A 483,650-nucleotide genomic window follows, 5' to 3' on the forward strand; every position below is an offset into this window, starting at 1 on the left:
GAAGCGCTGGGTCTGCGGCAAAGGAGCAACAATGAGGCAAGAGTCCCCCGTTTGGAGACTGGGCCTCACCTCCAGTGGGCCCAGGGACGCCCAAAAGGTGCTGCGACAGCCCCTGGACAACACGAGCCGTCCACAGTGGAGGGTGGAGTCCTCTGCAAGCTCTGTCCTGCTTCTTCCCCCAGATATCCATCCTGCAAAGGGTACTTCCTGAACACCTCTGTGTTAAAAGATTCTTTGCAACTTCTCTTCTTCCCATGCTAGTGACTGCAAAAGAAGTTTTCACTTCCCTCCGGAAAAAAAGAGAGAAAAGAAGCTTTAAGGGGAAGGAGGGAATGATTTCATTGCTGTCCTGAGTCTTCAGTGTGGAGATAGTAAGACTTCTGGTGCTGCCTGGGCTATGCACTGGGGCTCGAACTCTCCCAGACCAGATCAAAGATGTTTGAATATCCTGTCAGACTTTGGTCTCAGGTAATTAGACTTCTGAGTGTGGAGACCAAGGGATGATCCATGTGGGCAACACTGAGGGAGTCAAGCCCTCGGATGAGGGTCCCGGAGCTCTCCACCCCCCAGGGGTGCTGAGAACCATCCAGAAAATGCCACTCCAGGCCCGCACACTTGACGATGCTGTTGACAGCTGTACAATAGACATTAAAAATTATATTATACAAAAATCACCTTGTTAAATGCCTGTCTTAAATGTAGGTGCTAAATGTCTTTAGCACAGGAACCCAGATTCTTGCTGATACTTGCTAACAAAACCAAGTGAATCCTGACACTGAACGGAGGCACTGCTCACGATCAGGGAGCTGTCTCAACAGCGCGGGTGTCACCTCGTCTCTGATCTGCGAGAACAGGGGCCATCAGGTTATCCAAATAATCTCAACATTTCCTAGGATTTGGACCAGGACGGAATTTAGTATTTTAGTATGTGGAATCTCAATTTAGGGATTTAAGCAAAAATTCCAAATCTTCCCCCCACCCCCCACCCCCACCCCATGCTCTGGTCAGAATTTGAGCGCTGTTGAGAGGATGAGGGGTGAACAGACCCTACAATAAATATTAGTTGATTCCGAGCAGACTGTGTAGGGAGCCCGGAGCTGGTGTACTGAATTAGGGACATGCAGATAACAATCTGCTGGAGGAGGAGGCCAAAGACACAGTGCAGGAAGCTCCCTCAGCATCCTACGTCCCACGCCGGGGAAGTGAAACCACTGGAGGCAGTGCGCTCATACAAAGGGGGTAAATTCTCAAAGTCTCTCACTTACAGGTCCCAGAACAGAAAGGGATGGGGTGGGGTGGGGGCTGTGGACTGAGCCAGGGGGAGGGCAGTCTTTCACCCCAGGTCAGGCGAGCAGAAGGCAGAGGACAGGGCAGTGAGCACCCATTACGTAAGAAGCGGTTGGGCTAGGCTCCATCTTGAGTGTTTATTTTAAAAGGAGCCTCGGGAAAAGCAAAGAAGGAATACTGGGGGAGGGAAACCTAAGCTCAGGTCTTTGTCTGAATGTCCTGAGCTGGGCTGTCACACAGCAAAATGCATAGGCAGCAACGCCCGATAGCTGCTTTCTCAGCATACAGACTGCATCTCTGACTGAGGTGGTATGCCATCCTCACAGTCTTCTCAGGTAGCTGCCAGAGGAAACTGCCCATCTTGTTTGGTCCTCTACAAGCGCCCAGCAAGACCGGGACCAGCTTTTTCCTGTGTCCAACCTCAGTCTTTCTTTGGGCCAGTGTAAGTTCATTTCTCCCAAGGGACTCTGCTTTTCAAATCTTGTCTGCCCAACCCTGGGGGAAGGTGAGAGATAAAGACAGTATCTTAGAATTTCTGTTTTTAAAACAACTATTCCACAGTGAAGGAGCAGTAACAGCTATTCCGAACATTTAATAGGTGTCTTAGTATCTGTGGCCTCAGCTCAAGACCACACAGCCTCCTGCAGCATTGTCAAGCCCAGGACTGAGCCCCAAGTCAATAAACCCTGAGTAACCTCAATTCAGGTTAATAAGATTAGGTGCTTGCTCCGCACACTCCCCCGCCTCTTCTCTCCTTCTGCAGGCACCTGTAACGCTAGGCCAGCAGGTCTGCAGCTTAGTCAGGGGCAGGCATGGGGTGGTGTAGGACAATCAGGGCCTCTGACCTGCTACCAGATCCAAAGGCAGTGCAGCCAGCCAGCAGCACTGTGTGTGAAGGGCTAGGTCTGTGTGGGAATAACATGGAAGTTCTGGGGGAGGATGCCCTCCTGGTCTTATGAGGACGAGATTGGCTGGAAGAGAGGAAATATCAGAGCTTGATTCCTGAGGGCGTTGTATCTTGTCCTCTAAATCAGAGGATGCATGTTAAGTGGCAAAGTGAAGAAGCTCACGTGAGCCTGGTATAAAGAAAAGTCGCCCAATGTCTTTTACCTGATGACCGCGTAAACATCTGCGCAATAGAGCTCGACTCAGCAACGGAAAACCCGGACGGCCCTCAAATGCATCAGTCTTCTTAGAGAGAAGCCAGACTCAAAACGCTACGTGTGATATATTTATCTAACACTCTGGAAGACGCAAGACAAAGGGAGAGAAAAAAATTACTGGTTGTTTGGGGTCACGATTGGGGAAGGTGCCCAAAAAGGGGCACAAGAGAACTTAGGGTGATGCAATGGAACCAAACTGAGTGTGGTTTGTTAGAAAACACCTGTATGCATTTGTCAAAATGTATAAAATCATCCACTAGAAAGGGTGAATTTCACTATTTGGAAAATAAACTTCCACAAACCTGACTTAAGAAAAAACAGAAGTAGGGACAAAGTAAGAAGGGAGCATGTCAGAGGGACTTAATAAGTCCTGGAACTTTGATGTTAGGATCAGGGAAGGGAGTAAACTAGGAGCATTAATGACCAGGAGACAGAGGAAGCACAGTGGAAACTGTTTTATTTGATGCTTTCCTTTTAAGAGGATTTTCAAGAGCACTCGTAGGCAACGACTCCCTTGCAAATGCAGCACGCAGCTTCCTTGGTGTATGTGTCTGGGGACTGTAAGAAGGACCTGGCAATCACTAGGTAAGAAGAGGCAAGAGGAGTTTAAACCTGGAAACAGCTTCCAGCTGGGAGAGGCGTTGAGGGCCCTGTTCCCCCAGTGATTTGAGGTCCAAGATAGTTCAGAAAGGTCACAAGCTGTCATAGTCAATCAATATGAGACTTAATCAGCTGAAATGATGAGCAAGCTTTCTTCAGAAGGTCAAAATAGTTTGGCTAACAGCCATAATTATTGACACTAATAATATAAGCATCTTAAATTTCAAGCTAATACAGATGTCCCACTTTATTTGTAGCAAGGTGACATGGGGGACAATTCCACTGCATTTCACTGTATGAAACAAAATAAAGGAAATGTAGGCAGACCCAAAGTAATGTCAACACCTAAAGCATTTATTTGGATATCTTTAAACTTTTTACATATGATACATTCCCAATTTTACAAGTTGTCCACAGATAATAAAGTTATAGCCAATTTATTAAACAGATATGATTTTTCCCTGATATGGAAAGCATGTTTATATAAACATTTCTACAATAAACATAATACATGCGGAACAAATCATAAGACTAAGATGATTCCTTAGTTGGGGAAGACAATTGGCTTAATGATACACACACCAGAAGATGAAAGGGTGTGTTGCTACTTGATGTAAATTCACTTTCTCTCAGACTCCCTGACCTTCTCAGAAAACAGAATCCAGGAACACCCTCTGCTAACAGCAGGCTTATATGAAGTCAGTTTTAAAAGTTGAAGTATTGTTATGATTTAGTGAAGAAGTTTATAATCCTACTACAGAGGGAGAAACCTGGTTTTATTCAGAGTTTAAGCTTGGTTAACAACTGGAGAAAAGCCAAAAGAAGCTGGACTTAAAAGCTAAAGGAGTGGGGATGTGACCAAGCCCAAAATAAACATTAAAATCATGATGCCATCCACAGACCACACCACCAGAAAGGGAGAAAGGCCAGAAGAGGGGGGTCAGCGCTGGGTTCTAACGTGGATTTTCCTCCTGTCGGGCAAGAAGCGCCTCCTCTCAGATGGGTGAGTCTGTCCCAGGCAAGAAGGGTCAAGTTCATCCTTTCAGAGGAAGGGGTTCTTCACACACCACCCCGGTGAAGTAGCGAGTGTGGCTTCTGCACCCCCACTGCCTTTAGCTGAAAGTCTGGATTTCTGGCCTTCCTCCTGGGTGTACTGTGGAGGGTGTGAAGCTGAGCAGGATACAACTTTCAGATGCAGTTCAAAGAAAACTGAGTGAAACGGCTATCTGCATTGGCTAAAAAAGTCCAAGAGCCTCTTATTTATTATTCATTCATCCCTTAGTCCCTCCTCAGAGAGACTCCGAACTGACTCCTCCCCCAAATCTGCCACCACCCTCCGCGTACCCAAGCTTTCAGCACACATGATCACGCGAGAGTGGTGGGTGGCATGGCGTGGTTATGAACTATTTTACTAAGCGGCTATCATTCTAGGAAGGCACCTCTTAGTAAGAACAATAAGGTTAAAAAATAATAATAAGCCTGGGCACACAGGCTGTCCCAGGAATGTACTAAGTGAACTAGCAGGTAAACAGCAATTCATCTATTCCAGAAAATGCTGGAAGGGTGGGTGGGGGTGAGGGAATTTCAAAACACTGAATTCTCATTTTTTCTGCAAGTGCTTGATTCTAGATGAATACACTCTTTCAACTTAGTCTTAGAAATAACAGAATATATTATCTGAAAAATTAGGATACTCTTAAGTTTTCAAAAAGCCCTTTAAAACGAGTATTTTTTCCTCAAAGCCAAAAGCCTTGCAAAAAGAAAAAGAAAAAAAAAGAGGTGGGAATCCAACCTTGTACAGTCCAGAAAATCAGCTGGCACATAAAGACACCACCATCTCCCCTTTGGATTCCCACAGGCTCCTCCAGCAAGAGTGTCCCCCAACCCCCTCACAGCCAGTGGAAACAGGGAATGCCACTTTCGAAATACACTTCTTTGCTTAGAGGTAGGGTCCCATCAGCTGTGGGTACACTGATCCAGCCCCAAGGTTGAGAGTCACTGAGTGGGACCAGGAAGTGCGACCCCCAAAAGACCAGAGACTTTGCTTCCTGCCGCTGCTGAATCAGCTTCCGGCCTGGAGTTCCCTGTGCTCAGTAATGTGACATGGCTCAGATGACTGGGGAACAGTCAAACGCAGTCAGATGCCCGCAAATGGGCTGAGTCCAGCCCAGGAAGAGAAGCTCCTTCCTGGATTCGAAAATTCAAGAAGTTATGTTTGAAGGACACAGCAAACGATCCAAGAAAATCTGCTGGCAGAAAATGATTTTCATCAGTTCCTGGAGCCAGAAGCTATAAAAATAAAAACTGGGGGGGGCGGCCGGGGGGGGGAAAGCTTAAATAATTCATTTCCAAATTCAGAAGAAGCTATTTCCTATTTTCTTTCTTGAAAAGCCAGCTGGTTTACAAAAATCCAAGTTCATGTATTTGGTAGTGACGTAGCTATAGGTGTTGCCAGTCAATGCCAACCAGTGTCTGGTTTGCTTCCTGTGCGTGTCCAATTTCCTCTGTGATGCTGTGCTGGTGCCAGAGCTTCTGAATCTTCTTGAATCGCTCTCTGCACAAATGTAAAGGATTTCCCCGTCTAGAAAGAAGACACATGTCACTCAGGAGGCATTTGGTGGTGTATTCATCTATTCTACTCCAACCTTTCCTGGTTTAGGAAAAGTTAACGAGTTTATTGGGTTTAGATCCTCTGCAAAATTTCTCTTTGGCAGGCATCTGTGGCTATTAGTATGTTAGCTCTGACCGTTTGCTAGGAGCAGCTGAAGGGGAGTAAGTGCAGAAAAGAACAGAAAAACAAAACAAACTTGCACTGACTCAGGCTGGGGTGAGGAACAGGAGGGTGGCGTTGAGCAGGAGGTTAACGTTGAGAGGCTAAAACTATGCCTTCATTGTCCATTTTGTTGGTAAAATGTAAAACAGGGAGTGGCGGGGGGAGGATGAAAACATTACACAGGTAAAAATGTTCTTCCAAGTATGTCTTTCAGATCCAATGTTTAAGCAAAGCAGCCAAACATGAATAACTCTGGTGTCCAACGTAACCAGACAACAGGAGTTGGTGAGCCTGAGGCCTTGGCTCCCGACTCAGAGCACCAGTCCTCTCAACTCTCCATCCAGGGCTCCTCCTCCTAAGAGCCCACGTTTCTTTTTTCTTTTTTTTTCTGTTTGGCTCATTTCTTTTTTCATTCAGTCTCCCATTTATTCATCCAACAGTATTTATTTAGAACCTGTTATATGCTAGTTCACTGTCCCGGCCACATAAATTTAGCCCAGGAGACAGACAGGCAGTAGGAAGGTAACACAGTGACTCCGGGTCAGAACGTGGGCTAAGAAGAAAATGGAGCCGGCCAGTGCGACAGACCTACTCAGAGGCCACGCTAGCCAGGGAGGCCAGGAGGACTTCTCTGAGGAGGTGGCACTAGACTGAGGCCAGCAGGAGTCAGCCACGTGCTTAGGTGGCACGGGACAAAGGGGGATGGTAGGGGTGGCACAGAGTCATTAGAACTACACCAGGAACTCATCTGGAATAAGCAAGGAATACCCACAAGTCAGAAGAGACAAAAAGAAAACTCTCAGTTACCAGTGGTTATACAACAAATCACCCCAAAGTTAAGGGCTCTGAGGCATTTCTCAGAGCACCAGGTTGAACCATCAACTGGTGGCACAAGTGTATGCTTGCGGTCAGTCAAGTGTCTCGGGAGCCCAACTACTTATCTTGCCTTGGTTTCCAGGCCTTCAACTTCTGCTCCCCAAGCCTGGGAACCTACATGTAGGTTAAGATTTTTACCCCATTTTGGCAAAAATAAACAGTCTGAAAATTCTTTAATAGTGCTTAAAGGAACTGCTGTTTGTCTATTGCTTTTGATGCAATAGGTGCTACCAGAGTAGAATACTGCCTCAAATACTGTTTATTGCTCCGTATGTTCTAAGTCTTTGTCCCCCAGATTCTTATGTAGTAAGGTAAGTGCTTCTCTTCTCAGTTAAGATTTGCTTTTTGTCACCTGAAGAATACCGGGTCTCACATACAAGACTGCACAAGCCACAGTGCGCTCTCCCTGCAGCGCTTGATGCCGCAGGACCATTCAACAGTTCTCTGGAGTGAGACATGGGAAAAATGTCTGCCCCATTTTCTCCCCCTTATGTATCGTGATGGTCCTCATGACTTTCTGAGGGCTAGCAATGGGAATGGCAAGCCAGACAGCAAGGGGAGCTTCCTTGAAAGAGTCCACAGACAACAGCCACTTGTGCTAATGCCCTGGGCAGGTAGCAGGCAGGCCTCTGGACCACAGGGTTCATCGGGATCACCTCAGGCTGAAGGTCCTGGAGGCCCAGAGCCAGCCAATGTAGTTCCCCAGGATGGGCCTTACCTGAGTCCCTGGTCAGTCTCCCCATAGTCATCAAGGTAAGGAGGAGAATAAAAACAGCCTTTGGTTTTGCCAGCTAAAAACAGTACTTGACATTCTCGTACTCTGTAGAGAGACCAATTTATGTATTAGGAACCAAGATTTGGATTCAGTTACAAATGGACTGAAGTCCTAGAGAAATCAACAAAACCACCAGAAGTATGGGGTTAACAGATACAAACCATTATACATAAAATAGATGAACAATCAGGATTTACTGTACAGCACAGGGAATTATACCCAGTAACTTGTAATAACCTATAATGAAATATAATCTGCAAAAAAACAAAACAAAAAACCCCTACATCACTGTGATGTACACCTGAAACTACTGCAATATCCTAAGTCAACTATACATTAATAAATAAATATAAACAAACAAAACTAGTGTTGGAAGGCAAGAAGTGGAATTTATAGCAGAGACACTTGATAGTTTCAGGTGGACAGTGAAGGGACTTAGCCATATATATATATATGCATCCATTCTCTCCCCAACTCCCCTCTCAACACATGCCTAAGTATTAAAATAACTAAAAGGACTATACTGTTATCAATATCAGGAGGAAGAGGGACATTTAGGATTAGATTTCAACAACTCATATAAAACTGGCATTGAAAAAATTCAATATGAGAAAGTTAACTTCTAAAAGTAGTTACTGATGTATCAATCACTATTATGAGAAAATTATTCATTAAAAAAATGATATACAGACATTATAAATTATGTTGACCTAAACATAAAGCAACCCCAACTTGACCAAAAGCATTCTGAAATATACTGAACAAAGTAAAATGCTACTTTCGTATTTAAAAAAAAGTTTCCTGGTTCTGTTGAGAGGTTTGCTTAACTTCTTCTGGTGTTCGTAATTCAGCTTAATTCAACATTTACTGAGAACCTGTAGTATATTGGGGGTACTAAGATGTGCCTAAAATCTATGTCCCAGAGGAGCTCAAACTCACGTCACTTCTTTCCTTCAGACCCTGCGATGGCTTCCAGCTCACTCAGAGATGTCAAGGGGACACACCAAGCCCATGACTCTCCCTACTGTCCTCGCTAGTCCAGTGGCAGTAGCCTCCATGCTGTTTAATTTCTTTTGGCCATCCTGCATAGCTGGTGGGATCTTAGTTCCTGGACCGGGGATTGAACCCATGCCCTCGGCAGCGAAAGCTTGGAGTCCTACTCACTGGACTGCCAGGGAATTCCCTCTTTTCTTAAATAAATTTTACTGAGGTACAATTTTTTTAATAAAATGTATCCACTTTTAAAACAGTTTGAAGAATTTTGTCCTTTCCATTTCTTGAACATGGCAGGCACAGTTCAGTTCAGTTCAGTTGCTCAGTCGTGTCCGACTCTTTGCGACCCCATGAATCGCAGCACGCTAGGCCTCCCTGTCCATCACCAACTCCTGGAGTTCACTCAGACTCATGTCCATCGAGTCCGTGATGCCATCCAGCCGTCTCATCCTCTGTCGTCCCCTTCTCCTCCGGTCCCCAATCCCTCCCAGCAGCAGAGTCTTTTGGCAGGCATACCCCCCAGCAATTCTGCACTTGCTGCACATTGCACCCTAGAATGTTCTCCCCTCTTCTTTAGGTTTTTATTCAAGACACCTTCCCAGGGACTTTTCTGGTTTCCTATCTATAATAAAATCCACCTCAGCTGCCATTTCATATTCCCCTCCCTGCCTTATTTTTTCTCTTCTGCATGGGTCACTTTCTAAATTCTTATTTTCTATCTCCCTCACAAGAAAATGAGCTCCATGAAAACAGAGATTTTTGTCTGTTGTGTTTACCACTGCATTCTCAATGCCTCGTACACAGTCACTAATAAGTATCTGCTGTACACTGTTGAATACACACAACTACCTGCATCAGCCTGTGCTTTGTGTGAATCCTGCCATTGTAACAAAAGAAGTAATTAATTCTGACTGTGTCTGGGTAGAAAATCAAAGACAGCTAGCAGTTTCACATTAGAACGAGGCGCAAAGAAAGAAGAATAGCACTGTCATGGGGATGGAAATGACAATGGAAGAATCAGCACAGAGTTAGCATGAGTCAAATATGAGGTGTGGAGACAAGGCTCCCCGTTTTCCTCAAATGAATCAAAAGGGTGGCCTCTAATCCTCTTCAATGTAGCAGTTTCTTGTGTCCATTCCTCAACAGGCATCTACTGTGGCAGATCTAAGCTAGAAAGCTCTTTCCAGGGCCTTACCTCAGGAAGATGCCCACCCCAGAACCACAGGAGTAGGTGTGAGCAGTGCACGCCCCCACGTCCTCCCCTTCCAACTCCGTCTGGCAGCAATAGCTCTGGGAGCACAGCAGGGTTCCACATACAAGGCACAGAGTTGGGGCTCTGCTCTTGTCACCACCGGATTTAGGGCACCTTCAGGGAATGAAAGAAGTACAAGTGAAGACTAAAGAGCTGATGGTAGTAAAACCATCCTGGGAAACAATTCTGCAATATCAAGTGTAGAGCCATACAGACTACAGCCCAGGCAAATCCACTCTGGAATAGACAGCATCTCACACAGACACCCCAACATCAGGTACTGCAAACAATCAACTGGAGAGAGGAGAAATAACATTATGAACAGGAGGGAAAACAGGTAAATGCTGCTACTCTCAGATAATGAAACGCTAGGCAACAGTGAAAAGTGATGAATAAAAAATTATGTATGTCAGATGTGTAAATAAATCTTACAATCAATGCCAGTGAAAAAAGCCATAGGAAGAGGTACAATGTTATTTTAAAGCTTAAAATAATGATATATGCAATATAATATATACTGCTTAGGAATATAACTATCTAGTTAATGTGTTACTTAAAGTGCAAATGGTTTAGATAAACTGTAATGAATCAAACTTGTTCCTCAGCATCCTGTTTCTCATATTTTATTCTGTAAGATAGTGGGATCATTCTTTCATGAGTTAAATAGTGTAAAGTCCTCCTGATGTTACAATTTCTCTACCCAAACTGAAGAGAACAGCGAAATCTCTCACATTCTGTGGAGGGAACAAGTGTTTACAGTGGCAGGAAACGCTCAATAAACTAATATCAAAACTTACGAGAAATTAGATGCTTGATTAATGAGGCTGCTGTAATCCTCTGGAAGGTCTATTAATTTGTTAGATTCTCTTGGATAACTAGAAACAAAACAAAAGCCACACAAAAACTCAGTTAATAGGAGGACATATTGTTTAAGTAACTCTTAGTCAAATAAAGGGAAAATGGGTGCTACCACAGCAGTAAGAAGCTATAGCAAGAAATTTGCAGTGCACTCTTAAATAACACAGGGTCTGAGGACTCACATTTCACTTGAAGAACTCAGCATAAAAACTGTCAGGACAACAGACAGTACTCTACACTTGTATCTTGCTTCCTCCCCACCTCCTGCCCACAACCAAGAGGTCTGACAATCTTTAACCTACCTTATAGCGTCTCTTTCACCTTCCAGGTATCTTTTAACTTCAATGTTATGACACCAACTTTAATGTAAATGGAGGAAAAAATAAAACAAAACATTTTACTTTTGAAGGGCTAGAACTAAATGTACGAGGAAATAAATATCTCCACTACTGTTCTCTGTCCAGGCAAATCTACTTATGCTATTCATTGGGCCTGGCAAAAATCTTATCACAAAGGTAAACCCTTAACTAAGAAGGCCTAATGAATCAGAAGAATTGAATTTTGCCAGGCTCACTATCTGAGAATTTTGTAAAATATGTGTTTCCAAATATATATATATATTTATTGCAACATAAAGAAGAAAATTGTATCATTACCTTTCAATCAGTAATTTTATTATCTCCTTATTTTCTTGAAAAAGACAAAGGAGGTTGTTTGGCAGGGAAAGATAGTTACATAGATGTTCAAAATGGCTTGTTCCAGAAGCTGTAAATAGAGAAGGAAAGAGATACAGATGTAACAATTAAGAGCAGATTCTATATTAGAGTAAGCAACAGCAGAGTTTAAAACAAAAAAAAGCACAAGACGGAAGAGTTCAATTTTGCTAGGTACATAACCTATAGGAAGTAAATAAAATGGCACAGGAAGGAATCCACAGAGTCAGGCGACTCCTTTATTAAACTGGCCACAATTTCTTGATGTTTCAATATTATCATATGCAAAATGGGACACCTGTCCTGTGTGATATGCTTTATGGGGTTATTTGTGAACATTAAATGACGAAAATAACATATGAGGAGCTCCAGAAAAGTATAAAAGCAGTACAGAAATATAAGACCACTTTATCACTGAGAGATGGATTTAAACATTCACTTAATCATCACTGCAAATGACTAGGAAGTCTAAACTGTTCCCTCAATGGTGCCTGGACAACTAGATAGATAGAGATGCTATTCAACAAACTTGTAGAGAGTGACATTACATGTAGGTGCCCCACACCCTGGGCCAGGCACTACGAGATACAGTAAACAGTCTACCTGTATACTACTTTTAAGAAATGAACTGAAGCAGAACATAGAGAATAACTGGGAAATAGCAAATTAACTCCTATATAAAAATCAGATTTATGTGCAATTATGAATATTCTGAACCTCAATGCCACATGTTTCGTGTTAAAAACCACCTGAATTTCAGTTTTCTCTTTTTAAAATCTGAAGAACCCATTTTATAAATAATATATACTGGAACATTTTAACATCTGACAGCCAAACTATATTTTTATACATGTACAAAATCAGTACATTCCTTAGATCCAAATAAAATCAGATATTTACATAAATATGCATTTAATTCTGTAATTTTGTACATCAGCACTCAACTAGCTACGATCTAAAGTTTTAGTAAGTTTTAATTTTTGCAATGCACTTTAATTCTGAAATTGCTGGAGTGAAAGACAATACACATTTCCTACATTTTGAAATAAATTAGAAATTACCTTGAATTTCAGGTGGGGAAGGAACTCCATTTAAGTAATGGAAAAACAAAGCAGAACACCTCAGAAAAGGCATGATTCCAGCTTTGACATTCCTCCACAGATGCCAACCAGATGGCATTTCTTTCAAGGCACTAAAGAAGAGAAAAATGATAAGTGGGAAACTTAATTTAAAAGTGATTCATTCTGGTTATAGCACAGTGTGAAAACAGATAACTGCTATTTGGAAGTGACAGCAGATTGGTGTCAAAGGTGTGGGTAGCCCTGACTATTACAGGTATAACTGGTGATATACCTTCCACACTGTTATTAAAATTTATAAAAGTAATATAGCTACATAAAGAGAAAATCTGGAAAATAAAAAACTATCTGTTATTCTGTAACTTTGATATTAGCGAGTATTCTTCTGGCAAACTATTTTCATACTAATCAGTCTAACACAGTTATAAGTGTAACATGAAATTTAAAATTAACATAAAAAAACCCCACATTTTTCAAAATACCACAAACCATAATTTTTATCAGAGTTTTAATATTCTGGATAATACCTATCATAACCTATACTAAATTACTCCCCTGTAGGCAAACTCTTAGACTGCTTTAAACTCTTTGCTAATATAAATAATATCAGTGTACACTGTTTTGTCTACAGGTTTTTCTATAGGTGGATTATTTTGTTAGTATGGATTCTCAGAAATGGGATAATTTAGTTAAAAGAACACACAGTACGGTTCCTGAGATCTACTATTAGAAAGCCAAGTGAAATTGTTGTAACCGAATCACAGCAGCCTCAATAACATGAGGTTCTGAGAGCTTCTACCAGCCCTGGATATAATCTTAAAAATGTGTGGGAAGCACAGTACATGACCTTTCTTGCAGAGATTTCCAATCATGTTAGTATATTAAAAGTTCGGGAGTCCTGCAGATCCCCCCCTTCTTTTTTAAGTATGTCAACAGACAGCAATTTCCTTTATTTAGCAAACAAACTCCATTTCCCCCCCTCTTTTTCTGACATGAGCACATTGCGGTATTTATCTATTTGCGGCTGTGCTGGGCCTTCGCTGCTGCACGTGGGCTTTCTCTGGCTGTGGTGAGTGGGGGCGACTCTCCAGTTGTGGTGCGTGGGCTTCTCATTGCAGTGGCTTCTCTTGCTGTGGAGCCCAGGCTCTAGGTGTGCGGGCTTCAGTAGCTGTGGCGCAGGGGCTTAGTTGCTCTGCAGCTTGTGGAATCCTCCCAGACCAGGGATTGAACCCATGTCCCCTGCATTAGCAGGCGGATTCCTATCCACTGCGCCACCACGGAAGCCCCAAATGAATTCCTTTTTCATGTTATCACCTCCCAATATCTGGGGAACTGCCTATCATATAAAGAGTATGTATGATCTCACCTTCCTGTATACTGCTGAATCATTTTATACAAAGCAAGAACTGCTAATTCTTCTTCTTTGCCAGCAGCATTTTCTTGATCCATGCCACTCTTTTCTGAAAGACAAGGCAATATTAGCACCCTGCATTTGCCTACTAAATGGATTGCTGACCACATCATTTAAGCACTCAAATATATTCACACAGTCACATGTAATATGAAAATACTCCCACGAAACACACAGAACTTTAATCCCTCAGGTCTGAGCACAGTTTACTATCATAACAAGGAACCTCTTAGGCAGAGGACGTGAATGTGCCCCAGGGTGCCGGGCAGCAAGCGGTGAGTAAAATCTGCTAAATATACAGTCTGTGGTACTCAAATATTACTAAACATGTGAAATAAAAAAAAAATAAGTATAAATATTCACATCACTAAGGGATTTTTAACAGAAGGGAAATTGTTTCAAAAATTTTCACATGAGGATAAACAGATTTTTGTTGTTTATTTTACTGTTTACCATTACAAGTAGCCTTATTATAAATTTATGTATTATTCTCATCCAAGCGCCTTTTCCTTCAGCACTTTTTTTTTTTTAAGCTGAGAAAACTCAATTATTTCCTTTAAGAATCGGATGAAAAGGAGTTACCTGTACATGAGGTAAGTAAGATCTGAACGACGTGCGCCATGGTGACCAGATGGAAAATGTGAAGGTCCCCAGTGCCAAGGCTGATCCCTGAAAAGTCCTGACACTGCAGCGAAGGGAAGGCAAGCACCAAGCCCACCTGGACAGCAAACACAGGGTCAGACACACCGCCTTCCCTGTCACTGCGGAACACATCTGCACTTCCTTAATGTGATCCTTTTGTGAACTCAGTTCCCCAAGAAATCTGTTGTTCTTAAAGGGTACATGCGTTAGAAATTCCACTAGGCCTGACTAAAGACAATTACTTAGAACATTATTATCTCATTTATCCAGTGATTCCCCTATATACATTTATTGTTAATAATAACAAAAATAAAGCTTGAAATCTTTCTAGGTAGTAAGCAGCGGAAAAAGCATGAATTTTGGACCCACAAAGATCTAGGTATGAATCCCAGATTCTATTGTGAGCCTTTTAGATAATTCTTCTGAGTCTTAGTTTCCCTGTTGGTAAACTGGAGATAATATGTGTTTTTAATACCTTAGTGGTAAGGATGTAAAGACTAAATGAGGAAGAATGTGAAAGCAGTCAGGTGCCCACTCAATGCTAGCTCCATTGTGAGTCTCCTGCCGCCTGTATGATGGTGTCGGTGGTGGTAGTTCTCAGGAGAGATGGGAACAATAACAATGGCTAATATTTACTAGGGACACATTGCTCTAAGAGCACTGCATTGATTATCCCACTGAGTTTTGACACAATCATATCAGGTAGGTATTAACTAACTTAAAGGCATAGAATCTGATGCCCAAAAGTGATTAAGGGGCAGCACTTGGGGCTGCTGTGTGTGGTGGTATACTCAGTGTCCTGTGAAAGGGAACCTGATTAAGGGGGCAGCCATGCACTGCTTGGTCAGTGCTGATCTAGCACCAGAATGTACTTGCTCAGAAGACATGACTTGCCCTAAATCACACAAAGGGACTGTGTGTTACTAAGTAGTGGAACCAAAAGGCTGTATCTGCTCCAAACCACTGTATGGGTTGGCAGCAGCCCTTACATTATGAGTGTTATTTTTACTTCTTTATTGTAAAAAGCATAGCGAGGTTACAGTACTGACCTCAGTCACAAGGCAAAAATGAGAGAGACTGGATTAGACACCCAGGTCAAGTCTCTCAACCAGATTCTTTAACATTTTTTTTTTTTAAAGTATCTTCAGAAAAGAATTATACTCAGAAGTAGTTAAAGAACAATAGATGATAATTCCTCTTGTCTGCCTCTACATTACTCCAGTCTAAGATAAAGCTACAGAGTGTGACAGAATTTCAAGCACAAATTATAAAATACCCACCAATAAATGAAACATGTCGATATCTAATATGCATGGAAGGTCTCTGTGGTTGTCACCAGGCACCAATGCTGATATTTAAAGAAAAACACGAGATCATATTTTATATATCAATGTAAGTATTAAATTATTTTTAACATGCATATAACCTAGCTTGAATTTATTTTTTGCAAGCTATAAATGAATTCATAGCTAGAACTTGCATATAAGACAAACAGTATTACCAAAATATTTTTTCATAGTGGAGGGAAGTTTCATTACTAAAAACCAAATTACAGAAGACGAGAAATTACCCTAACACCTATGGTACATGTATTAATACTTACATGCAAAAAGTTTACAAAAGTGTCCTTGCACCACTGACAGTGACACCACTGTCCAATGAGCTCCAGCAAATCTTGTTAGTGACCTGAGACAGTCATCCTGAAACAGAGACTGACACAGTTAACAAAGACGCCAGCATATGAGGCAGCTCTCTTCTAGGAATGCTCGTTCAAAGCATAGCTAGTTGAAGGAAAGTTGGAAGCACAATGAAATCTCTAGATGGTATGGTACTGAATCTTATGACGTCTTTACTGATATGTCTCTAACGTGAAATGAATGGAATAGAAAATATCTAATTGTATGCTGAATAAAACAAAGTTATCTCCTATCACCATGCTGCTAGTTCTGTATGGAAAAGTTAAGAAGGATACACGCCTTAAGACAGACAGTATACAACAGAGACTCTCAGGAATGTGAAGCAGTCTTTGTATTTAGTCTAAAGAAATACACTAAAATGTGGGAAATACTCCCAATACTGGGGAAACTTCATGGAAGATGGCTGTATAAAACCAGGGTGTCAGTAAACATCAAAAACTGTTATGGGGACTATGTAGCAACAATGAGAAAACTTTAAAGTTAAGAATATAGTAGGAACAAAACTACATGTAAATATCTATTATAATAAAAGTATAAACATGCTAATGAAAAAAGACAAATGGGGGATTGACTTAAGTTTTCTTCCTACTTCTCTATTTTCTAAATTTTCTATAATGTTGTTTGGTTCAGTAGATATTGAGGACCTACCATACACTAGTCTTGGTTTTGAAGATCTTAAAATGAAAACTCAACAGCCTTAAGGGTGGGAAGGGAAAGAAAAGGGAGGTGGGGACAACTACAGGAGGCAGGATCCCAGATGAGCGATATCCCATTCAGGGCTGAGAAATTGCCCAGGGAAGACAAAGCTTGAAGAGCTTCTTAAAGAGGAGCTGTCTGCTTTGGGCACTTGAGCAGAGGCAAAAGCCTGGAACTAGCATCTGGGGACCAGTAATGATTCTGCAATCCTGGACAATGGATGTGGAGACTGGCAGGAAGTGAGTGATAATGGAGAAATAACATTTAAGACGTATGACTGGGGATACTTTTTGGAGAACCCCTCTGATAGTATGTTAGGAGAAAGTGAGATTCAGGGTAGAGAATCTTATTATTATATAATTATAATAATATTAACCAATAATTAAACTAATATATTATAATTATAAACATAAAATAATTATAATAATTACAATGATAAAAGATATAATTATAAATATATTAATATTGATATTATAATATTATCATTATGATTATAATAATCTTATCATTATGGTTATTATCATCATAATAATCTAGGCATGAAAAGATACAGGGCTGAACCAAATAAACTGAATAGAAGAAACAGGACAAATTTCAGGAGAGGGAAATTCAAATTTGCAGGAGAAGAATTCAACAATCTCTGCCCTGATCAACCGGACATGAACATCCAGACCAAATGATGCATCCAAAAGTACCTCCAGGATTCTGAGCTGGTCACCTGGATGGACAGTTGGTGGCATTAACTAAGACACTGAATACAGGAAGAAAAAATTTTAAGCTGGATTGTTCAATCTGAGGTGCCTTTAGGAGATCCAGGTGAGAAAAATAAAGCAGACAGTATGGTAACAGGTCAGGCTTGGAGATCTACAGGTGGGAATCATTTGGAAGTAACTCAAATCAGAGTCATAGACAGGGCTGACCAGGGAAGAATATCATGACTGAGTCATGGGCCAAACTCTGGGGGTTTAAAATAATACTTATAGGACAAAGGAGGGAAAACAGATGAAGAAGCAGCTACCAGCAAGATAGGGAGAAAACCAGGAATGTCACAGAAATCAACAGGTGGAGAGAAAGATAAACCACCTGACGAAGGTCCCTTATCATCTGATATAGGAGACAAAGGTCAATCAAGATAAAAAGTGGAAGTCAAAAAAATAGAAGTTTATCCCTAATGGCTATATACTATATACTTCAAAAAATTAAATTTCTCTTAGAAATTTCTCATAGAAAAATAAACTTAGATAAAATATAAACAAATCAAATATAATGTTATATAAAAAGGCTACTCTATATCAGTGGTTGCCAGCCTTTTTGGCACGAGGGATTGGTTTTGTGGACAATTTTTCCACAGACAGGGGTGGCAGGGTGAGGGTGGGGATGGATGGTTCCAGCGGTAATGCAAGTGATGGCAAGTGGCAGATGAAGCTTCGCTCGCTTGCCTGTATTCACCTCCTGCTCTGCTGCCCAGTTCCTAACAGGACCAGTACAGTTTGCAGCCAGAGGTTGGGGACCCCTGCCCTACATGACCAAGTTGGGATTATTTCAGGGATGCAAGGCTGACTGGTATAACAATGAATATAAACCGATTACACACAATCATATTAGCAGAGAAATAGACAGGGTGCCAAAGAGGTGTGAAGTATATAGAATCTAGAAAATGGAAGAACTGCCTTAAAAACCAGATAAAATAGACTCTATTCTATACATTTGTGACTGCCTTATCAGCATATTTATCAACTCTTTATTTACTACAGCAATGTCACAGTCAACACTGATAGTCATATCCTATCCATCACATATCATAGCTAAGACTATAGTAAACTGCTATTCTATTGATTTACTATAAAAATACAATTCAGGGCAGTTTTAATACCAGGACGTACTCCTAAATATTCCAACTCAAAGCGACCCAGGTGTCTGTATTTTTTAAAAACTCCAAAGATCGGTCTTATATCAGTGGTTCTCAATTCTGGCCTCGGGCAAAGCTTTTAAAAAATATTAATGCCTGGGGCCCATCTTCAGACATTCTGATTTAACTGACCTGAAGTAGGGCCTAGGCATTTTTAAAAGCTCCTCAGGTGATGTTACGTGAATAAAATTACATGCACTTTCACAACTGTAAGTTTGAACAGTAAGCAGTAGATGAAGCTGATAGTAGCTACACGGTAAAAATGAGCAAGCTTTAGCTGTATATTCCTTCACTCTTCTAGGCATTAAATTACTCTGTTCTGACATTAATTTGTATTTATTTACACACTGCTTACAACAGGTAGTCAAATATGGTAGAGGATATGTTCTGTTCAGTGTTTCCGACTATAGCACTGAAAATTCAAGAACAAGCACTTTGTTCTTAGTTTCCTCCCCCATCTTTTTACATGTTTAACCAAAAGAGATGAAGTCTATTTAAATGAAAAATCATGAAAAATTAAATTGCAAACATTACTGCTTCAATATTGTTATAGAAAATGGGTTTTACTACAAAAGGAATGAATCTATGCTTAAACAACCATCATAGGTTTTTTGGATTAAAAAGAGAAGAACAACCTAATTTCTACTTTCCCATTCCATGGATCGAGTAAACTGATAACTTACCAGTCTACAAGGCAAAGGACCAAACAATGGTTTATCTTCATCACTTAAAATTCTTTCTGTGGTTAAAAATAGTAAAGATGATAAATTTTATGCTTTGTATATTTCAAGTTTTAAAAAAAGTAAAAAACCATTCTTTCTGCAGAAAGCATAATATTGTCAGGTTTTGAAATCTTTTAAGTCCTTTCACAAGAATTAACTGTGCATGAGAAATAAAAGCGAAAATACTTTAACTGACTAGAAGCTATAACCACCACTAAAATGAGTGCTCTTGTGGCTGTGGTTAATTTATAAACTGTCAATCTAATATTTTGTCAGTATACTACATTTCCTGCTTCAAAGTTTTTATATTATTGCTTAAGAATGTTGCCCACTTTAAATATCTCATTTAAATACAGAAATCTGCACACAACTCATGTCAATGTATGCTTTAGATTTAAAGACACAATTCTTGAGGTACTATTTCACGCCAGTCAGAATGGCTGCTATCCAAAAGTCTACAAACAGTAAATGCTGGAGAGGGCGTGGAGAAAAGGGAACCCTCTTACACTGTTGGTGGGAAGGCAAACTAGTACAGCCACTATGGAGAACAGTGTGGAGATTCCTTCAAAAACTGGAAATAGAACCGCCCTACGACCCAGCAATCCCACTGCTGGGCATACACACCAAGGAAACCAGAATTCAAAGAGACATGTGTACCCCAATGTTCATCGCAGCACTGTTTATAATAGCCAGGACATGGAAGCAACCTAGACGTCCATCAGCAGATCAATGGATAAGAAAGCTGTGGTACATATATACAATGGAGTATTACTCAGCCATTAGAAAGAATACATTTGAATCAGTTCTAATGAGGTGGATGAAACTGGAGCCTGTTATACAGAGTGAAGTAAGCCAGAAAGAAAAACACGAATATAGTATACTAACGCATATATATGGAATTTAGAAAGATGGTAACGATAACCCTGTATGCGAGACAGCAAAAGAAACACAGAGGTATAGAACAGTCTTTTGGACTCTGTGGGAGAGGGAGAGGGTGGGATGATTCGGGAGAATGGCATTGAAACATGTAAATTATCATATGTGAAACGAATCGCCAGTCCAGGTTTGATGCATGATACAGGATGCTTGGGGCTAGTGCACTGGGATGACCCAGAGGGATGGTACGGGGAGGGAGGTGGGAAGGGGGTTCAGGATGGGGAAAACGTGTACACCCATGGCAGATTCATGTTGATGTATGGCAAAACCAATACAATATTGTAAAGTAATTAGCCTCCAATTAAAATAAATAAATTTATATTAAAAAAGACAATTCTAAATCTCTTACCTATGCTTTGGATGGTATATGCACAACTACCCCAACACATTATGGGCACACGGGGATCCTCTTCATTGGGATGAACTTTTAATCCCACCTTATAAGTAGCAGTTCCAAACGTTGCTAGCATTTCTTTTATGCTTTCAGAATAAGGGTTCCTGAAGTGAACATGCATAGCATTAGCTCACAACAATGTGCTCACATCAATCAAATGGCTCAGTTTCTTAACAGCTATCTTCTATGTTGGAATTGAACCCCTTAAACTATCTAAAGACAGTTGTATGAAAAGGGGGAATTAAAGACATGCAGACAGTCCCTGCCTGAGAATAGTTATGTTCAACTTGGGTTGGTGGTGATGAGGCACAAGCCCGAAAACAAGATATTAGGCTGAAGGTCTACATATTAAACTACAGGACCCTTGACCTCTTCCTCCATCTCAAGAACATCAGCAATGTACACCCACTGCCATTGATTTTAGTTTCTCCAGCGATGAATCCTCATGGAAAAGCCAGCTTTTACACAATGACATTTTCGGAGTCCCAAGTAAAAAAGACTGGTAGGGGCCTGATCTCCTCACTGCGAGGCTCATCTGTCAGGACACTCCAACCTGCCCACGAGGTATCCACTGAGCTTCCTAGTGACTTATTCTTGAACAGTCACCCAAGGGCCAATAAACATTTAAGGAAAGAATCAAACACCGAAGAGAGAAACACCGAAACAGAGAAGCAGAAAAAGGAACTCAGGGAAGGAGAGACAGTGCAGAAAACAGCAAATTAATTAAGAAAAAATTAGGGATCAGTCCAAGAGGGTCAACAATGAGCTAACAGTAGGTTTAGCTCGAAGAACAGAAAATCCAAGAAGAGAAAATTATCTAAGGAAAAACCAGAAAAAATTCTCAGAATTGTAGGATGTGACTCTTCAAAGAGCCTGTTGAAAATACACATAGCGAAATGAATGAAGAAAGATTCACCACCAAGGAATATCACATAGAAATTCCAGAACACTGGGAATTAATGAGATGACCACAACAGTTTCCAGAAGTAATACAATTACAAAGGAATAGGAATCAGGTGTTAATTTCTCAATAGGTGCTGCTGCTGCTGCTAAGTCCCTTCAGTCATGTCCGACTCTTAGCAACCCCATGGACTGCAGCCTACCAGGCTCCTCTGCCCATGGGATTTTCCAGGCAAGAACACTGGAGTGGGTTGCCATGTCCTTCTCCAATGCATGAAAGTGAAAAGTGAAAGTGAAGTGCTACAAGTTAGTAAAATAATGTGTTCAACATTTAGATGTGAAGTTAATTCTAACCTATAATTCTATACCAAACCATCTATCAAGCATATGGATACAAGAACTGTATTTTCAGACATGGAAAATTTAACATCCAGGCGCCTTTTCTCAGGAATCTGCTGAGGGATGCAACGTGAGGGAGTAAATGAAGAAAAAGAAGGATACAAGATCCAGCAAACAAGAGGAGCATGGCCAGGGCGAGTGTTAGGGTAAGAGTTGTGCCCTGTCCTGATTGGTGCGAGAAGACAGAGGCTGTGGGAGGAAGGCTTCAGGGAAGAAGATCATCAAATGGATCCAAGCACTAATAGCTACTGCTAGGCATCTGACAGACCTACAACAGATTTAGGAAAAAAAGTCTTATATACACAGAAAACCAAGTACATTTAAAAAAAAAAGAAGAAAAGGTAATTATTAACCACAGGAAAACAAAACTGTAGAAGAAAGATTTATCACACAACTTATCAGTATTAACAATTGTAACGTAAAAACTGACAAATGATTTAACCAAAAATTGTAGAATAACTCTACAGGAAGATTGGTGAGGACTAAGTGAATAGGGAAGAGGTAAAAGCTCTTCCTATATCAGAGCTCTTACTATAGTCTCTGTAAAGATACTTAAAAAAATATGATGAATCAAGACACAGTTGATTAAGCATCTTAATTAGAAATAAGGAAGGAAATAGTAGAAAGAACAAAACGACAGGGCTGGGGATGGGAAGGGGGAATGTGGGAGCACATGACTGATGTTTATTCTATTTAAACCTTTTAGTACTATTTTTGCCAGCTTCCCAGGTGGCACAGTGGTAAAGAATCCGCCTGGATCCCTGAGTCAGGAAGATCCCCTGGAGCAGGAAACGGCAACCCACATCAGCAGCAGTATTCTTCCCTGGGAAATCCCATGGACAGAGGAGTCAGGTGGGCCACGGTCCATAGGGTTATAAAGAGTTGGATGCGACTGAGCACGCATACATGCACTAGATAGTGATAGTGAAGTCGCTCAGTCGTGTCCAACTCTTAGCGACCCCATGGACTGCAGCCTACCAGGCTCCTCCGTCCATGAGATTTTCCAGGCAAGAATACTGGAGTGGGTTGCCATTTCCTTCTCCAGGGGATATTCCCGACCCCGGGATCGAACCCGGGTCTCCCGCACTGCAGGCAGATGCTTTACCGTCTGAGCCACCAGGGAAGTCCGCATACATGCACTACTTTTGCTGAGATATTTCATATGTGCCAGGCACAGCTGCCAGGTAACTTTAAGTGTTGGGAGCCAGCGTGAGGAACTCCGCCCATGGCAAAGGTCATGAGGGAGGAAGCTTGGCATACGCAAAGGCGTGATCAAACCTCAGGAAAACCCCTGTTCCTGAGCATCTACCCCCAAATCAGAGTACTTTACGGGGAGCTCTCCCCCATAACCATCTCTCTCGGAGAAGGACTTAACTTGCAGCTCCAAGTTAATAAAAATTCCTGGGCGTGACAAGAGTGTTTCAGCTTACGAACTCTAAAGGTTCTCTGGCCTGCCTGATCAGGCTCGTCCGGCCGCATGTGACTGTTTACAGCCTCCCAACTGTGAGAGACACGGGATGTTTTAAAACTTTCTAAATACAGACTCTTTTGAGAAGTTAGAAGATCATTAGTATAGTATTAGTGGGTCGATTAGGAACTATATTGGTGAAGGGTTTTTTCTTCATTTGTTGTGCCAATAATTACTGCTAATTCCCTGCCCTGGGTGTGACAGGGATGTCTCATGTCAAACCTCTCTGCTGACAGACTAGCTTGTGTGACAACCTCTCAACCATAAACAGCACAGAGAGTTTGGAATATTAGCATAGGGCTTTTTTCATTGATGAGTCAATGATTGCCATCAGGCCTCCATATCCTTAGGCACCTGGGAATATATTAATCAATGTATTTGGAATATAGAAAAGGAAATATAGTAGTTTTTTGATGTTAGCAATACTAGACTTTTGAGTTAATGAATCTTCTCTTTTGTTATAGATCACTGTACTTTGTTATAAATCACTGTGTCCTTGCTATGCAAAAATGTAACTTTATCACTATCTTAAGACTAAATAGATCTTAAGGGAAACATTGGTGAAGGGTTTTCATTTGTTGGGCGGATGTTTGCTGCTAAATCTCCATATTCCCTGCCCTTATAATGAATATAACTAGCATATAGGAGAGATAAGTATTAACCTTTAAGATTAATCATGTTAAACCTTAGGTTAAGTAAATTCCTTTCTTGATTCTAACTCACTACACCCTCACCCTACAGGAATGCAACTTTATTTGGAGGGTGGCGCCTGATTTAAGAAAAAATCACCCCTGGAAAAATAAGTTTTCTGGTTAACTGACCGGTATCAGAAAGGGCCATAAAATGTCAGCAGACCTCATGGCCAGAAGATGATGAAACTCGTAAAACCTTTGTATAATTTTATATGAAGCACCTAATTGTGACAAGGGTCAAGTCTGCTGACCCCCGCGTGACTCTGTATTCATCCCTATGTATAACGAAAAGGTACATAAACAAACCTGAAAAATAAAGAAATCGGATCAGTTTCTGGAAAGACTGATTCCCCCGTGTTGTTTCTTTCTTGCTCTCCGCTTTCCTGGCTGAATTCCCATCTGAGATGTGGGTACTCACCAAGCCTGCTAATTCTGCCTGGGCTTCTGAGGTTGGACTGGGGAGGCCTCAGTGCCTCCTCTCCTTCGGGAGAATGGAAAGACGCCTGTGGCCTAAGTAGGTGGTGATTGGTATTCCATGTAAACCAGTTATTCAGCCTCTTTTCTCCACTAATTCTCCTACTACACTATCTGTTTCTGATCTCCCTCTATATCTGTAATTAAATAAGTTTTTTCCAGGACGCCGATTCCGTCCCCACCTTCAAATTACCCTGGATCCACCGGGGCTGGACCCTGGCACATTATGTCACTTTATAACACATACGAGGTAGATATTATTTTCTTCCCTTTACAGATGAGGAAATTGAGTGAGGTTAAGTGATCTGCACAAAGTTGCACAGCTAATAAACAGTGGTGCTGGAACTGAACAAATGCAGTCTCGTTCTAGAATCTGGGCTATACTTTGTAACTTACTGGCTATGGGGTAAAATGTGGCGAACTATGGTATTGGAGAAGACTCTTGAGAGTCCCTTGGACTGCAAGGGATCCAACCAGTCCATCCTAAAGGAAATCAGTCCTAAATATTCATTGGAAGGACTGATGTTGAAGCTGAAACTCCAATCCTTTGGCCACCTGCTGCAAAGAACTGACTCATTGGAAAAGACCCTGATGCTGGGAAAGATTGAAGGCAAATGGAGAAGAGGATGACAGACGATGAGATGGTAGGATGGCATCACCAACTCGATGGACATAAGTTTGAGCAAGCTCCGGGAGTTGGTGATAGACAGGGAAGCCTGGCGTGCCAGAGTCCATGGGGTTGCAAAGAGCTGGACACGAATGAGACACTGAACTAAAATAAAGCTGAAAACACTCTGGTTTTGATGCAAAGTTACTAAGAGGTTGGTCAGACCGTAAATAGAAATACAGAAGCCAGCAGGAACCATGGACTTTGCTGAGGAGGTTGAGCAGCTTGGATTTAGATGTACTGATGAGGTGCTATCAAGGAGAGCCAGATAAAGGGGTACAGTAGGGAGTCAGCAACACCTAGGAGAAGTTTGTGAGAATTAAACATGCCATGTAGGTCTTAGGTGTTTATCAGTATTCCTGCATTAAGTCTCAGGATTTATTAAGATCAATGTCCTGTAACATTTTGCTCCTCTACTTAACAAGTTTATTCTTACTAATGGCTAATTTTTCATTTCAAGCAGACCAAATGTAAAAGGGATAATATACTCACTTAGGATGAAAATCAGGCCTAAATCCTTCAGGAAGGTGCAATTCATCCATATTTTCTAAATTCTTCGATGAGGCAGTAACTACAGAAACAAGCATTTTATACTATTATTGTTCAGTCCACAATATTTCTATAAATTTCAGCCATAAATTTCTTTCTAAATTAAAACAGGAAAAATTCCCATAATGAAAACTGGTATAATATACATTCAAAGCATGAAAAGTACTATTGCTCTGGATGAGCTAGGCACCTTCCTCAATCATTGTGCTTCTCCTGATAGTGCAACCACTGGAGGAGTACGCTGCTTTGTTTCCTTAAAACCAATGGTATAAATTCTGCTCAGCTCACTTTCCCTCAAGGTCGGAAGTGCAGTGCATACCTATCAAACTTGGGAAGGTTTTGGTAATGCCAACAATAAAGTGAGTCAGCCCATGGAGAATAAAGCCAGCTCTTCGATACTCAGTTACATCTCCCCCACCCCCAGAAGCTCTTCAATAAAATGGGGGAAATAAGTGAGACGTATCTATCATAAACTACACATGAGTTTGTGTGTTCAAGGAATAAGGAGTAATGTAGCAGTTCCAAATTTAGTTCATTAAGATAAAGAAAATTTGAGTAAGTCAAATTTTAAAATGTGAGGTTTCACTTTTAAAATTAATTTAAAACAATTTATTCTGGAACTGTATTTTCCAGTGGTCTCAGATGTTAGGGAAAAATGAAAGCAGGTTATCAGAACTTACTAGGAGTACTTTCTTCTTTCCTAAGAACCTGTAATGCTTTTATTTGCTGAGATATTGTTCTAATCCACTGAGTCAGATTTGGTTGGTCTGAAAAATTTAACCTGCTAGAAAAGATTATAGAGAGTGTTTAGTATTCTGTTGTTGCTTAGTTTAAGATACAAAAAGACTCCTTAAATCATCACGGGTATATTTTAAACATACTTCAAACATTAAAATACTAAAACAACCAAAAAAACTTGGGGAAAATTTGTTACTTTAAAAAGTTAGAATAGGTATTTATTTGTCAATGGAAATGAAAGTGTATTATTTGTCAATATGATGCTACTAATTATTAGCATAAAATTGAGTTATTTGTCAAAAATTTCACTTTTCCAATATCAGAATTTGCCAGCATTTCTTAAATATCACAACCAACACATCATGGATACTATTTATTGAGTGCTTATTATGCTGTAAGCACCTAGTTATGTTGCAAGCATTTCACAGTATTAGATTTAATCCTCAAAATTTTCTTAATAGGTTATATTATTGTCCCCATTTTACAGATGAGGAAACTGAGGTTTTGAGCTATGTAACTTGACTAAGGCTGTATATCGGACAGATGTGGCATTCAAACCTAGCTACATCAGACACGATAGCTTGTCTTCTTAACAAATGTGCCATAACTGACTCTCCTGGGAAAAAAGCAAAACCTGCACCACAGAAGTGAGTTTTTTCTCTTTACAAGCAGAGAATTCTATTCTTAATCTTACAGTGACTAATTTCTTTATCAGTTCAAATGCAGATATAAGTCAGCACCATGATATTTCTTTTCTGATTAAAAAAGCATGAGCTTACATCATATCTAATGGTATTTTAAGAGCATTTTGCGGTAGCATAGACTAAGACACCATAGTTTGAACTCTTAAAATTGAAGAGAAAAAAACTGACTCTGCTTTAATTTAAACCCAAACAGTAGCATAGAAATAAACAGATGATTCATATTCATAAAACTTAATGTATACAAAGGTCAGGTTTGAATAGGAGATACCATCAAATTCATATCTGAAAGGAAAATGATCATGAATAACTAAAAAGCACACTAAACATCATGAAATAACAAAATTTTTACATTTAAAATACACTAACAGATATTCACTTTTTGGCCCAATTCTTCAATTGGCCAGTAAATTGCAAAAAATAATATTTAATTGTTAGTATGCTCAATAAGGTCAGTTTGAGCTGCCCCTCCCCCCACTGATTTATTGAGCATCTCAAGAAAGTATGAAGGAGATATTTAAAGCGGGGTCTTAGAAATAAAGGAGACGGTTTTCATGAACCCATGGGAATTTTATATCCTTTACAGTGTTTATGGGTGATCAAGAAACCTAAATTTTGGTCTGTTCCTTTCTAAAAACTAAAGTTGTATCTCATAGGTCAGCTAGAAGAAATGACTAAATAAAAAGTTTGCAAAGTACCTGGAAAACATGCATTTACCTAGAGGGATATCCCCACCCAGCTGTGGTTTATCATTTCATTACCTTCTAAAGGAAACTACTTCTTTGATACAAAGGTTTTATGAGCCAAAACTTACCCATGAAAAACATTTCTTGGAGGAAGCAGCAGAGGAATAACAGTATTACTCAAGCATTCACAAAGGGGACAAAGGAATTCTCCATTTTCTACATCATAGCTTGTATGTAAGCGTAATCTCTGTTGCCTTCGCTGTTCTTTAGCTTGAACGGAATCAAAATACCTTCACAATTAGAAAACATGAGGTATCAAAAACAATGGCAATTCTTTTTTTCTAAATGAGAGCCACAAGCTTCAACATTTTGTTTCCACAAAACATCTAAAAATTAAAATTTTAAAATGACCTCAATTATTTTTAAAAGTGATACTTTACATTGTAGTAATTAGCAAAAAGGGCTAAGAGTTCTAAAACAAGAGAATTAAAAAAAGATTGCCTTGCAAACAGTCAGTCACCAAGTAGCATATTTCTTGGCCCTAGTGAGCTGTGGTTACTCCCCCAGGGCTAGTGCTACTTACTTGGGGTGGTTCAGGACAACTCAGTGAGCAGAGTACTAGAATAACGGCACTTCTGCTACTGCAGAAGCTTAGAAAACACTGAAATACAGTAAGTTTGAAGTTATTCCATATTAGCTCAGGGAGCCATGACAATCTTGAGAGGCAACTAGGCAAGTGCTAGCATATTCAGAGTCATGAGTTGTTCACCTTGGACCCGAAGAAAGACATTCTTCTTGGGTTTATACCATTGTAGAAATCCTTTTCTTCATCCAGTCTATTAGATTTCCCATATTAAAAAATACAGACCCCTAAATTAAAAATTATATTTGATATACTATGAAGTTTCTAAGTCACTCCTTTAAATGTACTGACAAAGCAAATTAATTTTAATTGTTATTTGTTAGGCAGTAATAATGGAGTCTTTTCTCCTTCAAATGTGTTTAGTTTTCTCCCCTTTTTCCAGAATGGAATTTCCTTTATTAAAAAAATTAGATTTTGAGTCTTTGGGTAAGCGTCTCTTGACTAATATCAAGAATATAAATTACCTTTGCCAACAGTGTGCATGCATAATATGCCCACAGCTACCAGTATGTATTCCACAAGACAGATCAGGGTGCATGAATAATGGATCATAATTTTCTGCATTATGAAACAAACAAAAAACATAAGAGAAAACTCAAGCATTTAATATTCCTATAATAAATGTACAATGCTAAACTGTGAAATCCTTACTAAGAGTTTGTAAACTTCAAATGAAATGCTAGTTTATTCCTTTGAGATACCAATAATTTATGCAAGACCCTAGATTATTTAGAACACAGGACTCTCTAATTTTCATTACCCTGAGCAAATTAATGAAACTTCCTTGAACTGTGAACTGAAACTGGAATCCTGTTGTTGTTAAGTCGCTCAGTTTTGTCTGACTCTCAGCTATGTCTGACTCTTTGCGACCCTATGGACTGTAGCCCCCTGTAGGCTTCTCTGTCCATGGCATTTTCCAGGCAAGAATACTGGAGGGGGTTGTCATTTCCTTCTCCAGGGAATTCTGTATTTAAGTACATCTAATTTTTTGAACACATCACATTTTCAGGGCACTGAGAGACTCTTATTTCCCACAAATGATGGCGCTGTCTTTAATGCCTTCAGGGCAGCTGGCTCACAATGATCTAATTTTTTGAACACATCACATTTTCAGGGCACTGAGAGACTCTTATTTCCCACAAATGATGGCGCTGTCTTTAATGCCTTCAGGGCAGCTGGCTCACAATGATCTCGAACAAAAAAAGATGTCCTGGCAGTAGTGGGGCGCCCCCTAGAGGAGATTCTGCGTAAGGACACTCAGGCAGAGAAGAGCCACAATTACTGTATGAGTCACAGGTGCAGCAAAATACCAGGACAGCAGCCCAGACCAGAGTAGGGAAAAAAGGGCAATTCACACAGGCTTCTGTTCTGGCACTAATTTTTATATTCAAAGGAGATGAAAAATGAAGACAAACATAAAGTGTCTAGCTGGCTTCTTTGGGAATTCTTGGAATTCTCTACATAAATTAGTATAATTTTAGAAATTCTCTAACAGTAAAATTACTCGTTTCAATTTGCTTTATATAATAGAGCAAATTCACAGCATAAAGAAAATCTTTAATGACCTAAACTGTGAAAGTCTTAAAAAAAATCCACTTATAGCCAGTCAGTTTTTCCAAGCAGGTAACAAACTAAATACAGGTGATAACTTTATCTTAAGCCTAGAATGAAATCTGTAAACCATCTGGTACAAATGATCATTTCTTCAGATGAAGCAGACCAATTTTTCTTAACAAGGGGGCTTGAGAGCCACACTCTGAAGGCTTTCCATGTAGAGAAAAGGCAATTTTACCAGTGGGCTCTCAAACTTCCTTCTAGTCTTACAATGTGAAAAGCGCTGGTTAAACAAGCGCCTTGGAATTTAAGACACAATTCCTGTTCTCACCAAGTTTACTGGTATCACTGAGGCACATGCACATATAAACAAATAGAAGAGTAGCAACATAAAAGTATCTATGGTGTTCACAGGGTGTAGCCCAGATGCCCCTGCAGGAATGAATGACTTACTCCATCAGCTGTTAAAAGAGGGCACTCAACTGTTATCCCTCTTTAAGAGACTTTGCTCAGGGTCACACTGCTTTGCTCAAGGTCACACCTCTTTCCAGAGGCAGCCCACAATCAGTTTATTATCAGTGTCAGGGCATAAAAAACCCACTCCCTTACCCCAACTCAGGACAGCTTTGAGCTCTATCTAGCTCCAGAGCACCTATGGGGTTGGCTAGGGTCTTCTGGGAACTGTACCACAGCTCAACTTCTCCGTCTGGCCAAACCTGCTTCCTTCCCCTCCATTCCACAGATACTGACTCCAAGACTCCTGAAGAATCCTGTGCTACACGGTAGTTTCTGTCTCAATAATCTAAATGAGAATCTGGCTCAAGGACTGCTTCTCACAAGGCTTACTCATCAGGATTTCACCCTGGAACCATCCATGAGAAAAAATTATTATTGTCATTTCAGTGTGTCAACTAATTATTGGAACTTTACAAGTGCGAAGAATGGGAAAGACTGTTAAGTACCAAAGCATGTTAATGTTCTATCACAAAGGACAGCTCTCCTCTGAATCCCTGCTATTTGTCAGCTGTGTACTTCAGGCATGATATTTAACCGCTGGAACGTTTCTGCATTTGCTAAGTGAGGAATTCCCACCCAAGTTACCTGCCCAGGATACCAGCAAGCCTACAGGGTTATCATCAGATTAATAAAATCTCTGTATGTCACTTACCATACTAAGTGGCAGTCACTATTAATAGGGCAGTTGAGGACATAGCTATGACTTACCTGGATCCTGAATGAATTTACTTCTATCTTTTGATAACACAGTTGATCTCTGCACAAATGCTGCCAGGACCATTGCCTTGCTTTCTGCATTCACCTCTTGCTCTTCCTGACACAATATACAGGTGACACACTGTCTCTGTTCAGGGACCCGAGTTTGTGTTGGGCCCAATGCTGTAAGAGTCATATCTGAAACCACAGGGCTGCAATAAAAAAGGTTATGAGAATAATTAATGAGCCTAAGAAGTTTCTATAGAATCACAGAACAGTGACTTTAGGTATGCACATACTTAAAACACAGTTTTGATGACTTGATTTGAGAGACAAAGTCTTTCATATCTATTAAATTATCTCCTTCAGTTCTCACAGCAATCCAATATATAACACAGAAGCCAGATGCTAAGTTAACTGAGCCTCGTGTACTCATTCATTTATGAATGTTAAGGGTTTTTTGAATAACTTACATTTTAAGCATACACAGGAATTATTCTATCTATAGTCAGAGACCTGCTCATAATTATATGCTAACTAGCTCAGATTTCTAAGATTAAATCCTCTAACTACATGGCCACACAATTTTTCTATCAACTCTTCTAAATTACTCTAGGATTAAGTGTACTTATAAAGAAAAAAGGGGATTCCCCAGTGGCTCAGCAGTAAAGAATCTCCCTGCCTTGCAAGAGACACAGGAGATGTGGGTTTGATCCCTAGGTTGGGAAGATTCCCTGGAGAAGGAAATGGCAACCCACTCCAATATTCTTGCCTGGACAATCTCACGGAGAGAGGAGCCTGGTGGGCTACAGTCCATGGGGTCACAGAGTCAGATACGACTGAAGCGACTTAGCACACACACATGCATGCAAAAAAGAAAAAAAAAAAACAAACCAAACCAAACATCCTCCTCAACTGAGAACCACTGGTCGAGCGTTTCAAAAACTGTGATTAATTTTTACCCATTATCAAGTATAGCAGAGATAGAGGAATCCAGTTCTAGAGTCTGCTGAAAGAGTTCTTTGTTCTCATCAATAAAGTGCCGCTGCATCTCAGACATCTGAGCCATGATCTTTTCTCTGCGTAATCTGGCAATCTCAGCTTTTCTCTTCCTCTCAGCTTTGTCTTTGTCTCTCGAACTCTGAAATTACACTTCATTTAATTAGACCACTAGAGGCTAAATGCATATTTTTCCCCCAAAGGAGATATATTTTTATTGTAAATACTAATTAGATTTTTAATCAACTTAACATGCTAAAGAAAAAAAAAAAGTAGTCCAAAAGATTGCTACAAAAATAAACAAACAGTGCCACAATTTCTTTGGATTTACATGTTTGTGAATAATATCAACTACCAATTTACTGCAGATAAATCTAATTGCTTAAAGCGACCCTGCCGCAATGTTTCAGTATTGCCACACTTTACATCTTCTACCTCTTCCATTACGGTTCCTTCTGCCTCTGCCACAGGACTGGTGGATGAACTCTCCCTCAACTTCTTAACAGCATTGAAAGTCTATGAGAAAAAGTATCAGTTACTCTGAAGCTATGAAACATTATAAAATTTAAAGATAAACATTTAATATTTTTCACAAAAAGCAGAGCGATGTAGGAAACTTTACCTTTAATATCCACTTAATCATATCTTTGTGGACTTCTAGGTAGGGAGCATTCTGCAGTGTTTCCAGCATAGCTAGTATACTAGGTGAGTTGTTTGGAGCCTCACCAGGTTCTAAGGTGGAAGGAAAAATGGGCATGTGAACAATAGTTAAGACTTCATAGTGCTTACTACCAGGCAAAAGAAGATAAAATGAAATTGCTTATAATATCGGCCCTTCATTTGATTACAGGTTTTTTAGAAATTTTCAATACTTCTCAAAATGTGACGTATTTGTATTTCACAAACAAGCTGTTAACAACTAGAACACTTTCATCATTCAAAAACTGACATCTTACACCATATGATTATTTTAAGACAGCCTCTAGCAAAATTCAATAAAAACCCAGCTGAAAGGTCTACCTGAGATTTTACAAGTCTGGGAAAATGAATTAGATCTGGTAAGTACACAGCCTCTGATAAAATACACAGGTAAATACAGATAACGTCATAAAATTGGATTCAATATAATCTACTTAAAACCTATATGATCAAATAAAAGAGGTTATACTACACTTAAAAAAATCACTGATATGTTGAGTTAGTTTAGTAAAAGTTGTATACATACTCGATATCTTCTGCGTGAAGGTAAATGTTATGACATGCTCCTCCATGACATTCTCTAAATGCTGTTTTTCTTCTTGTAGTGCCATTCCAATTAAATGTAATACCTAAAATACAAGTACATAATGTTGTAAGAAAAAACAAAAAAGAATCCACTACTGGAAAAAGAGAAATCAAACTATTAAAGATTAAGTATAGTAAAAAATAATTCAAAGTACTAATTTTTGTTAAATCCAAACTCTAAAGTTCATTTTCTAATAAAGAATTCCCAGCAAGGAAACAAAAATTTCTATTTCAGCTAGGAAGAAAATTCAATTGCAAATTCTTAAGGTAAATTAAAATTACTAACAGCTGTGACTACCAATTCATATAATTTTCAGTTTTATTCCATCCCTATACTAGTCTTAAAAAACCACTGATTCTAAGGATCAGTGGTCAAATAATTAGACCTGAAAGCATCGATCACATAATTATCTAATCTATAATACTAGTTTAGTTTTTCTAAGGACTAAAAATCATCTCAGAAAGAGACATACTTTTATCTCTAATGCCACATCATTTATAAAGATGTTCAGCATACCTGATGAAAAATTCATTGTTAGACTTCTAAGAATATAACTATACTGAATCCGTCTGATCTTTATTGTTCTTTACCCTGCTCTCCAATTTTTGAAGGAGATACGTGTGTGGTGTCTCTGAATCTTTCCCTATACATAGGGCTGCTGTGATTGTCAAGACATTTGGAAGAACATTAGTGTGAACGACGTAAAGCCAATGTATACATAAGATAAATGATGTTCATTCCTCTTTTCTCCATTGTTTCCCACAAATCTTTTGCTCATATAATATTGATAGTCTCCAGTACACCACAACTCCATGCTTTTACATTTTATTATTTTTAATTTTTGTAATCTCATTTTATTTTTTAAACTTTTTATTGTTGGCGTATAGCCAATTAATAATACTGTGATAGTTTCAGGTGAACAGTGAAGGGACTCAGGCATACACACACGTATCCATTCTCTCCCAAAATGAGTTCCCATCCAGCCATGCTTTCACATTTTTAAGTGTATGTTTATAAACAGGAGGGGAGTATACATATACAAATATCTTAGCCAGTGGTATACTTGAGGCTACTAAGACAATGGGAAACAGTAGCTTTGAAGCAAGGCTCACCTTCATCTGAATTCTAGCTTCACTGCTTTGAAGCTACATGCCTTTAGGGAATTCCTCTGAGCCTAACTTCATCATTTTTAAAATGGGAAAAAACATTAGCTTCCCTCTAGAGTTTTGAGGCTTACCAGCACGGCACATAAAAGTGCCTGGCAAGAATAGGCTAATTCTATTAATTGAGTATTATTATCTTACTTTCTAGTTGAGTAACATGGACCAGTTAATTGACTCTCACTGAAACTTGCCTTCCTCATCTATACAGAAGAAAAACTATCTACTATCTATATAGAGGTATTATGTGAATTTACTGACATAATACTTTACGAATGACTTACATTAAAGCTATAAAGTAAAATACCAACAAAGGTTCTGAACTTGCCACTAATTAGCTATAGGACAGTAAGTACCTGACTTTCAATTTCTTCAATTGCAAAATTTAAGTATTAAATGAACTCACAAGTTTTTAAAGAGAATTAAGTAAAAAACAAATGCAAAGATAACACATTATACAAATATCAGAGTACTCTATAAACAAAGATCAGGACCAGTCAGTGAGAGGCAGATCTGCCAACAAGAACAGGGTAATCACAACCACGTGGTGTACAAACATCTGCCAAGCTCTCATTTTTATCCTTAGACACAAAAATAGAAACAAAATACTTTATTTCAAAGTAAGATAACACTACATTTTAACCAAAGTGCCCCATGTACAGATATTGAAAGAGTATTTTGTATTTTGGTTTTTACTATAAAACCACTGAAATATAAACAATAATTGTCTTCAAACTTACCCTTTGCAGCATAGACTCAGACCAGATGTGTCCACTATGTTCTACAGTCCATTGCAATACTGTCCTCATGATTAACAACATGACATCTGACTGCAAAATGTTAACGAGACTTGCAAACAGAGGGCAGAATGGTGGCAAAACTGGAGGTGGAAGTGCTGAAAACAAAGATAGTATTGGCTTCTTTCGTAGAACACGCTTTAAACCAAACCAAACCAAAAAAAACTATGACCTTATTACATACTTTTGATAGCTTTCAAATAATATTTGCATCTTAAAGCTATATTTTACCTTCTCAGGTCAGTTAAATGCGTAAAAGTAGCTCCATAAATAGCAGTAGTACAAAAGAAGGTCTTTCTTTTCCCTAGAAATGTCTGAAGATCTGAGATAAAACCATTAACTCAGAGGTGACTCAGCATAAGACTATGTCTATATTAACCTATATTAGCCCTTTAAATGTTCATTCATTCAGAAAGCTCACATTTAAATCTTTCACTTCACTAAGGATCATTATCATAGTCTATACGAAACAACCTTTAACAATTAAGAGACTGACATGAGATTTGGGGAAAGATTAAAAATACCTGTATCTTCTTTATTTTGTCTTTTCAATTTCCGTTGAGCTTCCTCTGCCTAATAAAAATGAATTAATTTGGACACAGAATAAGTAATATGAAACAATATCCAAAACTACTGATATAAGTTAATCTTTCTCATACTAACTTCTGATTTTAGGAAATTTCTATCCTTAATTTTGTCATCATCCTGAAATTGATATCAAGGTTAATTTCCCCTTCCACTAAGAGAATCTCCCAAGTGGATTCTTTTTTGGTTTAAAATTCAGGGGAAACATGTATCAACCAAAGTCAAAAAATTATTTAGGTTTGAGCTCTATTTCATGCATCAAAAATGAATAAACACTGCTATATATAAAACAGATAACCATCAAGGACTTACTACATAGCACAGGGAACTATATTCAATATTTTATAATAAACTATAAGGGTAAAGTATCTGAAAAACTATATATATATATATAAACACTGAATCACTGTATTGTATACCTGAAACTAACATAACATTGTAAATCGACTATACTTCATAAAGCTTCATGTTTAAGTTTTGTTTAATGCCATTTATTCAAATCTTATTTTTAAGAGTAAACTGCTAAAAGGCAAAATTTAACTAGTTAAATTCCATAAGTCACCATGAGAAAGCATAATGTTAAGCACTAGCAATTCTGAAATGGGTGTAAAACAGGTTAACTGATTACCATACAGGTTGATGATTTGTCTTCAAAAGCCAATAAAATACATACAATTAGATATGGGAAGGTACGTGTATAATTATATAGATCTCTTTTATGTATGCACAAAATACTAAGGGGAAAACCCCATATGTTAAGTGGTGGTATTATAGGTAATCTGTACTTTCTTTGTACCTTTTAATATTTTCCAAATTTCCTACAATAAAAATGTGTCCTTTTTCAATCTCTGTGAAAAGCAGTAGGAAAAAACAAAAACAAAAAAATTCCAAGCAACCCCTTCCCAATATACTTTTAACTTTCCCAATTACCTTGGATTGCTCTGCCCTTGAAAAGTGATAGAAATACAAATTGAACTCTTTGGCACACTCTGGTTTCAGTTCATACATGCCTCGTCCTGTTAATCCAGGTTTCCTTCGGGGAAGAAAAAATTCTTAAATCTCATATACTGGACTTCCCTTGTGGTCCAGTGGTTAAGAAGCCGCCTGCCAACGCACACGACATGGGTTTGATCCCTGATCTGGGAAGATTCCACATGCCACCAGGCAACTAAGTTTGTGTGCTGTTACTACTGAAGCCACGCTCTACAGCCTGTGCTTCACAAGAAAAGCTACCACAGTGAGAAGCCTGTACAACTAGAGAGAGCCAATGCATAGCAAGGAAGACCCAGGGCAGCCAAAAATTAAAAATAATAGTAATTTAAAAATCTCATACACTGCTGGTGAGTATAAGCTGGAACTACTTTCTGTGGATTCATTTGGTAATCTATACCCAAAGCTTTATATGCATCCATTTTTATCTAGCATGTCCACTGTGGATTTATTCTAACTGGACACGGGAATGGTCATTGTGGTGACAACAACTTGAAGTCTAACAATAAGGAACAGGTAACACACATTACGCTATCTCCAAACAATCGAAAACCATTAAAAGTGATGTTAACTTCTATATTTTGACATGTAAAGATGTCTATGAAAAGTTCTACCAAGTGAAAAAAGCAGGTGTAATTTGGGTTGAGAGAAATTTTTTAAAATAATTTACTTTATTTATATTTATTTTGGCTGTGCTGGGTCTTTGTTGCTACATGGGCTTTCCCTAGTTGCAGAGAGCAGGGGCTACTCTCAGTTGTGGGGTCCAGGCTGCTTCTTGCAATGGTCTCTCTTATTGCAGAACTGCAGCTCTAGGTGCATGGCTTCAGCAGCTGCTGCACTTGGGCTCTAGATCACAGCAGTCGTGATCTAGTGTGGGCTCAGTAGTTGTGGCACACAGGCTTGGCTGTTCCATGGCATGCGGGATCTTCTTTGATCAGGGATTAAACCCAGGTCTCCTGCATTGGTAGGTGGATTCTTTACCACTGAACAACCTGGGAAGTCCCTGAGAGTCTCTTTCCTAGTTGTTGTTTTTTTTCTTTTTAATACTTCCTCTAAAAAACATGTATTGTTTTTAAAATCAATAGAAATAAAGACACTGTCATTGAAGTAAGGAGCAAAGAAAAAGCAGGATTAAGAAAATGCCTCAACAACCTTAAGGGGAAACTAGTTTACTGACTGGGTGACACACTGGACACCAAAGAAGCATCATTCGGAGGCTGACCCATCACTCAGGCGGCACATTCAAATGGAAACAAAGGAAACACAATGCATTTACCTATGATCAGGTTAATTTCAGCTATTTGAACCTACCAGCTATGAACACCTATTCTGAATACAATGAAAATTCTCATCTATCTACTTTAAGTTGCTAAGCATAGGGCTAGATCATAAGAGAAATGTCAGTGAGAAATCTAATTCAGAATTACATGTCTGAAAATGGTTGTCACTCTCTGAAAACAACAATTTTATTCTTACTTCCATCAAAGGAAACACTCTAAGAAAAATTAATGTAGAAAATAAAATCAAATGTGAAAAAATAGAAAATAAACTCACTTGAAATGAGCAACTGCTTCAATCACACTCTCCATGCCAGTCTCCTTGTTCTCCTAAAGGTACAGGAAATAAATGTGTTTCATGTTAATAACAGTATCTGCTAGCAGTCTGAGCATCGTGCTTTTATCTCATTAAGCTTCATAAAGCAATTGTATAAAGTGAATACACTACTATCTCCGTTTCTACAGATGAGGAATCCATAGGAAACATGATTAATATGCAGTTGGGGACATTTACTTGGTTAGCTAACATTCATTCAGATTGATACAATTAAAAACAAGTCACCATATGAAATCAAGGTGACAGCTTTCAAAAGGAATGAAATAAAAACACAAAGTATATATAATATTTAAACAAAATTTATATCTTTATAATATTTTCTGAAATAGCTATACGAATTTCTTATCTATCTTCATTAAAACAGCATTTTCCAAATCATATCTTATTTGTGACAAGATGTTAACAGGAATTGTGTGAATAAAAGAATTCTCTGGTCAAAAATGTTTGGTAGATATAGATGCCATCACTTTGTACAAGGTATTTGTATTTTTAAAATGCTGTTTAAATTTTATTTCTTCCTATTCTAATATCTAAGTGAAACTATAATTGTTCCCTCATTTCCTGCATTAAAAAGTACCTGCATACACAACTAGAAATGGAAATGGCAAAAGTAGCCCATTAACAGAGACCTAAAAAAAAGTACACGTAATTTTTATTCTGAATAGATATTTAGTGATATTAAAAATTATTATTTTTTTTAGGTGTGATAACTGGCAAATGCACAGGTTTTTTTCTAAAAGCTTGTAACTTTTGGATCAACCTTGGCACTCCTGACATTTGGACTAGATAGGTCTTTATTGTGAGAGTCTGTCCTATACCGTAGGATGTTAAGAGTATCCTGGCCTCTGCTGAATGGATGCTAGGAACACACACACTCAGGCCTGAGTAGTGACACTGTCAAATGGTCCCCTCCCGGGGCAGGGGGTGCCAAAACTGTCCCTGATTGAGAACCACTATTTTAGATATATACAATTCTATTTATAGATGAAATGGTAAATCTGGTATTCTCCACAAAATAACCCAGTGAGGGTGTAGGGATTAGTGGTCAGAGTAGAAGTAAGAATAAGGTCATCTGGTGAAACTGGTGATGGGTTCATTATACTATGTTCTCTATTCCTACAGATGTTTAAAGTTTTTAAAGTTTGAAATAAGACAAAGTTTAAGAGAAGTATTACAACACCACAAGTAAAGGTTTAAATCCTAGAAGAATGAAAATTAAGGTTCAGAGTTCTAATCTATGTTTCAAATATGGGAAAACATTGTGAAAAACCTTTCCCAACTGTAATTGGGGTTTCTGAAAAGCCCCAGGGCTGAAAAACAGGTAGCATAGGACCTTAAGATTCTAGGAAGAAAAATAGCTACAACTGATCTACGAATGCCTATATGAATGTTAATTTACATTCACTAAAATGAGAGGAATGGCTTAGCAGGAAAAATAGAATGTTAATTTACATTCACTAAAATGAGAGGAATGGCTTAGCAGGAAAAATAGCTATAACTGATCTATGAATGCCTATATGAATGCTAATTTACATTCACTAAAATGAGAGGAATGGCCTTAGCAGAGTCTTTGGATGCTTTAGAAGGAAAAAACTCTAGCAAACTTTAGTTTATTCAACATAGTTGAGTAGGCATTTCTAGGTTATAAACTGTTATCTCTATCCATCACAACTTTGTACTAAACACCCTATCAATAATCCTTCTTTAATGGATATGTAAATTCAGTTCTAAGGAACACGTTTTCTTTTATTCAGTAGCCTTATCTCTTTCAAGGCTTCACTATAAAGGATTCTATTTCTTTGCTGCTTTCCACTCCTAGTACCTGGTATTTTCTTTTTCTATTTATTTCTAATAAGAGTGACTAGAGTTATACATGTGCTAGCACTGCAGTTTTTACAACTGTGGAAAAGGTATACAGAAGTCAATCTATACGCACACTAGATGGACAGTTAAAGGTTTAAATATTTCCATATATTTACGGAAGGGTTTAAGGAAGGATTTCCATATATTTTTTAAAATGTAGGTACTTACATCTTCAGGTAAAGACTTTACCAATTCACTATGAGCCATAGGTTTGATGCTCAACTGATGGATAATCTCTCGTTTAATCTCATCTGTAGCATTAACCTGTCCAACTCCAGGAATAAATCTCTCTCCTGTCAACAATGAATAAGTACATATACACACACTTAACAATCATAATATTTATAAGCAATACATATTTATAATTCATGCAACACAATATATTTTTCTTTCTGTACAATGGAAAAGCAATGACTGGTCAGGCAATAAGGCAGGGTGAAAGCAGCTCCCAATCATCTTTCTGAGCCTCTGACACAACAGGTGAGTGTAGTCTTCAGCCATGGAGAGAGAACTCTGGTTGCTGTTTTCAAAGAATGAGATCAGAAGGTGGGAAGGGACTAGAAACAGCAGCTGTACCAGCAGCCTAGGAAACTGCTTTCAAGTCATGTGCCATGTGGTAGGAGGAAGGGAGCCCTCCTTTGCTCTTTGATCTAGTGGCAAATAAGGTATCACCTTCTGAGATCTCCTTCTTTGGTATTACATCCTGACAGCAGCCAGGATTCTCTGCTCCAGGACTGTTGAGAGTCTGAAACAGTATGAGAGGAGGGAGAAAGTAAAGCACACAACAGGAAAGATGGAGGTGACGGGACTCAAAATATAGTGAGAACACTTGCGCATCACAAAGCTATGGAGAGAAATGCAGCTAAGATATAAAGTAACAATAAATAGCTCCTAAATATCCTATTCTTGTTTGCTAAATTCTCCTGTCCCCTGTTTTATTCCTAACTCACAATTTTCCAGTTTATCCTGCGTTAGCAGTTGTCCTCGCCCCTTCTTCCAAAGCACTGTAGTGCTGTTACCCTCATCATTACAGTAACCAGAGGGGAAAATAAAAATATACACTCGAATCTCCTTCCTCTAAAGCTGAGGAACTGCTCAAACAGAAGAAACAGTTCAGATTCTAAACTAATCAGATTCTAAATACAGGACTTTCCTGGTGATCCAGTGGTTAAGAATCTGCCTGCCAACGCAGGGGACATGGGTTCAATTCCTAGCCCGGGCAGATTCCATGTGCCGTGGGGCAACTAAGCCCGTGTGCTACAACTACTGTGCTCTGCAACAAGAGAAGCCACTGCAATGGGAAGCCCGCGCACCTCAACTAGAGAAAGCCCACACACAGCAACAAAGACCCAGCACAGTCAAAATAAATAAATAAAAATTTAAAAAACTTTTAAAAAAGTCAATATAATACATAAATGTTTCAAAATATCCAAACTTACCAACAAGCATTATAATGAGGTAAAGCATTTCTTCTATTAGAGTGTTGTTCTGCTGAACTAAATCCTGAAACCATCGGGGGCAATGGAAGAGAGCAAGTTCAGAGATAAGAATAAGAATCATCTGTATTACCTCAGATGATTAAAATAACCAAAAAGAATGAAAGGCGCTTCTCTAACAATTGTATTGTGGTCTCATAAGGCATGCTCTTACCTTATGGGGAGTCTCAGAACTCATTTTCTTCCCATAATCTGGGGTACTGAAAATCTGATAAAGTTCAAAGCGGCTAAGCATTATCATCAGGAAATGATTTGGATCCATCATGGAGACACCTGTCTTTTTTTAAAATGTATGAAAGAAAGGAAAAGAGGAAGGTCAAAAGGGCTACTAAACAACTAGTGAGACATATTTTGGTTTGCACAAGAGAAAGCAGCTTACTCGTTCATCAATTCTAATAAAAGATGAGGACTCATTTAGCCCCAGTCCTTACTTGTGATAGCTACCAGTGTGGACAGGAATCTATGCTGGTAAAACAAGACACGCCCTGAACCCACATATCATAATAACATGGACTATACGTTCTCTTCCCTTTTAATGCTCTGAATTAGTTGTATCCCTATAAATTCAGTTCAAGGTTTTATGTCAGTGTTGTCACTGTCAGGGGTATGACTCCGAGAGAAATGTGGTATAGTAATAAAACTTTCAGTATTTTTTTTAAATGCATATCCTATTAAACTCTTTTCAAGAACTCAAACTAATTTTTAGTAATCAATGCTATACTAAGAGAAATGCTGGCTTTTAAATATTAGTTTTAATTCTCTTAAAATTCCATTTGCATAGATTCTCAATCAACTTGAATTTTGATTTTTTTGAACCAATAATTTTTTGAAATTTACATTTTGTAACTTATTCTATAATTTCTAAATCCACTCAGCAATAATATGGAAACACTACTTTGTGACAAGCACTGTGCTACATAAATGGACGTAAAAAGGACCAAGAGAGTTGTCACAGTTTAGTGTGGAGGAAGGAGAGGAAATAGGCAACCACAATCCAGAGTTATGAATGCTCTGGTGGGGATAAGCATCATGCTATGGGCCCTCCCCAAAAGGATACACAGCCATGTTTTAGTATGTCAGCTTTCTGGAGAAAGTGATGCTAAACTAAATATGAAGATATGCAGGAAAACAAGACAGGTAGCAAACAGAAAGGAAGAGGGTGGGGTGTACAACCTAGGTAAGGAAAGAAAGAAACGTACAAATTTTAAGACTTAATGCAGTATATGACAAATTCAGGGAGTTTTTAACATAGTTAAGTACTGAAGGCCTTGAAAATCAGTTAGAGGATTTGGGGCTTTATAATCAGAGGACAGTGAAGAAAGGATAGCTTTCAGATTTCTGACTCTAATAACTGTACAGATTGTTGAACAATTCACCAAGGTAGAGAAACTCTGAAGATAGGAAGAAGGTATGGAGGACACAGTCTTTATTTTGAATATGTGAAATACAAGATGTGTTCAGGAAACCAGATGGAAATGTTCAATCAGTTATTTTAGCCATATGAATTTGGAGCTTAGTAGATAAGGGCTAGGCGGCTTCCTTGGTAGCTCAGTGGTAAAATATCCGCCTGTAATGCAGGAGATGCAGGTTCGATCCCTGGGTTGGGAAGATCTCTGGAGAAGGAAACGATAGCCCAGTCCAGTGTTCTTGCCTGAGAAATACCACAGACAGAGGAGCCTGGCGGGGTTACAAAAGAGTCGGACACAACTTAGCGACTAAACAACAACAGATAAGGGGTAGATCGAAGTTACAGATTTGAGAGTGATCCTAAGTGTCTGGGTCCAGTGAAAATAACAAAAAGTAAAACTCCCCCAAACCTTTAAATTTCATGCTTTTAATTCATTACCTGAAGCATTACTATATCCTTATCAAACATTTCACGTCTACATTTCACATTGTGGTAGTAATAAATCTAAAAAAAAAAAACCAAGTAATTATATTGGGTAAACAGGTTTTTATTTGTGCAGTTCTCTCCTCTCCCCACTCACCAAAAGAGCACTGGCTTTTGTGCATGTGAGTATATGAACATGCAAACACACACACACAACGTGATTTCCCCAGCAGTGAATGCTATCTTAATAGAGATTAACTAATTAGAAATTTCCAGATTATAGTATGGAATCTCTATGGAACTTTATGGTTCACATTTTGCAGCCAACTTTCTGGGTCTCCTAATAAAGTTCTTTCAATGAGATTTATGGCTATCAAAAGTAGAGAAAAATCCTATACCAAGTCTTGGTGAGGTTTAAAAATTAAAACCTCAATTTCAGAGCTACACTAACAGAATTTTATCTTTTTTAACCCAATTTTATAACTAAAGTAGGTGAAATCTTGATTTTTCATCATGTTTTTAAAAATATCAAACTTTGTTCTAAAAATGACTTCAAGTGAAAATTAAGTTCATTTCTACTTTTGATATTGTTTCTTAATAAAATATGAATAAAAGCTCTAAGAAATTTTTGGTTTAACATTACATCTATCCTGTCAAACAGTTTTTAATAAAACATTTTTAAGGTTCATTCCCAGCGGCCATTCAATAGTTTTAATATAGATGACTTTCGAAGACTATTACAACCTCCACAGAAACTGAAGAATGGACTGAAAACTCTTCACAAAATTAAAAACCACTTACCTGGTTTACGAGAGAGAAACCGTTTCTTCTCCACATTCCTGCATGTACTTGGGCACATAAAACAAGACATCTAAGAGGGTGTTCTATCAACATGGGTGGGCTAAGTTCACTCTGTGTATACAAAAAAACCACAAAATCTCAACTCTATAAAGAAGACTGGTTTAGAGATGGAAACTATATAAAATACAAGTCAAAATTATTTTAAGGTATGTCTGCATGCTACTTAATTTTATGTGTTGACTTGGCTGGACCATGGTACCCAAGTTTTGATTGCCACCAGTCTAGATGTCACTGTGAAGGCATTTTTTAGATGAACTAGTATTTAAATCAGTACATCTTATGAGTAAAGCACATTACTCTCCATGATATTGGTGGGCCTTTTCCAATAAGCTAGAAGGCCTTAAAAGAAAAGACTGAGGTTTCTCCAAGGATGAAGAAATTCTGCTTCCAGCCTGCCTTTGGATTTCAGACTATAAGATCAACTCTTAATCTGCCAGGTTGCCAGGTTTATTTCAGACTTGCCAAATTCCTTGACTATGTGAGCCAAATCCCTACAATAAATTAATCTGTCTTTTCCTGTATACACACACATATACAAACACACACTCAGGTATACTATGTAATGATTTGATATTTGTAGTTCGATTCCTGGGTCGGGAAGATCCGGTAGAGAAGAGATAGGCTACCCACTTCAGCATTCTTGTGCTTCCCCCGTGGCTCAGCTGGTAAAGAATCCGCCTGCAATGCGGGAGACCTGGGATCGATCCCTCGGTGGGATGAGCCCCTGGAGAAGGGAAAGGCTATACCCACTCCAGTATTCTGGCCTGGAGAATTCCATGGACTGTATAGTCCGTGGGGTGGCAAAGAGTCAGATATGACTAAGCGACTTTCACTTTCACTTTCTTTCACTTTTTCGTAATTATGAAATGATCAACATGGTAAATCTAGCAACCATCTGTCCCCATACAAAGTTATTACAGTATTACTCAGCATATTCCTTATGCTGGATATTGTATTCTCATAACTTATTTATTATCTAACTGGAGGTCTGTAATAAATAGTTACTTTTAAATGTTCACACTACTTACTAGAGGTAGGAGCTCTGGAAATTTATATGCCACTTCACTTTTGCTTAACAACACATGCAAACCTGCATGGAAACAAAGACAGAAGTATCTCTATAGGTAAAAGTCATTTAGATTTAAAAAACAAAAACAAAAACCACTAAATATTTGCTCAACTTTATATCTAACTCCCTTTCTGTGTCTCTTTGGAGACCTATCATATTACACTGTTATTTTCATGAACCTCTGTATTAAAGGCATGCTTAGAAGCAGAGTCTTAATTACATGTATCAACATACACTGATTACATTTTACAGAAGTAAATGTTAGAAGTGCAAACATAGCAAAAGCAGCTAAATAACTATCAAAGCAATTTATATGTTAAACCAATTTTAAGGGTCATAATCGATTGGATCATGAAGTTTGTTCCATTTAAAGTACAGCAGCAAGAGATCCTCCCGGCAACTGAACAGAGAAACTGGCCATGGAATTCAGGTCTGCACCGATTCTGACCTCAGAATTCAGTTCCCCAGAGCTTCCAGTTTAGGATCAAAGCCTCTTTCGCCCCTAATTGCAAAGGGCTTTTCATAGCTCATCCTTAGTTAATTCTGCTAGCTAAGAATTGTCCTATTTATGTTGTTGTCTAAACAGAGAATGCTTTTTACAGTCTCATCAATAGATGCAGGCCGCTTGGTCAAGCCTGGTTTGAAGCTTTCCTCATCCAAGAACACCTGTACTGAGAATCCCATTCTGACAATGTGCACTCAGCCTCCATTAGCACAGCCTCCAAGTTGTTCTTGAACTGCTCTGGGTATGTTTACTTGGCTCTCCAGTTAGATTATAAGCATTCAGGCCAAGGTTTGCCAAACACAGAAAGATAAAATGCTCAAAATATTAGAGGACTGAGGTGGGTAAATACCTCGGCAAAATTAGTACATTTTTAGAGTACTGACTGTTTTCCCTCTGGATCATTATCAGCATTAGCTTCCGCTCAGATTTTCAAAGGGCAGAAAAAATCAGTGGCTGAGTTGGAGACCCACTTTCCTGCATTCTAGTTGAACACTATGCCACACCACCATGCCATCACTTGCCTGTACTGAAGATCAATAGTTCAGCATGCAAGTATCAATACTTATGAAAACAAAACTGGGCATGAACAAGTTACAGGAAAAAGATTTTTGCCTACAATCACAATTTCATTCCTGGTACTTTTTATTGTTCTACTTGTACTATTTAAATTCACATGTCTAAGTTCAATCAAATCACCACAATTTCAATAAGAATCTAAATAAATTGTTGGAATGCTAACATCTATTGGCAAGATAATGTGGTAATGCACAGAACAATGAAAAAAAAAAAAGGCTTCAGAAATGACAGAGGGATTGTTACTACTTATCTCATAGACATTAAAAGGATAATAAAGGAATTTTATGAACAACTCCGTCTCCACATATTTGATAACTCAGACGAAATGGACCAATTTCTTGAAAAACACAAACCACCAAAACTCACACAAGGAGATACAGATAATAGGAACTGTTGTATATCTGCTGAAGAAACTGAATCAATGATTAATTACCTATCAAAAAAGGGAAAGTATCAGTTCCATACTATTTTACTGGTGAATTCTACCAAACATTTAAGAAAAGATACCAATTCTCCAGTCTTTTACACTTGCACACACACACACACACAAACTACTTTCACGTTATTAAATTACTGAGCCACACATTTAAGCTACATTGCAAATTCTGCAATGAGTGAAAATATTTACTTTACTTTTCTACTCTCTGAGTTGAAAACGGAACTAAAGGGAACAGTATGTGAACAGGCTGAGAATTCCTGCACTCAAGAAATGTGGAAGAAAGTTACTATGTCTATAGAGACAGACGAGTGCATATGCAGAGTTTCTGGCTGCCGTGAGGTAGCAGCTTCAAATAGTCGAGCATGTGTAAATAGTGTGTAAATCAGCTACTTACGATTAAAAAGGCCTAATTTGGAACTCACTTCAACCTGATGATTAAAAAATTTATCAATAAGAAACTGCTTAGAGAGAGAGGAAGTCTAGGGTGTTTTCAATTTATTAACAATCACTTAAGTGATAGACTGATCTGAACAAGAACACTTTCAAAATAAAGCTTTGTAAGTATTCAGTAAATACTAACCACAAACGACAATTTAAAAGACAATTTCAGGGTTCCTTTTGTAGGGAAAAATGTTTTACCTGCAAGTAAGCGAGAAACTGGGAGGTGAATGCTAACTTTTTCTTTGGAAACACAGTATCTGATAGTTTCCACTGAATGTCCACAAATGCTTAACGTGACTGGCTGTTCACCATCAGTAAAACCACCATGACACTGCATCAATACAGCAAGGCATTTCTTGTAAGCCTCAATTAACACTTTCTCCTGTAAAAGAGGATTTTATGTTAAGTTTCTACAATATTAAAATAAGAATCTCAAATTCAGTGATGAATATTTACCTCAAATATCAATACGGGCAAACTAAATCTTCCCTTGCAACTTGCTCCCTCTATCCAAGGTCCTGTCTCAGGGAATATCTCTACAGAGGTGCAGAAATCTAGAAGTCATTCTAATATATTCCTTTTCCTCATTCCCCATTTTTTTCTTTAAATTGAGGCATAGTTGATGTACATTTTTATAGATTATATTCCATTTAATTATAAAATATTGACTATATTCTTTGTGTTGTACAATATATTTTTATAGCTTATTTTATACACAGTGGTTTGTACCTCTTAATCTCTCCTATTTTGCCCCTCCTGGTCTTCTTTCTCTCCATTGGTAATCACTAGTTTGTTCTCTGTACCTGTGAGTCTGCTTCTGTTTTATTTTTTAGACTCCACACATAAGTGATTATAGGATTTGTCTTTCTGACTTATTTCACTAAGCATAATACCCTCCAGGGTCCATCAATGTTGTTGCTAATGCAAAATTCCATTCTTTTCCTGGCTGAGTAATATTCTACCACACCTACCCCCTCATTCTTGGGCACTCATCTGCTGGACACTGTATCCTCGCAATTGTGCTGCTGTGAACACTGGAGTCTTGGTCACTCAGTCAAGTCCAGCTCTTTGTGAGTGGACTGTAGCCTCCCAGGCTCATTGGCCAGCATGTATTTCTTCAAATTAGTGTTTCTTTATCTTCAGATAAATACCTAGGAGTGGGATTGCTGCATTTTACGGTGGCTCTATTTTTAGTTTTTGAAGAACTTCCATATTGCTTTCCATTGTGGCTACAACAATTTACATTCACACTAACAGTTGTACAGGTTTCCTTTTCTCCACATCCTCGCCAACATGTGTTATTTGTGTTCTCTGTGATGACAACTATTCTGACACGTGTGAAGTGGTAGCTCATCGTGGTTTGATTTGCATTTCTCTTATGATTAGCAGTGTTAAGCGTCTTTTCATGTGCCTATTGGTCATCTGTATGTCTACCTTGGAAAAATGTCCATTCAGGTCTTCTGCCCATTTTTAAATTGGGCTGTTTTTTTGATACTTTGTTTGTTTTTTTTTTTTTGATATTGAGCTGTATGGGCTGTTTATATATTTTGGATAATAATCCCTTATTGGTCATCTCATTGGCAAATATTTTCTCTTCCTCAGTAGGTTGTGTCTCTGTTTTGTTGATGGTTTTCTTTGCTGTGTGGAAGCTTTTAAGTTTAATTAGGTTCCATTTGTTTATTCTTTTGCTTTTGTTTCCTTTGCCTTAGGAAATACATCCAAAAAATTTACTAAGATTTATGTCAAAGAGTGTTCTATGCTTTCTTCTAGGAGCTTTACGGTTTCCAGTCTTACATTTACGTCTTAATCCAATTTGAGTTTATTCTTTTATACGGTGTGAGGAAATGTTCTAATTTCATTCTTTTACATGCAGCTGTCCAGTTTTCCCAGCATTACTTACTGAAAAAGATCACCTTCTTTCCATGGCATATTGTCTCCTTTGTTGTGGATTAACTGACCATAATTCTGTGGGTTTATTTCTGGCCTCTATTTTCCTCATTCCCCATTGTGCAATCTATTACCAAGCTAGCAACCGCATCCAAAATGCTCTCAAACCTGGCCACTGATGTCTCCAGTCACTGAAAGGAAAGCCAATGTGTCTCCACTGAACTTCCTGCTTCTACTCTTGCCCTCCTCCTTCCGTTATCCACACAGAGTAACTTTCAAAAACATGTAAACTGGATCATGTCACTTTTCTGCTTGGGAGTTTCAAATAGCATCCACTTCAGTCAGAATAAAATTCAGATTTCTGAACATGGCCCTGCAAAGTCATGTCTTCAACCTCTGCTCCAACTACAGCCTCTCACAGCTTCTGGAACAACCATACTCCTCTTCATCAGAGAGCATGATACAGCTTTTCCTCAGTCAGGAATATTCTTTACTCTGATCAGTTAACTCTGACACATAGTTTAGATCTCATGGAAGCCTTCTCTGATCTCCTAACTTACACCTCTCATCTAGATTTTATAGCCAAAGGCGGCCAACACCATTTAAAGACACAGGATAAATGTACTAATAGTAAAATTTCATTTTGGGGTAATTCATAAACTTTTTATATGCTCAAAATCTTGATAGGATTATGGGGAAAAAAAAGAAGACAGCAACATAAGAGAAACGAGCGTGGATTATATCTCCCTCTATTTTCTAATTTCCCTAAGGCTTTAGAATTGTAATTTTTATTGAACGTATAGGTGAAAGAAGAAAATGTGCTATTTTATGAGCATATCATTACTATCCTCTCCAAACTGCCTCATATTTTACTTAGGAAATTGTTTATCTCTGCCCCTCCTCCATTTATCTCCTATCCCTGACCCCAGAAGAGACTCACGTCTAAAGCACACCAGTCTTGTATCATTGAAATGACATGTGTTAATTTCATTTGTAGTGTGAAGGCTGCTTCCCACTCTGGTTCCATTTCAATATGCTGTCCTACTTGACGTGTAATTGGATCCATTCCCTTAAAAGAAGTGAAAAGATTTTAAATAAATTAAAATTACATTTGTTCTTCTACATAGAAACTTAAGAAATAATGTAGAAGAAATATATACTGATTACAAAAAAGTTTTAACAGGAAGTTTCAAGCAGTATGAGAAGTCCAACTTCTTAAATTACATGTTTATATAATATTCCCTAAAATTTTATAAAGAAAAAAATCCCAGTAAAATATAGAATGAATTACTTTAGAGGCAATCTTCTACATGTTTTAGACAATAAAATTTGTACTTCACTGCAACAATCCTTCAAAATTTCCTTTTTAGTTCTATCATCTATAGAAAAAACTGTCAGAAGAAATTTGACAGGCTTTTAAAATGCTATTGAATTTATAAATATGTTCTATAAAATGATAAAATAAAATTTTTATATTTATTTTTAACTTGCAACTGCAAGTTTTCAGAGTCTGAAGGAAAGCAAAACTAGAAAAAGATAAACAGCTTTTAATACAAAAAAATACACCTCTTTAGAAACTAGCCTAACTACCCTGGTGTAACAGAACTAATTAAATGATGGAAAATATATGACATTTTGAGTATTCTAATTAACCAAGGTAGCTACTGTTTCTACAGGCACAAAGCAAAAAACAGAAGTACTATAATAAATTTAACATCCATTAAACTACCACATAACATGAGAACTAGAATATATCCTAAAAAGGACAGGTACTAAGGAAAGCATGATATTGCTCATGTTTTCTGAAATGTTCTCTATCTTTTTGCAGCCAGGGGAATCCCCTGGCTGTCTAGTGGCTAGGACTAGTGCTCTCACTGCTGAGGTTTGATCCCTGGTTGGGGACTGAAATCCCACATGCCTCAAGTTATAGCTAAAAACAAACAAAACAACAACAACAAAAACTGGTTAACTATACCAATTAATTTGTTTCTAGATTTTATTTTGTATACAGAGGTGTATCCAAAAAGAAAGTTAAATGGGGCAGCTGGTGAGGAGAGTTCTATACTATATCATATAAATATGGCATCCATGAAACAAAAAAGAAATACGGAAACATTAAAAAAACACATAAACATAGCTTCTTAACTAAGCTGACAATGCTTCCATTCAAGCATATTCAAAACAAAACAACTAACTTGAAGCCCCCAAAGAAAGAACATTAATAGTAACCAAATACAAAAGAACAGCAGATGTCAGAATCTCTGCTGGGATCTCATGTATTCTACACCTTTCTAAGAGTTTCCAATTAAGAGGAGCTTCTTGGTCCAAATTGTAGCTATCCAAACTATTCTTTTAAAAATATGCCCAGAATGAAAAAAATGCAAACAGAAAGATATTTAGATCAGTGAGCCAAAAAGGAAAAAGTAAACGTTTCCCTTTTGAAATGTATCCATTTATACATACCTGCATACATTTGAGTAATTCCAAAAAGGCATCAAATCCTTCCAGGAACTTCTGCCTCAGACCATCTGACCATTCAGCTGGTTTGCTAATTAACACATACCTGAACAAGATAAAAACAGCAATGAGTATACGAATAAACAATGACCTTTTACAAGTTGCAACTGGTTTAACAACTAAACAAAAACTTACTTGAGATCTAAAATAAGACTCTGAACCCTCCTAAACTTAAAGGCTTGTAAAGCAGTATATCGTTCAAACTGAAATCTGCCTTGGACATCTCGATGCCTCAAATGATCCATGAAAGTCTTAATGATAGTGGTCATCAGGTTTTCTTCTGTGATAAGCATCCGAGCCTAAGACAAAGTATATCAGAATACACGGTAATAAAAACCTATTTACCACAAAGCTTAAAAAAAAAAGTCACCAACAGTGGCTAGCTCTTTCAGTTTAGACCTTTTTCAATACAACTATATAATATCATAATATCATAAATGCATTATTGTGTATTTCTAAATAACAATTACTTACTCCAATTGCCACGTGTATGAAGCAACAATTATATCACGGAGAAAGATGCCAGAATGTAAGGAGACAGATCCAAGGCTCATTATTCAAAGACAATTCAGGGTGGGGGATCTGAACCAGGCTGCAAATTTTCCTTAACTGAGACATTTAGACACCTATAATGGTATGGTATAATTATTCTAGGATCCACAGGCTTATATCACAGATTCTGTAGAACTCAGTATGAAATATGAAACCATATTTCTTTTAATCTTAGTTGAGATTTATTTTTTGTTTCTATGTATAGATATACATATCTATGTATTTTTGAATAAGCAAATACACTTAAATGATGCAAAAAAAGTAAAAAAGGTAGTCTCTTAGCTCCCAAGTTCCCCTTTCAAAGGCAATGTTTGTTAGCAGTTTTCTTACATATACTTCCAGAGGTCGTGTGTGTATAACATATACATGTATGCATACATACACACATATATATATATACATTTATAGTATACATGTTATTAAGTAGATATAAGTATGAGTATGTAAAATGATCTCTGCCCTCTGCCTCCTGCCCAAAGGATAGCATATTATAAACACTGTTCTGCACTTGGCGTTTCACCTGATGTATTTTGGAGATTATTCCATACCAGTTAACATAAATTCTCTCATTCTTTTTAACTGTCACAACTATTCTCTTCTATCATACTTTATTAGCCAGGTCCTTTACTGGTGAGCATTTGGGTTTTTCCCAATCTTATGCTATTTATCACAAAAGATACTGCAACAATTATTTACTGTGTACAGCTGCAAGGAGATTCAGAAAATAATTTCCTAGAAGTGAATTACTGGGTTAAGGTAATATACATTATAATTTTTAACTGCTATCACTAAACTCCAAATTGTCAACTGAAAGAAGACAAAGATGTCAAAGAAGAAAAGATGCCTAATGTAGAGGTTTTAAGTGGTAAAGTCATCAGATAAGGAGAAAACCTATTAATGTACAGTTAAATATCCCTTTGAAAAACTCTTAAATCATCATCTCATTGCCAGGACTTAGGCTCCAAGAAGCTCAAAGTCAATAGGATTAATTTATGTTAATTTTCCTAGACAGTGAAGACTATAGTTCATGTTTGAAGGAGGAGAGGAATTGACAAGTAAAATGATTTTCCTTCTTGTTTGCTGTATTAGTCAATTTTGAGACAATTAAATGAGTATATGCAATTTCACTGACTTAAGAAAAACTTCTAGTCTCAGGGGACAAGCTTTTACTATCTTGCCATCAAGCACACTGTTTGCTTTCAATTTTTACTTTTTGTTTTGCTCTTAGGTACTTTATCAGATTAAAGAAATTCTTTTATTCCTATTTCATTTTATTAATTTGTTTTAAATCATGAATTCTGGATAAGCATCTGATATGACCAATTTTCCTCCTTTTTGTCTGTTAATAAGCTCTTTTATGCAAGCTGATTTTGTTTTCAAATGGTATACTACTCTTGTCTTAAAGAAATAAAACAAACTTGGTTATGATACATTATCCTTTTCCCATATTGCTTGATTCTGTCTGCAATTCAATTTCAGTTTTGGTAATAAGATTACAGAGGATGTCATTAAATTGTCAAGTATATTCTTTCTCTGTTTTCTAGGAAAAGTTATATAAGACAGGTATTATTTTTTTCTTAAATATTTGGAAGAATTTCCCAGTATAGCCTTTGGGCCTGGGGACTTCCATGTGAGCAGATTTTTATATTAATTAAAATTTCTATTTCTTGTTTCTCTTGTAATAACCGGTGTTTTTTTCTTAGGGATCTGTTTATCTCATCTAGATTTCCAATTATATTAACTGGATCCTAATATTGCCTATTTTCTATTTGAAATCTATAAGATTTGTAGCTTTTGCAATCCTTTTTAAATTAAAATTTTTTCTATTTTTCTTATTAGACTTTCTAGAGATCTATCTCCCACCAGTTTTGCTTTTCTTATCCTCAAAGAAAAACTTTTTGTACATTTTGTTCTGTTAATTTGTGTTCTTTACTATTTCCCTTTTTCTACTTCCTTTAGATAAAAGACAGAAGGAGCTGTATTACAATGGCCTTCAAGGTCTGGCACTGTCTACTCCCATCACACCCCATCCCCAAACTCAGTGACCTCACGGATCATTCTCCTCCTCAGTCACTCTAGCAACATTGGCCTGATTTGGGTTTTTTCTTCTAAAATGTCAAGTGCACATTCACCTCAGAACTTTGCATTTGCTATTTTTCTCTGCTGAGGAGACTCTTCCACCAGCTAGGCACATCACTTACTCCCTCATGTCTCTGTTCAAACACCATCTCTCCAAGAGGCTTTTTTTGGAAAACCTTGTATAAAATATGACCCTTTCACTGTCACTCTCTAACCTTTTAATCTGCTTTCCTACTTTATAGCACTTCTCAACGACCTTTATTTGTAAGTAGTATAACATACATGTATCTCTTCTTAGTTAAGATTGTAAATTCCATGGGAACAAGGTCTTTTGTCTTTTTTGTTTATTGCTCTACTTATCTCCAGAGCCTCAAACAATGCCTAGTTAATAAAAATTCTAAATAAATATGCTCTGAATTACAAATACATGTTATTTTTCTAGCGTTTCTAGCTAAAGGAGTCAGGTAAGAAGCAAACATAAAAAATTGAAATATTAGAAAAAAACAAAAATTATTATATGCAGATTACTAGAAATTCTAAGGAATTAACAAAATATTAGAGAAAATGTTAATAAGAAAACCGGATAGAAGATGGATATATAAAAATCAGTAGTTCTTAATATATTATCCATAATGAGATTAAAACTGTGAGTAATTTGTAATAGTGTCAAAAATATAAAACATAAAACACTTTTAGGACAAATTATGTTCCTAGATGGGGATATTCAATATTGCAAAAATATCAGTTCTTCCCAAATTATCTATAATTAAAACATTTTTTCAGTCAAAAACTCTAACATGTTTTTGAAACTGACATTTATTTCTGTTTGTTGTTGTTTAGTCATCAAGTCATGTCTGACTCTTTTAAGACCCCATGGGCTATAGCCCACCAGGTTCTTCTGTCCACAGGATTTTCCAGGCAAGAATACTGCAGTGGGTTACCATTTCCTTCTCCAGTGGATCTTCCCGACCCAGGGACTGAACTTGCATCTCCTGTGCTGCCAAGAGGATTCTTTAACACTGAGCCAGTAGGTTTTTAGTCAAAAACCCTAATATGTGTCTTTGTTTTTTGAAATTGACAAAATGATTTTAGTCCTTAAAAAAAAAGGCCTAAAATAATTAAGAAAATTTTTTTTCTTTTTTTTAGCTCAGTTCTTATATTTACTTGCATCAGGGTTTAGTTGCAGCATATGGGCTCTTTATTTGCTGCGTGTGGGGTCTAGTTCCCCAAGCAGAGACTGAACCCGGGCCCCTCGTATTGGTGGTAGTTGGGGGGGCAGCACACAAAGTCTTTGCCACTGAACCACGCGGAAGTCCCAAGAAATTTCTTGGAAAGAATAATAAAAGGAGATCTAGAGCTCAATAAAATATTAAAATGGAATATTAAGTTAAAATTGTTCAAACTGAGCACTGGCATGGAAATGGACAAAAGGATCAATGAGGGAGAAATGCAGGTTTGATTACACATGGGACTGTCTCAGAAGCTTCTCAAACTTACTGCTGACTAAACTGAAAGCAATACTTGCCCTCTTTACAAGTTCTACTCATTCTCCAAAACTTCCTATGCAAGTGGCAGAGAAATCTACTTGGTTACAACCAAAAACCCAAGAATCACCTTCACGTTTTCCCCTCAAACCCAATAATCAACGACTCACCAAACCCAATATCCCTGAAACCCAAAGTGTGGTTGTTTAGTAGATTTCACTGCTTACATCTCTCTCACAACTTCTATACCCTTTGCCACAATCCCTAACAGGCTGCCCACAAGCACTACTGCCGCAGCAAATTTGTTCTCCAAATTACAAAAAGCTTCATCTTTTAAAAATCACAAATGTGATGATGTAAGTGCCACTTTAAACTCTTCAATGCCTTCCAATGCTCTTAAGATAAAAATAAAAATCCTTAATTTGGACCAAAATATCTCATTAGTGGGTAAATAGACTTCAGATAGCTTCAGCTGTGTTAGAATACACCTTTGAATATAAAAGTATCTGAAGAAAAAACAGTCATTAAAAAAAGAAGCTGGAACAGACACCTTATTAATAAAATAAGTGTAGCATACTCTTACAGAGAAGGCAATGGCACCCCACTCCAGTATTCTTGCCTGGAGAATCCCAGGGATGGCGGAGCCTGGTAGGCTGCCGTCTATGGGGTCGCACAGAGTCAGACACGACTGAAGCGACTTAGCAGCAGCAGCAGCAGCAGCCTCTTAACTCCATACAGTTAGGTCCTTGCCTATGTTTCTGGTCTCATTTTATTCCATGTTCAAGGATGTTCGACTGCACTTCTTTCCTTCTATTCCCTTTATAGGAATGTACCTACTTCAGGGTTTTCTCAAGTGCTGGTTCCTCTGAATAGATTTTCCTTCATGAGCCTGCATAAAGCTACATAGAATCCTCTTCCAAACTGGAAAAAGGTCAGATCTTTTTACTATTCTCTCAAAACAACCAAATTCTTCAGAGTTTTTATTATAGCTTTAATTAACCGTTTATGTGTCTTTCCCTCTATAGTAAGTTTCATGAGGGCAAAGACTATGTCTGTTTTTGTTCATCATTTCATTCCCAAAGCACAGAACTAAATAAATAATAGGTGCTCAAAGTTTTGTTAAATGAGTTAAATATTAATTATTCAATATTATGAAAACATAAGGATGCCTGCTGGAACAACTAGTGAAACTTAGTACAAGATAACCGAATCATCATGATTCAATTGCCTTAGTAATCCCTTCCCTTAGGGTGGAAAAGGAGGCTTTTCAAAATGTGAGATTATGTACAATGGGCTGTTTCTTCCTTCCTTTCTCTTTTGGCCACACTGCGTCGTTTGTGAGATTCTAGTTCCCCAACCAGGGACTGAACCCAGGAGCCAGCAAAAGCACTGAGTTCTAACCACTGGACAGTCAAGGAATTTGCACAATATGCTGTTTCTAATGGATAAACTTGTTAAACTAATGAGTTTAATTAACTTGTCAGTTCAAAACCTCAAGGAAGTACTACGAGAAAGTACAGATTGAGTTCAAATAACTTTCCCCCTCCAGATTACACATTCAAAGTTATATCTTCTGGTATACAAGGCATCTGAAGTCTTATCACCTATTAATAAAATATTTTTCTATTCAGAAACATACAGATCTCAGTTCTCTATTATTTTAAGGCTTTACTCCTTCTAGTGGAAAACAAGAAAGTTCTTCTTCATCTTTTAGTACTTACAAGTGAAGGGACTGTGAAAATCTGAACCGAGAAGTCTGCGATTGAAAACTCTCTGTCGTGGTCATCTGTCACATAATCACTCTGCAAACGCTCATAGTTCTATTAAGAAGGCAAAAAAAGGCAAGGAGTGCCAGCTATCAGTGACAAAGAAGAGGCAAGCACTACTCACCAGAGTAGGTGCGGTGAAGAACTGGACAGACAGAGCAGTCACGGACACTGCTCGCTCGTGATCATCCTCCATAAAATCTCTCTGCAACTGCTGGTAATTCTAAACAACAAGGGGGAGATTCACCTCTAATCCACAATGACCAAATGTTTAAGGATTATAATGAAAAATCAGTGCTGGAGGAGTCAATAAGATGTGCTATGAGAAAAACTGGAATGATTTCTACCAACTACCAATATACTAATCTGTAAAAACACTGATGCACTATTCAACCTTCTTGAGCACAATGGCAGTTTATGAGCTCAAATAAGAGTAACAGCTATTAAAATCCTGGGCTGTCATTGAACTCAGGTGGAGCTAAATCACAGTAGCTTTACACTGTCTCTGATGAAATCAGACTTTCATTACTTCTGGATGCCTATCACAGTCACCTGATGGCTCTTTCAAAGTACACATGATTAGACCCTATTCTTGGTTAATTCTCTCTCAGGTTTGAGAGTGGAAAACACAAACATGTATATTTTGAAAGAGCTCCTCAAATGATTCTTATATGTTTCTTTGTTAATAATCCCTAATTCAGGTGAATAAAAATAGCAAAGCAGTTAGCTTAAGGGAGAAGAACATAATTCAATAATATCAACAACCTAGAGTTCATGATTTTTAAATCACATCCATATACACATGTCATTTCAACTAAGATTATCTTTTCCTACACAAAATTTAATAGGAATAATATCATAATTCAGAATGGTATAGGTTTAAAGTATCCATTTATCACTTCATGTCATAGACACTGCATAGGTGGATATTCATATTATCATGGCAGGTTATATACATGAAAAACCTCACTGCTAGACTTTTATTCTATTGATAAAAGCTAAAAAGATAATTTATGAAGTTTCTTAGAATTTAAAATTAACATAATGACACATTGCTATTAACTATTAATTTTACAAATGCTGGATATAATTATGGACTACAGCTATTCTGTATATAATCTATTTTATTACTCTTCAAAAGTGAGAAACTACTTACCTTTGCAAATCGAACAGCAAACAGTTTCTTGTATTTCAAATCCATAAGTAGACTGCTCATGAACAACTGATGATACACACTCCTAGCACCTTTTACAAAAAGAGCAGATGTAACATGACGATATACCAAACAAGCCAAAAATTACATTTTCAAAGTTTTCATATGATCAATTGTATTTTTAACTCTCAAGCGCAAAACTCTACATGTATTCCTTAAGACATGTGAAACCTGTTCTTTAAAAATCAGTTTTTCTAAATGTATTCTTCCAATAAAACAAAGGTTATTTGAGTCATGGATCCTCAAATCTGTTTTCTCCCCAAAGAATAAGACTGCATGAGCTAATTCTAAAAACCATATACATATTTATTAAATATTTCCTCAAATGAAAAAGAAACTTAAATATCCCAATTACCTATGAAAGTTCCCCTATACCTTACAGTAGTTAAGATACTTACCTTTCCACAATTTGGAATCACTAAGCATCAATCTATCCACTAGAGAAGAGTTTTCACCATCTGGCCCTTCTTGTAAACCAACCTGACATAAAATTCGGCGAAGGCCATCTTAAAACAGAAAGAAAAATAGTCAAGAAATAGTTAACTTCAAATATTAAAATAACATATTAGTAAAAATGTTCAAACGGACTTACTATAGAGTTTTTACTTGCCTTTAAAAGGTCAAGTTTATTCAGAAAAAGTAACTTTATTAACTATTTTGTTAACATTTTCACAAAATGGAGAAAAATTCCAAATCTTGCATTATATACCAATTTTTATTCCAGAATACCAAAACATTTGTCTATCAGAATGGCAATGATCTTTTATGCTTAAACAATTTAAACAAAGAATCCAAAAGCCACTGAAGTAAACATAGTTTTCTAAGCACCTATGCTAATTAAACCAGGTATTAGTAAAATTATATATTAGTTTAAAAAATTATATATTAGTAAAATTATATATCCTATGATAACAGAAGATAGGTATAATATGAAATTATGCTACCATTTAAAAGAATACATGCTCTGTACTTTATATATACCAGTCCATTTTACTGTTATTATGCAAAATGTTCTTCACTAAACAAAAATACAAAAATATATACTTATGTATACCCACTATATGAGAGGCTTTGGAAGGCAAATTCCTACATATTCTAAATGCTAAACTAAAAAAAAAAAAACTTCAAATATTAATGTAAGCATTAACAAAACTAGAACTTTAATACCTTCCAGTTTCATATTTTATATTTAAAATCACTGTTTTTAGTCATCTACAATCATGCAAAATAATCTGAAACTTCTTTTAAAATTTAATTATAAGAGCTACCAAACAAATTTTTTAGAAGGCTACAGAGAAAATTTTATATACATATTAAATAATAGATGATAAGGTCTTTAAATTGTTGATGATAAATTTTCTCAAAGAAAATTTTTAGCAGAAAACTGTTTCCATGACACTATTTATTAATTCTGTAGCACAATACTTGGCATTCAGATAGATACCCAATGGAAAACAGCAAAGTTAAAAAAGGTTAAGAAAACTAATTGGAAAGACATTTAAAAGGCAAGCAAACATGTTCTACTAAATTTCCACACCTCCCGATTTTCACCTGTCAGTTCACAGTTGGCAATACTCTTTCTAATAGCTTCTTAATACAAATGTTTTAGAAATTTTTTTTATAGCAAACATTGTAATATCTATTCAAACCACATCCCTTGCCTGCAGAAATGTAGGACAGACAGCTTAGATGTATTCCTAGTTTATTCTTCAGTGTTACACAACAAACTTGTATTTTTGGCATTGGACATGAAGGCTCTTAATTATTACCAGTACTTTTAAAAGATTATCTAATCTGTAGATTGTGGAAAAACAAAAACTCAAATACACAGTAACTTCAAATTTGCATATTTTCAGGGTTGCAAATTATCAGTAAACACATATTATAGAAATCAAAACAAAGATATCCTTTAAACAATTAACCATTTAGGTTCTATTTATAGTAGCTTTTTCTAGCTTGCTTTGTGGGAAAGAATTCCACAGGAGGCTCCATTAAAAATAGGTTCTTTTATAAAGTTGGTAAGATTTAGATTCATTAGCATATTAAAATCATTTACAATTGTTTAACCCACTGTTTCCTTTATTTATTTGAAGATAAATATCTTTTATTTATGTATGAAAATACATAAATGTATGTATATAAAAAAGATCCCATAGATCAAAATTTGGGAAATATTTTTTTGTGTATATAAAGATATTTTGAGATGGTATTTTAAAACTAAAGCAAAGAAAAAAAAGAAAACCAGAACACCTGATTCCATTTGTTACTTTTCCAAAATAGTTTTGCTAGAGCATATGAACTCATTTTTAAGTCAATTTGTAAAAGGTTTTATGGACCTACCTGAATATCCAATAGTACTTCCCAGCCAAGACAAAAGTTTCAAACCAAAATTCTGATGTGCAACAATAGACGAATGCATAACTTGAACTTTGAGTGGCTTTGTCTGTCTACTGGTATTTCTCTTAAAAAGAAATGACAGGATGAAAACAAACAAACTTAAAAAGGCTATTTTATAGAAAATAAGCCAAATTTTTGTTTAATATAACTACACTCTCATCATTATAGGTGAGTTATTCATGAACGTGTGTAAGAAAAACACGACGGGTTGCTTTATTCAGATTCTAATTTTCTAGAAGGAATCCAAGGATTCTTACAAAAAAGTAAGAAGTTATAGTTTTAATCTGAATTCTTGGTCTTATGTCTGAAAATGTGCCCCATCAATTACAAATTATTTAAGTGTTAAACTGGCTGTATGTTTTTAAACTAATTTCTTACTGTAATTACACTAATTTGAATAATTTACTTCACTGCACAAATGTGATGTTATCAATACTTTAAAAAAAATTATAGTAAACACCCAACATTTCCAGCTTAACCATTTTTAAGTATGCAGTTCTGTGGTGCAAAGGACACACTAGTGTGCAACTGATTTCCAGAACTCTTCATCTTGCAAAACTGAAACTCTGTACCCACTCTGGTACCTCATACAAACAGAACCATACATTACCTTCTTGTGACTCCTCATTTCACTTAGCATAATGTCCTCAAGGTTCACCTACACTGTAGTGTGTACCAGGATTTTCTTCCTTTTAAAGGCTGGATAAAATTCTACTGTATTTATATTAATTCTGTTTAACCATTCATACAGTTAAATTGCTCCTTAAGCGTCTATCAGTGGATGAATTGATAAGACACTTTTTGTCAGCTGAATAATGCTGTTATGAACATGAGACTCTGCTTTCAATTCTTCTGTGTACATAATCAGAAGCAAAACTGTTGGATCATATGGTAATTCTATTTTTAATTTTTAGAGGAAGCACCATACTGTTTTCCATAGTGGTTGCACCATTTTACATTTCCACCAGTAGCACACGAGGGTTCCAATTTCTCTATATCTTTGCCAATACCTGTGATTTTCTGTTGTTGTTTATAATAGCCATCCTAATGCATATGAGGTGCTATCTTATTGTGGTTTTTACTTGCATTCCCGTAATAATTAGTAATATTGACCATGTTTCCATGTTCTTTGCCAATCTGCATATCTTCTTTGGAGAAATGTATTTAAATCTATCAAAACTTTTCATTTAACATGTTTTCCCCCCTTTTCCTTTTGAATCATCTCTTTACCCATCTCATCCCATCTCCATAAACCACTTTAGCACAGTATACCTTTGCATATTTTATCCACCTATATGTATCATAAATGTACACTGTTATAAAGACTTTTATTTGATTTCCAAAAAAATGGAATATTACCATACTCTTTTGCATCTTTGTGTTAATAGATTTTTTTGGGGGGGGTGCTTAATGACTCATCATATACTGTGGTGTGGATTTATTTAAACATTCTCTAGAGAAGGGTATTCATATTCTCTCTGTTTCAATCTTCTATGACTACAACAAAGGTAGTACTGAACATCTTTGTACACTCACTAACTGGTGCTTGTATTTTTATGGGATAGATTTCTAGGAGAGGCAACATTTTACTATATGCTACTAGATTGTTTTCCAAATACATGGTAGTAATTGATGCATCTCTGCCTGCAAGGTACTTTATCACTCTAATTTCTCCATCTGTTGGGCATGAAATCTCCCTGTCATTTTGCTAATTACTAGTGAGTTTGAGTCTCTTTTTGCATATATTTATACCATTGAGATTATCTCTGCTGTGGTTGTCTTTCCAAACCCCATGTCCATTTTTCTATTCTGTTGTTTGCTCCCTACCTGATAATCTACGAGTGCTCTGTTCATCATAAACATTAAATGTCTATCCTGTGTGTCAGAAATAATTTTCCTAAATTTACTGACATTTTTAATAATATTCTGCTACGCAAATTTTTTATGTAGTCAAAAAAATGTATTCTTTTTAACTCCTGGGGTTCTAGTCTTGGTTAAGAAGCTCTCCTCCTCCCTTAGAATATATCTTTGTCCTAGATTTTCCTCACCCTAGTATCTATTTCTGGACTTTCTATTCTGTATTATGAAAATAGTATTGCCATATCTAGATATGCAGACATTACCAGAGACTACAAATACTTATTTTTTAGGGAAAAACTGAAATAATACTATTATAGACAACAAATTAAAGGGAAAAAATGTCATCTCCTTTACCTGGATTCTGTAAAATTACTTGTAAAATTCTATCCTGATTGCTTTATCACTTACATATTATCTTTCTTTTCCCACACACAAACAAAAGAGAACCACAGAAGGTAACTCATATGCATCATGTCCTCTTATTCCTAAAACTTCAGTATATAGTTTCTAAGAATGGGAATGTTCTACCACAGTATTGTTTCTAATGCATTATTAAATTGAGCATGTCCAGATAACAAGAATTCTTAAAGTAAGACACAAATTCATTAACAGAAAAATATAGTTTACTACATTAAAATTAAAGTTTTTGCTCAAGGAGAGGCATCACAAATAAGATATAAAGTTGTATGTCAGGAAAAGATACTGCAACAAAAGATCAGGAGTCAGATTATGTAAGGAACCCCTACGGATGAGTAAGAAAAAGACAAATAACTTAATAAAAAAATGGGTAAAGGGTATGAACAAGAAATTTACAGAAAACTTAAATGACCAATACATTAAATATGAAATAAGATACTCAGTAATCGAGGCAGTGCGAATTTAACAGATGAGATGCCATACATACACAGCAGGTTGGCAAAATTTTTTAATTTGACAATATACAGTTCTGACAAAGTGGTAGAGACATGGGAACTCTACTTCACTGCTGGCTGGAATGTATATTGGGTACCACTATTTTGGAGATTAACTTGGCAAAATCTAGTATGGCTGAAAATGCTTATAACTTAACAACTTGACAATTCCATTTCTTGGTATATATACTAGAGAAACTTTTGCTTCTATGCCACAAGAGAACCAAAAAAAGTCCATAGCAGGACTGACAGTATTGGAAAAAATTGGAAATATCCAAACTCTCCATCAACAGGAGAATGTAAAATTATAGTATAGTCATCAACGGAATACTTTACAGATACATATATCAAAACAGATAAATCTAGAAACACCACCGACAGGAAAAGACAAGTCATCATTGATGGTATAGTCATCAATGGAATACTTTATACCATACATGTATCAACACAGATAAATCTAGAAAAAACACTGAAATGAAAAGCCAAGTTACAATATAATACATTCAGTATGAATCTTGTTACATAATGTTTAAAGACCTCCAAATCAATGCATATAATATTGATAGGTATTTAGCAGATAAAAGTATAAAGGCGTGTGTGGAAATGAAAAATTAATTAACAAAAGTAGTTATCTCTAGTGAAAGAGGAAGGGGAATGGGATTTAGAAGAGAATACAAGGGCCTCTGTACTATTTTATTTATTTAAAATAAGCACGAAGAAAATAAGATATAATGTAGTACACAGGCATTTACTGTGTTATCTCCATATTTTATCTATATATTTAAAATATTTTACAGTATATAAAATTATACTTTAAAAGGACATTTACATAAAATGCAGTTACATGGAATAGTTAAAAACAATAAATTCTAACTTTTAAAAATAAATCTAAATGTGGGAAACAGTTTTGTTTCAGATGTATTATACACTAAATGCTATTAGGATATACAGCATACCTTGTTATAAGGTACCAACAACTTCCCCTGAATTCTAATCTTGGTGCTAAAGGCCAATTTAATTCCTAAAAAGGTAACATGAAACCCTATCAAAAGCAAAACAAAAAGCAAAAAACTTTCTAAGACATCTGTGATGAAGAAATAGAAGAGAGAAAAAATATATATGTATTGCATCTAAACATTCATTTTTTTATATCCATCTTAAAGCTTAAAAAAACTAGGTAAAGCAACAAGCAATGTTAAACTAATGTATCCTTAAACATGATTTTTAGCTGACGTCAGCTTTCATGAAGGCAGAAAAATGTGTTCATAAACACCAAAATGTGGGACTAGTTTTACTAATAAAAAATACAAGTGTAGACATGTTTTTATATTACTTACCACAATTATTGATTTTGCTTGTTCACAATACTGGAATTCTCCATATCGAACAGACCTACGTCCCTGTACATAAAAACATTTGACATTAACTTGCAAAAATATTTATATTCAGTATTAATAACTTTTGAACCAGTAAACAGTGTTATATGAGCATATAACAATTCTGGTCAATTTTTAATATTTACAATGTTTATTTTATTCATCAATTAGGAAGTATTTTCCTTCAAAGCAATCCTAACATTTTCAAGCCATCAGTAAGTATATACCTTTGAACAACACTACATTTGTTCTTCTGTGTAGAATGAAGGCAATTTATGTTTTCACCTAAACTTTCTGACAATAGCCTACAGTTATAGCCAATATATATTCGGGACCATATTCATATGAAATTAAAAAAAATAACCTAGACAAACACAGGATACCGTACCTGTATTAAAAGTGTAATTACATCAATGTAACGAAATTACTTACATCTCGATCTACTGTAGTTGCAAAGCCAATGGCTTCTTTTTGTGTACAGTTAACAGCTTTTTGAAGAGTATAAATAACTTGTTCATAGGTATGAACCTCATCATTAAACAGCATGCAATAGTAGGTGTCACTCTTCTCACTGTGGGATAAAACATTAATCATACATCATCTATTTGCCTATCACCCTGCTCCAGGATGATTTATTAAGAGAACACTTTGTCCTGGGATTCTCTAGTATCTCAGACGGTAAAGAATCTGCTTACAATGCAGATTGAAACGCAGGGTTCAATCCCTGGGTTGGGAAGATTCCCTGGAATGGAATCCACTCCATTACTCTTGCCTGGAGAATTCCATGGACAGAGGAGGCTAGAGGGCTACAATCCGTGGAGTCACAAAGAGTTGGACATGACTGAGCACCTAACATTTTCACTTCAGACACTTTGTCCTAGGGAATGTGCGAGGTACTAGGCACATATCTGTAATGAAGTCATCTGTGGTCCCTACATTCTACAATGTTATCAAGCTGGTGTGAAAGATACATACATATAACCTGTGTGAACTGGCTTTTATCAAGAACAGGATGCCAGAGTGGGATAAAACCGGTCTGGGAGTTCAGGGAACTGCTACAGAAGTAACTTGAGAGCTGAAGTCAGAACTGGCTATCAGCGGTACTCACTGGGAGGAATTCTTCTCAGCCCTCTATAGATGACCAGTTGGCAATGTCTGGAGACATTTTTGGTCATCATGACTGGGATAGGAGTGCTACTAATGTCCAGTGGGTAGAAGCCAATGATGCTGCTAAAAATTCTACAATGCACAAGTCATACCCATAATATCTGGCCCCCAAAGTCAACAGTGCCAAGGCTGAGAAACTATGGGCTAGAAAAAAGTGAACGCAAAGACCCTGAGGTGGTTAAGGTAAACTGGGCGGTGGAGCACTGGGAGGAAGGAGGAAGTTAGTCTGGAGAGAGGCAGAAATCTTAAAGACCTTGAAACATTTGGACTTTTCCATCCTAAGAGCAATCCAGGATTTGAAATGGTGAAATAAGAGCTATAGTTAGATTTGCCTTAAAATTCACTGTGGCTACAGTGTGGAGAATGAACTGAGGGAGACAAGAGTGGTTATGGCAGTCTGGTTAAGGGTATCATGCTGTCCAAGGATGAAATTAATGTAATTTGGACTACCAGAGTAGTAATGCAGATGAACAAAAGTAGAACAACTTGATACAGGGGGAACCTGCTGGACCCAAAATCTAAGTGGATATATGCGTGATTCAAGTTTCTGGGTAGATGAAACATCATTTACTAAGATGAGAAAACATTACAAGAGAAGTAAGTTAGATTGTTTTCCCTTCTATGCTGGTGGTCCCAAACTTACAATGGAACAGAAAAATAAAAACACAACTTTTCTATTCTCTAGGGTCTCAATTTGGATTTTAGATTTAGATCTTGGTTGGTTCCCAACTCAAAATACATGAAGATAAAGTTATGAGGTTAACTAAGTCATTTTCAACATTTCCAAAAAGAAATGTTAACATTTCATTAAGAAACAGAAACCATAACCTGATTATTTGGAACACTGTTGAGAAAGCAAAAAAGATACAGCACCAATGTCCTTTAAACTCTCACTTGTATTCAACCTTGAGTATGAGTATGATTCCAACAAGCTTGGTTAGAGTTAAAAGTAAAAGAGAAGGCTGCTCAAGGCAAACACATTCATGCAAAAAAGTTAAGTCCTTAGCTGCAATACAGCTATAGCAGAATCCAGCTCTCTGGTTGCAAATTTACAATCTCCTCAATAATTTAAGAACAAATGGTTATAAAAAAAAATGTTAGATGTATACCCAAAGAAGCACAAAGTATAGAATACACTTTAAAAAAATTCAGAATCAAAATGGTTAAAACTGAATTTGTGCATTTAGTCAAACCAAAAAACTCACTTCACTTAGGTCACAGTGCTCATTCCCTAATCAAATCTGACAGATGAAACAAAAAGAATTATCGAGTTAACAGCTTTAACACAAAAAGAAGAGAAAAATGCCCATGCTTGCAACCAGTGGTACAGCTTTGATGCGGCTAAAATATGGCTATGAATCAGCCAAAGCAACCAACAGGGAAAAACCTCTACTAATTAAACAGCTCACATATATTTTAAAACTATAAAATCAAGGTTATTATTTTGTTGAAAACTAATAATTAAAAAAGATTATGTTCAATCCTAGCTGTATTAATTTGAGGAATGAGAATCAAAATGGTTAAAACTGAGTATAAGCAAATACCAAGAATAAATGGGTTGTACTTACATCATCTCTAAATCTGGTGGCAATTCACTTTCTTTTTCCCAGGTTAGTATCTCTACTGCATATCGAAACATAATAGCAAAAATGTTATAAGTTCTTGCTATCACATCTTCTGATAAATGGACAAGAGGATCCTGAAAGAAGAAGAAAAAAGCAACTATGTTAACCACACATTAATGCTCATTTTTTCCATTCTGACTTCCTCCTCAAAATACTAAAAGGCTGACTGATCCTCCAGTGTCAATTTCTCTTCAATTTGATCCTATATGTTATATCTCAGCAAATCAAACTTCTAAAACATTTTGTCCACAATAATCCCTATTACTGAATCTTCTGAATCAAAATATTCCAACGCTCTCCAATGCCTAATTGGAGAAGGAAATGGCAACCCACTTCAGTGTTCTTGCCTGGAGAATCCCAGGGATGGAGGAGCCTGGTGGGCTGCCGTCTCTGGGGTCGCACAGAGTCGGACACAACTGAAGCGACTTAGCAGCAGCCGCCAATGCCTAATAAATCGAAAAATTTTGGAATGGCATTATGGGATCTTAAAATTTAAGCATGTTTACAGCTTCATATCTCTCTAATCTCTAATTTCCAGGACAAAGAAAAGTTATCTTAGGACAGACAAGCAATATTTAGTTTTACAGGTATAAAGGAAAGCCTGATTTTGAGGATTCTAAAGGGGAAAAGTCAACAAGATCAGAAAACTGCTCCTTGATGCAGTTAAGAATCACTCACTTTCAGTGAGACAAGTTGTGTATGCATGTAACACGGAACTTCACACATTAGACTTAACAGTGAATAAGTCACTAAATTTCAAGGCTAATGTAAAAAAGTATCACTATAAACATACACTAAATTTATCATGGTATCTTTCAGTCAGGCTGGCAAAATGTTTTACACAATCTTTAATCTTAATACTTTATCTTATGCTTAGATTTAAGATAAACATGTTATTCAGCTTAATGGCTAAAAGCGTTATATTCATCTCTCAATAAGAAAATCAATATATTCCAACATGATGGAATGGGAACCAGCACATTCTTGCAAATATACCTAAGGATACAGAAACATTTTTGTACATCCTCACCAGGGACCAGCTTAATGGAACTGATATAAATCAATGAAGGAGAATAATAACAAGAATGAAGAAAAAAGGACAGATTCCTAAAGAAGATGGGTGCAGGGCTTAAAGAATGTAAGAAAAAGTAAAGTAAGAAGAAGGCTTTCCAAAGTCTTACAGAACTTTCTACCTATGCTTTATATGTTCCATCAAAAAAAATTTTTTTTATACTGCTACCAGGTTTGCTACCATTTCTTATGGAGACTTTGGAAGTTAACATGGTAAAATCACCTATTATAAAGAAGGTACCGGAACTGGAACCTTTTGGAGATTCACAGAAGAGTGGCTAGTAATCATAAAATGAACCTCACACAGAACTAAAATAAAAAGTAGAACCAAAACTCAGTTTTCTAGGTTATAGTATCTCACTATATAGTCATTCCATTTCTTACAATTATGTCCTATAATACAAGGCATTTTAGAGGACTGAAGAATTATGATAAACAGGATTTATAAGAATTAAATGGTGTTGAGATAGAGACAACTGCCACCTCTTGAGAATCCAAGCCAGTAGTGTTCAAACTCTGTTCTACAACATCCCAGGGCCTGGCAGAGATGTTTCTTATTTGAAATACACATCTGTTTAAAATACATGATTATCTATATTTTTAAACAGTCTCCAGATAAAGATTCTTCTGACATCTTTGTATGCACATGTTAACTTGTTGAAAATGGTTATGGATTAAGAAACATTTCTGCAGTGAAGAGATGCTAGGCTGTGCAAGTCTATCCATGTGTACAGTGGGAAATCAAATGCTATTTGAAGAGACCTCTGTTCAAAGTGCTCTTATCACAGCATAAGTCAGTCAGAATGAGAAAATAAATGACCATCTTATTCTATGTTGTATTACCTATCATGATTAATAATGGTTTTGATGTTATTTATATTAGAGGATGCAAGCCTTTGTCAGTGAGTTAAAAAGGCTAAAAAGGCTACCATTTTCTTAGAAGACCATGGGAATTATGGAGAACTTTAATCTTTTATGTGATACATTTCTATACCTCTATAATGTTTGAATTTTTAGAATGTCAAAAGAAAAAAAAGAGAATTCCCTGGTGGTCCAATAGTTAGGACTCTGAGCTTTTACTGCTGAGGGCATGTGTTCAGTCCCTGGTTGGGAAACTAAGATCCTGCAAGCCAAGTGACACAGCCAAATAGAAAAAAAAAGAAGGGGAAAAAAAGTAACCATAAAATATAAAAGAGTTTAACTGCTGTCTTATGCAAATAAGGTATGAATGAGAGCTTTCTCCACACTGCCCAACTAAAACTAGAAATTAACTAGAAACAAAATAATCATGAATGCCGTTCTAACAAGTAAATAATATACATTCCAACTTATAAAAATAAATTCATTAATAATACCAATTTTATGTTTTACTATTGGGATTTAATTAAAACTTTATTTTAAAAAATTCCACTGCCAAAAAATGTTTCAAAAAATCAGTGTAATGTACTATCAGAGTTGTCTGAAATACCTGGGTTTAAAGCCCAGCACCAGCACTTACTGTGTGGGGTATTGCAGACAACTTTCTTAAAATAAGATTCAAGTTTCCACAGCTACAAAATATGGGTAACAGTAGTATTTATCTTACACAGCTGTTCTAAACACTATCCCAACAGAAGTATATAATCCAATTTTTCCAACTTTTTCTTAAGATGTAGGCTGAATGTATAACAAAAATAAAATTATGTTCAATAAAAACAATTATATGACAGACTAAAAAGCCATGTTCCAAGTATTACATAGCTTTCTTCCATTTCAAGCACAAAATATAGAAAACTGAGATAATGTATGAATTTAGTGAGGGGGGACCAGGTATGCTAAACAGAATGCTATCTTTTTAATACCTCCTAGTCTTTCCTCAAAGACTTCATTCTCTTAACTGAATTCTTAAGTAGGAATTAAATGGCAGAGTCTGGAGGTTTGATTCTCTATCAAATTGCTGGAATATATATTTTCCAGGCAGGATCATATAATTTCACTCAAGCAGGTATCTTGCTGGCATTTTCTTTTTTTTCCAACAGTATTAAATTTTAAACATTTATTTATGTTTACTGCACTGGGTCTTCACTGCTGTGCACAGGCTTTGTCTAGCTGTGGTGAGCATGGGCTTCTCATTGCAGTGGCTTTTCTTGTTGCAGAGCACAGCTCTAGGTGCTCCGGCTTCAGCAGTTGCAGCATGCAACTACTCGGGCTCAGTGGCTGCAGTCAACGGGCTTAGCTGCTCCACAGCATGTGAAACTTCCCAGACCAGGGACTGAACCTGTGTCTCCCGCACTGGCATGTAGATTCTTAACCACTAGACCACCTGAAGTCTCGGCATCTTCTGAAAATTTAGGAAATTAATCTGTCTTCACTACTTGATAGCTACCCCACTAACGTATGAGGATGAAGCCAACAGAGTAACCACAAGCAGATTCATAATTTTTGTTAGAAAACTTAAAGTAAATAATCTGCTGGTATCTAGTACCTCATATTGAGCCATGATCAGCTGTATCTAGTTCTAAAACATTTCTATCACTTCAGAGTAAAAGCCCTTACCCATTAAGCAGTTTTTCTCCATTCTTCTCTTCCCAATCCCCTGGCAACCACCAGTCTGTTCGAAACAGATTCCTCTTCTGGATATTTCATGTAAATGGAATCATGCAATATATGACCCTCTGTGTCTGGCTTCTTTCATGATGTTTTGAAAGTTCATTATTTCATTTCTTTTTATAACTGAGTAATATTACACTGGATGTTTATCCATTCACACACTGAGAGACATTTTGGCTATTTCCACCTTTTGGCTATTACGAATAATGCTGCTACTAACATGTTTGTGCATGTACATATCAGAATATTTGTTTTTAATTCTTTTGCATATATATCTAGAAATGAAATTACAGGCTTATATGGCAATGTTTACCGTTTGAGGAATAGCCAAACTGTTTTCCACAGTGCTGAATCATTTTGTATTCCCACTAGCACTGTAGAGTTCCAATTTCTCTATATTCTTTCCAATCTATTTACCACTTTTTTGATTATGTCCATCCTAATGGGTGCGAGGTGGTATCTCACTGTGGTTTGATTTACAATTCCCTAATGACTAATAATCTTGAGCATGTTTTCATGTGTTTCTTGGTCATTTGTATTATATCTTCTTTGGAGAAATGTCTACTCAGGTCCTTTGCCCATTTTTAATTGTGTTGTCTTTTTGTTGCTGAGTTATAAGATATATATTCTAGATACCAGACACTTATCAGATATCATTTGTAAATATTTTCCCCAGAATCCTAAAGTTTTATATTAGTTCTCAACTTTTTTTCAAAAGTGAAAACCCCCTTTTCCAAATTTATCTTTGTTTGCCTTGCTTGTATTTTTATACAGAATCCCAATCCAATATGTAACAGATAAAAATGGACCTGTTCCAACTGCCAGTGGAGGAATCGGAAACCCTGACCACTTGGCATCTCTCTTTAGCAGATAATCCCAGAACACATGCACAAAGCAAATGAAACACAAACAAATATATGTTTCCTATAGCACTGAATCATTCTGCACAAACTTCATCCATCCAAAACACAGTGGAACACAGTTTAAAAGACACTGTCCTACACCGTAAGTTCTTTGGTCATTCTGTTAACATACTCGAGACCAGGAAGATATATGCACGAGGAAGGACTAATAATGTCCACTTGCCCCAAATCTATATGAGATCTACTTACTAACAGTGCATAAGTACTTTAAATATACCCACCTCTCTGCCATTTAAAATTAAAATCTAAAATAAGATCCTAAATCAAATATCAACTGCCACAACAGCAGAGTTTGAAGTTATTTATTTAGTGAGAATCCACTGAATCATTCTAAATATCATTTAAAGGAAAACAATGAAGGATCAATGACAATTTTAGAAAGCACATTATTTACCGGAGTAAGTATATTTGTACTGAGCTATCATCCCAATGTTTGTCCCATCACATATCCAACAACACTGATTTACTGGGAGACGACAAGTAGGACTGGCTGCCATGGATGACTATAGAAAAGAAAGGTATCCAGTCTACAAAGTCTTGGTCACAACACAAATAAAAATCAACTAAGCTAATTGGTCTGCTGCTAAGTTGCTTCAGTCGGGTCCAACTCTGTGCGACCCCATAGACGGCAGCCAACCAGGCTCCCCCGTCCCAGGGATTCTCCAGGCAAGAATACTGGAGTGGGTTGCCATTTCCTTCTCCAGTGCATGAAAGAGAAAAGTGAAAGTGAAGGCACTCAGTTGTGTCCAACTCTTAGCGACCCCATGGACTGCAGCCTACCAGGCTCCTCCGTCCATGGATTTTCCAGGCAAGAGTACTGGAGTGGGGTGCCATCGCCTTCTCCAAAGCTAACCCGTCTACATGTATACAAAAATAATCCTTTTAATAAAAAATGAAGACTTAAAAAACTCATATATGCTTGAAATAAAACAAATGCAAAAGTCCAAATTAAATTAAATTTCTAGAATTTCAAGTGTGTTCTATTAGTAACTGTATGGCATCTATAAAATGCAAAAAAGCTTTTCAAGTATATTTGGACAGTTTATTGTGAGAGGACTATTTTACTTATACAATTCTGTATTACAACCTAATTCTAGGTCTGAAAATATTTCAAAAACATAGTTAAAATAGTATTTCCTTAGTAACAATTTTGTGAAAATGTTTTTACCTCTTCTTCCTCAGTTTCATAGGTGTTAAGTTCATGTTTCTGACAGTAAGGACCCTCTTTCCAAGCTTCAGTATCACCACAGTCACAGAAACCTCCACCTCCTGATGTTGTCATCTTGAAAAGAAATTGTAAAGTATCTTGTCAATAAGTATTTACTGAGGACTATCAGCTTATAAATAGGAATATCAAGTGCTAAGGAAATAACATTGTTAAAATGTTTAATTTCTTTGGAGGATAAAATCAAAATGTCAAATCTTTCAATGTTTTAAAACTTATTTTAAATAAGCCTATAGGCTAGTTTAAGTGATATCAAAATAAGATAAGATACTTTATACTGTTTAGTAAGCAACATCTGTTTTTTATTTATTTTTAATTGAAGAATAATCGCTTTACAGTATTGCACTGGTTTCTACCAAACAAGGCTACATCTATTTTAAAGAGGTAAAATATGTCCACTTACATGAGTTTCTAATCAGTAAAAATCACAAAGGTTTTCTTGCTAGGTTTTGGCTAAACTGATATACTGCTGGTATTTGTGCTACCAGCCTATAACATACTATAACAGATTCAAGAGTTACAAAAATTCCTATAACTGCTATCTTCTACAAAAGTCTCTAAGAGCACTGCATGTGTATCAGAGAAGTGACCAATGAAAACTATAGAAATCATTTATTTTTTCTTTTCTAAAACTCTCTAAATAGCATTCTTTGAAAAGGAAGAAAACTTTGGAAATACCACCTGGCCACAAAACCTTTTACCACTTGTAGGAGTCAAGAATTATTCCTGCTTCCTTAAAATACAGCAATGATTCAAGGAATCTGGCAAGATAAAACTTTTTATTTAATAATTAGGAGATTGGAAATTCTGCTTCTGAAAACATGCTGTGAGTTTATGCATGTGTACAGGTGCAAATTTTAGAAAGAGCCTTTCATATTTTACTCAAGGAAAGTATGTATGTGTTACATATCACAAAGTAATTAATGTAAACTCACAAATGACGGTTATTCTTAAGGGCTGCAAAGATACCAAGAAACATGAGCAGGCAGGCATATAGAAAATGATAACTTCACCCTATAGCTCTTATGCATGTTCTGGTTACCAAAGATAGGTAGAACAACCTAAAGGAAACTAGGATTCTCTTGCTGATTTATGAAAATAAAAAGAAAATACAAAAACATGAATTTAATTTTGCAGCTGTTTCAGTTGATTATTATCAATACTTGGTAGAGTAAATAAAAACAAACAGGAGACAAAGTCCTGAATTAATAAAATGAATTGAATTAATAAAATAACTGCAATATTTCTTCTCTATCATTTTACTTGAGATTAGTGAGAAATTCCAGCTACTAACAGCTCCCTAAATTTTTGAATGTTCATAGCTCTGGCTTCAATTTCCAGTAGAAGAACCAGGACAGGCTTAGCAATTAATCTGCCTATGTATTCTCTGGCCCTGATTTAAAAGCAAACACACTTGATTTTTGGAAAAGTATTGTTTGTATTATAGCACTAAAACAAACAAAACCTGGTTAGCCTTATGTTCTGGAGTTGGCTCTCTTCTACACTGTATAACAGCAGGTGCCTCTTTAACATTAAGAAACAATATTCTGTAGAAGTTCACCAACAAAATATTTCTTAAAGGTATAATCCTGTCACTTTTCCTCATTTTGCTCAGTCATTCTCCCTTCAGAGTCTCCCTTTCACATTTTAACTCTCACCTTTATTCTCTAATTTTTGATAACCTGCTTTATAAACCTAGAATTGGAAAGATAATTAACATTAAAAATAAACAGCAAAGCAAACTAGCTGAAAACCAATACTGGAACATCGGTCTTGCCTTTCTTAACCCATGTGTTCCATGAAATCTGGATTCATAATTTGTCTCTACACTGCCATCACATGTTTGACGGTACTTAAATAACACATTTCTTAACCACTCTCCCCAGTTTCAGTGTTAAATCTTGGAATTTTAAAAAGGAAGAAAATGTATTGAGTATAAATTTCAATACTAGGTGTGGTTATCATTTGGATATTACTAACCCTATATCGGTGGTCTCTGTGAATACTTCCCAAAAAGCACTCCATGCATAAAACACAAGTTGGATCAACTGCACAGTCTCTGTAAAGTTAAAGAAAAAAAAATCAGAATGTATAAAATAACTGTATATTTTACAATGTAGTATTTCGAACTAGAATCTATCTTAGAAGAGCCAGAATAGTGAAAAGCCTGCTGTAAGAAGAAAAAAGTTACTGCTCCTGAAGAGCTGTCAGATCTCTGATCAATAAAGTCTGCTTAAGAAACTGTTTCTCATACTGGATGTACATTAGGGGGTCTTAGAGGGCACACATTACCAGAATGGCAATCTTCCCTAAAGATTTGGGGAAATCATATTTTATATTAAAACACACAGATGTATATGGAATCAATTTTACATATTATACATTCTTAAGATATATCCTGAGATTCCAAGTAACTTTATCCAAACAGATAATTCAGACCAAGGGTCATCGAAGTGGATTCTATGTACACTCCCCAAAGGCAAGATGCGAGAAGACAATATTAAACATAGATCTATTTAAATTTTCACTAATTTAAAAGGCAATCACATACTAAGCATTCAATATAGGGGCTGACATGGGTCTCTACACTTGTATATCTGATGGTCGCACAACATTTATGGCTCATAAGACATCCTGATGGGAGAGCAAGATTCCACAAGGTGCATGGGTTGACAGTGGTAGCCTCAGTCACTTCATTTGCTTTTATCACACTGTCAGTTAGATATACTTACATATCATACTTTAAATAAGAGAATCTCTATGATTCTATGAAATGAGTTGGGAGTCATGAAAATCTTTACATTTCCCCTTATCCTGTTTCTGTATCCTCATAGGCAACCACCCTGCTGCTGCTGCTAAGTCACTTCAGTCGTGTCTGACTCTGTGCGACCCCATAGACGGCAGTCCACCAGGCTCCCCCGTCCCTGGGATTCTCCAGGCAAGAACACTGGAGTGAGTTGCCATTTCCTTCTCCAAGGCATGAAAGTGAAAAGTGAAAGTGAAGTCGCTCAATCGTGTCCGACTCTTCGCGACTCCATGGACTGCAGCCTACCAGGCTCCCCTGTCCATGTGATTTTCCAGGCAAGAGTACTGGAGTAGGGTGCCATTGCCTTCTCCGAGGCAACCACCCTACTATCCTTATTATTGTCTCCTTTATTTGTATATGTTAGTAGCTCAGTTGTGTCCAACTCTTTGCGACCCATGGACTGGTAGCTCGCCAGGCTCCTCTGTCCATGGAATTCTCCAGGCTAGCCATTCCCTTCTCCAGGGGATCTTCCTGACTCTGAGACTGAACCCGGGTCTCCTACATTGCAGGCAGATTCTTTACCTACTGACCCACCAGAGAAGCCCTTTATTTGTATATGTTCTTGCAAAATGTTTTTGAGTACATGTATTTTTTTAATTCTTTTTAAAATAGTTGTTTTACAGTATTTTATTAGTTTCAGGTATACAGCAAAGTGATTCAGATACACATATACATTCCAGACTCTTTTCCACTATAGGTTATTAAAAGACACTGAATATAGTTTCCTGTGCTATACAGTAAATACTTGTTTACTAAGTGCATGTATTTTTGATGTGTGCAAATCTTACTGTTATGTATCATTCTGTCTCATTCTGTTCTTTACTTTTTCAGTTCTGCAACACAATCCATTCATTCTGTATGTGTACATTTGATGTGCTGCTTCTAATTGCTATATAATATGTCATGGAGTGTTCTAAAGCATTTTTTCTCTCTACTGTCCCTGTGCCGGATACCTGGATTACCTCCAATGCCTTTCTACCACAAATAATGCTGCAATGAACATCCCTGTAAATGTTCTCTAAAGACCTGGTTGAGATTTTCTTTGGTAAATCAACTCTAGAGCAGAACTGCTGGGTCATATACATATATAAAGTTTTTATTCTGAGTGCCATGCTACTGTAGAGTGGTTGCATGTTTCCCAGCAGTGTGTAAGGGGTTTTATTGCCCTGCATCTTCACTAGCATTAGTTTTTCTCTGGTTTGCTTATATGTACAAGCCTAACAGGGGCTTCCCTGATGGCTCAGTGGTAAAGGATCCACCAGCCAATGCAGGAAACACAGGTTCAATCCCTGGGTTGGGATGATCCCCTGGAGAAGGAAATGGTAACCTACTCCAGTATTCTTGCCTGGGAAATCCCATGGACAGAAGAACTTGGTGGGTTACAGTTCATGGGGGTCACAAAAGAGTGGGACACAACTTAGCAACTATACAACAACCAGTGTAACATATATGAAATGGTAAGTAAGTGTTAGTCACTCAGTCACGCCCGACTCTTTGCGACCCCATGGACTACAGCCCACAAGGCTCCTCTGTCCGTGAGATTTTTCAGGCAAGAATACTGGAGTGGGTTGCCATGCCCTCCTCCAGGGGATCTTCCCAACCCAGGGATCGAACCCAGGTCTCCGGCACTGCAGGCAGATTCTTTACTGACTGAGCTACAAGGGAAGTCCTATGAAATGATACTTTACTATTTTAATTTGTATTTTTCTAATACATTTGAGCAACTCTTCATATACTTACTGCTTTGAGGATTTCCTTTTCTATAAACTGCCTGGTTACACCCTATGCCCATTTTCCTGCTGGGGTTGCTTCATCTCCTTTATTTGCAGGAGTTCCCTGTATAATTTAGTCTAGTGAACATTAATCAGTTGGCCATTTACACATTGTAAATATTGTCTCCCATGTGTCACGTATGTATTAGTTTTGCCCATGGGGTCCTTTGTTAAACAGAACTCCCCATTTTGATGCAATTAAATTTACACACAAATTGGTTTGTGCTTTGAGATTTTTAAAGTTCTTTTCCCAATCCTAGGTCACAAAAATATAGGCTTTTAAAGAAAATAATTTTCTTCCATGAAATTTTTTGGTATTTTCCACATTTAGGTGCTTCATCCATCTGGAATCTACTTTTGCATATAATAGAGAACAGAGATAACTTTTATTTCTTCATAGATAATGAGCTGCTTTCTTTGTCTGAAACCATCTAGTAAACAATCTAATTTTTACCTATTGATTGTGGTGTCACCTTTAAACATATTAAGTTCCAATACTTAGGTCTATATGGAACTTATTAGACAACTTAGGTTCTCTAATATGTTTGAGTGACCTATTTGTTCTTATACTAAACCACACTGTATTACTATGGCTTTTTGTAGAATATCTTAATAACTGATAGGATAAACTCTCTTTTATTCTCCTTTTTAAAAGGCTGAATCACGTAAGTTTATAGAGTTTCTCAAAAATACTCAGCTAAAATTTTGACATGGATTACCTGGAATTTATTGATAAAATTCAGGAGTAATAGCATCCTTTTAAGAGTAAATTATCTAGGTACTTTCTAGGTTTTGTTGTTTTAATGACACACATTTAAATTTTTTTTTCATTTTCTAGTTAGTTAAGGATAATGAAAAGAAACATTATCGATTTTTAATACCCTTGATAAAGTTAAGCAATTTTAATAGTTTGCTGATTCTTTTTTCCCCCTAAGTAAATGAGTATATAGTCTGTACACAATGACAATTTAATTTTTTTCCTTACAATATTTATATCTTTTACTTTTCTTCCCTTATACTGTTGACAAGGACTTTGAGTAAAATGTTAAACAGCAGCAGTAATAGTAGGCATCTTTGTCTTGGCTTTAGATATTAAACACATCTAAAGGTTCTTTATTACATTCACTGTCAGTTTACTTGGAAAGTGATAAACTTAGTGATACCACTCATTAAGTATTATGTTCACTGTAGGTTTTGTAAGAAAGTGCTTTTCTAAAAAGAGCCAAGCAATTATCTTGCCTTTCCTATATAAACTGTGCCTCAGGGTAATCAAAGGATTTATGAGGGGTTGTATTTCTTCTTTATAGAAGACTAGCTGATAAACAAAAAACAGATGATAAATTCGAATTGCACCATTTTGCGACCACCTAACACAATAAAGATTCAGGCAGCAAGCCACCACTGACTGCTAAAACATTAGGCAAAAAAGCTGGTAGAGGGAATTCCCTGGCAGTCTGGTCGGTAAGATTTCACACTTTCAATGCAGAGAGCATGAGTTCAATCCCTGGTTGGGGAAGATCCCACAAGCCGCATAATATGGCAGAATAAAGAAATAAATGAAAGGCTGATGGAGACCTTTACAATGGTTGCATCTGCCAGGTACCTAAACCTACTGGTCAATCTTAAAAGCAGTGCCTCCTGATATGAGGAAATAAGAAGTTATGCCTCTGACTTTTCCTGGGGTGGCACAGTGGATAAGAATCTACCAGCCAAGGCAGGGGACACAGGTTTGATCCCTGGTTGGGGTTAATTCCACACGCCACAGAGCAACTAAGCCCATATGTCACAACTACCGAACCCGCGCCCTGGAGCCCACGCGCTGCAACTAGTCAGCTTGTGTGCTGCAACTACAGAAGCCCTTTCGCTCTAGAGCCCATGCCCTCCAACAAGAGAAGCCACCGCAATGAGAAGGCTGCGCAACACAATGAGGAGTAGCCTCTCCTCACCGCAACTAGAGAAAATCCACTCACAGTAACAAAGATCCAGCACAGCCAAAAATAAATAATAAATGAGTAAGCAGGTGTCTGAAGGGCAGGTCAGTTAAGATATAAGAAGTTTATTAAAAGAAGTTATGCATCAATGATTATAAAGTTATTATCCACCCCCTTCCCTAATAATAGAAGTTAACCAAGCCTAACTACCTGTTTGGAAGAAAGACCAGGAAAAAAGAAAAATGTTAAGCAATATCATGCGGCCACTATCAGCCAAACCTAGAATGTGGAAAATTCCACAGGACAAATGACCTGGTTTCTTAGTAACATAAACAGAAAAATGAAAAAAAGTAAAGGAGCTATCATAGTTTAAAAGAAAAAATGATTAACAGCCAAATGCAATGTGTGAACTCTGAAGCCACATTTATGAATCAATTAAGGTAAGTTCAACCCTGCTACACAGTAGATAATATTAAGGAATTAGTGTTAATTATTTTAAGACATTAACGGTTATAGAGAAAAAAGGTACATAGTGAGTGTTGATTTTTTTAAAAAGTATGCTATCTGGACTGTTCTTCAAAATAATCTGGCAGGGCAGGAAAAAGTGTATAAGCCTGTATGTATGCACAGATGAAAGAGTTGCCATATACTGGTAATTACTGAAGCTCACCAATGAGTACTCTCAGGTATATTAGACCACTCACTCTACCTTTCTGCTTGAAAGTGTCCGTAACAAAAAACTCAAGAGAAATCTAATATACAAATACTCAATGTAAGTTCCCTTATATATTCTTTGTTTGCTAAGAATTAAATCACAAACAATAAATGAAATTTATAAAACACTTTTCTGATTCAAATCAGTAAACATTTTTCTTTTCTCAACTATTAAAGTGGTGAATTACATTAATAATTATTTTAAAGATGAACTATCTTTGGATTCCTGAACTAAATTCTGTTTGATCATGATACATCACTCTTTTAGTATATTCTTGGATTCAGATATTTAATATTTTATTTAGGATTCTTTCATCTATATGAATGAAGGAAATGGCTTTATAACATCTCCTTGAATTTATCAGGGCTTGAAATCAAGCTGATAAGTAGCCTCACAAAGAGGTAGTTTTTACTACTTTCCCATTTTCTGTAGTAACTTGCTTAAGAAAGGAATTAACTGTTCCTTCAAAATTTGATAGAATTCACCCGTATAGTCATCCAGGTATGGGATTTTAGGGAGGGAAGATCTTTGATTACCCTTCCATGTTTTATACTATTTCACATAATATATTCAAGTTGCCTATCACTATTCTACAAATTTATCCATTTCATCTACATTTTCAGTTTCTGTGGGGTTTTTTTTGCATTTACTTGTTCATAATTCTTGCATTTCAGAGGCTGTCACACTTTCTTGGTTCATGGCATCTTTAGTGTCTCAATAGTTTCCTTCAGGGCACCATTATACCAAATGAAACACCTAACAATTCTGTTTATCAAACACTTAGACTCAAAGAATTTAGCACCTGTTGGACACTGCACAATTTCTCAAATTTTAGAATCAAACTGGATACTGCCACCCTCATTTCTTATTTCACAGGTATCTGCTTTTTAAAAATCAGCAACAGAGAAGACTCAGCTTTGCAAGAAATGACACCACCAAAAGGAATGCAGTGAGTGTATCAATCTTCATTCTGAATTTTATATATGCTCATCTTCTTTTTTCCTTACTTGGTCTTCTCACAAAACTGCCTTAATAATTCCAAAGAGAAAGTATCCCAACTTTTTACTTGTGTTTCGTTTTCTGATCTTTTTATTTCCTTTCTTTCTCTTCTTTTAAGTGTGCTCAATTGTTCTAACTTCTTGAACTCCGTGTTGACCTTCTTTTCCTATCTTTGAAATAATTTTATTTATAGAACAGTTGCAAAAATAGTAGAGTTCCTTTACACCCTTACTTTTCCTTAAAAGCTTTCCTTAATGTTAACCAAAGTACAAGGAAATTAATATTGGTATATTATTATTAATTACACACTTAATTTAAAGATCATCAGTGTTCCTACTAAGGTCCTTTACTTCTCTTCTAGGTTCCATACAGGACCTGTCAACCTTTTGGAGATTGAGGTGATTAAGGAAAAAATGACATCTAATGTAATGTGGGAGTCTGTGTTGGATCCTTAATAGAAAAAGAACAACTGAGCACACCTAAAGGAAGAAGAAGAAAGGAAATAAAAAGAAAGGGATAAGAAATGAGGGTGGCAGTATCCAGTATGATTCTAATTAGAAGAGCAGGGATACAAGGAAAACTGCTACTTTAGCTTTCTTCTGCATCACACTTTATGCCTGGTATATTTTTCTCCACTGTTTATATTTCGATTTTTAGTGACTTTCTGTTTTACTTTGCCTCTGATAGGTAACATTTTGGAGTTTTAAAAACCTGAGAACCACTGTCTTTATATTTTGTTGTTGTTCAGTCCCTAAGTTGTATCTGACTCTTTGCAACCTCATGGACTGTAGCACTCCAGGATCCTTTGTCTTCCACTATCTTCTGGAGTTTGCTCAGATTCATGTTCACTGAATCTGTGATGCCATCCAACCATGTCATCCTCTGTCATTCCCTTCTCCTGCCCTCAATCTTTCCCCAAATCAGAGTCTTTCCCAATGAGTTGACTTGTAGCATCTGCTGGCCAAAGTACTGGAGCTTCAGCTTCAGCATCAGTTCTTCCAATGAATATTCAGGGTTGCTTTCCTTTAGGATCGACTGGTTTGATCTCCATGTAGTCCAAAGGATTCGCGAGTCTTCTCCAGCACCACAATTCAAAAACATCAGTTCTTCAGTGCTCAGCCTTCTTTATGGTCCAACTCTCACATCCATATGTGACAACTACTGGAAAAACTATAGCTCTGACTATACGGCCTTTGTCAACAAAGAGATGTCTCTGCTTTTTAACACTCTGTCTAGGTTTGTCATAGCTTTCCTTAATCAGAGCCTAACCTGCTGGGGTTTTATCAAACTGACTGGAAAAAGGGAAATACCCAACTCTAGCCTGCTCTAGCCATCCTGTCCCAACTAAATTAGGGATACGGGGGACATCGAGAAACACATGTGAGGTTCACAGCCCAGAGATACAGGCTCACTAAAAGACTGAGACCTAATCACAAGACTACAGAATGCTTCTCCCTCCCTGACCCATCACCATGTTATTTTGTTGTTTTTGTTATACATTTTCTAGCAGATGTTTTTGCTTTTAAAAATGTTATTGAAATATGGTTAATTTACAGTATTGTGTTAATTTCTGTTGTACAGCAAAGTAACTCAGTTATAGACTCTTTTTTATATTCTTTTCCATTATGGCTTATCACAGGATACTGAATATAGTTCCCTGTGCTATAATGCAGGACCTTGCTGTTTATCTGTCATGTATGTAACAGTTTGTACCTGCTAATCCCAAACTCCCAGCAGTTCCCTCCCCCACACCCTTCTCCCTTGGCAACCGCAAGTCTGTTCTCTATGTCTATACCGTCACATTATGAAAGGCCTAATTGCAAGAGTCCCCTTCACCCAGTATACTGTATGCCTAGTGACCAAGAACAAATTTAAGACATACTAAAAGGTCAAAAAACTACAGTTTGAAGAGACAGAGCCAGGATCAAAATCAGACTCAGATATTGGAATTACGAGGCACAGAATTAAAACAATTATGATTAACATGCTAAGAGCTCTAATGTATAGTAGACAGCGTTTAGGAACAGATGGACAATATAAACAGAGATGGAAATCCTAAGAAAGAACCAAAAAGAAATGCCAGAGATCAAAGACACCGAAACGGAAATGAAGAATGATGGATTTATTAGCAGACTGGAGATGGCTGATGTAAGAATATCTGAGCTTGAGGGTATCTCAATAGAAAGCACTAAGACTGAAAAGCAAAGAGAAAAACGACTGGAAGGAAAGCAGAACAGAATATCTATGAGCTGCGTGACAACTACAAAAGGTCTAACACATATGTAATGGAAATACAAGAAAGAGAGGAAAGAGAGAAAGGATCAGAACATTGCAAACAATATGCAGGACTTCCCTGGTGGTACAGTAAATAAGAATCCGCCTGCCAATGCAGGGGACATGGGTTCAGTCCCAGGTCTGGGAAGATTCCACACGCCCCAGAGCAACTAAGCCTGTACACCACAACTACTGAGCCTGCATGCTCCAGGGCTATGAGCCACAACTACTGAGCCCGTGGGCTGCAAGTACTGAAGCCTGTATGCCTGGAGCCTGTGCTCCGCAACAAGAGAAGCCACCACAATGAGAAGCCTGTGCACTGCAGCAAAGAGTAGTCCCTGCTCCTCACAACTAAAGAAGAGCCCACAGACAGGAACAAAGATCCAGTGCAACCAAAAAAAAAAAAAAAAAAAGAAGAAGAATATAAATAAATAAGCAAAGAGAAAACATTTACTGAGAAAATTTCCTTAAATGACTGTCAGACACCAAACCACAGACCCAAGAAGTTCAAAGAACATCAAGTGGGATAAATACCAAAAAACTTTGTACCCAGGCATATCATTTTCAAAATACAGGAAGTCAAAGAAACAAGAGAAAAAAAATCTTACCTGTAGCAGAACAAAGGTAAGAATCATATCTGACTTCTTAGAAACCATGAAAACAACAGAAAAGTAGAGTGAAATATCTGAAGTGTTGAGAGAAAAGATGCCTACCAACCTAGAATTCTGTCCCTGCAAAGTTATCCTCCAAAACTGAAAGTGAAAGAAAAACTTTATCAGGCAAAGAGGACTCTTACAAGAGTTAACAAATGATAAAGGGGTCACTATATCAGGAAGTAACAGCAATTATAAATATCTATGTATGTGGTTAATAAAAGAGCTTTTAGACAAATGAAATATAAACTGATAGAACTAAAGTAAATAAATGATAATCATATACGGAGATTTTCATACCCCTTTCTCAGTAACTGAAAGAACTAGTCATAAAAATCAGTAAGTATAGAAGAACTGAATGGCACAATCAACCACTTTGTTCTAATCGACAGTCATAGATTATTATATCCAGTAACTGCAAAATACATCTTTTCAGGTGCATACGGAATGTACAAGACTGTGTTGCTAAGTCATAAAACAAACCTCAATAAATTCAAAGACTGCAACCTTACAGAACTTTAACTGTGTTACAAACCAGTCACAACATGATACCCTGGAAAGCCTCAAATATATGAAAATTAAATAGCACACTTCTAAAGAATAAAATATGAGCACATTAGGTCAAAAATAAGTAGAAAGAAGAGTAGAAACCAAATACACAAAACTGATAAAAAAGAAAACTAATAAAGCCCCAAACTGATTCTTTAAACAGTTTAATGAATCTTTTCAAAGAGAAAATACAAATTATTAATTTTACAAAGGAAGAGACCTCACAATAGATGCCATAGATATCTATGACATAGATACTCAATGACATAAGAACTAAATGCCAATAAATTTGGCATGATACAATGAAACATATTTCTCAAAAAGCACAATGTACCAAACACGACACAAGATGAAATAAAGTTCTAAATAACTAATGAAGTATCAAAGAAATTTAACTTGTTATCAAAACCTTCCTCTGAAGAAAACACTAGGCTTTGATGATTTGTTTTTCTGGAAAATTCTATCAAACACTGAAGGAAGGGTGAGATGGGGAGGAAAATGGGAGGGAAGTTCAAAAGGGAGGGGATATATGGCTGATTCAGGTTGAGGTTTGACATAAAAACAACAAAATTTTATAAAGCAATTATCCTTCAATAAAAAAATTAAACTTTTCAAAACTGAAAAAAAAAACACTGAAGAACTCATACCAATTTTATACAAACTCCTCAAAGATACAGAAAAAAAGGAATATTTCTCAACTAATTTCACAAGGCTAGCATAACTCTGTTACCAAAACCAGATAAAGACATTACAAGAAAGTGACAGATGTTATATTTCATGGATTACAGACACAAAAACCCTTAATAAAACACTAGCAAATTGAATCCAGCAATATATAGAGGTTATAATACGTGATGATCAAGTAGAGTTTATCTCAGTAATAAAAACCATTTGGGAAAAAAAATCAGTGCAACTATTTATAGAATAAAAAAGGAAAATTATAATAATCTTAAAAGATAGAAAAAAAGCACTGGATAACATTCAGTCGTTTATTATAATAATACTAAAACTCAGCAAACTAGGAACAGAAGGGAATGTCCTTAATGAGATAAAGGGTGTATATGAGAAAACTATAACAACATACTTTATGGTAAAAGACTGAATGCCTTCCATCCAAGGCAAGTATGTCCTCTTTCACCAGTGTAGTAAGGCACAAAAAAATACAAGGCAGAAAGTTTGAGAGGGAACAAACACAACTGTCCCCATTCAGCGAGGACACAATTATGCAAAAATCCTAAAGAACCAAAACCAGAAGAAAACAAAAACTACTAGAACTACAAATGAGTTTAACAAGCTCACAGATACAAGTGTGATATCAGAAACCAACTCTATTTCTTTATAGTCACAAAAGAAAACTGAAATTATAACAAAGAAAAAAATACCATCATAAAATACTTAGGAATAAATATGTAACAAAAGGTATGTACAACTTTTACATAAAAACTATAAGACAGTTAAAAGAGATTAAAGAAGACCTTAATAAATGGAGAGATAGAAGATGTTCATGGACTGGAAAACTCAGTATTGTTACAATGTCAATTCTCCCCAAACTGGTCTATAGAGCCAATGCAGTCCTAATCTTAATTTCAGCAGTCTTTCTTAAAAATAAACACTGACAAGCTAATTCTAAAATTTATAAAATGCAAAGGATCTGAAATAGAGAAAAGAAACTTTAAAGAAGCAAAAATGGAATCGATCTGAAGTTTACTACAAAGTTACAGTAATCAAGTTAATGTGGTTACCGGCATTAGAATAGCTGTATCAGTGAATGGAATTGATGAGTATTCTGAAATAGACCCACACTCATATGGTCAAGAGGTCTTCGGTAAGGCACCAAAGCAATTTACTGTGAAAAGTAAAAAAATGGTGCTAGAACAACTGGATCCCCACAAGTAATAAGAAACCCTTATACCTCAAACTTTATTAAAAAAAAAAGTTTTGAGACAGATCAAAGACCCAGATATAAAACCTAAAACTTCAAAGTTTATAGGAGAAAACTGAGAGGATATTTTTGTCACCTTGGAAAAGGCAAGAAATTTCTTTAACACAAGAAATAATCCTCATAAAATTTAAAAGCTGGAAAGTTAAACCATTACATTTAAAACTTCTGCCATCATAAGATACCATACAGGCAAGTCACAGACTTGGAGGAGACACTCATAAAATCTGTCTCACAAAGGGCTTGTATCCAGAATACATAAACAACTCCAAAACTCAATAATAAAAAGATAATGAAGCCAATAAAAAAAAAGACTTGAAAAACTTCATTAGTTCAATGGGCAATGAACACATGTAAAATTGCACCAACATCATTAGTCATCAAAGAAAATTAAAACCATATTGAGATATCACTATATAGAAGAGCTAAAGTTTAAAAGACTGACAAATCAAATGTTGGTGAGAATATGGAGCAAGTGGAACACTATTGGCAGGAAAAAAAATTTTTTTTAGGAAAAGTTTTGGCAGTTTCTTATTAAGTTCAAACTTACCTGTCCTTCGATGCAGCAATTCTACTCCTGGGGTAGAATCCACTAACAATTAAATGTGTGTGTTTGTGTGTGTGCACGCGTGCGTGCGTGTGCATGTGCATGCAATTGCTCAGTCATGTCAGACTCTTTGTGACCCCATGGACTGTAGCCCACCAGGCTCCTCTGTCCATGGGATTTCCCAGGCAAGAATACTGGAGTGGGCTGCCATTTCCTCCTTCAGGGGATCTTCCCAGCCCAGAGATCCATGTCTCCTGCATCTCTTGCACTGCAGGCAGACTCTTACCACTGAGCCACCAGGGAAGCCCGTAATTAAACATATGTCCACACAAAGACTTGCTTGCAAATAGTCATGGCCAGCAACTAACTAATGGATCAGCTACGAGTGTTCACTCTATCAGAATAATAACTGTATAGAAAAGCTTATCTCACTGGTGTCTTCCCTGGTGGCTCAGTGGTAAAGAATCTGCCTGCAGTGTAGGAGATGCGGGTTCGATCCCTGGGTCGGAAAGATCCCCTGGAGAAGGAAATGGCAACCCACTCCAGTATTCTTGCCTGGGAAATCCCATGGACAGAGGATCCTGGGCAACTTGGGAATAAACAACCAACAATCAATTGTGTCTTAATATTCCTAAAGTGTGTCATAAAAAGCTGAAGATTTTTAATAGTATAAGATTTATTATTTGGTCTTTTATTTTTAAAAATTGCTTAGCTATGCCATGCAACATGCTGGATCTTCCCCAAACAGGACTGAACCTATGCCCCTTGCAGTGGAAGCTGAATTCCAACCAATGGACCACCAGGGAATTTCTTTATTGGTATTTTAAACACATAGATTTAAAATAATAATGTTTAATACTTGAATATGTTGCATTTAAAATAATGTTGGCATAAGCTGATATGATTTATGAAACAAACTACCATTTCCTTTCCTTTAAATATTTTACATTTCTACCAAAAAATAGAATGAACTGATTTAAAAAAGCCATAGAAGACTTACGATAACCTCAAACTGAAACAACTCAAATGTTCATCAGTAGAACAATGGATTATGGGCAATTACGGTACATTCATACAATGGATGAATACAGCAATACAGCATACAATGGATGAATACAGCAATACAGGTAGAAACAATTTCTCATAATTACAGGATTCTAGATGAATCAGATATACATTATGCTGAGTAAAAGAAGCCAGGCACAAAGGAGTATGATTTCATTTTAATGAAGTTCTAGAATGGACAAAACTAATCTAAGGTGAAAATATCAGAATAGTGGTTACCTAGGGCTTGGAGTCCTTAACAAGGAAATTTCCAGTCAGACAGAAATGTTCTCTGCTTGACAGGATGTGAGTTATATGAGGTTAACTATTGTCAAAAACGTACAATTAAGATTTGTGCCTTTTGAAATACGTAAATTTTCCTCTAAGAAATAAAGAACTCAAATAGAGTATCATTAGGAAAATTTGAGTGATATAAATCCAAGTTTCCTTATCTAAAAGGATTATCCCACAGTAACCTATTCATACATCTACTATTCCTTAACAACTGGATAAAAGGCATCCATGTAAAGTTGGTATTATGCCCCATGTATGGCTATGTTCAATCTTACACCAAACTGGTGCATAAAAAAAAGTTAATAAAAATGACCATACATATCTAAACCAAGAATACAAGATTCATTTTAGACAACCACAGAAATTCAACCTATCTAGGAGCTATCAACTACCCACTTCCTGTTACTTTCCCAGGTTGGAGAGAGCAAAGTAGACAAGGGAAATTCCAATACACTGAAGACCAGTGATAGTACACAGCAGTGAAATTCTGTTTCTACTAATAGGTATCTATCTTGAAAAACACTAAAATGCATATAAAAAGAGATGTGTACAAATAGGTACAGAATGTTCCCTCCCGCATGGTTTGCTACAGGATAAAAAAAAAAAAATCCTAGAAATTTTCCATTTCTCATTTCATTAATAGGGCAAACAAATAAATCATGGCCTGGCCTTACTCTGGAAATACAGCAGTTAAAAGAATGAAGTAGATTTATATAAACTGACTAAGAAAGATCTCTAAGACAAATTGTTTCATGAAAAAAAGCCACATTTACAAATACACACAGCATAATTTCACTCATGTATCACATCCATAATTAGGGGTAACCAATATTTTTTAAACTAACACAGCATTGATTTCGATCTCTGGACCACTCATGTTTTTAAAAACCGTCTTAAAATAGAACTCTCCTAAAAAAACATCAAGTGTTCAAATTTTTTAAAAAGCAAAAAATTGAACAAATTCTTCTTACTGAAAATAAGTGTTTCTTCCATATTAGAGTTCTGTATTTCCAGAGAGAAAAGGAATGAAACCACCTCTTTCCCTCTGCCTAAGATATTTGTTACTCATGGCTCAATGATGAATTTTAAGACTGAGTATTCAGCTTAAAAAATCTTACATATAAAAATTCCTTATAGTTCCCTAAGTGTTTTTCTATACTATACCTCTTTTTATCCTAACAACCTTGTGAGGAAGGAAAAATAACACTCAGACTCCAAAGATCACTGAAAACACTTCTAATGTTCATCCATTTTCAAATCTGCATCTGTACCAGACACAGGAAAAATACACTTCCTTGCCCTGTTTTGCAGTCAGACAGAGGCCTTCTAACTAGATCTAGGTAAAGGGATGTCGGCATGGTCGTCACTTTTGAGCCAGAGCAATTTATTTGCTGTTTAAGACCCTCCTCTTTCCTTGCTCTGGTGACCCTTAAAAACATATTCAGTTGACCGAGATGCCACACGGTATAAAGCAACAACTTAGAGCAGGGCCCCCACTCATCACCCCCACCAATCTGGTCACACAGTCTGAGTAATAAATGTATTTTGGGTATTTAAAGTCTCTGAGATGGTAAGTTTGTTGGTTATTTTTAGCATAACCTCATCTATCATTACTGACAGACTCAATGTTCAAAATATTAAACAAGCAAAATTGTTCATAACAAAGAATTATAAAGTATTATCTGGAAACATGTGCTAAGAATATTCCTAACTGATGGCAGCATAACTCCCAACTCCAAATTCTGGTTATCTGTAATATTCAAGCAATAAGCTTTTAAATGTTAAATAAGAATGTTTTTAATTTAACTTTGCAACAAAAAACAATGGAACTAACTTAATGTTAAACTCATAAACCAAAGTATGATTTCATATTTTACTAGTATTTTATTTTTCTTAATGGTTATGAGATGTCAAAATATAAGTACTTATGATCAACATCACACTAACATGATTGTCCCTAATAACAATCATCTCTATTTAGAAAGAAATAACAAATGCCACGTTTGATTCCATTTTTCCTAACAGAGAACTAAGTATGAAAAAGTGAAAGTCAAAGTAGCTCAGTTGTTGCAACCCCATGGACAGTAGCCCGCCAGGCTCATCTGTCCATGGGGATTCTCCAGGCAAGAATACTGAAGTGGGTAGCCTTCCCCTTCTCCAGGGGATCTTCCCAACCCAGAATCAAACCCAGGTCTCCTGCCTTGCAGGCGGATTCTTTACTGTTTGAGCCACCAGGGAAGCCCAGCTAAGTATAGACAAATATAAAAACTACCCTACTGTCTGAAAACATAGCTTTCCTGACAACACAGTGGCTTCCACGAGATCATCTGAGATCTACACGATTTTAGAAATGATGAACAAGTAACAGAAAAATTAACCTAATTTCCTTCACAGATTCATTTTAAAGACTCCTGAGTATCATTTTTTCTGGCTAAAGAAAATCTCCAACCTACAGACATAAGTCACCTTTCTCCTAAAGGGTCTAGTTTAGAAACTCTCCCAGAATTCCAATAACCATATTTCATCTTTCCAAATAACAGACTCCATGTCATCTTGTCAAGGTACTGGGTTTCATGTACTACTTTAAGCATAACACATTCATCCTCAGACCCCAGCACGGCCATTTACCAAGAGTTTATTATGTACCAAATATTGCGGAAAGCACTACACAAAGGACCTCATTTACTTTCTTAACAACTGTGTGATAAAGAGTTTGGCTGACCTTTGCCTGGGGTTCCTAGGAAGTAACTCTAAATCCTTGAAATTTCCCATATATAGGAGTGTCTTTGTTATTCACGCTTCCACTCCACCCATATATCTGGAAGTTTATACTAATGAGGTAATTTTTAAAAATTTTTATTTTTAATTGGCAGACAATTCCTTTACTCTCTTCAAGAAAATCTGAGATACCAAGGGAACATTTCATGCAAAGATGGGCACAATAAAGGACAGAAATGGTACGGACCTAACAGAAGCAGAAGATATTAAGAAGAGGTAGCAAGAACACACAGAAGAACTATACAAAAAAGATCTTCATGACCCAGATAACCAGGATGGTGTGATCACTCACCTAGAGCCAGACATCCCGGAATGTGAAGTCAAGTGGGCCTTAGGAAGCATTACTACGAACAAAGCTAGTGGAGGTGATGGAACTCCAGTTGAGCTATTTCAAATCCTAAGAGATGATGCTGTTAAAGTGCTGCACTCATTATGCCAGCAAATTTGGAAAACTCAGCCGTGGCCACAAGACTGGAAAAGTTCAGTTTTCATTCCAATCCCAAAGAAAGGCAATGCCAGAGAATTTTCAAACTATGGCACAATTGTGCTCATCTCACACACTAGCAAAGTAATGCTCAAAATTCTCCAAGCCAGGTTTCAACAGTACATGAACTGTGAACTTCTAGATGTTCAAGCTGGATTTAGAAAAGGCAGAGGAACCAGAAATCAAATTGCCGACATCTGTTGCATCATTCAAAAAGCAAGAGAGTTCCAGAAAAACAGCTACTTCTGGTTTATTGACTATACCAAAGCCTTTGACTGTGTGGATCACAACAAACTGTGGAAAATTTTTCAAGAGATGGGAATATCAGACCACCTGATCTGCCTCCTGAGAAATCAGTATGCAGGTCAAGAAACAACAGTTAGAACTGGACATGGAACAGACTGGTTCCAAATCAGAAAAGGAATATATTGTCACCCTGTTTATTTAACTTATGTGCAGAGTGCATTATGTGAAATGCCATCTGGATGAGGCACAAGCTGGAATCAAGACTGCTGGGAGAAATATCAATAACCTCAGATATGCAGATAATAACACCCTCATGGCAGAAAGCAAAGAGGAACTAAAGAACCTCTTGATGAAAGTGAAAGAAGTGGCTTAAAACTCAACATTCAGAAAAGTAAGATCATGGCATCTGGTCCCATCACTCCATGGCAAACAGATGGGGAAACAATGGAAACAGTGAGACTTTATTTTGGGGGGCTCCAAAATCACTGCAGATGGTGACTGCAGCCATGAAATTAAAAGACGCTTGCTCCTTGGAAGAAAAGCTATGACCAATCTAGACAGCATATTAAAAAGCAGAGACATTACTTTGCCAACAAAGGTCCGTCTAGTCAAAGCTATGGTTTTTCCAGTAGTCATGTACAGATGTGAGAGTTGGACCATAAAGAAAGCTGAGCACCAAAGAATTGATGCTTTTGAACTGTGGTGTTGGAGAAGACTCTTGAGAGTCCCTTGGACTGCAAGGAGAACAAACTGGTCAATGTTAAAGGAAATCAGTCCTGAATATTCATTGGAAGGATTGATGCTGAAGCCGAAAGTCCAATACTTTGGCCACCTGATGTGAAGAACGGACTCACTGGAGAAGACCCTGATACTGGGCAAGATTGAACGCAGGAGGAGAAGGGGACAACAGAAGATGAGATGGTGGTATGGCACAACTGACTCAACGGGCATGAGTTTGAGCAAGCTCTGGGACTTGGTGATGGACAGGGAAGCCTGGAGTCCATGGGGTTGCAAAGAGTTGAACACGACTGAGTGACTGAACTGAATTGAATTACTGTACAATAATGTGATGGTTTCTGCCATACATCAACATGAATCAACCAAGGGCATACATGTCCCCTCCCTCTTGAACCTCCCTACCATCTCCCTCCCCATGTCACCCCTCTAGGCTGTCACAGAGCGCAGGCAGAATTAAGTAACTCAGAGTGGAGGTTGGCCATACCAGAAAACCAACCACGTGATTAGAGCAAGTGATTAGGGCTAATGTGATTAGAGGGCTAATATCATGTGACGACAGAGGATGAGATGGCTGGATGGCATCACCAACTCAATGGACATGAGTTTGAGTGAACTCCAGGAGTTGGTGATGGACAGGGAGACCTGGCGTGCTGTGATTCATGGGGTCTCAAAGAGTCAGACACGGCTGAGTGACTGAACTGAACTGAATCATGTGATTAGAGAGCTGGGGCTTTCAGGCACGTCTCTGCCACTGGGAAGGGCAGGGGAATTAGAAACTGAGTCATGTGGGCAATGATTCAATTAATCACTATTCAATATAAGAAACCCCAATAAAAACTCTGGACACCTAAGCTTGGGTGAGCTTCCCTGGTTGGCAATACTTTGTTGCCATGCAGTAAATGTGCTGGGAAGATAATAACATGTCCCTGGGAACAAGAAAACACTGCATTTGGGAATCTTGCCTTTTGGCTAGTTCAGATTTGTGTGTTTTTGCTATGGAAAAACTTTAATCATAATTACAGCATTTCCCTGAGTTCCGTGAGTTGTTCCAGTGAATTATCCAACTTAAGATACTATATGGAGATGCCTGAAATTTGTAACCAGCAGATCAGAATTGATGTGGCTCAGGAGGTCCCCAACTTTCAGTTGTATTTTAGACAATCTTGTAGAAGTCTGGGCTCTTAGCCTGGAGTTGGCCAACTTTAAGTAACAACAAAGTTTAGAAATATCCTCTAAGAGTCTGGTTCAAACTTGAGTCCTAGGGGGACCATCATATTATATCCCTCTCCCCCATTTCAGGCTACTCGTCCGTCCAAGTGTAAGTTACTGCATACTGCTTTCTTTCTTCAATCATTCTGGGAATAAATGTCCCTGATAGCTCAGGTGGTTAAGAATTCACCTGCAATGCAGGAGACCCAGTTCGATTCCTGGGTCGGGAAGATCTGCTAGAGAAGGGATAGGCTACCTACTCCAGTATTCTGGGGCTTCCCTTGTGGTTAAGCTGGTAAAGAATCCGCCTGCAATGCAGGAGACCTGGGTTTGATCCCTGGGTTGGGAAGATCCCCAGGAGAAGGGAAAGGCTAACCACTCCAGTATTATGGCCTAGAGAATTCCATGGACTGTATAGTCCATGGGGTCACAAAAAGTCGGACACAACTGAGACTTTCACTTTCACTTTTGTGACCCTTTAGATGATGTCATGAACATGAAATTCTTACCCAAGGAATCTTCCTTTTCATTGATTCTATACATTCTTTATTTTTTTTTCTATACATTCTTTAAATATACAGTTAGAATACCCAGGACAGGTATGAATGGATTAACCTATACCTCTACACTCTAATGATTTTATATCTCAAAGACTCCAGCCTCCACCATGCACATATAGGAAAACTCTTTTGAGATCATCCCTGACTTGGTTTCACCAACAAATCCTACAGGCACACTTAATCTTCAAATATAGGCAAACAGCTTTTCACTGTACCACTTTCACTGAGGGAATAAATACATTCCTCCTCCTGACATCCCACGTCCACTTCTCCAAATCCCCAAAAAAGCCAATTCCATGATCACTGCTGAAAACAAGATTCTTTCTACTTCTTTTTCTTCTAGTCATGGAAGCTCTCAGAACTGTCAATTTAATGAAGCCCTCCTTACAAAGCATTCAAACCAGCCCCCAACTTGCTCTCCCCTGGGATGGCCCCATACACAGACACACATGGCATCATTAGAGAAGAGATAAAATATGCAAAGGAAGAAAACAAGAAAGAATCCTGTGGTGCTGGACTAGAACTAGAGAGACCTACATACAGATACACAGATCCACTGACAGGGTTTGGGATTAGTGACATACCAACAGCAACAAGTAGATTTAGTATCTTATTTCTGAACACTGATCTCTACTAAAAAGGAACAGGCTCCTTGGACAAATGGTTGATTTCAGAACTGAGGCAGGGAAAAGTCCAAGATGTGTTCAAAACATCTTGTGTCAGAAAAAGGAAGTGCTCAAAGAATGATAGGGACATAAAAAAGAACTAAGACAGCTTGAAGGGCCTGAGTGTGTGTGCTTAGTCACTCTGTTGTGTCTGACTGTTTGCAACCCCATGGACTGCAGCCCGCCAGACTCCTGTGTCCATGGGGATTCTCTAGGCAAGAATAGTGGAGTGGGTAGCCTTTCCCTTCTCCAGGGGATCTTCCCAACCAGGGATGGAATCCAGGTCTCCCATATTGCAGGCAGATTCTTTACCGTCTGAGCCACCAGGAAAACTGCTTGAAGGACCTCCCACTGGTCAAATCTAGGACAATTTTGACCACCAGAATAATGGGACTCCATGAATACATACTGATACAAATAAAAAATGAATATTTGGTAAGAAACAGGATATTTAATAGTCTCAAAGTATCTCACCACCAAATATTTAGTGATTAGAGAGGGAAAAAGAGTAACTCCACAGTAGAGAAACCTTGCAGAAATCCCCTAATCAAGTGATCAAAGTTAAAGAGCTTTTGAACCAAACCAAAATCATATGCTACTGGAACACTAAGAACATGTGATTTTTGTAATATTTCTGTGAAAGAGACAACCTGACTGTAACCATGAAGCGTACAGACAAACCCAAACTGACAGGCATTTACAAAATAAAAGGCCTGTGCTTGTCAAAAGTGTCCAGATCATGAAAGTCAAAGAAAAACCAATGCAACATTCCAAACTGAAGACTGAAAGACGTGACATACAAATGCATGTTTTGGAACTGGATATTTTTGATACAAAGGATGTTATTGCAACAACTGGATCTCAGTTTCCTCATCTGTAAATCATGAGATTAAACTAGATCTACTGCTCCAAATACCCATAAGGGACTTAGGTTTCTGTACAGACAAACAAAAAACTAGATCTAACAGTCTTTCAATATACAAAAAGCTCTTGACTGGTATTCTAACCATAAAGAAAGATTGCCACAGACACCCAGAAGTTATAACCAAAATTAAGTTGTATGGGAAAAAGTCTTAAAGAAAAAAATATTATACAATCAATACTGTATCCACACATGGAATATTATCTAGCTATATGAGCTGACATGGACAGATATCAATGGCAAGATTTTGTAGAGAAAGGAAAACTTAGCCCAGTATATCTAACATAGTCCCTTTTCTACATATGTCTGCATATATATGTTTAAGATAGCCACATATATGGGCATGTATACGCACAGAAAATTTCTGGAAGGCTACATAAGAGTTTGTCAATAATGATTAGTTCTGAGAAATAGGAGATCGTCCTAAAGGGAAACAGAACACTTTCCTCTCCATCTTCTACCCTTGTACACTCAATTCTCAACAAGAAATTTAAAGTCAGCCTAGTAGCAGTAAGTACATATAGCACCCAGACCACAGTTTCTAACATTCCCAACTAAAAGGAAACTCCCTGCATAAGTGGCTGATTGCACATATGGGTCAGGGTAAGTACACAGTGAGGTGTGGACATCTTGTGCCAGAAAGCAAAGAAGCACCCAAAGACTATGAAAGGCACGGGAAAAGGGACCAAGAAGCTAGTGTGATGGGGCACTCAAAGGCCAAACATGGGGTAATTCGAACATCAGAAAGAATCACCCCATCAAGAAAAGCAGGAAAGTGATCATTACAGGAGTCAAGGTAGGGGTTAACTGTGGGGGAGGAAGAAAGCACACTATGGGTTTCTGAAATCCTGGTGATGCTCTACTTCTTGACCTGGAAAATAACATTTGTTTATAATAAGTTATTAAACCAAATATATTTGTTGTGTAGACTTACACACACATACATATATAAAATATTTCATAATTTAAAAATTAAAACGTAAGGTTTCAAGAAAAAAATAAGTCAAGTAAAAACAAGAAGGAAAGAAAGAAAATGGCAATATCTTACCTGCAAGAGTATGTAGGTTCTCCCACTTTAAAAACACGACCACAAAGATGAGAAGGTTTATTTGTTTGTTCAAGTTTGGAAAATCCCAACTCAGGATCTTCACCACAAAGGTACCATTCCATTGGTCCCAACAAAACTTGGTGTGCCAACATGTCTTCTTTCTGTGGAAAAGGGTTGGGACCCCTGCAGTAGATTTTGGGTACATAGTGGGCCAAATGCTGGTATACTTCTCTAGTGAGGTCAGTTGCTTGCAGCCATTTCTTTAAAAAAAGAAAAAATAATTTTAAACAAAGTCAATAAACTGCAAATTTAAATAAATCTACTCTATTTTCTTCTAGACACAAAAAATAATGACAAAACAATCTTATAAATTGTTTTATTGACAACATTCATCACTGTATGCCTTTTCAAAAGGGTAAAACATTTAGAATTTAACTACAATAGCCAGTATCTTAGAATTCTACTTAAAGTGAAAGCAAAATCAACAGTGAAATGAGCCCATCTCCTCAAAATGACTCCTGAAGCAACCTTCTATAGGCAGTCCAGGAAAATAACCACAACCATAACCTCAAAGACACTAGCCATTGAGCCCATCCGACTTCCTTTCTAATTTCAGCTTTTGTTCAAATGATACTCTGCTTGTGATCTGGATTCTCTTTTCAGTTTGCTGATAGGAAGAACATACAGTAAACATGAACAGCCAATATACTAATTCTATTTCTCAATGATTAATAAATGACACGGCACAAGAGACTTTGTTTCAATGATTATGTTCTTTCCCCCCGATCGACCTCTGCTTAAACCCTTAAAACATTTTAAAAAGCCACTTTTTCCTGTACCCAAACTTTCATGTCCTACTACCTGTGGTAATTTTACTTAGATATCTAACAGATATTGTGATATTATAATTTACAATAAGAAATATATTTTTGGTTTTCTCATTCCTGGCACAGAGCTCCTAAAACTCTGGAAATGTCCTAAGTATAAGTGAGATAAAGGAGAAAGGACTGTCTTTTGTTATTCAAAGCAAACCTCTTTCAATCAGACCTGAACTGCAGTTACTGAGGTGACTTTTGGAAAGCCCCTAATGATGGGGAGCTGGTTGCCACAGGAACATGATTAGTAGGTGGGAACTTAGAGCCTCCACCCCAACCAACTTCAGGGAAGGGAGAGGTGCTGGAGGTGAAGTTAATCACTCATGACCAATGATTTGATCATCACGCCTATGGAGGCATGAAGCCTCCATAAAAATCCCAAAGTGTCGAGGTTCAGCCACTTTCTTCCTTGGTGAATAGGCAGAGGTGCTAAAGTGCCCAGAGAGGGCATGGAAGCTCCACATACCTTCCTCTATTTCATTTGGTTATTCCTGAGTTGTATCATTCTATAATAAACAAGTAACCTAGTAAATAAACTGCTTCCTTGAGTTCTGGCAGCCACTGCAGCAAATTATTGAACCCAAAGAGGGGGTCACAGGAACTCCCCTCATTTGCAACATAAATTGTGGGTAACCTGACGACCTCCTGCTTATGAGTGGCATCTGAAGTAGTAATGGGGGCAGCTTTGTGGGACTGAGCCCTTAATTTTGGGGATCTGATGCTATCTCCAGGTGTACAGTGTCAGAATTGACCAACTTGTAGGGCACCCAATTGGTGTCTGCTGAGGAGAGAATTGCTTGATGTGGGAAAACCATTCCCCTACATTTGGTGGCTGGGAGTGTTGGTGTGAATGTAAAGAGAAACAGAAGAAATAGTTTTTCCTTTCAGGCACCAACTCAATATGTCCCAAATTGAACTCATGATCTCCCACAACACAAAACCCCCCGCTATTTTCTCCATTTCCCTATTTTAAACACCAGCATTTACCAGGTATTCAAACCAGAAAAACAACATTCAGTTAATCATCATGTCTTGTCTATTAGGGTTCCTCAACATCTGTTGAATCCACCCATTTCTTTCTCTCCATCTCTACTGGCACTGCCCCCATTACCCTAGTCCAAACTGCCCAGAGCCATCAAATTAGTGCAACCATATTCTAACTGGTAATCCCCACTAGTTTGGCCCCTCTACAGTCCATTTTTCCAAACTCACTACCAGAGCGTTTCTTGCAAAATGCCAATCTGATCGTGTCACTGTTTCCCCTTCTATTTAGGATCAAGTCCAGTCCACTGACATGGTTTACAAAGCCTGCTGTCTTGTATTATACTTAGTAGTCTCCTCCTCCTGGCATTGCTCCTCTCTGCTTCCCAGGGCTATTTTCTACTCATTCTTCAGATCTCAGTTTATGTTTCTCTTTTTCTAAGATGCCTTCTCAGCCCATTCCTTACCCTAATCTCCTGTTCCTCTACCCCTCCCCCCACCCCCAGGTCTAAAACAGAACCAAGCCCCAGCAGGCATTTAGCAAAATCCTTTAACCTAATGACTATAAATATATCCGTACTACTGACTGTCACTTAACGTTGATATTACAGAAAGATGCTCCATGTGGCTTTTATGGATGCAGAAATAAAGCCAATCCAGGTGCAGGCTCTAAAAACCAAACCAAATAAACCCTATAATAAGGCATTCTCCATTCTTTTCCCTTTCTATTTCCTTAAACCTTAAGATTTTCCCTCATATTCTGTCATTTATTTATTCCTGCCTCCCATACCAATTCCATCTATGTTTATTTGTCCTCCATATTTCCCTGAGTTAATTACAATCAACTTTTTCTGGCTCTAAACCAAGTTAAAATTCGAAATCGGAAAACATGGAACAACTCACTTCTATAAAAATGCAGTTAACTGTTAACTCATAGGTCTCATGTTTACCTATAGATTACAACATTTAAGTCTCAAATTACATCCTTGTTAAGAAAGAGTGCATTCAAGTGATGTCTTACACCATAAGACAAGAGTATAAGGTCTTCTAATGGCTATACTCCAATATAAAGTAAAACATTAAAAAAAAAAAGAGTACAAGGTCTTCTTTTTAACTATTACTTGCATAATCTTCAGTCCACTTCTCTTTTTTGAAAAATAACTCTACAGAGAGATTTTAAATATTCATGAGGTAGTATATACTAACTTTCTAGTTAATTTCACACTTTAGAGAACTCTGGTTCTCTAAAGAACTCTAGAGAACTCTTGTTCATAAGTTAAAGGCTGGATGGAAGTTTATAATTGAAAAAAGTGAAAAGTCTTTACCCCTGAAGTGAAACAATCCTTTCCAAATGTAACTAATTTTGCTGTTTCCTTTTATCAAGTAGGAAAGAGACTAAATTACTCTTAAAACAGTACTTCTAGGGAGACAATCATTAAGATTCAAGAATTCACCCCCAGGATCCTAGAAAACTATGCTTCAATTTTAATTTACAACATAATTAAAGGTTTTGTTTAACACCAATTTTTTGTTTTATATTTTATGTTGCCATTTCTCTTAAAAGTTTATTTTTGCAGAATTTCGATCTAGGGAGGATAAAGGATGGTGCTTTGTAAAAGAAAATGTTGTCTTGTTGCTCCAACAACACTGATGAGCTAAATATGTTCATAGATTTCTTAAACAAAAAATTCAGAAACTAATATCAGCTTCTGGCTGAGGAAAAAAAAAAAATCAGTCACCTTATTTAAAACTTAATAACCAAAGCTAAGTACCTTTACATGGGAATTATATACCAGAGATATAGAATTAGTGACCAGCAACAGTATAGATTAGAAAAAAAAAGCTGTGAAGAGAAAATGAGCAGGTGGAAAAAATTTCTGCTTGCATTTCAGAATAATGGTTCACATATTTCTCAAAAGAAAAAAATCTACAGCTTTTCATATTAGTTCTCAGTAACATAAGCTACTTGTAACTATTTCTTCAACAGGAAAAATTATCAGATTCCAAATCTGGTTGCACGTTAATCTGTCCTTATTTCAGACACTTGTGGCTGTCATGTAATGTGCACATCACAGTAATAAGCACTACCTTATTAGAAGTCCTCCATAAGGGAAGTGGAGAAAACTGTCAACTCATTCCACTATAGTAAACATGTTATGACAATGTTTCTAGGCTCTCTCCTATTTTGAAAGCTAATTTTCAGCCTTGGGATGGAGAGCAAGTATAATAAACACAAAAATGAAAGAATCCCTTGGGGTTAGTTCTTTTATCACAGTGAAAAGAGAAAGTGAAAAGTCGCTCAGTCATGTCTGACTCTTTGGGACACCATGGACTGTATATAGTCCATGGAATTCTCCCGGCCAGAGTACTGGGGTGGGTAGCCTTTCCCTTTTCCAGGGGATCTTCCCAATCCAGGGATTGAACCCAGGTTTCCCACATTGCAGGCAGATTCTTTACCAGCTGAGCCAAAAGGGAAGCTTTATCACAGTATCTAACTATAATTCTTGCCAAATTAAGACTGCATTCTTTAACCACATTTGGTTTTGCTTTTGAACAAGGATAATCAACATGTAAGTTAACTATAAAACAACAATCTAAAGCAACAATCATTAATGCTGAAACGGAGCTTTAGGGACTATATTAAGAAAAAATTAGAACCAAGAAAAATGTAACTTAAAATAGGCAAAAGTTCCGAATTGACACTTAAAAAAAAAACAACAAATACCCAAAAAGCTTATGAAAAGATGTTCAACATCATGAGTCACAAGGGAAATACAAATCAAAACTATAAAGAGATCCAACTTTACACCCAACAGAATGGCTATAACTAAAAAAACAATTAACAAGTGTTGACAAGGATGTGAAACCCACTGAAAACCACATCTGCTTATAGGAAGATAAAACGATGCCGTCATTTCCACCTAGCAATTCCTGACCCAGCAATTCCTCTCCTGGGTGTATGCCCAATAGAAAAGAAAACATATGTTCCCACAAAAAAAACTGCACACAAAAGTTCATAGTAGCACAATTCATAATCTCCCAAAAGCTGAACAACCCAAACAGCCATCAATGGATGAATGGATAAATAAAATATAGTATATCCACATAATGGACTATCATTTGGCAGTAAAAAGGAGTGAAGTACTGAGGATACATGCTACGATAAGGACAAACCTTGAATACTTATGCTAAGCGAAAGAAACCAGTCACAAAAGACAACATATTACATAACTCCATTTATATTAAATTTCCAGAAGAGACAAGTCTATGGAAACAAAAAACAGGTTAGCAGTGGCCTAGAGTCTGGGAGGTTAGGAGGAGTGTACAGCTAATGGATATAGGATTTCTTTTGGGAAGGTGATGAAAATGTTCTCAAACTGATTGTGGTGATGGGTGTACAACTCTGCATATACTAAAAACCACTGAACTGAACTGTAAGATATGTGAATTATATTGCAATATATAAAACTGCTGAAAATTTTAAGGTAAAAAGTAATCAATATAGATATAATACTCTACATAAAACTTCTTTTTTGGGGGGGGGGCTCCTAAAAAAAAAAAAAAACTTCTGTAAGGAATATATAGTTCTTTCAGACTTGGGGAGAAACAATACATCCATTTCTTAAATCATCCACTGAAACAAATAATCAAACGTGTGCAGCATAAGATGTAGACAGACTCAAGAAGTGTTAGGGGAATCATATATACTTGCACAACCGGGAGCTGGTGATGGACAGGGAAGCCTGGTATGCTGCAGTCCATGGGGTCGCAAAGAGTCGGACACAACTGAGAGACTGAACTGAACATACTTGCAGAATCAACTCTACCAAAGGAAAGAGAAAACTAGAACATAGGGCCAGTCATTTTTCTATCCTAAACTTAAAAGTACTGGAGTGCTTAAATACTTCTAAGAGGCATTCTAGTAAAGAATAGATGGGGTCACAAAAAGTCCTTCCTCCTCATACAAATAAGAAAAGCCAGTGTGTAAATACAGTGTGGGAAAATGACACCAGTGCTTATTAGTAATTTTAGACGGATGTGATCCCAACCAATTACCGGCTACAGAGGTCTAAAGGCTGCAATAATTGTTTATTATTTGCTTATTCTGTCTAAAGTTTATTTTAACCTGAGAAAACTTTATTCATTTTAATTTGTGACAAAGGCTGGGCTGGAGCTAAAGCTGGAAGAATACTAAAGCATTATGCTGTCTTAACCAAATACAGACAATAAACGCGTCACAAAGTAAGGGCAAATTATACTGCTTGAAGAATCCTCTATTTTAATACTAGCCTAAGTCTTCTTTAAGAAATTCTGTTGGCCTTCAGACTAAATTTTTTCCCATCTTATTATTCAGAAACCCATCTAAAAGGAAACAAAGCAAAACTAAAGTGTAGCTCAGACTCTGATCTTTACAAACTCCAAGTCATTTTGATTGCATTTCCCTTAATTCCCCCCACTACATCTGACTGAGAATTTCACTACACAAGGACTGGGAGCACTGGTCTCTAGCATTGCTTTTATAACTGCTCACTCAGGAAATCTCAACAAATTTGAGAAGCTCTCACTGAATAACTTGCACTTTTATTTAAAATTTTATTTCATATTGGAGTATAGTTGATTGCCGATATTGTGTTAGTTTTAGGTGTACAGCAGCTTGCACTTTTAGAAATGGGAAAACAGAGTACATAGCCTGTACCACTGGGTCACAGGCAAAATTCGGCGGGAGGAAAAAAAAAAATGTCAGGTAAATAACAGGACAGATATCAACATGGATACTGAAAGGACGACGTGGATAGGGAACAGCTGTTATCATTTTACTATTCACTTTAAACACAGCTTTCGTTTTTTTTCAAATCTCTCGATAAATGAAAAGGCAGAGGGGGAAAATCCTTGGGTTGTTGCAATATTAAGCAGAAAGTAAATGAAAACGGAACTAAGCAAGCTGGTTTAAAAACAAAAATGCATCATTCAACAACGTGTTTCTTGAAACTTTTCAACTCTACTCCTGACATTTACTTCCCCCGTGACTCTAGTGTCCTCATCAATTCGCCCAAAATAACTCACTAACCAACAGCCCCATAGTGCCCTACTACAATTTTGTTCCTAACATTCAGATTGTTGACTTGTGCTCAAAGGTCACTTCCTCCCTATTAATAGTTTTTTAAAATCGGAAGCACGAAAGGTCGGGCCTAAGCTGTTTTGGTCCATTCATAATCATTCTGGGCAATCTGTTCTAATGGGTGTTCCCTGTCCTTCTGGAGGAAAGATACCATCGAGTTTTATTAATTGTTTTATAACTCTGCTACTTATATGAGCATATTCATATTACAGGTTCAGTACAAGACTGGCTTTGAATGCTTTAAGTTTGGGCATTAACTGCTCTCACCATGCTGTGGCCACATTATTAGCTTCCATTTACTGACAGCCGCTCTCTCAAAGTTATATAACGTTTGTTCCCCGTCCAACTACCCCCAACTCCTAGACGAATTATTGTTTTAATCTCCCAGTCTCAATGACCACTTTCTCACACTCCATAAATGTGTCAAGACACTAACTCTTCGCACATTCAGTAACGTCGACTGACCAAACCAGGGCAAAAACACACTGAAAAGGAGGGGTAAAGACGGAGAACAGTGTCGCCGGCATCTTTGGATGCCAAGAACGGTCCCAGAAACAAAGTAAAGGCGGCAGGTTTCAAATGAGGAGGCAAGGCTCCGCTTATTTCCGGAAAACGATTCAGGAAGACAAAGTATCCAAAAAACCAGGAAGCAGAGTTGGCACAGAGGGCAAAGGCCCTGTGCTGGGGGACTTACTGGGACTGTGGGGTAAAGGAGGAATAATGGAAGAGCGGAAGGGAACGCGAGGGTGGCTGGTGCACCCAGCAGCGCTGCCGGCTACTTGTAGATAAAGAGGGAAGGAGAGGGGCAGGATCTGGGGCCTCCTCGGGCCAGGGGAAGTCCTACCCTACACGGCGAGGCCCCGCGAGCCGGGTCGTCACCCCAAGTCAGGGCCCGCCACTCGGGGATTCCCAGGAGTCGGTTCCTCCCGCGGGGCGCGGCCTGCCACGGCCGGACATCCGAGCCCCGGTCCAGGCACTCACCCCCGCGGTCTCCTCAGCTGAACATTCCAGCAAACTCCTGTCGAGGGCCTGCACCTCAGGCTCCAGCTCCGACGCCATCTTCCCTCCTTCGCCTCCCCAGCGCTGACGCCGCTACTGCCGCCCCGAGGGCAGCGGCCTCGCCACGGCCCGGGGGAGAGGTGGGGCGCAAAGCCACCACCCTGCCTGGGGCGGTCGATCTTGAGCAGGAGTTCAGGTGGCTGCGGGTGGAGAAGACGAAGAGTAGCGCGAGGTGAGCCGGGCAGAAGGGACAGCGTTTCCTGCGCTCCCTCCCGGGCTCTGCGCCCAAGAGTCAAGTCACCGCCTCGTCCCTGCCTCGGGGAAGGACACAGAAAACATCGGACCTGGCACTCCTGCCCGTTTCTACAGCGTCCGGCACCGTGAAAGGGGCAATAACACCCCAAAGAGGAAGCAGAGCACTCTGGGAGTTGTAGTCGTCCTCCGCAAGGCCAGGGAAAAAGTGGAACCCTTACAAGGAGCCCCCCCCCATGGCATTGTGGGAGTTGTAGTCCCTTCGTCTCCTTAGAGCTTGGAGAAATGGCAGATGAGCGGGCGGGGCTTTTCCGTACCGCTAGAATCGTGGGAAGAGACCACCTGGGAAGAGGCAGAAGCGCGAGATACTGTGTGGTACTGTAGTTTTATCCCTCAACACCGTTTGTTCATTTTTATATCCCAGAGCTTAGAACGGTGCCTGGCACGTGGTAGAACTCCAGTGCTTTTCAAAGCCTGGAGTGGGTACGAACTCAAATACTTGTCAAATGAATAAACATTCTTATAGTTACATTTCTATAGTGTTTATGGCCCTGTCATCCATCAACACTGGTAACGAAGGTGTACATCCCCCAGGATTTTGAAGGTTTTTAAAACATGTTAAACTGGTGTGAAAGGAAACGTTTCAAGTGATTTAGTTATGACCGCTTATTAAAATTTATTACACATCTTGTTGCAAAGGAGAAGGAGTCTACTGAGCCAATTCAAAGAGTTACTCTTGATCGAGACGTTTTATAGAAATAGATAATCATTGTTAGGCTGGACACAAAAGGAAATTATGTTTCGGTAGAGGTAATTAGACTCTTGACTGACAGGTGCGTGGGTTTCTTAGAACAAGTCTTCAGTTCCTTTAGAGTTTATCAGAAAATTGCTTACACGTTGTATTAGGTATGAGCTTTATTCCCACAAAGAAGTTGTGAATTACATTAGGCAAAAAAAGTTCTGATGGAATCCAGGTTTAGGATTTTTTTTTTTTTTTTTGCTGGGTGTTATTGTTGTTAACAAAACTATAATATTACCCAAGTTTTTTCTTTTAAGGAAATAAAAATTACCCATAATCCCACAGTCCAAATAAGCCTTGTTATCACTTTAAAAAATGAAACTAATATATATATAAGTTAGAACTTCAAACTCAATGGAAATATTTTTAAAGGGAAAAATGATAACTATGCCTCTTACCCAAAGTCCTTCTCCACAAAGAAAAACATTTTTAATACTTTCTTATGATTCTATCCAGAAAAAAAAAATAGTACGCATATATGCATAAATACCTAGAATGAGAGATCTTGAAAGGGTCTTTTATATATATACAATGTTACCTTCTTCTTTGCCCAACCTCCTTGCCCTAATGGGCTCCCGAACCAGAGACAACCTGGAGGAAGCCTGGGATTGTTATAACCCAGAAGCAAAGATAATGCCTCTTTAAGAGTCCTAATGTAGAATTAAAGCCGTTAAAATGCATTTTAAAGAAACTTTAATATCATATATGAAACGAATCGCCAGTCCAGGTTCGATGCATGATACTGGATGTTTGGGGCTGGTGCACTGGGACGACCCAGAGGGATGGTACCGGGAGGGAGAAGGGAGGGGAGCTCAGGATGGGGAACAGGTGTATACCTGTGGCGGATTCATGTTGATGTATGGCAAAACCAATACAATATTGTAAAGTAACTAGCCTCCAATTAAAATAAATAAATTTATATTAAAAAATAAAAAAATAAAGAAAGTTTATTATTGTTAATTTTTGGATTAATTTTAATATTCTTTTCCCCTAAATTCTTGAGTTGGATATTTCTATTAACCGTTCTTTTTCAAAATGTACATCTAAAGCTGTGGTTTTCAAACCTGAGTGTGCATCAGAATTACCTAGAGGTCTTTTTTTTTTTTTTTTTTTTTTACCTAGAGGTCTTGATAAAATACAGACTTCTGAATCCCACTTTCAGAATTTCTGATTCAATAGGTTTTGGATGGAGACTGAAAATTGTATTTCCATGGTTCCTGGGTCAACCTGTGGGCTTAGGGACTAACTTCAAGAATCACAGATTTATTAATGCAATGCATTTCCATTATATACTGCTTTAATTATGTTACACAAATTTTGATATATTTTATCATTTATTAGTATGATTTAAAATTTTCTAGTGTGTATGACCTTGTGATCTTTTTTCTTTTTAATATCCATAACTCATTTATTTTGTAACTGGAAGTTTGTACATCTTAATCTCACTCACTTTTTTCTTTCTTCCCTCCACCTGCTGCCCTCTGGCAACCACCTGTTTGTTTTCTGTACATATAGCACTGTTTCTGTTTTGTTATATTTGTTCATTTGTTTTGAATTTTAGATTCCACATATAAGTGAAATTGTACAGTATTTGTGTTATTGTCTAATATATTTTTCTTAGCATAATACCTTCTGCTAAGTCACTTCAGTCGTGTCTGACTTTGTGCGACCCCATAGATGGCAGCCCATCTGGCTCTGCCGTCCCTGGGATTCTCCAGGCAAGAACACTGGAGTGGGTTGCCATTTCCTTCTCCAATGCATGAAAGTGAAACGTGAAGGTCAAGTCGCTCAGTTGTGTCCGACTCTTAGCGACCCCATGGACTGCAGCCTACCAGGCTCCTCAGTCCATGGGATTTTCCAGGCAAGAGTACTGGAGGTCCACCCATATTGTCAGAAATGGCAAGATTCCATTCTTTTTTGTGGCTGAGTAATATTCCATTGTATGCATGTACCAAACCTTCTTTATCCATTCATCTATTGATGGGTGCCTAGGCTGCTTCCGAATCTTGGCTATTGTAAACAATACTGCAACAAACATAGGAGTGCATACATATTTTCTAATTAGTGTTTTTATTTTCTGCAGATAAATATGGAGAAGTGGAATTTCTGGATCATATAGTAGTTCTATTTTTAATATTTTAGGGAATCTCTATATTGTTTTCCACATTGACTGCACCAATTTACATTCCTACCAAGAGTGCATGAGGGTTCCCTTTCTCCACATCCTGCTATTTACTGTCTTTTTGATAATTGCCATTCTGACAGGTGAAAGAGGATACTTGTGCTTTTGATTTGCATTTCCCTGATGCAGGTGTTCCCAACCTCTGGGATCTAATGCCTAATGATCTGAGGTGGAACTGAGGTAATAAAAAAAAAAAGTGTACAAGAAACATAATGCTCTTGAATCATCCTGATACCATTCCCCACCCCTCCCTGCAGGTCTGTGGGAAAATTGTCTTCTATGAAATTGGTCCCTGGTTCCAAAAAGGTAGGGGACTACTGTCCCAATGAATAGTGATGCTAAGCATCTTCTCATGTCCCTGTTAGCCATCTGTATGTCTTCTTTGGAAAAAATCTGTGGAGATCCTCTGCTCGTTTTTAAAATCAGGTTGTTTGCTTTTTTTACTTTATTTTTTCTATTTTTAAATTTTTTAAAATTATTTTTTTTTCTTTAGGTTTGCACTATGCAACATGTGGGGTTCTAGTTCCCCAACCAGGGAATCGAACCTGTACCCTCTGCAGTGAAAGCATGGAGACTTAACCACTGGACTGTGAGGAAAGTCCAGGTTGTTTGTTTTTTAAATATTGAGTTGTATAAGTTCTTTATCATATTTTAGATATTAAACCCTTATCAGACATATCATTTGCAAATACTTTCTCCCATTTAGTAAGTGGTCTTTTCATTTTGTTGATAGTGACCTTTGCTGATCAAATGCTTTTTAGTTTGATGTAGCATGGCAACCCACTCCAGAATTCTTGCCTGGAGAATCCCCGTGATCACAGGAGTCTGGCGGGGTACAGTTCATGGGGTCACAAAGAGTCGGACACGACTGAGCAACTAAGCACAGTGCACAGTCCAACTTGTTTATTTTTGCTTTTGTTTGTCTTGCCTAAGGGGACATAACCAAAAAATATTGCTGAGATCAGTGTCAAAGAGCTTACCGCCTATGTTTTCTTCCAGAAGTTTTTATGGTTTCAACTGTTACATTTACATCTTTAATCCATTTGAGTTTATTTTTGTACATGGTGTGAGAGGGTAGTCCAGTCTGATTCTTTTGTACGTAGCCGTCCGGTTTTCCCAACACCATTTATTTAAGAGGCTGTCTTTTCCTTATTGTATATAGTTGCCTCCTTTGTCACAGATTGGCTGGAGTTCATTTCTGGGCTATCTGTTCTGTTCCATTGATCTATGTGTCAGTTTTTGTGCCAGTACTGTACTGGTTTGATAATTAAGTTTGAAATCGGGAAGCATGATAACTCGAGCTTTGTTCTTCTCTCTCAAGGTTGTTTTGTCTATGTGTCTATGGAGAAAACTTCTGTTTCCGTACAAATTTAGAATTATGTGTTCTAGTTTTGTGAAAAGCGTCACTGGTATTTAATAGGGATTTCATCGAATCTGTCGGTTGGCTTGGGTATGGTCATTTAACAAAATTAATTCTTTCAATCCATGAACACAGTATATCTTTCCATCTGTGTCATCTTAATTTCTTTCATGTGTTTTATAGTTTTCTAAGTACAGGTCTTTTACCTCCTTAGTTAGATTCATTCCTGGATAGCTTATTCTTTTTGGCAGGATTATAACTGGGATTGTTTCTTAATTTCTCTTCTGATAATTCACTGCTAGTGTATAGAAATGCAGCAGATTTCTGTATATTAACTTTGTGTCATGCAGCTTTTCTGAATTCATTTATTAGTTTTATTAGTTTTTTGGTGGCATCTTTAAGATTTTACATGTATCATGCCATCTGCAAACAGTGACAGTTTTACTTCTTCCTTTTAGTTTGTCTTCCTCTTATTTCTTTTTCTTGTCTGATTGCTGTGGCTAGGACTTCTAATACTATGTTGAATAAAAATGGTGAAAATAGACATTCTTGTCTTGTTCCTGATCTTAGGGGAAATTCCTTCAGCTTTTCACCATTGAGTATGATGTTAGCTAAGGGCTTGAACTATCTGGCCTTTGTTATGTTGAGGTATATCCTCTCCATACCCACTTTCTGGATAGTTTTTACCATAAATGGATGTTGAACTTTGACAAAGTTCTTCGGCAACTATTGAGAAGATCATATGGTTTTTATTCTTCAATTGGTTAATGTGGTGTATCACATTGATTTGCAGGTGTTGAACCATCCTTGTATCACTGGATAAATCCCACTTGATCATGGTCCTTTTAATGTTTTGTTTAATTTGGTTCGTTAATATTCTGTTGAGTATTTTTGCATCTGTGTTCAGTGATGTTGGCCTGTAATTTTACTTTTTGTGTGATAGCTTTGTCTGCTTTTGGTATCAGGGTGATGCTGGCCTCATAAAATGAGTTCAGAAGCCCTCATTCCTCCGCAATTTTTTTGAGAAGGATAGGTGCTAACTCTTCTATAAATTTTTATGTAATTCACCTGTAAAGCCATCTAGTCCTAGACCTTTGTTTATTGGGAGTTTTTAAAAATTTTTTTATTTTATATTGGAGTGTAGTTGATTAACAATGTTTTGTTAGTTTCAGGTGTACAGTAGAGTATTTCACTTAAACATATACGTATGTCTATTCTTTTTCAGATTCTTTTCATTGGGAGTTTGTTTTATTAGATTCAACTTCATTACTGTTCATATTTTCTGTTTCTTCCTGTTTCAGTTTTGGGATGTTGTACATTTCTAGTAATTTGTCCATTTCTTCTAGGTTGTCCATTTTATTGGCATGTAGTTTTTCATATAGTTTCTTATGATTCTTTTTATTTCTATGGTGTTTTGGGTTAGGTTTTTTTTCATTTCTGATTTTATTCATTTGGTCCCTCTCCCTTTTTCTTTTGATGAGTCTAGCTAATTTTGGTTATCTTTTCAAAGAACCAACCTTTAGCTTCATTGGTATTTTCTGTTGGGCTTTTAAAGTCTCTATTTCATTTATTTTTGCTGTGGTCTTAATGATTTCCTTCCTTCTATTAACTCTGGGTTTGGTTTATTCTTCTTTCTATAGTTCCTTTAGGTGTGTGGTTAGGTTGTTTATTCAATATTTTTCTTGTTGAGATAAGCTTGTATCACTATAAACTTTCCTTTTAAAATTGCTTTTACTGCATCACATAATTTTTTGTAAGTTTTAAAAAATATTTATGTATTTGGCTGCATTGGGTCTTAGTTGCAGCATGTGAGATCTTTAGTTGTGGTATGTGGGACGTAGTTCCCTGACCAGGGATTGAATGTGGGTCCCCTGCACTGGGAACATGGAGTGTTAGCCACTAGACCACCAGGGAAGTCCCATCACATAGGTTTTTGATTGCCATGTTTTCATTTTCATTTGTCTTTCATTTCAGTTCAGTCACTCAGTCGTGTCTGACTCTTTGCGACCCCATGAACCGCAGCACACCAGGCCTCCCTGTCTATCACCAACTCCCGGAGTTTACTCAAACTCATGTCCATCGAGTCGGTGATGCCATCCAGCCATCTCATCCTCTGTCATCCCCTTCTCCTGTGCCCCCAATCCCTCCCAGCATCAGGGTCTTTTCCAGTGAGTCAACTCTTCACATGAGGTGGCCAAAGTATTGGAGTTTCAGCTTTAGCATCAGTCCTTCTAATGAACACCCAGGACTGATCTCCTTTAGAAGGGACTGGTTGGATCTCCTTGCAGTCCAAGGGACTCTCAAGAGTCTTCTCCAACACCACAGTTCAAAAGCATCAATTCTTCAGTGCTCAGCTTTCTTCACAGTCCAACTCTCACATCCATACATGACCACTGGAAAAACCATAGCTTTTGAACTGTGGTGTTGGAGAAGACTCTTGAGAGTCCCTTGGACTGCAAGGAGATCCAACCAGTCCATTCTAAAGGAGATCAGTCCTGGGTGTTCTTTGGAAGGAACGATGTTAGCTATAACTCCAGTACTTTGGCCACCTCGTGCGAAGAGTTGACTCATCGGAAGACTCTGATGCTGGGAGGGATTGGGGGCAGGAGGAAAAGGGGACGACAGAGGATGAGATGGCTGGATGGCATCACCGACTCAATGGACGTGAGTTTGAGCGAACTCCAGGAGTTGGTGATGGACAGGGAGGCCTGGCGTGCTGCAATTCATGGGGTCGCAAAAGTCGGACACAACTGTGAGACTGAACTGAACTGAACTGAAGTGAACTAGACGGACCTTTGTTGGCAAAGTAATGTCTCTGCTTTTTAATACGCTGTCTAACTTTCCTTCCAAGGAGTAAGTGTCTTTTAATTTCATGGCTGCAATCACCATCTGCAGTGATTTTGGAGCCCCCCAAAATAAAGTCTGACACTGTTTCCACTGTTTCCCCATCTATTTCTCATGAAGTGATGGGACCAGATGCCATGATCTTCGCTTTCTGAATGTTGAGCTTTAAGCCAACTTTTTCGCTCTCCTCTTTCACTTTCATCAAGAGGCTTTTTAGTTCCTCTTCACTTTCTGCCATAAGGTTGGTGTCATCTGCATATCTGACGTTATTGATATTTCTCCTGGCAATCTTGATTCCAGCTTGTGCTTCTTCCAGTCCAGCATTTCTCATGATGTACTCTGCACAGAAGTTAAATAAGCAGGGTGACAATATACAGCCTTGACGTACTCCTTGTCCTATTTGGAACCAGTCTGTTGTTCCATGTCCAGTTCTAACTGTTGCTTCCTGACCTGCATATAGGTTTCTCAAGAGGCAGATCAGGTGGTCTGGTATTCCCATCTCTCTCAGAATTTTCCACAGTTTATTGTGATTCACACTGTCAAAGGCTTTGGCATAGTCAATAAAGCAGAAATAGATGTTTTTCTGGAACTCTCTTCCTTTATCAATGATCCAACATTTGTCTTTAGGTGCTTTTTAATTTCCTCTTTGATTTCTTCAGTGATCCACTGATTGTTAGCATATTGTTAGCCTTCAGATTTTTGTGTTTTTTGCAGGTTTTTTTTCCTTATAGTTGATTTCTAGTCTTGTAGTGTTGTGGTGAGAAAAGATGCTTGATAGGATTTCAGTTTTCTTAAATTTATTGAGGCTCATCTTGTGGTCTACCATGTGATTTATCCTGGAGACTATTTCATGTGCACTTGAAAAGAATGTGTATTCTGCAGCTTTTGGATGATGTGTTCTCTATTTTCAGTGAAGCCTATTTGGTGTAATGTGTCATTTAAGGCTGCTGCTGCTGGCTGGTGTTACCTTATGGATTTTCTGTCCATTCATGTAAGTGGGGTGTTCAAGTCCCCTACTATTAAGTTCTTATTGTCAGTTTCTCCCTTTATATCTATCAATATTTACTTCATGTATTTATGTGTTCCTTTGTTGGGTACATATATATTTATAATTCTTGTATCTTTTTCTTGGATTGATCCCTTGATCACTATTTAATGTCCTTCTTTGTCTCTTATAACAATCTTTATTTTAAGGTCTATTTTGTCTGGTGCAAGTATTGCTACCCTAGCTTTTCTTTGATTTCCATTTGCATGGAATAACTTTTTCCGTTGTTTCACTTTCAGTCTGTGTGAAAGATCTGAAGTGTGTCTCTTGTCGGCAGCATATAGATGGGTCTTATTTACATATCCATTCAGCCATTCTGTGTCTTCTGGTTGGAACATAGTCCATTTACATTTAAAGTAATCATTGATAGGTATGTACTTATTGTGGGGTTGTTCTGTAGTTTTGCCTTTTTTTTTTTTTGGTTGTTCTTTTCTTCATCTTTTGGTCTCTCCCCTTGTGATTTGATGACTATCTTTAGTGCTATGTTTGGATTTCTTTCTCTTTTTCATCTGTGTATGTATTATAAATTTTTGGTTGGTGTTTACCATGAGGTTTACATATAGAAATCTATATGTGATTATTTTAAGCTGCTGATCTATAAAGTTCCAATGCATTTTTAAGAATTCTGCTAATTGGGACTTCCCTGGCAGTCTGGTGGTTAAAACTCTGCTTCCAGTGCAAGGGGCACAGGTTCAATCCCTAGTCAGGGAACTAAGATCCCACATGCCATGTAGCCAATAAATAGATACTAAAAAAAAAAAAAAAGAATCCTGCTAATTACTCTTCCCCACTATGTTTACTGTTTTGACATCATATTTTATATCTTTTGTTTTCTGCGTGCTTTTACTACTTAGTATGGATATAGATGATTTTACTACTTTTATCTTTTAACCTTGCTACTAGCTTTATACATGGTTGATTTTCTATCTTTACTGTATGTTTGCCTTTACTAATGAAATTTCTCCTTTTGTAATTTTCGTATTTCTAGTTGTAGCCTTTCCTTTTTCACTTTGAGAAGTCCCTTTAATATTTCTTATAAGGCTGGTTTGGTGGTAGCTCTTAGCTTTTGTTGGTTTGTCTGTAAAATTTTTGATTTCTCCATCCAATCCAAATGAATCTTGCTGCATAGAGTGTTACTGGTTGTAGGTTTTCCCTCTTTAATCACTTAAAATATATCATGTCACTCTCTTTTGGCCTTCAGAGTCTCTGCTGAAAAGTCAGCTGATAGCCTTTGGGACTCTCTGTGATTCCTGGACCTGGATGTCTTTTTTCATTCCCAGGTTAGATAAGTTTTCAGGTATTACGTCTTCAAATATGCTCTCTGTCCTTTTTTCTGTTTTCATTTTGGAACCCTTATAACATGAAGGTTAGTATCCTAGATGCTGTCCAGAGGTCTCTTAAACTGTCCTCATTTCTTTGTATTCTTTTTGTATTGAGGTTCTCTTATATTAGGTGCATATATACTATAATTGTTATAGGTTTTCCTTGGATTGATCCTTTGATCATTATACAGTGTCCATCATTGTCTCTTGTAATGGTATTTATTTTAAAGTCTATTTTATCTGATATGAATACTACTACTCCTGCTTTCTTTTGATTTCCATTTGCATAGAATATCTTTTTCTAGCCCCTCACTTTCAGCCTGTACGTGCCACTGGGTCTGAGGTGAGTCTCTTGTAGACGGCATATATAGGGGTCTTGTTTTCATATCCATTCAGCCAATCTGTGTCTTTTGGCTTGAGTATTCAGTCCATTTACATTTAAGGTAATTATTGATATATATGATCCTGTTACCATTTACTTTATTGATTTGGGTTTGTTTTTGTAGGCCTTTTCTTTCTCTAGTGTTTCCTGTCTAGAGAAGTTCCTTTAGCATTTGTTGTAAAGCTAGTTTGGTGATGCTGAATTGTCTTCACTTTTGTTTGTCTGTAATGCTTTTGATTTCTCCTTTGAATCTGAATGAGATATTTGATGGATAAAGTAATCTTGGTTGTAGGTCTTTTTGTCCTTTCATCGCTTTAAGTGTATTCTGCCACTCCCTTCTGACCTGCAGAGTTTCTGTTGGAAGATAAGATTCCCTTGTATGTTATTTGTTGTTTTTCCTTTGCTGCTTTTCATATTTGTTCTTTGTGTTAGTTTGATTATTATGTGTCTTGGCATGTTTCTCCTTGGGTATATCCTGTATGGCACTCTCTGAGCTTCCTGAACTTGGGTGGCTACTTCCTTTTCCACGTTAGGGAGGTTTTCAACTATACATCTTCTCAAATATTTTCTCGTACCCTTTCTTTTTCTCCTCTTCTTCTGGGACGCTTATAATTTGAATGTTAGGATGCCTGATACTGTCTGAGAGGTCTCTTAAACTGTCTTCATTTCTTTGCGTTCCTTTCATTGTTGTGATGATTTCTACTACTCTGTCATCCAGCTCACTAATCTGTTCTTGTGTATCATCTAATCTACTAAAAATAGCCTTCTAGTGTATTTTTCATTTCAGTTATGGTATTCTTTATATCTAGTTCTTCTTTATATTTTTCTGATTCTTTGTTAATAACATCTAACTTCTCACTCTGTGCATCTGATTTTCCGCCTGAGTTATTTGAACATCTTTATGACCATTACCTTATACTCTTTATTGAGTAGATTGCTTATCTCCACTTAGTTCTTCTGGGGTTTTATCTTGTTCTTAGTTTGGAACATATTCCTCTATTATCTCATTTTGCCTAATTTGCTGTTTTTATTTCTATGTATTTGGTAAGTATTTATATTTCCTGACTTTGGAGAAATGGCCTTTTGTAGGACGCATCCTATGTATCCCAGCAGTATGCTTTCCCCCTGGCCAGTAGAGCTTTATGCCTTAGGAGTACCCCCTATGTGGACTGCAAGGGTCCTTCTGTTGTGTGAGACTGATCACTGTGGGTGGTCTCATAGGTGTGGCTGTCCCCTTGCCCAGTTGGTTGCCAAACTGCATTGTGTGGAGGCTGCCAGCCACTAGAGGGTGGGGCTGGGTCATGAGGCAGCTGGCTGTGGAAGCCCGTGGCTTTCCAGGCCTAGTACTGGCACACCGGTGAGTGGTTATGGGGCAGAGGGTCCTGGATCTTGTATTAGCCTACTGATTGGTGGGGCTGGGGCCCAGGGGCATCCCAGAGCTGGAATCAGCCTGCTGGTGGGTAGACTTGTGTTCCCCATTCCCCAGCTAGCTGCTCAGCTTGAGATGTCCCAGCACTAATACCAACAGGGGCCATGTTCCAGTTGTAATAAGTTAAAGGGAAGATTCTAAAATGGCCCTCACCAGCACCAGGGTCCTCACAGAATGAGCACCCCAAAAGGGCTGCCACCAGTGTCTGTGTCCCCAGGGTGAGCTCCAGTTGCTTCCTGCCTCTCTAGGACATTCTCCAAGATCAACAGATGGATCTGACCCAGGCTTCTTTCAAATTACTGCTTCTGCTCTGGGGCCTAGAGCATGTGAAATTTTGTGTACACCCTTTAGGAGTGGAGTTTCTATTTCCCACAGACCTCTAGTTCTCCTGAAAGTAAGCCCTGCTTGCCTTCAAAGCAAGGTTTTCTAGGAGCTCATCTTCCTGGTACAGGACCACTGGGGGAGCAATGTAGGGCTTGGGACTCTTGCTTTTTGGGGAAAACCTCTATGGTGTTATCCTCCCATTTGTGGTGGGTCACCCACTCGGGATGGGTGTGGACTATATAACACCCCTTCTACCTGTCTTCTTGTGGTTCTTTCTTTATATCTTTAGTTAAAGAAGATTTTTTCCATCAGTCTTCTGGCCTTTTTCATCAATGGTTGCTTTTTTTTTTTTTTTTTTCAAATTTTGGTGTGCCCATGGGAGGAGGTGAACTTAGCTTTTTCCTCCTCTGCCATCTCGGCCACTTCTGGCATTGTTTCGCTTTGTTACTGATTTCTCGTTGTACTGTATTGTGGGCAGAGAACATGGTTTATATGATACAGATCTTTGGTGTTTGATGACATTTGCCTTGTGGACTAGGGTATATGGTCAAGGAATCACTCCCAAACCATTATTTCTTCAAATATTACCTTTCTTACATTCTCTCTATTTCTTCTTTGTGGAACTTCTGTTTGACTTCCTTTTATATTTTCCAGGACTTTCGATCTCTTTTTCATTTTCCCATATTTTTAACTTTGTTTCATTCTGGTTATATATCTTCTAGCATACAAATTCTCTCTTCATCTGTGTCTAATCTGATATTAACTATCTATTTAGCTTTTATTTTCAATGACTTCATTTCTCATTTCTAGAAATTACATTTAATTCACTTTTAAAAAGTCCTATTCTTTTATAATGCCTTATTTACTTATGACACTAAATCTTTCTTTGATATCTTTAGTACTTATGAAAATGCTTATTCAGTAGTGTTCTGTAGTTGTACTTATAAAGGACTTGGGAGCTGAATCTTAGTTTGTGTGTCTGTGCAGATCCTCATTTAAATGATTGCTCCTTTGTGCTTTGTGATTATCAAATTTGAGATCATTTCTGCATAGCATTGACTAGGGGAATCTCAACAGGCCTGCATGACCTTCAAAACAGTTTTCCATTTACTTCTACAAGGCCAAATTTTCTAGGAACATCATATACTCAGAACCAGGTGCACTAGGAGGATCAGATACCCAGGATCAGTTTTTATGTCAGTCTCTTGCCTTGGGGATTCCCTAAGAGTATTAATTCAATTGTGTGACATTTTCCCTGTTTATAAATTCTTATGGGAGAGTTCTTTTCCCTACTCAGAGTCTAGTTTAAAAGCTTCTTTGTTATTTCCCTCTGCCAATCAATGAGTTTTTTCCTAATCTATCCTTTCACTGATATTCCATTCCTTTGAAAGCTCTGGCTTTATGTGGGAATCTCAGTTTCAATTTATGTTGCTTGGCCCAGAGTCTTATCTTTTGTTCCCAGTTGGTCATTGAACACTAAGCTCCAATTTTCAGTTACACATGGCATATTGAATACCTCACGACAGTAAAGGGGGGGGGGCGGGGAGAAAGATAGGCTAGGTATGGAGATGATAGCACCAAACTTTTGGAAGGTGGATGAGCAAATGGATGAGAAGTAACTGACTTTGCAGTCAGTGAATGCTAAAACCTGGGCTTCCCTGGTAGCTCAGCTGGTAAAGAATCCGCCTGCAATACAGTAGACCCCAGTTTGATTCCGGGGTCGGGAAGATCTGCTGGAGAAGGGATTGGCTACCCACTCCAGTATTCTTGGGCTTTCCTGGTGGCTCAGCTGGTAAAGAATCCGCCTGCAATGCGGGAGACTTGGATTTGATCCCTGGGTTGGGAAGATCCCCTGGAGAAGGGAATAGGCTACCCACTCCATTAGTCTGGCCTGGAGAACTCCATGGACTGTATAGCCCATGGGGTCACAAAGAGTTGAACACTTCTGAGCGACTTTCACTTTCAAGCCAGCAAGAAAGCAGTACAGATTTGTGCTAATTCATATCCAGAATGCTGAAAGATTTAGAAAAATAAAGCACCGTGTTACTGTGAAGGTGAGTGAAGATGACGCTAAAGACAAGAATATTGTTTGAAAGTCTGTTTAACAAGAAGTTAGATCACCTCATCTCCCACCCTGGAAGAAGACTAGAGATTTATCCTCTAGAGAGGCTGCACTTAAGGGTCTTTGGACTGAGAGACTTAAGGCAGAACTAAGAACAGGGACACTGTACTGAATACTAGGGCCCTAATTCAAAGTTGATACACTGAATATGTTCACCCCAAATGCATTTCACCCCCTTGGCTCTAAGCATACCAGTGGCTGGCTTATATGTCTCAGGCAGAAGTTTGAGAGAGTCTTCTCCAGAGAGACAAAACAGCCTAAAAGAAAATCTGTCAGAGGCGTGAAACTCTGTAGTAGACTGCTTGGGCTGCCATACTAGAGTACTGCAGACTGGGTGACTTAAAGCTACTGCTGCTAAGTCGCTTCAGTCGTGTCCGACTCTGTGCAGCCCCACAGACGGCAGCCCACCAGGCTCCCCTGTCCCTGGGATTCTCCAGGCAAGAACACTGGAGTGGGTTGCCATTTCCTTCTCCAATGCATGAAAGTGAAAAGTGAAAGTGAAGTCACTCAGTCATGTCCAACTAGTAGCAACCCCATGGACTGCAGCCCACCAGGCTCCTCCGTCCATGGGATTTTCCAGCCAAGAGTACTGGAGTGGGGTTATCAAAGTTCGGAGTCCAGAAGTCTAAGATCAAAGAACTAGCTGTGTTGGTTTCAGGTGAGGGCTCTCTCCTTGGCTTGCAGATGGCTACGATCTCATTGCATTCTCCCACAGCCTTTCCTCTGTGTGTTTGGAGAAAAAGAGGTCTCTGGTGTCCCTTCCCAGTGGGAGGGTAGCTGTTATATAGGTTGGTTAGCGAAACATATCTGGGAAGGGAGAACTGTGCTGAGCCCTGAGTGAAAAGAAGGAGGTAGTCACAAAAGCATTGTAAACAAAGGAAACAGCAAGTGCAAAGGCCCTGAGGCTAAAACAGACTTGGAATGAATCACGAACATTAAGAGAGCTGTGGGTTTATGGTAAAATGTTTTCAGATAAACTAATAAATACTAGGCTTCCCAAGTGGTGCTAGTGGTAACGAATCTGCTCCAGTGCAGGTAGACATAAGAGACACAGGTCCAATCCCTGGGTCAGGAAGTTCCTCTGAAGAAGGAAATAGCAACCCACTCCAGTATTCTTGCCTGGAGAATTCCATGAACAGAGGAGCCTGGCATGCTGCAGTCCATAGGGTCGCACAGAGTCAGACACAACTGAAACGACTTAACACACACACATGCTCACTCGTAATAGAACTGTTCTATTTTTCCTATTCTTTACTAAAACCTTTTCAAGATAGATGTTATTATTTTTAGTTAAGATATGATGAAACTGAGCTTCATAAAGATAAGGTAACTTGCCCAAAGTCACTGCGGTAGATTGAATCAGTTTTATGGCCCTTATTTTATGTATAAGTAAATGTTTATTTGGGTGTGCCAGGTGTTAGTGGTGGCATGTGGGATCTTCCATCTTTAGTTGCAGCATGCAAAGTCTTAGTTGCATCCTGTGAGATCTAGTTCCTTGACCAGGGATTTAACCCAGGCCCCCTGCACTGGGAACTTGGAGTCTTAGATACTGAACTATCAGAGAAGTCCTTCCCTTACCATTTATAACAAGTCTCAGGAATACTTTTATTTTCTTTGACAGGTGCAATATATTCTTTAAGGCATGTAAATTATTGTACTTGGTCATTATGGGAGGCCAAATGAAAGAAGGCAAAATAGTGTCTTTCTGGCTCTACACAGGCATTAGAAAACCAGTGACACCAAGCCCAAAAAGGACAAGGGCGTAAGGCTGCCCCAAGGCATGGGTTCTGTTATATCAGCCTCTCAGAAACCACCATTTACAAGTTCAATTATTGCAGCAAACTCTGTGGGTTGGCTTCCCCAGACAGTGTCATCTCCAGATATGCTTTCATGCCCTCTAAAGTGTGGTCAGCTAAACACCACACTGTCTACACTCCTTTGCAACTAGAGTCCTGGAGACAAATTAGATTCCATCAATTGTACGTGCTCTGGTGAGAGTTAGAAGTTGTAAGTGCATTGGAGACTACCTTGTTCCTGGCCGTTACTGACATCAAGCTTGGTCCTGGAGATGTGTATCTATTGGCTTTGTTTCTCTGAAGAGCCCTGACTGATATGATTACTATTAGCAAATATCCATTTGCCTTGCTGTTGGGTTCATTTAATTAATTCTGTTTTTCCATCTTGTATTAAAGTTTTTTAATTAAAATTTTATTTTGTAATAGATAATATTGCCACTTGAACCTAGCCATTAAGTTCCCTCTCTTGGAGACAACTACTGTCTCCATTTCTCATGTGTCCTGCTAGAGAGTTTCTGTATATTGCCGGTATATTTTTGCTTTTATGCCAGTGGTAGCATGTATGCATATTTTCTGCATTTCACTTTTTCATGTAGGAGATTCCTCCATAGGCTATGTAGTATTCCAGTGACTATATGTTTCATTTATTTAACAATCCCTTATTAACAATGTCTAAATCATTTCGTCTTTTGTTCTTACAGACCATATGGCAATAAATGACCTTGTAAAAATGTTATTATGCACAGGTAAGTGTGTCTGTGGGACAGATAAAGTCTTTAGAGTTAGAATCCCTAGACTACAGGGGATGGGTGTTTTAAATTTTTGTCAAAATTATACATGTGCAAATGTCAAGAATTTTACAGTTCTACAGAGTTTGTTTAAAAACAATGAAAAAAAGCAGAGCAGTCCTAGTCCCTTTCCCCCCATTTCTGTCTTCTCAGAAGAGGCAATCACTTTGAATTACTTTAGCTGCTGCCATATTTCAAAATAGCTTCCTTGTATTACTTCTTGGTTTTTTTCCATTTTAGGCATCATCTATGCACTTCCTGTTAGGAAAGAAGATTTTACGCTCTTTCATCCCCTGCCCCCACCTTCATATTCCTGTACCCTCCTAATGTAGTTATATTTGTCATTTAGAGAGACAAACTTTCAGTGTTTACACTATTATGCTGATAGAAGTTTTTTATAGCTGAGCCAACCAGTAAATTATGACGACTTTTCTTTTCCTGAACAACTTTTTATTTTCCATGGACTTAACAATTGTCTTATTTTTCATTTTCATCATTTTCTGTGAGCACACCAAGATGTTCAAGCTCCAGTTCTCTACCAATTGTCTAAGTCTCTCATTATACTGAGACACATCCAGTTACCTTTAAATTATATCTTGTAGAAATCTCTACTGGAGTTTTCTGACCTCCAAAGTGATAATGGCAGGGGACTTTTCTGGTGGTCCAGTGGTTAAGACTTTGCCTTCCGATGCGGAGGCGTGGGGTGCAGGGCAGGTTTGACACCTGGTCAGAGAGCTAAGATCCCATATGCCTTGTGGCCAAAAAAACAAAACACAAAAAACCCTGAATGGACTGGCTGTCCTGTTAGCCTAGAGCCAGTAGTAGATTTTCCATGACACTATGAAGCTTAAGCTTCAAGAGCCTTCATTTACCTTAGCGATGTATCCACACGATACACGAATTTTGTATAATTTGCAAAGCAAGACATTTTAACTGTTTGGTTAAATACATTGTCTCTTTCCTATTCCTGTTTCCCTCTGTCACATTTTCTCTCACATTACAGTTCTGAGATGCAAGCAAGGGGGATTAGGTTGGAGATCCATTCAGCTTGTATTTAGTTGGATTATTTATGTGGTTTGTAGTCACATCTGAATAAAGTTCAGTTATTGTCATTCATCCTAGTAGGAATTGCTATAGGAATATTTGTGTGTGTGTGTGTGTGTGTGTGTGTGTGTGTGTGTGTGTGTGTGTGGTATGTGCTCAGTCACTCCGTTGTGTCTTTACAACCCATAGACCGTAGCCCACCAGGCTCCTCTGTTAATAGGATTCTCCAGGCAAGAATACTGGAGTGGGTTTCCATTTCCTCTTCTGGGGATCTTCCCCACCCAGGGATGGAACCCGCATCTCTTATGTTTACCTGCATGGACAGGCGGATTCTTCACCACTGCGCCAACTCAGGAATATTCCTACCTTCTATTAATACTATGCTAACTCACCCTGGGTTGTAACACAAAGGTGCAGAGGCAGTGGTTATAATAAGATGTGAACATGTCCTATGGTGCCTGATGGCAGAAGTAGGTAACTAGGGGCAGAAAAAAAAGAAGGTCTGAATGTATGGAGCTGGAAGATAGTCTGTGGAAAAGTTTTTTCCATGTTATCAGCTGTAGGAAATTATAAGTGATGGATTCAGTTTTTAACAATTTAGTTTTCTCCTGTCAAGAATATGCTGATTAATGTAACACATAGAATTATAAATGCACTGTACAACTTTCCTTTTTTGGTGTGAAACATCTAAATAGAATTTATCAGAATTCTATTTAAGCCTGTAGCAGTATTATAAATAGCACTATGTATATGTAAAAGCTGTTTGTTTGATATACATCTCTACTATTGATAACAAAAACACATTCTGATTAATCATGCTGGAGAAAAGACTGAATTATCTCCATATTCTCTCTAGCGAAAAATATCACAAAACCTTTGTCATATGTAGAGATGACCAAAAAGTATACAGCATACACTTAAGAGTTTTACATTTCATTGTCTGTAAGTTTTACCTCAAATGAAAAAAAGGCAAGAATTGTTAAAAAAAAAAATTGATCTCCTATTAAGGGCATGCATGCTGAGGCAGATGGCAGGAAGTGTACTGACACCTGCAAATTGTTCCGTGTGATACGCGTCAAAAAATAAGATGAATTGATGGACAGTTGGAGAACTGGCTAGATTGACAGATCTTTGATAAATCAAGTATAGTAAAATGGTAACTGTAGAATTTGGGTGATAGGTATTGGTAGTTATTGTAAAGGTTTTATAACTTTTTCTATACATTTTAAATTTTTCATAATAAATCATTGGGAGAAAAATTAGGCAGCTGAAAAATATAGAGTAAAGGTATTAGACACTTGAAGCGAGTAGTTAACTCATAAAATAATGTTCTATTTTTCTGGGTTTTTGTGATGTTTGTGGTATTTGTCAGCTCTTTCAAATTTATAGTTTGTTATGCTTTCTCATTCTATCAATACATAAATTTTCATTTTCATACCAACATTTCTACTTGTAATTTTGTATTTTACTTTCTTAAAGAGGATCCCTGAATTGTATAAGCTTCAGTGTCCATAAAGCCTGGATCCACCCCTGCCTGGTACATAGCCAACATTCTGAACTCTCTTTCCACATTCTCTTTGGAATCTCCAATCTCCATTGTCCTTAAGATTCCCTTCACCTCCTGGTGTCGCAGTTCCTGTGTCCTGGATCCTGTGTCTTCTTATCTTCTTCATTCTTTGATTCACCTTTATTTTGATGAACCAGATATTCCAGTAGTTTCCAAAGAAATGTTGCATGAGAAATACATTTTGGGGACCTTGCGATTATCAAATTATCTTTATTCTGCTCTGCCACTTGACTGATAGTTTGCCTGAGTATAGAGTTAGAGGTTGGAAATAATTTTCCTCCAGAATTTTGAAGGCAGCTCCTACTTGTCTTCTAACTTTTAATATATCTATTGAGAAATCTAGTCATTCTGATTTCTAATTCTTTATTTATGATCAGTTTTTCTATCTCTGTAAGTCTAAAGGATCTTCTTTTTATCCTTAGAAATTTCGCAATGATATGACTCAATGTGGGTCAATTTCTATTCACTGATGCTGAGCACTCAGATGGCCCTTTCAGTGTGAAAACTCATGTCCTTACAGTCTGCGAAGTTTTAAAGAATTAGTTTTTAAAGATAATGTTCTCTTCTAGTTTTTTTCCTACTATAATTCCTGGGCTAGTCTTCTATTTCGCGTATCTTTTCTCTTATTTCCATCTCTTTGCCTTTCTGCTTTTCTTTTTTTTATGGCCGCACCACACAGCTTTTAGGATCAAAGTTCGCCAACCACGGATTGAACCTGGGTCCCAACAGTGAAAGTGCCAACTCCTAACCACTGAACCGCCGGGGAATTCCCTCTCTCTGATTTTCTTTCTGGGAGATCTCCATTTAATCAATTTTTCTATTTTTTTACTTTATTTTTTAATTGGAAGAAGATTACAATGTTGTATTGGTTATACAGTCACGGTTATACATATATCACCTCCCTCTTGAGCCTCCCTCTCCTCCTTTGATCAGTTTTTATTTCTTCTTTCCATTTTTGATTTCTCGGATTTCAATTTCATTCATTGACTCCTTTAAATAATATCTTATTCTTTTCTGGTTTCAATAGTGTTTCTCTGAAGATATAAATCATAGGTGTGGTTGTGGGTTTGTTTTGTTGTTGTTGGAGTTTTCTTCCCTCCTATATAGCTTCCATTTTATCCAGGTTTCTTCTTTTCTGTTAGTTTTGTTGTGTCTTATGTTAGAGGCTCTAGTCTGTGGTTGTTGGCTCATTTTTATGAGTGGGGGACTGCAAATCTGACAAGATGCTCTGAATGCATGGGTAGGGTATATCAATTGTGGATTTTGCTATAGGATGATCTGCCTGGGACATTTCACTGGAAAATCTCTGATGTCAGTATGTCTAGGCCTTTCCCCTTAGTCTAGTCAGATTTCTCATAGAACACACTTACTCTCTGGCCTGAAATGTAAATGGTCCTATCTTTCCCCACTGTCAAGGGACTAGTGCAATATGGCACCCAGAGTCAGACCTGTAGGGATAGAATTCCCAGCCTCCCAGGTTGAGTCAGTTAAACAAACTCATTGTAGACTAGAAGGGATGGATGTATTCACTTTGTATTTCTAAAAGGGCACTGTTGCTGCTGCTAAGTCGCTTCAGTCGTGTCCGACTCTGCGACCCCATAGACAGCAGCCCACTAGGCTCCTCTGTCTCTGGGATTCTCCAGGCAAGAACACTGGAGTGGGTTGCCATTTCCTTCTCCAGTGCCTGAAAGTGAAAAGCAAAAGTGAAGTCGCTCAGTCGTGCCCGACTCTTAGCGACCCCATGGACTACAGCCTACCAGGTTCCTCCGTCCATGGGATTTTCCAGACGAGTACTGGAGTGGGGTGCCATTGGGCACTAGTATACGTTTAAAAAGTCATACCCAATGATCTAGGGCCTGTAGACACCAATTACTATTGGTATTTTTTTGATCCATTACTTATTGTTACCAATGGAATGTTGAATCCTTCCGTAGTTGAGCTTACACTCACATAATCTATCTGCAAAAACTGTATGAAAGTGAAAGTGAAGTCACTCAGTCATGTCTGACTCTTTGTGACCCTATGGACTGTAGCCCACCAGGCTTCTCTGTCCATGGGATTTACCAGGCAAGAATACTGGAGTGAGTTGCCATTTCCTTCTCCAGGGGCTCTTTCTGACTCAGGGATCAAACTCCGGTCTCCCCCATTGCAGACAGACTCTTCACTGTCTGAGCCACCAAAGAATCCAATGTTATTAATTAGAATACCTGGCTATTCTCTATTATACACCTCACCCTGGCTTAGGAGATTCTTATGTGTTCAGTTAGTCCACAACTAATGTGTGAGGAGTCATGCTGTAGGTTATACTGCTTTGCAATGGAGGGAATAATGCCACATACATCAAGGATTGGTCTTTGACCAGCAGGAGCCATGATTAAAAGAAATAAGATCAGATGAGCTATATTAGCAGAGGAAATTCAATCAGACTCCTCACATGATTTGGATACTAAATTTGTGATTATGATCATATTCAGCATTTCCTGGGCCTCCCTCCTTCTCACTATCCTGCTTGATTCCCACTAGTAAGTTTATAATTTACCTACCATTTGGTTAAAAGGCGTTTTCATTTTTACGTTAATATTTCTGGTGAATTGTGAAATAAGTTCCTGTCCCAGATTACTCAGTGAATTATCATCAGGCTGGTTGCCCACACTGTGTAAAACCCAAAAGACAGAGGGAAATTTCATTTTAGACTCATATGTTTAGTTGTTATGTTTCCCAGTTCATAATTCTTTGCCCACTCTTTTGCAATCCTTAAAGCACTTGTGCTTTATCAAAGCTAAGTTTAAAACTTATTTTGGGATGCCCACGCAGTGTAACTATGACAAGGCAGCCAAATTAATGAAGTAATCAAAAAAACTAAAAAACTCCTTATTTGTATTTACCAGGTTCATTTACAGGTGTCATCACCAGATATAAGGAATCAGGAATATCATATTTCTGCACAACTTCCTTAGTAAGCTCCCTAAGAGTTGATTCCATAATGGCAGCTTTTACTAATTAAGCATTCATTGTTCTGAGAACATACTTTTGGCCTTGATGGGCTGGGCAGCAGGGAAACTTATGTACCTTTCAGCAGTGGGCAGGGTGTTACCTCCAGGCACAGAAGTAGGTAGGGGAAGGCCAACCTCATGGGGCTGTTGAATGTAGCATGTTGGTTGTTAAATACATTGTCAGACCCTTGCCAAGGCAGCATTCATTTTCCCTTGTGGTCACTCTTTTCTTGTGTCAGCTTGCCTGCCTCCCTCATCTTGTCAAAGTATCTCCGGCTTTGTTCCAACAGAATTCCTTACCAGGGATTTAGTGGCATCCACAAGAGGAACCAGGAGCTTAATTTTGTGAGAACTGCCAGTCAGTTGAATCAAGCAGCCAAGCCAATGGTGTAAACGTTTAATCATAGCCCAAGAACTTGAATAACTGAGAGAATGTCCCATTTTTATCTCTAGAGCCCAGGTTCATGTCAATGTCATGGGGACTGCTTTTAATCTTGCACAGAGATAAGACCCCTCATGCTTCTCTCGAAATAGCCCGCACCCCAGGCTAAGTGTAGGATGTTTGCTGCTGAAGGCGGTTTTTTTAAAGGAAGGTGGAAGCCTCAGCTCGAATACAGCGCTTCCTCTGCAGTGATGCCGGGTGTCTGCAGGGGGCGCTCTTGCCCAGGGCTGGCTTCTGCAGCGACGGGAGGAGAGACGAACATTGGTGGGGCTGGGCTTTCCTATCACTGGGGTTCCTCTTCTTTAACAAGGGAGCTTGCGTTTGTCTGAACGTGACCAATTTCCGCTGCACAGCTTGGGACGCAGAAATACTTGAAGTCCAGTTGTTTTGAATTCAATAAGCAGCTGATATAACTGACATTCAAAAGGAGCCTGGGCTTCAGCATCCTCAGGAGGAGAATCCTGAGGCCAATTCTTCCCTCTCGCTCAAGAATCCCCAAAGGCTCCAGCTTCCATCAGCCTCGGAGACCCACCTCCTACACTGATCGCTGAGAGGGACCCAGAGGAAGGGCGGCAAGTACAGCTGTTTATAAGCTTCTTAGGCAGTCTGTGGTTCCGAGCCTATACAAATTCTGATACAGTACCCAAATGTGGGACGTCTGTCCCCAGGGTCCAACATGCCCATTAAAATCTACGCCTGCTGTTTGGTGACAGGGCGCTCTAAGAACAAAAGCCTCTCCCTGGACCAGGGTGAATGTCTCTACAGTCTAGAGCTAGAACCAAACTGCATCTTTAAGGGCCCCTGAATTTTCTCCTGGTGGATGATGCATCACATTTCATCAAAAATCAAGGGAAGACAGAGCTTCAGGCATAGTTGTTTCTGAATCATCCCTGATTAATGTCATAAGTTAATCAAGTAACTTCAATATCTGAATTAGGCTACCTGTTGAAATCCTGCTTTATCAAAAGTGGCACCCTGATGGAGAACCAATATTTCATGACGTCAGTACCAAGGGAATTTCTGGCTTTGCCAAAGAAAAGGTCACCATAAGTAGGTTGTCAGATATAGCAAATAAAAAATATATAGAACACCCAGTCACATTTGACTTTCAGAAAAACAACAGATGATTTTTTTTTGCATAAGTATGTCCTAAAGGCTGTACAGGATGTACTTACACTAAAATAATTTTTTCTCAGATTCAAATATTTAATAGGTGTCCTGTATTTTATCTGGACACCCTAACTGTAAAAAGAAAATTCAAACAATCTAAAAGAACATAGATTCTCAATCTCACTGGGCAGAGATAAATATTAAGGGTTTGGTTATGTCTTTCCATAAACTATTTGTGAATATACTATCTTTGTGTCCAAACCCTGGCTCCTCCAGTTGCTAGCTGGGTGACCTTGAAAGGGTTATCTAATTTCCCTGGATTTTAGTTTCCTTGTCTGTAAAATGGGGATAATAATAGTATTAGTTTCATAGAGTGTCAATGGAGGTTAAATGAGCCTGGCACATAGAAAGCACTGAATGATAGTTAGTAATCACTAATATCATATATCATTCTTAAAACTGCAAATGGAGATATGTTATATGAATTGTTCCATACCTTGCTTTTGTTCACTTTTTATATCTCATTCTTTTTCACAGAGGCATAAAATTCCTTTCTAAAAATTCATTAGTTGCCCGTGGATGGCCCTAGAGATTGTCATACTGAGTGACATAGGTCAGGTAGAGAAAGAGAAGTATCGTGTGACATCCCTTATATGTGGAATCTAAAAAGAAATTATAAAAATGACATTTACAACATAGAAAGAGATTCACAGACTGAGAGAGCAAACTTATGGTTCCCTGGGGGGACAGATGGGGGAAGAGAAAGCTAGGGAGTTTGGGATGGACATGTACACATTGCTGTATTTAAAGTTGATAACCAAAGACCTACTGTGTAGCACATGGAACTTTGCTCAATGTTATGTGGCAGCCTGGTTGGGAGGGGAGTTTGGGGAAGAATGAACATGTGTCTATGTATGGCTGAGTCCCTTAGCTGTTCACCTGAGACTGTCATAACATTGTTTTGTTAATCGGCTGTATCCCAATACAAAATAAAATTGTATTAGTTAATGCAGTACGACTATGAAAGTTAATTAGTTGCTACTGGGGACTTCCCTCGTGGTCCAGTGGTTAAGAATCCGTGCTTCCGCTGCAGAGGGCCTGGGTTTGATCCCTGGTTGGAGAAATAAGATCCGGCATGCCATGTAGTGTGACCAGACAAACCAATTAACTGATTGCTGTTGATGGTCCTTTAGGTTGTTGCCAACCCTTTTCTACCTGACTGTCTCAGTGAACATCTTTGTGCTGCAGGGATTGTCCAAAAGTGCTTCCTCCAGGTAGTCTGGACGGTGAGCCAACCAGAACTTGGTGTTTCCCTCCACCCTTGTCCCAGTGGGCGGGGCTACAACTGAACTTGTTGCCAGGAACCTGGATCCCCCATCCAGGTACTGGCAGTTGGCTTTCCAAGAGAACCCAGTAAACAACAGCAAAAGAGCTGAGACTAACATGCTTGGATACAAAATTAAGAAGGTACTCAATCCCAGTAATCAAGAAAAATAATATTTAATGCAATATTTTTAAATTAATATTAATTGCCACAAAAATCCATGAAGAGCAGAATATCAGAATTTTAAATGAAGATAGGATCAGTAACAGTGCTGTGCCGAGTACTTTTTGCATTCTACATTAATTTTTATTTTCAAATGTTTTATTAAAATATGATTTATTTTGATTACTGAATTTTCTGGTGCTCTCTTAAATTTTACACCAGAGATCAGTGCTTTACTTGCCTCGCTCTAATGTTTAGACTCTGGCTGGCACCATATCCAGGTGGCACAATGTCTAAGCTTGTGCTTCATTGATAAGATGGTTCTCTTGTGTGCCCTAAAAGAAGGGAGCCCCTTAGGGCGTGGGGGCCGCTCCTATGGAACACAGACCCACGCTGTGTATACAGTAGACTGCCTGGTCCTATGTCTCCAGGGGCACATGGGTTATTGAGGATCACAGGCCTTCTCTTGCTGGCCCTGACTTTTCCTCATTAAAATCTGTTATCTTGAGTCCTGTTAACACAACAGAAGTCACTGCTGAAGGGATCTAACACAACAAATCTTCTTCACATGATTTCATAAACATATAAGAATATATCTACAGTATAAAGAGTTGCTGGTTCAAATGGTATGTATACCACATGTATTGATAAATGCAGCCAGTTTCCTCTCTTCTGATAATGTATTAATTTACATGCCCGCTAAAAGCTTGTGAGAATAACTGTTTCCCCATATTCTTGACAACATTGAGGATTGTGGCACTTCTTTATCTTTGTTAATCTTTTAAAAATGTATTTACTTCTTTGGCTGCATCGGGTCTTCCTTGCGGCTTGCGGGATCTTTGTTTTGGCATGCGGGAATCTTTTCCTTCTGTGCGTGGGCTTCTCTCTAGCTGTGGTGTGTAGGTTCTCTTGCCTCGCTGCATGTGGGTTTCCTGACCAGGGACTGAATCCGTGCCCTCCTCAGTGGGAAGCAGATTCTTAACAACTGGGCCACAAGGGAAGTCCCTCCTCATCTTTTATATGAGTCTTTTGTTTTCCTTTCTAGAAATTTGGAGGATTTTTTTTTCTTTGTCCCCTTTGCTCTGAGATTTCACAATGATAAACCTTGCTGCTGCTGCTAAGTCGCTTTAGTCGTATCCAACTCTGTGCGAGCCCATAGACGGCAGCCCACCAGGCTCTCCCGTCCCTGGGATTCTTCAGGCAAGAACATTGAAGTGGGTTGCCATTTCCTTCTCCAATGCATGAAAGTGAAAAGTGAAAGGGAAGTCGCTTAGTCGTGTCCCACTCTTAGTGACCCCATGGACTGCAGCCTACCAGGCTCCTCTGTCCATGGGATTTTCCAGGCACGAGTACTCGAGTGGGGTGCCATTGCCATCTCCGTGATATGCCTTAGTACAGGTCTATTTTAATTCTTTGTGTGGAACCCTTTTAATTTGGAAACTCATGCTCTTCAGTTCTGGGAAATCTTCTTGAATTACTCTATAATGGTCTCCTCCCTTTTATGTTCACTGTTTATTCTTTCTGGGACTCATATTGTTCTGGTCTTGGACCTCCTGGATCAGGCTTCCAATTTTATTATCTTTTCTTTCCTATTTTCCATCTCTTTGTTTTTATGCTCTGTACTCTGGGAGATTTTCTCAATATCATCTTCCAGACCTTCTGTAGATTGAAAACAAATCTCTGATATCATGTCTTTAAATTTCAAGAGCTCTTTCTCACTCTTTTTCTCTGAATATTTTTTTTTATTGCAGTCTATTCTTATTTTGGGCTTCCCTGGTGGTTCAGAGGTTAAGCGTCTGCCTGCAATGTGGGAGACCCGGGTTCGATCCCTGGGTCGGGAAGATCCCTTAGAGAAGGAAATGGCAACCCACTCTAGTACTCTTACCTGGAGAATCCCATGGAGGGAGGAGCTTGGTAGGCTACAGTCCATGGGGTCGCGAAGAGTTGGACACGACTGAGCAACAAACTACAATTCTTATTTTATGGATGCAGTATCACAATAGCTTTTCATTTTTCTAAGGATTTTTAAAAATATTTTTTTGATGTGGACCATTTTTAAAGTCTTTATTGAATTTGTTACAATATTGCTTCTGTTTTATGCTTTGGTTTTTGGCCATGAATCACGTGGGATCTTAGCTCTCTGACCAGGGATGGAACCCAAACCCCCTGCATTGGAAGGTAAAGTCATAACCACTTCCAGGGATGGGTGTTAGATGGGACTGCCGGGCAAGTCCCATCTAAGGATGTTAATGATAGTTTTTGCTTTTTTTTTTTTCCCTTCTCCTTACCTGATGGCCATAATCCATTTCCTCCAAGTTCCTTTTTCTGTTTGCACATTTTGGTTTCTACGCTTCATGTTGTAAGTTTTCCTAGATGCCTGCGTGATCTTTGGTCATTTGCTCCTGTTTAACCTGCCTGGGATCTCTGATGGTGTAGGGAAGGATTTGTTGAGTGTTCTGGCTGGTTGGTTTCATTAAGGGAACCCTTGATATATCTTCATGTCTTTCCTTGTGAGCTGGTCAGATTCCCCAGATCAGTCTTCTTCCGTCTCTTTGTGGAACTGCAAGGCAGGCTGACATCTTCTAGGAGCAGAAGCAGAGGAGGCCAGAGTTTTTAGCATACAATGTGCGTGTGTATGCATGCTCAGATCCCATGGACTGTAGCCTGCCAGGCTCATGGAGTTTCCCAGGCAAGAATACTGGAGTGGGTTGCCATTCCCTTCTCCAGGGGATCTTCCTGACCCAGGGATCGAACCCACATTTAACATCCAGTACCTGACATCTAATCCTGTTTTCTGTCGGCTAGTGTGTCCCTGCCCTAAAGTGTGCCTAATTCCTCCAGACCAGAAGAGACCCACTCCCCTCTCCCAGGTTTTCCCTTTACAGAGACTAAATATTTTCATAAAAAGCAGTTGGGTTTTATTTGTGCCAAGATGTTTTAGGATACCGGGGCTTCTGTAATTGCATTGCCTTATACCTTCTGAACAACATGAAATGGTAGTAGTGATGTGGGGGTCTTTGTCTTTTTCTAGATTTACTGGGTGTCTTTTTAGAATTTCACCATTAAGCCTGACACTGGTTTCCGTTTGACTGCATACATTTATTAAGTTAAGAAAATACTCCTTGTTTCTTTTAAGAGATTTAGTGTTGAATCTTTCAGGTGTAAAACATCTGTATTCATGAGTGATATTTGTCTGTAATTTTCTTTTGGCTGCTGTGTTTTCCAGGGTTTCGTATCAATGTAATATTGGCTTTGTAAAACAGTCCAAAAACTTCCTTTAACAGCATTGGAACTATTTAACAGCACTGGAACTATTTAACAGCATTGGAATGAACTGATGAGCAAATTTTTAAAATAATAGTGTCCAGTACTTAGACAGATTGGCTCTCCACCATCCTTCAAATTGAATTACAGTTTGTAGGGTGACGCCTTCCTCTAAGTAGATCCATATTATACACTTCAGTATCATCAGGCATGACAGAAGTAATATTGAATGAAAAATGTAAAATTTACTTTCTGGAAGCTTCAGGGAGCCGGAAAAGGAGGAGAAGGAAAAGGAAAAGGAGGAGGAGGAAGTTAATTGTATTGTTTGGACTAGAATTTAGTTCAACAGACCCTGTTTCTCTTCAGCAGGCCTGATAACATAGGACAAAGTAAAAGGAATTTCTACTTCTCCTTTCCCCACAATTGTGGAGACTTGGCTGCACAGTTCTGTGGCCTCCCCAGTCACCTTTGTAGAAGCTTCCCCAGGGGAAATGTGTACTGGAACAGGTCTGGAGTTGCCGTGTGCTAACAAATAGAAAGGGTGGATGATCCCTTTCTCCACTGAAAGATGGTGTTTGATGCATTTTACCAGCTTGACTTGGCTGTCTAATCCAAGGCCAGCAGACTGGGAACTCAGGCTCCCTACACTGGGAGCATGGAGTCTTAGCCACTGGACCACCAGGGAGGTCCCTAGACCAGACTGTTTATTCTGCTTATGGCTAGAGACTGGATTCCAGATGGGCACATCTGGTTGCTACTTCTGGTTGGTCATCAAAAGGGCAAAGGTCACCTCCAGGAGTCACTGCTTTCTGCACCAGCTGAGCCTTCTCTGGTCACCCCATGCCCCTCGCACTTTCTGGATATCACTGTGCAGCTCAGCTGCCTTTCCCTTTTACTCCAGCCACCTGCTGGGTCCGCTTTCTGACTGGCCAGCCAGGTTCCCAGGAATAGACTGGCCACTGATGAAGTTCATTTTCTTCTTCCCCTACTCTGTCCACCCCTGCAGTGTCCTCTCCCCTCTTTTGCTCCTGCTTCCCCAGGGGTCCCCCAGTCTCCTCCTCCCTCAGTTACCCTGTGTTTACACTTTTCTTCCCATTAAAATCAGATTTTATATCTTCTATTCGTCAAATTTAATAAGTGAATCAAATTACTGGGAGTGTGTTAGACTCTCTTGCTGGTAATAAACAGGATCTTCCTTGGTTTTCCTCAAATAATTCCCTTCCCCCAGCGGGAGGGTGGGGCACACAGTTATTGCAGAGTCACATGGTAATTGATCAGGACTCTGCAGGCACCTACAGTAGATTCCTCTCTGGGCTTCTTTGGGTGTAGAACACAGCTCGGAGACCAGAAGGGGGTTCAGGACCCAGAGCCCTAAGGACACTGATGTGTCGCCACCGGGGCGGGAGACTGCCAGCCCCTCAGCATGACAGCAACACAGCCCCCTCTGCCTCTGCTTCTCACACTTCTGTCTCTGCCAGCCTACCTTGCACTCTTCTTTTGTCTGCCTCATGGTTTGTGTTCTCTCCAAACTGCTGCTTATCGAGCGTTCTGGGCCTCTATGGCATCTACTACCCTGTGGCACTGCCTCCCATCTAATGAGCACGAGTTTTCATAGTATAGCTCCTTGTAAGCTGCTAGCCCGGCCACTCACTGGCTGCCCTTGATCCACTGCCTCTGATCCATCCATCTGTGGCCATGAAAGACATGTGTTTCCTTCTGGGGTTTTTGCTCTTCTGCACAGGGATGTGGCAGGGCTGTGCTCAGCACTCTGAACTGGGCTTTATCCAGGAAACATGGTTATCCTTCCCACAAGCACAAAAGAGCTAAATTGGAATCCCGATGATTCCCAAACCAAGTGAATAAATAGCAGCCATCTCATGGGCAAATTTTTACATATGCAAATTTCGAGGAGCCACTCATCTGTAAAATGGAGACAGTAATAACACTTATCTCATTAGATTGATGTGATTATTCTTTTTTTTTTCATATTTTGGTGTGTGCTATGTTTGCTAAGAAAAACAGTTGGAATCTAATGCCCCCTAAATAGGAACTTGTTAAATCAGTGGTTTTCAAAGTCTAGGAGGAGAAAAAGGGATAGTATATCAGAATTGCTTGGAGAACCTCATCCCTGATCTGTGTCACCAGAATGGAGGCAGGGGTTGAACTTTCCTGATTGTATACAAGTTGCAACTCCCACCCTCAAAAGCACTGGTCTAAATGACCTACAGTAATATATCCTTTTTATTTTTTAAAGTTTTTTTTTTTAATGTGGACCATTTGTAGAGTCTTCTTTGAGTTTGTTACAATACTGCTTCTGTTTTGTGATTTTGGGGGGGGGCTGTGAGGCATGTGAGATCTTAGCTTCCTGATCAGGGATTGAACCCACACCCCCTGCAATGGAAGGGCAAGTGTAAACCACTGGACTGCCAGGGAAGTCAAACATGTCCTTACAATGAGATCTCATGTAGCCAAACAAAATGACTTCTGCAGGTATGTATGTTTTTTAACATGCAATGGGAATCATGATGGATCATTGAATAAAGCAGGTTATAAAACAAGACTATAGTAGGAATTTTTATTTTTTAAATTATGTTTTATGGGAGTACAGTTGCTGTGGTAGGAATTTTTGGAGAAAAAATACATATAGGTACCTATGAATAATGAAGGATATGGAGTATTAAAGGTATGTTTGGGCCTTCCTTGTGGTCCAGTGGTTAAGAATCCACCTTGCAATGCAGGGGACACCAGTTTGATCCTTGGTCCAGGAAGATCCCACACACCACGGAGCAGCTAAACCCATACACTACGATTACTGACCCCAAGCACCTAGAGCCTGTGTTCCGCAGCAAGAGAAGCCCGCACACCACGACTGGAGAGTCGCTGCGGCTTGCAGCACCTAGAGGAAGGCCACGCACCGCAACGGAGACCCACCACAGCCAAAAATAAATAAATCTTAAAAAATAAGCATGCTTGGCAGACCTGCTGCATCAGCATTACCTGGGAGCTTCACAGAAAGGTAGAATCTGGGGCCTCTCTCCCGACCCGCTCAATCAGAATATGGTTTTTTTTTGACATGATCACTGCCTTGTTGATGCCGAGTAAAATCTGAGACTCACTACTCTAGAACACTGGTTCTCGGCTGCTCATCAGAATTCATCTGGGAGCAGTAAAAAATAAATCCTAATCGTAGCATCTAGACCAACTAAATCACCTCTTTGGGGTCAGGCTGGGCATCGTATATCTTGGAACTGTCAACTGATGCCCAGGAGCAGCCAGGATTGGGAATACCGGCTGAGCACCTTCCCTCAGGCTGTTAGAGTGCTTATTCTGTGGCTGGTGCAAACCTGGAGCTTCTAATTTTGTTCTTTCTGCTTTTGTATATTTTCTGATTTTTGTTTAGGGAATGTGTATTATTTTGTTGGGCTTCCCAGGTGGCTCTAGTGGTAAAGAATCCTCCTGCCAATATAGGAGACATAAGATATGTGGGTTTGATTCCTGGGTTGGGAAGATCCCCTTGGAGGAGGGCATGGCAACCCACAGAATAGCCTGGTGGGCTACGGTCCATAGGGTTGCAAAGAGTCGGACACGACTGAAGCGACTTAGCATGCACACATTGTTCTGTTAAAGATTTTAAAACGTTATTTAAAATTAAAAAGCTCTAAATGGATGCAAGGCTCATCTGAGGTTTAGCCTTGAAGTGAGGAAGATGTTTCAGAGCAGGATTCACCATAGAAAGGGGTGTGTCAAGTACATGTTCCCAGGTTGGGGGAGGGAGAGTGAAACAAAGCAATATGTTGTGCTGTTTCTTTTATTTTGAGTCATGATGTTAAATTTTTAAAGTTGTATTTAAAAAAATAATTTTATTTATTTAATTATGTTTGACTGCGCCGAATCTTTGTCGCTGGGCAGGCATTTCTCTAGGTGTGGTGAGCGGGGGCTGCTCTTTAGTTGCGTTGCGGGGGCTCCTCACTGTGGTGGCGCCTTTTGTTGTGGACTGCTGGCTCTAGGGGTTCGGGGCTTCAGTAGCTGTGGTTCATAGGTTCTAGAGTGCGGGCTTAATAGTTGTGGCATGTGGACTTAGGAGGTCCTCAGCACGTAGGAGCTTCCCTTATCTGGGATCAAATCTGTGTCTTCTGCATTGTCAGGCAGATACTTTACCACTGAGCCACCAGGGAAACCTGAAAATTGTATTCTGAGATTTAAAACTATCACAGAAAGAAAGCATGAGCTTTTAATGTTTAGCAAAAGGGGAGCACGAGTTAAAGAAAAAAGAGGAGTCATTTCCATCTCCCACCTGACCTGGTGCATCTCTTTCCCTTAAGACAAAAGAAACTAAACATTGCCGAGAGCTCGCTAACTGCCAGCATTGTTATAGGCCTTTCATTACCCTTGTAATAATGCCAAGGAGCAGCATTACTATGTCCGCATTTTAAAGGAGACTGAGCCCTACAGAGGTTACTTAATTTGCGTTGAACCCCTAGCCCCATGCTGTCCAATATGGCAGCCACTGGGCACATATGGCTGTGGAGCACTTAAAATATGGCTGGTCTGAATTGCTATGTGCTGTGAGCATAACATAAGCACCAGAGTCCAAAGACTCAGCATGAAAACAAAAAAAAACAAATAAAATGTAGAATAGCTCATTAATAATGTTTCATATTAATTACATATTGAAAGGATACTGTTTTAGATGTATTTGGAATAAATAAGATATTTATTCTTAAACTTTATTTCAGCTACTTCTTTTTCGCTTTTTAAATGTGGCCACTAGAAATTTAAAAATTACTTATGTGGCTTGCCTTTTTGGTTCATGCTTCATTTCTAGCCAGGCAGAGGCAACTAGAAGTTAGGCCCAGGGGGATTATTTAGGTTTGCTGTTTATTCTCTTTGGAACCCTTGTAAGGACAGAGGAAAAGGTGAGAGTGGAGGCAGCTTCTCTCTGTGATTGAGAACTGGTTGGAAACTGCCAACTTTCTTTAGCCTGGTGGTTCTCAACTTTAGCTGAACCTTTGAATTTCCTGGAGAACTTCTTAAAATCCTGATGTTCAGCCACAATACCATCTGATCAAATAAAAATCTCTGGAGAATTTCTATTTTTCGAGGTACCGAGGAAGTTCAGCCAAGATTGAAAACCACTTCTTCAGCCAAATTTTTTAATCCTTCCTCCCTGGGAACAAACGTGAGCTGTCTGGGAAGGTAGGCTAGCAACTTTTAGAAAGCAGACATCTTAGATGATCTTGGAGGGTGTTATTTGGGTCATTATATATTTTCTTTAAAATTAAAAAAAAAAAATTGAGGTTGCTTTCTTTCTGTTGCATGACTCAGTCCTGAAAGAACAAGGTTATTTAGTTATCTTGAAAACTAATTCTTTGGCCACTAGGGGGATTGAATGAAAACACTTGCAGAAGGATGAAAGCCTTTGTCCTTTTGAGAAACTCCTCAGAGCCGAGGTAAATTGACACTGTCATCCTGGTGGGCTGAGGAGCAGCTTGTACTGGTACTTTTTAACTTTCATTTCAGTCCTGTAACTCAAAGGGCTTGACCTTTGTGTCAATGAAAAGTACTATATTCTTTTTGGAGATCCCTTTTGCAATATAATAGCAGAAAATATTTATGGAGTGCTCACTCAACAGACACTGTTCTGAGTGCTTCACCCACACATTAAGTTTGCATAATGGGGGCTTCCCTCGCTGTCCAGTGATTAAAACTCCACCTTCCAATGCAAGGGGTGCAGGTATGATCACTGATCAGGATCTAAGGAATCACATGCCACAGGGTGCAGCCAAATTTTAAAAATAATAATAAATTAAAAAAAAATCCTCACAACAATCCGATGCAGCAGGTACAATAACTATCTTAATTTCAGATTAAAAACAAAACAAGGGCTGGTGGGATTAGAGAACAGACCCCATGGCACAAGAGTTGGAAAACAGGATTTGAACTCAAGTAGTCTGTCCCAGAATCTGTCTCTTGACCTCTAAATGATATATAAAATGAACTTTGCCCCACGGTTTTAGTCCTAGGATTTTATTCAAGGAAATGATCAGACAATTGCATAATTCAGAATACAACTAGCCCTAGAAAAATCTCAGTGTCCCTATTCTCATGGGAGACTAGTTTAAACAGATTAGAGTATCACCATAAAATGAAAAAATATGTAACAGCTAAGAGTCCCCATATAGAAGTGATGTACCGAAATGGAAAAAATCTTCATGAAGTATTATTAAGTTAAAAAAGCAATTTAGAAAACATATTCAGTACCATATCCAGGAAGAAAGAGCCAGCGGGTACGTGTGGAGGCGGGAGCACTAAAACATTAACAGTGGCTATTTTTAGAAGGAATATCAGGAGTTTTAACTTTCCTCTTTACATTTTTCCCTTATATTCTGATTTTTTTCATAATGTCTTTTGGTAGCGATTTTTCTAGAGCAATGCAAACGAAGATATTTCAGGATATGAAAGAACAATGCCTGCTTAAAGGAAGTGGAAGGAGTAAGTGGGAACTAGTCTTTGAGGTCATTTTGGGCACTAAATTTAGCATTAGAACTCTGGCAGCCAAAGCAAAAAAAGAAACATGTTGGCTGTATAAATTTCATAGTATTTCATGTAGTGTTTTATGAGAGAGCCTCTTAGGTGGTTTTCTGCATTTCTAATTGTTTACTCTTGTGAACTTCAGGGTGTGCAACCCTAAATAGATGCTGCACACATATCCTGATTCTGTGGTACCAACTTGTGTTCAATCAAAGTATTAGGCTGGCCGAAAAGTTCATTCGAGTTTTTCCATACCATCTTATGGGAAAACTCAGAAGACCTTTTTGGCCAACATGATACTTGAGTCCCTCCCATGTACCAGTCTGGGGACTGAATGCTCAGTCATCTCTTCCTTGCAACAGAACACTGATTTGTACCTCCTGTTTATCCCCCACCTGGAATCCCATCCCATACAAACGTTCTGGTTCTTAAGTCTAGTTCCAGCACCTTCACTAGAGCCTCCAGTCCAAGCCAGTCTTCTGCTTTGGAGACGGCTGTTGCACCATAGTCCTCAGGAGATTATTATATACATACCCATTCCTTCATCTTTTCATAAACATTCACTATGTCTCCACTGTTAGACCAGAAGCAACCTGGGAACATAGGCCTATTTTCTCTTATGTATAGAACCCTGGATAGCATTTTAGAGTTTGAAGGAGATGCTCAACAGCTGGGATGACCAGTGCCTCCTGATTTGCCTGGGACTTTCCTGGTTTTAGCACTGAAGGTCCCACCTCCAGAAACCCACTTAGTCCTGACAGGTCAGCTGGGCACTTCTTGAGTCCTTATTTGATTGGTCCTTACTTGATTGGATAATTATAACTTGATTGGTTGGATTGTTTTATATGGCAAAATCCCTACTAAGCACATTCCCATTTTTAGCAATACATTGGCAAAATAATAACCCCTATATTAGCATGCTCTCTCTACTGCTGTGTTTGTATAATCATCAGGCAAATTCTGACAGCAGGAAAAGGCAGGGGTTATTAGTTCACTTGAGAAAAAGTGAGGCTGAGAAGAGTTTTGTAAATTTTTCCAGCTAGTAAGTGAGTAGCCAAAATTATGAATTAGGTCTTTTGATTCCTAATCAGGGCTCCCTGGAATTTGAAAATACCCACCATGGAGCTTCCATCACTTTGAATAACTGTGCATGACTTTTGTGAAGAAAAACCCAAATTGTAGTTTGAGATCCAAAAGGCTTGCATGAATGAAACATGGAATACCATCATATTTCTAAGTGGAACAGTTCAATATAATAATTTCCCCAAATTTCATTAAATTGAATGAAGTTTTAACAAAAATTCCAACAAGATTTTTCTTAGAATGTAACAAAATTTTTCTTAAGTTCATCTGCTAGAATATCCGTTGAAGAAAAGTTCAAGAAAAATTTGAAAAAGAACAGTTGTGAAGGAGGATAACTGTCCTTCTAGGTTTTCAAAGTTATTAAACTATAGTGTTTTAAACAGTGAGGTTGGCACAGAATTGATTGATCAGTGGAATGAAATAAAAAGCCCAGAAAGAGAACCCAAAGCATATTAGAAATTTGGTATATGCTAAAGCTGCAGATGGTGATTGCAGCCATGAAATTAAAAGACACTTACTCCTTGGAAGGAAGGTTATGACCAACCTAGATAGCATATTCAAAAGCAGAGACATTACTTTGCCAACAAAGGTCCATCTAGTCAAGGCTATGGTTTTTCCAGTAGTCATGTATGGATGTGAGAGTCTGACTGTGAAGAAAGCTGAGCACCGAAGAATTGATGCTTTTGAACTGTGGTGCTGGAGAAGACTCTTGAGAGTCCCTTGGACTGCAAGGAGATCCAACCAGTCCATTCTAAAGGAGATTAGTCCTGGGTGTTCTTTGGAAGGAATGATGCTAAAGCTGAAACTCCAATACTTTGGCCATCTCATGCGAAGAGTTGACTCATCGGAAAAGACTCTGATGCTGGGAGAGATTGGGGGCAGGAGAAGGGGATGGCAGAGGATGAGATGGCTGGATGGAATCACCTACTTGCTGGACGTGAGTCTGAGTGAACTCCAGGAGTTGATGATGGACAGGGAGGCCTGCTGCTGCTGCTGCTAAGTTACTTCAGTTGTGTCTGACTGTGTGTGACCCCATAGACAGCAGCCCACCAGGCTCCCCCGTCCCTGGGATTCTCCAGGCAAGAACGCTGGAGTGGGTTGCCATTTCCTTCTCCAATGCATGAAATTGAAAAGTGAAAGGGAAGTCGCTCAGTTGTGTCCGACTCTTCGCGACCCCATGGACCGCAGCCTACCAGGCTCCTCTGTCCATGGGATTTTCCAGGCAAGAGTACTGGAGTGGGGTGCCATCACCTTCTCCAACAGGGAGGCCTGTTATGCTGCAATTCATTGGGTCGCAAAGAGTCGGACACGACTGAGTGATTGAAGTGAACTGAAAGCTGATTCAGGTCAATGGGAATGATTGTTTATTTAGTAAATGATATTGGGCAAATTCCCTGGTGGCTCAGACGGTAAAGCGTCTGTTTACAATGCGGGAGACCCAGGTTTGATCCCTGGGTTGGGAAGATCCCCTGGAGAAGGAAATGGCAATCCACTCCAGGACTATTGCCTGGAAAATCCCATGGACAGAGGAGCCTGGTAGGCTACAGTCCATGGGGTCGCAAAGATTTGGACATGACTGAGCGACTTCACTTCCTTCACTTCACTTCATTGGGCAAATAGACTGATCATTTAGATGTAAATAAAAGTAGGGCTCTGTCTCTCCCCAAACTCCAAAATAAATTTTTAATGTAAACACATAAAGCTACAAAAGAATTAGAAGAAGAACCAGTAAATGTTTATGGATCTTTAGGAGAAGAAAACCTTTTTAATTTTAATACAGAAGGCAGACATCATAAAGGTGAAAACAGATTAAATTTGACTACATGAAAAATAAATTTTTAAAAGGTTTAATATAAATGACAATGTAGGACAAATCTTTGTTACGTATGTGATGATTTGAAAGAATTCTTGCAAATAGGAAAAAAGTAAACGTACTAATAGAAAAACGGCAAAGTACCCAATTTGTCACAGAAGTATAAATTATTTAAATTTCTATCTCCTTAATAAGCAAATGAAAGTAAATGCAAACCAAAAAATCTCTCTCTCTCCATTTTTTATCTTACCTAATGATATTGGAAAAAAATTTTAAACCATAATATCCTTTGCTGATGGGAGAATAAATCAGTAGTCTTTTTGTAAGGCCAGTTGTAACAGGAATTAAAACCTTATTAACCTGCATTAATTTTAATCCAGCAATTCCATGTCTGTCTATATTTTAAAGTAATAATTAGAAATATGTGCAAATATCTCTTTATAATCATGGGTATAGAAATTTTATTTATTGAAGTTAAGAGGAAGAAACAATTAATATCTAGTTCTAAGGAATTGGTTGCATAAATGACACACTACTGTTCTAGCGGGATGAGAGGCAATTAAACAAATATACTCTGCAGTTAATATTGTAGATGAATATTTAATTACATGAAAAATATCCATGACAATGTATATTGCTAAGTGAAAAACCATGTTACTAGGCTGTATTCATAGCCTGATCCTGTGTTTGTTTATACACATATATACACATACACACAGGGCACGACATGGATTACTCATGATTTGTTCTTCTTCTTTTTCACTTTTCTACATTTCTACAGTATACATTTTTTGATTTTTTAATAAGACTAATAATTACTATTAATTATCGTTAAAGAGAACTTAGAACCTGGGTCAATGTTTTTCAAGCGTATGGATACAGGGATGTTTGTGTGCTATGATATATACTTTTGTAACGCTTGAATTTTTTTTATTGAATTTTATTATTTTTATAGTCAAAAGGAAACAGTATTAAAAAATAAAGAGAGGGCTGGGGAACAAAGAAATTCATACTCTTTATTCCAACTTTTAGAAATGTTCTTAATGCTCAATATGAACAAATATTTATTTATATATAGATTCATCATAACAGTGTTTACAATAGGAAAAAACCTGATAACAGACATAGAAACACCATTTAAATAATATGAAGCTAGATAAATTATGACACAGGCCCCTTAGATGAACCTACAGTAACATAGTGAAGTCAGCATGAATCCAGCCTGCCTGGATTCAAATCTCAGCGCTGCCACTTACTTGCTGTGTGACTTTGCACAAGTTACTTAGCCTCTCTGTTTCAATTTCCTTCCATAAAATGAGGATAGCAGTAGTACTACATCATAGGATGGTTATGAGGAATTTTAAATCACAGCCCATGCGGGAAACAGATGACACATTCAAATTAGATAATTTGAAGAGAGTTTAATAAAGGGACTCTGTGCAGAGCTGCGGACAGGATGTCATGAAACCCCCAAGGATAGTGTAGTACTCTCAGCTAGTAATGGTAGGAAGTCATAGGGAGCAGCTAGGCACGTATCGGAACCTGGAGCAAGAGAGTTCCTCGGAGGAGCTGTGGTCTTTGTTAAAAGCTCAGTGACCTTTCATACCTTAACCTCACCCTTCAGGCTTCTTCTGAGACATCTGTAATTAGTCTGCCACTGCTGCAATAATGGTGCATATAAATAATCCCAAATCTCACTGGCTACAAACTGCAGACATTTGTTTTTCTCACTCCCAGGTTGACTGAGACAGTGCTCCTTCAGGCTTTGGGTTGTTTGGGTTCAGGTCAGCTTCCTAGCCCCCTTGTTTTAGGACCAGCTGCCAAGAAGCCAAACCAAACAGGCAAGTCTCTTTCAGTCCTCTGCTCACCCCAAGTGTACAAACATTCCATTGGCTAAAGCGTGTCCCATGACTGAGGCTAAAGTAAATAGAGCAGAGATATTTATATTCCATACACTCTGCTGCTGCTGAGTTGCTTCAGTTGTGACCGACTCTGTGCGACCCCATAGAGGGCAGCCCACCAGGCTCCCCCGCCTCTGGGATTCTCCAGGCAAGAACACTGGAGTGGGTTGCCATTTCCTTCTCCAATGCATGAAAGTGAAAAGTGAAAGGGAAGTCGCTCAGTCGTGTCCGACTCTTACCGACCCCATGGACTGCAGCCCACCAGGCTCCTCTGTCCATGGGATTTTCCAGGCAAGAGTACTGGAGTAGGGTGCCATTGCCTTCTCCGCCATACACTCTAGTAGAAGGTGAACTCCCGTGGCAAATCCTAACACAGGCAGAGAGGGAGAGAATGGAGTTGGGAATGATAATCCACTGATACCTTGTCGTTGGCCACATCCAAGGGGCACAGAAGCTGGGTGATGCTCTCTGTACAGGGCCTTTCCAGGACACAGAGCAGGGCGGAAGAGGGTAGAGACGTCTAGAGAGGCAAACAAAGATATCTGTGTAGGATTACATGAGTTGATATTTTTAATGAGTTTAGGATAGTGACTGGCATCGGAAAAATAATATATGTGTTTGTTAAGTGAAATAATAAAATATGGTGCTATAGAGAATGATGTTTTCAAGAATATTTAAATATTTAAACTGTTTATCATTAATTGTTAAGTGAAAGAGACTATCGAGCAGGTACACATGATAATATAATTTTAAAATCCAATTTACCTAGAAGAAAGACTGGAAGGAAACTTAGCAAAATAATAATGTTGTTTCTGGGAGGTAGAATCATTGGAAATTTTTTCCCGTTGTGTGTTCAGAAATAGGCTGCCATATATAATCTCATAAATTGTGCACTCCACAACTCCAGAGGCCCCGTTTGTCTCTCTGTGCACCTTCGGCTTATGCAACTTCCTTTATTGCCCATAGATTCTAAAACACACATGTATTACTCTTGTGTAATCAAATAAAAGCAGTAAAAATTGCAGCCTTGCTTTGTCTCCGTAAAACTTTTCAATGACAACAGAAATTAACCTAGTTTGGCATTTTCACTAGAGTGACAAAGAAATTATCACAGTATAGTTGTCCTTTGGGATTCTGGGGCAATGGTACCAGGACCCTTGTGGATATTAAATTTCACAGATGCTCAAGTTTCTTGTCTAAAATAGTGTAGTAGTTGCATATAACCTACTCAATCCTCCTGTACACTTTAAATCATCTCTAGACCACTCATAATACCTAATCCTTATGTAAATGCTATGTAAATAGTATGCAGCAAGTTCAAATTTTGCTTTGTGGAACTTTCTGAAAATGTTTTCCTCTGATTGTTCTTGATCTGTTCATTGGTTGACTCTGCAGATGTGAAATCTATGGGTACAGAGGGCTGACTGTGCTCTGGGACGATTGTTATAAGGAGCACTCACCAGTGCTTGGGGGCAATTCAGGTTATACAGTCACCATTGCAGAACTGAAAGGTATTGCTTCATGCGTGTAGCATAAATACAGGAAACTTGTTTGGCCTGAGTGAGTTACTAAAATTTTTAAAAATCCTCTAATATGTTTTATTTAGTGGAGAAATTCAGAACTGCTGAATCAGAAATGATGAATATAAGAATGGACTATTCCTATTAAATCCACAGTGGAGAAGATTTGAAGCAAAATGAAAGCTTCTCTCCCCAGGTCCAGGATAAAATGAAGCATTCAGGTACTTCCTGCCACTGCATTTCTTGTTATATGAGATATTAATGGCAACAACATTATTTATTAATATAAACTTCATTGATATTAATATTATAATATTAAGGTATTGTAATATCTTATCATATTGATATCTTATTAATATTATTGGGCTTTCCAGGTGGCGCTACTGATAAAGAACCCACCTGCCAATGCAGGAGGTGCAAGAGATGCAGATCTGAGCCTTGGGCCATGAGGCTGCAGAGTCGGACCCCACTGAAGCAACCTAGCACGCACACTAATATTATTACCGCTTAGGCTACTGCATTCTCTTACTTAACGGCCAAAAATTATGTGCATTCTCTTTGAAGTCCTCCCCTCCCAAGACAGAGTTAAACATCCCTTCCTCTGTGTGCCCACAACCCCTGTGTCTGTACTTCCATTCTAGAATTTAACATAGAGTTTCATAGTCATTGACATGTGCGATCAATGAGATCAATGAGATCAATGACATTGTGAGATCCTCCAAAGAATTGGTGGATTTTCTTTCATTTTTGTAACCTCAGTATCTCTCTTGGTACGTAACACAGAAACATTTCTTGAGTAGGTGTCAGGACTTCCTATTTCACTATTCTGGGAGGCGTGGAGGGCGCTGTCTCTTGAGAGTGTGGGAAAGTGGTAAACAGCCCATATATATACCCAGGGGAGCCTGTCAGGAAAGGCTGAGTTAGAAATACCCTAGAGAACTCCCAGCCCTGAGCCCCCGACAGTGCACTCCTAAAAACTGGAAGACAGAACCAAAAGCCATCCTAGGCAGGGTGGGACAGTTCAGAAGAGTATGTCTCATATATACACTGGTGGTTCAGATGGTAAGGAATCTGCCTACAGTGCAGGAGACCTGAGTTCGATCTTTAGATTGGGAAGATCCCCTGGAGAAGGAAATGGGAACCCACTCCAGTATTCTTGCCTAGAGAATTCCATGGCCAGAGGAGCCTGGTGGGCTACAGTCCATGGGGTCACAAACAGAAACAACTGAGTGACTAACACTTTGGTGTAAAAAATAGATAACTAATGAGATCTTACTGTGTAGTCCAGGGAACTCTACTCAGTGCTCTGTGGTGACCTAAATGGGAAGGAAATCCAAAAAAGAGGGGATATATGTATACATATGGCCGATTCACTTTGCTGTTCAGCAGAAACTGACACAGCAGTGTAAAGCAACCATATTCCAATTTAAAAAAAAGAGTATATCTCTTCTCCCATTTGGATTCTTAGGATCCTTTTTAGATATTATTTTTTATAAAAATATTAATATTTTTGAGATAAAAATTTGGTTTCATTATAAAGTTAGATTGGAGGATGTAGCTTGGTTGTCAAGTGAGTCTGCTAATACCCTCCTGTTTCAAAATTACTGTCCAAAATGCCATCCTCTACCCATGTTGGGAAGAAACTGTCCTGTTTGGCCTAACACATGACTGGGGGAACAGACCAGAATATACCTGTACTCCACATGTCAGGTTCCCAAGCAAAAGTGAATTCAGAAAGCTAAGCCTGCTGAGGCAATATGTACAAAGTCACGAGCTTCTAGAACTGGCACTGTGCATTCTCTAAAATCTTGTTCACTTTCCTCTCTTGGTTTGGATTATTGAGGGGACACAGTATTACGTATTTCTCCAAACCTTGGTTTAGCTTTCGCTTTTTTATAATATGAAGAATATAGCCTCTGAACCAGGGCTTCCCAGGGGCTCAGTGGTAAAGAATCCTCCTGCCAATGCAGGAGAAACTGGAGATGAGGGTTCGATCCCTGGGTTGAGAGGGTCCTCTGGAGGAGGAAATGGCAACCCACTCCAGTATTCTTGCCTGAAAAATCCCACAGATAGAGGAGCCTGGTGGGCTACAGTCCCTGGGGTCACAAAGAATTGGACATGGCTGAACACAGCAGCAGCCTCTGAACCAGCTGAGGAATGTGGATGGCAGAACATGGACTGTTTCCATGTTTGATATCATGGTATTGGATACTTTCTCCACAAAATCTTAATGTGACGGCTGGACAGATCATTGGCAGAAATACTCAGGATCCTGAATTTGAGAGTTTGGGCCCCAGGTTGCATAAAAGTAACTAGTCCAGAGCGCTATTTTCATAGTTCAGATATCCCAGTGGGCAAATCTGATAAGTCAGTTTGAAAGGCATTAATGGAGAAAAATAGGTTCCTATTTTAGACCACCACCCAAACCTCATTTGCCTTTTAGCAGCCACTTTTAATGTCTTGTCTGAAAAAAGAGTGTCCTGTAAGCCTGGTAAGCCATGAGCCAGGTCTCATCAGGGAGTGACACCCCTGAATGAGTGTGTATAGGAAGCTTCTACTTTACTCTCCATCTCACAAGGCTATCGTAAGATGCTAAGAATGTGGTGGAAAAGGGGGAATCTTTCGGGTTGAATTCAGAAGGAGCAAACCACAGGTGGCCCCAGAGAAGGGACCCTTCCAGCCTTACCCCATCATGATACACTTCACCAGCTTGGGCAGAAGCAGGAAGGAGGCGAGGGCAACACAGAGCCCTGTGAAAGTGACCAGAGCACCATTTCTAGGTTCTGGAGAGTCAGTTGACCTGATCAGGCTCTCTCCAAGCTGTTTGGGAAGTCAGCTTCCTCAGCCTAAGGGCTCCAAATGTCCACAGTCCACCAGCCATAGGCTGCAGTCCATAGCCACAGTCCCTGCGTTGCTAATCCTGGCCAATTGTCAAGTTAATGAATCTCCTGGGTTCTCAGGGGACTGGGCAAGAGTGTGGATGACTCACTGTGGCCCATCCCCATTATTAGAGAAACAGCTCAAAGCAAATAGTCTGTGATGGTGACTGAGTAATGTCAGTTTCATTAGAGAATATTTTGTGGAAGGTGCAGCAATAAATAGCATTTGCAAACCTTTTAAGACTAATTTTTGTGTCATGGCAGAAAGGGGAAGTTAAGAGTAAATAGCCTGAGAATCAGATGATTTATTTCTCAGTTGAGACTTGTGTGTTTCATTCACTTCTGGGACGTTTCTTCTCGTCTATCTGCCTTTGGGGATCAGTACTGAAAGAGGAGTGACTCATCGTTTGGCCTCGTCTTCTTTTCTGTGTTTAATCCCTTAATGTAAAAGAGAATTAGGCAAAAGGATTAAGAGAGATTAAACAAGATTCATTATTGAATTATTAAAAATTAAGCTCTGGCTTAAAACAGCCTAAGAGGAGATGCATACAATAATGTAAGGGACATAAAAATTCCTTCTTCAAACACAAGAGATGTTCTCCATCTGTTCTTGATAAAAATCAATGATTAACAATAATACACTCATAAGGTATCATAATGTCTCTTCATTTATGAAGAGACCCTACTAACCCACCTCTCAGAGGGTAAAGACAGAAAAATAACTGTGGTCCTGAGATGGGTTAACCTGTTATTTCTCTTTATCTACCAGAGGACCAGATCTTCTTACCCAGAGAGCATCAGAGTTTAAAACTGATAACCACCGGACACTTGTAGGGTTCGTAAGCTCCTGGGTAGTACTCTAGGGCAGGGCTTGAGTGAGATGCCAAAAATGAACAAATTTCCCCTTCCTCCTTTTTAATCCCAGACATAGCCTTAAAGGTCCCTCTATCAGTCTCCTCAGGTCAAGTCTTTCTGTGGGAGAACCAAGAGAAAAGATCCAGAGATAATTCTGGAAAATAAAATAAAAATTAGGTTTTCCTCAGAGAACTCAAAGAAATGAAAATGTTAGATTATAAAAGATGTATATATAAAACATTAAAGATAAGATGGTCATGGGTTATATATTCAGCCTTATTCCTCCCAAGATATTTCTTTAAACCATAAAATAAGGGAAATTTCTGTAGGGTCTGCTCAGTCTCAGAAGATTACACTTCCAGACTTCAGAGGCAGACCAAGACTCTCAAAAGACAAGAGGTGTGTTCGCCTTCAGAGCTGCTGCAACTTTCATGAGGAGTCACTGCCTTCTCTTTGTGGGCGTGTGGCTGTGTGTTTAGTCTAGAGCCACGGTTTATAACTCTCTATGAGGACCGTGCATGGACAACTAGGGGTATGCGAGCCCCATGAACTTGTAGCAGTTTTCATTGTACATATATTGACTGGGGCAATGTGGAGGAGCCAAAGCTCTCAGATTCTCGGAAAAGTCCACGGCCTCATATGGAAGAGGGTTCCAAGGCTTTTCCAAGGCTGGATTATCTGTATGTTTTCTGATTCAGCAGCAGCCCCACACCTGAAATATAGGTACTGTTCTTAAACTCACCTTACAGATGAGGAAATGGGCTGACAGAGTTTAAAAAACTTGTTGAAGTCACATAGCTGGTAAATGGTGAAGCCAGATTATAAATCCAGATCTGACTTCAGAAACAGTCTCTCATTAGTGGGCAATGCTTTGTCTACATTTAATAGGTTCAAAAGAATAAAATCTGGAATTTGTTAGGTCTCTTCCAGCTTTCCGAAATCTTTACAGTAGCATCCCTGACAGGTGACTCAGCTCTGCCTGACCTCTTCTGGGGATGAGAGCTTCATCCCTCCCCAGGGGTCAGCTCCACTGTTGAAATTAATGAGTACTTTTCAAGTATTAAACCTCAATTTACTTTATGACTGTATGCTGGCAAAGTGGTTTCAAATGTGAAATACAGAATGTTTTTAGGTGTGCTATCCAGAACTGGAGTCTGAAATTCTGCAGCATGAAGACTTCTGCTTCTCTCTCTTTTCGAAGTGGGGCACACAGCAGAAGGTAGCGTACGTTGGCAAATCCAAGCATGAACATCAAGAAAGAATCTAACGTGGAATGATGGACAAGGCAACCATCCAAAAACATCAGAAGAATGTATGCTTTGAAAATGGGAATGACCTGAGTTTCCATATACAGCAAAATTTTTATTAGCTGACATTGGAGGCCCTTTTCTCCCTCTAGCTTCTTTTGTAAAAATGATCCTTTGTGAATCTCCCTTATGCTTTAGTGAACAAGAAATCTGGAAGGTGGGGGAGGATGCTTTCTTAGAGTCTTGGTGGTTTCTTTTGAGCTCACATTCTTTCCTGCCTCTCAAAACATCCTCAATGATAGATGACTTAAATGCGGAGAGCGTTTAACAGTAATGCTAGTAAAGTAGAAACTTTGTTATTGATGCCTGAATTAACTATTCTTTTTGAGGTAGCTAATCTCCATAGATGGTCACAAAGGGTTCATGCCTCCTGGAACTCATGCCTTGGAATCTAGACTGGCCCAAATTTAATGTGATGAGAGTGATGCTGTGCCAGTTCTAGGCCTCAATCTTAGAAAAATTCTTGAAGTTTCCACTTGTGTACTTTTGGGAACTTTGTACTGCTGTATATGAATCCAACTACTCTCATGCTAGAGAGACCATGGAGAGAGAGAGAGAGATGTTCTAGGATGATGTGGAAAGAGAGAGTCCCAACTGTTCAAGTATTTCATTAGTCCAGCCTTTCAGCCATCCCTGTGAAGGCACCAGATATGTATCTGAGCTATCTTGGATGTTCTGTGTAGGTGAACTTCTAGGTGACTGCAGCCCTAGCTGATATCACACAGAGGAGAAGAACCAACTAGCTGAGCCTAACCAACCTATAGAATCATGAGAAGTAATAAAATTCTTATTATTAAAATCTCCTGAGTGTGGAATGGTTTGTTACATAGTAATAGATAACAAAACATATTTCACATTCATATAGCAAAATTGATTATGGGTAAACAAGTGTTAAAAAGCAGAGACATTACTTTGCCAACAAAGGTCCGTCTAGTCAAGGCTATGGTTTTTCCAGTGGTCATGTATGGATGTGAGAGTTGGACTATAAAGAAAGCTGAGCGCCGAAGAATTGATGTTTTTGAACTGTGGTGTTGGACAAGACTCTGAGAGTCCCTTGGACAGCAAGGAGATCCAACCAGTCCATCCTAAAGGAGATCAGTCGTGGGTGTTCATTAGAAGGACTGATGCTAAAGCTGAAACTCCAATGCTTTGGCCACCTGATGTGAAGAGCTGACTCATTGGAAAAGACCCTGATGCTGGGAAGGATTGGGGGCAGGAGAATGGGACGACAGAGGATGAGATGGCTGGATGGCATCACTGACTCGATGGACATGAGTTTGGGTAAACTCCAGGAGTTGGTGATGTGGAGGGAGGACAGGGAGGCCTGGTGTGCTACAATTCATGGGACTGCAAAGAGTCAGACATGACTGAGTGACTGAAATGAACTGAAACAAGTGTTGATTCCAATCTCAAAGAAAACTATGTCAAAGAATGTTCAAACTACTGTAAAATTGTACTTGTCTCACATGCTAGCAAAGTAATGCTCAAAATTCTCCAAGCCAGGCTTCAACAGTACATGAACCATGAAATTCCAGATGTTCAAGCTGAATTTAGAAAAGGCAGAGGAACCAGAGATCAAATTGCCAAAATCCATTGCATCATCAAAAAGCAAGAGAGTTCCAGAAAAGCATCTGCTTTATTGACTATGCCAAAGCCTTTGACTGTGTGGATCACAACAAACTGTGGAAAATTCTTAAAGAGATGGGAATACCAGACCACCTGACCTTCCTCCTGAGAAATCTGTATGTAGGTCAAGAAGCAACAGTTAGAAATGGACATGTAACAACAGACTGGCTCCAAATCAGGAAAGGAATACATCAAGGCTGTATGTTGTCACCCTGCTTATTTAACTTATATGCAGAGTACATCATGAGAAATACTGGACTGGATGAAGCACAGCTGGAATCAAGATTGCCAGGAGAAATATCAATAACTTCAGCTATGCAGATGACATCATCCTTATGGCAGAAAGTTAAGAGGAACCACTTCGCAGCTTGTGTGTGTGTGTGTGTGTGTGTATGTGTGTGTGTGTGTGTATGTGTGTGTGTGTGTGAGTGACTATGTGTGCCTTCAGTGGGGTTGGAGGATGTAATTGACCATATCTAAGCCCTAACACAGAGAAGGCAATGGCACCCCACTCCAGTGTTCTTGCCTGGAGAATCCCAGGGATGGGGGAGCCTGGCGGGCTGCTGTCTATGGGGTCGCACAGAATTGGACACGACTGGAGCAACTTAGCAGCAGCAGCAGCAAAGAGCCTCTTGATGAAAGTGAAAGAGGAGAGTGAAAAAGTTGGCTTAAAACTCAACATTCAGAAAACTAAGGTCATGGCATCCGGTCCCATCACTTCATGGCAAATAGATGGGGAAACAGTGGAAAACAGTGACAGACTTTATTTTCTTGGGCTCCAAAATCACTGCAGATGGTGACTGCAGCCATGAAATTAAAAGACACTTGCTCCTTGGAAGAAGAGCTATGACCAACCTAGACAGCATATTAAAAAGCAGAGACATTATTTTGCCAGCAAAGGTCTGTCTAGTCAAAGCTATGGTTTTTTAAGTAGTCATGTACAGATGTGAGAGGTGGACCATAAAGAAAGCTGAGCGCTGAAGAATTGATGCTTTTGAACTGTGGTGTTGGAGAAGACTGTTGAGAGTCTCTTGGACTGCAAGGAAATCCAAGCAGTCCATCCTAAAGGAAATCAGTCCTGGATATTCATTGGAAGGATTGATGCTGAACCTGAAACTCCAATACTTTGGCTACCTGATGTAAAGAACTGAATCACTGGAAAAGACCCTGATGCTGGGAAGGATTGAAGGCTGGAGCAGAAGGGGATGACAGAGGGTGAGATGGTTGGATGGCATCACCAACTTGATGGACATGAATTTGAGCAGGCTCCAGGAGTTGGTGATGGACAGGGAAGCCTGACATGCTGCAGTTTATGGGGTCGCAAAGAGTCGGACACAATTGAACGACGGAACTGAACTGAACTGAAGTGTTGATAAAAATGTATACTATAGTAAAGTGATGAAAAACATTCACTTAAAACAGCCAATAAAAAAAATAAGCCCCATTAGAGACTTGCCTGGGAGTCCAGTGGTTAAGATTTCACTTTCCAATAATGCAGGGGGTGCAAGTTCAATCCCTGGTTGGGGAGCTAAAATCCCATATGCCTTGTGGCCAAAAAACCAAAACACGAAACGAAAGCAATATTGTAACAAACTCAATAAAGGCTTTAAAAGTGGTCCACATTAGAAAAAAAAATCATAAAAAAACAAGCCTCATTAAAGCAATATTCTAACCACAGTGAGATAGCACTTTATAACCACTAGGAAGACTACAATCGGAAAGACAGATAATAACAAGTGCTGGCAGGGATGTGGAGAAACCGGAGCCCTCATACACTGCTGATGGGAATATAAAATGGTGCAGTTGCTTTGGAAAGCATCCTGGCAGTTCCTCAAAATGTTAATCACAGAGCTGGCACTCGACCCAGAAACTCCACTACTAAGGATATATCCAAGAGAAATGAAAACATATGTTCCTATAAAAACTTGTACAGGAATTTTCATAGCAACACCATTCATGATTGCTGAAAAGTGGAAACAACTCAGATGTCCATCAGCTAATGAATGAATAAATAATATGTGGTATAATCTAGACAAGGGAACTGTATAGATACAAAGGGATAAAAAGGATACATACGTGAAGTATGGATACATGCTACAGCATGAATGAACCGTGAAAATGAATGAAGTGAAAGAAACCAGTCACAACAACCACATACTGTAGGATCCTGTTTATATGAGTGGTTGCCTAGGACTGGGTAGCAATGGAGAGTGACTGTTAATGGGTATAGATCTTCTTTTTGGTATTATGAAATATTCTAAAATTGAACAGATTGATGATTTCAACCTTTGTGATTATACTGAAAACATTTAATTGCCCATTTTAAATGGGTGAATTGTATGATATGTAAATTGCAGCTCAATAAAGGTGTTACCAAAAAACAAGAAAGGCCATCTCCTATAAGACTGATATCTATTTTATTTTGCCTGCTTTGGGCACTAGATTCTTGCCTGTCATCAGATAAGGCTAAATCAACTCAGAGAGCTAACAGCACTTGAATGGGCTTTTTGATGGGGTAGTTTATCAAAACAACATGAGATGAGAGCTGTATGTCAGTTTATTATACAGTTAATATGATGTAATATTACAGGTAATATTCTTAGCTTCTCTTATCAATAAGGTGAAGATCAATACAAAGATTTGGTCTGAATCTTTAAATTCCCTGATTGGGGTTTGTTAAGTTGCCTCTAGGGACCTGCTGTGTTCTAATTTTTGACGTGATAGTAGCTTGTCAGCATGAAGAAAGGGAAGAGGGCAGTATGGCCCCCTCCTCAGTTTCCCAGAAAACAAAGCAATGTGCATAACTCTACTCACAAGAACTGTCAAAAGTATCTGAATTCATTACTGACATAGTCAGAAAGCATAAGTTCCAGTTAGATTATCCTGCAACAGCATAAGAGCACGTTTTTCTAATGGCTACTGAAAGGTTGATTTTTATAGATGTCTTAGATGGTTTTGAAAAAAAAGTTGTACGCTCTATTTGTTGTGAGGTACAGTTTTAAATATATCCACTAATTTAAGCTTATTAATTGTGCATTTATGTCCTCTATAGCCTTACAATATTTTAGGTATTTCATTTAAAATTATAAATATAATAGTAACTTATATTAAGTTAATAATAACATATATATATGTTAAGAATATTAACTTATAAGTTATATATAATATTAACTTATTGATAAACTAAAATATGCCAGGCCCCATGCCAGGCCCCAATGCTCTGAGGATTCATTCCTGATCAGACACAGTTTCTGTCCTCACGGAGCTCATAGTAGAAGACAAATGTCTCAATGAATGAATATATAAGACCTGCAATGTCAATCTGTATTTACTTTGAATATATATTTTAATTTATGTGTATATTTAATGTATTATTTTAATATTTGTATTTAATATTATTAATGTATCATTATTTTTATCTATTATTTTTGACAGAGCAATGTTAAAATCTGCGGTCATGAAGTTATCAAATTCTCCTTTAAAACTGTTCATTTTTGCTTATACTCTGAGGACGCTTTGTTAGGTGCCCCAGTTCAGGATTTTTATAATTTCCTGATGTTGTTGTTTTGTCACTGAGTCGTGTCCAACTCTTTTGTGACCCTGTGTACTGTAACCCGCCAGTCTTCTCTGTCCCTGAGGTTCTCCAGGCAAGAATACTGGAGTGGGTTGCCATTTCCTTCTCCAGGGATCTTCCTGACCCAGGGATCGAACGTGTGTCTCCTGCATTGTTGGCAGGTGAATTGTTTACTGCTGAGCCACCTGGGAAGCCCAACTTCCTGATGAATTGTTTCTTTTATCTCCTGCAGTGTCTAATCTTCACACCCTTCAGTAAAACTTGCATTTTCATCTCCAGAGGTTCAGTTTGGGTCTTCTCTCCATCGTCTATGTCTCCACTTAACATACTCAATCTTTACCTTCTTGAGTTTATAAAATATAGTTACAATAACTTTTAATGCTCTTATCTTTTAATTCTGTCATCTGTGCTGTTTCTGGATGTGTGTCTATTGATAGATTATTTTCCTTCTCATTGTGGGTCAGTGTTTCCTGCTTCTTCGCATGCCTGGTAAGTTTTGATTGGTTGCCAGACATTGTGTATTTTATCTTGTTAAATGCTGGATGCTTTGTATGCCTGTAAATATTCCGGAGCTTTGTTCTGAGACACAGTCAAATTATTTGGAATGAGTTTGATCCTCTTAAGCCTTTTTTATTTTTAAGCTTTGTTAGGCAGGGCCCAAGTAGACTTCAGTCTGAGGCTATTTCCCCACAACTGAGGCAGTACCTTTCTGGTTACTCAAGGCCGTATGAATGACAAGGTTTTCCACTCTGTCTGATGGGAGTCCAGTTCTTCTCAGCCCTATGTCATCTCCCTGGCTTGCTATCTCTGCTCCTTTTGGGTCATTCATTCTCTGGCCATGGGTGGGTGTATCACACTCACAGGCTGATGAACTCTCAGCTGAAGACTCAATGGGGATCCTGGGCACATCTCTGGAATGGGCTTTCTCTGTGAGCAGTTTCTCCCGCTCTGTGCCCGAAAATTCCGACAGCTTTGGCTTTCTCAGACTCCCAGATTTATCTCGTCTAGTTGGAGACCATGTAGGTCTGCTCAGATTCTCCCTGCCTAGCTCTGGCCTAGAAACTCTCCAGCACTTAACTGGAGCAAGCATAGGGTCAGCTAATGCGTTTCACCTCTCAGGGATCAGGGTGCTGTGTGACGTCCAAAGCCTGAAAAACGTTTGTTTCTAGTATTCTGTCCAGTTTTTTTAGTTGTTTAGGGCAGAAGTGGGTAGATCTACTTCCTGTTACTCCATCTTGGCCAGAAGCTGAGGGCTGCTTAACTTTTAGTCGTGCTTTTGCCTTAATATCTATTTTTGTCTTCGATTGCCACACTAGCTTTCCTTCCACAAATATTTGCCTGGTGTGTATACTTCCAGCTCTTTACTTTGAGCCTTCTTATATCATTATGTCTCAGGTTTGTCTCTTTAAAAAGAATGTCACAATTGGGCTTTATCTCCTAGTCTGAGAATGTTTGTCCTTTAACAACTGGGTTTAATTGTTTCAATTTATAGACATTAGTAACCTATTCGGATTTATGCCTATTTACATTTTTAAACAAATACTTATTAAATTGTTTGCTTTTATTTTTTATTTTTGGCTCTGCTTGGTCTTCACTGCTGCATGAAGTCTTTCTCTAGCTGCGGTGCTCGGGCTTCTCACTGCAGTGGCTTCTCTTGGAAGTGTGGGCCCTAGCGTGCTCAGGCCTCAGTAGCTGCAGCACACGGGTCAATAGTTGTGGTTCTCGGGCTCTAGAGTGTGGGCTCAGTATGTGGCACACGCACTAAGTTGTCCCACAATATGTGGCATCTTCCCGGACCAGGGATTGAACCGGTGTCGCCTGAATTGCTGCAAGGCAGATTCTTAACCATTGGACCCTCAAGCAAGCCCCTCTAGTTCCTTTTTTTGTGCTTTTCTTTTATGATGGGTTTTCTTTTTCCTTTCATTACTTTTTATTATATTAAAAGAGTTTTTTATGCTCCCCTTTTTTATTTCTACAAATTTGAAAGTTATGTATTCTGTTTTTTTTTAAGAGTTATACTCAGAATTTTAATATGCATTCTTGACATAATAAAGTACAACTCTAATTGGTACTGTTATCCTCCTGAAGAAAAATACAAGGTCTTGTAATGATTTAATTCCTTTCTCTGTTTCCCACGTTCCATATTACTGTGGGCTAAAATATATTCCATCTTGTTTTTAAACATCCCCACACAAACGAGTAATTTTGAATAGTTGATGTTTATTAGGCTTAGATTACCCATTTGCTCCCCACTGCTTCCTGCATCACACTCCTTCAACAGCCATCTTACTGAAGAATGTTCTTCAGGAACTCTCTCCCTGAGGGGTTAGTGAGATGTGAACTCTCTGAGTCTTTGGTTTGTCTAAAAATGTCTGTATTTTATTCTATGCTCAGTGCAGAAACATGATTTTGCTGAATATAGAATTCCAGATTTAAAATTACTTTCCCTTAATATATTGAAGATATTGTTTCATTTTCTTCTGGCATTTGTTATTTGATGAGAAGTCTGTTCTCAGTAATTGTTGTTCTTTTGTAGACCATCTGTCTTTCCAATTTGGCCAGATTTATTTCTTTGTCTGTATTGTTCTGCAGGTGTGATGATGTGTTTAGGTGTAGATTGGCATTATTTATTCTGTTCGAGACAATTTACTACTTCAGTTAGAAAGACGCATTATGTTCAGCACTGTCCTGTACCCTCCTCAGGACCGAAGGATCAAATCCCCTAGATGCTAGGAGCTGGGGGTACTTATAGAAGACAATGCTTATATATCAGCCTTATCCAGGAGGTACTCACAGCTGAATAGTGTTGCCTTGCTCACAGGGTTACACCCCTTCCTAAGGGTGGGTTTAGTTGCTAAGTTGGGTCCAACTCTCGCAATCCCATGTAGCCCGCCAATCTCCTCTGTCCATGGGATTTCCCAGGCAAGAATACTGGAGAGGGTTGCCTTTTCCTTCTCCAGGGGATCTTCCTGAACCAGGGATCAAATTCAGGTCTCCTGCATTGCAGGCGGATTCTTTACCAACCGAGCCATCAAGGAAGGGAAGCTTGCATCCAACAATTGGGATTGGTAGATGCAGGAATACAAAGAGCCAGCCCTCTTGTCTCAATGCGGGACAATTCTAAAAGTCCTTCTTAGCATCAGCACTCCCTTTAGTAGGATAATCAACTCATCCTGGCATATTTACAGGTTCTAGGGATTAGGAATTGTTGGGGAAGATGGCCTTATTTGTTTAGCAACAAAAATATGCATTATTTTAATTCAAATTAAATTGGAAACGACCCATCAACAGAGAATTAAGAACATTTTACAGCATTACACTCTTGATACAAAGAACAAGGGAGTTGCATATATGATGGCATGGAAATATGAAATATATTAAATAAAAAGCTTGATGTTCTCAAGTACGTGTGTTAAGACCATTGTTTCGGCAGATTCTGATCGATCATGTTGACACTCAAGTCAGCATATTGATTCTTTATAGAAAGCTGTCTATATGTACTGAGGAAGAAAAAAATTCCAAAACAAGTTAATCTGAAATATAGCAACCAATGTATTGTAGTTTATATTTATTAAAGATCATATGAGACTTGAAAAAAACTGAGCTCCTGATCTTCATCCCCAAACCCCAAAGTTCTCTCTTATCTCAGTTAATGATAACTGTTGTTATAAATATTCAGGGAAAAAAGTCCTTGGAGTCATCTTTATGTCCTCTTTTTGTCTGATACTCCAATTTCTATGCAGTTTACCTAAAATTGAACCCAGACTTGGACCACTTCTTATAATCCTCACTGCTGTCCCTGGTCCAAGTCACCATCACTTCTTGCCTGGATTATTGCAGCAGCCTCATGACTGGTAGGGTTTCAGCCAGTTCTCAACGTGGCAGAGTGACCCCATTAAAATGTTAGTCAAATCCTCGTCTCCTTTTGCTCAGAACCCACCAGAGTAACTGTTCACTTATCATTCACAGTAAAAGCAAAGTCCTCACTGTGATTTGCAAGGATTCCTGCATGATCCAGCTCCCTGTTACCTCCGAGACTCATCTCCAATTGCGTGCTCTCTCTTTCTCACTCCACTCCCCCACACACCCTGTTCCTTGCTGCAATTTAAAAATACTAGGCATGGTTCCCAGTCAGGACCTTTGCTCTGGCTCTTTCCTCTGCCTGGAAAGCTCTTCCCCACACATCCCTGTGATTTGCTCTCTTACTTCTTCAGATCTCGAATAAACATCACTTGCTCAGTGAAGTTTTCACAGGTAATTTATCTAAAGATTTAACCCCTCCCTCTTGACATTCCATACCCCTTTCCCTACTTTATTTTTTCCCTTAACCCTTTTTACTTATCTCTTATCTCATATGCTATATATTTGTCCATGGAATTCTCCAGGCAAGAATATTGGAGTGGGCAGCCTTTCCCCTCTCCAGGAGATCTTCCTGACCCAGTGATTGAACCCAGGTCTCCCACAATGCAAGCACAAATTCTTCACTGTCTGAGCCACCAGGGAAGCCCCATTATATTTATTATCTCTCTTCATTATTAAAGTGTAAAGTTTATTAGACTAGGCTTTTTAAAAAATCTATTTTGTTAACTGCCATGATCCCAGAGCCTTGAACCATGTCTGGCATGTACTATGAGCTCAATAAATGTTTGGTGAATGAATGAAAGCGTGACTATTTTTTGTTTCTAGAAATTTGACTTGAAAAATCTGTGTGTTCTTATTGAATAGTGTCCTTTTGCTTCTGATTATAGTGATGCATAGCATGTGCTCTAGAACTAGACTGCTTGGGTTGAAATCCCACCTCTGCTACTCTAATAGCTGTGTGACCATGGGCAATTTCCTAACATCTCATCTGTAAAATGCAAAAAGTAATAGTGGCTGCTTCACAGGGATTTACTGTATAGCTGTAAAAGAATTAGGAACCTTTTATGTACTGATATGGAAAGAGTTTCAAGATCTATTTTAAGCAACAAAAGGAAGGTGCAGAATAGTAATATATAATTTTCTGTCTTTTATGCAAGAATTTGTACCTGCATAGAAAAATATTGGAAGTATTTAAAAGAAATTTATAGAAGTGCTTGACTACAGAGAGAAGGGAGTAGGAGTAGCATATCAAGAAAGAGAGTGACTGGATTTACTGTTGAAAGAGGAGGGTAAAGATGTTGATTAACTTGAGGTTTTGCTAATCAAGTTGGGATAAACTTGGGGCTTCCCTGGTGGTACAGTGGCTAAGATTCCTTGCTCCCAGAGCAGGAGGCCCCGGGTTAGATCCCTGGACAGGGAGCTAGATTTCACATGCCTCAGCTAAACATTCTGCATTCCACAATGATCAAAGATCCTACGTGTCACAGTTAAGACCCAGTGCAGCCAAATAAATAAATGTTAAAAAAAATCAGGATAGGCTTGGTTATGTGGTAGTTACAATGACACCAACGTCTCAGTGGTCTTTTTCTTTCTCCTGCTAAATGTCTGTAATAACAGAATGGGAGTTCTATTACATAGTTCTGGGATGGGTATATAACCTAGGTCTGGCCAATGACAGGTGATAAAATATCCTGGAGTGCTTCAGGGAAATGTTCCCATGCTTGAAACAAACAGGAATAGATATCCCTCACACATGCCAGATTTACAAAGGATGCTTGGTAATATGGGAGCCATCTTGTTGACTTGGGAGAGGCAAGCTTGGGAGATTTACAAATCTGACCTCCAGGGGATGGTAGAGTTAGAAAATAGAGAGAACCCGGATACTTAATGAGGTCAGCAAACCACTGAATTAACCAACTCTGGAGACTTCCTACCTCAGGATTTCTTATTATGTGAGATAATAAAATTTATTTATTGCATAAGCTATTTCAAATTAGATTTTCTCTTATTAGTAGATGAAAACATCCTCATTTATAGGTTTCTCATTCATTTTTCTTATTTTATTTTACTGACTAGCTCTCCCAGTGTAATGTTGTATAGAGCTTGAAAGCAGCCATCTTTGTCTTATTCCAGATTTAATAGGATTACCTCTAAAATTACCCCTAAATATTATAATGACTGTAGGTTTTGGTAAGTCCTTTTATTAAGATAAGAAATTTCTCTTCTAGAGCTAGCTGCTTAGAAGTTTGTGGGGTTTTTTAAAATCAATAATAGATTTAAATTTTGCCAATTATTTTTTAGCATTTGTTGATATAATCAGATGCCTTAATCTGTAAATGTAGTGAATTACATAAACTTTCTAAGTTAAAATTAGATCCTTGGACTTCTGTAATTAACCTCTTTGTCATAATATATTTCCTTGATACACTGTTGTATTTGCCTTGCTGAAATTTAAATAGAATTTTTGCATCTCTGTTCCAAGTGAGGTTAATCTTGCTAAGTTTTGGCTTCAGTGCTTTGCTGAATGCACAAAATGAATTAGATACTTTTCCAACAGTAAAATAATGTATTGCTGGGTGCTTAGTCGCTCAGCTGTGTCCGACTCTTTGCGACCCTGTGGACTGTAGCCCGCCAGGCTCCTCTGTCCATGGGGTTTCTCCAGGCAAGAGTACTGGAGTAGCTCTCCTTGCCATGCTCTTCCTCATGGGGATCTTCCCAACCTAGGGATCAAACCCAGGTCTCCCGCATTGCAGGTGGATTCTTTACCACCTGAGCCACCAGGAAAGCCCAGAATAATGTATATAACATAGAAATTTATCTCTTTTTGGAAAATTTCCTAGTGCTTATCTATTAAACTTCTTAACCTTAGTGTCTTTTTTTCTTTCCTGGCGGTGACGACTGGCTTGAGGGATCTTAGTTCCCCAACCAGGGATTAAACCCAGGCAGTGCAAGTGTGGAGTCCTAACCCCTGGACCTCCACAGAATTCCCTTACAAAGTTAATAAAACTTAAAAAGAAGATAGTAAAGGGGATGGTAGGAGGGAGCCTCACGAGGGAGGGGTATCTGTATATATATGGCTGATTCACAATATTCTACAGCGGAAAATAACACAACATTGTAAAGCAATTGTATGCCAGTGGGGGGGAAAAAAAAGACACTATGGGAATTCAGCAGTCCAGTGATTAGGACGCTATGCTTCCATTGCAGGGGAGCACTGGTTGGATTCCTGGTGGGGAAACTAAGATCCCTGCTAGCTGTGTGGCAATGGGCAAGGAAAAAACAGCGAAACTTAAAAAATGCAGAAAGTAATATAATAAACATCTATTTACTAATTCATTGCCCCAGATGATCAATACACAGCAATTATCATCTTGAAACAAGTCCCTGACATTACAGTTTATAAATATTTCAGCACATATCTCTGAAATATAAAAACTTTTAAAAACCTACCACAATATATCATAAAATATCCCATTGGTGCTCAAATTTCCTTTTGTGTCTCCTCAGTATTTTAACAATGTTTGTATCAAGATCCAATTAAGGGCCATCCATGCAATTGGTTGATGTGTCTTTTAGGTCTCTTCTAATCTATAGATCTCCCCCATCCACTATACCACACACATTTTTCTTTTTCTTTGGAATTTATTTGTTGAAGGAACTGGATCACTTGTTCTGTTAGAATTTCCTACAGTCTGGATTTATATTTCTCTGGTGTTGTTTACTGTGTTCCTTATAGAAAATAGCCAATACTGATTAAAAAAATTATTCCATATTATAAACTTGAAGTGTTTTAATCCAGTACATTTATTATTTTTTATTAATGCAAAACTGTCACATCTTTTACCAACAGGAGCCTCTTCAAGTTGACTTCTAAGTGGGTTTTTAAAAAACTTATTTATTTTGAGTATAGTGGATTTACAATGTTGTGTTAATTTCTGCTATGTAGCAAAATGATTCAGTTATACATATATATACATTCTTTTTCATATTCTTTTCCATTGTGATTTATCATAAGATATTGACTATAGTTTCCTGTGCTATACAGTAAGATATGGTTGTTTACCCATTTAAAATGGGCCGCCGTCTATGAGGTCACACAGAGTCGGACACGACTGAAGCGACTTAACAGCAGCATGTATGTTTTACTTATTTATTTGGCTGTGCTGGGTCTTAGCTGTGGCATGTGCAACCTAGTTCCCCGACCAGGGATTGAACCTGGGCCCCCTGCATTTGGAGCACAGAATCCCAGCCACTGACCACCAGAGAAGTCTCTATCCATTCTAAATATAGTACTTTCCATCCACTACTACCAAACTCCCAGTGCATCCCTCCTCCACCCTCCTTCCCCTTGGCAACCTCAAGTCTGTTATCTATGTCTGTGAGTCTGTTTTGTAGATAAGTTCATCTGTGTCATATTTTAGATTCCACATAAAAGGAATATCCTATGGTATTTGACCTACTTCACTTATAATCTCTAGGTCCCTCCATGTTGCTACAAATGGCCTTATTTCATTCTTTCCTATGGCTGAGTAGGATTCCATTGTACATATGTACCATGTCTTCTTTATCCATTCATCTGTTGATGACATTTACGGTTGTTTCTATGTCTTGGCTATTGTGAATAGAGCTGCTACGAAAATAGAGATGCATGTATCTTTTTGAATTGTAGCTTTGTTTGGATATATGCCCAGGAGTGGGATTGCTGGATCTTATGGCAACTCTATTTTTAGTTTTTTTGGTGAACCTAGTAATTAATGATGTTGAGCATCTTTTCATGTGGATGTTGATCATATGTGTATCTTCTTCTGAGAAACGTCTATTTATGTCTTTTGCTTATTTTTCGGCTGGCTTGTTTTTATTGTGGTTATTAAATTGTATGAGAGCTCCTAAGTGGTTTTGATAGTCTCCGTGGCCTTTGGCTTTCTTGTCTCTGATATGACAATTTGTTCCATACTCATCTTATACCTTTTTTGCCCCAGACATGAAATCAGCCTTTTTTCAAGTGATTTCGAATTCCTTTTAGTGGGAAATGATGTTTAGAGACCACTCTTTAGATATTGGGATGCTCACTGCTACTAGGTGGACCCATTCTCCAGAGCTTCCTTCAGTTTTATTTACTTTAAATATAGTCACACATAGTTTCTCTTTATTCATTTTTTATTTGAATATCTTTTTTCACTACTTTATTTTCAACTTTCTTAGGTGATCTTTATGATTTTTTTCCCATGTGGTTTGTGGGATCGTAGTTCCCTAGTTCAGTTCACTTCAGTTCAGTCGCTCAGTTGTGTCCGACTCTGAGACCCTATGAACCACAGCACGCCAGGCCTCCCTTTCTATTACCAACTCCCGGAGTTCACCCAAACCCAAGTCCATTGAGTTGGTGATGCCATCCAACCATCTCATCCTCTGTCGTCCCTTTCTCCTTCTGCCCTCAATCTTTCCCAGCATCAGAGTCTTTTCCAATGAATCAGTTCTTTGCATCAGGTGGCCAAAGTATTGGAGTTTCAGCTTCAACATCAGTCCTCCCAATGAACACCCAGGACTGATCTCCTTTAGGATGGGCTGGTTGGATCTCCTTGTAGTCCAAGGGACTCTCAAGAGTCTTCTCCAACACCACAGTTCAAAAGCATCAATTCTTTGGCGCTCAGCTTTCTTTGTAGTCCAGCTCTCACATCCACACATGACTACTGGAGAAACCATAGCCTTGACTAGATAGACCTTTGTTGACAAAGTAATGTCTCTGCTTTTTAATATACTGTCTAGGTTGGTCATAACTTTCCTTCCAAGGAGTAATCATCTTTTAATTTCATGGCTGCAATCGTCATCTGCAGTGATTTTGGAGCCAAAAAAAATTAAGTCAGCCACTGTTCCCCCATCTACTTGCCATGAAGTGATGGGGCCAGATGCCATGATCTTATTTTTCTGAATGTTGAGATCAAACTAGGGCTGGGGTTTCAGCAGTGAAAGCATGGAGTCCTGATCACTGGACTACCAGGGAATCCCCTAGATGACCTTTATTTATTTCTTTTTGATATCATAAATTTTATGTATTTATATTTTCATTTTAATTTTTTTAAACACCAAAAACATTTTGTATTGGGATACAGCTGATTAACAATGTTGTGATAGTTTCAGGTGAACAGCAAAAAGACTCAGTCATTCATACACATGTATCCATTCTCCCCCAAACCCCCCTCTCATCCAGGCTGGCACATAACGTTGAGCAGAGTTCCATGTCCTATACCGTAGGTCTTTGTTGGTTACCCTTTTTAAATTTAGCAGTATATATATGACCTTCCCAAAGTCCCTAACTCGTGTGTCCTATAATAGCTAGATTTTTAAAAATCCAGTACAAGATTCTCTTTTTGTCCATTAACTAAATCTATTCACATTCCAAGTAATACTGATACATCTGAACTCCCAACATATTTTGCCCTTTCTGCTCACCTAGATTTTTGTTATTTCCTTTTGTCATTTGTAAGATTGATTGAATTTTCCTTGTCCTTTTTTATCCTTCTTAAAATTGCAACTTGTGTCTGCTGTTTCTTTCAGTGGTTACCCTAACATTTGGACTTTACAAGTTTCGCTGATTTCTTTAATAAGATACTTCTAGGATTACTATTTTTCCTTTTTTCTATGTACATTCTCTATTAATTCTTTGTGGCTGACAAGAGTTCTGCATCCTTGAATATCTATAAATATATTTATTTTACATTCACACTTGAATAATATCTGAGAATATAGAATTCTAAATTTGTAATCATTTTTATCTCAAAAATTTGGAGATACATTTCTTCTGTTTTCTTGTGTCCAATATGTTTTCATTGAGAATTCTGATGTCAGTCTTCATAGAAATGTTTTGTAAAATCTTTGGATGATTTTAAGAAATTCTCTTTTATTGTCTATTCTTCTAAAATTTCACTCATATGCACTAGACATAGTCCTTTCTTTTTTAAAAAAATTATTTACTTATCTAGGTATCTCTCTATTGATGTGTAGTCATCTCCCATTCATCTGACTCTATTCCCAACCTGAAGATTCGTGAATTTTTCCTCTTCTTTATCATTTATGTCTTTTATTTTCTTCTGGAACATGTATAAATAGGTTGGGAGACTCTGGCTCTATTCTCCATGTTTCTAAACATTTCTTCATACATTCTGTTTTGTACCGCATTCTGGGAGAATCTCTCAGTTATTTCCAGCTCATTCTGCTATTTCCCCTTCTTCTGAATATTTTTATTTTCCAAGAGCTCTACTTGGTTCTTTTTCATAACTTCCTTTTTGTCTTGTGGATTCAATTATCTCTCTTACCTCGGTGAAGATTTCAGTTATATTTTCCTTAAAATCACCTTCTGTGAGTTCTAGTAACTGTTTCTTAGATATTTGTCCTGTGTTGCGCTTTATGCTTCTCTTTTATGAAGTGCTAGTAATTCTTGGCTCTGTACACATCTTTGCCTTTGAGAGTCTCTATTATTCTGACTATGGGAGGAACTGTTTATTGAAACTTGCTTCCAGCCACTGATGGGGAGGGAGATGAGGAGGGGCCCATTATCTGGCCTTTTGAGTATGGGGAGTCTCCCAGGGTGCTGCCTTGCCTCTTGGCCCCAGGATCTCCCTTCACTGATTAGGAACACATGCCTCTGCTAACTACTGCACAGCACAGAGTAGGAAGTAGGAGGGGCAGACGATCAGCGTCCTCCTACCCAAGTGTACTTGGTTGAGAAGTGTCTCCCCAAATTCATGTTCACCTAGAACCTATCAGTATGACCATATTCGGAAATAGGGTCCTTTCAGATGTAGTCAAGAAGCGATGAAGGATTAAGGTGGGGCCTACATCCAATTTGACAGTAAGTTGGCCCCCTTACCAAGAAAAAGAAATTTATCACACAGTCTTTCTGTTTGGTGTCCCTGAAGTTGAAACTCACTGTTCCCTCCTAGCTACATATCAAGTCATAATGAATCAGCTCTTCAAGTCTCAGTTTGCTCATCTAGAGAAGAGAATTTTAATACCTCCTACTGTACAGAGTCATTACGAAGATCAAAATGATAAGGTTGATACAACAGGTTGTATGAATTGAGACATTATATTTTCCTTATGCTAAGTTCCACATAGATAAGATTAGCAATAATGACACATATCAAAAGCAATGTATGTTATTCTAACGTTTGGACCGGTAACCCTAATTCTCTTACTATATCTCAAAAGAACAACAACCTACAGAGCTATCTTTATGCTTGAAAACTGTTTGTTATAGTAATCCTTATAAAAGCTACACAGAGGGAGGTGTGGGGGACAGGTGAAACAGAGGAAGGGGATTGAGAGGTACAAATTTCCAGCTATAAAATAAATAAGTACAGCATAGGGGATACAGTCACTAATATTGTAATAACTCTGTATGGTGACAGATGTTACTAGACTTACTGCAGTGATTTTTTATAGTATATATTGAATAACTATGTTGTCTCCTGAGATTAATATAATATTGTATGTCAATTATATTTCAGTTTTTTTGAAAAAAGACCTGGGCAGTAACCCAAATAGCTAACAATGGGGGAATCATTATATAAATCTACCTTTCCCTGCATATATATAATATATGTAAATATATAGTTTTTTTTTTTTACTTTGCAAGTCTCTCTTGTCAACACATATATAGTCTCATGAAATTCATAGTATTTTAAAAATCATTTCATTTTTATTTAACAAACGTATATGATGCCTAATAAGTATCAGGCATTATTTTAAAAACTTAAAAATATTATGTTTTAAATCATTGATACATATATTAAATCTTTGTAAAATATTTTACTGTAAAAAAAATAGTATTAAAGCTGTTTGATAAAGATTGATTCACTGCAAACTTCATTAATATCCATGTTACTAAGACAAAATTTAACATCCTATTAATACATGACAAATACTTTAAAATGCATAAGAAAATAATCTGTGATATGCTTTTTAAATAGAATAATTTATTGTGCTTAGTTTAGGGACAAAATCTATTTTTAACATAGATCAAAAGAAACTACATTCTCTGCCATTAAAATGGGCAAAAATTGTTTTCATTGCCTAATGCTTAGAATTCTTATATTTTAACTTAAAATATCAATGTTTTATTTTTATAATTTTCAAATTGTATTTCCAAGTGAAGAGATGAGAGAGATTTCAGACTGTAATTAACAGACACTTCTCTATAAATATATTTGGGAATGGGATTTTGGTGTGGCTGATTAGTATTCTGGTAAGTGGATTGCTTCTGTCCACTTTTACTTTTTATTTATTTGATGTGCATAAATCTGCTTTATTTTTTGTGTGCTTATTGACATGGCCTAAGGAACCTGGTGGGCTGCCATCTATGGGGTCGCACAGAGTCGGACACGATTGAAGCGACTTAGCAGCAGCAGCAGCAGCAAGGAATCATAATGATAGTGGGAAATTCTTTTTTTTACTCTTTCTTTTTAAAAACATTTGAATTATGAAAGTATGACCACATTTGCAAGAGACTTGGAAAATACAGAACAAAATTACATATAGTTCCACTACATATTGCAGTTATTTTTTAAGTAGATAAATTAAGATTTTTAGTTGAAGTTTCAATACCAAACTCTCAAAAATTACTAGAATGAATATACAAAAAAGTAGAAGGATGTAGTAGACCTGAAAGGCACCATGAACCAGTTCTACATAGTTAAGATTTATACAATTTTCACACAACAGTAGGATACAAATTCTGTTCAAGTTCCCATAGCCTACAAACTCATAGACACTGGAACATACTCAGGGACATAAAACAAGGTACAAAAATTTCGTGGTTTAAAGGTATTGAAGTCATACAGAGACTGTTCTCTTATCACTGAAGAATTATGTTAGAAGACAATATCAAAAGATAATTGAAAGTAATCCGTGTATTTTCAAGTGCAGTGTGACATTTACCAAGAGAGATCTTTGACTTAGCTACTGAAAGCCTCAGTAAAGCTAGAAGATTGAAAAACACACAGAGGGTGATTGCAAAATCGAAAGCATTTCAATGAGAAGTTAGTATCAGAATGAGAAATTAATATCAAATGTGAATTTGATAATTAATGTCCACTTTTAAGTGATAGGTGTATCTAAGAAGCCATACAAGGAAAATTAGAAATATCTGTGACAGAATAAAAATGAAATGAGAATTTACTAGAATCTGTTACAGGTAGTTGAAGCTGCTCAATGCAACTAAATACAATATAGAATCTTGAATAAGGTATAAAGACAAATAATGGACACTAGCATAAAATTTTGTGAAATTTGAACAAAATCTGTACTTTAGTTACTAATACTGTATCATGTTAATTTCCTGTTGTTGTTTTTAGTATTTCTTTATATTCTCAGAATTGGATTAGAAGTTTCAAGCCTTATTCAAGTTAAAAAAAATCACTAAAATAATAAACTTTCTTCACTTTTAGTAGTAATACTAAATACAAAATATGTGAAACTATATCAAAGTTTTGAGTGAATATAAATTAGAAATCTGCTGCTGCTGCTGCTACTGCTAAGTCGCTTCAGTCGTGTCCAACTACTGTGCGACCCCATAGACGGCAGCCCACCAGGCTCCCCCGTCCCTGGGATTCTCCAGGCAACAACACTGGAGTGGGTTGCCATTTCCTTCTCCAATGCATGAAAGTGAAAAGTGAAAGTGAAGTCGCTCAGTCGTGTCTGACTCTTCGCGACCCCATGGACTGCAGCCTACCAGGCTCCTCCGCCCGTGGGATTTCCCAGGCAAGAGTACTGAAGTGGGGTGCCATTGCCTTCTCTGAAATTAGAAATCTAGTATGTGTCAATTGCTAGATTTCTTTCCCCCACTTTTAAAACAGATTTTAAAGTATAATACATATTTTGAAGTTTGAATTCATGTTATTATAATTATAAAATAAAACCAACTTACATATCTGATAAAGACTATCTCAAGCAAAATTTTCAGAATTATAATCTTTTATTATGGTAAAATACACAGAACATAAAATTTACCATTAATGTCATATAGCACATTCAAATTCACAGTGTTGTGTAACCATCACTACTATCTAATTCCAGGACATTTTTATCACCCCAAAAGGAAACCCCATAACTATTAAGCAGTCATTCCCCATTGCTCCACCTCCCAGTCCCTGGCAACCAATAATCTCTCTGTCTCTATGGAATTGCCTATTCTGGACATTTCAGATATATGAAAGCATATAATATATGGCCTTTTGTGCCTGGTCTTTTACATCTAATGTGATGATTTTAAGGTTTGTCCATGTTATGTATGTATCAGTACAGAATTATCATTTTAATGCTCTCATTCACTTACCTAGATTTTAATAACAGAATTCCTTTGAGTGTAGACTAAAGAAGGCAATAAGGAATAAAGACTATAATTGTGTAATAGGTTTCTTAAGTGTTAATGCCCACGGTGTTGTATCGACCTGGGTAAGAATTGAGGGACCAGTTCATGACTTCCTCAAATTCTGTCTGTGTGGCTCACTCAAAACATGACGAGAGTTCTTTCTTGCTGGTCTTTAAAGGAGAAATGTTTTAGTATTATTATTATTCTAATACTTTATTTATCTATTTGATTGCACCAGGTCTCAGTTGGGGCACCATGGGATCTTTAGTTGTGACATGTGGGACCTAGTTCCCCAGGCAGGGATTGAACCCAGGCCCCCTGCATTGGGAACATGGAGTCTTAGCCACTGGGCCACCATGGAATTCCAGGAGAAAAGTTTTAAATAACTAATTGAGCTACTTTTTGAAATTCAAATAAATGCAGTTGCCAACTTTGAATGTGGAATAACATTCCATTCTACATTCTGAGGAATTCCCTGGAATAATGTTCATGGATCTTGCAAAGGATAACAGATACTTTATGAGATTCTTATGAGGGAGAATGTATTGCAGCCATTAAACATGCTTATGAGGATAATGTGTTACAAGAAAAATATTTATGATCTAATGCCAGAGGGGAAAGCAGGACTCAAAATTATAAGTATGCTACGGAAATGAGAGGAAGACCACTTAAAACTATGTAAAAACACTTTTAGGAAAAAGAGAGAATGGAATTATGCAAAATAATAACAATAACACGAGGAATGGTAGAATCATGGGTATATATTTTTCTTCCCTGAATTTTCCAAAGCTCTGTAATCTGGTTATATTACTTTTATTATTAAACAATTATACGTGAATAAAGGTAATAGCTCGCGATCACTGACCTTTAGCAGCTTTCCTCTAAGTCAGCCTTGATTCAGACCATCATAAAAGGACATGCAAACCCACATGTGCTCTATAGATAGAAATCTTGACGTTAAATGATTGGAAAATTACACAGGAACTGCTTTCTAATGTTCATTTTGGAAAGATAACTGCCATTGTCTTGCCTTGTAGAGGACAGATCCTTTTAATGAGGTCCTTTTTGTACTTCATTAGTTGAATGACATTTTTAAAAAAAGATTTATTGATGTGGACCATTTTTAAAGTCTTTTTTGAATTTGTTACAATATTGCTTCTATTTTATGGGGTTTTTTTTTTGTTTTTTTTTTTTGTTTGTTTTTTTTTGGCTCCAAGGTATGTGGGATATTAGTTTCCCAACTGGAGATAGAACCTGCATCCCGTCCCACCCCACAACTTGGGAGGGAAAGTTAACCACTGGACCACTAGGGAAGTCCCTGAATGACCTTTTATTAGACCAAATTCTGCTTGCAATCTACATCTTAAAAGCACATGGGATGTACCAGGCCACCTATTATAATGTGCTGGGAAGCACTTTGGCTTGGTTGTTAGGAGGCCTGAATTTGAGCCTTAGTTGTGCGGCCTCTGGCAAGTCAACTTCATCTCTGAACTTTATCTCTGCACCATGGGTCCGGGGGTCCTGACTGCTATGGACCTCTAGATGAGAAGGAAATTCTCAGCTATTTAAATGATCTCTTACTTCTCATAAGTAGGGACTCAGAAATGTGTCTGACTCCTACTAAAGTAGAAACAGCTGCAGAGCAGGAAAGAGAAGAGCGATTAAAAAGGATACAATTGAAAATAAGCAAGAGAGAGAGCACTGGAGGGTGACTCTCAGGAGATATGAACTCTAGTCCCAGCTATGCCACTGGCTGAGGGTGTGATCTTGAGTTAGTCATTTTATTAGCCAGGGCCTGGCTTCTTCCTCTGTGAAATAAGGTGACAGGCCTCATGCCCCTCCCAGTTACAAATTCTATTAATATATGATTCTAGATTATAGAATGAGGGGTGCCTGTTGTAGCCTCACTTGATTCTTACAGGACGTCCTTGTTATTCAGGGGCCTCAGCACAATGTTGACTTTTTAATCTTTTAATTCATTCTCATGTCATCCATGAAGTAAATCAGAAGAGAAAATCCAGATGAACATTCCCATTTAAGCCAGTTTCTTGAGGCTGATATTTTAACAAACAATAAACTGATGAATCATGAGATGGCTTTGGAAAATATTAGACACTTAAATCTTCGCAACATTTTTCAGGAAATAGGCTGTAAATGGGGGAAGAAAAATGTAAATGTGTTCAAGATGGGGAACTGCCTTAAATAAAAATAACTACATTTTACTTTTAAATTAAAAAAAAAAAAAAAAACCTCCTCCTGAAAGAGTACTTGGGATGGGTACAAACATAGTATCAGGGATTTTTCTTTAGATCCCACAGCCAGCTCTTTATTTGCTAAACAGAGCATTTTGGAAAATTTGCATCACGAATGCAGACCCAGGCAAGTAGGCCAGTTGAGATGGGTGATTCCTCAGCCACTATCTCAGTTATTTGGTTTTCCTAATGGTCAGCTTTGCCCAAAACCAAACTCACCATCATCAGAGGGAGCTGTGGGGTAAAAGTGTAAGGGTGGCAAAATTTGTTTTCTGGTTCAGCATCTGGTTCTCCCCACTCAGTGTCAACTCTCCAAGGCTGCCTTCAGTTCAGTTCAGTTCAGTTGCTCAGTCCTTTGCAACCCCATGAATCACAGCACGCCAGGCCTCTCTGTCCATCACCAACTCCCGGAGTTCACTCAGACTCACGTCCATCGAGTCCATGATGCCATCCAGCCATCTCATCCTCTGTCGTCCCCTTCTCCTCCTGCCCCCAATCCCTCCCAGCATCAGAGTCTTTTCCAATGAGTCAACTGTTCACATGAGGTGGCCAAAGTACTGGAGTTTCAGCTTTAGCATCATTCCTTCCAAAGAAATCCCAGGGTTGATCTCTTTCAGAATGGACTGGTTGGATCTCCTTGCAGTCCAAGGGACCCTCTAGAGTCTTCTCCAACACCACAGTTCAAAAGCATCAATTCTTCAGCTCTCAGCCTTCTTCACAGTCCAACTCTCACATCCATACATGACCACAGGAAAAACCATAGCCTTGACTAGACGGACCTTAGTCGGCAAAGTAATGTCTCTGCTTTTGAATATGCTATCTAGGTCGATACTTGTATTTTAAAAATTTTATTTATTTATTTGGCTGCACCAGGTCTTAGTTGCAACATGTGGGGTATTGTTCCCTGACTGGAGATCAAACCTGGGCCCTTGCTTTGGATGTGCAGAGTCTTAACCATTGGACCACCAGGGGAATCTCTGTATACTTGTATTCTTTCCTTTTCCTTTCCTCCTTTCTTTCTCTCTCTTTCTTTCTTTTCCTCTACACATTCAAAATCTTTCACCAGGAGAAATTTTCTATATTTATTATTCTGACCTATAATTGGTTGAGAATATCCTACAATGGGTTATATATTCCCATGTTTGGTAAGCTTATAGGATTCAAAGACTCAAATAAATGGAATACATTTTCCACCCACAGCCTTGAGGGAATATGGGGTAGTGAGAGAAAGGGGGCATTTATAGGGTCTTTCAATCAGGGTCCATTTGCAAGGGCAGAAACCACTTTGGCTGATTTCAACAACCCTTTAAATAAGGGAACTATGTGCTTACAAAACTGTTTGAAGGATTGTCGGAAGAGCCCTAGGTTGAGCTTCCAAGAATGATGCCTAGAACAGGATGGTGGCCCACAAAGGGAGCTCTAACTTCTGTTAATACTAGTAAGCTGGAGGATCAGGAAGTAGTAGGACCACGTCGCTCCTGACACCCACAGAGCTGAGAAACAGACCCTGGGACTCTTGCCACTGATGTCTCAGGAGAACCCAACCCACCTCTATTTGCATGTGTGCCAGCAGAAATTACAGAAAACAGCAGAAGCCTGGCCTGCACCTTATTTCTGCCTTCCAAATCCCCAGATGTGTTTCCTTGATGGACTCGGAACTCTCGCTGTCAAGGAGTCTAGGAAATACGTAGTCTTTTTTTTTTTTTTTTTAAGTTGAAGAATATTGAAAAAAAACCAAACATTTATTTCACTGCATTGGGTCTTAGTTGTAGAACTTGAGACATTCTTTTTGTCATGTGGGATCTTTCATTGGGGCATGCGGGCTTAGTTGCCCTGTGACATGCGGGATCTCAGTTCCCTGACAAGGGATCAAACCCTTATCCCTTGCAGCCTCTTGCATTGCAAGGTAGATTCTTGACCACTGGACCACCAGGGAAGCCCCTAGTCTGTCTTTTTCAGTCTGAAGTATTTAGAGAAGCATAGTTCAAGGGACTTGGAATGGAGCTGAGTGAGCCTAACTGTGATATGCAACATGGGAGAAGGGTGGGGAACAACTTCATTTTCCCCAAGGTGCCTGGAGGTTCACTCCCATACACCAAGGCCAGCTATGAACATCATCATGTGTATAGAAAGAACCCATATGGAACATAAGACCCTCTGGTAGGGGAGGACTCAGAGTATAGAGTATAAGTTACTGCTGGCTTCCTAGAGCTTACACAGTCTCACCTGAGAAATGGAAACACAGACTCACAATCTGGCAGGCCAATTATCTGTATAGATATATAGACAAATATATATATATATATATATATATATGTCTTTAGAAACAACTGCATTTAAGAGTTTAATTTGCATTTAAAAAAGTCAACCTCAGATGCCACCCATCTGTACAGACTGGAGATGTTTCTAACTCACAACATCTACTTGTCATGAGCCTACTAAGTGCCAAGGAATACTTTCACACGTGCTTTCTCATTTAATTTTCATAGCACATGGATTCAGAATTCCTGGGGTATGAGCTATACAGAATATATATATAAGGCAGTTATTAGTCTTCTTTGAGGGGGCCAGGAGGGACTACCCTTAATATGTGTGAAGGCAACTCATGTATCGTTACTAGAGAAAGTGAAAGTTGAAAGATCAGTTCAGTTCAGTCGCTCAGTCATGTCCGACTCTATGCAACCCCATGGACTGCAGCACGCCAGGCTTCCCTGTCCATCACCAACTCCTGGAATTTGCTCAAACTCATGTCCATCAGGTCAGTGATGCCATCCAACCATCTCATCCTCTGTCATCCCCTTCTCCTCCTGCCTTCAGTCTTTCCTAGAATCAGGGTCTTTTTGAATGAGTTAGTTCTTTGCATCATGTGGCCAAAGTATTGGAGTTTCAGCTTCAGCATCAGTCCTTCCTTGGGACTGATTTCCTTGAGGATTGACTGGTTTGATCTCCTTGTAGTCCAAGGGACTCTCAAGAGTCTTCTCCAACACCACAGTTGAAAAGCATCAATTCTTCGGCTCTCAGCTTTCTTTATAGTCCAACTTTCACATCCATACATGATTATTGGAAAAATCAAGTTGAAAAATAGGTGCAACTATTTCCAAAATCAGAATATGTGGAAATTAAAATGTATATCTAACCCATGTGACATTGGACCACTGAATTTTATTTTTTTATATGGAACACTTGATGAATTTGTGTGTCATCTTTGCGCAAGGGCCATGCTAATCTTCTCTGTATCGTTCCAATTTTAGTATATGTGCTGCTAAAGCGAGCGTGGACCGCTGAATTTTAATGGTGTTGCAAAGGAAGTGTTAGGACCTTAGTTGTATTGTGTTCTCATGTGCGAACATAGCATGGTTTATTTAACCTGTTCCTTATTGATGGGCATGTGGTTGCTTCCAATCTTTTTCTATGTGGACAGTGATGCAATGATGAATTATCCTCTATATCATGTTGTCATTGTGGAGGGAAACATAGACTCTTCAGAAGTGGAAGTGTCAGGTCAAAGGGTAAATGTACTTTAAATTTCGGAAATATTGTCAATTGATTTTTGTTATGCTTATGTCACTTTAACAAAAAAAAAATTATTTCTGGCTGTGCTGGGTTTTTGTTGCTGTGTGCGGGCTTTTTCCGGTTGTGGTGTGCAAGCTTCTCACTGTGATGGCTTCTTGTGTTGAGGAGCATGGGCTCCAGAGAGTTTGGGCTTCAGAGGCTGCAGCTCACAGATTCCGGAGCGTGGGGTCAGTCGATGTGGCCTATGGGCTTAGTTGCCCCGCGACATGTGGAATCTTTCTGGACCAGGGATTGAACCTGTGTCATGTACAGAGGCAGGCGGATTCTAACCACTGAACCACCAGAGAAGCCCCATGACTGTGTCACTTTTCACTCCTACTGACAATGGTTAGGATTACCTGATTCCCCACAGCCTTGCTGACAGAAACTACTGATCAGTTTTGGGGGGTTTTCCTAATTTAATAGTTACCTCAGTTTCGTTTCAATTTGCTTTTTTCTTATGAGTTGAAGAAAGTTTCTTTTTACATGTGTAAGGGCCATTTGTCTTTTTCTATGAACTTTTCAGTTTGTGTACTTTGCTCATTTTTCTTTACAAAGACTGATCATTTTTGGTCTTTTTGTATTGATGTATTATAGTTCTCCATGTATTTGGATAATTAGCACTTTGTCTAAAGATGCAAGTTAAAAAGGTATTTTCCCAATTTATCATTTGTCTTTCAACATTTCTTATGGCATATTTTTCTATGTACTTTTTTTCTGTAATAAAAATGACTATTTTTGTGTATGCATTTTGAATCATAGTAAGCTCATAAAGAAGCTACATGTTTTCTTCTGATAATTTCATAGTTTAATTTTTTAATATCAAGATTTCAAAGATGGTTGTGTTTTTCCTGGTACATGATGAGAGATAGATCCAACTTTATTTTTCCCAGGTGATTATTCGGTTGTCTCAGTAATATTTATTTGAAATTGTTTTCTTGCCACACTAATTTGAGTTGCCACTTTTTCATATACTAAGTTTTTGTATGTATTTGGCTCTGTTTCTGCACTTAAATTCTACTCCTTTTGCCTGTCTAGTCAAGCAAAATTATACTGTTTTAATTACTGGGACCTACTAGCACATTTTAACATCTGTTTGGGATAGCTTCACCACATTGTTCTTCAGTTTTCAAGCTTTCTAGTTACTCTTGCTTATTTATTTTCTGGAATGAATTTAGAAACAACTTTTCTATTTCTTAGAAAAAAATCTATTGGTAATTTTTTAAAAGATCAGGTGAAATTTATAAACTGACTCAGAGAGAACAGACTTTTTATCATGTTGTATTTTTTTTTACCAAAGAATAAGGCAAACATTTTTACTTTCATTCCCATAGTAGTGTTTTGAAAATTTCCTCATAAAGTTATATATTTCTTTTTTTTTAATCAATCTTTAAAGTACTTGCTTATTAATTTTTAGCTGCACTGCATCTCTGTTGCTGCACGTTGGGCTCTCTCTAGTTGCGGGCAGCGGGGGCTACTCTTCGTTACAGCGCTTGGGATTCTCGTTGCAATGGCTTCTCTTTTTGTAGAGCACAGGATCTAGGGCAAGTGGGCTCAGCAGTGGTGGCACGTGGGCTCAATTACTCTGTGGCATGTGGGATCTTTCTGGACCAGGGATTGAACCCGAGTCCCTTCATTGCAGCAGATTTTTAGCCACTGGACCACCATGGAAGTCCCAAGATGTCTATTTCTTAAGTTGGTTCTTAAGTGTTTTATCTTTTTGTTGTTGTTCTTGCTATTGCAGATGTGGTTTTCTTGTGCTTTTAAAATGGGTATTGTTTTATGTAAGAAAACTATTCATTGTTGTATATTAAGTTTATACTTTGCAATTTATTGCATTCTTTTAATATTTGTAGTAGTTTTTCGGCTGATTCTCTTAAATATAAGATAGTATCTTTTGAAAACAGTGATAATTTTGCCATCTCTTACAATGCTTATACTTTCTTTTGTCTGATTGTAGTTCTTAATATTCTCAGTTCGGTTCAGTTCAGTCACTTAGTTGTGTCGGACTCTGTGACCCCATGAATCGCAGCACACCAGGCCTCCCTGTCCATCGCCAACTCCTGGAGTTCACCCAAACTCATGTCCATCGAGTCGGTGATGCCATCCAGCCATCTCATCCTCTGTCGTCCCCTTCTCCTCCTGCCCCCAATCCCTCCCAGTATCAGAGTCTTTTCCAGTGAGTCAACTCTTCGCATGAGGTGGCCAAAGTACTGGAGTTTCAGCTTTAGCATCATTCCTTCCAAAGAAATCCCAGGGCTGATCTCCTTCAGAATGGACTAGTTGGATCTCCTTGCTGTCCAAGGGGACTCTCAAGAGTCTTCTCCAACACCACAGTTCAAAAGCATCAATTCTTTGGCGCTCAGCTTTCTTCACAGTCCAACTCTCGCATCCATACATGACCACTGGAAAAACCATAGCCTTGACTAGATGGACCTTAGTTGGCAAAGTAATGTCCCTGCTTTTGAATATGCTATCTAGGTTGGTCATAACTTTCCTTCCAAGGAGTAAGTGTCTTTTACTTTCATGGCTGCAATCACCATCTGCAGTGATTTTGGAGCCCCAAAAAATAAAGTCTGACACTGTTTCCACTGTTTCCCCATCTATTTCCTGTGAAGTGATGGGACCAGATGCCATGATCTTCATTTTCTGAATGTTGAGCTTTAAACCAACTTTTTCGCTCTCCTCTTTCACTTTCATCAGGAGGCTTTTTAGTTTCTGTTCACTTTCTGCCATAAGGGTGGTGTCATCTTCATATCTGAGGTTATTGATATTTCTCCTGGCAATCTTGATTCCAGCTGTGCTTCTTCCAGCCCAGCGTTTCTCATGATGTACTCTGCATAGAAGTTAAATAAGCAGGGTGACAATATACAGCCTTGACGTACTCCTTTTCCTATTTGGAACCAGTCTGTTGTTCCATGTCCAGTTCTAACTGTTGCTTCCTGACCTGCATATAGGTTTCTCAAGAGGCAGATCAGGACAATATTAAATAGCTGTATTCACAGGGGGCATCTTCAGCTTATTTCTTACCTTAGCATGTATTCTTCCATTGTTCTCCATTAAGATTGTTTCTGGTGTCTGGATTAATAAATTATGTTAATCATGTTAAATTAATCATCCATCAATATTTCACAGGATATTTTTTATTTTTATTTTTTTAACTTTATTTTTTACTGGAGTATAACTGATTAATAACGTTGTGACAGGTGAACAACGAAGACACTCAGCCGTACAGATACGTGTATCCATTCTCCCCTAAACTCCCATGGTGTGTTTTTAAAAATCAAGAATGGGTTTTTACTTTTTCCCAAATCCTTATTATCACTGAGATAATTTTCCTCCTTGTTTATATTAGTATAGAACTATCACTGATATTAAGCCATCTTTTCATTCATGGAATAAACAATTCTTGATTATTATTTTAAATGTATCCCTTGATTCTGCTTGCTAATATTTTATTTGCAAGCTATAAGTTAAATTGCCAGGAGAAATATCAACAACCTCAATATGCAGATAATACCACTCTAATGGCAGAAAGTGAAGAGGAACTAAAGAGCCTTTTGATGAGGGTTAAAGAGAGTGAAAAAGCTGGCTTAAATTCAACAGTAAAAAACTAAGATCATGGCATCCAGTCCCATTACTTCATGGCAAATAGATGGGGGGAAAGTGGAAACAGTGACAGATTTTATTTTCTTGGGCTCCAAAATCTCTGCAGATGGTGACTGCTGCCATGAAATTAAAAGACGCTTACTCCTTGGAAGAGAAGCTATGACCAACCTAGATAGCATATTAAAAAGCAGAGACATCACTTTGCCAACAAAAATCCCTATAGTCAAAGCTATGGTTTTCCAAATAGTCATGTACGGTTGTGAGAGTTCAACCACAAAGAAGATTGAGTGCTGAAGAATTGTTGCTTCCAAACTGTGGTGCTGGAGAAAGCTCTTGAGATTCCTTGAGACTGCAAGGAGATCAAACCAGTCAATCCTAAAGGAAATCAACCCTGAATATCCATTGGGAGGACTGATGCTGAAGCTGAAGCTCCAATACTTTGGCCACCTGATGCAAAGAGCTGACTCACTGGAAAAGACCTTGATGCCAGGAAGGATTGAGGGCAGGAGGAGAAGGGGGAGACAGATGAGATGGTCTGGTGGCATCACTGACTCATGGACATGAGTTTGAGCAAACTCTGGGAGATAGTGAAAGACAGGGAAGCCTGGCATGCTGCAGTCCTTGGGGTCACAGAGTCAGATATGACTTAGCGTCTGAACCACAACAACAGTGTTTTATTTAATGTTTTTATGTTGATATTTATAAGTAAGACTGGTCTATAATTTTCTTTCTTTGTGCAGTCCTTGTCAGGTTTTGATATCAATGTTGTGTTTGCTCTGGAAGCATTTACAAATCAATGATCAGATAGAGATTTCTCAGAAAACATGGGCCATGTGAATTTAAGTCATGCACCTATGTGAAGCCTAGCTGTGATTCCATATTTTCTGAGGCTATTTGTATTTTCCCTCCCACCCATCATTAAGACTGAAGCAGATAAGTTTTCTTACTGTGCTTTTCTGTATGCTGGATTTTCCTAGCTCCTCTTTGGGTATTTTAGCTTTGTGCATGTGTCTCCTATCCATTTCCCTAGCTTTGGAAGGACTTTTGTTCTCTAGATCTTGAGAGGATGTCAAGATAGAAACCTGAGGTCATAAAAGATGACTTTAAGGCACCGGGCATTCCACTTAGATTGCTCCTTTCACTCATATGACCTATGTAAATTTTTGTGACTCTCTTGCTGTTGTTATTGTTGCTCAGCCCCTAATGTGTCTCTTTGTGACCCCATGGACTGCAGCTTGCCAGGCTCCTCTGTCCTTTACTATCTCTGGGAGTTTGCTCAAATTCATGTGCATTGAGTTGGTGATGCTACCTAACTGTCTCATCTAACTCTCTCGCTAACTTATTCTTAAAACTGAAAGCAAATCTATTTTGTCCAAAATTTTTACTTGTCTTGCAGAAAGAAGTTGTTAAGACTATCTGGTCTACTATACTGCTAGAAACAGAAATTAGGACCTGCCATATCAAATATATTTTATAATACTAAAGCAATTAAAATCGTGTAGTTTGGGCTTAGAAATACGTAACTAGATTAATGAGGCAGAATGGAGACTGTAGAAATAGATCTGTCTCTATATAAGAACTTAGTATATATCCTTATGACACAGCATTTTCAAGATTAAGTTCCAGATGGATTGAAGGGCTAAACTTAAAAAAAAGCTATGAAAGTGTTAGATAAAAATACAGACAAATGTATATATTTAACTACGGAGAAGGAATGATCCTCTAAATCAAACACACATACACTCACACAAGAAAATACAGGCAAATATTTATAACCCAAGGGGTGGAGAAAATTCTCTAAAGCAAGACATACTTGTGCTTGCACAAAAAGCCTTATAGAAAATTGTGATAAATTTGAGTATTTCAACATCAAAACCAAAATGAAAGAAAAAGCGAGAGGCTAGAAGAAAAGATTTTCATCATATATAGAGTAACAAAAAACTACCATCACAAATATGTTAGCCAGTCAACAAGAAAAAATGAAATTAAACAGAAAAATTGCAAAACACTATAAAGAAGCAAAATAAAAACCCCATAAAGATATTAAGAGATATATCCCTTATATAGTTTATCAGGGACATCCAAGTCTTAACAATGAGAAACTATTTTGTTAACTATGATATAGTCAAGAATTTCACTCCGGTTATATTAAGCACAGGCAAATAGGGAAAAACTTGATACCCTAATTTCAGTTGTTGGGAATTTGAATTGATACAATCTTTTTAGAGGATAATTTAGCAATATCAGAATTCTAAAAATGCACACCTTTTTATGTAAGCACACTACTTACATAGCATACACTATGAGACTATATGCACATGTGACAAAGAGATTCTATAATAGTAAAAATTTAAGGTGAACTGAATGATCTATGGATTGTACATGTGCACAAGAAGACATGTACAATAATGTTAGTTGCATCACTATTTGTAGTAGAAAATGGTAAAAACAACTTAAATGACAATAATGGAGGAATGGATAGATAAAGCATGGTCTTACCATATGATAGATTACTATATAGCAGTTAATAGGAATAAAAACACATATTTATCAATGTGGATGGATATCAAATGAAATTTGCATGATAAAAGCAAGTTGTAGAGTCATACAGAAAGAAACTATTTTTGTAACAATTTTTAAGCTCACAAAATAATGCTGTATGTTATCAAAGAAAAATGTGGCAGGTGAATTAAAAGGATACACATTAAATATCTGAGAGTAGATGTCTATAGTGAAAGGGGAAGAATGGGGGTAAGGGAATGAAAGTCAAAATTAGCCATAACTAAGGTGTATGAATAATCAAATTATGTCAATACATTTTTTTAGCTGAGTTCTAACACAATTTTAGAAAAACAAAACAAACAAATGAACAAAACTGATATAACCATACCAGTACTTAGGTGAGAGTTAAAGGAAGTTAAAAAGGCAAGTCAAAGAACCATGTGTACTGTGTTATAAGACATAAAACAAACCTACAAAATAAAACCCTCTTTACACATACATTCACATATACCCCCCCAACACACAGATGCACAGAGAAAGTTTTGAAAAAGATAGCTATTGGAAATATGTAAATAATAATGTGGGAAATTTTCATACATTATTCATAAAAATTTATAAGTAGTATAGAATAAAAATAAAAAGCAGAGACATTACTTTGCCAACAAACGTCCATCTAGTCAAGGCTATGGTTTTTCCAGTAGTTGTGTATGGATGTGAGAGCTGGATTATAAAGAAAGCTGAGCGCCGAAGAATTGATGCTTTTGAACTGTGGTGTTGGAGAAGACTCTTGAGAATCCCTTGGACAGCAAGGAGATCCAACTAGTCCATCCTAAAGATCAGTCTTGGGTGTTCATTGGAAGGACTGATGTTGAAACTAAAACTTCAGTACTTTGGCCACCTGATGGGAAGAGCTGACTCATTTGAAAAGACCCTGATGCTGGGAAAGATTGAGGGCAGGAGGAGAAGGGGATGGCAGAGGATGAGATGGCTGGATGGCATCACTGACTCAATGGACATGAGTTTGGGTAAACTCCGGGAGTTGGTGATGTGGAGGGAGGACAGGGAGGCCTGGCGTGCTGCGGTTCATGGGGTCGCAAAGAGTCGGACATGACTGAGCAACTGAACTGAACTGAACTGAAAAATAAATGCAGCTAAAAACTCCAGAAAAATACAAAAAGCAGTAAGAAAGGAAATCTAATGATTACAGCTTCTGCAATGAACAGTATTTTCACAATAACAATAATGTAAAGAGGGAATTTTTTTTTTTTGCTCTCTCTCACTCTACACAGGTGTGTATGAATGATGTATATATGTTACATATGTGAGTATTTAATTTTTGCAAGGATTTTATGCCCTTCATGCCATAGTAATATGTTTTCACTTGGGTATAAAATATAACTCCCAAGGAGATAATAGCCTTTATAGCCTTGCTCATCTCTGTCAGTCCATCTGTCTCTCTTTGTCTCTGTCTCTCCCCAATATATCTATGTATTTTTCAGGTACATAGCAAGTCAAGTTCTTAGAGCCTTCTTATGTAAGGAGTTAAAATGAGAAGAGATAAGACAATGCTATATTGAACAGTATTTGATTCTGTAATCATGATGCATTTATTGCCAACAGGAGAGTTTTAATTGATTTTTAGTTGTTTATAATCAACCTTTGGGTAATGCTTAGGAGACCTAGGAATAACCTTGATAATGAAATTTTTGAATTGAAGTGTGGAATTGTTGAATGGATTGGTTGCGGAGTTAATATCTTAATTCTATTTAAAAAACATAAAAAGGTGGTGGATGAAACAAAAACTCAAGGTGATAGGGTATTATCTATAGTTATTGAACCTGTGCCCCCCTGCAATGGAAACATGGAACCCTAACCACTGGACCTCCAGGGAATTGCCTCCAGTAGGTGTTATTAATGTTATTATCTTGGTCTCAATGCTGCTGGGAGAAATTAGGAAAGATTTGGTGCCCAGGCTTGGAGCAATGAATTAGAAGGAGAAGTGGAATCCCTAACTTCTCAGTGAAGATGGTTAGCAGTATCAGTCAGCCGAAGAAAGCTGGGTCCAGGAGAAAGGTGAAGCATGATGCGGATTATAGAGGAGCTTCTCAAACATGTGGAGGGATGTGTGTGGTTATTTATAGCAAGGAGTTTGCTAGAGGCTTGAATCATAATTATAGGTATAATTATTTGGGTATAAAGAGGATGAATGACCAAGTTTTAAATATGGGTTTCAAATAGATTGGCTTTCAACCCAATTTTTAACCAATCCTTCTCCCTTTTGGGGAATATTTTCCTAGAAAAATTATTCCCTTATTTTACAGAAAGTCACTATCCTCTGTAAATGAATTTCCTGGACAGAATTCATTACCTGGCCAGTGGGAGGAAGGCTTCTTATGTAAGACAGTCTCCTTGCCCACTTAGGTATTGATTTGATTGAAAAAAAAAAATCCCTCCACCACTTGTGTGCAGTTGTGCCTGTTCATGTTCAATGAAAAATTACAGCAAGACGGAGACAGAAATTCTCTTTCCATAGTGCCTGCTGTTTCACTACATGTAATTGGGCTTCTAATAAAAAGATTCATGTACTGGTGATATTCTTCTAAGGGACCTTTCTAGGGCAATTATGGAGCTGGAGGTGTAGATACTCTGGTCAAATATGAAAGAGAACTTTTAAATTCTGGACAAGACTATCTGAGATATCAATGTATTTCTTGATTCCTAGGCAGTTTATGAATGGAATGGACTGAAACATGTTTTTTATGGTTTAGTTATCCATCTATGTGAAGGAAGAGTACAAACTCAGATACTCTTTCAAGATCCTTTTCTAGTTCTGGGTTTTTACATATTTAAAATTCAAGAGCACAAATAAATTTTAAGCTTTCCATTTTATTTTGCCCCCCAAGCACATAAATAGAGCATGGGAATGGTAAATGGAGAGAAAAATTATAAGCTTGAGTTTTAACTCCCTTTTCCTTAAAATAACAAAGCTATGATTTGCCATATAGTCTATATAGCTTTGGAGGAGAATTTGTCCTCCATTTATTCCTAAGAATTATTATATTCAGGAGAAAGGCATGGGGAAGGGTGTTTATAAATAAAAAATTTTATTCAAGATTGGCAGCCCTTGTAAATAGACAACAAATGAGGGCCGACTATATAGCACAGGGAAATTTACTCAGTGCTCTATAGTGATGTAAACGGGAAGGAAATCTAAAAGAGGGGTGTATGCATATGTGTGGCTGATTAGCTTTTTGATGTACAGCACAAATTAACACAACATTGTAAAGCAGCTATGCTCCAATTTAAAAAAAGAGGGTTGGCAGCCATCGATGTTCTAGGAAATAATAATAGGGCAATAACTCCTTATTGCCAAATTCAGATTTAAATTGAAGAAAGTAGGGAAAACCACTAGACCATTCAGGTATGACCTAAATCATTCCCTAACAATTATATATCTGCCAAACAGATTCAAGGGACTAGATCTGACAGACAGCGTGCCTGAAGAACTATGGACAGAGGTTCGTGACATTGTACAGGAGGCAGGGATCAAGACCATCCCCATGGAAAAGAAATGTAAAAAGGCAAAATGGTTGTCTGAGGAGGCCTTACAAATAGCTGTGAAAGGAAGAGAAGCAGAAGGCGTGCTGTTCTCCATAGCGGTTGTGTCAGTTTGCATTCCCACTAACAGTATAGGTGGGCTCCCTTTTCTCCACGCCCTCTCCAGCATTTATTCTTTGTAGACTTTTGGTGATGGCCATTCTGACCAGTGTGGAATGATACCTCATTGTGGTTTTGTTTTGTATTTCTCTAATAATGAGCGATATTGAGCATCGTGTAATACCTGGAATGACTTTTATTTCTTGACCAAGTTCTGACTGACATATTGGATAACATGGTTCAAAACTTTTAGAGTACTTCTTCCTGCTAAGTGACTGGGGTCCATATCATAGATCACAGATGACCTCATTATCAGAAGGTCGAATGAATGAAAGAAGATGGGGCTTCAGAGAATTGTACAGGCATATAAATGCCTTGTTTCTCCTTTGTCTGAAATGGAGCAAAATGAACCAGATGAAATTAAACCCATGAAAACATCTTTTATGTGGGTTCCTCTGGGTCATAGGGTGAACTTGTCTCCTTCTCTCTGTTATCTAATAATGCCTTCTCCCTCCCCGCCCCCACTATCTCTTCTATTTCTTAAATGATTTCATCTATAAGGATAAAAAACTATGCAGTGGAAACAATATCAGCTTTTGAAATTGGAGCATAAGATTAATGGGCATGATTTGAAAAACAGAAATTGTAATATTAATGATGATGAAAAACTGTTAAAATGAGTCAGGAAGAAAATAGCATCTGAGGAGGCCTTACAAATAGCTGTGAAAAGAAGAGTAGTGAAAAACAAAGGAGAAAAGGAAAGATATACCCATTTGAATGCAGAGTTCCAAAGAATAGTAAGGAGAGATAAGAAAGCCTTCCTCAGTGATCAGTGCAAAAAAAACAGAGGAAAATAATAGAATGAGAAAGACTAGAGATCTCTTTTAGAAAATTAGAGATACCAAGGGAACATTTCATGCAAAGATGGGCTCGATAAAGGACAGAAATGGTATGGACCTAACAGAAGCAGAAGATATTAAGAAGAGGTGGCAAGAATACATAGAAGAACTATACAAAAAAGATCTTCATGACCCAGATAATCACAAAGGTGTGATCACTCACCTACAGCCAGACATCCTGGAATGTGAAGTCCAGTGAGCCTTAGGAAGCATTGCTACAAACAAAGTTAGTGGAGGTGATGGAATTCCAGTTGACCTATTTCAAATCCTAAAAGATGATGCTGTGAAAGTGCTGCACTCAATATGCCAGCAAATTTGGAAAACTCAGCAGTGGCCATGGAAAAGGTCAGTTTTCATTCCAATCCCAAAGAAAGGCAATGCCAAAGAATGTTCAAACTACCTCACAATTGCACTCATCTCACACACTAGCAAAGTAATGCTCAAAATTCTCCAAGCCAAGCTTCATCAATACATGAACCATGAACTTCCAGATGTTTTTCCAGATGCTGGTTTTAGAAAAGGCAGAGGAAACAGAGATCAAATTGCCAACATCCACTGGATCATCGAAAAAGTAAGAGTTCCAGAAAAACATCTATTTCTGCTTTATTGACTATGTCAAAGCCTTTAACTGTGTGGATCACAATAAACTGGAAAATTCTGAAAGAGATGGGAATACCAGACCACCTGATCTGCCTCTTGAGAAACCTGTATGCAGGTCAGGAAGCAACAGTTCGAACTGGACATGGAACAACAGACTGGTTCTGAGTAGGAAAAGGAGTACGTCAAGGCTGTATATTGTCACCCTGCTTATTTAACTTCTGTGCAGAGTACATCATGAGAAACGCTGGGCTGGAAGAAGCACAAGCTGGAATCAAGATTGCCGGGAGAAATATCAATAACCTCGGATATGCAGATGACACCACCCTTATGGCAGAAAGTAAAGAGGAGCTAAAAAGCCTATTGATGAAAGTGAAAGAGGAGAGCGAAAAAGTTGACTTAAAGCTCAACATTCAGAAAACGAAGATCATGGCATCTGGTCCCATCACTTCCTGGGAAATAGATGGGGAAACAGTGTCAGACTTTATTTTTGGGGGCTCCAAAATCACTGCAGATGGTGATTGCAGCCATGAAATTAAAAGACGCTTACTCCTTGGAAGGAAAGTTATGACCAACCTAGATAGTATATTCAAAAGCAGAGACATTACTTTGCCGACTAAGGTCTGTCTAGTCAAGGCTATGGTTTTTCCAATGGTCATGTATGGATGCAAGAGTTGGACTGTAAAGAAAGCTGAGTGCCGAAGAATTGATGCTGTTGAACTATGGTGTTAGAGAAGACTCTTGAGAGTCCCTTGGACTGCAAGGAGGTCTAACCAGTCCATCCTAAAGGAGACCAGTCCTGAGTGTTCATTGGAAAGACTGATGTTGAAGCTGAAACTCCAATACTTTGGCCACCTGATGTGAAGAATTGACTCATTTGAAAAGACCCTGATGCTGGGAAAGATTGAGGGCAGGAGGAGAAGGGGACGACAGAGGATGAGATGGTTGGATGGCATCACTGACTCAACGGACTTGAGTTTGGGTAGACTCCGGGAGTTGGTGATGGACAAGGAGGCCTGGCGTGCTGCAGTCCATGGGATCACAAAGAGTCGGACAGGACGGAGCGACTGAACTAAACTGAACTGTTCAGAATTTATCAGGTACTGTGTCAGGCACTGCTGGTGATGCAATAATTAAAAAGCTGATCTGCTCGTAAGAAGCTGGATGAGAGAAGAAGTAAATTTGACTGTAGTGAACAACAATGACTGAAACATAAAAAGATTGATCCTTTTCCAGAAAAGAAGTCTAGGGGAGATAGGCCAGGCTTGGACTAGTGGTTTTACAGTCTTTGGACTCTGGCCTCCTTCTATCTTTCCATTTCATCATCCTTAACTGGTGGTGTCCATAATGAAGGTCACTGTATGATCCAAGATCGCTTTCTCTTTTTTTAACTTTTTATTGGAGTATAGTCAATTAACAATGTTGTGATAGTTTCAGGTGGACAGCAAAGGGATTCAGCCATACATATACATGTATCCATTCTTCCCCAAACTCCTTTCCCATTCAGATTGCCAAATAACATTTAACAGAGTTCTCTGTGTTATACAGTAGGTTCTTGTTGGTTGTCCATTTTAAATATAACAGTGTGTACATGTCCATCCCAAACTCCCTAACTATCCCTTCTCCCAGCAACCGTAAGTTCCTTCTCTGGTCTGGGAGTCTGCTTTTGTTTTGTAAATAAGTTCATTTGTATCATTTCTTTTTACATTCCACATATAAGAGATGTCATACAATATTTCTCCTTCTGTCTGACTTCACTCAGTATGACAATCTCTAGGTCATTCCATATCGCTGCAAATTACATTATTCAAGATGGCTTTCTCAGCTCTAGCCATCCCCTCTTCACCCAGGCAGCAGGAAGGTGGAAGGAGGAAAGGACAAAATATTCAGCCTCCCTACTGAATTTGTTGTCCTTTATCTGTCTTCCTGTAAGTTCCAGAAAACTTTTCTCTTTATATCTCATTCATCAGAATTTAGTCACATGACCATACTTTACCATGTAAAGGGAGGCTGGAGAGGGTAATTTCTTAAAAAAAAAATTATTTATTTTTATTTTTTGGAAGTGCTAGGTCTTCACTGCTGCGTGAGGGCTTTCTCTAGTTGTGGAGAGAAGGGGCTATTCTCTGTGGTGCATGGGCTTCTCATCGTGGCGGCTTCTCTTGCTGAGGAGCACAGGCTCTAGAGTGCGTGGGCTTCAGTAGTTGTGGCTCCCAGGCTGAGCTGCCCTGTGGTATGTCTTCCCGGATCAGGAGTGGAACCTGTGTCTCCTGCATTGCCAGGCGGACTCTTAACCACTGCACTGCCAGGAAAGCCCCGGAGCGACCAATCTCTATCAGAAAGTTCTACTCTAATAGAGGGTGGCAATGTACCTCTATTACTGAGAAGTGGGGTATATTGGGTGGCAATTGACAATTTCTGCTGTAGGAAGTTAAAATCTACTTGGGGAAATAAGAACCTGTAGGCTTGAAAAGACAATGAATAGTCTATTGGGAAGGACCAAGGCATGGGTTGCCAAAATTTGGAGGAGGAAGAATAGGTGTCAAGTCTTCTTGGAAGAACTGAGATTTGAACTCCCCTTTGAAGATAAGAAGGATTCAATAGACACAAAAGCTTGGGAGGGCACCCCAGCAGGAGGCATTGACCTGAGCAGAAGCCTAGAAGCTGGACAATGCAGATCAGCCTCGGGGCAGGAGCAACAGAGACCAAATGTTAAGCTTCGATGTAATGGAGTCTTTGGCTGAAAAAGGAAGGAATAGGACTGATTTTTGTTTCATTCCTTAAGGCAAAAGTTCCAAGACCACTTAGCCAGGACAAAACCTGACTACTGAATTTGCTTCCCTGTTACTGGAATTGACAATCCTGTATGCCATAAACAACTCATGCCAGCAGAAATGATTGCATTATTTACTCCAATGAGTTCCACTAGTTTTTGGATTATCCAAAATAACACATGGAGTGTAACCAGTGAATGAATATATCACAGCAGCAATCAAAATAAACACATGGGATGCCTGATACCATAGCCAAACGCTAATATTCATTAAATAAGGGAACGAAAAAACCCGACAAATAGAAGGTTCTGGGTCTCTTTCCTAAATATTAATTGTTTATTTCACAATTCTCCTCTACTCCAAACAGACCTTAAACCGCCTCTTCTTAATATGCTCCCATAAAGGATTATAAACTAGAAAGAAGGTTGGTTTAAACAAAAGTAATCAGAAAGTAAGCAATCTTCTTCTTTCTCTCTGGCTCGAAGCTTGTTTTGTCTGTTAAAGAACTTCAGCGCACAGACCTCAAGGTCAAACAGAGGTCACTCTTCTGCTTTTTGAGGTATGGGCGCTTTCATGTTATTTGCTCATTTTTATTGCTGAGAATAACCATCCATTTGCCCACATAACCAAGGCCTCCCCAACACAAAGACTTGAGAGTAGGCTCTGGCGGGGGGTTAATCCCATTCAACACAAAGCAAACAACTTCAAATCTCATTAAATGTTGGACTTTAGAGCAAGAATACAAATATTTCCAATTTAGAAAAGGAAGACAGAAATGTGACACAGAAGTATTCTAATCATTTAGTAGAGTAAATCGTACCAACATGATCCTAAAACTGTCAACTTGGTGGAGAAGAGAATAAAACTCCATTAATAATACAACAGTAATGCTTACTTTTTCACATCAGGAAAATTCCATTATAACAAACAGCCCGAGGCTTTTAAATTGCTTTTGTTCTAGATCAGTGGAATATTGTTATGAAGAATATATTGCTAGCGATGATAGTTTAGATCTGAGGATGAAACCTAGCTGATTTTTATAGTGTGAACCAGCAGAGGTGGTGGTGGTTGCACACAGGACTGTGTGTGAATAATCTCCTTTGTGTGAATTTTTAAAAGGTAAACCCTTGAGACCTCCCTGGTGGCCCAGTGGTTAAGACTCAGCCCTTCCAATGTAGCGGGCATGGGATAGACCTCTGGTCGACGAACTAAGATCCCGCATGCCCTGAGTCATGGTCACAAATAAATAAATACAAGGTAGACCCTTCACATGGGCACACAGCTTAGTGAAGAGACTGCTGGCTGGAATTCAACTCCATTTGCCCCTTCAGCTAGGGCACAGCTAAACAACCCCCTGCAGAGGTCCTAGTGGCACTAGATTGTTCTTTTAAGACCTATTTATAAGGTGATCTTCTGAAATTATTTTCCTTAAGTCTACTCTGGGATAGACCTCATATATACTTCCTTTTTAGTTATAAGATCCTCTCTGATAGAAGTTCCCATTTAAAGATTTGGACCAATGTTTGTTATTTTTTTCCCCCACTGGTTTTGGAAGTGTTATAGGTTCATCATCCTACAAGGGTCTTGTAGTTCTCCCAGTTATCAACCGTGGTATCTTGGGGTAAGTTAGGATATTTTTTTTCACTCTCTTAGCCTAACTTTCCTTATCAAGGAACTATTAGTTCACTGGTTCTCAATAAACATTTCGGAAGGTCCTTTTTCAATACCAAAATGAAATTCATAGGTAATATCATTCTACACTGAGAAGTTTTAAATAATTACAATGCCCACATATAAAGGAGAAAGAAAAGAAGAGCTGTTTATCATAAAGCTATATAAAATGCGTAGGCTTAACTATAACACAAAATATAATAAAGTTGTCAGATGCTGAATAAAATGAAGTTATAATCTTCTCTCAGTTTAAACTGTAGTCTACATTCCTGGAAAAATCAGTGTAAACCCACAACAGTACACTTTGTGATTATGTGGAACACAGAGTCAGGTGCTAGGTTTGATCATTGGAACAGGCTTTCCACCCATATAAATGGGCTTTTTTGAAAATGGTTTGGAGTGTCCATGGGAATTGTTTGTTGGGTGGAACTGTGTCATATGTGGAAGGAGGTATAGCACCTCTGGTCCTAATCTACAAATGCCAGTAATACCAGTCCCCTAATCATTGTGATAATAAAAAAATCCAAAAAAAAAAAAAGATAAATAAATTTAAAAAAAAATAAAAAATAAAAAAATCCCCCCAGATTTCCACAACACACCTGACTAGGGATTTTCTTCTTTCATTGACAATCACTGGGTTAACTAGTCTTGAGTCCAAGAAGGCTGAAAAAACTCAGGACCAGAAAAGTCCCTCCTCGATGAAGAGGATAACTGCAACTCCACTTTCCCTCAGCCTCTCCTAGGGACTCCAGCTCTAGGGGGAAGGAAATACAGCTGATGTGACAATTAGCCAGAACCAGCCCTGGAAAGGACCTTAAGGGTAGCAAATGATACCTCTACCTTCTCACTCCATCTTCTCCTGTCTGGCAGGGATTTTCCACTTTCTCTTCCCTTTCAAGCTAGTCTACTCTTTCAGAAGTATAGATGAGGACTTCCCTTGTGGTTAAGAATCTGTCTGCCAAGGTAGGGGACGTGGGTTTAATCCCTAGTCTGGGAAGATCCTACATGCCACCGGGCAACTGAGCCCAAGTGCCACAATTACTGAGCTCATGTGCTGCAACTACTGAAGACCGTGGGCCCTAGAGCTCGTCGTCTGCAATAGGAGAACTCACTGCAAAGAGAAGCCCGCGCACTGCAACAAAGAATAGCCCCTGCTTGCCACAACTAGAGAAAGCCTGCAAGAAGCAACTATGACCCAGTGCAGCCAAAAATTGATTTTTTAAAAAAGTACAGATGATGTTAGGGATTTATATCTTTCATGTAAATATGTGTTAATTGTACAGCTCTCAAATCCAAATGGCTTATGAGAATATGAAAAGGCGCTGAACCTCACTAGAAATTAAGGTAGTGAGAAATTTATAATAAAAATGAAATATTATTTCATACTCATCAGATTGGCAAAAATCTAAAACTTTCAACAATATCAAATGTTGGAAAAGAGTATTGAAATTGGTACAACCACTTTGGGGAGCAATTTGATTTTATCTATTAAGATCGGAAATGCTCTGATTCCTACATCCCACAAAATCGACTCTCTGGTCTGTACCTTAGAGAAACACAATTTGATTGCACCAGAAGATATATATGTTTGTGGCAGCATTACTTTTGAGAGTGAAAAACTAAATCAACTGGAGACATTTAAATGTCATTAATAGAAGATCAGATTCATATATCATCAGGTATTCATAGAAGGGAATATTATACAGCAATTACAATGATGAATCACAGCTTTGGGTCTGCATAGTGATAAATCTTAAAAACAATTCAGAAAAGCTAATTGCAGGGTATGTAGAGTGTGACACCATTTAAATAGTTTAAAAACCTGCAAAATAGTGCCATATATTGTTTACAGATACATGAATATGCAGTTAAAGCATAAAACATGTACAAGAATGATTAATGATTCATGATCTTGGTTATTTCTGAAGGAGAAAGAAGAATGAGATTGGAAAGAGGACATGCAAAAAGCTCTCAGTTGAATCTGCAATGCTTTTGCTTCCCAAAAAAATATCTGAAGGAAATGTGGCCAACTGTTAAGATTTAATTTGCTATAGATGGTGCTGGTGCTGGATATACCGGGTACTCATTATATCTTTTACATATTTTGATGAGAAATATACTATAATAAAAATAATGTTAACAAGTGATGCATCTCTAGGGTTGCTTGTATTCTTGATTTAGCAGATTCTTTCTGACCTTATGGGACAGAGAACTCAATAATGAACAAGATACATTCCCCCCCATCTTAGATTGTGGTTCTCTAATTTTATTGTGTGTCAGAATCACCTGGAAGGCTTGTTAAAACACACACTGCTGGGCCCACCCCCAGGGTTTCTGCTTCAGTAGGTCTAGGATGGGCCTTGAGAATTTGCATTTCTAGCAAGTTCCCAGATGATGTTGCGGGTTTGGGGACCTCATGTCTCCTGACACTGACTACCATCGCAGGAGGACTTTATTCCTGCTATAAGAATTCCAAGAAGTGACGGGAGAAGTATTTTCTGGACCACATGCTTGGCCAAGTCTCTAAAGACACAGTTATGCTACCTGCCCTGAGTCACAAGTGACACATCATCTTCCTGGCTTCTCGAGAAATGTCACGGCATCCCTGTAACCCCATCTTACTTGTGGCTGTGTATATTTCAACGTATTCCATTAAAATTTTAGCTCCTCTATACATCTTATTTGGTGTACACCTTATACAAAATACCAGTAGTAGTTACTCTCCAATATTGGAATTATGGTTAATTTTTAAATCTTTTTTGCTTGTCTGCATCATCTAATATTTCCATAATGAACATTTCCATCATGGACAAGTATTAATTACATAATAAGGATATTAAAATAAAATAAGTATATATCAAATTGTGTTAGGCTCTGTGATGTGGGCGGAGCTTCTAAGAAGTAATACAGATATAGACTTGCCTTCAAGAGATTTATGATCTTGTTCATACATACATTGGAAAAACATTTCATAAGACAAAGTATTCAGGAAACAGTGTTCACTGAGAACTAAAAGTACAGTTGGCAAGTACTTTGGAAGGAAAAAATTACTAGGTTGAGTGAACCTAGAAGTGTTTGGGCCCAGCCTTGGATGATAAATGTGCCAGAGCCTAAGCGGAGGGCAAGGAAGGATTCAAGGGTCTTTGCAAATCCCCAGGCTATATACAGGTACTCAGTGAACACTGAAGAATTGAACACTTACTGAATTCATACAGCAACTGCACTCTGGCACACGTACACATGCAGCCACATAATAGTGGCTCATACCCAAGACACATAAACTGAAACCAAAATTAATTTCACTGTGGGTTCATAACAAGTCAGGTATGGGAGAAAATGTCTTTTTCTTCTTTTACATGATTTCTGCCTTGATGACTACATCCCTAAAGTGCATCTGTGAATTCATAAAGAAAGACCCATATGGACTGGATACACCTCTTCCTGGATGTGTTCTCCTCCCCTTTTGCTCTGAATTAAGATTGAGGAGTTCGTCGTGGATTATTGCTCTTCTAGTTTCTCTGTTCAAAACCATACTTACCCTAAAGGAGTGTCTCTTCTTTATATTTGGGTTGTTTATATTTTCCTCTGTGTTAAAAAAGCCTGCACCACATCTACTTTATCCATTCATCTGTTGTTGGACATTTAGCTTGTTTCCATGTCCTGGCTATTGTAAACAGCGCTGCAGTGCCAACTGGGGTGCAAACCGATAGCTACTGGGAATCTGCTGCATAGTACAGGGAACACAACTGGGTGCTCTGTGATGACCCAGAGCATGGGAGTGGGGAGAAGTTCCAAAAGAGAAGGGCTATATGGATAGCATATATATATCATGATGCATATATCACTCTGCCGTACATCACAAACTAACTCAACATTGTGAAACAATTTTACTCCAATAAAAATAAAGTCTTCCCAGGTGGTACAGTGGGAAAGAATTCACCTGACAATATAGGAGGCACAGGAGATGCAGGTTTGATCCCTGGGTGGGAAAGATCTCCTGGGAGTAGGAAACTGCAACCCACTCCAGCATTCTTGCCTGGAAAATCCCATGGACATTGGAGCCTAGTGAGCTAGCGTCCAAGGGGTTGCAAAGAGTTAGACACAACTGAGCACACACACACAAACATAAAAATAAAATAAAACAGACCAAACAAAAAAGCCTGAAGGCATCTACTTTTGGGCAAGATAAAACAACAGGATCCAAATCTATCCTTCTGCCCTCAACAACTACAAAAGCAGATTAAAATATACGAAAAAATAAGTGCTGGGGTAGAAGGAGGGCCTGGACGGAGGAGGTACATGAGGAAACTTTTGAGGGTGATGAATATATTCACTATCTTGATTATACTGATGCTTTTATAAAACTTAGATTGTATACTTCAAATACAAGTTTGTCAATTTTATCTAAATAAAACTGTTTAAAAAGTACTGGAAAAAAAAAAACAAAACACCCAGCCTGGAAGCACAGGTCCATAAAACAAACAAACAAACAAAACAATAAAATCTCCTATGCTATTCCTTGGGTAGTTTCCATTTCTTTTAGCAAATTTTAAAAATTACTGTTAAGCAGAGGTGAAAAATACTCCTATGCTATTTAATTGAATAATCTCCCCTCTTTTTATAAGATCTGTTAAGCACTGGGATGCTAATAAAGTTAAAGCTCCTGGACGTTCACTTGTAGAGTTCTTTCCAAAGTTCTATAGCTAATTTTCTGTTTGTAATTGTGTTTTCTTTTTTTAAGAGGCCCCAAATTGTATTGTATAACATAAGATTCAGGCTCCATGAAACCTGGAGGCAACTCTATTTTTCCCCACACCATGCAGCTTGTGAGATCTTAGTTCCTCCACCACGGACTGAATCTGCCCCCGGGCAGTGAAAGTAGAGTCCTAACGACTGGGCAGACAGGGAATTCCCCAACCCTACTTTTTAAAAAAAGAAAAAAGATTTTATTATAGAGCAACATCCAGAGTCCAGATCCAGCTGCCGAAGAGACCATGTTATGACCGTGTTATGCTGCAGGTACTTGTGGGCACAGCAGGCATCCATGGCTTCCCTCCCTTCTCTTTGGAGTGGGGATGGTAATGGTGGGCAGGGGTTCTTAAGGATCCCTCTTACCACTTGGGTCTCAAGGCAGCATGATCTTCACTTTGATGCCCAGCACACCCTGTCTGAGCAGCATATGGCGCCAGCTGGTGTCTGCGTAGGAGTTAACAGGGTCTCCACTGTGGATCATCAGACCATCCATAACTTCATGGATTTAACCCTCTGTCCTCAGTTTCCCAGGCACTACAACCTAGCAGCCTTGGCCCCACTCTCCATGATGACCCATAGCACACTCCAGCAAGCCCTCCTAGAAGTGTGTGCTGCAGACTCTGCTGGGGCAATGGCTCACGGAGCTCTCCTGTCTGCCTTTCCCCCATAAAGTTCTACATGGCCCTCAGGGAAGCAAAACCTCTTCTGAAGCACAGCAGTTAATTCCTAAATCCGCTGGCCTTTCTCACCAATAACATTCTGTGTCCAGGGGACCAAGATAATGATTTCTGTCCTGGTTGGTTGAAGTCGGACTTCACCAGAGGTGTCATCTTTGGCCAGTAGTGAGAGGCTTGTTCAGTTCAGCCTTGAGGATGCCATCAGAGACCTCTTGGACACTGGCACCGCCATCTTGCCACCTGGTGCCATCTTAAGGAACAGCCCAGTGCTGCTGTTAAATGACCTAAGGAGTATGATGTGAGGAAATTGGTCCCATTGCCATTGCAAATGGAACACAAACACGCAAAGAACTTTTAGGACTGGGGTGGTCTAGAGCATCATTCTCTCCTGGGATAAGCCTCTGTGAACTTGGTAACAGCCGCTGAGGAGCTGTGAATAATATTTCAGACTTCTTCACTTGTTTTCTCATCAACGGGTTGATCTAGACGGACCCAAGTGTGACGGAGAAAAAATGACCCAATAAATGTAATTCGGCTTCAGCAGCTTCAGAATTCCAGTTTCCTGCCACCCTCAATGGCACTCAAGAATTGAGCAAGCAAAGTAGGCTTTGCCTTGGGTGCTCTTTGTGACTCTGCATTGGAGAATTTTGGTTCCAACCCCTTCAGAGCGGGTGTCCTGAAATGATCATGGAAATAGGATCTTTTACTACATTTTGGGCCACATTTCACACTGTTCCTTAGTAAAATATCCCTGCTCTTCTTCTGTGAAAGAGAACTTTGGAACTTTTTTCTGTGAACTGCATTCCACTTTTCCCTGAGTGCAAGCTTGGTGCCTTCTTCCTGGAATTGCCTTTGGATATCTATGTAGTGCTGAGTGAAATCGTCTTCCCTCAGCCTGAGCACGTAAGATATGACTGTTCTCGAAGCTTTTAGGAGTTTAGACCCTGACTCCTCTAACCATGTGATCTTGGGTAAGTGATAATTTTTCAGAGCAGAGAGTCCCCAAATAATAATTCATTTTCCACACTCATATGTGTTAATTTTATAATTAAAATATTTTATGATGTCTATAACAATTCCTACTGATGGCCTGGAGTTGGCATGAAACTTAACTAAGATAATATATGTAAATATCTTTCATAAGCTAAAAATGCTGTACAAACATAAGGTACCGGCACAGACAATGTTTCAAATATTTAATGACCGGTAGGTGCTGGCCTTGACCAATCAGAATAGTCTTCAATCACAGCACTGGAGCTCAGTCTGGTAGGCTTCCTAATGGGCCAAATATTAACTCTTTAGTCACTAAATTAAAGGAAGGTTTGCTGTTTCCTGAAGGAGACGCTGAGGTAATAGCAGTCTGATGGAAGGCGACTCAGGGAGGTAGCAACTATATTCTTTGTCAGATTCTTTTCCCTTATAGGTTTACAGGATACTGAATATAGTTCCCTGTGCTATCGAGTAGGTCCTTGTCGGTTACCTATTTTATGTATAGTAGTGTATGTATGTTAATGCCAACCTCCTAATTCATCCCTCCTCCCTTTCCTTTTGGTAGCCATAAATTTGTTTTCTATGTCTGTGAGTCTCTTTCTGTTTTATAAATATGTTCATGTCTATCTTTTTTTGTTAAGATGCCACATATAAGCAATACCATGTGATATTTGTCCTTCTCTGCCTTACTTAGTTCACTTATTATGATAATCTCTAGGTTCATCCTTGTTGCTGCAAATGACCTTATTTCATTCTTTCTTATGGCTGAGTATTCCACATCTTCTTTATTCATTAATTTGTCAATGGTTATCTAGGTGTTTCTGTGCCTTGGCTTTCGTAAATAATGCTGCAATGAGCATTGGGATGCACGCATCTTATAAAATATTTTTGAACAAAAATGAAGCACAACACATAAAATTTTGTGGGATGAAGTTAAATCAGTTCTTAAGGGGAAATTTATAGCCTTATAAATTAGCTTATATTAGAAAAGAAGAAAGGTCTTAAATCAACAGACCAAGCATCCATCTTAAGAAACCAAGAAAAGCAAAGTAAGCCAAATGAAGGTGGAAGGAAGGAAATAATAAGGAGAGGAAAAAAAGCCACTTAAAACTGAAAAATGATAAAGAAAATCAGTAAAATCAAAAGCTGGTTCTTTGAAAAGATCAATGAAATAAAAGTACCCATTTCCTTCTTCAGAAAAAAGTACTATTAATAACAATTAAAAATAGAAAAGACACAAATTACCGATGTCATTAAAGACCTCAGAGATGTTAAAAAAAAAAGTACTCTAAACAACCCTATGCACATAAATTCAATAACTTAGATGAAATGGACCAATTCCTTAAAAGCCACAAAATTCCAAAACTCACTCAAAGAAGAAATAGGTAACATATGTATTAAAGAAATAGAATCCACAGGTGAAAACCTTAAAAACAAACAAACTTCCAGGCCCAATGGCTTCACTGGTAAATTCTATCAAACTTTAAAAAAACAAATAGCACTATTTCTATACAATCTCTTCCAGAAAACAGAAGGGAAGGGAAAGGAACACTTCCCAACCTATTTTATGAGGCTAGCATTGCCCTGATACCAAAAAAAAACTAGACAAAGACAGTACAAGGAGAGAAAATTATAGACCACTATCCCTCATGAACAGTACACAAAAATCTTGAAACAGCAACAACAACAACAAAAAAAAACAAGTAGAAGATCAAATCTAGCAATATATAAAAAGACTACTACTCCATGACCAAGTGGGATTTATCCTAGACATGCATGACTGGCTCCAAATATAGAAATCAATCAGTGTAATTCACCATATTAAAAAACTAAAGAGGAAACATGACTCTAGTATATCCAACAATGCAGAAAAAGCATTTGAAGTCATCCAGCATCCATTCATGATAAAAACTCTCAGCGATATAGAAATAGAAGGAAATTTCCTTAATTTGATAAAGGCCTTCTACAAAATACCTACAGTTAATGTAACGTTTAATGGTGAAATACTGAATGCTGTCCCCTAATATCAGGAACAAAGCAAAGATGTCCTCTCATCACTCCTATTCAATGTAATACAGGAAGTCCTAGTCAGCGCAGTAAGTCAGAGAAAGAAAGTAGCAATAAAAGGCATACAAAAGCATATGAAAGAAAATATGGCCTTTCCGGCAGTGACGACCTCCCCATGAGAACGTGACTTTCGCAAAGGATCACCTTCATCCTCTCCAGAAGTGGAGAAGAAAAAACACAAAAAGAAGCGCCTGGTACAGAGCCCCGATTTTGTATTTCTTGGATGTAAAATGCCCAGGATGCTATAAAATCACCGCTATCTTTAGCCATACACAAATCATAGTTTGGTTGCTCTATTGTCCTCTGCCAGCCTATAGGATGAAAAGCAAGGTTTACAGAAGGATGCTTCTTCAGATGGAAGCAGCACTTAAAATACCCTGTATCAGGATGAATGGGAAACCATCCCAATAAACACATTTTGGATACAGAAAAAATAAAGAATATTGTGTATTTGTAGATGACATGATTTTCTACACAGACAATCCCAAGTAATTTACTAAAAACTCTTAGATTAACAAATGAAGGGACTCCCCTGGTGGTGCAGTGGCTAAGACTCTGAGCTCTCAATGCTGAGGCCCTTGGTTTGATCCCTGGTGTGGGAACTAGATCCCACATGCCACAAAAGACCCTGTGCAGACAAATAAATAAATAAAAATAAATATTAAAAAAAAATGGTTAGCACAACTATAAGAGATAAGGCTAATTCATAAAATGATTATATTTCTATACGCTTAAACAATTCAGAAATCAAAATTCAAGATATATTTCATTTAAAAATTTTAAAGGAGAAATACTTAAATATAAATTTAACGAAACTTGTTCAGGATCTGAATGCTGACAACTATAAACACTAAAGAAAGATATCAAAGGACATAAATAATAGGAGAAACATACTGGATTCATGGATTGGAAAAAACATTGAACATGCAAATTTTCTCCAAAAAAATCAATAGATTTAATACAATTCCAATCAAAAGTCTAATCAAAAGTAAGATTTCTGCAGATATAGACAAGCTGGTTCTTACATTTATTTGGAAAGGGGAAGGGAGCAGAATAGCCAACACAATTTTGAAAAAGAAGGATCAAGTGGGAGAAATCAGTCTACTCAGTTTTAAAACTTACTATAAAGGAAGAATAATCAAGACGCTGTGGTGCTGGTGGAGGGATAGAGGCAGAGACCAATGGATCAGTCTATATCAAACAACTGAGTCAGAAAATGTCAATTATTGACAAAGGTAAAAATGCAATTAAATGGTTAAAAGGTAGCCTATTCAACATATGATGTTGGAATAACTGAACATCCAAATGCAAAAGCATGCCACAAAAATCTAAAGACAAAAGAAGCTTGACCTCACTCTCACACTTCATTGAAAAAGAGATCATAGATGTAAAGTGTAAAACTATAAAACTTTCACAAGAAAACAGAGTAGAAACTGTCCATGACTTGGGTTCAGGGAGCTTTCTTAGACTTGATATCAAAAGCACAACCCAGAAAAGAAAAAAATGGACAAATTGGACTTTATTAAAATGAAAACCTTTTGCTTTGTGAAAGACATCAAGAGAATGGAAAGCTATAGATGTGGGGGAAAATATTTTCAAATCATATACCCAACAAAGGACTTGTATCTAGAAAAATTCTCAAAACTCAATAGTAGGAAAGCAAACAACCCAATTAAAAATGAGGAGAATATCTTGTTACAGTTTAATTCTTATAATCCTTAAAACAAAAGTTGTTGTTTAGCTGCTAAGTCATGTCTGAGTCTCTGTTACTGCGTGGACTGTGGCCTGCCAGGCTCCTCCATACCTATCATTTATTTATGCATCTATTTTTGGCTGTTCTGGATCTTCACTGCTGTGTGCCGGCTTTGTCTAGTTGTGGTGAGCTGGGGCTACTCTCCAGTCGCGGTGCTTCGGCTGCCTGTTGTGGTGACTTCTCTTGTGGAGCATGGGCTTTAGGAGCATGGGCTTCAACAGCTGTGGCTTGAGGGCTCTAGAGCACAGATGAAGTAGTTATGCCACATGGGCTGAGCTGCTCGACAGCATATGGGATCTTCCTGGAACAGGGATCAAACCAGTGTCCCCTGCATTGCAAGGCAGATTCTTAACCACTGCACCACCAGGAAAGCCCCCAAAGGTACCTATCTTGATAGGAAATGATGACCGATGCCTTCTGTTTGGTTTCAATGCCATTTTAAAATATAGTGCTTTCTGGATAATTTATATTACTGTAGGTGGGAACAAAACTAATTGAGGTTTAAAATTAATTCTGTTTAATATTACTATTACAGGAAAAGTGTAAGTAAGCACTTTATTCACTTCAGTTTGATTTAAGTGATCAGCTCTTTTAGAAAACTTTCCTTGCCCCTTAAATATGAATTCCATATTCCTTCCACTGTGCTTTGCCCAGTTCCTGTGCATATCTTTATCACAGTACCTTTCTTATTTTACAGTATTAACCTGTCTCCTGAGGGTAGCTTTCACTTTATTTCCAAGCCCTAGCATAGTAACTGGCAGGTAGTAACCACTCAGTGTGTTTGTTGAATAATTAAAGACTTGTAAAGAAAAAGTAAAATTATTGATGAAATAATTAAATGGCCACAACCAAAAATTCTGATAATATTACTATGCTTTTAGAATGGTCCCTGATCTATAGTAAGTCCTCAATACATGTTCATTTATTAAAAAAATATTAGTTAGAAAACTACAATGCATGAAGTACTGTTACAGTTGATGGGTAAATCACATGCATTTTAGATCATAAATTAAAGGAAAAACAGCACAGACCAAAATCCCTACCCTAATGGGATTTACATTTCAATAGGAGAGACAAACAAGTAAAATAAATTGATGAAATATGTAGTTTGTTAGATGGCAAAAAAAAGGCAAAAGACAAATATCTTTGTACTTTACCTTAGAGGAAATAAGCACGTGAAAAGATGTCAATATGATCAGCCATTAGGAAAATGCAAATTAAAGCCATATTGAGATACTATTGGGTTTCCCTTGTGGCTCAGCTAGTAAAGAACCTGCCCGCGATACAGGAGACCTGGGTTTGATCCCTAGGCTGGGAAGATCCCCCTGGAGAAGGGAAAGGCTGCCTACTCCAGTATTCTGGCCTGGAGAACTCCATGGACTGTATAGTCCATGGGGTTGCCAAAAGTCAGACATGAGTGAGTACCTTTCACTTTCACTTTTCACTGAGATCTTATTATATAGCTCTTAGGATGAAAAAAACATCAGTAGCGACAAAAGCCTGGCAGTATCTACTGATGGCAAGGCTGTGGAGCAACTGGAACTCTCATTTATTGCTGGGAATATAAAATGATTCTCAGGAATACAATTTGCCTGTGAAACACATACTCATCATGTGATATGGTATGATACCACTCTTAAGTATGTACCTTACAGAAATGAATTCTATGTCCACCCCAAAACCTGCACGTGAATGTTTATATCTGCTTTATTCTAATCATCCCCAAACCGTGAAGGCAACCCCCAAAATCCTCCAATGGGGGAATAAAGTGAGTATATTCATATTCTTTAGCATTAAGATACTATTTAGCAATAAATATTGCTAGTAGAGTATGAATACAACTGAGCAATGAAAAGGAATGAACTATTATTATTATATGTAGTAATATGAATGAGTCTTAAAGACATTGCTGCTGCTGCTAAGTCGCTTCAGTCGTGTCCAACTCTGTGCGACCCCATAGACGGCAGCCCACCAGGCTCCCCTGTCCCTGGGATTCTCCAGGCAAGAACACTGGAGTGGCTTGCCATTTCCTTCTCCAATGCATAAAAGTGAAAAGTGAAAGTGAAGTCGCTCAGTTGTGTCCGACTCTTAGCGACCTCATGGACTGTAGCCTACCGGGCTCCTCCATCCATAGGATTTCCCAGGCAAGAGTACTGGAGTTGGGTGCCATTGCCTTCTCCACTTAAAGACATTATGTGGAGTCAAAGAAGCCAGTCTCAAAAGACTCTATGTGTTTTGATTCCATTTCTATGACATTTAGGAAAAAGGCCAAGTGAAGGAGTCATGGAGAACAGACAACTACTTTCCAGGGGTTATAATGAGGGGACAGTGGAACTCTAAAGGGATTTTTTAGTGCGAAGGGGATAGAACCATCTTTATCTTGATTGTGATGATGTTTACACATAGAATACACACACATACACTCATCAATTATACTTACTAGATGTTGATTTTAAAAAAGAAAGAAAAGCCTGTTCCTAGGTAGGACCTCTGACTTCATCTGAAAGAGACAGTTTGCCAAAATTCTGTGCTTCTCAACTCAATTCCAAAGGAGAAAATAAATATTAAGTCAATAAATAGATTAAAAAAACAACAGCAGCAAGAAAAAAAAAAAAACCCAAACCACACCTTCTATATGCAGGTTCAGCAACTCAAAGTCAGAGTTAATTTACTAGGTAATTATCCTACTTATTGTTGGCTTAAAACTCGACATTCAAAAACCTAAAATCATGGCATCCAGTCCCATCACTTCATGGCAAACAGATGGGGAAACAGTGACAGACTTTATTTTCTTGGTCTCCAAAATCACTGCAGATGGTGACTGCAGCCATGAAATTAAGATTCTTGCTCCTTGGAAGAAAAGCTATGACCAACCTAGACAGCATATTAAAAAGCAGAGACATTACTTTGCCAACAAAGGTCCGTCTAGTCAAAGCTATGGTTTTTCCAGTAGTCACGTATGGATGTGAGTTGGACTGTAAAGAAAGCTGAGCGCTGAAGAACTGATACTTTTGAATTGTTGTGTTGGAGAAGACTCTTAAGAGTACCTTGGACTGCAAGGATATCCAACCAGTCCATCCTAAAGGAAATCAGTCCTGAATATTCACTGGAAGGACTGATGTTGAAGCTGAAGCTCCAATATTTTGGCCACTTGATGCGAAGAGCTGACTCATTGGAAAAGACCCTGATGCTGGGAAAGATTGAAGGCAGGAGGAGAAGGGGATGACAGAAGATGAGGTGGTTGGATGGCATCACTGACTTGATGGACATGGGTTTGAGCAAGCTCCGGGAGTTGGTGATGGACAGGGAAGCCTAGTGTGTTGCAGTCCATGGGGTCACAAAGAGTCGGACACGACTGAGCAACTGAACTGAATTGAATTATCCTACACAACCATACAATCATGCTTCAGGTTATTAGAGCAACGGGTTGAACTGAAAAAACTAGATAGGGGTGCTTTCTGATATGATATTGTTACCATTCAGAGGTTTACTGTGTTGTTTTTCTTCTTTGACTTAATTTCATTTTCTATTTCAGGCTGGATTTATTGATAAGCACTCTGAGGCTATTTTTGTAAAAAAAAAAAAAAAGTGTGTATTAAGAGTTCACCGCTGCTGCTGCTGCTATTAAGTCACTTCAATCGTGTCTGACTCTGTGCGACCCCACGGACTGCAGCCTACCTGGCTCCTCCACCCATGGGATTTTCCAGGCAAGAGTACTGGAGTGGGTTGCCATTGCCTTCTCCGTAAGAGTTCACAGTGGGTTACAAATGATGTTTTCTTCTTGCCTCCTATTGTTTTTTTTTAAATTCTATAATGAACATGTATTACTTTATAAACCAATAACCTAAATAAATTATAAGAACCGAAGTCAACTGCTAACTGGAGTATCTCCCACATAGAAACATTTCTGGACCATGTTTTAATTTATAGGCAAGAATGGGCTTAGTTACTCTAGGTATGATATCTAGTGGGTGTAAAATGCGTGCTTCTAAAAGGGTTTCAGAGTTCCCTTAAAAGGTTGTGTAGACAATTTGGCAGTTCCTCAAAAAGTTAAACAGAATTACCATATGACCCAGCAATTCCACTGCTATGTGTATACCCAAAAGAACTGAAAATAGGTGTTCAAATAAGTAGGGCTTCCCTGGTAGTTCAGCTGGTAAAGAATCCGCCTGCAGTGTAAGAGACCCCGGTTCAATTCCTGGGTTGGGAAGATCCCCTGGAGAAGGGCTAGGCTACCCACTTCAATATTCTTGGACGTCCCTTGTGGCTCAGCTGGTAAAGAATCCACCTGCAATGGGGGAGGCCTGGATTCAAATGAATACATATACACTCACGTTCACCACAGCGTTGTTTACAATTCCCAAAAGCTGGAAACAACTCACATGTCATCAACTGATGAACTGATTAAAAAATATTAATACCCACATAAGGGGATATCACCCAGCCATAGAAAGAATGAAGTATTGACACATGCTACATCATGAATTCACCTTGAAAACTTTGCTATATGAAAGCAGCTGAACAGAAAAGGTCACATTTTGTATGATTCCATTTATATGAAATATCCAAAATAGGTAAACGTAAAGACAGAAGGCAGATAAGTGGTTGCAAGGCCCTACAGCAAAGGAAGGATGGGGAGTGACTGCTTAACGTGTATTGTTTCCCTCTGGGGTGATAAAAATGTTTGGAACTAGATAGATGTCATGATAATACAACTCTGTGAATGCATTACGTGTCACTGAATTATGTTCTTTAAAATGCTTAATTCTGTGTTCTGTGACTCTTACCTCAATTTTTAAAAAAGAGATGAAGTGTGTCCCTGCAGTCTTATTTACATTTGCAGCAAAAATCTTTGTTTTTCAAGGAAATTATAAAGGATAAATTTAGTTTAGCCCATATCTGAATAGTTAAGAACTCTGAGTGGCATGAGAATTAATCAGTGATATGCACTTTTTTGAAAGTGATCTGAAGTCTAAAAATGTTCAGAGGAATTGAGTAGTGGGAATGGTTACAAATCAGCATAATGAACTCCCTTTGTACAAGCTATTCATGTGTGAAAATAATCTCTTGAACCCTAGTGGTCCTTGCAATTCTTGGGATCCAGTGCCTGTCCAAGGTGCCTTTTTGTTGTGATATTGGTTTAAGCGTGAGAGAAGTAAAGGTGAGGTGTTACCTACCAAATTCGACTTTGGGGCCTGGAATGTTTCTAAAACTTTTGAAATCTTAGGCTTCTCTCTTCACTTAACGATGGTTCTTTCAAACATCTGATTTTTTAAAAAATTCTTGGACTACCTCGTTTTTCCTGTGAAAGTACATAAGACCCTCTTCCCGATGCCTAGCAAATGACTATCCTTTTAAAAAAATCAACACAAAGTCATTAACTGAAACTCACTGTTCGAATTTTCCATTTCCGTGTTATTTACTCTTAACCATGATCCTGAAAATTTCAGAGAGAAGTCCTGAGCTGGCTATTTTCTGCCCTCTCCAAACTCTTACTTTCTCCCAGCATATCCTATGCCCCGGCAGGCTGACCTATACGGATTTCAATAGGCTCCAGAGCCTCTGACTTCCTGTAGGGTTCAGCCAATGGGAGGCACGTGCTGGAGGTCAGAGGGCAGGGGCAGAGAGCGTTCTTTGCAGGCTGCCGGTTGATTGTGGGTGTGTTCTGTGCTGTGTTCTTACAGAAGACAGTCACTAGTGTTGTGTAACCCTCTCACACATGACTTCAGCAACAGCCTTCCCTGTATTCAAGATATTTCTCTCTCTTGCCCTTTCTGACTTACGGGTTTGTTTAAGGTTCCACACTGCTTTTAGTCCTCTGGTGCCATGCCGTCTGTTGCTGGTTTCCCTCAGCCCTGCACAAGCAAAGTCGTTCAGTCGTGTCCGACTCTGTGCTACCCCAGGGACTGTAGCCTACGAGGTTCCTCCATCCATGGAATTTTCCAGGAAAGAATACTGGAGTGGGTTGCCATTTCCTTCTCCAGGGGATTTTCCTGACCCAGGGATTGAACCCGGGTCTCCAGCATTGCAAGCAGAGGATTTTACCATCTGAGCCACCGGGTCCAGAGCAAAATGAAAATGCAGAACTTTTCGTTCAAAAACCACAGTGAATTTCAAGATGGCGACCACCATCGCTATCTTGATTGAACAGTGCCGGGACCTTCTAAGTGCGAGGTCTTGTGTGACTACACAAGCTGCATATACACGAAGCCCACCCTGACTCACACTATTTTAAACAGTTCTTACCCGAAATGCTCCTCTGTTACCTGTTGAAGTGTGCTGGCCAGGTTAATTTTCTAATATCAGGTCTTAAGTGTTCTCTTTCCCATTAAAAAAAAAAAATTGTGACTCCTTTAGGGGTTCTGGAAAAGTAGTTGTGATCTATACTTAGATTTAAAAACTGTGCAGTTTAAAATTTTTTTAGTAGATTTGCATCTCCAGTAGGAAATTCACTTACTTTTTCTTCCTCAACGTTATACCAAAAAAAGCCACTCATTTGCGAACCAGCGGGGCCACCACCATAACCCTTGAGTCTGACTCACCGTGGCCTAGTACCCTAGCTGAAATGTGTGACTCCCAAGCATGCCTTCCAGGCAGGTGCAGGAATTTTTAGCAGTAGTTTCAACCAATGTGTTGCTTTTGTGTGTGTGTGTGTGTGTGTGTTTCTTTTGGTACCAGATACAGAATCTACCAAATATGCTAGCTTTTTCTCCTCTCTCTTGGAAACAAGACTTAAACTGAGAACCTTCTCATAGTCTGGAACCTATTTTCTCTCTCTGGCTAGAGACTTGACTGAGATAGCAATCTCTTAGTATTACTAAATAAACACCAGTTAGGCCTCCTGTCTTGAGTAAGGCCTGCTCTCTCAACACCTTCTTTAACAGACTTGGGGGTTAAGGTGACAGTCAACATATCATGCTATCTTATTAGTTTCAAAATGGGGGTCCCATAAGCCCTCTTGTGCCAGGACTTTTTGCTTTTGTTGCTTTGGTGGCAAACAAACATGAGTTTCAGAAATACTCTACAACTCTTGTGTTTCACTGCTTAAACTTGCCACAGGCTTTTTTGCCCTTGACCACTGAGCCTTCTTCAACAACTGTGGGAGTTACATCCATCACTCGTTTTTCTTTTTTTTTTTTTTTTAGCTTTTTATTTTGTATTGGGGTATAGCCGATTAAGAACGTTGTGATAGTTTCAGGTGAAGAGTGAAGGGACTCAGCCATATATATACATGTATCCATTCTCCTTCAAACTCCCTCCTGTCCAAGCTGCTAGGTAACACTGAGCAGAGTTCCCTGTGTTATACAGTAGGTCTTTGTTAGGTATCCATTTTAAATATAGCAGTATCACTCATTTCTAAAGTACACTGATGGGTTCTACACACACAGTCCGTTGATTTGGTCATGTTGCATCTCAGAGCCTTGGATAGAGCAGGAAGCAGACGTGGGATTTCCGTGTTTTTCTCCCCATTTCTCCACGCCTCCAGTTTTCCCAGTTTTTATTCTTTTAAAAAAAATTTTGGCCATGCATTCTGCATGTGGGATCTTAGCTCCCAATAAGGGATCAAACCCAAGCCACATGCATTGGAGCATAGAGCCCTAACCATTGAACCGCCAGGGAAGTCTCAGTTTTTAAGAAACTCTCCTGAACAGTCACCTTTAATATAAAGTGTTATACAGAAAAGTTCACTTCTTTGAAGATTTACCAAATATATTGTCTCATCTTTTCTCTGAAATGCAAATTTTCTCTCAAGAACAAACTTTCATTTCAAAAGGGGGTCATATAAAAAAAAATCCAACTGTTTAAATCCAGAGCACAGAAAAATTACTCCTAGAACAATACACAGAATGTTCATTGGGCCTAAAACATTTCATTTATTTGTGAATCGGCTACATTTCCATTCATTTGGGGTCTGTTCTTGAGCTAGGCAAATAACCAGTGTGGCCACAGAAATGAGCCTTCTCTTGTGAAAGCCTTGTAAACAACAGAATTGCTTAGACTTTTAGTCTGGATGGCTGGAAGGGCCTGAGAGGTCTTATACCCAAACTACAAATGAGGAAACTCAGAACAACACTTCTGGACTGGGTGACAGAACTGATGCACAGAGTTGAGAATTTTGCCCAAGGTATCAGATTCCTAATCCGGGAAGTTTTGAAGTGGCTCTATGGAGACACACAGTTTGGGGGAAAATTGGCCCCCCATTTTAACGCGCCTGCTCCTCCATCACCCATTCCTGCCACTTTCCTTCCTGTACATTGTTCTCTGTGTGGTTAAGTGGGGGAGGGTGCTTAACAATTACCTGTCTACTTTGCTCTCTGTGATGTTCATTTTTGCCCCTTCCCTGGTTTACCTGCCAGACACAGGAGTTGCTCCAAATGTCTTATAGTAACAAAATTGCCATCTTTACCTATCTCCTATAAGCCAGTACTGTATTATCTCAACAATTAAAAAGAAGTTCATAGTTACTGATAACCTTTCATAGTAATTAAATAAGCTTGATTATTTTAAATTTCAGTGCTTTAAAATAGTTATTTTATTTTTAAATTTATTTCAGACTTATTTGAAACATTCAGCAGAAGTAGGATAAACAGTATTATAGACAGTTCCACTAACTATCCAAACTTTGCTAATCTAATTGTATTTATTTTTTGGGTTTGGGAGAGAGGACTGGAGTATTTGAAAATAAATCCAAAACAACTTTCATCCTAAATTCTTCATTATGCATGAAAAGATAAGAACTCAAGAAAAAACATAACCACAGTACCATCATCAAGTCTAACAAAATTAATAATTTCTTGACATCTATATCAAGTCGACATTTTCTTTCCCTGATTGTCTCAACAATGTCTTTTAAACAATTGGTTTATTCTAATCAGAGCCACACAAGATCTAAACATTGCATTTGGTTTACTATGCCTTTTAAAAGTCATTATTCACAGGCATTTGACTTTTACTTCATTTGACCAAGGAAGAATTGTATGGTCCCAGTTCATAGGTGGGTGAACTGGGGCTCAGAAAGGTTAAGAAATCTTTCCAGGTTCTCATTGCTTGGGGCATGATCCAAAATTTGAATTAAGACCTGCCTAAGGCTTCCCTGGTGGCTCAGGTGGTAAAGAATCCGCCTGCAACGCAGGAGACCTGGGTTCAATCTCTGGGTGGGAAAGATCCCCTGGAGAAGGAAATGGCAACCCACTCCAGTATCCTTGCCCAGAGAATTCCATGGACAGAGGAGCCTGGTAGAGTATCGTCTGTGGGGTCGCAAAGAGTCAGACACGACTGTGCGACTAATCACAATTTAAGTCCCCAAACTCTTTTTCACTCTTTCCCCTTCAGGCTACCAGGGTTTTTCCTGCATTGCAGAGAAGCAAAAGGCCTAGTGGTTAAGGGAGTGTTTGGGCTCAGGTTGGCCTGGATGCAAACTGGAGCAAGTTACATAATCTCTCTGATCCTCCACTTCCATGTGCATCTGTAAAATAAGGTTAATGATGATGGTTTGGGGCTGATAAAATAGGAGAAAGCACATATAGAGTTTAGCATAGTGCTAGGCACGTAGAAAGTACTCAGTAAACCTTAGCTATTATTTCTAGTGTAGAGGAGGAGAAAGAATCACAAGCAAAAGTTTTCTGCTTTTGTCAGTAGCCCGGGAGTGGTGGTTCATCACTGTTACCACAACCTGTTTAGGACTGAGTCTGAAGGGGTAGGGAGGTTGGGAGTAGGGAGTTGATTCTGCCTGAATTGGAGAAGAAAGCCCTGGACATAAAAATTTAAATAGGCATCCAGAGTTCTCCAGAGACCTCAGCTGGAAAACAGTTGAACATGTCTTCTGACCGTCCACAGAGGGAAAACTGGTAGGGAGTAGAGATGACGTCTCAATGTTTATTCGAATTTGGAACCATTATAAATGCATCAAATTCCAAGAAAATGAATTTCATTGAAAAAAACAACCCTCTCTTATCATGGGGTAAATGCTGAGAATGGGAAAACTAAGATCTAGTGACAATAATAGTAGTAATAATAATAATAATAATGAAAGTGAAAGTGTTAGTGGCTCAGTGGTGACCAACTCTTTGCAACCCCATGGATGGGGCCCACCAGGCTCTTCCTATGGGATTCTCCACGCAAGAATACTGGAGTGGGTTGCCATTTCTGTCTCCAGGGGATCTTCCCAACCAAGGGATCAAACCCCCATCTCCTGTGTCTGCTGCATTGGCAGGAGGATTCTTTACTGTTTGAGCTACCAGTGAAGCCCCGAAACACAACCAATGCCTGGAGGTGGCAGGGATCAAACCCGGGGCCTCATACATGCAAAGCATGTGCTCTGTGAGCTACACCCCCTTCCTGTCCCCTTACATTTTTTGCAGCCCTGGGAGGGCTTCTGTCATCTCAGGCAGGTTTTGCACCAGGATGGGACTATTTCAGCCTGACACTGATTTCAAAGATCCCAGGTAATATTTTAACCTTAGTCACCTTCCCTCTGACACTCATTCTAAGAGTCCAGAACCAGTGCTCCCAGATTTGGGGTTGTTGAGAGCTGAATCTGTTGGCTAACTAAATCCTTTGTAATGTGTATTGTCAGTGCATTTATAGGTGCTATCAGAGTTTACTAGGCCCTAGGCAGTTTTTGATGGTAAGACTCTGAGGCCCTGATTTTCTAGAGTCCTTGGGAAAGGAGGGTAAAAAACCCCACTCACAAGTAACCAAGAACTTGCCTAGACTCTGTTCTAAGGCCTTTACATGTACGAACTCATTAAAATTTCACAAAACACTATACTGCGGGTACCATTATTCTGATTTTACAGGCAAAAAACTGAACCAAGTGGGGTTAAGTAACTTGCCTAATAAGGTCAGAGCCTGCCCGGCTAACTACCCCTCTGTTGGCAGTGGGCTAAGCATGTAGGGGTCCTTGGAAGGTGACACAGGCATCCTAGGCTGTGCAGCAGCAATACTTTAGGTCCCCAATCCTTCCTTTTAGTTTAGGAGCAAGAAAGACCAGGGTGTCAATTTCCTCATTGACCGCAGGCAGGTTACTTACTCCCTTCAAGTCTCAGGTTCCTTATCTGCCCCAGGGAGGAGTTTTAGATTAAAAGACCTCTCCCTGCATTACAAGTGTGGGTGTGTGCTGGGGGGTGGGAGGTGGTGGGGCTGAGGTTTCTGGGCGGTACTGCGCTGCCTTTCCTAGATCTCTTGAGGAAACAGGGTGTTTTGAGGTTTTGTCCCCGTCAACTCCCACCCAAGAGGTCCGGTCCCCAGTCAGTGATGGCGCTCAAGCTTGGCTATTCCTCCTCCAGTTGGAAAAGGGCTGCTACTGCGGCCAGCTTCGGCCACAGCTCAGCTGCTGCGAGGTCGAGGGTGGGGTCTTTTCTCTCTGAGGGAGTTAGAGCTGAGAATGTATCCTTTGGAAGGCTTCTTGGAGGTAGTGACATTGAGTCGAGTCTGAAGGTCTAGCAGGAGTTAGTCAGAAGAGGTGGAGGGGGAAGGGTTACCCCCGCCCCCAGCCACAGAACAAAGAAGCACTACCCGGCTTACAGTAGAGGAGGAGGAGCCGTGAAAGTGGAGGTCTGTAGGGGCGAGATCGCGCGGGGGCTTCGGAGCTTTATTCTAAGAGCAACTGGGAGGGGGTTGAAGGAGTGTAGTCCGGAGTTGTAGGAAGACTCTTCTAGACACTTAGGAAGAATGGGTCGGAGGGGGGTCAGGAAGCCATCGCAGAAAGCAATCGGGTTGCAAGATGACCTACGACTGAGGAATCAGAATCTTTCTCAAACCCCACGACACTGTGCGCTGTCCCTCGACTTTCTTTGCTTCTGTGGAAGGGCTCCCTAAAAGGGTAGGGCACCGGCCAAAGGCTGATAGAGCGAAAAGAGCGCAGAGCCCCCTCTTCTTTCGGGGGCTCTCTGGTCCAGGTGCCCCAGAATTGATAGGGTTATGCGGGAGAACTCAACACTGCTGAAGATGGAGAACCGTTACCCCTCAAAATACACAAAACCTCGGCCGCTTTTGGCAGCAGCCTTCTCTGCCCATGACCTCATGCTTTAAGCTCCCATATAGCCTTCCCCCGCCCTGTCCACACCCGGCGCCCGAGTGGGGGTGGGGGTGGGGGACAGTGGCGAAGGGCCGGGGAGCGGGAGCACCTTATTTGTGCTGCCCGAAGATTTGGGGGAACGGGCGCAACGATTTTCCCATAGTGAAAAACGCATGGCTTAACTTTCTCCGGAGCAAAAAGCACTCGCAGTCTTGTGGGATCTCAACGAGAGCGATGCCCCCTACCCAGCTCGAGGTGGTCTGTACCACCCAACCATCTTTGGTTCACGTTCTCTTGAACCCGTGAAGCCTCCTGGAAAGGCTGGCGTCCCAGGATGGACCTAAAGGCCGGCTGCGCCTTTGAGGGACCAGGGGGCTGTCCGGCTCTCGCCCCCCTGGCGCCGCCGAGGTTTGAACCCTTGGCTCGCCTTTCAGCCCGCGCCCTGCCCCCTGCTCGCAGCTGCTCTCGGCTCGGGTGCAGCGGTTTCCCCCGCAGAGGAGGAGGAGACTGAGCGAGGAGCGGCTCCCGGCTCGGGTTTCCGCACCAATGCCGAGCAGCCCCGGGCGGCCCCCGGCGGCCGGCCCTCCTCCCCGGCACCACGTTCCACAGTCATGGCGCACGAGGAGGGGCGAGCGCGCGCCGCGGCGGCACCCGCGCCCCCTCCCCTCCTCTCCGCCGCCCGGTTCCGGCCCCTCTCCTAGGCAACCTCCCTCCCCGGCCTGCTGCGCAGCGGAGATGGAGACCCTTCCCCAGAGGGCTGCCGTTCCAGCGCCGACTGCAGCACCCCCTTCCCGCCCCCATAGGGGCGGAGGGATGGGAGCCGCGCGCTTCGCGAACCTCCAGCCCCTTCCCGGGAGCCTCAGCCCCTCTCCCAGCCCCATCGAGGCCGGGTGCAGTGGTGGGTAGGTGCAGACCGTCTCCTCGCAGCCCACCCAGACCTTGGCATCTCTGCAACGCCTTAAAAAATAAACAGAAAACCCAAACCCCAGTCGTTAGATTGCAAAGCGCGTTACAGTAACCGGGACGGCTACGCAGGAAACAATCCTGCACTGGTCCGGGTCTCGAGCGGCAGCTCCCCGGCCACGCCGCCTTCTCCCGGGCCTCGATTTTCCGGCCTCGTCGGAGACTCTGCCACACCCCGGGGCTGACAGGTCCCGCGCGGGGCAGCAACTTGGTCCGCGCCCCCTGCCCGATCCTCGTCCAGTCTCGCCAGCCTACAAAAGGTGCAACCTCACGCACAAGCAGAGCACACATAATAAGGTCGACAGCGCATCGCCGGGGAGGCTGCGAACAATGCGCCGGGCGGCCCGCGCCCGCCAGAGCGCGGCGCCCCGGGGGACAGGGGGCGCGGGCGGGGGCCGCGGCGGAGGACCCGCCGGCCGAGGCGCTGGACACCTTACTTCCTGCTTCCCCGCCCGCGGCCAGACCCAGCTCTGCGGAGGGATATCTCTCCCCTCCTCTGTCCCTCTCTCTCCCTTCCCCCGCCCCCCCCTCCTTTTTGCTTCTGCTTCCCCCCCCTCCACCACCCCACCCCGCCTTTCTCCTTTTGCAAGAAAATAATTTGACAGTCGATTTGCTGACAGGGGAGGAATTTGCATCCTGGATTAAAAAAAAAAAAAAAAAGGCCGAGAGGAGCTTGGGAACGGTTGCTAGGGGTGGGTAATGGGTGAAAAAAGGGGGGCGCCGGGGAGCGGATAAGGAGGGTTAAGGGAGGGGGCGAGGGTGGGGAGCAATGCAAAAGGTAAGGCCAGGTTACCGCGGCTCGGCCCCGAGTGGGCTGCGGCCGGGGGAGGGGCGAGAGATACATATGTATTTCTGTCTCCCTAGCACACCCCCTTCCCTCTAAGCGATGGCTGAGAGGCGGTGCATGCAGATGGGGAGTAAGTTTCCTGAAGGGGAGGGTGGATGCACGCGCGCGGCCCCGCGCTGCAAATTTCCACCGGGGAGGGAGAGTGGCTGGATGCGGAGAGTTTGGAGTTGCTTGCAGCGGAGGGCAGGAAGGGGAGCAGGGCCGGGAAAGGGGGCTGGCGGGCGCTATATCTGGGAGTAAGTTTCCAGGAACGGGAGAGCCTGCACGCTTGCTCGCTAGTAAGTTTCTGGCTGGGGAGGGCGCGTGGGGAGGAGAGGGAGGGGTGCATGTATACAGAAGGGGGGAGGGGGGGAGCAGATTTCCTGCGGGGAGGCTGAATGCATATGGAGAGTAGATTTCCTGAAGGGAGGGTGGAGGCGTAGACGGACCGAGTAAGTTTCTTGCTGGGGTGGTGGCGGAGCTGCTGGGTTGGTGCTTTGGAAACCCAGCGCTTCCTACCCGGGGTGGGGAAGCACGCTGTTGGGTGGCGGGGGGTGGGGTGGGGGGGCGAAGGGCCAGGTTCCCTGTTGGGGAGAGGGGCTTGCATCTGGGAGTATGTTTCCTGGCGGAGCGATATTTGTTTACAGGCTGAGGGCAGTACTGTAAGTGAGTAGCGCTTCGAGAAGGCGGCTCTGACATAAATTAATATTGAAATTACTCCATCAGCTCTGCTCGCCCCTCATCTCACCCCCCAGGCGAAGACTGGTCTTCTTGTCGGATTGCCCATGCACTTGTTGCAGAAACAGCCAAGGTAGGGAAGAAGCTTGTTAAGTTATATTTTAAAAAAAATTAGTTGGGGGATGCTCCGTGAGAAGACAGGGGAGGGGAAGGAAAAAGTGGGGGGATGGATTAGGAGACGTCTCCCCCCACTTTTTTACTTTCAGTATGTTCGCAGGGCCTCCTCTCTGCTTCCCTTCTTCCCTCTCCCCTCTCTGCACTGCACAGCATCCCAGCAAAGGGGGAGGGGTGAGGTGGGCACTGTAATTGGCAGCCCCAGCTTAAAGGGTGATGGTGGTGGTGAAGCTTGCAATTGAAGGTTGTGCTATTATAAGGCCTTCATTCTTCCAGCCAAGAAACCGCAGGACTCTAGGGATGTGCTTTTTGGGGTTTTTGACATGATGCGTATGTGTATGTATATGCTCCTGTGGGCTCTTCGGGGGCTGGGTACTCCCCAGAAGTTAAAGTGGCCACCCAGATGGGAGAAATGTATAAGGGAGTAAACCTACCCCTTCACTCCCCAACTTCACTTCGGGGAGGCTGAGAAGTTACTGCTGGTGGTCTAAAGAAATAGATATTTAAAAAACAGCACAAAACCACCCATTCACTGGCAGAGGCCAAGAGCACCTGGCGGGCAGCCTCTGGCCAGTACTGGGCTGGAGCATGTGCGCCTGCCATCCTTAGGTTAAAAGAAAATGACTTCTGGTTCCTCCGTGTGCCTTCGACTGGCCCGTTAGAGCCAGCTTTGTGGAAACTCTTCCCCACGCTAGACGAGGCTTTGGCAAGTGAACGTGTTGAAGCGGGTTGCTAACAGCATGGCCCCAGCTGTCTCCTGAAGTGCATGGAAGTGATGCTTAGGAATGACGGATCCAGGGATGGCTGAAGAGTTCTTTAAAAAATGCCGGCTGTTTGCACTTTTTAGCAGGCCATGGAGCAGAGTTTTACATTGAAAGAAAGGAGTTTTACATTGTCCCAACTGGTACCAACCTCCTGCATCACTTACTGTCTCAGGAAAGCAGTCTGGTGATGGAAAATGTGGTTTTGGTGCTCAGTGGAAGGATAACGAGGGGGAGTCGTCAGCGCTTAACTAGTTAACCTGCCCTCTTTGCTTCTCTGTGCCTCTTTTCTTGGTCCTCAGCCTACTGGTTTCTGCAGATGAGTTGTAGGTCTTTGGCTGCCAGCTACCTTTATTATGCTGGGAGCTTTATTTATTTCCTTATTATCCTTTAACTGGAGTATAATTGACTTGCAGCATTGTATTAGTTTTAGTTGAATAACATAGCAATTCAGTATTTTTATACATTATGAAATGATCACCACCATAAATATGCTAGGAATTTTAACTTGGTCAGGATAATTTTAGCATCAGGGATTCAAACCAAGACATGTTTAGAAGAGTCAGGGAGTAAACAGTAGGCAATGTGGTTAAATAAAGTTGGTTAAGCTTTCTGCAGTTCTGTAGACAAGCTCAATACTAGCAGGGAAAAAAAAAATCTGTTTTAAAAAAATGAGCTCTGTACATGTTACTGATGGAGAGTTTTTTTTTTTTCTTTCCTCCCTGTCATCAGATTTCCAGATTGAGAATTTGATATTTGGCAGCTTGAGAGTTGAGTTAGTTGGGAATTAAATATTATTGCCACTTATCAAGTGTTCCTAACTAGGCATTCGTTAAACAAATTAGCTATTATTTTTCCCCTGCTGAAAATCTGAGTCTGGTTGATGTATATGCTGGGAAGGTAAACAAAATCTTTATGTGTGTTTATCCCAGGGAAGGGGAATTATTTACATGTCTACCCTTGAAGCCAAGAGCAGTCATTCAGTGTTTTTTTTTTTAATTTATGAGATTTATTTTATTGTCTTGCTTTGGCCATTAATCAAGTCACAGGAGCTTTTTTTCCCTCTTCTGAGAATGTTCTTGTGGTAATAAAGGTTTGAAGGCCCATGAATCATAATTCATTCTTTTAAAAATATTGTCAGGATTTGATTTATAGGAATTGATACAGGCAGTGACACACCTCTTTGGGCTCCGCCCTTTTAGGCATGTCCATTTTCGCCAAAGAATTGTTTAAGAAGCCTGCTTGACATCTCAAAAAAAAGCGTTTCCCTTCTGCTTTAAGAGCACTGAGAAGATTAATTTTGCGGGTTCCATAGTAAGCATGGGTCTTTTCACAGCTTGGTAAGCAGGCTTCCACATAGCAGGCATGTGTTAATATCACATAGCGTTTATGTGAGCTTGCTGTGAAAACAGTTGTTCTATGAACTGTGTGGAAAGTACTCAGTTTTGCCTCTTTTAACCCACTTGGGCCTGTGGTTTTTGTTGAGGTAGGAGCTTTCATTGTAAAAGAGGCAATAGTCTGTAGTGTTCTTTGCTGCTTATATAATAAAATATGTGGTCACAGAAACAAGACTTAGTTAAAATTCTTTTTCTCCTGCTCTGATGGGTGGCTTGGTCCTAAGAATCAAAAGCATTGGTGTTTTTGAGGGAAGTATGAGAATTCTCTATAAAGCTGATTAATCAGGAAATGGTAAAATTGTCTTGTGTTCAGCCATTGGCTCAGTTTACAGTATCTGTAAAATGACAAGAACTTTTAAGGTGGTTTGATTCTTAGGCCAGGAGGACAGGGTCACTGGAAAGAAAAGTGGGGAGGTTATCAGCATCTAACCATTTCTGGGCTTCAGAATTTTTATCTTAAAAATGCGTGGTTTGATCCGTGAGTTGCATCCGTCTCTGAAATTCTGTGACTCGGTCTTGTGGAGAGAAGTCTCAAGAGATCTCCACAGTCCGTCTCTTCCTGGGCCAACGGCCAGATTGCCTCATGGACTTGGGCGTTGATTAACTTCTCTTTTTGTCTTCTCCTGGAGAGAGTGGATTTATACCTTGGCATTCCAAAAAGGACTCTTGAATGGCCCGGTAATCTTGACTGTCAAATGCAAGGAAATACTTTGTCTTAGGGGGAAAAAAGTGCTGGGGGCGGCGGTGGGGGTGGGGGAAGTGCATTTCCCAATTATATGTGCTAATAAAGAGTGGGGCATTAATCCCAGACACCGAAAATAATTTCGGTTCATCTTGGAAGTTTTCCCCTCCAGCCAACTGGTTCAGCTGCCTAATTATGCCTGGTCAGATCTAAGGTTAATTGAGCTGTTATTCCCAGGCAGCAGGGGGAGGTAGTCCTGGGAGGAGTGGGAGACCAGAACACCCAGTGTGGCTTTACCCACTTTCTGTGGAGAATTCACAAGTGGGTAATTGGGATTTGGTCATCTATTTGTGATAAGGTTCATATTAATGATATTGTATTACAGTCCCTTCTGTAATAACATATATTTTACCACAGGCACTCTTGAGGGGGAAAAGCTCTTGATGTTTTTATTGACTTTGAGCATTGACATGAGAAGTAAGGATCCAGACAAGTGGTTCAGACCTCAGGCAGTAGAGATGGGTGTTGACTGTCCTGCTCTAAAAACAGTTGAATTCAGCTCATTTTATTTATGACCTCATGAAACTGTGATTTAGGGAGGAGAATCAGCTGGAATCTCATGGATTAATAATATTTCTGAATTTGCATGTCAGAGGGGAACCAATGAAATAAAGGGGGGACTAAAACTTAGTTGATTTCTTTTGTGGGGAGGGGGAGACTAGAGCAACTGGAGATATTGGTGTGTTTTTCAGCTAGGGTGCTGTGGCATATTAAAGAATAATATAGTCCTGGTTATGTAAGTTTGATTCCATGGCTCTCTTAATAAACTTTTCCTCTGGGTTAAAGAAAATACGCAACAAAAAACTTCCAGGATTTTGTCTAAAAACGTTTAAGTTCTCAAGGCAGCTGCTTGTAGAGACTTCTGGTAAATTTGAGTTTACTGAAGAAACATGATTTTTGGTTTTTCCTCATGGAAGACAAGCTGGGGATGAGTGGTATATACTGAGCTATTGGTTTAGTAACACTTAAAAAAAATTTTTTTTTTTGGTTAGAGAAGAAGGGGAAAAAGAACCTGTGCGCTTAAATGGCTGGAGGTTAACAGTTATTTTCATGCTGTAACCGGATCTGGTTTATTCATGCGTACATTTGGGAGCTCCTTATTGAGCACCTACTGTTTCCTAAGCACCGTGTTACTGCTCTGGGTATATACTGATAATTAAAAGAGACATTATCATCTTCCTCTACGCATCCCCTACCCTACCACTTACTCTACAGTCCAGAGAGGAGGCAGACATGTAAAGAAATTTATCTTGCAAAATGCCATAAGTGCTCAGATGAAACCACAGAGGGCAGTGACCTGGACTTACTTAAGGTAGCCTCAAAAAGCTTCTCTGGGGATTGGGAATGGAGGAAGACAGGGAGCATCAGGCAGGGTGAGGAAGTCTATGTGGAAGAACTTGGTACGGGGGTGGGGGTGGGACTAAGAAGAGGCAAGGTGGATAAGGGGGAGGGGGAGAGGGCATTTGAGATGATCCTGCAGAATTCCAGGCCTTGGAAAGGTCTGGGTTTCATTGAAGGGCAGTGGGAAGTCACTGAAAGTTTGTAATGGGAAGTGACACCCCCTAACTTATGTTTAAAGGGGATGGTATTGGTCGAGAGGGCAGGTGTGGAATTAGGGAGCACAGTAAAAGGCACTTGGAGCAGGCCAGGTTGGGGAGGTGACAGGAGTTGAATGCAGGGGAGCAGGTGGGTGTGAGACACATATTAAAGGTAGAATGGGCAGGGTTTGCTGATGGATCTGGTGGAGGGTGAGGAGGAGGTTTCTGATGGGGGCAGTTGCATACACACAGGTGGTGCTCTTTGCTTAGATGCGGGCAAGGGAGAGTCCCAGGGAGGAGACTCAAGCGATTTCACTTTGGGCACTGCCAAGTGTGAGATGCCTGTTAGATTCAAGATGGAGATGTTAAGCTTGCAGTCTGTTATAGCATCCAGCCCCAGAGGAATGGCCAGGCAGGAGATCAAAATGTGTGAACCATCAGCCAAAGGGTGGTATTTAAATCCAGGAGACTGGATGAGGTGCTATAAGGAGTCTATTGAGAGAGAAGAAAAGGCTGTGTGTATGTGTGTGTGTGTTTGGGCCAGGAGTGTGTTAAATGTTTCATGAATTTAAGGCCAGAAACGTCACCACTAGATTTGGCAAAATGGAAGCCACTGGCGACTTTGCAAAGAACAGTTTGAGTGGAGTGATGGGTTAGGTGGGAGCAAAATTGGAGGAGGTTGGGAGGGGACTAGGAGGTGAAGAACCCCAGAATAGCATGTGTAGACAACTCTTGGGCAAAGTTTGACTGTGAAAGAGGGGCAGAGAAATGGAGGGGGAGCTGGGAGGAAGGGTTTGCAGGTGCTGCTTGCCTATGTGTGTGATGATGGGAAAGATCAGGGAGAGGGAGGGATTGATCTTGAGCAATGGGTGGGGTCAGCCTGAGCAAAAGTCCTTGAGAAAGTTGGTGGGGAAGATCTGGCCTTGGTGGGAGGAGGGAGGGACACTTCCTTCATGATGACCGGGAGGGAAGATCCAGAAAAGAGGGAAGGTGGCAGTGAGGGAAAGCTGAGGAGCTGCTGGGGCAGCTGCGTGCTCTGTCTTCTCCAGGCTGAGGTCCCACTCCCCTTGGGCAGGGGTTTTGAGGTCGGGCTTTGACACCAGCCAGAGACGACAAGGGTTAAGACTGCATCAGAAAATTGTACTGCGTTTTTTTCTGAACATTTGACTGCATTACGGAGCAGTACAGAGGAAAGAAAGGATTCTTTCGCTTGGGGAAAAGAGTCTTCAGTTAAAGTAATTTGAGCTTCGCGTTAGACTGATTTGAAAATTATAATTGGGAAAAGACATCTGAGCTTTGCAGCCCTATTCAAAAGTTGGTGGGCACTGGTGTCATACGTTTGGAGCAAGAAAAAATAAAAGGCGAAAGGGCTGTTTCTTCTTCAGGGGCCCATAAACAAAAATTTGCCATAGACTGCGCCGGTGGCCCCATTGATGGGGTCTGTCTGGCAGGTGAGTGCGCGAGCAGAGAGTCAGCAGATCTGGGTTGGGGGTCCAGCCCTGTCGTGTGGCTCTGGACAAGTCAGCCTCCGAATCTGTCTCCGCATCTGTAAGAAGAAGGTGATACCATCTGCCGCCTCTTCTGTGAGAGTTGTGAGGATGGAATCAGATAATGTACGCAAAGTGCAATGTAAACTGTAAGCCGTGTGGCACATGGGCGGCAGTGAGGTGCGGTGATCTTCAGCCGGATCTCTTTTTAGATGTGAAACCTGACAACCAATGAGCAACTTCCCTCGGTTCCCCGGAGCTTCTGCTGAAACCCCCCCTCCCGGTGCACTGTGTCCACTCTCACTCTTGCTCCCTGCTGGGAGCCGCTTTCTGTTTGGGGTTTTCAAGTCCTCTGTGATTTCTTTCAGTGAAACTGCTCTTAGTGCTGGAAAGCTGGCATCAGCAGGGCTGGCTGTGAAATGCCAGTCTTTATAGGTTCACGGTCTGATTCCATATATAAAATTTGAGACCTGCCCACTCAGAGGGCCAAATGCACTTGTTTTGTGAAGTTGGTGCAAGGGAACCTTGAACCCACGGAAGAACGCCAACAGTGGTCCAGTGGTCTTAGCAGTGATTCATTCACCTTCTGAATTTGTTTTGCAAATGAGGACTGTTCCATAAAGCTGAGTCTACCTGAAAACAGCCCTTAGCACTCAGTCTTACTGTGTATGCTGGAAAGTCGTTTCTAGTTTTAAAAAGTAACTGGTGCTTCTTACTAATCAGACCCCTGGCCTCTGCCTCAGAGGTTGAGGCTTTATTTATATATTTTAGAATTAATTTTTACTATGAAAACACTTTAACGCACACAAAAGCAGACAGCCTAGTATAATGAACTCCACTGTACCCATCTCCTAGATTCAGAAGTTAGTGAGATTTTGCACACCTGTGGATAAAGGGACTTCTTCCTGTATTTGTAAAATAAACACGAGTTGTCAGTTATGAGAGATCAGTAGAACCGATATCAGTTTGGTTTCATAGAGAGGGAAAATAATCAACGAGAAATCAGAGAGAGAGAGGAAATGGATGACGTCATTGTAATAACTAGTGTTTACCTAGCATGTTATAGGTCCAGAGCCTCTTTTTTTTAACTGTCTTGCAGCAACCATAGGGGGTAGCTTTTATTTAATTTTACAGCTGAGGAAAGTGAGGCTAAAGAAGTAGAATTGAAAAAAATATAAATAAGTGATTAACCGGGAGTCACATGTCCAAAGCCACAGCATCCAAAGCCCTAGTTTAATGCCAGAATTTGAATGGTCTCCAAATTTTGTGTACCCTCAAACAGATAATGCTATATAGTATTCAATAAGAGGTGTGGTACAGAATAAACGCTAAGGATCCTGGAAACCAAGAAGATCCTCTGGGAATTTGGGGGTTAGAACTCCAAGGGCCTTAGCTGGAAATATTCAGATGACTTAAGCATGTTTTGGGCATTACATTTTTCAAAAAATTCAATCGTCTGGCTCGTGCTGTAGCACACAGCTTTAAGCCTGCTTCGTGATGAAAGCCAAAAAACTTGACTTTAACAGATCTAGTGGCTATTCTTCATCGACTTCCTACTTTTAGCCCTGGCCCCGCTATGGGGCCCCTCCGTGGTCATTTCTATAATAGAGATCTTGACCTTCAGTCTGAAGGCTCTGCCTTTGAACAACTGGGCCTAGAGCAGGTTGCTACCTGGGGAGGCTTCCTGAGGGCCCCCAGGGTTTCTTTGTCTTAACAGAGGCTGTAACAGAGGCTGTCCTGAGAGCCAGTCCTCGTCTTTGGGAGGATCTCCAGTCCCACTTCTTTAAAAGCTTTTTAAAAAAGGAAAAGAAAAAAATAATGGAGTCAATACCCAAGGAGTTTTAGTAGGAGGGTTGTTTGAGTCCCCTCTGTTGTCATCACAATGGGAGATACCCAACTCCCTTAAAATTCAACTGAAGGCTCCCCATAATGAGCTGATTTTCAAGTGCTGGGACGTGTCCACTTCTGTGTTTTAATTGGGGGAACACACGTGAGCTGAGGGGTTTTCAAGGGGAGCCAGGGTAGGTAAGGACATTTGGTGGCCTCTTTCCTTTTGAAGGGTCTGAGCTTCTTTAGAGACCAGCATGGAATTCAGACAGTTTCACAGTGCAGCTCCTCGTTCGTGAAGTCTTTCTTGAGGGCTCCATGTGCCTGGTCCTGGGCCAAACTGTGGGGTGGGCTGCGGGGGTCGGGGAGGGGGTATACCCTCGGGCCCCTGCAGCCCTTGGCTTGCAGGACTGTTGTCGTCTTGACCACTTGGCATATCTTTCACTCCTTCTAGACTGCCCTGGGGAGGCCAGAACTGGGTCACCACTCAATTCTGCACCCCCAGCACCTAGCACAGAGCCTGGCGCTGGTTAATACAGTACAGTGTAAATGCTTCCAGCTGCTTTGTTGCTTCGGTTTTGCCTCTCTGGTTCTCTCCCCATCGGTTCTTGGTGGAGGGAGAAATCCCGGCTTCTACACCACCAGGGTCAGCTCTTGCAGCCACTGAAGGAGACCAGACCAGAGAAATGTTTGCTTCCCCCTTGCCTTTCTGGCCTGGCAGGCTTTAGTGGGATGGTTTAACTGAGCTCTCAAATGCAAATGTGGCCCCATCCCCCCACCTCTTTTAATAAGTGACATTTTGTTAAATCAGTTATTCAAGGCCTTATCTATATTTCTGTCTGTGCTGGCTTAGTCAAAATAGGAAAGAGTGAATATTAGATTTCTTTACCACCTCGCCCCCCCTCCCTTTGGAGCAACTCTAGGTAAGATTTCTGATAGGGGAGGGGTGCTGTGTCCTTGAAGAAGTAAATGCTGCCTGCAGAAAAAATGTGGAGGGCTTTGACTTGTAGCGAATGCTGTTTTTCAGCAGCTGTGATTTTTCCATTTTTCTTTTTCTTTCTGTTTTGATTAGTGGAACTCATTGTGCTCCGGGGTTGGGATTGCGGTGGGGGAGGGCACAGAGGGAGCGACATTTACTGGGAGAGCTGGAGTTGGGGAGGAGGAAGGAGAGAGAAGGGATTTATTGAAAATATATGTCTACTTCTGCTATGATAAAGCAGGAGGCATGTAAAAATGCAACGGGGAAATCATTATTGTGGTAATGTAGGCAGAGCTCCGCTTTCTCATTAATGGAGCTTAGCCCACGTGGAAGAGGGGGCTGCCGGGCTGCTTTGAGAGTTGGGGTATTCAATAATAGCAGAAACTCAGGGGATTGTCCCCATCCCCCCCCACCCCCTCCAGCTGGTTTCTCCTTTTCTTTCTCCAATCAGTTTGTAACCTTTTCCAAGCGGCTTGTTGGATTTCACGGTCTCCGTCCTCACCCCTGCCACCCCAAAATGCTGTGAGGACTGTTTAATTTTTAAAGTTAGAGGGAATTAAAATAAATTTTCTCCTGGGAACTTGAGGAGATTTTTGGCAACTGTGTTGTGAGTCAGAGATTGGATTATATCCCTTGCATCTGGGGGAGCATCGTGAAGAGCCAATTGAGAGGCTCAGGAACTGCACATGCCATAGGGAACCCAAGTGAGGGTTCCACATCACTTTAGGAGTGGTAGCTATTGCTTATAGAGAGCTTACAGTGTGTCTCGTTTATAGTGTACCCTGTGCTTATAGAGAGCTGACCGTGTAGAGTGTCAGGCATTTCATCCACACAGTTGTAAGAAGCAGACATGATGCCTATTTTACACTCAAAGAAACTGAGGCTCAGTAATTCATTTAAGGACATTCAGGGGCTATGTTGCCCAGTTGGTCTCCAGACCTATGACTGACTCCAAAGACTGGCTCCTGATCGCTAGGCCATGCTGCCTTTAAAATGTGGCTCATCACTGTCCTTGTACAGGCCTCTAGATTTTAGGAATTTGGGGAAAATAGAGCCACCACGAGGCATGCTGATGGTCAGTAAGGGTAAAGTGCTCAGGGTGATAATGAGAGCTGGTGCCCTCTTGGACAGACCTGGCATTCTAAGAAAGGTCAAGTTAGGGGCTCACGTCTTTGTTAGAAGAGGTGAATGCCCCACTCCTCCTCCGCCAATACCTGCCAGGCTATGGTCCCTTTGTTGATAACTCACTTGTTCATCAGGCATTTATTGATTATCTCCCATGTGCTGGGATTGTTCCAGTGCCTGGATATACTAGAACAAGTCAGAGAAGGTGCTCAAAGTCTCGTGGAGGACTGTTAGGAGAGCATCTATAGAACATAGAAGTATGATGATACGCAGTGATGCCTCCCTAGAAAAAGACGAAACTTCAGAAATAGTAAGTAGGAGGGAAGTCTTCAGAGAGAGGTGGTATGTGGGTGGGTTGTGTGGGTTCAAGGGGTGCTTACAGCTCGACCAGAGGGAGGGGACTGCTGACAGCCTGATTAGTATAGGAAGCCACATACAGTCTGGCCTTACTGCAGTACCACTTCTATTTCGAGGCTTACCCATCTAACTTCATTTTACATCACCCTTCGTTGAATGCTCTGCAACTGTGCCGTCCAGCATGGTCGCCATTAGCTATTTGTGTCCAGTTAAATTTAAATTAATTTTAAAATAAATAAAATTTAAAATTCAGTCCACCAGTTGCACTAGCCATATGTCAAGCGCTCAGTGGCCACCCACGGCTAGTGCCTGCCATATTGGAAAGCATCGATGTAGGACATTTCTGCTAGTGGAGAAGTTCTGTCAGGAGAGTGCTGTCAAACTTTGTTATGAGGCTTTTTCTAGCAGGGAATGTTCTTTCCATTGCCCCTCACCTGGCTCACTCCCACTTCCTCCAGAGGCATTTCCTAAACACCCTGAACAGGCAGGACTTCTGTCTCCCTGTCTGTCTGGATTGCAGCACTCCCCTCATGTATCTGTCTCCCCAGCATGACTTTCAGCTTCTTCAAGGCATGAACTGGGTCTTGTTCGTCTGTGTCTTGTCTTGAATATCACTGTATACCTAGCCCCCAGCTGGGGCCTGGCACATAGGAAGTTAATGACATTGCAGGTGAAGGGGCTGGAGGAATAAGCAAAGGATTGGGCAGGGGGGGACTCGGTGCCATGGTCTGGAGCTTGATCTTGACCCTCGGCAGTGGAGAGGTGACTGAAGGATTTGGGGCATGAGTGGAATGGGGCCACATCAGATTTATGTATTAGAAAAATTACCCTGAGAGGTGTGGAGGATAGGCTGGCTCTGTTGAGCCTACAGGCCGAGAGAGAGCAGTTAGGAAAATGTTGGAAGCACAGACGTAAGAGGGCTAAGGGTCTGGACTTGTGGGCTCTGGCAGTGGTACTGAAATTAGCATTGCCATCTTGCCAAGTCAGGGCCTTCTACCATTTCTTTCTTCATTTTATTTATTTTTAAAGTTTTTTTTTTATTTAAATTTTTGAATGTGGACGATTTTTAAAGTCTTTGTTGAATTTGTTACAGAGTTGTTTCTGTTTTATCTTTTGGTTTTCTGGGCATGGAGGCTGGTGGGATCTTAGCTCTCTGACCAGGGATTGAACCCACACCCCCTGCATTGAAAGGCAAAGTCTTAACCCCTGGACCATTAGAGAAGTGGTCGCTCTCCATTTGAGATGCTCTTTTCCATTTCTAAGGGAAACTGCAAGAAGAATTCTTCTTCTGGTTCATTGCAGCCCTTTTGCTTTTGAGGCCCCCTGCCATGTACTGGGACCTGCCCCCACTCCCGTCCACCCTCTGCTTGGTTGGTGGCTGTCCTCTTTCCCCCTCCTCTGCCGCCCTACGCCCGCCTATTCGTGTCCCTCCAGGGAACGTCTCACTCTGGGTCATCCCAAGCTGCAGTTTGTGATCAAATCTGAGTAGAAGTGCAGGGCACCGAGGCTGGGATTTCAGCCTTCTGTTTTTGCAGACTTGTGCCAGGTTCTTCTCTGAGGACACTTTTGGGGACTTAAATTGAAGAAACCTGTGTAGAGAGTTTTGAAAAGGAGCCTGGGATGTAACTGAGGTCAGTCCAGTCTCTGAGATAGTTAGGAGGGAACCAGGATGGTAGGTTTTAGAGAAGCATAAGAGGATTCTTTTCTTTCAGTAGATGAGGCTATATACTCTGGCTGTGGTGACCTCACATTGTGCACGTTTGGGGGCAGGATGCATTTCAGAGTGTAACAGCTCCCTAATAAGTGCAAATACACGCCACCAGTTTACATGTATTACCTTATTTAAGGCTCAAAGCAACTCTCTGAGAAAGGCGTTATTATCTCTTTCATACAAGTGAGGGAATGGAGGTACCAAGGGATGTAGTGACTGGGCTTGAACATGCTCTCAGCTCTGCCCCAATTGTTCTACATGATTTTGAGGGATGGTTGGTGGACAGACCTTTGACCAGAGCTGGAGTGGTGTTCATGACCTTGGGAAAGTCACTTCACCTTCCTTAACCTCCATTTCCTGAGATAGTCACATCTACTTGGTAGGGCCATTGGGAAGATTAACAGCAGAATATATGTAAAAATCAGCACCTCAGCAGCCAGAGGGTAACCTGTATTTGTGGAATAGATGTCCACAGTCTAGGCTCGTCCCTCTTCTGTGATCAGAATGTCATGGCTCAGATTGGAGAAGACATGATTCAGGAATTTCTCTGGTGGTCCAGTGGTGAAGACTCCAAGCTTCCGTTGCAGGGGGCATGTGTTCGATCCTTAGTTGGGGCACTAAGATCCTGCACCCTGCAAGGGCCAAAAAAAAAAAAGATGATTCAAAGCTTTGTTAGAGCTAAGACATTTTCACTGAAATTGTGTAAATGGTAAATGAAAAGAGTTCATAAGACTTTGTTTTGGAGAAGGAGGGTGTAAATGGTACATAGTGATCATAGGCAATTCAGAAAATATCGGCAGGTCTAAGGAAGAAAATAAAAATTGTCGTTAAGTTCTCTTTAATTCGTTCTTATTAACATTTTAGTAATTTCCATCCAGTATTTTCTTTTTAGTGTAGTCTATTGACTAAGAGTATATTAAGAGTATAAGTTCTTAATATAAGTTCAAACTCGGACTGCCTGGGTTTGAATCCAGGATCCCTCAGTTACTGGAAATAATAACAACTTGTTAGGACTGGTTGAGATGAGATGAGATGAGATGGTATGTGTAAAACATTTGGGGTTGTGCCTGGCAAAGAGTAAATTCTCAAGAAGCATTAGCTATGATATTGTGCTTTAAAAGTAGTATTGTATATTAAAATCTAGCTCATTAAATATTTTAATGAGCATGGAATTGGGAAATATTTTTATTCTGAAATACTTGTTTAGTATCCTCTTATTTGGATTCTGTGTTCAGTATATATTTATGTAGCACATACTGTATACCAGGCATTGGGTCCCCTGGCTTATAGTCATTTTTATTAGAGATTTACCTTACTTCTCATTTGTTATTAGGTATTACCAATATTGTTTATTGTATTATTAATTTATCATTTATTATACAATAAATAGTGCTTTGATGAACATAGATCATGGAACATAGATATACATAGATCTTTGATCACATCTTGGATTGTTTTCTTTGGCTAAATTCCTGGAAAGGAGAATTACTGTGTTAAGGAGAGTGGGTGCTTTTTAATGTTCTTGATAATATTTCCTAATTGTTCTTCACACAATTATAAAATTAATTTTCATTCCTACTACCAGCATACGAGAGTATGCTACATCCCCTCCACCCTAATATTACTGTTTTTCAAAAAATGGTCATTCTTGTGCAACATGAATTATTCTGTAAACAATATGTATTCCTTCTCTGGGGCTCAGTTTTTTCCTTGCTGCAAAGTGGAGTACAATTGCCTCTTGCTTGATGACTGTTACTTGTTAATTTAGCAGGCTCTTTGGATTTCTGTTATGGAAGATCAAACAGATGACCTGAATTATTCTCAGAAGTGAAGTGAGAATTTCCTCATGCTTATTGAGAAGGACTTAGGTGTGCTCTCTTTCACCAAACCTAGCATGAGTGAGGAGTCATTCCGTGCCCAGGACACAGGATATGTCAGCTAGTTGGTCAGTGGACGAGCAGCATTCTTAGAATAAATGTTGCTAATAATTGACTGCAGAAATACAGGAACTTGGTCCAATTTTCTAGGAATTTGTTCTTTTTAAATCTTTATAAGAAAACGAAGGCCACTTTTACCCCTTGTAAGTATAAGAAAATACTGTCTAGTGTTGTATGAAACTAGATATTGAGGGAAAAAGTTGTTCTACTGAAAATGCCACAAAGTATGAAGAAAATGAAAACCAGTCCTCATTCCATCATCTAGGTAGAACCTCATTCCATCATCTAGGTAGAACCTCATTCCATCATCTAGGTAGAACCTCTGTTTTAAAAAGTGGTGTTTTTTTCCTAGTTTTTTTTTTTTTTTTCCAATAGATATACCTTTGCACAGTTGAATGCTTTGTCTGTGACTTTGTATTTTTTTTTTTTTAAGAATCTACCCTGAAGTGATCATTTCACCATTTTCTGGGCATTGCAAGCTCTTTAGAACACTTTGACTCTTAGACCTTCTTCATATTCCTTTTGAAGTCTTGTTGTGATTTTAATTCTCCCAAGACTTTTATCCTATAAATTATTGTAGTATAATATAAAACATAATTAAAATAGAAAATAAATATATTTATATTTTAAAATAAAATAAATACATTTATCAAAAATAAAATAAATATATTTATATTCAAATATAAATTTAGGTCAAATAGATATATTTTAATATATATTTAAATTAAATATATAACTATTTTATTTATAAAATAATATAAAATTATCATAAGAATTTAATCCCGTAAGACATTGTTTTTAAAAGTCAACAGTGTTTTAGATTAATTCACATATTTCCTCTTTTTGGTGTTCTTCATTTCTCCCTGTGAAGACGTATACATGCTTTCCTTGCAGATTCATTTTCTTCTATTTGGAGAACTCCCCCTTGTTGTGTGTATATGTATGTGTATGCAGGTGTCAGGGTTCTCTCAGCCTTTGGTTGTCTGAAAGTGTCATTTTTGCCTTTATATTTGGAGGATATTTTCACCAGGTATAGAATTAGTCCTTTTAAGATATCATTCCATTGCCTTCTGCCTTTCTTCATTTCTGTTAAGATGTCATCTGTCAGTTTTATTGTGATTCCTTTGAAATTAACATATTTCCCCCCACCTTTGGCACTGTGTTTTTAGCAGTTTTACTATGATGTGCATAAAAGTATGGTACTCTTTGTATGTGAGCCCTGTGGAGTTTGGAGAGCTTCTAGAATTCTGGGCTGGTGTTTTTTTGGTCAGTTTTAGAAAAGTCTTGGGCAGTTCTTCAAATATTACTTTGCCCCACTATTTCTCTCATTTTCTCAGACCTCTGTGCTTGTGTTGGACCATTTCCTGGTATCCTGCATGTCCCGTGAGCTTGTTTTTGTTTTCTCTGTGCTATAATATGAATATTTTTTCCTACTGTTTTATCTTCTAATTCACCCACTATCTCTTCTATTGTTTCTTTTTTGCCATAAAACTCATCTATTTACTTCTTAAGTTTGTTTTTATTGTTGGAAATATTTGATTTATGATAAAATACCTCTTTATTTTTAATGATTGTGTTTTTCTTTTGGTTTGGGCCTTTTCCTGACATGCTTGGTCACTTTTGTCTGAATGTTGGGCATTTTACATGGAAAATATAGAGGCTCAGGCTGTATCACCTTGATTCATTTAAGCTTGGTATTTCTGATTTGCCCTTACTTGTAAGGTGGGTATTTATTAGGGTCCCTTTTTCTTCATAGGCCCTGATCTCCAGATTTTGTCTTCCTGCCCCTCCCTGTGAAACTACTAAAATCTCTACCTACCTTTTAAGTCTTTTAATAGCTTCTTCTTTTTAAAAAATTAATTAGGCTACGTCAGGTCTTATTGCGTCACGCGGGCTCTTTCTTTACGGTGCGTGGACTCTCTAGCTGTGCATGTGGGCTTTCTAGTTATGATACATAGCTGAAACCAACCCCCCACCCACCCCTGGGGCTCAGTAATTGTGGCTCAGAGCTTAGTTGCTCCGTGGCATGTGGGATCTTAGTTCCCAGACCAGGGATTGAACCTGTGCCCTCTGAATTGCAAGGTGGATTCTTAACCACTGGACCCCATTAATAGCTTGTTGTTGCTAGGTTCCCAGAGTCTAGCCTTGTACACACATTGGGTTAGGTGTCAGCCAACGCCTTGAGGGGAAACTGCTGCTGAATATTGGGCTCACTTATGTGTGTTCTTTTTGTCTGGGATCTCAAATCCTGGCTGTTGTCGTGGCCCTGAACTCCCAATTTCTGTCTTCTCAGTCCAAGGAGGAAGCTGCTGCAAGCTTCAATTTGCTGCCTTCTCTTTCACCTTACTGTTCCTTCTACCAAATCGGCAAATGTCCTACGGGGAAGCATTAATACTAATATGCATCTCAGAAGCTTCCCTTTCCTCTAAGAGCTTGGCTTCTTACATCCTAGCTGCCTCGTTGTACTCCTGTGTCACACCAGCCAACAGTTGTTATTATTGTTATTGTTTTGTATTTTATTTTCCTTTCATGGTTGTTCTATACAGGACAGTTTACTGGAAGTTATGTCATAATGGAGGCTTCTCAGGTGGCTCAGTGGTAAAGAATCCACCTGCATATGCAAGAGAAAAGGAGATGCAGGTTCCATCGCTGTGTCAGGAAGATCCCCTGGAAGAGGACATGGCAACCCACTCCAGTATTCTTGTCTGGGAAATCCCATGGACAGAGGAGCTGGCGGGCTACAGTCCATGGGGTCGCAGTGTCAAACACGACTGAGTGACTGAGCGTGCACACAGACACATGTCATAATAGCTGAAAGCGAAGGTTAATTTTTGTATCCTTTATTATTTGACATTATGAGTATTTTCCATGTCTTTAAAAAAATCTTCATTAGGAAATTTTTAATATCTGCACAGAACCCCTTCTTTTATAATCTGCTTGACCATTCTATTGTCAGATACTTAGGTCATTTCCCATTAAGCTCTTATATAAGTAATGGTGCAATCTTTGTGCCGTAATACTGTATTACTATTTTAAAAGTATGGAATGGGAATGATCAGAGTTGAAAGTATTATCAGTATTGATTGTTTTCATGCATATGCCAGGTACGGAAATAAAACTGTAGTCTTCTTCTCTCTCAGATGTTTTAGAGAGAAGCTATCCTTTTTTAAAACACGTGTTTTGCCTTCCTTCTTTTTTTTTGACTGTGCTGCACTGCTTGTGGGATCTTAGTTCCCCTACCCGGGATTGAACCCAGGCCCTTGGCAGTGAAAGTGTGGAGTCCTAACCACTGGGTAGCCAGGGAGGTCCCTTCTTTAAAAATATTCCTGTAGTGCTTACCATGTGCCAACATTCTTTTACATGCTTTAATATAATATTAACTTTAGTTTTCCTAATAGCCATAGGACCATAATGGAACTAATAATAATGGGGAATCTGGGACAAGAGAGGATAGGTAGCTCGCCCAAGTTCACAAGATGACTCGTCCAAGGCCGCGCACTCTTCAGTGGCAGAGCTGGACCGTGCATTCTGGCTCCAGAGCTGGTGCTTTTAGCCACCACACTGTACCACCTTGAGCTAATTGTTGTAATTTATTATTTCCTTTCTACCAACGTTGGCCTTTTTCCAGGGCTTCCCCAGCCTTTTCTTAATTAGCCATTTATTTTTTTCTCCCGTGTGGTAGCTGGGGGATGAGTGTGAATGTGGGGACAGTTTGGGGACAGAAGTGACTCCTGGAACTCGGGCTTTGTGATGGCCGCTCACTTTGTAGATGGGCTGGTTGAGGTTACCCAGTGGCCTGTAGTGAATCTTTTGGGGATCTGGTGTGGATTCAGTGACAAGGGAGTCTCCTTTTTTAATTAATTAATTTATTGTTTTATTGTTGGCTGTGCTGGGTCTTCGTGGCTGTGTGTGAGCTTTCTCTAGTTGTCGCAAGCATGGGCTACTCTCCAGTTGTGATGCGCGGACTTCTCACTGCTGTGGCTTTTCCTATTGCAGAGCACGGGCTCCCGAGTTGTGGCGCACAGGCTTTGTTGCTCCATGGCACGTGGGCTCTTCCCAGATCAGGGATTGAATGCAGTTCAAATGCAACGTCCCCTGCCATGGCAGGTGGATTCTTGACCACTGAGCGTCCAGGAAAGTCCCTACAAGGGAGTTTCTGCTTCCACCTGTTGGGCTAGTGTTTGCTGGGTCTTTGCAGGTTAGAGAGTAAGAGTAAAGGACTGTCTCTTCCTTGCCTGAATATCAGAATATAGAGTAAAAACGTATAAAGAGAGGGCTCCCAACTGGTGGGAATGTCAGGGCGGCCGCAGGGCAGCAGGGATTGGAAAACTTAAGCACTGGTGCTGTGGACGTAATAAACTGGATGGAGTAGATGAAGGATAAGGGACCTTAGGAGCAGCTGGACTCCTGTTCCTTTGTCTTTGAGCCTCTCTTTGGAACTTCGTGTCCATTCCCTCGTGTATCTTCTTTCTCCTTGTCTCTCTCTGTTTGTCATTGGGTTTTCCTGGTCCCATTCCCCTCCCTTCCCTTCCCACTCTCCTTCCCTTTGGGTCTAATACTGATTTGAGGGAGAGGTAGGGGTCGGGTTTGCTGGGCTTTTTAGAGTGGTTTGAGTTTATAACTTGCAGTGATTAATCGGAGAGGGCTTTGCAGGAGAGATGTGTTTATTAAATATATTCAAGCAGGTCAGCAGGAAGGAATGACAGGGTAACAGAGAATTGAAGGGGCTCTGTCCCTCCCCTGCTCGTAGCCTCCAGTGGCCCCACCTCAGTCAGTGAGAGCCAGAGTCCTCACGATGGTCTGGTGCCACCCTGCCCCCCCTCGCTTTTGTGACGGGATTGTCTCCTGTTCTCTACCTGCCCACTCGCTCCGGCCACAGTGACTCTCTGACCATTGCTTGGATGCACCTTCCATGTTCCCGCCTCAGGGCCTTTGCCCAGGCTGCCTCGCTGCTTGGATGGCTCTTCCAGAACCGGGGTACCCATCTGCGTTGCTCAGTGTTTCCTCCTCCAGTCTTCACTCAGATGTCTCTCTTTACTGAGGCTTCCCTCACCGCTAGTCTCCATCCTCTTCATCTCCTTGACTTCTTCTTTTATCCGCAGGCTCTTTAACCTTCTAGCATTCCATGTAGTTTGCTGTTGTGTAGTCGCTCCATGGACTGTAGGGCCCCCTCCCCTCCTCCATCCCCTTTCCTTCCCCCACTCCCTCCCCTCCCCCAACCCCTCTCCTCCCCCACCCTTTCCCCTCCCCCACTCCTTCCCCTCCCCCACCCCTTCCCCTCCCCCACCCCCTTCCCCCTACTCCCCCCCACCTCCCTGGCTCCTCTGTTGATGGAATTCCCCAGATGAGAATAGTGGAGTGGGTTGCCATTTCCTTCTCCTGGGGACCTTCCTGACCCAGGAGTCAAACCTCCGTCTCCTACGTGGCAGGCAGATTCTTTACCACTGAGCCACCGGGAAGCCCTCTGTATTGTTTACCTGCTACCTATCTTTATTGCCCCTCTCCTCCCTCCTAGAATATGAGCCCCCAGGAAGCTAAGGATCTTTGTGTGTGTGTTCTCTGCAGTATCCTAAGCACCCTGCATCATGCCAGGCACATAGTAGGTCCTCATAGGTGTATGTTGAATGCTGGGTCGTTGGGGGGTCCTCTGTAGAGCCCCCAACTCAAGACATTTTCATCACATCTTAGGATCTGGAAAGTCTCTTTGCCTGTAGGAATTTTTTTTAATTAAGATTTTTATCATTGTCAACCCCTTCCCCCTTCCAGTTCATTTAAGACTGTTATGAAACAAAACTCATTATGCTTCAAAATCTGACGGAGCTCAGGCCCCGAGGAAAGTGAGAGGCGGCGGCAACAGCTCCCCGCCTGCCCCCCTCTCCTTGGTTTTTTCTGGGTGGTTGGTTCACTTAGGACGTCCCAAAGCCCACAGAGGAGAGGGGAGCAGGGGTCCCAGACCCCTCGGTGCATCCGAGGGAGAGTGTGTGGTCAGCCAGAGAGGGGACGCCTGCCTTCCTGCAGTGAAGGCTTTTCGCCAGTCGCCAGTGCCCAGGGCGGAAGGAAGAGGAGGCAGGCTGGAGAGGAGAAGAGCGAGAAGGGACCATGAGGTGTGTTTTTTTGTTCGATTTGGTTGGAGTGGCGTTCTAAGGAGAAATGAGGAGTGTGGTCCTCCTTGAGTACGTTTTCACTTCAGGTGATGGGCGGATGGTGTTCATTTGCTCATCCATAGTCATGGAGAGGCCGTTAGGATACAGATGGGCTAGAAGGAAGAAGGGTCTGTGGGCCTGGGCTGGAGTCAGCTCTCCCATCACCACTCAGAGGCCGCGGGGTGGCTGGTCCCTGGGGACCCTAGGTGAACCCAGTGGCTCAGAGCCAGTGTGTTGAACTGCTCCTGGATCTGTGGGTCTTTGGGAAGTGGGAAGGCCCGCTGGCAATAATTCCTGTGTGTGGATGGGAGGGAGGAGGACGTCGTGGTTGGTGAGGAAGTGGCTGCGGCTCCTCCCAGCATTCTTTTCTAAACGTTTTCCTAAATGAATCCATCTTCAGGCTTTTCAGAGTCAGGGCAGGCCTGTCCTCTGACTCTAGGAGGCCAAGGGTTTGCTGTAGGCCTTAGAGCGTCATTCAGCTCTGAATCGCCTTGTGGCTTCTGGTTTTTCTATATGAAAAAAGGAAGAGAGTTTAGGGAGTAAGTTCTCCGATAGGGATAGGCCAGTTATACGGAGTTATTGATAGACTCTCAGCACGCAGGGATGTGAGATGTGGAGATATGGTGTCGCATGCCTGCGGGGAGCCTCTGCCCTCCAGACCAGGGGTTTCACCCTCTGCCAGCCTCTCTGCCCCAATCTTAGCATCTCATCAGCTAATAAAGTAGCAGCACCAACTGATTTGAGTTTCACCGCCTTTCATTTCCTCTCTCCTGTCTTCTGGTTCGGGGGCCATAATAAGCTTCAAAAAGCCAAATGATCAGCCGTGAATAATCAGCCCTACAGAACTGAAAATACAGGGTTGCATTATAATGCAGATGTACTGATACATTTAGGGGGAAATAGTTGAGACTACAGTTGTTTGCTGATGTGTTGTCCCAACCAGAAGTTACAAAGGAAATAAACGATTTCACCCTAGTAGGTCCTGGGCATGTAGCTGACTTATTTAGAGTGAAGGCTCGGCCTGTAGCTGACTTATTTAGAATGAAGGCTCCGGAGGCCAGAATCCTGCTTTGAGCCCATGTGGGGATTATGACAGCATCTTGACTGGTTGTCCAGACTTGACTCCTATTTCTGACCTTAGATGGCCTGCCAAGCCCTTGCCAGCTGTCTCTCACTGTAGCTCTATGGGTGACTTGGTGCGATCCGTCTTCAAAGCATTTCTCCTACTGAGGATGTCAGGGGTCCCTCCCTTCCTTTTTTGTAATGTAAAAGGAGATATTTCCAAAATAAAAAGAACATATCTCGCATTTGCTAGGCATTGGTGGCCATTTCCCCCTGTGGCTCAGTGCTAAAGAATCTGCCTGCAATGCAGGAGCCACAAGAGGGGTTTGATTCTTGGGTCTGGAAGATACCTTGGAGGGGACAAGGCAACCCACTCCAGTATACTTGCCTGGAGAATCCCATGGTCAGAGGAGCCTGGCGGGCTGCAGTCCATGGGGTCTCACAGAGTCTGAACTGACAGGACTGAAGTGACTTAGCATTCAGGCATTGGCTATCATGTGCCCTGGGTCAATAAGATCTTCATTCTTATGTATTAGCTCGACTTAGTCTTATTGGAAATGATGAATTCAATAAAAATGATTGAATCCTCACTATATGCAGAATACTAGGCTAAGCATTAGATCAAGAATTGGCAGTTTTTCTATAAAAAGCCAGAGAGTTAATATTTCGGCTCGGTGGGCCATGTACTGTCCCGAGTACTCTACTCCGCACTGTAGCATAAAAGCAGCCACAGATGACACATAGATGGGGAGTGACTCTGCTCCCTGCAAACTGTACTTGCAGAACCAGGTGGAGGGACTCAGCAGCAGACCGCAGTTGCTGACCCCTGGTCTGACCCTTTTGACTCCTTTGTTGGAGACTCAGCTATAACAAACCAGACATCATCATGACCCTCATGGCACGTTCATTCCCTTGGGAATAATTCTTTGCTATTGTTAATAGCATTGCTTTGGAAACACACCTGTTATAAATAGTTGAAAAGCAGCTTTGGGGGGAGCTTTGGAAGCCTAAGTAACTTTACTGAAGAAAGTTTCCAGTGAACACTCAGTTCTATTTATATTATCTCTGGGTGTGTGTGGGGGTCTGGGTGGGGGTGGGGGGTACTGTGTGTCCTTAATTTGGTAGACACTATTTTTGAGTTGCTCTTTTCCCCGCTTAACATAATTTTGCATGCATATTTCTATGTATTGGTCTAGATTGTATAATTTTAGTGGCTACATAGTATTTCTTGCTGAATTAAGGGGTGTCATGTGCTGGGGTGTAGTAGGCACTTGTAAGATGTTTGTTTCCAGGTTCAGTAAAACCCAGAGTTGAAAAGGCGCTGTTTTCTGCAGAAGTTCTGCTGGTGGGAACTGTGGCTCTGGGAGGCTCTGGGAAAGCCTGGCATGGGTGATGTCCTTGTGCCTGCCTGCCAGGTGACACCCAGCCTCTGTAGCTGGCGACCTGCTAGGTAAGTGTGTTGTCAGTGCAGACATTTAAGTGACAGCGGGGTGATCTGTTACTAGAGTACTGTTCCCCAAGTGCAGGGAAAGCATTTGTGGGCCGTGAAGCAAAACTTGGGAGTCAGAGAGTCTTTGCGGGGGCAGATGGGGAGGAAAAGCAGCCCACAAGGAGGAGGTGGAAAGCCCGGAGGGAGGGATTGGCAGCAGCTGTGTGGAAAGGGCCCGGGTTCCAGAGCCAGACTGACCTTGAATCGACTCTGGCTCTTGGGGTTGTCCCTCATGTGCTGCGACTGGGTACATTCTTAGTCTCTGTGTACATCAATTTTCTGTGCTGTAAGATGGGGCTTGTCATATCCCTTCCATGAAGATGCTGGGAGGATCAGGATAATCTCGTAAGCACATAATACAGTGCCTGGAGTCTAATAAGCATGCTGTGTACACGATAGTTTTTGCTATTTATTTCGTGTGAAGTGTGTGGTCCCTGTTAGGCCTGCAGCTCACAACAGTAGAGGTAGTTTTATTGTTACGTGCATGCATATGTGCTCAGTGGTTCAGTTGTGTCTGACTCTTTGTGACCCCATGGACTGTTGCCCACCAGGCTCCTCTGTCCATGGGATTCTCCAGGCAAGAATACTTGAGTTGGTTGCCATTTCATTCTCCAGGGGATCTTCCTGACCCAGGGATCAATCCAGCGTCTCCTATATTGGCAGGTGGATTCTTTACCATCTGAGCTGCCTGGGAAGTCCCTGCTCAGCTCATTCATTTATTCGCCACACACACAGAAGCCCAACTTTGTGCCTTGGTCCAGTATACAGTGGCAAAGAAAACAGGCATGGTGATGGACTTTAATCAAATCACCCCACAAATGTGCACTTACAGACCATGATAAGAGCTGTGAAAGAAAAGTACACGGCCTTTAGGTTGGGGGAGGAGCTCTCTCTCTTTTTATGAGACACTTAATTTCATTAGTAATCAGTGACTACAAATCACAGTGAGATTCCATATCCCCATCCGATTGTCAGACATTGAGAAGCTGTGCAGTAGCAAGCATTGGAAAGAACATAGATCACTGTGGCGTTTTATGTGCTGCTGGTCGGTATGCAAACAGATGCAACCCCTTTGGAAAACAATCTGGTATTATCTCCTGTGCACCTGTGGCATAACCTGGCATTTCTACTTCTGAGTGTAAAGTTGCCATGAGAAGCTCATTCACGTTGGCACAGGCGAGGTATACTAAGAATGTTCCTTGTGGCGCTGTTGATACTAGCTAAAAACTGGAAACAAAGGTGCTCATCAGCCGGAGGATGGGTCAAAACATTCTGGTCACACGATGGGCTGTTATCTGGCAGGAACACGAAGGCACAACCATTTCCCTGCAATGATCTGTGTGAATCTTAGTCATCTAAGGTTGAATTTAAATAAGCAAGACCCTGGGGACTTCCCTGGCAGTCCAGTAGTGAAGACTCTGCCTTCCACCGCAGGGCGCATGGGTTCAACCCCTGGTCTGGGGACTAAGATCCTGCATACAGTAGGGTGTGGCCAAAACATTAAAAAAAAAAAAGAAAAATTAACTTAGAAGAAAAAGCAATACCCTGAGTATTCCATACCATATGATACTTTTGGAATATATTTTAAACTCAACAAATATTTAAAATACATTATTTAGGGGTACAGATATATATAAGTGATAGTCAATCATGTCTGACTCTTTGTGACCCCGTGAACTGTAGCCCGCCAGGCTCCTCTGTCCATGGGATTCTCCAGGCAAGAATACTGGAGTGGGTTGCCATGTTCTCCTCCAGGGGATCTTCCTAACCCAGGGATCCAATCTGGGTCTTCTGCATTGCAAGCAGATTCTTGACTGTCTGAGCCATTAGGGAAGCCCAAACTTAAATTATAAACCCATAAATATGAGTTGGTGGGTTCATGGGTTCCCTTCTGTGGGAAAGACATGTGGATGTTTTTGTGATGAGATGCCCACATGCAGGATAGATACGGGAGCCAGGAGAAGCCAGCTCTCAGTTTGAAGGCACAGTAGGCTTTTTTTAGGTTTTGCTTTGGAAACTTTTTAAAGACCAAATTATGAAATGTTACCCACCAAAGTAGTGACATTAGGTGCAAGTGTGTGCATTTCTTTTTTTTTTTAGTCATTAGAAGTGTATGTTTTTGATGACTACAAATGCAGATAGGATATGGGAAACTGGCTGTATCTGATATGTATCATTTCCTGCATATGCAAGGTGGTGCTGGGAGATGTCAGCGCTGAAGGGCTGTGTTTGCAGCCAGGTGTGAGATTCCTTGTCACAAGGCTGCTGTCACCATGAAGGGACAGATGTGACTGGGTGATGAGGCCTTCTCGGTTTGGTGCCAGAGTTTGCAGGCAGAACTAGTTCAGAGATGAGTAAGAAGGGGGCACTTTCTGTTTGTAGATTCAAGCTCAAATGTGCACATTGAAACTCTTCCTCACTTTCCCTCTTCTAGTCCATGGGCCTTGAGGCATCCTTATCTCATTTGTGGAAAGACAGAAGAGGAGGTGGAGGGAACACCTTTGTATGAACGAACCAGCTTACAGAGAGGAGTTGGGGATGGGCTGAAGGAGAGCTGAGTTCCTCTGGGATGAATGGTGCATCTGTTGGGAAGGTTCAAAAAGATGCTCTTATCAGGCTGCTTGACTTGAGGCAACATCCGAAGCCACCAGAAGAGCAGAATGGCTGCCAAACGAGCAGGGCATCCTGGGCAGTGGTAACTGAAGGAGGAAAACTTGCAGAGGGAGGAAGGAGTCCAGAGGAGGAGGAGATGGGTATGAAGAGGGATTGGGAAGCCAGATCACACACAGTGGCTGCTCGAGAGAATGGGAACTGTTTCACGTGCTTGGACATTTAACAGGCATGTGAAGAGCAGAGTTGTTCCATGTGGTTCCAGAAGGTAAAGCTAGAATGGAAAGGTGGAAACTACAGGAGGAGGTATTTGGTCTTAGTATATATATATCAGTGTTTCTCAAGCTGCAGTTGGCATTCCATTAGTGGGTTGTGCAATCAATCTAGTGACTAAACCAGCAGTTTTAAACAAATGAAACAGAATAGAAAGGTTGAAATAGAATTGGAAAAAAAGACTTGAGTGGATCAGATGTGTATGGGTCAGTTTTATTTATGAAATATTTGTTCAGTTTTATATATTTATATGTATATGTTGATATTTTATGTACTGAGTCATGGTATAATATCTTATTAGGGGTAAGGTGGAAAAGTTTGAAGGCCATTGATATGAGCTACCTGTTATGAGCATTTAATAACAATGCTTACCATTTATTGAGCTGGTGGCTCAGATGGTAAAGAATCTGCCTGCAGTGCAGGAGACCTGGGTTTGATCCCTGGGTTGGGAAGATCCCCTGGAGAAGGGAATGGCAGTCCACTCCAGTATTCTTGCCTGGAAGATTCCCTAGACAGAGGAGCCTGGGAGGCTACAGTCCATGGGGTCGCAGAGTCATCGGACATGACTGAGCAACCAGCACTTTCACTTTCACTTTCCACTGTGCAGGCACTTTGCTAAGCACTTTATATACATTTTCTCATTTCAATTTTACAACAACCCTTGTAAGCAGGTATTATTGTTCCCATCTGAGAGATGAGCAAGTTCAAGTTCACAGAGGCCAAATGACTTTCCCAGTGTCAAGGAGCATGTAAGAGGCTGAGCTTAGAACTGAACTCAAGTCCAGGTCTCTTAAAAGCCTGTGCGTATGTCAGAAAGAGAAAGACACATACCATGCAGTATTTACTTGTAGGTGGAATCTAAAATATGATACAAATGAGCTTATCTATGAAACAGAAACAGACTTATCTGTGAAACAGGGAAAACGGAGAACTGACTTGTGGTTGCCAGGGTGGGGTGGGTGAAGGATGGATTGGGTGGCGTAAATGCAAACTGACGTATATGGAATGGATGAACAATGGGTCCTACTGTTAGCACAGGGAGCTGTATTCAATATCCTATAGTAAACAATAATGGCAAAGGATATGAAAGGGAACATGTATACATATGACTGACTTGCTTTGCCATACACCAGAAACTAACACTATGTTGTAAATCAACTACACTTCAATCAAATAAATAAAAAGTCTGTGGAATAAAACCCTACCTAATTAAAAAAAAAAACAAACAAACCAACTCCTGTGCATATAATTATGACCACTCTCCAATGCAAGAAGAACCATTGGAGTGTCCATCACATGGCACGGGTTGCCTGGAAAAGTGAGAATTGTTGGAGCAGAGGCTGGGTGGCCACCTGTCAGGGGCCGTGGAGACGGGGCCTGTGCTGTCATAATGATCACCCTCCGACACTCTGAGGCATAGCCTAGGAGGCCACTTGTCCCTTGTCCCTCTTTAACATCAATCCCAACTCTGGAGTTTCTTTGATTTTCAATTGGAATGTGATTTGATTAACATATAGATTTAGATTTGTTTAGGTGGGATTTTTTAAACAAGTTTTCTCATTTTTCTGTAATGAATGTGCATTTATTTTGTGATTGCAAAAAGTCATTAAAAATGAAATGTTTTCTGGAGTGAACACAAATCAATTTTATAATTTACAAAAGTCATTGAAAAGAATAATGCTGCATTGCAACAAAAGACTTTAATTAAGAATTCTTGCTGGCAAGTTTCTGAAGACAGCTGGCAATTGCTGCTCCCCCTTTTGTGTGGGCTGGGGAAGCTGTGTGTGAACCACAGGAGGCCATGGACTGCAGCTTTTCATCAGTTGCCTGGACCAGACAACCCTCCCTGCACAGAGCAGGATGAGGCAGGGGTTGTGGCTTGGGGGAGCCCCTTTTCTCTCTCAACTGTGAAGTGAAGCTTCCATGGATCCTCCCTTTTTGTTTTTGTGGTTTTGGCCTTACTGCACAGCATATGGGATCTTTAGTTCCCAACCAGGGATCGAACCTGTGCCCCTTGCAATGGAAGCTTGGAGTCTTAACCACTGGACCCACAGGGAAGTCCCCCATTAACCCTCTTCAAAGCTGGGAAGGATCCTAGAAGCCATCCCCACTAACCTCTTTGTTTTAGATAAGAGAAAACTGAAGTCCTAAAGAAGGGATGTGACTTAGCTTTGCTCTTGACCCACTGCAAGAGAAGCAGAACTGGGATCACCTCTCAGATGGGTTAGATTATGCTGCTTCCCCCCAAAAAAAGAGGGTCCAGAAAGTTGGTTGAGTTTGTGGGAGGAATAAAGAGCAAAGAAGTGGCAAACCTTCTAATTTTAATTTCATAGGAGAGTTCCAAAATGGAGGTGAGGGGAATGTGGTCTAGTTGGAAGAATCTCAGCTTAGGAGTTGACCTGAGTTCTGTTCCCAGCTTTAAAACTCCCTGTGTAAACTTGGTTGAATCACTTACTCGCTGTTGGAGGACAGATTAATTCTTGTTCCTCATGTATTGCTTAGTCAACACACTGCAGGCGTACTCATCCCCAGCAGAGGATGTCCTCAGGCTTATTTCCTTCCAGAGCCAGTGGCCTAATCTTCACAGTGGAGTTGCCATTAGTGGTATTCTCTGGAACTTCAGGCCACAGTAGAGATTCTCCAGATTGGTAGTTGCCAGCCATTAGGGAACCTATAGAGTATGGTTGCTACATGAGTGTGAGGTGTGAGCTCAACTCTTTGATCAACTTCTCAAATTCAGAGATTGTGTTTTCTGAATCCTCACTGTGCATGGTAGAGTGCTGAGGTTCTGCATACTATACACGCCTGATTCACTGAATTGGTGGTGTGTGTGTGCGTATTGTGTGAGTAGTTTGTGGGTCACATGGAAGTGGGATGGTCTACATTCAAGCAGTCTGATTTTTGCTCTGTTGATGGGCTGTCTGCATGAAGCTTAAACATAAGCTGTCTGACTTCAGAATCAAGTCATGTCGAGGAGCTCTGTGGTTTGTGATGGGGTTGATTTGAAGTGGGTCACTCTGCCTAAGTAGGCAACCCAAGGGAAGGGGGTCAGGAGAAGGGGAGTGGGGAGAGGCAGAAGCTTCTTCTAGGCTTCGAAGTTACCCAAGGAGCTGAGCACAGTAAGGAGGTCACTAGGATTGTGGCATTGTGATTGGCCTCCAGACTCATCTCAGATGGATTATAAAAGAGCTGATAAATTTCTCTTCGGTGGCCTATCTTGGATATGAGATTCTCACTGGTTAAGGTCATCATTCCTTTGACCCAGGATGCAACACAAATGTTACCTTGCCTGATGGCCTCAGCTGAGAGGGTAGGCAGATGTGATTGTTGTTGGGGTTTGTTTTACGCTCTGTTATCAAAGCTATTAATATGACACTTTAAGGCTTTATGACTTGATTAGTGGCATCAGCATTTGAAAGAGCTGGCTTAGGGCTGCTGTTAAATGTTATGGGAAGAGTAATTAAGTGGTAGTTGTGAAATGCAGGGGTGGTTTCTGTTTACCAATGGCTTTGCAGGGAGCCCTGCCAGTTACTGAACCCCCATGGTGAATTTTTCAAGAAAATGAGTTGGTTAGTTTGGGTGCTCTGCTATTGACTCCAGACAGCCCTCAGTTTTTTCTCTGCCTGTGGTTAATGCCCTTAATCTACTGCCTGGGAGCACCCTCCGTATCATTTAGTCCTCTGCTACTCAGAGCGTCGCCCCTGGACCAGTGGCATCTGGCATTACCCAGAACCGAAGGTTGCAGAATCAGGACCTGTGTTAAGATCCTCGAGTGATCTGGGTGCCCTTTAGGTTTGAGAAGTGCTTGGGCTAGCACCTGTGCCCCCTGAGGTTAGAGATTTGTGGCGATGTGGTTTCTATTGTATAGTGTAATGAACTATTTAAACCCTAATGCAGAGGTATAATTCCCAGTCTTCAGTTAGAGCCTGGCCTCTGTGTGTGTGTGTGGGTGTGTGTGTGTGTGTCCATTGTCACTTGTGGCATCAGCATAGGCTTGTGGTTTACAGTCCTCCCCACAGCTCGCCGAGTTCTTGGCACAAATAGTCATTTCTTTGAATGCAAGTCTGGCATCCTAGAATGTGGGGAGTGTGACCAAAACACCACTTTCTTCCTGTTACTCCCCTGCACAGGAGCCCACGGTGGCTCCCACTGTCTGCGGTGTCACGTCCAAACCTCTCGCTGGGGCTCCCAGGCTTATCTGCCCCACTTTCTATACCACTGGCACATATTGGGCTGAGCTTCCCTGCAGCCTGGCTTTGGGTCCCTTGCTTACAGTGTTTTTCCCACCGTCTTCCTGGTGGTCAGTGGTTTCTCTGTTCTCTGCCCTTCTGATTTGCTCTGCTGTACTCTGGTGTCCCTGGTTGTTCTGGGATGCTTATTGAGAGGCCTTGTGGTTACTTGCGGGCAGGTCTTAACCCCTCAGTCAGATAACACACTTTTATTTATTTTCTTCCAGTTGTATTGAGATATAATTCACATATAGTACTGTGTAAGTTCAAGGTGTACAGCTCAATGATTTTTTTTAAACATTATATAGACTCTCAATGAGCTTTATTTGTTAAATGTGATTTGGCTTGCATGCATCATGAAGCAATCACTGCAGTAAGTTTTAGTGAACCTCCATCATCTCATATAGATAATAAAAGAAAAAAAAATTTTTTTTTCTCTTGTGATGGGATCTCTTGGGATCCATGCTTTTAGAAGGTAGGAATACCCTTGTATGTCAGGGACCCCAAGCATCTGGCAGGTGTCTAATGATTGAACACCTGTGGATTTCTTGGTAGGCCAAGGATTTGGTGTGAGTAGGGCGAGGTGGCAACTGGTTTCACAGATGGGTTGGGGCTGGTGAGAGCGAGAGCTTTGAAAAGAAGCCCGGGGGAGACTGGAGGGGACTCCACTGAGGAGAGGTGGGGGGAACTGGGCTGTTCACTTCCAGTCCTTCCCTGATGGTATCAGAAGTGGAGGAGGAGCACCAGCGTGTTTCTGATTAATTGCAAACCTGTCCGTTTTCACTTTATGTGAATCTGGAGGTGAGAGAAGAGGGGCGAGGAAGGATGAGGAAGAGTGTAGGGGCTTCCCAGATGGCTCAACAGGTAAAGAATAAAGAATCCACTTGGTGGTGAGAGCAGGGGGAGAAAAAGGGATGAGGAAGAAGGGGTGCAGAAATGAGGAGCCAGGCCGTTTGGATGTTGTCCTGGTAAAGTTTGGGGTAGAGGCTATATTTACTTCTTACAGTGATGCTGGTAGAATCTTATTCTATGTTTAGAAATAGTTTATGTAATATGAGAGTATGTATTCTTTAAAAAAAAAAAACCAAAACTTGAAAGTAGAATAGAATAGAACTTAAACAGACCAGTTACCATAGAAGAAATTGAGAAACTTACCGAAGAGCTTTCCCTTAAAATAGCGTAGGACCAGATGGTTTCACAGGTAAATTTTTTCAAATATTGAGGGTGCAGGGGATTCTATTGCTATTTAAATCATTCTAGAGCAAAGAAATAAGGAATGCTTAAATTCTTTTTATGAAGCTAGTGTAACAAAACATAACAAAAGAGCACTATGGCCATACACAAAACTACAGAGTAATCTTGGCTTTGAATATTGATGCAAAATCCTAATAACATAACTAGCAAATAGAATCCAGCTACCCACAGGAAGAACTCCAAGGGCAGGTGGATTTCAGAACGGGAATGCAAGGATAGGTTAATGTTAGGATTTCTAAGCTCCCCATATTAAAGGATTCAAGGAGAAAATACGATGCTAAAGGTTTATGAGAAATTAAGGATTTATTTATAATAAAAACTCATAATAGAGGAATAATTAGATACCTCCTCATCGTGAGAAAATATATCTTTATCAGGGTGATAGCCAGATTTTGCTTAGTATTGAAGTGGTGGATACTAGATATATTCCAATTTAAAAAGTTCAGGTTTGCTAAACTTACTGCAGTAATTGCTTCATGATATATGTAAACCAAATCATTATGCTAAAATTATTAAGTACCATAATTATATAACCTTGTTTTGGAGGGATACGCTGGTATAATTAGATAAGAGAAAGAATTAAGAGGTATAAAAACTACTAAAAACAATAAGATAATTCAGTAAGGTCATTGAGTGTATAATTAATGCACAGAAATCAGTAATTCTCCCACAAAATGATATTCAACTAGAAAACATGATGGAAGAAAAAAAATTTCACTTATGTAAGCAGCAAAAGAGAGAAAAAAAAACAGTTATGAGCTCAATAAAAAATATATTTATGTGCAACTTCAGTGCTACTAAGGGGCATAAAAGGCTTAAACAAGAAGATAATATAACCCTGGCTAGAAGGTCAGTGTTACAAAAATCTATCATTTAAGATGTGATCACAATAAAATTACCAATAGGATTATTTTGGTAGTAGAAGACTGATTCTAAGTTCATATGGGAAAATTAGCTTACATGAAAATACATAAAAGAAGAAAAGGGGATAGTTCTAACAGATACTAAATATTTTAAAAGCTATCGTGATTAGGATAACTTGGTACTGAATAGATTGAACAGATGAGACAGAATAGAGAGCCCTGAAATGAATAGTGGGGATGCATATTTGTGTGTGTAATTTGTGATAAAGGCAGTTTTTCAAATTTGTGGGGAAAGATAGTAACTTCATACCATATTACCACCTTGGGGGAATACATTTAGCAGGCGCTGTACTTTCTGTCTCAGGTCCAAATAAGTCTATCAAAGATGTAAATGAAGAACGAAAGTATTAGAGTACTAGAATTTTTCTGCGGTCTTGGAATAGAGAGGCATTTCCAAGTTTGACACAAATCCTGGAAGACATAAAATGAAAGATTGATATCTTTGACAACATAGAAATGAGAACTTCTGTAATGAGAAAGACAGCATCAACAAAGTCAAAAGATATACGATACCCTGAGGAAAAAATATTTGCTGCAAATGTGATGAAAAGAGCTAATTCTCTCAATATGCAAAGAGCTCTTAGAATTCAAGAAGGAGCATTAACTTAATTGAAGAATGGGCAAGGGACAGGAACAGAAACTCATAAGGAAAGAAGAGTCTCTGAAAGACAAGATGCGCAAGCTCTCTTATAATAAAACATGCAAATCAGAACTACAGTAAAATGGCGCTTGTAATCCATCAGATTAGGAAAGATCAAAACCTAAGTTGGTGAGGGTGTAAAGAAAGCATGCTTTTGTACATTGCTGGTGAGAATAAGTGGATACACTGGTTTGGAAAGCAGTTTGTGATTTTTATTTAAATTGTTAGGTGCTCATATCTTAGGGTCCAGCAGTTCTCTTTCCTAGGTAGGTATCTGCTCTAGAGATACATTCACATACGTGCACAGTCTTCACTGAACATTGTTGTAATAGTGGAAAATTAGGCACAGTAATGTAAATATCCGTTGGATGGAGAAGTAAATATTTATTTATTTAGTAAGGGCAAAAGAAAACAGGTGGTTCAGACCATTAGTGAGTCAATAAATCAACTTAGTGGGTTGTGACACAGTATGAAACAAAGAATAGAAAATAACAGAGAGTGTGGCACGGAGTGCGTAAATATTTGGTGAGATTTTTGTTTCAGTTTTGCGCATTCACAAGTGTGAACTGGGTCACATATCTCTTACTGTGGGACTCAGGCAGCAAAGTTGGAAAAACACTGCCAGAAGAGTAGAAAGGAATATATTAGGTTGATAGCTTAGGGTAAGAATAGGTCTGAGAAATGTAATGTGGAGTTAAAAAAAAGAAAAAAAGCAAATTGCATGATGGTCTGTACAATGGTATGCCATTTTTGAAAATGTATATTTTTGGTGGAATCATGTATTCATACAAAACAGGCCTGAAATATGTGCACCAGGCTCATATCAGAGAGGCCTTCTGGCGTGGTATTGAGAGAGGCCTTGGCTTTAAATTACATGCTTTAATTTGTCAAAAGGAAAGTATGAGTGTTTTACTTGTGTGCTTAAATGAGCAAAAAATGTTTACACGTTATAGAAGGACTTTGCAACAAATCCATTAAGTCCCCATGTTTTTCCCTCTGTTGATTTGCGTTTTTCTAACTAATTTTCTTTCACTTATCAGTTTAAGTGTCTTTCCTTTAGCTTTAAATTGAGTATCTTATAAATTCGCATCAGCTTGTTAGCTTTGTTTTTCAGCTATTAGTTTAAGATTGTACATAAAATTCTTCAAACAGTGTAATCAGTGGCTCATTTATTGGATCTTTATATGTCTTTTCTAAGTTTTCCAGCTTATTCTTTGGGAATTAATTGGGCCCCTGGTTTAGTTATCTCAGATATTTTTTCTAAGAGCCAACTTCGACTTTCATCCTCTTCTCTGACATTTGTTTGTATTATTGTTTATTACTTTGGTGTTCATATTTCCTTTTTCTCCTTCCTTTTTGCCTTCCACAAATTTCCTTCAACAGCAGTGCTTCTCAAATTTTAGGGTGCCCGTGAATCACATGGGGCCTGGAGCCTCAGTTAAATGTGGATCCAGCAGGCTGGTGGTGAGACCCCAGACTCTGCATTTCGAACGCACTCCAATTGGGGCTGTCCTCCAAGGAGCCAGATAGTAGAGGCAGTGGCCCCCTGCTTCTCCTCTGACCTTAGGGCACCAAGTATTCAAGTGTCTAATAGCCAGCGAACCCTCCAGCTGTATAAATATGATGCCCCAAGTATGTCCAAAAAATTCATACTCATCTCCTTTAATGTAGTGAAAATGGGATGTCCTGCCTCACCCTCTGGCTCCAGGCGGGACTGACCACCACACACTTTCCAGGTGATCCGAAAGGACAGAAGGGTTCATGGCTGCAGAATTTCTTAAGGCATATTCGGTTGGTTGAGGTGACCACCTTTGCTCAGCACAGCTGTCTGGGCTCTGCTGCTTTAGCTGACTTTTTAAGCACATTTTGGGTCGGTTGTTCTGAGCCTCTTTGGAAGTCCATGGACCTATTAGTGGGAATATGATGCAAGCTGTGGACTTCCTCTCCAGAAATACGCCACCTCCACTTGTGCATACTGAAACTCCAGTTTTTCTTTTACTTGTTTGGGCTTTAGGCACCCAAAAGCCAATCTATACACCATTCAACTGACACCTTATTTAATGGGAAGGATCCCAAGAGGAGGAACATGATCGACCGTGCTCAGGCTCCCTGTGGCCACCGGGGACCTGCCTGGCCGGACACTGGTTCCCCTAGATGTGATCTCTTGAGCCGAGTGGGCAGACCCACACAGTCTCGGCCTGCATCGTCTCGGGGGAGAGCAGCCCCACATGTTACTTCCTGCAGCTCAGCCTTGCCCTCAGCTCCGAGAGTGTCCCCTGGCCTGAGGAAGCGGAGACTCAGATCCCTCCTGGCCAGGATCCTGGGCTCAGACGCTCTTCTGGCTCTGACATGGCAGAACCTCCTGCCTTGTTCCTGCATCCTGTTCCCTTCTCAGTCTCAGTTCTTCTCAGAGGCTTCTGTGTTGGTTCCTGTTCTGCTGACGTGCCTGGTATCCAGGTCCTGGGCTGGGGCCAAGACCCTGTTGTGGGCTTTGCTTGAGACAACAGGGTGCGGTTGGGATCCCAGACCATTCACTCACTGGCCGTGTGACTCTGGTATATTATGTAGCCTGACTGGCCTCGGTCTCCCTATATGGGTGGTGGGAACTGTAGAATATACCTCTACAGAGGGAAAGATAACTGTGAGTGAGTGTGTGTTGCTAACCAGTAACTGGCACGACTGGTCCTGCTCCTAGGGGTTGGACCTGCTGGATCCAGCCAGCTGGGGCCTTGGTAACCTTCACAGATGTCTCGATATCTGTGTTGCTGAGGCTCACCTGTGCCCCTCCCCCACTCCCATCACAGGGCTTTGCCCCCTTGTTGGGACAGTTCAAAGTTTCGTCTTATGCCGCTCCCTTCCTCAAAGTCACTATAAGCTCAAACTCTAGCTGGACTTCTCTAGTATCTCCTTGGACAGGAGGCCTGCCCAATGAACCACAGTTAATCCGTGTGTGCATGGGATTGGACTGGCTTATCCACTCCTTGCTGATCCCAAGAAGGAAATTACAGATCATTTTCACTTAAAAATACAGCTGCAAAAATCATCAGTGGAATAAACTAACGGCCTCAGTACTTTGGGAAATCTTTGCCGTGTAACTCTCCTCCACTAGACACGGTCCTTAGCACTGGTGATTCTTCTGTCCTCGGGGCCATGCTGGAGTCCTGAGGCCCCTGGGGGTTGGGGGGAGGGGTGGAACAGACATGTGGACATTCGATTACATTACAGTCCCTGTGACAAATGTGATAGTGGAGGAAGAGAGGACTGTGGGAGCCCAGAGGGTTGGGCTGGCAACTCTTGTTTCCAAAAAGTGAGGGTTGGAAGGCTTCATGGAGTAGGTGACATTTGAATAGGTCCCTGGAGGTCGATATCTGTATATCTTTGTCTCCTAATTTTTTTCAGATAAATTTTATAGTCGTATACCAGGGTCTTAAAAGATGAGTTTTGAAAAATTACCAAGCATGGCTCATGCCGGTAATATGTGCCTGGTTCAATCAAAGAGACTAATATTAATAGGAATAAACCATAAAAATTAGAACCCCCAATATTTAGCGTAGTGCCTAGAATATAATCAGTGCTCAACAAATATCTGATGAATGAATGAATGTAGTCTCGGTAGATGCAGAAAATATACTGGAAATAATTATATGTGCTTTGGAAAGTATCATAAAACTAAAACTAAGTGTCTTAGAGGATTTACTCCTAAATATGATAAAGAACCTGCCTGTGTATAATCATGTACCAAGCCTTGCATGGGGGCTGCAGGTTCCAAGTGGAGAAATTCTAGAAGTGTGCTCTGAAAAACAGGAACTAAACCAAAATGTCCCTTATCGCTACTCTTATTTAACATAGTTTAACAGATGCTTGTCATACCAATATAGGAACAAAAAGAAACTTAGAGGGATTGGTATAGGGAAGGAAGAGATAAAAACATCGCTGTTTGCAAATGACACAATTTCTATTCAAAGAAAATTACAAAATCCTATGTGACTGCTTCTGATCAGAAGTCACAGTATTGAAGGGTCAGTATCCCAGGTTTTTGCCTAGATTTCATGCTTAGGCAGTTAAAATTCCAGTGAAATACTTCAGAAGGCATGCGTAATGATCATCCTAATAATCAGGAAAAATTGGTGGACAAGCGTACTGAAGGATGTCTTGAAAATCTTTTAGCAGTGGGCTCCTCTCAGCAAATGAAGCAGGTAAGCAGTAGTTATTAAAACTATACAGTATTAGGATCAGACAGAAAAAGGAGAGATGGATACAATAAAATAATCTAAATAAATAGAAGGCATTGCTATTGGTGAATTTGGAAAGGCAGACAATAGTGAGAGACATTATTTTAAGGTAAATGGCTCCTGGAAATTCCCTGGCCATCCAGTGTTAGATTAGGGCTGTGCATTCTCATTGCTGAAGACCTGAGTTCAGTACCTGGTTGGGGAACTGAAATCCCACAAGCCTCGCAGTATGGCAAAAAAAAATAATAATAATAATAATAAAAAAATACAGTAAATGACTCTTGGGAAGAACTAAATAATAGTATAGAGAAAATGAACTCAGATATGTCTTATAGTTATAAATTCTAGATGTGTTTAAAACTCAGTTTTAAAACCTCTTTAAAACTCAGGAAAAGTAGATGGAGTATTTATCCTCGCTGTGGAGAGCAAATGTATTTGAAAATTCCATAAAAATGATCATTGAGGAAATAGGATATGCTGTAAAGGAATAAAATCTGTAAAGTAAAAATATAACTATATACCCAGTCGTCTCTTGGTGGAGTGTGTTGGCCTGGGGCTGGGGTGGGGCTCTCACAGTGACATGTTTACAGCTGGGGTGACTCAGTAAAGTGGATTTTTTTCCCCCCAACCCTCCCCCTAGTAATTAAATTGTGCTAAAGGGGAAGGTATAGAAGAGGGAAACAGTTGTGAGAAACTGATAGCTATAAGAGCATGTTGTCAAAAGCATGCACAGAACTGAGCAGGCTCTTTAGGGTGAATATTCAGATTGTGTTGCTAAAATAACCAAAACATGGGAACAGATCATTACATATAAGGCCCAGTTAAAAAAGTGAGACGTGGAAAACAGTTCAACTTCCTAAACACACAAGATACTTAAGTTAAAACAGATCTGAGTTAGTTGGCCTATCTTATTAGTGACAAATAGATCAAATTTATAAAACTCACTATTGAGGACTATGGGAAAGAAAACAGGGTGCCATTGGCGTTATCGGAAAGGGGAGCTGTCTTCCTAGGGAGCATGGTGACTTTGGTGACACTGCTTATATCTTTTTTTTTTTGACTCTGCCGCACAGTGTGTGGGATCTTAGTTCCCTGACCAAGGATTGAATCTGTGCCTCCTGCCAGTGGAAGCTCGGATTCTTAAGCCCTGGATTGCCAAGGAAGTCCCAACACTGCGCATACCTTTTGACTATTATTTTTATTTCTGAAAATAAGTCCCACAGAAGTAATCCTAAAGGGGCAGAAAACCAACTCGTCCAAAGATGGGAAAAAATTGGAAATCATCCATATGTAGCTAACCCAGGAAAGGTTGCATAGACTCGGTGACAGCAGTGCAGAGGAATACATGCCCACGTAGAGAGTGAGGGCTGGTTACACGCACCCAGAATGGCACGGAGTGGCTCACCTGGGCTCAGGGCAAGCCGGTGAACATCCACACACGCACACTGAAAAGAATCTGGAAAAGGGCAGAGTTTATTTGATGTGTTTTTGATCAAGTTTCCACCCCGCCCCCCCCAGTAAAATTGTTAATATGTAAGGCAGGTTTTTCAAAGAAGAAAGGAGGGGAGGAAATTCTGATAGTAAAAAGGGGAAACGTGGGCAGGGTATGGTGGAGAGACAGCCTGGGCAGGGCGTCCACGTGGGCTGGATTTGAGTCACTGCGTTGCCATGCGGTTTGGGGCAAGTCACACATCTTCTCCAGCTTCCCTTGTCTCCACCCCAAAACGAGGTAATGGGGACAACCACCAATGCGATCCCAGGAGTTCTTGCCTTCTGAGCAAACACTCTTTCATGAACCCGCATTGCAGAGTTCTGGGGGGGCCCTGGCTGGTGTCCTTCGTGCTGTGCCCATCTCTACAGAATGTTTGTAGTTCTGGGCAGCTCCACTTCTAGGGTGACAGCAGAGATGAGGGGCAGACAAAGAACATATCCCAGAACTAGACAGGCAGCAGAGCCATTGCAAATAGCCCTGAGAAGGTACTGCAACCCACTGGAAGCATTGAACACAGCAATAGGGACCCCTTCTGTTTCACAACCAGCGATGTGGCCCAAGCAAAAAAGACAGAGCCTTGGAAGAGAACATTCTGGTGAGCAAATGCAGATTGATCAGGATGTTGAATTTTTTTTAGAAGATGTACTTGTGGACAAGGCAAGAAGGGAAGGAGCCCAGCCGCTTAACTGGTGTGTTTGGGACACTTTGGGGCCTAACTAATACATTCTAGTGTTGGACTCTTCTAATTGGAAGCTGGATGACCTTGAACTTCATAACCCGAGCCCCGGTTTCCTCATTGTGAAAAATGAGGATAACCTCTCGAGTCTGTTGTGAAAAGGACTTGGTATGTTGTGCCTGAGCGTTCTCTGTGCTTTCAGCTACTCTTTGTCAAGGTTTTCCTGGATGCCTGCCAAAAAAAAATGGCATGACGCTGAGTCCCGTAGGGAGTACAGAGCAGTCTGAGTGATCATTTGGGCCTTCGGGGAGCGTGTATAGCCAGGAGCGGGGTGTTTGCATGAACCCCTGCAAAAGTTTGTCATGAGAAGGTAGCAAGGTCGGGGTGGTGTTTTTAGGATGAAGGAAATTGGGCCCTTAGGGCAAGGAGTGAGGAGCTAGTTAGGAGGCAGAGTGTGGGGCTGCCTGAGAGAGAGAGGTGGTATTTGGTGGGGGAAGGTTCCAGAAGGCTTGAGGTGGATTTAAGAGCCCTGCAGGATGTATTGGACACATCTGTGGCTGTTACCTTGTGTGGGCCTTACGCAACCAACCTGCGAGGTGAGGGCTCTGAGGTTCTCAGGGAATGGGGGACCCGAGCTCCCTCCCGGGCTGACTGGGCCCAGCAGAGTCCTCTCGCCTGCTGTGCTGCTCCTGTGAACCACACACCCTCTCAGAAAGAGCGGGCCTGGGCACTTCTCGCTCTGAGGAGAGGGGCTGTGGAGAAGGAGATGAAGGGCAGGAAGTTTCTGAGGTGGAGAAGAAGGTGAAGGTCGTGAGGGGCTCTGACTGATTTTTCAAGAGGCAGTGATAGATCGTGGGACCTGGAGTCAGTCACTGAGGTGAGTCCCAGCTTTAGAGGTGCTGCGACTGTGACCAAGTAAGTCAACCTTTCTGAGCCTCAGTTCCTACCTCTGTAAAATGGGTCCATTCAGCTTACCTCCTGGAGACTGGGAGGACTAACTCATTTAGAGTCATGTATGGAAAGTATTTGGCACTCCCAAAGTAGACAGCATATTAAAAAGCAGAGACATTACTTTGCTAACAAAGGTCCGTCTAGTCAAGGCTATGGCTTTTCCAGTGGTCATATATCGATGTGAGAGTTGGATTATAAAGAAAGCTGAGCGCCTAAGAATTGATGCTTTCGAACTGTGGTGTTGGAGAAGACTCTTGAGAGTCCCTTGGACTGCAAGGAGATCCAACCAGTCCATCCGAAAGGAGATCAGTCCTGCATGTTCATTGAAAGGACTTATGCTGAAGCTGAAACTCCAATACTTTGGCCACCAGATGCGAAGAGCTGACTCATTGGAAAAGACCCTGATGCTGGGAAAGACTGAGGGCAGGAGGAGAAGGGGATGACAGAGGATGAGATGGTTGGATGGCATCACTGACTCAATGGACATGGGTTTGGGTGGACTCCGGGAATTGGTGATGGACAGGGAGGCCTGGCGTGCTGTAGTTCATGGGATCGCAAAGAGTTGGACACGACTGAGTGACTGAACTGAACTGAAGGCTTCCATACATGACAGCTGCCATGATGATGATAATGACGATTGTTATTATTTTACTTTGTTTTTTGTAATCATGAAAGATTGGCGCCTCTTAGAAATGAATAGTTCGGCTTTGCTGCCTGGTGCGTCAGTAACACGTTTTGCTTCACGTGGGCAAGTAAATGCTTTTCTCTCTCTGCCCTAATTTATTTTTGATTTAAAGCAACTAACCTTTATTAAGGACCTTCTGTGTTTCAGGCATTTTGTTCTGTAATTTTACATATATTGTCTCATTTAAATCCTCCCATTAATTCTTTGGGAAGAAAGGTTTAAGTATTCTTGTTCTTTAAAACAATTTTTTTGATATGGACTATTTTAAAGTGTTTATTGAATTTGTTACAATATTGACTCTGTTTTATATCTTATAGTTGTCTTGGCCCTGAGGCACGTGGGATTTTAGCTTCCTGACCAGGGATCAAACCCACACCCCCGGCATTGGAAGGCCAAGGCTCAACCACTAGACCACCAGGGAGGACCCAGTATTCTTGTTCGTAAGATAGGGAAATGGAGTCTTAGAGAGTTGACAAGAGGGGATCCAAACTCTGAATCTCTGAGCAAACTTCTGGTGGGCACTGGGTGCAGGGCCTGGGTGAGTCCAGGCCTTGCCCCTTCCTAGTCAGTGAACTGGGACCAAGCTGGCAGGGGTTGGGAGGGGGGAGTCTTATTTCCTTTTCCCCTCATAATTGCAGTTTTGAGTCAAAGTATTTAACCCCAGGGCTTACTCTTCTGTGGTTACATGGCAATGATAACAGCAATTAATTGGAAGGTTATTGTAGAGATTAAACAAGATAATACCCAAAGCTCTGGATCACAGCTGCAAGTGGTGGCTGCCATCGCCCCTGTCTCCAGCCTCAGATTCTCTCTCGCCCCTGGGAAAGGGGCCTGTTTGTCAGCGTTAGCCTGGAGAATGGGTATTATGTGTGAGTGCATGTGCTGAGTCATGTCTGACTCTTTGCAACCCCGTGGACTGTAGCCCACCAGGTTCCTCTGTCCATGGGATTTTCCAGGCAAGAATACTAGAGTGAGCTGCCATCTCCTCCTCCAGGGGATTTTCCCGACCCAAGGATTGAACCTGCATCTGCTGCGTCTCCTGCACTGTAGGCAGATTCTTGACCGCTGGAGCCGTTCAGAAAGCCCAATGGGTATCATAGCTTTGACTAAATATGTAGATGTTTTAGGGGACCTTAAGAGGAGTTTGCCGAGCATTGCATTGTGAACTTATTTCCACTTTGGATGAATCCAAAGCAGACTCAGTGTGGGTGTTCTCTAGTACGAGAAGGCTAAGGTCTTGACTTCTTGGGGCCATCGATTCTGCAGTTGCTTAGCTGGGGCAGGAAGGAGGAGCTGGCAGGAAGAGCAGTTAGAGGGCAGGATTGAGAGGAGAGAGGAGAGTGAATTGCTAGACTGGGAGGGTTGGGAAATGAGTTTGGGTGGGGCCCCTGGCCCAGTAGAGGCCTGTGGATCAGCCAGAGGCCTCCAGGCTGGGTGCAGAGGGGCCAGAGGTCAGGTGTTCTGATAACTGGGCTTCTTGGAGCTGGCCTGAGTCGTGGTGTCCAGGCCAGCTCGATTGGGGTAGAGGGTGGAGAGGAAAGGGGAGTCCCCCGAGACGGATGGAAACCCATGATGTAGCCACAGAGACACCCAGGAGGGAGAGGAGGTGGGCGTATCCTCCAGGTCATGGGGTGGACTGCCAGTTGGTGATTCTCTGAAGGTGGAGGAGAAAAGAGGAGTCTAAGGGGAGCCCCAGTTTTAGGGCAATGACCGAGAGAAACCCATCAGAAGCAGGGCGGAAGGGAAAGCTGCAGAACTGACATGGGTGTGTAGGGGTTGAGAACCTGTGAGAGTGGCAGGTGGGGACATCTGGTCAACAACAACATCCTAGCTGAAGGCCAGTGCTATCTGCAAACAGATCCTGGTCCTGGAAGCCCCCAGCTGTGGGTGAGTCCGGCAGCAGAGGGCGGGCTTGTTGGTTGGGCTGGAGGCTGCCAATGGGAAAAACATGAGCTCCAGATTGGTTTTCTTTTTTTTTGCTTTTTGGGGGGGCTGTGCCAGCTCTTAGTTGCTGCACGTGGGATCTTCATTGCTGCATGAGGGATCTAGTTCCCCCACCAGGGATCAGACTTAGGCCCCCTGCATTGGGGAGTGCAGAGTCTTAACCACTGGACTACCAGGGAAGTCCTCTCCAGATTGATTTTTAGAACCACCACCCACCCCTCACCCCGCACCTACCTGTACTCTGCTGCTTGAAGCCTGCCCACAGCCTGCAGTGGGGAGGCCAAACTCCTCCACCTGCTGTGTCGGGCCTGTCCAGAGCAGGCCTTGTATTAGCCTCCCGGGACTGCCGGGGTGACATAGCAGCAAGCTGGGGGGTTTGAAACGACAGAAATGCATTCTCTGGCATTCTGGAGGCCAGAAGTTCACTGTCAAGGAGTGGGCAGAGTTGGTCTTCTCCAGAGGCCCGGAGGCAAGTCTGCTCCATGCCTCTGTCCCAGCTTACGGTGACTCCGGGCAGCCCTTGGCATTCCCCAACTTGTAGCTACATCGCTGCCTCCGTCATCACACGGCCCTGTGTGTGTCTGTGTCTCTTTTCTCTCCTGGTAAGGGCACCAGTTGTTGGATTCGGGTGGGTTTGAGATGACTATGACTTCATCTTAACAGTTACATCTGCTGAGACCCTATTTCCTAATCAGAGCCTATTCTGAGAGGTTCTCAGTGGTTCTGAATTTTGCAGGGGGCACCATTCAAAACAGTATGGGCCTCACCTCTTCCTGTCTTTCTGGCCTCATTCCTGCCTCCCCCAACCATGACATCCTTCAGGGAAGATGTCTAGAGCTGACGCTAGCTCAGGCTCACTGTCTCAGTTTTGTGAGCTTCCCCATGTGTGAGCACCCCAACATCTCCTCAATGGCACGTGTCCTCTGCCAGTCTTGGGCTCCTTGGGATGGGACTGGACCTCACCCGTCCCTCCTCACTGCAAAGTAGGTTGGTGTTTGAGAGCCCAGCCTCAGAATGCCAGAGAAATGAATTTGAACCTTGTCTCTCCACTTAATTGACCATGTGACTCCGCTCTAACTCTCCAGCCTCAGTTTCCCCATCTGTCAGATGGAGCTATTACATGAGAATTTAACAAATTCAATAAGAAAGTATGTAAAAGAGCCTAGTGGGGGGCTTAGGGTCTCCTTGAGGGTGGTTGCCATGTTTTTTTGTTTTGTTTTGCTGGTTTTTGTTTTTGCCATGCCACATGGCATGTGGGGTCTTAGTTCTAGGGATCAGATCCATGCCCCTTGCACTGGAAGTGTGGAGTCTAAACCACTGGACCACCAGGGAGGTCCCACCATGTCTTTTTTATTCACGTTGTGTTTCTAGCACTTGGTCCAGTGTCTGGTATGTTACATGCTGTATAAAATATTTGTTGAATAAGTGATCACATGGGGAGACTTGGCTTGATGAGAAGGAACACTGCTGTGTTTATGGATGGGACCCCCTTAAGAGCCCTGCTTCCTCCTGCCCTCGGTCCCCAAGAGCTGGGTAATTGCATTTTGAGTTTCAGCTAAATGCTGACAAGTGGCGGTGAACGGGGGTCGCAGTTTGAGTCAGGCTCAGCTCCATACCTGCTGTTTCTCTTTCATGTGGATGGAACAAACTCTGGCTTTTTACATTCGCGGTACCTATGGTGGCTGCAATAGATGAGTCACCATTTACTGTAAAGCTTTCAGATGCCCGGCAGACGTATACCAGTCAGGAGTAAGAGGGCCTTCTGCAATCAGGCACCCCAGCCACGAGCATATAACAAGGGGGAGAAACTTGTGGGAGCAAGTGGTAGGAAGGTCTTAGGTGAGGGTCCATAGCCGTCTTAGCTTCCTCCTTTCCTATATTGGAGTTTTATTTTGATCTGTAGCCATATTTCGAAGTCACTTAAATAAGTCTGTGCAGATTTGTGTCTGCTTGCTTCTAAGTTAGAGGTTTATGCTTCTGTCTGGTTTTGATTTTACGTGGAATATTAACTTTTTTAAAGGGACCTACTTCCATTTCTCGAGTATTGGCCACTGAGAGCAGTGCTTCAAAGTCTGAGACTTTTTTTATCCTTTTAAGTGGAACTGTCTTTGGGTCTTCTTTGCCTGCATGTGATGGTTTTCTTTTCCTTTCAAGAGATGAACCTGTGAAATTCCATTTGGTCTCGAATGGTAGACAGGGCTTGGGGCATTTCAGTTTTTGCGGATGAACTTGGTTGTAAAGAACCAAAAAGACTGACAGGCACCGCGTGTCCTCTCTTGCAGGTGGGACTGGGTGGGGCAGGGTGTGGGGAATGGTGAGTGGCTGGAGAGGCACTCACAGAATGCCCAGCATGTGCCTGACTCTGTGCCAGGGCCCAGCTTCCCTGCAAGCGGGCTGTGTGGCAGGGTCTGGGGCTCTCATGGAATTTCAAATCTGATTGAACTCATACAACCCTTATTGTGCATGTCTGTGTGCAGATCTGTGCCATGGGGCCTTGGGTAAGTTATGGGACCTTCCAGCCTCAGTTTCCTCCTCTGTAAAATGGGCATACTGACACTTTCCTCAGTCGGGTGGCTTTAAGGATTTGATGAGATATTTTAAGGCACCAAGTACAGGCTTCTAGGTGGTCACCTCTGGTTCTTGGTGGTAATTAATTCAGTATCTTAAGTTGTGCTCTGTGTTCATTTGCCTAGTTTCTGCCTCTCCACCTTGGGTTTGGTGCTGGCCCATGTGGAATAATGGGTGCTGGCCCTTCCCGTCCTCTTGAACTTCTTCCATGATCGGCCAGTCCATGCTTTCCTGGTGTTTATACAGGATGGCCACAAGCCCTTGCCGTATAGTTCACACCCTCCCCTTTGCTCAAGAGGAGGTGGTCCCAAGGCCCCAGTCAGACCCCGGGATTTCCCAGACATTTTTATGCTTCCCCTGGGAACAAGAGACTGTCAGACATCTGTTTGGGATTCTGAAATTCAGGGCTCTCTGGGAATGGCCCAGGGTTTGGGGACAGTGGTGACAGAATATTTGAAGTTGGAACTTGGGGACACACAGGATGATGCCCAGGTAGCTGGGCAGTGTCTACAGTAAAAGATGAAGGGGCTAGCCTTGGTTTTTGTCTCCTTCCTCATGGTCAGTGTCTCCTGAGTCCGTCCTCTTTTCATCCCCAGCTTCTGGAGGTGAAGAGCAGAGCACGCTTGCTGCTTGAATTTGCCAGCCTCAGCGTGGTCTGGTTGTCTCTACTGCCCTCTCCGAGGGTGCAGTCCTTGCAGTGGAGGCGGGGAGCTTTGTGTCTTGTTTGCAGTTGCCTCCCCAAGACATGCCCTCAGTAAGCCAGTGCTGAGAGAGGGAGTGAATGAATGAAGGGCCAGATGACAGCTCCTCACAATGGGAAAAAATTTAGACAGGGTGAGAGTGCGGTCCCCACCCCTACAGGAAGAGGGTGGTTACAGTTTGTTGTTCTTTCTTCTGTGTGTGCGTTTGTGTGCTGAGTTGTGTAGCTGTCGTTGGAGGTGAAGCACATTGGTCTACAGACCCCTTTGCTGGGTTGTCCCTGGTGTGTAATGATGCTACATCTCTGGGGTGGTTGGCTGGGATCAAGGGGACAGCCCTTGGCTAGGAGGACCAGGGGCATTTTTCTCTGCTCACAAGATGCTGATCTGATGACCTTTCTCTTTCCTTTCTCCCACTGGATTTGTCATAACTGGATCCAACGGGAGAAAGGAAGCCTATTCATGTAGAGTGGGCCAGAGAGGTTTAGTGATGTCTTGTATGTAATAATCAGGATTTGAATGCCATTCTGAGTCCAAAGACAGTGTTCCTTCTGCAGCATCACCCTGCCCTCTGAAATACTAGAAGGTTCTAACCCTGGAATTTCCATCCATCCTGGGTCCTGTGGGACCTGCTTGGAAAATTGAGAGAGTGTGATAAATGATGGTCACCAACAGTGGCTTTCTCCACTCATTGCCACACTGTCAAGAATCTGACCAGGAGGAATGGGAGTCAGAAATCAGAACACTGAAGCTGGCCGCTGTTCCCAGAGCCCTCTGTTCCACTCAACGTGTTTGGAACTCCGTGGTCCTGGTCTCAGCATCCCTGGAGCTCTCCCCCGACCATCTCCCACTCCGACCCCATTGTCAGTTTCTGGGTACTTCCAATCAGCATTAGGCCTGGTACTGTCTACGGCCATGTAGACTGCTTTTCTAAAGCTGTCTGGAAGAACTCTCTTGTCCCAGGGTTTTTAGAATAATTACATCAGGTTTGCATTTTCTGGGCACCCAGCACTTGCAGCCACTTGGAAGGTGTGGGTCCTTTTCTAAGCATTGACATTTGGGGATCAGCTTCCACTCAGCAGAGCTGCTTTTCTTCTTTTCATGCAGGCAGGTACTGAGGTACCCAGGGCCCTCAAGTTGGTAGTTGGGGAGGATCAGACCTCTTGTCACGGGAGCTCTGGGGGTGGAATCTAGTTGCAGTGGGGCCTGTACTTTCTCTTTGATCATTTTAGGTTTAATACGCTCTCCTCTGTAATGGAAACCATAACACAAGCTGATTACTAAAATTTGACTATTGGTTTAATGAGAAACCTGTGAGAGGGACCCACTTCCTCTTGATTTTTGTTTTATTTTTAAAAATTCTGTACATGCTGTTTCATTTCTCTTCCTCTGGACTTTTCTTTTAGAAAAGTCACAAACAACATACTATACAAACCAAAACCGTTTAGAAAATAAAATCAGACCCCGGGGAATACAGAACACTTTCCCCTCCACGGCACCTTCTTCCCACCATCCGGCTGAGTCTCTTCATGGGTCTGATGGGGTAGCAGGTCGGTGTTGACATGGAGAAGCTGAGGCCCATGGAGGGGATGGGAGTGGCTTGAAGACTACACCGGAGTAGGGCTGTACTCTTCAGGTTCCAGGCCAGTGCTTCTGCTTCTGCCCAGAGCTCTGGTGGTAGATGCAGGATAATCTCCTTGTTGGTGTGTAGCCTCAGACCTTCGTCCTTGTGGTTTCACTGGCTTACTGAATATGAGCCCTCACCAAAGAATTGTTAGGATTGTGCATTTATGTGGTGTCTGGACAACCTTGAATGGATTCCTTACCCATCCAGCCAGCCAACCACAGTATTTCTTGACCTGCTCTGCATGAGGCAATGTGCCAGGAGGTTGGAGGGATGAGAGCGTCAAAACTCCACTTCTGAAGAGTCTTTTCTTTGGGGTTGGGGCACAGAACTATAACACAACTATAATACCAGACAGAACAAAGTAAGTACTATGATAAGCATCAAGCCAAATGAAGTCGTGAAAGAGGGGTTACTTTTTTCTCAGAGCTACAGAGACGGCATTGGAGCTGAATTTTGAAGGATGACTAGATGATGGGCAGACTTGGGGAAAGAAGGACCAAAGGCATGATGCTATGGCCGCTCTTGCTTCCTCATGTCACAAACGCAGAGGTGATCCTGGCGTGTGTTTAAGTGGTGTGTGCATTGTGCATGCTCAGTTGCTCAGTCACGTCTGACTCTTTGAGATCCCATGGACTGTAGCCTGCCAGGCTCCTCTGTCCAAGGGATTTCCCAGGCAAGAATACTGGAGTGGGTTGCCATTTCCTCCTCCAGGAGATCTTCCTGACCCAGGGATCCAACCCTCGTCCCCTGTGTCTCCTGCATTGGCAGGCAGACTGTTTACCACTGAACCACCTGGAAAGCCCGGGTTTAATGGTACTTGGCTATTAATGGTTTTGCAAAATTGCTTGGACCACCTTCACTTTGAAGTTAGGGTTAGAGGTAGAAGGTTGGCCTTCGGAGAGGGCTAGTATTTACTCAGTGTTTTACTTACATTTATCCAGTTGACTTACATCATCTAATATGGGACACATAGCTAGCAAGCCGTTGAGCTGAGATTTGAACTCAGAGCTCTCTGCTCCCAGGGCCCCTGCTCTTCCCACATGCCTGCCTTATCACCTTCTCCTGGGAAGTTGCTGATGCTAAACAGTCATTCCCATGTCTCAGAATTCAGGTGGCACAGTAGGGTGGCCTGGTGAGAATGCTTGTGAAAATATTTTGTCGCCTTAGCTCACATTATTCAGACTTCCTGTGGTTAGTGGAGGGGGTATTTCTGCCTCGGTTATGCTTTCTGGATGACCCTTGGTGGTGCCATTCTTTTGTGATGCTGCTCTTTGGCTGGCTTTTCTGACAGTTGCTATGTATATTACTTTCTGAAGAGCGGGTGTCTCTTGATCTCTGACCTGCCCAAGCTGACAAGTCACATTCTGTGCATAAATGGGTTGTTGATGCCTTCCTAAGGATACCAGCATTTGAGCTGGCGGAATTGGCCCCATATCCTTCTGTTTGGTGGGGCAATGTTTTTATTGGACAGACAGTGCTGTCCCATGAAAAAAATCTAAGAGAGAAACAAGGAGAGTGGGTGGGTTGAGGAGCAGCAACTTAGTACAGGGTGGACTTCCTGGGACAGAGGCAGTAGGCTGGATGTTGGATTCATTTGGACCCAGTTTCCAAGGGCTGTCTCGAGACATGGCTGGGGGTATAAGGTAGATGGTGGTCATCAAGGGGTAGGGTGGGTGCTTGAATCTTAGTAAATATTCGGCAATTGTGAAAAAATATTGTAGTCCTAGAGTATATCTCAATGGTCCTCTATCTTGATCCCTCTAGCTAGGAGTGTGTGCAGGGAGTGCTGTCTGCGGAAGGTGCCCAAGGCTGCCAGTTTTGTCATAGGAGGGAGGTGCCGTCCCTCTGCGATACCAGTCCTGTTCCGTAGATAATCTCTTGTCACTGCTCTCCTCTGATGACTCCCTCTGCTTTCTTCCTCTCCCAGCTCCTTCTCCATTACAGTGCAATTTTAGATTCTTGCAGGGCTGCCGAGCAGTTAATCTTAGAATCCACTTCTCCAAGAGCATCTTGCTTTTTCTCTCTCTGTTCTCTGTATTGGGGGGGGGGCGGGGGTCTGGGATTCTGCTGCTAAAAAAGTTTGAAAACCAGATGCCTAAAGCATTTCTGCAGTGTTCATGGTCTTCAAGGGTGACCCAAGGGGTTTGTAAGTGAGGGCTCCGCCTCCTGCTGTGAGTGCTACGGGGGGTGGCAGTGGGAGGTGGGGGTAGATGTGTCTGTCCTGTTGCTCTTGCTCTGCTTCTAGTTCTTCAGGGACTCATAATTCTCCTCCTTTCATCCCAGTCTGCTGAGGAAAACAAGTTGTGGGTCAGTGAGTAAGTCCCAAATTATATATCCTCTCTCCTGTAATACTCATTTCCCAGACTAGGAAGCTCAGAGGGGTTGATTAATTTGCTTGAGGTCATATAGTTTATAAGTGAATTGGTCTAAGTTTGAATCCAGATCTGATTTGAAATTCATCATTTTTAGTACTGTATATGCATCAACCACACTTTTCCCTACAATCAGAACTGTTTCTTACCTCTATCATTTATCCCTCTTGGAGAGGTGGGATGGGTAAATTTAGCACTGTGTACAGAGGTTGTTGTTCACTCACTCAGTTGTGTCAGACTCTTTGCGACCCCATAGACTGCAGCACACCAGGCTTCCTGGTCCTTCAGCGTCTCCTGGAGTTTGCTCAGATTCATGTCCACTGAGTCAGTGATGCCATCCAGCCATCCTATCCTCTGTCACCCACTTCTCCTCCTGCCTTCAGTCTTTTCCAGCATCAGGGTCTTTTCCAATGAGTTGGCTCTTTGCATCAGGTGGCCAGAGTATTGGAGCATCAGCCCTAGTCCTTCCAGTGAATATTCAGGGTTGATTTCCTTTAGGATTGACTAGTTTGATCTCCTTGCAGTCCAAGGGACTCTCAAGAGTCTTCTCCAGCACCGTAGTTCAAAAGCTATGCTTATCTCAGTTTTATTTACCTTGGAAGTCCTATTTTGGATGTCTGACTGAGATGGGAAATTTGAGGGCCCATGCTTAGGATCTTCGGTTCTGTCAAAGTCAGAGTCAGGGGAGAGATCTGGAAGGCTGACCTCCCAGTTCCTGAAACTGAGAGCCCTGAGGCCACTGGTTGCCTCCCTCATTCTCTAAATCTTTCTCTGATGCTTTTCTGTCTTCCCCTGGATTTCCCATGGAGTCTTCAGAACTTGGCTCAACAGATGAGGAACTGGGAACAACCTGCTTGGAAGTGTGTGAATGGGGGCACAGCTTGAGGAGGACTGGAATTGAGCGTGTGAGAGACCTTTGATCAGTTCCAGGTTGCTGTTCCAACGACAGCAGAAATTAGAGCCCCCCGGTTGATGAGACAGTGCAGCCAGTCATGGGTGCCCTTGGGCACAGAGTTGTTTAATGGTGTCTCCATTGTGGAGCTATCAGCTATTGTTACAGCCATGCTTCTCTTCAAATTGTAATTATTAACTTTGCTCCCCTTTCCAGGGTGCCCCATACCTCCACTTGAGGGAGGGGATATAGTCCTACCATACGGCTTAGATACACTCCTGAAACACAAGAGGGAAACTTGGGAAAGAAATCCAAGGACTTGGTTGCTGGAATCCAGCTAGCTCATAGGCTCCCAGAGTCTCAGATTCATCCAGAAAAGCAAAGAGCATTTTTCATTAGCTAGTGAACAACCCCTCCTTTCTCCAGTACAATCATTAAAAAGTCAAATGTGGGGAGAAGCGGGATCAGCGACTCCGGGTTTGTTGAGTCCCAGTGGGCAGAGTCCCTGCCTGTGCTGCCTGTACAGGACAGAGGCTGACCAGCCCCAGAGCCTTCCTGGAGGCTCAGGCCTCTCTCTCCCTGCTGTTGCTACATATTTACTGAGAACTGAATACTCTAAAGCTTGAGCTTAAGAACTACAGCAGCTCCAGGCAGGGCCAGCTCATGTCACCCTGATCAGCCACACCGTGGGCTGCTATTTTATTCAGTCTGTGGGGTGGGGTGTCTGGGCCTTTATGCAGCGATGATAGGAGCTGTGCCTTGAGATGGACCTTCGCGATCCCTTTTGTCATTCCACCCCTGACTTTATAGAGGGGTGGCTGAGACCCAGAGAGGGGAAGCTGCTGCTGCAAGGCCCTACAGCTCCACTCAGAGAGCCAGGGAGCTTTGCAAAAACACAGTCTTGCGAGGGCCCAGCCTCAGACTCCCCTGAGATGCTGGCCCTGTGTGCCCTGCCCTGTTTTCCTTGGAATGAGGGCCGGTGTTTCAGATGAGGACTTTATGACTTCATTTCAGATAATGCAGTTAGTTGGGTACAGTTTGCCTGGTGGTTGCCTAAATTTAAACGAAGTGGGCTGGGGTGGGTGGTAGTGAAGAAGATTGGCTTGGTGCTTTCATTAAAGCACAGTGTGTTGGGGGAAGGTTCGATTTTTATTTTTACTTCACTGAATGAGGGATGAGCACAGAGCTGTGGGTTTTTTCTCCCCCTTGCCTTTTCTTTCTTTTTGAAATTATTAAATCTCTATATTCTCAAATCGGGACTGGTGGTGCGTTTTGCTTTCAGGCTGAACAAGATTAAAGTAGGTTGAACGAAAATATTATTATTTTGCATTTTGTGAGGCTAGGGTACAGTTGTTGGGCAGGCCTGTTAACCATCTATAGATGAACTCTGACTGGACTTGGGTTTCACTCCTAATTCTGGGCACTCACGGGCTGCGTGACCCTGGATTATAATTTCCAAACTTGACTTTCCTCTTGGTAATGTTGGTAGCAACACCTAGGTTTTAGAATTGCCTTGCGTCTGAATCCATGTGTTGGAAGCTCCTGGCGTGCCGTGTGCCACACGGAGGGTACTTGGGAATTTTTCTTGGTGGTTCATCCTCCATCGTGCTTTCCCTGCCTTGCCTCCCAGCAAGGTGGGACTGGATCTGGGGATGAGTTTGAGAGGATGGCCTCCTGGAGGAGGGAAGGAGGGTGGTGGGGAGGCACATCCACAGAGAGAGAGAGAGAGAGAGAGAGTGTGTGTGTGTATGCGTGTAGGGGAACTGGAGTTAAAGGGAAACTTGACTTGTCTCCTTGCGGGAATATTAGAGATCTGAGCATCTAAAACTGTCTTCCTGGGCTTTAACCTCACAGATTCGTCGCTCTTAAGTCTTCTCAGCGTTTGAAAATCCAAATTAAAAAATACTGTGTTTCTGGTTATAAAAGCAACATGTTAGAGCAAAGTGGGAGCAGACAGAAAATCATAGAGAAGGAAATAAAAACTATCCATAATTTCACTCTTCAGGAGAAACCAGCATGAGGATTCTGAAGTCCGTGCCTCTGGTTTCTTTCTGTGCCTGTACACATAGGGTGTGTTTCCTTCTGGTTCATTTCCACAAAACTGGAATCATCTTGCACATATTGTTATGTAACATGCTCTTAAAACAATATTCTGTGAGCGTTTCCTAGTTGTAAACTGTTCTTTTAAAACACGGCTTTGGGGTGGGGGCACAGCATTCCGCTATGCGGATATTCTAGAACTTATTCAACCAGCCCCCCTATTGTTCCATCATTTAAATTGCTTTCGGTTCCTTTTGCTCCTTCCCCTCATGCTGCAGTGGATTGATGGATGCAGGTTTTCATAACTGGATCACTGTTTCAGGAAAGCAGTTCTCGGGCGAAGCATGCTGAACAGAGCGGGTCCATTAGTTTCGAGTTGATTTTCATGCCTTACATGTTCCTTAGATCTTTGGGCTTTATAGTGAGTTCCCCATCTGGGTGAGCTCTGTGCGTCTTCTGCATTTCCACCGTGTGCTCCTTACACGGCTCAGCCGTCAACTACTCCTCCTCTGGCCATCAGGGGAACAGGAAACGACGAGAGATCAGAGTTACCCCAGGAGATCCTAATTCAAGCTCTGACTGTGTCGTTCACTTGCAGAGCACCCCTGAAAAATGTGTGTACTTTAAAAAGATATTTATTTATTTTAAACTGTTGTTAAGATCCTTTATTTTATTTATTTCTTTTTGGCTGTGCCTCGCGGCATGTGGGATCTTAGTTCTCCCACCAGGATCGAACCTGCGCCCCCTGCCTTGGAAGTGTGGGGTCTCAACTGCTAGACCACTGAGGAAATTTCCAGAAATGTGGATACTTTTTAATCCTCTGTTTCTTCATCTACACAATGAGAGTGATAATTGTTTCTGACCAGAGGATGAGGGTGAAATACAGTCCTAGCCTCAGATGTGCCGTGTAACCTAAAGTACCATAAAGATGCTGGTTGTTAGTGGTGATGACTTGACCCTTGTCCTTGAGGAATGATCACAGGACCTGGTCCAGGGGTGCTGCAGTTAGCTTGCACCAGCTCTGGAGAGTTGATTCTGCCCATCTCTTCCTGACTCCAGGACTGCTGGCCCTCGAGTTGGTAGCTTGAGGTATGCCATACTGAGAGTATTTATACCCTGAAAATTGACAAAAACTGCAGTCAAGCCTTTTTTTTTTTCCCTGAGGGCTGATTGTTAAACATTTACCAGCACTTCACAGCCCCAGTGTCTCCTGTGCTGATTTGACATACATTGTTTTGAGTCTGTAGTTCATGTATTATTGTCTCATCTTCCCCAGCTGGACTATAAACTCTTTGGAGCAAGAATTAGCTATTTTAAGGCTTTAATGATTGGAACCTGTAAAGCAGCATTTGCACAAATGATCTCATAACTGTAAACTACGTGAAAAGATTTTACGCTAAGACTTACACTCTGTGGGATTCTTAGTAACTACACGAGCCCATGGCCCAGTCCTCTCTTAATGACCTCTCATAGGTGGATCTTACACAGAATTTTAGTTATTTAGCCTTAAAACTGCCCAGGGTATAATAAAGTGGCTTTATCTCCTTGTGTTTCCATCAGTGACTGTGATAATAATGGCTTGCAAGTCATAGCTAACATTTACTGATTGTTTGCTGTGTGCTAGGTACATCTTTAATGCTTTTATAATCATTTTCTTGTTCCTCATTCCAGTCATCTAAAAAGTACATTAATATGGTCCTTGTTGTATAAACGAGGAACATGTGTAACTTAGAGACGTTAAGTAACTTGGGCACGATTGAGGGAGATCCTCCATTCATTCAGCAGACATCTAACCCCTGCCACGTGCTGGATGCCTCCTGGCTCCTAGGATGAAGTGCCAGCTCCTGCCTTCACGGAACAGTCCTGTAGTGAGCCAGACAGACAATAAATTCACATGCAAACTACTGCGATGTCAGTCGTAGGCTATGAAGAAAACCAATCAGGGGGAGGAGACGCAGGCTGATGAGGCAGGGCTGGGGGTTGTGTGTCTCACTGCCCGTGAAACACAGCCCACCCTGAAGCCAGCGGGCACCCTGTGCGCTGCAGCCCCTCCTCACCTTGCGGTTGGTTGGGTGCCTGGGAGCAAAGCCTTCCTCTGTGGTGATGATACAGGAAGGCAGGTGGGGAGCTCCTGGTGAGCTCGAGTCAGGCGCACAGGGCCTGCACCCTCCAGTGTACCCCGCTGAGGACTCCCAGGATGTGCTGGGCACTCCCTGGGTGGCCGGAGGGCTGAGCCGTGAGTGCAGGAGGAGGAGAGCAAGCTCCGTGGGGCTCAGGGCCTGGGAGAGGATACGCAGGCTTAGAGTCAGAGACCCGTGGGGTTGGCAGCTTCTTGGAGGCCCATGTTCTCATGGTCCGTGTGGACTCAGAAAGGGGAGGAGGGCAGGATAGCTCCCCCGAGGCCACCCTTGTGTTCACCGACGGGTGAAGCCCAGTGTTGCATTCCCAGTCCTGAGCCTGTGCAACACCACTGTCTCCCAGCTTTAATTTTTTTTTTTTTTTTTAAATTTCTGGCTGGGGAATAATGGCACCTGGCTGCAGTAAGCTAGTTTAGGCACAGTTAAGGCTGCAATAAGCTAGTTTAAGTTTAAGGGCACCCCTAACCCCAGGCACCCAGGAGCTGGAGTAAGTTACGAGGATGGGCTACTCTTAGCCACGAGACATGCTGCTAGAAGATGGGCCCTCCTGGTGTGCAAGAGGCAAAAGGTATTTTAGGCTGCCCTTCCCACCTGCACCTCATTGCATTATGGACCAGCCAGTGTCCAGGATGGCCGAGCTGACATTTTTCAGCATCGGCTCCACGTTCATTTGATAAGATACTGAAAATCCCCACCCTGGGAGATGGAGAGCTGGGATCCAGTGTCCACTCTGGTTAGGAAGTCAGCTGTGTGAGGCAGGTCTTGGTCTGGTTTCCTTCCCTGTAACCGGAGGGGCCTGGCCAAACGGTTTAACGTCTCTTTTTCCGCTCTAACCTTTATTCTAAGCGGGAGATTAAACAGGGACCCGCTTCCAAAGCATTTCAGTCTCTCAGTTCCTGTCCCAGGTGGCGACAGCTCCCTGGAGCGCAGGTTTGGGGGGCTGGGCGCCTCCGGGGCATTTCTTGGTCTGTGGGTGCCCAGTATTTTCCCCCCGTGGTCCCCAGTTTTAAGCCACCTGGTATTGGCTGGTGGTTAGGTGGCTCTTGCCCACACAGAACGTTCCCCACAAAGTAAAACTCGCCCACAAACGCTTTCCTAGCAGTGGGTGCACTGCTGGCCGCCGGGCGGGTGAGAGGTTGGGTGTACTTTCCTCACGGTCAGGCGGTTGGGATTTTGTGTCTCAGAACCGTACTGTCCTCATCCTGGTCCCGCCGGCGGCCTCCCACCGAAACTTGACGGTGATACCAGGGCAAACACACAGGCTTCAGAACTGAAATGTGACGAGGTGAGGCAGCAACAGGAAGTGGGGAAGGGAGCAGAACAAAGCTTGCGATGTGTGCTCAGAATGGCGACCTTTTTTTTTTTTCCCCTCCCCTTTTAAAAATCATCGAGTTCTCTTAAATGGTTGAGATAGAAAGTTCTTGTTTATTTTAAAAGTTCAGCCTCTGGAGAGGCCCGAGGAGAGAGCACGTGGTGCAGTGAAACAACGTTTAGGGAAGATGCAAACTGCACCCCACCCCAACCCCCGCCCCCCAACACACACACCCCGTGCGTGGCAAAAGGTATGCAAATTTCACGTCGGGTTGGCGTTCTCAGGCCCTTTCATCCTTTCACTCCGCTTTTCTGAACTGAGGGCTGGGGAAAGTTATTTAAATCTGCTCTTGTTTTAGACCTTCCCTCGTAGGACTCTTTGTGACCCTGACTGAAGACAGTGGGGAAAGTGGCATGCTGCCCCCAGGGCTTTTCTCTTTGTGCCTCTGTCTCTCTCAGTTTCTTATTTTCTGCCAATGACTGAAAAAAGGAGAGAAAGCAAATTCAGTCATCTGTTTCCGGTATCCGGAGCCGCCCGTTCCTTGACTGGAACAAGACCCTGTGAAGTGGTCAATCCCTGAGGTGCCTCCCACTGGAGAGGACACACTTCACACATGGGTGGCAACTCAGGGACGCATCGCTGGCTGCCTGCACCGAGAGACGGAGTGTTTGTTATAAACTGCTTTTCATTTGAAGAGCAGGTACAATCCTGAGGATGGAAGCTACCAGTGGGTGCTCCCTCTGGATATCGGAGCCCAGTTAACTCCGGTTCAGTTAGCTACGTCAGGGCCGTGAGTGGGGTGCACCAGCAATAACGGTGCTGTGTGATGAGAGCCGTGTGTTTGTCGAAGCTTCACCTGCTTTTTCACAAATTAATCTCCTCCCAAGCTTGGGAAGTTGGGAGGGAAGTTATTATTGGTGCTCAGTGATGGCTGGATAATAATACTAATACTGAAATAATGAGATGGCAATGGTAAGCCAGCACTTACTAGGCACATTTGGGAATACTAGGTCCGAGGCATCATCTGTTTATTGCTGAAGGAGCTCTGTTGTACAGATAGCCAGTGGAGGCCGCCGCTCCCTGCCAGGGAGCAGTGAGCTCAGTCACCTGATGAAGCGGGTGTCCTGTCCTGAAGTTCACTGGAGTCACAGCTTGTGTCCCCCATATTGCCCTCTGTGGTCACTGACATTGGTTTCTGAGATGGCTGGGCTTAGGGCGTGGCCTGGCCCTAGAATGTCTCTTTGGGGGAACTTTGCGGGTCCAGGGGATGCCCTCACCCTGACTCCACTAGCTTTCCTGATGGTTAGGCAGGCTTGCCGTGGATACAGGTGCAACTTGATACCCCTTGCAGCCTTGTGGATTCATATGTCAGCTGCATTCCATTGGAAATGCACCAGAGTGAGGATTATTCCAAAGAAAAATTAAATTTTTTTAAGGTACCTCTGTCCCCATTTCTGGGCATCCCTAGTGGTTCAGTGGTAAAGAATCCACCTGCCAATGCAGGAGATGCAAGTTCAGTCCCTGGGTTGGAAAGATCCCCTGGGGAAGGAAATGACAACCCACTCCAGTATTCATGCCTGGGAAATTCCATGGACAGAGGAACCTGGTGGGCTACCGTCCATGGGGTTGCAAGAGTCGGTCACGACTCAGGAACTGAACAACAGCAGCTCTATTCCGTGTCTATGGCATTTTATCTTTGCCATGATCAGATTGTAGTAAGGCCTGCTCTGAGTGCCTAAGTTCAAGGCTTGGTGGAAGGGCTGTGTGGTGTGGGCTCTTTTCACATGGTTTTGGGCGCCTTCCTACTTTCTTGTGGCTTCATTTCAGTTTTGTTTGCATTTCAGTCTTGGAGTAGTGGTGTGGAAGGCATAGGGAGTTGAATGATCAGCTAATTCAGAGAACTTGTATACAGTGAGTGGGACGAATAGGACGTGGGGCTGAAACAGTTTTTTAAAACCCTGAGTAGTTTTCGTCTCCAGCAGAAACTTGGCATTCACAGGCTCATCTGGGGAGTCCTAGACATCTTGCTGGTGGAGTTTACCTTCTGACCAATCCAAGCCTCTGGTGTTTCTTACTCTGATGATGCTACCAAGCTATACAGAGGCATGCTAGGCACGTGGCAATAGCTGGTCGTTTTTTGAGTGGATGAGACTTGAAGAGGCAAGGTAGGGCTCTCGCGGCAGTCTGGTTTTCAGTTTTCCATGAATCAAATAGGCAGAGAGGTTGGCACACAATTGGGAGCTGTACCGCTTGCCTGTGGTCAGTGGAAGACCATGTAGGTGGGCCCAGCTCATATCTCTCTGGTTCTGCTGCTGCTGGGGGTTGGTACCATCTAACTGATAGAACAGTATAAACAGATGAAAAGTCATTCTCAGCTTCCTGTCCAGCTTCATTTCAATGTTTCCCATCCTCTTCCAACACTACCTTCATAAAGTTAACTTAAAAAAAAACTCTCCGCGATGAAATCAAAGAAGACTCTTACCACAGATTTATTGGAGTAGAGCCCATGTTCTGTTATCTCCCAGTTGGTTTTAATACCCTAAGAGCCAGATAGCTCCCCAGTGGAATCTTGCAAATTAAATGTAGCATCTTGGTCTGTTGATTGTAAAATTCTTGTGGGAAATGTGGCCCGGAATGTGAACATGGGAACTGAACTTTTTTTTTTTTTTTTTTAATTAAAAAGTGGTTCTCTATCTTTGATTATTTGTTTAAGCTCTGTAAGGAGTTCAGTGTTCAGCAGTGGGGAGGGAATGCCTCCCCCGCTTGCCATGAACAGAGAGAACAAATTTGAACAGTTTAGAATTAATAGTGTTTGTGGTTTAGAAACCCACCTTTTCTGTCATTAACCACTGGTGAATGCCAGCCTGAAACCTCTTCTTGTGCCAGAGTAAACCGCAAGATTGTGGAAAAACGTAAAGGAAATGGAGGGTAGGTTCGTAGTAAAACGTGAAGGCTGGTTGTGGGTGGGGGCTGCAGAGCAGAGGGAGCAGAGGGAACGCAGCCTGGTGAGGTCTTTGGCCTTCGGCAGGCTTGGACTTTGCTAGAGAGAAGGTTCACAGTGTGTGAGCTAAGCATTGATGGTCTCCTTTCTGCATTTCCTTAGATTTGTATTTTATTTTTCTATATTTTTGCTGGTTGCAAGATTCGTAATATTTATTTATTTGCCTGCTGTGGGTCTTAGTCGTGGCACTCAGGACCTTCGTTGCCATACAGGACTTTCTAGTTGTGACGTGTGGGCTTAGTTGCCCCAAGGCATGTGGAATCTTAGTCCCCTGATCAGGGATAAAACCCATGTCCCTTGGACTGCAAGGTGGATTCTTAACCCCTGGGCCACCTAGATTTGTATGTTTAAACTTCACAGAGCAAGCAGCGTGGAGGACACGGTTTATGGTTGTTGGAGTGAAGCGGTTTTATCTCTACCAACCCACCTCTGTCAAGTTAGACTTAATTCATCTACAAGACTGGTTCTCAGCTGGGGATGATGTTGTCTCTGGGAGACATTTGAAAATGTCTGGAAGTTCCCTATTGGTCTAGTGGTTAGGATTCAGTGCTCTCGCTGCTTATGGTCTAAGGGGATTCAATCCCTGGTCTGGGAACTAAAAGCCTGCAGGCCCTGTGGCATGGCTGAAAAAAAAAAGACAAAGAAAACGGAGACGTCTTTGGTTCTCACAACTGTTTGGGCCAGAGGAGTGTTACTAGCAGTTATTGGTTGTCACAGCTGTTTGGGCCAGGGGACTGTTACTAGCAGTTAATGGGTAGAGGCCTAGGATACTGCTAAATATTCCACTCTGCCTAGGAGAGCCCTCACGATTAAAAAAATGATTCGATGCGTCCCATGGGCCATTTTCTCCCCCCTCTCCAGTAGAGAATTAAAAATATCAACTATTTTAGAATCTAGAGACTTAGCACCAGTCAACTGTAAAACACATGCCTCTTTCAGGCCACTTTTTGATCCACCCCAAGTGACAACAAGGGCGAGATTGAGAAACCTCCATCTCAGGGCTAGATTGCTATCCGTTCATCCTTCAACTGAGCAGTGATTTGGCACTGGACTGTGTTAAGTTACACACTTCTACTGGAGTGGAACTGCCAGGTCCGGAAGGCTTGCTGCTCCAAAGATCTGAAAGGGCCCCAGGAATTGGCATCTTGGTCCAGTTGCAATAATTTTGCAGCTTCGAGTCATTTTTTTTTCACGCTTTTCTTCTAACAGTTCTCCATCTTATCTTGGTGCCCCAAGAACCTGTTCCCCCAACATGAGTTCTCTAACTTAGTGTGTTTTGCCCTTACCCCATACAAAATGCTCTAATTTGAATTTTTCATGCTTTTTTATCTCTACCACTCATCTTAAAGCTGTATTGGATAAGCCCTTGGTCCTCTTTGGGGAATCTGATTTTTTCTATCCTAAAACAGGTTAATGAGTCTCCAAATTGCTTTTCTGCATAAGATGGGTCCCATGTGCCATTTTCTCTCCCTTCTCCAATAGAGAATCAAAAATATGAACTATTTAAAAAACTATGGACTTAGCACCAGTCAACTGTAAAACAAATGCCTCTTTCAGGCCACTTTTTGACAAGTCTCAGGTAAGAATGATAGCATATTAAATTATTAGGCAGTTTTATGACTGTGCAGGGAAGATTTATCCTTCGATGAATAAATATTGCTGTAGCCCAATTTAGAACTTGACAAATGCTGATTTACGGCTTAAAATACATAAGGGTGGTTGTATGATGAAGTGGTGGTGGTGATGGGGTAGGGTTAAAGTGACGGCTGTGGCACCTTTGAGTAATATGCCATTGAAACATTGCTGCAGGGAGAGCTGCTAGGAGGATCCTCAGTGGATTCTGGGGGTTCCTGCCTCTCCCAGTAGGTATCAGGGTCCAAATCACTTTGTGATACACAGTCCCAGCTGATGGTACTTAGAAGCCCTATTAAAAAGTGTGGGTGCCCCCAGGTCCCTAGAAGTTGATGCCAAAGTGCATCTTCTGAAGGAGTTCACTTGCCTGCATATGGAATTTCAAGGTAATGTGGGTCAATGACGGTCCATTTTTCAGATGAAGAAGGTAGCTTTGAGGATGAATGCTCACCAAACCCAACTGAGGAAGAAAGCCAGTTTCATATTCTGGACGTGGTGATCAGCCTACTTTTTTTTTTTTTTTTCCTCAAATCATTTCTTAAAAAAAATTATTTATTTAAATGTTAGTAATATATTTTATTTAATTCATTATATCGAAAGCATCACTATTTCAACACGTAATCAATATAAAAATTATTAATGAGATATCTTCACTTTCTTGGGTACTACATCTCCAACTTCTACTGTGCATCTTATACTTGGAACCATCTCAGTTTGAGCTGGCCCATTTCAAATGCTCAAGAGTTATCTGTGGCCAGCACATCGGACAGCATTGAGCTCTAGAACTAGCCAAGTAAGAGAAAAATGAAGTTCAATTTTCTGGGTGGCTCAGGAGGCAGATTGTCAATGCTTCTCAGAAATTAGTTGTCTTTTAGTTTTTGAGACACAAAAGCTGGGAAATCTGGGTTCAGACCATCTGAAATGGGGTGTCCAACATTCCAGCCAGCCAGAGTCAATCAGTGGATGCACCTGGTTAAACACCGTTGAAACTTGACAGGATTGTTTTGTTTAAAAATTTTTTTTTTTTTTTTAAATTGAAGCACAGTTGATTTACGTTATGCTAGTTTTAGGTATACAGCAAAGTGATTCAGTTATACATATATATGTATATATATATTCTTTTTCATATTCTTTTCCCATACAGGTTATTACAAAATACTGAGGGTAGTTCCCTGTGTCATACAGTAGGTCCTTTTGGTTTTCTTTGGTATATAGCAGTGTTATTCTAGAAGCCTAATTATCCCCCTGCCCAACCTTTCCCCTTTGGTCACCATAAGTTTGTTTTTTGTGTCTGTGAGTCTGCTTCTGATCATCCTACTTTTGAATAATAATAACAACAACAACAAAAAACAACCCCTGAGACATTTGGAGTGATGCACATGAATACTTAGAAGAGAATTTATCATTGAAACTGACCTGTAATATCTGTTGCGTGTATATCCGTATCATGATGGTAGAGCCAGATCAGTTACGATCTCTTCCTGTTTATTTGTTTGTTTACTGAATAGTATGTGCACAGGGTATACCAATTAGAGGTTACAAAGAGTCTGAAGTGGTGTATAGTAATTCTCCTTCCTGCCCCAGTCCTCCAGTTTCCCTGTCCAGAACTTTTGGTTTATCTTCTTCAAAGGTAATCTATGCATCTAAATACATATATAAACCCGTAGTATTTTTGAACAACTACTGGCATACTGTTGTGTGGTTTATTGTCTTACCTAACAGTATACATGGAAGATTATCCCATATCATGACATACAGAATGCCCTCATTGTTTCTGTTAGCATCTGCAAAGCACTCCATTTTACGGATTAGCCATAATTTAATAAAGCCTTCCCTTGACAGTGGATTTTGAGGCTGTTTCCAGTCTTTTGTCATTACAGATCACACTGCAGTGAGTATCCTCATGTACATACCATTTTGCATATGTAGGAGTATGTCTGCCGGATGAATTCTTAGAAGTGGAATTGCTGGTAAAAGCACATACACGTCAGTGGTATTGGTAGACGTTGCGAGTATCCTTTCAAGGAGGTTATAGCAATTTACACCCTTAATGAATGAGACATCCTCACCAGCACAGTGAGTTATCAGACTTTTTGATCTCTGCCAGTCTGATAGATGAAAATTGGTATCTCAGTTCGTTTCAATTTGCATTTCTTTTATGAGTGCGGTTGAGCATTTTTTCACAAGGTGAAGATCCATCTGTATTTCCTTTTCTTGCAATTCATAGTCTTTGCCCATTTTTCTACCAGGTTGTCGGGTTGTTCACAAGTCTTTTAGTTGTGTTATCTCTTTGGCTCATTTCTGTACTTGGCATAGTTCTTTCCTGAGGGGCTGAGGCAGAACATGCATTCAAATGAGGCTCTGGAGAGTGAAATGGATGATGAAATGGGTCCATTTTCTTGGGTGTGGCCATTGTAGCCTCTGAGGCAGCTGGAGCCCTTGAGTGGTTTCTGGTCTCACCCCATCTGTGCTGCTGCAGAGGTGACAGCGGTCTGACTCGGGCAGACAGTGAGTGCCTATTGGTGTGTTAAACACGTGAGTATGGATTGGTTTGGGGGGTGGACATGAATGAGACTGAGGAAGCCACAGGGCATGGGGATCTGGGCACTGTGTATTTGCATTTAGCAGATTCTCAGGAAAGAAGACGGCAGCCACACTGAAAAAGTTCAAAAACGTGGTGTCTGGGAAGTCAGGCAAATAGGGCACACTTATTTTTAAGTAATACGTCAGTTCCATTTTCAGTATGATGCTTGGTATGTTTATTTTTCCAGCTTTTAGACACCTTTTCACTTGAAGTTTATCCAAATATAACGTATTGGTTCTTAACTGAGAGTGAGCCCTCCCGCTCTGCCCACCCCCGACCCTTAGGCCTGAGCATTTGGCAATGCCTGGAGACATTTTTGTTGCCGTATTCACGGGGGAGAGGGAAAGAGAATGCCATTGGCATCTAGTCGGTAGAGGCCAGGCATGCTGCTGAACAACCTGCAACACCCAGGACAACCCCACAACAGTTTTCAGCCCCAAATGTCAATAGTGTCAATCATGGAAAGCCCTCATATAAGGCAGTGAGGTCCAGTTGTTAATCTGGAAGAAAAAAAAAGACAGCCCAATAACATTACCTTCAGTTTTCAGATAGTCTGGGCACTCTGTAGGGTCACAGTTGAACTCACTGATTTATTACATTTAGAGGAACTTAACCTGGAAAGGTATGGTGGTTGAAGGGAACATACTGAGAATTTTATTTGGAAATGTAACTAGCACACTGTTTTGAAAGAAGTTTAACCTATGTTTGCTGATTGGGGACCCCTCGTGGGCTTCTGGTGGGCACCGGGCTGTCACTGCCGCCTGCCCCTCCTCACGGCCTTCACTCTTTGCCCTGTGCTCACTCCAGATACAGAACGGGTAGGAATTTCTCAACCTGAGACTCCTGAAAGGCGAGAGTCAGCAATACCCCAGCAGAGTGGCATTTTCTGGGTATCCAGGCTCTGAGCCCAGGTGATGCTGGGACCCTGCCGGGCTGTCTGAGTCTCCAGCACCCCAATCTCCCGCTCGGGTGGCCTTCAACCCCAGAGGTTCAGAGGAACCAGCAGAAATACCCTCGGATTTTCCCCTTTTTTTGTTTTCAGAGAGGGAGGTGGGTGAGAGCACAGGGTGGAGAGCCAGACCACCGAGCTGAAATCTTTATTCCTGAAATAAAGAATAAAAAAATCTTTATTTTGCCTAACTTTGGGCAGACCTCAGTCGTCTCGTCCGTATAAGAGGGGTAGTAGTAGCATTGTTAGGAAGATGAACTGAGTTAGCAGATGGAAAGTACTTAGCACAGTGCCTGGAAGTGCTAGCTATTATTGTTACTGGTTTCAGCTCTTGGAAGTTCCAGCCTTCTTGCCCCTTCTCGGCGTTTTGGGGGGAAAACCCTTTGCTGAGATGAGCCAGCTTCCTAGATTCCAGGGGGGCTAGGGTGGCTTTCATGTAGATAGCCCCCTCCTAGAGTCTGGGCTGGGTGCTGCTTCCTCCAGGAGGCACCAGCCCTTAGCTCTCTGTCCCCAGCTCTACCCGCCTGCCCACGGTAGCCTCTTGCATGTCCCCTGGGCCTGCCTCTCTGAGATGGTCTTCTCCTCATCCCACTCTCCTGATTCTAGTTTCTCATTTCTCACCACATCATTTGGTGTGACTGCCTTGGAAAAGTTCTAGTTGGAAGACGAGAAGATGGTCATTTCTGGACCGTGGGCCACCCTCTCACATCGGACTCAGCTTTAGTCAGGCCTGGGCTGGTGGGCTCCCTGCCCTCCGTCCTCTAGGTCCATTTCAGCTTGGCCTCCACCACCATCACCAGAAGAGTTATTTATAAAATGTGGACAGCCTTTGGCCAGAGCCTATAAACAAACAGTCTACCCAAAAGTTGTTAGGTGAAGCCAACTTTTAATTTTGTTTTCTTTGCATTTACCTTGGAGGTTCATATTCAGCTGGTTTTCATTTATCATTTAATGGCCGGAAGTCACAAGGGTCTCATGCCTGGGGGATGAGACCCCAGGCTTTCATCCGCACTTTAAGACATCACTAAATATACAGAAGGCTCATGGGATGCAGTGAGGGAAAGGAGTAGATAAGCCCTGTGCTCAATGAGCTTCCATCCAATGGGGGTGGCGTGGCACATCCCCTAACATCAGGGGCTCCCAATGTGTTGGGGGAGACACAGCCTCAGCCCTCATGGAACCCCCAGTCTGATGGCATAGGGTTAATTCACAGTCTGATGGGTGAGATTGTTCATATTCTCGGGGGAGGAGGGACAAAGTCTACTAATTCAGCCTGATGGAGACCTGAGTCTTGCTTTCAAGACTTTGATTGTGTGAAACACAGAGTCCTCAAGGAAATGGATAGGAGTGGGCAGTTCTCAACCCAGACTTTCTTTCTGGCGACATGATGGAAGTAGGGGAGATAGAAGCAGGTTTGGCCAGCCAGCAAAGAAGCAGATTCAGGAGTGGCCTTTGATTTGGCTGCAGCAGCCGTTTTCACTGGCCTCTGCTGGCTGAGCCCCACCCTGAAACACTGTGTGGGGGCTGTGCTATCTTTAGTGGTCACCCTTCGTAATCTTTAGAGGACGTTGCTGACGTGGCTGCTTCCTGGGCTGGACCTTTCTCCCTAGAGAGTCCGGGCCTTTTGCAGGGTGAGAATTTGTTTTGGGGCAGGGGAGGCCGTGGAGAATGTTTGGAGACTTCTAAAATCTGGCTGCTATTTTTTGCCTTCTCCCAAGTCAGAGAGTGAGACTTTTAGACCCTTTGAACAATTGTCTTAGAGTCAGAAAATAAGAATATTGGAGGAAGAAATATCACTAGGCATCACCTAGTCTTATCTTCCCATTTCACAGAGGAGATTGTGGAGGCCAGGGGAAGGGAAGTATGTTTCTCAATGCTGCTTAGTAGCTCTGCTGGATTTGTGACGTGCATCTTGTCCCCAGCACAGGCCTGGTAACAGTAGTTTCAGGAGCTCCTGGTAAACCCTATGCCAGGTCAGTGAGTCCCCTGCTCACTGCCCTGTATGCTCTTATCCCACTTTGAGTTAAAAGCCAAAGGCTGGGCCTCCCTGGTGGCTTAGTGGTGAAGAATCTGCCTGCCAGTACAGGAGACAGGAACTCAATCCCTGATCTGGGAGCGTCACGCGCGCCTCGGAGCAGCTAAGCCCGTGTGCCACAACTGCTCGGCCTGCCCTACACGTGCCCTAGAACCCGTGCTTCGGAACCAGGGAATTCACCCAAATGAGAAACCGTACCTAGAGAGTAGCCCCCACTCACCGCAACTAGATAAAAGACTGCACAGCGATGAAGACCCAGCACGGCCAAAATTAATTAATTAATTAATTAAAACCCCAAAAAGCCAAAAGCCTTATCATGGCTTTGGGGCCAGCCTGATCTGACTTCCCACCTGCTGCCTCTCTGACCTGCCAATTTCTTCCTCATTCACACATTCCATACTGGGCTTCTGGTTGTTCCTTGAAAGTACTAGGACATTCCCATCTCAGGGCCTTTGCACTTGCGCTTTTGCCTGGAATATCTTCCCCCAGATATCTGTATGGCTCACTCCTTCACCTCTGTCAGAGAATCCTTACCTGGACATTCTAGATAAAATGCTCTCCCTCTTTGCCCTTCTCCATCCCTTTTATTATTGTTTTATCTTTTCGCCAGAGCCTTTGTCACCATCTTAAAGGGTATATATTCCTTTATTTATTAACTCTTCCTCATTTCCTGCCTTTAGAACATAAATACCCAAACGTGATCTGTGTTGTTTGCTGCTGTATTCTAGGCAACCAGAATGTGCCCGGCACATAGTAAGTGCTCAGAATCTATTTGTTCAAGGGAAGAAGAGAAGAATAAAGGTGGGGAGCATACAACACAAATGGAAATCCAGGCACATGGTGTTAAGGATGGTTTGACTTGGTTAGTTTGTGATTTAGAAAAAGAATGAAACGTATTGGGGTGGCAGAGATCCATCACTTTCCAGTGGGCATCTGGACCTTTCTCTTTGGTACGGCGGTAGGCTGGCAGCATTTCTAGTCTGCCCCTGAGTTCCATCCACCTTGCATGATCCTTATACCTATAACTGCAAAGAAACTAGGTTAGACTTCACTCTTCCCAGAAAGAGAGTGGTTTATGAATGCCCTGGATATAGAGAGGCTCTGAAAACTGCGCTGGAGCACCCTGGCCCTTTGCCAGATGACGGACTGGGGATTGCACTGGTGGAAGGAAGTGGCATCTTCTTCCCTACGGTATACGAATCTTAAGTTTGTCTGCACAACCAGACTCCTCCTGAGGCACCAGAAGATTTGAGTTGAGGATTCAGGAGAAGGTTGGGTGTGGGGGTGCATACACTCAGCGTATGAATTTTGTATGGACTCGTGAAATTGGGAGGTAGGAACGGGAAGCTGCTAGCTCCTGGGTTCTTGTCCTGCCCCTTTTTGTGGGTGGCCGTGGTGGGTTACTTCCCCTCTCACAGCCTAGCTTCCTCATCTATAAAGTGAGCTTTGGGCCAACCCTCGGTGGGGGTTGGGGTTAAGGTTCCTGGGGATCCATGTGGATGTGGTCCCCGAAGTCCCTTCTAATTTAACATCCCTGGCATCAGCTGCATTTAAATTCACAGCTCTCTTTGGATCAAATATCAGATGTTTGGTGAAACCATGGCTTCCTTGATATGCTGGAAATAAAGGTGACAGTTTAAAAAAAATAATAAATGTTTAAAAAGTTTTCTTGGTGCCAGTTACTTTAGTAAGCGTGGGATTTTTTTTTTCTTTATTTCTTTTTCTTGGTCTTAACCTGTAAGCGATTACAAGATCAAACAAGTTTCAGTTTGAGTCCTTGCTGCTTTACAGTCTGAACCTGTATCACATTGACTTATCACATTGACTTTCAGCTAGTCTGGCTGTTCTGGGGAGGCCTGAGCAGCCACACTGTTCAGGCCTTAGGGTAGGAAGACGTGGTTTCGGGCAGTTTCGAAGCTGGATTTTCAGCCTTGCTATAGACCTGGCCCCTCTTTGCCACTTATCTGCAAACCACCACCCCCCTCCCCAGCCTGACTCAAGTGAGCTGTTTGTTATGCAGCCGTCTACTCAGGAAGAGTGTCTAAATTCCAACCACTTCCCAAATCCTTACCTTTTGCCCAAGACCAGACATTTACTGGGCCCAGTGCAGTGGAAATGAGGGGTCCCTTGTTTAAGAATGACTAAGGATTTCAAGACAGGGACAACAGAGCATTAAACCAAGCCGGGGAGGGGGGCGGTGCTTGTAAGCTTGTGAAGCTGGACTCTGCTCTCCTATCTTCCAGTACCAGGACCATGGAGATTTATAAAACACATTTTAAGAGTCATTATAAATTCCCTCAGAAGGAATTTGAGTTGTTTCTGTCATGGCCTGTGTGACTCAGGGCAGCTGTCCTGAGCCTCTGTGTGTTTGGAAAATCACTCCAGCCCAAAGGACAGGGTTTGGATGGTGTTCATGGGTGCTGATGGGAGATGCAGAGAAGGATGGTTTAACAAGGGGTTGTGTTGCCCAAGCAGCTCTAAGGATATTGGGAGGTCCTTTTTTTGCAGGAACAATATTTGTTTTGCCTTTTAGAAAATCTTTGGATGAATTATCTATACAGTGGAATAGTATTCAGTCATCAAAAGGTGTGAAGTAATGATGCATGCTACAACGTGGATGAATTTTGAAAACATTAAATGAAAGAAGCCAGACACAAAAGGCCACATACTGTATAGTTCTGTTTATGTGAAATGTCCGGAATGGGCAAGTCCATAAGATAGAAATTGGTGGCCAAGGGACAAAGAAAAGGAGGAGTGACCCCTGATGGATATGTATTTTTCTTGGAGGGGAAGGTGATGAAAATATTCAGAAATGAGGTGGTCATGATGGTTATACAAGTTTGTGAGTTTTGTGAGTATGCTAAAACCACCAAATTGGGTAGGATTTTTTTTTTTTGAAGAAGCTTTAGTCTTTGTTTATCTCTTTATTTTATGTCTTAGGTCAGGCTACGCATGGTGTGCAGCATCTAGTTCTCTGACCAGGGCGGGAGCCCACGCCCCCTGCGCTGGGAGTGGAGTCTTAACCACTGGTCTGCCAGGGAAGTTCCCGAATTGGGCAGTTTAAAGGGTCAGTTCTATGGTTTGTGAACCGTATCTCAATTTTTTTTTAAAACTAAAAGGGGAAAAAAAAAGGTCTAAGGTCTTTTGAGGGCTTGGCATTTAACTCTCTTACCCCTCTGCCCTTGGTGGATGTGGCTGATTCCTTGCAGGAGTGGCCGTTCTTCCCTTCCCTGAACCCCTTCCCTCTTCTTAAGCAGCCCTCCTGCAAAGCCTGTTTTCCAGGAAAGATCTATTGGAAGACTTCATCCTCAGCGGATCTGCGAGTGCTAAGACATAGCCTCTCCCGAGGCATTTGCATATTAGCTTCTAAAGGGAGAAAGCTTTTAGGTGAGAAAAAGGAACATTTAATTTTAGAATTCCAAGTAAGAACAAGCAAGTGTGTGTGCAAAGTTATTATTTTTCACGGGGTGGAGTGCTCTCAGCGCCTCTGAAGCTCTGGGGTGGCAGGTCCCCTTTCCGCCCATGGATCTGGCCAACCCTGAGGCAGGGCCAGGCTGGTGATGAGTAGCAGGCTGAGAAACACCCTTTCAGGAGGAGCATCTTTGCCCCAGACCCAGCCAGGCTTCTTCTGACATCTGCCAAAGAGGTTGGCATTTTGATTGTGGGGGGCTGTTGGTAAGAAATACCCTTCTGGTCAGGTTCATTTTCGCTCTGTGGCTGCCCTCGGTTCTTGAATCGGGTGGGCCCTATTTGGGAGCGAGCCCTTCCCTGGCTCTGCTCTGCTCTCGCTCCTGTCAGTTCAGTGTCGCTTGTCCTTCCCCAGTGCTCCTTCACCACCACCGCCCGCCCACTTCCCTCTGCACATCTCCTGCCACCTTCCCCGCTGTCACAGCCCCGTCCTCCAAGATCGGATGTGGCTCAAGCTTGGTCTCTCTGAGATTCCCCCTTTAGTCACTGTTAAGCCCTCTTCCTTCATATTTTCTGCAGCTCTTGGATCCCAAGACCTTTATCTTAATTATGTTTGGATCTTCAATGCCTAACATGGTATTTGTACACAGGAAGCCCTTAATAAATGCTTTTGGATTACACTGAACCAAGATGGTGTTTGACCCTATGAGAAAAATGAACTCAGTGAGGGAGATGCCGAGGACATTATAAGCCTCGGGAATGACTTGATGAGAGACAAGGAAACAGCTTGTGTGGTATGAAGGGTGGGAGACTGGGGGCACCTCAGAGCTTCATGTCATGAGCTCAGGGCATCTCTGGAGCTTTCCCGTGGAGGAACTGCTTCTGAGAAGTATCCTCTCCTGAAAGATCTCTTGGATTTCAGGCTTCATCCTTAGCCAGAAGAATCTGCATGAACAAATATTTATTGTGTGTACTGCCAGGCACAGATCTAGATTCTGCCACTTGATTGGAACTCTGTTTGGTGGTGGAGGACCACAGCGCCTCTGAATATGCCCTGCCCGGCCTGGAAGAGTTTCTTTTCCTTGAGCCTCTTGAGTTTTATCCAGATTCCTAGGGATGCTAAAGTCTTGAGTGATGGCTCATGGGAAAAGTGCATTGGTGCTTCTGTCTTAAACACTGCTGTTCACACCCTGATCTGGGGGGAGGGATGGAGTGAGAATAAGACAGGGCTGTGAGTTCCACCCCATGTATCTGGCAGATGGACACGGCCCTGGCTCTGTCCGTCAGAGTCCCAGGATGAGATGACCGGCAAAGGGTTTACTGGGGAGACTTTAGTGAAGGGGAGTATTTAGAGAAGGATGGTCAGGGTTAGGGAAGCCAAAGGGTAGGCAGGCACCCCTGGGGCAGTGGGAGGCTACTATCTCCCCCTTGGCCAAGAGGACAGAGCTCTGGAGTTGGGGAGATGGGGCCCCTGACAATAGCTGTGATGCTGGAGGGATACAACCACTGCCAAGGAAAGTGTGAGTGTTAGTCGCTCAGTCGTGAGTGACTCTGTGTGACCCTATGGGCTGTAGCCAGGCTCCTCTGTCCATGGGATTCTCTAGGCAAGAATACTGGAGTAGGTTGCCATTTCCTTCTCCAGGGGATCCTCCCAACTCAAGGATCAAACAGATTCTTTATCATCTGAGCCACCAGGGAAACAGAAGGAAGAGGGGGATAAATGCTTTCCCTTTGCCCAATTCAGCTGGAAGCTTAGGGAGCCCAAGTGCTGCAGTAGATGGTCCAGTAAGGCAGAGAAGCATGTGTGCTTCTGTGTGTGTGTGTGTGTGTGTGTGTGTGTGTGTGTGTGTTCGCGCGCGCGCACGCGTGCGGGGTTGCGAATACCCACCACCCCCTGGCTGCTGGGGCATTTCAGTGCCCATCTGGCTCTTATACATTTCTTAGGTTATTCAGGACGTGACTGGTCAGCCAGTGTTTCTTTCCTCCCAGCATCATGGCTTATAAAGAAGGAAGTACCGTGTCGACATCAGCAGGATGGGCACTGGGTGTTTGACTGTAGCGGGAATAACGTGATATTCATTGACAGCAGGCACTCAGCATCCTAAACATTTTCCGGGCATCCTCTTGTTCAGTCTTCGCAACAACTGCAGTGGGCTGGTACCGTTCTTATCCTCATCTTCAGAGTGGGACTGAGGGAGTTAGTGAGTTGCCCCGTGGCAACAGCTAACAAGAGGCAAAGTTGATTTTGTCTTTGTCCGTCGCTCTGATTTTGTCAGCGGTTTTGCCTGACTCCGGCATGCATACGTGTACCCACCGCTGCCTCCTGGGTCCCCTTCCTCCGCAGTGGGGCCCTACCCACCCTGTGGTCAGTGCTGCGCTTGTGCTGGGATGGTCTTCCCACTTCCTCTCCACTTGACCCAATTGAACCCACTTTTGGAACCCAACTCAGATCTCACTTCCCCTGTGAGCCCTTCTCCAGCCATTCCAGCCCCCAGGCCTCCCCCACGCAAGCAGCGGCAGGGGACTTGCCCACTATCCCCTCCAGGGTGTGTTTTCCGGCCATTTTGAGAGTGTCCATCTCTTTAATCTCCAAGAAGGCTCCAGCTTTCTTCAGTACAGATCTTAGGTCCTGAGTGTTCTTGGAACCCTTCCCTTCCTCTGAAGTTTTAATTGAAGAGGCTAGAGTAATTATTCCAGGGTTCAGGGGACCAACAGCGATGGTGCCCAGGGACCAGTGACATAGAGGAGATGTCATTACTCCTGCAAAGCCTGAGGGAACTGCTTCAGAGGGAACTGCCCCAGAGCCCAGGGAGGCCCAGAGCCCTGGGAGAGGGGCCGCGTGGCAGGCGGTGATGGATTGGAGGGTTGGTTTTCTCCTTGGTTAGTAAATGCCCACTGAGAGCCAGCAGGGAGGGTTCAGGGAGGGACAAGAGAATAAGCTAGAGATGAGGTCACAGGAGCTTATGGTCTCGTTGAGTGTTTTCAGGAGAAGTGACAGACACGAAGTCTGAGACAGCGCTGTGCTTTCACAGAGCTGTATCTCCCCCTGTGTATCAGCCCCGTGACCACACCCAGTGGAGGTGGATACAGAGCTGTATCTCCCCCGGTGTATCAGCCTGGTGACCACACCCAGTGGAGGTGGACATGTGAGGAGCTGGAATTGTCACTGGTCTCCTTACAGGACGGAAGGTGGCGAGGGTAGTCCAATGGCCCCCATCAGGATTTCCCCAAAGGCCTCACACAGGCCACAGAGGCAGCGGGGTGGAGCATAACCAGTCTGTGTCTCGACAGTTTTAAAGCCTCACGGTTCTTTTGAAATGTCTCTGAAGGTTCTTGGAACTTTGTATAACTGCAGACATCTTTCACCTTTGGGTCTGACACCGAGGAGAGGGCTAAGCACCACGTCCCCCCCTCTCCCCAGCCTGCCCCAAGCATCACCCGAGGCTGCTTGGTGTTGCACAGGAAGAACCTCAGTGTGGTGTTGCTTAATCTCACTTTTCTCTATTCCTATTTTTTCCACCCACTCCTGTTAGCCTCAACCCATAGACACTGGAAGGGCAGAGTGAATTGCGGGGAAGCGGTTGGAAGGAGTAGCAGCAAATGGAAGGCTGAGAGCCCTTCTCTTGGGCCTCTCTCTTTGTGCTGGCCCTTGTATATTTGGTAGATGTCTTTGGATTTTTCTTTCTGCTGAGCCTTGGATGGCCGGGAGGTGCTTCAGACATTCTAAATGCCTCTTCTTCCCCAGAACTCATCACACACCCTCTGAGCTCCAGGCCCTCGAGCTTATGGTTCTGGCTACCTGGAAAACGCTCTCACCCTCTGCGCCTTGTTAGACACCAGGGAGCAGTGGAGTCTGTGGAGGATTCCGCAGCTTCCCCTCCATCACGAGAGTTTCTGGGCTCCTGGTCTTCAAGCTGTGGGTTTGAATGTTACTTGGAGTAGGTGTGGCTGCTTGCCTTGGCAGAGACTCAGGAAGGAAGCAAGTAGTGGGTGGGTGACACAGCCTGGGTGAAAACTTAGAGGCAGGAGCCAGTGGAGACACTCAGGAGAGAGCAACTGTTCCGTGTGGCTGAAACGTGGGGACAAGGGGGAGATGAAGCTGAAAAGGCCAGCTGGGCCCCAGAAGGGACTCGACCGCTGCGCTTGGTCCTCTTTTCTACATCAGTTCTTGGGAAGTGCCAGGCTTGGGTGTGGCTGGGGTCAGTTGTAGTGGTAGATTTGCCCTCTGGAAAGGCTGCAGAAGCCAAGACCTGACTTGGGAGAAATTGTGCATTTTTCAAAAAAGGAGATATTTCTGCATATCAGACTGGATCACGCTCTGGTGCTGTGGCATCTTGATGCTGTGTAGGTTTCAGAGATCAGATAATGCTTTGGTTCAGTTTTTAAACTTTCAATATTCTTTATTACATAAATAAAACATAATAAAGATAAGCAAAGAGAAATAGGAAGTGAAATTAACATCACCCATCATCCCGCCACCTAGATATGGAAACCATAAAATAACTTTAAGAGAATGAACACGGTACTCAACGAAACCTGGTGGTCAAAATACTTTGGCAACCTGATGTGAAGAGCCAACTCATTAGGAAAGACCCCCATGCTGGGAAAGATTGAAGGCGGGAGGAGAAGGGCACAACAGAGGATGAGATGGTTGGATGGCATTACTGACTCGATGGACATGAGTTTGAGTAAACTCCAGGAGTTAGTGATGGACAGGGAAGCCTGGCGTGCTGCAGTCCATGGGGTTGCGAAGAGTCGGACACGACTGAGTGACGGAACTGAACTGAACTGAAATATCATTTACATTGAAAACTTGAGTATGGAGATTTCCCCGACACTTGTGTATTTACAAGGTGGAAGCAAACTGTAGGTGTATTTTGTAACTTGCTTTGTTTTATTCTGTGTGTGCATGTATGTGTGATTTGTATCCCACTTAAAAACTACATGCTTGCCTCAAACTCACTGAAGGGTATAAAGAGAAACCCCCTGCCCGCCTTCCCACTTCAGCCTCTAATTCTTGTCAAAGGTCGCCTCTAAGTTTCTGGTGCATCTTGGAGGCATTGTGCTCAGTGAAAGAAGTCAGATAAGACACGAAACTGTGTGATATCACTTATATGTGAAATCTAAAAAATAAAACAAGCTAGTGAATATAATAAAGAAGCAGACACAAACAAGTGGTTGCCAGTGAGGAGCAGAAGGTGGGAGGGGCAAAATAGGGATAGGGGAGTAAGAGGTACAAACTATTAGCTATGAAATAAGCCACAAGGATATATTGTGCAACACAGGGAATATGGGCAATGTTTTATTATAACTGTACATGCAGTATAACCTTTAAAAATTATGAATCGCTGTATTGCACACTTGTAACTTATTTAATATTGTACAGTAACTAGACTTCAATTTAAAAAAAATTTCCAGTATGTCCTTGATGAGGGAGAAATTTGAAAGGGATAATGTGTATGGAAGAATGAATTGTAAATATTGAATTTTGTGACTCGTATAAATATTAGCTGTCATGCATTGGTCAGGAGAAAGGCCAAGGGTGGGTTCGGAGGGACTGGGAAGTAGATTGTGGTCAAGGAAGGGGCTTTCAGAAATCAGTATTGTGGAGGTCAGGAAAGGGGAAGATGGAGGACTTTTGAGGCCTGGGTCGTATCTGGATTTGTCCTGTGGGTGCTGGTGAGGGGCAGGGTGAGTAGAGGTGAGTAAGACTGTGGACAGGGCCAGCTATGGTCCAGTCTTACCTCCTGGGCATGGAGAGATGATTTGGGGTGGAGAGATGGCAGGCATGCAGATAAGCATGAGACATGTCAGGAAGCAGTGGCAGTCACTGATAGATATTTATAAAAATACCCTTGTTTGACAAAGTGAAAAGTTGGCATGTCTGTGTTAGTCCTCCAAATTTAAAAAAAAAAAGTTCTAACAATTGGATGAATATGGAAAATCTGAGTGAGGCAGCAGAACTGGATGGGGTTTGGAAACGTCATATTTGGTTCAGGTTTTGTATCCAGCTATGCAACTTGGGGCTGCACCTTAATTTTTTTACATCTCTGTTTCCTTATCTGCTGTAGATCAGGAGTCCTCAACCCTGGCTGCACATTAAAGTGAAGTGAAGTCGCTCAGTCGTGTCCGACTCTTTGCGACCCCGTGGACTGTAGCCCACCAAGCTCCTCTGTCCATGGGATTCTCCAGGCAAGAATACTAGAGTGGGTTGCCATTTCCTTCTCCAGGGCACCTTCCCGACCCAGGGATTGAACCCAGGTCTCCCGCATTGCAGGCAGACGCTTTAACCTCTGAGCCACCAGGGAAGCCCAAATCACCAGGAAACTTAAGAGAAAAAAATCAATGTCAGAGTCCCTGTACAGTCCAGGTGTATCCAAATCTCTGGGAATAGGGCCTGGGAATTTTTTGTTAAATTTTCTTCCAGGTTGAGAATTTTTTAATGCGGCCAACGTTGAGAATCTCAGGATTAGGATCATCCTAATTGCACATTTTTGTCCTAAAATGTTATGATTCTATGTATTATATCCTACAATGTTGTTTCTTTCAGATACTGTGCACAAAATATTATAAGCTTCTTACACATGAAGAAATCTTACTTTTTATTAAGAAAAAAAAAAACAACTCCCCATAATTCTCATCAGGCCAATGATATAATGTCAATGGCCTTTGTCCAGTAAGTCAGAATCATAAACGTAGTAAAACATCAAATAATTGTTGACCCAGGAGTTGAAAGCATAGACTTTCACTTCTCATTCCCACATTTTTAAAAAGGTACTGACACCTCCATTTGTAAAGAAGACCCTAAAGAGTTCAGAGAGAAGATATTACTGGAAATGTGTTTTGCTAGAAGAATTGTGTATACCGTAAGTTCAAAACGAGGAGGTCCAGTCTCGGGTGCCTTTATTGAATCTAAGTTTTACATGGAGTAGGAGGTGTTTAAAGAGAGTCGGTGTTGTTTTATCTTCACCATTGAAGTTTTTGGTTTTGTGTCTTCCTAAATGAGTCATTTTTCAAAAAGGAACCTAACTTGGGTAGGTGGGGAAACCACTGCTGGGAGGTGCCAAGGAGGGGGCGGGCACTGAGGCTGACAATCAGGGAACTGAGTTCACAATTGGGTGGTTGACCCAGGAGGGGCGGAGCTGAGGACCTGTCTGCAGAGGGCAGATCAGGACCAGTGGGACAGTTTGGAGGTAATGATGGGGGAGCGGGAGCGGGGTGGGGAAGTTGGGATGAAATGGTAATGATGTTGTTTATTAATTTACTAAGTGTTTTCTGGAACACACCCAACAGACATAGAGCCTGGTATCAAGGCTCAATCCACATGTGCTAGGAAATTAAGAACAAAGGGGAAGGAGCTTTTTAGTTTTCACTTCATCTGGGGATGGACACAAATCATGGAGGTCAGGCATGTCTGTATTTCCTGCCTTTACCAGTAAGCGATCTGAAGTTACAGTGTCCCATACCAGTGTGAACAGTACAAGTGAAAATGTTAGTCCCAGGCAGGATTTCAGAGGAGGAAACATGGCGCCCTGGAGACCCCATGGTGGAGGGCCAAGGCGCCCTCCTGGGAGTCTACCAGATGTTGGTGGAGAGCCCTGTGGGACCTCCACACATCACTTCCTCATTCTGTGCTAATTTCTCCCACCTGAGAAATGATCTCAACACCTGAGTCTCCCAGATCCCTGAGAGCTGATCAAAGTGTCCACTGCTCCTGATGCCTGGGGAGGGAGGAGAGGGACAGTGTGGGGAGATGTCGACAGGCTCCACATGGAAGCCAGAAAACCAGGGCAGCTGTGTGGGATTGGTCCCTGTGCTTTGTATGAGGGGGGAGCACAGGGTGGGTGCTCTGGGCTCTGGGAGGAGTTGCGTGTCTGTGGAATGTTGACCACGCACGCTCCTTATTCCATACCTACCCCTGCCCCCCAGAAGTGCTCATTCCCATCTTTTCTGAGTGCTGCCAACCTCCTGCAGTTGAGCCAGCGTGCTTTCTAAGCTTGTCACAAGCTTCCTGTTTAGGTCTGATCTGGGGCTTGGTGTGTTTCGAAACCCTGACACTGACAGAAGTCCAGCGCTTCTCTCTTCGTGGTCATGAGGAGCCCCTTTTGTCCTCCTGCCTTCTGCTGATTTTGGCCATCCTTCTTTGCAAACCTTCCCCCTGGGAAATGCTCTCTAGCTTCTGCGCTAGCTCCTCTTAGGGAGGGTGGAGAGCCGTGAGATCTGAAGGTTGGAAGAAGGCAGAGCAGCACACTTATGGGCCCCTTATATAATGCCAGGAGCTGTGCTAGATGTCTTCCTACATTTCTTGTTTTATTTAGGCTTCACATTAGCTCATGCAGAACCAGACTCAGAGAGAGGAAGTGACCAGCATAAGTTGGACAGCCACTATGTGACAGGGTCAGGGTTTGATCCCAGGCTTGACTCCAGAGCTCCTGGTATTTCCACTGTGTCTCGAGGACCACACTGTGCCTTTGGTTCCATGGGTTTGGGGAGATCTTGGTTTCTTAGTGGGCATCTTGGTGGACAGGATTGCCTTCCCCTCCATAGGTTCCTCCTGGACCCTTGTTTGTTTGTTTTTAGTTTGGAGTATAATTGCTTTGAGGGCTTTCCTGGTAACTCAGCTGGTAAAGAATCCGCCTGCAATGCAGGAGACTCTGGTTCAATCCCTGGCTTGGGAAGATCCCCCAGAGGGGGGCATGGCAACCCACTCCAGTATTCTTGCCTGGAGTATCCCCGTGGACAGAGGAGCATGGCAGGCTACAGTCCATGGGGTTGCAAAGAGTCGGGCACGACTGAGCGACTAAGCACAGCACATAATTGCTTTACAGTGTTGGGTTGGTTTCTGCCGTACAACAGCATGAATCAGCCATAAGTGCACTTATGTCCCCTCCTCCTTGAACCTCCCTCCCACCCTGCAGCCCATCCCATTCCTCTCAGTTGTCACGGAGCACCAGGCTGGGCTTCCAGTGTTATAGGGCAACTTCCCACTAGCTCTATGGTTTACATGTGGTAATGTATATGGTCGGAGAAGGCGATGGCACCCCACTCCAGTACTCCTGCCTGGAAAATCCTGTGGACGGAGGAGCCTGGTAGGCTGCAGTCCATGGGGTCAGAGAGTCCGATATGACTGAGCGACTTTACTTTCGCTTTCACTTTTCGCTTTCATGCATTGGAGAAGGAAATGGCAACCCACTCTAGTGTTCTTGCCTGGAGAATTGCAGGGACGGGGGAGCCTGGTGGGCTGCCGTCTGTGGGGTCGCACAGAGTTGGACACAACTGAAGCGACGTAGCAGCAGCAGCAGCAGCAATGTGTATGTTTCAGTGCTACTCTCTCAATTTGTCCCACTCTCTCCGTCCCCTGCTGTGTCCCCACGCCTCCCAGAGCCTTGTTATTCAGGTGCTGTCCATTCTGCCTGCATAGTGTGTGATCTGATGGCTCCTGAGTGCCTTGCTGACTTTCACTTTTCCCAACCATCCTCCTGCTTTGGCCCCAGAATTCTTAGAATTAAAAAAAAGAAAATTATTGGAGTATAGTTGCTTTACAACAGTTTCTGCTATGCAGCAAAGTGATTCAGCTGTATGTATAATATATCCCCTCTCTTTTGGATTTCCTTCCCATTTAGGTCACCACAGAGCACTGAGTAGAGTTCCCTGTGCTATACAGTAGGTTCTTGTTAGTTCTATATTTTATACATAGTAATGTATATATGTCGATCCCTGTCTTCCAATTCATCTCTCCCCCCCCCACCCCTTTCTCCCGTTGGTGTCAATACATTTGTTTTCTACATCTGTGTCTCTATTTCGGCTTTACACATAGGTTCATTTGTACCATTTTTCTAGAGGGAATCTTAAATTTTTTTTTTTTTTTGCATGGTCCCCAGCTGATAGTTGAAATGGGTTAAGGCCAACTCCCTATTTCCCAGAAGTGGAGGATCCTCTTTGCTACGTTTACCATCCTGCTGGTCACCGTGAACTCCATTCAGCCAGATTTGGCTTGCTCACATTTTAAGCTCTTCTCATGAAGAGGGAGGAAGATAGGATATCTGTGTGAGTGCACGCAGATAACTAAGCAGGGGTTCCAAGACCTTGAATATGTAGGAGGCGGGCAGAGAGCTCCATCAAGCCATCCTCATTATTATCGTGGTGGCTGTTACAGGGTGTCAGACTCTGGGGGCTCCTACAAAGGAAGAATAGTTACCCCTCCAAAACTTTAAGAAGGCCCTGTGTCCTTTCCCTTACCTCTCCCAGTTCTCTTGTATTTTCTTATATTTATACTTCTAGAAGTATATCATCTCCACTCCATCAGAATCGTTCTGTAGATCAAGTAACATCTACCCTTGTAGACTCTGTGTTGAGCAGTGGGCAATTCCAAGCATTCAACACATATATTAATTACCCTCAAGGGGTGTGCTGTCTACTCGGAAACTCAGCAGACGAACACTTGCCAAGATAAACGCAGTGAACTCACAAGAACATAGATTGCTCAGCAAGTTGGGACTCAAATAAGGTGCCTAGAGGGGTGGAGATATGGGGGTGAGGGAGGGGATGGATGTCCCAGCACTGGGACCTTGAGGGGCGCATGGGGCGGAGCAGAGCATGCATGTGGGAAACAAGATTGAAGAAGGATCCTTCCAGTTACATAGGACAGCAATGGGTAAAAACAGTGCTGTGAGCTGTTGCAAATACTCTCCACATATTCAACAAAGAAAACAAGATCAGAAAAGAGAAGAAAAAAGAAGATGTTAAAAAAGAGTCCAGTGGAACTTTTAGAGCTAAAAGATACAGCATTGGAAACAAAAAACATACTGGATGAGATTAAAGTAGGTTAGACACCAACTTGAAGTCATGGCAATAGAAACTGTCCAAGAAGCAGCACAGAGATATTTAAAACAAAAGCATAGCATTGACTTGTGGGACAACATGAAGTGGTCTAACATATCTGTAAGTGAGGTCTCAGTGGGATAGGGAAAAATACTTGAACAAATAATGGAGGAAAATTTTCATAATTCTGTGAAGACTATAATTCAATGTTTGGAAAACTATGACTTGCAGGCTAACTATGGCCTGGAGCCTATTTTTGTATATAAAAGCTTATTGGAACAGAAAAACCAAATAAGACAATGGTGTGGGAAAGTTCATCTGGATGTATCCCCTGAACCAGGGGGGATGCTGGAAGGTCAGTTAGAAGACGTTTATTATATTAAATTTTAGGAATGAAATGTTGAGGCCTTGGACCAGGGTGGAGGCATGAATATAGACAAAAAGAAAGAGAGATGGAAGATTTCAGACCCCAACTGGGATTTGACTTGCTGCCTGTGAGACCTGGAGCAGGTGACTTCATTTCTTGAGGCTCAGTTTCATCAAGTGTAAGCAGACTTTCAGAACACTGCATGGGACTAGTGTGTGAGGGTTTTAACTTGGGTCGCGCCCAACACACAAGTGTAAGAGGCAGGACTGGTGACTGGTGGGGAGGAATCAGGGCAGCGGAGAATGGACTGAAAGGGTTGAATGTGGGGGCCTGGGAGAGTGAGGCAGCCCAGACAGCAAGCAGTGGCACTGGGTGGGGTCCCAGCATTCTTCAGTTGGAAGAAGGCCCTTCTCCTAAACCCAGGCTACCACGGGCCTGTCTCAGAAACCCACAGCCACGTGGACTGTGTGTGTCTGAGCCCACGGCCTCTCAGCTGCGACCTCAGTGATGCTGGCCTGTGACCTGCTCGCTCCTGTCAGGGTCGGCACTGGGTGATGTGAGGGAGACCTGTAGGGGTGCTGGGTTTCAGGGCTGACCCTGAGAGACGTTCCCCACCGTCCCCACTCCCTCCAGTCCCCCTCCTGTCTGTCCTTGGTCACTCAGGAGACAACCTGCCTTCAGTGATTTCAGCCCCTCGCTCAGCAGCAAGCCCTCTCAGGTTCTCACCTCCCCCGTCGTGCCATGATCTCCAGCTGGGCTCATCCCAGCTTGGTTTCCTTCCACTCAAGAGGACACGCCCCTCTTCCTCCTGGCCAGAGGGAACCTTCTTCCTGCACTCGGCGGACTCACTCCTGCAGTTCCTGGGACCTCACCCCCTCCAGTCATGCTGCTGGAGTCTTTCCTCAAACCTTCACTCCCTCTTTGTCTCTTTCCTCTCTCCTTCCTTCCCATTCTTTCCCAGACGGAAAGAACCTACCCTTGGGTTTTCGTCCTTTACTGAGGCAGCCCGCTCAGGCCGGCTTCTGCCACTGGGAGGTGTGAGGGGTGCGAGGGAAGATGCAATGGGCTTGCTGCACGGGGCTCCTGCTTCCACGTGAACTGCTCTCCCCACGTCACCTGTGGTCTCCATGTGCAACACCCAACAGACACTTTGGTCCTTATCTTTCTGGAGCCTTTGCTGCTTCTGACACTGGGCACAACTTCCTCCTTCTTGCAACTCTTTTCTCTTGCCTCCTTTCATTCTGCAGATAAACCTCTCAGCCACTATTTCTTGAGCATCTCCTATGTGCTGGGCTCTGGGGCATACCATAATACCAGGTCTCTGCTTTCAGGGAGTTTCTGATCTAGTGTGAGGGGAGATGGATAAAAATATAAATAAAAGTCAGGTGGTGATGAGCGTAACAAGGAAAAATACATCAGGGAAGGGGGATGGGTGCTGGGGTTGTTAGGAGGGTCTCACTGAGAAGGTGACATTATCATGGAAACCTGAAGGAAGTGAAGGATGCCTGGAGGAACAGTATTCCAGGCAGGGGACAAGCATATGCAAAGGCCCTGGGATGGGAGCCTGCTTGGGATGTTAGAGGAAGCCATTGTGTTTGGAGGAAACTGAAGGGCAGAGTAGAAGAGAAAGGTTCAGGGAGGAGGCTGGGCCAGGTTGTGTGAGTCTTGTGGGACATTTCAAGGACTTCACCTTTTACTTTGAGAGAGGTGAGACACTCTAGGAATGTTTTGGGCTTCCCAGCTGGTGCTAGTGGTAAAGAACCCGTTTGCTAATGCAGGAGATACAGAGACATGGGTTCGATCCCTGGGTCAGGAAGATCCTCTGGAGGAGGGCATGACAACCCACTCCAGTATTCTTCCCTGGAGAACTGCAAGGACAGAGGAGGCTGGCAGGCCACAGTCCATGGGGTCGCAAAGAGTCAGACACGACTGAAGCGACTCGGCACGCACACAGAAATGTTTTGAGCAGAAGAGTGATTTTTAAATGATCACTGGAGGCTGTGAGGAGCCTAGTGTATTAGTCTGCTAGTATTCCAATAACAGAGTACCACAGACTGGGTGGCTTAAACAGCAGGAATTTATAGTCTCATTGTTCTGAGGCCAGAAGTCCGAGAACAAGATGTCTGCAGGGCAACGCTGCCTCGCAGGCTCTAGGGAAGGACGCGATGCAGGCCTCTCTCCTAGCTTCTGGTAATTTCCTAGCTTATGGCAGTGTGACTCCAGTCTTCACATGGTGCTGTCACTGTGTAGGTGTCTGTGTCCAAGTTTCCCCTTTTTGTAAGGACACCAGTCATATTGGATTAGGGACCCACCCTGCTCAGTGTTGAAGAAAGAAATGGCAATCCACTCCAGTGTCCTTGATTGGAGAATCTAATGGACAGAGGAGCCTCCTGGGCTGCAGTCCATGGGGTCGCAGAGAGTCGGGCACGACTGAGCGACTAACACACTTACTGCTCAGTGTATGATGTATGACCTCAGCTTAACAGCTCATGACATTGGCCCTATTCCAGATAAGGTTATGTCCTGAGATACTGGCTTTAGGACTTTCATGTAGGAATTGTGGGGAGACACAATTCAACCCACAATATATGGATTATAGACGGGCAAGGGTGGAAGTATGGGGACCAGCTAGGAGGTTAGAGCAATAAGCTAATAAGAGAAGCTGTTTGGACCAAAGTGGTAGCCGTGGAGGTGGTGAGTGTCTGCATGTATTTTGGAGATAAAGCTGACATCATTTGCTGATGGGTTGGACATAGGGTGTAAGGGAAAGAGGGGAGTCCCAGTGACTCCTGGGTTTGGGACCTGAGTGACTAGAAGTTTAGAATTGAGCAGTCCATCCTTAGATGCTTCTTCAGTCCCTCCTCGTTGATATGATCTGTCCCCAAGCTGAAGCCAGATATCCTGAATGTGCTTTCTGGGTCACTCCTACAGGCCCTGGCTCTGGAGGATGCTGAAGGAGGAAGACACAGAAGCAGGACGACTCTGAGAGATTAAGCCTCTTAATCGTGAAACAGGTAGCTTCTCTGACGTTCTGGGTGTTTGAACGCTCGTTTCTTTGATCCTTGTGTTGTGGAAAATGCCCCACAGAGGGGAGGTCAGCTGCGCTGGGCCTGGACGCCCATGTGCATGTGTGCATTCCAGGCAGATTCTTTACCTTCTGCGCCACTAGGGAAGCCCCCTGAGGGGTGGATATCCAGGCGCAAATGGAAAATACCTGATTGACCAAGAGATGCGCTCTTAATATATTCTCACTTGGAATATATTAAAAGGGATGTTTCTACTTTAGAACTCAAATAGGGCTTTTTGTTGATTCGAGTGAGTGAAACTGCATTATTGGGTCAGCTACATGGAACCGGTCGTTGGCTGTGGGGGCTGGAAGGAGCCCAGAAACCCTCCAGTCAAACTTTACCCTTTCTAGAGTTGAAAAGACACAGGCAGATCAAGTGACTTGCTCACGGCTACTCATTAGTTCATGAAAGTGTTTCTTGAAAGTCCATTATATTTTCTCAAGAAAAACAACACAAAACCACTGGAAACAGGGCAAAGCAACATCTGAGCAAGTGCTAGGAAATAGCTGTGGATGAGTGCTTGTTTCCCATTTCTCGGTTTGGATTCTTTGGGGTTGTGAATGTCATAAAACGGAACTCAAAGGGGCTCCCACAGCACAGGGAATTAAATTAAGTGACTTGTACCATCAAAATGCAGAGATGGGATGGACTATAGGGTTCATGTGTGATAGCTCAACTTGTCATCAGCAGGCCAGTTTCTTCCTTTCGCTCAGCTGCTTTTCCATGGTGTCAGTGCATCCTAGGGCTTGCTTTTCTCCTGGAGGCAAAATGGCCACAGAAGTTCCTGAGCTTATTGTTGCATACCCCTCCAGCCAGAAGGAAAGAAGCATCCTTTCCAGTAACTCTTTAAAAGACTGAGAAAGTATTTTTTTCCAGAAGTCCCTCCCCAGAAAGCCAACCCTGGCATTTCATTGGCCTGAACTGAGTCATATGTTCATTCCTTAGCCAATCACAGTGGCTAGGTGAACACCCCCTGTTGATTGACAGGGACGGGAGCTATTTCCTAATTGGCTTATCCCTACACTGGGTGATATGTCAGCTTCCCTCAGAGCACCTGGGTTGGGGAAAACACAGGTCTGGGTACTGTTGTGGGAGGAGGGAAATGGGAGAAATGACAAATGATATTTATTATATTGTATAATCTATAGACTAGCTACTAATTGTTGGGGTAACCGTGAGAGGAAACCCACTCTTAGATAGTGGAAGTCTGAATTTTAAAGTGTTTAACATAGCATAGTTTCAGACAGCACCTTCTCAAACAGTTCCTGTTGGAAGTCTTGCAACTGATCTGCTTTTCAGTATGTCTTAGGAGGTTAACTATGCCTTGTACAATGCTGTTTTATTTCTAATATGCTTATTCAACCTTTTTATAGCCAGAATAAACACTCTACTCGAATCCTGAGTTAGTGGAGATTAAATTACAGTAATGAAGTTGCTCTTCTATAACCTCATCTATAAGATGGGAATAAGAAAAGCACCTTCTTTATAGATTTGTTATTAGGATTAACTGAGGTAATCTAAGCAAAGTGCCCAATGGCCCAGTGGCTAGCCCAATAAATGTTATCTCTATTAGCTTGATATAACTCAAAATATTGTCATATTTACATGTTTATGTGCATGTTTAATCTAGGAAATTAACTCTTTACAACAAATATATTTCACTGATTAGCTCAGTTAGAGACAAGGTAAGTGAACGTATTAAAATATTTAGTGTTTATTGATTTTTAAACTTTTTTAATAGTTAATTTTGGGGGAAGAATTAAATAAAGAAAAATTTAAGTAGCACATTGTTAAATTAAAGGTAGCTCAGTTGGTAAAGAATCCACCTGCAATGCAGGAGACCACAGTTTGATTCCCAGGTCGGGATGATCTGCTGGAGAAGGGATAGGCTCCCCACTCCAGTATCTTTGGGCTTCCCTGGGTGCTCAGTTGGTAAAGAACCTGCCTGCATTGTGGGACCCCTGGTTTCGCTCCCTGGGTTGGGAAGATCCCCTGGAGAAGGGAAAGGTTACCCACTCCAATATTCTGGCTTAGAGGATTCCATGGAGTGTAGAGTCCATGGGGTCACAAAGAGTTGGACACGACTGAGTGACCTTCACTTTCACTTTCATAATCCCTGGAAAATAGGGAATTTTACCTTTATATATTAATGTATTCTTGGTTGAAAAAAAATCTTGTAAGTAGCTGAGAGCGTGTCATGACCAACTGATTTTCTTGCCACCGTTCTCTGTTTGGAGGTTCTGGAGGAGCAGGTGGCCCTCCTCAGCTTTGGCTTCCCACAGTTGAGCTTTCCTGGGTGGATGGGGTGGACTTAGGATCATCTGGATTGGGTGAGATGCTGCAGTAGAGAGAAGCTAGCCTTGGGCTTTTATTTCAGTGTGGATTGTTCTCGAGAGCCTTGGGTGCCATCAGGCTGACCTCAGAATTCTAGGAGCTGAAGGGTCTTGGTTTGGGGTTCCCAGATCAGTGGTGGGAAGAACACAAATTGGCACAGGACCCTGAAATTGATTTCTGAAATAGGAGGTGATAACTGTGACGATGCGGGATGGATAGGGCACAGTGAGGGGCTTATGGATGGGAGGGAAAAGTTCCAGAGTGACCAGGAACTTACAGACCACAAATTTATAAACCAAAAACATTTTCATTCTCTTCCCTGGTGAACACTGACTTAAATTTTCTGTAGGTTGTTTGTTGCCCTGAAGACTGGCTGGTCACCATGGTGATAAAGTAGATGAGAACTGGTGATAACTGAATGACTGACCTTAAATTCCTTGGTTTGGAGGATGCTGTAGAGAAGTGATCCTCAAATGTACAATAGAGCACCTGGACCAAGAAACTACAAAAAAGAATTGAGGGGATTAGCTTAAGGCTACCAATTTTTTTTTTTAAATTTCGCCAAGGAAGAACAATTTCATAAAAGAAAGGACCATCTTGTTGCTAAAATGGTAGGAAAGAGATAGTCTAAGGAGTAGAATCTTTACATTGAAAACATTCAGCTTTGGGAATGATTATTGCACTCTTCTTATTTTTCTGGCAACACCTGTGAAAACAGTGTTAAAGGTGGATTCTTCCTTGCAACTGTGTCTAACAGGTGTTGGGGATATATGGAGTTGCAATCCACTCCAGTACTCTTGCCTGGAAAATCCCATGGACAGAGGAGCTTGGTAGGCTATAGTCCATGGGGTCGCAAAGAGTTGGACACGACTGAGCAAGTTCACTTTCATGCAACTGTACGGAGAAAAATCATAGTTTTAGGAAGCTTCTTATGGAGCCTAGGCATTCACTGACATCATGTCTTTATTTGATTTAAAGGGACAGGAGAAATTCACTTAAACACAAATTTTGATAAGCCCAACTCATTTTCTAAAAAGAAGAGGAGCTGTTTACTCTCAAGTCATTAACTTAGAATTGTTAGTTTAATTTTCCACTGATAGGAAGAAGATCTTGCAGTAAATAAACAGTTCAAATGAAAAGGCATGTCATTAGTTTTTTCCTTTTCCACCACTTATCACTGAAAATGGCAAATTTGTTCAGTTTCCTTTGGTTTTCAGTGGTGTGCTGTGTTTCTGTGTGTGCGTAGGCCCTGGCACACACACACACACAAACACACACACACACACCTGGCACACACACACACACAGACAACTGGCACACACACACAGAGACAGAAAACTTAGTTTGGTCTGAAAGGCCTCAGAAAGGAAAGGGTACTTTTGAGAAAAGCAGTGTGTCCACCAGTCAGTTGCTAATAAGTGTTAGAACTTGTAGCAGCAATTACATCTTGGAGCTGTCAAAAGAGGGTGACTTTTTAAGATGCCTTTGAAGTCATTAAAAAATGAAAAACACCAAACATACACCCAACCGCCCCTAGCATCCAAAATAGCAATAAAATGTTTCCATTCTGCTTTGCTTCACCTGCCTGCATGGCCTTGACACTAATACGTTTTGCCTTCCAGCCCAGGATTAAGCTTCTGTGTGGGGCCATGACTGGTAAGAGGGGAGAAAAAGATTGCTCGCTGCGTCTGTGTGAAACCCTGAATGGAATCGTGGAATCTTAGCGCCAAAGAGGGCTGTGAGGTTTCTGTCCTCCTGCCAGGCTATCCTGACACTCATCACCTTGACTGACGGAAGGGCACCTAACCCTAACGTTTCGCAGATCTCTGATGTTTCATGGGTCCTCTAGAATTCAGATGTGTCTTCCTCAAGAAAAAGCAGGGCTTGCCTGGGTGGCACTAGTGGTAACAGTGCGTGCGTGTGTGTGCTAAGTCGCTTCAGTCGTGTCCCACTCTTTGCGACGCTATGGACTGTAGCGCGCCAGGCTTCCCTGCCCATGGGGATTCTCCAGGCAAGAATACTGAAGTGGGTTGCTATGTCCTCCACCAGGGGATCTTCCCGACCCAGGGATCAAGCTCACTTATCTTGGGGCTCCTGCATTGTAGGTGGATTCTTTGCCGCTGAGCCACTTGGGAAGCCCAGTGGTAAAAGTACCCTCCTGCTAATGCAGGAGACTTAAAAGATGCTGGTTTGATCCCTGGGTTGGGATCAAAAATCAGTTGGGATCAAAGCAGACCGTTCTAAGCAGACAAGCGTGTGTGCAGTGATTGCCCTGCTCACTGCCTCATTCCTGGGTACGGTGTCACTGGAGCCCTATTTGTATTGCCCCGTATGCTCATATGGCACTGTCCTCGCGTGGTCTCATAGATGCTGGGTCTTAACTGGTTCAGACTCCGAGCCACTTGTTTCTCCTAAGGCGAATCTCCGCAGCGGCAGCTTGGTGTGCTTCTGGGCCAACATTACCACAACCCTCTTGTCTTAGTTGGTTTGGGCTGCCATAGTGCCAAAATATCATAGACTGGGTGGCTTAAATAATAGAAGTTTATTTCTCACAGTTTTGGAGGCTAGGAAGTGCAAGATCAAGGTGCTGGCAAGGTAGGTTTCATTCTGAGACCTCTTCTCTTGGCTTCTAGGCGGCCGCCATCTTGCGTGCTCACATGACCTCTTTCTTCTTTGTGGAGAGAGGAAGCTCTGTGTCTCTTCCTCTTCTTCCTCTGCCTTTTTTTTTAAAGAAATTTTTTTGTTTGATGTGGGCCATTTTAAAAAGTCTTTACTGAATATGTTACAATATTGCTTGTTTTAAGTTTTGCTTTTTTTGGCCACTAAGCATGTGGAATCTTTTGGTCCCTGACCAGGGACCAAACCTGCACCCCCTGCATTGAAAGGGGAAGTCTTTACTACAGAACTATAAGGGAAGTCCCTCTTCTTATAAGGACACTTTTCCTATCATGGGGGCTCCACCCCTGTGGCTCATTTTAACTTAATTGACTCCTGAAGGCCCCGTCTCCTGATCCCATCAGATTGAGGGTTAGGGCTTTAACATAAGAATCTGGGGGCCTGGGGACAAACAGCCCATAGCAATGCTCCTGGAAGGTCCAGGAGCCCGGCAGTAAGCAGAGGAGGCCTTAGTTACAAGCTTCCCTTGCTGTGGAAGAGGTGCAGCGTTCCCAAGCTGGAGCAGATGGTTCTGTGGACTAGAAAGTTGGACGACATTTACCGCAGAGCTGGAGGGAACCTGCAGGAGCCTGGTGATTTCCTTGTCTTTTCAGAGCTTCGATTTCTTAGTTTCATATGTCAGTGGTAAAGTTGTGGTTGCCAAACTTGGTTAGCCTCAATGAAATCTGGATGGTTTAGCACTCAGTATTCCCATGAAGTATTGTATAACTTGGTGGGCCTCTGAAAAGAAGGCGCTTGGAACCAAAGCCTGGGAAAATGGGTTATTTCTTAGCACTTAATCATTTTGGGCATTTCTTCCTGTTTCATGGGGGGAAGAAAAGGCAGTAAATTAAAACTACTCCCTGTTTCATGAGAGATCAGTATCTTACAGTGTCATTTTAAATGTATACAAACACACTAATGTCCACGTGGACATGGATGTGCACACAGGAACACACACACACACGCCAGGTGGAATTTTTTGTTGTTGTTTTTTAAATTTTTTAATGGAAGGATAATTGCTTTACAGAATTTCGTGGTTTTCTGTCGTACATCAACAAGAATCAGCCATAGGTACACCCATGTCCCCTCCTTCCCAACCTCCCTTCCATCACCCTCCCCATCCCACCCTTCAGCCTATCCTTTGAAAATTCTTTGAAACTTTCAAAGAACCAACAATTTCTGTGTTGTATAAAATGTTCCAGGGTTTAGAAGAAAGATGGAAAACTTCCAGATCCTATTCCAAACATGACCCTGATAACAGATCTGGCAAGTCCCCAAAGGGAGGCTCTATACCAATCTTGCTTAGGAATGTGAAAATATGAGATAAAATTCTAGTGAGTAGATTTCAACACTAGAGCATGTGAGTGTTCTACCATACCCAAGTCAGTTGTATTCCCGGAATGTAGGAATGGCTTCATATACATTATAGTTTCGTTTGATTCATGAAATGGTTTAAGTAAAAATATGTAATAATCTTACTCATATCAAAAGTACATTCAGTCAATTCAACTTCTAATTTCAGCAAACCACTTAAAAAGGAGGAGTGCACTATGTAAGATGACCATTCCTTAATCTGATAAGGAAAATTGAGTTCGTGGAGTCCACTGGCTTTATACTTTATTGGAGCCCCAGAAAGGTATCACTGGATATGAACTGAGATCAAAGCAAAAAGCCAATGCAGAAGGTTATAAAAATAGTAACTTTAGAGAATAAATACTGTAAAGAAAATAGTAAAATAATCATTAACTACAGATTGCTTATTTGTAAATTAAGAGTTGAAGAGATTTACTAAAAATCTAAATGGTGAGATTAAAATTAAGGATTTGGGTACTTGTGGAATTGGTTCATGAGTCTAAGGCCATTCCTTTCAAAAGTCTCATCAGGATTTTTAAAAATTTCACCAGATGGTTCTGAGTCTATTTGGGAAAACACGTAGATGAGAACCTCAAGGGGAATTATGAAAATGGTTTTAGAGGAAGGGAGTTAGATCTACTGGATATTAAAATATATAGCACTCCCAGATATTAAAATGCATTATGAAGCTTTTGTAATTAAAAATACTGTGGTGCTAAAGAAAAGGGGGAAGCAGATAAGTGAACTAGGATAGTCCAGAAATAGACTCTCACAGATATAATTTAATAAATTATAAAGAAGTCATCACAAATTAGTGGGAAAAGGAAAATTATTCAATAAATAATTTTGATGCCTAGTTAGCAATTTGGAAAAAATCGTTTGACTTCATCCAAATGAATTACAGATGGATTAAACAATTACGTGCAAAATCTAGATGCATAGGAAATCAATAGAATTGAATATTGCTTAGAAGCAAAAGAAAAACACTAAAAAGGGGAGAGAATAGTCCATCAAGTTACAGGATAGTCAAAGATTTCTTCATGTAAAAAGCCAGTGAGGAAACAATAGCCTGGGAAAGGTAACTAACAAATTACTCTTTCTTATGTGCTCAACAAATTACAAAGGAAGACACTGAAGCCTGGGTAGAGCACCAGAAAACCTAAAGAGAGCACTAAGCACATATGTGGAAAATGTTCAGTTTTGCAACAAGAGACACGTAGATTAAAACAGCAGTAAAGTACTACTACTACTGCTAAGTCGCTTCAGTCGTGTCTGACTCTGTGCGACCCCATAGACGGCAGCCCACCAGGCTCCCCCGTCCCTGGGATTCTCCAGGCAAGAACGCTGGAGTGGGTTGCCATTTCCTTCTATTTTAACAAATTAGCAAAAAAACCCATTGTTTAATGATAACCCCAATTCTGATATTATTACATTATTATGAAGCCATTTTACAATGTATTAAGGAGCTGTATTATTCATTCACACATTTGATCCAGTAATACCACTTCTGTGGACTATCCATATCCCCCTCCAAAAGAGATAATACAAAATATTTAATATGCTGTTTAGACAGTGATGCTCCCCTGACGCATTGCTTACAAAGCAAACACACACAGACATTCACACAATTAATGTCCAACAGTTGGGTAACTATAAAATTAAATAGTTCTTCTCTCAGCGTAATGCTCTACTATAATGAATAATTATTTTCAGGGTACGTAGCATTGTGACAAGATATTTACAATATAATTTTATGTGCAGAAATTACAGTATAAACTGTGGCATAGTCTTACTGTGGAATATAGCTATATCAGCTGTGCTGTTAAAATGAATGAACCATAGCTGCTATGACAACACAGAAGGATCTCAGGAATATAACATTAAATAAAAAAGCAAGTTGCACAATAGCTGCAGTGTCATTCCAGTTACATAAGGTTTAGATGCACGCAAAACCAATGATATAGTGTTTATACCTCCACATGCATGTGACAAGACCTGCAAGGCCAAGTGAGTGTAAACAGAGATTCAGGGTAGTGATGGGGGGCAAAGCTAGGATGAAGGAGCAGCCCATAGAGGTGAGTTAGGAGCATAGTAAAATTCTCTTCCTTATGCTGGTCTACAGACACACCTGCATTTATTATTGCTATTTTTTAATACCCTTAATATAAACTGCAGGTATTTTAAATGCACTTAATTTTAACTAAAGGACTATTAAAACCAGTATTCACTGATTACATTTAGGTACAAAATGTGTATCCCTAATAATGATGGTGGGCTTCCCAGGCAGCTTAGTGGTAAAGAATCCACCTGCCAAGCAGGAGACCTGGGTTTGATCCCTGGGTCGGGAAGATCCCCTGGAGAAGGAAATGGCAACCCGCTCCAGTATTCTTGCCTGGGAAATCCCATGGACAGAGCAGCCTGGAGGGCTATAGTCCATGGGGGCAAAGCAGTCGGTCACAACTTAGTGACTAAACAACAATGGATGGTACGGAGTGTATAGGTAACAGTGATTGTTTCCTTCATTCACTTTCTCTCATTTCCATATTTTCAATTATGTGCTTACATTATTTTTAAAAAGGGAAGGAAAATTGAAGACAAATGCAGTTGGAGGATGATGTAAGCTTCCTCCATTGGCGGGTGTGCCGTTGCTCAGAGGGTGGTGGACTGATTTATAGCTCTGAGGCAGAAGGGGAGATGGATTTCAAGTGTAAAAGGAAAGTGTTTGAAAAATAGATCAGTCCATCAATAGTTACTGAGCATCTTTCCTATAAGACAGCATTGGCTTTGCCTGCCTTCCAAAAAAATTTTGGACACTGAGTTTTGATGAATTGCTGAAATGGGTGAATTAGAAAGACTGGTGTTTCTTTGAATTCCTTTAAAAAATTGTTTCTTAGCTTCATTGTTTTGTCTGGTTATAAAAATAATGCAATTGATTTTAAGTAGTCATAAAAAATATAATAGAACCTGAAGTAGATTAGACATTTAAACTATATCTCAGTTGAAATTAAATACAGGAAATAGAGAAGCCTGTTAAAAGATACCACAGGGATTTGATCAGGAAGTTCTTAGGAGCTAAGACCTATATTTTCTCAGTAAATAAAATGGCATGGAAAAGAATGGGGGGTACTATGTAATAAATTTTACTAGAGTGAAAAGACATTAGCCAGATACAAATGTTAATCTTGTTTGGATCTTGATTTAAATAAACCAACTGTAAAAAAGCATTTATGAGATAACTGGAGAAATTGGGACACTGACTGGATATTTGATATAAGAAATTATTAATTTTTAGGTGTGATATTGTTATTATGAGTATATATTTTTAATACATGCTAAAGATTTTTGGCAATGAAATATTGAATATTTACTTTAAAATAGTACAGTGGAGAGTTTGAGTATGTTAACTATAAAAAGTCCTTATGTCTCAGGTATATTCATCCAGGATTTACCTTAAAATCATCCAGGGATAGGGGGCATCTAGAGACATGGATGAAATATTGTCAGCTATGTATAATAATAGGAGCTGGGCCATGGGTAAGTATATTCTTGCTACTTTTGTGTCTGTTTATTTTTTTCTATAATAAAACATAAAAATAAATATAGAAAAGTATAGAGAAGGAAGTAAAGGTTACCCATAATCCCACCCCTGGGAGAGAACTACATTTTGATAAAAATCTCACTATACTTTCTCTGTATGCACTTATAAGTTTCTATACGTATACACTTTGAAACAATTAAGAAAGTATACTAACTGTATTGTTTTGTACTCTGCTTTTTTATATTGTGGTCACTGTTGTGCACATTTAGGTCTTCATCATAATTTAAAATTATTATCATTAAAATTATTAATTATTCCAGTATGTGCATACACACACATGCCATAGGTCATATATCTAACAAGCACCTTACAGATGAGTATCTAAGTTGTTTTGTTTTTTTCACTATTGAAACAATTCTGCATTCTTGCTTATTTCTTTTGACAAATACGTAGAAGGTCAAAGACATTTTTAAAAGCTTTTCTTTCCTATCATGCCAAACTATTGAAAATATGATACCATTTTGAACTCCCTCCATTTTATTATAATCTCAGCCACATTAGATGCTATATTCACAATCTTGTAAATGTTTGCCAATTTGATAAAAGGATAAAGATTATCTTATTTTAATTTGCATTTATTTGATTATTCATGAATTTTCATAAGGTATGTTAGTATTTTCTATTTTGTGGCTAGGTGTTTATATCTTTCACCCCAATGATTGTATTTATCCCTCATTTATTGTTTCCTAAGTGCTCTTTACATATTAATAGTTACAAATATTTCATATATTATGTAAATTGCAATATTTCCTAGTTTGTTGTCATTTAACTTTGGGTCATTTTTGAACAATCGTTTGTCTGGAATTGCTTTAGTAGATTTTTAAATGTTATACATCTGGGTTTTTTAAATTTTTTAAGTCTTTATAACTTTCTAAGTTTTAATTTTTGTTACCTTATTATGTACTTTAATAGAGATTTCATTACATAGCATGCCCTCTAAAGTTTGCTTTTTTATTTTAATAGCTTTATTGGTTATCAAATAAGGCATGTTGGTGGTAGAAAGAATACACTTGAAAATTTACCTTATACTTTATCATACAGTGCATCAGATAAAATTTGGTAATTTACCTTTCAGTAATTTTTCTCTATGTGTGTATTAGTTAGAGTAACACTTGCTGAAGACACAAAACCCCGATTATAACTTCACACAGTAGAAGTTTCTTACTCAGTCCAGCATAAATGCTCCTGATTGGTGGCGAGTCCCCCAGTGAGAAGTTCCATCTTATGACTCTTTCATCTGCTAGGGCTTTGGGGTCTCTGCCTCTATTGAGTTAGCCAAAAAGCTCGTCTGGGTTTCCTGTAACATCTTATATAGTTGGCAGATGAAAGAAAACTTGCCACCTCAGCCTGGAAGTGAGCCACCTCTCCTCACTTCTGCCTCTATGCCATTAGTGGGAATAGTCACTTGGGGCCATCTAGATACAAGGGATGCTGGGAAATGAAGTCCCTGGCTGGGCAGCTGTTTTCCAGTGGAAACCTTACAGTCTGGAAAGAGGAATATGAATATTTGTTGGACTTTTAGCTGAATCTGCCACCATTTATTGCATTTATAATGCATATAAATATATACTGTATAAGTAGGTGTGCTCAATCGTGTCTGACTCTTTGCCTGTAGCCCGCCAGGCTCCTCTGTCCATGGAAAATTTTCTTGCTTTAACAGGGTGCCGTTTCCTTCTCCAGGGTATTTTCCCAACCAAGGGATCGAACTTGCGTCTCTTACATGTCCTGCATTGGCAGGCAGCTTCTTTACCACTAGTGCCATTGGGAAGCCTGTATAGATATAAATATGTATTACATTTATAATACATATAAAGTATATGATATATATTTTCTTGACAAAATGGAATTATCCTACTGAGTGTTGAATTTTAGCATCATTTTGTGGGCATCCTTGTGTCTTTAAATCTTTTTCAAAAGCATGAGTTTTAATGTCTACACGGTGTTCCTTGTATTTCATTTTATTACCATTTTTCTATTATAGTACAGTTAGGATTTTCTAGATTTTTATTATTGTGATTAGTGCTGCTGTAACTGTCCTTGTGCATAAATTTTTGCCCATTCCTCTTGATCATTTCCTTGGGGAAAATTCTTGCTTAGTATTAAGGCTGGTGATATATTATACCAGATGGCCCTTCAGAAATTGGACTAATTTACAGTGTCATCAGTGGTGTTTAAGGATTCTTATTTCAGAGCACCCTTGACTGTCCTGGGCATTATAGTTGTTTTGATTTTCGTCAATTTGTTGAAAATTTGTTGAATTTGAAAGCTTTGCTTAGTAATGGGTTTGAACATTTTTTCGTGTGGTCATTGATAATCTTTGTGTGTGTGTGTGAATTGCCTCTTTGCATCCTTTCTCATTTTTATTGTGCAGTGTTCCATCTTTTTTTAATCACTGGTAAGAGATTTTCATGCAGCGTGTGTATTGACTTGTCATACGTTACAAATGCATGTACGCATGCTAAGTTGCTTCCACCGCATCCGACTCTGCAACCCCATGGACTGTAGCCCACCAGGCTCCTTTGTCCATGGGATTTCCAAGATAAGAATACTAGAGTGGGTTGCCATTTCCTCCTCCGGGGATCTTCCCAACCCAGCAATCAAACTTGAGTCTCCTACTTGGCAGGCAGATTGTTTACTGCTGAGCCACCTGAGAAGCCCATGTTACAAATATTTTTTATCTAACTTCTCCTTGCCTTGATTTTCCTTTGTAACCTAATTTTTTTAGATCAAACTCTACAGTTGAAACCCTGATGTGTGATACCACACCTGCTGAATCTTCCCAGTTAGCAGTACTCCTGAGGTTAAAACCATTTAAAAAAGCAAAGCAGATTCTTTTTTACTGATCCATCATATGATTTGAATGCCTTTAATGTGAACTTTAGTTATCTGGGAGTGAGGGGGTTTCATCAAGAAAATGGACTTCCCCAGAAGGATTTGGGGTGCTGGTCTAAGTCACCCATGGATATAATAAGACCTCCTTCTTTATCTTCCCAGCGTACTTAGGAGAGGCAGGAAGACAGGTGATATCTGACGACCCCATGGTTTTAGCTGAGTGAGTAGCAGCAGAGGCCCTCTGGCTATTTTTCATGTTAGATCTTATTAAAAACACATGTAGTAGCATGGCGGGGACCAAACGAGGGATCAGCGCGCTGAGCTGTAGTCCCAGCTCTGCCACTCACTCACTGCCACCCCGTGCGAGTTTCTTGTCTGACCAATGCCTCAGTTTACTCCTCTGCATGATGCTCGGGGTTGTTGCTGTAAGTATTTATTCATTCATTCATTCATTTGGCTGCATCGAGTCTTCGTCGTGGCCCACAGCGTCTTTGTTGTGTCGTGCTGGATCTTCATTGTGGAGCACGGACTCTCTGGTTGTGGCTCTTGGGGTTAGTTGCTCTGTGGCACGTGGGATCCTAGTTCCCCCCATCGGGGATTGAACCTCTGTCCCCTGCATTGCGAGGCAGCTTCTTAACCACTAGACCACCAGGGAAATCCCCAAGGGATCGTCTCTAAGTGGTGTTTTGGGCACACGAATTCCAGGGCTACGCTGCAGAGTTCCCCACGAGTCCTCTCCCACATTCACTCCCTACTCTGACCTGTGTTAGGTGAGTGGGTGGGAAGCAGGGGGAAGATTACTATCTTTTGGTCCCCTGAGTGATTTATGAAAGAAATCAATCCAGTATATATCTGTCCTAGATATAATGTGATCTAAATGTGATATTCACCTAATAAGATTAGATGAATCTAATGTGGTTTTCCTCTAAAACACAAATACCGTGCCACTTTTAATTGTAGTAGCCAAATTAAATTACTCATCCCAAATTAGATTTCCAGCAAACTTAATTTGAACATGAGCTCAGTACTGCAGGCCCTACGTAATCTTTTAAGATATAAAATAAATCAGAGAGATACTCGTATTGTTCCTCTGGGCTCTTCAGTGGTTACCATAAAAGAGAATAAGAAAATGTCTGGAGGAAACCTGCAAATATAGAACTGAGACAAATCTCTGATTCTCCAGCTTATCATGGAGGGTTTTGCCCCCTGCCATCTCATCCATCACTAGGACCCTCCCTGGTCTTAAAGGACAGGAAGCAGATAAAGGCAGGCCCAAGCAATCACTACAGACTTACTGCTTACGATTGCCTTTGTTTGTTTGTTTCCTTGAGGTCCACCCCTCAGGAGGACCATAGGTAGGAAGTGAATCCCTGCGTAGTTTGTGGATTTTTGAAGGACTAGAGAGGTTTATTGCATCGATGAGCCGTGTTTTCCCTCCTTTTATGTCAGTTAGGTGACAGATGAACTAAAAACCAACCCAAACTGGCTTATGGAAAAATAGGAAATGCATTGGTGTATGTGATGGAGAAGTCCAGGAGTAGTAGATCCTGGCATCAGGTGAGGCTTTCCCGAGCTTCCTGGGAGGTGCCTGAAACCCAGTTTCTCTACTTCATTGCGGGCTCCTTTCTCAGGCACAACCTCCCCTTCTCCTCCCAAGGTGGCCGCCCAGGCTTCTCTCTCTCTCTGTTCTCAGTCAGTGGGAGAAGAAGATGATGGCTTTCCTGTTGGGCCAGCCAAAGGCTTGTAATTGAGTCTGGTTGCCTCTGGTTGGCTCAGCTTGTATCCTCTGCTTTTCTGAACCAGAACTGTATGGATGGGATGGGATGAATTGACCACCTGGGGGACTCATGGGACTGCTGAGAAAGTGGGGTAAGTCTTCAGTGATTGCTGGGCCTGCCTTCATCTTCTTCCTGTCCTTCAAGAGCAGGGAGGGTCCTAGTGATGGAAGAGATGGCAGGAGGGAAAACACTGCATGATAAGCTGGAGAATCAGAGTTTTTGTCTCAGTTCTATTTTTGCAGGTTTCCTCCAGACGTTTTCTTATTCTCTTTTATGGTAGCCACTGAAGAAAGGGAAGCAGGGGGGGCACCTCTAAGTCCCATGACACCTCAACAGAGCCTTCTGCTTGCCCAGCACTCAGGCTTAGATTTTCTCACTTCAGGAAATGAGCCTGCGAAGTAGGTAGGACATGTGCATAGAGGAGGAAGGGAAGTTGAGCTGAGATCAACTCGCCCAAAGCCTTATCAGGCTCAGTGTCTTGTGTCTTCCGCTTATTTTCACTATATCCTGCCTTCTTCCTACCAGACCTGCCCAGGGGCTCCTCCTGCCCACTCCCCCAACACCAGCCAAGGGTTCTTCATTAAACAGTCAGTCAGTCAATAGTTGTTAACTTCTATTGACTGACCAATATACCATCAGACCACACGTGGCCTTTTCTGCTCATACTCTGTGAATATCATTATAGCACACCACCAATGTGGTCAATTCCCAGTTATTAATTTGTAGATTGTCCCTAGTAATTCACTTTCCCTTTCCCTGACCTACAGAGTTCTCCTAACAGAGAGATGGGGTTTGGATCACTTGAGGATAGACGCTCAGAGAAGGGCTAAGGGGTGTGGGTGTGCGTGTGTAGGAGCGGGCATACGGATCTGTGATAGGAAATTATGTTTTGATTCCCTGCCGCCTTAGTCTGGATGACTGAATTAGATTTGATGCCTGCCTTTCCACTTAAATGTAACTTACATTTATGAAAGTCACCATTGGCAAGATACTCAAACCAGGGACCTGTGATATGTGTGCCATTTTGAAACCTTTTGAGTAACGACGATAGCCTTGCTTCTTCATTTTGGGGAAAATCGCAAGTGCCTGTTGTCTTCTCCCTGCCTGGAAGGCCCTCCTCCATCAGGATTTCATCTCAGGTTTTGCTTGTGCTTCCCTGGGAAGCGGTGGACCTTCTCCAGCTCTGCACGTCTGTGTGCCGCAGGCCCGTATTCCAGGTTAGCACCAGGGCACTAATTGTTTCCTGTGTGGTAGGGTTGTCAGCTCTTTCAGGTCAGTGCTTGGTCTTCCTTCTCCCTGCCTTTTCCCCTTCTGTCCTTCCTGTTTTTCTTTGTTTCCTTTCTTTTCCTTCTCCTTTCCTCCTTCCCTTCCTTCCTCCTCCATGGCACTTACCTCCAGGCTAAAGTGAGGTGCACTGGTATTTGGTTCAGTAACTGAAGAAGGTGCCCCCACATCACCATCTTAGTCCTTACAGTGGTTTTGTAGTTGTCTGATAAGTTCTCTCTCTTCCTCCATTGCAATTCTTGGCGTCTGTTATATGAAGGGCTGTGTGATTAAGTGCTGACTAATTGAATCATTCTCACCTTCTCTAAACCTGCCCCACCTTGCCACCCCTCTCCACCTCCCACCACTGAACCGTAACTTCTTTGTATTCTCCACGGTCCCTTACAGTCTCTGCCACACAGTAAGTGCCCAGTAAGACCTTGCCGAGTGAGTGGATTTTACCCTCTTGGGACCTGCTTTGGGGCGAGGCAGATGGGAAGTGAAGCTCTGAAAGGGCAGAGGAGGTGGAGACTGGATGGGACTGGGCTGAGGAGCTGGGTGTGTCAACCCCTCTGCTGCTTTTTTTTTTTTTCTTTTTAAAAAGTTATTTATTAGCTGATTTATTTGGCTGCACCGGGTCTTGGTTGAGGCAGGCGGGATCTTCAATCTTAATTGTAGCCTGTGGACTCTTAGTTGAAGTGTGTGAGATCTAGTTCCCCGGCCAGGGATCGATCCCCGGCCCCTTGCCTGGAGAGCGCAGAGTCTTAACCACTGGAGCAGATGGGAAATCGCGTCTACTGCTTCTGATGTCCAAGTATAGACGCAGCACTTCCCTGAGGGTGGGGTGCTGTGTCCACTCCTGGCTGGGCAGCTGGTGAGCCCAGTGCCTGAGGAACCATTGAGGAAAGGAGAGTGGCTGCGATTCTGGGTTGTATTTTAACAATAATTTTCTCTGCTTCCGGAGCCTCTTCAGACGTCTGCGTGGTTGAGATGAGAGGACTTAGGCCAGAAGGAGGGCCACGTGGTTGCCCCTGTATGTTGACCTCGTCCTTCGCATCGCCCCGCAGGTACAGGTGGGCAGTGACAGGTCCTTGAGAAGGGAGGTGGAGAGCCCAGGGATGAGCAAACCCCTTAGCATCCCTGAGTGGCATGCTACCGCTGGGCTGACCCACTCTTCCCGGTTTGCCTGGGGCGGTCCTGGTGTTAGTCCTGGAAGTCCTGAGTCCTGGGCCACGTGTCCGTCCCTAGAAAACCAGGACACATGGTCTCTTTGGATGCCACTGGCTCCCATCCCTGCCCTGGCTGGCTCTCTTGATTTCTTTTCCCTCTGCCAAGTCCTTCATCTGGCCCCTCCCCCTCCTCTCTTTATATCTGTCCCCCTCTGCCACTTCTCACCTAGCTCTTTCAAGCCAAGCCGTGAGCCTTCCTGCATCTCCATGCTTAGAGGCCTTTCTGACCATTTCCTGAATCACTGTGGGTTGAGCAGCATTCTGGATCTGGACGGAATTGCAGGAGCCCCTCTCTGGCTCCGTTTGGCTCCAGAAATCGACTGAGCTATGAGAATTTCTGTCACTTAGAGGTAAAACGCCCCTGGTTTGGGAAGCAAGTGTCTTCTCTTGGTGGGAGGGCTCTCCATGCACAAGCAGTGCTCAGAGTGGCAGGCCGTGCCTGGGAGGTAGGGCAGGAAGGTGGCAGGGCTTGTGGCGGGCACCAAGGCCCACCTGCCTGGGCCGGGCCTCAGCCCTCAGCCCCTCTCTCGTGGGCACCTCGGGGCTGGCTCTCAGCAAGGCCTGGGCCTAGCCTGCCCTCTTCCCTGAAGCCTCCTTGTCCACACTCCCCTGTTTGTTCTCAGAACTCTTACTGAAAGTGAAAGTCGCTCAGTCGGGTCCGACTCTTTGCGACCCCATGGACTGTAGTACCCGGAATTCTCCAGGCCAGAATACTAGAGTGGGTAGCCTTTCCCTTCTCCAGGGGGTCTTCCCAGCCCAGGGATAGAACCCAGGTCTCCCGCATCGCAGGCGGATTCTTTACCAACGAGCCACCAGGGAGAACTCTTACTACGTGGCTAGTGAGTGCTGCCCCGTCTTTCTCGTGTGGCAGCCCTTCCTTGAAGGCACATGTCTCATCTTAGCCCTCCTTTCCTTTCCCCTCACAGCACCCAACCTTGTGCTGGCCCACAGCTGGCCCTCACTTGGCACGCCATTACTGTTCCTGCGATTTAAGGACGTGTGAGTCAGTGGGTAGGTTCCTAGTGAGCATCTGTACTCAGAGCACATCGGCGGGCGGCGGGGAGGAGGAGAGCTTGACGGAGGCCGGCGCCCGAGCCAGGCCCAAGCCAAGGATGTCAGGTGGAATTCCCTCTTTCTGACTTCCTCTTTAACACAGGCATGAGAGAAAGAGGCTTTTTTTTTTTTTTTTTTTTAATCACAAAGTGAGTTTTTAGTTCCAAAATGCCTCACTTGATGTCTTGGATTCACTTTACATTTTCTGGAACATTCCAATGTAATTTACAAATACTCATAGGGTTAAACAATTCTTGAGAGGGCTCTAGAGAGGTGGGGGAATGGGGTTGGATCTTAGAGGGTTTTCCTTTTCTGATTCATTTCCTTCTGGGGGGAGTTCTTCTGAAGGAGGCACTGCTGAGTCTCAGACCCTGTAGAAGTCATCCTGTGAATTCTCTTGGTGTTGCTGATGGATGGGTGGGAATGTGCTGTGGCCCACCATGCGGGAGGTGGGTGCTTGGGGCTGTCACTGTCCTGACTTCCTGCTCTGGTCACTGATAACCAGCTGCATGCTTCTGCTGTGTGTCTGCCCATGAGCGTACACAAGTGTGTTTGTTTTCAACTATAAATAGCTTTAGGAATGTATAGGAATAATGCATGGTCTTTGTAAAACATTTGGAAGGAAGTTAATTTATTCCTACTCCTTAGAAACAACCACCGTGAACATTTTCCTGGGTATCTTTCTGGATTTTCTTTCTGTGTTCAGACACACATAATGTATTTACATAGGTGGGATCATTTTATAGAAAACTTAGGAGCCTTTCTTTTGCTGAACACTATGTTATGGACATTTTCCCTATGTCAGTAAAAATGGATTTGTCCTTCATTCAGCTGATACTTACCAAATGCCTGCCACGTGTCTAGCACTGTCCTGGGCGCTGGAGGTAAAGCACTGAACAAAAGAGATCAAATTCCTTGCCCTCCTGGAACCTGTGGTCTCCTTGGGGAGACCGGCAATAAATAAAAATGATACGTAGTAGGTTAGAAAGTGGTAAGTGCTATAGGGGGGAAAATGAGATAAGGAAGGTAAGAGGGAGGGAGGGAGGTAAAGTGCATTTCACAGTTTTGAGCAGGGTGTTCATGTGAGAGGGCATGGGCTTCCCTGGTGGCTCAGAGGTTAAAGCGTCTGCCTGCAATGCAGAAGACCTGGGTTCAATTCCTGGGTCTGGAAGATCCCCTGGAGAAGGAAATGGCACCCCACTCCAGTATTCTTGCCTGGAGAATCCCATGGACGGAGGAGCCTGGTGGGCCACAGTCCACTGTGTCGCAAAGAGTCGGACACGACTGAGCGACTTCACTCACTCACTCACGTGTGAGAGGGAAGCCCTGGTGGCGGTGATGTTTAGCAAACAATGTGCGCTGCTAAGAGACTGCAGAGGGTCCAGGGCTGGGGCTGGAGGAGACACACCAGCCGAGCCTTGGGAGCTTGGGACAGGACCCACTTAGGTCCCCCTGTGGTAGAAAGCCCAGGGGACTTCCCTAGTGGTCCAATGGTTAAGACTTCGCCTTCTGATGCAGGGAGATGGGGAAGGGTGAGGGGTTCCATCCCTGACTGGGAGCTAAGATCTCACATGCCTTGCAGCCAAAACACAAAAACAGAAAACAGAAACAATAATGTAAAAAACTCAGTAAAGATACTAAAAATGGTCCACATCAAAAACCAAACATCATAAAAGGAAAAAAAATCCAGACTAGAGCATTCAGGCAGGGCCCTATGCTGGCCAGTAACCATAAGAGTGACCACTATTTCAGTAACATGATAGTTTCCAAAGCAGCTTTTTATCTGTTACTCCTGGCCCTGCTGCTTATTAGCTGCACAGTTTTGAGCAAATAACCCACCGTCTGTGGGCCTTGTGAAATAATAGGACTCTTATACAATTTAAGTGAGTTCATGCAAATGCATAGAGAACAGTGCAGGTAAGACCCATTACCAAAATGTTCAGCTGTTATCACCATCATCATCATCATCACTATTATTATTATTATTATTGTTATTGCCTTTCATTTATTAATCACAACCGCCCAGCGAGGACATGGTGCTCAGTTTAGAGATGTGGAAGTTGAGGCTGGAGGAGGTTGGCCTCTCTAGTTAACAAGTTCAGGGCACAAGTGGGTTCTGGGGTCTTAGCTCAGTCCATGCAGGCACTGCCCTCCTCCAGGTGGGGGCAGGTGCTCCTGTTTCAGGCTGATGCCCAAGAGACATGGGCCACGACCTTCCTGATTGCTCCATGGTCTCCTCAGAAGAGAAGTGGATCTCAGAGGTGACCAAGGACAGTAGGGAGGAGGGCATGGTTGGTCAAGGCGGAAAGAAGCAAAGGTATGGACTTCTACAGGGAAGAGCGGAGACTCAGCAGCTCTGCTCAGCATCCCCACTGTGGTCCATTTGACATCAGTGCATCTTCTCCCTCCCCTCCCATCGCCACAGACACCAGCTTGTAACCATCCCTCTTAAGAACTTACTATAATCAGTGGCTTTTTTAGGTTTACATTTCTCACCCTGAGAACTGTCCCTGTTCTTGTGTCTGCAGGAACTTGCTGACAAGCAATACCATCACGAACACAACCACACCTCATAGCCATGATGACTGGCCTCTGTCCCAAGAGTCTCCTGGCTCCCCTGGTCCCGACAGGCCCTAATGTGTGTAGGCCATTGTACATTTAGGACAGTACACTTGCAACGACCTGTGGGTCTGAACGGAGCTGGATTGGCGGGGGCTAGTGTCTAGGGTCACTTCTCTTCTAGGGTTAACAGCCCTGCCCACGAGGACACCTAGAGTAAATGCAGCGCCGGGTTTACCTCGTGTCTGGTTCTCTGAAATGGAGTGCGAGTGTGTGTTACCATGGAAACCATAATATAAATGGTGGCTGCATGTAGTTAAAATAGCACTGTTAGTTTTATGCTGCAAGTACATTGTACATTCAGAAGGCTTTCGTGGGCTAGCCTGGGAGTCTAACCATCATTTAAAATATGGTTTCTGTGGCTACGTTCTGTCCAGATTCTGAACAATTACTTTTAAGCAAGCCTTTAGAGCAAGTTGTTTGTAACAAGGAAATTGGCAGCCAGTAATTTATATGATATTTCTTAACCATCTCATGGGGCTTCTCGATCCCGGGACTCCAGATGAAGCATAAGCTCCAGGGAAGTCCTGTGGCAGATGAGTGGAGCTGTGGTTTAACAGTAGCATGTTTAGAAATGACACTGGGATGTTGGCCTGAGTCAGTGCCTGATGGAGCTGCCAGATGCTGGTGGAGAATCCACCAGGAGCAGGGTAACTGGTGTGGGGGACATGCCTGGGTACCACACCTCGAGAGGGGCTTAGATGGCATGTTGTAAGACTAGAACAACACTCCAACCTTAAACCAAGTCATATGAGTAACATATGCAGAAATTGGGCCTAGAAAAGAGACAACTTGGGAGGAATTTAATACCTGAGTGTCATTATTTGAAGCACCATGATAGAGTCCCCCAAAAGAGACTGATAAGAGAGACGTTTCAGTAATCTTAAGGAAGGAGTTTGACAGCCAAAACTGTTGGTGATAGGACGAGTTGCTTTGAGAGATAGTTCACCATCTTTAGATGTATGTAAGGAGAGCCTGGCTGGTCACTTGTGGAGACTACTGTAGAGGGATTTAAGCCCTGAATGAGTGATTAGACTAGACTTCAAAAGTCTTTGCTAGCCTAGAGCTTGTGTGATTCTAGGACACAGATAGAAAATTAATTTTCTGACCCTCCTATTCAGTGTGTTTAATAGTGGCTGCCTAGAGCAAAGATGAGAACGCTTTGGACCTGGCTCAGTCTGAGCTAAGCAAGTAGGAGCTCCTCAATCGAATAGTAGTGTTTGCTATGGCAGGAGGCTATGTTACAGGATACCCAGCCTAGCCATCGCTTTTCCAATGGTGGTGGTAATCTTGGACTCAGGTCAAGCATAAGCAGGATGACCAACCATCCTGGTTTGCTTGGGATCAAGGCGGCCCTCCCTAACAGGACTTTGACTCCAAGACAGTCCCAGGAAAACCAGGATGAACTGGTCACCCCAAGTAGGACAGATGGTCACCAGTGTATTGGGTTCCGTTTCTGCTGACGGAGGAGAGACAGGAACATCATCTTCTCAGTGTGAGTGTGGGGCTCTGCCCTCTGCAGGAGCCCCCTAGACACATGCAGCATAAATGAGTTGGATGTAGTCCCTGGGAAATGGTTGCACTATCCTTGCAATTAATTAATTTGTTCAATTAATTAAAATAGCTTCACTAATTATATGTACAGGAGATTGCACATTTCATTAGGATGAGCAGATGGCTCCACTAATAATTACCAAAGCCTGGGGTTGCAGCAAGGAGGGGTGTTGGCATATGAATTGATAATGAACATTTCAATGGCCTTCTTCCTACAACTAAAGTTGAAGTTCCTGTCCCCAAGATAGATTGAGGAACAGATTTTTAATTTTCTTCTGGGGGTGCCAGCAGGTTGTGCTAACTTGCTGTTTGTGGCTGGTGACCATTTTCTTCATCAAACACCTGGCCAGGTCAAGATGTGGAAGGGGTGTGGGCTCCATGGCTTTGGAAGAAGGAGCCAAGTCAGGGTTAGACCTGGGACCTCTGCACAATTCAGAGAGCTGGTTAACCTGCTGAATTGTGATGATAAGCCACATCTCCCAGAAAAATAACAGGTGTCTCATCTCCAAAGGGAATGTGCTTTCTTCTGCTGTGTTATCCAGACCTTGCCCCGTCCTCACCCCTGTTCAATCCCTAGGGCCTTAGAATCTAAACAGACCCACAGACATGCCAGAGAATGAAAACCCTGACTGTCTGCACACACAGACCAAGCAGGTTCTGTACTAACGTGATTCTGCATCACATAGGTGAGTTTCTGGAGTGTTCTCACTTTGGTGATGAGGATGACAGTTATCGGTAATTGACAAGTATTGCCCATCCCCTCTGGGCCAGAAACTTCCCGCACTTGCTGTAATTCTCAAAACAGCCCTGCATGGCAAGTGTTAACTTACAGATGAGAAAATGAGGCTTAGAGAAATTAAATAAGGTGCCTGGGGTTGCCCAAAGCTGTATTAATACTCAGAGCTCTGTATCTATAAAGCATCTTGTTCTTTCCACCCTCTTGCTCTGCTGGTAAATGATTTGGGGTCATAAAAGTCCCATACCCAAATCGGGAAGGATGTGAGGGGAAGCCACTGGGCTGGGTTCATTCCTGCCCACAAGTGGGGCACTGCTTAGGAGCCGGTCACCGCTGATGGGCCCTCAGCACTTCAGAACCGACAGGGGCCTTGGGGCAACTGGTTCTGAATGATTTCCCAGCACCCATACCCAAGTGCTCAGTGCATAAAAGCAGTCAGCTGGCCATGTTATGAAGGAATGAGGTACTGGTCAGAGAATGTTCCAGAAAGAAATCTATCATTTCAGGAGATTCTTCAGAATGTTCATTTAATGTGATCTGATAAGAGAGTTTTCTTTTTTGCTCATTTTCGTGGTTGGGGAAAGGTGACCCATCTGAAGTTTATATGCAATATGTGAAGAAGAAACAAAGCTGAGGGTGGGGGGAATACCACTTATAAAAGAACAAATAGATCGGTCTGGGCGCTGATGATAGAGGTTGAACATGACGGCAAGTTTCCTGCTGGGGCAAATCGAGCATTGTCGTTGGGGAACACGCTCCATCTTGTGTGATGGTCCCAGTGAACCCCCATCCTTCTCTGGTCTGCCTGCCTGCCCCCTAAGGTCCTCTTGAAGTACGTGTCCATCCCTTGACGTTTTCACTCCACACTCCTTCTGAGTTGGAGCAGGAATGGGATGGTGTGTCTGAGTCACAAAAAATTGTGAATCATTCTTGAGATGAAGGAGCCCTGAAAATGTGACTCATTTCTGTAGCATGTACAGGTAAGAAATGGCTGTTTGGTTGTGACTGGCAACTGCCATATAATTCTAATTTTGACTTGGTTGCTGTTGTTTTTGGGGATGGGATCAGACCTGGCCCCGGGGTGGGTGCCGTGTGGAAGGACACAGTGCCATTTGGACTCGGTTCCTGCCTTTCAGCACTTCATCACCTAAAGGAGGCCAAGGCATGTCCATAGTTGCAGGAAACATGTCGGTTTGAACATATATTAAGTGGTAAACTGAAAGATGGAAATCTTAAGCTTAATCAAGATTAAAATATATTTTTCCTAATCACAGATCCAATTAAGTACCAGAGGGAGGCTGCCGGGCCCAGCCAGGTAGCTTACATCAGTCTGCGCTAGAAAGAGCCCTGAGCTAGTTCATAAACTGTGTTTATGTGTACACATCTGTTTGCAAGAGTAGTTCCTTATACAAGCCTTCTCTCTTGGTTGTTGTGTCAGCCTGGATGGGCTGGCCGAGTCTGCATACCTGCTATGAAATTTGAGATTTGCTCAATTTAAATGCATTTGAAAAATATCCTTACATACTTTTATTAGCTCATAACAGTAATCCAAGAAGTAAAGAAACATAATTATGGAATTTGCTCACTGTTCTTACAGCTTTGGGTAAAATTTGTAGCTAGGCTTTTTTCCAGGGATCAGAAGGGTTGCTACATGAGGACCAAAGATAGGGTATTCGGACTTGACCTTTCAAAAATAGGGGTTGGGGACTTGCCTGGTGGTCCAGTAGTTAAGGATCCACCTTCCAGTGCAGGGGACGCAGGTTTGATTCCTGGTCTGGGCACTTAGATCCCCACGCCTTGGGGCAACTAAACCTGTGTGCCACAACTAGTGAACGCTCAAGCCACGAGAAAGATCTTGCATGTGGCAACAAAAACCTGATGCAGCAAAAAATAAATAACTATTCAAAGAAAAATGAAAATGGGAGTTGGGCATCTGAGCCTACTGTTATATTATGAGCTGTGAGAGGAGGATGTGAGTAGGAAAAGAAGAAGGGAAATTGGAGCAGTCTGGGGGCTGGTGAAGGAGCTAGATGGAAATAGTAAGTGAGCAAAGAGGCGAAGCAAGTCAGGCGAGAGGAGTTGGGGATAGGAAACAACCACAGGCGTGCTTTTGGCTGTAAGCAGGAAAAAAGCAAACAGATAGTGGCCTGAGTAACATCTCAGAAAACAAGAATCTGGGGTGAATACCAGTGGTGTCTGGTGTTGATCTGGCAGTTCAACAGTGACGTCAAGGATAGGAGTTTTTTCAGTTTCTCTGCTTTGCCCTCTGTACTGTTTTGGCTTCTTAGTCTTGTCACCTCCAGGAGTGTGATGTGGTCACCCTGAGCTGCAAGAGAGGCTGGTGAGGGGATGAGTAAGCTTTTCCAGCCTTGATAGCGGAAGTGGACAAGAAGGGTGAGGAGTGGTTGGAGAGTTATCCAGGCAGCCATTGGGCATAGACTAGCAGTGAAAAAAGAAAAAAAATAAAAACAAATATTTGCTGAATCATCACTACAAAAAACCCAGATGCTCCTACATAGTTTCCTGTGTGTGAATGGAGTTTGAGTACCTGCGTGTTATGGTATGGAAGGACAACTTTTAGGTCCCAGTCCAGCCCGTGGCTGATCAGCAGCAAAGTCAGTGTGCAGGCGGGATTCAGGGAAAGCCAGCTGAGAGCCGGCTAGGCAGGAAGGGTGTACAGGAAGAGGGGAGGCAAAGTAGCATCATTGTGGATCCACCTTTGCTCTCATTTCCAGCCCGTGATTCTCAGAAGCAAGACAGCTGGTTTTCAGAACTTAATAGTAGAGCTTGTTAATTTCTTTGTAAACTCCATTTTAATGAACAGATGCATTTAATTTAGAACACTGAGCTTCTGATAGTAGCTCAGAGGTTGATACCCCTTTAGCGCCATTTTGAATTCCATGCCTCTGTGTTTGAGCATGGACACACCCTCTATTCACACCGCTGTGGCCCAGAGCAGTTTTTCTTCTCATGGCCTCACAGAATCCCAGCCTTGTCAAAGCACTGGTTCCCCTGACCCCTAACTTCTCACCTTTCCTATATCTGTGCCCTATGGTGACTCTCCTTTCCCTATGAGGCTCAGTAGAGGCGGCTCTCTAGTAGATGCTCAGTAGATCCACGGCTCTTGCTGCTTTGAGTCATTTGGATATCATTTAGGGCCCTGCCACTCACTCACAACAGTGAGTCAGATACCTTTGTTCCAAAAAATGGAAACCAGCTGATTTAAATGCAGTTCCTTGTTCTCCCTCTAATACTGTAAGAGCAGGGTCTCTCAAACTTTCGCGTGCATGTAAATCACGTGAGAATCTTATTAAAAGGCAGATTCTGATTCAGGAGGTCTGGGGTGAAACCTGAGACTGTACTTTTTAGCTGCGAGGTGATGGTGATGCCTCTGGTTCAGGAAGTAAGATCTCAGCCCTTAACCAGATTTCAGGTGCTTGGCAGCCATGCATGGCTAGAGCTACCACATTGGACAGCACAAACATAAGATATTTCCACTATAGCAGAGAATTCTACTGAACAATGCTGGGCCTAGAGTCGAGCCCAGGAGAGAAACCTTTATTAAGTGAAAGTCTTAGTCGCTCCGTTGTGTCTGACTCTTCTCTGTCCATGGAATTTTCCAGGCAAGAATACTGGAGTGGGTAGCCATTCCCTTCTCCAGGGGATCTTCCCAACTCAGGGATCGAATGAGGGTCTCCTGCATTGAGGCAGATTCTTTACTGTCCAACCAAATAATGTAGAGCCATGGACAGTGGTAAGAGACTAACTAGAGGGAGCCTTGTCAGTGAATAACCTAGTGGAGAGGGGCCAGACTTTCCTTGAGGAAGTGATGGTTGAGTTGGAGTTGGATCAGGTAGTAACCAGGCTGGCAGGGAAGTTGGGAAAGAGTGGAGAAGACAGAATTACAGAGTTAAAGCATGTGGAAGAGCCTGGAGATCTTGCTCGCTGGCATTCGGTAAAGGGTGCTCCCCATGCATGCTCTTGTTGACTGTGTAATCCAGAACTGTGTGGAAGCATGGACTCTGCTATCCCTAGTGAGCACTGGCTCTGAATCCACCTCTCCTGTGTTCAAATCTGCTCATTTAAACTCCTAGTGCCTCGGTTTCCTCATCTGTAAAATGGACAAAATAATACGTATGCAACAGAGCTGTGGTTGAAAATTGAGTCAGTACGTGTGAAGCACCTAGGAGTGCTTGTCCACTGTAAGTGCTGTGGCGTTCTTAGCTGTTATTACCATTCTTACTGGTGCCAGTGACTTGTTAGCAGGGGGCTGCCCTGCCTCGAGCTGCTGCTATGATCGAGGAGTCCCTACCTGGTGCTGGCCCCCAAGTACTTGGAGGCAGAGCTTCTGGGCTCCGAGTTCTCACTGCCAGGTGAACCAGGAGTTCTGAAACCTGGTACCCCCTCCCCACCCTGCCCAACCCTGTCCCCTCTGCTTTCTTTTTTTTAAAAATGATTCTATATATTTATTTATTTTGGGCTGTGCTGGTCTTCGTTGCTACACAGGCTACTCTCTGGTTGTGGCGAGCAGGGGCTGCTCTCCAGTTGTGGCGTCAGGCTTTTCACTGTGATGACTTCTCTTGTTTCAGAGCATGGGCTTAGGGTACTCGTGCTTCAGTAGCTGTGGTGCATGGGTTTAAGTTGCTCCGAGGCATATGGGATCCTCTTGGATTAGGGATCAAATCCGTGTCCCCTGCATTGGCAGGCGGATTCTTTACCACTGAGCCACCAGGGAAGTCCCTGTCCTCTCTGCTTTTAATCCTCACAGCTGACCCCATCAGTGCTTAATTTGGCTGTACAGAAGTCACAGCAGTTATATTCATTTCCATGGCTTGTGAGCCATGGAGCCTAAAAATAATCCAGCAGGTCCTACACTAAAGTGTCAGATTCACATCATTTTGAGTGTTAAGACTCCAGAGGTGGAAGCATCTCGCCAACTTTCATCAGATTGGAACCCCAGTGCCCCTTCCTGCCCCCGATGATGTGTCCCGCAGGTTCCCACATGGCCTCTTGATGTCATGCAGCTATTGTGGCCAGGTGGATCCCTCACAGCTTGGAAATACCAGAGGGATCTCCCCTTTACCTTTCCACTTCTGGTGCCCCTGGGCCTGTGGTGTGTGGTGGCCTTACCTGGGTGGGGTCTCAAGCTTTAATCCCTTTCCCCATGAGGGAGTTGAGCCCATCAGCAGAGTCATGATCTTCTCCCCTGGACCATCTCAGGTCTGTCCTGCTGCCAGTGCAGAACCAGCAATTCTCAGCACAGAGAGGGACCACTCTACACGATCAGGCCTAGATAAAGGACTTGCTGCCCAGGATTCATTCACAGAGAGATTTTTTTTTTTCTAGCCAGAACTAGACATCACCATAACTTGGCCCATCCAAGCAATTCTTCTTGTAATGAGATTTGATGCATGAGATGGGCCTGTATAATAGCGTTGGATAATATAATTGTTGAGAATATTAGAGTCGGGACTTGAGTAGCTTTAAAATTTGAAAGGGGGTAGTAATGGTGGAAGTTGCTGAGATCACTGTTCTGGAAGGAATGAGCGGGTCCAGTGGTTGCTGCCGGCAGGTCTCCTGGGCTCTCTGAGGCTTGCCGTAACCCCCCACGACTCAACCACCTTGAAATCGTTGGGTTCCACCTGCCTTTCCGAAGTTTTTTGTTTTACTTTTAGATTTCCGTATTTATGCCCTTGGGGTTCCTTGATTTGTGTATCACACACCTGTTCATATGTATGCATGTATATGTGCCCCTCTGAGTATGCACGCGCACACACACACACACACTTACACACCCCTGTAAACTACATGTGTCTGTATAGTTGTTTTGTCTTTTTAGTGGCCCCAACTGAAAGCCCATCTAGGACTGCCAACCTAAAAGAAAAAATGAATTTGCTGTATCCCTGAAATTTTCCATTTCCTTGTGGCTGGGAGGTGGTCGGATCTGGCCGTTGGGATTCGTCACCGCCCTTGGCCTCTATTCTCTGCATCCGTTGGTGGATGTCTGTGGGGCAATTTCCTCTTCACGTTAAGTAAGCACTGGAGGGGCCCGTGTGGCCCTTGGAGACTCCTGTATTTTCCTCGCATGGAGGCTGAAGTCAGTAGCGGGGGGCCACCTTTGGATCTTGTGGGTTTTTTCCGCCCCTTGTGCCAGTTGGATTGAGGCGTCCTTTTACTTAACGGTGGTAAGAACACTGCATCTTTGCTCAGGGACCCAGGCTGCTGTCTGGCAGGAAGAATTTTTTCACAGGGTGGAGGGCCGCTGCTGGCTCTCACGTGGCTGCTGCAGGTCCCCGTCCAGCCAGGTGAGCAGCAGTAGAGGAGGCCGTTACCTGATAGAACCACGTTCTAAGAACTTGAAAACATCCCCTCCAGCGCCCCGTTCACATCTCATGAGGAGGATGGTAACTTATATATGTCCTTAAACACTGACAGCAGTCATGAGCACCCCCAAAATATTGCCTGAACCTAGCTCCCCAGTTTATGGGGACCCCAAGGATGATAAAAGCAGAACATGAAATAAGCTTGTGAAAATTAAGATACGTTTTCTTTTACTGACGGTTTGAATCAGGACTTGTCTGAGTTAACACCAGCCAATGGTAAGACTAGTCATTATAAAGGAACAAGCCCCGAGGTGATGAGTGAACGCTGGGCTGAGAGAGATCGGTTCATTCTGGTGCTCCTTCACCTGACTTTTATATGAACCTCCAACCCCATTTCTTACTAGGATCTCCTTGGGGGCAAGGATTTGTTTGCTTTCCAGTAGTCCCTGGAACATCAGGGATGCTTGCTTTCTCTCTCTCTATATATATATATTTGTAAGGTCTATTTTTTTGTTTTTAGAATTGCATACTCCTTTAATTGGGGCTTCCCTGGTGGCTCAGATGGTAAAGAATCTGCCTGCAATGCAGGAGACCTGGGTTCAATCCCTGGGTCGGGAAGATCCCCTGGAGGAGGAAGCGGCAACCTACTCCAGTATTTTTGCCTAGAGAATTCCATGGACAGAGGAGCCTGGCGGGCTACAGTTCATGGGGTTGCAAAGATTCGGACACAACTGAGTGACTAACACACACACACACACACACACACACACTCTTAATTAATTTATTTATTTGTCATTGGCTATACCGCATGGTATGTAGGACAATTGAACCCATGCCCCTGCATTGGGAGCACAGAGTCTTAGCCACTGACCGCCAGGGAAGTAACTGTAGGTATATATGTTTTTAATTCATTTATTTCTAACTGAATGATACTTGCTTTACCATATTGTGTTGGTTATCTATCTATTTTTAACTGGAAACACAACAGATCCATAAAAGCAGACCCGTTTCCTGTCCTTTGCTCTCAGCGTGGCATGAAGATGCAGGGTCACTGAGCCAGGGGCTCCGTGGAAGACCCTCTTCTTATCCCACTGCAACCATTTTCCCTTCCTGACCTGGATCTTAAAGGCCAGAGCGCAGCCTTCTGGAATTCTTAGAAAATAGACACTGCAACAAGAAAATAAATATTTTCTGTCTTAGAAAAGCCAGTGGAAGAGTTATCCTCAGACAGGCCCCAAGTACAGTGAGAGCCGTTTGAGCACATTTACAGGGGTCACGTTCATGGCGATGGAGAGAAAAGGAACAAGAGCTGTCTGCTCGCCTCTAGCCAGGACCATCCCGCCCGTTGGGGAGTTGGGACTGTCCCCTGCCTGCAAGGCCCAGGAGGGATGCTCCTGCTCGACACCCCCCACCCCCCGCCCCAGGCGGTCTCGCTCACTTTCAGTATCATCTGTAGCCCGGGGAGCTAAGGGGGCCTTGACCGGCCGAGAGAATCCAGTCCTGGAGCATCTGTTTTCTGAGCTGTTGTTCTCTGTGTGGAGATGTGAGGAAAATTCGGAGTAGACTGAGCTTCCCTGGGGTCAGCCCCCCCACCCCCCAACCCACGCTTCACTGGGCCTCTTCTTTGTAAAGAAGACTCGCCTGGTTTAGACCATCTCTTGACTGTTCAGGAAGAGAGTGGTCAGTGACATGTTCCTTCTTTGGGAACAAATTCTCCATTCCTAACTCGGTGGCGGTGCTCAGGGGAAGAGGGAGGCGGAGGTCAGAAGGGACTGTCCATGTGGTTGCCTCTTTCCCCTTCTTTTCAGTGTTTTAGGTTTGCACAACTAAAGCAATTCCTTTATTATCATTTTAGTGGAGTCTTAGAAGGAAAAGGAGATCAACACATGTTTTTCATCTACAATTTTTTAAAAACCAGAAGACCGGTGGCATAATTTGAAATCACTTCCTAGAATTCCACTGTGTCTATATCATCTATTTATCTAGTCTTAGCATTTTATACATTTAAAATTCCGCCCCCCTTCCCTTGTCCATTAAAAATAACGTATAAGCATCTTTATAGCTAAACCTTTAGTCATATTATGATGACCTCCTAAGAGGGAATTTCTGTTAAGCAGACTTTCTGGGTCAAAGGATATGTAAAACTTAAAGGTGTTTTTGCTGCATATTGCTCAATTTCTCTTCATAAATATGACACTGATTTGCATCCCCACTAGCCATACGTGAATGTGCTCCACCCTCTTGTTGATGCTGGGTGTCTTTCAGCATGTTTATTTGGGTATATAATGTGAACATCCTGTGGGATAGATCCCTGACTCAAACGCTTGCACGTCAAAGTTTGGATGGATATTACTCAACTTACCATCAGCGTATGAACGTGCCTGTTTCCTCTGCATTCTTGCCAACACTGCAGCAGGATATGAAAAACTTTTCCACTTTAGTAGGTTGATTTTATTGATTTCTCCAGAGTTTTGACAGTTCTTCATATATTATGCCATTTGTATTTTTCCTTCATGGATTGCCTGTAACCCATTTTTTTCCTTGAGTGTGTATCATTTTCTTTATTTTTAAGCTCTCTTTATATATTAAGGAAACTAGTGTGCATATAACACATTATTTAAATTTTGTTGACATTTCATTTTGTTGGCCCTTTTTGTGTGTTTGCATGTCTAGCTGATAAGTGTTCGGTTTGGGGGTGCTGTGCTGGGCCTTTGCTGCTGCACCCTAGCTTTCTCTGGTTGTGGAGAGCAGGGGTTACTCTCCAGTCGCAGTGCACAGGCTTCTCATTGCAGTGGCTTCTCTTGTTGCAGAGCAGGGGCTCTAGAGCATGGGCTTGGTAGTTGCCCCACTCAGGCTTAGTTACCCCATGGCGTGTGGAATCTTTAACCTGTGTCCCCTGCATTGGCAGTCAGATTCCTAACCACTGGGCCACCAGGGAAGTCCCAGCTAATGTTTTAAACAGTAACGTTTACCAGCCTTTTGTCTTTGTGGTGTGCTTCCAGAATTACCTGAACTTTGGGTATCCTTCTAGGGTATCCTTTATGTCTTTATTTGCCTGGGTGATGGGCTGCTGCCTCAGTTCCAGGCATGGTCCCCAGGTCCTTCAGATTAGGGCAAGGTGACCATGGACAGTTCTCCAGGGACTGCTCACCTACAGTGTGGGGTTCGAGGTTGGTGCGGGTGAAGAGGCAGCCCCACCCAAGACCCAGAGTTACCAACGTGGAATGCAGCTGGCTGTTGGGGTGATCCAGAGCCAGAGGGTGGATATCATGAGGGGTATGAACGTGACATGGACAGGCATGGCTGCTGATCTCTGCCACTATCAGCTGGCCTCAGGGCGGCAGTGTTGCCCACTAGGGCCAGTGAATAAGAGGAGGGGCTCTTCCTGTCCAAATCCTTTACCACTGAGCCCCAGAAGTCAGAACAAGACAAGTGGGACCAGGACTTTAAAGGACCCGCATGATTTGGTTCAACTCAGGCTTCCTGTGATAATAGCATAAGTGTTAGTTGCTAATCGTGTCCGACCCTTAGTGACCCCATGGACTGTAGCCCACCAGGCTCCTCTGTCCATTGAATTCTCCAGGCAAGAATACTGGAGTGGCTAGTCATTCCGTTCACTTCTCCAGGGGATCTTCCCAACCCAGGGATTGAACCTGGGTCTCCTGCATTGCAGGCAGACTCATTACCCCCAGGGAATAATAGCATAGAGCAGCCTCAGATGACGCAGGACAGGGTCGCCTCTGTGGCTTTACGTGCAGCTTCTGTTTCTCCGCGGTGCTTACTGTACTGACTTGCCTGCTTCCTCTGCAAGTTCCCAGATTTGCTCTTGGTGAGACTTGCTTGGGGAGCGGGGCCACGGGGGTGGATGCTGGGAAGCTGCATTCAGAGCTTCAGCTGGGGACTTCCAGGATGGGGAAGGGCGGGGGGAACTTGGAGCCTCCGTTCCCCCTCAGCCATTGGTTCAACAGCTAGAAATTAGATATGTTTCAGAAATGTGTGAACAGTGTTGGAGAGAGTTTTCTTAAACTTTCAGCAAAGTGAGATCTTCAGACCTATTTGAGATACTGTGATCAAACCTTCAGAGTGGCCTTTAGGAGTATCTACTGTGGGCTGTCTGTTCAGATGGGTAATTCGACATTTTCTCCTGAAAGTTAAGGATGTTCATTAGAATGTAAAAACCAAGCTGGATTGTGATCAGCACAAAAATGCCACTTCCTCCTGCTCCTACGACATACCTAATCTACTCGCACTGCCCCGCCTTTGTCCTGCCCTCCCCCAGATCCCCCAACTCTGACTCTTCATTCAGGTCTTTCTCCAGTGTTGCCCCTTCATTGTGCTGTTCTCTCTCATATCCCCTCATTCTCTTTTCTTCACAGCAGACACAATATCAACAATAATAATGATAGCTATTATTAAAGAGTACTAACCATGTGCCAGGAAGTGTTATAAAAAATTTTTACTTGTGTGAATACATTTGATCCTCTCATTAACCATATGAGAAGAATACTATTATTCTTGTTTTACAGATAAAGAAATCGAGCCCAGACAGAGGTTCAGGTAATAGTTTGGCATTGGGAGTCTTCTATTCAGTAAGCATTTATTAAACAGTTACTGTGGACCAGGTCCAGGCTCTGTGCTAGGATCAGGGGATCCAAAAATGAGAAGGTCACTGTCTTTGCATTCAAGTCATCAGGAGACCAGTGTTCTAGACCAGTCTGGGCTGGTGACTCCTCTCTGAGAGCCTGGAGCAAGTTGCTTACACAGATATATGTGCTTTAATTTTACCATCTGTAAAATAGAAATAAAGGGGACTTCCTTGGTGCTCCAGTGGATAAAAATCCACCTGCCAGTGCAGGGGACTCGGGTTCGATCTCTGGTCTGAAAAGATTCCATATGCCTTGGGGCCCCTGAGTCGCAACTGCGCTCTAGAGCCCACGAGCCGTAACAACTGAAGCCCACACACCTAGAGCCTGTGCTCCCCAAGAGAAGCCACCGCAGTGAGCCCGTGCACCGCAGCGAAGAGTAGCCCCCACTCACCCCAGCTGGAGAAAGCCCAAGAGCAGCAATGAAGACCCAGTGCCACCAAAAATAAAATTAATGATTTTTAAAAATAGAGATAAAGGCACCTGCCCCAGCTGCTCCTCTAGGTTCTTGGAGGATTTGTTGGTGAAATCACTTTGGGGTGACATCACTCCAGTATCACTTTGGGGTATGCACAGGTACAGACGCAGGGAGTTGTTGGCCATTCCTCACTCTGAGACTAGGAGACGGCAGACATATTCTGCTTTCCTACCTGCTGGAGGGAAAGGCAAAGGACACTCATCTCTGTCCTGGGCTTCCCAGGTGGCGCCAGTGGTAAAGAACCCGCCTGGCAATGCAGGAGATGTAAGAGATGCGGGTTCAATCCCTGAGTTGGGAGCATCACCTAGAGGAGGGCATGGATGGAGGAGCCTGGTGAGCTACAGGTCCATACACAGGGTTGAAAAGAGTCAGACAGGACTGAAGCACCTTGATGTGCATGTGCACACATACATGCGTACACATGCACACACACATCTGTCCTGCTGGTCCTATGTCCTTATCAGATTTCCCTTTCTTGCAGTCATTTTATGGTATCAAGCAATTCTTAAATGTCTTAAAATAGTTGGATAGTTGGATAGCTAGAATCTCAAAATCAATTTTTGACCCACTGATATGAGATGCTGTACTTTTATAACTGGTCAGTAGGATTATGATACTTAGGGCAGCCATCCCATCTAACTGGAAGTGTTTTATTGTCCAAGGACCCCAAAATCCCTTACCTACTGATGGTACTTTTGGAAGGAAGTTCTTCTTAGTCGTCATTAGGCTACTAGCCTGGCTGTTTAATTCCAACAGCTGGTGTTATTCTGGAACCTAAGGCAAGAGCAGTGTTTTGCTTTCTGTGGTTTCTGCCAAGGCCATGAGTTAGAAATAAGCTTGTGGTAATAGATGGGATGTTGGTGTGTGATGAGAAAACAGCCCTATGAAGAGGGATTCTTGCTCCTTGTCATCCTCTTGAGATGGACTTTGAAGAATGGAGTGACCAAACCTTTCAAGTAAAGCAGGCCAAGACGTCTGACCCCTTCCTCCTAAACAGTATGTGAGAAGGTGCTTTGGTCGCTGGTTCTTGCCCTGGGCCCCACCCGCCTTTCTGTCATCCTGGTTTGTTTCCTGTGTCTAATTTGTTGCACGATCTGTTGTTAACCAAACATGCCCTTGCAAGCTGGGGAATATTTGCAGAGTGATAAAGCAATAATGTTATAATATTCTACTTTCCTAAAGAGGCATCAAGCCCAGCACATTCTGGGAAGCATCCAGGCACCAGAGCCCATTGATTCTGTTCTTTCATTCCTTTGTGCTGTTGGCATCCTACCGTAGACGCCTGTCACTCCATCCATCCCCCATCCGTCCATCCATCCATCCATCCCCCATCCGTCCATCCACCCACCCGTCCATCCATCCATCCATCCATCTGTCCATCCGTCTATCCATCCACCCATCTATCCATACATTCATGCATATTGTGCTGTGCTTAGTCGCACAGTTGTGTCTGACTCTTTGTGACCCTGTGGACTGTAGCCTGCCAGGCTCCTCTGCCCGTAGGGATTCTCCAGGCAAGAATACTGGAGTAGGTTGCCATGACCTCCTCCAGGGGATCTTCCTAACCCAGGGATCAAACTCAGATCTCTCGTGTTGCAGCAGGATTCTTTACAGTCTGAACCACCAGGGAAGCCCCTACATACATACATACAGTCACCTATCTATCCAGTGGAGTACTTATTTTTGAGCACTTACTATGAATCAGACCCAGAGTAAAGACCTGAAGATACAGGGATGAGTAGGTCACCATCTTTGCATTCAAGGGATTCATACGGTAATAATAGGACACCTGAGTTCAATGAAGTGTTCCATGCTTAGCTGGGGGCTTAATATTCCCACTACCAAGAAAAGGCAGAGTTTGGTAAAGAAAATTTTTACAAAAGAGATGACTGTCAAGTCTTAAAAGACAAGCTATGTGCTTACTTATATCACTCAGTCCCTCCCGACATCTCATCCTTCCACAGATACTAACACCAACTAGGAGCAAGTCTCTTCCTTGTGTGTATCCCCACCTCCTGCTTTGACATTGGTTCATTTCCCACCCATATCATTCCCGTACTGCTTCAGGCACGTCCCCTGTTCTGAAATTTTGGGCCACGTCCTGTTCCAAAGGTAAAGTTCCAGCTCCTGAGGGTGGCCTTTGGGTCCCTCCACTGAGCTGTCCGGGCTTCCCTGGTGGCTCAGATGGTAAAGGATCTGCCTGCATTGTGGGAGACCTGGGTTTGATACCTGGAAGGGGAAGATCCCCTGGAAAAGGGAAGGGCAACCCACTCCAGTATTCTTGCCTGAAAAACTCCCTGGAGGAGCCTGGTGGTCTATAGTCCATGGGGTCACAGTTAGACAGGACAGAGTGACTTAACACTTTCACTTTCATTTTTCATCATATTACTGAGAGTCAGCCTTGTAGGCTGAGTTGTCTAGTCCGGTTATCAATTTGTGAATTAATCTGTTTCATTTTCTTACAGAGGGTTTTGGGGGTTTGGGGCAGTGGGGTGCATATTGAAAAGATTCTATAATAAAAATGAAAAGTCTCCTGGCCTCTTTCCTTCTTAACCTGTACTTCTCCCTTGGGCAACTTTTTTTAACTCTTTCATTTATTTTTTTCTGACATTTACCTCCATGTTTAAAAATAATGCACTTTTGTTTTACTCCTATTTTAGAAATTATCTGCTTACTTCCTGTTATGGTGACGACTCCACTCCCTTATACCACGCTTCTGCCTCCCCTCCCCACATCCTCACAGCATAGCTGCATCGTTATTTATAGTTCCTCTATTTGGTTAGCTTTATAAGTAATATTTTCACTATCATATTTCTTGCTTATTAACAGCAGTATCTCTTGATTCCCTTGAGCAGTAAGATGAAGATATTAATGTCCTTACCCCAACTGCCTTCCAACTTCCTAATTTCTGTCATCTCTAGTTTTACTTTTATATTGTTAAGGGTGATAACATTTACATCTTTATTTTCTAACTGCCAGTAAAAAAATGTGCTGTCTGTAGGTTGACTCTAAAGACTGAACAATCAATGGATAGAGCTTATGTTATTGAGAACGTGGAAACAAGTTGTGACGGTCTACTCTCTGACGTACATGTTTAGTTTGCCTAGTGATTTCAAACAAAAAAAAAAAAATTCAGCTAACATTCTAAAAGTAGGGAGAGTTTCCATAAAAGAGACAGAGTTTGGGATACTGTTTTAAAGGTTGTAATATCTTGTCTGACTTTCCATATGGCAGCACCGTTTTCTTTAGAATAAGCTTGCCTGCTTCCAGCCTGCTGCAGCCCCTACTACTCAGATGGGGTAAGCAAGTGCTCAGACTCCTAGCCTGCTGTGTTCATTTATTTATTTGCCTGACCCTGATGGCATTTCAGTGTGTGATCCTATGCCTGATCTGTTACTCTCTTTGGAGTCAATAATATGAATTTCCTTTATATATATAGCTTTATATTTTCCCGAGTATGTTATTGCCTTCATTTTTTTCCTCCCCACCATTTACTATTATCATATCCTTTTTTTTCCCCCTCTCAGACTCTCTAGCCAGTTGGGTATTTTATCTATTCTCCCTTCCTCCCAGAGTCCTCCATCTTCCTCAAGTTTGACCTGGTTGCTGTCTAGGCCTGCTACACAGTGACATTTGGGACTTTCCTGTACTATTATACTTGGTTAGTTCTACTGCTTCCTGGATCTCACCTCTTCTTTGTGTCCATTTAGTTTCTTTCAGTTCAGTTCAGTTCAGTCGCTCAGTCGTGTCTGGCTCTTTGTGACCCCATGAATCGCAGCACACCAGGCCTCCCTGTCCATCACCAACTCACGGAGTTCACTCAGACTCACGTCCATCGAGTCGGTGATGCCATCCAGCCATCTCATCCTCTGTCGTCCCCTTCTCCTCCTGCCCCCAATCCCTCCCAGCATCAGAGTCTTTTCCAATGAGTCAGCTCTTTGCATGAGGTGGCCAAAGTATTGGAGTTTCAGCTTTAGCATCATTCCTTCCAAAGAAACCCCAGGGCTGATCTCCTTCAGAATGGACTGGTTGGATCTCCTTGCAGTCCAAGGGACTCTCAAGAGTCTTCTCCAACACCACAGTTCAAAAGCATCAATTCTTCAGCTCTCAGCCTTCTTCACAGTCCAACTCTCACATCCATACAAGACCACAGAAAAAACCATAGCCTTGACTAGATGGACCTTAGTCGGCAAAGTAATGTCTCTGCTTTTGAATATGCTATCTAGGTTGGTCATAACTTTTCTTCCAAGGAGTAAGCGTCTTTTAATTTCATGGCTGCAATCACCATCTGCAGTGATTTTGGAGCCCCCCAAAAATAAAGTCTGACACTGTTTCCACTGTTTCTCCATCTATTTCCCATGGAGTGATGGGACCAGACGCCATGATCTTCGTTTTCTGAATGTTGAGCTTTAAGCCAACTTTTTTACTCTCCTCTTTCACTTTCATCAAGAGGCTTTTTAGTTTCTTTAGAGAAGGAAATTCCTTTCTTTTTTTTTCTTAAATTTTTGTGCTTGAGGGAGTAGATATCTATCTGCCCCATGGGTACCAGTGGCTCAACTGTTCTGACTTCAGGTTTTATATAATGCCCCCACTTTTTAGCCTCACACTTGACTCCTGCCCTCCATTGCCCTGGCATCTTTGAGTCATGAGCCTCTTGGCCATTCTGCCAGGCTCTCAGCATCTGAGCCCACTCCAGGGTCAGGCTCCCTGTGGCTGCAGTATCAGTTTCTAATCTTGCATACTCTACCTTTTTTCCCAGTCTCTTTTCCAATAGCCGTTATGTGTTTCCTTTGTTGTTTAAAATTATTTCACTCTCATCTTGGTGATGATGTGTATAGATGATGAGACTATAAATGAATACAGTTAACTTGTTGTCCACCATCTAAATTAGGCATTTTCAATCCTAAATCTACCTCTTTTAGGATTTATGATTTCCTTGTGTTATAAATATGTCTATCCAATTCTTTCTTTGTTTTAACTATCAAGTTTCGATCTCGTACGGACATTGTTAAGGCGATGTTAGTTGCCATAATCATCTCCTAATTTTCAGGGGCTTACCATGATTAATGTTGTTTCTCGCAGCTCCAACAGTCAAATGGAGTGTTCTGACATGACTGGCCTTCTTTCACAAAGTAATGCAGGGACCCAGGAATCTTATGACTCTGCTATACTTTAGAGCAGGGATCCCTAACCTCCAGGATCTGATGTCTGATGATCTGAGATGGAGGTGAGGTAATCATATAGAAATAAAGAGCACAATAAATGGAGTAATACAGTTGGATCATCCCCAAAACCATCCCCCACCCTGATCCATGGAAAAATTGACTTCCACAAAACCTGTTCCTGGTGCCAAAAATGTTGTAGACTGCTGCCTTAAGAGGATATATTCTCAACTGGGGCAAAATTAGTTCTTGGGGCTAAAAAACAAAAAAATCCTACATTTTGATACATAAATCACAGACATACATATGGTCCATAAGCAGATACACAGTGCATTAAAATTCCACAGAGGAAGAAACTACGAAAAAAGTGCCTGAAAAGACCACTTACAGGGGCAACAGTGATGAAAAAGGGCTACAGGGCCGAGGAGCATCCTGTGTTCAGGTAAAAGGGAGAAAAGAAGGTGGTGAGGGCTCACTCACTTCTTAACCATCTTGGCCCCAGAATGACTGAGATCTCTTAGCCCACATTCCATCGGTGAGAACTAGTCACGGGTCCCATCCTGACACAGGAGGAGCCGGGAGGTGTAGTTCTGGGCTGAGCAGCTGCCTCTCAGTGACAACTCCTAGCTAAATAAGGGGGAAACACACATTTTGGAGAGTGGCTGGCCTCCAAACCCAGGGGCCGGCAAGGTTCAGCTGCCTCTCAGTGACAACTCCTAGCTAAATAAGGGGGAAACACACATTTTGGAGAGTGGCTGGCCTCCAAACCCAGGGGCCGGCAAGCTTTGTCTTAAAGAGCCAAGTGGTAAATGTTTCAGGCTTGCAGGCCATGCGGTCTCCATCACAACTGCCCAACTCTGCCTCTGGTGGCCAGAAGCAGCCACGGACACTGTTGGAATGAATGGGTGTGGCTGTGTTTCAATAAAGCTTTATTTACATAAACAGGTGGTTGACTGGCCTGCAGGCTGTGGTTGACCAACTCTTGCTGATCCCTCCACCTGGTAACCATTCCAGGGCTTTTCCATTGTCCGCTTTTCCTTGTGTCTCAGGACCTAACCCACATTTTCTCCATTCCCTGTGCCTAGATGGGACCTTAACTGCCCTCAACTGAGTGAGGAGGGTGAGTCCGTGGTTTCTCTATGAGAAGCGGTATGACTCACCCCAGCTCAGTGAAGCGCAGAGGTCCCAAGTCTGGAGAAAGGGAATGCATTTTGCTTGCGACAATATATTAAGCCACCCCCACACCTAATCTCCACAGCCACCAGCCATGGCACATGTCTTAAGTGGTCAGAATATGGGGACAGTTCCTGTATTCAGCGCTCAACCCTTTAAAGTACCTGCAGGAGGTGAATTAAGCCCTCAGAGGATCTGGGCCTCTGCTTCTTATAACATGAGAGAATACACCATATTTTCAATGGGTTATATCCATAATGAAGGCGAATAATAACATGGCCGTATATTTATGTTAGAAACAGGATGTAAAATTATATATACAATATGATCTCAACCATCATGTCTTAAAAATTTAGTCAAAAAGGGGTAAATATTCTCACAAGGATGATGAGTGGCTTTTTTTGTCTTTTGTGTATGTTTAAAACTTTTACAGTGAGCATGCTTTCCAGGCGGAGAAAAATAAATGCTGTTTTGAAACTAGAGAGGCAGAGAGTCAGGCTGAGTGGTGATGGGGCGTCTGCCCGCTCGTGTGCACGCGAGTGGGCCCAAGGACGCCTTTGGCAACTCTGTCCGAACAAGTCCCTCTGAGGCAGCCCGTGCCGCTCACCCTCCCTCAGAGGAGAAAGGCGTCTTTACATAGCGACTGTGGAAGGGTTCCAGCCTGCTTCTCTGCTGAGAAATTCTTCTCATTTCTAAGTGATGAGAACCTCATCTCAGTTCTTTTTCCGCTGAGGCGGGACCAGCCTCTCTGGATGAATCATCGAGATTTATCAATAGGGTGAGGAGGAGGGGTGTGCCTGGGGTTAACTGCGTGTCACAGGCATCGGTCATCTCGGCCACTCCCCTGTGGGCTTGCTTGACTTTGAGGAGAAATGAAATCACTTGCACCCCAAAGTGCTGTCTGTGTTGACCACCAGCCGCAGTGGCCTCTTCCGGGTGCCCCCGCTCCCAACAGAGCAGAGAGAGCAACCCATGCCGCCATCCTAACCAAGTTCAAGATCGTACTGAAACGCCCCTAATTGTCGGGATCCCTCTCGGTTCCTCATTTGCCTCTTCCAGGTATCAAGTGGTTGGGTCCGGGGGCCCTCCCTCCTCCTATTTCACACCCACCTGAGTTCCTTCTCTTCAGCCCTTGGCTGTTTTGTCTGGGGATGTCGTTCTCGAGTCCTGGGTTGTCCACACACTGGCTCAGCCTGTGCTCTCTGCACTCATCAGACACGTCACGTTCTGCAGCCCTTAGCCCCTTCACTAGGACGGGGTGGCCCTCTCCCCTCACCCAGGGGCCTCTCTCGAGTCTCCAGGGACATCAGCTGCTTGAACACAGCTCCCGTGGCCTGCGTTTGCTTCCCCATAGCCTCCATGCCTCTCTGTGATCAGCCTCCTCTGTCTTTGTTTCTTGCGTTTTCCCTCCAGTTGAGGTTGGAGGAAACTTATCCCAGCTCTTTGCCTCCGCCCTGGCTCCTGCATTCTGAGAACTGAACTTGGCTTCCTCTTTTTTTTTTTAATCTCCACACACATATCCCGGACACGCCTGTGATGGACAGGCATGAGTAAGGACCACACTCGGGCAGTCACAGGCCACCCATGTGTGTCTGTGTGCACAAGAAATCCTTACGGTGACTTGCGAGACCCTATACTGGGCTTCTCAGCCCCAGCACTACTGACATTTGAGCCTAGTAATTCTGTGTTGAGAGGGGCGGTCCTGTGTGTTCAAAAATACTTAGCAGCCTCCCTGGCCTCTACTCACCAGATGCCAATAGCACTCCCCTAGTTGTGACAACCAAATATGTCTCCAGACGTTGTCGGATCTCCTCTGGAGGACGAAGGTGCTGGTGGGTTGAGGACCCGTACCCTATGTGATGAGGACCTCCCCTCCCACACCGCTTCTCTGCTCTGTCCTGCTGAGTACACTGATCCCTGCCGAGGAGCCTCGCTTCAGTTGGCCCCGTTGGATGCTCAGCGTCCTCCACTTAGATCTGCTCGACCATCCGGGCCTCAGCTCAACGGACACCTCCCCAGGGCCTTTCCTAAGCGCAGTCCATATTTCCATGAGGACTCTGCGGGGCACACGGCCTCAGACTTGGAGGGGAGAGCTGAAGAGGGGTGGGTGGCAGAGTCAGAAGGTTGCAAAGAAGCCCCTGTCTCCGGCTTATGTAATCACTCTGCTGGGAGAGAGTGCGGTGGGGCTCAGCAAGCGAGTCCCTGGCTGCTTGTCATGTGAAGAAAACTGATGTGAACGACACTTTTCCTCCTCTGCTTCCTGCTCAGCTTTTTTGTTCTTTGTATGGTGAATAATGTGACTGCAGGAGGAGCCTCATCCTTGGAGTTATTTTTACAAGGTCTCCTCTCTGCTGCAGATGACTCAGAGCTGGGGCCTTCTCTTGAACGCGTTCCTTGGGAAACGCCAGGAAGATGCTGTGCCCTAGGCGAGCAGGGGGCCGGAGAGGGTGTCCTGGCCCCCCCTGACCGCACTGGAGCCATGTCCATGGGGGGCCGAAAGTAGGGGCTGGAAGGAAGGCCTTGCTGAACCACTGCTTCTCCCAGTTTCCCTCTGCCAAGGCCAGCCCTGCCTTTTTCTCAGCATCCTTTTCTGCTCCAGCAGAAATGACCAGGACAGCCTGCCAGTCTGGAGAGGAGAGAGGGACTGACCGCCCCCCTCCGAAGGTTGGCACTGCAGGCTGCAGGTAGACCAGGCCCCAGAAGGCTGGTGGCTCTAGTCTGCTATCGCTAAGTCAATTCAGTCATGTCCGACTCTGTGCGACCCCATAGACAGCAGCCCACCAGGCTCCCCCATCCCCGGGATTCTCCAGGCAAGAACACCGGAGTGGGTTGCCATTTCCTTCTCCAATGCATGAAAGTGAAAAGTGAAAGTGAAGTCGCTCAGTCGCGTCTGACTCTTCGCGACCCCATGGACTGCAGCCTACCAGGCTCCTCTGTCCATGGGATTTTCCAGGCAGGAGTACTGGAGTGGGTTGCCATTGCCTTCTCCAGCTCTAGTCTAACGGCATGCAAACCACCTGGAAAGCAGTCACAAGGCCCCGAGGGAAAAGGAGAACAACCTGTTCTCACGTCTCCAGCCACTCCTGGCATCAAGACCCAGGGAATGTGTGTTGAATAAAGAAACTAAAGAAAGGGAAGCACCTTTTCGCATGTAAAGCTGAACAACCTGAGCGTGTGTCCAGCCCAGAGCCGCGTGCCGTGGAGGATGGCGCCCCTGCTCCAGAGGGTGCACGTGCCCAGACCTTGGCACGTGGACTGGAAGCCGTCGTCTCTCTTGGCTCAGGCATCATCTCACTCGACCCCTCGTAACCACTCCGAGGGGCAGGGGTGTCGTTTCCTTTTTCAGAGGATCAGGGAGGTGGATGGCACGGCAGGCGCTGTGCAGTTAGTGACCAGCACAGCTATGTTCCTCTGCCTTTCTGCCCACTCTCTGGCTCTCTCCCTGACCCTGTGATGCTGTGGAACTTCAGAAACCCCAGAAATAGAGGCTCCCCTGCTTTTGGGAAACACTCCATACCCTCCTTCCATCACAGCTGCAGCGCCCTCCTTCAGCAGAACCGGTCCTCTCCCTTCTGTTCTGCCTATAGTGGAATGGCGGGTTCTCAACCACCTGCTACCCAACAACCCTCAGAAGAATTAGGATGTGAAGGCCCCTCTCAGTCACCTCTGCTCTGATGGTTCTGGAGAAAGGGACTGATTGGGGAATACACCCTCTTTTCCTCCTGCTAATATGCCCTAGCCCCCAAGTCCCTTTCTTATTGTCTTCTCCCAGGTCACACCATCCCCAACTGAAAACCCAGGTGAATGGAAAGGGTTTCTAGTTGATCATTTGGAACTCAGAATGCATCTCACAGATGTAGCTTGAACGTGATGCTGTCATATCTGAGATAGAGTATTAATAGCATCGGCCAAGTAGAGAACTAGTGTTAATATTAATGATTTCATTCATTGTATGTGCTCAGTTGCTCCGTTGCGTCTGGCTCTGCAACCCCGTGGACTGTAGCCCGCTGGGCTCCTCTGTCCATGAAATTTTACAGGCAAGAATACTGAAATGGGTTATCATTTCCTACTCCAGGGTATCTTCTCGACCCAGGGATAAAACCCGAGTCTCTTGTCTCTCCTGCATTGGCAGGCAGGTTCTTTACCACTAATGCCACCTTTCATTGATCAATTGACTAATAATAAGTCATCACCACCTCTTGCCTGGAAGCCTGTAGCAGGCAAATAGACCACAGGTCTGGTCTCTTCCACTCTTATTCTCCTATAGTGTATTCTCTATGTGAAAAACTAATCAAGCCCCACCTCGCCTGGGCTCAGAGAGGTCCAGTGGGCTCCTAGCCTCACGTCCTGGCTCCCGCCTGCCTTGCTGACTTCACCAGCCAAACTTTTCCAGCTCCAACAAGTTCATTTCACCAAGGGACTCAGGAGCCGCTGTTCCCTGTGCCTAGAACTCTCGTCCCGTCTCGAATTACCGGGTACAGTCTCAGTTCATTCAGATCTCTGTCAGATGTCACCTTTTCAGGTGCCCCAGGCACTTCAGATAGATGACCTCAGATACCCATCCCCATCACTCCTCTGCCCCCCTTGCCTTCGAAGCACTGATCACATCCGTTTCACTGCTGGTGTGTTTGTTTACTTGGGTCCTGTTAGGCTCCTCCACTAGAATGCCAGCTCTGCAAGGGCAAGGGCCTGGTTCATTTTATTGGCTGCTCTGCTTCTAGCACTGGAAAAGTACCTGACACTTGATGGGTGATCAGAACATACCTTTATGTAAATAAGTGGATAAACAAGTGAACAAATGCTGTGTCTACACCTGGCAAATAGACAGATTCGCTTTCTTGTGGAATTTATCAGGCATTCCAGACATCAAAGATGAGTGTCTTCCTTTCCCAACTCTTGGGATTTGAAGTATAGGGATTTCGTTTTAGTAACGAGTTCGTCGATTATTCTGGAAAGTAGGACTCTTTACTCTACATTCTTGGAGAAAATAGATACTCTTCTCGGATTCTGAATTTGGCAAAGGAGGGGGGCGAACACTTTGGTGTCGTGAGTCTCCTGCCTCCAGTTTTACTGAGAATGGCCATGCTTTTTTTTTTTATTTTTAATAATTTATTTAGTTTTGGCTGCACTGGTGCTTTGTTGCTGTGCCCAAGCTCTAGAGCCCAGGCACCATAGTTGTTGTACGCAGGCTTGGTTGCCCCAAGGCATGTGGGATCTTCCTGGACTGGGGACCAAACCTGTGTCCCCTGCATTGGCAGGCGGATTCTTAACCAATGGACCACCAGGCAGTGCCGAGCACATATTTTTGATTACTCTAGAGTGAGGTTTCTCACCTTGACACTACTGACACTCTGGACCAGATGATTCTTTGTTGTGCTGTCCTGTAGGATGTAGAATATTTAAGAGCATCCCTGGCCTCTGCCCATATGTTGCCAGTAGAACGGCCAGCTTTGAAAACCAATTAATGTCTGCAGACATTGCCATTCCCTTGAGGGGCAAAATCTTCCCGGGTTGCAAACTACTAGTCTACCATGTGCTGGAAGCCCCGCCCCCAAGAAGGAATTATCCAGCCCAGAGGATACCCCGCTCAGTGCAGTACTGAGGGAGACGTTCTGTTCTGGGGCTGCCCAGAGGTAACCACCAGCCACAGGCAGCCATGGAGCGCTTCAAATGTGGCTGGTGCAACCAAAGTTCTGAGTTTTTAAAGTTTATTTCATTTTAGTTAATTTTCATTTCAGTAACCACTTCAGTAGGCTAGTGGCTACCATCCTGGATAGCACAGCTCTAGAGAAACCTGTGTGGCTCACACTTTAGTGTCACACGAGTCATCTGGGGAGAGCAGAGTCTGATTCAGCAAAGCTGGGGTGAGGACTGAGAGTCTGCATTTCTAGTAAATTCCCAGGAGATGCCAACCACAGTTTTAGTAAGATGAACTAAGTCTCTAACCTGAAGAGTAGATAAACACAGAAATGCATGTCTGCCACCTGGAAGGGGTTGTTAAAAGACACAGTGGTGTAGTTTAAGTGATGGGGAAAATAGAGTCTGTCAGACAGATATTAGTGTGAATCTGCTGTTACTCAGCTCTGCGCCCTGGACAACTTACTTAACTTCTCTGAGCCTCTGTTTCCTCATCTATAAAACGAAACAGTGACCATTCCCACCTTGCAGTGTGATTCTGAGATACTCCACTTGAAAGCACCAACCCCAGTGTCTGCCTGGTCCATACTGGACCCTTGGGAAATAACAGCAGGTATTACTGATCCATCTAAAGAAAAGGCATCATTTGGACCTAGAGAGTGTTATACCCAGTGAAGGTAGTCAGACAGAGGAGAAATATCCAATGACATCCCTTATGTGTGGAATCTAAAAAGAAAAGATACAAATGAACTTATTTATAGAATAGAAACAGACTCACGACCTTAGAGAAGAACTTATGCTTGCCAGGTGGGAAGGATGGGGGTAGGGGATGGTTAGGGAGTTTGGGATCGACATATACACGCTGCTATATTTAAAATGGGTAACTTCCAAGGACTTACTATAGCACAGAGAACTCTGCTCAATGTTACGTGGCAGCCTAGATAGGAGGGGAGTTTGGGGAAAAATGGATACATGTATATGTATGGCTGAGTCCCTCTGTTGTCCGCCTGAAACTATCACAACATTGTTAATTGGCTCTACTCCAGTATAAAATTTAAAACATTTTTTTAAAAAAAGGCACAATTTACACACATCAGCCCTGACGTTCGGGCCATGCCTGAGACAACCCCCACCCCCACCCCCATCAGAAGCGCTCAGATGTTCTTTGGAAAAGCAGGTCCCTGGGCCCAGCCCACAGCTGCTGAGTCAGAGCCTCTCGTGGTGGGGCCCTGGAAGCTTAGTTTATTGTTGTTTTTAATCGAGGTAAAATTCACATAGCATAAAATTAACCATTGACCCTTTTAAAGGATAGGGGTCAGTGGCGTTTCGTGCATTCTCTGTGTTGTGCAGCCATCACCTCTGTCTGGTTCCAGAGCATTTTCATCACCCGACAAGGTAACCCCACACCCCTTAAGCAGGCACCCCTCGTTCATCCCCCAACCCCAGCCCCTGGCAACCACTGGTCTGCTTTCTGTCTCCATGGACTCACCGGTGGGTATTTCAGATAAAAGGAACCATTCGATATGTGATCTTTTGTGTCTCTTTTCACTTAATGTTTTCAAGTCATTCATGTTGGAGCATGTTATCAGAACTTCATTCTTTTAATGGCTGGATAATATTCCATTGTATGTAGGTACCAGATTTATCTGTTAGTCAGTTGATGGAGCATTTAGGTCATTTCCATTTTTATGGCTGTTGTGAACAGAACAGAGCTGCTTTGAACATTCGTGAATGAGTTTTTGTTTGAGTACTTGTTTTCAGCTCTTTGGGGTTTATACCTAGCAGCAGAATTACTGCTCCTAGGGGTCATGGGTAACTCTGTGTTTAAGGTTTTAAAGTTTTAAGCTGCACTATTTTCTAGGGCAGCTTGCACCATTCCTGCCAGAAATGCCGAAGGGTTCCAGTTTCTCCATATCCTCACTGACACTTGTTGTTGTTATTGCCAACCTAGTGAATACAAAGTGAAGCTTTGTTCTTAACTTCTCCAGGTGGTCCCTCTGGGCACTTGAGCCATGTTCAGGAGAGCGCATGCTACAGTGGGTTAAGTGATGGTTCAGTTCGCAAGGGCCGTGGGATGTGGGACTTGGTCAAACAGTGCTTTTGCTGGGCTGGTGAAACCTAGCAGAGAATGGGCATTGTTCCTGCGTGCATGATTAAGAGGTTGGATTTTTTTCACTCATCTTACTGTCTTAGTCCATTTGGGCTGCCACAAAAGAGAGTGGCTTATAAACAGCAGAGGTTTATGTCACACAGTTCTGGAGGCTGGAAGCCCAAGATCAAGGAGCCAGCATGGCCGCTTTCTATGAGGGCCCACTGCCTTGTGCATGGCCCGTGCCTTCTCGCCACGTCCTCATGTGGCAGGAGGAATGAGGGAGCTTGTGGGGGCTCTTCGATAAGGGCACTAATCCCATTCGTGAGACCCCCACCCACCTTCGTGACCTAAACACCTCCCAGAGCCCCCACCTACCGATCTTAACCAATTTCAACGTAAGTATTTGGGAATGGGGGAAGCATAGAACATTTAGCACGTAGCATTTACTCTTTCCTCTTTAGTAAGGGGAGCTGAGTGAATAGGGGTGACTTGCTCTCAGCTTGCCCTGGAAAGGCCAGATCAGTGCAGATGGTCCGCCTGCACCCCGGGTAAGGTCCCCCCACCCCTGTGCCCCATGGGCGAGTTTCAGCAAAGCACCTCAACCTGCAGCTTGGGGCTTGGCCTGGAGGGCCTGTCCTGGCACGAACTGGCTTTGAATTCTTCTGTTTTAATAAAATGTCCTGTGAAGTTTTGCCTTCTACTGCCATGTATACCTGGACCTGACTTGATTTTTAAAATTAGTAAGTATCACCCCAGAGAGTTAAGTGTATCTTAGGAACATGTCAGGTTAATCCCGTGGCTCTGAGGATGAAGGTGATAAACTGGGGTTAGTGGGCAGAGGCGTGTCGGGGCGGGGGCTGCAGCAGGAGTGCTTTGTGAAAAGAATAGTATTCCTCTCTAACAATGAGGATTTTGTTTCCCTCTTCCGGAATTTCCTCAAATTTAATCTCTGTGGTGGAAAACAACCTTTAAACGATACATTTATCCACAAGGAAAGGGAGCAAGGTCCTACTGTTACTCCCTGGGCCACTTCAAGACGGCTCTAGGGCAGAGGTCCAGCACCCACGGCCTCCTTAGATCAGCGGTTCTCAGCCTCGGCCACATGTTACCACCTTCTGGCAAACTTGAAGCACTGTTGTCTAATAGGTTTTGGTGAAACCCAAGTATTTGTGTATTTTAAAGCTCCCTCAGGTGGTTTTGATGTGCAGACAGGACTGAAAACTGTTGTGCTCACCCATGGGACATGATGGTGCAAAAAGCAGACGCTTGCCCATGCCCTTGGAGAGATTACTGTCTTGATTGGCAAGGCCCATTCCTTAATCACATAATTAATTAATTGCAACTGTGATAAGTGCTGTTACAACACTTGCTTTTCTGGAGAGTCAAAGACGTCTCACTGAAGCTGTACTCTGAAAGCTAACTAGACATTAATGCGTGGGGAGCTAGGAGAAGAGCATCCTGTTGAAATGGACCAGCATGTGCAAAGGCCCTGGGGTAGGAAAGAGCTTGGAGTATATGAAAACCTGAAAGACAAGCTGGATGGAGTTGTGAGCAAGGGGATAGGAGTCCTGAGGAGGTTGGAGAGTGGACAGAGGTCTGCCATCCATTGTTGATCTACTGTGAGTCCTCTGATACACGCTCAGTGTTTGAGCTGCTATATGGTCCAGCTTCTGTGTTCTGGAATAACCAAGAGCATGAAGGCCTGATAAAGTGGCCACATGTCTCTCATAATGGTCTGGGCAGGAACCCCCTCGTCTAGTCCTGTGAATTATTCTTTCCTCAACTCCATGGAGGTAGGAAGGAGTGAGGCATCAGCAGAGGAGGAGAGCTGTCTGGAAAGAGAATGGGAATTTTCACTGCATCAGAGAAGCTTCTAGGCCTCCCTGGCTGTGGATGAGATGTGTCTCACCTGAAAATTAGATCTTCTACAATGTTGACGTCATCTCTTTGCAGGAGAACTCATTGACAGGATGGGTGGCCCTCAAGCGACTGGAGTCTAGGATTTCTCACTGCATTGATTACTCTCCACCCTGTTTCTTAGATGTTCTTATATTAAATCTACAGATTGAATTCCTCCTCTTCCTCCTCAGTTTCTTTCTCCTCCCGCCTCCTGGTCTCCTCTTGTAAAAATCTGTGCCAATTTCTGATTTCTTGTGGGTGGCATGGAGGGAATTCTTTACACTTCCTTGGGCCCTGCTTCCCTTTTCAGAAGCTCCACAGTTACCTCCTCTGTCCTCTCCCCTCTCCCAGCTGCACCCTGCTCCTGGCCCAGGGGGATGGGAGCAGTTCTTTTCAACTGCTCTGTGGCCGATGGGGACCCTTCCTCTTTGGTTTGAGCCTCTTGATAGCTATTTAAAGTGTTCATGTCTCAAAAAATAAATAAATAAATAAATAAATAAATAATAAAGTGTTCATGTCTCGTATTAGATTTTCCCCTCTTAAATCTTCATACTCTCCATCACTCTAACAACAGAATGGTCAGTAAGGCAATGTTGGTCACCACTGTGTGCAGAAGGAGAGCTGAGGCCCTGACAGCCGTGTGAGGGCAAGGGGAATAGTCTGGCCTTGCTTGACGGCTGGCTGCCTGTTGGTCCCTGGAAAGTCACAGAGCCTTCCTCGTCTGCACGCTCATTGGTCGTGTGGGAAGGAGCTAAGATTTCCATTCCTGTTGTTGAAAAGATTGAAGGCAGGAGGAGAAGGGGACAACAGAGGATGAGACGGTTGGACGGCATCACTGACTCTATGGACATGAGTTTGGGTAGACTCCAGGAGGTGGTAATGGACAGGGAGGCCTGCGGGGTTGCAGAGTCGGACACGACTGAGCGACTGAACTGAACTGAAGGTGGTGCAGTGCTAAAGAGGAAGGGCTTCCCAGCTTCCCATTCTGGCTCCAACGCTCAGGTCTGGGACAACTCTGGGATGAACCAGCAGGCCTCCATCTCCTCACCTGTGACCCGGTGGTATAGCAGTGACCCCGCAGGAGTGTTTTCAGGATTTGGGCACATCTGGGAAGGCCCAGCACCAGGCCTGCCCTGTGTCCAGACCTTCAGGATGTGGTAGTTGTTCCATCTCCTCTACCTTCTGGAACTCGGCTGTTTGTCAGAGGGAACCCCAGCCATGAGTGGTGGAGCTGGAACTGGAATCCGGGTCCTCTGGCTGCTGGCCCTCAGCGCCCTGGGTGGAGCCCTCTGTAAGTCCCATCCAGAGAAGGTGCACCTGGGACCGACGAGCTGTGACTCAGTGACGGTCAGCCTTGGTGTGGTGGGACTGCCCTCTGGGAACTCTGAGCATAGTGGTAGGGCACCCAGAGGGCACAAGAAACTGAGTCATTGGGAATCTTGCACTCTTGCAAAGCTGCTCTGAAGCCCCCACTGTTGTTATTGTTGTTGAGTCGCTAAGTCGTGTGTCTGAGTATCTGCGATGCCACGGACTGCAGCCTACCAGCTTTCCCTGTCCTTCAGTATCTTCCAGAGTTTGCTCAGATTCACGTCCACTGAGTCAGTGATGCTATCTAACCATCTCGTCCTCTGCCACCCCCTCTTCCTTTGCCTTCAGTCTTTCCCAGCATCAGGATCTTTTCCAGTGAGTCAGCTCTTTGCATCAGGTGGCCAAAGTATTGGAGCTTCAACTTCAGCAACAATCCTTCTATGAATATTCAAAGTTGATTTGCTTTAGGATTAACTGGTTTGATCTCTTTGCACTCCAAGGGGCTCCCAAGTGTCTTCTCCAGTACCACAGTTTGAAAGCATCAATTCTCTGGTGCTCAGTCTTCTTTATGGCCCAACTCCAAAATCACTGCAGATGGTGACTGCAGCCATGAAATTAAAAGATGCTTGCTTTTTGGAAGAAAAGCTATGACCAACCTAGACAGCATATTAAAAAGCAGAGACATTACTTTGTTGCCAAAGGTCCATATAGTCAAAGCTATGGGTTTCCCTCTAGTCATGTATGGAGGTGAGAGTTGGACCACAAAGAAAGCTGAGCACCGAAGAACTGATGCTTTTGAACTGTGGTGCTGGAAAAAACCTGAGTGCCCCTTGAACTGCAAGGAGATCAAACCAGTCGATTCTAAAGGAAATCAGTCCTGAATATTCATTGGAAGGACTGATGCTGAAGCTGAAGCTCCAGTACTTTGGCCACCTGATATGAGGAAGTAACTCATTGGAAAAGACCCCAATGCTGGGAAAGATTGAAGGCAGGAGGAGAAGTGGATGACAGAGGATGAGATGGTTGGATGGCATCACTGACTCAATGGACATGAGCTTGAGCAAGCTCTGGGAGTTGGTAATGGACAGGGAAGCCTGGTGTGCTGCAGTCCATGGGTCGCAAAGAGTCGGAGATGACTGGGATTGATCTGCTACTACTCACATCCATACATGACTACTGGAAGAACCATAGCTTTGACTATACGGACCTTTGTTGGCAAAATAATGTCTGCTTTTTAGCCCCCATACCACCTGGGAAATGGTGTCATGGCTTCCTGTTGATTTCCATGCTGAGAGAGGAGCTGAACTGTCTTCACTCACTGGTGTATGATAGTAATGCTGTCACTTATCCAGGGCCGGTTGGGAACCGGGAAATGTGCTCAGTGAGAGACCTACGCTCTTGCTGATCTCCCAGCAAAGAAGGCACTGCTAACTCCATTTTGTGGAAGGTTCAAGCCAGTGAGGGGCGGGGTCAGATTTGAACACAGGTCTGCTTGGCCCTGGGCTTCCCTGATAGTTCAGCTGGTAAAGAATCCGCCTGCATTGCAGAAGCCCCCGTTTGATTCTTGGGTCAGGAGAAGGAATAGCCTACCCACTCCAGTATTCTTGGGCTTCCCTGGTGGCTCAGCTGGTAAAGAATCTGCCTGCGATGCAGGAGTCCTGGGTTCGATCCCTGGGTTGGGAAGATCCCCTGGAGAAGGGAAAGGCTACCCACTCCAGTATTCTGACCTGGAGAATTCCATGGACTACAGGCCATGGGGTTGGCAAAGAGTCGGACACTACTGAGCAACTGAACTGAACTGCTTGGCCCCAAAGCTCATGCTCTCTGCATGAAAGTGACCTTCCATAAAGTAGCATTCACCACGTGGCTTAGAATGCTCATTCACAACCCAAAACCCACACCCACTATCTGCCTATGTCAGCACTGACCAGCTAATTTTCACCAGTGGTCAAACTGGATTTAGCCAAGTTACCACTGTTGAAGAGAAAAATAGGTGAATCCCAAAACTTGCTGCAAGTTGAGAGGGTGGGCATGGTGGCCCCTGTGTTGGATATCTTGTGCCAGCTTAGGAAGAAGGAAAATTAACAGACACACATCTATCTTTCTTTCCTGGCTTGCCCCAGGTAACTTCTTGGGCACTTCTGCAAAAACCTGCACATCCATAATGCATGCCCTGAAAACAACAGCAGTGGAAGCGTGGAGTGAGGTTGAGAACCGATTTGATCCCTATTAAGAGCCTCTTTTCATAGCTAGAACATGCCATGCTCTTTCTGTCACAGGATCTTGGCACAGACTGTTCATCCTGCCTACAGCACCTTTTCTTTCTATCTTTTCCCTCCTGCTTTCCCTGTTTTGCTTCACTAATTCATTCTTAGGGCTCAGATTAAAGATTAATTCTTTGCAAATGTGCCGCTGACCCTTTCCCATGCTAGATCTGCTTCTGATATATACTGTTAGGACAGTCGTCATGCTTTCTTCAGAGCACACTGCTGTTACAGTTATTTCTGATGTTTTGACGTTGGTTCCTCCACTAGAGGATAAGTTCCATGAAGCCAGGGACGACATCAGTCTCAACTATTGTATGCCTAGTGCTTTGTACTTTCCTGCTCTGTACCAGCCACTCAGTCAGCAACGGATGGACCACTGGATGGCTGGACAGATGGACGGAGCTTGTTAACTTCATTTCCTTTCCCTTAATTCCAGCCAATATACTCTTCTTACAGGCAAGGGAGATTGGGATCGCCTGTCTATATGTCTCCCTTGTGTCTCTTTGAAGAAGAATGCATTTTGAGACCATTAGAATGTAACCCAGCACCTGATATATAAAAGTGGGTGGTGTGGTTGTTTAAGCTAATCTTGCCTTTGAGACTGGATCCAAGGGCTTCTGCTCCTGTGGGGGAGCTTGGAGAGTTATCTTCCCATGTTGAGAGTAAGGATGGCACACTTCTTCACGGAACCTGAGCGGGGTCCATCCCTGCTTCCCAGCTCATGCTCTGGTTTGGCTTCTTGGTAAGGTCTGCTGTGGAAGTTGCCAGTTACTCTGTGGACTTATTTATACATAAATAGTTATTCCCATAACCTTCTCTTCGCCAACGTTCAGAGATAATGATAGACAATCTTTCTTTATAGCATCACAGACGTCACTTCAAAAGCATTCTCTTGCTATAGGAATGTTTATGATGTGCTTATCTCTAGAATTTCATGAGCAACAAACTCCCAAATTGCAGATGATTTAGCATTTGAAGCAGGGAGTGAGAGCATATATGTATATGCATTAAAAAAAAAAAAAAGACTTTGAAAAGGGAAGTTTTTCTTCTGCAGAAAGATCTTCTAAAGTTTAAAATAAGAACTACTTAAAAGCTGCAAGTTTAGAGGAATGAGCACTTTCTCTTAAGCATTCAAATGGGGGAAAATGACTTGTAATCTCTCCCTCAAGTATTAAGGCAATAGGCATTTAAAGGCTTTTTTTGGGAGCTGGCTGTCACAGACAAAAGATTTCTCAATTTAAAAAAAAATCATTTTTATAGCGTTAAATAGTAGGAATGAGCAGCAGCAGCCCTCTTGACATTTTGGAAATGATTTATTTTCTGAAACATCTCAGTCCATTTTAATAGATGACGCTTTGTTCTTCGCATTCTGGGCAGTCACTTAGGCTGGGGTTGCCATAGTTACGCTTAAAAGTTCAAGGTAGAGCAGGACAGGGCTCCAGGCACAACTTCTGACTAGGTTCCCATGAACCCAGTGAGTTGGTGCCACCACCTCTGAACTAACACCCCAATGCCACACTTTCCCAACATCTATGCCATATCTCTTGCTTCTTGGAGAAAGACTCTCTGAGCAATCGGAACTGTAGTCTAGAGGGTGAGTTTGACATCTTTTTATTTCTAGCCACTCTCTCTCAACCAAGAACTCAGCCAGCCATCTTAGGAAAGTCGCAGTTTGTGTAAACGTTTCCTATAGTGGTGTTTCTCAGCCGCAGTGTGTGGAATGGCGCTGGTCTGCAAACTGTTGACCCGATCAGTATAGAAATTGAGAGTAAGCCCTGAGATGCTTCCATGCCGATTTGACCAAGTAAGCTGTTGAATCCTTAGAAGAAGGCTTGTACTTTGTATGAATATTTTGTCACTTCATTTTTCTACCCCTTCCCTTATCTTATATTTTATAAAAGTATTCGTCTGTGATGGATTGGAAATTAAAACAAAGAACTGGTCTTTCATCACAAATAGCTTTGAGAAGCCCTGTACTGTAGCGCTTGTAAGTTGTCTCTGCTCCCTGTGGGACAGGTAGGCTGTTGAATGAATTTGGGGAAATCGCAGCACTTACCAAATTATCTTGTAATGAAACGCGTGTTTGTCTCTCTGTGTCTTGCTAAGCTGTTGTTGCTTGAGAGCAGGGACTGCGTCTAATTCATCTTTGTAGCCTCGTTCCTTAGATCCCTGCCTGGCACACTGGAGGGCGTGGGAAACATCCATCCCATGCATGTCTGCTCCCTAGTGACATGAAAGTGGGTGAGCTCCCTCGGCTTCTGGATAGTGTCCTCGGCACGCTGGTGATGGAGAGCTGGGAGCAAGCGATGGAGTGACTTGCTCTTCTCTTTTTCCCACAGAACCAGGCCTCCTCTCCCCACCTGCCCAGCAGCATGAGAGCAGCATGACTGGCCGGCCACAGGAGAAGCCCCCAGAGCCAGGCCCCCATCTCAACCAGCTGCTGCAGAAGTCAAGGTAAGCTTGTTCCCCTTCTCCTGGAAGGGGTGGGCATTTTTCATTTGAACTAATGTGCTATGATTTTATAATCATTTGCCATGTACTGGAAGAATAGTGTTTACTGGGATATGGGTAGCCTGAAAAGGTGCATGTCAGCCTAATGGGGCAAAATGTCTTTGTTTCGGTTATTGGAGAAGCCAGTGATGAAGCAGAAAGGACATGGAATTGAGTTTCTGGGGACTGAAGCTGTCATTATTCCTCCACCACCTTCTGAATCTGGGACTTTGGACAGGTCTTTTAGGGATCAGGTATATTGGGCTTCCCTGGTGGCTCCGTGGTAAAGAATCTGCCTGCTAACTGAGGAGACTCAAGTTCGATCCTTGGGTCAGGAAGATACCCTGGAGGGGAGCATGGCAACCCACTCTAGGACTCTTGCCTGGGAAATCCCATGGACAGAGGCGCCTGGTGGCTACAGCCTATGGGATCATAGGAGTGGGGTATGACTAAGTGACTAATCAAAAACAGCATCCGGGACTCTGCGGGTGAAGGAATCTCTGGAATAGGATAGAATTGGGTGGATGGCCTGGGACTCACAGAATGCCATAAACAGAGTCTCCTTTCCCACGCAGGGTTGTAAGGGGCCTTCAAAGGATCAACCAGGTCAATTCTTGGCCAGTGTTGAGCAGTGAATTGTTAGAAAATTCCTACTAATGTTGGTACAAATACTTCCTCTCTGCAGTTTCTGTTTTTTCTCCTCTGCTCTGCCACGTGGAGCCACAAAGACTGGGCTTTCAAAGACTCTTGCACGTGAGCCTCTTTGAATTTGATGAGGACTGTCATAACTCTGCTTTTCTTAAAGAGAAAATTCTCTGTGGAGACGGGTGCCACTCACCTGGTTCTCTTGTCCCCTCCATGCTGGAAGGGTCTTAATCTCCTCAAGTTTGGTCCTGCCAGTTGCCCACCTGACCTGTATCTTCCTCAACACAGACTCCATTCACCATTAATTCTTCAGGACATACTAAGTTCCCCCTTTGTGACAGTCACTGAACTAGACCCTGCAGATACATCAGTTCAGTTCAGTCGCTCAGTCGTGTCCAACTCTTTGCGACCCCATGAATCGCAGCACGCCAGGCCTCCCTGTCCATCACCAACTCCTGGAGTTCACTCAGACTCACGTCCATCGAGTTGGTGATGCCATCCAGCCATCTCATCCTCTCTCATCCCCTTCTCCTCCTGCCCCCAATCCCTCCCAGCATCAGAGTCTTTTCCAATGAGTCAACTCTTCGCTTGAGGTGGACAAAGTACTGGAATTTCAGCTTTAGCATCATTCCTTCCAAAGAAATCCCAAGGTTGATCTCCTTCAGAATGGATTGGTTGGATCTCCTTGCAGTCCAAGGGACTCTCAAGAGTCTTCTCCAACACCACAGTTCAAAAGCATCAATTCTTTGGTGCTCAGCTTTCTTCACAGTCCTACCCTCACATCCATACATGACCAATGGAAAAACCATAGCCTTGACTAAACGAATCTTTGTTGGCAAAGTAATATCTCTGCTTTTTAGTATGCTATCTAGGTTATATCAGTGAACAAAAAAGACAGGGTCTTTGTCTTTTTAAGACAAAACAGGTATAGATCCTTGGAAAGATTTTGAAATAAGCACTGAACCATTTCTATATGCTCTTTTTAAATATTTTATGTTTTCAAATTTTTTCTTAAATGTTTCGTAAGTGCTTGAAAAAGTACTCTCAAATTATTACATATTTAGTAGTTTTCTATATATGATCATTAAAATAATATAGTTCACTGTGCTATTCAAATTATGTATATTATGTCCTTTTCTGTTTTTATCTGTCTTTCTATTATTGAGAGACCTGTTAAAAATCTCCTGTTGGATTTGTCCATTTCTCCTTGTACTGCCAAAAAATTTGCTTTGTATATTTTAGGGCAGAGCTGTTTGACACATAGATACTTAGAACAGGTATATCTAACTGATGAATAGAGTTTCATTTCCACCATCTTTATATACTTTCAGTTTTTTCTACTGTTTCTTTTTGATTGAGATTTTTTCCTTCCTCATTCCATTTTCTGGCATCTTATTTGGAAGTAATATGCTCTGTGTCTGTTCTTTCAATGTTTATCCCATCTATTTTAATAGGCATACTTAACAAAGTATAAAATGAAACAATGTCTTTACCTTCCTGCCCCAAAATTCAAGAATCATAAACTGGTTTAATTCTAACCACCGCCTCTTCTGACTTATGTACAATTGTTATCCTGTGTTTTCTTTCTATTCTATTTTTTCCCCCTATAAGTTAGACATCATTATTTTATACAATATGTGTTTGTATAGATTTATTCATATTCTTTTCTCACAATTCTTTCATGAGATCATTTTCCTTCTGCCTAAAATAAATCCATTTGCGTTATCTTTTAGTGAGAATCTATGGTAGTAAACTTTCAAGTTGTTTTTGTTTTATTTTGGCTTGGTTTTTGTTGACTTGAAACTGTCTTTATTTTGTTCTCAGTTTTGAGAGGTAACTTTATTGGAATATATTCTCCTCTGTCACTGAAACCATTATTCCACTGCCTCTGGCTCTCAGTGTTACTGGGAAGTTGGCTGTTAGTCTAATTCCTGTTCCTTTAAAAGTGGCCTGGCATTTCTCTCTCGTTAAAGATGTTAAAAATGTTGCTGTTGTCTTTGGTGTTCTGCTACTTTTTTCTTATGTAATTAGGTGTCAGTTTCTCTGTCTTTATTCTGGGTTTCGTTGAGATTCTTAATGCTAAAGATGGGTGACTTTCAACAGTTCTGGAAAATTCTCACTCTTCATTCTTTGAATACTGCCTCTTTTCCATTCTCTCTGATACTTCTGTTTGGAATGCCAGTTAGGCATATGGTGGACTTTCTCATTCTGTTCTCTGTATCTCTCAGCCTCTATTCCATGCTTTTTACCTCTTTGTCCCTCTGTGCTGAACTCTGAATAATGTCTTCAGACGTGTCTTCCATTTGATTTATTCTGTATCTCAAATGCTCTTTAATCCATACACTGAATCCATACACATCACTGCTATTCGTTCTGGTCCGTTATTTTTCAAGTGTTTATTTATTTGGCTGTATCAGGTCTTCGTTGTGGCACATGGGCTTCCCTCTAGTTGTGGTGCACAGGTTCAGTAGTTGTGGCTCATGGGCTTTAGTTGTCCTAAAGCATGTGGCATCTTCCTTCCCTGACCAGGGATCAAACTCATGTCCCCTGCATTGGAAGGCAGGTTCTTAACCAGCGGACCACCAGGGAAGTCACCAGGTCCACCCTTTTTTAAATCTGCTTGGTGAGTTTATGACCTCTCACTCCTTGCTTATATTTACAAACTTCTTTCCTTCTTGACTTCACTGGAGTTCCTATTTAGACATTGTAGACTTTCATGTCTGGTCATTGCAGAGTCTGAACTCTTTGCAGCTCTGGTTCTGCTGCCATGTTGCCTTGTTGCTGTTAGTTTCTCTGAGCTCTTCATTTTCCTTAGATATTTACCTTTGAGAAGTATTTGAGGGATGGGTTGAAGCTGATTTTTCCAGAGAGGTTTTGCATTAACTTCTGCTGGTTGTCTCGGGGCACTCCCAAATAAAAAATCACTTTAAATTCATTTTCTACCCAGAACTTGAATTCAGACTGCAAACCTGTGTGAGGTCCAGCTTATGAGTTCAGATTTATACCCAGCCCAAGGTCAGGTTTCCTTGTGGTCTCCTTTTGGGTTGTGGGTCTATTTCTTATTCACTAGAAGTGGGAGCCTTTTGGAGTCCCAATTTTATGTAGGAACTGAGATATTTCTCCTGTTTCCTGAGCCATGCACAGTTCTCATGGGAAACTTAGAATCCATAGGCTGTGGCAGGAACCCACAGGACAAAAGCCAGCTTTGCTGTTCTCCTACATCCCAAGATTCCTGCTTTTGGTTTTGGTCTTTGAAGAATCCTTCCATTTCTACCAGTTCAGTAGTATGTTTACAATTTTTATATTTTAAATTTTAAATAGTACGTTAGTTGTTTCAGTTGGGAAGGTCAAGTAGGGTATCTGGTGGGCCATATTGCCGGGAGGTCTGTCTTCTTTCTTCTCCACTATAGCCTGTTGGGCAAGAACTGCTATTCCTTGTTCACAGAAGGCTCAGAAAGGACATGTAACTGGCTGCAGGCACACGGGGCTAGCTGGTGAGGGACTCGGAAGGAGTATATCCCTCCCCACCGCGCTATCCCTACCCACCCTGCTTTCCTACCTTTTCTCTCCCCAAAATAACTGTTGACCATTTGTCAGGATTAGCTTTATGCTCTCAAAGGATGCAAGTTCCTACCAGAATGCTTTAAATAGCTGAGCAGCTTTGCAAAATTTGTTTATGAATCTATTGTTTATCTTCCTCGAGAGAGGAAATGGCTTATGCATTTTTGGTGGCGTGTTTCTCCCGTGGCCACCAGCAGCCTTCCTGCCTCGTTCCCACTTGGCAAAGGCCTCCTAGACCCACAGCCAGATCCCGCGTGCACCCCGCCTGGACCCCAGCTTCCTCTCCTCCGCATGCTCTCTCTCTTTCTGGGGTCTTCCCTCCCCTGGGCCTCTCTTCCACACCCCCAGCCCCATCCTTCCTGCTGGCAGTTTTCCTGTCTTCTCTTTGTGTGCCTTTCAGCAGAGGGGAGACCACAGAGCAGGGTGCTTAGACTACATGGGCTTGAACCCAGCTCTGCCACGCCCTAGCTTCACCTCTCAGCGCTTCAGTTTCTCCGTCCACAACGTGGGGACCACAGACAGAGCGGTTCAAGGACTAAATGAGATGGCGTGTGTGCGCAGAGCTCATAACAAGAGCTTACAGCGTATCACAGGCACTCAGTGCATAGTAGTCAGTATCGTGGTGACTGAGAAGAGTCCCCTTCAGGGCTCACGCTTTCGTTCAGTGGTGCTCTCAGGTTGGCAGAGCTGGTTTATGGAATGGGATGGAAATGGAGGCAGAACTCTAGGGTCAATGTAGGATTCCCAGCCTCACCGGGGTATTTAAAAATAATAATGATAATCTGAGGGAAGACAAAACACATTGGTCTGGCCAGTGTTTGCATCAGCTGTAAACCATGGGTTCTAGAATTGGTCATTTCTAGAGACGGAACACCCCAGCATCTTGGCCCTCCCTCCAAGTTGTTTTCTCTGTCGTGGAACCATGAGGGGGCTGGAGTCTCGTGACACCACTTGCTGGGGAGTTTTCTCTTGTGGAGTCTCAGTCCCTCAGGCAGTGGGTGGCACACCCACCCTGCTAGACACCTGTCCAGAAGGGGCAGGATGGGTAGTCTTCACTGTTCATTTTACATCCATCCTTACAGCTTACATGACTACTTTTTATTTCACACTCCCTTTTCATAAGTCAGTGCCTTTATATTACGCTTAGATTTGTGTCACTTCCTGATTCGATATCTATCAAGCAACAGTGTTTTAACACCTGCTATTTGTAGTAACTCTGGGGTTTGTACAGTGGGCAAATGTTATGAAAAATGCCGAGAGTTGCTTAAGACCCAAAAACTACTCTGAGAAATAGTCTATTCATTTAAAAAGCTTTATGACCAAAAAAATGCATAAAGGGAAAAACGCCTTCCAATGATGAAGTGCCAGGTATTCAGAGTAGGTTTTCAAGGGAGACAGCCATGTGTCCTCGACTGGGCAGGGAAGGCTTTCTGGGGAAGGCTAGGGAAAAGATTGGAGCTGGCCCCTGGGGAAAGGAAGGGTGAGGTGGCTGGAAAAGGAACCTGGTACATGGTGGATGTAGAAGTAGTGTGAACCGAGGTTTCGAGATGGGCATTCTCTGGAACCAGTGAGACCCACTGCAGTGCTTCTAGCCCCACAGATGGCCTCTGTGGCCCCTCTTAGAAAGCCACATCCATTAGCATATCAAGCTCCCTGACAAGCCCTGGAATTGTGTTTCACCGGGTTTCCTCTGTTTAATCACTCATGGCCAGTGACCATGATGGTCTTGAATGGATATGCGTTTGCCTTTTTGCCTCTCTATAAAGACTACCAGCTAACTTTTGTAAAACAGGGATTGGTGACTTTAAAAATTCAGTCTCTGAGGATCAAAACATTATTTGGAGTTAACTACTTGTCTTCTTTCTCTGAGTATGGCTCAGATATCTAGGACGGTGGGGGTTTCTAGGTCCCTGAGCATTGATGTTGCTGCACTCGGGAGGGGGGCTGGCTCCCAGGAAGATGTCCACCGACGTTCTCCACCTAGCTGAGGGGCCAGACCAACCCCACCCCATCCCCACCCAGCCTACAAACCTCAAAGTTTATTAACAGCCTCTCTCCAGATAATGATTCATGCTTCCTGTCCCTCCCCCGTTTTAGTTATTCAGGGCTGTGAGCCAAGATTGATTACTTACACCGTCCAACTGGCCTTGCCCATGGGGAGCTCAACTGGTAGATTAAATACTCTTCACTGGTTGACTTCTCCTTGTCAGCAGAGTCCATACAGTCAGACCAGGGTTTTTGCTAGACGTGGGTGTGGAAACCCTTTCCAGACCAGGAAGTCGGGACACATCATGTGCGGGCGTATGTGAGGAGTTTGGGGGCTGAGGTTTTTATGGTAGAGAGGGAGGAGGCGCCCCAGGCACAGGACGCATGTGCTGCCGTGGCCTCATAAAAGCCAATGGAAATGGGTTCTTGGTGGAGTCTGGAAGTGCCTCTGTGGAGGCTGGACATCCTCTCCTCTCTGTTGGGTGGTCTTGGTTCTAAAACTATTTTAATAATCTTTATTATACTAGTCATATAGATTATTCTATTGTTTAAAACTTCTATTATTGTATCTTTCCTCTACTGGCTGTGCCTCATGGCATGTGGGATCTTAGTTCCCCAACCAGGGATTAAACTCATGCCCCCTACAGTGGAAACACAGAGTCTTAACCACTGGACCACCAGGGAAGTCCCTAGATTATTCTATTTAAAAAAAATTAAAACACTCCAGCTGGAGCGTCAGTCTGCTCTGATAACCTCCCCGACTCACTCACTTTCCTTTTCCAGAATACAGCGGAACTGAGACAGGCATCCAGGTGTCCTGACTGCTAGTGTTCCCCGCCCACCCAAGGAGCCAGAGTTTTTAAGGATCAGGTGTCAGTGGTAGAAAACCCTACTGCTTCAGTATTCTGCCTCAAGGTCGCTGGGTGTCCCCGAGACAGGCAGGGTCTGGAAGGTTCCCCCAGCTGAGCCCTTGCTGGTCGCAGGCAGTGGTAGCTTCTTGCAGCCCTTCAGGTCCAGCCTCTTCATTCTGCAGAAGCTGAGTCTGAGATGCAGGGAGGGGAAGTCATTTGCCCAACAAGGTCACAGGGCCAGTCTCCTTTTCTGTTTGGCCCGGGTTATCTTTATATTGGGTTTGCATTTCCTGAATACGCAGCAACTGGGTGGGGGGTGGGGCAGAGGGCAGGGGAAGTGGGCTTAGAAGAACCCCTTCTGAGAATGTTTAAATTTCCTGTGAGTGTCCCATGAAGAGGCAGATAGTCTGTGTGCACATGATCCAGAGAAGGGGGGAGGCTTGGTTCCGGTCCAGAAGACGGAGAGTGGAGGGAGGAGGAGGACTGGCGGGAGAGAGAGAGGCCGTGCTGCTGTCATCAGTGGAATAGAAATAAATGGGGGTTTGTTCCTCTGCGCTTCCATGATGCCTTCTTGTTTGTGTTGAGGAACACTCAAGTCTTGCGGAGGCTCTGGTTGGTCGTGTGTGATTCCAAGGGCTTCTTTGGCCGACGACCAGAGGCCTCCGCTCTTTCTCCCTCTGGTTGGCTTCTTCCTAGCATGTGCGATCTTTTGAAACTCTTTTCCTCCTGGAGCTTCCATAGTTTAGCTCAAAACTCACAGAAAAACAACAGGTCTAGAAGTGTTCCCCAATGTCAAGGGTTGGCCTCCGTTTCCCCCTGACTTCTGGGAGGCTGGCATGGACTCTGAGGGACTCGGAGCTTCCACTAGAAAGGGTCTTTTTCACCCATCACGTTAGGTGGCAGATGTGGGCACCAAGGCCTGCTTGCCTGGGCCAGCCCTGCCAGGCAGCGTGTCCCACGTCCCTTAAAGGGGGCTGTTGTTTGAGAGGCCAGGAGGCTGTAACTGCAAGTAAGGTAACATCAGATATGGACACAGTTACTGCCAATTTCCTGGAATCTGAGAGCTGGAGCCCCCCTCGAAACAGGAAAAGAAGTAGATTATCTCCTTATTAGGCATGGTGGAGGGAATGAAATGTCTCTTTCCGGGTAACTGGGGCGGCATCCTTTTCAGCTTCTTGCTTTAATGATAACCACTAATATCCCTAAGCTTGAGGTGGCCACTCAAGAATTACCTCTCTTCCCTTCTCCTGGAGTCTGAGCAGCCGGCAAGCCAGACTCCAGAGAGCAGAATACCGTCTTAGTTACCAGTAGCCTCACTGCAGAGCTCCGCCTGACCCTCGGCCACACTGAGTCCCTCTTGGGCACCACTGAGTCGTGCTGACCTGTAGAGATCTGCAGGCCTCTCTTGCAGGGACCAGCCTGCCCCAGAAGCATCTTTCATCAATGAGCAAGTCATGTGGGCCTGTTTGCCCCCTGCTTCTTCCTCCGCCTGGCAAACAGTATACTAAATGGACGTTAGCCTTTCCACGGCGACTCTGGATCTTCCCTGGGGATAAAGGTGCATGTTCTCCGATTCGGTGGTGCTTTCAGAGGGGTGTCAGGGGAAGAGAGGTTACCTATCACTACACCAGAGGGGCCCACACAGCTGTGGTTTTTCTCTCTTCCTTGCTGCGTCCACGTCTAGCCATTTCTGCCCCTGAGCGCTGTGCTGCTCACTGAAACACAAGGGAAGGCTGAAGGTTGCCCAGGAAACAAATAACTAAACATATTCAATCATCCCTGAGTCACTGAGCCTGATCTAAACTGTACCCAAGTCAAAACAAAACAGCAGAAACCCCACCCAGGCGGTGAGACTTTGTGAGTCCTCCCTGGCCACCATGCATGTCCCAAACCCTCTCCTGTTTAACCTTCACCCAAAACCTGGAGCGATGAGGTATTGTTACGCCCCTTTGACAGATGTCAAAACTGAGGCCTCAGAAAAACTCAAAAAAGAGATTAGATAGGCCTGCCCAGTTCTCACTTTGCCATGGAATGTTAACGATTTGAACTCTGGTCTTCTGACTCCAGAGTCTGATGCTTTGGGTGCCTCTGTAAGGGAAACGCCTGCCACATAATCCATTTTGTTTCTCTCCAGTGAGAAAGTTCCTGATGAGTCAAAAAAAAAAAAAAGTTTCAAAGAACTGAAGCTAGCCCTTTAAACCTAGAAAGAGAAAGAACTTGGGGTATAAGTTGCATCAGATTCTTTCTCATACTTCCATAGCTGTATGCTGGACGGTTGAAGGCTGCCTGGAGCTGATGCCCAGGGCGTGTCTCCACCAGGGTATAAGCCAGCTCTCCTTGACTTGTCAGAACTGGGGAGCGCTGCAGGGGTCCAGCTAGGGCAAGTAACTTCAAGCTACTCCGATCTGTGACAGATGAACGAAGGGCACTGCACAGTATCAGAGGACACCTCCTCCTGGCATCAGAGGGCTGGAGGCTTAGCCCCCAGCTGCATGTGTGGAGCCATGGGTCCATCATCCCCTGCATGTGAGTTTCCTCATCTCTGAAATGGAGAAAGCAGTTCTGAACTCACAGCCCCGTGGTGGGGATAAAACAAAATAGTGGATGTCGGTGCTTTGTCCAGTGCTTTCCAGAAGGCTACTGCTGGCCTTGAGGACAAGCACGCCCTCCCATGAACTTCTCACTGTCCTTACGAGAGACTCCACGTGGGCCAAAGGGTTCGTGGCTGTTGCCTCAGGGGACGGGTCTGCTCTGAGCTCCACTGACCGCAGGCAGACACACCCACGGCCGCCAGGGCGGGTCAGTCTCCATGTCAGCCCTGACCTCCTCATCCCAGGGCTGTTGGAGAGAAGGAGCCACAAGCTTGTCACTCTTCTGTTCAGAAAAAGGCAGGAGAAAGAAAAGAAAAGGATGAAGAAAGAATTGATTTTCCCCTTTCTCCCCTCCTTGCTATGACTGAGACTGCCACTTTTTTTTAATTTAAAAAAAAAAAAAAAAAGATGTTCTGGGTGATGGAACATAATATTTAGACACGTTGAACTGACAGCTGACGGGCATGTTGTCAATACACCACCACAAATCATGTGGCCAGGGTTGGTGGGGGGGAGATTTGTGCGTGCGTGTGTTTGCACGCACATGCTTGAATGATTTTAAGTGATCAGGGAAGGCCCCATGACCCTTATAGAAAGCAGCTCCCATGGAAGGTTAGCCAGGGAGGTGGTGGGCTCTGAGGGTGGAAGTGGGAAGTGGGCTTCCATTGTGAATGGAGGGGGCTCTTCTCTGTATGAGCCTGCAGAAGTGAAATGTCCCCCCTCCCTCTCTCTTTCCTTCCCTGTCTTGTGTCCTTAGCTCCCAGTGGGTGCCCAGTAGGTACTCCTTAGAAGAGGCCCCAATCTGATAGCTGAGGCAGATAAAACAGCTGGAACCGGGGCACTAAGTGGTGTAATCAAGACGCGCAGCCCGAGTCTTACCATTCTCACTTGCCCTCCAGGCGTTCTTCCTCCTGTCTCTGTCTTCACCTACCCGCTGTTGTCAGGGGACGCGCCAGCCTCTCTGAGCCTTGGAGCCCTTGGTCCAGCTGCCTCTATGACGGCTCCTGTCGTAGGTCTCAGAATGAAAGCACTTTCGCGGTGCTCCGTCTTCACAGATGCGGATCTAGGCGTCATCTTGACACTCACTTCTCCCACACCCCTGTGCCCATCTCATCACTAAGTCCTGTCAGGTTCACCCCAGATGCCCTTCCATCACCACCCACATCCGAACTGCCTAGCTTGGACCGTCACTAAGCTGAGTACCCCTCGCATCCATCCAGTATCATCACGCACCCTCCTGCAGCCCGTTGTTCTGACCAGGGGTCCACAGATGATGGCCCATGGGCCAATCCAGCCGCTGCCTGGTTGTGTGTACAGCCCACGAGCTAGAAATGTTTTGTCCATATGGTGATTTGATGATATGGGACACTGACTTTGAACCCAACTAAACAAAATGCTATCCCTCCAAAAAATAATTCCATTCTTCTCATTAGATCTACATTATAGAAAATTGTACTCAATTACTCTTATATTTTGAGTTTCCTCAAGAAGTTTGTAGAAATTTGTTTTTCCTCTTATTATAAAAATGTCTACATCATAACCTCAATTTTGCCTCCTGGCTGTGAAGTCTAAAATATATACTGTACAACCCTTTGCAGAAAAGGTTTGCTGATCTCTCTTCCATCCTGTGGCCTTTGCTTAATGGAAATCTGATCAGTGACACGTGCTTGTACACACACACACAGAAACACACTGCTCAAAACACTTTGCTTGTTCCTCAGTTGCTCTTGATGTAAAGATAAAACTCCTAACCTTTGGGAACCTGGGTGGCCCAGCCCCTGCCCCCTCTCCAGTTTCATTGCTCTGCTCCTGTTCTGGCCACTCTGGCCTTCTTTCTGCTCTTGGGCCTACCGCGTTTCCACCTGCCACAGGGCCTTTGCCCGTGCTGTCCTTGACTTTGTCTGGGAGGCTCTGTTTTTCCTGTTACACCCCTGTCATCCTGCAGGTGGCTGTATCACTGAGTTGCACAGAGGATTCTCCCCTGACCTTCTGTGGAGGTCACAGCCCCTGCTGTAACCCCGCATCACAGTCATAGACTTGGATCCGTCATTGTCTGACACGCCCCCATCCCTCGATGGCAAGCCCCTGACACCACGTCTTGTACCCCCCTCACCGTGTCCACTGTGCCTGGGACATTGTGGGCCCTCAGGAAAAACTTCATTTCATTGAATGTCTGAGAATCAAGGAAGGCATCATAAAAGATAGGTTTCAACAGGAACTTACAAGTTGAGAAGAAGGAGAAAGGGGAAAAGGGGGTTTCAGGCAGAGGGACCAATATTCTGGAGATTCTGTGTAGCTCCATGTAGGGGGTTCAAGACGTGTATGGGTGAATGGTGGGGCAAATCATTGAAAGAGGAGGTGAGGCCAAATTGTGGGGTGCCCTCTGCTAGACTAAGCTCTATGGATGCTTCTCCTGTGGACAGAGCGCATTGGTGGTTTGAAGCAGAGAGGTGTTGTGGACAGTGGGCTAGAGGGGGTAGGGCTAGAGCAGGTGAGACCAGCTATAAAGGACTGTTCTGTGGATTGGGATAGTGAGGATAAGAGAAGAAGGTGGTCAGGGAATGTTATGGAGGAGAAGCCAACTGGAATTGATAGCCGATTGGAAGTGGGGGAGGTGAGCTCTTGGGATCCCATGTTTCTGATCCAGGCCCTTCCAGTATTTAAGGTGAGTGGAGAGAGAGTTGTTGGGGTGCAGGTGGAGGGTGGACGTTTGTGTGAGAGTCAGGAAGTGGAGGTGGTGAAGACCTACAGCCCCCTGTTCTCTATGAAGTGGAGTTAGGGTCATCTGCTGAGACAAAGAGCTTTTGAGGTTCAGGTCATAGACTTTGGCCTCTTCTCCCTTTTGCAAGCAGAAGGTGCCATGTCCCCTCTAAAGTGTTGAGGGGTTCAACTCAGCCAGGAGCAGCTGGGGGTTCAGGCTGGCGATTTCTATCCCAAACAGCTCCTTAAGGGGTTAAACAGGCACTCAAGGAGATCTTAAGAGACCTGTCTTTCCTCACCCGTTTCCTGAAACGTGATGTCTAGATGTCAGCTTTGTCAGAAATCCTACTGTGAAAGCCTTTGGAAAAAAGAGTTGCACTCATCTGTGAAAATGTTCACCAAGGCCCTGCCCTACCCATCTCTGCTCTGAGCACCATGAGGAACCCAGCTCTTGGCCTCCAGAGGGTCTACACCCGACCCAAAGACATGTAACTAACACATGAAATGCACAGAGATGGAACTCCCCAACGGTCCAGTGGTTTGGACTCGGCACTTTTCAGTGCTGTGGGCCTGGGTTCAATCCCTGATTGGGGAACTAAGATCTCACAAACTAAGATCTCACAAGATCTCAGTTAATTCAATGTGACGTAAGTCGACAACCTGTGGATGCAAAAGAGAAGGGAAGTTTGACAAGCTTGTTGACTGCTTTCCCTAAACGTTGAGTGGGTTGGCTTTGGGTCAAACACTGCTCATGCCATCGTGGAGAAGCAAGGGAGAGATGTAAAAGCAGAGGTATTAAGACAGCTCTGCTTCCATAGAACTTAGAGTCTGGCCACGGTGGAGAAATAGAACACCCAAGGTTCTGGTCTGGTTCTTGTGTGAGAACTGACCTGGAGGAGTGACCTGTGTCTGGGCCTACAGATCTTTGCCCAGGGCTTGGTCCTCACTTTCCCCAGGGCCCCCAGGCTCTGGGAACCCCATGCCTGCCTTCTTGCTTCCGCTGCTAGGGCCCCTGGTGGATGCATCACTTCGGCCCTCCGATCTTAGAGCAGCCAAGGGAAGTTATTTTTTTACTGTTTGTTTAGTTATTCAGCTGTGTCAGTTCTTCGTTGCATCATGCGAGCTCTCTCATTATGGCGCTCGGGCTTAGTTGCCCTGCAGCATCCATGATCATAGTTCCCTGACCAGGGATCAAACCTGTATCCCCTACAATGCAAGGCGGGTTCTTAACCCCTGTACCAGCAGGGTAATTCCAAGGAAAGTTATTTTGGCAAGAAACGGAGGCAGTGAGGTAATGAGAGCCAGTGACCAAGGGGACATCAGTCTTGAGTGAGTCCAGACAGGCTTGGGAGCTTCCCAGGAGGGATGGAAGGGTTACCAGAGGAGGGGGTAAACCTCACAAAGGGCAGGACAGTCTCTTACTCTCCTGAGGCCTCTCAGAACCTGTCGGGTAGACGGAAGCCAGGCTCTGTGATCCTCCCACTGTTGCACACGAATGTCCACAGCAGGCTCTCAGGTGAATATGCACTTCCAACTTTTTTCTGTAATACTGGAATTCCTAGAAGCATCCGTAACTTAAAGCATGCAGTTTTTCCTCAGTCTTGGCGTGTGCTGTCATTTGGGACAAGACCCTCCCAGAAGTGGTCTCAGAAGTGGTTGCGACAGCTCGCATCGGCTCGTCTCCTGCAGGGCATCTTCCCTATTCCATCCCTGGGGCTGTCTACCCTTTGCTTCCCCTCCCTCAACAGCTTCCCGTGGGCTGTAAGATCCTGGTCAGGGTGCCCTCTCCTCTGATGAGGAAGGCTGGCCTCCCTCGCTCAGCACAAGCACTAAAAAGGCATCTCCAGGGGCAGCCAAGCCACTGAGTCAGACTTCAGTCCAGGGGCTCTGGGGTGGTGGGAAATGAGCGAGGAGCTGAGGCCCTATGTCTGGCTCCACTGAGCGAACGCCTGCTTAATACAGTGCCAGGTGTGGGGCCCAGGCTGGGTCCTGGAGATGAGCAAGAAGGGGCCTCCAGCTGCCCTCGACAAGTTCACCCCCGCTGGGAAGGTGGGGGCGGACTGAGGATGATCCGCCAGAACCCGGTTTGCAGGGGCCAGGAGGAGGGACCGACTCAGGAAGTGCCGCTGGGAAGGCCTCCAGCCCCAGACACCAGAGGTCCTTCTGGCTTGTTTCCTGATTCCCAGAATTCCCCCCAAAGTCTCAGAACTCTGGGCCAGAAGGGCCATGGCATTGCCCCAGGCTGGGGCCCTGTGTTGACAGGATGGCCCAGCGTGGCACTGACGTCATAACCCGGGGTACCTCCGGTCTGAAATGCAGACAGAAGGGCCAAGCGTACATGTTAGTTGCTCAGTCGTGTCCTACTCTTAGCAACCTCATGGACTGTAGCCCGCCAGGCTCCTCTGTCTATGGGATTCTCCAGGCAAGAATACTGGAGTGGGTTGCCATTCCCTTCTCCAGAGGGTTTTCCTAACCCAGGGATCGAACCCAGGTCTCCTGTACTCTAGGCGGATTCTTTACTGTCTGAGCCACCAGAGAGCCTGAAACACAGACAGAAGGAGCAAGAGAGCACGAGAACCTTCATGCATTTATTTCCACACAGGGGAGCAGCCCAGGCTTTGTTACCCAATGAACTGTGGGCTGCTTGCCAGAAAGAAGGGAGGTGGTTTCCCCTGATACACCAGCTCCTTCTCCAGGCCTTGGGTGTCAAGGGGCATTTGTTTTTTGTACAATCTAACATCTTTAACATCACAGATCAAAGCCAAGCCAGCTGCTCCATTTGTGAATTGAGCCCCTAACCACGCAGCCTACCTGGAATCCTGGGCGACTTTGGGGATGGGGGCTGGTGTAGTCCCAGGGGCCAGTGCTGGCCGCCCACCTCCCTCCCACTGCAGAGGAAGTCAGTCTGTGCTGCTTGAACGGCTGGAGTCCCTCCCAGCAGCTCGGCCCAGGGTGCTGGGTGTGGGGCTTGAGTGACAGGAGCAGAGGCCTCAGGTGCTTGACTTGTGTTTTCTTAGGCTTCTTGTCGCTGGGAGTGGGGCCAGTGAGTCTACATCTACCTGCCAGCCACCCCTCCTTCCCTCCATCTTCACTTCGTGCTCCCTGTGGCTGCATCATAGGGAAGCCTCCCAGTCTCCCAGCCCTGCCCTGCCCTGCCCTGCCCAGAAAAGCTGTCGGAACAGGGCTCCTTCCCTGGCTGCACCCCTCAGTGCTGATTCACAAGGCCTGAGCCTCAGGTGCTCGGAGGCAGGAGTGGAGGCTCCTCCCTGCAACCCTGGCCCAGACTCCTCCATCTGGTCACCCTGCCGAGACCCTCCCTGAGTCCCCAGAAGCAGGGGATTGGCCCACAGCACCTCCTGAGTGCTGGCTGGAGTGACCCTAGCCCCCTGCCAGGCTTACCTCTGCCCCCTCCACCTCCTCCTTGTGAAATTTTTTGGCTCTTTAGGAAGCCTGGCACCTGCCCCTGCCCCAAGGCTGTGGGCCTCAAGACAGAGGTTTGCAGGGTTTTGTCTCCCCGAGCAGGGCGCTGGCACAGTAGGTCCTCCGTGTAAGTTTGCAGGAAGGAATACAGAGGATAAGGCCAGGCATAGATGCCAGTCTCTGGGCTGGGAAGCCAGTGGTCATGACCTAGTCATATCTCCTGGTACAAAGTAGGTCTTCAAAATATGGTCATGTGACTCCTAAAATTCTCCCAGCAGCAGCTCCTTAGGAGACACGTGTGATGAGGAAGTAGTCAGTGTTCAGGTCGCCCAGGAACTCACATGTGGATGGTTCTGGTGTCTCCCCATCCTGCCTTCTCTCTGCACATCTCTTATCAACTTCCGGCAAGTCCCTATTCCTTTTTAAAAATATTTATTTCTTTACGTGGCCGTGCTAGGTCTTAGTTGTGTCATGTGGGATCTAGTTACCTGACTGGGAATCGAACCCCGGCCCCCTGCATTGCGAGCGCAGAGTCTTAGCCACTGAACCAGAAAGGGAAGTCTGACTAGTTTTTATTCCTAATCTCCCCACCTAGTCCCAACCATTTGTCAAGGAGGGGTGATTTGAAAAACTGTATCCAGGAATGTATCAACAGGGCCCCCTCAGACCATGTCTGCCTCCTCCAGGAAGCCCCCCTAGACTTCTGAGCACCCACTCTTTTCTCCCTGTGTCCTCAGCATCCACACTGCTTCATACCAGCTAGGGTGGGAAGGAAGCGGCGTGTGGCAGTCACGAGGGCTGGGGATGACAATGTTAATTAATTCTCTGGTAGAACTCAGAGAATTCTACCAATTCTCTGGTAGGCCCAGAGAGCACACTGAGAACTGCATCCCAGAAAGTGAAATAGCTCCCATCTCCATGCCCTGATGGAGAGCCAGCCCCAGGAAGCGAAGTCCAAACTCTCCAGGCTGCGAGTCAGGCTTCTTCCTGGTTCCTGGGGCTTGGGAGGAAGCAATTGATGTTACGGGGTGAGACTGAACGATGGAGAAATAAATGTCTCTTGGTGTCCAAAGGAAGGCTTGTGAACTCGCCCAGGGCTGAGAGTCAGCGTGAGACTGGGGGCAGGGAGCAGTGGGGGCAGGAGGGAGCAAGGACGGGCCAGGCACTCTGCGTGGAGGAAGACTCAGCTCTAATCGCCCGCATTGGCAGAACTGGTCCGCGGTAATTGGGTTACTGGATTATAAAACACCCACTGGCTTTATTTAGAAGACTAATCAGAAAGCATTTAGAACAACAGTGTTGCTAGAAAGGAGACCACGAGCCACGAGTCCATGTCTTGGAGAACTGCCCTTGGCTTCTGCTTCCTTCGGGGAACAGAATTCCAGGAGGACCCAAGTTAAGCTCCTTTGACAGACCTGAGAGGAAGTCGTGCCTAAGACCGAAGCCAAGTCACTAGGGGAATTGTGTGTATAGTCCCTGAAGGATAGCCTGGTGTCAGAAAAAGGAAAATCTTTTTGGTTTTTCTTCCTCAAACAAGCAGTGGTGGTCTGGCGGGAGCTTACCCTGAATTGTAAGCAAACAAGTCTTGATGAACCGTTGGCCAAAGTCAACTTCCTCTCTCTCTCTGATTCAAAGGATGGTCCTTTCCATCCTTCTTTGCAGACTGCGTCCTGTCTCCTCTACCCCCGGGGGGTTTAAGGGGAGGGGAGAGGGACTTTGATGCACTAGAACAGAGGTCAGCATGCCGTGGCTGGGACCCAATCCAGCCCCAGCCTGTTCTTGAACGGCCTGTGGGCCCAGAAGGGTTTTTCACGTTGAAGAAAAATCCAAAAAAGAACACTATTTCTTGACATGTGAAAATTATATAAAATTCAGTGTCCATAAATAAAATTGTGTTAGAACACAACCACACATTTATATATGGTTTATGGCTGCTTTTGCATTGCAACCGCAGAGCTGTGACAGACACTGTATGGCCCACAAAGCTGAAAATATTTACTCTCTGGCCCGGTACAGAAAAGCCCTGTGCTAAAACATCTCCGCAGAGCCTTCTTACTATGTACAGCATTCCATGACTCTGGCACTCTAGCACCCTGGGAAAATAGTAAATTCTGGCCCTCGGTCCATGTCAGAGGCATAGGAAACTGGGAGTGAAGTGCTTTAGGCCTCATTTCTCTGACTTGGCATTGCAGCTCAATGAGTGTCTGTTGAGCATCAACTGTGTTCCAGTCTCTCGGGACCCAAATGGAGAGGATGCTGTCCCTACCTTAGAAGGACTGGGCAGCCAGTGGGGGCATAACACCAAAGCAGGTCATTTGACTCTAATGCTTCAGAGTGAGCATCTCAGGTTTTGAGCAGGCAGCATTTTTGTTGAGCTGAATCCAGAATCCTGGAGTCTTGTTCTAAGGAAGGACTTGACCAAAGAAATGTGAAAGCAGTTGTTCTGTTAATTCATTCATAAATGAAAAAGTTCCTGGTGCCAGTTACCCAATAGGAAGTGTTATACATAATGAGAAAAGCAGTCACTTTATTAGCAAAATAATAAAGACTTGAATCTTGAGTTAGTATTATAACAGTCCTGTGGGATTGACTAATCCACCAAGAGGAACAGTTTCCAGGTTTTAAATGTTTTATTTAAAAACATTTGACCAAATGCTGAACTGTGGGCCTGGTGTGCTGCTGCCTGTGTAAATGGGGGTGGGGGTAGGGGTGCGTACAAGCGTTCTTGTATGAGCATAAAGTGTCTCTAGAGTATACAAACCTGAGTGATTGTCTGGAGGGGTGCTGGCTGTCTGAAGTACCCTTTATAAAAATTTTGCTCTAACTTTTCATTTCATTTTCAAGCATTTATTTGAGATTATTTTCACTCTTTTGTATGCTCTTTTATACCTTTTGTATGTTTTTTTTACCTTTTGAATTTTGAACCATGTGAATTTAGTATCTATTCAAAAATATGTAAACTTAATGAAATAAGTAGCATATGGCTTTGCTGTTACCTCAATACATCTCCCTAGGGAAGTCATTTTTCATCTCTTCCATTCAGCATATGATTCTTCTTTTTTTTTCCATTTTATGATATCTGTATTCACTTTTTTCAATTACTTTTTTAACTGGAGGACAAGGAAATGGTAACCCACTCCAGTATTCTTGCCTGGAAAATCCCGTGGACAGAGGAGCCTGGCGTTCTACAGTCTGCGGGGTTGCAGAAGAGCAGGACATGACTTAGCAACTAAGCAGTTGCTTTACAATGTTGTGTTGGTTTCTGCTGTTCAAAAATGTGAATCAGTCATAACTGTATATATGTGTATATATACACACAGACACACATATATAAATATATCCCCTCCCTCTAGAGCTTACCTCCCACCAATAGCCAGGACAAGGAAGCAACCTAGATGTCGATCGACAGATGAATGAAGAAGTTTGGGCACATATATATGATGGAATATTACTAAGCCATAGGAAGGAACAAATGTGAATCAGTTGAACTGAGGTGGATGAACCTAGAGCCATTATACAGAGTATATGATTCTTGATTGCCTACTACTGTTGAGTCAGGTACTCTTCTAGGTCTGGAAGTTACAGACAGCTTTCAACTCGAGAGGGCCTCAGACTGAACAGGAGCACTCACTGAAACACGGACTGCCAGGACTTCTCTGGCAGCCCAGTGGCTGGTAATTTGTGCCCCCAATGTCGGGGGTGGAGGGGCTCAGGTTTGATCCCTGGTCGGGGAACTGGGATCCTGCATGCTGCACGACACAGCCGAAAAGAAATGTTTTTTTAAAAAAAGCACAGACTGCTGGGCCCCACCCCACCCCCTACATTCAGTGGGTCTGGGTGAGGCTCAAGAATCAGCATTTACACAAACTGGTGTATATACAATGGAGAAACGACAAGGTCCTACTGTAAAGCACAGTAGGAACTATAATCCCTGTGATAAACCAAAAGGAAAAAGAATATGAAAAAAGAATGTATAACTGAGTCACTTTGATGTATAGTAGTAATTAGTGCAACATTGTAATTCAACTATATGTCAATAAAAAATAATTTTAAAGGAAAAGAAAAAGAATCAGCATTTACAAGTTCCCAAGTGATGCTGATGCTGCTGGCCTGGGAAAAAACACTTTGGGAGCCCCGCCTCTGACTTTCTAGCGTTTTCTGCTTTCTAGGGTTCTTTATAAATAAACTACGTTCCCAGTTCTGAAATTATCCACAAATAACGGATACAGTAACTCAGAACACCAAGTAATCCCTCTTGCGCAGCAGTCTGGGAACACAGCAGAGCAGACAGGTCAATAGACATAAAACTATCTAGCTTTCCTTCCACCCACGGTGTATAATGGAGAGACACGGAGTCACATCATGATCAGAGTCTGGTGAGTTTCAGCAAGTAATTCTTCCTGGGGGAGGTGCCCTGGTGCAAGCCTTTCAAGGAAGGTTACGTGGTGAGGTTTAAGCCGGGCAGGACATTCTCATATCACCAGGGCTAATGCCCACGGGATAACATTGCTGGACATAATTTTTTTTTTTCTTTTCATTTATTTGGCTGTGCAGGATCCTTAATTGTGCATGCAGAATCTTTAGTTGTGGCATGTGGGATCCAGTTCCCCAACCAGGGATCAAACCTGGGCCCCCTGCATTGGGAGCTTGGAGTCCCAGGAACCACCAGGGATGTCCCTGAACATCATTTTAAGACCCCCACAATTTATCCCTGACCATACCAATTTAGCCTGATCATCAGTGAGTTCCTCACAAGGATGTGGAGCCTCAGCATGGACCCCTGCACCTGATTCTCTGCCTTTGTGCATGTTCCCACAGGTGGAATACTCCTGCTGGTCCTCTCAGCTCTGTAAACCCTATTTGTCCATCAGGACCAGGTAAAATATAATTGTTCTTTATGAGGATTTAATATTCGCTCAGCCCACCCTGAATATCTTTTCCTGTATATCAGTTCACCAGGACACTTGATCATTGTTCTCTTAATTTTTTTTTCCATTTATTGATTCATTCATTCAATAATATTACCCCTCTGTCAAGAAATTCTTATCAGGGGGCCTACCATATACTGTGAATTATGGTAGGGGAATAGAATCATCAGTTCAGTTCAGTTCAGTCACTCAGTCGTGTCTGACTCTTTGCAACCCCATGAATCGCAGCACGCCAGGCCTCCCTGTCCATCACCAACTCCCGGAGTTCACTCAAACTCACCTCCATCGAGTCGGTGATGCCATCCAGCCATCTCATCCTCTGTCATCCCCTTCTCCTCCTGCCCCCGATCCCTCCCAGCATCAGAGTCTTTTCCAATGAGTCAACTCTTCGCTTGAGGTGGACAAAGTATTGGAGTTTCAGCTTCAGCATCATTCCCTCCAAAGAAATCCCAGGACTGATCTCCTTTAGGAGGAACTGGTTGGATCTCCTTGCAGTCCAAGGGACCCTCAAGAGTCTTCTCCAACACCACAGTTCAAAAGCATCAATTCTTCAGTGCTCAGCCTTCTTCACAGTCCAACTCTCACATCCATACATGACCACTGGAAAAACCATAGCCTTGACTAGACAGACCTTTGTTGGCAAAGTAATGTCTCTGCTTTTTAGTATGCTATCTAGGTTGGTCATAATAGGCTAAAATAAAAAAACAGACATGGTCCCTGCCCTGGTAAGAGAAAGATCCATGAATCAAATAATTACACTGGTGGAAATACAGTTACAGGCTGAGAAAAGTGGTCTGAAGGAAAGGGATACGGTTTTATGAGAACATAAAAGAAATGACCCTCATGTAGCCTTGGGAGTTGAGGTTAGGATAGACTTTCTAAGAAGGTATAGTTTCGGCTGAGAACTGAAGGATGCCCAGAACTTGGCTGGATGAAGAGGTGGAGAGGGAAGGGGAAAGCTCTCCAAATTGGGGAGGGGCAGTATGTGCAAAGGTCCTGTTGTAAGAGGCAGCTTGGCAGATTCATGGAACCTGGTCACTCTGGGAGACCAGAGTGACTGGGAATGTGGACAGGGAGTTGGTGGGGAGAACAAGGAGGAAAGGGTTATATCCTGAGGCTGGGAACAAACCATGGGGAACCCTGTCAGCCCCGTTATGATTTTTATTTTAAACTGAATGGTACTAAAGATGCCATGGAAAGGTTTTAAACAGTGGGATGATGTTATCACAGTACATTTCGGAAAGATCTGCTGCTGCTGTGTGGAGAATGGACATGACTGAAAGCAGGGAGATCACCAATCAGCCTGCTTTGGAGATGGTGCAGATGATAAATACAGTGCCCTGGACTAGGGTGCTAGTAGTGGAACCAGAATAAAATGGGTCGAGTTCAGAAAGTACTAGGTGGTGAATTGATGTGTCGTGGTGGCTGGTTAAGGGGGAAGCAAGAGTCAAGGGTGAGACTTTGTTTTGGCTTGTTTTCTTAAAATATTTATTTACTTAGGCTGTGCTGGGTCTTAGTTAGGCTTCCCAGGTGGCGCCAGTGGTAAAGGACCCACCTGCTAATGCGGGAGACATAAGAAAGACAAGTTCAATCCCTGGGTTGGGAAGATGGCCTGGAAGAGGGCACGACAAGCCACTCCATTGTTCTTGCTTGGAAAATCCCATAGACAGAGGAGCCTGGCAGGGTAGAATCCAGAGGGTCACACAGAGTCAAACACGACCGAAGCGACTTGGCACGCACACACTCAGGGGTCTTAGTTGTGGCCTGCAGGATCTTTTTTTTTTCAGGTGTGGGATCTAGTTCCCTGACCAGAGATCAAACCTGAGCCCCCTTCACTGGCTGCGTGGAGTCTTAACCACTGGACCATCAGGGAAGTCCCAAGGGCTTTGGAGGAGCATCCATTTGTGGGGAGATGATATTGAGTTTGCTTTGAACTTGGAAATGGGGGTGTGGAGTAGGAGGCTGATCAGGAGGTCAGACCCTCTTAGTGGGTGGTTGCTGGGAGTACTCAAGGCTTCGTCTTCGGGGTCTGCTCCAGCCATGTTTATCCAGCCTTTGTCCCACTCCACTGCTTTCCTTGTTCCACCCTTCATTCCACCAAACCAAATGCCTCACCCTGAATTTGTCCATCTCCATCTCTTCTCATTCAGAAAGGGACAGAGAGACCAACTTAGATTTGCTCCCAGTTGGAGGGAGTGTCTTCAAAAACTTCCTGCTTAAAATCCCCCATAAAAGGATATTATGAAACCATTTACCCCCTCACACATTTTAAAGTTTACATCTTCATTTTTTATTATATGTCTGCAGAAGATGCAATTTCCAGTACATTGTAAACATTGATATTTTTAAGTAAAACTATGACATCACTGTTTTAAATTTATCCAGTGGAATCTAAACACCATGGAATTTGATACCCACATCATCCATTTTAGAAAAGCATGGACATGTTCTTCATTAATCGTCAGTGTTCCTTTTTCTCCTGAAATTTTATTTCTGTTTCACTTCCCCTGTGGAATTTTATGCTAATGTAATATGTTTCTGTCCCTAAAACTCTCTCATCTGTTTCCCTATCCTAATTTTTGGTAACAATTTTATATGAAGTTAAAACTTTTAAAATTTCCTGAAATCATAAAGTTCTAAGTTCTAAAATTTTCTTCCCATTTGAGTTATCATTATAATGATTATTAAAAGTGTGCAGTTGATCAAGATAGCATAAAGTATGTTCTAATTTGGGTAAATAATACTCATAAAAACTAAAATTATATTGAAAATATACCTTAGATGGTGATGCTGGAGACTTTTAAATTTTAAATTGTTTTTCATGTAAATACTTTTTTGTTTGCGGGGGTTGGGGGGTTGTTTTGTTTGAAGTATAATTCATTTACAGTGTTGGTCCGATCTCTGCCATACAGCACAGTGGCTCCGTTTTTCACATTCTTTTTAAAATATTCTCTTCCATCATGATTTATCCCAGGAGACTGGATATAGTTCCCTGCGCTAAACAGTAGGACCTTGTTGTTTATCCGTTCTCAATGCGATAGTTTACATCTACCAGCCCCAAACTCCCAGTTCATCGCTCTCCCACCCTCCTCCCTTGGCAACCCGAAGTCGGAGCTCTGTGTCTGTGAGTCTGTTTCTTTTCTGTAGCTAGGTTCATTTGTGCTGTATACACTTATACATGATATGATATGATTTTTGTCTTTCTCCTTCTGACTTACTTCACTCAGTATGACAGTCTACAGTTGCATCCATGTTGCTGCAAATGGCATTAGTTTGTTCTTTTCTATGGATGAGTAGTAGTCCTTTATATCTGTGTGTGTGTGTGTGTGTGTGTGTGTGGTGTGTGTACCACGTCTTCTTTATCCATTCACCTCTTAATGAACAGTTAGGTTGTTTCCATGCTTTAGCTAAGTCATTTTTTTATTGACGCACAACATACACGTATGTGATGAAGTCCGAGTGTGCAACTCAGGTTATCACAGAGGAAGCACACCACCCCCCCATGCAGTTGTCACCCAGATCCAGAGGTGGACTCTTGCTGGTGCTGGGTTATTTCTTCTGTTTTTTGTTTTTTAATCTGTCCATGGAAGAATACTATTTGTTGCATGAGATATGAGACACAGACCAGCATCTATTATATTTCCATTTTTCATTTATATAGATGTAAACACTGAAAACCCTCATTCGTATAAACTAATAGATAAAAAAATACAAGTTTTATTAAAGTGGTGTCAGCTCAGTGTTCTTGATCTGCTTCTGAGTTATGTACCAAAAATCACATAGCGATCTATCACTGACAATTGTATTTTAATTCTACTGGGCCTTCCTAATGAAAAACAAGAATTGGAAACCACCTAGCCTGACAAATAAGATTTACTACGTATTTATTAGAGTGTCTCACTTTCAGTGTTCCGAGTGTGGGCTCAGTAGTTGTGGCTCAGGGGCCCAGTTGCTCTGTGGCCTGTGGGATCTTCCTGGATCAGGGATCGAACTCGTGTCTCCTGCACTAGCAGGCAGATTCTTAACCACTGGACCACCAGGGAGATCCCCTCGTTCATGTTTCTAAGAGAGGGAACTTGATTGGCTGCGCCTATTTGTTTACCTATTTATTTATTTATTGAGTCCAGGCCCATCATAGACTTCTGGCCAGGTGATCAGCACTGTGCACAGATGTTTCTTTGAGCAGGGATACCAAAGGATCAAGTAGCTGTGTACTGACGTGCACTGCTCTTCTTTGAAACTGTTCTTCTGCTAGAAATATACCCTCCAGCCTATGAATTCCATATCTGTTATTTTCCCCTTTCTGTACATGTGTCTCTTTCATCCTTGTACTGTAGTTATTCACGTGACCAACTCCTTTTTCCAACTGTGAGCTCCTCAAGATCTGGCCCATGTCTTAATCATTCCCTTAAGCATTGTGTCTTCCACTTAGTAAATGTCTTTGTCTAATAAGTATTTGTTTACTAGATGAATTGATTTATGAGTATCAATCATAATCTTAAACTTCTTCATATCCTTTCAGGCCCTACAGTAGTGCTGGGCTTTCGATAGCAGGGTCCCAGAAGAACGGATGAATTAATCAGTGAGCAAAACAATGAATTAACGAATCGATGAACTAATGAGCCGTTGAGCAATAGCTTGAAAGTAAGAGCATTCACATCTTATGTGAGGGTCAAGATCTGCGGAATCAGTGTAAAGGTGTAGCATGTATGAAACTGGCTATTTTTAATCCAGGCTCCTGTTTTGTGTTTATTTCTCTAATGAGTCGTGGTAGATACAGTTGCTCATTGCAAAACAGCCAAGTAAGTCCTTTCCTGTCCTTTGCAACTTGTCTTGCAGGTGTGAGCAGCATCTCTTCACCACGGTGGCATTTGGTCCGTCCCTTAGCCCGGGTGAGGATGTAAAACCCCTCGCTCTGCACATGCGTGGTAGAGGCCAACAGGAACACCTGGCTGCAGCCACGGTCACGGACATGTCAGCCGTGGAGTAGTGTGGACACTTTCTCTCTGCTTCTCAGGGTTTCAGTCCTTTCGGGTTTGTGTCATTGACCTTTTTGTATGGTTTTGTGGCTGGACGTTCACAACCAGGGCAGGCACCATGGGGGACCAGCAGCTATACAAGACCAATCATGTGGCCCACGGTGGTGAGAACCTTTTCTACCAACAGCCACCACTTGGCGTCCATGGCGGGCTGAACCACAACTATGGGAATACAGTGCCCGGGGCTGGAATGGATGCCCCTCAGGCATCACCCATCTCCCCCCACTTCCCTCAAGACACTCGGGATGGTCTAGGCTTGGCTGTTGGCTCCAAAAACCTTGGCCAAGTGGATACCTCGAGGCAGGGAGGGTGGGGAGGCCATGCAGGGCCTGGAAACCACATCCAGCTACGTGGCAACCTGACCAACTCGAACATGATGTGGGGGGCACCAGCCCAGGCGGAGCCCACTGATGGCTACCAGTACACCTACTCGCAGGCCAGCGAGATCCGGACCCAGAAGCTCACCAGCGGTGTCCTGCACAAGCTAGACTCTTTCACCCAGGTGTTTGCCAACCAAAACCTGCGAATTCAGGTCAACAATATGGCCCAGGTGCTGCACACCCAGTCAGCGGTGATGGACGGAGCGCCCGACAGCGCCCTCCGCCAGTTGCTGTCCCAGAAGCCCATGGAGGCCCCAGCACCGGCTCTCCCGTCCCGCTACCAGCAGGCATCCCAGCAGCCTCACCCTGGTTTTACTGGTGGGCTATCCAAACCGGCTCTCCAGGTTGGGCAGCACCCGAGCCAAGGGCACATGTATTATGACTACCAGCAACCGCTGGCCCAAATGCCGGTGCAGGGAGGACAGTCGCTGCAGGCCCCCCAGATGCTATCCCAGCACATGCAGCAGCTGCAGCCGCATCAGTATTACCCGCCGCAGCAACAGCCACACTCCGGGCAGCAGCGGGTGTCCATGCAAGAAATGCAGCCGCCGCCGCAACAGCAGATTCGCCCGCCACAGCCCCAGCCGCAGCCGCAGCCACGGCAGGGTTCAATGCAGATACCTCAGTATTACCAGTCCCCACCCATGATACAGCCTTTGCCAGAGCCGCAGCAGCCCCAGATGCACCTGCAGCCCCCTTCTTATCACAGGGACCCCCACCAATACACCCCGGAGCAGGCGCACGCAGTCCAGCTGATTCAGCTGGGCTCCATGCCCCAGTACTACTACCAGGAGCCCCAGCAGCCCTACGGCCACCCCGTGTACCAGCAGAGCCACCTGCCTCAGCACCAGCAGCCTGAGGACAGTCAGCCCAAGACTTATCCAGGCGACAGGCAGGCCCAGGCCATGCTGAGCTCCCACGGGGACCTGGGGCCTCCAGATACAGGAATGGGAGACACGGCCAGCTCCGACCTGAACCGGGCCAGCAGTGCCCTCCCGCACCGGCCGCTCCTGTCCCCTGGCAGCATCCACCTCAACAACATGGGGTCTCAGCACCAGCAGCTGTCTCCCAGTGCCGTGTGGCCCCAGGTATCCTCAGAGTGGACGTTCATCCCGGGATCTCAGGGTGCGCGCGTGCCAGCCAGAGCTGAGTCCAGTGCAGTGCCTAGTCTCATCCTCCAAACCCCTCTGACACTTTCGTTCTTTTCTTTATTCCACAAACGTTAACCAGACACTGTGGAATACAGAATCAATTGTGACTCAGTCTTTTGCCCGTAGAGCTTATAATCTCACTAAAGAGGCGGCCAAAATATATATCAGGTCCCAAATGATGCATGTCATGGTCAAGGCCTCATCAGGTGCCCAGGGACCACACAGTGGGGGTGGTCTTGTTCCCCTTAGGTCTATATCCTTAGGGGACTTCCTGTGAAATTGTTCCCTTCTGGGGAGGGAGACCATATTATGACAGCATTTCTCAAAGTCTATTGCTCAGAATAGGAGTTCCATAGAATGTTTAGTGGACATTGCTCGGGGGAGGGGAGTGGGTTCTTGGGAGAAATCAATATGAGGGGATATCTCATGTAGTTGCAGATGTGAAAAACCTTAGCTGCCCACAGGATCCAGGCAGGTAAAGTAAATAAGCAGAATGGCCTGGTATGGATTTTGTGGACTGGAGGGCCGATGCCCCAACTAATGATATCCACAGTCAGGGTTTTTAAAAACAGTCCAGCCAAGCAGACCATGTCTGCAGATCAGAGTCAGCCTGCGGGTGACAGGTATTAACTCTTAATTGTTTCCCAAATAGATTTGATCATAAAATTGCCTACTGTGTGCTGGGCACCATTCATGTTTTGGTGTGTTCCAAGTGCTACACTCAAGTGACAACAGATTCAAGGGAGGAGGGTACCTTGAATAAAACCAGGGTAAATGAAGAGAGGGCTCTGATGAAGGCTAAAGGCCAGAGATAACTCCCTCTGACCCTGTTTTGTTTAGGACTCAGGCCAGTAGTAACTGAGAGCCTTTGTGAATGCAAGAATAAGATGGCATGGCCCAGGCTAAAAAGAATTCCAGCAGGAGGTCTTGTGTGAGGCTGTATCTTCCAGCTCTCCATTCTGTGTCTCTCTTGGGAATGGAGTCTGTCCATGCACAGAGGGGTGGACGGGGAGAACAGGAAAAGGAGGTGAGGGACTGAGTCCCAGTGGGCTTGTGGCTGGCAGGGCATCCTCAGGGGTGTGGCCCCAAGCCCAGGAGCATCAGGGAAAGAAGAGTGGAAGTTTCAGGTGTGGAAGCGCAAGGGCATGAGTAGCTATGAGCCTGGTCAGCATGAAGCAGAGAGAGGGAAGAATCCTAGAAGGGCAGGCCCTGGTGTTCCCACTGCTCAAAGACCCCTCCTGTCAGAAACATGTTTTTCTTTTTCTTCTTTCTTCTGGTGTCCTGCATTGCTCAAAATTAGATGCACCTACCTGATGGCCGAGCCCAGCCAGGGTCTCCTGAGTCAAGGTAGGATGGATGCGTGGAGGCTTGTTGGCATGCGGGGAGACTGGGAGGTTTTCCTGGATGGTCTCATGATTCATTTCCAAATTCAAAGTCAGTTCCCCAAAGAAATGTATAAGAACAATAATAGCACCTGTTGTGGTTGAGCCACTTACTATTATTCCATATCATGTCTAATAAAAGTAACTCAGTGAGGGTGGGTATGATTACCATGTGCCTAGCATGTAGTAAGCACTCAACCACTGTTAACTGTTATTATCATTATTATTTTACAAATGAGAAAGCCGAGTCTCAGAGAGCTTAAGTTTGCACATCGAGAAAGTAGAGGTGCTGTCATAGACTCCAAAGCCCATGTTCTGCCCTCTTATCCATTTGGTGAGTGTTTGTTGAGTACCTACTATGTGCCAGACATAGACCTAAGCTTTGAGGATGCCACAGTGAAATAGTACAGTCTTGCTTTCTCCCCTCGTGGGTCTGGTAAATCATTAAAGACTTAGCCAGAACCTGACAAACTTAAGACGTGTAATCTGAAGACTTATCAGAGGACTGAGACTCATATCTCTAAGGGAAGGCTTCTAGAAGAGGAGGAACCAAGCACCCTGCTTCTAGAAGGGTAGTAAGCCAGAGGTGGTGGAAGAAGACAGCACGTGGAGGCCTGGAATGAAGAAAGATGTTTGGTTCATCTTTTGCATGATCTTAAGCATACCCTTTCCTACTTTTGAGCCTCCGTTTTCCATCTGCAAATTGGGCTCAGTTCTCCGAAGGGAATTGGTGAGGGGCCATGGCCGTGGGAGCTCTGGGTGAATGAAATGGGTTCATCGTGGGGTATGTGGCCTTGTGATGAGTCATTGTTTCCCTTCGTTGATGTGCATGTCCTCTCCTCTTGGCCCTACCCTTGAGCAGCGGCCAACCCAAAGGAGTGTTTGGGGAGCAGTTTGATGCCAAGAACAAGCTGACATGCTCCATCTGCCTGAAGGAGTTCAAGAGCCTGCCCGCCCTGAATGGCCACATGCGGTCCCATGGGGGGATGAGGGCCTCCCCCAGCCTCAAACAGGTGAGCAGGAATCCAGCCCCTGTCCTTCCCTGGCCATGTGCTGCTTGCTTTGCTTTGCTGCCGTCAGATGGAGTAATATGAGCCCCACCTGGGGGACCTGGAGAGGCGTAGTCCTTCCCTAACGAAAGTGCTCAAGCTTTGACGCTGGGAGCCAGCCAGGTCACACAGTCCTCACTTCCACTGGCACCATGAACAAAAATCCAGAACTGAGGTGGTAGAAATCCTTTTAGGGGATCCCAGCCTCTCCGTGCCCTGGAGAAGACAACAAAGAAAACATGGAGATGCAATATTATTTTTAACTTCTGCTGCATGAAGCACTCAAGACCAGGGTCCCTTACGCCTTCCAGATCAGTAGTCAGTGGCCACGGAGAGCTAGTGTGACCACCAGGCTCCCAGCCACATTTTCTATTCACTGGGGCACCAGTGTTAGACTCTAGCATCTAAAGACCTTTAAATACCCTCGGGATTATCCAGGCAGGATATGCTTGTGGTGAACTAGCCACGCAGTTTTAGAGTTAGGTTAAAACTTAAAAGAATTTTCTTGATTCTTTGAATATTGTGCATCTTAATTTAAGTCTATGAGATTAATTCACTGTTCACCAAAAACTTTGATGTGATCCAGGTCACTCCGTCTCTTGACGGTGCCAGTTAAAAGATCTTGGTCTTCCATTTGACAGATGAGTCAACTGTAGCCCAAAGAATTAAAAGGTCCTACATGAGAGCTTATGTGGGGTTTTTCCTTCCTTTTTTTTTTTTTTTTTTTTTTTGGGCCTGATTCTAAGTCCAGATCCTTTTCGTTAAAAGCAATGACAACCACACAAAAATTTTTCTTCACTGTCTGTTTGAATATACAAGTGGTCAGGATTTTTTAAATGTAGAAAATAGAGTGCCTTGTCCACTGCCCACGGGCATCACTGGAGCCGAGGGACTCAGGGTGGCAGGAAGGAAGCCACCCTGAGGCGGTTCTCTGTCACCCACGCGTGATGTCCAGGAACGGTGCAGGAAGAGCGAAGTTGCATGCCCCACTGTGGGAGCTGCTCTGAGCCCAGGATCAAAGCCTTTATTGTCTGTGTAGGAGGAAGGAGAGAAGGCCCCGGCTCCTCCGCCTCAGCCCCAGCCGCCACTGCCGCCTCCGCCGCCGCCACCTCAGCTCCCTCCCGAGGCGGAAAGCCTCACGCCTATGGTCATGCCCGTGTCTGTCCCTGTCAAGCTTCTCCCGCCCAAGCCCAGCTCTCAGGGCTTCGCCAACAGCGTCGCTGCCGCCCCCTCGGCCAGAGACAAGCCAGCCAGCTCGATGTCGGACGACGAGATGCCCGTGCTCGTGAGGATGACCCTCTCTCCCCCACACTCGCCCCACGGGGCTGCCCCCAACCCGCCTGCTGTGAGTTGCAGCTCCACCCCACCTGCCTGAGGTGGGGACATCCCTTTGCTTTCTTGGAGATGGGGACAGATCTGCCCAGGCCACCAGCCAGAGCTCAGACGTGGCATGGCTCCTTGGGGCTGAGCCCCTGTGGCCACCCTGGGAAATCCTATCTGCGCCCAACTACCTGCTACCCAGTATATCCTAGTACTCTACCAGGTTCATGTTCCAGATTAGATTCTGTGAGACCTGAAGATGTTCCTGCATTAAAAACAGAGGTGATAACTCAGCTGATGATCACAGTGATTAAAATATGGAAGTACTGTTCCGGATCACAAAGACCCTCCCTGGTCCCTCCCCCAGGATCCCCAGACCTCCCCAGATCCATCCACCAGAGATGAAACCCCCTGGCACGACGGGTCCTCCAGGCATCCATGCTGATGGTCAGCCTTAGCAGATGCTTAATATTTTCAATATCACCTCTGCATAAATAAATACTCTCAGAGGACCTGATTCATTGAGGTTCCCAAAGTAATTCCACTGAGATACCCACCCCCAATCTCAAGAAAGCAAAGAGATTCGTGTTTCTTACTGCCCTTCTCTTTCTCAGCTTCCAAGTGCTTCACCCAAGCAGCTTAGCCTGGCTCTGGGACAGAGATCTCTCTCTGTCTCCTTCCTTCTCCCCTTGCTTCCCTCCCTACCCTGCCCCCAACCTCCCTGGAGTCTGGAACCCCTGTGGTTCATTACATCAGACTTGTCCCCTCCCCACAAAGTGCTGTGCTGGGTCGTACCTATTCTCACAGAATAAGTGGCCACTGGGATTCCAGGAGGCATAAAGGTGGGGCTGGGCCAGGAGAAGGATAGGGAGAATAATTAAGAGAACTAGAAAAGTCCAGAAAGAGCCTTTTTGGTTTTCTACATAATATCAAGGCTCAGAAGAGGAAAAAGACAGATGGAGAACCTCTGGAGGTAAGGATTCCCATCAGCTGGCAAGTCCTGGGGGCCAGCAACAGGGAGAGAGATGAAACCACACCGCCAGACCCCCACTTTGCCCAGGACATGCCTGATTTGCTGGGAGAGACACTGTTTCTATCCTTTGGAAACTTTCAGCCTGAAGCTGGAGAAAGTCAGGTTCCTAGTGACACAGGGGTCAGAGCCCCAGGCAGCAGGTCTGCCTCAATTCAAGACAGAGACACCAAGGCAGCACTGCCCTGCGTGGGGCTGGTGGGGAATATACCCCGAGAGCTAAGGTCGTTAGGGACTAAGACGAGGCAAGGGACCTTTGGTGTTAGAAGACCATCATGAGGAAAGTTCCAGACAGAGTTTTGAAGGCAGAGATGAACTCGGTTTTGTGGCAAGGGTGAGAAAGATACTGTGAGGAGATAAGCTGAAGTGGAAGCATGAAGTAGGACTGAGTGCATGTGAGCAAGGTCCTGACACTATATTAAGAGATGAAAATGTTCAGGGAGGAGCCCTGGGTTTTAATCCCCACTGTGCTCCTAGTCAGTTGGGTGCAGACAGCTGAGACCATTCGCTTCTCAGAACCATGGTTTCTCCTGTGACCTCAGGGGGAAGGGAGTGGGCTTCCTCAGTGGCTGTCACCTTTCTGAGGAGCTTTTCAAACCTCTCAGAGCTTGGCCCTGCTTGGCTGGAACTCTGTATATACTTCCTCCCAGGTGTAATCCAGGTCTGACCTTCTGGGGGCCTTCCCTGGCCCACAGTCTCAGAACCTTGCCTGGAGGATTGGAAAGTTCCAGTTCAGAGCTGTTGTCACTGAACCGGAGGCTCAAGGAGAGAGAGCCCCAAAGGGACCTCTGGCCCTGTCTGTGGTCAAAGATCTGGATTCTGGTGCAGTGTTGAAGACATGCAGAGTCCTCAGTTGACCTCATCAGTCACCAGGAACTGGGTGTAAAGCACCAGGATTGCTCCGCTAGTTGCGGGGCACGGGCATCCTTTCCCTATTGCTCAGCCCCCTCTCCATCTGAGGCTCAGGCAGTGAGGAGCCCTCTGGTGGGGAAAGAAAGCAGGTTGGGGCTCTGTGGCCTAAGGAGAGCCCCCCGGGGGTGAGTTCCTCTGCCCCTTCTTTCCCCACCTCTCTGCTTCCCTAAACTCCCCTGCTAGGTGCTGGGATGGCACCCCAGAAACTGAGGGGGAGACAGGGAGGGGCAGCCTGAAGTGCTGAAGGCAGCAGAAATGCCTTCAGCGGGGTTAGTTAGAGGGAGAGAAGCCCAGAGCTGAGGGGTGACTGGGTCAGGTCACATGACCATGGAAACCCTTCCCATCACCCCCTGCTGCCTCCTACTGAGGCACCAAGGTGGATACTAGGATTGTCAGGGACCACAGCTGTGACAGGCACTGGCCTGCAGGGCCTGGGAGGGGACCACAGACTGCTCAGAACTTCCCTGCAGGTATCCCCTCTGCACCCGCCACCGACCCCCGCCCCACAACTGCAGCACTGTCAATCCGGCCTCACCCAGCTCTGGGTTTTCTGAGCTGATGCTGGCACACACCAAGTCTGTTTATGTTTGGCTTTGGCATGCCCTGCTTTATCTCCTTCCATGCATATGTTTACTTATTAGTATATCTGTTTCCATGTGGCAAATCTTCCTTCCAGAAGATGCTTGGTTCTGCTGGAATAAAATAAACTAAACCCGCTGACAGGAAACCAACCTAGGAGAAGGGTTTGCCACAGAGGAGAGCCACCAGTGCTGGGAGCAGGAGTGAAGGGCGGTGAGGGGGAAGGGTCAGCGGATGCACTTCTAGGAGAGCACATGAGAGGGGGCGCCTCGGAGATCCCAGCTGGCCCTCCTCCACCCTGACAGTTACCTCCAAGGGAGAGCCCAGTGTGCGGGTCACTGGCCCTGGGAGCTTTGGCTGAGGCCGGACCGTCCCCTCCCCCGCCCCGTCTTCCTGCCCCACAGCCTCTGCCAGCTTCCCTGAATAGACGATTCTGTCCCCTTCTTAGAACATGTGTTATCTGTCCCCGAGGTCCGTCCCTGGGGAGCGAGCCCGTGGGGAATTAAAGGGCCCACTCAGCTGGAGTCCACTCAGCAGATGGGAATGTGGTGATAAGCAGTAAAGAATGTGAATTTATTCTTTCTTGCCCACCCACTGTTCCTACACCCACCCACCACCAATCCGTCTCCAGACATGAGGGATTTCCTCCCAAACCAAAGTCGGCTCCCTTAACCAGGCCACCAGATCTCGCCTTGCCGGAGATGGCTGTGACCGTTTCTCAAGGCAGGGGACGCTGGGGTCAGCCCGGGGCGGGGGAGGGGGGGCGTGTTCCCGTTAGAACGCAGATTGCCCCCTCCCCTCAACCTGTGGCCAGGGCCTGAGGGAAGAGCCCCAGGAGCTGAACCGGACCGTTCTTCCCGTCGTAGGAAATTCCCAAGAAGCACCAGCCAGGCGCGGCCAAAGCCGAGGAAGCCCTCAGAAGCGCGCCGGCGGAGAAGAAGAAGTTCCGGCACCGGCCCGAGCCGCTCTTCATCCCGCCACCGCCCTCCTACACGCCCAACCTCGCCGCCTCGCACTCGGGCGCCACCCTCTACCAGAGCCAGCTGCGCTCCCCGCGGGTGCTGGGCGACCACCTGCTCCTGGACCCCGCCCACGAGCTGCCCCCCTACACGCCCCCGCCCATGCTCAGCCCGGTGCGCCAGGGCTCGGGGCTCTTCAGCAACGTGCTCATCGCCGGCCACGGCCCCGGCGCCCACCCGCAGCTGCCCCTCACGCCCCTGACGCCCACGCCGCGCGTGCTGCTCTGCCGCTCCAGTGAGTCGCCCCCGACCCCGCCGCCGCCGCCACCCCGGGGGCCGGGGGTGGCGGGGGCACCCTGGCTGTGGGTGCTGCCCTGAGAAGCCTCCCGTTCTGTCCTGGTCTCACTCACCTCGCAGACCTTTGAGGTGGCCCACAGACCTTTGAGATGGCTCAGGCCGTGTGCTGGGAATTCTTAGAATACTTACCCTCAAGGGAATCACAGTCTAGCCGCGGAGACCAACGCATAAAGCTCATTAGGGTTTCTCTGGGATGAGGGAGGGAAAAAAAAGAAAAAAACAGTCGAAGTGCGCCGTGGAGAATCGTGTTAAGACACCCAAAGTAAATGTACTAAGTACACGTACAAATAGGATTAGCTGCAGGACCACACCTCCACATTTTAGCACGCGGTGTAAAGATCAAGGCCTGTAGCAGGATCTCTTTCTAGAGCAAGAGGAATGTCATAGAACAAGAAAGCTTAACAGGGGAATTCCCTGGCGGTCCATTGGTTGGGACTCCCGGGGCTTTCACTTGCCAAGGGCCGAAGTGTGACTCCTGGCCCAGGAACTGGGATCCTGAAAGATGCACAGTGCAGGCCAAAAAAAAAAATAAAAAATAATGAAAAAAGAGTAGTAGACCGGAGAGATAGCTGGCCTCTCCTGACTCTGAGAAGTGCGTGTGTGTGTGCTAAGTTGCTTCAATTATGTCTGACTCTGTCCTGACCCCATAGACTGTGGTCTGCCAGGCTCTTCTGTCCACGAGGTTCTCCAGGCAAGAATACTGGAGTGGGTATCCATTCCCTTCTCCAGGGGATCTTCCAACCCAGGGATCGAACCCAGGCCTCCTGCGTTGCAGGCAGATTCTTTACCCTATTAGCCACCAGGGAAGCCAGGTGTTAAGAAATAGGGAAACCCTAAGCCACGTTGCTCCACACTCCAGCTCCTCAGAGACTGCTGGGGTAACTCCTGCATGGTTTGGGTAGGAGAGGGACCCTACCATGACTGTTCAGGTAACTGCTTGTTTAGTTTAGTTTCTTTAGTATCTTCTCTGCTGACCAGCGACCTCTGGTTTTTGTGCTCCAGACAGCATCGATGGCAGCAACCTGACGGTCACCCCGGGGCCTGGAGAGCAGACCGTTGATGTCGAACCGTAAGGAAGAGCCAATTATTCTTTAGAACAGAAGCCTCAACCTAGAAAAGGGAGGAGGAGCTTTAAGAAGTATAGCTAGTACTTCTGGGGGCCGAGTGGCCACTGGGCAAGAAGTTGTGGAAATTGTAGGATCGTGGTATTTCTCAAGTGTGATGGTTACCCTATAATTTCCAGTATTTCAAGGCCCTTTCTACAGACTGAAGGCATTAAAAATGTGGAGCCTCGTATTTGGAGAACCTTAGTGTCCCCATCTCCAGCTCCATGAGCCAGTTTGGTTGGGGGCCACAGGCCTTCATGTCCCCAGTGACATCTCTCTCAGGGTACCTAGCTCCCTAGGAGGCTTCACCCACCACCCTGCTCCTTTACCCCCTCCCCTTTTGGCTGGGCCTCCAAATGGGCTTGTTGAATACTTGAGTTGGGGGATATAATTGAAAAAAAAAAAAAAAAATTTTTTTTTTTCTTCATGGAGAAACGCAAAAGAAGCCAGATGGTGGAGTGGTGAGTAGATTTGAGTCAGGAATCAGGAAACTTGGTTCCAGCACCATTTTATTATTTGATCTTGATAAACTTAACCTTTGTAGAGTTAAGTTAACTCATCTGTTAAGTAGGAATACTTATCACTGCTTTGCTTATCTCACAGGCCTTTGTGAGGTTCAGATGGGATCATTTATGTGAAAATGGCCTGAAAGGATAAAAATAAGGACTTTGTTCCTTTGGGTCAAGTGGTACCTTTGGCCATGCTCTGGGCAGCTGTCCCCTTGGCATTAGCACCCTCCCTCTCCCAGCTATGAAAGTCGCTCAGTGGTGTCCGACTTTTGTGACCCCATAGACTGTATAGTCCATGGAATTCTCCAGGCCAGAATACTGGAGTGAGTGTGTAGCTTTTCCCTTCTCCAGGGGATCTTCCCAACCCAGGGATCGAACCCAGGTCTCCTGCACTGCAGGTGGATTCTTTACTTGCTGAACCACAAGGGAAGCCCCTCCCCAGCTCTAGGGAGCTAAGAATCCCCAGCCAGGCTTCTCCCTTGCTTCCCGTGGCATCTCTCCCCAATCTTCAAGCTGTTCTTTATCCCAGTGAAAAAGTCATGCCTGGAATCTTCAGATCACACTGTGAGGAAATGCCCCTGCATTCTTCTTGCAGAAGGAGCTGTTTTCCTTCGTTTTCAAGTCCCTGACAGTTACCTTTGGTTTCAAATTGAAGACCACACTGTTGTTTTTCTTCTTGTTGATTTAAAGACGCATCAACATTGGCTTGCGATTCCAAGCGGAGATCCCAGAACTCCAGGATGTCTCTGCCCTGGCCCAGGACACACACAGGGCCACACTAGTATGGAAGCCCTGGCCAGAGCTGGAAAACCATGATCTCCAGCAAAGAGGTATTGACAGCCTGGGAAGAACTGGGCAGGAAGGGCTGGATTTCTCCTGGGGGCCTCTGGCTCTAGGATCAGTGTGTCTTTCTGGTGACACTGAGCTCTCTATGATGCAGTGCCCTATCTTTGTTCCCAACAGTGGAGAATCTCCTGAATTTATGCTGTTCAAGTGCGTTGCCAGGTGGAGGGACCAATTCTGAATTTGCTTTGCACTCTCTCTTCGAGGCCAAAGGTGATGTGATGGTAAGGAACCATGAAAAGGAGGCTTCCCAGTTCATACTCTTCATGTGGAAATTCTGAAAAGCATTTCCCCAAGTTCCTGTGTTGGCTCACGTCCCATGTAACCAACTCATAAGATGATGACCAGTCAGTGTGCCCTCCCATATTCCTTATCTCAGTGAATAGGTCAGAATTTGAAAGCCTGCAAGAAAACCTCCAGTTGGATTTCTGTATACACATCTGTTCCTCAGTGATAATGATTTGAACGTCTGTCTTGGGAAACTAGAATTTCTTTTCAGCGGTCTTGTAATTCACATCAGGAAACAGGTCTGCAATGGTGGAGGTAGAAGGCCTTCCTGAAACAAGACTTGGCCTAAAAAAGCTTGTCATTCTCTGCTCTTCATTCTTCCCTACCATGGAAATCAGAGTTTGATGTCCATAGAACTGTTTGCTGCCCTAACCAAAGAGAGATGTTTGCTACACACCGTCTAGTGTCATTCTTCCACTTTTGACACAGTTCTCTGGCAGACCCAGGCCAGGATGTTGGGACTCTTCTGCCAGGATGTTGGGACTCTTCTGCCAGGATGTTGGGACTCTTCTCCCAGAATCAGAGCTGATCATTTGCCTGCTCAACCGGGACCCCTGGCTGGAGCACTACCTCACTAGCCTCAGCTTTCCCTTCAGTAAATACATGATTCTTATACCAGAGCCAGCCTCCTGGTTTGTAAGTTTATGAAAATGCATAAGCAAACAAATGTCCCAGTACTACCTTCTCACAAGATTATTGATACCCTTCAGAGATTCTCTAGAACACTGGAAAACTCCCCTTGACCTTTTAAGATCAGTGCTGCAGAGCTCTGCTTCTCAAACTTCTAACATGCACACGAATCCCCTGGAGAGGCTTGTTAAAATGCAGCAGTTCAGGAGGTTGGGGTCCAAGGGCCTACAGTTGTAACCTGCTCCCAGAGGATGCTCAGGCTGCTGGCCCATGGACCGCGCTTGGAGTAGCAAGATTCCAGACCTTGCTCTGCCCCTAAACCATCCACTACTCAACTCCATTTGTACCATTTTTAAAGAACCCCAACAAGGCTGGAGGAGGCAGATTTGAATAGGTTATTTAGTGAGGCTCCCTGGAAGGACAGTGTGCAGTACAGTTATTACTAATACAGCTGTTTGTGTTCAGTTATAATGAAACATGTGATTTTTTTTTCTGAAAAAACAGTTCCAAGTCACCCACTCATTTCCTCAGAACCCTTCCCCAGAGACTCAGCCTCCATTCATAGGAGGCCCCACAGTATCTCTGACGGCGGGGCCCTCACCAAGGAAGGAGTGGCGTTTGGGCTGCCGTCTGTGTTTCTGTAACATGACTAGCTGGCTGCAGGCATGAGCAGGGGAGATATTAGAATGATGAGTCCTGTTGGGTGCTGACTGGAAGGAGGACCCCAAATAGGGGAGTCTCCCCTTGTTTCCCTTCCAGCACCCCCACCTCGGGCCCTGCCATGCTGGCTCATCTTCCTTGTGGGATAGTTGGTCTTCCGAGGATGCGCAGCCCCATGAATGACTCTCACCTTTTCTCTCCCGTGGGTCTGCAGGCTGCTCTGGAAATGCTGCTGTTGCGGAAACCAGTCAGGTTAAAATGTCATCCTTTAGCAAATTACCACTATGCCGGTAGGTGCCGGGGCCCTGCTGGGGCTCACTGTTTGCATGTTGCTCGTGTCCCCTTTACTAACAGAGAGCACCCATTCTCTCCTCAGTGCCGCTTGTTTACCCTGGGCCTCTGGGGCGTGGCCAGTGGGGCAGCTGTGTCCACCGACTGGTCGCTGTTGGGCATTTGTCTGTCTGTCTCCTCCCTTGCTGGGTGTGCTAAGAGCTGAGCAGCAGTGGACAGGGGCCCCGCAGGTGGCAGTGGGAGAGAGCCCCAGAGGGTAGAGCACAGAGGCAACAGCTCACAGTGGCCCCTCGGCTTTGGAATCCAATCTTACCTGCTCCCCGTGGCCCTCTGTAGTTTTGGTTTCCTCACCTATAAAGTGGGGCTCATATTCCATCCCTTATGGCATTTTGTGAAGACTAGGGAGAGCATATTGAGCCTCTTGCCTGGCACATTGTTGTAGCCATTATTATTCATTTATTGAACAATTTAAGATGAGGAAGTGACAGTGACAGATTTTGACACAGTACTGCCTTGTGCAGTTTGGAGTCTGAGGAGGAGGCAGTTATTAAACAACAGGTCACACGAATAGCAGGAGAAAGACTCGTACGTGCACGTGTATACATGTACCTATACGTATACACATGGGGCTTCCCAGCTGGCGCTAGTGGTAAAGAATCCACCTGCCAATGCAGGCACAAGAGACTCTGGTTTGAGCCCTGGGTCGGGAAGATCCCCTGGAGTAGGAAATGGCAGTCCCCTCCAGTGTTCTTTCCTGGAGAATTCCATGGACAGAGGAGCCTGGTGGGCAACCGTCCATGGGGTTGCAAAGAGTCGAACACGACTGAGCACACACACACGAACATATACACTTACGTATACTTGTACGCATAGATACACACATACACACACGTACACTGTCTTAGAAGCGGGTGGATTAATAATGGCATCACCAGTAAGAGGGAAGGAGCACACCCCTTAGAGAGCTGAATGTGGTGAGAATGGTGAAAAGACAAGGAAACAGGTTGGGGAGCCTGTGGTGACAAGTGAAGACGAAGTCAGCGTCTATATTTCCGTTAAGCGGTAGCTGTCTGTTCTGGCATCTCCGCGAGCCTGCCCAGATCCTCTCTTTCAGAGAGGGCTGGATCCTCCAGTGCCCCTTGGTGGTATTCGTTTGAAGGTGTCTCTGGTGCCTGGGGGGACCCTGCACAGTAGGTGCTGACTACCTCAGTGGCCTTGGGGACCCAGTGGTGCCTTTTCCAGGCCTCGATCCAGGTGGCCAGATGTGGCCTCAGGGGAGGGCTGTTCTGCAGGTATCACGGTGCTCTCAGAGGGCTCCCTGTCCCCGCCTCCACTGTCTGCCTCAAGGAGCCAGTTTCTTAATATCGTCTCCATCATTTCCTGCTCGGTGTCTTCCCTGAATGTGGCTAGAAGATGTGGGAGTTCTCCCTAATCTGCTGTGGAAACAATTCAATCCTCTCTTAATTCCCAGCGTCATCTGCTGCCCATTAAACCCTGACAGGCCGTCCAGCCTCCTGGAGCCTGTGTCAAGCTTCTTTGCTTAGTGGGTGAGACTTCCCAACCATCTGCCGCAGCTGCCTTCCGCCCCCGGGGTGGCTGGGGTGGCTGATGCCTCAGGGCGGGTCAGCTCCAGCAATGAGCAACCTCTTCTGGAACCTAAATCCCCTCTGGTTCTTTCCAGCATGCCAAGCAACAATTGTGATTTTTTTTTTTTTAATGTATGTCATGACATGAAAAAGGTGGGAAAACTGTGGGATGGAAACTACCCCCACCCTAAACAAAACAAAAACATTGAAACAGGACTAAAAACTTTGATTCCCAGGTGACTCAGTGGTAAAGAATCTACCTGCCAAGCAGGAGACACAGGAGACGAGAGTTCAATCCCTGGATTGGGAAGATCCCCTGGAGGAGGAAATGGCAACCCACTCCAGTATTCTTGCCTGGAGGCTATACAGTCCATGGGGTCACAGAGAGTCGGACACAACAGGAAGGGTTGAATTCCAGACTCCCAGTTGTCTAGAGAGAGAGGTCAGACCTCCTTGGCTTGGGCCCTGGAAGGAAGGTGGAAAGACTGGGTTTGGGGGGAGACAGAGACAGGGGCCCTTGAAAATCACTTCCCTGACTTTACTCTTGACTGCCCTTCCACCCCATCCCACCCCAAGCAGTTCAGAAAGAAGAGGGAAGAACGGCCAGTTCTGGAGCTCAGAAGAGACGCCCGTGTGGGTGGGCTGCTCACGCAGATCTGGGGCTGCTCGGCAAACCTGGAGGAGCTCTGTTAGGATCCTGAGGGTGGTGCTGTTGCTGTGGCCTTCAGGGCTCTCAAACTGATACCAAAGCGCCTGGTCCAGCTTTCTCTCCGCACCCTCCACCCATGTGTGGGCAGTGTTGTTTGCAGTGGCTCCCAGTCAGCAGCTGGATTGGGTGGAGAAGGCTTGAGCATGGGGGTGTCAAGGGGGCAAGGATGCCTGGCTCTGATTAGAGGACTTCCAGCATCCTTGGTTTTTCTGCTGAGCCGGTCATTCCTGCAGATGGGCGCCAGAGTGGAGGGGTGTCAGAGGTGGCCCTGGGACTCTTGGCAAGAGTTCAGCAGAGGCTCGAATGGGCGGCCCCCTCCTGCCCCAGCCCAAGCGCTCAAGAGGTCCTGAACCTTGACCTGACTCCAGAGATGGGAGAGACCTGGAGGAAATACCCATTCAGTCGAGGGAGCCTGGTCTATGTCTTGGAAGTTGCCCCAGTTTGGTGGGGAGACAGAATTACATGCTCCAGAGAATACTTTGAAAGAAGCATAGCTGTGAAGTCACCTCGCAGGCATTCTTAGCCCATGTTGCTAGTGGGAGACTGACCCCCACAAAGGGCAGGAACTGAGTTACTATGCACTTCGCTGCTTGGCCTGTCATGGCGCTTGGAGAGAAGAAGGTTAGTAGACAAGCTCAGGTTCTGGATTCAGACCAAGGCCTCCCTGCCTTTTGCCTCCAGAGGGAACTTTGGTATCACCCAGTTCACATGCACCCCTAAAAAAATTACTCAGCCTTCACCCATCATGGGAAATCTTTCACCAAATGAAGATCTGGTATAAAAACAAGTCCTCCTTTTTCTGCAATGAACATGTCTTTCTTATGTAACCTTTGTGACAGCATCAATAACAGTTTTTAAAAGATTGAGAGGAAGACAGAAAGGCCCTCTTTAAAAGACACTGTGCCCAAACTTTCTCTCACCCCTCCAGGTTTCTCTTTAACTGCCTGTGTTCTCTATAGATTGCCCCAAATTTCACCACCATCCAGAGCCTGTTTCCCAGCAACCGAAGCTCAGAATGTTTCTCCTCTGGATACTGTTCCAGCACTGGTTTCCTCCTGTTAATTAGGCTCTTTGTAATTAGGCTTAATCATCTTATTAGGGACCCCTGCTGATAATAGTCCACTAGCCAGGAATCCCCAGGGAGAATGAATGAGTGTGGGGTGGGGAGGGGGAGGGTGTCAGCCCACTGACCCTAGGGACATGCTGAGTGGACAGCAATGATCTCAGAGAGGGTGGCCAAGCGAGAAGTGGGGGCAGCTCCCTGCCTCGGTTTTTGCATTTTTATCTTGGACTTTGTCCAAGAAACAGAATCCCAGAAGAGCTGGCTTAAAACAAAACAAAACAAAAAAAACACCTTGTCCTAGAATGGGGAAAACGCTCCTGCCAGACAGTTTCCAGGAGGACAGATGCTGAACCTCACCTCGATGGATTACAGGAGGATTTCGAGGCAGGGAGAGGAAGACTGTGCAAGTGCCAGGCGGCCTGGAGTAAGACTGTGAGTGTACACACTCAACAGAACACCAGCAGGGACTAGTGGGCTTCACTGACATGGACATCAGCACGAACAGCATGTTTTCCACGGCGGCAAGCTTATTTGGAATCTTCTGTCCAAGTGGCCAGATCTGAGACATTCACTATGCCCCTTCTTAGGACCAAATGCTGTTAGGCACTGCGTGACTGTCACAATCCCCAAATCAAGAGAGGAAACTGAGGCTCAGAGAAGTGAATTTGCAGAAGGAGTTAAGTGGCAGAACCAGGTTCGCGGCAAACCGTCTCCTGATTAAAGTTGCCCCTTTTTAATCACAGCACAGTGACCTCATTCTTTGGGGTGAGCACATTCAGATATTATGTCTGTATACCAGGTTTGGGCCTGAGAATGCCACCCAAGAGACCTGGAGTAGATTCTTGGCCCCATGAGTGATCTGTGATCAGGGTGCTGTAAAGAGCTTGCTACTGTGAATGTGAGAACGGATGGGCTTGTCTGTCCCCGCCTCCATCTCTCAGTTCATGGACACCCCTGTCGGACAGACACGCACGCACAGCACAGTCCTGTGTGCTAAACCATGGACCCTAGGACTGACTAGAGGAGCCATCTCTCAGCATCTGAGCACATGCTCCCTGCCCTGGCCATCAGGGTTTGGGCCAGCACAGAGAGGAAAGCTAGAGGCTTTTCCACTTCAATCAGAGACTGGTGGTGTGGAGTGAACACCCCGGGATCAGGAAGACTGGAGGCCCCACCACAGAGCAGCAGCCCTAGAAGCCAACGGAGAAGGGCTTCCTTGCTGGCTCAGTGGTGACGATGCAGGAGACGTGAGTTCGATCCCGGGTCCAGGAAGATTCCACACGGTGAGGAGTAACATGCACCTCAACTACTGAGCCTGTGCTCTAGAGCCTGCAAGCCACAAGTGCTGAAGCCTGCTAGCCCTAGAGGCCGTACTCCGCAATGAGAAGCCCACGCACTGCAACTAGAGAGTAGCCTCTGCTCACTGCAACTAGAGAAATTATTTAAAAAAAAAAAAAAAAAAAAAACTCAAACCACCAGAGAGTTGATGGGGAGCAAGCCTCCTTCCCCTATGAGGCTTGAGGGTCCCCCATAACAGATGGTCCAGGAAGTGACTTCTCTTTGTGGGGTTACAACTGGCAGGCCACCTGGGGACATGAAGGGACATCTTACAGGTATACAGTCCTGGGGACTTCACACTGTGGTTTGGGCAGTAATCCAGTGGTGAGCTTGGTGTGGGGTGGAAGAAAGTATACCCGGTGTGAGGCTGGGTGCTGACCCGAGAAGGCCGCATGGCCCTTGAGTGTCTCATGAGGGTTTAAAGCTGCACTTTGACTGGGGAAACATAGGGTCCAGCTGAAAATGGAAAGTATTCTTACTCATCTCACTGGGAGGGGTTTCATCAGCAAAATGTCCCCTAACCGACATCCCTGGTGGCCCAGTCGTTAAGAATCCGCCTGCCAATACAGGAGACGTGGGTTTGACCCCTGGTCTGGGAAGATTCCACTTGCCTTTTGGGCAGCTAAGCCTGTGCACAACTACTGAGCCTGCAAGCCCTAGAGCCCGCATTCCACAACAAGAGAAGCTACTGTAATGAGAAGCCTATACACTGAAACTAGAGAAAGTCTATGCGCAGCAACAGACTCAGCACAGCAAAAAAAAAAAAAAAAAGTGTTCCCTAACTTCCTAACTGAGATGCAACCTGGAGCTGCACAGACTGGACCTGCATCAGGGCAGAACAAAACTCTCCTTATATGTCTGTCAGGGGACTCGATTGGTGTGACATGTCCCTGTCGTGTTCCACGTATACCATCGCCTCTCTGACCTCTCTTTACTGTTTTGATGGATACCTAAAAAGAACCATGACTCCTCTGTGGTTGTTCAGTTGTTGGGCCATCCTTTCTGTTTCACTCTTTCTGTCTCTGCCTCTGGACAGCGGGAGCAGAAAAGAGCCAGGACCCCAAGTTCTTGAATGTTGGAAGAATTTTGAGGAATGATGATGAAAATACTCCAGAGCCTGAAATCCCACCAACCTCCTCTGCTCACATCCACTCTAGCAGAATTTCACCAAAGCCCTGGCCCTACTTCTCCCTGTCACGATGGTTTGCACTACCAGAGATGTCCTGGTCTCTAGAACCAGTGGAAGATGCTTCCTTCTGCTGAGGATTAGAAAGCTGCTTTTCCTTTAGAGAAATTTGCAAACCAAAGGAGTCAGATGGTGATTTTTAGAGACCTGGACCAGCCCCAATGTGGAGAGTATATTCTGTACTGGAGTCTTGGCTTAAGGACCCCTCAAGGAGTCCCATGGAGAAGGTGTTTCTTTCAGAAATCTGAGCTGACATCACCGAGTCACATATTTTCTCAAGGATCCTAGGATCTTCACCTCCTGCTTGCCTGCCAGGCATGGTTTCACCTAATCTACTGATTCAGGCCGAATCTTGAGGGAAGAAGCAATTCAGGTTTTCTATACTTCAGCCCCTCAGTGAACCATTGCAAAATGGAAATCTTGGGCTTGTCCTACTTGGAAGGAAAAATACTATGGTTTGGAGATTACAGCTTTGAAAAGTAGAAACCTGTCAAAGGCCCAGACATATACCATCCAAAGAATCAGAGATATAGGGAATTCAAAAAATTAGAATGAGGCTGAGTTTTCTGCTAACCAGCCACAGAAATTGAGCCTTCTCTGCAGCCCACAGAAATAGGACTTCCCTTGGAAATAGACCAGGACCATTCTCTGATTGTCTGCATATCCTACTTTGACATGAATGGCAAGCTCATCCATGAAGCAGATACACCAGCCTGACACATCTGGGCCTCTTCCTCATTGGTTTACAGGTTTATCAGGAACCGGTCCCTCTTACCTCCCAGCCTCATCTGCCTTCCCTCTGCTGGAACCCTGTAGCTGAGCCATACCAGATTACTGCTTATTCCTTGAACACCTCCATTTCCTCATCTGTAAAATGGGTAGAAGTAATATCAATCTTATAGGGTTGTCTGCAGAAGCAAGTGACTAGTATCTTCAAGGGGCTTAGAACCTGGCATATAGTAAGCACTTATAAGTATTAGCTTTTCTCCCCTCTAGTGTCTTGCATGTGTGTGCTCAGTTGCTCAGCTGTGTCCTATTCTTTGCGACCCCATGGACTGTAGCCCACCAGGCTTCTCTGACCATGGAATTTTCGAGGCAAGAATACTGGAGTTGGTTGACATTTCCTACTCTGGGGGATCCTCTCCACCCAGCGATCTAAATATCTAACAAATATCTGCTAAATAAGTGAATAAAATGTATCCTCTCACTACTTGGCTCTGACTGTGCACTCGCCACTTCCACTCCCCAGAATTCCCATCCATCTCCTTCTTTTTAAATATTTATTTTATTTATTTTTTATTTGGCTGCACCAAGTCTTAGTTGTGGCATGTGGAATCTTAGGCTGTGGTGTGTGGGATCTAGTTCCCCGACCAGACACTGAACCCGGACTTCCTGCGTGGGGAGCGCAGAGCCTTAGCCACTGGGCCACCAGGGAAGTCCTTCCATCTCATTCTTACCCGACTTGCTTCTGTGTCTTTTAAAACCCTACTCAGGTGTTTCCTCTTCCTGGAAGCCTTCCCAGCTTCTCGGAGTCTGGTGTTCCTTCTTTGTGCCCCACTGGCACCCAACCCCTGCCCTCATCCTTGCAGTCATCCCCTTGAATACACTGGCTCCTGATTTTCTCCCCACTAGACTGCTGAGTCCAGCACGCACAAGGAGCACTGCCTACATGAATACTTGCCCTCCCTAATTATATTAAAACTGTAGCTAAAATCTGCTGAGTGCTCACGATTTTCCAGTTACTAAGAGATAGTTTTAGGGAGTTATCTTCTTTAACCTTCACAAAAGTCCTCTAAGAGGTGGAGACACTCAGAATTATTCCCATTCATAGGTAAAGAAATCAAGTCTTAGGTTCAGTAACTTGCCAAGTCAAGGCCACAGCTAAGCTTTGAACCCAGGTGGCAGGGTTGTTAACCATTACACTGCACTGGCTTTTTGTTCAGAAAGAAGAAGGGTATTTACATGTCACACACTGAACAGTTGTAGTTTGTAACTTCACTAAGTGAGCAACCATCTACAAGTGAGCAACCATCTACAACTGGGCTGTTTTTTTATGCAGTTTGTGTTTTGTTGTAGGTTCGGACAAGTGGACCTCCCTAGAAAGAAAACTGTTTAATAAAGCACTAGCCACTTACAGCAAAGACTTTATTTTTGTACAGAAGATGGTAAGCATGCTTTTTCCTACTGCTGTCTTGAAACCAAATTTGGGAAGTTGTGCACCTAAAGATACATATAGAATTATTTTATTGCTGGTTTAAGACTGTCACCAAAACAATGTCTTCCATCTTTTGTTGGTAAAGGATGGTATTTGTTATGGATGGCGGGGCCCTGGTGTTTAGGAGGTGGGGGGAGGAGGGCATAGATTATTTGGATGTGGCAGTGGTGTGGAGGGGTATTTTTATCTCAATAAAGATGTGTGATTTATACATTCTATCAGAATAAAATAAGCTTGGGGCTGCTGGTTCACAATTTATATAATTTATTTCATGTGTGTTTGACAGATCTGTCATGTTTCTGACAGAACATGGTGGGAGGAGGGGGGATCCAGAGAAGGGAGAATATGAGCCCTGCCCCTAGCCGGTAGCAGAGTTTCTGCTGTGGGGCCCCTGATCATAAGGACAGTAATAATAGCAATAAAATGTTACATATACAGCATCTCACAGCAAAAGAGAGTTCTGTCACCAAGATGAAATAGCATTTTGTCCAGCATATAATAAATGTAATAGGCCTTAATTGGCCAAGAGGTGGTTTAGGCTAAAAGTTACAATGATTCAGAGTGTTTTAGCAAACCGATGAATGATGGAACCACACGAGTTATTAAGGTCATGAAAATGCTCAGGTCCAAGGAGAACAGGGTCTCAGACAACCACCACCGCTGGCTCTGGGCTGGGCCTCAGTGTTGTCCCGGGTTCCTGTCTCCTGTCCTTAACCCTGGGCCTTGAGTGAATGAGAATCAGAAATAGGTGGAGTTTTTCTCCAACTTGCCTCCATCTGCAGATCTGAATTCGCACCCACCTTACTCTGTCTTGGAGGCCACCGCACTCTTTGCTGCCCTGTGTTCCAGCAGCTCCTGTCTGTCCGGAGTCACCCCCTCCTGTCCTAGGCTTTATTATTTCTTAAAGGTCCCACACCTTGTTGACTGATGACAGATTCACATGACGTGCTTGCCAGTTAATTCAGGATTTTAAACCAGGATTTTCTGGGACGCTGTCTTCCCTCCCTGGGCAACTCTAATGTAGAAATTCACTGTATCAGGTGTGTGTAAAGGGGGCAACTTTGAGGAGACCAGATGTCTGGAAGGTGCCGTTTTCACTCTTACTGCGTGGGTGGCCTTCTTTCCAGACCCAATGGGACAGCCAGCCTGCCTCCAGAAAACTCACATTATTGAACCCCACTTTGAGCTTAGAGAACTGTGAACTAAACAAAGGAATTTTTTTCTCTTTAAAACACATTTACCTTTGCCCCTTTAGGGGAGAACAGGACAAGGCTTGTTTTCTGCAAACACTAAGCTCTTGTCATCATAACTTTTGCCTTATATTCCTGTTTGATTACTAAGGAACACTTTTCATAAATAGATTTTGAAGGTCAGCAACTCGGAGAGCCAAACTCATTCAAGCATTTGAAAAAGCATGCTGCTTTGTGGGTTTAAAAAGGGAGGGAGCTCGCTATGGATGGTTGTGAAAAAATTCTCCAAGCCCTCTTGTGAAAAAGTCAAGATGCGGAACAGTACCTATAGTGTACGTACTACCTTGTGTGAGGCAAAATGGTGGGGAGGAATATATTTTTGTGTTGTTGGTATACAAGTAGAAAAATTCTGGAACATCTCCCAAGATATGAACAAGGGAGGCTAGCTGAGTTGCAGGGGTGGGGAGGGAACGGATGAATGGATGGCTGGAGAACAGGGCTGGGGAGGAGATTTTCCACCATGTACATGTTTTTATTTAACTGCGTAAACTTCCTACCTATTACAAACTTAAAATTGCATGAAAACTGGTTGCCTTGCACCCTGCCCACCGCTGGAGCTGATCTTAAGATGGTTTTCCCGGCAGGTGAAGTCCAAGACGGTGGCTCAGTGTGTGGAGTACTATTACACGTGGAAAAAAATCATGAGGTTGGGGAGGAAACACCGGACACGGCTCTCGGAAATCATCGACGACTGTGTGGTGAGTGAAGGCGCCCGAGTGCTGTTTCCACGGGCCCCACCCCCACCCCACGCCCAGGTTCATAAGTGGCTAGTGTTTGGCTTGGCTTTACTGCCAGGCAGCTGTGGTGAGTAGGTGATGGGCCAGTTCCCAGTCAGGATTCAGGCCTTGACTTCCTGGGATAACTAGGCAAGGGAAGGGCAGCTTCCAGTTTGACCTGCAGCCCAGTAATCGGTTAAGGAGGTGAGGGCTGGCTTGCGTTCTGGCAGGTAGGTGCCAGGGGAGTTAAACTGTAGTGGTCCCAGCCTTGATGTGTGTGGTTTTTAAGAGGCACTCTGGTGTCCTGGGATAGCCCTTCCCGATCTCTCCACAATAGTTCTCCTCACCAGAGAACTAACATGCCTTAGAACAGGGGTCCCCAGCCTCTGGAATCTTAATGCCTGGTGATCTGAGGTGGAGCTGATGTAATAATAAGAGAAATAAAGTGCACAATAAATGTAATGTGCTTAAATCATCCCCAAACCATCCCCTCTTACCCCACCCCTAGTCTGTGGAAAAACTCTTCCACAAAACCGATCCCTGGTGCCAAAAAGGTTGGGGAGCCCTGCCTTAGGAAGACGCAGGTTCTGGGATTTTACACAGCTTCTATGAAGCATGCGCAAGAAGCAGCTTTGACCTCTAGATGGCGCCAGGAACCTTCCGTCATTGGCGAGCTGGTTAGCAGTGTGTGGATTAATCTGGTCCTCACATCACCATTTATCCTTAATATCAGTTTCCTTCATTAGCAGACAAATCCAAAGTTGTCTGCAGATGAAGATGAAGAACCTACTAAAGGCGTCACAAGAACGAAATCTTCTCCAAACCCCTTATTTGTGGCTTTGGAAATGGCTACTGCTTTCGTCCTTGTGGTTAACTCTCTTCTCTGCATCCATAGCCAAGGAAAATCTTGCATGTTGTGGAAAACACGTACGTGTATGTAGAAATTACGTCTTACAACAGATTACTAAACTCCAGTCTGCAGCCTTTAAGGAAATGGTTTCAAATTCATAAATATCATGAAATTTACAATTACACTTTCATTCCCAATTGTATCCATGCATAAGTGTTCCTAGCACATATGCAGGTTGATTTCTATCACAGACTCTTACACGTAGCACTCCATACGTTCCAGGCATTGTACTAGGAGGGACTTGATGCATGATGACTCATTTACTCCTCGTACCGATTCTATGAGGTAGGAAACAGAGGCACAGAGCCTAGGTAACTTAGCCATGGTCAAAGGCTGGTGAGTGTGTTGTCTGGGACTGACTCCCCTGTGTAACACTCAGAAGCAAGCAAATGCTAATCCTCTTACAGAAGGGTAAAAACATCCATGCATGTATGTGGCCTCAGCCGTGTCCAGCTCTTTGCGACCCCCTGGACTGTAGCCTGCCAGGCTCCTCTGTCCATGGACTTCTCCAGACAAGAATACTGGAGTGAGTTGCCGTTTCCTACTCGAGGGGTTCTTCCCAATCCAGGGATCAAGCTCATATCTCTTGCGTCTTCTGCACTGGCAGGCAGATTCTTTACCATTGAGCCTTCTAGGAAGTAAAACCACCTGGAGTGGTTAGGGTTTCAAAGCCTGAGTTCCTAACTAAGAATTTGATCCCAGCTACCAAATATAAACACATATATACAGTTATATGTGGACTCAAATATATAAAAAAAAAATAGACATCTGTAGAATAGAATGGTATTGCCCTTCATTTGATGAGAGACGGCAGTATTCTTGTGATCAGGACTGTTGCTGGACTGGCTTAAGTAGTGATACCTTATATCTGAATAGCCTTTTTCTCATCTGTGGCTAATGTTGAAAAAAGCAGCGTGATCTCTTCTGGTTCAGTCCGCTAAAAGAAATTGAGTCCTCGCTGTGTCGGTAGTGCTGTGGGTGAGCCAGAGCTGCTGACTGGCCTTGGCCCCTGCCCCAGGACATATGTTACCATTTGGAAGACGTGGCATACCCGAAGAGAAAACTTACCGTGAACTTCAGGTCTTTTAAAACACTGTGAGGTGAGAACCAGAAAATATTAGATATGACCTTCAGGAATTCTCTCTTATCCAGCTCTTCCAGTCCTCAGGCAGAAGGTTGAGGCCCAGCAAGCGGAAGGGGCTTGCCCATGGTCACACAGAGCACTGCTTTCCAAGGGGGTAGACAGTAAATGAGGAAGCACCAAGACGTCCGGCCTGGGAGACCTAAGACCTGGCCCCTAAGCTTACCGACCTGTAAAATAGGGCTGATGGTTTAGATAATCTGGACGGTCCCTTCCAATTCTGGAATGTTCAGAGTCATGTTCTGGAGGAGAGCAAAATCAGAGGATATGGTTTCCTAAGGCAGACCTTTGGCTTGGGTATTACCAAGTGCTCAGGACTGTGCCTGGCATAATATCAGCACTCAGTAAATGTTTGTTGAGTGAATGAGTGAAAATTTTTCCCAGCTAGGAGTCACTCTGGGTCATGGGAGCAATCCCTCTATGAGCTCCCCGGGAGGAGATGGAGTGAACCAGGGGGTTCTGAACAGAGGAGGGCTGCTGAAGACGGTGTCACTACTGGAGACAGAGGCGCCATCTGGGGCCAGCAGGCCTTCGCAGGTGGGTGGAAAGGCCTGAGCCAGCGTGTAGCTTCAGACCCAGGAGGAAAGGTTAAGATGGCACTCGAGGCACCCCACCTTCTTGGGATTATTTGCCAGGGGCTGGTATTAAGCTGGGTCAGGTGTGCCACACCTGTGGCCTGTGAGCTTAGAGAGAACAAAAAGCCACGTGCATAGGTGACTCAGTGCCTGTTTGTTTCAGCTGTGCTGGCTCTTTGTTGCTGCATTCAGGCTTTCTCTAGTTGTGGCAAGAGGGGCCTTCTCTCTAGTTGTGATGCCCAGGCTTCTCATTGCAGGGGCTTCTTGTGTTGCAGAACATGGGTCCTAGAGCGTGTGGGCTCAGTAATTATGGCACACGGGCTTAGTTGCTCTGCAGCCTGTGGAATCGTCCCAGATCAGGGCTCGAACCCATGTCCCCTGCATTGGCAGGCAGATTCTTAGCCACTGGACCACCAGGGAAGTCCCACAGTCCACCTTCTGAGGATAAGTTTCCAAGTGGAGATAAAAACGAGGACCAGGCAAGGACAGAGAGGGTGTAGGAAGCACCATCCTAGGAGGGGGTCCTGCTCTCGGTCCTCAGGGCCTACCTGGGTAGCTCTCCTGACCATGTGTGTTCGGTAATTTATTAAAGGGACAGGTGACTGTATTCCCCCTGGAAGGAGCACAGGCCGAAGCTCAGGGACTTTCCCAGGGAGAAGGGTGATGAAGGAGGATGGGGAGTGACTGCTCTTGAGGGGCCAGGAGGTCAGCATAGCATATCGCTCACCTCGCAGGTGACTTGACTTCTGGCCTGAGACCATCACACGCCTTCCGTTCCCACCCTTTTGGGCAGAAGAGGGGGCCAAGATGTGCTCTGCTGAGAAGGTGGGAGGGAAGTGCTGACCACACTGTCCTGTCTCCTGCCCAGGCTCCTGCCCCAACTCAGGGTGAATCTGTGGGTCTGACTAGGAGCAAAATTCAGCTCAATTCAAGAAACCAGCTGAGAAATGTAACTGACTTCGGAAGACAGCAGTCAGGGCACCAAGAGCACAGCCCCGCCAGGTCCCCAGCCTGAGTTACCTGTGGCAGGGTCCTCTGATAAAGGGCCTAGGAAACATCCCTCTTCCCTTTGACACAGAAAAGCAGTTGGTTTTAATAGTTTTGAGAGGTTTAAAAGCTCTTTGTTTGAACTGAAAATCTAAGCCATGCCCAGATGGACAGATGTGTGTCTGTGGACATGTGCAGGCAGGCAAGGAGCAGAGGCTGAGATTTTACAATCAGATGGTACAGGATTTAAATCTCAATTCAGCTTCTTTACCAGCTGTGTGCTCTTGGGAAAATCAGTTCTCTGGCAAATTTCTTACTTGTTTAAAAAATAAAAACTTGTAGGGGATTCCCTGGTGGTCCAGTGGTTAAGATTCCATGCTTTCACTGCCAAAATGCTGAGGGCCCAGGTTCAGTCCCTGGTCAGAGAACTAAGATCCTGCAAGCTGCATGTCATTGCCTGCCACCCCCCGCAAAAAAAAAAAAAAAAAAAAAGGGAAAAAATAAGAAGAAAAAAAAATATGCAGAGATTTTGTGAGAACTAGCTGTGTGTGTGTGTGTGTGTGTGTGTGTGTGTAGTCCCTGATCCAAAGCAAGCCTTCAGTGTGTTGTCATCACCAACATCTTTCATTGGTGACTGTAACACTCAAATTTGTGTCATTGAAATTTGGATTGTTGAGCGTCTGTGTTTTAACTTGTAAATTTCTCATAATACCAATGCCATTTGCAGGCCTGAGAAATAAAAATCTCCTCCTCAACAAATTCTTACTTGGACTCTCAAAGTTTTGAGCCCCTTGTATGACCATCTGTCTGCCCTGTATTTGCCTACCTTTCTACCAGGTTTGGAATATTACCAAATGTTTCCTTTTCACAATACATCAGGAAATGGCCAACTTGTTGATACAGAGTCCTACATGTTAGGGTTTCATCCCGTCTTTGCATCTATTAGTCACCTTGGTGAGCCCTTTGGCTTGATGATAAATCATTTTGTGAACACGCATAGATTGCCATTTGAATTAAAACCTGTCTGCATTCCTGAGACATACATAATCACAGGACAGTATAATTTAGTCTGTTATTTAATGGCTCTATGGAACTTTTTTTCTAAGCGCTTTTAAGCCCAAACAATGGCATGGTGAGAAAATTGTAATTATAACAACTGCCATGAAATAAATGCCATTGTCATTGAAAGTTACTGTGTAATTTACTTCAAATGGTGAGCTGTAGGCCCTGGTCTGCTTAATAACCTGATACTTGACACCACAAAGTTCCAGTTCTGTAAAGGAATGGAGTGAACCCATGGGGTCTGACATAACATGGTTTTACCTGAAATTCTTGAGATTCGAAGGTGGTGGATTCATATGAGACTAAGGCCATTTAAGTGAAATCAACCTGTCTGTTCTAAACTAGTAAGAAACTGTAAGTTTATACCACAAATCACTCTGTAAAATAGATTAAGCCTATATCTGAATTCACTGAAGTCTTTCAGCAAATGTAATCATTACTGAGTAATCCTAATTGCTAAGTCGCTTCAGTCGTGTCCGATTCTGTGCAACCCCATAGACAGCAGCCCACCAGGCTCCTCTGTCCCTGGGATTCTCCAGGCAAGAATACTGGAGTGGGTTGCCATTTCCTTCCTCAGTGCATGAAAGTGAAAAGTGAAAGGGAAGTCGCTCAGTCATGTCCGACTCTTAGCAACCCCATGGACTGCAACCTACCAGGCTCCTCCGTCCATGGGATTTTCCAGGCAAGAGTACTAGAGTGGGGTGCCATTGCCTTCTGGGATACCTTCTTAAGTATACCCTATTAATACATGGTCTCAAATAGGCATATACACCATACTGTGAGTCAGTGAATATTAGTTTCTCAGTCATGTCCAACTTTTTGCAACCCCATGGACTGTAGCCTGCCAGGCTCCTCTGTGCATGGAATTCTCCAGGCAAGAATACTGGAGTAGGTAGCCATTCTCTTCAGGGGATCTTCCTGACTCAGGGATTGAACCCGGGTCTCTCACACCATAAGGAGGTTCTTTACCATCTGAGCCACCAGGGACGCCCCATACACCATGTTAAATAAGGCTAAAACGGAAGGAGTGAGGAGCGTGCTAAATGCCCACATTACTGGGATTGTCTTTGACTCTCATCTCCAATCCAGACTGGAAAAAGAAAGCTGGTGGTGTCTGGATCCCAGGGGTCTGGCTTCCGGGTTCTAAGACTCATAGGCTCAACCAGCATTGCATCACTGGCCAGAGTGAACCAAACTGGAGCCCACTTGCTTCAAGCAGTGGGTGTGCAGAGAGCCCAGTAGAAACCAGTGACCCATCAGGGTGGGAGGCAGCTGGCCGACCCCTCTTTGTTTCCTCATTTGTTAAGCAGGCGGACTGTTTACAGTCTATCCAGTGACATAGCAAGTGTGAAAGCACTTCACACACCATGAAGTGCTGTGAAACAGAAGCTGAAGTGAGGTTGTTGGAACACAGAGTTTGCATCCTTGGTCCTCAGTCCTTCTAGGCCCTAGGAGCAAGCCCTCCTCAGCCAGCCTCTTCATGAGGATGGAGATTGCAAAATAGGGCACTCAGTTCAATAAAAGAGCCACCCAGGTTCCTGCCCTCCCTCCCAGGCCCCCAGTGCCTCCTCCAGGCTGCTCCTTTAACTGTCTTGTTGACTTCAAGGATGGTCAGGATCTTCTGCGTAATTCATCTTGTTGCTGTTCTGAAGTAGATGGAGGCAACACAGTTGCAGAGAAGATAATTATTCACAGAAATATTTATCTTGTTCTTTTTCATAGAGTGCCTCTGAAAGGCATTTCTTCAAGAGCCTGTGACCAGAAACAAACAAAAAAACATGAGAAGTAAAAGGAAATATCCAATTCCCTTCCATTTCTGCCCCTTGTCAGAGCCATTGTGGTTCACTCTTTGATCCTATATTCTGACAAGAACAGAGCACATCAGAATGCTGTGGGTCATGTGCCTGCCAAAGGTCAAATCAATATCTCGGGTGTCTTGCAAGGAAGTGTGATAGAAAGCCTTTGAAAACAAATCATGGCGGGAGGGGACATATGTATACCTATGGCTGATTCATGCTGATGTATGGTGGAAACCAACATAATAGTGAAAAGCATTTATCCTTCAATTAAAAATAAATTAATTAAACAAGCAAACATGGGGACTTCCCTGGTGATCCAGTGGCTAAGACTCCACGTTCCCAATGCAGGGGGCCCAGGTTTGATCCATGGTCAGGGGTCAAGCCTGCAACTAGAGAGCCCTCGAGCCACAACGAAGACCCAGTGCAGCCAAAATAAGTAGTAAGCTTAAAAAAAAATAATGATAGGGCTTTGGTCTCTGCCCAGCGGAGTTCCACAGTGTCATTTCTGCTTGAAAACCCTTCTCACTCCCCTGGAAGGCAGAGCAGCTGCAAGTGGGGCAGCCTGCCTGGGTTTTGGTCGATGTCATGTTCTGCTGGTCTCCAATAAGGGGGAGAAACTCTACATAGAAAAATCTCTCCTGTCTGCCGTAGCACATTTTTTTTTGATAAGTGATGAGGGGACCCAGAGTGGGCCTCGGGAACTTGGTTGCTCTCAGAATTCCAGGTGTCCAGTGACCAAGCTTGTCCCTCCTGAGAAGTCTCTGCCAGCCACTCCCTCATGCACAAAGATGCCGACACAGCCCCAGCATCCAGGCCCTCTCTCCTTCACTGGCCCCTGGGTTCTGTTCATTACTAAAAATGTCATTTGGGGGGGTTCCCCCTTTCTCTTGTATTCCCTTAACACCAGACGAGTGAAGAAGATGAAGAGGTAGAGGAGGAGGAGGATCCGGAAGAAGACAGGAAATCCACAAGAGAAGAGGAGAGTGAATTGCCCAAGTCCCCGGAGCCGCCGCAGGGCCCGGTCCTGGCTCCCGCAGAGGGGCCGCCCCTGCAGGCCCTGGGCCAGCCCTCGGGCTCCTTCATCTGTGAAATGCCCAACTGCGGGGCGGTAAGTGTCTCCATGTCCTCCGAGGCTCTGGGACTGGTGAGAGCCGTGCGTACAGCCGGCTTAAAGAGATGATGCCTTTTACAAAGGAGGGTGCTCTTCCAGCAGTGAAAGCTGGGCAGAGAGAATCCACTTGACCATGCTTTTCTTTCTTTCATCCATTTACTTGTTTGGCCCACAGATATTTCTGGAGTCAAGCAGAGTCAAACACTGTGCCACTTGCTCAGAGGACGCAAGTCCTTTCCTGGCCTCAGGAAGCAGGTGATTTAGGCTCTGCAGAGGCCTTGGCCTCCAGAACTCACACTTCCTGTTTCGTGGTGCCTCCCCACTGCTCTGAGCTGTCCTGGAAACATGCATTGGAATGCTGTGGGAGAGCCCCCAGAGAAGGAGTCTCCTTTTATGGCATAATTACAAAGATCTGGCTGAAGTTTATCTTTGTACTCTTTGAGGGAAGCAAAAAAAAAAAAAAGATTTACTAAGCAAATTAATCATGTAAACAGGCTGAAAGCGTGTCTGTTTAATTACTTAACCTAGTACTTCTTATTAATAAGTACGTTAGAAGCATCATCTTGCTAAAATAAAAGCAATTCACCATTTGATCATTCGTAGTGCCAAAGCCTTACAGAATCTGTACTGGCTGATAAAAGACTCACTGTGTGTTTTGAAGAATATATTTTTTAAATTGTTAACTTTGGACTGTCAGTCATCCACTGGTCTCCTGTGAAGTGAAAGTCACTCAGTTGTGACCGACTTGTGCGACCCCATGGGCTGTAGCTCTGTCCATGGAATTTTCCAGGCAAGAATGCTGAAGTGGGTTGCCATTTCCTTCTCCAGGCCAGTGGTCTCCTACTCATCTGAGTTGCTGAGCTTTTCCCAAATCAGGTTTCTTAAAGCTGTACACAGCTGTACAGGCAAGTTCTAGAGGTATTATGCAAAAAAAAATTAGAATATATGATTCGTTTCATATGAAGCCGTTTCCCCCAAGTTAGTGCTTATCTCTGCTTGTGTGTTACATAGGATAACACTCTTTTCCAGAGTGTATTGAATGCTGTTTATTGAGTCTGTCACTTAGATGAAGACAGCAGCAGTCTTTCAAATATTTTAGACTCTAAAGCTGAAATTTACTTGATTCACATCTAAGAAAAAAATTAAGAAGTAAAAAAAAAAAAGATATGTACATCTTGCATTGCCTTTGAAGAGAACATAAATTGCTAGCTTGTTTCTGTCTTTGATGTTTAAAGACCTAGATGCTTTACTCCATCATTACCGTACTGTATAGAACACTTCCATTCAAAAAGTGACTTTAAATGACGGTCTTTTTGGTGAATTTGTTTAGAAATTGGTTGCTTTCTCAGTTCACAGTTTGGGTCTACAGTAAATTCTTTCCTGTGAGGGGAATCATCTTTTACTTTACCCAATCAAAAATGCTCAGTGGGATGAATGTTTTTTCGTCACTTCAAAAAAACAACAGGGGAAAAGAAGTGTGTTGGTTTTATTTGTTGCCTAACCATGGAAGTTTTGGTTGCTAAATCAACTAAAGATTTTTTTCCCTGCAAGACTATAAACAGAACTCATGAACTTAACACAGCAACTCTCTGTGGCTGGGTGGTTCAGTGAGTACTCGCATTAGCTGGTGCATTTAGCGATTTGGAAGTCAGGGCTCTAGGAATTCAGGGGGTGGATCACTTCCCTTTACAGCAGTGAATCTCACTGGGGAATGATCTCGTTCCCCATGAACATTTGGCAGTGTCCAGAGGGAGACATTTTTGTCACATCTAGGGAGGTGCTCCTGACATCTGGTGGGTGGAGGCCAGGGATGCTGCTAAAGACCCCATGATACAAAGGACAGCCCCACAACAAACAGTCATCCAGCCCAAAATGTCAGCAATACTGAGGTTGGGAAACAATGCTTTACAGCAAGCTTCAAAAGACTGAGTCGTTTCCCTTTTTATCATTCTGCAGTGAAATTTGGGGGTCTGAAATGTGGCTTCAGCACTGGACTACTGACTGGGGCTTAGAATGTAGAATAGAGCAGAGAGGCTAATCAGTGTTTTCAGAGCTGTGTCTCTTAGGGTTCTAGGGATTCCTAGGGGAGATAGAACTGAGCAAATAGACCCAGTTCTGGAATGCTGTCTCTTTCAGCCAGAGCACCTCTGCTTATAACTTTGAGCTTTTGAATAAGATTTTTTAAGTAAGAAAAAAAAAAAAAGGAAAGAGGAGGGAAAAATAAAGGGAAAAAAGTGGGAGGAAGTTTCTGGCTGAAAAAAAATGTTAGAAAGCTGGTCCAAACCCCTTCATTCTACAGATGGAAAAAATAAGGCATTCAGAGGGGAGGTGGCCCAATGACCTCCCTGTATGTTGGAGGCGCTGGGTTGAGCCCCCAGTCTTTGATCGTAACAATGATTTGTTGTTGGCACAGCATTTGTGGTCGTGGTATTTGATCTCTGCTTTCTGTGGCATTTGCCCAGAGTTTGCTTATGTAAAACCCCTGTGCCTTGTCATTAGACTCTGTTTCAAGTATCCCATGTTGTACCAATGAGTAACTAATAACCCTAATTTCCTTTTCAGGACTGTAGATGTCATGTCACTCCCTTTCTTCCCCAGGTGTTCAGCTCCCGGCAGGCACTGAACGGCCACGCCCGCATCCACGGTGGCACCAACCAGGTGACCAAAGCTCGGGGCGCTGTTCCCTCTGGGAAGCAGAAGCCTGGCAGTGCCCAGAGCGGGTACTGCTCGGTGAAGAGCTCACCCTCCCACAGCACCACCAGTGGCGAAACAGACCCCACCACCATCTTCCCCTGCAAAGAGTGCGGCAAGTAGGTAGAACTGGGCCAGGGATGGATCTAAGTGTGTGATGAATAAGACCCCTGTGGGGTCTGGGCCAGGGTGGTCTGAGATGTCTCCAGGTAGAAAAAGAACCCAGACTCTCCAGCTTTCCCTTGTACCATCCTTGGGGTTGGCGTGGTACCTCGTGGCAGATGGACCTTGTCTCTGACTCAGAATATGGTCGCTCTGATGTCCTAAACCCTAATAAGGATGGACATCATCAGAGAGCAGATCTCTAGTGACAGAACTTCACTCTTCCAGAAATGATGGATGGGACTGATTCCCAGCTCTTCCCTTCACACCCAGAGCATATTCATCAGGACTGCTTTCTTTGCATCCCTGCCCAGTGATTTGAGAATGGCTCTAAAACATCTAGTCAGGAACTCTCTGTAGCAGAAATGGCTTTTCTAGCACCGCTGATGACTCCTGCACCCAGGGCGGACATCACTAATCAATTGCTACACTCTTTGCTACTGTATTAAGATAAGACTCCAGTGCTTTTCAGTCCTTTAAATCCTCATGCTTCACGCAGGCACAACCAGTTGACCACCCTTGACCCATGAGAGAAAACCTATTTGTCATCTCTGCCCTTTGAAGTATAATTTTAAACAGTGAAAAGGGAGAAACTGACAGTGGGCAGTAATGACAGCCAGCCTTTACTGAGCGCTTGATTTTGTCACATACTTCGTGTGCCTGAGCTCTTTTAAACCCACACAAAAACTCCAAGTGATGCAGGTACTACTTTATCCTTGGGTTACAGATAAGGGCTGAACGTTAAGTAAATTGACATGCCCCAAGTCACACCCCCAGAAAGAGCAGAACTGAGATTTGAAGCCATCGGTGTTCAGAAACAGAGCCTGGGTGTCCGACCACTGTTCCATCCCGTGGGCTTGCTTTGTTTGCTTATTTATCACTGGTAAGATACACACAGTCCCTTCCCACAGCATCTGGTATAGAATTCCAGTTTATTTCTCAGTGAGTCTGTGCTACGAGGGGTTGTCACAAGTGACTTCCTTTAGGAGCCTTACCGAGTTGCTCTTCCTATAACCTGCAGTGCTGCAAACACGCAGGGTTACCTGGAGAGATGCCCACCAGGTAGCTGCCAAAACTCTACTAAGGGAACACCCTTGGTTGTATGAGAGAGGCCACCCAGGACCTCTGTTTATAATATTCATCCTCATGGAATATTTCAGGCATTTTGCTTCCATTTATCAGTTACTCAGTGCTTGCCTGGCATTGTTTTAAAGGATGTTTACATGTATTAATTTATTCCTTAGCCCAGTGAAGTATGTACTCTTAGCCTTAGGTCAGTGGCACCTGCCGAGGTGAGTTGGAACCAGCAGCTCTCTTCCTGCAGAGATGGGGAGACACACTTAGGATCGGCCCCCTCCTCGGGGCTCTAATGTCCCCCAGAGCCAGGACATGATGCCATCTTCATGTCACCAAGAAATAAGGGAGCCCCTGGATTGACCATCAGGCTTATTTACTTGAAACAATGAAACCTCCTTAGCCTGACTTCCATCTACTTGCCCTGGGGTGGAAGAGAGAGGCAGAGAAGAGGGTCACACCAGTGTCTTCTGCAAGGAACCAGCACCTTCTGCTCACTTCCCCCAGACAGGCAACAACTCCCTACTCCACTAGGTGGCAACAAAGCACATAACCCAAACTAAGTATTTCCAGCTCTTTCAGTGACATTCAATTTTTCTTGTCCTGTTTTTATGTTGCTTGGGATCTTTTCCAAGCATAACTCCAGTTAAGATTTTATGGAAAATAAAAATATTTTCTATGGTTTTCCACACTAAGAATAACATCAGGCAAATGTTTGCAGAGTGCTGCTTTTAGCTGCTGAAATTATGTTCATCACATTAGACAGTTTTCAGCATCATGTGGTGATTCATCAACTCTGTTCTAAGACACAGGTCTTACAAATCAGATCTTTTTCTCCGTTATGAGCTCAGGAATGAATATTTATGCTACCCACCCTCCCCTAAAACAGGCAGCCTCACCTCTGGACAAATGTTCTCTCAAAAAGGTCCAGAGAGAAATATTTTAGGCTTTGCTGGCCATTCTGTCTCTGCCACAGCTACTCAGCTCTGCCATTTTAGTGCGGAAGGAGCCATAGACGATACATAAACAGAGAGACATGGCTGTATTCTCAGAAAACTTTATTTACAAAAGCAGGCAGCATATGGGATTTGGCCCACTGACCATAGTTGGCAGACCCCTCATCCCAGGATTTCTCAACCTGGGTCTGACGATTCCTAGTTCAGGGTAGAGGGCCTGCCCTCAATATCGTAGAATGTTTAGTGACATCCCTGGCCTCTACCCCACTCAAAGCCAGAAGTGCCAGCACCACCCAGTTGTGACCATCAGAAATATCTCCAGACGTTACTCCCTGGGAGGCAGACCCACCCTCAGCTGAGAACCACTGTTTCATTCGAAAGTTAACAGGAGCCAACTGTGATATATGATGGCCAAAACAAGAAGGGATCTTGGGTGAAGAGGACTGCTTGGTGCAGAAGTCAAGTACAATGAAGACTGAGGTGGGGCTGTTGGATTTGGCCACACAGTTACTAGCGAGCGATCTCAAGCACTCGGGCTGAGCACAGGGGACTGTGCTCCACTTGGAGAGTGTGGAGGATGGAGAAGCAGTCTGTGTCTGCAGAGACCCCCTGGAATTTTGATGGGAAGAACAGGGATTAGAGGCCAGAAGCAGAGGAGGGGTTGTTTTATGGTGGGAACCAGCAGGGCTGGGCTGCATGGTTTGAGGGTTCTCAGTTGGTTGAGAGGGCTTACCTAGCGATGGAGGTAGAAAGAGGGACGAGAAGGAGGGAAAGGAGCGTGGGCCCCAGGCCACAGGCGGACAGGAAAGCTTTGAGAATTCCTTCTCCATTGTCACAGGGAAAAAGCCCAACACACATAAATGTCTTCCTGTCCCCATCTTCTTCCCTTGGAGAGAAGAGAAGTGACAGGTCACTGAGGGAGGAGGTCTTCGGAGCTAAGGAGACCAGAACACTGTCAGCACCACCCCAAAGCAGGCATGACCGCACACCCACTGTTCCCTCTAGGACCCTTGGATTTCCAAGAACTCCGATGCTCTAAATGTCTCATGCTTCTTTTTCCTCATTTTTATAGAGTCTTCTTCAAGATCAAAAGCCGAAATGCACACATGAAAACTCACAGACAGCAGGAGGAACAGCAGAGGCAGAAAGCGCAAAAGGCGGCATTTGCAGCCGAAATGGCAGCCACAATCGAGAGGACTACGGGGCCGGTGGGGCCGCAGGGGCTGTTGCCCCTGGACCAGCTGAGTCTGATCAAACCCATCAAGGACGTGGACCTCCTCGACGACGACGTCGTCCAGCAGTTAGGAGGCGTCATGGCAGAGGCCGAGGTCGTGGACACCGGTCTCCTCCTGGATGATCAGGCCTCAGTTTTGCTTCAGGGTGACACAGAACTCTAAAGGCCCCGCGTGTCGCTTTGAGACAGCGAAAACCCACAGCCTCCAGCCTCCAGCCTCTTTCATCAGGAAACTGGGACTGCCTGCTTGTTTTATAATCATTTTAAACTACCTGTTTAAAAAGTGGTCTTTTTTTTTTCCAGGTTTAGAAACAAATCGGTTTTTTTCTTTTCCTTTTATTTAAAAACAATTGTTTTTATGGGTGGTTGGGGGGAATAAATAATTGGCACAATTCTACTTTAAGATGTGTTTCATCTGGGCTAGGCTACATTCCCAAGAACTCATTCCTGGCTGGGAATGAACTTGACATTCATGTTCTTTTGCTTTTTAGATGCCAACCATCCTGGTTGCCTTCTATCCCAAAGCTTGCGTGAGTGAGCGAGTGTGTGTGTGTGTGTGTGTTTGTGTGTGTATAAAGCAGGCTGCTTTCTTTCTGCTGGGGTCTTGGATCATCCTTCCCCACCAACAGTCATTTTTGTATTGACCTCATTCCACAGTTTGCAGTGAACTTGGCATCTTTGCTGGGAGACCCTGCTAGGAAGTAGCTCTCCAGTGAGCAAAGTCAGCCTTGTGTTCCACGGCTTTCTTCCAGCATACACATCATTTGAAGAGTTGACCAAATGTGGAAATAATTTTTCTGCCTGCCCTGCGCATCACTCAGCCTAGCTCTAAAACCTGAGTACTGTATCATTTCAGGCTTTCCCTCCTGGACAGTGGTTTACTGAGAAGGTGGTTCATAGAGCAAGCGTGTCCTCTTCCCCGTGCCCTGAGGACTGGCTGACTCCAATTCACCCGTTGGCAGAGGCGTACTTTGGCCTGAGCTGACTGACTGCAAGTCCGTCTAGAGGAAAATAACCCCAACTATTAAGTTGCCAGGGTTGTTTTTAGGGAAGATAGTCAAGGAGCACAGATCAAAGTATCTAGAATGCCAAGCAGTCTTCTTTTGCCCAAAAACTAGCTCAGAAGAGCCCATTCCTTTTTGCCACACTGTTAATGGTCTGTGGGGTTCCACAATTACTCTGTGCCACTTGGAAGTACTATGAAACCTGATTCACTGGGATTCTGCTGTTACTCATCTGTACAGGACCGAAGTTTACTTTGACGCTAACTCTGAGGAAAAGGGTTTTCTAGCAAATCTGATGGTGAATACAAGGGAAATAGCATTAAAGGCCAACAAAAACAGTTTCAGATGCCCTTTTGGCTCCATTGTTTGCATTCAAACCGTGAATTTTTCATTAAAGTCATTTACCAAAGCTCTTCTAGAATTCTCCAAGCAACATAACTCTGCTCTGCCTCCTGTCCCTGCCGGCAGGGCTGCTGTTTGTACCTGAAGGTATTAAACCTGTAATCCTTCAAAAATGGCTTTCAGCTCAGGCTTTTGAGCTGAGTCAGACTGCTCTCTGGCCTTCGTCAGGGCAAACGAGTGCCCGCCTTCAGATTAGAATGCGGTCCCAGCTCAGAGCTGATGCGTCTGGCTGGTGACTTCCGAGCAGGGGGCTTTCCGGCCTTCCCCCACCCCAAATAGGTTGATGCCCCAGCTCGTGCAGGCATGGCAACCCTGCCAGGGCACTTTGCTGACAGATGTCAGTGGAAGGATGAGGATAGGAACAAAGCATCGTTTACATTGTCTCTGCAAAAGCGTTTAGCGGGCAGCCACGACCCACAGCAGGCCCATGCAGGCAGTGTCCTCTGAATCTCAGGAAAGCCACGGACAGAAGATCAATACAACGGTTCCTTTCATGCCATCATTTCTATTCTCAGAAAAAAGAGGTCTTGAAAGTTTCCTTTTTTTCTTTTTTTTTTTTAGGGAGGGAAATAATGTGTCATTTGCTACCATTTCTGACAAGTTATTCGATGTTTTGAGTTCAGAACTGCCTGGACAGGGCATCAACTTTATGGCAGAACTATTTGAGAACTGTACCAAGTGTAATACCGGCTGATCGCATCTGCCCCAGTGACTATTTCCCTCCACATGTGGGTATATGAGAGGGTTCTGGAAGGGTTCTGCTACTGGATCTCTGAAAGTTTATCTGGCAAAGGAGCAGACACCCAGGAAAAATGTTTATACAGCAAATGTGTGCATTCTGTTTGGAGATTTGTCCGGCTGTTCCAGTTTAAAACATTAAAATAAACTTGAGTTGCCAAGGCAAAAATATAAGGCACAATTTAGTTTTGACTTTCCATGCAGTATACCATAAGCATTTTTGACTTGAAATAACCAAAGAACTCCTCCTTAACGAGACAGTTCACTTTGCTGAATTAGTATTCTTCTTAGTGTCAGTGCAGAGGATGACTTCATAGTAAAATATTGCACTTGCTGTTTTTCCTGAAATGATTCTGCCTGCATGTGCGTGTTGTGGTTTAGCTCCCCAGCCCATCTCTCCTCACCCCAAAGAACTTTTCTTCCCGATGGTTTATGTCTCCAACCCATTACTGTTTACTATCAGATAGTTTTTCATTAGTGAATTTAGACCTCTTTGAGAAAGCTTGTATATAAAAAGTTAAAAAGATATATTTTATGGAAAAACCCATCTTATTTTCAAATATATTTAACTGCTGTTCTATTTTATTAGAGGAAGGTTGTAAATATTTTCTAGGAGTTCTATTGTAAAGAAAAGTATTTTTGAAAAAAAATTAATGTAATAAAAATGAAGACATTTTTAAATGGTGGTTGTGATTGCTTCCTGTTCTGGCTTCGTTGTGCTCTGTTCACGGGAAATGTCTTGCATGCCTTGCCATGTTAGGATGTAATTTATTCCAGTTTGCACTATTTTCAGTTGGCATCATAATATCTAATGTGCTCCACTGTATCTTCCCCTGGAATGCAGGTCCCTTGGTCCATCTCAAAAGCACTATGTATAGCATATTCATACTTTTTTCTTTTGTAATGTGTGTATTTTTAATAAGGATTTTATGTAACATTTTGGCAAAAAAAAGAGGACAGTATTTTCTAGTGAATTTTATAATACATTTTGCTAAAAATGTTTCTTCCTAGGTCAGTTTTTGTTAAGGTGAACCAAAAGTCTTATTTTCCCAGGGGTTTAAAAAAAAAGTTTGAAGCTTGAAAGCAAAGTTATATTTAAACATCATATGTAACAAATAAATAAAGATGTTTTATAGACTTGTCCTCAAAAGTTGCATTCCTTAAAATACAAAAACAACTAGGGCATTCTAGGTTGGTTCCCCCTTTGTGATGAGCATTTTTTTTTTTAATTGCCACAATACTATTTTTCAGAGAGCCAGGAGCATTTTACTTAAAAGTTTCCAGTCATTAGCCTTCTCAGAAATTTATTACAGTTCTTATAGATAGGCATTCATCAGAGATGTAACCAAATAGACACTGTCATATTTATTTGTGAAAACCTGATTCAATATTGCATCAGCTGCTCTGAAAATAAAATGTTATCTTTTTGAGTTTCATTTGGCTTAACATTCCTTCTTTTTAGCCGCTGAAGTGACTTCTCAATGCTTATTTACCATTAGTTGGTTTCTAGAGACCGGTTTAGAAGGGTGTTGATCAGATTTAATGCTCATATAAGTGCCCGCACCCCCACTCAGGAGGCCAAGCTGAATATTTCTGCTTCTCCAAGCAGTGGATGAGCCATCTGAAGGGTTGATGGTCTCTAACCCACAGTAGTCACAGTGCAGTTTCGGGGAGTTCAGTAATACACGAGTTACCTCACAAGGAACCGCCAATAAAATTCAGCCCACCCTGATTTACAGGCATGGCTAATCTTGCCAAATTCTAAAAGGTGTGTTTACTTTTTAATGCTCAACAGCAAAGTTCAGGAGAAATCTGAAATTCTGGATTTTATACAGAACTTGATTTAAATGGGGCATAGCTGTTCGAGACCTTGATTTTCTACATGCTTTGGGGGTTTTATATTTTTAATTTGGGCAATTCTGGTTCTGTACCAAAGAAAATAACTCTTCCTTTACAAACACTGTGCATTTAGCCAGTGTTGGAAATTTAAATTCTGCTTCCAGAGGCTCAGGTGTCCAATCTGAAGGTTTTAAGTTTTTCATTCATTACTCATCTACCAGGCACTATTCTACGCTGTATTACACATGGGGGAGTTGAGTGGATAAAGAGGACTGTGACATCATTCCTGCCTGCATGCCAAGGAATTTAATACTTGGGAAAAACATATAGGGTCTTGGGAACAGATCCAAGTCCACCAGTGGGAAGAGCAAAGCTCATGGTTTATTACTATTACTGAACCATCTCACCATCACCCACATAGTCACAGCAATTTGCAATAGGTTCTCAGCAACTATTTGTTAAATTGATTATCTCTAATCTTCCAGGTATGCTTATCTGCACGTGTGTATGTGTACATAAAACCTCTTCTGAGTTTACCTAAAGTCAACTCTTAGTTCCACAGACCTCCAGTCTACCTTCCTTGGTCACAGCCAGCCAGCTGGGGACTGAGGCTGAGTTTTAATGTTGACATAAGCAAAACATAATTAGGAGGTCATGTTAAGAAACTAGATAACATATTATTATTATGTATCTAATATTAGTTAATATTATTTAGATAATAGATTTTGAGTCTCAGATATCCCTGTATAAAAAGAGCCAAAGGACGGATTATTTCTTTATATGAGAGAGAATCTTGAAAAAATCTAATCTTCCAGCCATCCCTCAAGGGATGTGTTTAATGTTTCTGTTTGAGTGTAAAGGCCAAGCAGTCATATATGCTTGATCTACACTGCAGCACACACATCCTTAACATACAACATGGATCTCTTTATGGGCTGTTTGGGGTCATTATTTCCTCTGCTTCTGTAATTTTGACGGTCTTGATACTTCTTCTTTTCCCAACCACTTTATTTAAAGGCATGTTTGACACATAAATGCTATATTTATTGTGTACAACCTGATGAGTTTGGAGATGTGTATAACCATGAAACCAGCACAATCAAGGGAGAAGGGCTGTCTTTTAAAACAGAACAACCAGTGCAATCAAAGTATGATTTAACTTAGAAATATTTGATGCACACACTTATTTTTCCTGGATATAAAGCAAGGTAGACTTGCATCAACCATCTAGAATCACTTGATCTCCTGTTCATTTACACTAGTTCAGAGGTTTGAAGGGTTAATTCATAGGGAAAGTGAAAGTGTGAACTCGCTCAGTTGTGTCCGACTCTTTGCGACCCTACGGACGGTAGCCTGCACCAGGCTCCTCCGTCCATGGGATTTTCTAGGCAAGAGTACTGGAGTGGGTTACCATTTCCTTCTCCAGGGAATATTCCCGACCCAGGGATCAAACCCAGGTCTCCCGCATTGTAGACAGACGCTTTATCATCTGAGCCACCATAGGGAAGAGACCTATAATGGACTGGCCGAACTTCAGAACACTGCCCATGCTAATAAACTAAGAACTTTAATGTGTCAAAACAAAAACCCTGCACTGTCTATGCCCACACACCATACCAAAAGACCCTGTCCACAACCCCACTGTTGGCAAAACCCCAGATGGCCCCACACAATGACTCCCACCTTGCCCCCAGCTAATTGGTACAGGGCTGGCACCTGACCAAAAGTTATTAGGGCCACAGTCTGTTTGATGACACAGTTTAGCCCTGGAAAACAAGGGGGCCAAATCCAATTCCCACATTTTAGAGTATGAATGGAGAAACTTGGTGAGCCAAAGCGGCAAGCAGCAGTCATGTGCAAGGCGGAAATCTGAGCAGCAGACACAATTTGTAAGCAAAGGCCATCCATAAAGAGACCATATTTGGCCAGAGGGGTGGAGAGGGCATCCAGTTCCCAAGGCTGTTTTGAGGCCACGTTTCCAGTTTCAGGAGTAGGAAAGGCCATCTCAGTCTTTAAAAATAAAAAATAAACTCCTTCCTTGCAGGAGCACAGGGAAGCAGGGACCTCTATGCCTCACATCCTAGAGACTTAAGTAGAACTGGACTTTGTCACAGAGTCAACTCCAGGGGTGCCGCAGGGGTGGGAAAGGCATTGAACTAGGATGTTGAAGCTGGTTATTGGTTCAGCTGTAACTAATTCACCACATGACTCTGAGTCATTTCATCTCTGAGCCTCAGTTTCCTCACTTATTAAATTCGGGTAAAATGTACGTCATCTTGTGAGGATCCAATTAGGTAACATAGGGAAATGTTGTTTGCAGGCTGTAATGTCACCATCATCAGCTGCTGCAGAACCTTCACTCAGCTTGTTCAAGGCAGCAGAGGCAGGTTGAGGAGCCATCCCAGAAGAGAGACTGATGCTTTAGAAGCAGCAAGAGTTGGAGAGCTCTAGGAAAACTCCACTGGCTAAGAGGGCCAGCCAACTTTGAATGTCACAACTGAAAGAGGGAGCTTGATTCTGAAAAGGACACTGGGCAGCCTGCCAAGGCTATCGCTGTTACAACTCTCACCTCTAAGTTACAAACGCAGATTGTTTCTCCAGGGCAAGGTGAGTATCAGACCCCAAATCGCGGACCACCTGAATCCTAAACCAGAGACATTCTGACTCTCAAAACTATGACTCAAAAGACGATTAAACCTAGCCTCTTGGTTATTTAAAAAAACAGACAAGAAAACCCTAACTCAAAGACAAACATGGAGTGGATCTGAGGCTTGGCTCATACTCCCTTGCCTGGCGCTCTGCAATAAATCCTTACTCCCTGCAAACTCCCACTGTCAGTCTGGTTTTCTTTTGCGAGCCACAGGTACTTTGCTCCGTTATAATAGAAAAATCAACTATCAATCAACCATCAACTCAGAGATAACCACTGTCAATACATTAGTTATATTTGTTCCAAGCGTGTGGTTATGTTTACCTCCAACAAAACAGGAACTGCAAAGCACAAACGATTTCAAGAGGAAAGCGCTGACGAAAGTCGCTAACTACCTAGATACAAGCTGAAGCTATAAAAAGGCGGATGGGCCAGGTTAGGACCTGAAGGAAGCCGGCTGTGTTCACTCTAAGAGAGCGTGGAACCACGTCTCTATGGTTGTTCCTGTGCCGGAACACAAGGATACACTCTCTCCTTCTGCGGAACTCTATGGTCAGAGGACGCTTCTGTGACCCCGGAGGCAATCCGGGGGAGCAGGAACGGCAAGATGGCGGCGCGAGCGGTGTTTGGGGCCCTGGGCCGGCGTCTCTGGCAGGTAAGGAGCGCGCTACGCGGATTAGGCGGCCTAACAGGGACAGTTACCATTACGTCTGATTGCCATTTGTCATTCTTCCCATCTTCCGTGATATTTATTTCGCACCTTGACCCGCTGTTTAGAAGAAGGTGGCGAGAAAAGGGCTGATTTCATCTCTAATTTTCTCAGGATAAAACAGAAGTTAATGAGTCAGGGCAAAGACAGGAACGAGAAGAAGAGTAGACTATCAGAAGTGGAAAGGATATTGGACAGCAAATGTTGCAGACCCCGCTTTTCACGTTTGCGAAATAGGCTCAGAGAAGTCAGGAAGCTACACCTCGCGAAAATTTGGTAGCTTGAGAGTTGAGACGCTTCTCACGGAATAAGATTGAGATACCTTCCTGATACCCAGGTTTCTGAGACTCAGATGACAGTCGCTGAAGTCAGAGGAGTGGGCTAAATGTCCTCTGCTGGGTTTTTTGGAGAAAAAGCAAAAAATTCAAGCAGCGGTTCTTATTTGGCTTCACTCCTCTACTCTTCGGGAGAATGGATACGTTCTCTCCTAATGTATATCGCTGCGTCCCTTCACTGTTACCTGAACTGTCACAACATTGTTAATCGGCTACACCCCATACAATAGAAAGTGTTTTCTTTTTTTAAATAGTTAAGGACTCCAAAGAGCTTTGAGTTTTGTGTTTTTTAAGCTATCGATTTTTTAGCTTATTAGAAAATACAACCTAGAATCTTAAAAATCCTTAATTAAAAATAATACTAAAACTCATTACATGTTAACATAATTAGCAATTTTATGAAAAGCAACTAGATTTTCCAAAACAAATTGAGAGAGAGGAGTGGCATGTTTTATGTTTTTGCAAACCTCTTTAATGTCTGGCTTAATAGAAAACAGCTTCTCTAGCTGCTTCTGCAGTCTCTTACTATGTCAGAGGTCATACAGTCTCTGGAAAACTTCACTGTACTTTGGTGCGAGACTAGAGTGGAAAAGTTGAAAATACCGTCTTACTGTTATCATAAAAAATAAGTTTAGCCTCGGGAGCCGCCTCTCAAAGTGTCTCAGAAGTCCCTCAGAGGTTCTTAGACCACACTTTGAGAACCACTGTCCTTAAGTCAGGTAGCGTTAGAGGTTGAAATTTTGAATTATTTTTAAGACACATTTACTCAGAGCAGAGGCTCCACTCCCTCAAAAACAGAAAGGAAAGAAAAGGTAGGAACTTCTTAAGGTTCATTTGTGGATGTAATAGCAGTTTAGGCTTGAGATTTTAAGAACAGAAGTGTCATATTCCTTAGACCTGTGGTCCTTCAGCACAACTGGATTGTGGGCTCATTGGCCCACAGACATGGGAGGCAGTTTTCTCTGTGAGTATGTGTGCAGAAAGGCCTGTACCTCTTACCAGCTTGTGGTATTGTGCTTGATTTCCTTTCTTTTTTGTTTTTCCCCCTTTATCCAAGGGAGACTATGAAAGTTTTGATTTGCCTCCTTGTTCGGTAAAGACAGCTACAAATAGGCATTCTTAACAACTTTGGTGACCCTCCATTGTTTTAATTTTGTTTGTACTAAACTGGTATTCTCAACTTTGAAGTGTTTTTAAGGATCTGTTAAGCTTCCAGTTTCTCAGGTTGCACTTTTAAATCTCAGGAAAGTTTAGGGGAAAAAAAAAAGGCAAGTGTCAGATTATGTGTTACATACAGTAAGATAGATGTCCTACAACCGGAAGTTTTGTTCCACCAGGGGGAGCTGATAATAAAGGATTTGGGAAGGCTGGATTGTTGCAGTATGAGGCACAGTAGTGATAGAAGATGGGTGTAAATTCCAATGTGTATTTCAGTTTATTTATAAGCTAGTTGTTATAGCTAGTTACTTATAAGCTAGTTATCCCAGCCAAAGCAAGAAATAAATATGCTGGAAAAGGATGAAAGCTTCAAGAGTACTTTAGAATTCTTGATGCTAAGATGCTAAGTCATTCAGTCATGTCCGACTCTGTGTGACCCCATAGACAGCAGCCCACCAGGCTCCCCCGTCCCTGGGATTCTCCAGGCAAGAACACTGCAGTGGGTTGCCGTTCCTTCTCCAGTGCATGAAAGTGAAAAGTGAAAGTGAAGTCGCTCAGTCATATCCAACTCTTAGTGACCGCATGGACTGCAGCCTACCAGGCTCCTCCGTCCATGGGATTTTTCAGGCAAGAGTACTGGAGTGGGGTGCCATTGCCTTCTCCGTTAGAATTCTTATTCCAGCCCAATAAATTATAAAGACATTTTTTCTTAATGCTCAAAAATATTTAAGTAAAATATGTATTATATTGAAATACATTTAGTCTGTAAAAAATAATGGTCAAATAAAGTCACATGTTTTCTTCCTTAATATCCACATATGTAACTCATAGCTATTCACGTAAGAATTGCTTGTTTTTAAAAAATTCCTGCTCCTGAGCTTTAAAAGATAGAGTCTGTGGTATTTTGAGAGTCCTTTTTGATTATCAGCTCTGTTATCAACCATTGTCATCTTTTTTTTTCCTAATGAAGCCTAATTTGACAGTTTAGTTACCCTAATTGTTTGTTTTGTTTGTTTAGTTCCTATGTCGTGTCTCTTTTGTCACCTCATGAACTGTAGGCCGCCAGACTCCTCTGTCCATGGGATTTTCCAGGCAAGAATATTTGAGTGGGTTGTTATTTCCTTTTCCAGGGGATTTTCCCGACCCAAGGATCTCCTGCATTGGCAGGTGAACTCTTTGCATTACGCTATTTGGGAAGCCCCAGTTACCCCAATATCCTCATCTAAAATAAAGAGAAAACCTGTTGTTTGAAGCATTCTTTTGGGTTTTAATGGAAACAATGACTGGTTTGGAAATTGACTTCAATTCTAATACACATCTCCCTTTTTTTTAAGGGTTCAAGGAATTTTTCTGTAAGCAGTTCTAGGAGCAGTATAGCCAAAAACGATGGCTTTCTTCTGTAAGTATATAATTGGATTTGCTAAATTGATAAGAAAATAGACTCTTATGCTGTTTTACTTAGATTTCTCTTTGTTTCCATACATAGCAGCACCAGTATGAAGTGGGTACAGTTTTCAAACCTACACGTTGATGTCCCCAAGGATTTGACCAAGCCTACGGTATGCACTCCCTATTTCTTGGCATAAGAAGCTACATTAGCGATAAATTTTCCTCCTTATTTCATTTGAGGCTGTTTCCCAAAGACTTTATGAATAAAAACATGTGTTCTAGAATACTGGCAGGCGCACAGTGAGCCTGAGGAAAGTATTCTCTGATGTCCCTGAGTGCTTAGGGTCGCTTTCAGGCTGTCAAGGTAAGAGCTAATTGAACAAATTATTTACCCCAGATAACTGTGGGAATGAGCAGTCTTTTACTTTTAGCTCAGTACAGTGTGCAGAGTTGTCATAATCAGTGATGCTGAATACTTGGTATTATAGTATAGAAGCATTTTGTGTGTGTGTGTGTGTGTGGCCTTCAAGTCTTTATTTTCATTTTAAGACAGTAAGTCTGGGCCTGGACAATGCTTTATTGTTCACAGTGAGCATTATCACAAGCAATCCAGGAGCAGCCGTGTAACCTTGTTTCCTTTAATTGAAAGTCATGGTTCCCATCAACCCGGTGTTTTGGTTATTTGTAGTTTTTTTTATAAAATCCTTACAAGTTCTAAACCAAACGTTTGCAGTCCCATCCATCAAAAATAATCCCCTTTAACAGTTTGGCATGAATCCTTCTAGACCTCTATATATAATCATCTATGTACACCACACACACCAAACTGGAATTGTGATATATCTGATAGACAGCTGGTTCAGTGTTTTCACTTAGTAGCATATATAAATGCCGAGTCTCCAGATGCCTGCATGAGCCAGGCCTGTAAGGAAAGGTGACAGGGTGGCCACAGTGGCAGGCTGTGCCCTTTTTAAGCAAGACAGCTGCTACTTGCTGTAGCCACTTGAGTTATGTGGAAAATCAGACCTAGTGATGTCATATTGTCTACATTTTCCACACGAAATGAAATTCCAATATTTATGTGAAATCTTTTGATTTTTAGTATTTGTAACAGGTTCAACATATCTTTAAAACCCTATAGAGACTGGTCATTACAGATCTTAGGGCCATATTCCCCCTCTGTTGTCCCTTCACTTAAGGATAGTATGTGAGTATTTTCTGTTCTTCCAACAACCACATTTGGGGGTACTTGCCAGTGAGTATCTAGTTTCCTGGTGAATAAGTAGATCTACTTTCAGGGGCAAAGTGATTTAACTCTGAAACATCAGATTAGTAATATAAATTATTGGTTTGATGGATGAATGAAGCGAGGGTAATTTACCTCTTGGAAGAAAGTCAGAGATGTCAAACCCATTATTTCTAAGATCTTTTAAGTATTAAGATAGAAGAGGTAGAAGTTAAATGTACAGTCATTTTAATTAGAAATGAGTCATTTTTCTATTAGGGCAGGTAAAATGAACATGGACAAACCTAATAAAAAGAACATGAGTAGCAATAGCTCTCTTTTGTTTAATGATGTTTATAATTTATAAGTACTTAAATCTGTACTTTCTTATTTGTTCCCAGCAGAAATGCCATGAACTATAGCACAGGTATTGTCCTATTTATATATAAGAAAACTAAAGTGCAATGAGGTTAGTGTATGACTTGCCTGTTGTCATTCAGCTTGAAATGGGAGAGTTTAATTCTCAGTCCAGTTCTTCTGATCAGGCTAGTTTTATTAACAAACCCCTGAGTCCTTTCCTGTTGTTTATTTTAGGTTCAGTAACTTAAGCTAAAGAGTTCCATTGGTGATTTTGTAGGTTGCTTGAAAATCCTTTTGATTCAAACTGTATTATAACTGATTCTTAAGGGTCATTCTAGAGTCTGAATGTAGTCATATCTAGATATTTAAAGATGCGTTTTTCTCCCCACTTACTAGTAAACTGTGAAGTTGTTCAGTTGAGGATAGTATTTTAAATTTTCCAGTATAAATATTAGAGGAACCATGACTGAAGCTTTTCTTCTGGATTTTAAAATTGCAGATAACCATTTCTGATGAACCGGACACATTATATAAGCGCCTGTCAGTTTTAGTAAAAGGCCATGATAAGGCTGTATTGGACAGTTATGAATATTTTGCAGTGCTTGCTGCTAAAGAACTTGGTATCTCTATTAAAGTGTAAGTATGATATTTCTTAATCTGACCCGTTAGCAGCTATAATACAGTCAGGAAAATGGTGCCAGTCCCAGCTAGGTCTGAACTCTTAAAATGGGACAGAAACTCATGATGGAGAGAGTTGAGGTTTGTTATTCTAAGCAGAATCATTCCTTCCTGTCTGCCAGAATTTTAAAATACTAGAATGAGTGAACAAGGAAAATGAAGGAATCCTTTCTCTAGAAATGGCATAGACATAGGAGTCCCAAGAAGCCTGTGTGTCTGGAATCTCCATGGGGCAGGGAGGTGGATTAGGTGAACACGCAGTTTTTCAGACCTGTTGGATTTGATGATCTTTGCTATTATATCCATTGTTTTAAAACTGCCTTAAGAAACATCACAACTCAATACTTTGATGCGTGAGCAGAGTGAGCCTCATACGGCCTTAAAGTCTCTGCAGGGTCAAGTGTAACTACCTCCTTTGTCTTGTCATCCGCTCTCTGATGCTGGACGAGGCCCATTTGGAGCTTTGCCAGCCTTGCCTTCTAACAAAACTGAAGGAACGTGCACGTGTCCCGTAACAGACTACAGTTTACCAATGTGTCTGTCATGCACACAGCAGATACCACAGCTGTGTCCAACACACGGCGCTGCTCCCCCAGCTCACACATTTGGTCTGTGCAGGTCCTTAACGGTGTGAAAGCTAGAGGCGCGTGTGTGCGCGCGAGCATTTGCATGCCAAGGCTTGTTTTTTGGGTCTGTGGCAAATGTTCCTGTTGCTGTCTGTGGGTTTATTTTGGCCTGGGCTTTATGGCAGCAGTTGTTAGAGATGACAATCTTAACAAATGGAAGTTTGTAAATGATAGTTAATGCCTATAATTGAGCATGAGCCTGACCTACAAGATTGTGGAATCATGCTTTGATAGCAGTGACTCAGGGTTTAACATCACTTAAATGTGTTGCTTTGCCCATTAATTTTCCAGACATGAACCTCCAAGGAAAATAGAACGATTTACTCTTCTCAAATCAGTGCATATTTTCAAGAAGCACAGGGTTCAGTATGAAATGAGAACACTTTACAGATGTTTAGAGGTGAGTTTATTTCAGATATTCAGGCTTTTTTTTTTTAATGTCCCAAATTTCACATGAGCACATCATAACTTTCCTTTAACTTTGCCTGTGGGCTTCCTTTCAGTCAGTCCATGTCCAATAGTTATAGAGAAGATGAGTGGTTTTTGTGTTTATGGAAGAAACGTGATAGAAAAATATTCAAGTAAAGCCATCTTTCAGAGTGTGTTTGCTTAGTCACTCAGTTGTGTCCAACTCTTTGTGATCCTGTGGACTTGTAGCCTGCCTGGCTCCTCTCTCCATGGGTTTCTCTAGGCAAGAATACTGGAGTGGGTTGCCATGCCCTTCTCCAGGGGATCTTCCCAACTGAGGGATTGAACCTAGGTCTCCTGCATTGCAGGTGGATTCTTTATTGTCTGAGCCACCAAGGAAACCCTTTTCAGAGCAGTTCAGACTTTAACTCAGGAGTGCACATTATGTTGACTAGTATTTTTAATAAGAAACTGCAGGCAGATTTTTTTTTTTAATTATTTGGCTGTGACAGGTCTTAGTTGCAGCATGCAGGATCTTTCATTGTGGTGCTCAGGCTTCTCTCTAGTTGCAGCGTGGTCTTAGTTGACCTGTGGCATATGAGACCTTAGTGACAAGGATCGAACCCACATCCCCTGTGTTGGAAGGCAGATTCTTAACCACTGGACAGTCAGTGAAGTCCGTGTTGACTGATTTTTATACACTAAGCTAGCGTTGGAATAATTTTGCTTATACTTCAGAAACTCTAGCTAAGTTTTCACACAACTCTAATAATTCTTTTCTCATCCTCACTGAATTCTCCACAACCATGATAGCCAACATTAAGGTTTTTCATTCATTGATTATCATTCATTTGTGCAGCCACCCAGGTCAGCACAGTCCCGTGGTTGAGAAAAGCATGGGATCTGGGGTCAGACAGCCAGGTCCAAGCACTAGCATTTGCTGGCTGTGTGACCTGTGCCTTACTTAAGTCCTTCATCTTTAAATTGGAAATAATAATGGGGCTCACTTCTCAAGGTTAATGTGAGGATTAAATGAGATATTTATCTAAAGCACTTAGACTATTTTGTCACACAATAAATGATTGTCAAGTGTTATTAAAACAAGTGCTTGTGCATCTTTTATGTGAGAAGCTCTGTACTAGGCATTGTATTAAGACGTTGCCCTACCCTTAAATGAAAAAGAAAAATCCACAATTTTATTCACCTCGCCATAGAGCATACAGAAAATCTTACACTGTCTTATAATTTAGTTTTTTGTTTCCTTTTGAGTTGTTTTGTGACATTCTTGGGCTGTGTTGATACCATGTTTGCCATCTGGGTTTCATGGAGCCCTGACATTAAGGCATTTGGGAGTAATGTTTCCCCAGTTCAACCAGAGGATCTACACTTTTTTCCTATTAAATTGGGATTCTGAAAATTTCACCGGTAAAGAAATGACTGCTGATTTTACCCCCCCCCCCAAAAAGAAAAACTTAAAATTTCTACTTTAACAGCATAGCATGAACCAATTTCATGTTTGAAATTTTAGTTAGAGCATCTCACTGGAAGTACAGCAGATGTCTACTTGGAATATATTCAGCGAAACTTACCTGAAGGAGTTGCCATGGAAGTTACAAAGGTACGGCTTGAATTTCTCTCTCAGTTGCAGGGAGATCTGTATTGTTGTGTGGATACATTGCCGCCCGATTCCAGCTGCCCCGGTGGAGGGGAGGACCTGGAGGGAGACTTGTCCCAGTGGTTGGGCTCTCTGCCCGCCCCACCCCTGCTGCGCCCCCAGAGAGCAGTGGGGGCAGCTCAGCAGACTGCAGCCCACATCCTCCCAGAGCAACTTCTGATGCCTCCCTTCCTCTCAGCAGTTGTCTCAACACAGGTTCCATATTGATTGGTGGTCCCTGGAGATCACTGAGGAGCAGCAGATTATGTATGTGAGCGTTTATCTGCCATTGAGTTTCCTTCTCTTTGTTTCAAAGTCCTGCAACAAGATGAGGGGGTAAAAGAAAAAGGTCAGAGGCCTTGAGGGAAGAGAATAAATACATTCAGTTTGTGGCTAAAGAGTTCAGTTTAGTGCATTATACTATAATTCTGTTTTTCTCTCTAGACAAGATTAGAACAGTTACCAGAACACATCAAGAAGCCAATTTGGGAAACAATACCAGAGGAAAAAGGAGACAGCAAGTCATAAAGTCCCACAGTGACCACTTGTACCAGGATGTGGAGTGAACATGTCAAGTGGAGGGACCCTCCAGTGAGAACTATTTCAGGTCTACCCGACTGCGCTCCTGAGGCCACATGGCCTGATCAGTGTAACGCAGGGGTCAGAACTTTACGATACACTGGCCTGTTGTGCAAGAACCACTTTATCTGTTCTTTTGTAAGCCTCATGTATTTCAGTTCTGATTTTAACAAATACGAGCAAACCATTTGGACCACTCTGTGCCAAAACAGGGAAATTGACATTTTGTTATTCTGCTGTTGTTATTAGTTTGTACTGATTGTGATTTCTGTCTTTTCATTCATCTAAAAATGAGTGTTTCACATACTCCTCACACACATTTTTTTTCTTTTGAGGGACCTAAAAGGAACCTTTGGTTAATTAAACATTGAGCAGTTTGAGTTTTTGATACTTACCTAGTGTAGGCTGGCATATGATAGTTTGGGATGGTGACCTCCAAGTTTTGCCTCATGTGAGCATTACATTCTTAAAAATGGATATACTTTGCATCAGATCAAGCATGTTTGTGGCTTGCGCTGAACCCCTCTGGGGCTGCCTGGAAGGGTCACTGTAATGGAATTTGAGCTCTCGAGAAATCACTGATTATTGGTTCATTCATCCTGTAATTTGTTTATTCAGTAAGCTTTTCTTTTGTTAGGTTTGCACCCAGTACTGTAGTAAATACCAAAAATTGAATAGCAATAATGGCTTTCAAACATTGTGCAAGGCACAAATAAATACTTTTCCTTATTAAGTTCCATGCTGATAAGACCTCTTTCTTTTGGTGAATAGCACTCTTTTTGTTTGGAGATGTCTACTTTTCCATGAAATTAGATAGCAGTAAAGAGCTCTGAAAGAGGCAGGATGACAGTGGGTTGAGACTATTGGTGTATCAACCCCAAGGGACTGGTTCGTTTCCTTTTTACAGAAGAATCGGGTGCTTGTCTTGTGGTTTCCTTCTCATCTTTGGGGTAGTTTGACTTCTCAGTTTTCCCCCCTTAAACTGGAGTCCCTTTTCTCTTTGCCTGACCTGCTATCAGGTGTGAGTGTTCTGAATGCACACTGCTTACGTATCAGACTTACATTACTGTCATTAACTTGAAAAGAATTACAGCCTTGTCCACCAAGACCTCATTCTGTTTTCACCTCAGTTGTGGACTGTCATTCACAAATGTATAAAGCATGATTACCCCAGGAATAAGCCTCAGGATTAAGAACTAATCAATGAAACAGAAGCAATATAATAGTAAATATACATAACAAAGCAGCCATTGTGGCTCATTTTCACTATAAAAAGATTCTTTAAAAATAAACACAGACCCACATCTCACCCTTTTTGGTGCTTTTATTACAGACTATCAGTCACATAATTATAGTAGGGTGACGTGCACCCTCGCCTCTGGTGGCTCTCCTTTAAAGGTATACTTCCATTTCCAACTGTTTTCAGACTAAAGAAGCCTGTTAAACCAGATTACTTAGCTCTTCACATTACATATTAAAATCTCATTTTAAGATAAATACAGAGATAAACTACACACACAACTAAAATTAGTGGTATTTCCTTGACATAAGTAATTGGCATATTTGAAGCCTACTTGATGTAAACTAGGTAACTTGTTTATTCTCAGACTGAGAAAGTTTTGTTGTTTCTTCTAAATTGGGTCCCCTGAGTAAAATGCACAGTCCGAAAATTAGAATTAATGCCCAAGTCTCACTCTCTGTTCGTGGTGGTGATGAGAGGTAGTGAGAAGCATAGACCTGCTGTCAGGATGGACCAGAAGGCAGGTATGAATTAAGGTGGTCTTTTATTGAAGTGAAGGGCTGAATTCAGTGTTGCTTTCTCTGATCTGAAGTATAGTTTTTTTTATATTATATAAAATAGTGTTAAGGTCTGTCTTAAACTATTGGTAGACTCTACAGATTAAACTTGTTCAGCACCTGGTAGTTTTGATTTCAAAGAGAATTACTTAATATGTCCTTTGGCCACTTAGATATGCCACAGTAAACACGTAAAGCAGTGGTTTTAATTCAGTCTGTTTTCTTCACATTTCTGTTTGTCAGCTACCATTCCTCCTTCCTTAAACTGTATTATTAAATTAGCTTTACTACAACATTTATGAGTAGCCAAGTAAAGAAAGTATGGACTCTGGAGCCTAAAAGACCTGAGGCAGATAAGAGTTGAAACCCACTAACTGGTATAGGAACCTGGAATGTTAGGTCCATGAATCAAGGCAAATTGGAAGTGGTCAAACAGGAGATGGCAAGAGTGAACATCGACATTCTAGGAATCAGCGAACTAAAATGGACTGGAATGGGTGAATTTAACTCAGATGACCATTATATCTACTACTGTGGGCAGGAATGCCTTAGAAAAAATGGAGTAGCCATCATGGTCAACAAAAGAGTCCAAATGCAATATTTGGATGCAATCTCAAAAACGACAGAATGATCTCTGTTTCCAAGGCAAACCATTCAATATCACAGTAATCCAAGTCTATACCCCAACCAGTAACGCTGAAGAAGCTGAAGTTGAACAGTTCTGTGAAGACCTACAAGACCTTTTAGAACTAACACCCAAAAAAGATGTCATTTTCATTATAGGGGACTTCAAGTAGGAAGTCAAGAAACACCTGGGATAACAAGCAAATTTGGCCTTGGAATACGGAATGAAGCAGGGCAAAGGCTAATAGAGTTTTGCCAAGAGAACACGCTGGTCATAGCAAACACCCTCTTCCAACAACACAAGACTACACGGACATCACCAGATGGTCAACACTGAAATCAGATTGATTATATTCTTTGCAGCCAAGGATGAAGAAGCTCTATACAGTCAGCAAAAACAAGACCAGGAGCTGACAGTGGCTCAGATCATGAACTCCTTATTGCCAAATTCAGACTTACATTGAAGAAAGTAGGGAAAACCACTAGACCATTCAGGTATGACCTAAATCAAATCCCTTATGATTATACAGTGGAAGTGAGAAATAGATTTAAGGGACTAGATCTGATAGAGTGCCTGATGAACTATGGACAGAGGTTCATGACATTGTACAGGAGACAAGGGATCAAGACCATCCCCATGGAAAAGAAATGCAAAAAAGCAAAATGGCTCTCTGGGAAGACCTTACAAATAGCTGTGAAAAGAAGACAAGTGAAAAGCAAAGGAGAAAAGGAAAGATATAAGCATCTGAATGCAGAGTTCCAAAGAATAGCAAGAAGAGATAAGAAAGCCTTCCTCAGCGATCCGTGCAAAGAAATAGAGGAAAACAACAGAATGGGAAAGACTAGAGATCTCTTCAAGAAAATTAGAGATACCAAGGGAACATTTCATGCAAAGATGGGCTCAATAAAGGACAGAAATGGTATGGACCTAACAGAAGCAGAAGATATTAAGAAGAGGTGGCCAGAATACACAGAAGAACTGTACAAAAAAGATCTTAACGACCAAGATAATCATGATGGTGTGATCACTCACCTAGAGCCGGACATCCTGGAATGTGAAGTTAAATGGGCCTTAGAAAGGATCACATGATCAAAGCTAGTGGAGGTGATAGAATTCCAGTTGAGCTATTTCAAATCCTAAAAGATGATGCTGTGAAAGTGCTGCACTCAATATGCCAGCAAATTTGGAAAACTCAGCAGTGGCCACAGGACTGGAAAAGGTCAGTTTTCATTTCAATCCCAAAGAAAGGCAATACCAAAGAATGCTCAAACCACTGCACAATTGCACTCATGTCACACACTAGTAAAGAAATGCTCAAAATTCTCCAAGCCAGGCTTCAGCAATACGTGAACCATGAACTTCCAGATATTTAAGCTGGTTTTCGAAAAGGCAGAGGAACCAGAGATCAAATTGCCAACATCCACGGGATCATCAAAAAAGCAAAACAGTTCCAGAAAAACATCTATTTCTGCTTTATTGACTATGCCAAAGCCTTTGACTGTGTGGATCACAATCAACTGTGGAAAATTCTAAAAGAGATGGGAATACCAGACCACTTGACCTGCCCCTTGAGAAACCTATTATGCAGGTCAGGAAGCAACAGTTAGAACTGGACATGGAACAACAGACTGGTTCCAAATAGGAAAAGGAGTACGTCAAGGCTGTATATTGTCACCCTGCTTATTTAACTTATATGCAGAGTACATCATGAGAAATGCTGGGCTGGAAGAAGCACAAGCTGGAATCAAGATTGCCAGGAGAAATATCAATAACCTCATATATGCAGATGACACCACCCTTATGGCAGAAAGTGAAGAGGAACTAAAAAGCCTCCTGATGAAAAAGGAGAGTGAAAAAGTTAGCTTAAAGCTCAACATTCAGAAAACTAAGATCATGGCATCTGGTCTCATCACTTCATGGGAAATAGATGGGGAAACAGTGTCAGACTTTATTTTGGGGGGCTCCAAAATCACTGCAGATGGTGACTGTAGCCGAAATTAAAAGACGCTTACTCCTTGGAAGAAAAGTTATGACCAACCTAGATAGCACATTCAAAAGCAGAGACATTACTTTGCCGACTAAGTCAAGGCTATGGTTTTTCCAGTGGTCACGTATGGATGTGAGAGTCGGACTATGAAGAAAGCTGAGCGCCGAAGAATTGATGCTTTTTAACTGTGGTGTTGGAGAAGACTCTTGAGAGTCCCTTGGACTCCAAGGAGATCCAACCAGTCCATTCTAAAGGAGATAGGTCCTGGGTGTTCTTTGGAAGGAACGATGCTAAAGCTGAAACTCCAGTACTTTGGCCACCTCATGCGAAGAGTTGACTCATTGGAAAAGACTGATGCTGGGAGGGATTAGAGGCAGGAGGAGAAGGGGATGACAGAGGATGAGATGGCTGGATGGCATCACCGACTCAATGGACGTGAGTTTGAGTGAACTCCGTGAGTCGGTAGTGGACAAGGAGGCCTGGCATGCTGCAATTCATGGGGTCGCAAAGAGTTGGACATGACTGAGTGACAGAACTGAACTGAACTGATAGAAAGTTAGGCAAGACGTTTAACCCTGTCAGAGCCTCAATTTACTCAGTAAAATGTAGGAAATCTACTTAGGAAGGTTGGCGCATTAAATCAGATAACTTAACAAAGCCACTCACACAGTACCACAGTACCAGGCAGATAATAAGACATTCAATAAGTATCAGGTATGTAAATGAGAAATACTGCCTGCCATATCAGTGAAAAAAGAATGTCACAGCCATCAAGCCATCACATTACAGCCACTCCAACTGTGCACCCTGAGGAGACACAGGATGAGAAGCACAGGGTACTGGCTCCAGATAGCAAAGAAAGGATTTCAGTGAGCCCAGACTCTTGCATCTTCCCATACTTAGAAAAATGCTAAATTCGTTAACTCTAAATACCTTTTACAGTAATGTTTTGATGTTCTGAATCCCTAGTCTTTGTTGCAAAAATACCTATATATCCTGGCCCGACCCCCTTGCCTCTTCGGAGCAGCCTCTCAGAGTTATCTGAGATGCTGTGTCCTGAGCCCAAGTCCTCAGTTTTGTTCAGCAAATAAAACATAACTCTCACTTGTAGATTGTGCGTTTTGCTCAGTTGACAGTTGTTACCAGGTGGCAGAACAAACAGTGTACTCCAGATGCTCGTGTGCTGTACAGTTTAAAAACCAGCAGGAATGGACTTCAGAATATCTCCAAGATGAGCATAATGCCTTACAGTGGTTGCAAAGTTTAATTTAGATGAGAAAACATGTAGCATGCTCATTATAATAACCCCCATACATTCTACAAAGCATTCTATCCCCATACATTCTATTTTTACAGATACTATCTTATTTAATCTTTGTAACAACTCAATAAAGTAGTTACTATTATCCCCATTTTATGGAAGAGAAAATCAAGTTTGACTTGCCCACTCAGTTGCCATTTCAGTTTACAGATAAAACAGGTGAAAAAGGTGAAACTGATAAATTCCAGTTAGTAACGACAGAGACAGCCGCGTCAGAACCTAATTTTTAAAGGCTAGGATGAGACTTCCCTGGTGGTCCAGCGGTTGAGAATCCACCTGGCAATGCAGGAGACATGAGTTCGCTCCCTGGTCCAGGAAGATTGCACATCCCACAGAACGGTTAAGCCCCATACACCGCAACTGCTGAGCACACAGGCCCCAGAGCCCATCTCCACGGCAGTGAGAATCCCGCACGCAGTGACCAGGACTCAGTGCAGCCAGAAGGACTTTTTTTTTTTAAGATGTTTCAAAAATAAAGTCTGGAAATATGTACTGGAATGCCCACATATTAACGGCAGACTGCTGCTGCTGCTGCGAAGTCGCTTGAGTCGTGTCTGACTCTGTGCGACCCCATAGACGGCAGCCCACCAGGCTGGGATTCTCCAGGCAAGAACACTGGAGTGGGTTGCCATTTCCTCCAATGCATGAAAATGGAAAGTGAAAGTGAAGTCAGTTGTGTCCGACTCTTAGCGACCCAACGGACTGCAGCCCACCAGGCTCCTCTGTCCATGGGACTTTGCAGGCGAGAGTACTGGAGTAGGGTGCCGTTGCCTTTTCAAACCTAAAATCCAGATTTATGTCCCCTTGCAGATTAGCAAAGTATAATACTCATTTCCCCTAAGGGTTAGAAATAAAGAGATGGAGGGAAATAAGGAATAAAAGATGTAAATGTGTGTGAATAAAGGCCAGAACCATAACCCACAGCTGGATCCCTGTGGTCTCAAGGCTGACATTGGTCCTGACTGTCTACTGTAGCCACAGGAGAGTTTAAGCTCCAGTCAGGGGGAGCCTACAAGGTCACAGGAAGCCTGGTGCAGTGACAGCTGTGCGGCTGCAGGCCAGGCCTGTCTCGGGCTCTGCACTCTGGTTTGTTGCTCACAGGCATTTCCATAACCCTGGAGCCAAGCTTAGGGCTGAATGCCTGGGATCCCCAGAGTTCTCTTTGCAAATCCCTGCTCAATTCCTAACCCTGCCCTCCTTAAAGCCTTACTATTGTTACTTACTTCAAGCTATCATTGTCTGTGGAGTCCTAATCCTCTTTAAAACGATATATTTATATCCCAACAGCTCAGCAGTATTTAAGGGCAGGTCATGGGCAACTGACCCACATGAAAAGCCCATTGAATTTCATATTCCTCAGCCAGAGGCTAAATCAAGTTCTATTTCATTCATACGGTCTCTTGAGCGCAGGTATCATCCTTTAATTACTCCTCAACATTGCCTAAATACCGACAAATGTGAAGAGGTGGATAGGGGTGTCACCATCTTCACACAGCCACAGTGACGGCATATGTTGTCTTCAGATGTTCTGAGATGGGGACAGGGTTGGAAATCACTGGAGGCCTCTTCAGTGCTAAAATCACCTTGTCTTTTCACAACAACATATATCTGCTAACCCAGACACTCCAAGGAATCAAGGGCAGTTGTCTTGTAAAATTATGAAGTAATAGCTCACATGAATTCAACTCTGACCATGTGCCAAGTGCTTTGCTCAGTTGCTCAACAAGGCTTGTTTGTGCCAAGAATTCCTTGTTCGTGCCAAGCACTGTTCTAGGCTTTGGAAATTCTGCACGGTGTACGGTGAAGCCCCTCTTCTCTGGGATCTTAGACTCTAGTGGAGAAGACATGATATGGGGGGAAAAATAAGATCATTTCATAGGTATGCAGTTAAGCACTGGGCAGCAACTAAAGTAGGGTAACGACAAAATTACTTGAGTGGTTACTTGGGACGAAAGCCACTAATAGTGGCTCAGACGGCAAAGAATCTGCCTGCAGTGCAGGAGACCTGGGTTCCATCCCTGAGTTGGGAAGATCCCCTACTCCAGTATTCTTGCCTGGTGAATTCCATAGATGGAGGAGCCAGGCAGGCTACAGTCCATGGGGTTGCAAACAGTCAGACATGACTGAGCGACTGATACTTTCACTGTTACTTGAGATGAGATTAGGAAAGTTGTCTCTGAGGAGAGGAAACTATCAGGAAGGAGGCAGCTGTATGAGAGTCTGCGGAAGGGCAGTCCAAGCAGCAGGACCAGTCAATGCTAAGGGCCAGCGAGTATGAAGTGTCTGAGGACAAGGGCAGAGCAACGTGAAGAGGAAGTGGGTGGGACAGATCATGGTTGTGGGAAGGAGTGTGGCTTTTATCCTGAGCGTCAGTGGGAAGCCACGGGAGAGTTTGAAGTAGGACGGTGATAGGATCTGATTTACGCTTTAGAATACCCTCCTCTGGCTGCTTGGTATGGACTGAAAGGAAGGGGTGATGGGAAGGGTGGGGCAGAACCTGCTGCAGTGGACCAGCGAGAGGACGTAGCCTGGACAGAGCTGCAGGGACGGAGGGGATGGGAAATTGTTATACTAAGAATAAGTTTGGAGGTAGAGCTGACAGAAAGACCTCCTCGTAGGCTGAAGGGAGATCTAAGAGAAAGAGAGGACTCCAGGATGTCTCCTTGATTTCAGTCTAAGCAACTGGATAAACGGTGATGCCATGACTGAGGTGGAGAGGGGTTGAGCAGGGATTTAGGAAGGCCATCAGTATGTTGGCTTTGGCCTTGGTAAGTGTGCAATCTGAGTGGAGATGTTTGGTAGGCAGCTGGGGTCCTGAATCTGGAAGCTACAAATGGTGTGTGATGTCCAGGGTGAATGAGCTCATCTGGGGAGCGCATATGAGTAGAGAGGAGCACAGTCCTGAGGACAAGCCTGGGAAGCCCAAGCATGGAGAAATTTGTTTAAAAGGAGGAGGTGCTGGCAAAGGAGATGAGCAATCAGCGAGGCTGGAGTGGAACCAGGCTCCACGTGAGTCCTTGAACCCTAAAGTGTTTGAAGAAAGAACTTGGGAAGTGGTGCTGAATCTGCAAGAAAAGTTGGTCATCGTGAAGCCTTCTCCATGGAGTGACGGGGATGAGCACCCAGTTGGAGTAAGTTGAGAAGAGAATAAATGAAGAGGAGGGACTTTCCTGGTGGTCCAGTGGCTAAGTTTCTGAGCTCGCCACGCAGGGGGCCCAGGTTCAATCCCTGGTCAGGGAACTAGATTTCACATGCTGCAACTAAAGCGCCCATGTGCTGCAACTAAGACCAATGCAGCCAAAATTATAAAAGAAGAGGATGTGAAACAGGTTCAGTTATCTATTGCTGCCTTCAAAAATGCCCAACACGCCACGGCTTCATGACAGTTCGATCAGTGTTCTGCGAGGACACGGTCTGCCCTGTGTGGTGCCCGCTGGGCTGCTGGAAGGCCAGGGCTGGGGGCATCTGCAGGTTCACTGGCCCCCTTTCCCCACGCGTCCGGTGGCTGACGCTGGCCGTCACCCGGAAGCCCTGGGCCTCCCCACAGCATGATGGCTGCGTTCTGAGGACAAGACCTGGGGGAGAGCCAGGCATGAACCCTGCTGCCTTTGATGACCCAGCCTTAGGAGTCACATAGTGTCGCTTCTGCCCATTCTCTTTGTTGAGTATAGCAAAGTCCCATCCAGGTTGAAGCGAGGGAGAAAGAGGCTCTTCCCCATGATGTGGAGAACATGTGAGACCAGACCCAGTGCTGTGCCATTTTCAGAAAATAACACCTTCCTCTAGGGGAAGAGGGGGCCAAGGTGAGGACAGCGGCTGGAGGGGAGCAGTAACTGGCAGGACTGTTGGATCTAGTGGGCACCATGTCTAGGGCCCACAATATTTTTAATTTCAATGTTTTAATTTCTTTCAAAAATAATGTAATGCAGTCTGGACTGGAACTGGGTTATATTCCTCTTTTCACCAATGAATGATACAATAGCACTTTCATGTTTTAAATTTCTATTTATCTATGGCTGTGCTGGGTCTTCGTTGCTCCACACAGGCATTTTCTAGCTGTGGCAAGCAGGGCCTACTCTCCATTTATGGTTCCTGGGCTTCTCACTGTGGTGGCTTCTCTTGTTGAAGAGCGCAGGCTCCAGGGAGCATGGTCTCAGGAGCATGTGGGATATTAGTTCTTGGACCAGGGATCAAACCTGCGTCCTCTGCATTGGCAGGTGGACTCCCAACCACTGGACCACCGGAGAAGTCTCCAAATAGCACATTTAATACTTAATTATTTACTAGTCAATTATCAATATTTATCTTATAACCCATGAAGGCAAAAGTAGGCCCCAGAAAGTCACAGGTGGCCTCTGACTGTGGGGTCAAGGAGGAATTTTTGTCTTATTTTGTTTGAATAGGGGTAATGTTGAGGCACGTCTACAGATGGGAATGAGCCATTAGCACAGGATACAAGGCGGGTGCAGAAGAGAAAGGGGTGGCTGTGGACATGCAGTACTTGGTTGGGCAAAGGGAGGTGGCAGCTAGAAACCAAGCGGGGGAGCTGACAGGTGGAGAAGTGGGGAAGGGACTCTGCGTCCATCGGACCGGGAAGAGAGGCCGGACGTGTGAGCGCAGGTGCAGAGAGGTGTGTCTGATGCACCTTCTCTGTGAAGTGAAGGATGTGACAAGGTCATCAGCTGAATGCGGGAGTGAGAGGAAGCTTCTAGGGTTGGAAGCGTGGTGGAATAGTCATCTCTGGGACAGAGGAGGGACTTCCCTGGTAGTCCGGTGGTTAAGACTGCAAGCTTCCCCTGGGTCATGGGTTAAGACTCAGGGTCTGGCCTGTAAAGGAACTTCAGGTATCGCACTCGACAGCGGTCCCCAGCCTTCTTGGCACCAGGGACTGTTTTCATAGAAGGCAATTCTTCCACACACTGGGGACAGGGGATGGTTTGGGGATGAATCAAGCATATTACATTTATTGTGCACTTTATTTCTATTATTATTGCATTGGCTCCACCTCAGATTATTGGGCATTAGATCCCAGAGGTTGGGGACCCCTGGTGCTGGGGACCGACAATGTGGGGACAGAGCTGCTCACCCAGAGTCCTTCACATCATAGATCCTGCTGCTTCTCACTAGACCAAGTGGAGGGCCAGCCCCTGCTCACCAGCAGTTCTGATTTATGGGCTAGAAGTTGTACTTGCATCTTCTCTGGATAGCAGTCTCCTGTGTCTCCAAGGCAGGCCTCCCTGGAGCTGCATGGTGCCCTTCTGAAAGTGCCAGGGCCCATGCATAAGATGGGAGGGTCCCAGCCTGCCTTCCCAATTCCCCCTCCATCTGCTTACCTCTGTTTCTGCCCCTTCTCCCTTTTCAGAATCTACTGGACAGCTTACTTGAGTGGTTGACCAGACTGAAGGGAGGGGTGAGGCTAGGGGAGCTTAGCCGACTGGAGGTCAGACCTTCCAGGGGAATCTTCTAATCTTAAGGCACTTAGCTGGCCTGGTCCCGCCCCCTCACTGCCAACCCCCTCCGCTGCCCGTCCCGTTCGGTTGGCCTGGAGAGGATGAAGAGGCTGGCAGAGCAGAGGAAAGGTAGGAAGAGGGCCCTCGCCTAAGGAATCAGTCGGCAGCGTCTCAGCAGGAGGCCCAGGCTCTGCTCCCTGCCGTCCTGGGGCCAGGATGGGGCAGCAGTTCAGCTGGGAGGAGAACGGCGCGGTCGGCGCGGTGGACGCAGCGGAGCTGCAAGAGTGGTACAAGAAGTTCCTGGATGAGTGCCCCAGCGGCACGCTCTTCATGCACGAGTTTAAGCGCTTCTTCAAGGTCCCGGACAACGAGGAGGCCACCCAGTTCGTAGAGGGCATGTTCCGAGCCTTCGACACGAATGGGGTAAGGTGCCCCGAGGGGGCGGACCGAGAGCTCAGGGCTCATCCTTGACTAAAGGAGCACCCTCGGTGGGAGCTCCGCTCGCCAGCCCTCCTGCTCGGCCTCGGCTCTTCTTTCCTCTCCATCCTCTCTTGCCTTCTCTGTCTCACTCTTCCTCCAGACTCCTCTCTCTCCCATCATTCTTCTTCCCATCTTTTCTTTCCATTTCTCCGCTTTCAACTGACTTGTCCTCTTCCTGAGAGCTGAAGGGAGGCTCTGCAGAAAGACCCAGGGTCCTCTCTACGTGTATTTATGGACAGAACTCTGCAGTCACAGGACATGGTTTTTCCGCATCCATCGGGGTTCCCCTTGCTCTAAATATAAGGGGTTTAATGGGAGGAGCTATCTTGGCACAGCCCATGAGTGCCCCTTTGCTGAAAGTAAAAGTGAAGTCGCTCAGTCGTGTCCGACTCTTTGCGACCTCGTGGACTGTAGCCCACCAGGCTCCTCCTTCCATGGGATTCTCCAGGCAAGAATACTGGAGTGGGTTGCCATTTCCTTCTCCAGGGGATCTTCCTGACTCAGGGTCCGAACCCAGGTCTCCTGCATTGCTGGCAGACGCTTTACCGTCTGAGCCACAGGGAAGCCCATGGAAGATTCCATGAAATCATTCATCCACAGAGTTTCTACAAGTCCTTGGTTGGCACCAGGAGCTCAGAAGATAATATATTGAATTTAAACATAGAAAAAAGTAAAAGTGAAAGTCTCTCAGTTGTGTCCGACTGTGGCCCCATGGACTGTAAGCCCACCAGGCTCTTCTGTCCATGGAATTCTCGAGGCAAGAATACTGAAGTGTGTTACCATTCCCTTTTCCGGGGGATCTTTCCGACACAGGGATCCAGCCCAGGTCTCCCTCTTTACAGGGAGATTCTTTAATATGTGAGCCACCAGGAACGCCCTTAAGCACTGAAACCCTTTCATTATTTAAGGCCATCCAATCCAGTGCCTCCACAGTCCTTTAAACCATTAAGTTTGCCTCAAACCCCTGTTTCACTCCTTCAGATTGAGAGGCCAGTGGGTTTGACCTAGATAATTTAATCTGGAAAAAGCGGTAGATACCCCACTTCTGTGTAGGAGAGTTCACTTTTCAGAGTGAGTCACTGGGAACACTTCTTAGTTCCCACCATGCCCCTGGAGAAGGGAATGGCTACCCACTCCAGTATTCTTGCCTGGAGAACTCCATGGACAGAGGAGCCTGGCAGGCTACAGTCCAACGGGGTCGCAAAGAATTGGACATGACTGAGCGACTAACGCTTTTCTTCTTCTGCCCTGGAACTGTCAGTGCACATCTTCTTTGAGCCTGTAGGGGGCGGTAGGGCGGGGTCAGCATATCGCGGCAACGAAAACCCTGGAGGTGAACCCTAACTCCAGATCTCAACTGAGTTTCAGCCTTCCCAAAGTTCCTTCTATAAACTTCTCTGAGTCAGCAGCAGCCCTGAAAGGGAGCAGGCCGAGGTTGTTACTCCAAATTCAGTGAACTGATTTGTCCAAGATCTTAAACTCAGCGGTCCTGCATCCCAGGCAAGCGTTCCTGCCCAGAAGGCAGTGTGTTGGGCTGTTTAAGAGAGGAAATGATTTTTTTGAAGTGTTGAATGTCAGAGGAAAAGTAAACAAATATATCAGGTAGTATGTGGCAAGGTTCACACCCATGAATTTATCAATTTTCTTCAAATTCATTTAAAATTCAATATACTAACAATTCAAGATTTCAAAGGGATTATGAAGCCCCTGGAAATAAAACAGCTGCAACCTCGTATACCTCATTTCTTCTAAGTTAGCATATAATATTCATCAGTCATCTTTAAAATAACTTTTTAATCTCGGTGACGTTAACTTTACAGAAAAATTATAAGGGAGGATAGTGCAAGTAATTTCCATTTACAATTTATCAAAATTCCCCAGTTGTTTACATTTGACTCATTTGCTTTACTATTCTCTCTGTGTGATGTATTATATATATACATGTATACAATATATTCATATATGTGTATATTATGCATATAAATATATGCATTTTTTAAGAGAGAATTATATAGACATCACACCCTTTTACCCCAAATATTCTAGTATGTATTTTCTAAAACCAAGGGCATTCTCTTAACCTAACTAATGATCAAACTCAGGAAAGTCAACATTAATAAGTTCTGTTATCTAACTGACAATCTATACTGACGTTTGATTGACTGTCCTGATGACATCTATTACAACCTTTTTTTTTTAAGCTTGATCATACATTGCATTTAATGTCCTATCTCCCCCCTAGCCTTTTTTTTAAAAATTGGAGTATAATTGCTTTACAATGTTTTGTTAGTTTCTGCTGTACAATGAAGTGAATCAGCCATATGTATTCATATATCCCCTCCCTCTTGAACCTCCCTTGCACTCCACCCCCATCCCACCCCTCTAGGTCATCACAGAGCACCAAGCTGAGCTTCCTCTGCTTTATAGCGGTTCCCACTAGCTATCTCTTTTACACGTGGTACTGTGTATATGTCAATCCTAATCTCCCAATTTGTCCATCCCCTCCCTTCCTCACTACCCCGCCCCTGCCCTGGACCTGATTCCCTTTGGATCCTTTAGTCTCAGCTTTTCTTTATCTTATTTGACTCTGACGTTTTTGAAGACCGCAAGTCGATGATCTGGGTTTACCCTGTGTTGCCTTGAGATGAGATGCAGGTGACACTTCTGGCAGAAATTAATGCCCCGGAAGAGATGCTATGTGCTTCTGAGCATGTGACATCAGAGGGCACGTGATGTTGGCTGGTCCCTTGGATCATTTAGCTATGTGGTGTCTGCCAGATTTCACCACTGTAAAGTGACTATTTCTTCTTTGTAATTAATAAGCATCTTATAGGGAGATATTAATACTTTGAGACTAAGTACACTTCCTATTGCTCATCAAATGATCAGCCCCTAGGTTTGGCACCCAATGATAATTTTCCATCTCCGCTGTCCCTTCTCTTTTATTAGTCGGCCTCCTGCTGTAAGGAAGAGCTCTCCTAGCAGGCGTTTTCAGCTCCTCTGTCAGAAGCTAAGCCTTCTTCCTTTTCTTTTCCCACTTAGTCTTTGTCTCCAAACTCCTGCTCGACTCCACTTCCCACCTCAGAACAACCTTTATAATCAGCAAGTGTCATTTCTGGGCAATTGATCTCTGAGATTTCTGGGGCAGATAAAATCAAAAGAGCTCTTAGATCTAGCTCACACGTCAAGATCTGTGGTGGTGAAAACAGTTTTGTGGTGGCAAGGAGGTAGGGGCACCTGGTCTCTGCTGCTATGCTCCCTCCTGGTGGAGGTAGTAAGGCCATCTCTGGTGCTCGCCTGTAATGCTCTGGATGGAGGAAAAGGAAGGATGAAGGTCAAATGTCCTTCAGGGTCCTTATGCAACGAGTGCTGGGGGGAGGTCAGGGCTGGTTCACAAACGCCGCCAATTCAGGGAGAAACGAGGCAGGTAATCCCACAGAGCAGATCACACGCTTGTCACTTCTGCTCCAACTCTTGAGTAGACAGGCGTTTCCGTCATCTTCAGCCTCTGTGCGTAATTGAAGCTGACGAGAGTGCAGTGGAAGAGAGTAGCCCCTGCTGGGAGCTTCCCAGAACTGGGGAAGCTCCTGGGGTTTGAAGTAAACTCACACGTGAGATCACTTGTCAGGAAAGGGCTGCTCTGCACTGAGACTCATGTAAGGTGAGGGGTCACTGTGGAAACTGTATCATGTTGAGACAGGATGTTGTGAGAACAGAAAGTTCTAGACAAAGAATGAGGGGGAAATCTAAAGAGCTGAAGAGTAGAAATTTGCTGGTGATTTGGGGTTTGTTTGTGTGTTTTACTCCCCTTGGTGCTAGCCACCAGGTTAATTTTTTAAACAGTAATAGACCTTGAATGGAATAAGAAATTTCTCCCAACCTGATGAACTGCAGAAGGCATGTAGCTTGAAAGACTCTGCCATTTGCTGGGTGGGAATTTCTTGGGCAACTTATTAAACCTCTGAGTCTCAGTTTCCTCATCCATGAAATGGGGATAACAGACCTGAGGGAGACGATGTATGTCAAACAAATGGTCCATTTTGCATAATTTTCTAACTGAATTCTTATTTAAAAAGAAACCTAAGGGACTTCCCTGGTGATCCAGTGGTTAAGACTCCATGCTCCCAATGCAGGGGTACAGGTTTGACCCCATGCGCTCCAGGGCATGGCCAATGAAAAGAAACCCAAGATCTATTTTTAGAAAGCCTAACAAATAATAATTACTAATGAAAATAGTCTTTTAAAGGACAACCAATTACCACATTGTACGCCTTCAACTTACACAGTGTTCTTTAAAAGGCTATTGTGCAATTATACCTCAATAAAGCTGGGGGGGAACAGGAAACAAGCCAAATAACCTTCAACGGGCCAACAGAAAGCAAATTAGGGAACATTCATATAATGGTGCACCATTCAGCAATTTAAAAAAAGGAACTGTTGATGCTTACAGTGACTGAGATGAATCTACAGGGCACTGTGCTGAGTGAAAGAAAGTTACACACTATATGATTCTATTTTTATACTCTTTTCAGAGTGAAAATATTATGGATGGAGAACCAAATAGCGGTTGCCAAGTGTTATGGTTGGGAGAAAGATGTGACCTTTGAGAGGTAACACAAGAGAGGTTCTTTGTGTTGAGAGTTACTGGTATCTACGTATCTACGTGTGTCTACACATGTGATACAATTTTGTAGAACAAGGAGGTAGGGGCAATTCAGGTGTAGGAGATTAGCAGGTACAAACTATTACATAAATAAGCTACAAGGATATATTGTATAACACAGGGAATATAGCCAACATTTTATAAGAACACCAAATAGAGTATAATCTTTAAAAACTACGAATCACAATCTAGGAGCTTCCCTTGTGGCTCTGTGGTAAAGAATCCGCCTATCAGTGCAGGAGACTTGGGTTCCATTCCTGGGTTGGGAAGATCCCCTGGGAGAAGGAAATGGCAATCCTCTCCGGTATTCTCCCCTGGGAAATCCCGTGGACAGAGCAGCCTGGTGGGCTAGAGTCCATGAAGTCGAAAAAGAGTACGAGAGAACTTAATGACTAAACAATATTGTATACCTAGAACTTATACGGCGCATCAACTACACATCAATTTAAAAATTCATAGAACTTATATACCCACAAAAATAGTGCATTAGAGACTAGTGGGGGAAAAACAACAGAACAAATAGCAACGGCTAAGAATCTGCCCTACAGGAATTATCAGAGACATAAGGAAAAATACGTACGCACAAGATGCTCATTGTGTAAGCATGGGAAATTTTAAAATAAAAATCCAGTAAAACTATAGCTACAGCCTGACCTCAGTTAGGTAAATATTTACATAGTGAGGAGTATGGGGGCCAGAGGAATTATATAAAGGACGTTGGTTAAACTCTGGAGGTGTGGAGGTGGGCTCGTTTTATCTTCTTGGTTTTTCCTTAAGCATTTGCTGTTTCCCTTGTGTGGGGCTGTATTCTCCTCTTGTCCATACCTTGCCCACGCAGGCACCCCTTGAACAGGGGTTGAGGCTCCTACTTGGCCTGACCCAGTGGGACAGAGGGGCTCTGGGCTAGTGATGCCATTCTGATTATAAAGTCATGCGGATGACAGATGCTCCCGGGGGAGCTGATGATTCCAGTTTTTGATTTAGAGAGCTGAGATCCCAACCTTGAAATATGTGAGGTCCTGCTTTCTAATCTCCTTTCAAAACTATGTTAGTCTTATATTCAGACTTAAGTCAATCATTTCTTTATAGGTTTGTAAATAGTTTTGAGACTCTGGGCAGAAGTTGCATCGTACTAGGCATGGAGGAGAAACAGAAGCAATGTAAACCCCTCTCCTTTCTCCTGGAGGATAGACTGTTGCTAGAGAATGAGACACACGGACAGAACAGTTAAGGGTAGAAGAGAGGGTGGGTGCTGGGCTTTCCTGGTGGTCAGTGGTAAAGAATCCGCCTGCCGATGCAGAAGACGGGGGTTGGATCCCTGGGCCGGAAAGATCCCCTGGAGAAGGAAATGGCAACCCACTCTGGTATTCTTGCCTGGGAAATCCCATGGACAGAGGAGCCTGGTGGGCTACAGTCCGTGTTGTTGTGTTCAGTCACTAAGTCATGCAACCCCATGGACTGTAGCCCACCAGGATTCCCTATCCCTCACTGTCTCCCAGAGTTTGCTCAAACTCATGTCCATTGAGTCAGCGATGCCATCCAACCATCTTATCCTCTGTCACCCTCTTCTCCTCTTGCCTTCAATCTTTCGGGCATCAGGGTCTCTTCCACTGAGTCAGCTCTTCACATCAGGTGGCCAAAGTCTTGGAGCTTCAGCTTCAGCATCAGTCCTTCCAGTGAATATTCAGGGTTGATTTCCTTTAGGACTGACTGTTTTAGCTGCTAAAACAGCAACAGCTGGGAGTGTCAGAGAGGGAGAGGATGGTCACTGTGGCTGAAGTGGTGTGAGAAGGAAGGCTTCCTGGAGGAGGGGACCATTGAGCTGAGCCTTGAAGGACAGGCAGGACTGGGTGATCCTGGAGACTGAGAATGGATCCCAGGGCAGAGAACACCACGAGCACAGATGCAGAGGCACATGCACGCACCGGGGAGGCCAAGCCCTGAGTTTCAGGGGTGGTGGCCTGGAATAGAGTTCCCACCAATGCTCCCGGGAGACGGGGTCAGGGGCTGAAGGGAGCCTCACGGCTCCCACCCCCAATGCAGGACAACACCATCGACTTCCTGGAGTACGTGGCAGCCCTGAACCTTGTGCTGAGGGGCACCCTGGAGCACAAGCTCAAGTGGACCTTCAAGATCTACGACAAGGACCGCAATGGCTGCATCGACCGCCAGGAGCTGCTGGACATCGTGCAGGTGACTGTCTGCTGAGGGGTGGGGGCGGGGCGGGCACCTGGGCACGCTGGATGCTGAAGGGGGCCCCCTGGGCCTGGGGGTGGGAAGGGGCATTGGAATCATTCAGAGTGTGCTTTCCAACTATCATGAAATTAAGCTGGAGATCAATTACAAAAGGAGAATGAGAAAATTCCCATCTGTTTGAAAATCATGCTACTTCCTAATACTCCATGAATCAAAAAAATAGTATCACACACACACAAAATATCATGAACTGAGTAATGATACTAACATAACAAAACTTTGGAATGCAGCTTAAAGCTGAGCTTACAGAAACATCTGTGGCCTTAAAATGTATATACTAGGCAATGGCACCCCACTCCAGTACTCTTGCCTGGAAAATCCCATGGACAGAGGAACCTGGTAGGCTGCAGTCTATGGGGTCGCTAAGGGTCAGACATGACCGAGCAACTTCACTTTCACTTTTCACTTTCATGCATTGGAGAAGGAAATAGCAACCCACTCCAGTGTTCTTGCCTGGAGAATCCCAGGGATGGCAGAGCCTGGTGGGCTGCCGTCTATGGGGTTGCACAGAGTCGGACACAACTGAAGCGACTTAGCAGCAGAAAATGAGAGACTGAAATGAAAATCAATGATCCAAGAAGTCATCTCAACAAATTAAATAAAAGAAAAGGCCAAAAAAAGCAACAGAAAAGAATTAATAAAGAATGGAAATTAACAAAACAGAACACAAACGCACAAGGAAAGTCAATGAAAGCAAAAGTAGGTTCTCTGGAAAGATCAGAAAGCTGATTGACTACTAGCAAGAATGAGCAAGGGGAAAAAGTACTCTGGCTCAGACTCTGCACAAAACCCTCATTAGCCTTTTACTCTCCAGAACTTCACTCTGAGGAGGGAGACGTTGGCGCATTTTACAGAAAAGGAAATCAGCCCACGGAGGTTGTGTGGTTTGCCCAAGTTCATCCACCAGGAGATGCTGGGCTGCCTGTAGTGGTGCCTTGTTTGTGCCACGTGCTGTGCTGGGCAGTGAGGCCATGGGGACCCCCAGTGCACACCTCCGTCCTAGGTGAGCCCCAGCCAAGACCGGAGGATACTCCTCATGTCTGTCTGTCTCTGCCCCTTTTCACTTCCAAACGTTGCCTTGTTGATGGAAACAGGGTGAGCGAGACACCTGTGCTTTTCCCTCCAGCCCAACACCTGTGTCTCCCATCATCCTATCTCACACGCATACACTTCACACACACCCACAAGTATTCTGAAATCTCCATGTCTTCTACTGTAAAGTGGAGGTTAGGCCATCCCTGTGCCTTCGTTAGAGGTTTTGGGTGTCAGCTCTGATTCTCACAGTGGAAACACCAATGGCGTGGGAATGGGGCAGTGGGTGAAGCCAGGAACTCCTCGGTGAGAATTAGGCCATGAAACCCTGAGGAAACGGCCTTAGCACAGGTCACTTTTAGTTTGGACCTGGGTCCCGTGATCCTCAGATGTACAGACTGGGGGGCAGTGCTGAGGACGAGGTGCTGAGGGACGTGGGTCGTGGCGGGGGGTGGCGGGGGGGGGGGGCAGAGCGTGCAGGGTCTCTGGATGTCACTGGCTTCCCTCCCACAGTCCATCTACAAGCTGAAGAAAGCCTGCAGTGTGGAGATGGAGGCCGAGCAGCAAGGCAAGCTGCTCACGCCCGAGGAGGTCGTGGACAGGATCTTCCTTCTGGTGGATGAAAATGGAGATGGTAACTGGAGCAGAGATGATGGTGGGGCAGGGGCGGGGGGCTCCCCATCCTGGGTCACCCCACTTTCTCCACGTCACCTTAGACTAGGCCCTTCACTTCCCGGCAGTGAGATGGGTGTGGAGAAGAGATCATAGAATAACAAGAATATCACTAGCACGTGAGGCTTGTGCGTGTGTGCTAAGTCACTTCAGTTGTGTCTGACTCTTTGTGACCCCATGGACTGTAGCCTGCCAGGCTCCTCTGTCCATGGGGATCCTCCAGGCAAGAATACTGGAGTGACTTCCCATGCCCTCCTCCAGGGGATCTTCACGACCCAGGGATTGAACCAGCATCTCTTGCGTCTCCTGCACTGCAGGTGGATTATTTACTGCTGAGCCAACGGGGAAGCCCCGTGAGGCTTGTAAGAGGGATTAAAACTCCTACTGGAGTTGCCAGGCAAGTGCCGTGGAAGAAGAGGAGCTCTGGAGTCAGGCAGACCAGGATGCTTCATGTACCCTCTCAGCCTGATCTCAGTTTCCTCACCTGGAAAATGGGAATAAGAATAACCGAAAGGAGTAAATGGGGTCACGTACTTGGACTCTCATCGCTGTAGCTCAGCGCCCCAGCCCCAGGCTGTGCAAAGAAGCCGTTGGCTGGGAACACACCCAGAAGAGCCCTCAAAAATATTTTAAAGGTCCCATGTGCAAGAGTAAAACCTGAATTCATTTGCAAAAGAACATTTCAAGGGTCCCACGTGCAAAAGTAAACCTTGAATTCATTTGCAAAGCAAGTCCCTTGAAGAAACCCTTGGAGGTTCCAGGAGACTCCTGGAGGAAAGCCGAAGCTTAGGCCCTGAGACCGCAGGCTTATCTGTGTACATCCCCACCCCATTTCTTCCATTCCCCAACCTGGCATGACTATCTTTCCTACCCCTTGCACAGGGCAGCTGTCCCTGAATGAGTTCGTTGAAGGTGCCCGTCGTGACAAGTGGGTGATGAAGATGCTGCAGATGGATCTGAACCCCAGTAGCTGGATCTCTCAGCAGAGGCGGAAAAGTGCTATGTTCTGAGGGCTCCGGGGCCCTGGGAGCCCTCCAAGACTCCAGGCTCACCAGGTTTCCAGAGCAGTGGGAGGGTCCCTGGTTCAACCTGCTTATGCCCAGTCTTATCCTGGCTTGAACTTCCTGGCATCCCCTTGCAGGGGGTGGGGCTGAGTGGGGAGGGCAGGGGTCATTAGTCTGAAATGGCCAACAGGGCTGGTCCACTGGGAGGATTTGTGGGGTACTGAAGGGACTTGGCTTCCTCTCCCCCTTCAGCTGATTCTGGGAAAGCTATGCCTTGCTAGGTGACTGTGGGGTTCCCACAGATTCCTTCATGGTTCTTAGTTGGAAGCATGGAGATCTAGTGGTAGGGGTTCCATAGATGAAATTAGCAATGAAAATGCCCACACAGTGTGAAACTCACTAGTAGAAGGGTGGGGCTGGCAGGTGTTGTTGACGCTGAAGAAAAGGTAGGAATTGGGGAGAAGGGATGAATAACAATTACATCCCCCCAGGACCCCAAGGACTGTTCTTCCTGCCCTTGGAGGGGGTAGACTGTACTTAAAGGAGCTGTTTCAGTTCTGCCCTGGTGCTGCTCTGCCAGCTTCTTCCAACCCTCCTTCCCCACTCCCTACCCCTCATCCCTCACACTCAGCTCTCCAACCCCCACCCCCAGAATGGACCCTCCAAAGTTTGCCATCACAAGCCCACAAGCCAAGTATGTCTCCTTAAAGAATGGAGGAACCTTTCTTCTATTTCTGGAGAGAACTGGGGCCTGCCAACCTGCTCTAGGACAGGCTCTGCCTCCAACTCCTGTGTGACCCACGGCGGGCATTTCTTTTCCCTGACCTAGGTGTTTTGTCTGCGCCATGAGCAGGCTGGACTCGACAAGCAGTTTTCAGATTATTACTTTTTTAGATATGGGATTCTTTTTGTTATACAAACTCTATGTGCAGCCTCCATACAGAAACTAGATTAAAAGGCAGTCACTCCGGCAATCCATGGGTTAGGACTCTGCACTTTCACTGCTGCGGGCTTGGATTCAACCCCTGGTCAGGAACTAAGATCCTATAACCCATGCAGTGCAGCCAAAAAATAAAGAAAAAAAAAAGAAGGTAGTCACTCTGGTTGCAGGGGGTGGTACTGAGGAACTCAAAAAAGAAACCCATGTAAATAGATATGTTTTTGTGTTGAAGTATGAAGAATAAAACTAATTTGTAGATCCTGTGATTTCATGGGCATGATATCCATATAAAGTTAACTGTAGAAATAAATGTAAGGTTAAAAAAATAGTCAATTAAAAAGTAATAGTAATCCAGCTGGGACACAGATATGCCCCAAATCATGAAGCTGGTAGGTGAATGAGGCTGGGGAAATGTCCCAGTTCTATCCAGATACCCTCCCAGCTCTGACCTCCAGCATTTCCCAAGAGGCAGCCACCAAGAGAAGCAGCAGAAATGTCAACTCCCTTTTGCCCCTCGCATTGAGCTCCACTTTCCCTCCATGTCTGTGCTCCGGCCCCACCTGACTTCCAATCTAGAGCAGTCCACGTGATGGACAGGACAGGTGTGAACAAAATGCCTCCTCCCTTCCATCCCAGGGGGCCCTCTGCAGGCTGGGGCTCCACCCCCTACTTTCCCCTTGTTTGCTCCCTTCCACCCCCTTGGATTTTCATGTGCTCCCAGAACCTCCCCCACACCCAGCTGAAGTGAAGACTCAAGTGAAAGAGCATCTCTGAAAAAAGTGATCACAACTACTCCAGCCTGTGTCTCTCCCCAGGGTCTTGGTCAGGTATTCTTAAAGCTGGAGTGTGCAAAGAATGGGGAGAGGGCCCCCTGTAAGAGACTGTTCCACTTCTCTACTGGTGTCAGGTCTCACTGTGGTAAGAGGGATTTAGGTTAGATGGGGGATGGTCAGGACACTTGCCATTAACAATGAGTCGAAATCCTATGGGGGTACCATGTGGTACCATGTGGCACTGAGGGGCCAGCAGAGGAAGAATAAGGGTGTTGTGCAACCACTCCTGAATAAATACAGATTCCCAATGGATTAAGGAGGACTGTCTATAGTATCATAACTTCTCTTGGCATATTGTTTGATAAGGATGCTGTGAGTTCCTTGAGGATGCGAACTGTCCTCTTCTTTGCACGTGTAACATCTAGCATTAATATAAGTAGCTGTTCGAGACACGCTTGTTGAAGGGAGGAGTGAATCAACACAGACCACTTAGGCTCTGGGATATTGGGGGCAGGACGGGCATGTGACAGCACTCAGTTGAAGGCTGCAGCCACCAGATCTTCAGGGTCCCACTGGAGTCCTGGGAAAGCCCACCTCTGCCTCAGAGCTTCTGTATCTAAAAGAGCGTGGAACCAGAGAAGCTCAGTGGAAGAGCTGGTAAAAGCTGGGGGAGGTGCAGGAGGGAGTAGGGAGGAGGAGCCTGACAGATGCTGAAGGCCGCCCCCAGCAAGGAGAGTCACCACCAGCTGAATCACACAGAGAGTTCCGGAAAGGTCCCCCGCTCTGGACCACTGCCCCTGTGCTGACACCGTGGACCCCTAAGAAGTGAGCTGAGCCTTTGAGTTCAGTAGACTCTATCTAGTATTAAACTCTATCTAGTATTAAAACAACAGTGAAACACCAGGCACCACCATACACACCCTCCCCAGTACAGAAAGAGCAGGCAGTGAGCTCAGCCGTCGGCCTCCACGGCCTCCGTTTCCCTGCCGCTAGCCCCCTCCTCATCCTGCTCTCCATTCTGGAGCCTGCGCACAATGCGGGTAAGGTCCAGGCTTCGGGTCAGCGTGTCCAGGAGCATCTGGTCCTTCTGGACGCCCTCCATGAACTCCTCTAGGGAGAGTTCCCCTGGGGTGGAAAGAAAGGGCATCATGGGCAGGAGGCATTCACGTCTGCAGACCGGGGCCCAGAGCTGCAGTCTTGTAAGGGGGACAGAACCAAGGCTGGAGGAAGTGGCTGTGAACAGAGCCGGCCAAGGAGCCAGAGACCAAAGTCTGGTGCAGACATCCCCAAAAGCCAGCTCTGTGGCCAGGGCGGAGGCGGGTGGAGGCAGGCGGAGGAGGTAGCCAGCAGCGGCCCCTTGGAGCCTCCCTCTCCCCTCCTGCCCTCTCCCTTTCTGAGACTGGTGACAGCCCCAGTGACCCCTCCCCGGGGAGCCCCAGCTAGGCCTCACCATCCCCATTGACGTCAATCTTGGAGAACACCGTATCGGTGAACTCCTCGGCGGTCATGGTCGAGTCGCTGCAGGGGTTAATGGCTCGGATGGCCTGGAAGGGAAGAAGTGAGAGGACCCGTCCTAACTCGTCTCAGCGGTGGATGGGGCAGGGAGAGCTCGTCAAGCTCCCGACGGGAGCCGGGGGAGTAGAGGTCAAGGTGGCCCGGGGCCTCAGACGGAGTAGGGGATGCGCTTCTACAGCTCTTGGTGCAGAAGAGGAAACTGAGGCCCAGGGGAACCTGGCCCAGGTCACGCAGCTGGTGAAGGCCCGAGCCGCCGCGGGGACCTTAAGTCTCAATCCCGTCCCCTTCCGAGCCCGCGGACCGACCCAGCCGGCTGAAGACCCAGCCCCGGCTCTCAGCTCGGCCCCGCCCCTGCCCGGCCCTCGGCACCTGGAGTTACCCGGATGATGGTGAGCAGCTCGTCGCGGTCGATGCATCCGTTGCCGTCCACGTCGTAGAGCTTGAAGTACCAGCGCAGCTTCTGTTCCACCTTCCCCTTGAGGACCAGGCTCAGCGCCGCCACGTACTCCATGAAATCAATGTAGCCGTCCTGGGCGGGGGGCGTGGCCGCCTGAGCCCCTCTGTCTAGGCCCCGCCCCGGCCCCGCCCCCGGCCCGGAGCCGCTGGGGGAACCAGAAGACCCTGAACCCAGGCCCTGACCGACGCCCCGCCCCCGGCCCCGGCCCCGCCCCCGGAGCCCCCAGGGGCCCAGGAGACGCTGAGCGTCTCGGATAAACCAACCGCCCACTGGAGTGTAAATGGCTTATTGCTATCACTTCACAGGTACTTTGGTTCCAGCCATCGCTGTGATCCTCAAACTTCAGCCCTTCCAGTTTGATGGGTGTGGTTGCAAGATGTGTGTAGTTGAGACACGAACCCCCTAGGAATAGGGGCGTAATTTGGAGGCGCTCTAACGCGCCTGGATAAGGAATAGAGGTAGATTTGGAGGCATCGAGCTCCTTTCTCCTTCTTCCCTTTATTCTTGGAAGCTTACTGAGCACCGACTAGGTGCTGTGATAGACTGAGGATTCAGAACTCAGTAAGATAAAGCCCGTCCTGATGGGAGCGCAGCGTTGAGGACACAGGCTGGAATCCTGGCCCCATCTTCTCAAATATATAGGATCTGGTAGGAAGGATTCAACATGACTCTGACCCTTGATCAGTAGTAGTTATAATAGCTCCCACCTCCATGGAATTGATGTGGACTTAAATAAATGCAGGTATGTAAGGCACTCAACACTGCCTGGCACATACTAAGCACTCAGTAAATGTCAGCTATTATTATTATTATTATTATTATTATTACCAAGGCTTCCCTGGTAGCTCAGACGGTAAAGAGTCTGCCTGCAAGGCAGGAGACCCAGGTTTGACCCTGGATCAGGAAGATCCCCTGGAGAAGGAACCCACTCCAGTATTCTTGCCTGGAAAATCACATGAACCGAGGAGCCTGACGGGCTATACCCCATGGGGTCACAAAGAGTCAGAGACAACTGAATGACTAACACACACATTATTATTACCATCACTATAAGGAAATCATGGTGCCATCATGACATATGTTCAGGGACAGCACATCTGGACGGGACATTATGGAATCATAGAACAGGACAGCGACCAGGCAAAAGCAGCAGAAAGGCTTCCTGGGGGAGGTCGTGCCCTCACTAAGTCTTGGAGGGATTGGCCATGGGGGAAGGTGGTACAAGACATTCCTGCAGGATATTCCCCCCAGGACCCCCCATATGTTCAGCAGCTGACTCTCCACCTGGCCTTGCCAGCCCTACAAATAGGGTCAGGGAAGCAGGAAACACAGGCCTGCCTCTGCCCACCTTCTGCCCAAGTCAAGCGAAGCTGGAAAAGGGAAGCCTGTGTCTTGCAGAGAGGATGAGTGCTGAAAGGAAAGGGACATTGGACTCAGAGCCTGTGAACCTGAGTCCAGCCTCTATTGCTCCACTTACTCACAACCCTCACTCTGGAACCGGGAAGTTACTGAGTGGCAGGTTTGAGATCCGTATGAAGAACTCTTTGACAGACAGAATTGCCCACAGTGGAAGGGACAGCTTCATGCAGTAATGAGCTCCCTGTCCCTGAAAGTGTGCGAGCAGAGGCTGGGGTACTGTTATTAGGGACGTGGCAGAGATGGGACAAGAAGGCCTCCAAGAGTTCCGGATCATGTGCTGGCCTTAGGTGAGGCCTCACCCACTCTGAGCTCCACGATGGAAGTCAAAATCATAGTGAATATTTTCAGGGTGTTTGCCCATGTTCAAGGGCTTTCCTACACATGGCTGTGCCATGGGGCATGCAGGATCTTCGTTCCCCAACCAGGGATGGAACCCATGCCCGCTGCAGTGGAAGTGCGGAATCTTAACCACTGGACCACCAGGGAAGTCCCTCAATCACCCCTTGATCAACCCTCCTCTCAGGCTCTTTGTCACGGTGGAGCCAGGCCCCCCTGCAGCCATGCTCAGAGAAGCAAGAGGTTTGCTTTCTTACCACTGTGGAGATTTCCCCCAAGCAAGGGGACAGAGGGTAAGGACACTTTGCTTTTCGCTTTTTATCTTTCTATATTGTTGGAAACTTTTTACAATGAGCTGTCATTTCTTGGTAATTAAAATTTTTCTTAATTTTATAATTTTTTGTAATAAAAACATGGCCAGAATCGGGCAATGGAAAGGCATGTGCGTTTGTTCCAGAAAGACCTAAACCATTTCTTGGGAGAGGTGTGGCCTTGGACAAGTCAGATAGCCTCAGGGTCTCAGTTCTGAGACGAAAGGACAGCATGTGCTTTTCAGGATTGTGGTCTGGGTTAGATCGGTAATACAACTACAACAATACTAACTTGATTTGTGTGCTTCAGGTGATGTGTGTTTCACTCACTTTACTCATTTAATCGCACAACCACCTCTGGGTATTTCTATCTCTATTTTCAGATTAAAAGCTGAAGGTGAGAAAGGTTAGGCCACACGCTAGTGAATGACAAAGCCTTGCCTAGAAACTGAGTCTCCTTGAGAATTCCCTGGTTGTCTCGTGGTTAGGACTCGGCACTTTCATTGCCAGCAGAGCATGGGTTCAATCCCTAGTTGGGGAACTAAGATCCCACAAGCCTTGTGGTGCAGCCAATAAACAAATAAATAAATATTAATAAACTGAGTCTCCTAATTGCCACCCAGCGCTCAGATGCAGGGCTGGGAGATTTACATTGATTTGTGTGCACCTGTGTGATTTCCAGGCACAATAAAGCTCAGGCAAAACTCTGAAGTAAGCAAAGCATATGAGGGTTGCCCTGGTCACATTCCCTACTCATGGCCATACCCCCAAACCCTGACCACCTGGTACAGTACCCTAGGATACAACTCTCTTCTAGTTCAAGGGCTGGCAAACTTTTTCTACAAAGGGCCACATAGCACATATTTCAGTTTTGATGATCTGTAAAAGAATGCGTGTGGTGTGTTTTAACAAAACTTCATTGACAAAAAAAAGCCCAAGGGCTATTGTTTGCACTACCCAAAACTTCCAGTCTTCTGTAGCAAAACTTCCTGGTCCTGGGTCTCATCTTGTAGCCTACCTGCCCCACTGCCTTTTGCTGGTGACAGTGGGTGGAAGGAGTGTCCAAAGTGTGATTTCTGCCTTCAGTGTACAAGACACTTCAAACATTACAAAGATGCTCTTCAGTTTAGCAAGTATGAATGTTAATTAATATATATTATATATAAGTAGTCCATAAAACTAATAATTCCTCATATAGTCATTCACTCAAGTAAAAATACTGACTGATCTCCTACTGTGTTCTAGGCACTGTTCTAGGTGCAAAGGATACAGCAATGAAAAAGAAAGACAGAAATCCCTGCCTTTGTGGAGCTCACATTCCATCAGGGAGATTGACCATAATCATAGCAGCTAAATGTTATTCAACATCATCTTCTAATACAAAGATGAGACATGCTCTAGGGGAAAAGGGAAGGTTGAGGAAATGCCCAGGTGGGGATTGCTACTGCTGCTGCTAAGTCACTTCAGTTGTGTCCGACTCTGTGTGACCCCATAGACGGCAGCCCACCAGGCTCCCCAGTCCCGGGGATTCTCCAGGCAAGAACACTGGAGTGGGTTGCCATTTCCTTCTCCAATGCATGAAAGTGAAAAGTGAAAGTGAAGTCGCTCAGTCGTCTCCGACTGTTCGCGACCCCATGGACTGCAGCCTACCAGGCTCCCCCATCCATGGGATTTTCCAGGCAAGAACACTGGAGTGGGGTGCCATTGCCTTCTCCAAGGTGGGGACTAGTCCCAGTTAAACAGGGCTGAAACCAGGACATCAGGGCAGTATCAGTGGAAAGGAGACATTTGACCAGAGCCTTGCAGCTGGGGAAGGTGTGAGCTGAGCAGAATTCTGGAGGAAGAGTGCCTGGCAGAACTCAGGCCCTAAGGCGGGGGTGTGAGTAGAATCAAAGAGGTCCGGTTTGGGACAATACAAGTGGCGCTTTAAAAAAAAGTGGAAGTATTGGTTGCTCAGTTGTGTCCGGCTGTTTGTGACCCCTTGGACTGTAGCCTGCCTGGCTCCTCTGTCCATAGAATTCTCCAGGCAGAAATACTGGAGTGGGTTGCCATTCCCTTCTCCAGGGGATCTTTCTGACCCACGGATAGAAGCCGGGTCTCCAGCAATGCAGGCGAGTTCTACTGTCTGAGTCAGCAGTGGTGCCTACATGTGACAGAAATTGAAGAGCTAGCATTTGAATGACTCAGCCAAATACAGGGTGGAGGGGTTGCCCCGCCCCGGTGCCATAAGTGTCATCTTAGATCTGAGATCCAAAGGGTTATCTTGATCCAAAGGGTTTCCTTAACAGGCAAGAAGCTGAGCTCTTTCAGTGCATTTGGGTATAATGAGTTGAGGCTCAACCATGGACTCTAGATCATTTCTTCTGGAGTATTTCAGGGGTCTAGCATGAGGGTGCCATCCCTTCTTGGTCTCTGTACCTTGGGCTCCAGTACTCTGACCCTGCACCCCTTTTAGGAAAGCCCTCAGGCACCACAGTGCTGCCCTTGAGGCTGGGACTCAAAGCCCATAAGCTGCTTTGGTCCCTTGATCCTAAACATTAGTGAGTTTTTAAATAGCCTCTGAGCCTCAGCTTTCCCTAGAAGCCCCACCTACAGTGATGTTGGGACCCTCTGGGCAGCTAGGGGAGCCAGAATAGCTCTGGGCAAGGTCTCCCCAGCATGCAGTGGACACTTGGCAGCTTCCTGTCCTCACCTTGGAGGAGGCAGCAGCCGAGGTGGGGGCCAGCGGGTCAGGGGAGATAGATGTGTGGATTCACGTTCTTCTACCACTACATCTTGACTGAACTGCTCCAAATAAATGGAAGGTTTGTTCTGAAATACCAAGAAACATCTTAACTAATGCTCCTGATGTCCATGACAGTTGACGGTGAATAAGCTGAGGCAGAGCAGGGAAGAAATGGGCTCCAAGGCCACCCAGCTGATGAAAACTAGGGATGCAAACTTACAGTGCCCCCTCTGTCTTCTCAGGAAGCCCTCATCTGGTGCGTTCAGGTGATCCCTTGGGGAGACATCGATAATTTGACCACTGCACAGACCTTCAGGTCCTCTTAGGATGAACGGAGGTCACTGGGGACTTGGGAGCTGGAGTGGCCTGGGTTCCCCGGTGACCAGGCAACCCTGATTGTCCCAGTTCTAGGGTCCACAGATCATCATGTGATGGGTGACCCAAACAACGTGGACCTGCCCACCCCAGACCAGCAGGCCTGAAGCCAGCCTGAAGCTCATCACCCTGCTCTCTGCCCTCCGTCCCTCTGCCTTCTGCATCCTGGGGGCATCTGAGGGCCTGGGCAGAGGTATCAGGTGCAGCACCAAGCACTTAGTAGGTGCTTGTCGACCGTCTTTTAAGTGTTGACGCTTGTTCTGGGGTAAATTGCGCATGGGGAAGAGGCAGAGGAAACCAACGTTTAGCCTCCGAGTGCACTGACCAGGGTCTCTCTCTCTCTTCCCTGGGGATGAGGGTTGATTTATTTCTAAACCTCCAGTGCCTGACGCACAGTAGGTGCTCAATGGACGTTAGAAAACTGGAGTCACTGATGTAGACTCTCAGTCTCCCAGATAAACAGTCATTCCTCCAGCCGTCCCACACTTGCCCCTCCCACCCCCACACTAGCCCTGGGGCATCCCTGCAGCACTCCCCACCCAGAGCCCAGCTCACTTTGTTGAAGTCAAAGGTCTCAAACATCTGCTCCACGTACTGGCTGGCCCACGGGCTCAGATTCTTGAGGCCGAAGAACTGGCGGAACTCGTAGAGGGTGAGCTGGCCGGAGGGGCACTCTGTCATGAACTTCTTGTACCACTGGTGGCACTCGGTGCTGCTCAGCTCCTCCACCGACTTACCGTCCATAATGTTCCCCATCGCTCAGGCCTGCGGGAGGCTGATGCCCAAGAGGGACTGGTTCTTTTCACCGCTGGTCCCCACACCAGCGCGGCTGGGCTTCCTAACACTGGGCCTTCCTCGCTCACAAGCCTGAGTTCCCCAGATCTGAGCGAGGAAGGGCCTGATGAATCCCAAAGTGCAGGGAAATGACTAGAGGAGGTAAGCAGAAGAGAGGAGGTCACGGGGGCTGTGCAAGGCTACACCAGATCCAAGGGCTGCTGGAGAACACGTGTTAAAAGTCCCCACTAAATCCCTGCAGCCAATGGAGACCTGCTCACTCTGAGAAGAGGAGCGAAAATAGAACAAAGCTTAGGGGACCAGAGGCCCAGGATTACAGTCTTGAGCTGGAGGTGAGAGGATTTTCTTACCCAATTTGCAATCTCCTGATCCCTTCTTATGGGGACAAAGTGGGTGGCCAGCCAACAGCTGTTCCGATCCTGCCACCTCCACTCCCTTCTCCTGGGTTGAATGGGTGCTCAGTATTTCTGCTTCCTGTCCTTGGACACGGAATTGAGGTACCTATGAGAAAGATCTGGTCTCTCTTCCAGAGCTGGGCCAGCTGAGGGCCCTTGAGAGGACTGCTGTGTACAGTTACCCAGGCTGTGCACTGCACTTGGCCATCATGACAGAGGGGTTCCAATCACACCACGGATAGTTGATATATGAGAGGGCCTGGGTGATGCTGAGTTTATGGGCTCCCCAGATGAGACCAGAGAAGTCAGAGGGAAACCCCTTTTACATAAAACTGCACAAATACACATAGCCTCACACACACACACACACACACACATACACGCACACACACACACACACACATACACGCACACACACACTGGTCCTGTTTTGACCACGCTTATGTTCCTGGAAGCTGCATCTTTCCCATCATGGGAGGGTGGAATTCAGCCCTCCATCTCACTCTAAACCTGACACCATCACCACTCAGGGGCATGGGGGAGGCGACACTGAGAGTGTGCCTAGTGGCCTGGGGCATGTATGTGTGTGTGTGTGTTTGTGAGTGCAGGCACACAGGTGCATGAGTGTGCTGCTACCTGCTCGTCCTGGAAGCGTCCCTGGCTGAGAATAGAAGCCCATCTATGCAGCAACACCTTCCTCTGATCTCTAATGGGATACTCTCTGGCCATAGACTATTATATATATAATTTTTTAAAATTAATTTATTTGGCTGCGCTGCCAGGTCTTAGTTGCAGCACGCAGGATCTTTAGTTGTGTCATGCGAACTCTTGGTTGTGGCATGTGGGAAGCATGGACTCTTAGCCACTGGACCCCCAGAGAAGTCCCCAGCCAACATTCAAGTGCACTTAAGCCCTAGCTCTGTTCTGTCCCTTCCCTGTTTGCTTCTCTCATCTGCTACATGGGCCACCCTCTCTTCATTTAAATTAAAAGTAAACTAGAGGAGGCTTCCCTGACAGGCCAGTGGTTAAGACTTCGCCTTCCAATAAAGGGGGTGCAGGTTAGATCCCTGGTTTGATTCCTGCTTAGGGAGCTAAGATCCCACATGCCTCACGGCCAAAAAATCAAAACATCAAACAGAAGTGATACTGTAACAAACGCAATGAAGACTTTCAAAATGGTCCACATCAAAAACATATTAAAAAAAAAAAAAAAAGCAAACTAGAACCCTCAGAGGCAATTTGAGGATGGAGGCACCAGGAAGATGGTAGTTCTTATACAGTTTTGTGGGAAGAGTCAGGCTGTCATCCTAAGATCCCTTCCTAAGAACCAGACAGAAGGAACTGGGCCTGGAGAGGTCAGCTCAGGGATATGGCCCAGCTCAACAAAGAAGGGCAGTCACAGCCTTCCAGCCATCAGGGCCCCGTCCTATGTATCCACGGGCTGTGAGCACTGGCTGGGTGGAGGGAGGAGCCTGGAGTGATGGGGTCTGTGCCCCTGAATATTGCTCAGTCCTAGAAGCCCTCTCTCAGGGGGACACCCCCTTCCAACAGCTCAGGGCACAGAGGAACCACCGGAAGCACCTAGGGAGAGATTTCCCTCCTTGACCAAGATGCTTCAGATGGAATGAGACAAAGCTCCCTGAGAACAGAGGAACCTCTGGGGGCTGTTTCCCTGGCCCTGATCTACAGACATCTGCCAGATATAACTGAGGATGGGATGGGGTGGGGGGCTATGTGCTCTGCTCTGGACCAGGTCTGTCTGCCTTCTCAGGTCTGGTTTTCCCCCAGGGAGCAGTTTTCTTCCTTTCCATTATCCACAAGATGGTCTCCTTTCCAGTTCTCTAGCTCTTTTTGCCTGTTATCCTGAGAAAGTTCATCCAAAGGACCTGAATGCCCCTTTAGAAGACCAGAGAGAGAGAAAGACTGAGACCAGAGTGATGCCAATACTCTTGTCCTTGTCACTTGTGAACATGATACCTACGATGAGAAGGAAACCACCAAAATGTTAACAGGGTCATCTCTGAGATCACCAGTGATTTTTCAATCTTTGTTTTTTTTAAAAAAAAATCTGCATCTCAAAAAATGGTTCATGGGAATTCCCCAGCAGTTCAATGGTTAGAACTCAGTGTTTTCATTGCCTAGGGCCAAGGTTCAATTCCTGATCAGGGAACTAAGATCCTGCAAGCCATGCTGCACAGCCAGCAGGCTTATTTATTTTTTTAAATAAATAAAAATTTTAAAAATAACAGTTCATAATGTACATATGTTGCTCACATAAACAGAAGATAACCATTTTTGAAAAAAGAATCAAATGGGACTGTTTTACTTCTCTTTCACCTAAAACGATCGACTTAAGGTGCATTGCAGGGGAGGGGGACACTGGGATCTGCCTGCTTAGATCAAGTTCTCCGGAGCATGGTTTTTGCCAGGGGTGAGAGGGCAGAGAGGGCTCCTCCTTTTATTTTGCTTGGGACCCAGGCTAGGATTCATGTCCTTGCAGAGTCCTCTCAGGCCCAGGGTTTGAAATGAAGAGGTCAAGGAGGAGGTGACAGCTCCTCTTTCCATCTCTGCTTACATCCTCCTCACTCTTCACGTGTGAGCACAAAAGCCACCTTCTCTGTCAAGTCTTCTGAGTCTCTGCAGAATTCACCTTCCCTGCCTCAGCACTCTGACATCTTGCTTATGTGTTCTATTAGTTTTCTACATTGCATAACAAATTACCCACAAAGTCGTCAGCTTCAAACCATGCACATTTATTATCTCACAGCTTCTGTGGACCAGGAGTCTAGGCATGGCTCAACGGGGTCCTCTGCCCAGGATTTCACAAGGCTGGAATCAAGGTACCATCTGGGCTATGTTTTTATCTGAAGGCTTGACTTTTGAAGCATCCACTTCTACCTCATCCAGGTCTTTGGTAGAACTCGTTTCCTGTGACTGTGGGACTGAAGCCACAGCTCTCTGCTAGACATTGTCTGGAGGACACTCTCAGGTCCGAGAAGTTGCCCAAAGTTTCTAGAAGCTGCCCACGGTTCTTTGCTACATAGACTCCTCAACATGGCTGCTTATTTTATCAAGTCAGCGAGGAGATCCTCTCTGTAATCTGCTAGAATGGAATCTCATATAGTGGAACCTCATCAAGGAAGTGACACCCATCACCTTTGCCATAGTCTGTGAAGTAGAAGCAAGTCACAGGTCTCACCCACACTCAGAGGGAGGGGACTGCACAAAGGCAGGAACAACAGGTGGAAATCATTACAGCTCACTTTAAAGTCTATGATAGTCACACTTTTACAATAACATAGACAGAACACTCATTTCTTTCTGGAATTATAAGCAGCTGGTTATTACCAGCCTGTCCTCAGGAATCCAGCAAACTCCCCAGTAGAGACCTCTGTCTTCCTCATTTTTTTCACAACACTGTAGCACCCAGTACCCTGGTGCTGAGGCGGGGAAGGTGAATTCTGCAGAGATTCAGAAGGCTTGACAGAGGAGGTGGCTTTTGTGCTCACAGGGATCCCACTTGGTCACGTGCTGGTTATGCTGTTGGCCCCTGCCTCACTCCTCTACCTTTCTTGGTCTGCTCTGAGCCCCAGGAGGCTGAAACCTGTGGACTGGATCACCTGGGCTCCCTGACCCTCTGGCTTCAAGCTAGCTTCATCCTTTGAGAAGCACTGCTAGGAGATTCAGAGAAGGCAATGGCACCCCACTCCAGTACTCTTGCCTGGAAAATCACATGGACAGAGGAGCCTGGTAGGCTGCAGTCCATGGGGTCGCTGAGGGTTGGACACAACTGAGCGACTTCACTTTCACTTTTCACTTTCATGCATTGGAGAAGGAAATGGCAACCCACTCCAGTGTTCTTGCCTGGAGAATCCCAGGGACGGGGGAGCCTGGTGGGCTGCTGTCTATGGGGTCGCACAGAGTCGGACACGACTGAAGGGACTTAGCAGCAGCAGCTAGGAGATTCGAGGATGAAAAGAGACCAGGGCTGGGTATCTGTTCCCCTCTGTCCCTGCTGGGCCACAGTTTGGGTCCTGGTTGTTTTCTTTGACCTTCAGCTACAGCTCCTGCTAGAACTCCCTCCAGGCTCCTATGACAAAGCCTCATCCCTCTACCCCTCAGGCTTAGGGGTAAGAAGGGCTTCCCTCTGTTGCCACCCTCTGGGCATATCATCAGTCCCTTAACCATGCCCACTTATCTGTGAATAGTTCCTTCATTACACCCTCCCCCCTCAATTATCCTTTAGAGAGTAACATTTGACTGGGAGGGGTTCAATAAAACATTATTGAATGAATGAATGATAAGATAAGAAAAGATTCAAGAGAGCTAACGTAGACTGTGAGTGTGAGTGTGAAGTCACTCAGTCGTGTCCGACCCTTTGTGACCCCATGGACTGTAGCCTGCCGGACTCCTCTGTCCATGGAATTCTCCAGGCAAGAATACTGGAACGGTTTGCCATTTCCTTCTCCAGGGGATTTTCCCAACCCAGGGATCAAACCCGGGTCTCCTGCATTGCAGGCAGACACTTTATCCTAAACACCAGGCTAAGCTCGATGAACAGGCTCAAGACAGTCCTGTGGGATGGATGTTATTATTTCCATGTGAGACAGGAGGAATGGGGGGCAGAAAAATCACATTCTCAGGTTCACAGAATTTTTAAGTGGTGATGTACCAAAGTTTTTTCATGTTAAATTCTTGCTTTTAGCCTAAGTCATCAAATCACTGGGAAGGGAACGTCCTGGCAGTCCAGTGGTTAGGACTCCACACTTTCACTGCCAAGGGCCCAGGGTTCAATCCCTGGTCAGTTCAGTTCAGTCTCTCAGTCCTATCTGACTCTTTGTGACCCCATGGACTGCGGCACGCCAACCTTTCCCCTGGTCAGAAAACTAAGATTCCCACAAGCCACACTGCTGGGGAAAAAAATAAGCCTCTGGGGGAAAGGCTGGATGAACCTAGAGGATCTATAAGCTCCTGAGTCCAGAGCCTTCCCTGTGGCCCCTCTGCCTGAGCAACCCCCCACAGGGAGCTTGCTCCAGCTGGCTGTGGGGCCCCATCCCTCACTCCAGCCCGAGGTGCGAATGGAATCCACAGCTCCCCAGCCTCTCCCTCTTCAGGGGCTCCAGCAGTCCTCCCCATCCCTCCCCCAGAGACACAGATGCCAGGTCAGGGAGACGGGGCTCCATAGCGAGGGAGACGGGGCTCCATAGCGAGGCATCCAGGAAGAGATGAATACGTGGGAGGAGAAAGAGACGGACCGTGGGAGGAGGCAGACATGAACACGTGAGAGGAGTACAGAGGGTCTCAGTGGACGGCTCATGCTGTGGCCGCGTGAGAGAGGACTGTGGCCTCCCCAGGCTGCTGTCTGCAGGACTCTTTCCTGGGACAGATGCCACACCAGAGAGCACCCACGGGGCTGAATGATGCCAAGGAGAGGGAACATGGTGGGCAGGGGTGTAGAGATAGAAGCCATGCCTGGAAGGGATGGGAGGGGTGGCAATCCCAGTCCCGACTGACTCGCTCCAACGTGCCCGTCTGCCCACTGGCCACCTCCACAGAAACACAACAGAGCCCTGAGCGTAGGTTCTGGGCCTCCAGAGAGTGTCCTGCCCAGACCGACCTGGCACCTTGACTGGCTTCTGTCAAGGTGTCCTGGAAGTGTCAGTGGAGGCCGCTTTACCAAGGTGAACCTCTAGGGGGCGACCTTCTCCAGGAGCGAGGAGGAGGCGTCAGTTAAGCGCGTGCAGATACGGGCCCCGCCCCCACTCCTCGAGGTTGTAGGGTCTGGGGGCTCAGAGGTGATTCTTGTTCATCTTTGTAGCCCAAGGGCCCAGCATGCGCTAGGTGTTCACCCAGTGTCTGTGGGATGACTGTAGGGAGGTATAGCTTCGGGTTGTGCGTAGACTGAAAACTTGCGTTTATCTTTGCCTCTTTTGAAAAGCACACTGGAATGGCAATTCATTTCCAAAAGCTGCAGATCAAGAGAGGCCAAGAAGAAGCCAGCAGATGACAGGTTCTAATACAAATTTTGGACGAGAGAAACAGATGGACGAGTGGTGCCTTACCAGAATGCGGAAAGTTGAGACCTGAGTGTGCTCAGAGAGCAGGAGGGCGTGCTCCCCTGGTGGTCCACTAGCTAAGACTCCATGCTCCCGATGCAGGCAAGCTGGGTTCGATCCCTGGTCAGGGAACTGGATCCCACGTGCCACGACTAAGAGTTCACATGCTGCCACTAAATATCCCTAGTGCAGCAGCTGAGACCTGGTGCAGCCAAATAAATGCATTAAAAATAAATACAATTTTAAATTCTCACCACAGGACTCTGGAAGCTCAGGAGGTGGGCACAGAAGGTGTCATGGGGGCTGGGGTGCAGGACAGGTGGGAAAGAAGTAGGGATACTGGTGGGAAGTTTGTGTCAGGAGCAACTAGTTCCCCAGAGGCCTTCCTCAAGGCAGCAGAATGGACATCTTAAGGTGTCATCTCTCTCCTCCTGGCCCTGGGGGAAGGTTATTCTAAGACTTGAACTGGACAAGCTCTAGCCTCGAGAGATAGCTCGAGAGGAGAGAGAAGGGCTGCTCTGGAAACAGGAAGTTATGGCAAAGTCTGCATATGAAAAGTGAGACCCCTGCGCAGCTCCTTTCCACACTGGCTCCATGAACAATGGCAACCAGGAAGGAGAGGCTTGATACAGATGCCTGCTTCCAGCCAAGGATCACTAGACATTCGAGGAAAGCCTCTAATTTGAAAGACAGCCTACTTCAAATATAATACATAGAAAAACCTGGATCCCTTGCTGTTAGGTGATATTTAGGACACCCTCTCATCCTTTTTCTCTGGCTTGCCATCTTCTTTTCAGAGAAGGGTGTCCAGGGAGATCTGGCCAGTGCATTGGCTTCTTGTCTGGGTCCCCAGCACCCTGTCTCTTCATCCCACACCAGCCCCCTTGTCTCCTGTGCCCTAGAAGTATGCACCACTGAATTCACCATTCTACCTGCAATAAGACATGAGTCCTAGAAGTGAAACCAGCTGGAATCACTCAGTCGTCTGCTGGTAAATATTTAACTACTGGCTCTCTGGAAAAAAAGAAATCCTGTTTTATAGATGTTTGCTGGTTTCCTGGGTGTAAATACTTCCACTGCACTGGTTTCAAGCTACCAACATGAAGTCACTGATTGTGGAGTTGGGAGCTGCCCACTGCCAGCTCTCACAGGCCAGTGTGAGCTGGCGCCAGCAAGCCATTGGATCCAGCCTTGGGCGGCAGTGACCAAGGACTCGCTCTGGCTAGGAGTCAAGCGCACTCTGCTTTTACTCTCCTTCTCCGTGAACCACAGCCCATGAGCCTAACTAAACTCAGCATCAGCTCTGCTGGACCAGAGGGGAGACTTGAGATGGGAAGTCCATCCCTCACCAAAAAAACCCATCAGTCAGAAGAGGCAGTTTTATGTAAAACTAGGAGCTAGAGAGGAGGCTCCCTGGAGATCAGGTTCACTCCCTGCAGGACATCCCCCTTCCCCAGTGGCTGCTCCAACCCCAGGTCACGGTTGATTGATGTAGCTCTTATTGGAGAGGTTGCCAAACTGGGACCACAGGCGGGGTGTGGCCAGCATGAGCTTTGCTTGGGACTCAGGCTCTGCAGAGGAGTTGGGGTTACTCTTGGGGTGAGCTGATGAGAATCAGGTCCTTCCATGTCTTCAGGCACCTCTGGCCATAACCCTGCTTACAGCACCCCTGTGGCCTCAGTTTACCCATCCACAGCCACCCATTCAGATACCAGGGAAAGGAAGAAGAAACTTTAATTGCTGCTGAAAAGCGAGACCTCCCTTTGCCATTGTTGACAGTGGGCAAGGCACAGCCGTCCTAGCCCAGGCACTTTCTGCTCCTCCGGGAGGAAGCAGCCCTTCCCCTTGGGGACCCAGCATTGTGGGGGTGAGGGTGCAGGGTGGGGGGCTTCCGACTGGCACAGGCCTATGAACGCCACAAGACCAGGTTGGCAGGAGGCACGTCGAAGCGCTTGCGGGTGTGGTCGGTGTCCCGGCGGTACAGGTAGCCGCAAGTGGGCTTCTGCAAGGTGTAGAAGGGGTTCAGGGAGTTGGAGTACTGGGAGGTGTAGAAATTGAACCTGAGCTTGTCTGGGTTCTGCCCTCTGGGGTCCACCACCACTGGCACATAGGCTGCCGCCAGAGTCTGCTCACGGTCCTGCTTCCACGACAAGGACAGGGGACGGTGTGGAGCCTTCACCTTTTGGCCTGATGGTGTCTTCGGCCCATGACTGGGTACTGAGGATTTCTGTGAGTCCTGGGAGGAAGGAAAGAAGGGGAGAGCTGGGGACTTTCCGAGGGCCAAGGGCAGGAGGGAGGGGGCAGGGGTACTGCTGAGAGGCCCACAGAACTACCCCTGGAGCCCAGCTCTGCTGGCCCTGGAGCTAGACACTTGCAGGCAGGAGAAAGCCTTCAAGGTCCCCCCACTGGACCTGCTTCTACAGACCTTGGTTTGCTTCTTGGAGACCTCAACCAGCTCAGAGGCTGGGAACCTGGGGTTCATCTCCAACCCCACGCCTGCCCCTTCCCTCTGTATCCGGTCTGTCCATCAATGTCCCCCACATCCTTCTCTCCCTGGCCTCTGCCACCCCTCCGTCAGGCCTCCATCCTCTCTCCTACAAGGTGACTCCAGCTTTCTACCAGCTCTTCCTGTTTCTTTATTTCTTGCTTTCCCAGCTTGCGCTTCACACACTGAATTAGTCTCTCTATTGGTTGGCCCCAAAGTCCATAACATCCTACAGAAAACCCTGAATGAACTTTTGGACCAACCCAATATTTTAATGGCCAGAATGTACGGCTTGTCCTCAAAGCATCTTTTGCTGCCCAGAAAATAAAGGCCAAGTCCCCAGCCTGGAAAGACAGGGCTTCCCCAAAACCTGAGTTCCAGCCATCCAGTCTACCTGTCACGTCCTGGTCACCTGATCCTTCCAGGCATTCTCACCTTAGCTCAGGCTGTCCCCGGAGACTAGCCTGCCCTCCCTCCCACCCATCAGGGATACTCTTTCTTACTCAGCCCTGAACCCCTTAAGAGCAACGCTCTCTCACCCTTACCCTTGACATAATAGCCTCCAAAATCCTATTCCTTCTCTTACTCCAGACCAAGACATTGAGCGAACGCTCAATAACTATTGGTTCAACAGAACTGGATTCTAGTAAGGGGTCATTGGCCTTCCAACCAGCCAGCCCCGTTCTAATTTAGAACACTTCTCATTGTTACAGACTGTGTCTCCCACCCAACAATGTCTGCCCCTCATAACCACTCTTGGGTGATTGGGTATGGAGATCCACCCTCCTAGGAGGTCCCTGTTGCAGCCTTTATCTCACGGTACTGACATTTATTTGGTCCTCTGTTGCCACCCTCCTTGACCACCCTGTGACTGAATCATCTTCCTCACCTTTGAACCCCCATACTGTCTCCCAGATCCTGGGTGCCCTGTCACTAGGAATCTTCATAGCTGTGATGGAACAACCCAAAGGCTGAGATCCCTGAGTGTCAGGCAGTTCTGTTGCACTTCCCCAGGCTGCAATTCTCAAGAAGACCCGTTTCCTGTCTGCAGAGGCCCCAGGGAACTGGGAGGAAACCCCTAGCTGTAGAGCTATTGGAAGTTGAACCCCTGCCATCTGACGAAACCCCCACTACTCAAATCATAATGTACGTTCTGTTGTGTTTAATTTATAAATTATTTGCCCAACTCACACTTGCCCAGGGCTTTTTTCCAAGGCAGTCTCTGCTCCCATAAGTTCCCACCTAGCAATATATGACCTCAGCCTTGCACTTCAAAATTCCCCCTTATCTTCCCACACCAGCAGCTCTCATGACACCTCCTCCAGAAAGCCTCAGATGCTGTGGCCTCTGCACCCATCTCACCATTCTCTGTGCCATCAGGCCCTCCTCCTGAGAGGTAGTCCTTCGCTGGGCTGGGACTAGGATAAGACAAGGCTATGCATTTTCAGGAGGGGCTCATATTCAGACTCATGCAAGGGCACAGTGAGTGCTTCCTTTCAAATATTTTGCACCCTAGCTCCTGTGCTTGCCTCATCTTAATCCCAAATAGTGGTCATTCCGGGCTCTGGCTAATGTCCCAACAGCCTGTACATGCTCTCAGAGGTCAGCACCACATCCTATTCACCTGGAGAGAGGGGTGCACAAGCGGTCAGCAGCCTTCCCAGACCTGTCCAGGCTCAGCCTTGGGATACAGATGACAAACAGAGGGGCTCACACCGGAAATGAGGTATGAACAGAGATAATCCACGATCATTTTTCACCACTACCCATGAGCATAGCGCCAAACTCTTTCAGTGGATTTCCTCTGAGAATCCTCACATTTACCCTTGAAGGAAGGCATCATTTGAGCCTCATTTATAATTGAGAAAACAGAAGTCAGGAGGGTATTCCCAAGTTTAGGGTCATGTGGCTGGTGAGGAGTTAGGCTGCGATGGGAACCCAGGCCTGGCTGACTCCAAGGGCCACCCCCTGTACCCCACAATACATGCCATGTCCACAGCACTGTGGGGATGGGGCCCGCCAATTCATTTCTGTCCTCATTTCAGCATCTTGCTGCCCCCTTGCTAGATGTGCTGGGAGGCAGGTGAGCAGCTAGGGCCACCCCTCCCCAGTCCCCAGGCTCGCTGGTGAGAGAGGGTGGCCTGATGTCCCCGGTGTGGCAGGGACACTGTGGGGTTTTGAATGCTGGGTTTTGGTTCTGGGTCCTTGGGCCTGGCAGAGATAGGGTGACACCCCAGGAGTGTGAGGTTTATTCTATGAATTATCTCTCAGCGCAGCTGAGGATGTGACGTCAGTTGTTCTATCCATTTGTGCTCCTCTTATGCACCAGGCTCTGGGTGTACAAGTGGCAGAGACACTACACATATGAACACAAATATGAAGCCCTGGGGAGCAGTGCTTCTCAGTCTCGGCCCCGTTGGCACTTTGGGCTGGATACATCTGCTGTGGAGCTGCCCTGTGCATCAAAGGATGCTTAGCATCAGCCCTGGCCTCTGCCCACTAGCTGCCAGTAGCACCCCCTGCCAATTGTGACAGCTGAGAACATCTCTCGGTATTGCCAGCTCCTTCCAAGGGCGGTGAGAATCAGTGCTACAGAGTCCATGACAATTTCTCTTTCCTCAGTGTTGAGGCTGAGAGCCTGGAGGTGTAGAATTCTCCTTTCCTGGGGCACACAAGCGGCTCGGGCTTTTCATGTTAAGCACGAATCCGAGGATGTGGGCTTCTGGTCCTTCTGACACGCAGGGAGGCTCAGCCTGTGCCTGTGGAGACAGGGAACTGCACAGACCCTGCCCTGACCTGTCCCTGCTCCCTAGCAGCTCTTGGCCACCTGGGCCTTGCCCCTCAGGCTCCGGAGCTGCTGTGAGAGGTGACAGAGGCAGGTGCTTTCAGAATTGTCTTGGGGGGCTCTTCCTGCAAGGGGAAGGGATTGCAACACTCTTTACTAATAGGATCGAGAATCTACCAACTGCCAGTGACTAAGCACTGACCTCTGCGAAAGCCCCAAAGAGCCGTTGTGAGATGTTATTCCCATCTTTCTGGCTTTCCTGGTGGCTCAGATGATAAAGAATCCACCTGCAATGCAGGAGACGTGGGTTCAATCCCTGGGTTGGAAAGATCCCCCGGAGGAGGGCATGGCAACCCACTCCAGTATTCTTGTCTGGAGAATCCCCATGGATAGAGGAGGCTCCTATCTTTCTAATGCAGAAACTGAGGCTTGGAGGACTCTAGGCTTGGTCTAAGCGCACATGGTTAGTGAGAGGTGTGTAAGAATCTTGCAGAAGTTGCACAACCAGTGACCAGTTAGTGCAGGAACCAGGGTTTGAATCCTCCTCTCCTACTCTGCCCCAGCCCAGACCCCGAGTCTCCCGTCAGCTATGCCCCCGCTGCTGCTGCTGCTATACTTGAGACCCTGCTTGGGCGACCCAGGACCCCCAGGGCATCCAGGGATGAGGCTCGCACAGGAACTGGGGAGCGAGGGAGGAGGAAGAGAGAAAGGAGGCGGCGGATGGGAAGAGGAGGAGGAAGCCGGGCAGCCCCAGCCTTGTCCCACCCCTCCCGGGGGCCCAGCCAGGTTCCAGGTGACTAAGCTCTGCGCGCTGAGAACACGCCATCCCATGCTCAGCCCAGCACAGCCAGCTCTGGAGGGAGGGTGGGGCCCGACTGCGTACTTTCCAGGTTAACATCTGGTTTCATTTAACCGTCTCCTCCCCTCTCGGGTCCTCCCTGTCAAATGCACAGTGTGTGTGAATTTAGAGAAGTGGTTCACCCCTGGGGGCATTTCCGCCCCCACCCCACCCCGGGGGGACATGTGGCAATGCGGGGAGACATTTTCGGTGGTCAGAACTGGGAGGTGCTACTGGTGTCCAGAGGCCAGGGGTGCTGCCAAACTTCCTGCAGGACACCGGCCTCCCCCGCCACTCCCACAGTGAAGAACCATCAGTTCACAATGCTGAGGTGGAGAGAAAGAGTTTAGAGGTGGAAGGAAGGCCCCCATCTCCCCTATCTGGTTTCTGCTGCCTTAAGCCTCCTAGTCTTCCCATTCCGCAGGGGGCAATGAAGTTTACAGGGCAAGGAGAGGGTCCCACCAGCCCTTTCGCTCCCTGCTGAATCGCACTCCCCTGTTTTCACTTTGGTTTTGAGTTAAGAGCCAAAAGAAGGAATCTGACCCCCTCCTTCCATGACCCCCACACCCGCAGGCAGACCCACCCAGGCTTTTTAGATATATCATGTGTACATCTGTCCCTTATACCCGGACTGAGAATGGGGAAGAGGGAGACTTCAGGGCAGCACTTTCTGAGTAAGGCAAGAAGACTTCATATGTGAGATGAAGTTCAATACTTCAGGCCCCTCTTCCGGCCCCCTGCCCATCTGCTGGCCTAGTCTGTGCCTGACATGCCACCATTTGCACCTCCCTTTTTCGTGGAAGGCCTTGTGCCCTGTCAAAATGCAAATAGCACTGGGTGGGGCAGCTGGTGAAGCCTCCCAGGGCACCTGATGCTGGAAATATGCCAGGGCTTTGGGGTTTGAAGGTCTAAGCTCAGGACCTGACTCTGCCCTTACAGATCGGGCATCCTTGGGCAAGTCACTGAACCTCTTTGAGCTTGAC

At 43.3% G+C, this 483,650-nt stretch overlaps 6 protein-coding genes and 2 pseudogenes across 18 annotated transcripts in view; 4 read left to right on the forward strand and 4 right to left on the reverse strand.

The window, feature by feature from the left end:
- Positions 3,384–107,952, reverse strand: UBR2 (ubiquitin protein ligase E3 component n-recognin 2). 6 transcript variants are annotated; one of them, XM_018038983.1, is made up of 48 exons: positions 107,104–107,923; positions 106,742–106,959; positions 98,786–99,045; positions 76,593–76,671; positions 74,556–74,669; positions 68,748–68,878; positions 66,445–66,583; positions 65,974–66,036; positions 61,809–61,929; positions 59,867–59,974; positions 59,412–59,500; positions 58,380–58,478; positions 52,510–52,673; positions 52,321–52,420; positions 50,798–50,926; positions 48,169–48,352; positions 45,969–46,030; positions 44,881–44,991; positions 44,095–44,160; positions 42,403–42,525; positions 42,192–42,255; positions 40,921–41,045; positions 38,830–38,882; positions 37,216–37,318; positions 36,225–36,273; positions 35,644–35,798; positions 33,684–33,786; positions 33,081–33,190; positions 32,894–32,974; positions 32,422–32,600; positions 31,472–31,671; positions 29,158–29,251; positions 28,179–28,340; positions 26,606–26,709; positions 25,869–25,947; positions 20,732–20,880; positions 19,408–19,463; positions 16,026–16,122; positions 15,703–15,770; positions 14,363–14,498; positions 13,736–13,829; positions 12,352–12,482; positions 11,234–11,342; positions 10,880–10,936; positions 10,517–10,594; positions 9,663–9,833; positions 7,418–7,519; positions 3,384–5,631 (listed from the first exon to the last, which is right to left on the reverse strand). In XM_018038983.1, the coding sequence occupies exons 2-48, from the start codon at positions 106,817–106,819 to the stop codon at positions 5,490–5,492; spliced, it is 5,271 nt and encodes a 1,756-aa protein (XP_017894472.1). In that variant the 5' UTR covers positions 106,820–106,959; positions 107,104–107,923; the 3' UTR covers positions 3,384–5,489. The 6 variants fall into 6 exon arrangements, with proteins under 6 accessions (XP_017894472.1, XP_017894473.1, XP_017894471.1 ...); XM_018038984.1 differs by lacking the exon at positions 58,380–58,478 and adding an exon at positions 58,211–58,309 and having other exon boundaries at positions 26,606–26,706; positions 106,742–107,925; XM_018038982.1 differs by lacking the exon at positions 58,380–58,478 and adding an exon at positions 58,211–58,309 and having other exon boundaries at positions 5,490–5,631; positions 106,742–107,925.
- Positions 200,144–202,739, reverse strand: LOC102176374 (annotated as a pseudogene).
- LOC106503469 lies at positions 203,009–204,012 on the forward strand (annotated as a pseudogene).
- TRERF1 (transcriptional regulating factor 1) lies at positions 219,027–423,818 on the forward strand. 7 transcript variants are annotated; one of them, XM_018039089.1, is made up of 19 exons: positions 219,134–219,481; positions 219,909–219,993; positions 303,874–303,956; positions 360,339–360,453; positions 381,062–381,120; positions 386,011–387,678; positions 389,042–389,088; positions 389,986–390,136; positions 391,212–391,457; positions 394,880–395,267; positions 396,332–396,398; positions 397,635–397,774; positions 397,908–398,011; positions 399,580–399,655; positions 407,615–407,703; positions 409,588–409,701; positions 417,101–417,301; positions 419,867–420,114; positions 423,260–423,818. In XM_018039089.1, exons 6-19 carry the CDS (start codon positions 386,269–386,271, stop codon positions 423,582–423,584), a joined length of 3,606 nt encoding a protein of 1,201 aa, XP_017894578.1. In that variant the 5' UTR covers positions 219,134–219,481; positions 219,909–219,993; positions 303,874–303,956; positions 360,339–360,453; positions 381,062–381,120; positions 386,011–386,268; the 3' UTR covers positions 423,585–423,818. The 7 variants fall into 7 exon arrangements, with proteins under 7 accessions (XP_017894583.1, XP_017894577.1, XP_017894580.1 ...); XM_018039094.1 differs by lacking the exon at positions 381,062–381,120 and having other exon boundaries at positions 219,027–219,481; positions 391,212–391,517; positions 419,903–420,114; XM_018039088.1 differs by lacking the exon at positions 381,062–381,120 and having other exon boundaries at positions 219,027–219,481.
- MRPS10 (mitochondrial ribosomal protein S10) lies at positions 430,584–441,181 on the forward strand. 2 transcript variants are annotated; one of them, XM_018039189.1, is made up of 7 exons: positions 430,584–430,709; positions 433,591–433,655; positions 433,746–433,815; positions 435,730–435,866; positions 436,826–436,934; positions 438,471–438,560; positions 439,041–441,181. In XM_018039189.1, the coding sequence occupies exons 1-7, from the start codon at positions 430,662–430,664 to the stop codon at positions 439,122–439,124; spliced, it is 603 nt and encodes a 200-aa protein (XP_017894678.1). In that variant the 5' UTR covers positions 430,584–430,661; the 3' UTR covers positions 439,125–441,181. The 2 variants fall into 2 exon arrangements, with proteins under 2 accessions (XP_017894678.1, XP_005696368.2); XM_005696311.3 differs by having other exon boundaries at positions 430,585–430,709; positions 433,743–433,815; positions 439,041–440,482.
- Positions 450,293–462,825, forward strand: GUCA1B (guanylate cyclase activator 1B). The gene is made up of 4 exons (XM_005696310.3): positions 450,293–450,778; positions 457,542–457,691; positions 459,300–459,420; positions 460,341–462,825. Exons 1-4 carry the CDS (start codon positions 450,572–450,574, stop codon positions 460,466–460,468), a joined length of 606 nt encoding a protein of 201 aa, XP_005696367.1. The 5' UTR covers positions 450,293–450,571; the 3' UTR covers positions 460,469–462,825.
- Positions 463,026–470,852, reverse strand: GUCA1A (guanylate cyclase activator 1A). Its single transcript, XM_018039329.1, has 4 exons — positions 469,869–470,852; positions 464,070–464,219; positions 463,626–463,719; positions 463,026–463,300 (listed from the first exon to the last, which is right to left on the reverse strand). The coding sequence occupies exons 1-4, from the start codon at positions 470,067–470,069 to the stop codon at positions 463,128–463,130; spliced, it is 618 nt and encodes a 205-aa protein (XP_017894818.1). The 5' UTR covers positions 470,070–470,852; the 3' UTR covers positions 463,026–463,127.
- Positions 478,271–483,650, reverse strand: part of LOC102175815 — a 19,353-nt gene continuing 13,973 nt past the window's right edge. The window contains exon 2 of the mRNA XM_018039051.1: positions 478,271–478,795. Within this exon, the coding sequence (XP_017894540.1) occupies positions 478,466–478,795 (330 nt within the window). The 3' untranslated portion in view covers positions 478,271–478,465. The remainder of the gene's footprint in view (positions 478,796–483,650) is intronic.

Source organism: Capra hircus, chromosome 23 (assembly GCF_001704415.2).
Source record: "Capra hircus breed San Clemente chromosome 23, ASM170441v1, whole genome shotgun sequence".
Lineage (NCBI taxonomy): Eukaryota > Metazoa > Chordata > Mammalia > Artiodactyla > Bovidae > Capra > Capra hircus.

Coding starts and splice junctions, on each gene's coding strand:
- UBR2 (XM_018038983.1), bottom strand. CDS start 106,819: ATGGCGTCGGAGCTGGAGCCTGAGGTGCAGGCCCTCGACAGGAGTTTG. Junction 33,191..33,683: donor CTTCACGCAGAAGATATCGA/GTATGTATACAA, acceptor CTTCCACCTTAG/AACCTGGTGAGGCTCCAAAC. Junction 20,881..25,868: donor AGGCCTGATTTTCATCCTAA/GTGAGTATATTA, acceptor TGTTCACTTCAG/GAACCCTTATTCTGAAAGCA.
- TRERF1 (XM_018039094.1), top strand. CDS start 386,269: ATGGGGGACCAGCAGCTATACAAGACCAATCATGTGGCCCACGGTGGT. Junction 409,702..417,100: donor AAATCATCGACGACTGTGTG/GTGAGTGAAGGC, acceptor CCTTAACACCAG/ACGAGTGAAGAAGATGAAGA. Junction 420,115..423,259: donor CCCTGCAAAGAGTGCGGCAA/GTAGGTAGAACT, acceptor TCATTTTTATAG/AGTCTTCTTCAAGATCAAAA.
- MRPS10 (XM_005696311.3), top strand. CDS start 430,662: ATGGCGGCGCGAGCGGTGTTTGGGGCCCTGGGCCGGCGTCTCTGGCAG. Junction 430,710..433,590: donor TGGGCCGGCGTCTCTGGCAG/GTAAGGAGCGCG, acceptor CTTTTTTTTAAG/GGTTCAAGGAATTTTTCTGT. Junction 438,561..439,040: donor TTGCCATGGAAGTTACAAAG/GTACGGCTTGAA, acceptor TTTTCTCTCTAG/ACAAGATTAGAACAGTTACC.
- GUCA1B (XM_005696310.3), top strand. CDS start 450,572: ATGGGGCAGCAGTTCAGCTGGGAGGAGAACGGCGCGGTCGGCGCGGTG. Junction 457,692..459,299: donor AGCTGCTGGACATCGTGCAG/GTGACTGTCTGC, acceptor TCCCTCCCACAG/TCCATCTACAAGCTGAAGAA. Junction 459,421..460,340: donor GGTGGATGAAAATGGAGATG/GTAACTGGAGCA, acceptor CCCCTTGCACAG/GGCAGCTGTCCCTGAATGAG.
- GUCA1A (XM_018039329.1), bottom strand. CDS start 470,069: ATGGGGAACATTATGGACGGTAAGTCGGTGGAGGAGCTGAGCAGCACC. Junction 464,220..469,868: donor AGACCTTTGACTTCAACAAA/GTGAGCTGGGCT, acceptor CCCCCCGCCCAG/GACGGCTACATTGATTTCAT. Junction 463,720..464,069: donor AGCTGCTCACCATCATCCGG/GTAACTCCAGGT, acceptor CTTCCCTTCCAG/GCCATCCGAGCCATTAACCC.